Genomic DNA, 576,716 nt, shown 5'->3' on the forward strand with positions numbered 1-576,716 from the left:
GAGTCCGGCAGCGGGGCCTGGGGAGTCTGGGGTAGGGGGACTGGGGAGTCCAGCGGCGGGGCCTGAGGACTCCGGGGGTGGGGGCCTGGGGAGTCCGGGGGAGGGGGCCTGGGGAGTCCTGGGGAAGGGCCTGCGGAGTCCGAGGGAGGGGGCCTGGGGAGTCCGGGGGAGGGGGGCTGGGGAGTCCGGAGGAGGGGGCCTGGGGAGAGGGCCTGCGGAGTCCGAAGGAGGGTGCCTGGGGACTCTGGGGGAGGGGCCTGGGGAGTCCGGGGGAGGGTGCCTGAGGAGTCCGGGGGAGCGGGCCTGGGGAGTCCTGGGGAGGGGCCTGTGGAGTCCGAGGGAGGGACCTGGGGAGTCCAGGGGAGGGGGCTTGGGGAGTCTGGGGGAGGGGACCTGGGGGGTCCAGGGGTGGGGGCCTGGGGAGTCCGAGGGTGGGGGCCTGGGGAGTCCGGGGGAGGGGGCCTGGGGAGTCCTGGGGAGGGGGCCTGGGGAGTCCTGGGGAGGGGGCCTGGGGAGTCTGGGGGAGGGGGCCTGGGGAGTCCGGGGGAGCGGGCCTGGGGAGTCCTGGGGAGGGGCCTGCGGAGTCCGAGGGAGGGGCCTGGGGAGTCCAGGGGAGGGGGCCTGGGGAGTCCGGGGGAGGGGACCTGGGGAGTCCAGGGGTGGGGGCCTGGGGAGTCCGAGGGTGGGGGCCTGGGGAGTCCGGGGGAGGGGGCCTGGGGAGGGGCCTGCGGAGTCCGAGGGAGGGGCCTGGGGAGTCCGGGGGAGGGGGCCTGGGGAGTCCGGGGGAGGGGGCCTGGGGAGGGGCTTAAGTCCGAGGAAGGGGGCCTGCGGAGTCCGGGGGAGGGGGGACTCTGGCGGAGGGGCCTGGGGAGTCCAAGGGAGGGGGCCTGGGGAGTCCGGGGGAGGGGCCTGCGGAGTCCGAGGGAGGGGCCTGTGGAGTCCGGGGGAGGGGGCCTGGGGAGTCCGGGGGAGGGGCCTGCGGAGTCCGGGGGAGGGGCCTGGGGAGTTCTGGGAAGTCCGGGGGAGGGGCCTGCGGAGTCCGGGGGAGGGGGCCTGCGGAGTCCGGGGGAGGAGGCCTGGGGAGTCCAGGGGAGGGGGCCTGGAGGGGCCTGGGAAGTCCGGAGGAGGGGTCTGGGGGAGTCCGGGGGAGAGGGCCTGGGGAATCTGGGGGAGGGGGCCTAGGGGGTCCTGGAGAGTCCGACGGCGGAGCCTGGGGAGGGGCCTGGGGAGTCTGTGGGGAGTCTGGTGGGGAAGGGGCCTGGGGAGTCCAGCTGCGGGGCCTGAGGAGTCCGGCGGCGGAGCGTGAGTGTCGACGGTTCCGGGTTCGGCAGCATCAGTTGAGGGTCAGGGGTCGGCGGTTCTGGGTCAGGGGTCAGCGGCCGGGAAAAACCTGCAAATGAAGACCTGCAAAAAAGGAAAGTTAAAGTTCTTATTTTTTAATTCTTTTTCAGTTCAGCATTTTCGTAGGTAAGGGTTTTATGAATGTTTTGTGAATTTTTATTTTTTATTTTTTGGATTTTTTTGGTGTTTTTCCCCCTCCCTAGGCCTAACTCGGTAATTGGTTTAAAAAAAAACGTCCGGATTTTGGAACATTTTCCGGATTCTGGATGACCCCGCCACAGATCGGCCCGATGTCTGGGTTCCGGAACATTCCGAATTGCGGAACTCCGGATTTCAGACGCTCAATATGTATTTTGCTTTTATTTTAATGAGAATAATAGCGGCACCATATGGCTACCAGTGCTCTCAAATACACAGTCTTCTAATATCAGGTGTCATATAGCAGCAAAGAACCGCCGTGAGAAATTCCAGAAGATGCCACAACTGACACTTTTCTAAGATGTACAGGAGATGCCTCCCCACTAACTCATCAGAAGACCAATCTGGATTATGCTACCAACCATCTCTACGGCGGATTCTGTCTCATTATGGCAAATGGAATGGGAACGAGCTGCTCTCACTGTAAGAATCTGCTTCCTCACTCAGCCTGTTTGGAGACCGCCTGGCTTCGAGTTCCGACGACATCCCTTGTGCAAACCCAACCATTTTAGGGACCCAAGTTTTGGGTGGAGTTGCTCCTAGTTTTTTGGAGCAACTAGTTTAGTTTGGAGTATGTTAGAAATTGCAATTCTCGGATATTTGTTTGCTCCAGTTCTAGTGAGTTAGTTTAGGTTGGCTTTAGGTAAGGTACTTTTTTTTTCAAAAGGGGGTGTGTCCAGCCATTCAGGCCTGTTTTGCAAGTTTTGGCAGTGAAAACTTACAACAAACTAACTTAGGATGGAGTAAGTGTCCACTTTTGTAAGTTCTGAAAAACCTTACCTAGAGTTAAGTTTAGTGCAGGCACAGCCAGAGACGGCGGGTGGGAAGCATTAAACACAAAGGACACATCAACATCACAACAGCGGGGGGCAAGGGAAGTTAGAGGATTTTCCATAAACACCTTCACAACAACATTAAAGAAGCAAAGTACATTTAAAGCACTAAGCACTAAACAAAGCACAAAAAGTAATAAGCAGTTAATTAATAAAAAATAGAAGGAACCCTGCACCTAAAGCACCAAGACCAAAGTAATAAGCAATCAATCAATAAAAAATAGAAGTCCTACCTTTATGTGAAGGGAAGGTGTCTCTGTCAGTGTCTCTCTCTGTCTCTGTATCTGACAGTGAGGGGGGAGGGGTGTGGGGGGATGGGAGGGTGTATGTGTGTGTGGGGGTGTGTGTGTGTGTGGGGGTGTGTGTGCGGAGGGAGAGAGGAGGCTGGAAGGAGGCACCCCTGCTCTCTCCTCCGGCCCTTCGATCATTTCGAGTGCCCCCCAACCCACGCTCCTCCATCCCTTGCCACGCTCCTCCCTTCATCCCTGTTGCCACGCTCCCCCCCTCCCCACACCGGTACCCACGCTCCCCCTCCATCCCTGTTGCCACGCTCCCCCCCCCCCTGTACCCACGCTCCCCTGAGCCATTGCGCGGGTGCGCATGCTCCAATGCGCCTGCGCAACGCTGCCGGCACTAAGAAGAAGGCATGATCCCTAGCCCCGCCCCCCTGCAGGCTGCGATCGGCTTGCTCCTCTCCAGGGAGACTACGCTGCCCCACGCCACAGTCCAGGAGGACCGGAGAATTGCTGCAGAATATTCCGGCGCACCTTCGAGCCCAGGCAGGTCACGTAAGTCTCAGAGGTGCGCCGTTTTCACCAGATGCCGAAACTTGGGCCCTAGATGTGGGATGGTAAGTTGTGCAGCAAATGACCAAACCTGGGGATCCTCTGAATAGCTGCAGTGGAGCTGAAGATGTGTAAATCTACTGAATGCCTACATAAGCCCTTTGACATTTTTTATATTAATTATTTATAGTTTATCTTCCTGATTTATAGCCTGTATTTTTAATTTTTTCTAACCTTTATTGTACTATTTGTGCATTCACAAATAAATAATGCCATACCATATCACAACTACAATGTTTTTACATTATTTGACGAGATCAATTCATAAGATAAATTCACGCTGATGTCCTGTAGTATCGTTTGTGGGTCTCCAGCATGATTGTGATGTTTATCCGCTACAATGAAGCATTGTTTATTCTGGCTTGTCCCTTTAAGGCCACTTGAGGTCAACTACAAATTAATTTTTGAGGCATTTTTACCAATTTGTAGACTGGCAGGTGCTTGTAAATCCCCAGCTTTGGAGAGGCCTGTCCTGGCCAAGGTGGCCATTAACCGGTCCAGGCAGCGGGCGATCGTTCAGCCCGACTGCCTGCCTCTCTTCCACGGTTACGTTCACGCTAGGGTGTCCTTGGAGATGGAGCACGCGGTGTCCACCAGTACGCTTGCGGCCTTCTGCGTGAGGTGCATTATCACCCCTGGCAACCAAATTTTAATTTGACTGTAGTTGTTGAAAAGTTTTATTTGTTAATTTGCCAGTTTTGGTGCCCCTTTAATAAGGGGGCACTTGATTTATAGTTTACTTTAAAATAGTTGTGGCGAGGCCTGTCCCGACCAAGGTTGCCATTAACAGTCCAGGCAGCAGGCGGTCGAGGGGGTCGTTCAGCCCGACTGCCTGCCTCTCTTCCGCGGCTACGTTCGTGCCAGGGTGTCCCTGGAGATGGAGCACGTGGTGTCCACTGGTACGCTTGAGGCCTTCTGCGAGAGGTGGGCACCAGAGGGACTGGAGTGCAACCAAATTTTAATTTGATCATAGTTTTTCAAAATGTTTAATTTGTTAATTTGTCAGTTCTAGTGCCCCTTTAACAAGGAGGCACTTGATTTAAAGTTTACTTTAAAAAAGCTGTGGAGAGGCCTGATTATCAAGATCAGACAAACCAGTAGGAAATTATTGTAAATACATGATTTGATACTTTGGTGTGTGACTTATGGGCGAGAGATGTAAGAATTTTATATAATTAAAGAAAAAAGATAAATTCAAGTAATATGATGCCTAACATATATTTTACTTATAATGACAAAGAAAATGTCAAAAAGGATTGAACACAATAAAATGTTTCTTTACGGAAAACGATTCTGCAGACGGCCTGAATTTTGCAGTCAAATCACTTCGTTATAAATTTCTAGGAATCGCCAAAGTGATTTTCCTGAATAAAAGTATTTTTTCTGGGTGTTTGAACTTTGAGATGATACAGGAAACTAGTTTGAACAACCCATGTTGTTCGTTTGTGATAAGTGTTTAGAATAATAGTTCTTGAAATTATACATTGTTATACAGCACGATATTTAATGGGTTATTGACATGTTCCGCTGCAATTGTTCCCCTCACAAGTGCAGATCCAGAGGCGATTGTATTTGTTATCTGACAGCGCTGAGTTTACTGGAGCTGCATGTTTACACGGGGAGGAATGACGGCCTGCGGCTCGGGGAGGCCGCGTCTGTCACTATGTTGGTCCCGGGGCGGGTGCCGTAACCTTCTCTATATTGCAGCAGCGGCGGCAACAGCAGCTTTTATGAGCCTGGTTACTATGGAGAATGGGCCTTTGCAGATTACCAGTGCAGCCGGCAACTTCACTGCCGTGCCGAATTCCCGCTGCACTATGTTTAATTCCGATTCGGAGGATTATAAATGTGTGAGTATCGCACCGCTGTTCTGGCTCCTCAGTTCGGAAACAAGGCCTGGCCAGCCAATTTCAAAATGAGATGGTTAAATAAACGCATACCTCGGTTTAGATCTTTCCTTGAGTAATGTGAGGTTTATAAAAGTTCCGTATTGCCCCCAGAGTAAATATTGCTGCATTGTGTGCTATTGAATAAGGATTTATTCATTTTATTTAAGTTACACTTTTTAAGTATTCTTAAAAATGTGCAGCCTCTATAAAAACAGCACTAACCCAATTTTCCTCTGATCAACATAATTCTATCACCATTCATTACTTGAGAAATCAATCTGCTCACCTACCCTGTGTTCAAATGTTTGTCCTGGTGTCACAAGTAGGGATATTGTGGTCGTGAGTTTTATTTCTTGATTGACAGTGGAATCACAACATTAATGATTCTGCATTCAACAAGGCCCGTAAGGCAACCTTGTTCCTTTTTGTTAGTGACTCAGGGCATTTTGATGACTTAATATTTTCCTAAACTAACTATTTTTTGAGTCCTGTGAAGGACTCTGGTAGTTTTTTTTAAATAAAAATTGCGGTGCCCCTTTTATCTGTCACATAATCTGTCAACATCTTTAGAATACTGATCTAATGGACATCACAGATGGGTTGATTTTTCTTGTGCTCAGGGGCCAGTTTAGATATAGCATGATAAAATCAGTTTGTAATATTTTCCATTAACCACATACAAGCATTTTTAAAGTGACATGGATGCCTCAGTAGATAAATGCACTGCAGTATTGAGCCATAGAAGTCAAGAAAATCCGAGGTTCAATCAAAATCGGTGCTGTGTTAGCTGGGAGTCTTGGTTATGGAAGGGAGGGGAAGCATGGGTTCTCACGTGATTGCTCTTCAATAATATTGCAGGAAAGTGCATGATAGGTGGAATGTGCTGAGTAAGGTCAGGTTTGGGCCTGGCTACGATGTCCCAGCAGCCCAGTATCCTATTAACACTCAATCTGGTGAGTTATGAAGAAATGGCACTTGGGGAGTCCTGCTGGTTCCCATGGAAACTGTAGACCAGCAAGATTGAGGATGATTCCATTCCTGATCTGTGCTGAATTATTTGCTTTCAGACAGGGTGGTGATGGGGTCATGATGTGCCTTAATATTCTGTTTTACAGCTGGAAATTTGGTCATAGTTCCTGCTGTTGATTGCCATGGTGTGAACCCTTTTGTTAGTGTGTATGTATGGACAGCTGGTGACTTACAGGAAGTCTTGCTGTGATGGTAACTGGTAGAATAGGAGCTCAGCACTCACACAAGATAAATGTTTGGTTGACGTCCTGGAGAATCACCACTGCATGTGGAAACATAAAGCAGCAGGAGTCACTGCCTTCAAGAAAGGAAATTTAAGGGGAGAAAATTGGATGATGAAAATCCCTTTTCTTCAAAATTGATCTTATTGTCAGCAGATTTGTCAACTAAGTAAAGATCTCTTTATTGAAGTAAATCACTTGGATTCATCTGGCAGGCTGATGGAGTAATACAGCCATTTAATATTTTGCATTTGTAAGTGTAGACTTCCAGCAAAGTAATTTAAAATGTATATAGGTTGTTGTGAATGAATAGATCACTCCTAATTGGTTGAGAGAGACAATGATTAATAGATGCAGTGTGAAAGAAGAAACTGAGTGTTTCTAAATTGTGTGTTAAACTGAACATTGGAAAAGTTAAAACCACCGTATAATTAAAACGGGCGAGTTAGTTTGCAACATCTAAAGCTCTGATTGGGTCCCCTTGATCACAAGACCTGATTGCTGATTGGTCCCCTTGGAGGATAAGACACACCCAGCAGTTTCTCTGGAATTCGAGCCATTCTGACTGCCGACTCCAGACAGAACAGGGCTCACTCGGAACAGACAGGGCTCACTCGGAACAGACCGGGCTCACTCACACGGGTTAAGACTCGCCCCAACCCCCAAAACAAGTTCCTGCCTTCACCCCCACCGCCCAAGTGCCTGACCTCCCCCCCCCGCCCCCAATCTAAGTTTCTGACATTCTCTCCCCATCCAAGTACCTGACCTTCCCACCCCCCCAACATGGCCCAAGTTCCTGACCATCTTCCCCCTGCCCAAGTCCCCCTGCCCCTCATGGATTCATGACCTCCCCCAACAAGTTCCTGACACTGGGGAATTAATAATGGGGAATGGGGAACAGGGAAATGGCAGAGATGTTGAACAAATATTTTGTATCTGTCTTCACGGTAGAAGACACTTAAAAACTTCCCTATAGTGGATAATCAAGGGGCTATAGGGAGGGAGGAACATAATACAATCACTATCACTAAAGAAGTAGTACTCGGTAAAATAATGGGACTGAACATAACATAAGAACATAAGAATTAGGAACAGGAGTAGGCCATCTAGCCCCTCGAGCCTGCTCCGCCATTCAACAAGATCATGGCTGATCTGGCCGTGGACTCAGCTGCACTTACCCGCCCACTCCCCATAACCCTTAATTCCCTTGTTGGTTAAAAATCTATCTAACTGTGATTTGAATACATTCAATGAGCTAGCCTCAACTGCTTCCTTGGATTCACAGATTCACAACCCTCTGGGAGAAGAAATTCCTTCTCAACTCCAGTTTTAAATTGGCTCTCCCGTATTTTGAGGCTGTGCCCCTAGTTCAAGTCTCCCCGACCAGTGGAAACAACCTATCTGCCTCTATCTTGTCTATCCCTTTCATTATTTTAAATGTTTCTATAAGACCACCCCTCATCCTTCTGAACTCCAAAGAGTAAAGACTCAGTCTACTCAATATATCATCATAAGGTAACCCTCTCATCTCTGGAATCAGCCTAGTGAATCGTCTCTGTACCCCCTCCAAAGCCAGTATATCCTTCCTTAAGTAAGGTGACCAAAACTGCACGCAGTACTCCAGGTGTGGCCTCACCAATACCCTGTTCAGTTGCAGCAGGACCTCCCTGCTTTTGTACTCCATCCCTCTCGCAATGAAGGCCAACATTCCATTCGCCTTCCTGGTTACCTGCTGCATCTGCAAACTAACTTTTTGGGATTCATGCACAAGGACCTCACAACTTGAGCCGCCTCGGGGAAATCCCCTCCGTGCCCTTCAGTTCCGCGCGGAGGGGTTTCCTGTACGGGCTGCTCCTGCACACTCTCAACTTTGCCATCCTCGTGTGCCGTCCGGACACGCCATGGCGTACCATCCTGCCGTCCGGAGGAGGCGGGGGTCCCCGATGGAGGGCACTCTACGCAGGGGTCCTCCCACTATTTGTCGGGGACTTGGCCTGAAGGGTGGTGCACGGAGCAGTGCCGTGCAATAAATTTTTAAGCCGGTTCACGGACTCCCAGGCCGCCTGCAATTTCTGCGGTCTGGAGGAGTCCGTGTTCCATGTTTTTATTGAGTGCACAAGGTTGCAGCCCCTGTTCCATTATTTGAAGGGGCTGCTCCTGAAATTCTGGCTGCACTTCAGTCCCACTCTCCTGATCTTTGGGCACCCTGTGCGGAGGGGAGCGGGTAGGTCCGAAGACCTCCTCGTAGGACTGCTCCTGGGCACGGCCAAGGGAGCCATCAGCCGGTCCAGGCAGCGGGCGGTCGAGGGGGTCGTTCAACCTGACTGCCTGCCTCTCTTCCGCTCTTACATCCGGTCCAGGGTGTCCTTGGAGATGGAGCACGCGGTGTCCACCGGTACGCTCGCGGCCTTCCACGAGAGGTGGGCACCGGAGGGACTGGAGTGCATCATCACGCCCGGCAACCAAATTTTAATTTGATTTTACGTTTTAAAGTTTAATTTGTTTTAATTGCCGGTGCTTTTAGTGTCCCCCTCCCCTTTTATAGGGGGCACTGGAAAAAGGAAAATTTGATTTTAGTGCCCAAAAAAAAAAACCAAAAAAAGGAAAAAAAGAGAGCCTTGTAAATGTCTGGTGTGTCATCCAGGGCGGGTGGCACCGATTAATGTTTTTGTCTTGCAGGTAAACTCCAAAAAGAGTTTCATGCACAAGGACCCCCAGGTCCCTCTGCACCGCAGCATGTTGTAATTTCTCCCCATTCAAATAATATTCCCTTTCACTTTTTTTTTTCCAAGGTGGATGACCTCACATTTTCTAACATTATGGGCCCAAGTTTCCACACGATAAAAAACGGGCGCCCCTCCGAGCTGGGCGCCCGTTTTTCGCGCCTATGACGGCGCCTAAAAGAAAATCACGATTCTGGAGCATTCTGCAGCTCCTTGTCTGCCTGGCGCGGCGCCCAAGGGGGCGGAGCCTACACTCACGGCGATTTTGTAAGTGGGAGGGGGCGGGTACTATTTAAATTAGTTTTTTTCCTGCCGGCAACGCTGCGCGTGCGCATTAGAGCATTTGCACACGCGCAGTGTGAAAAAAACATTGGCACTCGGCCATTTTTGTAGTTCTTTGTAGCTGTTTAATTTTTGAAATTTTTTTTTAATAAAAGCACATTGCCATCAGCACTTGCAGCCTTCTCACTGTCTCCTCCCCCCCCTCGCAAGAAGAACGGGCGCCTCCTCCCCCCCCCCCCCCCCGCGGGAAAGAACGGGCGCCCCCCCCCCCCCCCCCCACCCCGCGGGAAAGAACGGGTGCCTCCTACCCCCCCCCCCCCCCCCCCCCCGCGGGAAAGAATGGGCGCCTCCTCCCCCCACCCCCGCGGGAAGAACGGGCGCCTCCTCCCCCCCCCCCGCGGGAAGAACGGGCGCCTCCTCTCCCCCGCACCCCCCCCCCCCCCGCGGGAAAGAACGGGCGCCTCCTCCCCCCCCCCCCCCCCCCCGCGGGAAAGAACGGGCGCCTCCTCTCCTCCCCCCCCCCCCCCCCCGCGGGAAGAACGGGCGCCTCCTCCCCCCCCCCCCCCCCCCCCGCGGGAAAGGACGGGCGCCTCCTCTCCTCCCCCCCCCCCCCCCCGCGGGAAAGAACGGGCGCCTCCTCTCCCCCCCCCCCCCCCGTGGGAAGAACGGACGTCTCAGGCTGACTGCAGAATTCTCCCTGGCAGAAGCACTTTCACACAGGTAGGAAGATGGTTTATTTAATCTTTTCTTTGCTTATAAATGTTTATTCAGGTTGGATTTATTTGTATAATATTTGTATAAGTATAAATAAGGATTTATTGTAGAATTTAATGGCTTCCCCTCCCCCCCCACCTCATTCTGGACGCCTAATTTGTAACCTGCGCCTGAGTTTTTAATGTGTAGAACAGGTTTCTTCAGTTCTACAAAAATCTTCACTTGCTCCATTCTAACTTAGTTTGGAGTAAGTTTTCACTGTGGAATCTTTGAAATCAGGCATCAGTGGCTGGACACGCCCCCTTTTGAAGAAAAAATTCTGTTCCAAAGTAGAACTGTTCTACCTGACTAGAACTGCAGAAAAAAAAATGTGGAGAATTGCGATTTCTAAGATAGTCCGTTCTCCACCAGTTGCTCCTAAACATCAGGCGCAAACCATGTGGAAACTTGGGCCCTGTATTTCATCTGCCAAACCTTAGCCCATTCGCTTAACCTATCTAAATCTCTTTGCAGCCTCTCTGTGTTCTCTACACAACCCGCTTTCCCACTAATCTTTGTGTCATCTGCAAATTTTGTTACACTACACTCTGTCCCCTCTTCCAGGTCATCTATATATATATATTGTAAACAGTTGTGGTCCCAGCACCGATCCCTGTGGCACACCACTAACCACCGATTTCCAACCCGAAAAGGACCCATTTATCTCGACTCTCTGCTTTCTGTTAGACAGCCAATTCTCGATCCATGCTAATACATTTCCTCTGACTCCACGTACCTTTATCTTCTGCAGTAACCTTTTGTGTGGCACCTTATCGAATGCCTTTTGAAAATCTAAATAATACAACAACCATCCATCGGTACACCTCTATCCACCATGCTCATTATATCCTCAAAGAATTCCAGTAAATTAGTTAAACATGATTTCCCCTTCATTAATCCATGTTGTGTCTGCTTGATTGCACTATTCCTATCTAGATGTCCCGCTATTTCTTCCTTAATGATAGCTTCAAGCATTTTCCCCACTACAGATGTTAAACTAACCAGCCTATAGTTACCTGCCTTTTGTCTGCCCCCTTTTTTAAACAGAGGCGTTACATTAGCTGCTTTCCAATCCGTTGGTACCTCCCCAGAGTCCAGAGAATTTTGGTAGATTATAACGAATGCATCTTCTATAACTTCCTCCATCTCTTTTAAAACCCTGGGATGCATTTCATCAGGACCAGGGGACTTGTCCACCTTGAGTCCCATTAGCCTGTCCAGCACTACCTCCCTAGTGATAGTGATTGTCTCAAGGTCCTCCCTTCCCACATTCCCGTGACCAGCAATTTTTGGCATGGTTTTTGTGTCTTCCACTGTGAAGACCGAAGCAAAATAATTGTTTAAGGTCTCAGCCATTTCCACATTTCCCATTATTAAATCCCCCTTCTCATCTTCTAAGAGACCAACATTTACTTTAGTGACTCTTTTCCGTTTTATATATCGGTAAAAGCTTTTACTATCTGTTTTTATGTTTTGCGCAAGTTTACTTTCGTAATCTATCTTTCCTTTCTTTATCGCTTTCTTAGTCATTCTTTGTTGTCGTTTAAAATTTTTCCAATCTTCTAGTTTCCCACTAACCTTGGCCACCTTATACGCATTGGTTTTTAATTTGATACTCTCCTTTATTTCCTTGGGTATCCACGGCTGGTTATCCCTTCTCTTACCGCCCTTTTTCACTGGAATATATTTTTGTTGAGCACTATGAAAGAGCTCCTTAAAAGTCCTCCACTGTTCCTCAATTGTGCCACCGTTTAGTCTGTGTTCCCAGTCTACTTTAGCCAACTCTGCCCTCATCCCACTGTAGTCCCCTTTGTTTAAGCATAGTACGCTCGTTTGAGACACTACTTCCTCACCCTCAATCTGTATTACAAATTCAACCATACTGTGATCACTCATTCCGAGAGGATCTTTTACTAGGAGATCGTTATTATTCCTGTCTCATTACACAGGACCAGATCTAAGATAGCTTGCTCCCTTGTAGGTTCTGTAACATACTGTTCTAAGAAACAATCCCGTATGCATTCTATGAGTTCCTCCTCAAGACTATCCCGTGCGATTTGATTTGACCAATCGATATGTAGGTTAAAATCCCCCATGATTACTGCCGTTCCTTTTTCACATGCCTCCATTATTCCCTTGATTATTGTCCACCCCACCGTGAAGTTATTATTTGGGGGCCTATAAACTACGCTCACCAGTGACTTTTTCCGCTTACTATCTCTAATCTCCACCCACAATGATTCAACATTTTGTTCCTCTTTAAAAAAGGAGGCAGAAAGAAAGCAGGAAACTATAGATCAGTTAGCCTACCATTTGTTGCTTGGAAAATGCTGGAGTCCATTATTAAGGAAGCATCTCTCACAACTGCCCTGATATCATCCTTTATTAACAGAGCTACCCCACCTCCTTTCCCTTCTTGTCTATCTTTCCAAATTGTCAGATACCCCTGTGTGTTTAATTCCCAGTCTTGGCCACCCTGCAACCACGTTTCTGTAATGGCCACCAAATCATACCCATTTGTAATGATTTGTGCCGTCAACTCATTTACTTTATTTCGAATGCTGCGTGCGTTTAGGTAGAGTGTTTTAATACTAATTTTTAAACCATGATTTTTAGTTTTGACCCCTCCTGCAGCCCCTTTATATTCATACATATTGTCCCTTCCTATCACCTTGTGGTTTACACTTACCCCAGTGCTACTCTGCTCTGTTGCCTCCTGCCTTTTGCATTCTTTCTTGGGGTCCTGAAGGCAGACAAGTCCCCTGGATCTGATGGCTTACATTCTCAGGTCTTAAACAAAGTGGCTGCAGAGATAGTGGATGTATTGGTTGTAAGCTACCGAAATTCCCTGGATTCTGGGGAGGTCCCAGTGGATTGGAAAACTGCAAATGTAACGCCCCTCTTTAAAAAATGAGGAAGAAAGAAAGCAGGAAACTATAGACCAGTTAGCCTACCATTTGTTGCTTGGAAAATGCTGGAGTCCATTATTAAGGAAGCGGTAGCAGGACATTTGGAAAAGCATAATTCAATCAAGCAGAGTCAGCATGGGTTTATGAAAGGGAAATTATGTTTGACAAATTTGCTGGAGTTCTTTGAGGATGTAACAAGCAGGGTGGATAAGGGGGAACCAGTGGATGTGGTGCATTTGGATTTCCAGAAGGCATTCGATAAGGTGCCACATAAAAGGTTGCTGCACAAGATAAAAGTTCATGGGGTGGGGGTAATATATTAGCATGGATAGAGGATTGGCTAACTAACAGAAATCAGAGAGTCGGGATAAATGGGTCATTTTCCGGTTGGCAAACAGTAACTCGTGGGGTGGCGCAGGGATCGGTGCTGGGGCCTCAACTATTTACAATCTTGGATGAAGGGACCGAGTGTAATGTAGCCAAGTTTGCTGATGATACAAAGATGGGTGGGAAAGCAAATTGTGAGGAGGACACAACAAAACTGCAAAGGAATATAGACAGGCTAAGTGAGTAGGCAAAAATTTGGCAGATGGAGTATAATGTGCGAAAATGTGAGGTTATTCACTTTGGCAGAAAAAATAGAAAAGCAAATTATAATTTAAATGGAGAAAAATTGCAAAGTGCTGCAGTACAGAGGAATCTGGGGGTTCTTGTGCATGAAACACAAAGTTAGTATGCAGGTACAGCAAGTAATCAGGAAGGCAAATGGAATTTTGGCATTTATTGCAAGGGGGATGGAGTATAAAAGCAGAAAAGTCCTGCTACAACTGTACAGGGTATTTGTGAGGCCACACCTAGAGTACTGCGTGCAGTTTTGGTCTCAGTATTTAAGGAAGGATATACTTGCATTGGAGGATGTTCAGAGAAGGTTCACTAAGTTGATTCCGGAGATGAGGAAGTTGACTTATGAAGATAGGTTGAGCAAGTTGGGCCTATACTCATGGGAGTTCAGAAGAATGAGAGGTGATCTTATTGAAACATATAAGGTAATGAGGGGGCTCGACAAGGTGGATGCAGAAAAGATATTTCCACTCAAAGGGGAAACTAAAACTAGGGGACATAGGGGCCGAATTTGGTGAGGGCCAAGGCCTGCCCAAGTGCCGCCCAAAGGACTGCTGATGGCCAGCGAGAGACTGGGCGGTACTTTGCCTGGAAGTTTCTTCTAAAGAGGTGGCAGTACCGCCTGATGGCCAAACAACGGCTTATGTCGTCAATTTGGGCAGCAGCGGGCGGGAGCTCTCAATCTCGGCGGCAAAGGCTCTTGCCACCCAAGTGCCGCTGAGGATAGAGTTGGGCCCAGGGAGGCTGGAAAACCTGCAAATAAAAATCATAGTAAACCAAAAAAAAAATAACGGAACACCTTCAGGAGACCCCATCCAGGTAAGTCGCTGTGTAAAAAAAAAAAAATGCAAAAATATATTTTCACGAACCTTTTTTTCCCTTCTTTGTATCTACTGTCGGGGTTAGAACAGCCTCCATGCAGCGGACCTTCCCCCTGCTGGCGCTGACTCCCGTCCGCACCAATCTGGCAGCTCGGCGGGCGGGAGGCCATATACACCACTTGGCCGCCAGAGGACGTCAGCGGGCGGTTCCCGACGGTACTCCCCTCCCACCCGCTCCAACCCAAGTGGAAAATGATGAACAGAGGAAAATGGCAGCAAAACTCGGCGGCATTGGGCGGTAATGCCACCAATGATTTGTCAATGTGAACTCAATCTAGTCCCTTCATTTTTTTTATAGACCTCAGTCAAATTGCCCCAGAATCTACGCTTCTAAACTATATTGACCCAGCTTCTTGAGCTTACCTGTGTAGCTAAGGTGTTTTAACTGGGATTCAATCTTGTGGCCCTCCTCTGAACCTTTTTCAAAACTTTAATATTATCCACTTGTGAGGGGACCAGAACTGGACATAGTATTCTAAATGAGGTGTAATCAACGTCTTGTACAAGGACAAATTGTTCTGTTTTGTTTTATATTGAATAGTTCTGTGACTGTAGCCCAGTTCCCCATTTACTTTAAATATAGCTTCGTGGCATTGGTCGTGAACCTTTTTGTAGAGTTATGAACTACAATAACGAAATCCTTTTCTTTCATCACAGGCTTCAGTTCTATTCCCTGTAAGATATATAAATATATATCATTGGTCCTGCCCACGTGCGTAACAATGCACTTGTCTAAGTTAAGTAGCATTTGCTAAGCACAGACCCATTTCCCTAACACACTGAGATCTGCTTTCAGTAGTTTAGTTTCCTCTACAGTCCTAACATTTACACAAATCTTCGTATCACTCGCAAACTTTCACATCATTCCCCAACATTTATATCTAAGTCATTAATAAAGATAATAAAAAGCAAAGGCCCTAACACTGATCCCTGTGGGATGCTACTGGTAATTGGTCTCCAAGCAGATCCACAGTCACTGATAATTTTCTGCCTACAGGCAAGCAGCTAATTCATAATTCACTGTAGCAGCTTCCCACTAATTCCCCAAGATTCTATCCTGTGGGGTGCCTTGTCAAAAGCTTTCTGAAAATCCAGGTTGACACCTCCACAATATGGCACACCTCTACCCGTGCCTCAGGCCATCTGCTGCTGAAACTCTCATCCATACCTCTGTTATCTCCATAATGGACTATTCCACTGCTCTGCTGGCCGGCATCCCCCTTCCACCCTCTATAAACCTGTGTTCTGGCCTAGAGCTAAGAGTGACTAACTGAGTCACAGTATCACTAGAAACCTGTTGAGCAAGCCCGAGTATAATTGGGCACCTCCTATCATTTAAAAAATCTTAAGGGCAATGAAGATGTTCATCTCTGTATGTTCCCCCAGTACAGAACAACTACTTTACCTCTTTGCATAACTAAAACCTTATGTAAAAATTACTGTACATCCTGTTTGGTGTCTTCAGAGACTCCCAATTTGCATTGTGTTGAGGCTGCATTGATTGTAGGATTGTGGCTGAATTCCTTGCCTATTCCTGATCTTGGCTGCATAGCTGTGGTGCACCACTGAATGAAGGCTAGTCACTTCTTTATTTGGTGAATTATGCTGGGGATACCCTCTTGAATTTCCTGGCAGCCGGTATGAGAGCAGTCAAAGGGAGGCCGTGGAGCTAGTGAGTTGCTTGCATGTGACAGCTCTCAGACAGGGATGTGCAAGTTGAAACTAAACTGAATTTTTCCATCCCATATCTCTTACGAAAAAAATTGAAACTCGTGAAAAATTAAGCTCCGTGTTAACAGTATGTTTTGTAGTTTTATAAATATTTTGATTTCCATGGTGAATGATGGTCACATTGCCAAGATTACTGACAGGGGTGAAGGGGAGAAACTGGATGGTGTAGTAAGTTAGATGCTAGCTTTTAGCAGGACCTCTGAGACCTGTGTTCAAATGCAGCCCAGATTAAAGTCTTTTGGAGGTGATGGAGAATGAAGCCACCAACTGCTGCAGGCTACATTTGGATTGCGGGGAAAATGTGTCTCCTGGTGTCCCTTCCCATCCCCTCTTAAAATTACTCATGCTTTCCCCACCCCTCACTCCCATTGTGTCCATACTACTTCACCTTCCCATTATCTCCTCCCCTTTTTATGGCTCCCTTACTCTAATCACTACCCCTACATTTCCCACGTTGAACTGGCTCCGCTCTCACTCACTGAATCCTTGCTCCCTTCACTAACTCTCGACAAGGGCAGGTAGCAAGAAACCAGAGGCCTATCACTCTCATCTGCTACTAAAATGCTTGAATCTATTATTAGGGATTCAAGCATTTTAGTAGCAAGGCACTTAGAAAATTTTAATATGATTTGAGCAGAGTCAACAAGGATTTATGAAAAGGAAATTGTGTTTGACAAATCTGTTGGAGTTTTTTGAGGTTGTAATTAGCAGGGTAGATAAGGGGGAACCAGTGGATGTATTGTATTTGGATTTTCAAATAGCATTCAGTAAGGTGCCACACAAGAGATTATTACATAAAATTAAGACTCATGGGATTGGGGGTAATATATTAGCAAGGATTGGGGATTGGTTAACAGACAGAAAACAGAGAGTAGGAATAAGTGGGTCATTTTCGGGTTGGCAGACTAACTAGTGGGGTACCGCAAGGATCGGTGCTTGGGCCCCAGCTATTCACAGTCTATATCGATGATTTAGATGAGAGGACTGAGTGTAATGTGTCCAAGTTTGCTGACAATACAAAGCTAGGTGGGAAAGTAAGTTGTGAGGAGGATGCAAAGAGCCTGCAAAGGGATATTGATCATCATCATCGTAGGCAGTCCCTCGAAGCGAGGATGACTTGCTTCCACGCCAAAAAAGGATAAGTTCACAGGTGTTCCAATGAAGGACCTAAAATTCCAGGTCCTGAACTACATCCTGAAGGGTGGAAGATGCCAGTGCGTGGATTTTTTTAACGTGTGGTGGCCGTTGCACACCAGCCACCACACGGGCTTGGCAGAGCTAGGTCTTGGTCCAGTAGCAAGGATTACCCAAGACGACTGGAGACCTGCTCTGCTGCACGGATCTAGCGCGCACATTATATCGCAGTGTGGGCTGGCCCATGCTGCCCTATGGCCCTTGGCCCCGAACCCACACCTCTCCTGAGCCCCGATCACGTCCCTCCACAGTCTCTCGCCGCTCCTTCGCCCCGACCTCGCCGCTCCTGCTGCATCTTCCCGCGCTCCAATCACTGACCTAGACCTTGATGACGTCACTCTTCGCTGCCATTGCAGCTCGTGCTGCTCCCTGGAGTAATATGCCTCCACACTGCTCCCAGGCCGCTGCTCGTCGCTCCTTTTATGGCTCCGACCTGCCGCTGGTGTTTTTACGCAGGTTGGGGCCTCCACGCTGCTCCCAGGCCGCTGCTCGCCGCTCCTTTTATGGCCTTTCATGCTCTTCGGAGATAGCTTCGGTAGCTCTGCGAATACCACAGTCAAATGGACTCTGAAAGGTAAGTCCAAACTTTTTATCATCTATCACTTGACAGGTTAAGTGATTGGGTAAGAACGTGGCAGATGGAATATAAATGGAGAAATGTGAAGTTATCCACTTTGGTAGGAAAAAAAGCAAAGCAGAATATTTTCTAAATGGAAAGAGACTGTTAGTATTCAGAGGGACCTGGGTGTCCTTGTACAGGAATCACAGAAAGTTAATATGCAGGTAGAGCAAGCAATTAGGAAAGCAAATGGTATGTTTGCCTTTATTACAAAAAGATCGGAGTATAAGAGTAAAGATGTCTTATTGCAATTCTATAGGGCCTTGGTGAGACCGCACCTGGAGTATTGTGTACAGTTTTAGTCTCCTTACCTAAGGAAGGATATACTTGCCTCAGAAGGAATGCAACAAAGGTTTACCAGACTGATTCCTGGAATGGGGGGATTGTCCTATGACGAGAGATTGAGCAGACTAGGCCTATATTCTCTAGAGTTTAGAAGAATGAGAGGTGATCTCATTGAAACATATAAAATTGTTCAGGGGCTTGACAGGGTAGATGCTGTGAGGATGTTTCTCCTGGCTTGGGAGTCTAGAACTTGGGGGTCATAGTTTCAGAATAAGTGGTCAGCCATTTCGGACTGAGATGAGAAGAAACATCTTCACTCAAAGAGTTGTGAATCTTTGAAATTCTTTACTCCAGAGAGCTGTGGATGCTTGTCATTGAGTATATTCAAGACAGAGATCGATAAATTTTTGGACTTGGGAATCAAGGGATATAGGGATAGGGCTGGAAAGTGGAGTTGAGGTAGTAGATCAGCCATTACCTTATTGAATGGCGGAGCAGGCTCGAAGGGCCAAATGGTCTACTCCTGCTCCTATTTCTTGTGTTCTTGTATTCTTGTATTCTTCAGTTCAACTTATTTCCTTCTTCTCCTTCCCTCCTTTTCCTATTTGTTTCCCTCAGAGGCTTTGATTGCTTTCAAAATTCAATTTGTTTGTTTGAGAAAGACACTGGCTATAAATGTGGAAATTGGAGTTTAAAATGGAAAAGTTGATACAAAATTGCAACAACAGAAAGTAATGTTTCACAGAAGTACATGCAGACATAAGGGAGTGAAATTGGTCTTCGCCGGTATTGCGAAACGGCTGATAGCGAATTAGCAGCCCCTTTTACTCCCCGCTAAATATCTTTTCCACGATAGATCTATTTTACCAACCAGATTTTTTTAATTGTTAAAGATTGTACGTGAATTTAATTTTGATACTTACAAAACAGTTTTTTAAAAAAGCTTAAAAATAGCCTTTTACTACTTTTCAGTATGTGATGGGACTGATTGTATACCTCACTGAGATGCTGATAGGAAAACCTAATTTAAAAAATAAAATCCTGTTGCCTACAGGTCACTATAATTGCAGTGAAGCGAGCCTCTGCTGCCTTCTCTCTACTTGGATGGTAAGTTTTTGTTTTACATTTTTACTTGTGATTAAACCAAACTGTCTCAGTACTATATTTTGAATATATATTGTACTATATATGTGTAAACCAAATGTGCATGCAGAAAAACAAAATCTTCCATTAATAGGATGTTATTACCAGGTAAGTAGATCTTCCCGGCTGGATTACCAAGTTTATCTAGTGAGTAGCTTTGCTGTCCAGGCAAGAAAGTTCCCAGGTTTGATCCCTGCTTTCTACTGAGTCAGCTGGGCATCAGCACCATGTTCATTACAATTGGACTTCACACCCCTGTATTAAGGATTAGGAAATCTGCTGGGATGCAGACAATCCTGATTGCTGTCCCTGCTGGAAGCGACATGTGTGAATGTTGTAGAAAGCATTAAGCTTGATGGTGGTGCAATGTGGTCTAATAGAACCATGACATTTACAGCGAAGAAAAGTGATTCATTCAATCTACTGTTGGCTCTTCCCTAGAGCAATCCAATGCTAATCTTAGTGCATGCTCGCTTCCCCATATCACTATATCTTCCTCTGCTCAACCATATCCTGTGGCAAAATATTCCATGCTCCAACAACCCTCTGTATAAAGAGATTTCTCCCAACCCTTCTCCTTACTTTCTTAGTGATGATTTGAAATTGGTGGTCCTTAGTCACTGACTTCCCAATCAAAGGAAATATCTTTTTCCTAAAATCCTTCATCAGTTTAAAAAAAAAATCTATGAAATCTCTCCTTGATTTGATCTTTGCCAGTAGAAATAGTCCTAGTAACTCATCTCATAATTATGTTTTCCCATCCCTGGCATCTTTCTGATGAAATAAGTGTATATATCGCAATAGCTTTATTTGAAAGCATGGGCCTTACGCTTAACATCCATAAGACAAACGTCCTCCACCAGCCTGTCCCTGCCGCACAGCACTGCCCTACAATCATCAAGATTCACGGCGCGGCCCTCAACAACGTGGACCATTTCCCATATCTCGAGAGCTTCTTATCAACAAAGGCAGACATTGATGCGGAGATTCAACATCGCCTCCAGTGCTCCAGTGCAGCCTTCAGCTGTCTGAGAAAAAGAGAGTTTGAAGACCAGGCCCTCAAATCTACCACCAAGCTCCTGGTCTACAGGGCTGTAGTAATACGCGCCCTCCTGTTATGGATCAGAGGCATGGACGAAGTCGCTGGAGATGTATCACCAACGATGTCTCCGCAAGATCCTGCAAATCCCCTGGGAGGACAGGCGCACCAACATCAGTGTCCTCGCCCAGGCTAACATCCCCAGCATTGAAGCACTGACCACACTCGATCAGCTTCGCTGGGCAGGTCACGTAGTTCGCATGCCAGATACGAGACTCCCGAAGCAAATGCTTTATGCGGAGCTCCTTCATGTTAAACGAGCCAAAGGTGGGCAACGGAAACATCACAAGGACACCCTCAAAGCCTCCCTGGTAAAGTGCGATATCACCACTGACACCTGGGAGACCCTGGCCGAAGACCGCCTGAGGCGGAGAAAGTGCATCCGCGAGGGCGTTGAGCTCTTCGTCTCAACGCAAAGAGCGTGAAGAGGTCAAGTGCAGACAGCAGAAGGAGCGCACGGCAAACCAGCCCCACCCACCCCTTCCCTCGATGAATGTCTGTCGCACCTGTAACAGGGTCTATGGCTCTCATACTGGACTGTTCAGCCACCAAAGAACTCACTTCAGGAGTGAAAGCAAGTCTTCCTCGATTCCAAGGGACTGCCTATGATGATGATATTTGATTTTATATAATGATCACCCAAAGCTGCACACAGTGATCTGTTTTCTAAATAATGATTTGTATAAGTTCATCATTACATTGCTTTTAATTCATTCACGGGATGTGGGCGTCGCTGGGAAAGCCAGCATTTATTGCTCATCGACACCTTAAATATACAACTGAGTGGCTTGCTAGACCATTTCAGAGGGCAGTTAAGAGTCAACCACATTGCTGTGGGTCTGGAGTCACATACAGGCCAGACCAGGTAAGGATGGCAGATTTCCTTCCCTAAAAGACATTAGTGTATCAGATGGGTTTTTACTACAATCCAATAGTTTCATGGTCACCATTACTGATCCTAGCTTTTTATTCCAGATTTATTTAATTAACTGAATTTAAATTTACCCAACTGCCATAGTGGGATTTGAACTCATGTTACTGGATCATTAGTCCAGGCCTCTGGATTACTAGTACAGTTACATAATTACTATGCTACTGTTCCCAGTACCTCAATCTTGTACTCTGTGCCCCTATTTGTAAAACCCAAAATGCTGTTGACCTTTTTTGTTTATTGTCTACCTGCACTTGCATCTTCAGCGAATGATATATTTGAACCCTAAGATTTATGTTACCCTTGTGTCTTTCCGTTAAATGTGTACTCTTAGTCTTTGTTCATTCACCCAAAATGTATTCCTTCAAACTTAACTAATTTACTGGAATTCAGAAACTAGGGATCTGAACTTAAGGAAAGGTAACTTCGATGGTTTAAGGCGTGAATTGGCTAGAATGACTGGCAAGTGATACTTAAAGGGTTGACGGTGGATAGGCAATGGCAAGCATTTAAAAATCACATGGATGAACTTCAGCAATTGTACATCCCTGTCTGGAGTAAAAATGAAATGGGGAAGGTGGCTCAACCGTGGCTAACAAGAGAAATTAAGGATAGTGTTAAATCCAAGGAAGAGGCATATAAATTGGCCAGAAAAAGCAACAAACCTGAGGACTAGGAGAAAATTAGAATTCAGCAGAGGAAGACAAAGGGTTTAATTAAGAGGGGGAAAGCTTGCCGGGAACATAAAAACTGACTGCAAAAGTTTCTACAGCAATAAAGAAAGGGAAGATAGATTACGAAGGTAAACTTGCGCAAAACATAAAAACAAGATAGTAAAAGCTTTTACAGATATATAAAACGGAAAAGAGTGACTAAAGTAAATGTTGGTCCCTTAGAAGATGAAAAGGGGGATTTAATAATGGGAAATGTGGAAATGGCTGAGACCTTAAACAATTATTTTGCTTCCGTCTTCACAGTGGAAGACACAAAAACCATGCCAAAAATTGCTGGTCATAGGAATGTGGGAAGGGAGGACCTTGAGATGATCACTATCACTAGGGAGGTAGTGCTGGACAGACTAATGGGACTCAAGGTAGACAAGTCCCCTGGTCTTGATGAAATGCATCCCAGGGTATTAAAAGAGATGGCGGAAGTTATAGCAGATGCATTTGTTATAATCTACCAAAATTCTCTGGACTCTGGGGAGGTACCAGCGGATTGGAGAGCAGCTAATGTAACGCCTCTGCTTAAAAAAGGGGGCAGGCAAAAGGCAGGTAACTATAGGCCGGTTAGTTTAACATCTGTAGTGGGGAAAATGCTTGAAACTATCATTAAGGAAGAAATAGCGGGACATCTAGATAGGAATAGTGCAATCAAGCAGACGCAGCATGGATTCATGAAAGGGAAATCATGTTTAACTAACTTACTGGAATTCTTTGAGGATATAACGAGCAGGGTGGATAGAGGTGTACCGATGGATGTGGTGTATTTAGATTTCCAAAAGGCATTCGATAAGGTGCCACACAAAAGGTTACTGCAGAAGATAAAGGTACGCGGAGTCAGAGGAAATGTATTAGCATGGATAGAGAATTGGCTGGCGAACAGAAAGCAGAGAGTCGGGATAAATGGGTCCTTTTCCGGTTGGAAATCAGTGGTTAGTGGTGTGCCACAGGGATCAGTGCTGGGACCACAACTGTTTACAATATACATAGATGACCTAGAGGAGGGGACAGAGTGTAGTGCAACAAAATTTGCAGATGACACTAAGATTAGTGGGAAAGCGGGTTGTGTAGAGGACTCAGAGAGGCTGCAAGGAGATTTGGATAGGTTAAGCGAATGGGCTAAGGTTTGGCAGATGGAATACAATGTCGGAAAGTGTGAGGTCATCCACCTTGGGGAAAAAAAACAGTAAAAGGGAATATTATTTGAATGGGGAGAAATTACAACATGCTGTGGTGCAGAGGGACCTAGGGATCCTTGTGAATGAATCCCAAAAGGTTAGTTTGCAGGTGCAGCAGGTAATCAGGAAGGCAAATGGAATGTTGGCCTTCATTGCGAAAGGGATGGAGTACAAAAGCAAGGAGGTGTTGCTGCAACTGTACAGGGTATTGGTGGGGCCGCACCTGGAGTACTGCGTGCAGTTTTGGTCACCTTACTTAAGGAAGGATATACTAGCTTTGGAAGGGGTACAGAGACGATTCACTAGGCTGATTCGAGAAATGAGGGGGTTACCTTATGATGATAGATTGAGTAGACTGGGTCTTTACACCTTGGAGTTCAGAAGGATGAGGGGTGATCTTATAGAAACATTTAAAATCATGAAAGGGATAGACAAGATAGAAGCAGAGAGGTTGTTTCCATTGGTGGGGGAGACTAGAACTCGGGGGCACAGCCTCAAAATATGGAGGAGCCAATTTAAAACTGAGTTGAGAAGGAATTTCTTCTCCCAGAGGGTTGTGAATCTGTGGAACTCTCTGCCCAAGGAAGCAGTTGAGGCGAGCTCATTGAATGTTTTCAAGTCAAAGATAGATAGATTTTTAAGCAATAAGGGAATTAAGGGTTACGGGGAGAGGGCGGGTAAGTGGAGCTGAGTCCACGGCCAGATCAGCCATGATCTTATTGAATGGCGGAGCAGGCTCGAGGGGCTAGATGGCCTTCTCCTGTTCCTAATTCTTATGTTCTTACATGTGAAGAGAAAAAGATTAGTGAAGACAAACATAGGTCCCTTGCAGTCAGATTCAGGTGAATTTATAATGGGGGACAAAGAAATGGCAGCCCAATTGAACAAATACTTTGGTTCCATCTTCACAAAGGGAGACGCAAATAACCTTCCGGAAGTACTAGAGGACTGAGGGTCTAGTGAGAAGGAGGAACTGAAGGATATCCTTATTAGGCGGGAAATTGTGTTCGAGAAATTGATGGGATTGAAAGCCGATAAATCCCCGGGGCCTGATAGTCTGCATCCCAGAGTACTTAAGGAAGTGGCCCTAGAAATAGTGGATGCATTGGTGATCATTTTCCAACAGTCTATCGACTCTGGATCAGTTCCTATGGACTGGAGGGTAGCTAATGTAACACCACTTTTTAAAAAGGGAGGGCGAGAGAAAGCGGGTAATTATAGACTGGTTAGCCTGACATCAATAGTGGGGAAAATGTTGGAATCAATTATTAAGGATGAAATAGCAGCGCATTTGGAAAGCAGTGACAGGATCAGTCCAAGTCAGCATGGATTTATGAAGGGGAAATCATGCTTGACAAATCTTCTGGAATTTTTTCAGGATGTAACTAGTAGAGTGGATAAGGGAGAGCCAGTGGATGTGGTGTATTTGGTCTTTCAAAAGGCTTTTGACAAGTTCCCACACAAGAGATTGGTGTGCAAAATCAAAGCACATGGTATTGGGGGTAATATATTGACGTCGATAGAGAACTGGTTGGCAGACAGGAAGCAGAGAGTTGGGATAAACGGGTCCTTTTCAGAATGGCAGGCAGTGACTAGTGGAGTGCCGCAGGTCTCAGTGCTGGGACCCCAGCTCTTTACAATATACATCAATGATTTGGATGAAGGAATTGAGTGTAATATCTCCAAGTTTGCAGATTACACTAAACTGGGTGGCGGTGTGAGTTGTGAGGGGAATGCTAAGAGGCTGCAGGGTGACTTTGAAAGGTTAGGTGAGTGGGCAAATGCATGGCAGATGCAGTGTCATGTGGATAAATGTGAGGTTATCCACTTTGGGAGCAAAAATGCGAAGACAAAATATAATCTGAATGGCGGCAGATTAGGAAAAGATGAGGTATAACGAGACCTGGGTGTCATGGTTCATCAGTCTTTGAAAGTTGGCATACTGGTACAGCAGGCAGTGAAGAAGGCAAATGGTATGTTGGCCTTCATAGCTAGGGGATTTTAGTATAGGACCAGGGAGGTCTTACTGCAGTTGTACAGGGCCTTGGTGAGGCCTCACCTGGAATATTGTGTTCAGTTTTGGTCTCCTAATCTGAGGAAGGACGTTCTTGCTATTGAGGGAGTGCAGCGAAGGTTCACCAGACTGATTCCTGGGATGGCAGGACTGACATATGAGGAGAGATTGGATCAACTGGGCCTTTATACATTGGAGTTTAGAAGGATTAGAGGGAATCTCATAGAAACATATAAGATTCTGACGGGACAGGACAGGTTAGATGCGGGTAGAATGTTCCTGATGTTGGGGAAGTCCAGAACCAGGGGACATAGTCTTAGGTCGGCCATTTAGGACTGAGATGAGGAGAAACTTCTTCACTCACAGAGTTGTTAACCTGTGAAATTCCCTGCCGCAGAGAGTTGTTGATGCCAGTTCAGTGGATATATTCAAAAGGGAATTAGATATGGCCCTTACGGCTAAGGGGATCAAGGGGTATGGAGAGAAAGCAGGAAAGGGGTACTGAGGGAATGATCGGCCATGATCTTATTGAATGGTGGTGCAAGCTCGAAGGGCCGAATGGCCTACTCCTGCACCTATTTTCTATGTTCCTATGTTGTGACCCCCACTGTTGGCCAAGAACGGGGAAACACTCATTAAGGACACCGAGGCAGTCAGGGCCCACTGGAAGGAGCACTTCGAAGATCTCCTCAATCGAGACTCTGCCTTTGATTCAAGTGTTCTCGACTCCATCCTGCAGCATGTGACCCGCCACCATCTCAGTGAAACCCCAGCACTGCACGAGATAGGAAAAGCCATAAGACAGTTCAAGAATAACAAGGCTACGGAAGCAAATGGAAACCCTGCTGAGGCACTCAAGTATGGCGGAGAGGCGCTGTTGGTGCGGATACATGACCTCCTCTCTCTCATCTGGAGGGAGGAGAGACTGCCGGGAGATCTGAGAGATGCAGTGATCGTGACCAAAAGGGGACATGTCCAACTGCGGCAACTACAGAGGAATCTCCCTGCTATCAGCCACTGGGAAAGTTGTTGTTAGAGTCCTCCTCAACCGTCTTCTCCGTGTGGCCGAGGAGTTCCTCCCGGAGTCACAGTGCGGATTTCGTCTCCTACGGGGCACAAAGGACATGATCTTTGCAGCGCGACAGCTGCAGGAAAAATGCAGGGAGCAGCACCAGCCCTTATACATGGCCTTCATCGACCTTACAAAGGCCTTTGACACTGTCAACCGCGAGAGTCTATGGAGCGTCCTCCTCCGTTTCGGATGCCCCCAAAAGTTCGTCAACATCCTCTGCCTGCTCCACGATGACATGCAGGTCATGATCCTTCCCAATGGATCCATTACAAACCCAATCCACGTCCGGACCGGGGTCAAACAGGGCTGCGTCATCACCCCAACCCTCTTAATCTTCCTCGCTGCCATGCTCCAACTCACAGTCAACAAGCTCCCAGCTGGAGTGGAACTTAACTACAGAATCAGTGGGAAGCTGTTCAACCTTCGCCGTCTCCAGGCCAGGTCCAAAGACCACCCCAATCTCTGTCGTCAAGCTACAGTACGCGGACGCCTGCGTCTGCACACATTCAGAGGCTGAACTCCAGGACATAGTCGACGTATTTACTGTGGCATAAGAAAGCATAGGCCTTACGCTAAACATCCATAAGACAAAGGTCCTCCACCAGCCTGTCCTCGGCGCACAGCACTGCCCCCCAGTCATCAAGATCTATGACGCGGCCCTGGACAACGTGAACCATTTCCCATACCTTGGGAGCCTTTTATGAACAAAAGCAGACATTGATTAGGAGATTCAACACCGCCTCCAGTGCGCCAGAGCAGCCTTTGGCCGCCTGAGGAAAAGAGTGTTCGAAGACCAGGCCCTCAAATCTATCACCAAGCTCATGGTCTACAGGGCTGTAGTAATACCCGCTCTCCTGTATGGCTGAGAGACATGGACCATGTACAGTAGACACCTCAAATCGCTGGAGAAATACTACCAGCGATGCCTCCGCAAGATCCTACAAATCCCCTGGGAGGACAGACGCACCAACATTGGTGTCCTCGTCCAGGCCAACATCCCCAGCATTGAAGCACTGACCACACTTGATCAGCTCCGCTGGGCAGGCCACATTGTCTGCATGCCTGACACAAGACTCCGAAAGCAAGCGCTTTACTCGGAACTCCTTCATGGCAAACAAGCTAAAGGTGGACAGAGGAAACATTACAAAGACACCCTCAAAGCCTCCCTGATAAAGTGCAACATCCCCACTGACACCTGGGAGTCCCTGGCCAAACACCGTCCTAAGTGGAGGAAGTGCATCCGGGAGGGCGCTGAGCGCCTCGAGTCTCATCGCTGAGTGCATGCAGAAAACAAGCGCAGGCAGCGGAAAGAACGTGCGGCAACCTGTCCCACCCTCCCTTACCCTCAACGACTGTCTGTCCCACCTGTGGCAGGGACTGTAGCTCTTGTATTGGACTGTTCAGCCACGTAAGGACTCATTCTAAGAGTGGAAGCAAGTCTTCCTTAATTCCGAGGCACTGCCTATGATGATGGTGAATCCATCCCATTTAGCACGGTGGTCGTGCCACACAACACGTTGGAGGGATTCCTCAGTGTGAAGACAGGACTTCGTCTCCACAAAGACAGTGCGGTGGTCACTGCTACCAATGCTGTCATGGACAGAGCATCTGCGACGGATGGATTGGTGAGGACGAGGTCAAATAAGTTTTTCCCTCGTTTTTGTTCTCTCTCCACCTGCTGCAGGCTCAGTCTGGCAGCTGTGTCCTTCACGACTTGGCCAGATTGGTCAGTAGTGGTGTTACGGAGTCATACTCAATGATGCACATTGAAGTACCCCACCAAGAGTACATTCTGTGCCCTTGATACTCTCAGTGTTTCTTCCAAGTGGTGTTCAACATGGAGGAGTACTGATTCATCAGCTGAGGGATGGGGAAGTGGTATTTGCCCATGTTTTACCTGATGCCATGAGCCTTCACAGGGTCCAGAGTCAATCTTGAGGATTCCCAGGGCCACTCCCTCCCCACTATGCCGTCACCTCTGGTGGGTCCATTCTGCCGGTGGGACAGCAACATTGAGTGTGCCGTTGGTGTGTACAAAGCTGGTGCTGAGGTTGATGCTGGGTGGTCCGTCCGGAAATTATGAGGAACCCTGTATAAAACACTGGTTCGGCCCCAACTGGAGTACTGTGTCCAATTCTGGGCATCGTACTTTAAGAAGGATGCGAAGACCTTAGTTGTTATGTATGGAGAAAGAGTCCGACTGAACACTCTGAGCTCAAAGTAAAGTGTGACCTTAGTCTTTTATTGCAGGTCTCCAGAGTGCCTCTCCAACCTGTGAGGCCTCCTTAAATACCTGTGCTCCCAAGGGATTCCTTCGGACTCCAGGCAATGAGCCCTCTGGTGGCTGTACAGAGTAAATACAAGTTCACATATATAACAACACGCCCTACCCAAAGTCATTAGAAACATAAAAAATAGGTGCAGGACTGGCCATTCGGCCCTTCGAGCTGCATCATCATTCAATAAGATCATGGCTGATCATTCCCTCAGTGCCGCTTTCCTGCTTTCTCTCCATACCCCTTGATCCCTTTAGCCTTAAGGGCCATAGCTAACTCTCCCTTGAATATATCCAATGAACTGGCATCAACAACTCTCTGCGGTAGGGAATTCCACAGGTTAACAACTCTGAGTGAAGAAGTTTCTCCTCATCTCCCTCCGAACCAGTGTTTTATACAGGGTTCCTCATAATTTCCGGACGGACCACCCAGCATCAACCTCAGCACCAGCTTTGTACACACTCAATGTTGCTGTCCCACCGGCAGAATGGACCCACCAGAGGTGACGGCATAGTGGGGAGGGAGAAATTTAGAACTCAGCAGAGGAGGACAAAGGGTTTGATTAGGGCAGGGAAAATGGAGTATGAGAAGAAGCTTGCAGGGAACATTAAGACGGATTGCAAAAGTTTCTATAGATATGTAAAGAGAAAAAGGTTAGTAAAGACAAATGTAGGTCCCCTGCAGTCAGAATCAGGGGAAGTCATAACGGGGAACAAAGAAATGGCGGACCAATTGAACAAGTACTTTGGTTCGGTATTCACGAAGGAGGACACGAACAACCTTCCGGTTATAAAAGGGGTCGGGGGGTCTAGTAAGGAGGAGGAACTGAGGGAAATCCTTATTAGCCGGGAAATTGTGTTGGGGAAATTGATGGGATTGAAGGCCGATAAATCCCCAGGGCCTGATGGACTGCATCCCAGAGTACTTAAGGAGGTGGCCTTGGAAATAGTGGATGCGTTGACAGTCATTTTCCAACATTCCATTGACTCTGGATCAGTTCCTATGGAGTGGAGGGTAGCCAATGTAACCCCACTTTTTAAAAAAGGAGGGAGAGAGAAAACAGGGAATTATAGACCGGTCAGCCTGACATCGGTAGTGGGTAAAATGATGGAATCAATTATTAAGGATGTCATAGCAGTGCATTTGGAAAGAGGTGACATGATAGGTCCAAGTCAGCATGGATTTGTGAAAGGGAAATCATGCTTGACAAATCTTCTGGAATTTTTTGAGGATGTTTCCAGTAGAGTGTATAAGGGAGAACCAGTTGATGTGGTATATTTGGACTTTCAGAAGGCGTTCGACAAGGTCCCACACAAGAGATTGATGTGCAAAGTTAGAGCACATGGGATTGGGGGTAGTGTACTGACATGGATTGAGAACTGGTTGTCAGACAGGAAGCAAAGAGTAGGAGTAAATGGGTACTTTTCAGAATGGCAGGCAGTGACTAGTGGGGTACCGCAAGGTTCTGTGCTGGGGCCCCAGCTGTTTACACTGTACATTAATGATTTAGATGAGGGGATTAAATGTAGTATCTTCAAATTTGCGGATGACACTAAGTTGGGTGGCAGTGTGAGCTGCGAGGAGGATGCTGTGAGGCTGCAGAGCGACTTGGTTAGGTTAGGTGAGTGGGCAAATGCATGGCAGATGAAGTATAATGTGGATAAATGTGAGGTTATCCACTTTGGTGGTAAAAACAGAGAGACAGACTATTATCTGAATGGTGACAGATTAGGAAAAGGGGAGGTGCAAAGAGACCTGGGTGTCATGGTACATCAGTCATTGAAGGTTGGCATGCAGGTGCAGCAGGCGGTTAAGAAACCAAATGGCATGTTGGCCTTCATAGCAAGGGGATTTGAGTACAGGGGCAGGGAGGTGTTGCTACAGTTGTACAGGGCATTGGTGAGGCCACACCTGGAGTATTGTGTACAGTTTTGGTCTCCTAACCTGAGGAAGGACATTCTTGCTATTGAGGGAGTGCAGCGAAGGTTCACCAGACTGATTCCCGGGATGGCGGGACTGACCTATCAAGAAAGACTGGATCAACTGGGCTTGTATTCACTGGAGTTCAGAAGAATGAGAGGGGACCTCATAGAAACATATAAAATTCTGACAGGGTTAGACAGGTTAGATGCAGGAAAAATGTTCCCAATGTTGGGGAAGTCCAGAACCAGGGGTCACAGTCTAAGGATAAGGGGTAAGCCATTTAGGACCGAGATGCGGAGGAACTTCTTCACCCAGAGAGTGGTGAACCTGTGGAATTCTCTACCACAGAAAGTTGTTGAGGCCAATTCACTAAATATATTCAAAAAGGAGTTAGATGAGGTCCTTACTGCTAGGGGGATCAAGGGGTATGGCGAGAAAGCAGGAATGGGGTACTGAAGTTGAATGTTCAGCCATGAACTCATTGAATGGCGGTGCAGGCTAGAAGGGCCGAATGGCCTACTCCTGCACCTATTTTCTATGTTTCTATGTTTCTATGTATCTCAGTCCTAAATGGCCTACCCCTTATCCTGTGTCCCCTGGTTCTGGACCCCCATCATTTGGAACATTCTTCCCGCATCTAACCTGTCCAGTCCCGTCAGAATCTTTTAAGTTTCTATGAGAACCCCTCTCATCCTTCCAAATTCCAATGTATAAAGGCCCAGTTGATCCAGTCTCTCCTCATATGTCAGTCTCGCCATCCCGGGAATGAGTCTGGTGAACCTTCGCTGCACTCCCTCAATAGCAAGAACGTCCTTCCTCCGATTAGGAGACCAAAACTGAACACAATAGTTTAACTATTTCCAATGTAAGTCGATCTGGGGACCTTCTTGCCCTAGTTGATCGTCTCGGTGTGAAAGCTGGTGTTGTTGAATCATTTGTTGGGCCATCGCTGGGCAGCTGTGCAGCTGGCCTTGCTGGGATGCCTGGTGTGTTGGGTCCTGCTGGGCTGGTGTGGATGATGGGTTCTGCTTCGTGGTCAGCTGTGGTGCCGGTTGCCAATGGTGTGAATGTTGGGGGATCAAAAAAGGTAGGGTCTAAGGTGGGTTGCTCAGGATAATCCGTAAATCTGAGTTTGATTTGGTCCAAGTATTTCCGGTGAATGAGTCCATTTGAAAGTTTGACCCGAAACACCCTGCTCCCTTCTTTGGCCACGACAGTGCCGGGAAGCCACTTGGGACCTTGTCCATAATTCAATACAAATACAGGATCATTGATTTCAATCTCGCGTGACACATTTGCGCTATCATGGTAGACACTTTGGTTGAAGCTGCCTGTTCATGTAGGTCAGGGTGAACTAACGAGAGCCTTGTCTTAAGTGCTCTTTTCATGAGCAGTTCAGCAGGTGGGATCCCAGTGAGCGAGTGGGGTCTCGTGCGGTAGCTAAGCAGGACTCGAGATAGGCGAGTCTGCAGTGAGCCTTCAGTTACCCTCTTCAAGCCTTGCTTGATGGTTTGCACTGCTCTCTCTCCCTGATCATTGGACGCTGGTTTAAACGGGGCAGATATGACCTGTTTGATCCCGTTACGAGTCATGAATTCTTTGAACTCAGCACTGTTAAAACATGGCCCGTTGTCACTCACCAGGACACTGGGTAAGCCGTGAGTGGCAAACATGGCCCGCAAGCTTTCAGTAGGGTAGCGGACGTGCTAGCCGACATTATCTCGTATTCAATCCATTTGGAATACGCGTCTACAACCACAAGGAACATTTTACTCAAGAATGGGCCTGCATAGTCGACATGTACCCTAGACCACGGTTTGGAGAGCCAAGACCATAAACATAGTGGTGCCTCCCTGCGTACATTGCTTAACTGCGAGCATGTATTACATCTGTGAACGCAGGACTCTAAGTCCGCATCGATACCGGGCCACCACACGTCTGATCTGGTTATGCTTTCATTATTACGATGCCTGGGTGGGTACTGTGGAGGTCATTGATGAAGGTGTCTCTGCCCTTCTTGGGGACCACTACTCGATTGCCCCACAGAAGGTAGTCTGCTTGTATCGACATTTCATCTTTGCGCCGCTGGAACGGCTTAATCTCTTCCTGCATTTCTACTGGGACAATGGACCAGCTCCCGTGAAGCACACAGCTTTTGACTCGAGATAATAAGGGGTCCTGGCTTGTCCAGGTTTTGATCTGCCGGGCAGTGACGGGTGATTGCTCACTTTCAAATGCTTCCATAATCATGGCTAGATCTGCGGGCTGCGCCATTTCCACCCCCGTGGTGGGCAATGGCAGCCTACTGAGAGCATCGCCGCAGTTTTCTGTGCCTGGCCTGTGGCGGATGGCGTAGCTGTATGCGGACAATGTGAGCGCCCATCTCTGGATGCAGGCCGATGCGTTGGTATTTATCCCTTTATTCTCGGAAAACAGGGATATAAGTGGCTTATGGTCAGTTTCCAATTCGAATTTTAGCCCAAACAGGTATTGATGCATTTTCTTTACCCCATAGACACACGCTAAAACTTCTTTCTCAATCATGATGTAGGCTCTCTCAGCCTTAGACCGACTCCTGGATGCAAAAGCAACCGGTTGCAGTTTCCCGAAATCATTAGTTTGTTGCAATACACACCCGACGCCATATGACGACGCATCACATGCTAGTACCAAACGCTTACTTGGATCATACAACATAAGCAATTTATTTGAGCATAACAATTTTCTCGCTTTTATAAAGGCATTTTCTTGGCTTTTGCCCCAAACCCATTCATCCCCGTTTCGTAGTAAAACATGCAATGGTTCTAACAGTGTGCTGAGACCCAGTAAGAAGTTACCAAAGTTCGGTCCCAGAAACGACCGCAGCTCCGTCACGTTCTGTGGCCTTGGTGCGTTCTCGATTGCCTCCGTCTTTGCGTTGGTGGGCCTGATGCCGTCCACCGCAATCCTTCTTCTCAAGAACTCCACTTCAGGCGCCAGGAAAACGCACTGGAAGTGTTTTAACTTGAGCCCCACGCAGTTGAGTCGACTAAGAACCTCCTCCAGGTGCTGCAGATGCTCGACTGTGTTCTGACCTGTGACCAAGATGTCGTCCTGGAAGACCATGGTATGTGCGACCAACTTCAGTAAGCTTTCCATGTTTCTCTGGAATATCACCGCCACTGATCGGATTCCAAACGGGCATCTGTTATAAACAGAAGACCTTTGTGCGTGTCGATGCAGGTGAGGGCCTTCAATGATTCCTCCAGTTCATGCATCATGTAGGCTGAAGTCACCCAGCTTCATGAACGTCTTTCCTCCTGCCAGCGTTGCAAAGAGGCCGTTGGCCTTTGGTAGTGGGTATTGGTCCTGCAGGGAGAAACAATTGATAGTTACTTTGTAATCGCCACAGATTCAGATGGTGCCATTTCCCTTGAGGACAGGGACGATCGGACTGGCACACTCGTTGAACTCGATTGGTGAAATGATGCCCTCTCTTTGCAGCCGGTCTAGCTCAATCTCTACTCTTTCTCTCATCATGTACGGTATTGCTCTCGCCTTGTGATGGATGGGTCGCGTCCCCAGAATTTGGTGGATCTGCACTTTTGCTCCTTGGAATTTCCCGATGCCTGATTCGAACAGTGAAGGAAATTTGTTTAAGACCTGGGCACATGAAGTGTCGTCAGCGGGCGATAGAGCTCGAATGTCGTCCCAGTTCCAGCGTAACTTTCCCAGCCAGCTCCTGCCGAGCAGCGTGGGACCATCGTCCGGTACGACCCAGAGTGGTAACTTGTGCACCCCTCCATCGTAGGAGACCTTTACAGTAGCACTGCCGATTACAGGAATCAGTTCTTTTTTGTAATGTCTTAGTTTTGTGCAAACTAGAGTTAAGACTGACCTTGAGGCCTTGTTGCACCACAGTCTTTCGAAAGTCTTTTTGCCCATGATGGACTGGCTCGCGCCCATGTGCAGCTCCATTGACACCGGGTGTCCATTTAGTTCAACATTCAGCATTATCGGGGGACAATTCATGGTAAATGTGTGCACCCCATGTACCTCTGCCTCCTCGGTCTGAGGCTCTGGTTCGTCGTGATCCACCGTGGATCTGTCCTCCTCTGCAACATGGTGGTTTGCAGGATTTGCAGCTCGCCTGCACACTTGTTGGGGTGTCCCATTGTTCCACAGCCCTTGCAGACGTACCCTTTGAATCAGCATGAATGGAAACGATGATCATCCCCGCAGCGGCAACAAGGTGTTAATCGCCTTGCATTCATCACCCTTGATGGTGGACTCCGACATCTGCGGACATGCAGCTGCAGGTTTGTGTGACATGCCCTGTATGTTACGATTCGAAAACATCACTTTGTTCACCGTTCTTGTAGCAGCACTCGTGTGCTGAGAGATTTGCTTAGTATCGTCACTGGTGGCAATGACCGCCTGGGCTATCGCTATGGCCTTACTCAAGGCTGGGGTCTCTACAGTCAAAAGTTTGCGAAGTATGGTTTTGTGGCCAATGCCAAGTACGAAAAAGTCTCTGAGCATGTGCTCCAAATGTCCTTCAAATTCGCAATGTTCTGCAAGGCGTCATAGTTCGGAGACATAACTTGCCACTTCCTGACCTTCAGACCTTTTGTAGGTGTAGAACTGGTACCTCGCCATCAGAACGCTTTCCTTCGGGTCCAAATGCTCTCGGACCAGTGTGCACAAATCGTCATACGATTTCTCCGTGGGTTTCGCTGGAGTGAGCAGATTCTTCATGAGGCCATACGTTGGTGCCCCACAGACGGTGAGGAGGATTGCCCTTCGTTTGGCAGCGTTCTCTTCCCCATCTAGCTCATTGGCTGCGAAGTATTGGTCGAGTCGCTCCACAAAAGTTTCCCAATCATCTCCCTCCGAGAATTTCTCCAGGATGCCCGCTGTTCTCTGCATCTTTGGGTTCGCTATCTGTATCTCGTCACCAGTTGTAGTTTATGGAGAAAGAGTCAGACTGAACACTGTGAGCTCAAAGTAAAGTGTGACCTTAGTCTTTTATTGCAGATCTCCAGAGTGCCTCTCCAACCTGTGAAGCCTCCTTAAATACCTGTGCTCCCAAGGGATTATGGGATCCCTTGGGACTCCAGGGGATGAGCCCTCTGATGGCCGTACAGAGTAAATACAAGTTTGCAAATATAACACTTAGAAAAGGTGCAGAAAAGATTGATGAGAATGATTCCCGGAATGAGGGAGTTCAGTTACGTTTATAGACTGGGGAAGCTGGGGTTGTTTTCCTTGGAGCAGAGAAGATTGGGAGGAAATTTACAATGATGAGGGGTTTGGACAGCATAGATAGAGAGAAATGTTTTTAAATTGGCAGAAGGGTCGAGAACCAGAGAACACATTTAAGATGATTGGCAAAAGAACCAAAGATAACAGAAGGAAAAACTTTTTTACACGGCGAGTGGTTAAGGTCTGGAATGCACTGCCTGCAAGGGTGGTGGAGGCAGACTCAATTTTATCTTTCAAAAGGGAGTTGGATAAGTATCTGAAGGAAAAAGAATTGCAGGGCTATGGGAAAAAGCGCAGGGGAGTGGGACCGGCTGAGAGTCGGCATGGGCTCGATGGGCCAAATGGCCGCCTTCTGGGCTGTAACCAGTCTATGATTCTATGACATACCCAGGGATGGTGCTGGAGGAGTCTGGGACATTGGCTGAAAGGTATGATTCTGTGAGTATGACTATGTCAGGTTGTTGCTTGACTAGTCTGTGGGACAGCTCTCCCAATTTTGGCACGTCCCCAGATGTTGATAAGGAGGACTTTGCAGGGTCAGTTGGGTGTGTCCGAAACTGGTGCCGAGGTCGATGCTGGGTGGCCCACCCGGTTTTATTCTTATTGTTTCTTGTAGCGGTTTGTTACAACTGAGTGGCTTTCTAGGCCATTTCAGAGGGCAGTTAAGGACCAGACACATTGCTGTGGGTCTAGAGTCACATATAAGCTAGACCAGGTAAAAACGGCAGCTTTCCTTCCCTAACGGACATTAGTGAGCCAGATGGGTTTTACGACAATCCGATAGTTTCATGGTCACAATTAGTGATACTAGGGGGCTGAAATTGCCTCTCCTGAGGAGGCCTCTGGCTGCCTGAAAGCGACGGCCACATGGCGGCGCGGAATGGCCGCCGATTCTCCGTGGATGGGCCGCCATTTTTAAAATTGCCCTTCATCAGGGGCAGAGCAGTGTCGGGGACCGCTCTGTCCATTTTCCCACTGCGGCATGCATGCACAGACCCCTTACTGGCCGGCAGCGACCCCTTCCCGAAATTGCCCCGCGGGAAATATCCTTTTTGCTGAATTGCCCCACGGGAGTGGTGCCGCTGCCGGCCGGTGTCCTCGACAGCTTTTTGTGTCGGTGCACTCCTTGTTGGTCAGTGGCACGACCGCCCTTACAGGGAAGGTGGTACTGCCGGCAACGCCATTTTATTTTTTGTTAGTCGGCCCGACACTGGTTCAGCCGGGCCGCCATCAGGCAGCCTGGCACCCTCTCCTGGGTGCCAGACCGCTGGCCCAGCCAAAACCCTCCCCGGTGGCCCAGTGGACCTAACTTTAAAAACATGCAGAGCTCGCAGCGGCCCTCCCCTTTAACTGAAGCAACGCGCTGACATCGTTAGCACGGCACTGATGAGTGATTGCGGCAGCCGACCAGCTGCAAGGGCATCTCCGCCCCTCAGCCGCAACTACATCCACCCCGAGCAAAAAAAAAAACCCTCAAAGTGCCGAATATCAACGGCACCTCTGCCACAACCCATGCGACGGAGAAAACTTTAAAAAACGGAAGGTGCGCTCCCTTGCAAGCGGAGGTGAATTTCTACCCCTAGCTCTTTATCCAAGATTATATTTAACTGAATTTAAATTCCACAGCTGCCGTAGTGGGATTTGAACTTGCGTCTCCGTATTATTAGTCCTGGCCCCTGGATTACTAGATCAGTAACATAACCACTATGCTACCGTTCTTTTAAAGGTGCTATATAAATGCAAGTTGCACTAATGTTATCTCGAATCATGGATTGTAAGAGTTGCCCATAGCTGCGTTAGACTAACTGGTCTATAATTATCTGATTATCCTTCTCTCTCGAGAAAAGGTATTATGTTGGCTACTCTCATTCCACTGTTTGTAATTTACATATTGAGGGAGGATTGAAAACAAATAGTGACCACAGTCGCTCTTATCGCCTCCGACTTTCTTCAATAGCCAATGGTGCACGCCATAAATTCACTCTCTTCCTTTTCTATAGTTATATCCACCAATTGTTTGATGATGTCGCATCATTTGTAAAAATTGATGCAAGATATTTCATATCTCTGCCATACCGTCATCCTCAACAGCTACACTATCTTCTTCATCCCTGAGTAGTCTTACCTTCCCTTCAACTATTCTTGTGCTTCATTAGATTGTTATAGCCAGAGTCCATCAATGCATTTGTGTCCAAGGTTGAAAGAGTTGAAGTGAGACAAACGTGCCACTTCTAATTTAATAAATTAGGGCCACAATTGCCTTTTCTGATGATTTTCTTGCCTCTGCTGAACGTCTTCAGTCCTCATTGAGGCATCATTCAATGGACATCTGTTGCCATCTGATATCTCACTCAAGTGTCTATATTTCATGCCAGATCCCCAATGTGGGTGACCACAGGCTGTTTGATCCTGCCCCCACCCAACGTTTATATTAATTCTAACTTGATTGTGATCAAGAGCAGCAATTTTTGCCAGGTTTTCCCTGCCTACCCCAGTAGTATTGAGGCCAATTATAGTACTACTTTCATTGCCCTAATTGAGCTCAGCTAACTCGGCACTTTCCAAGAATTAAACCTAGGACATTCCTGGTCTGTATCACTCAGCTACACACTCGATAAATTTAGTGAACCTTTGGGAAGCAAAGAATCAGAGCATATTTTATTAATGCTTGTGGAGAATGTGTACTAATGATTGTGATGTTTTCATGTAGCTCCTTTATGCTTCTTGTGATATGGTTATTCCGAAAGTACAACTCTTTGGCACAGGTAAGAACATTGTATAAAATTTAAAATACCGAGCAATAATTAATGATAAGCGTACTCACATAGCCACAGTTTTTAAACACTGAAATGTCTTTAGGTTTTGCCACAATGACCACTGACCTCTGTATTGGATGCTCTTGCATGGTTGCAGAGGAGGAAAAAATATATCTCTACCTGGAAGTAGTCATATTAATAGAATAGGCATTAATTAATTTACTTATCTATTCCATTTTGCTGGCTGCTAGTATGGGACATTAATTCTGATTGTTCATGTGGTACAAACAGTGGTTCCTTGTTTGAAGTAATGCCGCCTTTTAATTTATTTGCACTTCACATGCAGAATGCCACAGGCATGAAATATAATTGCTTATTAGAAAGAAAGAACATGTGTGTGTCAGGTGTACTCAGATGGAAGCTTGTGTATATCCCATTTGTGTAACATTAGTGTTTACCTCCAGCTGCTTTTAGTAACTGCAGCAGTGAACAATTCTATATCTGTTGTTTAAGATTGCGCGTAACAAGGGATTAAAGCTGACCTGAAAATTTGAGATTCAACAATGGCAAGCCTTTACCAAGCACTTAGATTTACTTCAACATTAACTTCCTATGTTATTTTCTATTTTTTTAATACGTAGTGCTGATGATGGATAAATTGACAAAGGAATTATTGTGTGAGGAGGCAGAATTAATGCATGCATTTGAAGTTATGTGCGTTTTAACTCTGTCACTGTTGGTGTTCAGCAGACTTAGTTGACTGCTTTTAAGCAAATTTCCTCTGATGTCATCAGTGCTCACTATATAATTAAAATATTAAAGTAGGTCATGTTGGTCAAACTCGTGTTAATTTGATAGCAGTTCTCTAGTGACATTGCTCAGTGAGTCAGAGATTGCTCAGTTCTATTACAGGTACAGTGTCAAGAATCCAGAAGCTTTGGGACCGAGGCCGTTCCGGATTTTGTGTTTTTCCGGACTTTGGAACGTCTTTCTGATGTCATGAATCTGGAAACACCCGAGCCCAGGTTCGGGTATTTCAGGATTTTGGAAAGTCAGAAAGGTGGGGTGGGCGGTGGGATGGGTACCTGCCGAGGAGCTGTTTGGGCCGACCAGGGCCCACCGAGGACGTTGTCGTAGGGCCGGCCCTGCCAAGAACGATGTCGGGCGGGCCGCTGGAGCCCGTCGAGGAGGTGTTTGCGTCGGGCAGGACTCCGCTGATGAGGCTATCGGGCGGGGTCCTGCCGAGGAGGTTGTCGGGCAAGCCTTGGCGAGGTGGTTGTTGTCGGGCAGGGCCCCGCCAAGGAGGTTGTCGGGCCAGCGGACGCTGCCAAGGATGTCGTCGGGCGGGGCCCCGCCGAGGAGGAGTTCGCGGAGGCCCCGAGGTAAGGGCGCAAGGCAAGGCCCCGAGGTCGGGCAGGGTCGTCCGGTCCGGATTCCGGAACATTTTATGAATTCTGGACGACCCTGCCATGAATCATTCTGGAACATTCCAGATTCCAGAACTCTGGATTTTGGACGCTGTCCCGACATCCCGAGTCCGGAAACGCCTGAGCCATGGTGGGTAGGTGTGGGGGAGGTGAAGTGGGGTGGGGGTTAGGCGGCCGAGTGGTTGGGGGGGGGTGTCGGCCTGAGGCAGAAGTGAGGTCGGCGGCGGCCCGAGGTGGGGGAGAGGTCGCCGGGGGAGATGTTGGCAGCAGCCCGAGGCGGGGGAAAGGTCGGTGGGGGAGAGGTCGGCGGCGGCCCGAGGCGGGGGAAAGGTCGGTGGGGGAGAGGTCGGCGGCGGCCCGAGGCGGGGGAAAGGTCGGTGGGGGAGAGGTTGGCGGTGGCCCGAGGCAGGGGAGAGGTTGGCGGGGGAGAGGTTGGCAGCAGCCCGAGGCGGGGGAAGAAGTCGGCGGGGGAGAGGTTGGCGGAGGCCCGAGGCGGGGGAAAGGTCGGTGGGGGAGAGGTCGGCGGCGGCCCGAGGGGGGGGGGAAGAGGTTGGCGGAGGCCCGAGGCGGGGGAAAGGTCGGTGGGGGAGAGGTGGGGGGAAGAGGTTGGCGGAGGCCCGAGGGGGGGGGAGAGGTTGGTGGCTGCCCGAGGCGGGGGAAGAAGTCGGCGGGGGAGAGGTTGGTGGCTGCCCGAGGCGGGGGAAGAAGTCGGCGGGGGAGAGGTTGCCGGTGGTCCGAGGCGGGGGAGAGGTTGGCGGCGGCTCGAGGTGAGGGAGAGGTCAGCGGACGACCCTGCCACGAATCATCCTGGTGTCCGGATTCCGGAACAGTACGGATTCCGGAATTCCGGATTCTCAACGCTGTACCTGTACACCAGTGGTGGTACCAACAAAGTGAGGACAGGGAACGTGTTACAGGAAGTAAGTATGACACTTGCAGGAAGTGCTTACTACATGCAAGGTTTTTAATATCTTTGAATGATATGCGATTCGCAATGGAAAAATATTGGTTCCTTATAAAATTATTCTTCACTTTTTGGTGCAGTTAATAGGTTGCCAGAGTTACTGTGATGTTGCTGTAGCAGTGAATATTGTGCTTACTGTGCGAAAATGTAACTACGATATATTAAATTGGATCACAGATTTTATCACTTTTTAAACCTGAAAATCCTTTCTTTTTAATTAAAAATATAGCTCAGTTAGTTATCAATGAGTTAAGCCATAAAGATCAGGAAGGTCCCAAGTCAGTGGTGAGTTGGCTAATCTGTGTTTTAATAGTCTGTCAAGATTTCCTAGCAAGACTCACACATTGAATAATGACCACGTGAATGAGATACGGAAAGGTGCTCGGCACATGTGTTGCTATACCCCGGCAAGCGTTGAATGTTTTCAAGAGAAAATGGAAGGAAACTGTGAAGAAGGAAAGAAGATAAAGATATGTACTGTGGTGCATTGCCTTACAGTACTAAGTTTTGAAATGTTTTTTCTCCCGATGGAGAAGCATTCGGCTGATACCTCTCCTGACGGTCTACCTTATGTTAGGAGATTGCCATGTGAAGAATTGGAGGTATTAAGATAAGTCCTGCCACTTCATGCATTTTGTAGCACATTGGTGAACCCAACCCACCAGACTGTTGCAAATTTAATTTTTAAAACTCCTTTTTGAAATAAAAATAAAGACCAGAGAAGACAAACTGGTCCATCCAGCCTGTCCCATTCAGATATGGTGCAGCCTACCATCAACTTGGTCCCTGCAATCTCCTGGCAGAGGAAGAAACAAAAGATATGTTCGGAAAATCTCAGGGCAATTCCTCTCTAATCCTAAAAAGCTTCCTTTTTGATTATGGTAGACTAAAGTGTTTTGTTTTCTTGTAACAGATTCTGCGAAAATGTAATTCCAAGCACTCTGCTGAATGTGTAACTCTGGAATGCAGAATTTGTTGCCTCAAAAACAAAATCTCGATAACTTAGTCGTGATTTACTCACTCACTTGTGTCCTATTGGGTCTTTCCACCTAGTTGAATAAATTCTCTGGGGCCGGAATTGACCCTTTCTGTAAGAGCCATGACCGTCTCAAAGAGGGCCACGGATCGGTAAGGACTCGCCGCTCAGTCAGCGCAGAGGGGCCGCCATTTTGAAAATTGCCCTCCTTTATTTTTGGAGTGGTGTACGGGACCGCCCCGTCGGGCATGTGCCGACCCCTTACCAACCGGTGGTGACCCCCTTTCCGCTCCACGTGGGAAATTGCCCTGCGGGAGCCGCTCGGTGCCCCCGACAGCTTTCACTGGCAGGAAGCTTCTTGTGGCTGGGCGGTGCGTCCGCCCTTAAAGGGGAGGGTGCTCTGCTGCGGCCGCCATTTTATTTTAATTGTCGGCCGACTTCCAGGTTGGCCCAACAATGGTGGCCACGGGTTCGGCTAGGCCGCCAACAGGCAGAGTGTCATGCCCTCTTGGGTACCGGGTCGCTGGCCCAGCCGAAATCCTCCCTGGTGGCCTAGTCTTTGCCACTAAAGTGGCTGCAGAGTTCGCAGAGGCCCTCCCCTTTACCTGAAGGGGAGGGACGCTGATGTCATCAGCACGGTGCTGATGACTCGGAGCAACGGCTGTTCTGACCCGCCTGCACTTCCATCCCGCTGATGACACCACATTCCCCCCCCCCCCCCCGCCACTGCAAAAAAAAATAAAAAAGTGTTGATTTTCGCCAGATTCTCTGCCCCATGCATTGGGTGGAGAAAACACTTAAAAATATGGGACGTGCGCCCTGTTTGGGGTGGAGAGCAATTTCAGACCCTATATTCCCGATGTGATCAAAGCTTCTTTTGAATCAGGACTTGCAACAGTAGGGATAGTTTTCAAAATGGACACAAATCAAATTGTCATGTATGCTGCATAAGTATATTGCATCAAAATGATTTCCAAATCTGAATAGCTCCTGTTACAATTCAGGTTTACTCTAACATTTGTGTTCGCAAGAGAAATTAGTTTTCATAAGAAGACTGTTGTAACCTGTAAACTGAAACTTGCAATCTTGTGTGTGATGTGAATGGGATAGTGCACTACAGTACAAACCAAGTGTTTTGCACCAGAGACTATATGACCTGTTATTATACTCATTATACTCACCATGTTCTGCCCACTGGGAAAAAAAAAGCAGTGAATATCAGACTGTATCAATCAAGTGAAGAATAATAGTGAATTTATTTACAAATGACATAATAATTAAGCAGCAAGTAACTAGTGATATGTTCCTTGAGTTGCACATAACTTAAACTTTTCCAAAAATAACAAGGTACAACTTGTTTTTATGTACAATAAAAATGTCTCAAGGTGCTTTGCAGAAGAAGAGAGAAAGGTAGAGAAACAGAATTCACAATGATTTTCATTTCCGTCCACTCTGGTTTACCACCCAAGCCGTGAAGTTGAAAATCATCCACTCCATTATGGAATCACTCTCACAACTTCCCCATGAACAAGTTATCAAGGCTCATAAACATCGCTGACCTTGAGCCTTACCAGGCTGCAAACAGGTTTACCCCATGCTACACAATATTAAAAAAAGGCCTGTCCCAATCCCTGGGAATTGTGCCAAATAACCAGACTACAGTTTCTATCAAAAGAACCTGTCCCTGGCAGCCCTGAGACCTGATGTGCTGCTTTGCTATCTAAGCACACATCAGCACTAGGCTCTGGATAGAATGAATCTAGCACAATGGGAGCTGCCAGAGAATCCAATAACAATGAACTACCAGTCAGAGCCCAACCTTTTGTGCTTCCCAATCGGGTTTCCTGCTTGTGTTCTCTGACTGGGCCTATAGCTGCCACGCTGAACACTGCCTCATTTCCATCTACAAACCCATCTAGTGTTTCCAGACCACAGACCACCATCTCCCCCACCACCCATTCCCCACAATTCACCAATACCTTGCTCTCTTCTTGATTGCTAAGAGACCTGAGCCCCTCACACCTCAGTGGGATCTGTTTGCCTGTGGGGGGGAGGGTTGCATGTGTATGTATATGTCCGTGTGTATACTCTGCTTGTTATTATAAAAATAATGGCTTGGGTTATGTAGGATGTTTGTTTTTTGAAAGGAAGGGCTCAGAACTAATAGGTTTTAGTAATTTACATATAAATATTCCCTAAGTGATACAAAGTGCAAAAGACTTGTTTTTACAAATGAATGTACATTGGTTTAAATACTTCTCCACACATTGTATAAGCTCATTACGATGCTTCTGGTTGTCATTGAAATATTTTTTCCATAATCATCTTTCTTAGCATAGAGTAGTGCCCATTAATCAGTTTCCTGTTTACACTGGCTCTTCAGATTCTAGATCTCAAATCTTTAAAAGTGTATAATTTTCTTGTGGGATACCTGGGTTGTAGTGCAAAACTATGACATGAACATTAAGCAAGTTAATATGAACTAAACTCTTCTTAAACTGACGGCAAACATTTTTTTTTAACTGCTATAACTCAGATGTCAAACAACTCCTTAGGAAAGGCTTCTGAGTTTCTAATACCTGTATAACAAACATCTTTTTTGATTATTTGTATTTAAAATAATTATATTTCATCAAAATGGATAAGAAAGCAAAAAGGAAGGAATGTCTCAGTACTATTCAGGCCAACTAAAAGAACCGCTTTTGTGGTAGAAAATAAAAATGAAGTCTGTCTTTTGCACTTCTCCTTTCTGGGCTTATTTTAGGCTTTTATTATACGGCCATTTCAAAACTTGTGTTTTTCGGGGCAAAATTGTTCCTTTTTATGGCCCCATTAGTGCCTCTGGAGAACGCTAATGGGGCGCAACGAGGTTATCGCTCAGGGGAAGGGGTCGATCGAGGCTCTGGGGAAATTGCCCTGGAGGTTTCGGGGATGTTGTGTTGTTCGCGCGTGCCCTGCGATTTGCGCCCCAGGCTGGCGCACGCATGGCGATGACATCATCGTCATGCGCGCCAACTCCTCACTCCCCATGCTGACCTCTTTGCGCCTTGCTGGGCGCAAAGCTGGCAGACATCCGCCACCGGGGCGCCCCTTAAAGGGCAGGATGTTTGTGCTGTGGGGCACCATATTTTTCTGTCGGGCGATTCTTCTGTCGGCTCGACAATGGCGGCCCTTGCTTCGACCGGGCCGCCATCCTGCACTCCGTTATGGGTGCCGGGCTGTTGGCCAGTCGAGGATGACCCTGGTGGCCCAGTGGTGGCTGCCAACGGGACCATAGAACGTGCAACGGCCCTCCCCTTTAATTGAAGGGGAGGAGCGTTCTGCCACCGTGTAGCGCTGACATTGGTGGCGGGACGCTGGACTCAGTGCCCCGCTCCCGCCCCGGGAACACCCCTCCATAGATGCGGAGCACCGCCAATAGCGCTCTGCCTCCGTTGAGGGGCAGAAGGGCTGAATTCCGTGGCGGGGGTGGAACCTCCGGGCCGGGCAATAACTGTCCCGGCCCCGGAAGGTTACCGCCTCCAAACGGGGAGTGGGGCAATTTCGCCCCCTTTGTTTTCAGTTATGACATTTTATACATCAGCTTTTCATGACTGTTTGTTCACTGGAAAAAAGGTTTTGGAATCTGTTCATGGAAGTACATTGGGCTAGCATTTCCTATCGGCCGGCCAGCGCTCGATTGCTGCCCAAAAGACCGCTAAGATTGGGAAGATTATCGCCGGCGAAAACTACAACCCCCCCCCCCACCCAAAAAATAAAAAAATCTGCCAAGCAAAATATGGGCGTTGCACCTGCATTCTGGGCAAAAAAGTGCAATTTAGGATCCATTGGGCAGTTCCTAAACAAACTGAGTGATAAATAAAAAAAATCAATTAAAATTTACCCTGAGGCTGCGGGTTGGGCCTAGCAGCAGAAAAACAATAAAAATAATTTTTCAAAAAACATCACCTAAAAAAAAAAATCAAAAAAATATTCCCAAGATCCTTTTAAACTAAATAGCCACAACAGATTTTTTAAATAATTAGTAAAAAACCAATTACTAACCTTTTTTCTTGAAGAGCTACTCACCTACTGCCCAGCTCCGCTGATCCTTGTGGGCATTTTTTTTTCATACTCACCCACGGGTTACCGCTGACCCAAATATCGCGCCAAGGTGATCTCAGGATGGTGCACGCCAGCGGTCCGCTCCCGAGCGGTACCTCGAAACCGCCGACGTAACTCAGGTCGGGAATTTTCCCGCTTACCTGATTACCGCCCACAATGGCCAATGCCGCCCAGAAACTGGGTGGTAAGCCACAGGAAATTCTAGCCCAAAGTATTTGATGGATGGGCTGCAGGCATTTATAAATCCATTTGAACATTTCATTAATCTATGTTGGCATAAGTTAAGTTGATGAGGGAATTTTCTCTACTGGGCAGTACTTGGTCATTGGTCAGTACTTGGGGTGGTTCTTATGATTAACAAAATAACATTTGATGTTCTTAAAATTATGAACAACACTTTTTATGTTTTTTATATATATATTCCAATATTTTCAGTTTACCCATCACTGGATATTTCTAAGAGTATTTTCTGTATCATTTTGTGAAAAATTTTAAACATTGTGATCTGGATGAGAAATTCTCTTTCCATCATTGCATGAGTGTTCATTAAGCTTCACTTGTTTTACAAAATAGTATAATTTTAAAAACATTTGCCTTTTCTGTATCGACAATATCCTTTCAGCATTAAGGGCGATTAGCTGAACAAATACTTTATCTTACTAGATTTCTGAGTGTAATGGTTTTGAAAAATTATCAGCAATTCCTGAAAATGTTAGGGATGTTTCAGGTAATCTGTCCTGATTGCCTACCATGTAATGGAACATGTCACTTAACACTTCAGTTTGGTCTATCAAACCTTAACTTTCACCTGCAGAAATCTTTTGCATGAATATATTTTCTCCTTCCAGGCATAATTGGTCACAGTATAAATTATGGTTTGTTTACGCCAGGGTGGAAGATATTTATTCCATAATTTGTCAGGTAACATTGTAGGCCCAATTTTAACTCTGAGTGAGAATCAGGCAGACGGAGGGCGAGATGATCACCAAACCATGATCCACCGCCCCCCCGCCCACCTCCCACCCCGACCGCATACCATATTGGCACTGTGAGGCCCAAGTGATTTTAACTCTCATTTGTATGCCCTTATAGAATGGATTGAGAAAAGAACACTTGGTCTAATAGAGACATAGAAAAAAGGAGCAGTAGACTGCACCACCATTCAATATGATCATGGCTGATCCTCTATCTCAACACCATATTTCTGCTTTTTCCCCATACCCCTTGATGCCGTTTGTTTCTAGAAATCTATCTATCTCCCTTATCTATCTTAAATATATTCAGTGATTTGGCCTCCTCGGCATTCTGTGGCAGAGAATTCCACAGTTTCACCACCCTCTGAGTGAAAAAATTTCTCGTCATCTCAGTCCTAAATTTTCTACCACGTATCCTGAGACTGTGACCCCTTGTTCTAGACTTCCCAGCCAGGGGAAACATCCTCCCCGCATCCAGTCTATCCAACCCAGTCAGAATTTTATACGTTTCAATGAGATCCCCTCTCATTCTTCTAAACTCTAGTGAATGCAGGCCTAGTCGACCTAATTTCTCCTCTTACGACAGTCCTGCCATCCCAGGAATCAGTCTGGTGAACCTTTGCTGCACTCCCTCTATGGCAAGTATATCCTTCCTTAGGTAAGGAGACCAAAACTGCACATAATATTCCAGGTGTGGTCTCACCAAGGCCCTGTATAACTGTAGTAAAACATCCTTGCTCCTGTACTCAAATCCTCTTGTAACGAAGGCCAACATACCGTTTGCCTTCCTAACTGCTTGCTGCACCTGCATTTTTGCTTTCAATGACTGGTGTACAAGGACATAAGAACATAAGAATTAGGAACAGGAGTAGGCCATCTAGCCCCTCGAGCCTGTTCCGCCATTCAAAAAGATCATGGCTGATCTGGCCGTGAACTCAACTCCACTTATCCGCCCGCTCCCCATAACCCTTAATTCCCTTATTGGTTAAAAATTTATCTATCTGTGATTTGAATACATTCAATGAGCTAGCCTCAACTGCTTCCCTGGGCAGAGAATTCCACAGATTCACAACCCTCTGGGAGAAGAAATTCCTTCTCAATTCGGTTTTAAATTGGCTCTCCCGTATTTTGAGGCTGTGCCCCCTAGTTCTAGTCTCCCCGACTAGTGGAAACAACCTCTCTGCCTCTATCTTGTCTATTCCTTTCATTATTTTAAATGTTTCTATAACATCAACCCTCATCCTTCTGAACTCCAACGAGTAAAGACCCAGTCTACTCAATCTATCATCATAAGGTAACCCCCTCATCTCCGGTATCAGCCTAGTGAATTGTCTCTGTACCACCTCCAAAGCTAGTATATCCTTCTTTAAGTAAGGTGACCAAAACTGCACGCAGTACTCCAGGTGCGGCCTCATCAATACCCTGTACAGTTGCAGCAGGACCTCCCTGCTTTTGTACTCCATCCCTCTTGCAATGCAGGCCAACATTCCATTCGCCTTCCTGATTACCTGCTGTACATGCAAACTAACTTTTTGGGATTCATGCACAAGGACCCCCAGGTCCCTCTGCACCACAGCATGTTGTAATTTCTCCCCATTCAAATAATATTTCCTTTTACTGTTTTTTTCCCAAGGTGGATGATCTCACATTTTCCGACATTGTATTCCATCTGCCAAACCTTAGCCCATTCGCTTAACCTATCTAAATCTCTTTGCAGCCTCTCTGTGTCCTCTACACAACCCGCTTTCCCACTAATCTTTGTGTCATCTGCAAATTTTGTTACACTACACTCTGTCCCCTCCTCCAGGTCATCTATGTATATTGTAAACAGTTGTGGTCCCAGCACCGATCCCTGTGGCACACCACTAACCACCGATTTCCAACCTGAAAAGGACCCATTTATCCCAACTCTCTGCTTTCTGTCAGCCGGCCAATTCTCTATCCATGCTAATATATTTCCTCTGACTCTGTGTACCTTTATCTTCTGCAGTAACCTTTTGTGTGGCACCTTATCGAATGCCTTTTGGAAATCTAAATACACCACATCCATCGGTACACCTCTATCCACCATGCTCGTTATATCCTCAAAGAATTCCAGTAAGTTAGTTAAACATGATTTCCCCTTCATGAATCCATGTTGCATCTGCTTGATTGCACTATTCCTATCTAGATGTCCCACTAGTTCTTCCTTAATGATAGCTTCAAGCATTTTCCCCACTACAGATGTTAAACTAACCGGCCTATAGTTACCTGCCTTTTGTCTGCCCCCTTTTTTAAACAGAGGCGTTACATTAGCTGCTTTCCAATCCACTGGTACCTCCCAGAGTCCAGAGAATTTTGGTAGATTATAACCAATGCATCTACTATAACTTCTGCCATTTCTTTTAATACCCTGGGATGCATTTCATCAGGACCAGGGGACTTGTCTACCTTGAGTCCCATTAGCCTGCCCAGCACTACCTCCCTAGTGATAGTGATTGTCTCAAGGTCCTCCCTTCCCACATTCCCGTGACCAGCAATTTTTGGCATGGTTTTTGTGTCTTCCACTGTGAAGACCGAAGCAAAATAATTGTTTAAGGTCTCAGCCATTTCCACATTTCCCATTACTAAATCCCCCTTCTCATCTTCTAAAGGACCAACATTTACTTTAGTCACTCTTTTCCTTTTTATATATCGGTAAAAGCTTTTACTATTTGTTTTTATGTTTTGCGCAAGTTTACTTTCGTAATCTATCTTTCCTTTCTTTATTGCTTTCTTAGTCATTCTTTGCTGTCGTTTAAAATTTTCCCAATCTTCTAGTTTCCCACTAACCTTGGCCACCTTATACGCTTTGGTTTTTAATTTGATACTCTACTTTATTTCCTTGGTTATCCACGGCTGGTTATCCCTTCTCTTACCGCCCTTCTTTTTCACTGGAATATATTTTTGTTGAGCACTATGAAAGAGCTCCTTAAAAGTCCTTCACTGTTCCTCAATTGTGCCACCGTTTAGACTATGTTCCCAGTCTACTTTAGTTAACTCTGCCCTCATCCCACTGTAGTCCCCTTTGTTTAAGCATAGTATGCTCGTTTGAGACACTACTTCCTCACCCTCAATCTGTATTACAAATTCAACCATACTGTGATCACTCATTCTGGGAGGATCTTTTACTAGGAGATCGTTTATTATTCCTGTCTCATTACACAGGACCAGATCTAAGATAGCTTGCTCCCTTGTAGGTTCTGTAACATACTGTTCTAAGAAACAATCCCGTATGCATTCTATGAATTCCTCCTCCAGGCTACCCCGTGCGATTTGAGTTGACCAATCGATATGTAGGTTAAAATCCCCCATGATTACTGCCATTCCTTTTTCACATGCCTCTATTATTTCCTTGATTATTGTCCGCCCCACCGTGAAGTTATTATTTGGGGGCCTATAAACTACGCCCACCAGTGACTTTTTCCCCTTACTATCTCTAATCTCCACCCACAATGATTCAACATTTTGTGCTTTAGAGCCAATATCATCTCTCACAACTGCCCTGATAACATCCTTTATTAACAGAGCTACCCCACTTCCTTTCCCTTCTTGTCTATCCTTCCTAATTTTCAGATACCCCTGTATGTTTAATTCCCAGTCTTGACCACCCTGCAACCACGTTTCTGTAATGGCCACCAAATCATACCCATTTGTAATGATTTGTGCCGTCAACTCATTTACTTTATTTCGAATGCTGCGTGCGTTTAGGTAGAGTGTTTTAATACTAGCTTTTAAACCATGATTTTTAGTTTTGACCCCTCCTGCACCCCTTTATCTTCATACATATTGTCCCTTCCTATCACCTTGTGGTTTACACTTACCCCAGTGCTACTCTGCTCTGTTGCCTCCTGCCTTTTGCATTCTTTCTTGGGGTCCTGTTCATCTGCGCTCTCACCACTCTAACTAGCTCAGAGCCCTCTCCTGGGTTCCGAATACTCCTCGCATTGAGGCATTGAGCTTTCAGACTTGCCTTTTTATTACACTTTGACCCTTTAGAATTTTGCTGTACATTGGCCCTTTTTGTTTTTTGCCTTGGGTTTCTCTGCACTCCACTTTTACTCATCTCTTTTCTGTCCTTTGCTTCTGTCTCCATTTTGTTTTGCTCTGTCTCCCTGCATTGGTTCCCACCCCCCTGCCATATTAGTTTAACTCCTCTCCAACAGCACTAGCAACCACTCCCCCTGGGACATTGGTTCCGGTCCGGCCCAGGTGCAGACCGTCCGGTTTGTACTGGTCCCACCTCCCCCAGAACCGGTTCCAATGCCCCAGGAATTTGAATCCCTCCCTGCTGCACCACTGCTCAAGCCACGTATTCATCTGCGCTATCCTGCGATTCCTACTCTGACTAGCACATGGCACTGGTAGCAATCCCGAGATTACTACTTTTGAGGTCCTACTTTTTAATTTAGCTCCTAGCTCCTTAAATTCGTCTCGTAGGACCTCATCCCTTTTTTTTACCTATGTCGTTGGTACCAATGTGCACCACGACAACTGGCTGTTTTCCCTCCCTTTTTAGAATGTCCTGCACCCGCTCCAAGACATCCTTGACCCTTGCACCAGGGAGGCAACATACCATCCTGGAGTCTTGGTTGCGGCCGCAGAAACGCCTATCTATTCCCCGTACAATTGAATCCCCTATCACTATCGCTCTCCCACTCTTTTTCCTGCACTCCTGTGCAACAGAGCCAGCCACGGTGCCATGAACTTGGCTGCTGCAGCCCTTCCCTGGTGAGTCATCCCTCTCATCCCCTGGTGAGTCATCCCCCTCAACAGTACTCAAAGCAGTGTATCTGTTTTGCAGGGGGATGACCGCAGGGGACCCCTGCACTACCTTCCTTGCACTGCTCTTCCTGCTGGTCTTCCATTCCCTAGCTGGCTGTGGACCCTTCACCTGCGGTAAGACCAACTCGCTACACGTGCTACTCACCTGTGGACCCTTCACCTGCGGTAAGACCAACTCGCTACACGTGCTACTCACGTCATTCTCAGCATCGTGGATGCTCCAGAGTGAATCCACCCTCAGCTCCAATTCCGCAACGCGGTCCGTCAGGAGCTGGAGGCGGATACACTTCCCACACACGTAGTCGTCAGGGACACTGGAGGCGTCCCTGAGTTCCCACATGGTACAGGAGGAGCATATCACGTGACCGAGCTCTCCTGCCATGACTTAACCCTTAGATACACTTAAATTGGCGACAACACTGTTAACAGGTTACTTACTGATATAAAAAGAAAAAGAAAAACTATTTACCAATCACCAGCCAATCATTTACCCCTTTGGCTGTGACGTCACCTTTTGATTCCTTTCTACTTCTTTTCTGCTTTTTCTCCCGGCTGGAGCTGCACAAGCTGGGCCTTTTATAGGCCTCACCACGCTGCTCCCGCCTCTCGCCGACTGCCGCTGCCTGTGCAACACCCGCTGGGCCTTTTATAGGCCTCACCACGCTGCTCCCGCCTCTCGCCGACTGCCGCTGCCTGTGCAACACCCGCTGGACCTTTTATAGGCCTCACCACGCTGCTCCCACCTCTCGCCGACTGCCACTGCCTGTGCAACACCCGCTGGACCTTTTATAGGCCTCACCACGCTGCTCCCGCCTCTCGCCGACTGCCACTGCCTGTGCAACACCCGCTGGACCTTTTATAGGCCTCACCACGCTGCTCCCACCTCTCGCCGACTGCCGCTGCCTGTGCAACACCCGCTGGACCTTTTGTATGCCTCACCACGCTGCTCCCACCTCTCGCCGACTGCCGCCCAGGACACCCAGGTCCCTCTGTACATTGACACTTCCTAAGCCATCACCATTTAAATAATACTTTGTCCTCATGTTTTTTCTACCAAAGTGGATAACTTCACATTTATCCATGTTATACTGCATCTGCCATGGTTGCCCACTCACTCAACCTATCTAAATCGCCTTGCAGTGTCTTTGCTGGTCTTTCTGGTCTTTTGTACACAGACAAAACTTAAATCCTAAATTCAGCTTTGGTAATGAAATTGAACCAGTTTTGCCCTTGTGTTTACCATTGGGGCATTCCACAAACCAAAATACTGCTCCAGCAGCTCCATGTTCACTGGATTTAAACAAACTCCTTGATATTTAGAAAAACAGTTCAACGTCCACTGAGATAAAGAACTGTGAATACTGGAATTCTACAATTAAAACTGACAATGTAGGAAATACACAATAGATCTATCAGCATGTGAAGAGAGTTAAGGTTTTGAGTGCAGTCCCTTTATCAGAATGAAGGGTGTTTAACCTTTCTTTTGGATACTGACAAAACTGTTGTGTATTTCCTGCATTTTCTGTTTTTGCTGAATTAACTCAACATGCTGTCGTACAAATTGAACAACATGATAAACGTACACAAAGTTTAACTTTTCTAATATTTTCCTTTATCAAGATTTTAGTCACTTTCCAGGATTGTATAGGATTATGTAATTCTAGCTACTGTTGGCGATGGGGCAGTGCTGCTCTATTTATACTATGTATCACTTGTGCAGCTCATTATAAATAATGGATTGATTTTTCCCTTGTATCTTTAACCCTTTGGGGTCTCACAGTTCTGCAACAAAATTAAATTAATAAAAAATTAAAAGAAGTGTTCTGTGATGGATATGTCCCATATCTTTATATATTCAGGATATAATTGACAATTGCTCCCCTGCTCCCAGTTGATACGCTTTTGTTCCAGAACAATATTGACCGAGGTTAAGAAACTGATGACATTCCATCCTCTCAGTTGGGAAATGTTGCACATGTGTAACAGTAATAAGATAGAAATAAGGCATCATGATTTTCTGTTTTGGGAATTTGAAACTTGCCCAAGGTATCTGCATCTGTTATTTATGACATCATTGTAGATGAATCTGTTGATGCGTTGATGCTGACATAAATCTGGATCATGTGTGACAGAAACCTCTTCGCCTGTCTGCACATTCCATTATTTGCCTTGCCCAAACTGCCATGATGGTGACACAGCTCTTGTTTGCCTCCCCCCAACTTCTCTGCCACCTTCTCCTTTTGAGCAACCCCCCTCTTCCATTCTTACCACATTAGTTAAAATCCTTCCCTCCCAAGGTCCATCAACACTCACCAAGATCTCCTCCTTTAACCTCTGCACTGAGCATTTACTCATCCTCAGTGATTTCGACTGACCCCTAAATTACCAGCTTTGCCCTTGTGTTTACTTTCCCCCCTTTCCTCCGACTTCTCTGCCCTCCTATCCTCACTCAATCCCCCCTTCACATAATAGTCCCACCCACACCCATCATCATCCACTCCAACTCACCACCTTGTATCGCCTCTACATCCAAATCCTTAATCACCGACAAGGCTATTTACCATGCTTCTGGACGGGAGTGTGGGCTGGGGACAGGAACTCTACCTCAGCTGATCACTTACTCTCACTCTCACTCTCAAACTCAATTCCTCTCCTCCCCTCTGCTGCCCCTGCTCCCACCTATCTTGACATTTCTAATGCTGTTGACCTGCTAAGTTGCTTCCTTTGTCTATATTTCTGATTACCATATTCTTACCAAATCACTCACTATCTCCTACCCAATTTTGCTCCATGGTACAGACCCCATTGTTGCTCTCAAGTTTGAGTACACCTGGTACATGACTGAATCCTACCATTATTCCAGGATCATTTTGGAACACAAGGAGGAGTCGAGACTCCTTTTCACCATGAAGAACTGTCTTTCAAAACCCTTTCCTCACGTCCAGTCCCAAGTACAGAGAGCTCAAGGATTTCTTTGTCTCTAAGACTGCTTCACTGACACACTGTCATGGATGAGTCCATATTCTCTCCAAATAAACATCGGAAAGACTGAAGCCATTGTTTTTAGCCCCCATCATAAACTCTTCCTTTGTCACATTTTCTGGCTGAAGCTAGCAGCATGACACTTTAATGCCCTGTTCAACCCAGAGCTGCGTTTCAGACCTTGCCTCTATCACCAAGACGACTTACTTTCACCTCCACAACATTCCCACCTTCAACCCTACCTGACACCCACTGTTGCCATAACCATCGTCCATGCTTTTTGTCACCTTCTAGACTTCACAATATCCTCCATCTGGCCTCCCATCCTCCATAAACTCCAATGTTCAAAACTTGGACGGCCATATCTTGCCCTGTCATCCCTATCTTCTTTGAATCACTTGCTCTCCTCTCCCCTGATGCATTGAATTTAACATTCTCACCATTATCTTCAAATCTATCCATAGTCTTGCCCCACCTTGCCTCTCCAACCTCCTCCAGCCTTACATTCCCTTCTGTACTCTCTAACCCTGGGCTTTTGTGCATCAAGTCCTCCCTTCACCCAACCATTAATGTGATGGCCTTTTGTCATCTGGTCCCAGCTTTCTTGAATTCCATTCCTAAACTCCGCCTCTCCACTTCTCTGAGCACATCATAAAAACCATCTGAAAACACGTGTTTTTGACCAACATTTTGGCAACGCTCCTAACTCTCCCATCTTTGCTCAGTGTGTGTTTGTTTATTTCTATCATCAATTTTTTCTGCCTTCTTTGTAAATGCATGGGACATTTTCTACATTAAAGGCACTGTATAAATGCAAGTTGTTATTATTTCTAGTTGTCAGTGAGTTAAATTGCTCCAAGCTTTATTTGATGAGTGTTGTTGCTTACTGTACACAGCAGCAGGTGGTAAGAAATAAGTGCCACCCTTTGCACATGAGGACAGTGGAAGGGAAGGGAGACTGTAAACATGTTTTTAAAAAAAGCTCCCATGTGACCTGTGATTGACTGCTGCAGATTTGAATGTAGGGTTTTTTGGACATTTGACATAATTACCACAACTACTTTAAATTATGCAATTAAAGTGGGGGTTGCAGCCAAAGATATTTTCAAATTCCAGTTTCAGAATTGGCAAAAGGTGGCAACCCTTATAAATTTGTTTTTCGGGAGATAAAGACAAATGTCTATTTCCTTTTCTCCAGCACTGATGAGTTAAATGAACAGCATGAATTCAAAATTCAACATAGAGGGAATCTGGGCCTGTTGTATAGTGTGCCTGAAAATATGAATCTTACCAAGGCCATTTAAGGAATCATGTGAAGATTGGACTGTGGTATTCTACCACATCAATCATGAACAAAAGTGACTTACCTACATATACTTGTGTTACTAAACTGTTATAACAACCATGTTCATTCATATGAACCATGAGGGTCTCAGGTTCAATTCCTGATCTGTGCTGAGGGAACTGATCTCAGCTGGGGAAGCTAAAAGAACACTACAACTGACTTTATCACCCCTGAGGTTGGGAAGGTAAAATTGACCAAAGTTCCTGCTCCTGATTATTATCCAATGAACCCTACTATTGATGTCTGGCAAGTCAAGGATTGGTCTTGACTGTTCATTCACACATGAATAATGAACTCTTGCATCAGGTATTGGTGGTTGTCCATGCAACCATACCATATCAAGGAGTTGAACATCAGTGAAGGTGCCTATGGGAAGGACCTTCTATCCTCCTAATGAAGGTGGGTAGTGTAGATGGGGACGCGGGAGAAGGAACACCATTTAGTGTGTAATTGATTTTAAATTTAGTGAGAAACTTCTTCCTTTTGAGTACTTTGTAGCATTTCAATTGTCAGTATTGTTAGTTGCAGTTCCAAAAGGGTTAGATAGTGTTTTAATCCTGCGTATTCTTTGATAATCTTGTCCAGTTTTCCCTTATAAACATGCTGTGATTTCAAATCTTTACTTGATAGCTAAATACCAACCTTTTTGCTTTTCGTGAAACATAATTCATGTCTCCATTCATAAACTGTCATCCTATTGATGCAACCTTGAAAATAACCTCAGCTAGTCATAAGCTTTATATTGGGACACCTGTGTGCATAAAAAGAGTCAGAAAAATCACAGATGAAATGAAAATCTTTTGGGTATTACATTTTTCTTTTTGCTGATGACAGATCTGTGGGTGACAAGGGACTGCGACTGTGTGTGTTAAAGTATTTTCTCTAATGATTGAGTAATTTTACTGATCTTCCTTTTGAGGATCAGTTACCCTCAGTTACCCTCTCCCTCTTCTTCCTTCTGTGAGTTTCCTCTGACGAAGAGGATATGGGGTGATGTGCTCCTTTATGGTTCTTTTGAGACAACTGTTAGGAGATGGTTGAGATGTGTGTAGTAATATTTCTCCCTTCCTCCTGGTGGGGAGGTACCTGGCTTTACTTTTGCACATTCCCACAGCACAAGGTGCTTCAACAAACTGTTTCTTCGAAATGCTATTAAAGAAGGAATTGTATTCACCTGTTGTTACAATTTAGCAAGAACTAAGTAGTATTGTCTACACCAAAGACTAATATAGCAGTGTTACATTTTCAACCCACTGAAATACTTTGCAGAGGAGGGATGTTCCACCTGGATGAATAAGAAAAAGAAGACAGGAGATGAGGGAGAACTAAGAGAGCATATTATGTCTGTCATGGTTTGTGATTTTTGAACATTTGGCCCGGGGGTTTGTAATTACTTCATATTAGGATGCCTATTAAGTTGAATTCAGCTCACAAGGTTAGATTCACAACACAGAGCTTCGAGGAGTTAGGTTCAAATGAGGCATTTGTCCAGTATATTACTGTCTGCATACACATCATCTTGATATTGAGATTTATTAAGATATTCTTAATAAATATTCATGAGTAATAAATCAGAGAAAATAACAAAGCACTTCACATTTCTATGTCACGAGGTGCCTTATGCAGTAGATTAAAATTCAACATTTTATTTGTTCTAAATATATGCAAAATAAATCAGCTTATTGGTTAGTGCACAGGATCATGTGTCTCATGGTTATGAACCGCAGGCCATGCTATCATATGACTAGATATTGAGCAGTAAAGATAAACTCCTGTTTGTAGGGGACGTGGGACCCGCTTACCAGAGAGATCAATGACACTGAACATCTAGGATATGTAGTGCAGATCAGAAATTTGTAGCCGACTCCATCTCAATTGTTTATAATTGCCTGTCTCATAGAGGAAGATTTCAAAACTGGCATTTTCAGTTGGAGCTCTCTCTGACCCGAACAATCTGATTTATATTGTTTTTCAATCAATAAAACAATCTAGCCCTGGAAGCAGTCCAGCAGAGAACCATGAGGCTGTTGTTTAGCTTTGAAAGGTGACTGAGAGGGAACCTGGTGGAGATATATAAGGTAGCAAATAATATAGAAAGGACAAATGTGGAGTATGGCTTCAAATTAAACTGCAGAATGATCAACATATGGAATGGATTTCTGGGTGGGGTAGTGGAACCAAAAACTTTGGGGTAATTTAAGAGACAGTTGCATGCTGTTTTAGGGGCCTGTAGATTTTTATAAATATATGGAACAAATGGTCTTCCGCTTTAGTATTTAGATTGTGATTATGCAGGAAAAAAATTCAAGCTATATGGTTTGTGTTTGTGCATACTTGTGTTTATGGATACCAGTGTCTATTACTAATTTAATTGCGTTTTTTGATGAGGTAACAGAGAAGGTTGATGAAGGCAATGCGGTTGATGTGGTGTACATAGACTTCCAAAAGGCATTTGATAAAGTGCCACATAGTAAGCTTGCCAGCAAAGTTGAAGCCCATGGAATAAAGGGGACAGTGGCAGCATGGATACGAAATTGGCTAAATGACAGGAAACAGAGAGTAGTGGTGAACGGTTGTTTTTCGGACTGGAGGGAGTTATACAGTGGAAGTATAGTGAACAGTGAGGAGGATAGTGATAGAATTCAAGAGGACATAGACAGGCTGGTGCAATGGGCGGACATGTGGCAGATGGAATTTAACTCAGAAAAGTGCAATATGATACATTTTGGTAGGAAGAATGAGGAGAGGCAATATAAACTAAAGGGAACAATTCTAAAGGGATGCATGAACAGAGAGACCTGGGGGTATATGTGCACAAATCGATGATGGTGGTAGGGCAGGTTGAGAAAGCGGTTAAAGAAGCATACGGGATCCTGGGCTTTATAAATAGAGGCAAGAAAGTTATGATGAACCTGTATAAAACACTGGTTCGGCCTCAACTGGAGTATTGTCCAATTCTGCGCACCGCACTTTAGCAAGGATATGAAGGCTTTAGAGAGAGTGCAGAAAAGATTTACAAGAATGATTCCAGGGATGAGGGACTTCAGTTATGTGGATAGACTGGAGAAGCTAGGGTTGTTTTCCTTAGAGCAGAGAAGATTGAAAGGAGATTTGACAGAGTAGATAGAGAGAAACTATTCCAATTGGCGGAAGGGTTGAGAACCAGAGGACACAGATTTAAGGTGATTGGCAGAAGATCCAAAGCCGACATGAGGAAAACATTTGTTTATGATCGGGAATGCACTGCCTGAAAGGGTGGTTGAGGCAGATTCAATACTGGATTTCAAAAGGGAATTGGATAAGTACCTGAAGGAAAAGAGTTTGTAGGGCTACGGGGAAAGGGTGGTGGGCTAGCTGAAGTACTCTTGCAGAGAGCTGGCACAGCTCGACAGGCCGAATGGCCCCCTATGCCATAAACATTTTAGGATTCTATCCTATGGCAGTGCTCATGTAGAGTCAGAGAATTCTATGTTTTGTGCTGTGTAATATACAATATATTATAAGGATTTAGAGTGATTGAATAATTGAAATATATGTTTGTTTAGCTATGTAATTGAGTTTATATGGTCCCTATATTTGCCATGATTGTGCGCCGTTTTTTGGCGTCCAAACGTTTTTTTCGTGTGAAATCCTTCATTTTCAACTTTCGCCAACGTTTGTATGCCGGTGCCGACCATGTGCGCCAGTTTAAATTTTTTTGGCACAGACACAAGTGAAAATGGGCTCGGGCACCGTTTTTGTGCAGATAGCTAATTTTGGCTGTCTACGATTATTTTCAATGTGGGGCACACTGCCGGAGAGCCTCGAAAAAAAACCTGCTGTGAACTTGAGGAAATCGGCACGGCGCACAAAAGGACATTGGGGCCAGACAAAATAAAGTACAAATGCATGGATTTTATTTTTAACCGGATAGTCTGAAAATAACTTAGAAAGTCATTGTCTCACTCCAAAAACTCAACAATGTAAAAAAACAAATGTATAATATTTTTGGAGGGAACTGAAATAATTTTGCTGGGTCCTTTTTCACCCAACTCACAACGGTCCACCCCAACGCAATCGTTGCTGACCGAGCTCCAGGCACGGGTTGAAGGAGTCCCAGCCGGGCAGGATCGCAAGTTCGGCCGGACACAAGCACCAGAGCCCTGGGACTCCTTCGACCTGTGCCTTGAGTTCGATCAGCATCTGAAATGCTTCGTTTTGTGCACAGGCACAGCAGCAAGCTAGAAATGACCATTTCTCACAGGTGACCCAAGGAAATCACCGTAGAAACAAATAAACAATCGGGGTGTGGTCCGATCTAGGGCGTCACCCAGCCTTGTGGAGCAAAACGGAGAGGAAAGGTGATAGTGATTCAAGTATTTATCTGCATAATAACAATAATGATGGGTGCAATTTTTAGCATGCCTGATGTGATAAGGGCTTTGGCCATAAATGGCATGCAGAGGCGACAAATAATTTGATGCCGATATCAGGGAGACAGATTGATGGGGAGGATGCCTTACCCTTAGCGAGTCTATAGGGACAGGCGCTCATACCTGCAACTGAGTGAGGCAGACTGCGTTCGCAGGCTGCGATTCAGAAAGGAGGTCATCACTGAGATCTGCCAACTAATCAGGGCAGACATACGGCCAAGAAGTGGAAGGAGGACTGCCCTACCTGTAGAAGTAAAGGTAACAGCAGCACTTGCCTTCTATGCTATGGGATCATTTCAAGCTTCAACTGGGGACATATGCTCGATCTCGCAGCACGCTACCCATTGCTGCATTCGTCAGGTGACTGCTGCACTGTATGCCAAAAAGGACTAGTTAATCACTTTCTCTATGGCCACCTGATCAGTGGGGGGATCTTCATGCTGGCCTTCATCCAGATCGTCTTGCTCAAAATCAGGAAACAATTCTGGACTCTCTTCTGGATGTCCTTTGGGTGCTACTTCTGCTTGACCTTCTGGATCACGTTCTGCGAATTCCTGATGCGCAGCTGCTGTAAAACATATCGAAAACATCCACTAAAGCCTAGCTAGCCCACGCAGTATTTAGCCAACCCACAGTGCAAATTGTAGGGCTTACCCCATCTCTTTGACCTGGGCCCAGCGTCCACATTGATGGGGGATCTTCTCCGGTGAGCTTTAATCAGATCCGAGATCCTCTGTTCCAGCTGGCTCAATTGCAGCTTACTTGGTGGACCTCCACCAGTACAATTCCTGTGGTTCCTGATCTTTGCATTCTTCAACTGCAAAGATGAAAATAGAACTTTTTAAGAGAGGGTCCTTTTATGTGGTGGAGACACACACACACACACACACACACACCCCAACGTTGAGCCATTATAGCAGGTTTTACTTTTTTTTCGCTTTTCCTCTGAGTTGCCAGCAGATCCCATTTCCTCTCAGTGATATCTACCAGGGATACCACTTCGTGTGGGAGAAACCGAATAGGCCTTCCTCCTCCTTGTCCTTCAAATTGCTCTTCCATGTCCCTCTCAGCCATGTTTTACAGGTTTTAATGCTCAAAATTGCAGAAAGATCCAGCCAGCACGATCCAATCAAAAAAGGAAAAATGATCCGATCACAAAGGGGTCTTTAAATATGTCTGATCCAGACCAAGAAGTTTTTTTCGCGCATGCCCAGAGATTTGTTTAACGCAGACTTGAAGCCCCCCGCCCCTCCCCCCCCACCCAAGACAACTTCGGAGAACGTGGCGCCAAATTTAAATATTTGGTTGGCGAAATGCCCGTTTTTTTTTCTTTCTGGCGCAAACGTACACAAAAAAATCGTACGTTAACCTGCGCGAGCGCCAAAAATCCAGCAAGTGGAAAATAGGGGCCTAAATTTATTTCTTTCAAAAGTCCAGGAACGAGATGATCATAGGGAAGATATTCCATGTTTCAAGTAGGTAGGAGACATGTAGAAGGAGGAGAAAGGGTGTGATATGATTTTACTATTGTTGGGAGGGTGGTCTAGGTGTGGGAGTAGTGGAGGGGAGTGACAAGGCATGGCAGGAACTGAACACTATTGGGGTTTGGTGGACATCTTGAGTGTTGGAATACTGGGGATAGCTTGTTGGTAATGGTGGTATGGGTGTTTTACTGTGGGGTATTGGAGAGGGTGGTATTTGGGTATCTACAGACATCTGTAGAAAGGTTAATATGTAGCAGCAGGAGGAATCCAAAGGATTTTTTTTAAAGCTATGTAGGTAGATCTGTTGAAAGGGGGATTACTTTTGTTTGCGGCGATGATTTCGGTTGAAAGAGGCTCTTGCTCGGAACTTGCCGGTTGGGTTTAAATATTTATTTTTTAACTGGTGTAAATCTTTGCCCCTGTGAGTGGGCACGGGGGTTTCCTGCTGTGATTGGCGGGGGGGGTCAATAGGTCAGTATATGAGGTGAAACGAATGTTTGTGGCGGAGGAGCAGCGAGAGATTGTGGCGGTGGTGCAGCCAATGAGGGTACGGAGCCCAGAAGAGCCGAGGGCCAAGAGGCAGCAGGGGCCAGCCCACACACCGATATGTGTGCGCACTAGGTCCGTGCAGCGGAGCAGGTCTCCAGTCGTCCTGATTAATCCTTGCCACTGGATAAAGGCCTAGCTCTGTCAAGCCTGTGTCGTGGCTGATGTGCAACGGTCATCACACGTTAAAAAAAATTCACGCACAGGCATCTTCCACCCCTTCAATTGGAGTTCAGAACTGAAATATCGAGTCCTTCATTGAACCATCTGTGAACCCATGTGGAAGCAAGTCATCCTCGTTCGAGGGACTGCCTATGATAATGATGATGATGATTTGGGTATCAGAATACCATGGGAATTCTGGACTCTAGGAGTATGGGGAGTATGAAAACAGGGCCGGGACCTCTGCACATGCACGCTAGAGTGTGTGCGCATGTGCAGTAGCTCCTCGCCCCGAATCTGTGTAGGCTGTGTGGGAGGGGCCTGAAGCACGCTGTCCCTAGCCCTGGCCGAATGGGCTCCCTGCCACGACTTACGGGAACAGTGCCTGCCACCTTCGGCCGGGAGTACTATAAAGAACATAAAGTCTGGAATGAGAAAGGGCCATTTGAATCATCGAGCCTGCACCATCCCGAATCCATTGTGGAAGAAGTTGCTCGAGGGAGAGAGAGAGCAATGAGTTTAAGGTAAGTTTCTGAAGAGAAAATGATTGAAGGGTATGGGGAAAAGCTGGGTTTCTGGGGTTGAGATTATTTAAAAAGGGATGGGCTTGTTCCTAAACATGTGTCTGTTCTCCACCACCCCATGGAGTTGTGTGTTTTTGCATTAATTTCTGAAGAAACAATTTCTCACAGTAACTCAGCCGTTTGGGGGTTTACAATGACAAAGCTAAAAATGTATTTGTTATGTATGGAGAAAGAGTCAGACTTGACACTGTGAGCTCAAAGTAAAGTATGACCTTAGTCTTTTATTGCAGGCCTCCAGAGTGCCTCTCCAACCTGTGAGGCCTCCTTAAATACCTGTGCTCCCAAGGGATTATGGGATCCCTTGCGACTCCAGGGGATGAGCCCTGTGGTGGCTGTACAAAGTAAATACAAGTTTACATATATAACAACACTCCCCCCGCAAAGTCAATAGTGTAACTATTTACAATGTGAGTCGCTCTGGGGCCCTTCTTGCCCTGGTTGATCATCTCGGTGTGAAAGCTGGTATCGTTGGATCATTTGTTGGGCCCTCGCTGGGCTGCTGTGCAGCTAGCCTTGCTAGGCTGCCTGGTGTGTTCGGTCCTGCAGGGCTGCTGTGGATGATGGGTTCTGTTTTGTGGTCAGCCGTGGTGCCGGTTGCCACTGGTGTGTATGTTGGGGGATCAAAAAAGGTAGGGTCCAAGGTGGGTTGCTTAGGATAGTCCATGAATCTGAGTTTCATTTGGTCCAAATGTTTCCGGTGAATGAGTCCATTTGAACGTTTGACCCGAAACACCCAGCTCCCCTCTTTGGCCATGACAGTGCCGGGAAGCCACTTGGGACCTTGTCCATAATTCAATACAAGTACAGGATCATTGATTTTAATCTAGCGTGACACATTTGCGCTATCATAGTATATACTTTGTTGAAGCCACCTGCTCGCTACCTGTTCATGTAGATCAGGGTGAACTAACGAGAGCCTTGTCTCAAGTGCTCTTTTCATGAGTAGTTCAGCAGGTGGGACCCCGGAGAGCGTGTGGGGTCTCATGCGGTGGCTAAGCAAGACTTGGGATAGACGTGTCTGCAGTGAGCCTTCAGTTACCCTCTTCAAGCCTTGCTTGATGGTTTGCACTGCTCTCTCTGCCTGACCATTGGACGCTGGTTTAAACGGGGCAGATGTGACATGTTTGATCCTGTTACGAGTCATGAATTCTTTGAACTCAGCACTGGTAAAACATGGCTCGTTGTCGCTCACCAGGACATCGGGTAAGCCGTGTGTGGCAAACATGGTCCGCGAGCTTTCAGTAGCGGCAGTGGACGTGCTAGCTGACATTATCTCACATTCAATCCACTTGGAGTACACGTCTATAACCACAAGGAACATTTTACCCAATAACAAGCCTGCATAGTCGATGTGTACCCTAGACCACGGTTTGGAGGGCCAAGACCATAAACTTAGTGGCGCCTCCCTGGGTACATTGCTTAACTGCGAGCATGTATTGCATCTGTGAACGCAGGACTATAAGTCCGCATCGATACCGGGCCATGTGGGATCTGGCTTTCGCTTTCATAATTACGATGCCTGGGTGGGTACTGTGGAGGTCATTGATGAAGGTGTCTCTGCTCTTCTTGGGAACCACTACACGATTGCCCCACAGAAGGCAATCTGTCTGTATAGACATTTCAACTTTACGCCGCTGGAACGGCTTTATCTCTCCCTGCATTTCCACTGGGACACTGGTCCAGCTCCCGTGAAGCACACAGCTTTTGACTAGAGATAATAAGGAGTTCTGACTCGTCCAGGTTTTGATCTGCCGGGCAGTGACGGGTGATTGCTCACTCTCTCATGCTTCCATAGCCATGGTTAAATCTGCGGGCTGTGCCATTTCCACCCCCGTGGTGGGCAATGGCAGCCTACTGAGAGCATCGGCGCAGTTTTCTGTGCCTGGCCTATGGCGGATGGCGTAGTTGTATGCGGACAACGTGAGCGCCCATCTCTGGATGCGGGCCGATGCGTTGGTATTTATCCCTTTACTCTTGGAAAACAGCGATATGAGTGGCTTATGGTCAGTTTCCAATTCGAATTTTAGCCCAAACAGGTATTGATGCATTTTCTTTACCCCATAGATACACGCTAACGCTTCTTTCTCAATCATGCTGTAGGCTCTCTCAGCTTTAGACAAATTCCTGGATGCATAAGAAACCGGTTGTAGTTTCCCGAAATCATTAGCTTGTTGCAATACACACCCGCGCCATATGAGGACGCATCACGTGCTAGTACCAAATGCTTACATGGATCATACAACACAAGCAATTTGTTTGAGCATAACAATTTTCTTGCTTTTACAAAGCCATTTTCTTGGCTTTTGCCCCAAACCCATTCGTCCCCTTTTCGTAGTAAGACATGGTTCTAACAGTGTGCGGAGACCCGGTAAGAAGTTACCAAAGTAGTTCAGGAGTCCCAGAAACGACCGCAGTTACATCACGTTCTGTGGCCTCGGTGCATTCTCGATTGCCTCCGTCTTCGCGTTGGTGGACCTGATGCCGTCCGCCGCAATCCTCCTTCCCAAGAACTCCACTTCAGGCAGCAGGAAAACGCACTTTGAGCGTTTTAACCTGAGCCCCACGCGGTTGAGTCGACTAAGAACCTCCTCCAAGTTCTGCAGATGCTCGACTGTGTTCTGACCTGTGACCAAGATATCGTCCTGGAAGACCACGGTGTGCGCGACCGACTTCAGTAAGCTTTCGATGTTTCTCTGGAATATCGCCACCGCTGATCAAATTCCAAACGAGCATCTGTTATAAATAAAAAGACCTTTGTGCGTCTGGATGCAGGTGAGGGCCTTCGATGATTCCTCCAGTTCCTGCGTCAGGTAGGCTGAAGTCAGATCCAGCTTTGTGAACATCTTTCCTCCCGCCAGCATTACAAAGAGGTCGTCGGCGTTTGGTAGTGGGTATTGGTCCTGCAGGGAGAAACGATTGATAGTTACTTTGTAATTGCCACAGATTCTGATGGTGCCGTCTCCCTTGAGGACTGGGACAATAGGACTGGCCCACTCGTTGAACTCAATCAGTGAAATGATGCCCTCTCTTTGCAGCTGGTCTAGCTCGATCTCTACCCTTTCTCTCATCATATACGGAACTGCTCTCGCCTTGTGATGGATGGGTCGCGCCCCCGGAATTAGGTGGATCTGCACTTTTGCTCCTTGGAATTTCCCGATGCCTGGTTCGAACAGTGACGGAAATTTGTTTAAGACCTGGGCACACGAAGTGTCGTCGGCAGGCGATAGCACTCGGATGTCATCCCAGTTCCAGCGTATCTTTCGCAGCCAGCTCCTGCCGAGCAGCATGGGACCATCGCCCGGTACCACCATCGTAGGAGACTTTTACAGTAGCACTGCCGATTACAGGAATCAGTTCTGTTGTGTAAGTTCTTAATTTCGTGCGAACTGGTGTTAAGACTGGCCTTGAGGCCTTGTTGCACCACAATCTTTCGAAAGTCTTTTTGCCCATGATGGACTGGCTCGCGCCCGTGTCCAGCTCCATTGACACCGCGTGTCCATTTATTTCAACATTCAGCATTATCTGGGGACAATTCGTGGTGAATGTGTGCACCCCATGTACCTCTGCCTCCTCTATCTGAGACTCTGGTTCGTCGTGATCCTCCGTGGATCTGTCGTCCTCTGCAACATGGTGGTTTGCAGGTTTAACAGGATTTGCAGCTCGCCTGCACATATGTTGGAGGTGTCCCATTGTGCCACAGCCCTTGCAAATGTACCTTTGAATCGGCATGAATGGAAACGCTGATCACCCCTGCAGCACCAACAAGGTGTTAATGGCCTTGCATTCAGCACCCTTGATGGTGGACTCTGAGACATCTGCGGACGTGCAGCTGCAGACATGTGGGGCCTGCCCTGTACGTTGCAATTCGAAAACAACATCACTTTGTTCACAGTACTTGTAGCAGCACTTGTGTGCTGAGAGATTTTCTTAGTATTGTCACTGGTGGCAATGAACGTCTGGGCTATCGCTAAGGTCTTACTCAAGGTTGGGGTCTCTACAGGCAAAAGTTTGTGAAGTATGGTTTCGTGGCCAATGCCAAATACGAAAAAGTCTCTGAGCATGTGCTCCAAATGTCCTTCAAATTCGCAATGTCCTGCAAGGCGTCTTAGCTCGATGACATAACTCGCCACTTCCTGGCCTTCAGACCTTTTGTAGGTGTAGAACCGGTACCTCGCCATCAGAACGCTTTCCTTCGGGTTCAAATGCTCTTGGACCAGCGTGCACAAATCATCGTACGATTTCTCTGTGGGTTTCGCTGGAGTGAGCAGATTCTTCATGAGGCCATACGTTGGTGCCCCACAGACGGTGAGCAGGATCGCCCTTCGTTTGGCAGCGTTCTCTTCCCCATCTAGCTCGTTGGCCACGAAGTATTGGTCGAGTCGCTCCAGAAAGGTTTCCCAATCATCTCCCTCTGAGAATTTCTCCAGGATGCCCACTGTTCTCTGCATCTTTGGGTTCGCTACCTGTATCTCATCGCCAGTTGTTATGTATGGAGAAAGAGTCAGATTGAACACTGTGAGCTCAAAGTAAAGTGTGACTTTAGTCTTTTATTGCAGGTCTCCAGAGTACCTATCCAACCTGTGAGGCCTCCTTAAATACCTGTGCTCCCAAGAGATTATGGGATCCCTTGGGACTCCAGGGGATGAGCCCTCTGGTGGCTGTACAGAGTAAATACAAGTTTACATATATAACAGTATTGTTGTGCAGACAGCTTTAAATAATTTGATAAACTATACAAAAATCAGTTGAAGGTGTAAAGATCCTGTGTTACTGGATGTTTTAAAGTACTTTATGCAGCTTTTATCTCCACCTGTGTGTTGCGTGTAGATTTGTGTTAGTTTACCTAGGATTCTGTAAAAGCAATCAACATGGTAAAGGAGGGGCAGTTCTGAAGCACGTCTGATTTAGCAACGAATGAAACAGTAAGCTTGTAAACCAAGATGTATGTTCGGAGGAACTGGCTAAGATAGTTGGTTGTGATTAGGCATGTCAACAGTTAATTAGCAAATTTACAATGTCAATAAATAGTGGGATGGTGTAATCATTTTCACAACATTGTAGTGATTGATTTATTGGTTGATTTATTGATTTATTTATTATTGATGATGGCCCTTTATTTGTAAAAGTGAAGTATTTAATGCTTGTAAACTTCCCTTCCCCCCGCCCCCCGCCCCCTCAATCTCTCGTACCCTGCGCCTAATTTCTAAAGTGTAGGCAAGGTTTTTCTGAGCGTACAAAAATCTACACTTACTCCATTCTAAGTTAGTTTGGAGTAAGCTTTCGTTGCCTAAATTGCAAAACAGGCGTAAGTGGCTGGACACGCCCCCTTTTCAAAAAAAATCTATTCTAAAATGAAACTATTCTAACTCACTAGAACTGGAGCAAACTAAATGCTGAGAATTGCAATTTCTAAGATGCTCTGTTCTAAACTAATTGCTCCAAAAAAATAGGAGCAACTCAGGCCGAAACTTGAACCCTTGAGATATAAAGAAGCTTTTAGTTTGCCAATAAATTTAATAACTTATACTTTATATTTGTATAGTATATTGAGCTTAAGTGATTGCCATTTAAAAATTTAGTGATCGGTTAGCTGCCAAGAAGAAAGATTGCTGGGAGGAAAGCTTCCAGGAAAAAGAATTGGGGTGGGTAAGTAGGGGGATTTGATGGATGGGATTGTTGTGCTCAGGACTCCGATGCAGTTCAGGAATTGTTGTCACTGGTCTCGGATCACTGTGTGGTTAGGGGTCATCATCATCATCATCATAGAGTGTCAAGTGAGTTCTCAGGTGGCTGTACAGTCCAATGCGGGAATTACAGTCTCTAACAGGTGGGACAGACAGTGGTTGAAGGAAAAGGTGGGTGGGGAGCCTGGTTTGCCGCATGCTCCTTCTGCTGTCTGTGCTGGGTTTCTGCATGTTCTCGGCGACGAGACTCGAGGTGCTCAGCGCCCTCCCGGATGCTCTCCCTCCACTTTGGGTGGTCTTGGGACAGGAATTCTACTCCAGCTTCGAACAATCCCTGTCCCAAGTCTCTACGGACGACAAATTGATCCTCCTCGGCAACTTCAACGCCAGAGTCGGTAAGGATACAGACCTTGGGGAGATGTGATCAGCAGAGAGGGGGTAGGAAAAACCAACTCTAGTGGTACCCTGCTCCTAACAAAATGCCTCCAACACAATCTTGGTTAAAGGTCACAGGGTCAGTGGTTGCAAGATTGGGATTGGGGGAGTGCGAGGACTGAGACATCTGATATACTGGAATACTGCGTGCAGTTTTGGTTTCCATATTTCCAAAAGGATATACTTGCTTTGGAGGCAGTTCAGAGAAGGTTCACTAGATTGATTCCGGGGATGAGGGGGTTGACTTATGAGGAAAGATTGAGTAGGTTCCAATCTTTAGAGGTGGGCCTCTACTCATTGGAATTCAGAAGAATGAGAGGTGATCTTATCGAAACGTATAAGGTTATGAGGGGGCTTGACAAGGTGGATGCAGAGAGGATGTTTCCACTAATGGGGGAGACTAGAACTAGAGGGCATGATCTTAGAATAAGGGGCCACCCATTTAAAACTGAGATGAGAAATTTCTTCTCTGAGGGTTGTAAATCTGTGGAATTCGCTGCCTCAGAGAGCTATGGAAGCTGGGACATTGAATAAATTTAAGACAGAAATAGACAATTTCTTAAACGATAAGGGGTTATGGGGAGCGGGTGGGGAAGTGGAGCAGAGTCCATGATCAGATCAGCCATAATCTTATTGAATGGCGGAGCAGGCTCGAGGGGCCGTATGGCCTACTCCTGTTCCTATTTCTTATGTTCTTATATAACCAGGAAAAGTATAAGCCGAGTGGGTGGTAGTTAGAGTGAGGTCCAAAATGAGGTGATCAGCAGTTATACCACCAGGGAAACCGAACAGCAATGGTGGAGTCGGGTAAGCCATGGCTCAAAATCAAGCGGTTGCTTGATTTTGGGTTGGGCAAGTAGAGGGAGGCCCACAAATGGGCAGACAATCAATACCTGAAATAAATGGCAACAGACGTGAGCAACTTGCAGAACGGCACCGCCAGTAGTAGGAGGTATGCATCCACTTAGTGCTCACAGGACTGCAGCTGCAGCATGATATGTTGATTTCGGGATTTTCTATTTGAAAATTGTTGGTGTGGGATTTTTCCATTGTAAATGTTGACATAAAAAGTGACAGAAAATCCTGACTGAAGAAAATAAGGTTTGTGATGATAAGCATATATCATTTGTAAGCCTTTTAGTAATACAATATAGATATTTATGTGCAGTGGTACCATTTTAGGATAAAATCTTGCTTACTGTGACAGAATTTCTGTATGTCAGGATAATTGGACATTACTGACTATAAGTTGAGGGTCAATTAGAGAAAATCTAAATGTAAAACTTGGTGCCATTGATTGAGTCTAATCATTGAGTATATTCAAGTTAGCGATGGATAAATTTTTGGATATTAAGGGAATCAAGGAATATGGGTATCATGCAGGAAAGTGGAGTTGAGGTGGAAGATCGGTCATGATCTTATTGAATGGCAGAGCAGACTCGAGGGGCCGTATGGCCTAATCTTGTTCCTATTTCTTCTTATTATTATGTTATTATATTCCAACAAAACTGCATTCTATGGTCAAATTATGCCGGAGTGTAGAGAGGCGTCTGCATGACACACATGTACATTTTCTATCCCCTTAGAGAAGATAATTGGTTGTTGAAGTAGATACTCATAGTGCCAAAGAACCGTGTCCACCTAAACCCCCATTTTGTGATATGAATTAACAACTGACATACCTTGGGGGTAAAATTGGTCTTGAGTGTTAGTGCAAAACCAGCAATAACTAATCGGCAGCCCATTTTACATCCAGCCCGAGTATCTTTTCCACTGACTTCAATAGGTAAGATGTGCTGCCGATTCGGTATCATCGGTTTGCAACTACCACCGAAGACTAATTTCATGGCCCATGTGTGTTAAAATAAATACTTTCAAGATCACTTTTTAAGCTGTGCAGAACCATAATACAGTACTTTGTGTATCTACCACCATATCTTATTGTGGAACAAATCACAGTAAACATTATTTAAATCTGGAAAATTACTTAATCTCCTCTGGCATTATACCTGGGGAGTCAAAACCAAGTTTAGATTTCAGGTGGGCAATTATTGGACCAGGATGCGTAGATGTAATTGAGTCCCTGTTTTGCAGCCATACATGGACATATTTTATATTGCCACTATAAATTCCTATGTCCACCTGTAAAACTGGCACAGTAAGCACACCCCCTTTCTTCTCCATTGAGCATCTTGCCTTGCTCCACCCTCTCGCCTTTCATTTAAAATCCTCATTCTCTACCATCCCCCCAAGTACCATAAAAATGTTCTCACCTAGATATCTTCACTGCTTTTCTCTCAGCCTCTGCACCGTGACTTCTTATTCTCGGTGATTTCAACCTCCATCTCAATTCATCATACTGAGTTTATTACCATCCTAACCTCTCTTACTCTCTCCCTCCATGTAAACTCCCCAACCCATATTCACGGCCACCCCCTTGACCTTGCCATCTCGTGGCCTCGCTACTCCCTTTGTGTCAATCACAGATAAGGCCATCTCTGACCACTTCCATGTATCGCTCTCCACCCACATCCCCCTTCCCTCCCCGCTGCCCCCAACCCTACTTCCTTCTGTGTCAACCCCTGGAAAAAAACTCACTCCTAACTCTCAAAATCCCAACTGTTTAGCCTTTGGCCCTCCATGCACCACAAAATTTCTGCAGCTCAACCACACCCTCACCACTACTTCTGATCTCCTTTGTCCCTATTAAAACCATTTCTCTCTCTCACTCTGGCTGTTCCCCCTGGTGTGGCCCTCATCTCCACTCCCTTAAGTCGAAGGGATGCAGACTTGATCGGATATGGCGGTAAACTGGTTTAGCCGTCACCGCCAAATCTGGCTGGACCACATAAAGCACTATCGGGCCCTGTTCTCTAGTCTGCCAAAACTGCTCACTATTCCCAGATTATCTGAAATGCAAGGATAAGAACATAAGAAATAGGAGCAGGAGTAGGCCATCTGGCCCCTCAAGCCTGCTCCGCAATTCAAGCAGATCATGGCTGATCTTGGCCTCAACTCCATTTCCCTGCCCACTCCCCATAATCTTTGACTCCCTTATCCTTCAAAAATCTGTCTATCTCCACCTTAAATATATTCAATGACCCAGCCTCCACAGCTCTCTGGGGTAGAGAATTCCAAAGATTCATGACCCTCTGAGAAGAAATTCTTCCTCATTTCCGTTTTAAATGGGCGACCCTTTATTCTGAGATTATGCCCCCTAGTTCTAGATTCTCCCACAAGAGGAAGCATCCTCTCTGCATTTACCTTGTCAAGCCCCCTCAGAATCTTATATGTTTCAATAAGATCACCTTTCAGCCTTCTAAATGCCAATGAGTATAGACCCAACCTGCTCAAACTTTCTTCATATGACAACCCCTTCAGCTCAGGAATCAATCTCGTGAAACTTCTCTGAACGGGCAGGTATATCCTTCCTTAAATAAGGTGACCAAAACTGTATGCAGTACTCCCAGGTGTGGTCTCACCAATGCCCTGTACAGTTGTAGCAGGACTTCCTTACTTTTAAACTCCATCCCCCTTGCATTAAAGGCCAACATTCCATTTTCTTTCTTAATTACTTGCTGTACCTGCTTGCTAACTTTTTGAGTTTCATGTACAAACACCCCCTGATCCCTCTGTACCGCAGCCTTTTGTAATCTTTGCCCATTTAAAAAATAATTTTTTTTTCCCTATCAAAATGAATAACCTTACATTTTCCCGCATTATAGTCCATCTGCCGATTTTTTGCCTACTCATTTAGATATCCCTTTGCAGATTCTTTGCATCCTCCTCACAACTTGCTTTCCCACCGATCTTTGTATCATCAGCAAATTTGGCTACATTACACTCGGTCCCTTCATCCAAGTCGTTAATATAGATTGTAAATAGTTGAGGCCCCAGCACTGATCCCTGTGGCACCCCATTAGTTACTGTTTGGCAACCTGAAAATGACCCATTTATCCCGACTCTCTGTTTTCTGTTAGTTAGCCAATCCTCTTTCCATGCTAATATATTACCCCCAAGCCCGTGAGCTCTTGTCTCATGCAGTAACCTTTTATGTGGCACCTTATTGAATGCCTTCTGGAAATCCAAATACACATCATCTACTGGTTTCCCTTTATCCACCCTGTTCATTACATCTACAAAGAACTCCAGCAAATTTGTCAAACATGATTCCCCTTTCATAAAACCATGTTGACTCTGCTTGACTGCATTATGCTTTTCTAAATGTCCTGCTACTACTTCCTTAATAATGGACTCCAGCATTTTCCCAATGACAGATGTTAGGCTAACTGGTCTATAGTTTTCTGTTTTCTGTCTCCCTCCTTTCTTAAATAGGGGCGTTAGATTTGCGGGTTTCCAATCCGCTGGGACCTCTCCAGAATCCAGGGAATTTTGGTAGATTATAACCAATGCATCCACAATTTCTTCAGCCACTTCTTTTAAGACCCTAATATGCAGCCCATCAGGTCCAGGGGACTTGACCACCTTTCATCCCATTAGTTTTTCTCTAGTGATGGTTTTACATCCTCCCCCCCGCTGCCCCCCCACCCCCCGACAATAGCCCCTTGATGCTTTTAGTGTCTTCTACCATGAAGACTAATACAAAATATTTGTGAAAAGTCTGCGATTTCCCTGTTTCTCATTATTAATTCCCCAGTATCATCCTCGAAGGGTCCAACGTTTACTTTAGTTACTCTCTCCCTTTTTATATACCTGCTCTTACTGTCTGTCTTTATATTTCTTGCTCTTTTACTCTCAAACTATCTTCTCTCTCGCTATCATTTTTTCGAGTCGCCCTTTGCTGGTTTCGAACAAATTCCCCAATCCTCTGGCCTTCCACCATTCTTCGCAATATTGTATGCCTTTGTTTTCAATTTGATACCATCCTTTACTTCGTTAATTAGCCACGGATGGTTCATCCTTTTTTTTTAAAGAGTCTTTCTTTCTCACTGGAATATATCTTTGCTGAGAGTTAAGAAATATCTCCTTAAATGTTTGCCACTGGTTATCTACTGTATTACCCTTTAATTTATTATCCCAGTCCACTTTAGCTAACTCTGTCTTCATACCTTTGTAACTGCCTTTTATTTAAGTTCAGGACACTAGTTTGAGACCTAGCTTTCTCACCCTCAAACTGAATTTGAAATTCTACAATGTTATGATCACTCGTCCCAAGAGGATCCTTTACTGTGAGATCATTAATTAATCCCGTCTCCCGGTTAACCCCTGTATTCTTTTTGTTGTGTATCTGTAAAGCATGCACTCCCGTGTTCCGCCACCAGGGAGCGCATTCCCTGAAGTCCCTAGGGATCCCAGCATCCTTTGGGAGCAATGTATATAAGCCGGCCCCTAAGCCTGTTCCTCACTCTGGAGTGTCTTAATAAAGACTGTGGTCACTGTTACTTTAACCTCCCTGTGTGCAGTCTCATCTGTGTTAGGAATACAACAACTGGCGACGAGTACACAAATCCAACGCAAAGATGCAGCAAACTGTGGGCATCCTGGAGAAGTTCTCGGAGGGTGAGGACTGGGAAACCTATGTCGAACAGCTAGACCAGTACTTTGTAGCCAACGAGCTGGACGGAGAAGGAAGTGCTGCAAAAAGGAGAGCGGTCCTCCTCACGGTCTGCGGGGCACCGACCTACAGCCTCATGAAGAATCTTCTGGCTCCGGTGAAACCCACACAAGTCGTATGAGGAGCTGTGTACACTGGTTCAGGAGCATCTTAACCAGAGGGAGAGTGTGCTGATAGCGAGGTATCAGTTCTATACGTACCAGCGATCTGAAGGTCAGGAAGTGGCGAGGTACGTCGCTGAGTTAAGGCGACTTGCAGGACAATGTGAGTTTGATGGCTACCTGGAGCAAATGCTCAGAGACATTTTTGTACTGGGCATTGGCCACGAGACCATCCTACGAAAACTTTTGACTGTAGAGACACCGGCCCTCAGTAAAGCCATTGCGATAGCACAGGCGTTTATGTCCACCAGTGATCACACCAAACAAATCTCTCAGCACACAAGTGCTAGCAATGTTCATAAATTAACTGGAACTGTGTTTGCGAGCAGAAATGTACAGGGCAGAAACCACGAGTTTACAACTGCCAGCAGGCCTCGGGTGACCCAGATGACTCAGAGTCCGCAACAAAGGATGAATGCAAGGCAGTTCACACCTTGTTGGCATTGTGGAGGCTTCCATTCAGCCTATTCATGCCGCTTCAAAGGGTATGTTTGCAAGAGCTGTGGAACACTGGGGCACCTCCAACGAGCTGCAAGCTCTGCAAAACCTGCTAACCACCACGTTGCAGAGGAAGATCGGTCCATGGTGGACCAAAGCAATTTTGAGCCTCAGAGAGGAGGCAGATGCTGAAGTACACTGGGTGCACACATTTTCGACGAAATATCCAGAATGGCTTACCCGTAGCCATGGAACTGGACACTGGCGCTAGCCAATCCATCATGAGTAAAAAGATGTTTGAGAGACTGTGGTGCAACAAGGCACTCAGACCAGCCCTGAGCCCCATCCACATGAAACTGAAAACGCACACCAAAGAGCTTATCGCTGTCCTGGGCAGTGCCATGGTCAAGGTCACCTACGAGGGCACGTGCGCGAAGCCACTCTGGATTGTCGCGGGCAATGGCCCCACATTGCTTGGAAGGAGCTGGCTGGCCAAAATCCTCTGGAACTGGGATGACATCCGAGCGCTATCACATGTCGATGAGGCCTCATGTACCCAGGTTCTTAACAAATTTTCTTCCTTTTTTGAGCCAGGCATTGGAAACTTTTCCGGGGCGAAGGTGCGGATCCACTTGGTCCCAGAGGCACGACCCATTCACCACTAGGCGCGAGCGGTACCTCACATGATAAGGGAGAGAGTGGAAATCGAGCTGGACAGGCTGCAATGGAAGGGCATCATCTCCCCAGTGGAATTCAGCGAGTGGGCCAGCCCGATTGTTCCAGTACTCAAAAGTGATGGCACTGTCAGGATTTTCGGCGATTATAAAGCAACTATTAATTGTTTCTCGCTACAGGACCAATACCCTCTACCTAAGGCAGACGACCTATTTGCAACGCTGGCAGGAGGTTAGAAACATAGAAAATAGGTGCAGGAGTAGTCCATTCGGCCCTTCGAGCCTGAACCGCCATTCAATAAGATCATGGCTGATCATTCACCAAGTTCGACTTGACTTCGGTCTACATGACGCAGGAGCTGGAGGAGTCTTCGAAGGGCCTTACCTGCATCAACACGCACAAGGGACTGTTCATCTACAACAGATGCCCGTTTGGAATTCGGTCGGCTGCAGCGATCTTCCAGAGAAACATGGAGAGCCTACTCAAGTCGGTACCACACATGGTGGTTTTTCAGGACGACATATTGGTCACGGGTCGGAACACCGTCGAGCACCTACAAAACCTGGAGGAGGTCCTCCAGCGACTGGATTGCGTAGGGCTGCGGCTGAAGAGGTTGAAATGCGTCTTCTTGGCAACAGAAGTGGAGTTTTTGGGGAGAAAGATCGCGGCGGACGGCATTCGCCCACAGACGCCAAGACAGAGGCTATCAGGAACGCGCCCAGGCCACAGAATGTCACGGAGCTGCGGTCGTTCCTGGGACTCCTCAACTATTTTGGTAACTTCCTACCGGGGTTAAGCACACTCTTAGAGCCCCTACATGTGTTATTGCGTAAAGGTGAGAACTGGGTATGGGGAAGAAACCAAGTAATTGCTTTTGAGAAAGCCAGAAACATTTTATGCTCCAACAAGCTGCTTGTATTGTATAACCCGTGTAAAAGACTCGTGCTAGCATGTGATGCATCGTCGTACGGAGTCGGGTGTGTATTACAATAAGCTAACATTGCGGGGAAGTTGCAACCTGTCGCCTGTGCTTCCAGGAGCTTGTCTAAGGCCGAAAGAGCCTACAGTATGATTGAGAAAGAGGCATTAGCGTGTGTGTTCGGGGTAAAGAAAATGCATCAGTACCTGTTTGGCCTCAAATTTGAGCTGGAAACCGATCACAAGCCCCTCATATCCCTGTTTGCTGAAAACAAGGGGTTAAATACTAATGCCTAAGCCCGCATACAAAGGTGGGCACTCGCACAATCAGCGTATAACTATACCATCCACCACAGGCCAGGCAGCGAGAACTGTGCGGATGCTCTCAGTCGGCTACTATTGCCCACCACGGGGGTGGAAATGGCGCAGCCTGCAAACATGTTGATGATGGCGCAGCCCGCAGACTTGTTGATGGTCATGGAAGCGTTTGAAAATGATAAACCAGCCAAGATCCTCTGTTGTCCCTATCCCTAGTAAAAAAACTGTGTACTGCATGGGAGCTGGGCCAGCATCCTTGTTGAAATGCAAGAGCTAATCAAGCCGTTCCAGCAGTCTGTCTGTTGTGGGGTAACCGCGTAGTGCTACCCAAAAAGGGCAGGGAGACGCTCATCTCGGATCTCCACAGCACACACTGGGTATAGTAATGATAAAAGCAATAGCCAGATCCCACGTGTGGTGGCCCAGTATCGACTCTGACTTAGAGTCCTGTGTATGGCAATGCCGCTTCTGTGCTCAGTTGAGCAACACGCCCAGAGAGGCACCACTAAGTTTGTGGTCCTGGCCCTCCAGACCATGGTCGAGGATCCATGTCGACTATGCAGGCCCGTTTCTCGGTAAAATGTTCCTGGTGGTGGTGGATGCTTTTTCAAAATGGATTGAACGTGAAATAATGTTGGGAAGCACCGCCACCGCCACCATTGAAAGCCTGAGGGCCATGTTTGCCACCCACGGCCTGCCTGACATACTGGTCAGTGACAATGGGTCATGTTTCACCAGTGCCGAATTTAAAGAATTCATGACCCGCAATGGGATCAAACATGTCACCTCGGCCCTGTTTAAACCAGCCTCCAATGGGCAGGCAGAGCGGGCAGTACAAACAATCAAAGAGTCTCAAACGAGTCACAGAAGGCTCATTCCAAACCCGCCTGTCCCGAATACTGTTCAGCTACCGCACGAGACCCTACTCACTCACAGGGGTGCCCCCGGCTGAGCTACTCATGAAAAGGACACTTAAAACCAGACTCTCGCTGGTTTACCCCAACCTGCATGATCAGGTAGAGAACAGGCGGCAGCAACAAAATGTAAACGATGGTCGCGCCCCTGTGTCACAGGAAATTGATTTGAATGACCCAGTGTATGTGCTAAACTATGGACATGGTCCCAAGTGGATCGCGGGCTCGGTGATAGCTAAAGAAGGGAATAGGGTGTTTATAGTCAAACTAGACAATGGACAAATTTGCAGAAACACTTGGACCAAACGAGGCTGCGGTTCACAGACTGCCCTCAACAACTCACAGCAGACACCACCTTTTTTCCAGCGCACAACACACACCCAAAGGATCAACGACACCACGCCGGACCAGGAAATCGAACCCATCACGCCCAACAGCCTGGGCAAGGCCAGGCTCACCCAGCAACCCTGCAGGGCCAACAACACGCCAGCCCAGCGAGGGCACAGCCAACACACCAGAACAGACATTTGTACCGAGGCGGACCACCAGGGAAAGAAAGGCTCCCGACCGCCTCACCTTGTAAATAGTTTTCACTTTGACTTTGTGGGGGGAGTGATGATGTGTATCTGTAAAGCATGCACTCCCATGTTCCGCCACCTGGGGGCGCATCCCCTGAAGTCCCAAGGGATCCCAGCATCCCTTGGGAGCACTGTATATAAGCCGACCCCTAAGGCCTGTTACTCACTCTGGAGTGTCTTATTAAAGACTGAGGTCACTGTTACTTTAACCTCCCTGTGTGCAGTCTCATCTGTGTTAGGAACACAACACTTTTCTCTACTGCAAACCGTCTTCTTAAAACCCTCTCTTCTGTCTCCTCCACCCTCACCTCCAACTACAGTTGTGGGTAACTCCTGGATTATTTTGTCTCTAAGATTGAGACCATTGATCACCTGCCTCTGCCGCTTGCCTTCCTTCACCTAGCCCACTGGGCTAAACTTCCTTGAAGGTTTCCCTCTGCCCTAGCCCTGAACTTGCATTTCTCTCCAGTTCCTCTCCGATCTCCCCTCATGCAATCACCGAGCTCACTTTGTCCATGAGACCCACTTCCTGCTCCCTCGACCCTATTCCCACTAAACTGCTGACCACCCAACTTCTTTTTCTGGCTCCCATGATATTGTTAACGTCAGCTACTGTCCCTCTCTCCTCTAAATCTGCCGTCATCACCCCTCTCCTCCCAAATCAACCCTTGACCCCTCCGTCCTTACAGACTGCCACCTCATCTACAACCTCCCTTTCCTGTCCAAAGTCTTTGAAAGTGCTGTCACCTCCCAAATCTGTGCCCATCTTTCCCAGAATGCCATGTTCGAATCCTTCCAATCGGGTTTCCGCCCTTGCTACTGTTCCAAATGAGCACTTAGGATGTCATTTGTGACTTTTTAATATGTGACTGTGACAAAGGTAAATTATCCCTCCCCGTCCTTCTTAACCTGTCTGCAGCCTTTGACACGGTTGACCACTCCATCCTGTAATGTCTCTCCACCGTCATCTAGCTGGGTGGGACTGCACTCGCTTGGTTCTATTCTTATCTAATCGTAGTCAGAGAATCACCTGCAATGGCTTCTCTTTCCGCTCCTGCATTGTTGCCTCTTGTGTCCCCTAAGGATCTATCCTTGGCCCCCTCCTATTTCTCATCTACATGTTGCCCCTCAGCAACATCATCCAAAACCACAGTGTCAGTTTCCATATGTACGCTGACGACACCCAGCTGTACTCACCACCACCTCTCTCAACCCCTCCACTGTCTCTAAATTGTCAGACTGCTTGTCCGACATCCAGTTCTGCATGAGCAGAAATTTCCTCCAACTAAATATTGGGAAGACCATTGTCTTTGGTCCCCGCCTCAAACCTCTGATTTCTCGCCACCAACTCAGTCCCTCTCCCGGGCATCTATCTGAGGGTGAACCAGACTGTTCACAACCTTGTTATCATATTTGACCCTGAAATGAGCTACCTCTTCTGCCCTAATTTTTCTTTGTGTGACTTGGTGTCAAATTTTGTTTTATAAAGCTCCTGTGAAGTGCCTTTACTGTGTTAAAGGCACTATTTAAATATAAGTCATTGTTGTTGTTATGTGAAACTGGACAGAGAGTACCAGCATGCTATTGACCTGGAGAACTCATTAATCCCAGTTGTGTAAGATATTGAGCCTTGATGGGCATTACAGCCAAACTCAATCATGCTTTTACCTTAAGTCACTTCTAACATGGGTTTTTGGATAGAGATAAGGTCCTGGAATCCTAGCCAATTTTCTCTTTTCTAACCCAGGAATATTGAGGCCAATTGCAGTGCACTCAGTAAGATAATTATCTCAGCAGTGGGTACTAGTAATTGAACTAGTATTGAATCTTTGACCTTATTTTGTCAGTGTTTTAAGTCCTTTTTTTCTTACTGTCATGACAATGTGAATCTGAGCTATCAGTTGGAACTGACCTTGTCTAGCAAATAATTAATTATGTAACTTTTCAATAAGCAGCAGAGAAAAGAATATGGGGGTTAACCGGGAGATGGGATTAATTAATGATCTCATAGTAAAGGATCCTCTTGGGAAGAGTGATCATAGCATGGTAGAATTTCAAATTTAGTTTGAGGGTGAGAAAGCTAGGTCTCAAACTAGTATCCTGAACTTAAATAAAGGCAATTACTATGGTATGAAGGCAGAGTTCGCTAACGTGGAATGGGAAAATAAATTAAAGGGTAAGACGGTAGATAACCAGTGGCAAACATTTAAGGAGATATTTCTTAACTCTCAGCAAAGATATATTCCAGTGAGAAAGAAAGACTTTAAAAGAAGGATGAACCATCTTGGGCTAAATAATGAAGTAAACGATGGTATCAAATTGAAACCAAAGGCATACAATGTTGCGAAGAATAGTGGAAGGACAGAGAATTGGGGAATTTGTTAGAACCCAGCAAAGGATGATTAAAAAAAATGATAGAGAGAGAGGATAGTTTATGAGAGTAAACTAGCAAGAAATATAAAGACAGACAGTAAGAGCTTCTACAGGTATATAAAAAGGAAGAGAGTAGCTAAAGTAAATGTTGGACCCTTCGAGGATGAGACTGGGGAATTAATGAGAAACAGGGAAATGGCAGAGACTTTTAACAAATATTTTGTATCGGTCTTCATGGTAGAAGACACTAAAAGCATCCGAAAAATTGAATAATCAAGGAGCTATTGTGGGGGGGGGGGGGGGCGGCGGGGGGAGGATGTAAAACCATCACTAGAGAAAAACTAATGGGACGAAAAGTGGTCAAGTCCCCTGGACCTGATGGGCTGCATATTAGGGTCTTAAAAGAAGTGGCTGAAGAAATAGTGGATGCATTGGTTCTAATCTTCCAAAATTCCCTGGATTCTGGAGAGGTTCCAGCGGATTGGAAACCCACAAATGTAACACCCCTATTTAAGAAAGGAGGGAGACAGAAAGCAGGAAACTATAGTTCAGTTAGCCAACATCTGTCATTGGGAAAATGCTGGAGTCCATTATTGAGGATTTTTTTATTTCAAGGGTGTTAATACTGAGACTTGACAGGCACTAGTGGAATATGTGTTAAACATGATGCATTTGATTTTTTTCATCTATGCTGTCTCCGTATGATAGTGAAATAATGAATGATTATTAGACTAGGTGGCTCACGGAAGAAACACAAGTCAGACTTGATGGGCTCCATGGCCTGTTTCTGTGCTTTAACGTTCTATGATTCTACAAATCTATTATTCAAGTTATCTCTGAATTGAAGCGCTTCATAATACCCAATCTGCATATTCAATTGAAGAAGTATCATCATCATTATCATAGGCAGTCCCTTGAAATCGAGGAAGATTTGCTTCCACTCCAAAAGTGAGGTCTCAGGTGACTGTACAGTCCAATACGGGAAATACCGTCTCTGTCACAGGTGGGACAGATAATCATTTAAGGAAAGGATGAGTGGGGAGTCTGGTTTGCCGTATGCTCCTTCCACTGCCAGTGCTTGTTTTCTGCATGCTCTCAGAGACGAGACTCGAGGTGCTCAGCGCCCTCCCGGATGTTTTTCCGCCACTTAGGACGGTCTTTGGCCAGGGATTCCCAAGTGTTGGTGGGGATGTTGCACTTTATCAAGGAGGCTTTGAGGGTTTCCTTGAATCGTTTCCTCTGCCCATCTGGGGCTCGCCTGCCGTGTAGGAGTTCCGAGTAGAGCGCTTGCTTTGGAAGTCTTGGGCGGGCTACATTGTCCACATGCCCGACACAACGGAGCTAGTCGAGTGAGGTCATTGCTTCGATGCTCGGGATGTTGGCCTGATTGAGAACACTGATGTTGGTGCGTCTGTCCTCCAAGGGGATTTGCAGGATCTTGCAGAGACATCATTGGTGGTATTTCTCCAGCGATTTGAGGTGTCTACTGTATATGGTCCACTATGTAAGAAGTGTAACACTTCCATGGAAACAGTTTGGACTGTAAACTTAGAGAAATTGTACAGTTGCTCATGAAAGGCAACTCCCGTGTCCAACAAGCAACTCATTTCAAACTTAGCAACTGTCATGTATGTATGCTTGGGGTTACTAGCCACCAGGTGGCGCGACTATCTGACGTCATTGGGCTGTACAAGCCATCTTGTAAGGTAATCACTTTGGGCCCTAATAAAGCAGAGCCAGGTGTGTACCTGTGTTAGTTTACAGTATTCAGTCTATCGAGTTATTATATACATAACATTTGGCGACGAGGTAATTTAAGAACCTTCGCATGCAAAAATGAGCACAATTGGAATTCTGGAGAGATTCGTGGAGGGAGAGGACTGGACAGATTTTGTAGCTCGCCTGGACCAGTACTTCGTGGAAAACAAAATGGAGAAACCCACTGATGCAGTTAGGAGCAGGACGATCTTCCTCACGGTTTGCGGTCCGAAAATCTATGGACTCATAAAGAATCTTCTCTTGCCTGCAAGTCCAACGGACAAGAACTATGACGAATTGTGTGCTCTGGTACGTGACCATCTCAAACCAGAAGTAGGCATCATCATCTCACGATATCGATTCTACACGCACGTGCGTTCTGAGGACCAGGATGTGTCGGAATTCGTTGCCGACCTAAGACATCTAGCTGGACCATGTAAGTTTGAAAACGCGTTGGGAGACATGCTGTGGGACTTCTTTGTTATCGGCATCAACCATGAGCTGGTCCTGCGTAAGCTGCTGGCGGCGGAAACGCTGGACTTGAACAAGGCCATCACGATTACCTAGGCATGCATGACGACGGACAAACAATTAAAGCAGATATCATCGGAAAATCGGAACTTGGCAAGTACTGTAAACAAGATTGTATCGTCCTTTGGCAGAGCTGCATATGGCAGGGCCTACTCGACTGCGTATGCAAAACCTGTGGTTGCTCAAAGTCCGCCAACGGGAATGATTCCGATTTCACTGTGTTGGCGTTGTGGGGGCAATCATCGGCCTCATCAGTGTTGGTTTAAACAGTATATTTGTAAAGGCTGTTTGAGACGGGGGCATCTCCAGCACATGTGTCTGCAACTGAGCAAGCGTGCTATGACACACCACGTGGAGGATGATGACCAGTATAGCGGAGATCCGGATATGCAATCTGAGATACCAGAGGAGGGAGTGCATGGACTGTATTCGTTCCTAGCAAAGAGCCAACTGATAAGTTTCACATTAATCATTAATGGTGTGCCAGTACCGATGGAATTGGACATGGACATGAGCCAGAGAACATTCGACAAGCTGTGGGATACTAAGGCTATGAGGTCTAAGCTGAGTCCAGTCAATGCCAAGTTGTGTACGTACACTAAAAAACTCATAACGGTGATTGGCAGTGCAGTAGTCAAGGTGTTGTATGATGGTGCGGTTCATGACTTACCGTTATGGATTGTTCCAGGCAATGGTCCAACGCTGTTCAGCAGGAATTAGCTAGAAAAAATCTAATGGAATTGGAATGATATCAAAGTGTTGTCGTCGGAGGATGATACTCCATGTGCTCAAGTGCTGAGCAAGTTCTACTCGCTGTTTGAACTAGGCATCGGCAAGTTCACGGGAGCCAAGGTGCGGATCCACGTGGACTCGGATGCAAGACTCGTCCATCATAAAGCTCGGGCAGTTTCGTACATGATGAGGGAGAAGGTTGAAATCGAACTGGACAGACTTCAGCGTGAAGGGGGTCACATCACCGGTCGAATTTAATGAATGGGCCAGCCCCATTGTTCCTGTGTGAAGAATGATGGCACTGTCAGGATTTGTGGAGACTACAAGGTTACGATCAACTGAGTTTCGAAACAGGATCAGTATCCGTTACCGAAGGCTGATGACCTGTTTGCAACTCTAGCCGGGGGGAAGTCGTTCACTAAACTGGATCTGAAGTCGGCCTACATGACACAAGAGCTGGTCGAGACGTCGAAGAAACTTACGTGTATCAACACTCATAAAGGACTGTTTATCTACAACAGGTGTCCTTTCGGAATTCACTCGGCTGTTGCCATATTTCTGAGGAACATGGCGAATCTACTGAAGTCCGTCCCTAGAACCGTCGTGTTCCAAGATGACATCCTGGTCACAGGTTGTGACACCGCCGAACATCTAAACAACCTGGAAGAGGTTCTACATCGTCTGGATAAAGTAGGACTCAGACTGGAGCGTTCGAAGTGCGTCTTCATGGCACCGGAAGTCGAATTCCTGGGGAGGAAAATTGCTGCTGACGACATCAGGCCAACAGACTCGAAAACCAAGGCCATCAAAAATGCACCCAAACCTCAATGTGACGGAGCCGCATTCGTTCCTTGATCTACTCAACTACTTCGGTAATTTCCTACCTAGATTGAGCACTTTATTAGAGCCACTGCACATGCTGCTAAGAAAAGGCGACAACTGGGTTTGGGGTGCGTCTCAAGATAGAGCTTTTGAGAAAGCTACTAATCTGCTTTGCTCTAACAAGCTGCTGGTACATTATGATCCGTGTAAGCGTCTAGTATTGGCTTGTGATGCTTCGTCATATGGAGTTGGTTGCGTGCTCCAACAAGCTAATGTCGGGTAAACTACAACCTGTTGCGTATACTTCTAATAGTTTGTCAAAGGCGGAAAGCGCCTACAGCATGGTAGAAAAAGAAGCATTCGCTTGTGTGTATGGGGTTAAAAAGATGCATCAGTACCTGTTTGGTCTTCCGTTTGAACTGAAAACAGATCACAAGCCACTCATTTCATTGTTTTCGGAAAACAAAGCTATCAATACCAATGCATCGTCCCACATCCAGAGGTGGGCGCTGACATTATCTGCCTATGATTATGTCATTCGCCATAGACTTGGCACCGAGAATTGTGCTGATGCACTGAGCCGTATGCCGTTGCCCACACCGGTCACTCTTCCCCAAGGGGTCTCGCACAACAAGATTGCTAATTAGTCCTTTCTCATTATACATCACCCAGTCTAGGATGACCAGCTCCCTGGTTGGTTCCTCGACATATTAGTCCAGAAAACCATCCCTAATACACTCCAGGAAATCCTCCTCCACCGCATTGCTACCAGTTTGGTTAGCCTAATCAATATGTAGATTAAAGTCACCTATGATAATTGCTGTACCTTTATTGCATGCATCCCTAATTTCTTCTTTGATGCTGTCCCCAACCTTACTACTACTGTTTAGTGGTCTGTACACAACTCCCACTAGCGTTTTCTGCCCCTTGGTATTCCGTAGCTCCACCCATACCGATTCCACATCATCCAAGCTAATGTCCTTTCTTACTATTGCATTAATTTCCTCTTGAACCAGCAATGCCACCCTGCCTCCTTTTCTTTTCTGTCTATCCTTCCTAAATGTTGAATACCCTTGGATGTTGAGTTCCCAGCCTTGGTCACCCTGGAGCCATGTCGCCGTGATGCCAATTACATCATACCCGTTAACTGCTATCTGTGCAGTTAATTTGTCCACCTTATTCCGAATACTCCTCGCATTGAGGCACAGAGCCTTCAGGCTTGTCTTTCTAATGCACTTTGCCCCTTTGGAATTTTGGTGTAATGTGGCCCTTTTTGCTTTTTGCCTTAGGTTTCTCTGCCCTCCACTTTTACTTTTCCTCTTTCTATCTTTTGCTCCTGCCCCCATTCTACTTCCCTCTGTCTCCCTGCATAGGTTCCCATCCCCTTGCCATATTAGTTTAATTCCTCCCCAACAGCACTAGCAAACACTCCCCCTAGGACATTGGTTCCGGTCCTGCCCAGGTGCAGACCGTCCGGTTTGTATTGGTCCCACCTCTCCCAGGAATTAGAATCCCTCCCTTGTGCACCACTCCTCAAGCCACGTATTCATCTGAGCTATCCTGCGATTCCTACTCTGACTAGCACATGGCACTGGTAGCAATCCCGAGATTACTACTTTTGAGGTCCTACCTTTTAATTTAGCTTCTAGCTCCCTAAATTCGTCTCGTAGGACTTCATCCCGTTTTTTTACCTATATGTACCACGACAACTGGCTGTTCACCCTCCCTTTTCAGAATGCCCTGCACCCATTCTGAGACATCCTTGACCCTTGCACCAGGGAGGCAACATACCATCCTGGAGTCTCGGTTGTGGCCGCAGAAACGTCTATCTATTCCCCTTACAATTGAATCCCCTATCACTATAGGTCTCCCAATCTTTTTCTTGCCCTCCTGTGCAGCAGAGCCACCCACGGTGCCATGCTGCTGCCCTCCCCTGATGAGTCATCCCCCTCAACAGTACCCAAAGCGGTTTATCTGTTTTGCAGGGGGATGATCGCAGGGGACCCCTGCACCACCTTCCTTGCACTGCTCTTCCTGTTGGTCATCCATTCCCTATCTGACTGTGTGTACCCTTTACCTACGGTAAGACTAGCTCACTAAACGTGCTATTCACGTCATTCTCAGCATCTTTTGACAACTTTTGTATACTAATTACACTTTTATATTCCCATTATCCTCAGTCGGGTTATCCACTGCTATGGGGTTCGGTGACCAGGAACAATTAAATTGGTAGACTGCAGGAATAAACTGAGACTGGGACTTCCTGTGATTTTTTTTCTCCACTCCTGATGCTTCCCTATGATAACAGGCTGGGACTCTGCAGTATGGTGGATCATGGCTGAAAACCACATCCTACCATTTCATGCTATTATGAATTGGTGATGTATTACTTTGAACCATCTGAAACCCATTTCACAGTTAAGTAACAAGAATTGAAAACTGATTGAGATTTGACATTGGTGGTGAAATTTCTCTTTTAATTAAAAATGGGAGAATGCCTGTTTTCCCTAATTAATAATGATCTAATAAAACCGTATTCTCAGAAATTGCAAGTTTCAAATTTGTGCACTCCAGCAATTTTATTATGAATCATTAATTGCAAAGAAAAATAGGTATTCTCCTACTTCCTCAGTGTTCAGTATCTGCAGTACTCTTTATATTTACTGTAACAAATTAGAAAAAACAGCAAATTTCAAAATTTTATTTTATGTAATTTGAAACATTTTTATTCTTGTTTAGGTCTCTTCTGCCACACATCAGAGACCTGATCAGCAGGGCAGCAAGCACACTATCCTTGGGGTAGTGGCAGTGATTGGAATGTGATGGGCAGGAACTCAGTTGCCTTTTTCGCTCCTCCTCTTTCTATAGAAGCACCAACCTCTGCTCAGTACCTCAGAAAGACTACATAGGTTATGAACACAAAATTGTGTGAGAGAACACACGTCCAAGGCTGCTATTTGTGATTAGTTTTGAAAAATCAACATTATTGTGGTATGCAGTTCCAAAATACTAATAAAAATCCCATGGGGGAAAAAATGGAATTTAACTTATTCAACCACCATAAATCACTGGCCTTGCACATGCTCTAATACTTCCTAGTGCGGCACGTTAATGTGGTCCACCAGCAAGCTGATTTATATCAGCAGATCTGTTGGTACTATATTTAATATTGATTTAGAGTTTGCAGGAAACAGCTTGATAAAATACTATCTTTAAATCTATATTCCCAGTGTAATGTCTTCTGCTCCATACATCCTGTGTAGTCATTTCCTTTTACGAAGACTTTGTTCATTTTACATCATCCACACACTTTATGTAGCTGGTAACACTTGACCCTAGTAGCCAGATAATGAACTAAAATACTCAACTGTTGGATTAAAAAAAACTGTTTGCATATTGCTTCAAATATAGCTTTCAAGATGATTTTCCACCATTTGAAACTTCAGGAAGTTAAGTTACACACAAAATAAGGCAGAGACTGAAGTAAAACCTTCAGTTTTTAACAGTCTAGTGAATATAATGGCATGTGGGATATAAACCACTCTGTGATGATATCTCAGAACCTGTTGTCTGAGCATGATGACACTTGTCTTAAATTTATTTTTATAACTTAAGAACATAAGAAATAGGAGCAGGAGTAGGCCATTTGGCCCCTCGGGCCTGCTCCGCCATTCAATAAGATCATGGCTGATCTGATCATGGACTCGGCTCCACTTCCCCGCCCGCTCCCCACAACTCTACTCCCTTATCGCTCAAAATTCTGTCTATCTCTGCCTTAAATATATTCAATGACCCAACCTCCACAGCTCTCTGGGGCAGAGAATTCCATATATTTATCGAAAAAGAGCTTAGAAGTTGGTAGTTACAGTAATGCCAACCTCGCAATCATAAATTAAGAGACATAGGGCTAGAATTTTGATGACTTTGCAACCGGGTTTTCTCCGCGACTTGATCCTCTGCGGCGAAAACCCAGTCGGTGGGATCTTCGGGGTACCTTTTTGCGGCAGCGCTTCCATATACCGACCGCTGGGGAGAAGAGCTCCAACATGCAGCACCGCAAATAGCGTTTACGATTGATTTTTGGCTCTCTCGGGACCCGTATTCTGTGCCCAGAATACCGACCGAGTCAAACCTGCGATGCAACCCTGCCAGCAGCAGTAAGTATGAAGAGCTGCAAAAAAGGGAAGCTAAAGTTTTTATTTTTAAATTCTTTTTCAGTGATTTAGTAAGTAAGGGTTTTGTAAATGTTTCTTTGGCAATTTTTTGTTGTTTTTCCATCCTCCCAAGGCCTCTCTCGCAGCGCTTTCGGCCGCAGACTAAAGTTGCCGAAATTCGCAGTTTGCGCCGCAAATCCTCGTGCAAGGCAATTTTTAATTAAAGTCTGAAAAGCAGGCCTAAAAAAGATAGCGAAGCGAAAGCAGTAATTTTGGCATAAAACTACCGTTTTTGCTGCAAACTGAAATTCTAGCCCATAATTCTAGCCCATGAGATTTGGTATAGAAATCATGAGTTTCGAAATTTTTCCTGACCCGACTCCTCGAAGACCCTTGCTCCTGAAAAGGAAATGCGTTCCATGACCTTTGCTCCTGGACAGGAAGTGCATTCGGCTGTCACTAACTGATTACTGACATAACAATATAAGAAATCGGAGCGGGAGTACATGGATTGATGGCCCTGCTGACGTGTCACTCATAGGCCGGCTTTGCTCTGTTTTTGACTGTTACTCTTTCCAGAACACAACCTCCTCCAACCCTACACCCCTCCGAGATCTCTGCGCTCCTCCAATTAGGGACTCTTGCGCATTCCCGATTTTAATCGCTGCACCATTGACGGCTATGCCTTCAGCTGGCCAAACTCGCTCTACTATCCAATACAAGAGGTAATCTTTGCTGCCCCAGGCAGTTTTGAATTCTTCAGGCAGACAGATGTGCTAATTTGGTTGGTATGTCAAAAATGAGGTGCCTCAACATTTCTAAAAATATAAACCTGACGCCAAAATTCTGATTTTCAAAAGTAAGCTCCAATTTTCTCCACCTTTTATGTATTAAGATTTTTGTTAACTTCCTTTAGCAACAAGACTATGGCCCCTATTTTCCCCAAAGAAGATTTATGGCGTCCACTTACCTGTACGCACTTTTTTCTAACCACCATCAGCGCCAAAAAAAAACAAACGCTAGTTTACATGAAACGAACGCTAATTGTAGCGCCCTGCTACCCGAGTCTATCTCGCAGGGTGGGGGACGGAGCTAGTAGTGTGCGCCTAAAATTCACTGCGCATGCGTTTGTAAAAAAAAAACTCTTAGTACACGCATGTGCAGAAAAAAAACAACCCTGCGCATGCGCTGTAAAAAAAAAAATCAGGAGGACCTTCGGTCTGGGATAGCAGCGGGCCGCTGCGTGGAGGACCATTGGCCAGGGATTGCAGCGGGTCGAGTCGACTGCGTTGAAGAGTAGGAAAAGGCCGCCCTGGGTGTTTGCTGGAGTTCAGCCTCATCTCGCTGTGGTGATTTTGGAGTTTCTTGGGGCTAGACTTTCCATTGTTATCGCTATTGCCCAAAAATGGGCAATGTTTCCAGTATTAATGGTTGTCTCACTTTTCAGAACCGCCCGAATATTGGCCATTTAAAAAAACGCTAGTTTCGCCTTTTTAATTTGGGCAATAGCATTAGCGATGTGAAATGGGCGATAGCAATGTTTTCAGTCGTGCCAGGCCAGCATCCATAGCAACGGCCGTTCTGCGCATGCGCATTTTTTTTTCAGGCAATTAACTTTTCTCGCGATTCGGGAGGTCAGGAGTCATCTGCATATTCTCAGAAGACAAAGGGAGGGAGAGAAAGATTGCATTTCTCTTTGGAGCTGAGCAGGAAGGTTTGATCGAGGCTACTGCTAAATATCTCATTTATTTTTTTAAAATGGAGATGGAGTACAAGGAGTCGGGAGTCAGTGATGATGAGGTGGCCGATGTGGTTGAGGAAGAGAGTGAATTTGCGGAGGTTGGAGGGAGAACGAGGGCGAAACCCTTCTCTGCTGAGGCTAATGCAGCTCTGGTCCACGAGGTGGAGACTCGGTGGGGCCTCCCCCGGCGTATACCAGCGAATATGGGCGGAGATCGCTGAAGTGGTTTCATCGGCGGCCCACGACGTGAGAGAGCCAAACCATTGCCACAAGCGCTGAAACGGCCTGGTTGCATTTGCAAGAGTAAGTATTAAATTATTACATTTTATAATTGCACTGACTTGTTAATTAAAATGTAAATCTGCCAGATTATAATTAAGCTGGGTAATCTTGGTGTCATGCATTAGTTCCTAACCACGATCTTATTAAATTTCTTCTCTGAACGTAGATGTTATAACCATGCATCAATTGCATACAAACCGTATTAGCATATAATGTTAACAGTGAATAGCATGAGCAATGACTAATTGTGGATTGTAATATCTGTGTGTTTCCGTAACAGTACATAGGCAATTAGCTTATGCCATGCTCTTGTCATGTTTGCAGAAGAAGATATCTAAGAATCGGGCCCAGTCCAAGCGAACTGGAGGAAGGTCTGCTGATCTGTATCTGTCAACCGACCTGGAGGAGCGTGCCTCAGCCCTTGTCGGGGTGCATAATTGTTCAGCCACCCGTGGTAGTGCAGATCCCGTAAGTAATGTATAAACCAGTAGTAATTTAATGGCATTTGAGTATAATATATGAATGATGTAATGTTATATAATTAATGCTGGGATCATGAAATCTTATTGGTAATGCCATGCAGCTTCTGTATTCTCATGTTAATTATATGGAACGCCTGTCGTTGATATTTATTGCAGTAGTGTTGCTCCTCGTACATAAGCCTGTGCAGCGTAAGCATTCTTATGTCACCCTGGCCTCCCCTTTTCTACTAACCTCAATTATGTTTTCTAGCTCCCCAAGCGCAACGCAGGAACGTGGAGTTCCCTGGAGCATCACCTCTTCTGGTACAGGTTGTGCTGACCACAGAAGAGACAACCGAGGAGAATGATGAGCTTCAACCGTGCTGCTCAGCGTAGGTTGAGGCGTCAACTCAAGGGTCTGGTGTACCTGCGGCAACGTCATCATCAATGGATGAAGTAGCGGGGCCAAGCGGTTTGCAGCAGGGCACTCCGAGTGGTCCAGCGCCTATGTCGACCTCGAGGTTGGCTTGGCAAGGTAGGCATACGCAGCGACAGGCGGATGTAAATCTGGACATGGTGTCACTGTCGAGGGAAAGCATCGACATTGGTCGAGAGCTCCTCCAAGCGATTGGTGGGTTGACCGGCAACATTGCCGCACTATCTGCGCGCATCTTGGAGGACGTGTGGGGCAGATGGTTGCAGCAACACGGTGAATAGCCGACTCCGTCGATGCTATGCGGCAGGCAATGGTTTCAGGATACGACACTGCCGTACCACCAACATCGACAGATGCGAGTCAGGAGGAAGCAGTTGCTTTTGTCTCGGTAGACGGTTCTTCGGAAACGTCTTCTCCAGGGTCCAGGGTCCCAATTGACTCTGCCAACGCCCCCCCGCACCCCCCACCCCACACACACACACACACACACACACACACACACACACACAGCAGCAGCACTGGAGGTGCCCTGATGCAAGACGACTTGGCATTAATGCAGGCAGAACGGGGCACTTAAGTGGGAATGGGGGGGTTCAGGGATTCAGACGCGAGGGGGTAGAGGTAGAGGGAAGCGTGGCCGCAGGTAGGATATTCGGATGGTTGGGGGGGTGGTTTGAGGGGGGCGGTACTTTTTATTATTAAAATCTTTGACTGTTGGGGATGGTTATTGTTATTATTACTGTTATTGAAAATGTGTTGACTGTTGGGGTTGGGGTGGGGAGATGGGTGTTGCTGTTCAATTATTTATTTAATGTATGTTTGTTATTTCACATAGTTTCTTTAAAAATGTACTTCTAGTGTTCATTAAAATTTTTTATTTAACTTTACAATTGTTGTACAGTGTCTTTTAATAACAGAAGGTTAAACATGGACCACTTCCCTTATCTCAGGAGCCTCCTATCAACAAGAGCAGGCATTGACGACGAGATCCAACACCGCCTCCAGTGCGCCAGTGCAGCCTTCGGCCGCCTGAGGAAAAGAATGTTTGAAGACCAGGCCCTCAAAACTGTCATCAAGCTCATGGTCTACAGGGCTGTAGTAATACCCACCCTACTGTATGGCTCAGAAACATGGACCATGTACAGTAGACACCACAAGTTGCTGGAAAAATACCATCAACGATGTCTGCGCAAGATCCTATAAATCCCTTGGGAGGACAGATGCACCAACATTAGCATCCTCGACCAGGCCAACATTCCCAACATTGAAGCACTGACCACACTTGATCAGCTCCGCTGAGCAGGCCACAAAGTTCGCATGCCAGACACGAGATTCCCAAAGCAAGCGCTCTACTCGGAACTCCTTCATGGCAAACGAGCCAAAGGTGGGCAGAGGAAACGTTACAAGGACACCCTCAAAGCCTCCCTGATAAAGTGCAACATCCCCACTGACACCTGGGAGTCCCTGGCCAAAGACCGCCCTTAGTGGAGGAAGTGCATCCGGGAGGGCCCTGAGCAACTCGAGTCTCCCAGTGTCAATGGAGCTGGACACGGACGCGAACCAGTCCATCATGGACAAAAAGACTTTCGAAAGGTTGTGGTGCAACAAGGCCTCAAGGCCAGTCTTAACTCCAATTCGCATGAAACTAAGAACTTACACATAAGAACTGATTCCTGTAATCGACAGTGCTACCATAAAGGTCTCCTATGATGGAGCGGTGCACAAGCTACCACTCTGGGTGGTACCGGGCGATGGTCCCACGCTGCTCGGCAGGAACTGGCTGGGAAAGATACGCTGGAACTGGGACAATATCCGAGCGCTATCGCCCGCTGACGACACTTTGTGTGCACAGGTCTTAAACAAATTTCCTTCGCTGTTCGAACCAGGCTTCGGGAAATTCCAAGGAGCAAAAGTGCAGATCCACCTAATTCCGGGGGCGCGACCCATCCATCACAAGGCGAGAGCAGTACCATACATGATGAGAGGGTAGAAATCGAGCTCGACCGGCTGCAAAGAGAGGGCATCATCTCACCGAGTTCAGCGAGTGGGCCAATCCTATTGTCCCAGTCCTCAAGGGAGACGGCACCGTCAGAATCTGTGGTGATTACAAAGTAACTATCAATCGTTTCTCTCTGCAGGACCAATACCCACTTCCAAAAGCTGACGACCTCTTTGCAACATTGGCGGGAGGAAAGACGTTCACGAAGCTGGATCTGATTTCAGCCTACATGACGCAGGAACTGAAGGAATCTTCAAAGGCCCTCACCTGCATCAATACGCACAAAGGTCTTTTTGTTTATAACAGATGCTTGTTTGGAATCCGATCAGCGGTGGCGATATTCCAGAGAAACATGGAAAATTTACTGAAGTCGGTCCCGCACACCGTGGTCTTCCAGGACGACATCTTGGTCACAGGTCGGAACACAGTCGAGCATCTGCAGAATCTGGAGGAGGTTCTTAGTCGGCTCAACCGCATGGGGCTCAGGTTAAAACGCTTGAAGTGCGTTTTTCCTGGCACCTGAAGTGGAGTTCTTGGGAAGGAGGATTGCGGCGGACGGCATCAGGCCCACCAATGCGAAGACGGAGGCAATGGAGAACGCACCGAGGCCACAGAATGTGACGGAGCTACAGTCGTTCCTGGGACTCTTGAACTACTTTGGTAACTTCTTACCGGGTCTCAGCACCCTGCTAGAACCACTACATGTCTTACTACGAAAAGGGGGCGAATGGGTTTGGGGCAAAATCCAAGAAAATGCCTTTGTAAAAGCGAGAAAATTGTTATGCTCAAACAAATTGCTTGTGTTTAATGATCCATGTAAGCGTTTGGTACTAGCATGTAATGCGTCGTCATATGGCGTCGGGTGTGTATTGCAACAAGCCATTAATTTTGGGAAACTGCAACCGGTTGCTTATGCATCCAGGAGTCTGTCTAAGGCTGAGAGAGCCTACAGCATGATTGAAAAAGAAGCTTTAGCGTGTGTCTATCGGGTAATGAAAATGCATCAATACCTGTTTGAGCTAAAATTCGAATTGGAAACTGACCATAAGCCACTTATATTCCTGTTTTCCGAGAGCAAAGGGATAAATACCAACGCATCGGCCCGCATCCAGAGATGGGCGCACACGTTGTCCGTCTACAACTATGCCATCCGTCACAGGAAACTGCGCCGATGCTCTCAGTAGGCTGCCATTGTCTCCCACGGAGGTGGAAATGGCGCAGCCCGCAGATCTAGCCATAGTTATGGAAGCATTTGAGAGTGAGCAATCACCCGTCACTGCCCGGCAGCTCAAAACCTGGACAAGCCAGGACCCCTTATTATCTCTAGTCAAAAGCTGTGTGCTTCATGGGAGTTGGTCCAGTGTCCCAGTCTAAATGCAGGAAGAGATAAAGTCGTTCCAGCGGTGCAAAGATGAAATGCGTATACAAGCAGACTGCCTTCTGTGGGGCAATCGAGTAGAGGTCCCCAAGAAGGGCAGAGACACCTTCATCAATGACCTCCAAAGTACCCACCCGGGCATCGTAATGATGAAAGCGATAGCCAGATCCCATGTGTGGTGGCCCGGCATCGATGCGGACTTAGAGTCCTGCATTCACAGATGTAATATATGCTCGCAGTTAAGCAATGTACCCAGGGAGGCGCCGCTAAGTTTATGGTCTTGGTCCTCCAAACTGTGGTCTAGGGTACATGTTGACTATGCAGGCCCTTTCTTGGGTAAAATGTTCCTTGTGATTGTAGACGCGCACTCCAAGTGGATTGAATGTGAGAATTTGTCGGCTAGCACGTCTGCTGCCACTACTGAAAGCCTGCGGGCCATGTTTGCCACACATGGCTTACCTGATGTCTTGGAGAGCGACAACGGGCCTTGTTTCACCAGTGCTGAGTTCAAAGAATTTATGACCCGTAACGGGATCAACCATGTCACATCTGCCCCGTTTAAACCAGAGTCCAATGGTCAGGCAGAGAGAGCATGCAAACCATCAAGCAAAGCTTGAAGAGGGTAACTGAAGGCTCACTGCAAACTCGCCTGTCGCGAGTCCTGCTTAGCTGCCGCACGAGACCGCGCTCACTCACTGGGATCCTACCTGCTGGACTGCTCATGAAAAGAGCACTTAAGACAAGGCTCTTGTTAGTTCACCCTGATCTACATGAACAGGTAGAGAGATTCAACAAAGTGCATACCATGATAGTGCAAATGTGTCACGTGAGATTGAAGTCAATGATCCTGTATTTGTATTAAATTATGGGCAAGGTTACAAGTGGCTTCCCGGCACTGTCGTGGCCAAAGAGGGGAGCAGGGTGTTTCGGGTCAAACTTTCAAATGGACTCATTCACCGGAAACACTTGGACCAAATCAAACTCAGATTCACGGACTACCCTGAGCAACCCACCTTCGACCCTACCTTTTTTGATCCCCCAACATACACACCAGTGGCAATCGGCACCACGGTTGACCATGAAGCAGAACCCATCATCCACAGCAGCCCAGCAGGGCCCAACACACCAGGCAGCCCAGCAAGGCCAGCTGCACAGCAGCCCAGCAAGGGCCCAACAAATGATTCAACAACACCAGCTTTCACACCGAGACGATCAACCAGGGCAAGAAGGGCCCCAGATAGACTCACATTTTAAATAGTTACACTATTGACTTTAGCAGGGAATGTTGTTAGGTATCTGGACTTGTGTATACTCTGTACACCCACCGGAGGGCTCATTCCCCGGAGCCCCAAGGGATCTCATAATCCCTTGGGAGCACAGATATTTAATAGTGTTTCACAGGTTGGAGGCGCACTCTGGAGACCTGCGATAAAAGACTAAGGTCACACATTACTTTGCACTCACAGTGTTCAGTCTGACTCTTTCTCCATGCACCACATTTTCCATACCTCGGGAGCCAACAATCAGCAAGGGCAGACACTCCACTGTAGGGTGCAAAGGAAATTTACTAGAATGGTACCAGGGATGAGGGACTTCAATTACGTGGAGAGACTAGAACTGGTATTGTTCTCCTTAGAGCTGAGAGGTTATGGGGATTTTTAATAGCGGTAATCAGAATTATAAAGGGTTTTGATAGAGTAAATAAGGAGATACTGTTTGCACTGGGAGGAGGGTTGGTAACTAGCGGTCACAGATTTAAGGTTACTGGCAAAAGAACCAGAGCGGAGATTACATTTTTTTTTTAAAGTGGTAAGTTCTTATGCTCTGGAATGCACTGCCTGAAAGGGTAGTGCAGCAGATTCAATAGTACCTTTCAAAAGGTAATGGGATATATACTTGAAAAGGTAAAAATTGCAGGCCTATGGGAAGGAGCAGTGGAGTTCAGCTAATTGGATTGCTCTTTCAAAGAACCGACACAGGCACGATGAGCCAAATGACCTCCTATGCTGTATGATTCTATGACCATATCCATATCATCTCTACAAAGGGTGATATTAAAGAGAATTCCACTGTACTTTAAATGATTGGTGATTTATTAGAAGGAAATTAAGTTGGTGGCACCAATGTTGCAGTCAGTGCACTGTACACAAAGTGCTAAGATGCAGGTTCTGTGCAATTTCCATGCATGAGGAATTACTATTTATGAGACTTGGCGAAATTCAATGCGCAAAGATTGTAGAAGTGGGAAGAAAAAAAAATATTTTTTTAAAGCATCAATAAGTCCATTAATGTTTTAAGAATTTTAAGTGGAGTTCAATGACACCTTATTCTATCAACGTATGTTGTAATATATTTTTTAATATGATCGATATTAATATTTTAATACAGTAGGATGATTAATCAACCTCTGCAGCCATGTCTGTTGATTAAAATTCTGTTTCTATTAAAGCATTTTTGTGGATATTCCTATAAATGTTGTCCACAGCCAGATTGACCCAGGATTTCCCCTTTAGCTAGAAGGTGAATCAGTCTGAGGTCTAGATTATTTCAGAACTAAACCATAATCTTCAATTCTGTTTTTCTTTTGATTAACCGGAACTGCGCTTTCAGTGGAGTTGGTTAAGTATGCTATATGTTTGACGTTGATATGAATAAGAAATGGCTGCGTCATCACGCCAACCCTCTTCTCAGTCTTCCTCGCTGCAATGCTCCACCTCACAATCAACAAGCTCCCCACTGGAGTAGAACTAAACTACAAAACCAGTGGGAACCTGTTCAACCTCCTTCGTCTCCAGGCCAGATCCAAGACCGTCCCAATCTCTCTTCGAACTACAGTACGCGGACGACGCTTGCGTCTGCGCACATTCAGAGCCTGAACTCCAAGTCATAGTCAACATCTTCACTGAGGCATACGAAAGCATGGGCCTTACATTAAACATCTGTAAGACAAAGGTCCTCCACCAGCTTGACCCCGCTACACAGCACTATCCCCCAGTCATCAAGGTCCACAGCACGGCCCTGGACAACATAGACCACTTTCCATACCTCGGGAGCTTCTTATCAACATCATCCATCATAGGCAGTCCCTTGGAATCGAGGAGGACTTGCTTCCACTCCTAAAGTGAGTTCTCTGGTGGCTGAACAGACCAATACGAGAACCACAGACCCTGTCACAGGTGGGACAAACAGTTGTTGAGGGAAGGGGTGGGTGTGACTGGTTTGCCGCGCGCTCCTTCCGCTGTCTGCGCTTGACCTCTGCACGCTCTCAGCGACGAGACTCGAAGTGCTCAATGTCCTCCCAGATGCACTTTCTCCATTTAGGGCGGTCTTTGGCCAGGGACTCTCCAGGTGTCAGTGGTTATGTCGCACTTTATCAGGGAGGCTTTGAGGATGTCCTTGTGATGCTTCCGCTGCCCACCTTTGGCTCGTTTGCCGTGAAGGAGCTCCACGTAGAGCACTTGCTTTGGGAGTCTTGTGTCTGGCATGCGAACTATGTGGCCTGGCCAGCGAAGCTGATCGAGTGTGGTCAGTGCTTCAATGCTAGGGATGTTAACCTGGACGAGGACACTGATGTTGGTGCGCCTGTCCTCCCAGGGGATTTGCAGGATCTTGCAGAGACATATCTCCAGCGACTTCAGGTGTCTTCTGTACATCGTCTATGCCTCTGAGCCATACAGGAGGGCGGGTATTACTACAGCCCTGTTGACCATGAGCTGCTTGGTAGATTTGAGGGCCTGGTCTTCGAAGACACTTTTTCTCAGGCAGCCAAAGGCTGCACTGGCGCACTGGAGGCGGTGTTGAATCTCCGCGTCAATGTGTGCTTTTGTTGACAAGAGGCTCCCGAGGTATGAGAAATGGTCCACGTTGTCGAGGGACCCGCCTTGAATCTTGATGACTGGGGGGCAGTGCTGGGCGGCGAGGACAGGCTTGTGGAGGACCTTTGTCTTACGGATGTTTAGCGTAAGGCCCATGCTTTCATATGCCTCAGTGAATACATCGACTATATCCTGGAGTTCAACCTCAATGTGCGCAGACGCAGGCGTCGTCCGCGTACTGCAGCTCAACGACAGAGGTTGGGTGATCTTGGACCTGGCCTGGAGGCGGCATAGGTTAAACAGCTTCCCACTGGTTCTGTAGTTTAGTTCCACTCCAGCGGGGAGCTTGTTGACTGTGAGGTGGAGCGTGGCAGCGAGGAAGATTGAGAAGAGGGTTGGAGCGATGATACAGCCCTGTTTGACCTAGGTCCGGACGTGAATTGGGTCTGTAATGGATCTATTGGTAAGGATCACGGTCTGCATGTCATCGTGGAGCAGGCGAAGGATGTTGACAAACTTTTGGGGGCATCCGAAACGAAGGAGGACGCTCCATAGACCCTCACGGTTGACAGTGTCAAAGGCCTTTGTAAGGTCGAAGAAGGCCATGTATAAGGGCTGGTGCTGCTCCCTGCATTTTTCCTGTAGCTGTCGCGCTGCAAAGATCATGTCCGTTGTGCCCCGTAGGGGACGATATGCGCACTGCGACTCTGGGAGGAGCTCCTCGGCCACAGGGAGAAGACGGTTGAGGAGAACTCTAGCGATTAACTTTCCCAGTAGCTGATAGCAGGGAAATTCCCCTGTAGTTGCCGCAGTTGGACTTGTCCCCTTTTTTAAAGATGGTCACGATCACTGTATCTCTGAGATCTCCCGGCATGCTCTCCTCCCTCCAGATGAGAGAGATGAGGTCATGTATCCGCGCCAACAGCGCCTCTCCGCCAAACTTTAGCGCCTCAGCAGGGATTCCATCCGCTCCCGTAGCCTTGTTGTTCTTGAGCTGTTTTATGGCTTTTCCTACCTCGTGCAACGTTGGGGTCTCATTGAGGTTGTGGCGGGTCGCATGTTACGAGATGGGGTCGAGAATACTCGAGTCAAAGGCAGAGTCTCGATTGGGGAGATCTTCGAAGTGCTCCTTCCAGTGGGCCCTGACAGCCTTAGTGACCTTGATGAGTGTTTTCCCGTTCTTGGCCAGGGGTGGGGTGGAGCTTTGGGAATTTGGACCGTAGATGGCCTTGACTGCGATGAAGAATCCTTGCATATCATGGCTGTCGACTAGTCGTTGTATCTCCTGTGCTTTCTCCATCCACCACCTGTTCTTTAGGTCCCGGGTTTTTTGGTGGAGCTCAGCCTTGAGCCCGTCTGTAATGTTGCTTTGCTGCTCCCGAATTGGGTTGTTGCTTGAAACATAGAAACATAGAAAATAGGTGCAGGAGTAGGCCATTCGGCCCTTCGTGCCTACACCACCATTCAATATGATCATGTTTGAACATACAACTTCAGTACACCATTCCTGCTTTCTCTCCATATCCCTTGATCCCTTTAGCTGTAAGGGCCACATCTAACTCCCTTTTGAATATATCCAACGAACTGGTCTCAACAACTTTCTGTGGTAGAGAATTGCACAGGTTCACAATTCTCTGAGTGAAGAAGTTTCTCCTCAATCTCGGTCCTAAATGACTTATCCCTTATCCTTAGACTGTGACCCCTGGTTCTGTACTTCCCCAACATCAGGAACATTCTTCCTGCATCTAACCTGTCCAATCCCGTCAGAATTTTATGTTTCTATGAGATCCCCTCTCATTCTTCTAAATTCCAGTGAATATAAGCCTAGTCGATCCAGTCTTTCTTCATATGTCAGTCCTGCCATCCCGGGAATCAGTCTGGTGTACCTTTGCTGCACTCCGTCAATAGCAAGAATGTCCTTCCTCAGATTAGGAGACCAAAACTGTACACAGCATTCAAGGTGTTGTCTCACCACGCCCTGTACAACTACAGTAAGACCTCCCTGCTCATATACTCAAATCCTCTCGCTATGAAGGCCAACATGCCATTTGCCTTCTTTACCGCCTGCTGTACCTGCATGCCAACTTTCAATGACTGATGTACCATGACACCCAGGTCTCGTTGCACCTCCCCGTTTCCTAATCTGTCACCATTCAGATAATATTCTGCCTTCCTGTTTTTTCCACCAAAGTGAATAACCTCACATTTATCCACATTATACTGCATCTGCCATGCATTTGCCCACTCACCTAACCTGTCCAAGTCACCCTGCAGCCTCTTAGCATCCTCCTCACAGCTCACATCACCACCCAGTTTAATGTCATCTGCAAACTTGGAGATATTACATTCAATTCCTTCGTCTAAATCATTAATCTATATTGTAAATAGCTGAGGTCCCAGCACTGAACCTTGCGGCACCCCACTAGTCACTGCCTGCCATTCTGAAAAGGATCCGTTTATTCCCACTCTGCTTCCTGTCTGCCAACCAGTTCTTTATCCACGTCAATACATTACCCCCAATACCATATGCCTTAATTTTGCACACTAATCTCTTGTGTGGGACCTTGTCAAAAGCTTTTTGAAAGTCCAAATACACCACGTCCACTCTACTAGTTACATCCTCAAAAAATTCCAGAAGATTTGTCCAGCATGATTTCCCTTTCATAAATCCATGCTGACTTGGACCAATCCTGTCAATCCTGTCAAATGCGCTGCTATTACACCTTTAATAATTGATTCCAACATTTTCCCCACTACCGATGTCAGGCTAACTGGTCTATAATTCCCTGTTTTCTCTCTCCCTTTTTTAAAAAGTGGGGTTACATTAGCTACCCTCCAATTCATAGGAACTGATCCAGAGTCTATAGAATGTTGGAAATTGACCACCAATGCATCCACTATTTCTAGGGGCCACTTCCTTAAGTACTCTGGGATGCAGACTATCAGCCCCTGGGGATTTATCGGCCTTCTATCCCATCAATTTCCCTATCACAATTTCCTGACTAATAAGGATTTCCTTCAGGTCCTCCTTCTCGCTAGACCCTCGGTCCCCTAGTAATTCCAGAAGGTTATTTGTTTCTTCCTTAGTGAATACAGAACCAAAGTATTTGTTCAATTGGTCTGCCATTTCTTTGTTCCCCATTATAAACTCACCTGAATCCGACTGCAAGGGACCTATGTTTGTCTTCACTAATCTTTTTCTCTTCACATATTTATAAAAGCTTTTGCAGGAAGATTTTATGTTCCCTGCAAGCTTCCTCTCATACTCTATTTTCCGCCTCCTAATTAAACCCTTTGTCTTCCTCTGCTGAATTCTAAATTTCTCCCAGTCCTCAGGTTTGCTGCTTTTTCTGGCCAATTTATATATGAGGCTTGGAAATGCTCTGCGCTTGTGATCTATTAGTTCTTGGATCTCCTGATCATTTTCATCAAACCAGTCCTGGTGTTTTCTGGTTGGGTTACCAAGTGTCTGTTCACAGGCACTGGTTATGGAGGCCTGGAGGGCAGACCAAGCGCTGTGGGCGTTCAGCATCTCAGGGTCATCAAGGCATGCCAGGTTAGCTGTGAGGCGCTGGCTGTATAGGGTTCTCTTAGCTGGGTCTTTAAGTGCCTCGCAATTTACTTTTTTTGCGGCACTGTTTCTGCTGTCCCCTCTGCTTTGGGGCTATGTTAGTGTCGATGATGGATCGGATTAGGCGGTCGTCCGTCCAGCCCTCATCAGCTCCTGTCATGGCGCGGGTGATGCGCACATCCTTGCGATCCCTGGCTCGGACGATGACATAGTCGAGCAGGTGCCAGTGTTTGGAGCGAGGGTGTTGCCACGAAGCCTTGTATTTGTCCCTTTGGTGGAACGGTATTGGTGATGAGGAGTTCATGTTGTAGACCTTTTGTCAGGTACCGCTGGAGTTGGCTTTCCCTACATCCTCTCTGCCAATCACGCCTCCCCAGAGGGCTGTGTCTTTGCCGACCCTGGCGTTGAAGTCACCTCTGAGGATCAATTTGTCGCCCGCGGGGACGTAGGATAGGGATGTTTCGAGGTTGGAATACAAACCCTCTTTGGTCTCATCCGTTGCATCGAGTATTGGGGCGTATGCACTGATGACTGTGGCGCATTGGTTCCGGGATAGGGTGAATCGAAGAGCCATAAGGCGTTTGTTAACCCCGCAGCGGGAGTCTTTGAGGCGGTCGACCAGCTCATTTTTGATGGCGAAGCCGACTCCGTGATGGTGGCGCTCTTCCTCTGGTTTTCCTTTCCAGAAAAAGGTGTAACCTCCACTTTGTTCCTTGAGCTGGCCTTCCCTTGCCCGGTGGTTCTCACTTAGGGCGGCGATGTCGATGTCAAAGCGTCTAAGTTTGCGGGCGACTATGGCGTTGCAGCGTTCCGGCATGTCGCTGTTGGAGTTGTCCATGAGGGTCCTGACGTTCCAGGTCCCGAACTTCGTGTTAATGAAGTGGAAGATGCCTGTGTGAGAGTTCATTTAACGTGGGGTGGCCGCTGCACACCGGCAACCACACGGGCTTGACAGAGCACGGTCTTAGTCCAGTGACAAGGGGGTCCAAGACGACTGGAGACCTGGCACTGCTGTATGAGCTTAATTGCCTACAGCGAGATGTTGGCCGCAAGCTCGGCTCCGAGTAGCGCCCTTGATGGTAGGTGGCCCGATGCTTGATTGGGGACAGGCATTCGGAAGGTCAGTTGTCCGATGGAGTTCTGAGGAATGTTTTAAAAGTTTCTTCCAATGTTTTCCAAAGTTATTTAAAAGTTTCTCCAGAGGTTTCAAAAGAAAAATTCTCCAAGTTGTTTAAAAGTTTAAAATTTTTCCCAAATTGTTTAAAAAGTTTCTCAAGTTGATTAAAAGTTTAAATGTAGATTAAAAGTTAACTAAAAGTTGAATAACAGTCTAAAGTGTAAGTCAGTAGTCTACAGCCCAGTCAGTGTTCACTGCTAATGACCTAGGGCAGGTACAGCCTGTCATTGGACTGGGCCAGCTGGCTGGCTGAAGAGACCGAGTGTGCGAGGCTGAGCCGGGCCCTCTGGCCGAATGGACCTGGAGTATGAGGCTGGGTCAGGCCCTCTGGCCGAAGCGACCTGGAGTGCGAGGCTGGGTCAGACCGGCTTGCTGAAGGGACCTGGAGTGCGTCGTTGGGTCAGGCCCTCTTGCCGAAGGGACCTGGAGTGCGTCGTTTGGCCAGGCCGGCTGGCCGAAGGGACCTGAATTACGTCGTTGGGTCAGGCCCTCCGGTCGAAGGTAGCTGGAGTCCATCGTTGGGCCGGGCCGGCTGGCCGAAGTGTGCTGACCCACACCCCAGATATCACAATCTGCAAACGCAGTGCACTTCGAGCCTGCAACTTGCAACGTGATACTCAAACTGACCCGACCCTCTGTCTACTCACCAACCATTGGACTTTGTGCCAAGGGCAGACATCGACGATGAGATTCAACACCGCCTGCAGTGCGCCAGTGCAGCCTTTGGCCGCTTGAGAAGAGTGTTCGAAGATCAGGCCCTCAAATCATGGTCTACAGGGCTGTAGTGATACCCTCCTGTATGGTTCAGAAATGTGGGTCATATACAGTAGACACCTCAAATCGTTGGAGAAATACGGAAGATCCTGCAAATCCCCTGGGAGGACAGACGCACCAGTGTTAGCCAATGTGGCCAACATCCCCAGCATCGAAGCACTGACCACACTCGACCAGCTCCGTTGGACAGGCCACATTGTTCGCATGCCTGACACAAGACTCCCAAAGCAAGCGCTCTACTCGGAACTCCTACATGGTAAGCGAGCCCAAAGTGGGCAGAAGAAACTTTTCAAGGACACCCTCAAAGCCTCCTTGATAAAATGCAATGTCCCCACCGACACCTGGGAGTCCCTGGCCCTAAGTGGAGGAAGTGCATCCGGGAGGGTGTTGAACACCTTGAGTCTCATCGTCAAGAGCATGCAGAAACCAAGCACAGGCAGCGGAAGGAGCATGTGGCAAAACCAGTCCCACCCACCCTTTCCTTCAACGACTGTCTGTCCCACCTGTGACAGAGACTGTAATTCCCGTATTAGCCTGTTCAGTCACCCAAGAACTCATTTTTAGAGTGGAAACAAGTCTTCCTCAATTTCGAGGGACTGCCTAGGATGATGATGATGTTGAATAAGAAATATTTCATTCCATTTACCTCTGACTTTGACGAGGATAAACATTCTCAAATATCATTAGAAAGGAATTGAGCAAAGCAGCCACATGACTTTTAATGCAATTTTTACTGCTCACTCACCCATTTTTTAGCAGACAGTTGTGCAGAGTAATGAATCGCTGGAAGTGATTGCAAGGCAGTAATCCAATCAGAGTCACTTAGATGATGTCATAAACCAAGAAACAAAGTGTGAGTAGCTTATAACCATTATCTGAACTCTCAAAATTAGATTATTGCATTGAATCGCTCCAAGGTTTCTTTCATAATCTGTTAATTTTGTGTAGTTATGGGGCCTGTTATTCATGTGAGCTGAAGTATCCCAAGCATAAGTTGGGCGGTGTGCAGTGTGCTCATACCCAGTTTGAATTTTGAAAAACTAGACTGTATTTATGGGTTGATTTCATCAGAATGAATTGGACAGTAGCGAGATGCAGTTACCATTTCCTATTCTGCCTTGATCTTGGGGTGGTGGGCAGTTGGAAGGAAGAGTAATATGTGAGTCACTGCAGCTCTTAAAGGCCTTCAAAAGCTTAAAGGTTCAATCGTTTTTTTCATATTGGCTGAGGATCTTGTTGAAGAAGCTTGTGTAAATGCCTGGGAATAGTCGGGACAGAGCAGGGTACCATGCTGTGAGGCAATAGAAATCTTGCTTCAGCAAGTGCAGCCCAGAAGGGAATTCTGTGAACAATTGACTTTAGAAACAATGGGTCCAAGTTTACCCAGGAGTTGCTCCATTTTCTTTGGAGCAACTTGATTTTTTTGGAGTGTGTTAAAAAATCGCAATTCTGTCCACTTAATTTGTTCCAGTCTAAGTGAGTTAGTTAGGTTTTGTTTTATTTTAGTTTTTTTTTTCAAAAGGGGGCATTACCAGCCACAAACGCATGTTTTGGCAATTTAAGCAAGTTTAGACAGCTAAAAGTTACTCCAAACTAACTTAGACCAGCGTGGCCACTTGTGTCCGCACAGAAAAACCTTGGGATGAGCTAAGAAATCAACGCAGGTAACCAGAGATAGAGTGGGGAGGGGGAGGGGGGGAAGGGAAGTGAGAGGACCTTGCAAAGCACTAAACACCTTCACAATAACTAATACAGATCTTGTACTGTAATTTTTGCATAATTTACACATTCCACTATATAAAGCTTCATAAAATATGCACTTTTTAATATCATTTATACCAGAAGTTGAATTTTGATGGTGCTGACTGCCTTTCTTACTGCTCTTATCAGCAGACAGTCGAGGAACAACTTTTTTAATTCGAGCAGCTTGTTCTTTTTCTAAATCGTTTAAAGAAACTCTCCTCCTTCCGCCCCGACCCCCCGATCAAAACTTCCCCCCAGTCCACGATCAAAAGTCTCTCTGTACCAACCTGTTTCTTGTAGCCCTCAGAGCGATTTGAGTCTTGAACTCTCCAAATCATCAGGTCTGAATTTAGGTAGTTGGGTTTCGGGGGTTATTTTACTGAGGAAGGTTTCACAGCCAATTTTTTCCTCGTCCAACATCCCCAAATGTGAACACTTTTCCAGCAGGGGCAGAGGTCGGGACTTAGGAACTGGAGAAGCGTCGGGGGCTGAAGGAGCATCGGGGGAGGGGTGGTTGGGACTTGAGACTTGGGAACCAGAGAAGCATTGGGGGGAGGGGCAGGGGTTGGGACTCAGGAACCAGAGGAGCATTGGGACTGGAGTGGGGGGTGGGGCTGGGAAGGCGATTGTCGGCCGGAGGGGAGGATCAGACGCTTCGAGGAGGGGGGAACAGAGGTCTCGTGGAATCGGAGGTCTTGGGGTTAGAGGTCGGGGGAGATTGGATGCCTCAGGGTGTCCGATCGTGGAGCGTGATTGAGGCAGGGAAGGCAGTGGCTGGCCTATGCAGCAGGCCACTCGGCCAGGGATAGGGGCAGCGAACATCGGGTCGTCCCTTTGGCCAGGGATAGGGGCAGCGAGCATCGGGATGTGCTGGGATGGCGAGGAGCTACTGCGCATGCGCGCAGACTCCACTGCACATGCGCACAGCTGCCGACACGGTTTTTGGCACAGGGCTGTAGCTCCACCCCCCCACTGTGATTGCCATGCCACGCCAAGCCCTAGAACGGTCCACGGAGCGGGGAGAATAAGGAGGTACATTTTTGGTGCCGTTTTAGGAGCAGAAAGTCGGCGCACCTCGGGTAAGTGTGCCGGAAAAGGGGTTGGGGAAATTTGGGCCCATTGAAAGCGATAGTATAATGGTTTCCCTAATGTTTATTCTGGTCTCTCCCAATAGAAAATGATCCTGAGCCTGACTGTGGCTGCATTGTTTGACAGTATCGCCTATCTGATGGTAAGTAGGTAATACTTTTAATGGACAATACACATTTGATAGATTTTTTTTCAGTCTGAACACTTCAGAACTTACATTTAATCACAGTACTATATTAGTTATTCTAATGCTTTGTGTTAAACAGTCAGTTGTATAATTATTACTCAATTTCTTTTTCACTGTAGATTTTACAGAGAAACAAAAGTAATGTTTTAATACTGTATCCTTTACTAGAGTAGGTTAATTAAACAGAAATGACTTGTGATAGAAACAAGCTATGCTGGCACACTTCTAGTTAATAATACCAGAAAGATATTTAACCATCCAATCCTAAATATATCAGACTATTATGTGAATTTGCTTTTTTTTTTTAAATGGTATATTTTTTTTGTAAGCACTATTTGGAGGTACTTTATGTTACAACAAAATCTTTTAAAATTCTTATTACCCCAAAATATTTTGTTGTGATTTTTATAATTTTAAATGGGTTATTTATCAAATTATTTCAGAAAAATACAAATTTGTGCCAAACAGCAAAGATGTCCTTTTTGAAGTAGTTTGATACAGTAATGGTTTGTAATATAGTACAGCAATAGTTTTGAAGATTATCGAAACTTTAAAATACAGTAGGATTGTCTCTTTTTAAACGAAGTAAATATGCGTGTGATGAAAAATATACATTTCTCTATTTAAAATAAAACCAGTGATTTGCATATTTTGGAAATTGATTTGGTTTCTACTCAGCTGTATGAAACTTTCCTTTTGTAACAGGGGGAGGTTATCCCAGATGGTGTCCTGTGCAACTTTCAGGCCTGGTGGCTTACATACTTTGGTGAGTGCTATGCTTCTTTTCATATACAGCAAACCCAAAGCTTGTTCTGCTGATTTCTAGTATGATAACACACTTAACATCAAACAATATTTGTGTATTTCCTCTTTCTGCTGCTGTTTATTTGAAATGGTCTCCTTTAATAGTGAATTAACAGGTAACTATTAAAAAAAAATAGTGAAATTAATACTAGAATGTTTATGATATGTCCTTACTATACAGTACAAATGCACACAAGGCCCATACTAGAGAGATCACTCTGTGACCAGTCCTTTATTAGCCAGCACTGAAGTGGGGAAGATTAGTGGAGCTTCCCCTTTTATACCTGAAAGTCCAGGTTAGGAGTGTCTTCCACAAGTTCACCACTTAGTGGTCAGTGTTCTCACGGTGTACAACTTAGGTCAGTTTATACATGGATTACAATGACAGTGGAATACATGACATCACCTTCCCCCCCCCCCCAAAGTCTTATAGGGATCACAGGTTAAGTCTCTCTGATGGTTTACGCTCCCTTGTAGAGCACCTGAGTTGGGGCTCCGGTTGTTGGGGCGCTGGCCTGAGTGTCTGCTGTTTGCGGTGCCTCAGGCCTGTCCAGACTGCCCACAGTGACTGGCTCTCCTCCACTTGGTTCCGGTGTTTGGTCACCTGTGGTGGAGTGAACTCTACATCGTGTTCTTCCTCTGCTTTTTGTTTGAATCACGTGCTTGCGGCAGATTTGTCCATTGGTAAGTTTAACTACCAGAATCCTATTCCCCTCTTTGGCAATCACAGTGCCTGCGAGCTATTTGGGCCCTGCAGCGTAGTTGAGAACAAAGACAGGGTCATTGACATCAATAAATCGCGCCCTCGCATTCCCGTCATGGTAGTCACATTGTGACCGGCGCCTGCTCTCAACAATTTCTTTCATGGTGGGGTGTATAAGGGATAACCTGGTTTTGAGCGTCCTTTTCATTAGTAGCTCTGCGGGTGGAACCTCTGTGAGCGAATGTGGTCGGGATCTATTGGCCAACAGGAGGCGTGATAAGCGGTTTTGTAGGGAACCCTCTTGGATTCTGAGCATCCCCTGTTTGATTATCTGCACTGCTCGTTCCGCCTGGCCGTTTGAAGCCAGCTTGAACGGTGCCATTCTGACATGGTTGATTCCATTTCCTGCCATGAAGTCCTGGAATTCAATGCTTGTAAAGCACGGGCCATTATTGCTGACCAAGACATCCGGTAGACCGTGGGCGGCGAACATTGCCCGTAGACTTTCTACCGTGGCAGAGGATGTGTTTGAATTGAGAATGTTACACTCGATCCATTTGGAGTAGGCGTCTACTACAACCAAAAACATTTTTCCCATGAAAGGACCTGCGTAGTCCACATGGATGCATGACCATGGCTTGGCGTGCCAGGACCAGGGGCTAAGGGGGGCTTCCCTGGCCGCATTGCCCAGCTGGGCACACGTGTTGCACCTGCGAACACAAAGTTCCAGGTCTGCATCTATCCCTGACCACCAAAAGTGTGACCTGGCAATTGCCTTCATCATGACAATGCCCGGGTGCTCATTGTGGCGTTCTCGGATGAACGCCTCTCTGCCCATCTGGGGGATGACTACTCGGTTTCCCCATAGTAGGCAATCGGCCCGAATCGAGAGTTCATCCTTGCGCCTGTGAAATGGTTTAAATTCCTCAGGGCATGCCCCATACGTGGCTGCCCAGTCCCCATTCAGGACACATTTCTTGACTGAAATCAGTAACGAGTCTCTCTTTGTCCAGACTTTGATCTATTGGGCTGTCACGGGTGAGTCTTCGCTTTCGAAAGCTTCAACAGCCATGACCGTCTCAGCAGCATGCTCGGTTGCCCCCTCGGTGGTGGCTAGAGGGAGCCTGCTGAGTGCATCGGCGCAGTTTTCAGTGCCCGGTCTGTGCCGAATTGTATAGTCATAGGCGGCTAACGTGAGTGCCCACCTCTGTATGCAGGCCGACGCATTTGCATTTATGGCCTTGTTGTCGGCCAAAAGGGACGTTAGGGGTTTGTGATCTGTCTCCAGCTCAAATTTCCTGCCAAATAGGTACTGGTGCATTTTCTTTTTATTGCATATACACATGCAAGCACTTCCTTTTCTATCATCCCATAGCCCCTTTCTGCCTGAGACAGACTTCTGGAGGCATAAACTACCGACTGTAACTGACCCTTGACATTAACATGCTGCAACACACACCCGACCCCATAGGATGATGCATCGCACGTTAAAACAAGTTTCTTACATGGGTCCTATAGCGTTAACAGATTGTTGGAGCATAACAAGTTGCGTGCTCTATCAAAAGCCCTTTCCTGGCTGTCCCCCCAGACCCATTCGTGACCTTTGCAGAGGAGCACGTGTAGCGGCTCTAACAGCGTGCTCAATTTGGGAAGAAAGTTACCAAAATAGTTCAGGAGCCCCAGGAATGAAAGCAGCTCCATCGTGTTCCGGGGTCTGGGGGCTCTCTGGATCGCTTCTGTTTTGGACGCAGTAGGTCTGATCCCGTCTGCTGCTACCCTCATCCCCAGGAATTCTACTTCTGGAGCTAGGAAGACGCACTTCGCCTTTTTCACTCGCAGCCCTACTTGGTCCAGTCTGCGTAGCACCTCCTCCAGGTTGTGGAGGTGTTCTTCAGTATCACAATCCGTGATGAGGATATCGTCTTGAAAAACCACCGTCCTTGGAATCGACTTGAGGAGACTTTCTATGCTTCGTTGAAAGATCGCGGCGGCCGAGCGAATCCCGAACGGACATCTGTTGTACTCAAACAACCCCTTGTGTGTCGTGATGGTGGTCAGCTTCTTCGACTCACTCGCCAGCTCCTGGGTTGTGTAAGCTGAGGTCAGGTCCAATTTTGAAAAAAGTTTGTCACCGGATAGCGTTGCAAAGAGGTCCTCCGCTCTTGGTAGCGGGTACTGGTCTTCGAGTGACACCTGATTGATGGTGGACTTGTAATCACCACATATCCTGACCGACCCATCCGCCTTGAGCACCGGCACAATCGAGCTCGCCCAGTCACTGAATTCGACTGGCGAGATGATGCCTTCCCTCAGCAGGCGGTCCAATTCGCCTTCTATCTTTACCCGCATCACGTACGGCACCGCTCTGGCCTTGTGGTGTACTGGCCTGGCGTCCGTGTTTATGTGAATCACTACCTTGATCCCCATGAAAGTGCCAATGCCGGGTTGAAATAGTGAGTCAAATTTGTCCAGGATCTGTGAGAATGATACTCGCTCCACAGAAGAAATTGCATTGACATCGCCCCATTTCCAGTTCATGACAGCAAGTCAACTCCTCCCCAGCAGTGTGGGACCGTCCCCCGGGAGAATCCAGAGTGGCAGTCTGTTCTCCGAATCTTTGTGGATGACGACTACCGTGGCGCTGCCTAGCACCGGAATGATCTCCTTTGTATATGTCCATAGCTGTGCGTCAATCGGCAATAATTTTGGCCTCCTGGCCTTGGACGCCCACAACTTGTCGAACTGTTTGATACTCATCATAGAAACATAGAAAATAGGTGCAGGAGCAGGCCATTCAGCCCTTCTAGCCTGCACCGCCATTCAATGAGTTCATGGCTGAACATGAAACTTCAGTACCCCCTTCCTGCTTTCACGCCATACCCCTTGATCCCCCGAGTAGTAAGGACTTCATCTAACTCCCTTTTGAATATATTTAGTGAATTGGCCTCAACTACTTTCTGTGGTAGAGAATTCCACAGGTTCACCACTCTCTGGGTGAAGAAGTTTCTCCTCATCTCGGTCCTAAATGGCTTACCCCTTATCCTTAGACTGTGTCCCCTGGTTCTGGACTTCCCCAACATTGGGAACATTCTTCCTGCATCCAACCTGTCCAAACCCGTCAGAATTTTAAACGTTTCTATGAGGTCCCCTCTCACTCTTCTGAACTCCAGTGAATACAAGCCCAGTTGATCCAGTCTTTCTTGATAGGTCAGTCCCACCATCCCAGGAATCAGTCTGGTGAATCTTCACTGCACTCCCTCAATAGCAAGAATGTCCTTCCTCAAGTTAGGAGACCAAAACTGTACACAATACTCCAGGTGTGGCCTCACCAAGGCCCTGTACAACTGTAGCAACACCTCCCTGCCCCTGTACTCAAATCCCCTCGCTATGAAGCCCAACATGCCATTTGCTTTCTTAACCGCCTGCTGTACCTGCATGCCAACCTTCAATGACTGATGTACCATGACACCCAGGTCTCGTTGCACCTTCCCTTTTCCTAATCTGTCACCATTCAGATAATAGTCTGTCTCTCTGTTTTTACCACCAAAGTGGATAACCTCACATTTATCCACATTATACTTCATCTGCCATGCATTTGCCCACTCACCTAACCTATCCAAGTCACTCTGCAGCCTCATAGCATCCTCCTCGCAGCTCACACTGCCACCCAACTTAGTGTCATCCGCAAATTTGGAGATACTACATTTAATCCCCTCGTCTAAATCATTAATGTACAATGTAAACAGCTGGGGCCCCAGCACAGAACCTTGCGGTACCCCACTAGTCACTGGCTGCCATTCTGAAAAGTACCCATTTACTCCTACTCTTTGCTTCCTGTCTGACAACCAGTTCTCAATCCACGTCAGCACACTACCCCCAATCCCATGTGCTTTAACTTTGCACATTAATCTCTTGTGTGGGACCTTGTCGAAAGCCTTCTGAAAGTCCAAATATACCACATCAACTGGTTCTCCTTTGTCCACTTTACTGGAAACATCCTCAAAAAATTCCAGAAGATTTGTCAAGCATGATCTCCCTTTCACAAATCCATGCTGACTTGGACCTATCATGTCACCATTTTCCAAATGTGCTGCTATGACATCCTTAATAATTGATTCCATCATTTTACCCACTACTGAGGTCAGGCTGACCGGTCTATAATTCCCTGCTTTCTCTCTCCCTCCTTTTTTAAAAAGTGGGGTTACATTGGCTACCCTCCACTCGATAGGAACTGATCCAGAGTCAATGGAATGTTGGAAAATGACTGTCAATGCATCCGCTATTTCCAAGGTTACCTCCTTAAGTACTCTGGGATGCAGTCCATCAGGCCCTGGGGATTTATCGGCCTTCAATCCCATCAATTTCCCCAACACAATTTCCCGACTAATAAAGATTTCCCTCAGTTCCTCCTCCTTACTAGACCCTCTGACCCCTTTTATATCTGGAAGGTTGTTTGTGTCCTCCTTAGTGAATACTGAACCAAAGTACTTGTTCAATTGGTCTGCCATTTCTTTGTTCCCCGTTATGACTTCCCCTGATTCTGACTGCAGGGGACCTACGTTTATCTTTACTAACCTTTTTCTCTTTGCATACCTATAGAAACTTTTGCAATCCGCCTTAATGTTCCCTGCAAGCTTCTTCTCGTACTCCATTTTCCCTGCCCTAATCAAACCCTTTGTCCTCCTCTGCTGAGTTCTAAATTTCTCCCAGTCCCCAGGTTCGCTGCTATTTCTGGCCAATTTGTATGCCACTTCCTTGGCTTTAATACTATCCCTGATTTCCCTAGATAGCCACGGTTGAGCCACCTTCCCTTTTTTATTTTTACGCCAGACAGGAATGTGCAATTGTTGTAATTCATCCATGCGGTCTCTAAATGTCTGCCATTGCCCATCCACAGTCAACCCCTTAAGTATCATTCGCCAATCTATCTTAGCCAATTCACGCCTCATACCTTCAAAGTTACCCTTCTTTAAGTTCTGGACCATGGTCTCTGAATTAACTGTTTCATTCTCCATCCTAATGTAGAATTCCACCATATTATGGTCACTCTTCCCCAAGGGGCCTCGCACAATGAGATAATTAATTAATCCTCTCTCATTACACAACACCCAGTCTAAGATGGCCTCTCCCCTAGTTGGTTCCTCGACATATTGGTCTAGAAAACCATCCCTTATGCACTCCAGGAAATCCTCCTCCACTGTATTGCTTCCAATTTGGCTAGCCCAATCTATATGCATATTAAAGTCACCCATTATAACTGCTGCACCTTTATTGTATGCACTCCTAATTTCCTGTTTGATGCCCTCCCCAACATCACTACTACTGTTTGGAGGTCTGTGCACAACTCCCACTAACGTTTTTTGCCCTTTAGTGTTCTGCAGCTCTACCCATATAGATTCCACATCATCCAGGCTAATGTCTTTCCTAACTATTGCATTAATCTCCTCTTTAACCAGCAATGTTACCCCACCTCCTTTTCCTTTTATTCTATCCTTCCTGAATGCTGAATACCCCTGGATGTTGAGTTCCCAGCTCTGATCATCCTGGAGCCACGTCTCCGTAATCCCAATCACATCATATTTGTTAACATCTATTTGCACAGTTAATTCATCCACCTTATTGCGGCTACTCCTTGCATTAAGACACAAAGCCTTCAGGCTTGCTTTTTTAACACCCTGGCTAGCCCCCGTGTCTAGCTCTATTGATACTGGGATGACATTGAGGAGCACTTTCATCATTATCAGTAGGGTCGTGGTGTATGATCTGTATATGTGCTCCACATGAACTCGCTGAACTTCAGCTTCCAGCGATTTCCCCCAGTGTCCATTTGGCCTCGTAGGGCTTACATCGGGCCCGTCCTCCTCGTATATCAACCTGGCTGCTGGCTTCCTGCACACACGCGCCAAGTGATCGCTGACGTTGCAGTTTCTGCAGGTATATTGCTGATACCTTCAAGCTCTGGCTGTGCGTTTGCCTCCACACCTCCAACATGAGCCGTTGTTGGAAACAAAAGGTCCATTACCAGTCGATCGTCTCTGACTGTCTCTGTAACTGTCCTTAAACGCACCATTGACAGGTGCGGGCGGGGACGGGGAGCGGGCGGGTAAGTGAAGCTGAGTCCACGGCCAGATCAGCCATGATCTTGTTGAATGGCGGAGCAGGCTCGAGGGGCTAGATGGCCTACTCCTGTTCCTAATTCTTAGGTTCTTATGTAGGTGTTGATGGCCTCATTACTGGCTGCATTGTCCCTTGCTATGGCTCGCCATTGTCTCTGTTGAATTCCCCCTTTGGGTTCGACTACATGCTCGGCCATGTCCGATTACCCCTGTCTGCCTGGAGAACTGTGTGCTGTGTTAACAATGTTGATTCCCTGTCCATTTTCTGCATTTAAACCAAGATTTTTGTCAAACATCATTCTGGTCTCTTCCTCCCCTGAGATAAATGTCTGGGCCATCAAAGCCGCCGTTTCCAGGGTCAAGTCTTTGGTCTCAATCAGTTTCCTGAAAACTCCAGCGTGCCCGATGCCCTCAATTTAAAAAAAAAGTCTCGCAGCATCTCCGCTCTGCATGCATCTGGGAACTTACATAGTTGCCTGAGATCTGCCACGAAGTCTTGAACGCTTTGCCCTTCTTGCCGCCAGTGCGTGTAAAACCGATGTCTCGCCATGTGCATGCTGCTCGCCGGTTTAAAGTGTTCCCCGATCAACATACTGAGCTCTTCAAATGTCTTGTCCGCCGGCTTCTCTGGCGCTCGAAAGTCCTTCATCAGGGAGTGCGTCCTGGATCCACAAACCGTCAGGAGATGAGCCCTGCGTTTGTCGGCCGAATCCTGTCCCAACCATTCCTTAGTGACGAAACTTTGCTGTCGTCTCTCAATAAAATCGTCCCAATCATCACCAACACAGTACCTCTCGTCTGTGCTGCTCGTGGCCATGCTCGCGTGGTTTAAATCCCAGTTTCTCGTCGCCAATGATATGTCCTTACTATACAGTACAAATGCACACGAGGCCCATACTCGAGAGATGGTCACTCTGTGACCAGTCCTATATTGGCCAGCACTGGAGTGGAGAAGATGGGTGGAGCTTCCCCTTTTATACCTGAAAGTCCAGGTTAGGAGTGTCTCCCATAAGTTCACCACCTAGTGGTCAGTGTTCTCACGGTGTACAACTTAGGTCAGTTCATACATGGATTACAATATTAGTAGAATACATGACCGTTTACATTCAACTCATTTGGGAAATTGTAATATGCTACTGAGGATTGATGATTTTAATTTAATGCCTTATTGCTCTTTTCATTTATTACAGTAAGAGGTGCCCATGCATCTTTGTGTAGCTTCATTACTTATTAACATTTCTGTATCACTGTAAGCTTTCTGGGCCAAAAATAATTCAAAACACTTTTGCAAATTCTTAATTTTTATGAATAAATTTGGCAGATCATTTGGAAAGTTTAATATGACTTTGATTTCATGTGTTTGTAGTACTTGGTTTCATGCTGTGCCAGGGACTCCATTCTAAAAAGGACCACCTCTGTTTGTCATCTCGAGTGCCAACTGTGGCTCAGTGGGTAGCGTTCTCGCCTCTGAGTCAGAAGGTTGTGGGTTCAAATCCCACTTCAGGGACTTGAGCACAAAAATCCAGGCTGACGCTCCAGTGCAGTGCTGAGGGAGTGCTGCAATATCAGGGGTGCCGTCTTTCGGATGAGACATTAAACTGAGGCCCTGTCTGCACTCTCGGGTGGACGCAAAAGATCCCATAGCACTATTTCGAAGAAGAGCAGGGGAGTTAAACCCAGTGAACTAGCCAATATTTATCCCTTGATCAACACCACTAAAACAGATTATCTGGTCATTATCACATTGCTGTTTTTGGGAGCTTGCTATGCACAAATTGGTTGCCGCATTTTTTTTTATTTGTTCCTTGAATGTGGGCGTCGCCAGCAAGGCCAGCATTTATTGACCATGCCGCATTGCCCTTGAGAAGATGGTGCCCTTGAGCTGGCTTCTTGAACCACTGCAGTCCGTGTGGTGAATGTACTCCCACAGAGATGATGGTGTTCCCATGTGCCTGCTGCCCTTGTCTTTCTAGGTGGTAAAGGTTGCGGGTTTGGGAGGCGCTGCCAAAGAAGCCGTGGTGAGTTGCTGCAATACATCTTGTAGATGATACACACTGCAGCCACGGTGCGCTGGTGGTGGAGGGAATGAACATTTAAGGTGATAGATGGGGTGTCATTTAAATGGGCCGCTTTGTCCTGGATGGTGTTGAGCTTGTTAAGTGTTGGAGGTGCACTCATCTAGGCAAGTGGAGAGTATTCCATCACACTCCTGACTTGTGCCTTGGAGATGGTGGAAAGGCTTTAGGGAGTCAGGAGGTGAGGCAGCAACTGCAGAACACCCAGCCTCTAACCTGCTCTTGTTGCCACAGTATTTATGTGGCTAGTCCAGTTAAGTTTCTGGTCAATGGTGACCCCTAGGATATGATGGTGAGGGATTCGGCGATGGTAATGCTGTTGAATGTGAAGGGACAGTGGTTAGACTCTCGCTTGTTGGAGATAGTCATTGCTTGGCAGTTTTGTGGTGCGAATGTTACTTGCCACTTATGAGCCCAAGCCTCAATGTTGTCCAGGTCTTGCTGCATATTGACATGAACTGCTTCATTATCTGAGGAGTTGCGAATGGCACTGAACACTGCAGTCATCAGTGAACATCCCCACTTCTGACCTCATGGTGGAGGGAAGGTCATTGATGAAGCAGCAGAAGATAGTTGGGCCTTGGACACTGCCCTGAGGAACTCCTGCAGCGATTTCCCAGATTACAACAGTGGCCACACTTCAAAAGTGCTTCATTGACAGTAAAGCACTTTGGGATGTCCGGTGGTTTTCTTTTTCTTTCCTTCCTTCCTTCCTTCCTTTCCTTTTCCTTTTCCTTTTCCTTTTCCTTCCTTCCACCACAAAATAGTATATACCTCAATGCAATGGGTAAGTCAGATGAGCGGAGAGCACACATAGACACTTGGGAGTACGGTACTTTAGCTATTACTGAGACATGGCTGAAAGAAGGATTGGTATGGCAACTCAACATTCCTGGTTGCAGGTTTTTCAGATGGGATAGGGGGGGTGGGGGAAAAAAGGATGAATTGAAGAACACAAAAGACGCGATCACACTACTGGGAGTGTACTATAGATCCCCAAACAGTCAGAGAGAGATAGAAGAACAAATATGTGGGCAAATTGCTGCGAAGTGCAAAAACTATAGAGCTGTAATAGTGGGGGATTTCAGCTACCTTAATAATAACTGGGGGAAAAAGTAGTGTGAATGGTACAGAGGTTGCGGAATTCCTAAAATGCATTCAGGAGAACTTCTTTAACCAGCATGTAACAAGCCCAACAAGGGGGTGGTTCTGGACTTAGTTTTGGGGAATGAAGAGGGGAGGTGGAAGGGGCATCAGTGGGAGAGCATTCTGATGCTAGTGATCATAATTCAGTAAGATTTAGGGTAGTTATGGAAAAGAACAAAGGTGGACCAGGAAAAAAAATTCTCAATTGGGGTAAAGCCAATTTTGCTGAGCTGAAATGGGATTTGGCCAAAGTGGATTGGAAACGGCTAGTTGAATCAGTGTCAGAGCAGTGGGACGCATCCAAGGAGAAGATCCTGAGGGTACAGAGCAAGTATGTTCCCTTAAAGAAAAAGGGTGCTGCTAACAAATCTAGAGCCCCCTGGATGTCAAAGGATAAGATAAAGAAAAAAAGAGTAAGATAAAGGAAAAAAAAAGGATACCGAGAACTCAATACCGCAGAAACTCTAGAGGAGTATAAAAAGTGCAGGGGTGCAATTAAAAAAGATATCCGGAAAGCAAAGAAAGAGCATGAAAGAATGTTGGTAAGTAAAATCAGGGAAAAGCCAAAGATGTTTTATAAATACATTAAGAGCAAGAGGATAGCTAGAGAAAGAGTGTGGTATAAAGGAAGTCTGTGTGTGGAGGCAGTTGACGTGGGTATGATTCTTAATGAATACTTTGCATCTGTTTTCACAAAAGAGAGGGGTGATGCAGACTTTGCAATGAGGGTGGAGGGGTGTGAAATATTAGATGAGATAAACATAGTGAGAGAGGATGTATTAAGGGTCTTAGCAGCTTTGAAAGTGGATAAATCCCCAGGCCCCGGATGGAATTTATCCCAAGCTGTTAAGAGAAGCAAAAGAGGAAATAGCAGAGGCTCTGACCATCATTTTCCAGTCTTCTCTGGCTACAGGTGTGATACCAGAGGACTGGAGGACAGCTAATGTTTTACCTTTGTTTAAAAAGGGAGAAAGGGATTGACTGAGTAAATAATTATAGGTCAGTTCTTGAGCTTGAGCCTTTTCTACCTCATGCAGGGCTGTGGTTTTGTTGAGATGATGGTGGGTAGCATGCTGCGGGATGAAGTCGAGGATACTCGAGTCAAAGGCAGAGTCTCGGTTAAGGAGATCTTCGAAGTGCTCCTTCCAGCGGGTCCTAACTGCCTCGGTGTCCTTGATGAGTGTCTCCCCATTCTTGGCCAGCAGTCGGGTGGGGCCTTGGGTTCTTGGGCCGTAGGTGGACTTAACTGCGGTGAAGAATCCTCACACATCATGGCTGTCGACTAACTGCTGAATCTCCTGTGTTTTCTCCACCCATCATCTATTCTTTAGGTCGCGGGTTTTTTGTTGAACCTCTGCCTTTAGCCATCTGTAAAGTTGCTTTGCTGCTCCCGAGTTGGGTTGTTGGTTAAGGTTCAGAAATGACCTGCGCTTGCGATTTATTAACCGTCGGCTGCCTGAGGAAGAGTTTTCAAAGATCAGGCCCTCAAATCTGGCACCAAACTCATGATCTACAGGACGGTAGTGATACCCGCCCTCCTGTATGGCTCAAAGAGACGTGGACCATATACAGTAGACACCTCAAATCGCTGGAGATATCCCACCAACGATGTCTCCAAAGATCCTGCAAATCCCCTGGGAGGACATACACACTAACGTCAGTGTTCTCGATCAGGCCAACATCCCCAGCATCGAAGCACTGACCACACTCGACCAGTTCCATTGAGCGGGCCACATTGTTCGCATGCCTGACACAAAACTCCCAAAGCAAGTGCTCTACTCGGAATTCCTACATGGCAAGCGTTCCCCAGGTGGGCAGAGGAAACGTTTCAAGGACACCCTCAAAGCCTCCTTGATAAAATGCAACATCCTCACCGACACCTGGGAGTCCCTGGCCAAAGACCGCCCTGAGTTGAGGAAGAGCATCCGGTAGGGCGCTGAGCACCTCGAGTCTCATCGCCAAGAGCATGCAAAAAGCAAGCGCAGGCAGTGGAAGGAGCGTGTGGCAAACCAGACTCCCCATCCACCCTTTCCTTCAATGACTGTCTGTCCCACCTGTGACAATTGGACTGTTCAGTCACCTAAGAACTCATTTTTAGAGTGGAAACAAGTCTTCCTCGATTTCGAGGGACTGCCTATGATGAAGATGATGACAGGCCAGTCAGCCTAAGCTCAGTGGTGGAAAAATTATTGGAAAAAATCCTGAGGGACAGGATAAATATTAATTTGGAAAGACGTGGATTAATCAAGGACAGTCAGCATGGATTTGTTAAGGGAAGGTCGTGTCTGACTAACTTGATTGAATTTTTCCAAGGAGATAACCAGGAGGGTCGATGAGGACAGTGCGTATGATGTAGCATACATGGATTTTGGCAAAGCTTTTGATAAGGTCTCACATGGCAGACTGGTCACTAAAGTAAAAGCCCATGAGATCCAGGGCAAAGTGGCAAGTTGGATCCAAAATTAGCTCAGAGGCAGGAAGCAAAAGATAATGGTTGATGGGTGTTTTTGTGACTAGAAGGCTGTATTTGGACTTCCAGAAGGCATTTGACAAGGTGCCACATAAAAGGTTACTGCACAAGATAAAAGTTCACGGGGTTGGGGGTAATATATTAGCATGGATAGAGGATTGGCTAACTAACAGAGAACAGCGCGTCGGGATAAATGGTTCATTCTCTGGTTAGCAACCAGTAACTAGTGGGGTGCTGCAGAGATCAGTGCTGGGACCCCAACTATATTAACGATTTGGAAGAAGGGACTGAGTGTAACGTAGCCAAGTTTGCTGATGATACAAAGATGGGAGGAAAAGCAATGTGTGAGGAGGACACAAAAAATCTGCAAAAGGACATAGACAGGCTAAGTGAGTGGGCAAAAATTTGGCAGATGGAGTATAATGTCGGAAAGTGTGAGGTCATGCACTTTGGCAGAAAAAAATCAAAGAGCAAGTAATTATTTAAATGGAGAAAGATTTCAAAGTGCTGCAGTACAGTGGGACCTGGGGGTACTTGTGCATGAAACACAAAAGGATAGTATGCAGGTACAGCAAGTGATGAGGTAAGCCAATGGAATCTTGGCCTTTATTGCAAAGGGGATGGAGTATAAAAGCAGGGAAGTCTTGTTACAGCTATATAAGGTATTGGTGAGGCCACAGCTGGAATACTGTGTGCAATTATGGTTTCCATATTTACGAAAGGATATATTTGCTTTGGAGGCAGTTCAGAGAAGGTTCACTAGGTTGATTCCAGGGATGAGGGGGTTAGAAACATAGAAACATAGAAAATAGGTGCAGGAGCAGGCCATTCAGCCCTTCTAGCCTGCACCGCCATTCAATGAGTTCATGGCTGAACATGAAACTTCAGTACCCCCTTCCTGCTTTCTCGCCATAACCCTTGATCCCCCGAGTAGTAAGGACTTCATCTAACTCCCTTTTGAATATATTTAGTGAATTGGCCTCAACTACTTTCTGTGGTAGAGAATTCCACAGGTTCACCACTCTCTGGGTGAAGAAGTTTCTCCTCATCTCGGTCCTAAATGGCTTACCCCTTATCCTCAGACTGTGACCCCTGGTTCTGGACTTCCCCAACATTGGGAACATTCTTTCTGCATCTAACCTGTCTAAACCCGTCAGAATTTTAAACGTTTCTATGAGGTCCCCTCTCATTCTTCTGAACTCCAGTGAATACAATCCCAATTGATCCAATCTTTCTTGATAGGTCAGTCCCGCCATCCCGGGAATCAGTCTGGTGAACCTTCACTGCACTCCCTCAATAGCAAGAATGTCCTTCCTCAAGTTAGGAGACCAAAACTGTACACAATACTCCAGGTGTGGCCTCACCAAGGCCCTGTACAACTGTAGCAACACCTCCCTGCCCCTGTATTCAAATCCCCTCGCTATGAAGGCCAACATGCCATTTGCTTTCTTAACCGCCTGCTGTACCTGCATGCCAACCTTCAATGACTGATGTACCATGAAGAAAGTTTGAGTAGGTTGGGCCTCTACTCATTGGAATTCAAAAGAATGAGAGGTGATCTTATCAAAACGTATAAGATTATGAGGGGTCTTGACAGGGTGGAAGCTGAGAAGATGGTTCCACTGATGGGGGAGACTAGAACTAGAGGGTGTGATCTTAGAATAAGGGGCTGCCCATTTAAAACAGAGATGAGGAGAAATTTCTTCTGAGGGTTGTAAAATCTGTGGAATTTGCTGCCTCAGAGAGCTGTGGAAGCTGGGACATTGAATAAATTTAAGACAGAGATAGACAGTTTCTTAAACGATAAGGGAATAGGGGTTATGGGGAGCAGGCGGGGAAGTGGAGCTGAGTCCATGTTCAGATCAGCCATGATGGCCTACTCCTGTCCCTATTTCTTATGTTCTTATGTTCTTATTATCCAGTGGGGTTCCGCAGGGCTCAGTGCTGGGTCCCTTGCTTTTTTGTGGTCTATATCAATGACTTGGACTTGAATGTTGGGGTTGTGATTAAGAAATTTGCAGATGATGCTAAAATAAGCTGTGTGGTTGAAAATGGAGAAGAAAGCTGCAGACTGCAGGAAGATATCAATGTACTGGTCAGGTGGGTAGAACAGTAGCAAATGGAATTCAATCCTGATAAGTATGAGGTACTGCATTTGGGGAGGTCTAACAAGGCAAGGGAATACACATTAAATGGTACAACACTGAAAAGTGTAGAGGAACAAAGGGATCTTGGAATGCAGGTTTACAGATCCCTGAAGGTAACAGGCCAGGTAGATAAGGTGGTTATGAAGGCATATGGAATACTTGCCTTTATAAGTCGAGGCATGGAATACAAGAGCAAGGACGTTATGCTTGAACTGTATAAAGCACTGGTTAGGCCGCAGCTGGAGTACTGTGTGCAGTTCTGGTCACCACATTACAGGAAATATGTGATTGCACTGGAAAGTGTAGTGTATGACATGATGCAATGAACTCCGTACTGTGAGCCAGTGACTAGGTGTAACCTGGTCAGTCTTTAATGGCTTCCAGAAGTGAAGATACAGAGGTAAAGTTCAGGCTATATACCGGGCCCAGCATGAGTGTACTTATGACCCTAGGACCTCCGATGGTAGTGCCCCCCTGTTGGTGGGCAGACCTTATGTACATACATTACATCATTCCCTCCCCCAGTTCTTGGCACAGGTCCATATTACAAGTTCAGATGATCTGGAGCCCTTTGCTCCCTCGTTGACCATCTCAGTACAATCCCAGTTCTTCGTGAATCTCTCATGACTTGGGGCTGGGCGTGATTCTTCCAATGGCTGGACGTGAGTTGGTTGGTCCTCTAAGCTCGCTGAGTCTTCTTCCAACTGTTCCGGTTCATCAGTGTGTCTTAGTTTGATTTGATCAATGTGTATCCTACACATCTGCCCATTCTTCAGCTTAACCATATACATCTGGTTACCCTCCTTATCCGTAACGTTGCCCGGGAGCCACTTGTGCCCTTGACCATGGTTAAGTACATACACTGAGTCATTTACAGATATGTCGCGTGACACTGCTGGTGTTGACGTCTGGTTTCAACATAATCGTTAAGGTCAGGATGGACTAGAAAGAGCCTGGTTTTGAGGCCTCTCCATCGACAGTTCCGCAGGCGTGTGTGTGTGGCCTTGTCCTGTAACTGAGCAGTATGCGTGACTGCAAGGAACCGTGAGTTATGCATTTCAGGCTCTGCTTGATGGTTTGAACTGTCCGCTCCGCTTGACCATTGGATGCGGATTTGAACAGAGCTGATCTCACGTGTTTTACGCTGTTGCACTTCATGAACTCTTGAAACTCCAGGCTCGTGAAACACGGTCCGTTGTCACTGACAACAATGTCTGGCAGACCATGTGTGGCAAACATGCCTCTCAGGTTCTCGATGGTGGCAGTGGAAGTGCTGGATGACATGATCTCACATTCTATCCATTTGGAGTATGCATCTACCACCACAAAAAACATTTTTACAGAGAAAGGGGCCAGCAAAGTTGATGTGGATTCTAGACCACGGTTTGAATGGCCGTGACCACAGACTGAGCAGAACTTCCTTTGGGGCATTGCTTAACTACATGCAAGTGCTGCACTGATGCACGCATGACTCTAAGTCTGAGTCAATGCCAGGCCACCAAACATGGGACCTGGTGATGACCTTCATCATGACAATACCGGGATGCGTACTATGTAACTCCCGTACAAATCTCGTCCTGCCTTTCTTGGGCATTACAAAACGATTACCCCACAGTAAACAGTCGGACTGGATGGAAAGCTCATCTTTGTGACGGCAGTACGGTTTGGTTTCATCATCCATTTCCTTGGGGATGGTCGACCAGTCCCCGTTAAGAACAGAACGTTTTACAACCGATAGGGTCGGATCCTGGCTGGTCCAGTTCTTAACTTGTTGAGCAGTGACAGGCGACCCTTCACTCTCAAAGGCATCCATGACCATGAGTAGCTCTGCGGGCATTGGCATTTCCACCTCCAGTGTGGGCAACGGTAACCGGCTCAATGCATCAGCGCAGTTGTTGGCGCCTCGTCTATGGCGAATGACATAATCATAAGCCGATAATGTCAGCGCCTACCTCTGGATGCGGGACGACGCGTTGGTATTGATACCTTTATGTTCTGTGAACAACGATATAAGCGGCTTGTGATCGGTTTCTAGCTCGAAGCGAAGCCCAAACAGGTACTGGTGCATTTTCTTTTACCCCATAAACATATGCTAAAGCCTCTTTCGCTACCATGCCGAAGGCTCTTTCCACCTTGGACAGGCTTCGAGATGCATATGCAACTGGTTGTAGTTTGCTTGACTCATTGGCTTGCTGGAGTATGCTGCCGACCCCATAGGATGACGCATCACAGGTCAAAACTAGACGCTTGCATGGGTCATACAGTACCAGTAGCTTGTGGGAACACAACAGATTTCTAGCCTTCTCAAAGGCTCTGCCTTGAAGTTCACCCCACACCCAGTCATCTCCTTTCCTGAGCAGCTTGTGCAAAGGCTCTAATACTGTGCTCAATTTGGGTAAGAAGTTACTGAAGTAGTTGAGAAGACCCAGGAACGAACGCAGCTCCGTCACATTCTGGGGCCTGGGCGCATTATTGATGGCCTCTGTTTTCGTGTCTGTAGGCCTGATTCCGTCTGCAGCAATCATTCGTCCAAGGAATTTGACCTCTGGTGCCATGAAAACGCACTTCGAACATTTCAGTCTGAGTCCCACTTTGTCCAAACGACGCAGAATCTCTTCCAGATTGTCCAGGTGCTCGGCGGTGTCACGACCTGTGACTAGGATGTCGTCTTGGGATACCACGGTCCTGGGGACGGATTTCAATAAGCTCTCCGTGTTTCTGAAATATGACTGGCGCCGAATGAATGCCAAAAGGACACCTGTTGTAAATAAACAGTCCTTTGTGCGTGTTGATGCACGTAAGTTTCATTGATGATTCAACCAGTTCCTGTGTCATGAAGGCCGACGTTGGATCCAATTTGGTGAACGATTTTCCCCCGGCTAGCGTTGCAAACAGGTCATCAGCTTTCGGGGTAGTGGGTACTGATCCTGTTTCGAAACTCGGTTGATCGTGACCTTGTAGTCTCCACAAATCCTGACCGTGCCGTCGCTCTTTAACACTGGAACAATGGGGCTGGCCCATTCATTAAATTCAACCGGTGAAACGACCGTCTCGCGTTGTAGCCTGTCCAATTCGAGCTCGACCTTTTCTCTCATGTGCGGGACCGCCCTGGCTATGTGATGGATGGGCCTTGCGTCTGGGCCAAGGTGAATCTGCACCGTGGCTCCCTGAAGCTGCCAATTCCCGGTTCAATCAGTGAGGGAAATTTACTCAGCACTTGAGCACACAAATCATCATCCGCTGATGACAAAGTTTTGATATCGTACCATTTCCATTTTATTTTCTCGAGCCAACTCCTGCCGAATAATGATGGGCCGTTGCCCGGGATAATCCATAACAGTAGATCATGAACCATTCCCTCACACGACACTCTTACTGCTGCACTACCAATCACTGGTATGAGCTCTTTGGTGTAGGTACTCAACTTCGCATTTATCAGACTCAGCTTGTGTCACTCTGCCTTTGTCTCCCACAGCTTTTCGAAAGTCCTCTGGCTCATTATTGATTGGCTCGCACCTGTGTCTAATTCCATGGACACCGGCACACCGTTTAATTTTACCTCCATCATTATCGGTTGGCTCTTTGTTAGGAACGCACGTACGCTATACACTTCCTCCTCGGAGCTCTCAGATGCCTTGGGCTGCATCGGCAGAATTGATCAAACTCCATGTGATGTGTCGCAGCTCGCTTGCTCTGCTGTGGACACGTCCGCTGAAGATGCCCAGCCTTTGCACACCCTCTGCATACATACTGCCTGAAGCGGCACTGATGGGGTTGGTGATTGCCCCCGCAACGCCAACACGTTGAGCTCGGATTTATGTCCGATGGCAGGCTTTGAGCGGCTCCCATTCTTGCAGACGCAGTTGAGTAGGCCCTGCCATGTGCAGCTTTGCCGGCCGTCGATACAATTTTGTACACAGTACTTGCCGTGGAGTTCCTGTTTTGGCGCGATATCTGCTTCGTGCTTTTCTGCGTGGACATGCAAGCCTGGGCTATGGTGATGACCTTGCTGAGGTCCGGTATCTCCGCAGCCAGCAGCTTACTTAAGATCGCCTTGTGGTTGACCCCGATCACGAAAAGTCACGCAGCATGTCTTCCAACGCATGCCCAAATTTGCAAGGCCCTGCAAGACATCTCAGGTCGGCAATAAATGCCGCTATGTCCTGGCCTTCTGGACGAACGTGCGTATAGAAGCGATATCTGGATATGAGGATTCCTTCCGTGGGTTTAAGATGTTCCCGAACTAGAGCACACAGTTCTTTGTAATCCTTTTCTGTAGGAAGAGTGGGTGAGAGCAGATTCTTGATGAGTGCATAGATCGTGGAGCCACAGACGGTGAGAAGAACTGCCCTGCGCTTCTCTGCATCCTTGTCTTTGTTTAGGTTGTTTGCCACGAAATACTGGTCATGACGATCCGTGAAATCTCTCCAATCCTCTTCCTCATTGAATCTCTCGAATTCCAACAGTACTCGATCGTGCTGTGCTCGCCGTACTTTTGAATGGGTTCGTATTTGCTTCGTCGCCAGTTGTAGTGTATGAAATGATACAATGAACTCCGTACTGTGAGCCAGTTACTAGGTGTAACCTGATCAGCCTTCAATGGCTTCCAGAAGTGAAGATACAAAAGTGAAGTTCAGGTTATATCTGGCCCAGCACGAGTGTACCTATGACCCTAGGACCTCCGACGGTAGTGCCCCCTATTGGTGGCAGACCTTATGTACACATTTCAGAAAGGATACAGAGGAGATTTACAAAAATGTTGCCTGGAGTGGGGAATTTTGGCTATGAGGAAGAATTGGAGATGATCGGTCTGCTTTCTTTGGAACAGATACATGATTGAAATGTATAAAATTATGAGGGGCCTGGATAGAGTGAATAGGAGGTACCTGTTTAACTTGGCAGAGGGGTCAACAGCCAGTGGGCATAGATTTAAAGTAATTGGGGGAAGCTTTCGAGGAGGTATGAGGGGAAATGTCTTTACCTGGGGGATGGTGGGAGTCTGGGACTCACTGCCTGAAAGGGTGATAAGGGCAGAAACCCTCACCACATTTACAAAATACTTGGATGTACACTTAAAGTGCCGTAACCTACAGGGCTACATACCAAGGGCTCAATTTTCCCCAGTTATCTGCGCTGTCTTTTTGGCATAAATTAAAATATCCAAGTTTCTCGAAAGTTTCTGCACCAGCGGAATTAAGTTAGTTACGATTTTTTTAGGTTAGTATTTTTTTTGCGTAGCCTGATGTCTGCACCAGTTTTTCAGATTTAAGCATGTTTGGCCAACTTACATTTTTCCTAGGTCGGCGTATGTGACCACTTCCAAAAATCCTTCTAGGCACTTAAGAAAAATCAGTGCACATTAAAAAATTGACGCAGAAAGATGCCATTGTTTTTAGGCGCAGTTTTGCAGGGAGTCAAGAAGACAAAGACTATGTATCATGAAGCTTAATTTTTTCAAAACCAAAAGGGAGAAAATGAAAGTCTAATGTAATTCTTTCATTTTTGATTTTTTCGAAGTACCACCCCACCACCGAACGTCTCCTCACCGGGCTCGAGGGTTGGAGCGTTGGCCGGCAGAATCGGTCTCTCGCTCGGACACAGGGGCTCGGCTTCAAAAGAAGTCCGAGGTTGGGGGGGGGTGGAAGCCGAACTGAAGGGATGAGAACTCATTGACAAACAGCAGCTTCAAAAGAAGCCCGGGGGAGGAGGGTGGTGGAGTGCCAAACTGAAGATATGTAAACCCATTGACATACAGCAGCTTCATGAGGCAGCAGCAGTTGGTAGTAGAAGACCCACCTGAGGTGAGAGTGACTGATGATGACTAGGAACATGCAGATGACGAGGAGGAGGAGCAGGAAACCATACCCGGAACCTGAACCCGGAGCACGACGGTGGAGGAGGGCGGCCCATTTAACGATTGCTCAAGCCTCGAGCCAGCAGCTCATCCGTGAACGCTTTGCTGCCTGAAGGATCAGTGGCAACTATTCCAAATAGATCATGTTTACTGTTTGGACCTGTTCCGTAATGCTGTGTTGTGTTAATGGAACAAATAATGGAAATGATTCTTTTTTAGTTCAAAAGGTTGTGTTAATAATGGAACAAATAATGGAAATTGATTCAGTTATGATTTAAAATGTATTTTATTCAAAAGTTTATCACTTCTTTGTACTTAACTTTGTAAAAATGTTCTTGTATCAAACTTTAAAGTTTTCAGTTACGATCACTTACAAACTTTAAGATCACTTAGAAACTTTTAAACTTGTAAATTTACATCACTTACAAAAAACTTTTAATTTGAGAACAGTTACAACAGTAACATCAATAATAACAACAACAACAACAACAGCAGCAAAGAAAGGCTGCACCCATCTCTCCACCTTATTCTAAGCCCGCCCACTACGCTTGGTCTTGGTGACTCCACCCATGCCCACAGGTGGTGGTGCAGCATTTCTTGGGTTGGTACCAAGTTAATTTTTTTTGAGCATCTCGGGTAATGTGCACTTCTTGATGGTGGGGCGGCGTGGGCAGGCGGTAATGTGGAAGGTCCAGCTTGGCCGCCTTCAGGGGCTGTTACGGGGATTGCAGTGGGAGTGGCAGTTGATTCTGTCAATGGCCGCGGGGTCTGAGCATGTTCCCTTATTGCAGCAGCTAACTCCGACATTCATAAGAACATAAGAAATAGGAGCAGGAGTAGGCCATTTGGCCCCTTGAGCCTGCTCCGCCATTCAATAAGATCATGGTTGATCTGATGATGGACTCAGCTCCACTTCCCTGCCCGCTCCCCATAACCTTTTACTCCCTTATCGCTCAAAAATCTGTCTCCGCCTTAAATATATTCAATGACCCAGCCTCCACAGCTCTCTGGGGCAAAGAATTCCATAGATTTACAACCCTCTGAGAAGAAATTTCTCCTCATCTCAGTTTTAAATGGGCGGCCCCTTATTCTAAAACTATGCCCCCTACGAGTGGAAATATCCTCTCAGCAACCACCTTGTCGAGCCCCCTCATTATCTTATGTTTCAATAAGATCACCTCTCATTCTTCTGAACTCCAATGTGTATATGCCCAACCTACTCAACCTATCCTCATAAGTCAATCCCCTCATCTCCGGAATCAACCTAGTGAACCTTCTCTGAACAGCCTCCAATGCAAGCATATCCTTCCTTAAGTACAGCACGCAGTACTCCAGGTGTGGCCTCACCAATACCTTGTACAGTTGCAGCAGGACTTCTCTGTTTTTATACTCTATCCCCCTTGCAATAAAGGCCATTTGCCTTCCTGATTACTTGCTGTACCTGCATACCAACTTTTTGTGTTTTATGCACAAGGACCCCCAGGTCTCTCTGTCCTGCAGCACTTTGCAATTTTTCTCCATTTAAATTATAATTTGCTTTTCTATTATTTCTGCCAAAGTGGATAACCTCACATTTTCCCACATTATACTCCATCTGCCAAATTTTTGCCCACTCACTTAGCCTGTCTATATATCCTTTTGCAAATTTTGTCATCCTCATAATTTGCTTTCCCACCCATCTTTGTATCATCAGCAAATTTGACTACATTACACTCGGTCCCTTCATTAAAATCATTAATATAGATTGCAAATAGTTGAGGACCCAGCATCGATCCCTGCGGCAACCCACTAGTTACTGTTTGCCAACCGGAAAATGACCCATTTATCCCGACTCTCTGTTTTCTGTTAGTTAGCCAATCGTCTATCCTCCCTCATGTTCACCAACATTGTATCAGCTGCCTGCGACATTCCCTCCCTCGTGTGCCTGGACAGTGTTCCCATTTCTTGCGTTGTTACTTCTCCCGACAGTCCCGATACCTCATCACCCACCCCACTGACGGTGTCCAGGAGTGATCATGTAAGGTCAATGCTCTCCGCACTCATTGCCATCATCAGAACCACATCTGTTACATCCTGCACCTCAGGAGAGCTCTGTCGAGCTCTCCTTCCCCTTCTCACCCTGGGTGTGGCTTGCTGCTCCCACTGGAACCCGCAGCCTTGGACAGTGGGGTCTTGGGTGTGCCTTGCTGCAACCACTGGAATCCCCAGCCTCCGACTGTGAGAAATCATGGAATGTCCCAACACTTGTACCACTCAGGAAAAGGGCTGGCACCTCAATTGGCGGCATCTACACCTCCAGAGTGAGTACAAGAGTGGGGGCTTCACCCTCCGCCTGCCCCTCCCCCTCACCCCTGTGCTCGTGGTCTGGAAGGTGGGATTGGAAGAAACATAGAAATTTACAGCGTAGAAGGAGGTCATTTCGGCCCATGTGCCCGAGCTGGCCTACAAAGAGCCATGTGGCCCTCGCTCAGCAGCCCTGCAGGTTACATGTAAACCTATGAACAATGGTGGACAGGTAAAGAGCATCCAGCCCAACCAGTCCACCCCACACAACTCGTAACGCAACACTTTACACTCCACCGCACACGGAGCCATGCGATCTTCTGGGAGAGGTAAAAACCCAGGCCAGTAGGGGGAAAAAAATCTGGGAAAATTCCTTTCTGACCCATCCAGGTGATCGAAACTAGTCCAGGGCATCACTCTGGCCGTATTAGATTCCCTAACGTACTTACCATCGTATCTGCGCCAGCCAACAAGAGGTTATCCAGTCTAATCCCACTTACCAGCTCTAGGTCACAGCACTTCAAGTGCACATCCAAGCACTTTTTAAATGTGGTGAGTGTTTTTGCCTCTACCACCTTTCCAGGCAGTGGGTTCCAGACCCCCACAACCCTCTGCTTGAAGAAGCTTCCCCTCATCCCCTCTAAACCTTCCACCAACCATCTTAAACCTATCTCCCCTCGTAATTGACCCCTCCACCAAGGGAAATAGGTCCTTGCTATCCACTATATCCAAACCCCTCAAAATTTTATACACCTCAATGAGGTCTCACCGCAGCTTCCTCTGTTCCAAGGAGAACAAACCTAGCCTATCCAATCTGTCCTCATAGCTAAGATTCTCCATTTCAGGTAGTATCCTCGTAAATCTCATCTGCACCCTCTCCAGTGCAATCACGTCCTTCCTATAATACGGCGACCAGAACTGCACACAGTATTCCAGCTGTGACGTAACCCGTGTATTATACAATTTAAGCATTACCTCCCTGCTTTTGTATTCTTTGCCTCGGCCAATAAGGGCAAGCATTCTGTATCCCTTCTTAACCACCTATCCACTTGGCCTGCTACTTTCAGGGATCTGTGTACAAGCACTCCAACATCCCTTTGTTCATCTACACTTCTAAGTGGCCTACCGTTTAATGTGTATACCCTTTCCTTCTTAGCCCTCCCCAAGTGCATTAACTCACACTTCTCCAAATTAAATTCCATTTGCCACTGCTCTGCCCACTTGACCAAAAGATTGATATCCTCCTGCAGTCCATGACTATCCTCTTCATTATCAACCACACAGCCAATTTTAGTGTCATCTGCAAACTTCTTAATCATACCCTCTATATTCAAATCTAAATCATTGATGTATACCACAAAAAGCAAGGAACCCATTACTGAGCCCTGCGGAACCCCACTGGAAACATCCTTCCAGTCACAAAAACATCCATCAACCATAACTCTTTGCTTCCTATCTCTCAGCCAATTTTGGATCCAACTTGCCACTTTGCCCTGGATCCTATGGGCTTTCACCTTCGTGACCAATCTACCATGTGGGACCTTATCAAAAGCTTTGCTAAAGTCCATATATACTACATCGTACGCACTACCCTCATCGACCCTCCTGGTTACCTCCTTGAAAAGTTCAATCAGGTTAGTCAAACACGATCTTCCCTTAACAAATCCGTGCTGACTGTCCCTGATTAATCCTTGCCTTTCTAAATGTAGGTTGATCCTGTCCTTCAGGAACTTTTCCAATAATTTTTCCACCACTGAGGTTAGGCTGACAGGCCTGTAATTACTCGGCCTACCCCTTTCTCCCTTCTTAAACAAGGGTACCACATTAGCAGTACTCCAGTACCATGCCTGAATCCAAAGAGGACTGGAAAATGGTCAAGGCCTCTGCTATTTCCTCTTTTGCTTCACTCAACAGCCTGGGATGCATTTTATCCAGGCCTGGGGACTTATCCACTTTCAAAACTGCTAAACCCCTTAATACCTCCTCTCTCACTATGATTATTTCATCCAGAATTTCACACTCCTCCTTGATAGCAGTGTCTACATTGCCCCTTTCCTTTGTCAAAACAGATGCAAAGTATTCATTAAGAACCATACCCACATCTTCTGCCTCCATACACACATTACCCTAATGGTCTCTAATAGGCCCTACCCTTTCTTTAGTTATCCTCTTGTTAATATATTTATAGAACATCTTTAGGTTGTCCTTGATTTTACTTAATTTTTCAGGCTCTCTCTTAGCATTCCTAATATCCTTTTTAATTTCATCTCTGAACTTTCTATATTCCTCCAGAGATTCTACAGTATTTAGCCATTGGTACAAGACATAAGCTTCCCTTTTTTTCTTTATCCTCCACAGTAAGTCCCTAGACATCCAAGGGGCTCTAGAATTGTTATTACCACCCTTTTTCTTTAAGGGCAAATGTTTGTCCTGAGCCCTCCGGATCTCCTCCCTGAATGCCTCCCACTGTTCTGTCACGGATTTACCCACAAGTAGCTGTTTCTAGTCCACTGTGGCCAAATCACTTCTCAACTTAACAAAGTTAGCTTTTCCCCAATTTGGGACTTTTATTCCTGGTCTATCCTTGTCCTTATCCATAACTACCTTGAATCTGACTGAATTATGGTCACTGGCACTCAAGTGCTCTCCCACTCATGCCCCTTCCACCTGCCCAGCTTCATTCCCTAAAACTAAATCCAAAACCGCCCCCTCCCATGTTGGGCTTGTTAAATACTGACTACGAACATTCTCCTGAATGCTGCAGCCTCTATACCCTTCACACTATATTTTTCCCAATTAATATTAGGATAATTGAAATCCCCTACTATTACTAACCTATGGTTTTTGGACTTCACAGAAATTTGCATACATACTTGCTGTTCTTTCTGATTCCCACTGTTTGGGAGTCTATAATACACGCCCAGCAGCGTGATTGCCCCTTTTTTATTTTTCAGTTCGGCCCATATGATGATCCCTCGAACATATCATCCCTCCTCACAGCTTTAATATTTTCTTTAATACCCTTTTTTACCCCCTCTCTGTTCTGTCTAAAAATCCTGTAACCAGCAATATTGAGCTGCCAAACCTGCCCTTCTTTCAGCCATGTCTCTGTAATGGCTAGAATGTCATTGGATATATTCAAGAGGGAGTTAGATATGGCCCTTACGGCTAAAGGGATCAAGGGGTATGGAGAGAAAGCAGGAAAGGAGTACTGAGGGAATGATCAGCCATGATCTTATTGAATGGTGGTGCAGGTTCGAAGGGCCGAATGGCCTACTACTGCACTTATTTTCTATGTTTCTATACTCTCAAGTGTCTACCTATGCTCTCAGCTCATCCGCCTTATTTGCTATACTCCTTGCATTAAAGTATATACCATTTAGCACAGGAAGATCTGCTTGTTTCCTGTGTCTGACAGATTTCCTTTCTACATTCTTGCTTTCCAGTTTCAGCTTTACTTCTTTCACTATTGAATTTGTTCTCCGGTTCCCATCCCCCTACCAAGCTAATTTAAATTTTCTCCTCTTCAGGCTCGTCCAGGTCTGAATCTTCTTCTGCATCGGCTTCAGCCTCGTCAGGGTTGGCCTCAAATTTTGCAAAATGTAACAGAACAAACAAATGGTTAGCAGCAGAGGAGGGGCAGGATGGCATGAGTAGGCTCACGCAGCGCAGGCAGCAGGCTCATTTGAAGGACCACGATGAATGATAGCCCATTGTATCAACCGAAGCATAGCTGATGGAGACATCCCCATGAACCGAAGCATGGCTAGCCTGCGCAGTACTTAACATTTAGCAAAGTCAGACTGTTCCTCGAGTGTGGGCCCAGCTTGTGCAGTAGTGGTTGCTTTTCTCCAGGCAGCACCCATCAAAGCAGCGACCCTCTCTTCCAAGGGTGTCAGTGGGTGCAGATTTGCCGGGTCTCCTCCTGTTCGAGTTCTTTCCCTTTTATTATGTGCCACCTTCGTCTGCAAAGATGAAAATGCAACTTTTTCGAGAGGGTGTCTTTCTGCTGGGTGGGACATATACAGCTGTTCACATGATTGCAATTCCAGTGAATAAATTAAAATATTACTTACACTAACTACTTGACCAAGGCCCTGCCACTTCCTTTTGCACTGGCCTCCGGACCGTGGGGTGGACACCATTGCATAGTAATCTTCTGCAAGTTGGTTCCATTTCTTCATTTCTTTTGGTGAAACTTTTATGTGACCTCTGCTGGTGTCCAGCTCATGCCATCTGGCCTCAATTACAGTAACTAGTGCCTCCACTTCGTCCTGTGAGAAATTCTTGGTTCTTGAACCGTGTTGCATATTGCAGCTCCGATTTTTCCACTGAGAATTAAAGTCCTCACACAGTTCTCACATACAACTGGCTCTTTAAAAATGGCCGAATGGAGACTGGGAGGTGTACTAGGCATGCGCGCCCATAGCACTCACATTTAAAAAAAAGTCATTTTTTCCCCCGCGCATGCGCAGAAGGGGAGAGCATCAATTTTTTTGGCGCAGACATTAGGCTGCACCTCCCCCCCCTGCCCTCTGAAACTAAAGAACAGGCTACGCGGTGCCAATTCCCAAAATTAGAACAGGGAAATTTGCAAGTTATTTTTTTGGAGTAGTCATAAGAACATAAGAACATAAGAATTAGGAACAGGAGTAGGCCATCGAGCCCCTCGAGCCTGCTCCGCCATTCAAAAAGATCATGGCTGATCTGGCCGTGGACTCAGCTCCACTTACCCGCCCGCTCACCATAACCCTTAATTCCCTTATTGGTTAAAAATCTACCTATCTGTGACTTGAATACATCCAATGAGTGGCCTCAACTGCTTCCTTGGGCAGAGAATTCCACAGATTCACAACCCTCCTGGGAGAAGAAATTCCTTCTCAATTCGGTTTTAAATTGGCTCCCCCGTATTTTGAGGCTTTGCCCCCTAGTTCTAGTCTCCACGACCAGTGGAAACAACCTCTCTGCCTCTATCTTGTCTATCCCTTTCATTATTTTAAATGTTTCTATAAGATCACCCCTCATCCTTCTGAATTCCAACAAGTAAAGACCCAGTCTACTCAATCTATCATAAGGTAACCCCCTCATCTCTGGAATCAGCCTAGTGAATCGTCTCTGTACCCCCTCCAAGGCTAGTATATTCTTCCTTAAGTAAGGTGACCAAAACTGCACGCAGTACTCCAGGTGCGGCCTCACCAATACCCTGTTCAGTTGCAGCAGGACCTCCCTGCTTTTGTACTCCATCCCTCTCACAATGAAGGCCAACATTCCATTCGCCTTCCTGATTACCTGCTGCACCTACAAACTAACTTTTTGGGATTCATGCACACGGACCCCCAGGTCCCTCTGCACCGCAGCATGTTGTAATTTCTCCCCATTCAAATAATATTCCCTTTTACTTTTTTTTTCCCAAGGTGGATGTCCTCACATTTTCTGACATTGTATTCCATCTGCCAAACCTTAGCCCATTCGCTTAACCTATCTAAATCTTTTTGCAGCCTCTCTGTGTCCTCTACAAAACCTGCTTTCCCACTAATCTTTGTGTCATCTGCAAATTTTGTCACACTACACTCTGTCCCCTCTTCCAGGTCATCTATGTATATTGTAAACAGTTGTGGTCCCAGCACCGATCCGTGGCACACCACTAACCACCGATTTCCAACCCGAAAAGGACGTATTTATCCCGACTCTCTGCTTTCTGTTAGCCAGCCAATTCTCTATCCATGCTAATACATTTCCTCTGACTCCGCGTACCTTTATCTTCTGCAGTAACCTTTTGTGTGGCACCTTATCGAATGCCTTTTGGAAATCTAAATACACCACATCCATTGGTACACCTCTATCCACCATGCTTGTCATATCCTCAAAGAATTCCAGTAAATTAGCTAAACATGATTTCCCCCTTCATTAATCCATGTTGCGTCTGCTTGTTTGCACTATTCCTATCTAGATGTCCCGCTATTTCTTCCTTAATGATAGCTTCAAGCATTTTCCCCACTACAGATGTTGAACTTTTGTCTGACCCCTTTTTTAAACAGAGGCATTAGCTGTTTTCCAATCCACTGGTACCTCCCAGAGTCCAGAGAATTTTGGTAGATTATAACGAATGCATCTGCTGTAACTTCCGCCATCTCTTTTAATACCCTGGGATGCAATTCATCAGGACCAGGGGACTTGTCTACCTTGAGTCCCATTAGCCTGTCCAGCACTACCTCCCTAGTGAGAGTGATTGTCTCAAGGTCCTCCCTTCCCACATTCTCGTGACCAGCAATTTTTGGCATGGTTTTTGTGTCTTCCACTGTGAAGACCGAAGCAAAATAATTGTTTAAGGTCTCAGCCATTTCCACATTTCCCATTACTAAATCCCCCTTCTCATCTTCTAAGGGACCAACATTTACTTTAGTCACTCTCTTCCGTTTTATATATCGGTAAAAGCTTTTACTATCTGTTTTTATGTTTTGCGCAAGTTTACTTTTGTAATCTATCTTTCCTTTCTTTATTGCTTTCTTAGTCATTCTTTGCTGTCGTTTAAAATTTTCCCAATCTTCTAGTTTCCCACTAACCTTGGCCACCTTATACGCATTGGTTTTTAATTTGATACTCTCCTTTATTTCCTTGGTTATCCACGGCTGGTTATCCCTTCTCTTACTGCCCTTCTTTTTCACTGGAATATATTTTTGTTGAGCACTATGAAAGAGCTCCCTAAAAGTCGTCCACTGTTCCTCAATTGTGCCACCATTTAGTCTCTGTTCCCAGTCTACTTTAGCCAACTCTGCCCTCATCCCACTGTAGTCCCCTTTGTTTAAGCATAGTATGCTCATTTGAGACACTACTTCCTCACCCTCAATCTGTATTACAAATTCAACCATACTGTGATCACTCATTCCGAGAGGATCTTTTACTAGGAGATCGTTTATTATTCCTGTCTCATTACACAGGACCAGATCTAAGATAGCTTGCTCCCTTGTAGGTTCTGTAACATACTGTTCTAAGAAACAATCCCGTATCCATTCTATGAATTCCTCCTCCAGGCTACCCCGTGCGATTTGTTTTGACCAATCGATATGTAGGTTAAAATCCCCCATGATTACTGCCATTCCTTTTTCACATGCCTCTATTATTCCCTTGATTATTGTCCGCCCCATTGTGAAGTTATTATTTGGGGGCCTATAAACTACGCCCACCAGTGACTTTTTCCCCTTACTATCTCTAATCTCCACCCACAATGATTCAACATTTTGTTCATTAGAGCCAATATCATCTCTCACAACTGCCCTGATATCATCCTTTATTAACAGAGCTACCCCACCTCCTTTCCCTTCTTGTCTATCCTTCCTAATTGTCAGATACCCCTGTATGTTTAATTCCCAGTCTTGGCCACCCTGCAACCACGTTTCTGTAATGGCCACCAAATCATACCCATTGGTAATGATTTGTGCCGTCAACTCATTTACTTTATTTCGAATGCTGATTGCGTTTAGGTAAAGTGTTTTAATAATAGCTTTTAAACCATGATTTTTAGTTTTGACCCCTCCTGCAGCCCCTTTATATTCATACATATTGTCCCCTCCTATCACCTTGTGGTTTACACTTACCCCAGTGCTACTCTGCTGTGTTGCCTCCTGCCTTTTGCATTCTTTCTTGGGGTCCTGTTCATCTGCGCTCTCACCCACTCTAACTAGCTCTGAGCCCTCTCCTGGGTTCCGAATACTCCTCGCATTGAGGCACTGAGCTTTCAGGTTTGCCTTTTTATTACACTTTGACCCTTTACAATTTTGCTGTATATTGGCCCTTTTTGTTTTGTGCCTTGGGTTTCTCTGCCCTCCACCTTTACTCATCTCCTTTCTGTCTTTTGCTTCTGTCTCCATTTTGTTTCCCTCTGTCTCCCTGCATTGGTTCCCATCCCCCTGCCATATTAGTTTAACTCCTCCCCAACAGCACTAGCAAGCACTCCCCCTCGGACATTGGTTCCGGTCCTGCCCAGGTGCAGACCGTCCGGTTTGTACTGGTCCCACCAGAACCGGTTCCAGTGGCCCAGAAATTTGAATCCCTCCCTGCTGCACCACTGCTCAAGCCACGTATTCATCTGCGCTATCCTGTGATTCCTACTCTGACTAGCACATGGCACTGGTAGCAATCCCGAGATTACTACTTTTGAGATTGTACTTTTTAATTTAGCTCCTAGCTCCTTAAATTCGTCTCGTAGGACCTCATCCCTTTTTTTTTTACCTATGTCGTTGGTACCAATGTGCACCATGACAACTGGCTGTTCGCCCTCCCTTTTCAGAATGTCCTGCACCCGCTCTGAGACATCCTTGACCCTTGCACCAGGGAGGCAACATACCATCCTGGAGTCTCGGTTGCGGCCGCAGAAACGCCTATCTATTCCCCTTACAATTGAATCCCCTATCACTATCGCTCTCCCACTCTTTTTCCTGCCCTCCTGTGCAACAGAGCCAGCCACGTTGCCATGAACTTGGCTGCTGCTGCCCTCCCCTGACAAGTCATCCCCCTCAACAGTACTCAAAGCAGTGTATCTGTTTTGCAGGGGGATGACTGCAGGGGACCCCTGCACTACCTTCCTTGCACTGCTCTTCCTGCTGGTCTTCCAATTCCCCAGCTGGCTGTGGACCCTTCACCTGCGGTAAGACCAACTCGCTACACCTGCTACTCACGTCATTCTCAGCATCGTGGATGCTCCAGAGTAAATCCACCCTCAGCTCCAATTCCGCAACGCGGACCGTCAGGAGCTGGAGGCGGATACACTTCCCGCACACGTAGTCGTCAGGGACACCGGAAGTGTCGCCGAGTACAGGAGGAGCATATCACGTGTCCGAGCTCTCCTGCCATGATTTCACCCTTAGATACATTTAATTTGGCGACAACAATGTTAACAGGTTACTGACTGATATAAAAAAGAAAAAGAAAAGCTACTCACCAATCACTTACCCCTTTGGCTGTGACGTCACCTTTTGATTCCTTTCTACTTTTTTGCTTTTTCTCCCAGCTGGAGCTGCACAAGCACACCTTTTGTAGACCTCTCCACGCACCTCGAGTTCCCGCCTCTGATCGGGGCCAAACACGCCAAAAAATGGCATTGTGGAAAATTGAGCCCCAAGATTTGGAAAGTGGGATTAGGCTGGGTAGCTCCTGGTCGGCCGGCACAGACACGATGGACCGAAATGGCCTCCTTCCGTGCTGTAAATTTCTATGATTCTGTCTGTCTGCCCCTGTCCCTGTCTTTCTGATGAGAACAGTGAAAGGGTGCATTCTGGTAGAATATCCATCCCATGGAAGGTTATGAAGGAGGGAAAATGAATAAAGTATATAATAAATCATGAACATTCCACATCTGCTAAATGTGTTGCCCCTCAACAATATAAATACTGCGCAGCAAGTTTGGAAATACCATTAGCTTGCAAGATATTCCCATGTTGCAACTCCCCTGCATTGATTATTTGCATGCAACATAGATGAATGCCTATTTCAGTTATTGTTGCATGTCCATAATTGTATGTATCCATTTTAAGCACCTTCTTTTAACACTTCTTTCGTCAGCAGTCAAAAAACGATCCACTTCCCATATTCTGTCCAATTACGAATATCTGTTAACACCTGAAGACTCATGAGCACTAATGTAAGGATAGTAGGAATGCCAAGTTTAAGGCCTCTGCTTTGAATTACTCGACTTCTCACTCGGTAGCATTCCTTTTGGGTCACACCAGAAAATATAAATGTTAAGGCGGTAGGAGATGGGAGGTTGCAAGAACAGTATTTTTTTTATTTGTTCAGGGGATGCAAGGCCAGCATTTATTGCTCATCCCTAATGACCGTTGAGAAGGTGATGGTGAGCCACCTTCTTGAACTGCTGCAGTCCATGGGGCGAAAGTACTCCCACAGTGCTGTTAGGAAGGGAGTTCCAGGCTTGTGACCCAGCAACAATGAAGGAACAGCGATATATTTCCAAGTCAGGATGGTATGTGACTTGATGGGGAACTTGGAGATGATTGTGTTCCCATGCGCCTGCTGCCCTTGTCCTTCTAGGTGTTAGAGGTCACCGGTTTGGGAGGCGCTGTTGAAGAAGCCGTGGTGAGTTGCTGCAGTGTATCTTGCAGATGGAATACACTGCAGCCACAGTGTGCCGATGGTGGAGGTGGCGGATGGGGTGCCAATCAAGCGGGATGCTTTGCCTAGCTGGTGGTGGTGGTCTTGAGTGCTGTTGGAGCTGCACTCATCCAGGCAAGTGGAGAGCATTCCTTCACATTCATGACTTGTGCCTTGCAGATGGTGGAAAGGCTTTGGGGAGTCATGAGGGGAGACATCCGCTGCAGAATATCCAACCTCTGATCTGCTATTGTAGCCACAGTATTTATGTGGTTGGTCCAGTTAAGTTTGTGGTCAATGGTGACCCCCAAGATGTCGATGGTGAGGGATTCAGGAATTTTTTGAGGAAAGGGAGTGATGATAGCGATTTTCAAAGGCAGGGTGACAGGATCTGAGGCGAGACAACAATTTAACATTTCAGTTAGTATTGGGGCCAGGAAGGAAAGTTGGGTGGTCAGTAGCATAATGGAATGAGGTCAAGGGGCAGGAGTTGGGTCCCCAGGAGCAGACAAGATACTCGAAATGATCCAACAGCGAATATAATAGAAAGTGTTGTCGAAGGTGGAGATCAGAGTAAAGCCGAGAAGCCAACAACAACAACTTGTATTTATATTGTACCTTTAATGTCGTGGAACGTCCCAAGGCGCTTCACAGGCACTGAGCCACATAAGGAGAAATTAGGGCAGGTGACCAAAAGCTTGGTCAAAGAGGTAGGTTTTAAGGAGTGTCTTGAAGAAGGAAAAAGAGGTAGAGAGGCGGAGAGCTTTAGGCAGGGAATTCCAGAGCTTGGGGCCTAGGCAACAGAAGGCATGGCCACCGATGGCTGAGTGATTATAATCAGGGATGCTCAGGACGGCAGAATTAGAGGAGGGCAGAATTAGAGGAGCACAGATTTCTCGGGGGCTTGTGGGGCCGGAGGAGATTACAGAGATTGGGAAGGGCGAGGCCATGGAGGGATTTGAAAACAAGGATGAGAATTTTGAAATCTAGGCGTTGCTTAACTGGGAGCCAATGTCGGTCAGCGAGCACAGGGGTGATGGGTGAGCGGGACTTGGTGTGAGTTAGAATACGGGCAGCCGAGTATTAGATCACCTCTAGTTTACGTAGAGTAGAATGTGGGAGGCCAGCCAGGAGGGTGTTGGAATAGTCAAGTCTAGCAGTAACAAAGGCATGGATGAGGGCTTCAGCAGCGGATCAGCTAAGGCAAGGACAGAGACGGACGATTTTACGGAAGCGGAAATAGACGGTCTGTTGTGTACGCGTAAATAACTGACGAACACGACAAACTGAGCCAGGAGAAATGTAACTTAAACCGTGTGCTTTATACAACAACCCACAATGGAGTCTCAAACCGGCATGAACCAGCATGAGTACAGCAACTGTGAATTGCTCTCGCAAGGTCTTAATGCCTGTCCAGTGAGCTGGAACAAATAAATAGAGTATGAACACAACATATTTCCCCCCTTTTTAAAACCACAGTCTATGTACAGACAAAGTCCTTGAGATAGTCAGGTCGTGTTCTGATATGCTGAGACTGACGTGGAGCTTGCGGTGTTTGCTTTAGGTTTTGGTTGGGAAACAGAACGGTGCCACTATTCCATCTTGCTGGTTCTTCATGCTAGGTTTGGCTGGGGATTTGAGAATGTACAGTAGCCAGTGAAGATTCCGCCCAATCATGCGCTCAGCAGGTGTCTTTCCCGTTAGCGGGTGCTTTGACGAACGGTATGTGTGGAGAATGTTTGGCCTGCTGTGAGGTTGGCTTTCAAACCATCTTTGATGACGCGGTTAAAACACTTAACACCTCCGTTGCTTTGAGGATTATACCAAGCAGTAAGGCGATGCTCGATAGCATGACGAACGAGGAAATCCGCAAACTGGTCGGACACAAACTGTGGTCCACCATCATAGGCAATCCCTTGAAATCGAGGAAGACTTGCTTCCACTCCTAAAGTGAGTTCTTTGGTGGCTGAACAGTTCAACACGAGAGCCACAGACCCTGTCACGGGAGGGACAGATATTCGTGGGGGAAGGGGGAAGGGGGGGGGGGGGGGGGCGGTGGCACTGATTTACCACACGCTCCTTCCGCTGCCTGTGCCTGATCTCTTCATGCTCGCAGTGTTGAGATTCGAAGAGCTCAACGCCCTCCCGGTTGCACTTTCTCCACCTCGGACGGTCTTCTGCCAGGGTCTCCCAGGTGTCAGTGGTGATGTCACACTTCACCAGGAAGGCTTTGAGGGTGTCCTTGTACCGTTTCCGCTGCCTACCTTTGGCTCGTTTGCCATGAAGGAGCTCCGCATAGAGCAGTTGTTTCGGGAATCTCGTGTCTGTCATGCGAACTAAGTGGCCTGCCCAACGAAGCTGATCGAGTGTGGTCAGTGCTTCAATGCTGGGGATGTTAGCCTGGGCGAGGACACTGATGTTGGTACGTCTGTCCTCCCAGGGTATTTGCAGGATCTTGCGGAGACATCATTGGTGATATATCTCCAGTGACTTGATGTGTCTTCTGTAAGTCGTCCATGTCTCTGACCCATATAAGAGGGCGGGAATTACTACAGCCCTGTAGACCATGAGCTTGATGGTAGGGTTGTGGGCTTGGTCTTCGAACACTCTTTTCGCCAGGCGGCCGAAGGCTGCACTTGGGCACTGGAGGCGATGTTGAATCCCCGCATCAATGTCTGCCTTTGTTGACAAGAGGCTCCCGAGGTATGGGAAGTTGTCGAGGGCTGTGCCGTGAATCTTGATGACAGGGGCAGTGCTGTGTGGCGAGGAGAGGTTGGTGTAGGACCTTTGTCTTACGGATGTTAAGCGTAAGGCCCATGCTTTCATATCCCTCGATGAATACATTGACTATATCCTGGAGTTCAGTCTCCGAATGTGCGCAGACGTAGGCGTCATCCGCGTACTGCGGTTCAACGACAGAGGTTTGGGTGGCCTTGGACCTGGCCTGGAGACGGCGTAGGTTAACCAGCTTTCCACTGGTTCTGTAGTTTAGTTCCACTCCGGCGGGGAGCTTGTTAATTGTGAGGTGGAGCATGGCAGCGAGGAAGATTGAAAAGAGGGTTGGAACGATGACGCAGCCCTGTTTGACCCCGGTTCAAACATGGAATGGGTCTGTAATGGATCCGCTGGTAAGGATCACAGCCTGCATGTCGTTGTGGATCAGGCGAAGGATGTTGACAAACCTTTGGGGGCACCCAAAACGGAGGAGGACGCTCCATAAGCCCTCACGGTCGACAGAGTCAAAGGCCTTTGTAAGGTCGAAAAAGACCATGTGTAAGGGCTTGCGCTGCTCCCTGCATTTTTCCTGCAGTTGTCGTGCTGCAAAAATCATGGTCCACTGTCAATGATTATGACCTCTGAGTGGCCCCACTTCATGAACATATGCTGCAGAATAGTGACGATTGTTGTTGAGGTCACGGAACTTGTAGCAATTTCTGGCTGTTTGGAATGCAGGTCAGGTACGACAAAAGGAAACGCTGGTGCTTTGGAGCTGCTTCAACTGGACTGAAGATATCCAACTGAAGTTGTTGCCATGGTCTTTATGGCCATGGAATAGGCTTCATTGGCACTGGTCGGATGTTTGTGGCCTTTTCGCTCTGACTGCATGCTTCGTAGTGTGAGACAAACTCCTCGATGCGAGCGTTAATCCCAGGCCACTATACTGAATCGCAACAACTCTGCTTCATGCAGACAATACCAGGGTGTCCATCGGGGTCCTTCATTGAAACACCTGTGAACTCATCCCTTTTTGGCATGGAAGCAAGTCATCCTCATTTCGAGGGACTGCCTATGATGATGATGATGTCCATTGTGTGCCAATGAGAGAACGCGCTGTTGAAATGACTTGGGAATTACAGTGCTATCATCACGAGCTAGACAGCCATCGTTCCAAATGGAAAATTCATCGTGATGTCTGTGGAATGTTTTCAGCTCTTCCAGAATTTGCTTAGGCCACTCCTGGAGGAAATGGCACACATGCTGGAGTGTAGCATCACTCTGTGATTCAGTTTTGAGTTTGTCGCAGGAGACAAGGTTTCTGATGGACTGAGTGATGATCAACGTGACATATGTGTCATCATCTGTGAACAAGTCAGCACCAGAGTCCGAAGCAGGTGTCAAGCGGCTGAGCATGTCAGCTACATGGTTGCGACTGCCAGCGATGTACTGTAAATCAAAGTGATACTAATGAAGGCAATCTGACCATCGGCTGATTCGTAGTGGTCTGTTCCAGATCCAGTTGTAGCGAGTAGCGTAGTTAGCGTTTGGTGATCCGTACGGAGGTTAAATTTCATGCCAGAGGCAGGTGTGCCAGCGTTCACATGCGTAGATGCAAGCTGACAAACTGAGCCAGGAGAAATTTAACTTAAACTGTGTGCTTTATACAACAACCCAAAATCGAGTCATGAACCAGCATGAGTACAGCAACTGTGAATAGCTCCCGCAGGATCCTAATGACCGTCCAGTGTGCTGTAACAAATAAATAGAGTATGAATACAACACAGTCTTCGTTATGCTGCAGATATGTGGTCGAAAGCTAATTTCAGGGTCAAATATGACACCAAGTTTGCGAACAGTCTGGTTCAGCCTCGGACAGAAGTTGGGGAGAGGGATGGAGTCAGTGGCTAGGGAACGGAGTTTGTGGCAGGGACCGAAAACAATGGCTTCGGTCTTCCCAATATTCAATAGTAGAAATTTTTTGCTCATCCAGAACTGGATGTCAGACAAGCAGTCTAACAATTTAGAGACTGAGGAGGGATCGAAAGAAGAAGTAGTGAGGTAGAGCTGGGTGTCATCAGCGTACATGTGGAAACTGATGCTGTGTTTTTGGATGATGTCGCCAAGAGGCACCATGTAGATGAGAAATAGGAGGGGCCAAGGATAGATCCTTGGGGGACACCAGAGGTAACGATGCGGGGGCAGAAAGAGAAGCCGTTGTAGATGATTCTCTGGCAACGATTAGATAGATAAGACTGGAACCAGGCGAATGCAGTCCCACCCAGCTGGACGATGATGGATAGGTGTTGGAGGAGGATGATGTGGTCTACCGTGTCAAAGGCTGCAGACAGGTCGAGAAGAACGAGGAGGGATAGTTTGCCATTGTCACAGTCACAAAGGATGTCCTTTGTGACTTTGAGAGGAGCTGTTTTGGTACTGTGGCAGGCACGGAAACTGGACTGGAGGGATTCAAACATGGAATTGCGGGAAAGATTTGCACGGATTTGGGAGGCGACAACACGTTCAAGGACTTTAGAAAACATAAACATAGAAACATAGAAAATAGGTGCAGGAGCAGGCCATTCGGCCCTTCGAGCCTGCACCACCATTCAATATGATCACGGCTGATCATGCAACTTCAGTACCCCATTCCTGCTTTCTCTCCATATCCCTTGATTCCTTTAGCCGTAAGGGACACATCTAACTCCCTTTTGAATATATCTAACTGACGTCAACAACTTTCTGTGGTAGAGAATTCCACAGGTTCACAAGTCTTTGGAGAGGAAAGATAGGTTGGAGATGTGGCAGTAGTTTGCAAGGACAGAGGAGTTGAGGGTTGTTTTTTGAGGAGAGGGGTGATAATGGCAGATTTGAGGGAGAGGGGAATAGTACCTGAGGAGAGAGAACCGTTCGCAATGTCAGCTGACCAATAAATGGACTTTGGCCCAAGAAAAGGAAGATTTCTGACCAAGATCGCACACAGCAGAGGAGCAAGCAGTGCCTTCCTGGCCCTCATGCTAATATAGTTACGGTACCCTCTCCCCAGGTACTAGCCCCCTCTCAAATCTGCCGTCATTATCCTCTCCTCAAAAAACCCTCCGTCCTTATAAACTACTGCCCCATCTCCAGCCTCCTGTTTGTATCTTCAAGTCCTTGAATGTGTTGTCGCCTCACAAATCCGTACCCATGTTCCACCCTCCATAAATTTGAACTACTCAAAACTCTGCTGTGTGTATCCTAACTCGTATCAAGTCCTGTTCACCCATCACCCCCTGTGCTCACTGACCTACATAGGCTCCTGGACTGGCAATGTCTCAATTTTAAAATTCCCATCTTTGTTTTCAAATCCCTCCATGGCCTCATCCCTCCCTATCTCGGTAACCTCCTCCAGCCCTACAACCCTACCAGATCTCTGCGCTCCTCCAATTCTGGCCTCTTGCATATCTCCGACTTTAATCGCTCCTCGGCCCAGCTCTGGAATTCACTTTCTAAGCCTTTTTGCATCTCTAGCTCTCTCTCCATAGAATCATAGAAATCTACAGCACGGAAGGAGGCTATTTCGGCCCATCATGTCCGTGCTGGCCGACAAAGAGCTATCCAGCCTAATCACACTTGGTCCGTAGCCCTGTAGGTTACGGCACTTTAAGTGCACAGCCAAGTACTTTTTAAATGTGGTGATGGTTTCTGCCTCAACCATCCTTTCAGGCAATGAGTTCCAGACCCCCACCACCCTCTGTGTGAAGACATTTCCCCTCAAATCTCCTCTAAAGCTCCTACAAATTACTTTAAATCTATGCCCCCTGGTTATTGACCCCTCTGCTAAGGGAAATAGGTCCTTCCTATTCACTCTATCTAGATCCCTCATAATTTTATACACCTCAATAAGATCTCCCCTCGGCCTCCTCTGTTCCAAAGAAAACAAACCCAGCCTATCCAATCTATCCTCATAGCTAAAATTCTCCAGTTAAGGCAACATCCTCGTAAATCTCCTCTGTACCCTCTCTAGTGCAATCACATCTTTCCTGTAATGTGGTGACCAGAACTGAACGCAGTACTCTAGCGGTGACCTAACTAGTGTTTTATACAATTCAAGCATAACCTCCCTGCTCTTGTATTCTATGCCTCAGCTAATAAAGGCAAGTATTCCGTATGCCTTCTTAACTACCTTATCTAACTGGTCTGCTACTTTCAGGGATCTGTGGACCTGCACTCCAAGATCCCTTTGTTCCTCCACACTTCTCTGTGTCCTACCATTTAATGTGTATTCCCTTACTTTGTTTGCCCTCCCCAAATGCATTACCTCACACTTCTCTGGACTGAATTCCATTTGCCACTGACCAGTTCATTGATAACTTCCTGCAGTCTACAGCTTTCTTCTTCATTATCAACCACACTGCCAATTTTAGTATCATCTGCAAACTTCTTAATCATACCACCTACATATCTGCAAACTTCTTAATCATACCACCTACATTCAAGTCTAAATCATTGATATATGACACATGTCCTCCTTTAAGGCGTTCCTTAAAACCTACCTTTCCTGTCCTAATATCTCCTTACAAAAGCACGATACTGTGGATGCTGGAATCTGAAATAAAGAGAGAATGCTGGAAATCTCAGTGGTTCGGGCAGCATCTGTGGAGATGCCATTCACACCCTATCCAGATTAACCTTTTTCGAATCTCTACATTACCATTTCAATTCAGCCCATCATCCCTTTTGTCTCTCTAATCTCTCCTGCCTTCCACCATATCACCTTCCCTTTTGTTCTTTCTTCCCCCCTGCCCCCCCCCCCCCTTTCAGCGATTAAGAATGTGCTCTTTTCGAACTTTCGGCAGTTCTGACAAAGGCTCGGCGATCCAAAACGTTAACTCTGTTTTTCTCTCCACAGATGCTGCCTCACCTGCTGAGATTTCCAGCATTCTCTGCTAATATCTCCTTATGTGGCTTGGTGTCAAATTTTGATTGCTATTGCTCCTGTGAAGCACCTCAGGGCATTTTATTACGTTAACATAAGAAATAGGAGCAGGATTGAGCCATTTGGCCCCTCGAGCCTGCTCCGCCATTCAGTAAGATCATGGCTAATCTGATCTTGGCCTGAACTCGACTTCCCTGCCCGCTCCCCATAATCCTTGACTCCCTTTTCATTCAAAAATCTGTCTATCTCCATCTTACATATATTCAATAACCCAGCCTCCACAGCTCTCTGGAGTAGAGAATTCCAAAGATTCTCGACCCACTGAGAGAAGAAATTCCTCCTAAAGGCACTATATAAATGCAAGTTGTTGTAATCCTGGCAATCAACTGTAAACTGCAGTTGTGAACCATTTAAACAGCTGGAATAGAGCTTGGAGGGCAGGGCAGTTTATTGAGCAATATTGCTGAAGACGGGACATTGCAGAGAAGAAATAGGAGCAGGAATAGACCATATGGCCCTTCGAGCCTGCTCCGCCATTTAATACGATCATGACCGATCCGATCATGGACTCGGGTCCACTTCCCTGCCCGCTTTCCATAACCCCATATTCCCTTATCATTTAAGAAACTTGTCTATATCTTTCTTAAAGTTATTCAATGTCCCAGCTTCCACAGCTCTCTGAGGCAGCAAATTCCACAGATCCACATCCTTCTGAGAGAAGAAATTTCTCCTCATCTCAGTTTTAAATGGGTGGCCCCTTATTATAAGATTATGTCCACTAGTTCTCGTCTCCCCATTATCAGTGGAAACATCCTCTCTGCATCCACCTTGTCAAGCCCCCTCATAATCTTATACGTTTCGATAAGATCACCTCTCATTCTTCTGAATACCAATGAGTAGAAACAGAAACATAGAAAATAGGTGCAGGAGTAGGCCATTCGGCCCTTCGAACCTGCACCACCAATCAATAAGATCATGGCTGATCATTCCCTCAGTACCCCTTTCCTGCTTTCTCTCTATAGCTCTAGATCCCCTTAACTGTAAGGGCCATATCTGACTCCCTCTTGAATATATCCAATGAACTGGCATCAACAACTCTCTGCAGCAGGGAATTCCACAGGTTAACATCTCTCTGAGTGAAGAAGTTTCTCCTCATCTCAGTCCTAAATGGCCTACCCCTTATCCTAAGACTGTGTCCCCTGGTTCTGGACTTCCCCTACATCGGGAACAATCTACCCGCATCTAACCTGCCCCGTCCCGTCAGAATCTTGTATGTCTCTATGAGAACCCCTCTCATCCTTCTAAACTCCAGTGTATAAAGGCCCAGTTGATCCAGTCTCTCCTCACATGTCAGTCCGGGAATCAGTCTGCTGAACCTTTGCTGCACTCCGTCAAAAGCAAGAATGTCCTTCTTCAGATTAGGAGACCAAAACTGAACACAATATTCCAGGTGAGGCCTCACCAAGGCCCTGTACAACTGCAGTAAGACCTCCCTGCTCCTATACTCAAATCCCCTAGCTATGAAGGCCAACATATCATCTGCCTTCTGCACCGCCTGCTGTACCTGTATGCCAACTTTCTGATGAACCATGACACCCAGGTCTCATTGCACCTCCCCTTTTCCCAATCTGCCACCATTCAGATAATATTCTGTCTTCGTGTTTTTGCCCCCAAAGTTGATAACCTCACATTTATCCACATTATACTGCATCTGCCATGCATTTTCCCACTCACCTAACCTGTCCAAGTCACCCTGCAGCCTCTTAGCATCCCCCTCACAGCTCACACCACCACCCAATTTAGTGTCATCTGCAAACTAAGAGATATTACACTCAATTCCTTCATCCAAATCATTGATGTATATTTAAAGAGCTGGGGTCCCAGCACTGAGTCCTGCGGCACTCCACTAGTCACTGCCTGCCATTCTGAAAAGGACCTGTTTGTCCCGACTCTCTGCTTCCTGTCTGCCAACCAGTTTTCTATCCACGTCAGTATATTACCCCCAATACCATGTGCTTTGATTTTGCACACCAATCTCTTGTGTGGGACCTTGTCAAAAGCCTTTTGAAAGTCCAAATACATCACATCCACTGGTTCTCCCTTGTCCACTCTACTAGATCCTGAAAAAATTCCAGAAGATTTGTCAAGCATGATTTCTCCTTCATAAATCCATGCTGACTTGGACCGATCCTGCCACTGCTTTCCAAATGCGCTGCTATTTCATCCTTAATAATTGATTCCAACATTTTCCCCACCACTGATGTCAGGCTAACCGGTCTATAATTACCCGCTTTCTCTCTCCCTCCCTTTTTAAAAAGTGGTGTTACACTAGCTACCCTCCAGTCCTTGGAACTGATCGAGAGTCGATAAGACTGTTGGAAAACGATCACCAATGCATCCACTATTTCTAGGGCCACTTCCTTAAGTACTCTGGGATGCAGACTATCGGGCCCCGGGGATTTATCGGCCTTCAATCCCATCAATTTCCCTAACACAATTTCCCGCCTAATAAGGATATCCTTCAGTTCCTCCTTCTCATTAGACCCTCGGTCTCCTAGTACTTCCGGAAGGTTATTTGTGTCTTCCTTTGTGAAGACAGAACGAAAGTATTTCTTCAATTGGTCTGCCATTTCTTTGTTCCCCATTATAAACTCACCTGAATCCGACTGCAAGGGACCTATGTTTGTCTTCACTAATCTTTTTCTCTTCACATATCTATAGAAGCTTTTGCAGTCAGTTTTTATGTTCCCGGCAAGCTTCTTCTTGTACTCTATTTACCCCCTCTTAATTAAACCCTTTGTCCTCCTCTGCTGAATTCTAAATTTCTCCCAGTCCTCAGGTTTGCTGCCTTTTCTGGCCAATTTAGACGTCTCTTCCTTGGATTTAACGCTATCCTTAATTTCCCTTGTTAGCCACAGTTTAGCCACCTTCCCCATTTTATTTTTCCTCCAGACAGGGATGTACAATTGCTGAAGTTCATCCATGTGATCTTAAAATGTTTGCCATTGCCTATCCACCGTCAACCCTTAAAGAATCATGTGCCAGTCTATTCTAGCCAATTCACGCATTAAACCATCGAAGTTACCTTTCCTTAAGTTCAGGACCCTAGTTTCTGAATTAACTGTGTCACTCTCCATCCTAATAAAGAATTCTACCATGTTATGGTCACTCTTCCCCAAGGGGTGTCGCACAACAAGATTGCTAATTAGTCCTTTCTCATTACACATCACCCAATCTAGGATGGCCAGCTCCCTGGTTGGTTCCTCGACATATTGGTCTAGAAAACCATCCGTAATACACTCCAAGAAATCCTCCTCCACCGCATTGCTACCAGTTTGGTTAGCCTAATCAATATGTAGATTAAAGTCACCTATGATAATTGCTGTACCTTTATTGCATGCATCCCTAATTTCTTCTTTGATGCTGTCCCCAACCTTACTACTACTGTTTGGTGGTCTGTACACAACTCCCACTAGTGTTTTCTGCCCCTTGGTATTCCGTAGCTCCAGCCATACCGATTCCACATCATCCAAGCTAATGTCCTTTCTTACTATTGCATTAATTTCCTCTTTAAACAGCAATACCACCCTGCCTCCTTTTCCTTTCTGTCTATCCTTCCTAAATGTTGAGTTCCCAGTCTTGGTCACCCTGGTGCCATGTCTCCGTGATGGCAATTACATCATACCCGTTAACTGCTATCTGCGCAGTTAATTCATCCACCTTACTCCTCGTATTGAGGCACAGAGCCTTCAGGCTTGTCTTTCTAACACACTTTGCCCCTTGAGAATTTTGCTGTAATGTGGCCCTTTTTGCTTTTTGCCTTAGGTTTCTCTGCCCTCCACTTTTACTTTTCTTCTTTCTATCTTTTGCTTCTGCCCCCATTCTACTTCCCTCTGTCTCTCTGCATTGGTTCCCATCCCCCTGCCATATTAGTTTAACTCCTCCCCAACAGCACTAGCAAACACTCCCCCTAGGACATTGGTTCCGGTCCTGCCCAGGTGCAGACCGTCCGGTTTGTACTGGTCCCACCTCCCCCAGAACCGGTTCAAATGCCCCAGGAATTTGAATCCCTCCCTGCTGCACCACTGCTCAAGCCACGTATTCATCTGCGCTTTCCTGTGATTCCTACTCTGACTAGCACGTGGCACTTGTAGCAATCCCGAGATTACTACTTTTGAGGTCCTACTTTTTAATTTAGCTCCTAGCTCCTTAAATTCGTTTCGTAGGACCTCATCCCTTTTTTTACCTATGTCGTTGGTACCAATGTGCACCACGACAACTGGCTGTTCTCCCTCCCTTTTTAGAATGTCCTGCACCCGCTCCGAGACATCCTTGACCCTTGCACCAGGGAGGCAACATACCATCCTGGAGTCTCGGTTGCTGCCGCAGAAACATTTATCTATTCCCCTTACAATTGAATCCCCTATCACTATAGCTCTCCCACTCTTTTTCCTGCCCCCCTGTGCAGCAGAGCCACCCATGGTGCCATGAACCTGGCTGCTGCCGCCCTCCCCTGATGAGTCATCCCCCTCAACAGTACCCAAAGCGGTGTATCTGTTTTGCAGGGGGATGACCGCAGAGGACCCCTGCACTACCTTCCTTGCACTGCTCTTCCTGTTGGTCACCCATTCCCTTTCTGGCTGTGTACCCTTTACCTGCGGTAAGACCAACTCACTAAACGTGCTATTCACTTCATTCTCCGCATCGTGCATGCTCCAGAGTGAATCCACCCACAGCTCCAGTGCCGCAATGCGGTCCGTTAGGAGCTGCAGGTGGATGAACTTCCTGCACATGTAGTTGTCAGGGACACCGGAAGCGTCCCTGACTTCCCACATAGTACAGAAGGAGCATAACACGTGTCCGAACTCTCCTGCCGTGACTTAACCCCTAGATAAACTTAATTTGGCAACAACAATGCTAAAAGTTACTTACTGATAACAAAAAGAAAAAGAAAAACTACTTACCAATCACTTACCCCCTTGGCTGTGACATCACCTTTCAATTTCTTTCTACTTTTTGCCTTTTCTCCCTGCTGTGGCTGCACCAGCTGGCCTTTTATAGGCCTCTCGACGTCCCGCTCCGCCTCCTCGACTCCCCACTGGCCTCTCCGGCCCAACTCACTCAACTTTTCCTCAAAGGTCAGCCTCCTCATCTCTGGAATCAACCTTGTGAACCTTCTCTGAACTGCCTCCAAAGCAAATATATCCTTTCGTAAATATGGAAACCAAAACTGCACGCAGTATTCCAGCTGTGGCCTCACAAATACCCTGCACAACTGCAGCAAGAGTTCTCTGCTTTTATACTCCATCCCCTTTGCAAAAAAGGCCAAGATTCCACTGGCGCCTCCGATCACTTGCTCTACCTGTATACCAACCTTTTGTGTCTCATGCACAAGTACCCCCAGGTCCCGCTGCACTACAACACTCTGCAATCTTTCAACATTTAAATAATAGCTTGCTGTTTGATTTTTTTCTGCCAAAGTGCATGATCTCACACTTTCCAACATTATACTCCATCTGCCAAACCCTTGCCCACTCACTTAGCCTGTCCACGCCTCCCTGCAGATTCTGTGTGTCCTCCTCACACATTGCTCCTCCTCCCATCATTGTATCTTCAGCAAACTCGGCTATGCCACACTCTGTCCCCTCCTCCAAGTCGTCAATATAGATTGCAAATACTTGGGGTCCCAGCCCTGATCCCTGCGGCATCCCACCGGTCACTGATTGCCAACCTAAGAATGAACCATTCATCCCGACTCTCTGCTCTCTGTCAGCTAGCCAATCCTCCATCCATGCTAACACATTACCCCCAACCCCGTGAACTCTTATCCCCTCCCTTTCTTCCCTGTCGGTACTGACTCTGGCTGGGTTCAGTTCCACACTCACTTGTTCCCCTCCCTCTCTTCCCCTGTCAGTACTGACTCTGGCTGGGTTCAGTTCCGCACTCACTGGTTCCCCTCCCCTGAAGGTGCTGACTCTTGCTGGGTAATTGAGGATTGCTGAAAGCATATGGGAACCTGGGCTTCATAAATAGAGGCATAGAATACAAAATCAAGGAAGCTATGATGAACCTTTATAAAACACAGATTCGGCCTCAACTGGAGTATTGTGTCCAATTCTGGGCACCGTACGTTTGGAAGGATGTGAAGGCCTTGGAGAGGGTACAGAAAAGATTTACTGAGATTGATTCCCGGGGTGAGTGACCTCAGTTACGTGGATAGACTGGAGAAGTTGGGGTTGTTCTCCTTCGAGCAGAGAAAGTTGAGAGGAGATTTGATAGAGGTGTCAAAGTCATGAGGGGGCTAGACAGAGTAGATAGAGAGAAACTGTTCCCTTTGGCAGAAGGGTGAAGAACCAGAGGACACAGATTTAAGGTGATTAGCAGAAGAACCAAAGGTGACATGAGGAAAACCTTTTTTACGCAGCAAGTGGTTAGGATCTGGAATGCACTTCCTGAAATGCTGGTAGAGGCAGATTAAATTGTGGCTTTCAAAAGGGAATTGGCTAAGTACCTGAAGGAAAAGATTTTCCAGGGCTACAGGGAAAGGACGGGGGTTGGAAATAGCTGAGGTGCGCTTGCAGAGAGCCAGCACGGGCTTGATGGGCCGAATGGCCTCCTTCTGTGCTGTAACCATTCTGTGATTCCACACTTGATGGAAATGATCGCTAACTCTCCTTCCACTACCCAAAGCATCTGATGCTACGGGAATGGGAAGAGTTTGCAGAAAGGACGAATGTGTTGCTCAGGACCTGCAGTAACAGGAAAGACATAAGACTTGCATTTTTATATAGCGCCTTTCACAACCACTGGACGTCTCAAAGTGCTTTACAGCCAATTTAGTACTTTTGGAAGTGTAATCAATGTGGGAAATGCGGCAGCCAATTTGTGCACAGCAAGCTCCCACAAACAGCACTGGGATAATGACCAAGTAAGATGTTTTAGTGATGTTGATTGAGGGATAAATATTGGCCCGGACACTGGGGATAACTTCCCTGCTCTTCTTCGAAATAATGCCATGGGATCTTTTACATTCACCTGAGGGAGCAGACAGGGCCTTGGTTTAACATCTCATCTGAAAGATGGCACCTCCGACCGTGCAGCACTCACTCAGCACTACACTGGAGTGTAAGCTTAGATTTATGTGCTCAAGTCCCTGGAGTGGGACTTGAACCCACAACCTTCTAACATAAGAACATAAGAATTAGGAACAGGAGTAGGCCATCTAGCCCCTCGAGCCTGCTCCACCATTCAACAAGACCATGACTGATCTGGCCGTGGACTCAGCTCCACTTACCCGCCCGCTCCCCGTAACCCTTAATTCCCTTATTGGTTAAAAATCTATCTATCTGCGACTTGAATACACTCAATGAGCTAGCCTCAACTGCTTCCTTGGGCAGAGAATTCCACAGATTCACAACCCACTGGGAGAAGAAATTCCTTCTCAACTCGGTTTTAAATTGGCTCCTCCATATTTTGAGGCTGTTCCCCCTAGTTCTAGTCTTCCCAACCAGTGGAAACAACCTCTCTGCCTCTATCTTGTCTATCCCTTTCATTATTTTAAATGTTTCTATAAGATCACCCCTCATCCTTCTGAACTCCCAACGAGTAAAGACCCAGTCTACTCAATCTATCATCATAAGGTAACCCCCTCATCTCCGGAATCAGCCTAGTGAATCGTCTCTGTACCCCCTCCAAAGCTAGTATATCCTTCCTTAAGTAAGGTGACCAAAACTGCACGCAGTACTCCAGATGTGGCCTCACCAATACCCTATACAGTTGCAGAAGGATCTCCCTGCTTTTGTACTCCATCCCTTTCGCAATGAAGGCCAACATTCCATTTGCCTTCCTGATTACCTGCTGCACCTGCAAACTACCTTTTTGGGATTCATGCACAAGGACCCCCAGGTCCCTCTGCACCGCAGTATGTTGTAATTTCTCCCCATTCAAATAATATTCCCTTTTACTGTTTTTTTTCCCCCAAGGTGGATGACCTCACACTTTCCGACATTGTATTCCATCTGCCAAACCTTAGCCCATTCGCTTAACCTATCTAAATCTCTTTGCGGCCTCTCTATGAGCTCGACACAACCCGCTTTCCCACTAATCTTTGTGTCATCTGCAAATTTTGTTACACTACACTCTGTCCCCTCTTCCAGGTCATCTATGTATATTGTAAACAGTTGTGGTCCCAGCACCGATCCCTGTAGCCACCACTAACCACTGATTTCCAACCCGAAAAGGACCTATTTATCCCGACTCTCTGCTTTCTATTAGCCAGCCAATTCTCTATCCATGCTAATACATTTCCACTGACTCCGCGTACCTTTATCTTCTGCAGTAACCTTTTGTGTGGCACCTTATCAAATGCCTTTTGAAAATCTAAATACACCACATCCATCGGTACACCTCTATCCACCATGCTCGTTATATCCTCAAAGAATTCCAGTAAATTAGTTAAACATGATTTTACCTTCATGAATCCATGCTGCGTCTGCTTGATTGCACTATTCCTATCTAGATGTCCCGCTATTTCTTCCTTAATGATAGTTTCAAGCATTTTCCCCACTACAGATGTTAAACTAACTGGCCTATAGTTACCTGCCTTTTGTCTGCCTCCTTTTTTAAACAGAGGCGTTACATTAGCTGCTTTCCAATCCGCTGGTACCTCCCCAGAGTCCAGAGAATTTTGGTAGATTATAACGAATGCATCTGCTATAACTTCCGCCATCTCTTTTAACACCCTGGGATGCATTTCATCAGGACCAGGGGACTTGTCTACCTTGAGTCCCATTAGCCTGTCCAGCACTACCTCCCTAGTGATAGTGATTGTCTCAAGGTCCTCCCTTCCCACATTCCTGTGACCAGCAATTTCTGGCATGGTTTCTGTGTATTCCACTGTGAAGACCGAAGCAAAATAATTGTTTAAGGTCTCAGCCATTTCCACATTTCCCATTATTAAATCCCCCTTCTCATCTTCTAAGGGACCAACATTTACTTTAGTCTCTCTCTTCCGTTTTATATATCTGTAAAAGCTTTTACTATCCGTTTTTATGTTTTGCGCAAGTTTACCTTCGTAATCTATCTTTCCTTTCTTTATTGCTTTCTTAGTCATTCTTTGCTGTCGTTTAAAATTTTCCCAATTTTCTATTTTCCCACTAACCTTGGCCACCTTATAAGCATTGGTTTTTAATTTGATACTCTCCTTTATTTCCTTGGTTATCCACGGCTGGTTATCCCTTCTCTTACCGCCCTTTTTCACTGGAATATATTTTTGTTGAGCACTATGAAAGTGCTCCTTAAAAGTCCTCCACTGTTCCTCAATTGTGCCACCGTTTAGTCTGTGTTTCCAGTCTACTTTAGCCAACTCTGCCCTCATCCCACTGTAGTCCCCTTTGTTTAAGCATAGTACGCTCGTTAGAGACACTACTTCCTCAATCTGTATTACAAATTCAACCATACTGTGATCACTCATTCCGAGAGGATCTTTTACTAGGAGATCGTTTATTATTCCTGTCTCATTACACAGGACCAGATCTAAGATAGCTTGCTCCCTTGTAGGTTCTGTAACATACTGTTCTAAGAAACAATCCCGTATGCATTCTATGAATTCCTCCTCCAGGCTACCCCGTGCGACTTGATTTGACCAATCGATATGTAGGTTAAAATCCCCCATGATTACTGCCGTTCCTTTTTCACATGCCTTCATTATTCTCTTGATTATTGCCCGCCCCAGCGTGAAGTTATTATTTGGGGGCCTATAAACTATGCCCACCAGTGACTTTTTCCACCGACAATGATTCAACATTTTGTTCATTAGAGCCAATATCGTCTCTCACAACTGCCCTGATATCATCCTTTATTAACAGATAAACCCAGAGGCGAGTGTGCTACCCACTGAGCCACAGCTAACACACAGAGAAATTGTGCCCCAACTCATGAATTCCAGTAAAATTAGCCCAAAATATTCTGTATGATGAGCACCATGCCATAACGTCTCTCTGCTAGCAGCTTAATCCTTCAATGCTGGAAGATGCAAAGCAGTAATAGTAGGTTACCTAGAAACAGTGTTACCATAATGGAACCTGGATATTTGTTTGAATGGGGGAAATTTGGAAGTTGCTATAACTACCATTAGGAAGTGCTTAGGGTAACCTGTACACAAAATAAGAATTCTTAAAAGGGCTTTATACAGGGACTGTGCATCTTCACTTTGTAGGATGAAACCATGCAGCAATATGACATTATTGCTACTGTTGTTATTACAGTATATGTACTAATCTGCTCACAGGATAATTACGCAGGAGATAATCAAAAGTATTTATGCCATTGACTCCTTTTGAATAAGATGACACAGCTGTGTCACAGCATCCCTACTAAACCTTGGCCTCCTTAGCTATATCTTGTTCATCATTCCCAGGTAGCTGTACTAGAAATGAGGGAGTGAGAACAACAGGGATGGAAGAGAGAGAGAATGTGAATTAGAAGCGGGGGTGGGGAAGGGGAAGCATGTGAACAGGTATTCGGAGTGGGGGAGGGAAGGGAATGCAAATCAGAAGGGAAGGAGAAAATGTGAATCAGAAGAAAGGATAGGGGATGAGGAGAAACAGCCCAAAGGGGAGTGCAAGAAAGCAAATCCAAGAGTAATCCAGAAAAGGTGTGTGTGAATCAGAAACGGGGAGAGAGTACAAACCATAAAAAGAAAAAATGAGAGCACTGTTATGTATGTAATAACTCGATAGACTGAATACTGTAAACTAAAACCTGGCTCTGCTTTATTAGGGCCCAAAGTAATTACATTACAAAGTAATTACATTGCACACACCTGCGTACAGCCCAATGACCTCCGACAGTCGCGCCACCTAGTGGCTAGTAACCTCAAGCATACATACATACATGACAATATCCCCCTTTAAGATATTAGTAACAGTCTTTTTACAAATTGAGACGGTCCGGGGCTTTCCACTCCCGAGTTGATCATCTCAGTTCAGCCCTGGGCGAGCGTTCTGAGTCTGTTATGACTGGGGGCTGGGTAGCCGATCTGATGGGAGTGTCAATGACCATGTCAAGGATTGAAAGTCCAGATTCATTGATGACAGCAGAGTCCTCTGTTGACTGAGGGTAGGTTGGTTGGTCACTGATTGTGTCTTCCTCAGACTGTTCCGGTTCATCCGTGTGCCACAGCTTTATCTGATCAACATGTTTCCCGCATGTTTGCCCATTCTTGAGCTTGGCGCTAAACACTCTGTTACCCTCCTTGGCCGTAACAGTACCGGCGATCCACTTAGGACCTTGACCATAATTTAGTACATACATAGGATCGTTGGCAAACATGACACAGCAGCGTGATCATGATACCACTGCTGACTTTGACGTCTGTACTCAACATGATCGTTCAAATCAGGATGGACAAGAGAGAGCTTGATCTTGAGACCTCTTTTCATCAATAGTTCAGCAGGAGAGACCCCGGTAAGCGTGTAGGATCTTGTCCTGTAACTAAGCAATATGCATGACAAGCAAGTCTGCAGTGAATCTTAAGTTATACGTTTCATACTCTGCTTGATGGTTTGGACAGCACACTCTGCTTGACCATTAGATGTGGGTTTGAATGATGCTGACTTCACATGTTTGATACCATTGAGTTTCATGAACTTTTGAAACTCCAGACTAGTGAAGCAAGATCCGCTGTCGCTTACAATGATGTCGGGCAGACCATGAGTGGCAAACATGACACGAAGGTTCTCAATGGTAGCTGTGGATGTACTGGATGATATGATTATACATTCTATCGACTTGAAATATGCATCCACCACAGCTAAAAACATCTTTCCCAGGAAGGGACCTGCAAAGTCGATGTGGATCCTGGACCATGGTTTAGATGGCCACGACCACAGACTCAGCGACGATTCCGCTGGTGCTGTACTTAGCTGCATGCAATTGTTGCACTGATGCACACATGATTCCAGATCAGAGTCAATTCCAGGCCACCATACATGAGACCTGGCAATGGCTTTTATCATGACAATACCGGGATGAGTGCTATGTAGGTCATGTTCAAATTTCTCTCTGCCCTTCTTAGGCATAACAACACGATTACCCCACAGTAAACAATCTGACTGAATGGATAGTTCGTCTTTGCGACGGTTGTAAGGTTTGGTCTTATCACCCATTTGCTTGGGTATGGCAGACCAATTACCACTAAGGACACAACGTTTCACAACCGATAATATCGGGTCCTGGCTGGTCCAGGTCTTAACTTATTGAGCCGTGACAGGGGTTCCTTCACTTTCAAAAGCATCCATAACTAACAGCAGATCTGCAGCTTGTGGCGTCTCCAGCTCTGGTGTGGGCAACAGCAGACGGCTCAGTGCATCGGCATAATTCTTGGTGCCAGGTCTATGGCGAATGACATAATCATAGGCAGATAATGTCAGCGCCCATCTCTGGATGCGGGATGATGCATTGGTATTGATAGCTTTGTTTGCCGAAAATGAAATGAATGGCTTGTGATCTGTCTCCAGTTCAAACCAAAGACCAAGCAGGTATTGATGCATCTTTTTAACCCCATGCACACAGGCTAATGCTTCTTTTTCTACTATGCTGTAGGTTCTTTCCGCCTTTGACGAACTTTTAGAAGCATACGCAACAGATTGTAGTTTATCCGACTCATTAGCTTATTGGAGCACGCAACCAACTCCATATGACGAAGCATCACAGGCCAATACTAAACACTTGCACGGATTATAATGTACGAGCAGCTTGTTAGAGCAAAGTAGATTAGTAGCTTTCTCAAAAGCTCTATTTTGAGATGTACTCCAAACTCAGTTGTCGCCTTTTCTTAGCAGCATGTGCAGTGGCTCTAATAAAGTGCTCAATCTGGGTCGGAAATTACCGAAGTAGTTGAGTAGACCAAGGAATGAACGCAGCTCCGTCACATTCTGAGGCTTGGATGCATTTTTGATGGCCTTGGTTTTCGTATCCGCAGGCCTGATGCCGTCAGCAGCAATTTTCCTCTCCAGGAATTCGACTTTCGGTGCCATGAAGATGCACTTCGAGCATTTCAGTCTGAGTCCCACGTTGTCCAGACGATGTAGAACCTCTTCCAGGTTTTTCAGATGTTCAGCGGAGTCACGACCTGTGACCAGGATGTCATCTTGGAACACGACGGTTCTAGGGACGGACTTCAGTACTCTCCATGTTCCTCTGAAATATGGCTGCAGCTGAGCGAATTCCGAAAGGACACCTGTTGTAGATAAACAGTCCTTTATGAGTGTTGATGCACGTAAGTTTCGTCGACGTCTTGACCAGCTCCTGTGACATGTAGGCCGACATCAGATCCAGTTTAGTGAACGACTTCCCCCTGGCTAGAGTTGCAAACAGATCATCAGCCTTTGGTAACGAGTATTGATCCTGTTTCACAACTCGGTTGATCGTAACCTTGCTGTCTCCACAAATCCTGACAGTGCCATCACTTTTCAACACAGGAACAATGGGGCTGGTCCATTTGTTAAATTTGACCGGTGATATGACCCCTTCACGCTGGAGTCTGTCCAGTTCGATTTCGACCTTCTCCCTCATCATGTACGGAACCACTCGAGCTTTATGATGGATGGGTCTTGCTTTCGAGACCATATGGATCTGCACCTTGGCTCCCGTGAAATTGCCGATTCCTGGTTCAAACAACGAGGGGAACTTGCTCAGCACTTGAGCACATGGAGTATCATCCTCCGACGACAACGCTTTGATATTGTTCCAATTCCATTTGATTTTTTCTAGCCAGTTCCTGCCGAACAGCATTGGACCATTGCCTGGAACAATCCATAACGGTGAATCATGAACACCTTGACTACTGCACTGCCAATCACCGTTATGAGTTCGTTCGTGTATGTATGCAACTTGGTATTGACTGGATTCAGCTTAGGCCTCACAGCCTTAGTGTCCCACAGCTTGTCAAATATTCTCGGGCTCATTATTGATTGACTCGCACCCGTGTCCAATTCCATCGGTACCGGCACACCATTAAGTTTCACATTAATCATTATGTTTGGCTCTTTGTTAGGAACGAATATAGTCCATACACTTCCTCCTCTAGTATCTCGGATTACATATCCGGATCCACGCTATACTGGTCATCATCCTCCACGTGGTGTTTCGCAGCACGCTTGCTCAGTTGCTGACACATGCGCTGGAGATGCCCCCATCTCAAACAGCCTTTACAAATATACTGTTTAAACCGACACTGATGAGGCCGATGATTGCCCCCACAACGTCAACGCGGTGAAATCGGATTCATTCCCGTCGGCGGACTTTGAGCAGCCACAGGTTTCGCATACGCAGTCGAGTAGGCCCTGCCATATGCAGCTGTGCCAAAGGACGATACAATCTTGTTTACAGTACTTGCCGAGTTCTGATTTTCCGATGATATCTGCTTTAAGTGTTTGTCCGTCGTCATGCATGCTTGGGCAATCGTGATGGCCTTGCTCAAGTCCAACGTTTCCGCCGCCAGTAGCTTACACAGGATCACCTCGTGATTGATGCCGATTACAAAGAAGTCCCACAGCATGTCTCCCAATGCGTTTTCGAACTTAGATGGTCCAGCTAGACGTCTTAGGTCGGCAACGAATTCGGACATATCCTGGCCCTCCGATCGAACGTGTGTGTAGAATCGATATCATGAGATGATGATTCCGCCTTCTGATTTGAGATGGTCACATAGTCCTTGTCCGTTGGACTTGCAGGCAAGAGAAGATTCTTTGAGTCCATAGATTTTCGGACCGCAAACCGCGAGGAAGACCGTCCTGCGCCTAACTGCATCAGTGGGTTCCTCCATTTTGTTTGCCACGAAGTACAGGCGAGCTACAAAATCTGTCCAGTCCTCTCCCTCCACGAATCTCTCCAGAATTCCAATTGTGCTCATTTTTGCATGTGAAGATTCTTAATTTACCTCATCGCCAAATGTTATGTATGTAATAACTCGATAGACGGAATACTGTAAACTAACACAGGTACAAACCTGGCTCTGCTTTATTCTGGCCCAAAGTGATTACATTACAAGATGGCTTGCCTTTTATATCTGGGCTGCACACACCTGTCTACAGCCCAATGACCTCTGACAGTCGCGCCACCTGGTGGCTAGTAACCTCAAGCATACATACATGACAGGCACAAACCAAAATGAGTGCAATGCAAACATAAAGAGCGCAAACTAGAAAGCAAGCAGCAGAAAGGGTGTGAATGTAAGTGAAAGCAAACTAGAAAAGGGAGACAAAACCAGAGAGGAGGGCAAGGAGAAAGAAACTGAGGAGCCAAGAAGGAAAGAGGGCATAAAAATGAAGGAGCAGAGAGAGGGCCATGCATGCAAGAAATGAAGAGGCAATGCACAGAAGGGACAGAGGAGAGACAGACTGAGAAAGGAAGGAGACTGAATAGAGAGAGACAGAAAAGGAAAAGAGATGAGAAGCCAAAGGAAAGGAGGGGAAAGAGATGGAGTAAAGAGAAGCAAAAGATAACGAAATGAGAGATGGAACTTGTTGTGTATGTATAATGTATGTACTGCAACATTAGACCATTGAATGTATCTTCACACTGTATACACCATACCTGTACCACCAGAGGGTGCTACTGATGGAGACCTAAGGGTCACCTGTACACTACAGGTAACCAAGTATAAAAGGGAACTCACCTCACTGTATCCTCACTCAGGAGCTACAATAAATGGACTAAGGTCACAACAGTTCAAGTACAATACCTTACCTCATGGAGTCATTACTAGAGTGCTTACACACATAACAACTAACGACGAGATTACGAATTTCCATGTGCAAAATGGCTAACCTTAGCAACTTTCAACAATTCGCTGATGGGGAAGATTGGGATGCCTTTGTGGAAAGGCTCGAACACTTTTTCATTGCAAATGACTTTGCAGGAGACAACCTGACCTCGTTGGCTGATAAGCACAGAGCTATCCTGCTCAGCAGTTGTGGGCCCACTGTCTATGGCCTCGTCAGGGACCAGCTGGCCCCAGCGAAGACGACAACCAAAACGTACGCGGAGCTCGTAACAATAATATAGGAACAGCTCAAACCTAAAGAGAGAATCCTCACAGCCAGACACCGGTTCTACACCCGCCGGCGGCCCAAAGGCCAAGAAATCGCAAAATATGCTGCAGACCTGAGACGATTGGCTGCACCGTGTGATTTTGGCGACCACCTCACCGAAGCACTGAGGGACATCTTCGTTATTGGAATCGGCCACAAGGGCCTCCTCCACAAGCTGCTCTCTGCAGCCACTACGGTCACCCTGCAGAATGCAATTAAAGTGAGCCAGGCGTTCATGATCTCGGCCTGCGATTCCAAGAGGGTGATGACTCACCCCCAGGTCTCTAACCCGGCAAGTACAGTGAACCGAATAGCGCCTTTCAGAGGCAAGGCTGCTATCCCGATTCCCACAACCCTGAGTCCGCCACATCGGGCCAACTGGCCAGCCCCATGCAGGCGCTGTGGAGTAAACCACAGGGCCCACCAGTGCCGATACAGAGACTACACTTGCAAAGGCTGTAACACTAAAGGTCATCTCCAATGAATGTGTAGAAGAAGCATTACTCAACGAGTCACTGAAGAGTTGGCCAATCACCCAGGCTCCAGCACTGATGAAGATGAAGAGAGAGTCTATGAGGCAGCTCAGCTCCAGGAAACATAGAAACATAGAAAATAGGTGCAGGTGTAGGCCATTCGGCCCTTCGAGCCTGCACCACCATTCAATAGGATCATGGCTGATCATTCCCTCAGTACCCCTTTCCTGCTTTCTCTCTATCCCTTGATCCCCTTAGCCATAAGGGTCGTATCTAACTCCCTCTTGAATATATCCAATGAACTGGCATCAACAACTCTCTGCGGCAGGGAATTCCACAGGTTAACAACTCTGAGTGAAGAAGTTTCTCCTCATCTCAGTCCTAAATGGCCTACCCCTTATCCTAAGACTGTGTCCCCTGGTTCTGGACTTCCCCTACATCAGGGACAATTTACCCGCATCTAATCTGCCCCGTCCCGTCAGAATCTTGTATGTTTCTATGAGATCCCCTCTCATCCTTCTAAACTCCAATGTATAAAAGTCCAGTTGATCCAGTCTCTCCTCATATGTCAGTCCAGCCATCCTGGGAATCAGTCTGCTGAACCTTTGCTGCACTCCCTCAATAGCAAGAATGTCCTTCTTCAGATTAGGAGACCAAAACTGAACACAATATTCCAAGTGAGGCCTCACCAAGGCCCTGTACAACTGCAGTAAGACCTCCCTGCTCCTATACTCAAATCCCCCATCTATCAAGGCCAACATACCCGTTGCCTTCTTCACCGCCTGCTGTATTTGTATGCCAACTTTCAATGACTGATGAACCATGACACCCAGGTCTCATTGCACCTCCCCTTTTCCTAATCTGCCGCCATTCAGATAATATTCTGTCTTCGCGTTTTTGCTCCCAAAGTGGATAACCTCACATTTATCCACATTATACTGCCATGCATTTGCCCACTCACCTAACCTGTCCAAGTCACCCTGCAGCCTCTTCGCGTCCTCCTCACATCTCACACCGCCATCCAGTTTAATGTCATCTGCAAACTTGGAGATATTACACTCGATTGCTTCATCTAAATCATTGATGTACATTGGAAAGAGCTGAGTTCCCAGCACTGAGACCTGCGGCACTCCACTAGTCACTGCCTGCCATTATGAAAAGGACCCGTTTATCCCGACTCTCTGCTTCCTGTCTGCCAACCAGTTCTCTATTCACGTCAGTATATTACCCCCAATACCATGTGCTTTGATTTTGCACACCAATCTCTTATGTGGAACCTTGTCCAAAACACGACATCCACTGATTCTCCCTTGTCCACTCTACTAGTTACGTCCTGAAAAAATTCCTTAAGATTTGTCAAGCATGATTTCCCCTTGATAAATCCAGGCTGACTTGGACTGATTCTGTCACTGCTTTCCAAATGCGCTGTTATTTCATCCTTAATAATTGATTCCAACATTTTCCCCACTACTGATGTCAGGCTAACCGGTCTATAATTACCCGCTTTCTCCCTCCCTTTTTAAAAAGTGGTGTTACATTAGCTACCCTCCAAGTTTGCAGATGACACTAAGCTGGGTGGCAGTGTGAGCTGTGAGGAGGACGCTAAGAGGCTGCAGGGTGACTTGGACAGGTTAGGTGAGTGGGGAAAATGCATGGCAGATGCAGTATAATGTGAGGTTATCCACTTTGGTGGCAAAAACAGGAAGGCAAAATATTATCTGAATGGCGACAGTTTAGCAAAAGGGGAGGTGGAACGAGACCTGGGTGTCATAGTACATCAGTCATTGAAAGTTGGCATGCAGGTACAGCAGGCGATGAAGAAGGCAAATGGCATGTTGGCCTTCATAGCTAGGGTATTTGAGTATAGGAGCAGGCAAGTCTTACTGCAGTTGTACAGGGCCTTGGTGAGGCCTTACTTGGAATATTGTGTTCAGTTTTGGTCTCCTAATCTGAGGAAGTGCAGCAAAGGTTCAGCAGACTGATTCCTGGGATGGCTGGACTGACATATGAGGAGAGACTGGATTGACTGGGCCTGTATTCACTGCCGGTGACACGACTGAAAAAGATGTACGTAACAAATGCTAGAATCTAAATGTAATCTTGTACAGCGATGCCGATAGTACACAGGAAAAAGATGTAATTGACATGCGAATTTGTAAAGACAGCTAACAATGTCGAGTCGGCTGATTGCGGTCGGAACCAATGTATCATGAATGCAAATGGTGAAATTATGTGTGATGCCAGGTTCTACATGTACGCCGACAAAACTAAGGGCAACTTCCCATGGGAAGCACCCAGGTCCAGCGGGCTGCCCGATCATGTAGCCTGCCCCTCCGGGACCAATGTGATGCTCCAGGGAATGTGGCCACACACACACAGAGGAAGCATACCCACTGCAGGGCCAGCGATTAATGGATGGCACAGGCACCACCACTGGCACCCTGCCCCAGATCGATCCGACCCCTCTGGCCAACAGGGCCAGCACCAGGAGCAAGAGGCCAGCACCCTCCAGCCCTCCCGACGGGATCTGGGATGACCAGACTCCCACCACCACTGAAGGGCAGCGGGGAGACCCTGCAGCCCTCAAAGGAGGACAGGGAGGTCACACCCATCACTAGACAATGGCAGAGGCCCTGAGACACAGCTGGCAGGTGGCACAGTTCGATTGCTCCGGAACAAGCGTCCTCACCCACCTGCACCCACACCCCAAGGGCAAGACTGTAATACCACATATGTACCTTACCTGTAATATGTCCTTGTTCCGCTACTGCTGAACCCCAAAACAGTGATATAACTAATCCTATTCTTTATTCTCTGTACATGTACACCAAAGCAGATGTTGAGCCACACACATGGTCTATGCATGGGGTGGGGGGGGAAATGGATGTATGTAGCCATGGACACACGTGGAGCACACCTAGAACCCACACAATCCTCACTACAACCTCCAACCGTCCACTGCTGACCATTTCCCAATGTCGTGGCAATAAGGACTTAGTCTACAGGGAGAGAGCCATTCCCAAGCACAGACAAAGTGCAAGGATTTTGGGCACTCAAGTCGAGGGCCAGAGCGTACAGTGCAAAAGCCAGTGCACAAGACTTGGGGAGGGGGGGGAAGTGATGTTGTGTATGTATAATGTATGTACTGTAACATTAGACCACTGAATGTATCTTCACACTGTATACACTATTCCTGTACCACCAGAGAGTGCTACTGGTGGAGACCTAAGGGTCAACTGCACACTTCAGGTAACCAAGTATAAAAGGGAGTTCACCTCACTGTATCCTTATTCAGGGAGCTACAATAAATGGACTAAGGTCACAACAGTTCAAGTACAATACCTTACCTCATGGAGTCATTACTAGAGTGCTTACACACATAACAGAAGGTAACATGTAGACAGGGAAACATAAGAGACCAAGTAGAGAAAAAAGGGGAACAGAGAGACAGACACAGAACGAAAGAAGGTGACACATGCAGAGAGGGAAGGAAGAGAGAAACTGAGAAGAGGGAGATGCATAGAAGGGAATGTAAGGGAGAGAAGTTCACAAAAGGGGAGAGAGTTTTTTTTTTTGCAGACTTACCAGAATTTGTATCTTTTATACAAGTGTGAGATGCTGAGCTTTTTGGTGGAGCTGGGTGTAAAAAATGTTTCAGAACTGTTCTTGCTTATCACATTGCTGTTTGTGGGAGCTTGCTTGTGCGCAAATTGGTTGCTGCGTTTCCTACATTACAACAGTGACTACACTCCAAAAGCACTTCATTGGTTATAACGTCCAGTGGTCGTGAAACGCGCAATATAAATCCAAGTCTGTCTTTCTTTCTTATATTTACTGTTAAAGATGATGGGCCAGAATTAGCTGCAGCAGCGATATTGGTGACCAATGCCGTAAATTAGACTGTTATGTTCCCCAGTGGCAAATTTATCCTGCAATTTGCTGGGGAACTGATTAGAATATACCGCAATGTGTAAAGCAGCGAATCTGAAGTGGTATGGCCAATGTATTAATCCCCTCGCCAAAGTGATTCGCACCAAAGGATGGAACATCAGAAGGAAGAACATAGAAACATAGACATAGAAAATAGGTGCAGGAGTAGGCCATTCGGCCCTTCTAGCCTGCACCGCCATTCAATGACTTCATGGCTGAACATGCAACTTCAGTACCCCATTCCTGCTTTCTCGCCATACCCCTTGATCCCCCTAGTAGTAAGGACTACATCTAACTCCTTTTTGAATATATTTAGTGAATTGGCCTCAACAACTTTCTGTGGCAGAGAATTCCACAGGTTCACCACTCTCTGGGTGAAGAAGTTTCTCCTCATCTCGGTCCTAAATGGCTTACCCCTTATCCTTAGACTGTGACCCCTGGTTCTGGACTTCTCCAACATTGGGAACATTCCTCCTGCATCTAACCTGTCTAAACCCATCAGAATTTTAAACGTTTCTATGAGATCCCCTCTCATTCTTCTGAACTCCAGTGAATACAAGCCCAGTTGATCCATTCTTTCTTGATAGGTCAGTCCCGCCATCCCGGGAATCAGTCTGGTGAACCTTCGCTGCACTCCCTCAATAGCAAGAATGTCCTTCCTCAGGTTAGGAGACCAAAACTGTACACAATACTCCAGGTGTGGCCTCACCAAGGCCCTGTACAACTGTAGCAACACCTCCCTGCCCCTGTACTCAAATCCCCTCGCTATGAAGGCCAACATGCCATTTGCTTTCTTAACCGCCTGCTGTACCTGCATGCCAACCTTCAATGACTGATGTACCATGACACCCAGGTCTCGTTGCACCTCCCCTTTTCCTAATCTGTCACCTTTATTGCTTTATTTAGTGCTAGCTGTGGCTCAGTGGGTAGCGCACTCGCCTCTGAGTCAGAAGGTTGTGTGTTCAAGTCCCGCTCCAGGGACTTAAGCACATAAATCTAGATTGACACTCCAGTGCAGTGCTGAGGGAGTGCTGCACTGTCGGAGGTGCTGTCTTTTGGATGAGATGTTAAACTGAGGCCCTGTCTTTACTCTCAGATGAACGTAAAAGATCCCATGGCACTATTTTGAAGAAGAACAGTGGAGTTATCCCCAGTACCCTGGACGATATTTATTATCCTTCAATCAATATAACAAAAACCGCTTATCTGGTCATTATCACATTGCTGTTTGTGGGAGTTTGCTGTGTGTAAATTGGCTACCGCGTTTCCCACATTACAACAGTGACTACACTACTTAATTGGCTGTAAAGTGCTTTGAGATGTCTGGTGGTCATGAAAGGTGTTATATAAATGTAAGTCGTTCTTTTTCTTTCTTTATTTAACAACAACCATCAGAATTATACAAGACAATTGAAATTCTTGATATGCTGTCATGTTGGACTATGAAGATTTTACTGTACTCACCGTTTCATTTTTTGTTTCATTTTAATAATTGCAAAGTACTCAATTTTAATGGCTGGTCAGCCTGAGAGAGCCACTTTTTGATTATGTCAGGCATGGAGAGATTTTGATTTTCTGTATAAGCAGATGCAAGATACATGCAGCTCACGGTCTTGCTGCTTTCTTCACATCCTATCTCATCATCATCATAGGCGGTCCCTCGAACGAGGATGACTTGCTTCCACGTGAGTTCACAGATGTTTCAATGAAGGACCCGATGTACCAGTCCTGAACTCCAATTGAGGGGGTGGAAGATGCCTGTGCGTGGATTTTCTTAACTTGTGGTGACCGTTGCACATCAGCCACCACACGGGCTCGACAGAGCTCGGCCTTTATCCAGTGGCAAGGGTTAACCAGGATGACTGGAGACCTACACTGCTGCACGGACCTAGTGCGCACACATATCGCAGTGTGGGCAGGCCCGTGCTGCCCCAGGGCCCTCAGCTCTTCTGGGCCCCGTATCCTCATTCGCCGCACCTCTGCCACGATCTCCCACCGCACCTCCGCACCAAACATTCGCCGCACCTCTGCCACGATCTCCCACCGCACCTCCGCACCAAACATTCGCCGCACCTCTGCCACGATCTCCCACCGCACCTCCGCACCAAACATTCGCTGAACCTCCGTCACGATCATCCACCAAATTTCAGCCACGATCCCTCATCACTCCTCCGTCCCGATCACTCGTTGCAAGTCTGCCACGACCTTCTCACTCTGCTTTACCAGGGCCCAGCCGATGTTCCTGCCCACGCTGCAAACGAAGACGTGGGTCCTGATGACGTCACCTCGAAGCCGTCGCACACTTGGAACGACTCGAGCTGGAAGCTGCAGTGGTATGTTCAAACCCTTCTTATAGCCCCGACCTGCAGAGATGTTCTCTCGCAGGCCGGGATGGCCCACAATGTTAGACATCCTATCGAAATAGATGCTGTTATCCATGTACAGTGTGTGTATTTGTAATCAAGACAACTAGCAAAAATACAATTACAATTGTGATTGGGACTTGCGCTTGCAAATGACAATAACTTTGTCCCGTTGGAATTTGCCTCCTCTTGCATTAAATTCCTTGAATTCACAATCTCAACATTTTCACATTGTTAAAATTCAAACAGTTTTGTAACCAATAAGTCAATTTACTTCTATGTTTTTTTTTCTCTCTTGGTATGACACTAAAACAACTCGCTTCCTCAAATATGCTTCCTCAGACACAAGTCCCTAAATCGTGCTGCAGCCAGGTCTCCAATGCTATTATTTTTCAGTCTAGACGGCAGCCATGTGAAGACAGGCTTAAATGCAACAAATTCACAGTCACCATTGCTTTTAATGTGGGCAGAACTATTATAATTAACTTCTAGTTGTTTTCAGCGAGGGTAATGACTGAGCAACGCAAATGTTCTAGCAAATTATGGGGTGGCGTACATAATGGCATGTCACTCACGGCAAATTTGTGGAATTTCTGCAGTCGCATAGATATACCATTACTATGGCACAAGTTTTCAGTATGAGTAATATGAGTTAAACATTTTTTTGAAAAATAGATCTTTGCTCCAGAGTATTAGAATTTTGCTGTAACAAAATTGGGTGTGTCCTTACGACCAATCCGCATTGTATCCAAAAAAGGGAAGATTTCAGCTCACCAATTGGTATACCATCTCATAAAGAAGCTGCAGCCTCTGTAGCAACTGGTTGAATATAATATATTGCAATATGGCATCCATTTCATTTAAGTATCATGTCGGCAATAAAAAGATGAATTACTCCTGTAAAGTACCTTGGGAGGTTTTATTATGTTAAAGGTGTTATATAAATGCATGTAGCTGTTCCAGTACAGCTACAAAACTGGTATCTACCCGACAAAATGCAAAATTGCATATGTATGTCCTGTCCACAAAAAGCAGGACAAATGCAATCCGGCCAATTACCGTCCCATCAGCCTACTCTCAATTCTCAGCAAAATTATATATGGTGTTGATGACAGTGCTATGAAGTGGCACATACTCACCAATAACCTGCTCAGCGATGCTCAATTTGAGTTCCACCAGGACCATTCGACTCCAGACCTCGTTACAGCCTTGGTCCAAAGATAGAGCTGAATTCCAGAGGTGAGGTGAGAGTGAATGCCCTTTACATCAAAGCAGCATTTGATCTAGTGTGGCACTAATGGGCCCTAGTAAAATTGAAGTCAGTGGGGATCAGGGTGAAACTCTCCACTGGCTGGAGTCATACCTAGCACAAAAGAAGATGATTGTAGTTGTTAGAGGCCAATCATCTCATTCCCAGGATATCGCTGTACGAGTTCCTCAGGGCACTATCCTAGGCTTAACCATCTTCAGCTGCTTCATCAATGACCTTCCCTCCATCATAAGGTCAGAAATGGGGATGTCCACTGGTGATTGCACAATGTTCAGTTCCATTTGCAATTCCTCAGATAATGAAGCAGTCTGTGCCCACATGCAGCAAGACCTAGACAACATCCAACCTTGGCTGATAAGTCGCAAGTAACTTTGGCACCACACAAGTGCCAGGCAATGACCATCTCCAACAAGAGAGAGTCTAACCACCTCCCCATGACGGTCAATGGCATAACCAGCATCAAATTGCCTACCATTAACATTCTGGAGGGTCACCATTGACCAGAAACTTAACTGGCCCACATAAATACTGTGGCTACAAGAGCAGGTCAGATGCTGGGTATTCTGGGGCGAGTGACTCACCTCCTGACTTCCCAAAGATTTTCCATCATCCACAAGGCACAAGTCAGGAGTGTGATGGAATACTCTCCACTTGCCTGGATGAAAGCAGCTCTAGCAACACTGAAAAAGTGCAACCCAATCCAAGACTACATAGGATATACCACGCAGGAACAGGCCATTCGGCCCAACTAGTCCATGCCGGCATTTATGCTCCACTCGAGCCTCCTCCCATCTTTCCTCATCTAAATCTATCAGCATAACCCTCTATTCCCTTCTCCCTCATATGCTTGTCTAGCCTCCCTTTAAATGCATCTATACTATTCGCTTCAATTACTCCCTGTTCCACATTCTCACCACTCTTTGGGTGAAGAAATTTCTTCTGAATTCCCTGTTGGATTTCTTGGTGACTATAAAATTATGAAAGGTTTTGATAGAGCCGATACAAAGAGAATGTCCACTTGTGAGGAAGAGCATAACTAGAGGCCATCAATATAAGAAAGACCTCTATTAGGTCAACCCTCAGCCTTCTTGATTGGCACCCCATCCACCACCTTGAACATTCACTCCCTCCACCACCAGCACACCGTGGCTGCAACGTGCACCCTCTACAAGATGTTCTGCAGCAACACGCCAAGGCTTCTTCGGCAGCACCTTCCAAACCCATGATCTCTGTCACCTCGAAGGACAAGTGCAGCAGGCGTATTGGAGCACCACCACCTCCAAATATCCCTCCAAGTCACACACCATCCTAACTTGGAAATGTACCACCATTCCTTCATGGTCATTGGATCAAAATCTTGGAACTCCCTCCCTCACAGCCCTGTGGGAGTACCTTCACCACCTATGTATACGGGAACAGGCCACAGGGCCAAAGTACTGCATGTTCGAAATGTAATGTTTAGATTGTAATCACCAGTTTAAAAATGGGTTTAAAGATTGCATCCATTAACGTGCGTAGCATTAAGTCGACTACACGATGTGTTTCCACCTTGGGGTATCTCACCAAGGTCAAGGCAGACCTGCTATTCTTGCAGGAGTGCGGCACTTCAGCAGTTACCGGCAGTGGTCGCAATGGTGGTCCCACGGACCATCTGTCTAGTCAGGAGGCAACGATGGCCATTCCTCTGGCCTGGGAATTCTGCTGCGGGGAGGCCACTTCACCATCACCAAAGTTAAGGAGGTGGTGGGCGGCCGCCTCCTCGTAGCAGATGTATTGCATAAAAATGTTCCTCTAAGGATAATTAACGTGTATGCCTCGCCTCTCAGAAGCGAGCGGCTGGCCCTCCTCCAGAGCTCCCATTGCTGCTGGCGACATCCAGACCGGTCGTTCTGGGCGGTGATTTCAACTGCATCATCGATGCGGCTGGACGATCCAGCAGAGCCGACAGCAAACTGGACACCACATCCAAATTCCTGATGGACGTGGTAAAAGATGCCAAGCTGTGCGACGTCTTCAGCAATCCTACAGATGGAGCACCGCTCAGATACACCTGGTCGAGACCAGACGGGTCCATCCGTTCCAGAATAGGCTTCCTGTTTGTGTCCCACATGCTCAAGGTCAGATCCACCGACGTCATGCCGGTGTTCTTCTCTGACCACTGCCTCCTACTGGCTGACTGCCTCCCACAGGAAGACCAGAAAGTTGGCAGAGGGATATGGAAACTCAACGTGAAACTGTTGACCTCGGAAAACGTTGAGGAACCCAAGAGGGATTACAAAGGTTGGAGAACCGTAAAACCCCTCTGTGATTCCCCCGATGCACTGGTGGGAAACAATCAAGACAAACATCAAGAGGTTCTTCATCCTCAAAGGTGTTCAGGAAGCGAGAAGGAGATAGAGGGAATTGTCCCAACTCCAGAAGAGTATGCAAAACCTGCTCGTGCTGCAGTCGATGGGGGTCAATATCATGGAGGAACTCCAAGAGGTGAAGGGCCAGCAAGCCTTTCTCTTTGCCTCAGAGTCCTCAAATCATCTTCCGCTCCAGAGTCCGCTCCGTCGAGCAGGATGAGACGTGTTCGCGTTTCTTCTTCCAAAAGGTACACGGGGAGCTCTGTGATCACTAGCCTAAAGGAAGAAGATAGTTCTGTGACGTCTGCGCAGCCTGACATGCTTAGGATCAGCAAATCTTTCTATGCCGGGCTGTACGACGTCAAACCCACACACCGCGCGGCCTCGCAGTCTTTCCTGTCGTCTATCTCAAAGGTCTTAGACGACAGTGAGCGGAAGAGTCTGGATCACCCGCTAACTCTGGACGAGCTGACAAAGGCCGCCTGGTTCCTAGTGACGAGTAAAACTCCCGGAAGCGACGGCTTACCGGTCTAGTTGTATTCGGCTCTGGATGGGCCCAGACCTGCTGGAAGTGTACGGGGATATGCTTCTGGCTGGCAGCATGTCAGAATCGATGAGGAAAGGAATCATCACCCTCATCTACAAGCAGAAGGGGGAGAGGGAGGAAATCAAAAACTGGAGGCCCATTTCGCTGCTCATTGTGGACTACAAGATCCTGTCAAAGGTCATCGTAAACATGGTCAAGTCTGCTCTGGAGCTGGTGATCCACCCGGACCAGACCTGCGCTGTCCCCGGCAGGAAGATCTCTGATAGCCTTGCGCTACTCAGGGATACGATCGCCTACTTGCGGGACAGGAGGTGGACACCTGTTTAATCAGCTTGGACCAGGAGAAGGCCTTTGACAGGATATCGCAAACGTACCTGATGGACGTGCTCTCCAAGATGGGGTTTGGGGAGGGTATCCGCAATTGGATCCAACTGCTCTACACAGACATCAGTAGCACAGTTCTAATCAACGGGTGGGAAACTGAAAGCTTTCCGATCAGGTCTGGAGTCAGGCAAGGCTGTCCACTCTCCTCTGTCTTGTTTGTGTGCTGTATCGAGCCCTTTGCTGAGTTCATCAGGAAGGATGCAGGCATTAGGGGGTTGACAATCCCAGGCAGCGCAGGCGCTCAGGTCAAGACCTCCCTGTACATGGACGACGTCACCGTCTTTTGCTCGGATCCGCAGTCGGTCCGCGGATTGCTCACAATCTGTGACCAGTTTGAACTGGCCTCGTGAGTGAAGGTAAATCACAGCAAAAACGAAGCCATGTTCTTTGGAAGCTGATCCGACCGATCCTCTATTCCCTTCACCGTGAGGTCAGATTACCTGAAGGTATTGGGAATATGGTTCGGAGCAGACGGGGCGTGCATCAAAAACTGGAAGGAGCGTATTGCTAAAGCGAAACATAAACTGGGATGGTGGAAGCTGCGCTCACTGTCCATTGCAGGAAAGAACCTGGTCATCAGGAGTGAAGTGCTCTCGGTGGTGTTGTATGGGGCGCAGGTCTGGCCTATACCCCTCTCCTCTGCCGTGGTAGTCACCCGAGCCGTCTTCCATTTCGTCTGGAGATCGAAAATGGACCGTGTCCGAAGAGACACGATGTACAAATCTCTGGACAAGGGGGGAAAGGACGTTCCGAACGTGGCCCTCATCCTGATGGCCACCTTTGTGTGCGGCTGCATCAAGCTGTGCAAAGACCCTTCGTAAGCAAACACAAAGTGTCAGTACGTGCTGCGACTCTATCTGTCCCCCGTGTTGCGAAGGATGGGTCTGGCCAGGCTGCCACGGAACGCTCCATACCTCAGCACCTGTCCTTCGTGGAAAAGTTCTTAAAAAAAAACACCTTTGACCACAAGGTTATAAAGCAAGGTCCTGGACGCCCTACAAAAGAAGATGATGGATCCTGTCGGACGGTTCCCTGAGCAGACTGTCGAACTCATTTGGCAGAATGTCTCATCACCAGAGCTTTCACACAAGCACCAAGACGTAGCTTGGTTGGCGGTGAGAAGGGCCCTACCCGTCAGATCTTTCATGCACAGCCGGGGTTTCAGAGACACGGCACTCTGCCCCCGAGTTGGCTGTGGTGCAGACGAGACTGTCATCCATCTCTTTTGGGATTGCCCCTTTGCAAGGCAGGTCTGGATGGAGATGCAGTGGTTGCTGTCAAGGTTCATCCCAAGCAGCTCCGTAACACAGGATTCTGTGCTCTACGGGCTGTTCCCAGGGACACACACCGAGACAGACATCATCTGCTGCTGGAGAGCCATCAACTCGGTGAAAGACGCACTTTGATCTTCCCGAAACTTGCTGATCTTCCAGAGCAAGGAGATGTCCACGGCCGATTGTTGCAGATTGGCGCAATCCAAGGTCCAGGAGTACGTGCTGAGGGACGCACTAAAGATTGGTGCAGTCGCCGCAAAGGCACGGTGGGGAAGAGCCACAGTTTAAGGCCCTTCTGCCAAGGTAAACCCAGGGGATGGAATCAGACCCCCCTCGGGCTGTACTTGTTAATCTGCTTGTATACATGGTGCACCACCATGTACTGAAAAACACCTGTGTTGTGCCATTTATAATGAAAGTCTCTGCACTGTTTAGTAACTTGTAAAGAAATGTAAATGTATCCCCATCCGGTCTGTGTACTGCATTCATCTGCATAGTGCTACATGTAACGTGATTCGTGATCGGTATTGAAATATATCCTGGAATGTAATGTAAACCTGTTCTCATCTGCTCCATGTAATACCCTTATTTGCACAGTACTACATGTGACGTGATTTACGGATTGTACTAAACTGTACCTTGAAATGAAATGCACGCTAGTGCATTGTATGGAACTGCTGTCAGCATCCAAACGAATTGTATGGAATTGCTGACTGCAAGGTACTGAGCTATTTTCCAATGTATTGTGAACATTTTATATGAATAAAGTATATTTTTGGAGAAAAAAAACATGGACTACAGTGGTTCAAGAAAGCGGCTCACCACCTGTAGGGCAATTAGGGATGAGCAATAAATGCTGGTCTTTCCCTGAACATCATTTGGCAGCATACACTGCTCAGCATTTCCGAAATGATTGCTCATTATCCTAGAAACATAGAAACATAGAAAATAGGTGCAGGAGTAGGCCATTTGGCCCTTCTAGCCTGCACCGCCATTCAATGAGTTCATGGCTGAACATGCAACTTCAGTACCCCCTTCCTGCTTTCTCGCCATACCCCTTGATCCCCCTAGTAGTAAGGACTTCATCTAACTCCCTTTTGAATATATTTAGTGAATTGGTCTCAACAACTTTCTGTGGTAGAGAATTCCACAGGTTCACCACTCTCTGGGTGAAGACGTTTCTCCTCATCTCGGTCCTAAATGGCTTACCCCTCATCCTTAGACTGTGACCCCTGGTTCTGGACTTCCCCAACATTGGGAACATTCTTCCTGCATCTAACCTGTCTAAACCCGTCAGAATTTTAAATGTTTCTATGAGGTCCCCTCTCATTCTTCTGAACTCCAGTGAATACAAGCCCAGTTGATCCAGTCTTTCTTGATAGGTCAGTCCCACCATCCCGGGAATCAGTCTGGTGAATCTTCGCTGCACTCCCTCAATAGCAAGAATGTCCTTCCTCAAGTTAGGAGACCAAAACTGTACACAATACTCCAGGTGTGGCCTCACCAAGGCCCTGTACAACTGTAGCAACACCTCCCTGCCCCTGTACTCAAATCCCCTCGCTATGAAGGCCAACATGCCATTTGCTTTCTTAACCGCCTGCTGTACCTGCATGCCAACTTTCAATGACTGATGTACCATGACACCCAGGTCTCGTTGCACCTCCCCTTTTCCTAATCTGTCACCATTCAGATAATAGTCTGTCTCTCTGTTTTTACCACCAAAGTGGATAACCTCACATTTATCCACATTATACTTCATCTGCCATGCATTTGCCCACTCACCTAACCTATCCAAGTCACTCTGCAGCCTCATAGCATCCTCTAATAGGATCAATGCCCAACAGTAATTTCAGACTTCAGTGTCTATCAGGAGCAGGAACTCTGGCTATTTTTTTGTTTTTTCCTAACCTGGGCGCAAGAATGGGAATTAACCCTGTGACCTGGAGAACTGTAAGGCTCCGAGCTCCAACGGGAACTGTAGTTATCTAATAGGCCATCATGAAAGCCTGTTAGTTTAAGGAGCTTTACAAACCCAGGTCTGGGTTAGAACATGCTGGGTTATTCACCAAATGCTTATTAATTTCAAGAATGCTGAGCTGTGTGTATTTCCAAATTAATTCGTAAGGTAGAACCTGGCAAATACAGATACTTTGTTTTCAAAGCTTGCATTAACATAGTTATCGTGCATGACACACAGGGAAGCAGTGCATATTGTACTTACGATTGGTCACTGCATATGAATAGTAGAGAATAAGTAAAAAAAGCAATAAAAAAACAACAAATGCACATAGGTGATTTATCTGAGCCCCAGCATGACACTTCACCAAGGATGACAGTTTGAATATTGGATATGTGTAAAAAGAATAAAATATGTGCCAATTTTAGAAGACTCTTTCAGACAATTTTACATGAAAACAAATTTAGAACAGACACCAGAAGGAATGTTTTTCTGCATAATGTGCAGGCGAGGTAATAGAAACACTGACGTTAGGGATATTCAAAGCACAATTGGACGCACAGCTATGAAAAGAAAGGAAAAACTTGCATTTATATAGTGCCTTTTGCATCCTCGGGACGTTCTAATTAAATATTTTATAGTCACAGTTATAATCTAGGAAAACACATCAGCCAATTTGGCACAGTAGGGTCCTACAAAGAGCAATAAATATTTGCTTTTGGTGGTGTTGGTTGAGGGATAAAGTTGGCTAGCTCACCTAGAAAACTTCCCAGCTCTTTTTCACATAGCGCCACGAGATTTTTTTACATCCACTTGAAAAGGCAGGCAGCAATTTAACATTTAACTGTTGTGTAGAGGACACAGAAAGGCTGCAAAGAGATTTAGATAGGTTAAGCGAATGGGCTAAGGTTTGGCAGATGGAATACAATGTCGGAAAGTGTGAGGTCATCCACCTTGGGGAAAAAAACAGTAAAAGGGAATATTATTTGAATGGGGAGAAATTACAACATGCTGCGGTGCAGAGGGACCTGGGGGTCCTTGTGCATGAATCCCAAAAAGTTAGTTTGCAGGTGCAGCAAGTAATCAGGAAGGCGAATGGAATGTTGGCCTTCATTGCGAGAGGGATGGAGTACAAAAGCAGGGAGGTCCTGCTGCAACTGTATAGGGTATTGGTGAGGCCACACCTGGAGTACTGCGTGCAGTTTTGGTCACCTTACTTAAGGAAGGATATACTAGCTTTGGAGGGGATACAGAGACGATTCACTAGGCTGATTCCGGAGATGAGGGGGTTACCTTATGATGATAGATTGAGTAGACTGGGTCTTTACTCGTTGGAGTTCAGAAGGTTGAGGGGGGATCTTATAGAAACATTTAAAATAATGAAAGGGATAGACAAGATAGAGGCAGAGAGCTTGTTTCCACTGGTCGGGGAGACTAGAACTAGGGGGCACAACCTCAAAATACGGGGGAGCCAATTTAAAATCGAGTTGAGAAGGAATTTCTTCTCCCAGAGGGTTGTGAATCTGTGGAATTCTCTGCCCAAAGAAGCAGTTGAGGCTAGCTCATTGAATGTATTCAAGTCACAGATAGATTTTTAACCAATAAGGGAATTAAGGGTTACGGGGAGCGGGCGGGTAAGTGGAGCTGAGTCCACGGCCAGATCAGCCATGATCTTGTTGAATGGCGGAGCAGGCTCGAGGGGCTAGATGGCCTACTCCTGTTCCTAATTCTTATGTTCTTATGTTCACCTTAAAGACTCTGATAATGCAGAACTCCCACAGTACTGCACTGAAATGTCCGCCAAGATTATATGCTTAAGTATCTAGAGTGGGGCTTCAAGTCACGACCTTCTAACTCCGCGGCAAGAGATCTGCCACTGAGCCAACACTGACCCTTGAGAGAGCTTGAATGCTAGAGAACTGAGATTTGATGGGCCAAATGGCCTCCAATCCTTGACTTTTCCTATTTTCTTGTGTAAACTGTCCTGTACCAAGCGAAAACGACTCTGCATTTGGAATATAAGAATGGTAGAATTTCTAATATTAACGCATACTTTCGAGCATCTGATACTGATGAATATAACAATTATGTAATTTCAAATTTTTAATCTGTTGATGAAATAAAATTGGCCTTCGAGCAGGGCTCCACATTGTAAGTAGGGGATTGCTGAATTTGCTCTCAAAAGTTTGTGATTATTTTCTATCAGTGGATTGTATTTTACCAAACCTTGCAGTAGGATGTTGAGTTTTTGTACCAGTTGAGGATTTGCTTGTGTCAAACGATTGTGCAACTGCATTAGCAAAAGCTGAATCTGGTTTAATGCCTGATTACTCAGCAGAAAAATCCAAATCACTTTAAACTCCCCACCACAGCTCCGTTCCCTAGCCACCAACTAACTGCTTGGCAACTATGAGGCTGAACCAGACTGGTCGCAACCTAGGTGTCGTTTACGACCCAGAGATGAGCTTCCTACCACATATCTGTGCCATCACCAAGGCCGCCTATTTCTACCGGTGTTCCCCCCCCCCCCCCCCCACCTCAGCTGATCTGCTGAAACCCTCATCCCTGCCTTTGTTACCTCAAGACTTAGCTATTCCAATGCTCTTCAGGCCGGCCGCCCATCTTCCACTTGCCACAATCTTAAGATCATCCAAAACTTGGCTCCCTCCATAGCCTCGCCATTCCCTATCTCTGTAACCTCTTGCAGCCCTACAATCCTCCGGGATCTCTGTGCTCCTCTAATTCTGGCCTCTTGAGCATCCCCTATTTTAATCGCTCCACCATTGGTGGTCATGCCTTCAGTTGCCTGGGCCCTAAGCTCTAGAATTCCCTCCCTAAATGTAGGCAATGGCAGACATTTAAGGATCATGTGGATGAATTACAACTATTGTACATTCCTGTCTGGCGTAAAAATAAAACAGGAAAGGTGGCTCAACCGTGACGAACAAGAGAAATTAGGGATAGTGTTAAATCCAAGGAAAAGGCATATACATTGGCCAGAACAAGCAGTAAACCTGAGGACTGGGAGAAATTTAGAATTCAGCAGAGGAGGACTAAGGGCTTAATTAGGAGGGGGAAAATAGAGTATGAGAGGAAGCTTGCAGGGAACATAAAAAACTGACTGCAAAAGCTTCTATAGATATGTGAAGAGAAAAAGATTAATGAAGACTAATGTAGGTCCCTTGTAGTCAGAATCAGGTGAATTTATAATGGGGAACAAGGACATGGCAGACCAATTGAACAAAAACTTTGGTTCTGTCTTCACTAAGGAAGACACAAACCTTCCGAAAATACTAGGAGATCGAGGGTCTAGTGGGAAGGAGGAACTGAGGGAAATCCTTATTAGTCAGGAAATGGTGTTAGGGAAACTGATGGGACTGAAGGCCGATAAATCCCCAGGGCCTGATAGTCTGCATCCCAGAGTACTTAAGGAAGTGGCCCTAGAAATAGTAGATGCATTGGTGGTCATTTTCCAACATTCCATGGCCTCTGAATCAGTACCTATGGATTGGAGGGTAGCTAATGTAACCCCACTTTTTCAAAAAGGAGGGAGAGAGAAAACAGGGAATTGTCGACTGGTTAGCCTGACATTGGTGGTGGGGAAAATGCTGGAATCAATTATTAAAGATGTAATAGCAGCGCATTTGGAAAGCAGTGACAGGATCGGTCCAAATCAGCATGGATTTATGAAAGGAAAATCATGCTTGACAAATCTTCTAGAGTTTTTTGAGGATGTAACTAGTAGAGTGGACAAGGGAGAACCAGTGGATGTGGTGTATTTGGACTTTCAAAAGGCTTTTGACAAGGTCCCACACAAAAAATTAAAGCACATGGTATTGGGGGTAATGAAAAATTTATGTGCAAAATTAAAGCACATGGTATTGGGGGTAATGTATTGACACGGATAGAGAATTGGTTGGCAGACAGGAAGCAAAGTGTGGGAATAAACGGGTCCTTTTCAGAATGGCAGGCAGTGACTAGTGGGGTGCCGCAAGGTTCAGAGCTGGGACCCCAGCTATTTACAATATACATTAATGATTTAGACAAAGGAATTGAATGTAATATCTCCAAGTTTGCAGATGACACTAAGCTGGGTGGCAGTGTGAGCTGTGAGGAGGATTCTAAGAGGCTGCAGGGTGACTTGGACAGGTTAGGTGAATGGGCAAATGCATGGCAGATGCAATATAATATGGATAAATATAGGGTTATCCACTTTGGTGGCAAAAACAGGAAGGCAGATTATTATCTGAATGGTGACCGATTAGTAAAAGGGGAGGTGCAACGAGTCCTGGGTGTCATGGTACATCAGTTACATCAGGTACAGCAGGCAGTAAAGAAAGCAAATGGCATGCTGGCCTTCATTGCGAGAGGATTTGAGTATAGGAGCAGTAGTACAGGGCCTTGGTGAGACCACACCTTGAATATTGTGTGCAATTTTGGTCTCCTAATCTGAGGAAGGACGTGCTTGCTATTGAGGGAGTGCAGCGAAAGGTTCACCAGACTAACTCCCAGGATAGCGGGACTGATATATGAAGAAAGACTGGATCGGCTAGGCTTATACTCACTGGAATTTAGAAGAATGAGAGGGGATGTCATAGAAACATATAAAATTCTGACGGGACTGGACAGGTTAGATGCAGGAAGAATGTTCCCGGTGTTGGGGAAGTCCAGAACCAGGGGTCACAGTCTAAGGATAAGGGGTAAGCCATATAGGACCGTTATGAGGAGAAATCTTTTCACCCAGAGACTGGTGAACCTGTGGAATTCTCTACCGCAGAAAGTTGTTGAGTCCAGTTCGTTGAATTTATTCAAGAGGGAGTTAGATGTGGCCCTTACGGCGAAGGGGATCAGGGGGTATGGAGAGAAGGCGGGAGTGGGGTACTGAAGTTGCAATGATCAGCCGTGATCATATTGAATGGCAGTGCAGGCTTGAAGGGCCGAATGGCCTGCTCCTGCACCTATTTTCTATGTTTCTGTGTAAACCTCTGAACCTCTCCTCCTTTTAGATGCTCCTTAAAACTTACCTCTTTGACCAAGCTTCTGGTCATCTGTCGTAATATCTCCTTCTGTCGCTCTGTATCAAATTTTGTTTGATAACGCTCCTGTGAAACACCTTGGAATGTTTTACTATATAAAGGTGCTATATAAATGCAAGTTGCTGAGACCTTATACATAATCTGCATTATTCAGTAGTAAAAAAAAATTAAACAATACATTACATTTCATTGTGTACAAAGAGAAATAGTTCTTTGAGCTTCAAAAGGTTTTTCTTTGTATCTATTTTTATTTTAACTACAAATTGAAATATTAAAACAGAGATCACAATTGGGCATTATTTGCTAAACAGCTGCTTCAGTTTGGTTTTATTGACAACTGTGTTTTACATGCTGTGTTTAGTTTGAGATCCTCTGATATTCTCATGCAAAAAAGCAAGAAGATAAAACATTGCTTTACAAACTGCCAGTAACCAAAAATAATTTGACTGCAAGAATATAGGAAGTGTATGTTCTTGTCTTGCCTAGTTCCTCTATCTGCGTAATATCTTTGTAAATGCATAGAATTTATAAATGGAGCTCATCAACTGTAACTCAATAAGGTATTAATGGGTGTAGACTCTCAGAAAAGTCAGTGAACAATGTAATAGTTATTCTATTAAAATGGATTAAAGTTGTGGTTCATTTATATTGTTACACAATAATCTGAATACATTTTTAAAATGAATAGAGTACAAGGCCAGTTGGTGTCATTTGCATTAAAGGAGTGAAACAGCCTTTGGGATAAAAAGATCATGATCGAAACAGATGGATAAATCTGCTTTAGCTCTCTGAGAACAAATCAAGTAAATCAAATTAATCATCATCAATTTCCTTTCCAGTATACTGAAGATGAAATTTGAAGTGAACATTCTTCAGTTCTGTTCTCGGAATTCTTTCTGGAGATAATTTTCAACTTGGCGGTGACCTGAAGGAGTGGATCGCCAGCCCTTTGTAGAACCCACCTTGTTTTTATCCTATTTGAGAATGGGATGAACTAGAATATTACCCGCTCCGACTCGAGTGCACTTGGGTGTTGCTTAATGAATACAGCACATTACCCTCTCCAACCACAATTTTTTTTCCCATTTCTCTCTCCTCTTCTGAAGGTGGCAATTTAGACTCGACTTAATTCCATGGGCTACAAAGCCCTCTGGTACTTCATCCAAGCTTCCATTTTCCACATGCAAGTCAAGACACCGTTCGATTAAGCTAGTCAGGCATCTAGAGCAGCATAGATAGGCCAGTCCAGTCCTCATCTGAAGTCCACACACACTCACTTTCCATCATGAGTAAAAATCATTGATTTTTTTTTGCTTCCTGCTCTGTGGTGCTAAGGACAACTGTAGCATCTCCATTGCTGCCAAGCTGAGATCAGGTAGCTGAGCAGCTACTCATCATCATCATACAACATAATTCTAAAAGGACAAAGAGTATTAAAAAAACAAGCCTGAAGGCTCTGTGTCTCAATGCGAGGAGCATTCGTAACAAGGGGGATGAATTAATTGCGCAGATAGCTGTTAACGGATATGATGTAATTGGGATTATGGAGACATGGCTCCAGGGTGACCAAGGCTGAGAACTCAACATCCAGGGGTATTCAATATTCAGGAAAGAGAGACAGAAAGGAAACGGAGGTGGGGTAGCATTGCTGGTTATAGAGAAGATTAGCGCAATGGTAAGGAAAGACATTAGCTTGGATAATGTGGAATCTGTATAGGTAGAGCTGCGGAACACCAAAGGGCAGAAAACGCTCGTGGGAGTTGTGTACAGACTACCAAACAGTAGTAGTGAGCTTGGGGATGGCATCAAACAGGAAATTAGGGATGCGTGCAATAAAGGTACAGCAGTTATCATGGGTGACTTTAATCTACATAGAGATTGGGCTAACCAAACTGGTAGCAATACAGTGGAGGAGGATTTCCTGGAATGTATAAGGGATGGTTTTCTGGAACAATATGTCGAGGAACCAACTAGAGAGCTGGCCATCCTAGACTGGGTGTTGTGTAATGAGAGGATTAATTAGCAATCTTGTGCGAGGCTCCTTGGGGAAGAGTGACCATAATATGGTAGAATTCTTCATTTAAGATGGAGAGTGACACAGTTAATTCAGAGACTAGGGTCCTGAACTTGGGGAAAGGTAACTTCGATGGTATGAGACATGAATTGGCTAGGATAGACTGGTGAATATTACTTAAAGGGTTGACGGTGGATAGGCAATGGCAGACATTTAAAGATCACATGGATGAACTTCAACAATTTTACATCCCTGTCTGGCGTAAAAATAAAACGGTGAATGTGGCTCAACCGTGGCTAACACAGAAAATTAGGAATAATGTTAAATCCAAGGAAGAGGCATATAAATTGGTCAGTAAAAGCAGCAAACCTGAGGACTGGGAGAAATTTAGAATTCAGCAAAGGAGGACAAAGGGTTTAATTAGTAGGGGGAAAATAGAGTATGAGAGGAAGCTTGCAGGGAATATAAAAACTGACTGCAAAAGCTTCTATAGATATGTGAAGAGAAAAAGATTAGTGAAGACAAACGTAGGTCCCTTGCAGTCAGAATCAGGTGAATTTATAATGGGAAACAAAGAAATGGCAGACCAATTGAACAAATACTTTGGTTCTGTCTTCACTAAGGAAGACACAAATAACCTCCTGGAAATATTAGGGGACCGAGGGTCTAGCGGGAAGGAGGAACTGGAGGAAATCCTTATTAGTCAGGAAATTGTGTTAGGGAAATTGATGGGATTGAAGGCCGATAAATCCCCAGGGCCTGATTGTCTGCATCCCAGAGTACTTAAGGAAGTGGCCCTAGAAATAGTGGATACATTGGTGATCATTTTCCAACATTCTATAGACTCTGGATCAGTTCGTATGGATTGGAGGGTAGCGAATGTAACCCAACTTCTTAAAAAAGAAGGGAGAGAGAAAACAGGGAATTGTAGACCGGTTAGTTTGACATTGGTCATGAGGAAAATGCTGGAATCAATTATTAAAGATGAAAGAGCAGTGCATTTGGAAAGCAGTGACAGGATTGGTCCAAATCAGCATGGATTTATGAAAGGGAAATCATGCTTGACAAATCTTCTAGAATTTTTTGAGTATGTAACTGGTAGAGTGGACAAGGGAGCACCAGTGGATGTGGTATATTTGGACTTTCAAAAGGCTTTTGACAAGGTTCCACACAAGAGATATGTGTGCAAAATTGAAGCACATGATATTGACGTGGATAGAGAACTGGTTGGCAGACAGGAAACAAAGAATAGGAATAAATGGGTCCTTTTCAGAATGGCAGGCAGTGTCTAGTGGAGTACCACAAGGTTCAGTGCTGGGACCTCAGCTATTTATAATATACATGAATGATTTAGATGAAGGAATTGAATGTAATATTTCCAAGTTTGCAGATGACACTAAGCTGGGTGGCAGTGGGAGCTATGAGGAGGATGCTAAGAGGCTACCCCAGGTGACTTCGACAAGTTAGGTGAGTGGACAAATGCATGGCAGATGCAGTATAATGTAGATAAATGTGAGATTATTCACTTTGGTGGAAAAAACAGGAAGGCAGAATATTATCTGGATGGTGACAGATTAGGAAAAGGGGAGGTGCAACAAGACCTGGGTATCATGGTACATCAGTCATTGAAAGTTGGCATGCGGGTACAGCAGGTGGTGAAGAAGGCAAATGGCATGTTGGCCTGCATAGCGAGAGGAATTGAGTATATGAGCAGGGAGGTCTTACTGCAGTTATACAGGGTCTTAGTGAGGCCACACCTGGAATATTGTGTGCAGTTTTGGTCTCCTAATCTGAGGAAGGACATTCTTGCTATTGAGGAAGTGCAATGAAGCTTCACCAGACTGATTCCCGGGATGGCAGGACTGACATATGAAGAAAGACTGGATCGACTAGGCTTATATTCACTGGAATTTAGAAGAATGAGAGGGGATCTCATAGAAACATATAAAATTCTGATGGGATTGGACAGGTTAGATGCAGGAAGAATGTTCCTGATGTTGGGGAAGTCCAGAAGCAGGGGTTACAGTCTAAGGATAAGGGGGAAGCCATTTAGGACCGAGATGAGGAAAAACGTCTTCACTCAGAGAATTGTGAACCTGTGGAATTTTCTATCACAGAAAGTTGTTGAGGCCAGTTCGTTGGATATATTCGAAAGGGACTTAGATATGCCCTTAAGGGTAAAGGGATCAAGGGGTATGGAGAGAAAGCAGGAATGGGGTACTGAAGTTGCATGATCAGCCATGATCATATTGAATGATGGTGCAGGCTCGAAGGGCCGAATAGTCTACTCCTGCACCAATTTCTATGTTTCTGTGTTGCTATATCATCATAGGCACTCCCTTGAAATCGAGGAAAACTTGCTTGCACTCAAAGTGAGTTCTCAGGTGTCCAATACGGAAATTACAGTCTCTGTTGCAAGTGGGACAGACAGTTGTTGGAGGAAAGGGTGGGTGGGGAGACTGGTTTGCCGCACGCTCCATCCACTGCCTGCGCTTGTTTTCTGCATTCTCTCAGCGACGAGACTCGAAGCGCTCAGCGCCCTCCCCAGATGCTCTTCCTCGACTTAGCGCGGTCTTTGGCCAGGGACTCCCAGGTGTCGGTGGGGATAGTGCCCTTCATTGGTGGTGGAAGTCTGGTCATCCCGGGTCCCGCCGGGAGAACTGGAGGGTACTGGCCTCTTGTTCCTGGTGCTGGCCGTGGTGGCCAGGGGGGTAGGGCCGACCTGGGGCAGGTTGCTGTGGTGACTGTGCCGTCCATTGATCGCTGGCCCTGCAGTGGGTATGCTCCCACTGTGTGTGTGTGTACACCCTCCCTGGGGCATCACATTGGTCCCGGAGGCGCAGGCTACATGATCAGGTAGCCCGCTGGACCTGGGTGTTTCCCACAGGAGGTTGCTTTTGGCATTGTCGGCATACATGTAGAACCCGGCATAATTTCTCATTTTATCATTAGCATTCATGATATATTGGCTCCGACCACAACCAGCTGACTCGACATTGTTATTTGTCTTTACACTTTCACATTTCTCCATTACAACACTTTCCTGTTATATATGTAAACTTGTAAATACCATGTTTAACCACCAGAGGGCTCATCCTCTGGAGTTCCAAGGGATCCCACAATCCCTTGAGAGCTCCTGTACATAAGGAGGCCTCACAGGCTGGAGAGGCACTCTGAGACCTGTAATAAAGGACTAAGGTCACACCTTACTTTGAGCTTGCAGTATCATGTCTTGAATAAAGAATTAGACAAAACAACTGGCGACGAGATACAGATGATGAACCCCACCGCAACAATGCAGAGAACTGTGGGCATCCTGGAGAAATTTTCGGAGGGAAATGATTGGGAAACCTTCGTGGAGCGACTCAACCAATACTTCGTAACCAACGAGCTGGAAGGAGAAGCAAACACTGCCAAACGAAGGGCAATCCTCCTCAACGTTTGCGGGGCACCAACATATGGCCCCATGAAAAATCTGCTCACTCCAGCGAATCCCACAGAGAAGTCGTACGATGATTTGTGCACACTGGTCCGGGAGCATCTAAACCCGAAGGAAAGCGTTCTGGTGGCGAGGTATCGGTTCGACACGTACAAGAGGTCTGAAGGCCAGGAAGTGGCTAGCTACGTCGCCGAGCTAAGGCGCCTTGCTGGACATGGCGAATTTGAAGGACACTTGAAGCACATGCTCAGGGACTTCTTTGTTCTTGGCATTGGCCATGAAGTAATACTTCGCAAACTTTTGACTGTAGAGACCCCAACCTTGAATAAAGCCATAGCGATAGTCCAGGCGTTTATCGTCACCAGTGACAATACCAAACAAATCTTTCAGCACACGAGTGCTGCTGCAAGTACTGTGAACAAAGTAATGTTGTTTTCGAATCGTAATGTACAGGGCAGGACTTACATGCTTGCAGCTGCACGTCCGCAGGTGACTCAGCCCACCATCAAGGGTGCTGAATGCAAGGTCATTAACACCTTGTTAGCGCTGCGGGGGTGATCATCATTTCCATTCATGCCGCTTCAAAGGATACGTTTGCAAGGGCTGTGGAACAATGGGACACATCCAACATATGTGCAGGCAAGCTGCAAAGCCTGCTAATCCTGCAAACCACCATGTTGCAGAGGAGGACAGATCCACGGTGGATCACGATGAACCAGACTGAGGAGACAGAGGTATATGGGCTGTGCACATTTACCACAAAGTGTCCCCCGATAATGCTGAAGGTTGAATTAAATGAACTCCCAGTGTCAATGGAGCAGGACACGGGCGCGAGCCAGTCCATAATGAGCAAAAAGACTTTTCGATAAATTGTGGTGCAGCAAGGCCTCAAGGCCATTTCTGACTCCCATTCGTACTAAACTGAGAACTTACACAAAGGAACTGATTCCCATAATCGGTAGTGCTGTTGGGGAGGGGTTAAACTAATATGGCAGGGGGATGGGAACCTATGCAGGGAGACAGAGGGAAGTAGAATGGAGACAGAAGCAAAAGATAGAAAGAAGAAAAGTAAAAGTGGAGGGCAGAAAAAAGCAAAAAGGGCCACATTACAGCAAAATCCTAAAGGGGCAAAGGGTGTTAAAAAGACAAGCCTGAAGGCTCTGTGCCTCAATGCGATGACTATTCAGAATAAGTGGACGAATTAACTGCGAAGATTGCAGTTAACGGATATGATGTAATTGGCATCACGGAGACATGACTCCAGGGTGACCAAGGCTGGGAACTCAACATCCAGGAGTGTTCAACATTTTGGAAGGATAGACAGAAAGGAAAAGGAGGTGGGGTGGCGTTGCTGGTTAAAGAGGAAATTAATGCAATAGTAAGGAAGGACATTAGCTTGGATGATGTGGAATCTGTATGGGTGGAGCTATGGAATACCAAAGGGCAGAAAATGCTAGTGGGAGTTGGGTACAGACCACCAAACAGTAGTAATGAGGATAGGGACAGCATCAAACAAGAAATTAAGGAAGCGTGCAATAAAGGTACAGCAGTTATCATGGGCGACTTCAATCTACATATTGACTGGGCTAACCAAACTAGTAGCAATGCGTTGGAGGAGGATTTCCTGGAGTGTATTAGAGATGGTTTTCTCGATCAATATGTCGAGGAACCAACTAGAAGGCTGGCCATCCTAGACTGGGTGATGTGTAATGAGAAAGGACTAATTAGCAATCTTGTGGTGCGAGGCCCCTTGGGGAAGAGTGACCATAACATGGTAGAATTCTTTATTAAGATGGAGAGTGACACAGTTAATTCAGAGATTAGGGTCCTGAACTTGGGGAAAGGTAACTTCGATGGAATGAGATGTGAATTGGCTAGAATAGACTGGCGACTGATACTTAAAGGATTGACGGTGGATTGGCAATGGCAAACATTTAAAGATCACATAGATGAACTTCAACAATTGTACATCCCTGTCTGGAATAAAAATAAAACGGGGAAGGTGGTTCAACCATGTCTAACAAAGGAAATTAAGGATAGTGTTAAATCCAAGGAAGAGGCATATAAATTGGCCAGAAAAAGCAACAAACCTGAGGACTGGGAGAATTTTGTAACACAGCAGAGTAGGATAAAGGGTTTAATTAGGAGGGGGGAAATAGAGTATGAGAGGAAGCTTGCAGGAACATAAAAACTGACTACAAAAGCTTTTATAGATATGGGAAGAGAAAAAGATTAGTGAAAACAAACGTAGGTCCCTTGCAGTCAGATTCAGGTGACTTTATAATGGGGAACAAAGAAATGGCAGACCAGTTAAACAAATACTTTGGTTCTGTTTTCAGGAAGGAAGACACAAATAACCTTCCGGAAATACTAGGGGACCGAGTGTCTAGTGAGAAGGAGTAACTGAAGGATATCCTTTTATAAAGCAGGAAATTATGTTGGGGAAATTGATGGGATTGAAGGCCGATAAATCCTCGTGGCCTGTTAGTCTGCATCCCAGAGTACTTAAGGAAGTGGCCATAGAAATAGTGGATGTATTGGTGATTATTTTCCAACAGTCTATCAACTCTGCATCAGTTCCTATGGACTGGAGGGTAGCTAATGTAACACCACTGTTTAAAAAAAGAGGGAGGGACAAAACAGGTAATTATAGACTGGTTAGCCTGACATCAGTAGTGGGGAAAATGTTGGAATCAATTATTAAAGATGAAATAGCAGCGCATTTGGAAAGCAGTGACAGGATCACTCCAAGTCAGCATGGATTTATGAAAGGGAAATCATGCTTGACAAATTTTCTGGAATTTTTTGAGGATGTAATTAGTAGAGTGGACAAGGGAGAACCAGTGGATGTGGTGTATTTGGACTTTCAAAAGGCTTTTGACAAGGTCCCACACAAGAGATTGGTGTGCAAAATCAAAGCACATGGATTTGGGGGTTATGTACTGACGTGGATAGAGAACTGGTTGGCAGACAGGAAGCAGAGAGTTGGGATAAACGGGTCCTTTTCAGAATGGCAGACAGTGACTAGTGGGATGCCGCAGGGCTCAGTGCTGGGATGCCAGCTCTTTACAATATACATTAATGATTTAGATGACGGAATTCAGTGTAATATCTCCAAGTTTGCAGATGACACTATACTGGGTGGCGGTGTGAGCTGCGAGGAGGACGCTAAAAGGCTGAAGGGTGACTTGGACAGGTTAGGTGAGTGGACAAATGCATGGCAGATGCAGTATAATGTGGATAAATGTGAGGTTATCCAATTGGGGGCAAAAACACGAAGGCAGAATATTATCTGAATGGAAGCAGATTAGGAAAGGGGGAGATGCAACAAGACCTGGGTGTCATGGTTCTTCAGTCATTGAAAGTTGGCATGCAGGTACAGCAGATGGTGAAGAAGGCAAATGGTATGTTGGCCTTCATAGCTAGGGGATTTCAGTATAGGAGCAGGAGTTGTACAGGGCCTTAGTGAGGCCTCACCTGGAATATTGTGTTCAGCTTTGGTCTCCTAATCTGAGGAAGGATGTTCTTGCTATTGATGGCTTGCAGCGAAGGTTCACGAGACTGATTCCCGGGATGGCGGGACTGACACATGAGGAGAGATTGGATCAACTGGGCCTTTATACACTGGAGTTTAGAAGGATGAGAGGGGATTTCATAGAAACATATAAAATTCTGACGGGACTGGACAGGGTAGATGTGGGAAGAGTGTTCCCGATGATGGGGAAGTCCAGAACCAGGGACACAGTCTTAGGATAAGGATAAGGGGTAGGCCATTTAGGACTGAGATGAGGACAAACTTCTTCACTCAGAGAGTTGTTAACCTGTAGAATTCCCTACCGCAGAGAGTTGTTGATGCCAGTTCATTGGATATATTCAAGAGGGAGTTAGATATGGCCCTTATGGCTAAAGGGATCAAAGGTTATGGAGAGAAAGCAGGAAAGGGGTACTGAGGGAATGACCAGCCATGATCTAATTGAATGGTGGTGCAGGCTCGAGGGGTCGAATGGTCTACTCTTGCACCTATTTTCTATGTTTCTATGTTTAGTGCTACCGTAAAGGTCTCCTACGATGGAGCGGTGCACAATTTACCACTCTGGGTGGTACCGGGCGATGGCCCCACGCTGTTTGGTAGGAGCTGGCTGGGAAAGATACGCTGGAACTGGAATGACGTCCGAGCGCTTTCGTCCATCGACAACACCTCGTGCCCAGGTCCTAAAGAAGTTCCCCTCGCTGTTTGAACCGGGTATCGGAAAGTTCCAAGGAGCAGAAGTGCAGACCCAGTTGATTCCGAGGGCACGACCCATCCATCACAAGGCGAGAGTAGTACCGTACATGATGAGGGAGAGGGTGGAGATCGAGCTGGACAGGCTGCAATGAGAGGGCATCATTTCACCGATCGAATTCAGCGAGTGGGCCAGTCGAATTGTTCCAGTCCTCAAGGAAGATGGCACCGTCAGAATCTGTGGTAATTACAAAGTAACTATCAATCGTTTCTCCCTGCAGGATCAATATCCACTACCAAAGGCAGACGACCTATTTGCGATGCTGGTGGGAGTAAAAACGTTCACGAAGCTGGACTTGACCTTGGCCTATATGACGCAGGAGATCGAGGAATCATCGAAAGGCTTCACCTGCATCAATACGCACAAAGGTCTCTTCATTTACAACAGATGCCCATTTGGGATTTGATCGGCCGCGGTGATATTCCAGAGGAACATGGAAAGCTTGCTGAAGTCGGTCCCGTGCACCGTGGTCTTCCAAGACGACATCTTGGTTACAGGTCGGGACACCGTCGAGCATCTGCAGAACCTGGAGGAGGTTCTTAGTCGGCTTAATCGTGTGGGGCTCAGGTTAAAACGCTTGAAGTGCATTTTCTTGGCGCCTGAAGTGGAGTTCTTGGGGAGAAGAATCGCGGCGGACAGCATCAGGCCCACCAATTCGAAGACAGAGGCAATCAAGAACGCACGGAGACCACAGAACGTGCCGGAGCTGCGGTCGTTTCTAGGACTTCTGAACTACTTTGCTAACTTCTTACTGGGTCTTAGAACATTGTTAGAACTACTATACTCTTTACTGCGTAAAGGAGATGAATGGGTATGGGGTAAAAGCCAAGAAAATGCCTTTGAGAAAGCTCGGAAACTGTTATGCTCAATCAAATTGCCTGTGTTGTACGATCCATGTAAGCGTTTGGTACTAGCATGTGATACGTCGTCATATGGTGTCGGGTGTGTACTGCAACAAGCTAATGAATTTGGGAAATTGCAACCGGTTGCTAATGCATTCAGAAGTCTGTCTAAGGCTGAGAGGGCCTACAGCATGATCGAAAAAGAAGCGTTAGTGTGTGTTTAAGGGGTAAAGAAAATGCATCACTATCTGTTTGTGCTCAAATTTGAATTGGAAACCGACCGTAAGCCACTTATATCCCTCTTTTCTGAAAGTAAGGGGATAAATACGAATGCATCGGCTCGCATCCAGAGATGGGCGCTCACGTTGTCCGCTTACAACTACGCCATCCGCCACAGGCCAGGCACAGAAAACTGCCGATGCTCTCAATAGGCTGCCATTGCCCACCACGGGGGTGGAGATGGCACAGCCCGCAGATTTAGTTATGGTAATGGAAGCATTCGAGAGAGAGCAATCACCCGTTACCGCCCACCAGATTAGAACCTGGATGAGCCAGGACTCCTTACTGTCTTTAGTAAAAAACTGTGTGCTCCATGGGAGTTGGTCCAGTGTCCCGTTAGAGATGCAGGAACAAATAAAGCCATACCAGCAGCGCAGAAATGAAATGTCTATACAGGCAGACTGCCTCCTATGGGTTAATCGGGTAGTGGTGCCAAAAAAGGGCAGGGACACCTTCATTAGTGATCTCCACAGCACTCACTCAGGCATCGTAATGATGAAAGCGATAGCCAGATCCCACGTGTGGTGGCCCAATATCGATGCAGACTTAGAGTCCTGCGTGCACAAATGTAATACATGTTCGCAGTTAAGCAATGCACCCAGGGAGGCACCACTAAGCTTATGGTCCTGGCCCTCTAAACCGTGGTCAAGGGTCCATGTCGACCATGCAGGCCCATTCTTGGGAAAAATGTTCGTAGTGGTTGTAGATGCGTACTCCAAATAGATCGAATGTGTGATAATTGTCGGCAAGCACGTCCGCTGCCACCATTGAAAGCCTGCGGGGCCATGTTTGCCATGCACGGCCTGCCTGACATCCTTGTGAGTGACAATGGGCCGTGCTTCACCAGTGCCGAGTTCAAAGAGTTCATGACCCGCAATGGGATCAAACATGTCACATCTGCCCCGTTTAAACCAGTGTCCAACGGTCAGGCAGAGCGAGCAGTGCAAACAATCAAGCAGAGCTTGTAGAGAGTAACTGAAGGCTCATTGCAGATTCAACTATCCCGAGTACTGCTTAGTACCGCACCAGACCCCACTCGCTCACTGGGGTTCCCCCCGCTGAACTGCTCATGAAAAGAGCACTTAAGACAAGGCTCTCGTTAGTCCACCCTGATCTACACGAACAGGTAGAGAACAGGCGGCTTCAACAGAATACATATCATGATCGTACAAATGTGGCACGCGAAATCGAGATTAATGATCCTGTATTTGTGTTGAACTATGGACAAGGTCCCAAGTGACTTCCCGGCACTGTCGTGGCCAAAGAGGGGAGTAGGGTGTTCCAGGTCAAACTTTCAAATGGACTCACCTGCAGGAAACACTAGGACTAAACCAAACTCAGATTCACGGACTATCCAGAACAACCCACAATAGACTCTACCTTTTTCGACCCTCCAATACATACACAAGTGGCAACCGACCCAGCGGTTGACCACGAAGCAGAACTCATCACCCGCAGCAGCCCAGCAGGACTCACCACGCCCAGCAACACCAGCTGCTCAACAGCCCAGTGAGGGCCCAACAAACGACTCACCGAAACCAGCATTTGCACCGAGACGATCAACCAGGGAAAGGAAGGCCCCAGATCGACTCACATTGTAAATAGTTACACTGTTGACTTTGGAGGGGTGGGGGGGGGGGGTGGGGGGGAGGGCGGGAGTGTTGTTATATATGTAAACCTGTAAATACCATGTTTAACCACCAGAGGGCTCATCCCCTGGAGTCCCAAGGGATCCCACAATCCCTTGGGAGCACCTGAACATAAGGACGCCTCACAGGCTGGTGAGGCACTGTGACACCTGTAATATAGGACTACGGTCATACCTTACTTTGAGCTTGCAGTATCCGGTCTAACTCTTTATTCAAGATATAACAATCTCTGTGCAAGGTTACAATTGGATACCTGCCTTTGTTAGTTACATTTGTCTCATTAGCATTACCAGCATCACTGTTTAACACTACGAATTTGTCACTTACATCACTTTTTTGAGTACTATCAGCATTTCTGTGCAAGGTTACATTTGGATACCTGCCTTTGTTGGTATCGTCTTTGTATTGGCACTGGTGGGCCCTGTGGTTTCCTCCACAGCGTCAGCACAGGGCTAGCCAGCTGGCCCCATGTGGCGGAATCAGCTAGCAGCCTTGCCTCTGAAAGGCGCCATTCAGTTCACTGTACTCGTCGGGTTAGAGCCCTGGGTGTGAGTCATCATCATCTTGGAGTCGCAGACTGAAATCCTGAATGCCTGATCATTTTGATTGCCTACTGCAGGGTGACCGTAGTGTCCGCATAGAGCAGCTTATGGAGGAGGCCCTTGTGGCCGATTCCAATAACGGAGATGTCTCTTAGTGGTGAGGTGGTCGCCAAAATCACACGGTGCAGTCAATCTTCTCCGGTCTGCAGCATATTTAGCAATTTGTTGGCCTTCGGGCCGTCGGTGGGTGTAGAACCGGTGTTTGGCTGTGAGGATGCTCTCTTTAAGTTTGAGTTGTTCTTGTATTATAGTTACGAGCGCCGCATAAGTCTTGGTTGTCGTCTTCGCTGGAGCTAGCAGGTCCCTGACAAGGCTGTGGACAGTGGGCCCACAGCTGCTGAGCAGGATGGCTCTGTGCTTGTTAGACAGCGAGGTCGGTGTGTCTCCAGCCAGGTCGTTCGCGATGAAAAGTGTTCGAGTCTTTCCACAAAGGCATCCCAATCTTCCCCATCGGTGAATTGTTGGAAGTTGCTTAGATTAGACATGTTGTGCGTGGAAATTCGTAACCTCGTTGCCAGTTGTAGTATATGCAAGCACTCTAATAACGACTGCACGAGGTAAGGATTTTGGACTTGAACTGTTGTGACCTTAGTCCATTTATTGCAGCTCCTTGAGTGAGGACACAATGAGGTGAGCTCCCTTTTATACTTGGTTACCTGCAGTGTGCAGGTGACCCTTAGTCTCCACCAGTAGCACCCTCTGGTGGTACAGGTATGGTGTATACAGTGTGAAGGTACATTCAGTGGTCCAGTGTTACAGAACATACATTAACATACATAACAGAGGCAGTGTTGAACCTCGTCGTCAATGTCTGCTCTTACTGATAATAGTAAGAGATATGGAAAGTGGTCCACGTTGTTCAGGGCTGCGCCGTAGATCTTGATGACTGGGGGGCAGTGCTGTGTGGTATGGTCAGGTTGGTGGAGGACCTTTGTCTTTCAAATGTTTAGTGTAAGGCCCATGCTTTCGTATGCCTCGGTGAAGATGTTGACGATGACTTGGAGTTCAGCCTCTGAATGTGCACAGATGTAAGCGTCATCTGTGTACTGTAGTTCGACGGCAGAGCAGCTAGTGGTGGTCAGCTGTAGGACCCGCCTCGTTTACATGCTTCAATACCACAATATGCAAACAGCTCTTTTGCAAATGTAGAATCATATCCAGATATTTTTCACTTCTTTGAATGAATCTCATTGAAAATGTAGGTAAAATAGTGTGTTTTATTTTTCACCAAGTCCAATTTATAATAAAACTGCATGTATGGAATTACAGTAAAGAACTTAGTAATTCTACCTTTTAATTCTTTTTGTTTTACGTTTTCTGTATATAGCTTTCTCCCTCTCTTCTCCACCCCATCTCTTGTTTTTACAGTATTCTTAAAATTGTGTATAAATGTATTGCATTACATGTTTTAACAAATATTCACACAAAAACCCTTTTTTTAAAAAATCAATTTGGTTCATTCCATGTTGTTTGTGCAATCACAATATTGTTTTATCTTTCTACTTCTACAATTTTTCTCATTACAATTGTTAACCCCCTTTTCCCCTCTTGAAGGTGTTCATTCCTTGCTGGGGTACAGATAAAAAAGAACGTTTTGCATTTATATCATGCTTTTCACGACCTCAGGACATCCCAAAGTGCATTTTAGCCAATGGAGTACTTTTGAAACATGGTCACTGTTGTAATGTGGAAAATGCAGCAGCCAATTTGCAAGCTCCCACAAACAGCAAAGTGATAGAAACATAGACATTTACAGCGCAGAAGGAGGCCATTTCGGCCCATCGTCTCCGCGCCGGCCGACAAATAGCCACACGGCCCTTGGTCAGCAGCCCTAAAGGTTACATATAAACCTATGAACAATGACGGAAAGGTAAAGAGCACCCAGCCCAACCAGTCCGCCTCACACAACTGCGACACCCCTTATACTGAAAACATCTATACTCCACCCCAACCGGAGCCATGTGATCTGGGAGAAGCAAAAACCAAATAAAAGACCCAGGCCAATTTAGGGTGAAAAAATCTGGGAAAATTCCTCTCTGACCCATCCAGGCGATCGAAACTAGTTCAGGAGATCACCCTGGCCGTATTCTATTTCCTGCAGTACTTACAATTATATCTGCGCCGTCCAACAAAAGGTCATCCAGTCTAATCCCAATTACTAGCTCTAGGTCCGTAACCCTGCAGGTTACTGCACTTTAAATGCCCATCCAACCATCTCTTAACAGTGGTGAGGGTTTCTGCATCCACCACTCTTCCAGGCAGCGAGTTCCAGATCCCCACAACTCTCTGCGTAAAGAAGCCTCCCCCTCAAATCCCCTCGAAACCTTCCACCAACCACCTTAAAACTATGCCCTCTCCGCCAATGGAAATAGACCCTTACTATCCATTTTGTCCAGGCCCCTCAATATTTTGTACACCTTGATGAGGTCTCCTCTCAACCTCCTCTGTTCCAATGAGAACAAACCCAGCCTATCCAATCTATCCTCATAACTAAGATTCTCGATTCCAGGCAGCATCCGAGTAAATCTCCTCTGCACCCTCTCCATTGCAATCACGTCTTTCCTATAATACGGCGACCAGAACTGCACGCAGTACTCCAGCTGTGTCCTAACCAAAGTATTATGCGATTTAAGCATAACCTCCCTGCTCTTATATTCTATGCCTTGGCCAATCAAGGCAAGCTTTCCGTATACCTTCTTTACCATCTTATCCACCTGCCCTGCTACTTTCAGGGATCTGTGGACAAGCACTTCAATATCCTTTTGTTCATCTACACTATTAAGTGGCCTACTGCTTAATGTGTATATCCTTTCCTTATTAGCCCTCCCAAAGTGCATCACATAGAAACGTAGAAAATAGGTGCAAGAGTAGGCCATTCGGCCCTTCGAGCCTGCACCACCATTCATTAAGATCATGGCTGATCATCACCTCAGTACCCCTTTCCTGCTTTCTCTCCATACCCATTGATCCCTTTAGCCGTAAGGGCCATATCTAACTCTCTCTTGAATATATCCAACAAACTGGCATCAGCAACTCTCTGTGGTAGAGAATTCCACAGGTTAACAACTCTCTGAGTGAAGAAGTTTCTCCTCATCTCGGTCTTAAATGGCTTACATCTTATCCTTAGACTGTGTCCCTAGGTTCTGGACTTCCCAACATCGGGAACATTCTTCCTGCATCTAACCTGTCCAGTCCCGTCAATATTTTATATGTTTCTATGAGATCCCCTTTCATTCTTCTAAACTCCAGTGAATACAGGCCCAGTCAATCCAGTCTCTCCTCATATGTCAGTCCTACCATCCCGGGAATCAGTCTGGTGAGCCTTCGCTGCACTCCCTCAATAGCAAGAACGTCCTTCCTCAGATTAGGAGACCAAAACTGAACACAATATTCCAGATGAGGCCTCACCAAGGCCCTGTACAACTGCAGTAAGACCTCCCTGCTCCTATACTCAAATCCCCGAGCTATGAAGGCCAACATGCCCTTTGCCTTCTTCACCGCCTGCTGTACCTGCATGCCAACTTTCAATGACTGATGTACAATGACACCCAGGTCTCGTTGCGCCTTCTCTTTTCCTAAACTGCCTCCATTCAGATAATATTCTGCCCTCGTGTTTTTTCCCCCAAAGTGGATAACCTCACATTTATCCACATTATACTGCCTCTGCCATGCATTTGCCCACTCACCTAACCTGTCCAAATCACCCTGCAGCCTCTTAGCATCCTCCTCGCAGCTCACACCACCACCCAGCTTAGTGTCATCTGCAAACTTGGAGATATTACACTCAATTCCTTCATCTAAATCATTGATGTATATTGTAAATAGCTGGGGTCCCAGCACTGAGCCCTGCGGCATCCCATTAATCACTGCCAGCCATTCTGAAAAGGACCCGTTTATCCCGACTCGCTGCTTCCTGTCTGCCAACCAGTTCTCTATCCACGTCAGTATATTACCCCCAATACCATGTGCTTTGATTTTGCACCTAATCTCTTGAGTGGGACCTTGTCAAAAGCCTTTTCAAAGTCCAAATACACCGCATTGTTTATCTTGTATACCAGTAACACCCAATGGCGTTCAATTTTTTTTTAACTACTAGTAGATCTGCCATGCCAATGTTCACAACGAGACAGAGGATATGTGTTTTAAAACACGGTCTCATGAAGCCCTAATAGCAGCAGGGCAAAAGAGACATGCACACATTGGAGAGGGTGTAGAGAAGAGCAACTATAATGATCCTGTGTAAAGGGCTGAGCTATGAGGAAAGATTAGGAAAACTTAACCTCTACAGCCTAGAGACGAGAAGGTTGAGGGGTAGATAAAGAATTGAACGGTATTGGTGGATCCAGAATGGAAGACGAGACAAATGTACAGATCTTAAAAATACACTTATCAATCTCGCGTAGTACTGCACACAGGTTCTGGAAATATCGTTGGGATTTCTCATGATCAGCTGCCGTAACTTCAGACACGCATAAAAGTTGTTTCCATTGACCTTCCACCTAAGTTACAGTAGCCAATCGGGAGAAACCCCAAAGAAATGCTCAGCAAGGGAGTAAAGACCAAGTTCAGTCTTCAGGTCAAACCGGGTTAGAGGGCTGAGGAGGGGCTAGGGAAGAGGAGGAGAGAGGAAGAAGAGCAGAGAGGAGAAAAAGAGCAGAGATGTGGAAAAGGAGATAGCTTGGCGAGGAGATAGCACAGTGAGGCCATAAAACAACCTCATCGAGAAGTAGGGAAGGAATAGGATAAAAATGATGAGTAAGTTGAGGAATGAGAGCTTGCAAAAGATCTCAATGGGGTGGGGTAGACATATGGGGGGTGGGTTGGTTTCAGTTAGTGGTAAGATTTGGTGACTTCCACCGTTCCACTGTTTAAAATTAAATCATTAATTCAGTAAAGGTATCAGAGCCTGGTAGCTGCTGCGATCAGATTTGCTGAGGGAGCTCCAACATCTCCAATGCATAAACAATGCATTCAGTCACGTGTAAAAAATGAAGAAACAGGGTGGCATGTTGTGCATCCATGAGGTCATGAACACAGCTCAGCTGGAAAATTGGCAACATTAGCTGAACACGCTACACTTTTGGCCGGGTATGCCCGAGGGAATTGAACATTTAATTCGTTGGTCATTTGTTGGGCCGCAATTAAACAAAATTAAACATCTTGAGTTGTAAAATATTTAACATAAAAAGGTAAAAAATCTTACCTGTTAGCTGCCTTCAATAAGATGTCTGACAAAGAGTTTGAGTACTCAAATTGGTGCAGAGTCACCTTGTGGCTATTATTCAGAACTGCAGACAGATGCCATACAAGTTTTTTAAATAGAGAATTGCACAGAATCACAGGATTTAGTGACTGAAAAACATGACAAAAGGGCTGAGTGCTTTAAATGGGAATGTCCTATTAGAGCATCACATGCAGGTATCACAGGCAATTACAAACATAATGGGGAGTGGACACAATTAATATGGAAAACTAATGATTTAAAGCAATGATTTTAATATATCTATGTAGTTTATACTTTTGGTTAAAAGTTTCTGTTGTTACTACAGTAAATTAAACCATATTAAACCAAATATTTTTTTGTTATTGTTACGTGTTGAATTTTTGTTATTTAGTTATAGTAATACCAGAATTTTAGTTTGTTAACCAAAAGTATATTTTCTTAATGGCAATTTTAGTTATCATTATAGTTAACAAGTCCAATGCTTTACTGCCCATTTGTTTCCTTTACTGTAAATGGAGACCTGGTATCCACCCACGGTTTGCTTCTGTGTTAGGGCTGAAATTACTTAGTGAGTGCGGACTTGAGGTATGAAATTATATTTGACCACTCTGCCACTGTCCTTTGGATCAGTTGACTACATAAATTTAATAATGTTCCTAAAATGATTAGGAGATGAGTAGTCCTTGGCATGTTTATTATTAATAAGTACAAAGTTATTTTGGACCCAGTGGGCAGTCAGATAGACCCAGACGTTCCGTGATAGCTGCAATTAAAATTTCAGAATGGTGAGAATTTCTTTTTAACCTGGATTAATATATTGCACAGTGCTCAATGTAAGTTTTAGCTGCTGTACATAATTATTTGATAGTGTAATGTATAGAATTTTCAGTGTATTCAGCACATTACTTTTTGTCTTCATAGGACTTTACTTTTTTAATAAACTGAAGTTGCCGCATCAGGTTGGTGTAGCAGAGAAGAAAGTCAGTGTGTGGCGTTCACGTATCTGTTAATGAATGGAGCCAAGCGGTTAACATTTTTGCCAATTAAAGTCACAGCCCATGTCATTTAAAGTTTGACCATTAAATGGGAAAAATGCCATACGTTCTATGGGCTCTTGTCTCATTGGGGATATGATTCTTTTTTTTTAAACAAAGGATTTGTTCCCCAATTTGGAAAATGTAATTTTCAGATTTCCTAACCAGACCACATCTTTCTCCCTTCTTGTTGAAAGTAAAATTTGTGCACTTGGATACTTAAAATATATATATATATATACATCACTGTGCAGAACTGACTTAAATATTGAAGAACACTTTGGAAGGGCTGAGTCTGAGGCTTGCCCAATAAAATGACATCATTTAGTACTGTCATTAAAAGCAGGACCAAAAATAACATTCCCAGACTGATTCCCGGGATGGCAGGACTGTCATATGAGAAAAGACTGGATCGGCTAGTCTTATACTCACTGGAATTTAGAAGAATGAGAGGGGATCTCATAGAAACTTATAAAATTCTGACTGGACTGGACAGATTTGATGCAGGAAGAATGTTCCCAATGTTGGGGAAGTCCAGAACCAGGGGTCACAGTCTAAGGATAAGGGGTAAGCCATATAGGACCGAGATGAGGAGAAACTTTTTCACCCAGAGAGTTGTGAACCTATGGAATTCTCTGCCACAGAAAGTTGTTGAGTCCAGTTCGTTGGACATATTCAAAAGGGACATATTCAAAATGTGGCCCTTACGGCTAAAAGGATCAGGTGGTATGGAGAGAAGGCAGGAGTGGGGTACTGAGGTTGCATGATCAGCCATGATCATATTGAATGGGGGTGCAGGCTCGAAGGGCTGAATGGCCTGCTCCTGCACCTATTTTCTATGTTTCATAGCATGGTTGTGCAAGGCTTTAGGAGAGCAAACTTTAGACTATGCAAAGAGCTTTAGAGAAGGTTAATTAGGAAGTGGGACAAGAATATGAAACAGGAGAAAATGGAAAATTTTAATATTGTGGAAAGATAGTGCATCCATATGAGCAGAAGAGAAATCTAGGAAGATCGAGATGATAGTAGCTGAATAAGCAGTTCAGAAATAACCTGAACACCAAGCAGAAATACTTCAAAAATAATAAGGAAATGAATTGTGAGGACTTGGAGTCAGATAAAAGTCAGTTGAGGAAGAAATAAGAGGGCAATATAAAGATAGATTATATATAACAGCAGCAGTGTTTAAATAAAATTTCACAGATGGTGTATTGTTTTATTAGCAAAGAGAATCTGTGTTTTGTTCAGCTAACCAATTTTATATCATGTTGCAGATAGTCAGTGAAGTTAGGACTTTGTGTAGCTTCTGAATGTTGCATTAAGTAAATAATTGGGTTACATGCAACATTATGCAAAATATGAATTACAGAAAGCAGACTTAGTAACTTATAAGCCTTCCAGGTTTCCATATAATACAAACGAGAGTTGCTGGTGAAGAATCTTTGTAATTGGAATGCAAGTCTTTAGCTTGACTGATTAGATAAAAAGCAAAAGTTAACATGTCTGCTGAATGGCAATATCAATCAAAAAAGTACAGTTTATTTCCGTAATGTGAGTTGACAATAATTTCATAATATTGTGAGTAATTAATTTCTAGTTTACATGCAGCTAAAAAAAATCCTGTGACAATTGTTCTCATGCAAGTGCTGCTATATTAAGGAAGAATTCAGTTTGTAATTTTTTTCAAAGCTTCCCAGAGACTTCAAAAAAGTATGATGGGCCCGAATTATCTGGAAAGTGTTCTAGCACAGATAGAGAACACAAGCTAGGTACCGATCTGAAGCTTTATCTATTTCAGTAATTTGGCAACAAAGGTAAAAGCAACTCAGGAATAATGACAGTAGACTGCACAACATCTGCTCAAAGCATTATCTGTTGCTTTTAAACCATCTTATAAGATTAACCATGGATCTTAAAGTAGGATTTCAGTACCATGTTATACTTTACAAGGCAAGGTCAATTATTAACTCCTCCCCCTCTCCGTTTAAAGCAAATGTTCCTGCCTTCCTCTGCCCCAGGTCATTTTGTGCCAAGACATTCCGTGCTTGAGAGGCCCTGCCTCTTATTGGCTGGTAATAAGTATTTTCCCCTCCGTTCCCCTTTGAGAATGTACCAAGCTTCTGCTTCACCAAGCCAGCACATACTGTGGATTGTAACTTCTACATTAGGCACAGCAGCCTACAGTGATTACTTAAAGCTGCATAATGTGTCAGCCTTTTGGTTAACTGAAATTGTCAATGTAAATATCCAACAAGATCTGCAGTTTAAATCCATTTAAAAATAGTAAGCTTTATAAATTGAGCTCAGTGGAATTTTTTTATTACATAAGAACATAAGAAATAGAAACGTAGAAAATAGGTGCAGGAGTAGGCCATTTGGCCCTTCGAGCCTACACCACCATTCAATAAGATCATGGCTGATCATTCACCTCAGTACCTCTTTCCTGCTTTCTCTCCATACCCCTTGATCCCTTTAGCTGTAAGGGCCATATCTAATTCCCTCCACCATTCAATAAGATCATGGCTGATCTGATCTTGGACTCCGCTCCACTTTCCTGCCTGTTCCCCATAACCCTTGTCTCCCCTGTAGTTAAAAAATCCATCCATCTCCGCCTTGAATATATTCATTGACTCAGCCTCCACAGCTATCTGGGGTAGAGAATTCCAAAGATTCACCACCCTCTGAGAGAAGAAATTCTTCCTTATCTCCGTCTTAAATGGGCGACCCCTTATTCTGAAACTATGCCCCCTGGTTCTAGATTCCTCCACGAGGGGAAACATCCTCTCAGCATAAACCTGTCAAGCCCCCTCAGAATCTTATATGTTTCAATAAGATCACCTCTCATTCTTCTAAACTCAAATCTGCTCAACCTTTCCTCATAAGGCAACCCCTTCATCTCACAAATCAACCTAGTGAACCTTCTCAGAACTGCCTTCAATGCAATGTTTATCCCTCCTTTAAATAAGGAGACCAAAACTATACACAGTACTCTCGGTGTGATCTCACCAACGCCCTGTACAGTTATTGCAAGACTTCCCTACTTTTATACGGCATCACCCTTGGCCTTCCTAATTACTTGCTGTACCTGCATGCTAACTTTTTGTGTTTCATGTACGAGGACACCCAGGACCCTCTGTACCACAGCATTCTGTAGTCTTTATCCACTTAAATAATATTTTGCTTTTCTATTCTTCCTACCAAAGTGGATAACCCCATATTTTCTCACATTATACTCTATCTGCCAAATTTTTGACCACTCACTTAACCTAGCTATATCCGTTTGCAGACTTTTGTGTTCTCCTCACAACTTGCTTTCCCATCTTTCTTTGTATCATCAGCAAATTTGGCTACAGTACACTCAGTCCCTTCATCCAAGTCATTAATATAGATTGTAAATATTTTACAGAGGCCTTTGCCACTGTCAACCACGAGGGACTATGGAGCATCCTCCTCCGTTTCGGCTGCCCCCAAAAGTTTGTCACCATCCTCCGCCTGCTCCACGACGACATGCAAGCCGTGATCCTGACCAACGGATCCACCACAGACCCAATCCATGTCTGGACCGGGGTCAAGCAGGGCTGCGTCATCGCGCCAATCCTCTTCTCGATCTTCCTCGGTAAAATGTTCCACCTCACGCTCAACAAGCTCCCCACTGGAGTGGAACTAAACTACGGAACCAGTGGGAATCTGTTCAACCTTTGTCGTCTCCAGGCCAGATCCAAGACCGTCCCAACCTCTGTCGTTGAGCTACAGTACACGGACGACGCTTGCGTCTGCGCACATTCAAAGACTGAACTCCAAGTCATAGTCAACGTCTTCACTGAGGCATACGAAAGCATGGGCCTTACACTAAACATCTGTAAGACAGAGGTCCTCCACCAACCTGACCCTGCCAAATGGCACTGCCCCCCCCCAGTCATCAAGATCCACGGCGCAGCCCTGGACAGCATGGACCACTTTCCATACCTTGGGAGCCTATTATCAGCAAGGGCAGACATCGACGATGAGATTCAACATCGCCTCCAGTGCGCCAGCACAACCTTCGACTTCCTGAGGAAAAGGGTGTTCAAAGATCAGGCTCTCAAATCTGCCACCAAGCTCATGGTCTACAGGGCTGTAGTGATACCCGCCCTCCTGTATGGCTCAGAGACGTGGACCATATACAGTAGACATCTCAAATCGCTGGAGAAATACCACCAACGATGTCTCCGCAAGATCCTGTAAATCCTCTGGAAGAACAGACATGCCAACGTTAGCGTCCTCGATCGGGCCAACATCCCCAGCAATGAAGCACTTTGACCGCACTCGACCAGCTCCGTTAGGCGGGCCACATTGTTCGCATGCCTGACACAAGACTCCCAAAGCAAGCGCTCCACTCGGAATTCCTATACGGCAAGCGAGCCCAAGGTGGACAGAAGAAACGTTTCAAGGACACCCTCAAAGCCTCCTTGATAAAATGCAACATCCCCACCGACACCTGGGAGTCCCTGGCCAAAGACCGCCCTAAGTGGAGGAAGTGCATCCGGGAGGGCGCTGAGCACCTCGAGTCTCGTCGCCGAGAGCATACAGAAAACAAGCGCAGGCAGTGGAAGGAGCGTGCGGAAAACCAGTCCCACCCACCCTTTCCTTCAGTGACTGTCTGTCCCACCTGTGACAGAGACTATAATTCCCATATTGGACTGTTCAGTCACCTAAGAACTCACTTTTAGAGTCTTCCTCGATTTCGAGGGAGTGCCTATAATGATGAAATAGTTGAGGCCCCAGCCCCTGTGGCACCCCACTAGTTACAGTTCTTACTGGATTGTTCACATTATTGCCCATTAGTTATAGCTGGCATTGTGTACTAGTGAAATCGGAACCAACCTGCCTTTACCTCGAGTGCAAGTCACAAGTTCTGAATTTCTTTGATTTCTCGATAGAATTAAGTGGCTTTAATTTCAGCAAAAAAAGCAATTGCTTTAACCAACTGTACAGGTTTTCCAAACCTGTTACATTTACCAGCTTCAGTTATTAAGATTTTCAGTGCTGTAGTTCTGATTTTAGCATATTATTTACATTCTTATGGAACTTTGTTATTCCTTTTGGTGCAAAAATTTCTTTTCACTTTTTACAGTATACATTAAATGATCCCAGCAATATTTACAATACATTTTTAATTCCAAGCAAAAGTAGAGAAGACTTTGAAAACTTTAAAAATCTGTAGAATTTTCAGAAAAAACTGAAATAAATGTGTCCAATTTTCACTGCATATTTTAAATTGTTGTACATAAATGCTTCTGAAGACCTCAAAAGGGCTAATTATTTTATGAGACTTTGTGTACAGTATTCTTAGTGCTCTGAGGAAGCCCAAAATCGAGAAGTCAAGGGGGTTAGATTTAGAAGTGTTATGTTAAACTAGTGACATTCCAAGAGCTTTGGATGGAAAGAGCAAGTGCGCCGACAAATGTGAGAAAGCACTTAATGGGGCGGAGTTTCTGCTTTGGCACAGTTGGCACTTCTGGCAAAGTGCGACCAAAATTGCGCCATTTTGAAGAGTGTTTTTTTCCCTCGAGTTTCTGCTCTTGTCATTGGTAGCACGCCTGTTGCTGCTCGCCACATTTACTGAACCACAGGGCAAACAAATTGCTGTGACCGTAATGTACAGTGCCACATTAAAACATGAGCATACCAATGCATTTGGATACAATTGCCACAGCGCTATATACAGAGGAGGTTTACCAGATTAATACCAGAGCTGAGGGATGTGGAGAGATTGGAGAAGGGATTGTTCTCCTTTGAACAGAGAAGTTTAAGGGGAGACCAACTAGAGGTATTCAAAATTATGAAGGGTTTTCATAGAGCAGGTAGCAAGAAACTGTTTCCTCTGGCAAGTGGGTCAGTAACTAGAATTCACAGATTTAAAATAATCGGCAAAAGAACTAGAGGGAAATTAGGAGAATTTTTTTTCACACAGGGTTGTTATGATCTTTAACGCACTACCTGAAAGAGTGGTGGAAACAGATTCCATAGCAACTTTCAAAAGGCAATTGGACATGTACTTGAAGAGGACTAATTTGCAGGGTCATGGGGGGAAAAGCTGGAGTGTGGGACCAAATTGGACAGCTCTTTCAAAGAGCCAACACAGGCATGACAGGCCGAATGGCTGTAAGATTATATGATTCTATTCTCCCTCTGTAATCTTACCCCACATTTAAACTGCAGTGTTGTTAAAATGCCTTGTTGGGCCATGTTATAAAATTATGTTAATTCAGAGCAGGAGTTGTCGTCTTTCCTGAGACCAGTATATTTCTTCTAGCTTCTGAACACAGGTCATCATCATCATAGGCAGTCCCGCGAATCGAGGATGACTTGCTTCCACGTCAAGAAGTTCACAGGTGTTTCCATGAAGGACCTAAAATTCCAGATCCGAACTAAATCTTGAAGGGTGGAAGATGCCTGTGTGTGGATTTTTTTTAATGTGTGGTGGCCGTTGCACACCAGCCACCACACCGGCTTGACAGAGCTAGGTATTGGTTTGGTCCAGTAGCAAGGATTAACCAAGACGACTGGAGACCAGCTCTGCTGCATGGACCTAGTGCGCACACATATCGCAGTGTGGGCTGGCCCATGCTGCCCCTGGGCCCGCGCCTCTTCTGAGCCCCGAACTCGCTCCTCTCCTGGGCCCCGATCATGTCCCTCTGCAGTCTCTCGCCGCTCCTTCACCCCGACCTCGCCGCTCCTGCTGTATCTGCCCACGCTCCAATCACCGACCTGGACCTTGGTGACGTCCCTTTTCACTGCCGTTGCTCTCCTGCTCCAGCACCTGCTGCTCCCTGGAGTGGTATGCCGCCACGCTGTTCCTTCCGCTCCCCGGCCTGCTCCGATGGTGCTCACAGGTCGGGGAGCACAGGTGAGACACCACTGACTCTCTTTCTGCCATCTCTGTGCAGGCTGTTTTTCACTGGATGGTGACCCTTATCTTAAAAAAGGAACGTCCTTACAGCAATATCTACGAATCTACTTTATTGGATGATGTAGTACTTCACTTGTTGCAACCATTTCTTTCCTTATAAGAACATAATATAAGAAATAGGAGCAGGAGTAGGCCATTTGACCATTCGAGCCTGCTCCGCCATTTAATAAGATCATGGCTGATCTGATCATGGACTCAGCTCCGCCTCCCTGCCCGCTCCCCTTAACCCTTTATTCCCTTATCGCTCAAAAATCTGTCTATCTCTGCCTTAAATATATGACCCAGCCTCCACAGCTCTCTGGGACAGTGAATTCCACAGATTTACAACCCTCTGAGAGAAGAAATTCCTCCTCATCTCAGTTTTAAATGGGTGGCCCCTTATTCTAAGACTATGCCCCCTAATTTTAGTTTCCCCTATGAGTGGAAATATCCTCTCTGCATCCAACTTGTCAAGCCCTCTCTTTACCTTTATATGTTTCGATAAGTTCACCTCTCATTTTTCTGAACTCCAATGAGTATAGTCCCAACCTATCTTCATAAGTCAACCACCTCATCTCCGGAATCAACCTCTGGAGTTAACCTTCTCTGAACAACCTCCAAAGCAAGTATATCCTTCCTTAAATACGGAGACCAAAACTGCAATCAGTACTCCAGGTGTGGCTTCTCCAATACCCTGTACAGTTGTAGCAGGACTTCTCTGCTTTTATACTCTTTCCCCCTTGCAATAAAGGCCAACATTCCAGTTGCCTTCCTGATTACTTGCTGTACCTGCATACTAACTTTTTAGTATGCAGGAGAGGCAGCGGGAGATCGAGCAGCATCGGTGAGGCAGCGTGGGGAGGCCTATAAAAAGGCCCAGCGTGGTAAGTCAGCGAGAGGCAGCGTGCGGAGGCCTATAAAAAGGCCCAGCGTTGGTGAGTCGGCGACAGGCAGCAGGAGATCGTGAGTCGGCGAGAGGCAGCATGGGGAGGCCTATAAAAAGGCCCAGCGTGGTAAGTCAGCGAGAGGCAGCGTGCGGAGGCCTATAAAAAGGCCCAGCGTGGTGAGTCGGCGACAGGCTTGTGCAGCTGCAGCAGGGAGAGAAGGCAAAAAAGAAGTAGAAAGAAATTGAAAGGTGACGTCACAGCCAAGGGGGTAAGTGATTGGCTGGTGATTGGTAAGTAGCTTTTCTTTTTTCTTTTCTCTATCAGTAAGTAACATTTAGCATTGTTGTTGCCAAATTAAGTTTATCTGTTAAGTCATGGCAGCAGAGCTCGGACACTTGTTATGATCCTCCTGTACTATTTGGGAAGTCAGGGACGCCTCCAGTGTCCGTGATGACTATGTGTGCGGGAACTGCATCCACCTCCAGCTCCTGACGGACCGCATTGCGGCACTGGAGTTGCGGGTGGATGAACTCTGGAGCATCCACGATGCTGAGAATGACGTGAATTGGTCTTACCGCAGGTAAAGTTTACACAGCCAGATGGGGAATGGAAGACCAACAGGAAGAGCAGTGCAAGGAAGGTAGTGCAGGGGTCCCCTGCGGTCATCCCCCTGCAAAACAGATACACCGCTTTGGGTACTGTTGAGGGGGATGACTCATCAGGGGAGAGCAGGAGCAGCTAAGTTCATTGCACCGTGGGTGGCTCTGCTGCGCAGGAGGGCAGGAAATAGAGTGGGAGAGCTATAATGATAGGGGATTCGATTGTAAGGGGAATAGATAGGCGTTTCTGCGGCCGCAACCGAGACTCCAGGATGGTATGTTGCCTCCCTGGTGCAAGCGTCAAGGATGTCTCGGAGCGGGTGCAGGACATTCTGAAAAGGGAGGGTGAACAGCCAGTTGTCGTGGTGCATATAGGTACCAACGACATAGGTAAAAAACGTGATGAGGTCCTACGAAATGAATTTAGGGAGCTAGGAGCTAAATTAAAAAGTAGGACCTCAAAGGTAGTAATCTCAGGATTGCTACCAGTGCCACATGCTAGTCAGAGTAGGAATTGCAGGTTAGCTCAGATGAATATGTGGCTTGAGGAGTGGTGCAAAAGGGAGGGGTTCAAATTCCTGGGACACTGGAACCGGTTCTGAGGGAGGTGGGACCAGTACAAACCGGATGGTCTGCACCTGGGCAGGACTGGAACCAATGTCCTAGGGGGAGTGTTTGCTAGTGCTGTTGAGGAGGAGTTAAACTAACTTGACAGGGGGATGGGAACCTATGCAGGGAGACAGAGGGAAATAAAATGGAGGCAGAAGCAAAAGATAGAAAGGAGAATAGTAAAATTGGAGGGCAGAGAAACCCAAGGCAAAAAACAAAAAGGCCCACATTACAGAAAAATTCCAAAGGGCAAAGTGTGTTAAAAAGACAAGCCTGAAGGTTCTGTGCCTCAATGCGAGGAGCATTCGGAATAAGGTGGATGAATTAACTGCACAGACAGCAGTTAACGGATATGATGTAATTGGCATCACGGAGACATGGCTCCAGGGTGACCAAGGCTGGGAACTCAACATCCAGGGGTATTCAATATTTAGGAAGGATAGGCAGAGAGGAAAAGAAGGCAGGGTGACGTTGCTGATTAAAGAGGAAATTAATGCAATAGTAAGGAGGGACATTAGCCTGGATGATGTGGAATTGGTATGGGCGGAGCTGCGGAATACCATAGGGCAGAAAACGTTAGTGGAAGTTGGGTACAGACCACCAGACAGAAGTAGTGAGGTTGGGGACAGCATCAAACAAGAAATAAGGGATGTGTGCAATAAAGGTACAGCCGCTATCATGGGCGACTTTAATCTACATATTGATTGGGCTAACCGAACTGGTAGCAATGCTGTGAAGGAGGATTTCCTAGAGTGTATTAGGGATGGTTTTCTAGACGAATATGTCGAGGAACCAACTAGAGAGCTGGCCATCCTAGACTGGGTGATGTGTACTGAGAAGGGACTAATTAGCAATCTTGTTGTCTGTGGCCCCTTGGGGAAGAGTGACCATAATATGGGAGAATTCTTTATTAAGATGAAGAGTGACACAGGTAATTCGGAAACTAGGGTCCAGAACTTAAGGAAAGGGAACTTCGACGGTATGAGGCGTGAATTGGCTAGAATAGACTGGCAAAGGATATTTAAAGGGTTGACGGTGGATAAGCAATGGCAAACTTTTAAAGATCACCTGGATGAACTTCAGCAATTGTACATCCCTGTCTGGATTAAAAATAAAACGGGGAAGGTGGCTCAACCATGGCTAACAAGGGAAATTAAGGATAGTGTTAAAGTCAAGGAAGAGGCATATAAATTGGCTAGAAAAAGCAACAAACCTGAGGACTGGGAGAAATTTAGAATTCAACAGAGGAGGTCTAAGGGTTTAATTAAGAGGGAGAAAATAGAGTACGAGGGGAAGCTTGCAGGAACATAAAAACTGACTGCAAAAGCTTCTATAAATATGTGAAGAGAAAAAGATTAGTGAAGAGAAAAAGATTGGTGAAGACAAATGTTGGTCCCTTGCAGTCGGATTCAGGTAAATTTATAATGGGGAACAAAGAAATGGCAGACCAATTGAACAAATACTTTGGTTCTGTCTTCACAAAGGAAGACACAAATAACCTTCCGAATGTACTAGGGGACAGTGGGGCTAGTGAGAAGGAGGAACTGAAGGATATCCTTATTAGTTGGGAAATTGTGTTAGGGAAATTGATGGGATTGAAGGCCGATAAATCCCTGGGGCCTGATCGTCTGCATCCCAGAGTACTTAAGGAAGTGACCCTAGAAATAGTGGATGCATTGGTGATCATTTTCCAACAGTCTATCGACTCTGGATCAGTTCCTATGGACTGGAAGGTAGCTAATGTAACACCACTTTTTAAAAAAAGGAAGGGAGAGAGAAAACGGGTAATTATAGACCGGTTAGCCTGACATCAGTAGTGGGGAAAATATTGGAATCAATCATTAAGGATGAAATAGCAGCGCATTTGGAAAGCAGTGACAGGATCGGACCAAGTCAGCATGGATTTATGAAAGGGAAATCATGCTTGACGAATCTTCTGGAATTTTTTGAGGATGTAACTAGCAGAGTGGATAAGGGAGAACCAGTGGATGTGGTGTATTTGGACTTTCAAAAGGCTTTTGACAAGGTCCCGCACAAGAGATTGGTGTGTAAAATCAAAGCGCATGGTATTGGGGATAATGTACTGACGCGGATACAGAACTGGTTGGCAGACAGGAAGCAGAGAGTTGGGATAAACGGGTCCTTTTCAGAATGGCAGGCAGTGACTAGTGGAGTGCCACAGGGCTCAGTGCTGGAACCCCAGCTCTTTACAATATACATTAACAATTTAGATGAAGGAATTGAGTGTAATATCTCCAAGTTTGCGGATGACACTAAACTGGGTGATGGTGTGAGCTATGAGGAGGATGCCAATAGGCTGCAGGGTGACTTGGACAGGTTAGGTGAGTGGGCAAATGCATGGCAGATGCAGTATAATGTGGATAAATGTGAGGTTATCCATTTTGGGGACAAAAACACGATGGCAGAATATCTGAATGGCGGCTGATTAGGAAAAGGGGAGGTGCAACGAGACCTGGGTGTCATGGTTCATCAGTCACTGAAAGTGGGCATGCAGGTACAGCAGGCGGTGAAGAAGGCAAATGGTATGTTGGCCTTGATAGCTAGGGGATTTGAGTATAGGAGCAGGGAGGTCTTACTGCAGTTGTACAGGGCTTTGGTGAGGCCTCACCTGGAATATTGTGTTCAGTTTTGGTCTCCTAATCTGAGGAAGGATGTTCTTGCTATTGAGGGAGTGCAGCGAAGGTTCACCAGACTGATTCCAGGGACGGCTGGACTGTCATATGAGGAGAGACTGGATCAACTGGGCCTTTATTCACTGGAGTTTAGAAGGATGAGAGGGGATCTCATAGAAACATATAAGATTCTGACGGGACTGGACAGGTTGGATGCGGGAAGAATGTTCCCGATGTTGGGGAAGTCCAGAACTAGGGGACATAGTCTGAGGATAAGGGGTAGACCATTTAGGACGGAGATGAGGGGAAACTTCTTCCCACAGAGTGTTGTTAACTTATGGAATTCCCTGCCGCAGAGAGTTGTTGAAGCCAGTTCATTGGATATATTCAAGAGGGATTAGATATGGCTAAGGGGATCAAGGGGTATGGAGAGAAAGCAGGAAAGGGGTACTGAGGAAATGATCAGCCATGATCTTATTGAATGGCGGTGCAGGCTCGAAGGGCCGAATGGCCTACTCCTGCACCTATTTTCTATGTTTCTATGCCCATGACACCCAGATTCCTCTGTACTGAAGCACTTTGCAATTTTTCTCCATTTAAATTATAATTTGCTTTTCTCTTTTTTTCTGCCAAAGTGGATAACCTCACATTTTCTCAAAATTATACTCCATCTGCCAAATCTTTGCCCAACTCACATAGCCTATCTATATCCCTTTGCAGATTTTTTGTGTCCTGCTCACAATTTGCTTTCCCACCTGTTGCCCAAAACTCACTGTAGGTTTGTAGACAATTTACGTTGTAGGTATTTAGTCACTACAGTCGCAACAATTTGGTGGGACTTCGAGTATTGAAAGAAAGTCATCGACAAAGATTACGTTTAAGCCAAATAAACTTTATTTCCCAAAGTAGAATTAAAGTACAAACAATGTATAAAATAGCACATAAGCTGTTAAGTATGGAAGAACTCCACAAGACTGAGTACTGTGAGCTAAAACTGATGTAACCTTCGTCTTTCATACAACTCCAGAATGCCTAAGCAGCATGGCAGACAACCTTTTATACTCCCTCACACGAGGTGCGCAGGTGGCCCTTGAACCTCCAACAGTTGTGCCCTCTGGTGGCAAGTCTTACACAGTTACAATGTTTACCTACATAACATCACTCCCCCCCCCCCAACGTCTTTGATACAAATTATTTACAAGTTGAGATGATCCGGGGCCCTACGCTTCCTAGTTGATCGTCTGAGTTCAAACTCTGGCATGGGTGAGTTGGTCGGACCATTGCTGCACTGCGACCCATTTAGGACCATGGCCGTAATTAAGGACAAACACAGGGTCGTTAACATCAATGTCGTGTGATACAGCCATGCGATCGTGGTACATGTTTTGTCAGTGACGCCGGGTTTCCACATGATCATTTAGATCTGGGTGGACTAAGGAGAGCCTGGTTTTGAGTGCTCTTTTCATTAACAATTGCAGGGGGAACCCCAGTAAGCGAGTGGGGTCGCGTACGGTAGCTGAGCAGATAACCTAGATAAGCAGGTCTGCAAGGAGCCTTCTGTCACGCGTTTCAAGCTCTGCTTGATAGTTTGGACTGCCTGTTCCGCTTGACCATTGGATGCGGGCTTAAATGGGGCAGACCTGACATGCTTGATGCCATTGCGGGTCATAAACTCGTTGAATTCCGAGCTGGTGAAACATGGTCCATTGTCACTGACAAGGATGTCGGGCAAGCCATGGGTGGCGAACATAGCCCAGAGGCTTTTAATGGTGGCAGTGAATGTGCTGGATGACATGATTACACATTCAATCCATTTAGAGTAAGCGTCCACTACAACTAAAAACATCTTTCCGAGAAAGGGGCCAGCAAAGTCTACGTGGATCCTGGATCACAGTTTGGAGGGCCATGACCACAAACTCAATGGAGCCTCCCTTGGTGCATTGCTCAGTTGTGAGCACATGTTGCACTGGTGTACGCATGACTCTAAGTCCGAGTCAAAAGTCAGTAGGAAACCCTTGGCATTGTTGCCAAATTAAGTTAATTTAAGGGTTAAGTCATGGCAGGAGAGCCCAGACCCATGTCATGCTCCTCCTGTGCTATGTGGGACGCTTTCCGTGTCCCTGACGACTATGTGTACAGGAAGTGTATCCAGCTGCAGCTCCTGACAGACCGCATTGCAGCACTGGAGCTGCGCATGAACTCACTCTAGAGCATCCGCGATGCTGAGGATGTCGTGAATAGCACATTTAGTGAGTTGGTCACACCACAGGTAAAGATTACACAGGCAGATAGGGAATGGGTGACCATCAGGCAGAGCAGTGGAAGGAAGGTAGTGCAGGGGTCCCCCGCGGTCATCTTCCTCCAAAACAGATACACCAGCAGCAGCCAAGTCCATGGCACTAGGGGTGGCTCTGCTGCACAGCAGGGCAGGACAAAGAGTGGGAGAGCTATAATGATAGGGGATTCTATTGTAAGGGGAATAGATAGGCGTTTCTGCGGCCGCAAACGAGACTCCAGGATGGTATGTTGCCTCCCTGGTGCAAGGGTCAAGGATGTCTCGGAGCGGCTGCAGTGCATTCTGGAGGGGGAGGGTGAACAGCCAGCTGTCGTGGTACATATAGGTACCAACAATATAGGTAAAAAACGGGATGAGGTCCTACAAGCTGAATTTAGGGAGCTAGGAGTTAAATTAAAAAGTAAGACCTTAAAGGTAGTAATCTCAGGATTGCTACCAGTGCCACATGTTAGTCAGAGTAGGAATTGCAAGATAGCTCAGATGAATACGTCGCTTGAGGAATGGTGCAAGGGGGAGGGATTCAAATTACTGGGACATTGGAACCGGTTCTGGGAGAGGTGGGACCAGTACAAACCGGACGGTCTGCACCTGGGCAGGACCGGAACTGATGTCCTAGGGGGAGTGTTTGCTGGTGCTGTTGGGGAGGGTTTAAACGAAAATGGCAGGGGGATAGGAATCTATGCAGGGAGACAGAGGGAAGTTAAAAGGGAACAGAAGCAAAAGGTAGGAAGGAGAAAAGCAAGAGTGGAAGGCCGAGAAATCAAGGGCAAAAATCAAAAAGGGCCACATTACAACATAATTCTAAAAGGACAAAGAGTGTTTTAAAAAAAACAAGCCTGAAGGCTCTGAGTCTCAATGCGAGGAGCATTCGTAATAAGGTGGATGAATTGACTGCGCAGATAGCTGTTAACGGATATGATGTAATTGGGATTACGGAGACATGGCTCCAAGGTAACCAAGGCTGTGAACGCAACATCCAGGGGTATTCAATATTCAGGAAGGACAGACAGTAAGGTACAGGAGGTGGGGTAGCGTTACTGGTTAAAGAGAAGATTAATGCAATAGTAAGGAAGGACATTAGCATGGATGATGAGGAATCTATATGGGTAGAGCTGCGAAACACCAAAGGACAGAAAACATTAGTGGGAGTTGTGTACACACCACCAAACAGTAGGAGGGAGGTTGGGGTTGGCATCAAACAGGAAATTAGGGACACTTGCAATAAGGGTATAGCAGTTATCATGGGTGACTTTAATCTACAAATTGATTGGGCTAAGCAAACTGGTAGCAATACTGTGGAGGAAGATTTCCTGGAGTGTATAAGGGACGGTTTTCTCGACCAATATGTCGAGGAACCAACTAGAGAGCAGGCCATCCTAGACTGGGTCTTGTGTAACGAGAGAGGATTAATTAGCAACCTGGTCGTGCGAGGCCCCTTGGGGAAGAGTGACCATAATATGGTAGAATTCTTCATTAAGCTGGAGAGTGACACAGTTAATTCAGAGTCCTGAACTTAAAGAAAGGAAACTTCGACGGTATGAGATGTGAATTAGCTAGGATAGACTGGAGAATGATACTTAAAGGGGTGAACGACAACAATTGTACGTCCCTGTGTGGCGTAAGAATAAAAAAAGGGAAGGTGGCTCAACCATGGCTAACAAGGGAAATTAGGGAAAGTGTTAAATCCAAGGACCCCAGCTATTTACAATATACATTAATGATTTAGATGAAGCAATTGAATGTAATATCTCCAAGTTTGCAGGTGACACTAAGCTGGGTGGAAGTGCGAGCTGCAAGGAGGCTGCAGGGGGATTTGGACTGGTTAGGTGAGTGGGCAAATGCATGGCAGATGCAGTAGGGCAAAAACAGGAAGGCAGATTATTATCTGAATGGTGACAGATTAGTAAAAGGGTAGTTGCAATGAGACCTGGATGTCATGGTACATCAGTCATTGAAGGTAGGCATGCAGGTACAGCAGGCAGTAAAGAAAGCAAATGGCATGCTGGCCTTCATAGCGAGGGGATTTGCGTATAGCAGGGAGGTCTTACTGCAGTTGTACAGGGCCTTGGTGAGATCACACCTTGAGTATTGTGTGCAGTTTTGGTCTCCTAATCTGAGGAAGGACATTCTTGCTATTGAGGGTGTAAAGTCCTGTCCACTCAGTACAGATTCACACGAGGCATATAGTGAAGTCAAGGTCACTCTGGACCTGCACCTTTATTTCACAGCTCTGGAATGCTGCACTTGCCTGAGACCTGTCCTTATATACCTGTCTCTTGCAAGTGCACCCCTGGTGGTAAGGTATGCTGGTGGTTACAGGTCATATCTTATTACAGTCATGTATAGCATGTTAGGATACAGTTATATATAATAATGTAAGATACATGACATCACCCTCCCCCAAGGTCTTATTGTCTTTATGAGTACAGTCTCTCAGGTGGTCTACGCTCTCGTGTGGAGCGTCTGAGTTGTGCTTCAGTTGTTTGCCTTGATGTCTGTTTTTCTTTGGGTGTGGTTGCTGGTATCTCGCCTGGGCTGTCAGTTTTGATTGGTGTGATTGTTGTTGACTCGCCTGGGCTGTCTGTTGGGATTGCCCTTTCCTCAGGTTGTTCCCTCTGTCTGTCCACCAGGTGTGGTGTGAATTCCACATTGTAGTCTGCCTCTGGTTCCGCAGTGTTATTGGTAAATCTGCTTTTGACTTGGTCGACATGCCTCCGGCAGGTTTTTCCATTGTCCATTTGTACTACCAGTAGCCTGTTTCCTTCCTTGCCCGTTACTGTCCCTGCAAACCATTTGGGACCCCTGCCATAGTTTAGTACAAACACTTTGTCCCCTATCTCATTCCACCTCCCCCTCGAATTTCTGTCATGGTACTCAGTCAGCTTACGGCGCTTTGCCTCAACAATTTCGTGCATGTCTGGGAGGATTAATGAGAGCCTTGTTTTTAAAGTCCTTTTCTTCAACAGTTGCGCGGGGGGGATCCCAGTCAGTGAGTGCGGACGTGATCTGTATGCCAGCAGCAGTCGCGATAGGCGACCCTGCAGCGTGGGACCTTGGATTTTAAGCATGCCTTGTTTAATGATTTGCACTGTTCTCTCCGCCTGGTCGTTGGAGGCCGGCTTGAACGGTGCCATCTTGACGTGATTTATGCCGTGGTCAATTATAAAGTCTTGGAATTCTGCGCTGCTGAAGCACGGACCATTGTCACTGACCAATATGTCAGGGATTCCGTGCGTTGCAAACATGGTTGCGAAGCTCTCCACAGTGGTGGAGGTTGTGCTCGAGTTTAAAATGGTGCATTCGATCCACTTTGAAAATGCATCTACAACTACGAGGAACATTTTGCACGCATAGTCTACGTGCACCCGCGACCACGGTTTGGTAGGCCAGGGGCTCAGTGGAGCCTCCCTTGGGGCATTGCTGAGTTGGGCACAAATGGTGCACCTTTGGACGCAGAGCTCCAAGTCCGCTTCAATACCAGGCCACCAGACGTGGGATCTGGCTATGGCCTTCATGAGAACGATCCCCGGGTGCCCGTGGTGGAGCTCTGCCTCGCAGAGGCATGACTACTCGGCTGCCCCACATCAGGCGGTCTGCTTGTAGTGATAGCTCATGCATGCGCCTGTGAAAGGGTTTTAATTCCTCGGGGCAGGCATCGCGAGCCTCTGCCCAGTCACCGGTTAGGACACATCTTTTTACTAAGGATAACGTGGGGTCGCTGGCCGTCCAGGCTCTGATTTGGCGAGCCGTCATGGGCGAACCTGTGGACTCAAAGGCATTGATTGCCATGATTATCTCACAGTCCTGTTTGTCAGACCCTTCCGTGGTCGCCAGGGGTAGCCTGCTGAGCACGTCGGCACAGTTGTCTGTGCCTGGTCTGTGCCTTATGGTATAGTCGTAGGATGCCAGCATGAGTGCCCACCGTTGAATTCGCGCCGAGGCGTTGGCGTTTATTGCCTTGCTCTCGGATAGGAGGGACGTGAGGGGCTTGTGGTCGGTTTCTAAAGCGAACTTGGCCCCAAAAAGGTATTGGTGCATCTTTTTGACACCGTACACGCACGCGAGCGCCTCCTTCTCTACCATTCCGTACCCGCGCTCCGCCCACGAAAGTGACCTGGAGGCATAAGCTATGGGTTGTAATTTGCCCGCACTATTGACATGTTGCAAAACGCACCCGACCCCATACGCTGACGCATCGCATGTGAGAACTAACTTTTTACCTGGATCAAAGAAAGTCAAAACACTGTTGGAACACAGAAGGTTGCGTGCCTTATTGAAGGCGCGTTCTTGGGCGTCCCCCCAAAACCAATCGCACCCCTTTCTGAGTAGCACGTGGAGAGGCTCCAGCAGCGTGCTTAAGTTCTGCATAAAGTTCACAAAATAATTGAGTAGCCCGTGAAAGGCACGCAGTTCTGAGACATTCCGGGGCCTGGGTGCCAGGCGTATTGTTTCTGTTTTGGACTCTGTTAGGCAGATTCCATCAGCAGCAATCCTTCTGCCCAAAAATTCAACCTTCGGTGCGAGAAACAGGCACTTGGATTTCTTGACTCATAGGCCTACCCGATCCAACCGCTTTAGTACTTCCTCCAAATTACGGAGATGGGAGTCGGTGTCCCTGCCCGTGATAAGTATGTTGTCTTGAAATACAACTGTCCCCGGGATGGACTTGAGCAGACTCTCCATGTTGCGCTGGAATATGGCAGCTGCTGACCTGATGCCGAATGGGCATCGATTGTACATGAAAAGGCCTCGATGTGTGTTGATGATGGTGAATAGCTTGGATTCCTCGGTCAATTCTTGCGTCATATATGCAGATGTGAGGTCTAATTTTGAGAAAAGTTTACCTCCAGCCAATGTGGCAAATAAGTCCTCCGCTCTGGGCAGCGGGTACTGGTCCTGTAGGGAGACTCTGTTTATGGTAGATTTGTAGTCCCCACAGATTCGTACGGATCCATCAGGCTTCATGACTGGGATGATGGGACTTGCCCAGTCGCTAAATTCCACAGGTGATATAATGCCTTCCCGCAGAAGCCTGTCTAGTTCGTGTTCAATCTTTTCCCTCATCACATAGGGTACAGCTCTGGCCTTGTGATGGACCGGTCTAGCATCCTGTGTGATGTAGATTTTGACTGGCCCCTTTGAAAGTGCCCACACCTGGTTGAAAGAGATGTTCAAATTGCTTTATAACTGTTGAGCAGGAGGTCCGTTCCTCTAATGACATGGCATGGACATCATCCCATTTCCAGTTTAATTTTGCCAGCCAGCTTCTCCCCAGCAGTGCTGGGGGATCTCCGGGGACAATCCACAGGGGAAGTCGGTTCACTGTCCCTTTGTGTGTGACAGAGAGCATGGCGCTGCCGAGGACTGGTACGATTTCTTTGGTATAGGTCCTTAATTTGGTGTCGACCCTTGTGCGTTTTGGTCTGTCTCTTTTATGTGGCCACAGTTGTTCAAATTGTTGAGCGCCCATGAGAGATTGACTCGCTCCCGTATCCAGCTCCATGTTGACAGGTATCCCGTTGAGTAGGACCCTCATCATTATAGGAGGCGTTCTGTTGTAGGAGCAGCGGCCATTGATCGTGTTGACCCGCTGTACATCGGTGTCCCAGGTCCTGTCCCCACCATCTTCTGGTCCGCATTCCGACCCATCCGATTCGTATACCAACCGAGCTGCCGTTTTTTTGCACATGCGGGCCAAATGCCTTGTATATTCACAGTTCCTACAAACAGCCTGCTGAAATCGACATCCCCTTGACGAGTGCTCACCCCCATACCTCCAGCACAGGCTGGTTCCATTGTTCAAAGTGTTCCCAAAGAATGAGCTGCGTCTGGCTGATCTCTCTTGAGCTTCTCTCAGTTTGTAGTTGATTGCTCGCATTGTGAGTTGATGAGGTGTGAACGGCCGTTCCTGTGGCCCTTGATGGCTTCTGGCGCCACTGCCTGCTGTCGAGAGCCTGTTCTCCCGGTTTTGTCTGTGTGTGGGGGTAGCAGCTTGTTTAGTGCCGTGAACTTCTTGTTCCGATATTTCGTTAGTTGTCGTACCTGCATTGTAAATCAACCTCGTTTCTTCTTCCCCTACCAAGAATGTCTGTGCAACCAGTGCTGCTGCCTCTAAGGTCAGGTTCTTGGTCTCTATGAGCTTTCGGAATATGCCTGCGTGGCCTATTCCTTCAATGAAAAAGTCTCTCAGCATTTCTCTCCTCAGTTCATCGGAGAACTCACGGAAACTAGCCAACCTCCGAAGTTCCGCCATGAAGTCGGATATGCTCTGGCCCACACAGCGTCTATAGTTGTAGAACCTGTGTCTGGCCATGTGTAGGCTGCTCGCTGGCTTCAGGTGGTCTCTTACCAGTGTGCTCAATTCTTCAAACGACTTGCTTGCTGGTTTCTCGGGTGCCAGCAGATCCTTCATTAAAGCGTATGTTTTCGAGTCACAGCTGGTCAAGAGATGGGCTCTTCTCTTGTCTGCCTTATCGTCGCCTAACCAGTCTTTGGTTACAAAGCTTTGCTGGAGCCTTTCTATAAAGTCCTCCCAATTGTCTCCCGCATTGTACTTTTCATCTGATCCGTTGTTCGCCATTCTGTGGATTCTGTAATCCCGTAACTCGTTGCCACTATAAAGTCCTGTCCCCTCAGTACAGATTCACACGAGGCATGTAGTAAAGTCAAGGTCACTCTGGACCTGCACCTTAATTTCACAACTCTAGAATGCTGCACTTGCCTGAGACCTGTCCTTATATACCTGTCTCTTGCAAGTGCACCCCTGGTAGTAAGGTATGCTGGTGGTTACAGGTCATATCTTATTACAGTCATGTATAGCATGTTAGGATACAGTTATATATAATAATATACGATACATGACAGAGGGAGTGCAGCGAAGGTTCACCAAACTGATTCCCGGGATGGCAGGACTGACACATGATGAAAGACTGGATCGACTAGGCTTATATTCACTGGAATTTAGAAGAATAAGAGGGGATCTCATAGAAACATATAAAATTCTGACGGGATTGGACAGGTTAGATGCAGGCAGAATGTTACCGATGTTGGGGAAGTCCAGAACCAGGGGTCACAGTCCAAGGAAAAGGGGTAAGCCATATAGGACCAAGATGAGGAGAAACTTATTCACTCAGAGAATTGTGAACCTGTGGAATTCTCTACCACAGAAAGTTGTTGAGGCCAGTTCGTTAGATATATTCAAAAGGGAGTTAGATATGGCCCTTATGGCTAAAGGGATCAAGGGGTATGGAGAGAAAGCAGAAATGGGGTATTGAAGTTGCATGATCAGCCATGATATTGAATGGTGGTGCAGGCTCGAAGGGCCGAATGGCCTGCTCCTGCACCTATTTTCTATGTTTCTATGTTTCAATGCCGGGCCACCAAACATGCAACCTGGCTATAGCCTTCATTATGAAAATGCTTGGGTGGGTATTATGTAGGTCGCGTATAAACGTTTCCCTGCCTTTTTTTGGCAAAACCACGTGATTACCCCATAAGAGACGATCCGACTGGATGGACATTTCATCTTTGCATCAGTGAAACAGCTCAATTTCATCTTGCATTTCCTCGGGAATAGCCGATCAGCTCCCATTGAGGACGCAACTTTTTACAAGTGATCGCACAGGATCCTGGCTGGTCCAGGTCCTGATCTGGGTGACCCTCGCTCTCAAAAGCATCCATGACCAGAAGCAAGTCTGCGGGCTGCGCCATGTCCACCCCGGTAGTGGGCAATGGTAGCCGACTGAGGGCATCAGCACAGTTCTCCGTGCCTGGTCTGTGGCGGATAACATAGTCATAGGCGGACAATGTTAGTGCCCATCTTTAGATGCGGGACGAAGCATTGGTGTTTATACCTTTGCTTTCTGAAAACAGCGAAATGAGCGGTTTGTGGTCGGTTTCAAGCTCAAACCGAAGTCCAACTAGCTTTGGTGCATTTTCTTAACCCCCATATACACATGCTAACGCTTCTTTCTCGACCATACTGTTGGCTCTATCAGCCTTAGACAGACTTCTAGACACGTATTCAACCGCTTGAAGTTTGCCCGATACATTGGTTTGCTGTAACACACAGCCGACCCCGTACGAAGATGCATCACAAGCCAGCACTAATCGTTTACATTGGTCATCCAGTACAAGTAACTTATTAGAACAAAGTAGGTTTCTGGCCTTCTCAAAGGCTGTCTTTTGAGATTTACCCCAAACCCAGTCATCACCCTTACGTAGCAACATGTGCAACGGTTCCAGCAAAGTGCTTAACCCGGGTAGAAAGTTACCAAAATAGTTGAAGAGTCCCAGGAACGAACGCAGCTCCATCACATTCTGTGGTCTGGGTGCATTCTTGATGGCCTCTGTCTTTGAGTCCGTGGGCCTGATGCCGTCTGCCGCAATCTTTCTCCCCAAAATTCAACCACTGGCGCCAGGAAAACACACTTGGAGCGTTTCAGCCTGAGTCCTACTCTGTCTAGTCGACTTAGAACCTCTTCCAGGTTGTGCAGGTGTTCGGTGGTGTCACGACCGGAGATCAGGATGTTGTCTTGAAACACAACGGTGCACGGAACCGATTTCAGCAGATTCTCCATGTTCCTCTGGAAGATGGCAGTAGACGAGCGAATCCCAGAAGGGCATCTGTGGTATATAAACGTCAATCTTTTCAAAGATTCAGCCTGTTCCTGTGTAATGTAGGTGGAGGTTAGGTCCAACTTGGTGAATGATTCCTCCCCCCACCCCCGGTACTTGCCGGTGAGCTTCAATGCTGGGAAGATAGCTGTCTGGTATTATCACTCCTGGATATGAATGCCTGGGTTATCGTGATGGCCTTGCTCAGGTCTAGGGATTTGGCGGACAGTAGCTTGCGAAGAATGACCTTGTGGCCGATGCCAAGCACAAAAAAGTCCCGCAGCATTTCTCCCAAAAATCCAGCAAATTTGCAAGTTCCTGCAAAGCGTCTCAGGTCGGCGACATAACTCGCCACGTCCTGGCCCTTGGAGCATTGGTGCGTGTAGAAGCGATACCTGGCCATGAAGACGCTCTCCTTTGGCTTGAGGTGGTTCGGAACCAGCGTACACAACTCTGTATATGTCTTCTCCGCTGGTTTCTCCGGTGCTAGCAGATTCTTGATGAGGCCGTGTATTGTGGACCCACACATGGTGAGGAGAATCGCCCTGAGCTTGATCGCTTTATCGTCCCCATCCAGCTCGTTGGCCACGAAGTACTGGTCGAGACACTCAACGAAGGCGTCCCAATCATCACTACAAATCTCTCTAAAATACCAACGGCAGCCATGACCGCGTGAAAGTTCGTAATATGTTACTCGTCGCCAATTGTTAAGTATGGAAGAACGCCACAAGACTGAGTACTGTGAGCTAAAACTGATGTAACCTTAGTCTCTTTAATACAACTCCAGAGTGCCTATGCAGCTTGGCAGACAGCCTTTTATACTCCCTTGCACGAGGTGTGCAGGTGATCCTTGGGTCTCCAACAGTTGCGCCTTCTGATGGCAAGTCTTACACAGTTACAATGTTTACATACATAACAAGCCTCACTACTTGTGCTCGTATTACCCGTTAACAGAGGTGATCAATCTACGCCACTGGTGTCCTGCTTTAAGCTCCCAGCTTAAGGTCTGGCCTCTCTCCTGTCCTGCTCTAAGTGCCTAGCTTAAGGTCCAGCTTCTCTCGAGAGTGGTTCCTAGGTTCTCGCTGCCTACGTTCTCGCTGCTTCTGTGGGATTTCCCTTCCTGGTTTATACTCTGCTATAATCTGTTCTATCTCTTTGACCGCACATTTGTCTGTGCCCTGGTGAATGGGTTATTCTAGTTACAATCTGTTCCAGTTCCTTGATTACATTTTGTCTGTACCCTGCTGATTAGTATATTCTAGTTACTGGCGATGCTAAGGAAGCATGACTAATCAAATTTCAATTGGTAATTCATTTTATGTTCAAGGCACTTTAACCTTACCCTCGTGGGTCTTTCCATTTTATGTTGCCATAGCCTGTATATTTCTACATTCCTCCCTTTGATCATGTTAAATCGAAGAGTATCATGATCACCAGTTCATGTTGTCATAGGGCTTCTCTTGTCTTGATTTGTGCAAAGCTTGATAAACCTCGACACTTTCAAGTCTCAGCTTCAGCCCCTTTTCTAGTTTCAACATATTTCTCCATGTGAGGCATAAGCATATGAACACAACCATGATTAGGATCAGTTATGTGTGAGAATATTCTGATCCAGGGATGAACGTTGATGCTGTTTCCCCAATTCCATATGTCGTCCCACCAGGTGTCTACTGGAATATTTTTAATGTCCTTTCCTATTCCTTTGGTATTTTGTTCTACCTTTAAATAGCCAATTCCAGCTGGCTGTGGATCCGAAACAAATGTTCCTTTTCCAGTGCGATATCATTATCATATTTGGCAAAGTAGTCTCTCAGATATCCCTTTAGTTCATCGGTCACATTGATTTCCACGGCTAGCCTTCTTTCTATGTTGATGATTTCTTCATTCCCCAGTCTCATCGGTATTTGGGGATGTAGACAAAAGGTGGAATCCTTTATGGGGCATACTCTATTACCGTAATGGTAAGTTTTTTCATTCGTGGTGATGCAGTAAGCCCCGTTTCTTTGGTAACTGGTTCTTACAATTGATTTCGTAGTTGTTTCAATCTTTCTGGTGCAATTTACGGGTAGATTTCCTTTGAACACTGATGTAAGCTGAGTGGACCTAGTGAAATACAAGGTCGATGCTTAGCCTTGATAACCCTCTGAACGGACTAAGTGAAATACAAAGTCGATGCCCCAACTAGTAGAAATGACAGACTTTGATTGGAGGTTCAAAATGGTCTTTATTCACAGGCCTGGGGAGAACTTTCTGAGACCGCTCTCAGATCCGACTCCACCGAGATGTTAGCGAATTTCATATTTATACATTTAACAGTCCATCACTTCCGTAGCCTATCCCGCATGACATCTTACACTATTCCCTATAGTCGCGGTTAATCTTGTTTCTTCTTGTAAGCTTATTTTCAGCTCCTTCTGTCATTGGGTCCTTCCTCTTATCTATTCTTGCAACTTCGTTGCTGTAACAATCGCCCTTTGTTTTTGCCAGATGGCCTTGTCCGATAGCATATTTTCTTAGGGTAACATGCTCATGTTAATTCTGTAAGGCAAGCATATCGTGGCTAGTTTTATCAGACTTCAGCTGTAAGCCATGTTGCTATCCACACAGTGCATCCTTTACCATTTAATTGTGCAGACCGGTGCCTTGCCCGAGCAAGTCCTCAAGTCCTCTTAATCATGGATTGATTCGCTACCTCTTGTCCCGTTTCACCAAGCACACTGGTGATATACTATTGCTCAACATATTTATACATAAATTCAAGCGCTATATAAATTTGGTTATTTCAAACCCACACCCGGCGGTGCTGGTGGAATAGATTTTGTATGGACATATCACCACTCGCTCTGTTTGTTCGCATTGATCAAGTCTGGTGCCGACCAAAGTATCATTCTATTCTACGGCATATAGCAACTGATGGTCATACCGTACCCAGACTCCTCCCTGTATTCTCCCTATATTCTAGACTCCATCAAATTCATCTTTCTTTGCTCTATCATAATTGGGATACCTATAACTAGACCCAAGGCGCTATTACTGCTACTGCCCTTGCAGTCCTTGTTGAATCAAACTTTACTAAATTTCCTCAGTTCATAGTTGTTAATGTGACCATCATAATAATCCTTGCTTCTGACTAGTCTAAACAGTTGGGTATTGTTTATCCAGGTTAGTACTTTCCCCTGGTTCGCTAGTATAAAATTTTCTCTTAGTTGATTCATAACCCAGTCCCTGTAAATATTACATAACGTTCGGCCTTGGGTTATATTGTCCTGTCTCTGAGTTACCTGGAATAATTTAATGATGGTTTGAGCATCTCCTTCTAAAACTCTCACTATCCCTTCCTGTGTCTGAGCATCCTCCTTGCCTGCCTGTGATGAGGTTCGCTGATTGTTGTTGAAATACTTTAGGACTCCCTTGCTCTGATTAGTCAAAGTTTTAATCTTATTGTTCAAATTTGTTATATCCAGGGTATTTACAGTAACCATACCGGCGCCATATACAGTGCCTACATCGTTTACTAATCCTCTCAGATCCTTCTCATTTTTGCCTCGGTGGTAATATCTCCTACTTCTTGCTTGAGCAACACCTTAACTAAACTCGCATAGATCTGTTTCTGCTCCTTTGGACACCAGTCAGGCAATTTCATATTTAACATATTTAGCACAACGGGTACTAGTTCGTACTGTACATTGTCATGCACAATCTTTCTTGCCGGTCGTATAACAACGCCTCCCCTTGGACCTGGCTTGTGTTTGGGGCAGTCCCAAACCAGAAGCGGGGTCGTAGCGATCGGGGTGGTGGTCTGAACAATGAGTGGGATAGTTGCCTCGGGGGTAGTAGGTGTCTGTAATACCTGAACCACTATCTTCCCTTGGTGTTTACATGAGCACGTTGGTTTTAAGCTCTTCCGTGGATTACTGATTATGTTTCTTACAGTTGGACTGCTGATAAGCTCTCAATGAACCTTCTTAAAATATTGTCATTCCAGAGAGCAGTCCAGTCTGCAAGAACACAACAGACTCACCCCCTCCCCCTCCCCCCGCAAAAAAAACCCATCATTTTAAACACAGTTTAAATGGAACCACATAGACTACACCATTTTTGCAGCCATATTGAGAAAGTAAATGGTAAATGTCAAGATGGGGCTCCAGGAAACCCTGCCAATTGCTTTTTGCCCACTGCTTCTTCTCAAAGAGAGGGATCATTATCATAGTGTGCTGAGGAAATATATGGACAACCTGGCTATAACTTGTACCTGTCACACCGAAACATGGGATAGGAATGCATACACAATTTATGCAATTGCTATACAAATTTATTTCAACCTTATCTTGGCAGGCGCGGAGAAATCAGTTGGAGTGATTTGGAGCTTTACTCATTCAGCGCCTGTTTGGCTTTTCAAACATAGATACATAGAAAATAGGTACAGGAGTAGGCCATTCGACCCTTCAAGCCTGCACCACCATTCAATAAGATCATGGCTATTCATTCACCTCAGTACCCCTTTCCTGCTTTCACTCCATACCCCTTGATCCCTTTAGCCGTAAGGGCCTTATCTAACTCCCCCTTGAATATATCCAATGAACTGGCATCAACAACTCACTGCAGTAGGGAATTCCACAGGTTAACAATGCTCTGAGTGAAGCAGTTTCTCCTCATCTCAGTCCTAAATGGCTTACCCCTTATCCTTAGACTATGTCCCCTGGTTCTGGACTTCCCCAACATCGGGAACATTCTTCCTGCATCTAACCTGTCCAGTCCCGTCAGAATTTTATATGTTTCGATGAGATCCCCTCTCATCCTTCTAAACTCCAGTGAATACAGGCCCAGTCGATCCAGTCTCTCCTCATATGTCAGTCCTGCCATCCCGGGAATCAGTCTGGTGAACCTTCGCTGCACTCCCTCAATAGCAAGAACGTCCTTCCTCAGATTAGACCAAAACGGAACACAATATTCCAGGTGAAGCCTCACCAAGGCCCTGTACAACTGCATTAAGACCCCCCTGCTCCTATACTCAAATCCCCTAGCTATGAAGGCCAACATACCATTTGCCTTCTTCACCGCCTGCTGAACCTGCATGCCAACTTTCAATGACTGGTGTACCATGACACCCAGGCCTCTTGCACCTCCCCTTTTCCTAATCTGCCGCCATTCAGATAATATTCTGCCTTCGTTTTTGCCACCAAAGTGGATAACCTCACATTTATCCACATTATACTGCATCTGCCATGCATTTGCCCACTCATCTATCTTGTCCAAGTCACCCTGCAGCCTCTTAGAGTCCTCCTCACAGCCCATATCGCCACCCAGCTTAGTGTCATCTGCAAACTTGGAGATATTACACTCAATTCCTTCATCTAAATCATTAATGTATATTGTAAATAGCTGGCGTCCCAGCACTGAGCCCAGCGGCACCCCACTAGTCACTGCCTGCCATTCTGAAAAGGACCTGTTTATCCCGACTCTCTGCTTCCAGTCTGCCAACCAGTTCTCTACCCACGTCAGTACATTACCCCCAATATCATGTGCTTTAATTTTGCACACCAATCTCTTGTGTGGGACCTTGTCAAAAGCCTTTTGAAAGTCCAAATACACCACATCCACTGGTTCTCCCTTGTCCACTCTACTAGTTACATCCTCAAAAAATTCCAGAAGATTTGTCAAGCATGATTTCCCTTTCATAAATCCATGCTGACTTGGACTGATCCTGTCACTGCTTTCCAAATGTGCTGTTATTTCATCTTTAATAATTGATTCTAACATTTTCCCCACTACTGATGTCAGGCTAACCGGTCTATAACTACCCGTTTTCTCTCTCCCTCCTTTTTTAAAAAGTGGTGTTACATTAGCTGCTCTCCCGTCCATAGGAACTGATCGAGAGTCGATAGACTGTTGGAAAATGATCACCGATGCAACCACTATTTCTAGGGCCACTTCCTTAAGTACTCTGGGATGCAGACTATCAGGCCCTGAGGATTTATTGGCCTTCAGTCCCTTCAGTTTCCCTAACACCATTTCCTGACTAATAGGATTTCCCTCAGTTCCCCCTTCTCACTAGACCCTCTGTCCCCTAGTATAGAAAGTGGCACATAAGGCAATGTCTACAAGTATATGCTTGACTCTGAGAGACTGGCAAAGGAAGTCAGTGGATTGACTGGTATGTGTACAACTTTTCAGAATGTCAGGCAGTGACTAGTGGGGTACCGCAGGGCTCAGTGCTGGGACCTCAGCTATTTTCAATATACATTAATGATTTGGATGAGGGAATTGAGTGTAATATCTCCAAGTTTGCAGATGACACTAAGCTGGGTGGCAGTGTGAACTGTGAGGACGCTAAAAGGCTGCAGGGTGACTTGGACAGTTTAGGTGAGTGGGCATACGCGTGGCAGATGCAGTATAATGTGGATAAATGTGAGGTTATCCACTTTGGTGGCAAAAAAACGAAGGCAGAATATTATCTGAATGGCGGCAGATTAGGAAAAGGGGAGGTGCAGCGAGGCCTGGGTGTCATGGTACATCAGTCATTGAAAGTTGGCATGCAGGTTCAGCAGGCGGTGAAGAAGGCAAATGGTATGTTGGCCTTCATAGCTAGGGGATTTGAGTATAGGAGCAGGGAGGTCTTACTGCAGTTGTACAGGGCCTTAGTGAGGCCTCACCTGGAATATTGTGTTCAGTTTTGGTCTCCTAATCTGAGGAAGGACGTTCTTGCTATTGAGGGAGTGCAGCGAAGGTTCACCAGACTGATTCCCGGGATGGCAGGACTGACATATGAGGAGAGACTGGATCGACTGGGCCTGTATTCACTGGAGTTTAGAAGGATGAGAGGGGATCTCATCGAAACATATAAAATTCTGACGGGACTGGACAGGTTAGATGCAGGAAGAATGTTCCCGATGTTGGGGAAGTCCAGAACCAGGGGACATAGTCTAAGGATAAGGGGTAAGCCATTTAGGACTGAGATGAGGAGAAACTGCTTCACTCAGAGCATTGTTAACCTGTGGAATTCCCTACTGCAGTGAGTTGTTGATGCCAGTTCATTGGATATATTCAAGGGGGAGTTAGATAAGGCCCTTACGGCTAAAAGGATCAAGGGGTATGGAGAGAAAGCAGGAAAGGGGTATTGAGGTGAATGATCAGCCATGATCTTATTGAATGGAGGTGCAGGCTCGAAGGGCCGAATGGCCTATTCCTGCACCTATTTTCTATGTTTCAGCACGGTAGTTATACCCCTGCACAATATAGTCACTCTGAAGCGGAAGACTTCCAAGTAGACTTGAGAAGGAAGTGGCTAGTCCCACAATGTTAGTGGTTTCAGACAGGGGCAGAAAAAGTAATTGTGTGCTTCTGCTTCAGATAAACCCAGTATTTTTCCAAAATGACTTTAAAGTAATTGAAATAAAACTGAACTTTTAGCTAATCTGGCAGGAACTTTGTTTACCTTAGAGAGGTATTGGTTTGAGATAAGGAGAGAAAGTAAGTGCACTGCTGATATTCAGTTGATAGCAGTGAAGTTATGGAAATAATTGTCTCCTTCAGAACAATCTACATGGATAATTTTCCAACCTTTGTGCTCCTGATGAGGAGACTAACCTGCAGAGTGTATATATATTGGAAATTCAAATATGTGCTGTGCATGATTCTCAAACCATTAATTTAAATGTGCACTTGAATTTCGGATATGTGCTCGGTGTGAGAGAGGTTCCCTCTATCAAGCCTGAAGTAGGAAAATTATCCTTTTATGTGCATGCGCATTTTGTCTTTAATGTTTAACTACTTTCTTGTTCACATACAGACTGGTGTTCCCTGGCATGGGTTTGTTGTATCACGGTCAACTTGTATTTCAACTTGGTGAAAGAGAGCAGAACAGATCGCTTTGCAGTGTGAGTATTGAACTAGGTGTTATTCTTTCTTTGAACTTCCTTTGTAGATTGTTGATTAAAGTTCTTCTTTAAAAAAAAGTAGACGAAACTGCACTTTTTCCCTACACATATTAGGGTTTCACAAATAACTCTGAAGAGTTATGTGTTGTATTTGGAAAATTGCTGGGGTTTTTTTTGCATCTTCACATCTGGAAACCTATAACTATGCTGTTCAGCTAGATTTTACTATGAATGTTTGTAATATCTAGTCCTCTATGCTTTGAGTTTATCAGTAATTCTTGTTTCTTTCCTTTTAAAGACAAGTCTGAATGTCTGAGTGGACTGTATCCACAGACATACTGCTGAAGTTTGCTTATACTGTTAAATTATCTGGATCTCATTGATTGCCAGAAGTCTGGGTTTATTTCTCTCCTTACCCTCTCTCTCCAAAATATCTTCACAAAGTATTCATACAGTCAGTGCAGTACATAGGGGATTAGCTTCTCTGTAGCCAATTGAGTGAGTGCAGAAATATAAGTTGAGTTGAAAGCCCTGACTATTTTTTCATGTTTTGTTGGTCTCTGCTAGGTGCTGTGCCTAACTTTCTGATTGAGATTAGCAACTAATAGCCCGTACTGAAATTCAACCTCAGGTTTTCCAGTTTTTAGACCAGCACACTTAACGATTTGCTCTACTGGACCACCTCAGTAAATGTAAAGCTTTTAAAGCTTAGAATTGAGTTGCATTACTTACTGGAACCAAAAGGCAGAGATGCAGAATAGAGATGATCACTATGTGTAAACTAGAAGTTCAGAATTCTATTCTCCATCGCAAAAAACAATGTGAACAAAATCTCCTAAGTGGATTACATTTCAGTGAAGAGGTGAGTTATCTGCTTTGATAAACTTTAAAAGACTAAACTATATTTGTGAGACATTGGAGTTTTAACAAATGGAATTGCTGTCACAGTATACAAATCAGTTTTCCACTGTTTAATCGAAAGGACTTATGAATGACTGCAGTAGAAGCAGCCATGGAACATATGTGAACCAGCTCTTAGTTGTGACCTCAGCTTGATGCACTTCATTGTTTGAAGTGTGCTCCTCCTATAATGGAGCTTTAAATGATCCCAATATATTTAGTACTTGCTGGAAGAAGATTTTAATATAAATAGCCATCTCAGTTGAAACTTACCTCATATGTGGCAACACCATGCTCCTTACCGAAGCCTCCCCTTCCTGACAATTTCCACCACCTGCCTTGCCCAAATTGCTGCGTTGGTGGTGTGGACCTTATCTCCAAGTCACATCTTGGTCTCTCCCTTTCCTTCTTTGGTACCTTCTTTTCCTTCAAGTAACTCGCCCCTCTCGTCTCGCCTTTTAAAATTCTGGTTGTCCACTGCGCCACTCCCACCCTGAGTTTCTCCCTGAGAAAACCTCTCCTTTTCTCCCTCAGTCTCTGCACTAACTAACTCCACATCCTCAGTGATTTTAATTTCCATCTTGGGTCCTCCTGCTGCCTCTCTTCTAAATCCACTGCCTTCCTGTCCTCCTTCCATGTAATGTCTCCTACCCATATTCACAGGAATCTCCTCAATCTTGCCTGATCACGGTCAATGTCATCTCTGACCGCTTCCTTGTATCCTTCACCACCTACATTCCCTTAACCCTCTTCCAACCTCACTTGCTTCTGCATATGCCCGTGTAAAAATATCTTCCCCAAGACATTTTCAAACTTGCAACTGCCTAGGCTTCGGCCCTCCATTCAGCACAATTCTACTGTAGCTGTTGATTTTTTTTCAACTACTCCCTTACCTCCACAATGTTGATGTTCATGTCTGCTCCTAACTTCATTTGCTTGCAGACTTGGAATGTATCTCGTGCACAACGATTTAGCCATCCATCGCCAGATCTAGCTGCACCATGCTAAGTGCAATTAGGCCTCACTCTCCTGCCAAAACTGTTCACTACTCCAAGATCACCCTGGCGAGCAAAGATAATCCCGAGCTTCTTTTCTCCACTACCAATCATGTCTTTAAACTCCTCTTACCTCCCATCCTCACCTCCAATAATAGCTATGAGGAATTTATAGACTTCTTTGTCACCAAGGTTGAAACTATTCATTCAGCTGCCTCTATTGCTTCCCTCCTCTTCCCCTTTCCCACCAAACCAAACTAATCCTTTGCCCTATCCCCACCCCCCCCCCCCCTACTTTTCAGCCTATTCCTGAATCCACGTCTCTGCAAGTTGTTCTTGTATAACCTTACAATTGGATGGTGCAACTGAAAGTTGATATATAACTCTTCACATACAGTGCTGAATGCCCCTTGTAGCTGTCAAAATCTGTGCTTTTAAAATGTAATAATGGTAAAATAAATGTAGTTTGTAATTGTACATTTAGAGAATTGTGCAAGAACACAGTAAGAGAATCTCTAACTTGCAGAATTGTTAAACTAAGTGGGTAACTGATACATGATTAAATATTCTGGGCAGTCAATAATGTCATAAAATATAAAAGCAAAAGGGTTGATTTATAGCTGTTATTTGAATTCAGAGGACTATCTCACCGAGAAATCACTCCCAGGTATCCATTATTTTTACAATGTACACTGAAGTTCATTGTCTGATTTAATTTCTTTGAGTCTAGTTTTTCTGTTGTTGCAGCTCATAATGTAGATGCAAATATTGAGTGGGTTTCATGTCCTTGATGCATGTTGATCTCGGCACTGAAAGACCAATGATGGTGACGTAATCCTTTGTTAGATCAGCTTGTATTAAAACACCACATATTTTTAGATCAATTTTTCAGGCCCCTCAATAGTCTTGTATGTAATACTAACAATGAGTGGGATATCAAGCCATACAGACAAGGTCAGAGATGCAATTTCTGCTCTGTACTGAATTTGCTGATTTCAGCTGGAGCAGCAACTGAGTGCTATAATTCTCAGTGTTCCTGGGCTGGGGACGGGGAGGATCGGCCAGAGTTTCCTCTCATCACTATAAAGTAATTCCTGTTGCAAAGTGCGCATATGTAAACTGGGCGAGAACAGAATTAAGCTTGCCTGTGATGGCTTCCACAGTTTATTAGCCTACCAAAAGTCACTCTTTAGTCTTGCACATGAAGAATGGTCACAGATGAGGTACTGGAGGCCTGCCAGCACCAGTGGAGCCACACCCCAACAAGAGTCAGCGTCTTTGGGAGAGGAAAAATTGGCCAGGAATATTTTTAATGCAAACATGCAAGTACAGTTCACGTAGGGTTTATTTTTTAAGGTGAAAATATACAAGAATATTGCTTACAGTCAGATATATAGGGCCCAAGTTTCCACATGATTTGCGCCTGATTTTTAGGAGCAACTGGTGGAGAACGGACTATCTTAGAAATCGCAATTCTCCACATTTTTTTTTTCTGCAGTTCTAGTCAGGTAGAACAGTTCTACTTTGGAACAGAATTTTTTCTTCAAAAGGGGGCGTGTCCGGCCACTGACGCCTGATTTGAAAGTTTCCACAGTGAAAACGTACTCCAAACTAAAGTAGAATGGAGCAAGTGAAGATTTTTGTCGAACTGAAAAAACCTGTTCTACACATTAAAAAATCAGGCGCAGGTTACAAATTAGGCGTCCAGAACGAGGTGGGGGAGGGTGGGGGGAAGGGAAGTCATTAAATTCTATAATAAATCCTTATTTATATTTATACAAATATTATACAAATAAATCCAACCTGAATAAACATTTATAAGCAAAGAAAAGATTAAATAAACCATCTTCCTACCTGTGTGAAAGTGCTTCAGGCAGGCCTTTCGGGACCAAAGGCTGTACGGGCCGGCCCGAGACCTCGGGCAGGGCCCGTCCCCAGCACCAGATTTACAGGTAGGTGGCGTTGGGTCGGGTCGGTTCGGTTCGGGTCGGGGGGGGGGGCGGAGGAAGGGAGAGAGAGAGGGAGGGGGGGGGAGGAGAGGGAGAGAGAGAGAGAGGGGGGAGGGAGGGGGAGAGAGAGAGGGGGGGAGGGAGGGGGAGAGAGAGAGAGGGGGAGAGAGAGAGAGGGGGAGAGAGAGAGGGGGGGAGGGAGAGAGAGGGGGAGAGAGAGAGGGGGGGAGGGAGGGGGAGAGAGAGAGAGGGGGAGAGAGAGAGAGGGGGAGAGAGAGAGAGGGGGGGAGGGAGGGGGAGAGAGGGAGGGGGCGGGGGGGGGGGAAGAGGTCAGGTCGGATCCAGTCCGGGAGCGGGAGTCGGGTCGGGTCGGGTCAGGGGGCAGGAGTGCGGGTCGGGTCAGTCGGGGAGCGGGAACAGGAGCGCGGGTCGGGTCAGTCGGGGGGGGGGTGGAGCGGGTGTCGGGTCTGGTCCGGGGGAGGGCAGGTGTCGGGTCTGGTCCGGAGGCGGGGGGGAGCGGGTGTCGGGTCTGGTCCGGGGGAGCGGGTGTCGGGTCTGGTCCGGAGGCGGGGGGGACGGGTGTCGGGTCTGGTCCGGGGGGGGGCAGGTGTCGGGTCTGGTCCGGAGGCGGGGGGGGCGGGTGTCGGGTCTGGTCCGGAGGCGGGGGGGGCGGGTGTCGGGTCTGGTCCGGAGGCGGGGGGGGCGGGTGTCGGGTCTGGTCCGGAGGCGGGGGGGGCGGGTGTCGGGTCTGGTCCGGAGGCGGGGGGGGCGGGTGTCGGGTCTGGTCCGGAGGCGGGGGGGGCGGGTGTCGGGTCTGGTCCGGAGGCGGGGGGGCGGGTGTCGGGTCTGGTCCGGAGGCGGGGGGGGGCGGGTGTCGGGTCTGGTCCGGGGGGGGGCAGGTGTCGGGTCTGGTCCGGAGGCGGGGGGGGCGGGTGTCGGGTCTGGTCCGGAGGCGGAGGGGGCGGGTGTCGGGTCTGGTCCGGAGGCGGGGGGGGCGGGTGTCGGGTCTGGTCCGGAGGCGGGGGGGGCGGGTGTCGGGTCTGGTCCGGAGGCGGAGGGGGCGGGTGTCGGGTCTGGTCCGGAGGCGGAGGGGGCGGGTGTCGGGTCTGGTCCGGAGGCGGGGGGGGCGGGTGTCGGGTCTGGTCCGGAGGCGGGGGGGGCGGGTGTCGGGTCTGGTCCGGAGGCGGAGGGGGCGGGTGTCGGGTCTGGTCCGGAGGCGGAGGGGGCGGGTGTCGGGTCTGGTCCGGAGGCGGAGGGGGCGGGTGTCAGGTCTGGTCCGGAGGCGGAGGGGGCGGGTGTCGGGTCTGGTCCGGAGGCAGGGGGGGGGCAGGTGTCGGGTCTGGTCCGGAGGCGGGGGGGGGCGGGTGTCGGGTCTGGTCCGGAGGCGGGGGGGGGCGGGTGTCGGGTCTGGTCCGGAGGCGGGGGGGGGGCGGGTGTCGGGTCTGGTCCGGAGGCGGGGGGGGGGGCGGGTGTCGGGTCTGGTCCGGAGGCGGGGGGGGGCGGGTGTCGGGTCTGGTCCGGAGGCGGGGGGGGGCGGGTGTCGGGTCTGGTCCGGAGGCAGGGGGGGGGGCAGGTGTCGGGTCTGATCGGGGAGGGGGGGGGGGGGCGCAGCAGGAGCTGGCCATGGGAGAGGCCAGAAGCACGCAGCCCCAGTGAGGCCATTCAGCCAGGGCTAGGGGCTGCGTGCTTCGGGCCCCTCCCGCACAGTTCGGCGCCTGGAGCTACTGCACTTACGTGCCCACTGTAGCACGCATGTGCAGAGGTCCCGGCACTGTTTTCAGCGCAGGGACCTGGTTCCGCCCCCCCCCACAGCTCGTGCTGGCTGTGCCGAGGGCCAGAAGACCAGCAGGTAGGTGGAGAATACCGAGGATTTTTTTAGGCGCACTTTGTGGCGCGAAAAACGGGCGCCCAGGTCGGGACTGCGCCGTTCTAGGCGCGTGTGGAAACTTGGGCCCATAGCATTGGAATATTGGTCTGGAATTTGCAGTGGGTAATAACAGCGAATGAACAGCATGTCTCCCCTCGCCGGCTCCCCACCCTCCAACCTCCGTCCCATAGCCGGCAATTAGTGTAATCGGAGAAATCAGTGAAACGGACAATAACTTGGGCTTTCTCACGGTAATATCGCTGTTAAATGCCCTATTAAAAGTTAAGCCTTATTGGATTAGGTGTATCTGGAGTTCTAACAGCGTATTGACTGCTAAACAAATGTTATGGCCTTGAAAAACTAATTTTAATTTTGTGGAATGTCAAATTTCTCTATAATAATGAAAATTACAATTTTTAAGAAACTTAAAAAAAAATTATATTTTTTAAAAGTTGGATCATATTTATTTCAAGTTTACCTTTCCCCATGTGAGAGCCTCAATCTTTGTTTTGCTGTCTAACATTTTTAAAAAGTCAGAATAAAAGCAACTGCTTCACTTCCTGGTTCCCTGGCTCTGAGAATTCTGCATTTTGATTGGCTGCTTCGACAGCTTGTTGACGTCACGGCAGCTCGCACGATGCAATTCCCACTATTCTACACCTGCATGTCGAGAAAGGCAAACTTGTCGCCACAGAGATTGCCAGATCTTTGTGGTCAGCGTTCTTCGGGGCCAGCAGCAAATGCCTTTGTATCGCTGCTGGCCACATATTCTGGGCCAGTATTTATGTATGACTATTTTTGTAGTCAGTCATTGAATAATTTAGTGATGTAAATCTTTCATAGCTATCTGCAGCATATAACCCCTGATGTGTCATATTGTTTTATTTGTTTTTGTTTGTGACTGTAGGATGCAGCAAAAGGGAAATGGGCTCATGGCTTGGATAGTGATGTTTTTTTAACCCCTTATGGGTTGCAGTAGCATTTGTATAAGCGAATAAAGGACATTTCTATTAAGATTACTGTTTGTAATCAATATCGTAGGAGTTGTGAAAGGAGCTGAACACTGTGGAATCATTGGTGAACAGTTCTACTCCAGACTTTATAATGGAGGGGAACTCTTATTGAAGCGGATGAAGATGGCTGGGCTGAGAATGTTGCGTGACTCCAGTCACTGGATAGTTTTTCCCATGATCCTCATTGACTTCAATTTTGCTCGGGTTCCTTGATTCAATGCTATTTTAATTTTAAATCTGGGTCAAGGCTGTGATGTGAGGTCTGGAGTTGAGTGGTTCTGGTGGAACCCAAACTGCCCATCAATGAGCAGGTTGTTAGTGAGTTGTTGCTGCTTACACGTTGCCCTCATCTCACTTCCTGGGAACTGACTGGCTTGTTGCTGATTTGTTATACAAGTATCTGTATATTTCTTTCGGTTACAGTACAGGTTGAGCGTCCGAAATCTGGAAACCTTGAGACTGAGGCCGTTCCAGATTCTGGGTATTTCCGGATTTTGAAATGTCTTTGCCTGGGCCGAGGTAGGTGGGGTCGGACAGCCGAGGTAAGGGGTGGGGGGGGACTGGGGCGAGGCAGGGCCGCCGAGGGCCGGGGCGAGGTCGGGCCGCGGCCGCCGAGGGCTGGGGCGAGGTCGGGCTGCTGAGGGCTGGGGCGAGGTCGGGCCGCTGAGGGCCGAGGTCCGGGGCGAGGTTGGGCCGCCGAGGGCCGGGGCGAGGTCGGACCGCCGAGGGCCGGGGCGAGGTCGGGCCGGGGTGAGGTTGGGCCGCCGAGGGCCGGGGCGAGGTCGGGCCGCCCAGGGCTGGGGCGAAGTCGGGCCACCGGGGCGGGGGGAGTCCGGATCGGCCCGGTGTCCGGATTCCAGAACTCCGGATTTTGGACGCTGCACCTGGTATAGTGCAATAATGTTACAATTATTTTTCCAGTTCATTGCAGATAATACTTTAAGGCATTGCCTAAGCAATCCGAACATTGGAATTGTAGCACGCTCGCCTCTGAGTCAGAAGGTTGTGGGTTCAAATCCCACTCCAGGGACTTGGGTACACAAATCTAGGCTGACACTCCAGTGCAGTACTGAGGGAGTGCTGCACTGTCAGAGGTGCCGGCTTTCGGATGAGAGTTAAACCGAGGCCCCGTCTGCTCTCGGGTGGATGTAAAAGATCCCATGGCACTATTTCGAAGACAAACAGGGGAGTTATCCCCGGTATCCTGACCAATATTAATCCCTCAATCATCATAACAAAAACAGATTATCTGGTCATTATCACATTGCTGTTTGAGTGCAAATTGTGTGCAGATTGGATGCTGTGTTTCCCACATTACAACAGTGACTGCACTCCAAAAGTACTTCATTGGCGCTTCGAGACATCTGGTGATCGCTATATCAATGCAAGTCTTTTTCTTTCTTTTAAAAGTCTGCTCTATTAGCTTTCTGCATTTGTGATTGTGCAATGTTATGAAATCTTTCTTGAAAGATATTGTTGTAGAACCTTTCTTGAGGGGTATTTGCCACTTTTAGAGAATGTAACCCATTTCTGCCAGGATTCATACTTCCCAGTGGCCTGTGCAGAAATAGCACTGAGTACATAGTGGAGATGCCCGCTGGCAAAACGATTTCTCTCTCACAATGAGGGTTAATGTGTATTTGGGGTGTATGCACTCAATGGAGAGGTGCAAAATAAGGTGGAAACTGCAAAAGTAAACAAAGGAGAAAATTATTTGCTTTCCAAAATAATCTTGGCAATTAATCCATATAATGATTAGTCCAGCATGTGACACTCTGAATGAAAATGACAGCAGGGTGTTCAAAGTTTTTTTTTTAGTTATTATGATTTTTCTTTGCCGATTGTATCCATTACTTGAAAACAGAAAGCCCTCCACATACCACCAGGACTCCCAGATGAATCATAACACAGGTCAGGTGGAAAGCACCAGCATGAGTTTTCTCTGCTTCTCATCCTTGTAGCCTGTCTAATTGAAATGATAGCATTATGAGCATTTTTGTGCTAAAGGCTTGTGTCCAAGAGGGACTGGGTTGAAACTGACTAGCTCACTTAACATAGGACCCTTATAGCCAGCAGGTATGGAGACTTTCATCTCATTATTCTTGGCTGGATTCAAACACAGGTCTCTGAGATGAAAAGACAATCTGCTCGCAAGTCTGTCATGCATTCCCTACCAGAGACATTTCTACAATATTTACATGGAAGTTGATACTGTAAATTAGACTTGAGAACAAATGAAACTATTGTCAGTTTTTATCTAAAATAAAATAAAGTATCAAAAATTAATTTAGTGTAGTGGGTTTTCACTCAAATGCGTGACTGGTGATTGTATAATTTTTATTTTGGTAAGTTGCTGATCTCAATTGTGCTATTGTGAAGTAAATGGCTGCAGAAATGAACTGTGTCAAATTGCACAAGGCAGGAGGGAAAATGGAGAAGAAGTACTCTTGATTACTGTTGCGTGCTTCCAGTGGCCAGTTGCACAACAGCATTGGTAGAGGCTAGGGAGCAGATCACCCACTAGTCTTCTTAGACCAGGGACTGGTGCTCAGGTAAAGAGGAGAATGGATTTTTTTTTTAAATCAACATATTAAAAAGTTACTTTTAGATTTATTTTTGTAGCCAAATCTCTAGGGTTTCTTGGGGTATGTTTCTTCACATTTATTTTGCTTTAGTTGATCAAAAACCAAATGATTTCTGCACTCAAAATGAAATGGCAGACAGGGAAATCTTAAAAGGTGTAAAAATACAAATCTGAGCCATAATCATCTGGTTTTAATCACCTCCCCTGCAGTTTACTTTTCTCTTAGAAAAAAAGCTATAAATATTCTTGTAACTCCCAGCAATTTTTGCTTTTATCCACAAAATCATCAGAAGTTGAAGTTACTTCAAAATATATGTTGAGTCATTTTCTTGGCAAGTAAATTGGATCTAATAATAGCAACTTGCATTTATATAGCCATTAAATTGGAAAAATGTCCCAAGGTGCTTTACAGAATTGTAGTCAGACAAAAATTGCCACCGATCCAAAGTAAATATTTGAAGGGACCATTTACAATGTCAGGCAAAATGAGGGGTGGGGTGGTTGGCGGAGAGGCACAAAGGAAATTTACTGAGAATAGGGTTTAGATAACAGGAAATAGTGTAAAAAAAGAGTTCCTTTCATATATTAACTTTTGTTTGTTAAGTGAGTTTCTGTTAGAAGAATGAAAGTGTAAGACAGGTTTGCATCATCGCCCCAACCCTCTTCTCAATCTTTCTATCTGCCATGCCCCACCTCACAGACAACAAGCTCCCCGCTGGAGTGGAACTAAACTACAGAACCAGTGGGAACCTGTTCAACCTTCGTCATCTCCAGGCCAGATCCAAGATTACCCCAACCTCTGTCGTCGAGCTACAATACGCGGATGATGCCTGCGTCTGCACACATACGGAGGCTGAACTCCAGGATATAGTCGACGTATTTAGTGAGGCGTACGAAAGCATGGGCCTTACACTAAACATCCGTAAGACGAAGGTCCTCCACCAGCCTGTCCTCACCGCACAGCACTGCGCCCCAGTCATCAAGATCCACGGCGCAGCCCTGGACACCGTGGACCACTTCCCATACCTCAGGAGCCTCCTATCAACAAGAGCAGGCATTGACGACGAGATCCAACACCGCCTCCAGTGCGCCAGTGCAGCCTTCGGCCGCCTGAGGAAAAGAGTGTTTGAAGACCAGGCCCTCAAAACTGCCACCAAGCTCATGGTCTACAGGGCTGTAGTAATATCTGCCCTCCTGTATCGCTCAGAGACATGGACCATGTACAGTAGACACCTCAAATTGCTGGAGAAATATCACCAACGATGTCTCCACAAGATCCTACAAATCTCCTGGGAGGACAGGCGCACCAACATCAGCGTCCTCATTCAGGCTAACATCCCCAGCATTGAAGCACTGACCACACTCGATCAGATCTGCTGGGCTGGCCACGAGACTCCCAAAGCAAGTGCTCTACTTGGAGCTCCTTCACGGCAAACGAGCCAAAGGTGGCCAGCGGAAACGCTACAAGGACACCCTCAAAGCCTCCCTGATAAAGTGCGACATCCCCACTGCCATCTGGGAGTCCCTGGCCCAAGACCGCCCTAAGTGGAGGAAGTGCATCCAAGAGGGCTCTGAGCACCTTGAGTCTCAACGCCGAGAGCATCCAGAAATCAAGTGCAGGCAGCGGGAAGAGCGTGCGGCAAACCAGTCCCACCCACCCCTCCCCTCAACGACTATCTGTCCCACCTGTGACAGAGTCTGTGGCTCTCGTATTGGACTGTACAGCCATCAAAGAACTCACTTCAGGAGTGGAAGCAAGTCTTCTTCGATCCCGAGGGACTGCCTATGATGATGATTAAAATAAAATGCATTGAAAATAATGGGGTTGGACAGTAATTTTAATTAAAAGACCTTTCAATAATTAGTGGGCAACAAATTCTGCAGGAGAATGGATCTGCGAATATATCATCCTTTTCAGATGGGAAAGAAGTCATTTAAACTAAAGACTGCAAAGACAACAATGGGAGATAGCTTTTAGCTGATAAGAAATTCAGCAGTGGACAAACAAGTTTCCTTTGTTATAGGAATTTATAGCTAGGGATTAACTCCTCCAAGGACATATCTGCATAAAGCAAGTGATAATGTTGCCTGTCGGGGGCCTTTGTCATTAATCTCTTTGTTACTGTCTCCAGTTGAATGATTTGATTGACAGTTTAAGTCAAGGTGAAGTGAGCTGAGGAGTTATTCTTATTAAAATTGCAGTTATCAATGAGGGATAACAGCTACTTGAATGAGGTAATGCTATGAAACATATGGATTCTCATATAGCCGTGTTGGAAAAAAGATATAAAAAGCAGGTGTTTATCTTGGAATTCGATGAGGGCCTGATTAGCTGTGAACAAGAGCTCAAGAACTGTAAGGTCTGAATTCTCCGGTGAACTCACAAAGTATTGTCGTAAGTGTTCTCTTAAGTATATGTGTAATAATTGTCACAAATAATTATCATTGCATGCTTAATAGTCTGTGACCTTCAACAATAAATATTTTTAACTATTATTTTGAGGAGTAACATAAACTTATAAGCAAGAACACCCATCCTCTACCAGAGGGTAACATGAGCAAAATGAGCTCAAGAGAGGGCATGAGGGGAGATAGGACAGAAACTATATAAAGATGTAGTTTCAGGGCTAGAGCAGAGGGAACTTTGGAGGAAATTTGCCATGGTAGGAAAGGGCAAGTGTGTGAATGCGACAGAGGCAGCTGAATGGATGGGCTCAAAGAAGATCGCGACAAAGAAGTGCATATGTTCCTCGCATTTGTTGGAGGAGATGGTGGAGGAAGCAGGGGAGAGGCATTTAAGGAGACAGTTATTTTTTTTTAAATTTTTTTTTAAGGAGACAGTTATTAGTAGAGAACAACCGGGAGATATCTTTGCATTCCAGGAAAATTCTGGAACAGGTGAGCAGTTTTGGTAGAAGAGAACCGGGCCTTTTAATGCTTGATGTGGCCCAACCAAAATTGGACATGGATGGCTAGATCATGTGTGCCATAGAGCACAGCCGAATACTCTAGTAACAGAGTGAGCTGGAAACACAGTGAGGACTTTAAAATAGGAATTTGGTGAGAGTGGGAATTAGGTGCAGAGAGGGAAGGAGATCCGAAGTAGAGTAAATGAGGGGCAAGAGAAAGAGGAAGAGGGAATTCAAGGAATTTAATTGAAGGAAGTGTATACTTATCTTGTTTTATGCTTATGATAATCTTTGTAACTCAAACAACCTTAAAACGTTAAAGTCGCGCAAGGGTGGAATACCCTATGGGCTAGAAATTGGCCTTTTTGCGATAGCGGTATTTTTTTTGGCATTGTTCACCAAAAATACCATTAAAATACCACTAATTTTTAAAGGCCTAAAATTGGCCAAAAAATGGGCCCGTCGGTAAAAATCAACATTACACAAGGATTCACGGTGGAAACTGCGGTCCTCACCAACTTTAGTCTGAGGCCAATTACCGCTAAAAAGACAGGCCCTGGGATGGGGGAAAACACGAAAAAAAAAATTTTTTAAATCACAAAACATTCACAAGACATTTATCTAGCGAATCGCTGAAAAAGAATTAAAAAATAAAAACTTTAACTTACTTTTTTGCAGGTCTTCGTACTTACCGCTGTTTCTGGAGCTGCAACGCAGGCTTTACTCGGGTATTTTTTTCCGCCCACAATACGGGTGCGCCGAATGGCCAATTTAAAGTGTTAGCGCTTTTTTTCATCTTGCACGACGGCGGTCTGCTTTTTAGCGGTATTTCAGCACCGCCAGCGCACAACTTTGGCCAATTTAGGTGAACACCTTTTTCCGTCAAAAAAAGCAAAATATCGCCGAAAAAACAGGCGCAAGGCTGGCCAATTTCTAGCCCACAGTGTGTTTTAAATGTTGTAAAATATTTGCTTTCTGGTGAGTTTCATCTGTAACTGCAAGTTGGTCGATGTAACAGATCATTCCACTCTCCTTTTTTTATTAAAATACTTTCATTTATCAGTTCCAAAGAAAGGCCCTACCTGAAATGCTGTCTTGTTTGTGTTCTCAACAAATATTGACTGATAGTGAGTGTTTCCAGTATTTTCTTGTTTTTGTTTCAGACTTGCATCATTTGTACTTCCTTGGTTTGTATTTGCATTTCAGGATGCTCCAGATCGATAGTGAAAGAGGAGGTATTGGAGAAAGTGGATGGGATAAAAATTGATAAAGAGGAGGTACTAGAAAGACTGACTGTACTTAAAGTAGATAAGTCACCAGGACCAGATGGGATGCATCCTAGGATGCTGAGAGAGGTAAGAATGGAAATTTACGGAGGTACTGGCCATAATCTTCCAATCCTTATATACGGGAGTGGTGCCAGAGGACTGGAGAATTGCAAATGTTACACCCTTGTTCAAAAAAGGGTTTAAAGGTAAACCCAGCAACTACGGACCAGTCAGTTTAACCTTAGTAGTGGGGAAGCTTTTACAAACGGTAATCCGGGACAAAATTAATAGTCACTTGGACAAGTATGGATTAATTAAGGAAAGCCAGTACGGATTTGTTAAAGGCAAATTGTGTTTAACTAACTTGATTGAGTTTTTTGATGAGGTAACAGAGAGTGTTGATGAGGACAATGCAGTTGATGTGGTGTACATGGACTTCCACAAGGCGTTTGATAAAGTGCCACATAATAGGCTTGCCAGCAAAGTTGAAGCCCATGGAATAAAAGGGACAGTGGCAGCACGGATATGAAATTAGCTGAGTGACAGGAAACAGAGAGTAGTGGTAAACTGTTGCTGGAGGAAGGTTTACAGTGGTGTTCTCCAGGGTACTAGGACCACTGCTTTTCTAGATATTTTTAATGACTTGGATTTGGACTTGGGTGTACAGGGCACAATCTCAAAATTTGCAGGCAACACAGAACTTGGAAGTATAGTGAACAGTGTGGAGGATAGGGATAGACTTCAAGAGGACATAGACAGGCTGGTAGAAAGGGCAGTCACTTGGAAGATGAAATTTAAAACAGAAAAGTGCAAAGTGATACATTTTGGTAGGAAGAGCAAAGAAGGGCAATATAAACTAAAGGGTACAATTCTAAAGGGGTGCATGAACGGAGAGACCTGGAGGTATATGTGCACAAATTGTTGAAGGTGGCAAGGCAGGTTGAGAAAGCAGTTAAAAAAAGCATACAAGAGCCTGGGCTTCATAAATAGAGGCATAGAGTACAAAAGCAGGGACGTTATGATGAACCTTTATAAAACACTAGTTTGGCCTCAACTGGAGTATTGTGTCCACTGCTAGGCACTGCACTTTAGGAAGGATGTTAAAGCCTTAGAGAGGGTGCAAAAAAGATTTACAAGAATGGTTCCAGGGATGAGAAACATCAGTTACATGGATAGACTGGAGAAGTTGTGATACAGCAGAGAAGATTTGATAGAGGTGTTCAAAATCATGAGGGGTCGAGACATAGAGAGAAACTGTTCCCATTGGTGGAAGGGTCGAAAACTAGAGGACACATATTTAAGGTGATTGGCAGAAGAACAGTGCAGAGGAAAACCTTTTTTATGTAGCGAGTGGTTATGATCTGGAATGCACTGCCTGGAAGGGTGCTGGAGGCAGATTCAATCGTGGCTTTCATAAGGGAATTGGATAAGTACTTGAAGGAAATGTTTTTCAGGGCTACAGGGAAAGGGCCGGGGAGTGGGACTCGCTGAAGTGCTCTTGCAGTGGCTGGTACAGGCTCGACGGGCTGAATGACCTCCTTCTGTGCTGTAACCATTCTATGATACAAACACTTAAAGCAGCCTTAAACATGCCAATAATGTGCTTTGTTAATATTCTGGTTCTTGAATGGACCTCATTATAGTGGTGCTTCATTCCAGATAGGTGCAATAAGCCATTCCTGCAGAGGATAGCCTTAATCTCCCAAGAGCCAACCTTACTTACATTACTGGCTCAAGGAGTGCTGGCACAATGGACTGCTTTGAAATGAAGGTATTATGACTGTTCCAAGGGAAGTGAGCAGTCACTCACATAATGCGGTGTTACTGGTTACAAATAAGGTGCACATTGAGAGTGTGAAATCCTTTTCTGTTGGTGTAAGGGATCACATAGGACCGCGTGGGCATAACCCATAGCTCCTTGGGTCTTCAGGAATACTATCATGTTGCCACTAATTGACCATGGCGAAGCTTTTGCAGCATGTGGCATTAGTCAGTGATGGCTTTCTTGGCAAATTGAAGACACCACATACATGTACTACTACTCTGATCTGCATGAATATCTGTCTGTGGGAATACCAGAGGATGGGTGATGTCACCTCCTGAGTAGCATGGCATCCCTCTATGGCTCTTTTGTCGAGAAAAATAAAAATACAGTGGAATTCCCAATGGAAAACCCATTGTGCCCTACGTGAAATGGTGATGGGAAAGTAGCAACCCCACTACAAATCGCTTAAAGACAGATGTGAAAGTAGTTGACAATGACAATGAGCAAAGAACAAAAACAAGTCAGAAATAAGCTTTAAATTTATACTTTCCATGTTGATGCTAGGCTCTTGAAATGCTCTACCACCTTCTAGCGAAAAGAAAGAAAGGAAAAACTTGCAATTATATAGTACCTTTCATGACCTCAGGATGTCCCAACGTGGTGGGTTCCTGTTTACTGGGTGTAACTGACTGGAAAATCTTATCCAAGTGATGCTATCTCAAATATAATCCTACACTCGACCACTGCTTTGAAAATCTTTTCAGAATTTCAGTAGCATTTTGACCATAGAAATAAAATGTAACCAGTTTTTGATTTAATTCAAAGAATATTGTCCGTGTACAAATGGTCTGTTCTATATATTAATTCTGATTTACATGATTTGACCACACCAATTCATGGAATATGTTTTGTAGATGCAGTTCCAAACAAATAACATAAATTTTGAAAGTTACCAAGGATTTGGAGAGTTATAGCTGCAAAAGGAAATTTGCTTTTGAAAGGATTACAGTTATAATATTGTAAGATACAGCGAAGGTTAAGGCAAAAACTTATTTAACAATCAATTCCAATTCTTGATTCTGTAGTTAAAAAACTTAACTCAATTTTAAGCTACTGGCTTAATACTCATTTTCCAGTAAGTTTTGTGGCATCCCATAGTATATGCACTGTGCACCCCTCCTCTCCAAACTGAGAGACTTTGCTGTTCTTATGCATGCTTTATCTCCTGTCTTTTTGTACCATCCTTCCCTATGTACATGTCATTAATATGAATTAGAAATCTTCCCAGTATCTGGAAGACTATAGTTATCCCATTGGAGCCTGTGAGCCAGCATGTGTGATTCATTTTATTTAAGAACCACTATATATGCCAGCAATCCATTATTTTTATTGCTTTTACATCCATGGTGTAGTAAAATTATTTTTCTCTTATCCTTCTTTGTCAAGATTAAGTTGATGTAATCAGGATTTGACATTATTACCCTCATAGATTGTGGTTACTTTTAAAAAGTAGGGTTTGAGTAGGGTGTTGATTTATTCACACTGCTGCAAGTACCCCTTTGAATGTTAATGTGACCAATGTTTTTAATTTTTTTCTTTTTCAAACTGATATTCTAAAGGGCTCCTCCACAAAGCCCTAAAATGTGTACAGTTAAGTGGATAGCTGGTCCAGGTGCAGCATCGAGAATCCCCGCCGGAGACAGGGTCAGGGCCCCGCCGGGGACAGGGTCAGGGCCCCGCCAGAGAGAGGGGGTCAGGGCCCCGCCAGAGAGAGGGGGTCAGGGCCCCGCCAGAGAGAGGGGGTCAGGGCCCCGCCAGAGAGAGGGGGTCAGGGCCCCGCCAGAGAGAGGGGGTCAGGGCCCCGCCAGAGAGAGGGGGTCAGGGCCCCGCCAGAGAGAGGGGGTCAGGGCCCCGCCAGAGAGAGGGGGTCAGGGCCCCGCCAGAGAGAGGGGGTCAGGGCCCCGCCAGAGAGAGGGGGTCAGGGCCCCGCCAGAGAGAGGGGGTCAGGGCCCCGCCAGAGAGAGGGGGTCAGGGCCCCGCCAGAGAGAGGGGGTCAGGGCCCCGCCAGAGAGAGGGGGTCAGGGCCCCGCCAGAGAGAGGGGGTCAGGGCCCCGCCAGAGAGAGGGGGTCAGGGCCCCGCCAGAGAGAGGGGGTCAGGGCCCCGCCAGAGAGAGGGGGTCAGGGCCCCGCCAGAGAGAGGGGGTCAGGGCCCCGCCAGAGAGAGGGGGTCAGGGCCCCGCCAGAGAGAGGGGGTCAGGGCCCCGCCAGAGAGAGGGGGTCAGGGCCCCGCCAGAGAGAGGGGGTCAGGGCCCCGCCAGAGAGAGGGGGTCAGGGCCCCGCCAGAGAGAGGGGGTCAGGGCCCCGCCAGAGAGAGGGGGTCAGGGCCCCGCCAGAGAGAGGGGGTCAGGGCCCCGCCAGAGAGAGGGGGTCAGGGCCCCGCCAGAGAGAGGGGGTCAGGGCCCCGCCAGAGAGAGGGGGTCAGGGCCCCGCCAGAGAGAGGGGGTCAGGGCCCCGCCAGAGAGAGGGGGTCAGGGCCCCGCCAGAGAGAGGGGGTCAGGGCCCCGCCAGAGAGAGGGGGTCAGGGCCCCGCCAGAGAGAGAGGGTCAGGGCCCCGCCAGAGAGAGAGGGTCGGGGCCCCGCCGAGGAGAGAGAGGGCCGGGGCCCCGCCGGGGAGAGAGAGGGCCGGCGCCCACCGGGAGAGAGAGGGTCGGGCCCCGCCGGAGAGAGAGGGTCAGGGCCCCTCCGGAGCGAGAGGGCCCCGCCGGAGAGAGAGGGTCAAGGCCCCGCCGGAGAGAGAGGGTCAGGGCCCCGCCGGAGAGAGAGGGTCAGGGCCCCGCCGGAGAGAGAGGGTCAGGGCCCCACCGGAGAGAGAGGGTCGGGCCCCGCCGGAGAGAGAGGGTGGTGGCCCCGGCGGAGAGGGTCAGAGCCCCGTTGGAGAGAGAGGGTCAGGGCCCCACCGGAGAGAGAGGGTCAGGGCCCCGTTGGAGAGAGAGGGTCAGGGCCCCGTTGGAGAGAGAGGGCCAGGGCCCCGGCGGAGAGAGAGGGTCAGGGCCCCGTTGGAGAGAGAGGGTCAGGGCCCCGTTGGAGAGAGAGGGTCAGGGCCCCGTTGGAGAGAGAGGGTCAGGGCCCCGTTGGAGAGAGAGGGTTGTGGCCCCGGCGGAGAGAGAGGGAGTATCGGGGCCCCGCCGGAGAGAGAGGGTCAGGGCCCCGTTGGAGAGAGAGGGTCGGACCCCGCCGAAGAGAGAGGGTGGTGGCCCCGCCGGAGAGAGAGGGTCAGGGCCCCGCCAGAGAGAGAGGGTCAGGGCCCCGCCAGAGAGAGAGGGTCAGGGCTCCTCCGGGGAGAGGGTCAGAGCCCCGCCGGAGAGTGAGGGTCAGGGCCCCGCCGGAGAGAGAGGGTCAGGGCCCCTCCGGAGAGAGAGGATCAGGGCCCCTCCGGAGAGAGAGAGGGTCAGGGCCCCGCCGGAGAGAGAGAGGGTCAGGGCCCCGCCGGAGAGAGAGGTTCGGGGCCGCTCCGGAGAGAGAGGGTCCGTGCCCCTCCGGAGAGAGGGTCAGGGCCCCGCCGGAGAGAGAGGGTCGGGGCCCCGCCCTGGAGCAGGTGTTCAGGCAGGCCCTGCCGCCGAGGAGGTGTTCGGGCCAGTTGGCCCGCCGTGGAGGAGGTGTTCGGGCAGGCTGGCAGCAAGGCCCCGAGGCAAGGGCAGCGGCCGCGGCGATGTAAGGCAGCAGCAACGAGGCGAGTGGAGGCGATGCCCGAGGACAGGCAGCGGCGGGACCCTGAGGTCGGTGGATCCGGATTCTGGAACATTTTACGGATTCCGGACAACCTTGCCACCGATCGGTCCGGATTCCGGAACTTTGGATTTTCGACGCTGCATCAGTACCAATGAACTGTGCTATGATGTATAAAGGTGTGGGTCATCACATTAATTCTCTATTAACTAAGATTCCTAACCTGGTCATTCATCGGGTGAGGTGTGTCATTGCAGATAAGGAGAGATAATAGAAGGGCAAATTATTCCTGGCTGCTCTGATATATTTCTTAGTGTTTGGTTGAATGCATCATCAGCAAAGGTCACCTGTCTGTCCACTTGCTTGGTGAACAGTACATGACGCAGACGGCAATAATAACTGCCTGATGGTTGAGTGACGTCACATTTTCAACTATGCAAATTAGGATGTCCCAGCTTTGATTCTTGGTCTATGCTGAGCGTTCTTGTCTCACTCAAGTACTCGTCCCCAGGCTCAGAAGGAGAAAAATGGGTCAGAGTTTCTGCTACTGATCGCTCTTTGGTGACTCTTCCCTCCCCTTCCTGGAAGTGTACATATGCTGTTGCTGGGTCAGCACAGGATTGGTGATATCCTTGTGGTTGCATAGCCTGCAAACCCTCATTGTCCAGGCTTCCACATAAACAATGGCTACTGAAGTAAGATGTGGGAGGGCTACCAGTACTCATGTAAACATGCCTCATCAGGGAGAAGCCCCTAAAAATATGAATTTTTTATTCATTAAGTATACATTGAATCTTGTTTTTCTTTTGCAGGTTGCAGGTTCACACAGATTTTATGATGTACAAACATGTTGATGTGACTGAAATATTACCAACTGAGTGGTTGTTGAAAAAAATTAGTTGTGACTTTTGTACAGTATCATAGATGGACACATATAGTTGTAAACTCTTAGCATTCAAACCTTCTTTAATAAGAGGCAAAGGTAGATTTGTTTGGTATTTTGGCCATTTTCACCATTCAATAATTTCAATTAAATAAAACCAGTGGCAAAATATTGTATAGGTGTGTGCTCAGAGGCTGCAACGACATAAATTAATATATTAGGGGTAATATATTAGCATGGATAGAGGATTGGCTAACTAACAGAAAACAGAGAGTCAGAATAAATGGTTCATTCTCTGGTTGGCAATCCGTAACCAGTGGGGTGCCGCAGGGATCAGTGCTGGGACCCCAACTATTTACAATCTATATTAACGACTTGGAAGAAGGGACTGAGTGTAACGTAGCCAAATTTGCTGACGATACAAAGATGGGAGGAAAAGCAGTGTGTGAGGACACAAAAAATCTGCAAAAGGACATAAAAAGGCTAAGTGAGTGGGCAAAAATTTGGCAGATGGAGTATAATGTTGGAAAGTGTGAGGTCTTGCACTTTGGCAGAAAAAAAATCAAAGAGCAAGTTATTTTTTAAATGGAGAAAGATTGCAAAGTGCTCCAGTACAGCGGGACCTGGGGGTACTTTTGCATGAAACACAAAAGGTTAGTATGCAGGTACAACAAGTGATCAGGAAGGCCAATGGAATCTTGGCCTTTATTGCAAAGGGGATGGAGTATAAAAGCAGGGAAGTCTTGCTACAGCTATACAGGGTATTGATGAGGCCACACCTGGAATACTGCGTGCAATTTTGGTTTCCATATTTACGAAAGGATATACTTGCTTTGGAGGCAGTTCAGAGAAGGTTCACTCGGTTGATTCCGGGGATGAGGGGATTGACTTATGAGGAAAGGTTGAGTAGGTTGGGCATGTACTCATTGGAATTCAGAAGAATGAGAGGTGATCTTATCGAAATGTATAAGATTATGAGGGAGCTTGACAAGGTGGATGCAGAGAGGATGTTTCCACTGATGGGGGAAACTAGAATTAGAGGTCATGATCTTAGAATAAGGGGCCGCCCATTTAAAACTGAGATGAGGAGAAATTTCTTCTCTGAGAGGGTTGTAAATCTGTGGAATTCGCTGCCTCAGAGAGCTGTGGAAGCTGGGACATTGAATAAATTTAAGACAGAAATAGATAGTTTCTTAAACGATAAGGGGATAAGGGGTTATGGGGAACGGCAGGGAAGTAGAGCTGAGTCCATGATCAGATCAGCCATGATCTTTTTAAATGACGTAGCAGGCTCGGGGTGCCGTAGGGCCTACTCCTGCTCCTATTTCTTATCTTCTTATGTTATGTAAATAACTGAAGTCCAAAAGGGCATTTCTTCAAGTGTCGATAATGGCCCTGAAATTGCGCTCGGAGGCTTCCCGCGGGCGGATGCCTCCGACCGCAAAATGTTTACGAAAGTACCTGGTGGTCCCAGAGGTTCGAAAACTTCTGGTCCTAGGCCTAGATGCGCAACCAGGCACAGAGGCCCACATATCCCATCAGCGTATGCATTTTGTAAGCATCAGTGGAATCATGTTGGCCGGGCCAACCTGTCAAAATAGAGTATTCCCATTGATAGTTATGGTGAGTTCCATTTGTATGGAGCTGCCATAACTATGAATGGGGATACCCCCAAAACAGAAACACATTAAATAAATTTTTAAAAAACACATCACATATTTAAAATTAATTGAAATTAAATGTTTTGGATAAAACATTTTTTTTTTGAAATTGTTTTTAATATGTTTTAACGGGTAAAAATAAACTTTCCTTAATGGACAGGGTTTTTAATATAAAAATTAGTGAGAACATTTTATTTTTCTATTTTTTAAAACTCTTATGCTAGTAAAAGCAGGCCTTACCACTGCTTTTACCAGGCGTGAGAATTTGAAGGACATTCGCTGAGCAGGAGTTGGGCAAATAGCCCAACTCTCCGTCCGCGGAGGCCCTTCTCCCGGGGATGCGTGCGATCTATCAAAAGAATTCTTGACAGATCATAATTTCCGGATATAGGCGCATGCGCAGTGCATGCTTAAACCCGGAACTTGCGCAGCCCTTACGGGCACGTACGCGTCCATAGGGGCCGCAATTTCAGGCCCAATTTTACAAAAGTTGCACTGAAATGTAGCTATAAGCAGACTGTTTACTTAGCTCAGAGCACTGCTGCTATAAAAATTATAACCCTCATCACCGACCTCAGTGTGTATACACAGTTAGTGTTACTTGCACTGCTTGCTGGTTTTAAATATAAGCATTGAAGTATATTGGCCCGGATTTTGCGGTGCCGATGACGGCGTACGCACAACTTTGTAAGCTTTTAAAAGTCCCCGCAAATTTCCACACACGCTGCGCATGCGCGAAATCTCAGAACTCGCGAACCTTGACAGATCTACCGCACCGACCCAAAAATCACTTTGCTGGCGCAGAGAATGGCTATTTGACTTTTAATTACATTTGAAAATGGGAACATTTATTTTTATTTCAGTTGTATAAATTATTTAATTATTTGAGGATTCCTCATATGCTTATGGGGATTCCATTCGTAAATGGTATCCCCAAAAGCATATTGGAAATCCTCCTTTTCTGATTGGAGGACCTGGCCCATGTGATCCCCGGGACGCTTCCGAACTACCTTCATCACCGGGATCTTTGGGCCTTTACGCTTGAAGTCTCCGAAGCTCGAGAGCGTGAAGGTAGGTGTGGATTTTTTTATTGGGTCGAAGGCGTACTCTGTAGGTACACCTCTGACCACAAGTTCTGGCCCATTGTATCTATGATGTTTATTGAAGTATATTGGGCTGGAAATTCGGTACCGCCCATTTTACGCCGCTATTCCTGGCAGGGCTGTCAGTAAAGCGCCCTCGAAAAGTTTGCATCTCCGACTGAGAAATTTGGTTGAATACACCGAAGGAAAGGGGGGTGCTAAATCAGGCGTTCCACAACTCTCCAACTGAAAATCTCCATTAAAATGGAAGATGAAATGCGCATGCTCCGAAGGCCCCTCTAGATCCCGGGGCCAGCTGATTCTTGAAGGCGTGGTATGAAAAGTATGCGTATGTGCATTTCCAATGTTGCACTCTGAGCAGAGCGGGAAAATGGAGGAGCAGGAGGGTCACCAGCGTGCACACGGCCTCTCAGCCACGGCCGTTGATTGAGGCAATTGAAAGGAGGTGTCATGTTCTCCAGCCTCCAGGAGGCCTGTCCCACCAGTTTTCCGCAGGCTTTGGAGGGAGGTGGCCCAGCACGTTTCCGCAAGAAACAGGATGGCGCGAACTGTGACACAATCACGCAAGAAGTTAAAGGACTTCACTAGGGTTGTCAGGGTGAGTACCCTTTCTATTAATGCACCAATGCCATAATGTGAACCTCACTGTCTCACACAATGTAAAGTTTGTGCAGTCACTGCCCCTTCTCTATGTGTTGCAGGCCACGATCTTGGTTAGTGAAGCCACCTGAAAAGTTGAGGCACAGTTCAGCGCCATGCCCTGCGCATGCAAGTGTCGCGCACCTTCTTGTTCCTTACTCAGTCTCACCCCTCCTCGCATTACCCTTTCACTCTTGATATGCGTTGAAAAAATTTCAGCCTTATCCTTAATCCTAGGTGACGCTCACCTAATCCCACCATTCCCACATGCACTATGCACATGCACACAGATTCAAATGGACAGCTGCACACTTCCAGACAGTAGGAGCTATTCTACTAGGGAAGGCACATGTGGCACACGATGAGCTGCACACTCATCACACCTTCTTGTGTTTCTTATTGCAGATGAAACTGCGGAGAGAACAGCGCCACACCGGAGGAGGGGAGCCCGATATACAGGACCTCACTGAGGTGAATCACACCTCACCTCAGCACACCAGTTGGCACGGTAGCGGGCGGCAAAGCAGAGCCCCCTGTGGATAGTGACAGTATGTGAATAGCATTAGCGACTTATGTGAGGTCTATGACCCTTTGATAGCAAATGACCTACGCCCTTTACATATAAATGTCCAATGCCACCTTCTTCCCTCTCTGCCTCCTCCCCTGCTGCTAACCACACTTCTGTTGCTTTGTGCTTACAGATGGAGCCAGCAACGCAGCAGCCTGCCCGTGAGCCGCCGACAGGGGAGATGATGAGGAAGCTGTCGACAGTTTGATGACTGAGCGGGCCACTCCATCAGTTTCACCGAGTGGAGACACCACATTGGTGGAAAAAACAGAATCCCTAGGCTTCGAAGAGTCTGTGGCTCCTGGCCCCAGTGGCCTGCAGCAGCGCCCAGCGCGAGGGGAAGCTCGGGAGTCAGCTCCCTGGAGGGCAAGTCGGCCCAAGAGTCCTGCTCAGAGACAGTCAGACGTGGACCTGGACTTGGAGGCTATGTCCAGAAAGTCCATGCAAATGCACTGCAAGCTTATGGGCGCATTGGAAAGGGTCCCACAGAACATGGATACACTTGCTCTGAGGTTGGGGTAGGCCACCTCAAGCATTGCCCGTGCCTCTTAGCACTCCAATGAGCCGATCCTTGCCTGCATACAGAGGGAAATGGACTCAACGAGCGACAGTGGAGTCCCAGAGGGGATGGCGCATGCCATGGTTGAAGTGGCAGCAGCTATCACATCACAGGCCCAAGCCACACAAGGACTTCGTGATGTGATGCTGTCAATGATTGCTGGCATGAACTCTCTAAGACTGCTGCGTTTCAGGTTCAGTCTGCTCAAACACTGACTGCTGCCATCCTCTCTCTGTTCCTCACAGTCCAGCTGGGAAGTGACAGTGCCGAAGCAGGCCAGCAATCTGTGCTCACTTATATTGCTCCAGATGCCGAGGCTTCGCCCCAGGGGAATGGCAGTATGCCGCTGGAAATGGAAGGTGTCATCCTTGCTCAAGGTGACAGCATTCCAACTCCCACTACTGCCACTCCGCCTTTGCACCTGCCGTGGTCTATACCCAGCCATCCCAGACTGCTGCCGCCCATGTGAGGTGGTGGAATCCGCAGCCGGGCCTTCCAGGTCCAGGGCATCCTGCTAGGCTGTCTACTGTCTCCCTTACAGACACAGCAGCCCTCAAGCAGTCTTGCTGCAGGCACTGAGGCAACATTAAGGAGGAGCAGTAGGCGTGGGAGAGGGGTTAAGCTAAGGTGTGGCAAATGCTAGAGGAAGTCTGACTAACGACTTTGGCCACCCTGGACAAATGTCCTCATCGTGTAAATAATGGTTGTAACTATGTCGTCGTATTTGTTGACGCATGCTATTGTTGTAAGTGTGTGTGCCTAATATGCCACATGGATGCTGCTGTGGGATGACTAATGGAAGAGGCCTTTGTCCAGACATTGTTTAAGTTGATTGTGCGTGATGGTGTTTCAACAGAACGTTGTGAAATTTTTTATTCGTTGCTGGTGAGGGGTTTTGTTGTGTTGTTTGAGGCCACTCTTTTGATGTTGTTACTTTGTTAATTTGACCGTTTTGCATTGGCATCTTGTGTATGAATATGGACTTTCATGGAGATGTGCCATTATCGTAGCACATAGCGTGGTCAGTATTATAGCTGCATCTCTCAACTTCCTCCATTCAAGTGAACCGATGTTTTCTGAGCTGCTGACGTGTGGCTCTTGCACTGGCACCATTGCCACACTGCCTCCACCATGATTACTGTTTCCCCTCTTGGTGTGTCTGGCCACTCGGGGCCGTGCCAGGCTCCTGTTCATCTTCCTCCTACTCATGCAATCCCCACTTGCAATGCCTGGCCCCTCATTCTGGCCAAGTTGTGCAGCATGCAGCACACCACTATGAATTGCGAGACCATTGAGGGGAGTATTGAAGGCTGCCTCCAGAGCGGACCAGGCAAAAGGAAACGCTGCTTGAGCACCCCAATTGTCTGCTCGATGATGTTGCGGGTGGCCGCATGACTGTCGTTGTAGCGATGCTCTGTGTGGTGGGGCTGCGGAGGGGGGTCATTAGCCAGATGGCCAGGCTATATCCTTTGCCCTGAGTAACCAACCGCACCCTTCCTGTGGTGGCTGAAAAATTCGTGGCACAGTGCTCTCACGCAGGATAGTGGGCATTCACTACGAGGATGCGCTGCGTGTGGTCGCACACTAGCTGCACATTCAGGTAGTGGTATCCCTTTCGGTTTCTGAATACATCGGCGTTCTTAATTGGTGCTCGCAAGGTTTGTGCAATCAATGGCTCCTTGAACCCTTGGGAAGCCCGCAATCTTGGCAAACCCACATGCCTGCTCATTCTGGTTCTCCCTGCTCATTGGGAATGTTATGAAGTCCATTCTGCGGGCGTAGAGAGCCTTTGTGATGTTGCGAATACAGCGATGTGCAGCATCTTGAAAGACGCTGCATATGTCCCCTGATGCAGCCTGGAAGGAGCCGGAGACATAGAAGGCCAGCATCACAGTGACCTTCACTGCAACGGGCAGCACAGTCCTGGTGCCGATGTGAGGCTGCAGTTCCACCGGAGAAACAGTAATCACGGTGGAGGCAGCGTGGCAATGGTGCCAGTGCAAGAGCCACACGTCAGCAGATCAGAATACATCGGTTCACTTGAATGGAGGAAGTTGAGAGATGCAGCTAATACTGACCACGCTATGTGCTACGATAATGGCACATCTCCATGAAAGTCCACATTCATACACAAGATGCCAATGCAAAACGGAGATGTAGGAGCTATAGGAGATGTCATATCTCTGTCAGCACTTCCTTTCAGAATCGCAGCCTTCTCACGCACTGCTCCTCAGAGAGGTGGAGGTATGAGCGTTGGTGCCGGCAAACCCGTGGGGGGGTAAGGCCTCCTGTCCAGACGTCGACGGCCTCTCCTCATTTGTGGCCCGACATGGGCAAGAGCCCTTCTATCTTGACGCCGCCTAACAAGAGCATGGAGTAAGCGATGCTGGCGAGCTAGTAGTGCACCCATTAAATTCTTTAACTCAAGTTGCAACAACTCTGTAATGTCGGATAAATCTGCCGCTTTAAAGCCAGAGATTCACGCACTGCGCTGTGTGGAAACGTTGCACTCAATGTGACCTCCGATTAATACTCCTCCTCCCTCCCTTTAAATAGGCTGCAGATAGCACCAACAGAAGGTGAGACCACCTGGTTTCTCCGGTGTGATTAGGGCAGACATTAAATGAGGCGGCCGCACCTAATTTTGCGAGCGGGGCGCTAGCGGGTCATTGCACGACGACTGACGTCATGATCTGGATGAAACTACACAGCAAGGCGGTAGCATTTTGTGCCGCTGGTAAATCACTACCAAATTTCCCGGCGGGGTGCTACAACCTGCACAGCTGGGTGGTAAGCCATTCGAGGTGCATTAACGCCCCTTCGGGGGAACACCAACTGAGGTGCTACACAATCGAATTTCTAGCCCACAGTATCTATCGCATTAAATTCACTTTGACCCTATTATTCCTGTTAACTATACCGGACTGCCCTTAATTCATTGGAAAAGAATCATACTAGACAAAATAAAGCTTTTAGAATTTCACTGTGTCATGCCAGCTTGAAATATTCTGCTGGTTTTAAGTTTCAAAACTTCAAAGAAATGTAAGGAAATATTGGCTCCAACAAAGTACCAGGACAAACAAATTCTTGAAAAAGTAAATGTTTTCATGCTTTTTTATATATTCTTGCTTGTCTGCACATATAGAGGAAAGTATTAATTTCAAAATTAAAAACATAGCGATAACTACCTGGATCTCATCTCTTCATCATATTGCTGTTCCTATTTATCATATCTGCTCTTTTTCTTTAGTTTCTCTCTCGCTCTCTGCCCTGTTTTTGCCGCTTTTTGTTCTTTCCCTTGAGTCACCTATGTTTCTCATTCTCTCTGCCATTTCTCTCCTGTAACGCACTGCTATCATAACTGTTACATATTAAAAATGATGAGTGGTCTAAGGATTGCAAAAGTACTGTGCCAGTAGGGGGTACAGTATATGCAGCATGACAAATTGAAAACAGTGGAGCGGGATCTCAATTTACATGACAGTCCCAAAATTCCCTTCTGCAAGAAATTATGATAGTGGCCTTGCAAGAGCCGTTAAATCGAGCAGAGAATAATGAAAATCAGCATGGGCATTCTGAATTCAGTATTAGTTTATATAAAACAAATTATGAAAGTAGAAAAAGTAAATATATATCTTGCAAAGTACATGCGAAAAATGTTTTAAAGGTCCTGAAATTCTGGTCGGAGGCTTCTTTCGGACGAACGGCTCCAGCCAGAGAATTTTTACGAATTTACCTGATGGTCCCAGAGGTGATTGCGGTGGGGAGGCCTTCTCGTCCCGCGCTGTGAAGCGCGCTCCCGTTCTCGAGGTTCTCACGCAGAAGGTGCAGTCACGTGTAACTGCTCAACCAATCAGGTACAGTATTCCACAGCTTTCTCAATAATAGCAATGAGAACTCCATACCTACGAGTTCTCATTGCTATTAATGAGGGGGAAAAAACACACTAAACACATGTAATAAAAAACATATCTCACATAATTAAAATTAATTGAAATTAAAGTTAATAAATGTCTTAGAGAAAAAAAATTCTGATTTTTAAAAAAGTTTTAAAAATTATGGTTTAAAATAAACTTACCGTAGTGGGCAGGGTTTTTAACAAAATGTGTTTTTAATTTTATTTTTAATGTTTTAGTGTATTTTAAAACTGTTACGCCTGTAAAAGTAGGCTATGTGCTTGCTTTTATCAGGCACAAGAGTTTTCAGGACATTTGCTGGGCAAGATATGGGTAAATACCGCAATCTTGCCCTTGCACATGTCCTTGTTCCCGAGATGCGGAGGATCTGTCAAGCTCCATCCGTACACACTCCGTACGGACCCGGCGTGGCTGTGATTTCTGGACCGAAATAAAAACCTGAGGCTGTACACTGAGCAGGAAAATGCAAGTGGGACTCACAATAAAGTAGAAATGGAATTAGAAGAACTTTAAAAGTCTAAGAAAACTGAGGAATGGAAAGTCATGAGCCGGGTATTTTAGGGGCAGAAGACTGCGAGCAATATAAAAGTAACTGCACACGAGCATTATAGTAGATCAACCAAGGAACCAACCCCCTCCTCACACTGAGAAGGAAGCACATTCAGCTCCCCTGTCGACAGCTGAGCAAGAATTGCCAACAGATTATCCCCGCCCCTGCATTTGCACTGAACAAAACCAGACAAGCAGTTGATGAGCACATTTGTGCTGGAGCACAAGAACAGCTTTGAACTGTCAAGCAGAACTGGCAATGGAGTAGCCCAAGCCAATAATCATTCCAATAAGTATCTTATCCATCTCTTCCTCCCCCTCCATCAGCCATAGCCCAGTGGCAACACTCGTATTTGAGTCAGAAGACTGTGGCTTCCAGATACTTTGGCCAGAACCTTTAAGTTGGAGGCAGATAGGGCGTGGGGAAGAGGAGGAGGGGGGTGGTCGGGGCCAGAGGATCAGGGCCAGAGGAGGATCGGGGGTGTGGTCAGGGGACAGAAGTGGATCGTGGCCGGAGGAGCATCGGTGCCAGAGGGGGATTGGGAGGAGGGTGGGGGGGGGCGGCGGAGGATCGGGGTTGGAGGAGGATTGGGGGCGGGGTGGTCAGGAGCAAGATGATGGTGGGGGACGGAGGATTGGGGCCAAAGGGGGGAAGGCGGAGGAGGATTGGGGCTGGAGGGGGAAGACTGGAAAGGCGATCGGGGGTGGGGGGGGGGAGGAGGAGAAGAAGGGGCGGGGCAGCAATGTTCCCGATAATTTTCTTTTGATGCGTGGCCCAATCAATTTCTCATGCATGCGCGATTATTTTAATTGGAAAACCGTTGAGCGGCCTGCGCGAGACCTCCAGACCACAGCGTGGCCGCGCAGCTTAACAGGAACATTGGTCCTGGGGTGTCCATTTGCAGGGTATGAGTGAAGCAGGTGCACTGAATCCAACAGGTAAATGGAAAGCCACTTATCTGCTGGATCCAGCAGTCCTTGCCTCCCTTTAGTTGGTGAGTTCCCCAAGGTCAGGGAAACCACCCACCCACTGTTAAATTTGAAATGGTGGATCACCATGAGGCACGGCAGTCTCATTATAATATTTAACTGGACAACCCACCTCCTGGGAGCAGATTGGCTGCCCGCCCCCATCCTGCCTCCGTTAAAACCGGAAGTGGGCGAGATGGGGTTGGGATTAGTTTTTTTAACTCTTTAATGGCCCGCCCACTACCCATCCATCTTTTGTGGTTAAAATTCTCCTCCTTGATGCAGTACTGAGAGAATGCTGTGCAGTTGGAGGTGCCATCATTTGGATGAAATATTAAACCAATGTTCCTCTCGGGTGTACGTAAAAGATCCCATGGCAGTATTTGAAGATGTGCATGGGAGTTTTCCTGGTGTCCTGGCTGTTATATATGCAATCACTCTAGTAATGACTCCACGAGGTAGGGTATTGTTCTTGAACTGTTGTGACCTTAGTCCATTTATTGTAGCTCCCTGAGTGAGGACACAATGAAGTGAGCTCCCTTTTATACTTGGTTACCCGCAGTGTGCAAGTGACCCTTAGGTCTCCACCAGTAGCACCCTCTGGTGTACACAGTGTGAGGTTACATTCAATGGTCTAGTGTTACAGTACATACATTGTACATAACACTCCCCCCTAAGTATTGAGCCACTGGCTTTTGCAATGTGTGCTCTGGCCCTCGACTTGAGTGCCTGAAGTCCTTGCACTTTGTCTGTGCTTGGGAATGGTTCTCTCCCTGTGAACCCCCAAGTCCTTATTGCCACGACATTGGGAAGTGGTCAGCAGTGGACAGTTGGAGATTGTAGTGAGGGTTGCGTGGGTTCTAGGTGTGATCCATGTGTACCCATAGCTACATACATCCATTTCCACGCCCCCCCCCCTCCCCCATGCAAAGACCATGTGTGTGACTTGGCATCTGCATTGGTGTACATGTACAGAGAATAAAGAATCGGATTGGTTATAGCACTGTTTTTGGGTTCAGCAGTAGTTGAACAAGTACATTTTACAGGTAAGGTACATACGTGGTATTACAGTCTTGCCCCTGTGGTTTGGGTGCAGGTGGGTGAGGACGCTTGTTCCGGAGCAACTGGACTGTACCCCCTTCCAGCTGGGTGGGCACGGATTGTTCACCTGGCTGTGTCTAGGGGCCTTAGCCGTAGCTTAGTGGTGGGCAGAGCCACAGGAATGTGTGGCCGCCCTGTCCTCCTTTGAGGGCTGCAGGGTCTCAAAGGAGGACAGGGCGGCCACATATTCCTGTCGGGAGGGCTGGAGGGTGCTGGCCTCTTGCTCCCGGTGCTGACCCTGGTGGCTAGGGGGGTAGGGCCGATCTGGGGCAGGGTGCCGACGGTGGTGCCTGTGCCGTCCATTGTGCAGTATGCTCCCACTGTGTGGTTGGCCACCCTCCCTGGGGCATCACATTGGTCCCGGAGGCACAGGCTACATGATCGGGTAGCCCGCTGGACCTGGATGCTTCCCACAGGAGGTTGCTCTTGGCTTTGTCGGTGTGCATGTAGAACCCAGCATAACATCTCATTTCATCATTCGCATTCATGATACATTGGCTCCAACCGCAGTCAGCCGACTCGACGTTGTTATTTGTCTTTACACTTTCGCATTTGTCAATTACATCACTTTCCTGTGTACCATCAGCATCTCGGTGCGAGGTTACATTTAGATACCTGCATTTGTTAGTTACATCTTTCTCATTAGTATCACCAGCATCACTGTTCAACAATACATTTATATACTTGCATTTGTTAGTTACATCTTTTCCATTAGTATCACCGGCATCGCTGTACAAAGACTGGAACTGTCCCTTTAATTGTTCTGGGTTGCCGGTCTCCTTTAAGAGGGCCTTGCAATCTTTACCCCAATCCGGTTCGCTGCTCGACATCACCAGTTGCTCCCTCAACGCTACCCCTCGTGGTCTGGTCGCGGCCATCATGATTTCAGGTGCTTCACCTCGTGGTGCGGGCGCCATCTTCTTCCTCTCCACGAGGTAGGCTGCCGTGATCCTTTTCTCCCCAGGTTCTGCCACGGAAGCCGGGAATCTACCTTCTGCACCAATCTTCTTCCCTTGGAGTCCTGCCACTGAAGCCCAGAAGGTGAGGTCTGGTCGTTTGGGTTGGATCATTCTCGCCGTTGAGTTGTGCGGTCTATGTCATTGTCACACAGTCGAGTTGGACGGTAGGATTTTCAGGTGCTGTGATGGATCCAAATTTGGGGCCATGTAGGACATCGATCGCCGGGGCCTGGAGGCTTTCCCAACTCCAACAGATTTGGATTTGCTTCATCCATCTTCTTCCCAGCAGCGTTGGACCATCATCAGCAACGATCCACAAAGGTAGCTTGTGCATCGCGCCGCCATGGGACACCTGGACCGCCACATTGCCAACGACTGGGATGGTGTCTTTAGTGTAAGTGAGCAGCTTCGCCTGGATTGGGAGCATTTTGGGTCGTTCGGCAGGATTGTCCCAGAGTTTCTCGAAGGCCGTCTGGTTCATCAGCGATTGACTCGCCCCTGTGTGTCGACCTCCATCGAGATTGGAACACCGTTGATTTCTACTTCCGTTTCCACGGGGAACTCTCGGTGGAGCAGGTATACACTCTGTACACCTCTTCCAGGGGCTGAGCCGCTTCATAGACTCTCTCTTCGTCTTCATCAGCGCTGGAGTCCGGGTGATCAGCCAACTCTTCAGCAACTCGGTGAGTAAAATTTCTTCTACACATCCGCTGATGATGACCTTTAGTGTTACAGCCTTTGCAAGTATAGTCTCTGAATTGGCACTGGTGGGCCCTGTGATTTCCTCCACAGCACCAGCACGAAGCTAGCCAGTTGGCCCCATGTGGCGGACTCAGGGTTGCGGGACTTGGGGTATTAGCCTTGCCTCTGAAAGGCACCATTTGATTCACTGTACTTGTCGGGTTAGAGTCCTGGGGGTGAGTCATCATCCTCTTGGAATAGCAGGCCGAAGTCATGAATGCCTGGCTTACTTTAATTGCCTTCTGCAGGGTGACCATAGTGTCCGCAGAGAGCAACTTGTGGAGCAGGCCCTCGTGGCCGATTCCAATAACAAAGATGTCCCTCAGTGCTTCGGTGAGGTGCTCGCCAAAATCACACGGTGCAGCCAATCGTCTCAGGTCTGCAGCATATTTAGCAATTTCTTGGCCTTCGGGCCGCCAGTGGGTGTAGAACCGGTGTCTGGCTGTGAGGATGCTCTCTTTAGGTTTGAGCTATTCCTGTATTATTGTTACGAGCTCCGCGTATGTTTTGGTTGTCATCTTCACTGGGGCTAGCAGGTCCCTAACGAGGCCATGGACAGTGGGCCCACAACTGCTGAGCAGGATGGCTCTGCGCTTGTCAGCCAGCGAGGTTGGTGTGTTTCCAGCCAGGTCGTTCGCGATGAAGAAGTGTTCAAGCCTTTCCACAAAGGCAAGACAATCTTTTCCATCAGCGAATTGTTGAAAGTTGCTTAGGTTAGCCATGTTGTGTGTGGAAATTCGTAATCTCGTCACCGGTTGTTATATATGCAAGCACTCTAGTAATGACTCCACGAGATAGGGTATTCTACTTAAACTGTTGTGACCTTAGTTCATCCCTGAGTGAGGACACAATGAGGTGAGCGCCCTTTTATACTTGGTTACCTGCAGTGTGCAGGTGACCCTTAGGTCTCCACAAGTAGCACCCTCTGGTGGTACAGGTATGGGTATACAGTGTGAAGATATATTCAGTGGTCTAGTGCTATAGTACATACATTATACATACACAACACTGGCCAACATTTATCCCTCAGCCAACACTACCAAAAATTGATTAGCTGGTCATTTATCTCATTGCTGTTTGTGGAACTTTGATGTGTGCAAATTGGCTGCCACCTATGGCTACATTACAGTGGTGACGTCACTTCAAAAGTACTTTCTTGGCTGTGAAGTGCATTGGGCCATCCTGAGGAAGTAAAAGGCACTATAAAAATGCAAGTTTGCTTTTTTCTTTTTTTATTTCTTTTTGTCCCTCCTCTTGTTTTCGTTCTTTCATTCTATTCTCTCCTACTCAACTCTCTCCCTCTCTTTGTCCCTCTCCCACCGTCTCTACTTTCCCATCCCCTCTCTTTCTCTCTTCTTCCCTCCTTTCCTCTCTTGTCCCCTCCCTCTCCCTCTCTTTCCCCTGTCCCTTTCTCTCTATTTCCCCACTCTGTCTCTTCCCTCATATTCCTCTCTGTCTTCCCTCTTCCTGTACCTCTGTCACCCTATCAGCTTCCTACCCCACCCCCCCTCGCCCTTTTGGTCCCATTCCATTTTTTCTTCTGCTCTTTAACCCTGCTTTACTTCAATCCTGCACTTGGTCTAGACTACTTGTTTGCAACACCATGGGAGATTGACTAGTATCAATTAAAATGGATAAACTACTTCCTGACATGCTGTGTCATGTGCGCCATGGTCCACATATTGCTGCTTTATCTTGAATTCTCATCAGGAATGTGCGACCATGTTTAACCAAGTGGTAAACCTGCACTTTCCTAGACCTTCTACATGGTTTAAGTTACCAAACGTGCTGTACTATTTTGAAACTCGCAGTTGCAACGACAATTTGTGAAATGTTAGTTAAAGCAAAACATCATTGTGAAATTCTTCCTGTTTCTATGTGTAATGTAGAAATCCTGTTCGAGAAATGTGAAGCTGCATCGAGATCGGATCTCGTAAATTTAATTTGTGTTTTTCCCTTTTCCATCACTTCTACACCACATTCACCACTCCCCAGGTAATGGCACAGCTAGAAAGTTTAACCCACGCATCTGCTTTACAGAATGTTTAGGTGATTCACCCTCTGATTTAACCTTGCAGCTCTTTGCAGTTTGATGACGAATGACAAGTATAAACCTGCATCCTACTACTGAGCTTAGCACTTTACACCACCAGTTTCCATTTGCTAGTTCCCTCTCTGCCCATTATAAAATAATCTTGATTTGAAAACATTTCTGTAACTACTATTTAAATCGGTTGGTGTTTTCCCACCAGAATTTTTTCAGCTTGCAAGTTAATTAATTTAATAACACTGTGGTTGGATAGTCCACAAATATATTTGTATCTGTTAAAAGTTTTATTTTAGTCATTGAACCAGGAATCTGAAGACTTATATTTGTATAGCCAGGCTTTATTAATTTACTAAAATTTACTAAACAAATCAGCCATTCGACACTTGAACAGTATTAAATATTCAGACTGATAAGTAGATAGTAGTCAGGTAATTGATCTATAGCCCTTAAAAACTTGACTAATGTTAACTGAGTTATAACTAGGGAAATAATTTATATTTTTGAATAAGGTGTTTCTCCTCGTAACTATCGCTGCTTAACAGCTTACTTGGATGATATTGCTTATAAACCATCTTGGCAAGAAGTGTGCAGATTTCTATGCGAGAAGTTTACAATAAGTATGTTTGCGTATTTGTATAAAAGCTGCAGTTGGCAGGGAATAATCTGCCCAACCTTTTAAATGGGAACTTTGAAGTACATACTTTTCTGCTGGGTTTTTCTACTTCTGCACATGGCAGCTTGGAATTTTCTGCCCATTCACTTTAAAATTTGTGAGCTGGTGAACATAACCTTCAAGCTGTTTTTTTCCCCCTCCAGTAGCCAGCATCATGAGTGAAGTAAGTTCCCAAAGTTCTGCAAGAAAAAAAAAACTATTGTACGTCCTGTGTGTAAGTGTCTTGGTATTCTTTCACTGGTTGTTTTCACTCCATATTTTTAGTGCTGCTTGGGCTTGGTGCATTTTCGATGGTGTGATTTTTAAGATGTTAAATTTTGCCATTCAACCCTGTTCAATATATACTTAGCATAGATGCAAAAGCATCAAGGCAAAGCATTACAGTGACTCAACTTTTTTTTTTGGGGTGGATGAGGGCTATTACTAATACAGTGTGCATGTCAGGGCTTGGCCCTATCATTTGAGCTACAGTTGATTATACAAAACTGCCGAGCACACCCCTGTGTTACTGGCAGCTGATTGGTTCCTCTGCATTCAATTCATGCTAAAGTGCTGGGCAGGACCCTTAATAGTCTCTCAAAAAATACAGTTAGCACAGAGCTGATGTCTGGTGATTTTTCCTTCCTGGGCAGCGTGCCAGAGAAGGCTTCTGTGGTGCTGAGTGTGGAAGTTACTGGTGCAAACGCCTAATAAAATTACAGATGTATTCTCTTTTGCAAACACATGTTGGGCAGGATGGAATGCACATGAATAATTGCCGGTAGCACTTTCTTAAAGCTTCATTATTTGGCAATTATTGATACGATTAAAATGGTAATTGTCCAGAACAATCGACAGTAAAAGTTAGTATAAGGACTCTAAATGTTCATTAATATTGAAGCTCTACTGTTGGATGCATTCACTCTATCCTGTTTTGGATATTTAGCAACTTACTCATTGGATCATGCCTATTTAATGGTTGAATTCTATTTGTGTATTTTCTTAAAGGGAAAAAATTATCTTAACAAAAAGTATATTTTATATTTGCTTCCTTTGACTGAGAAGATTTACATGTAAGCATGTCTTAAGCCTTCACCATGACTGCAGTATAACTGATTCCAAAAATATGTGCAGTTAGCAGGCTGCGTGACAGTGTCTCCGACCACTTTATTTATTTAATTCTCTCTCTCTTTCTCGCTCTCTACTTCAATAAAAAAAATCCTTCATTAATTTGCTCCCCTTAAGATGATTACTGCTTGCCAGGATACAGTTTCACAGGCATCAGTTACCTTCAAATACCTTTCTGAGTACCCATTATATATGTGTGAGCCTTGATAGTGGCTGATGGCAGGCTATTTAACTGCAGGGGCATCACAGCTGAATTTGATTCTGTTTTCAGTACCACTGCCACCCTAGCTGATTTCAGTAACTTTGCACAGACCAGGGATCTTACCTGGGACCTACCAGAACTTTACAGGTCAGCTACTCACTGGATAAACTAGCTGAGTCATTGGAGAAGCCTTCCTTTCCTTTGTGACAAAATACCTGGTCTCTTCTTGGCCCACACCCAAATTAAAATCAATCCCTGAACTACCACAGTGTGACTACAGCACGACAGTTCTTTATTAAAATGATCATAATCTTTAAAAAAGAAAAGTAGATAAACTTACCACATGCTTTGATACTAAGCTATAGAGACCAGAAGATCCATGCTTCAGTCCAGTGATGAGTCAGCTGATCATAGCCAGAATACTGCATTTAGTCTCAGTGCCCCTGGGCTAGAGAGCAGGAACATCAGTTGGGATTCCCACTTCTGCCCCTTGGCGACATCATCCGCATTTATTTATCATTTATCAAGTAACCCCTGCTGGAAAGTGCAGATGTTTGAACATTAGATGATGCCTTCCACAACTAAATACCCTTTAGACAATTATGGCCTAGGCTTACACATGAAGAACAATTACTTGGTTGAGACATCAGCGGGCTGTCGGAGCCTATGGAACTGAATCTCAGCAAGAATTAGTGCCTTTAGAAGTGGAGGGGAGAAAACTAGAAAGCAAAACAAAGTGGCTGTGATTGGATACTTGAGTGGAACCAAACAAAGGCAGTGCCACCAAGCTGGACAATGGAGGACTATGTCAAAGGTTGCAGAAAGGTTGGGGAAGTTGAGATGGGACAATGCACTGTAGTCACAGAAATTGTTTTTGAGTTTGGTTTGGGCCTTTTCGGTGCTGTGGGATAGGCAGAAAACTAATTGGAGAATCAACCAGAATCGAACCGTGGGAGAAATGAGCAAGAATCTGGGTGGCAACAATGTGTTCAAGGACTTTGGAGAGGAAAGGGAAGTTGAAGGTGGAATAGTAGTTTACAAGGACAGAGGGGTTGAGGATGGGTGATTTGAAGAGGGGATGATGATGGTTGTTTTGAAAAAGAATGGGACAGTCTTTTATTGAAGAGAGGGAACCATTACAATATTACTTGGCATGGGGGCCACAGGAGGCAGTTAGTTGATATGGGGGCTTGAAACGGGATGGTTGCACCACCGTTGGCCGTCCATTACCACTGATATGATTGTGGTGGTAATAAGATCGAAATTGCCCTTTTTTTGTCATAAACGGAGCAGAGTCTTAATTCCCGGTGGTTTCAGTGGTGTGGCTGCGGAGTGGAGTTTGCATTTCATTCATTTCATGCAAGCCATCATGCTCACGATACAGCTGCTTCCTGGCCTTGTTAAAGGGCAGGTTTTGCAGCTGTGTCTTGAGTTCGTTTTGACCTTTCTTTGCACAGGATGGCCACTGCCCTGGAAGCTCAGAATGCTTTCATGCACTCTGGGCAACAGGGCACGGAGTATTTGACTGCTTTCGTCTCTGATGGCTTCCAGAGTGTGGCTGCTGTCATGCAGTCTCAGCTGGAGGCTACGCGACATCTGACTGCTGTCATTGCGACTGGGTCCCCCGGGGGCCTAACGGTGGCACCACACCCCGCCAACCTGTGCTCCAGCAGTTTGGTGGGGTTGGTGGTGTGCTGCCCTGGGGGAGTGGCAATGGCTCCTCGGACCAGGATACTGATGTTGCCTCTCCGATTCACATCAGCCCTGAGCCGAGAGCTGCCAGTGTGCAATTGCTGCCAATCATGGCTTCGCCCCAGCCACTTCCGACTGAAGGCGCACAGGGCCACAGCTGGTCGAGGGCATCCGAGAAGGACATCTGCAGCTTCTACACACACACAACCGCCTTCCCAAAGCCATGAGGCAGCCACAGGGGAGACACTGTGGCGTACTGTAATGATAGGTCTGCCTAACAGGGGTAATAAGGAGTTGGACAAGGGTGATAATGGATGATGTGAGTGTTTTGGAAACCCATTGTTTGGGTTGTAATAAATCTTTATTTAGTGTTTGGAATTTGTGATCAGGTCTGTCATTTCAGTGTGTGGGAATGGTTTGTGAGAGGGCTCACAGGTTGGCCCATGGAAATGGCCAGATGCAGGCTTGAGTGGGCATTGACTTATGTGAAGCGGGCACCTATGAGAGGGCGTTGTGCTTCCTTTGCGGGATTAGGATGGGGACGCCACCTCCTGCGTGGCTACCAAACTGCTTCCTGCTCCTCCTCCTGAGCCTCCTGCTCCTCCTCCTCATGGGCCTCCTCCTCTGCCTCCTCCTCCTGCACAGGTGCCACTGCTGTGTCGTCCTCTAATGGCTGCGCCCTCATGATGGCGAGGTTGTGGAGCATGCAGCAGACCACCACAAACCTGGAGACACGTTCAGGCGAGTACTGCAGCACACCCCCTGAGTGGTCGAGGCAACAGAACCTTTGCTTCAGAATGACTAAAGTGTGTTCGATTATGACCCTGGTGGCCATCAGACTCTCATTGTAGACGACCTGCCCATCAGTTCTCGGGTTGCGTAGAGTAGTCATGAACCAAGTGCTCAGCACGTAGCCCTTGTCACACGGCAGCCAGCCGCTATGTTCATTGGGACCAGTGAAGACGCGTGGCACACCGCTCTGGCGCAGTATGAATGAGTCGTGGGTGCTGCCAGGGTACCGGGCATCCACATGCATTATCTTGCGGTTGTGGTCACAAACTAGTTGCACATTGAGGGACAGGAAGCCCTTATGGTTTCTGAATTGCTCAACAGCCTGGTGGGACGCCCGGAGAGCTATATGGATGCAGTCAATCACCCTCTGGACCCTGGGGAAGTGCGCAGTGTGCCTGAATGAAGCCTGGCGCTCCAACTGCTTCTCCCTGGTCATAAAGGAGGATATGTAGTCGGCCCTCCTCCCATAAAGAACATCTGTGACCTCACGTATCACTGTGTGAGCTGCAAACTGGGAAATGTTGCAGATGTCCGCAGTGGCAGCTTGGAACGAGTCTGTGGCATAGAAATTGAGAGCTATAGTAACCTTTGATGTCACGCTCAGGGCTGACCTCACCCGTGTCTGCAGGCTGCTCCTGGGCTGTTCACCCATTATCTGGTGGGGTGAATCGGCATACCGGACTCTCCTCCTTGGGGAGGCCCTTGCTGAGGGCCTTTGTGTGGCACCTCTCTTGCTTGCCCTCTGTGGCCATCTCCCTGGCCCTCTCCACGCTAGTCCGCTATGATGTCTGCGTCCCTTGTCCACTGCCTCTGCAGCCGTTGCTCCCGGCGCTGCCACCTCCTCTGTGCCTCAGCAGCAGCACAATGCGCAGGAGGCGTTGGCCTGCAAGCACTGCCCCCATTTTCAAGACCTCCACAAGCTTAGTCTCCTCGAAGTGGCCTTGCATTGCTATTTAAAGAACGCAACAAAGTCGCTGAAAATAAATCTTAACTAAAGCACCAACCCTTTAATCCATTTCGGCGGTCTCAATCACCAACGATGCACCACTTCAACAATCCAACTCTTTGCACAGTTGAGTGTCTGGACTACCTTTTAAGAGGAATAGTGCTTCCAGTCCAGGACCTCAGCGGTGCGCGCAGTGATGACGCATTTAGGAGTGCTATCTGTCACCGCTGCGGAAGAGGGGGGCGGTGTGGGGGAGGGGGGGCGGTGGAGAGGTGCAGTGCTGAACACCATGGCTAAGCCGCATTAGGGCAATACCTATGGCGGCGGCCATTTCATGGAGCATCGACGGCCACGGGACTCTGCAGCGTGGCTGCCAGTTTGAGGTGCAAATGGGCCTTTCTCAGAGGGGCAATTTCGGCCCCATGCAGTTTAATGGGCCAAAGAAGCTGTAAGTGGATCTCATGGATGAGATGAGTTCAGAGAGGGCATGAGGGTTTGATAAAGAAACCAGAGAGATGAATTCAGGACTAGATAGGGAAGCTGGGGAAATTTGTCTTGGTGTACAAGAGAAAGGAGGGAAACAGCAGAGGCAGCTTTTCTGATGCTCAGTGTCATGATGACAAAGAATTCCAGGAGTTCCTTGCACTTGTTAGAGGTGAGGCTGTAGTTGTCAGAGGAGAGAGATTTAAGGAGGTGGTTGTTAGTGGAAGAGGTGAGTAACGCCTGATGGAATTTGATGTGGTCGAGACAGATCTGGTAATGCTTGACTAAACAAATTGTGCACCAGATAAACTCCAGTCCGCCCCTCTTGGACTTAAGTGAGAAAAGATGGGGGCCATGCTGGGAAACAATCAAGATGGGAGAGAGTAATGGTTTTGCCAGAGACGAGGGCATCAAAGGTGGAGGTGAGGGAGTGGTTGAACAAATAGATAGTTGCAGAGGTATTTTAATGAACGGAAAACTAAAGGCAAGGCAGTTGGGAGTTTGAAAGTACAGTTGTAAATGATTTGGGGAGTTTTTCCCAGGGTCAAATGGCAAAGGAAGTGGAACAAAAAAAATAAAATGCTGGAGACACTTAGCAGATCAGGCAGCATCCATTGAGAAAACTTGAGTTTGTTGACATTTCAGGTCGTGAAAGGATGCAGGAGAATGGGCGGTGAAGGATATCCAGAAATGATTGTACATGGCCTTGCCAGTGATTGAGACCCTGGAAGATGGTGAGGCTGAGGGAGTGGTCATGAATGTGGGTGCGAGAGTTTATATGGACGGATAGGTTTAGAGAGTACAGGAGGACGGTGAATTTAGAGCAGAGAAGGGGCTGGAATGGAGAAATTACCGAGGATGAGGAGATGCTCAGTGCAAAGGCTGGAGGATATCTCGAGGAGAAACTCGGTGGGGTATTGGGGGGTGGCAATAGACAACGAGGATTTTAAAGAGGCAAAAAGTGTGGAACAGGAGAAGTTGCCAAAGGAGTAAGAGTAGAGTCCAACTCGTGACTTAATGATAAAGGTCAGGCTGCCAGTGCAGCGGTTTGGATAGGAAAGGTGGTAGAAATATAGTCAGACTTCAGGAAGGGTCAAGGCACTGCCACTTGTGAGCCAAGTTTCACAGCCAGTATATTAATATAATCATACATAATAATTATTAATCTTTGATTGGATTACAGTACAGTGTAAGAAGATTGAGTGATTCTGTTTGCACAAACCCACACCAAACACTACATACAGCATAATCTGTCAAGAGTCTACTAATTGAGGTGTCTCTGGTCTAATCATCCTGGAAACTAATCTAGGGGCTTCTCTGATGATTCATTTGTTAAATCTATTACTCATTGTGGTACTGAACAAAACAGGAAGGTTACAATTTTGATCCCGTGGTCCGTGTTTGCGTTCCCTGCTCTTAACAGCAGTAGAGGCATTGGGGTAAAAATTTGTCTCAAGTGGTGGTGCAAAATGGGCGGTATTGGATCGGTCACCTGTTATACGCAGCACCTGATACTTCGTTCCATTGCAGTCTTCCTTTTTGTAGACAGGACATACCTAGGCAGTTTTCCACATTGTTGGGTAGATGCCAGTGTTGTTGCTGTACTGGAACAGCTTGGCTAGAGGCGTGGCTAGTTCTGAAGCACAAGTCTTCAGCACGACAGCCGGGATGTTGTTGGGGCCCATAGCCTATGCTGCATCCAGTGCACTCAGCCACTTCTTGATAGCACGTAGAGTAAATCCAATTGACTGAAGATTGGCTTCTGTGATGGTGGGGACTTCAAGAGGGGGCCAAGATGGATTATCCATATAAGGAGTTAACCTGGTGTCAGAAGAGCAGAAGGTGCATTTAGAGACATTGCTAGAGGCAAAACATTTTGCTTGCAGGAAATCTGAAACAAAAATAGAACATTCTGGACATGCCTAGCTGGTCAGGCAGCATTCTAACATGCTGATATCACTTCTACCATTTAACCATATATTAAAAGCTTTTAAAACGTGCGTATTAGTACCCTTGCACCTAAAAATAAGCTTAATTTTAAGAGCCTCCTCGAAAGCCTGCAAACGGAAGCAATTAGCAGAAACTTACGATGGTGATTAATTTTTGTGGGCGGGGCCAGCTTCTAGCACAATGTTTTATAAACTAGCGCAAAAGATCACGAAAACTAAATTTGCACTGCACATAATTTGCGCTTGAAATCCTGCGATCTTTTGTGCTGGTTTGGCTGATTTCGGGCAAATTGTGCCAAAAAAAAGCGCAACTTAGCGGAAACTCCAGGTCCTTTATATATCAACTACTTTCGTGTTAGATATAGCATTGATCAGATGCAGAATTAAACTCTTTGAACTCTACGCTGACAATGTTGATCAACCCAACCTCAGAAGAGCAATATTGTGATGTTTCTTTGTCTCTCCTCCCTCCCTTATTATTCCAGTGTTTTCTTCTAAGTAACGTTGCCTATAGTTCAGCTGTAACCATGTTGTCAGTTTGTGTTATGGATTTGTGTACAATAGGTTGAGATTGTTGAACTCATTTAACCTTGACTTCTTACACCTGCCAGAGAGAGGAAATTTGAAACATAGAAACATAGAAAATAGGTGCAGGAGTAGGCCATTCGGCCCTTCTAGCCTGCACCGCCATTCAATGAGTTCATGGCTGAACATGCAACTTCAGTACCCCATTCCTGCTTTCTCGCCATACCCCTTGATTCCCCTAGTAATAGAATCCAGGTTCTAGTAAAAGACCAGTATTATAAGCCATTGAACCACCCAATTAGGTGGGCTGCTTTTTCTGCTCCCTGATACCAAGAATTTTTAAAGCCACCTCTCAGTTTTTCTTTGAGTATTTTTTATTTATTAAGGTTATTATTTTCAAGGGTACATAAAAGATGGGAAGCTAATAACACAATCTTACTACTCCCTTGTCTATCCGAAGAAGGTTATTTAATCATTTTAGAAACCATAGGGAAGACATTCACATCGTTTCCGCCTCCCATTAGGGCGCAGACGACTTCTCGCCTTGGGCGTGGGGCCGCTACCGACTCCTGCGAAATTCCGCGGCGTTAACGGAGGTGCTAATCGGGGCTCCCCACTCCTACTGGTAGTGCCCCAGGCGCGCGACATTGCATTCCACTTCCTCTTGGGAGCGGTAAGCCCAATTTAGCTGCCGGACGGGACTTCCGTGCCTAGCGCAAGATGTCCCGCCTCGTCGGGCCGGTTCCAAATTTCACCCCCAATGGGTTAAGAAAGTTAAATTCAGTTTTTGCCCAAATGAATAATCTTATTTGTGACTAAATCTTGTTTGTGTTAATTAGAATAAAATAGTTAAATCTCTAGAAGACTGCAGCAAGGAGATGAATACTAGGATTGGTTTGTAGAAATTACCACCTCCAGTGGCAAGATGATGGCAAAGAAGATTCCTGCTACCTGAAATCACTGGATGAAGTTTGCTAGGATTTAGGGAGGAGTAATTCAATTGATGAGTCTTCTGCAGCTGTTGAAACCTGTTATTGATTATCCAAGTTTTTGTTGATTGCCCAACCACAACAGAATTGTCATATAAAAGAACTAATGTGAAAGGGCGAATATAATAGCTGAGGTGTTCCTACCGCTGCATCAGTCCTGTGTCACTTATTTTTTTAAATTCTTTTTATTAGCTTTTATTATCCTAGTTATAAGCATGCTGGTGAGGCTCTGCATCCATCCATTTTAGTCAGGTAGGATAATGTACGGCAAGCAAATTCTCTTTCAGATGGTCTGTTTACAGACTTATGGGCTCTTTTTATTTCCTGTTCTTGCTGAATGTTATATTTTACCAAACATCTTTGGGAGAGGGGGAGAACAGGATGGAAGAGAAAAAGAAAAAACCTTGATTTTGGACTAAACAAACTGCAAACGAAATAACACCACAAATTAATTGCTGTGGAATGTCATCCCAATGTGTCCACTCCACTAAAAGGTTGGATACAGAATTCTCCCATGTAGTCCTTCAATGTGACAACATTGAAAACTAAATCAAATTGATTAAAAAAATTAATTGGCACAAGGCTGATGTAGGTTAAGGGCACATTTATTAGGTACAATTACCTATCCATGCCCAGTAGTTCCCTTGTAAATATATATACTGACCTGCTATAGAAAAAACTGTTACAAGTTATTCATCTGTCACAACGATAAGTAATCCATGACTCTATCAAGCAAGAAACAACTGCAAAAAAGATAAATCTTTTTATAGGACTACATTAAGAAGGAGAAATACAATTAACAAAAAGTGTTACTTCCATAATGAACTCCATATTTTTAAACACTTTCTGACAATAAAAGGTACTACCAGATGGTTGTAACAGGAGAACCTGCTGCTTCCCACTCAGGCTTACCAGTGCAAATCCCAACCGTAGCTTTGATTCCCAGGCTAGTTTTGAAAGCTCTGCCTGAGCCACTTAATGAAGCTCTTTGCAGCAAAGACCTCCACTTCCAGGTGTTGAGTTGCTGTATGATCACAAGATGTGTATGAATGATAAAGACCATTTGACCCATCCTGCTCCGTTCATTCAGGGAAAAAAACCTACAGTTGACAACCCGCCCCCCCCCCCCCCCACCACCATGACCATATTCTAATGAGAGAAATACTGTACTCAATCTTCTCCCTGTGGCTGAGGAGTCACAGTGCGGATTTCATCCACTACGGGGTACAATGGACATAATCTTTACGGCACGACAGCTGCAAGAAGAATGCAGGGAACAGTGCCAGCCCTTGTAAATGGCCTTCTTTGACCTTACAAAGGCCTTTGATACTGTCAACCACGAGGGACTATGGAGTGTCCTCCTCTGTTTCGGCTGTCCACAAAAGTTTGTCACCATCCTCCGCCTGCTCCATGACGACATGCAGGCCTTGATCCTGACCAACAGATCCATCACAGACCCAATCCACGTCCGGACCGGGGTCAAGCAGGGCTGTGTCATAGCGCCAACCCTCTTCTCGATCTTCCTTGCTGCAATGCTCCACCTCACGTTCAACAAGCTCCCCGCTGGAGTGGAACTAAACTACAGGGCCAATGGCAATCTGTTCAACCTTCGTCGTTTCCAGGCCAGATCCATGACTGCCCCAACCTCTGTCGTTGAACTGCAGTACACGGACGACGCTTGTGTCTGTGCACATTCAGAGACTGAACTCCAAGTTATAGTCAGCATCTTCACTGAGACGTATGAAAGCATGGGCCTTACACTAAACATCCGTAAGGCAAAGGTTCTCTGCCAACCTGACCCCGCCGCGCAGCACTGCCCTCCAGTCATCAAGATCCATGGCGCAGCCCTGGACAACGTGGACCACTTTCCATACCTTGGGAGCCTACTATCAGCAAGAGCAGACATCGAAGACAAGGTTCAACACCGCTTCCAGAGCACCAGCGCAGCCTTCGGCCGCCTGAGGAAGAGAGTGTTCAAAGGTCAGGCCCTCAAATCTGCACCAAGCTCATGGTCTACAGGGCTGTAGTGATACCCGCCCTCCTGTATGGCTCAGAGACGTGGACCATATACAGTAGACACCTCAAATCGCTGGAGAAATACAAATCCCCTGGGAGGACAGATGCACCAATGTTAGTGTTCTCGATCAAGCCAACATCCCCAGCATCAAAGCACTGACCACACTCGACCAGCTTCGTTGGGCAGGCCACACTGTTTGCATGCATGACACAAGACTCCCAAAGCAAGTGCTCTACTCAGAACTCCTATACGGCAAGCGAGCCCCAGGTGGGCAGAGGAAACATTTCAAGGACACCCTCAAAGCCTCCTTGATAAAATGCAACATCCCTACCGACACCTGGGAATCCCTGGCCAAAGACCGCCCTAAGTGGAGGAAGAGCATCCGGGAGGGCGCTGAGCACCTCGTCGCCGAGAGCATGCAGAAAACAAGCGCAGGCAGCGGAAGGAGCGTGCGGCAAACCAGTCCCACCCACCCTTTCCTTCAACCACTGTCTGTCCCACCTGTGACAAGGACTGTAATTCCTATATTGGATTGTTCAATCACCTAAGAACTCATTTTTAGAGTGGAAGCAAGTCTTCCTCGATTTCGAGGGACTGCCCATGATGATGATAGCACTTTTTACAAAATGTAGTAGAATTGTGATGACTTCTGTTTGTTTTTGTGAGTGGCATGCACTTGGTTCAAGCAGATCCTATAGTTTGCTGAATCACTGAGAACACTATGCTCAAGGGCATTGTACACTGGAGCAATAATTGCCTTCATAACAGTGACTACACATCAAAAGTATTTTATTGGTTGTGAGACACTTTTGGATATTCTGAGGAGAAACTGTGTCAAAATTTAAGATCAAATAGGTGGATGAAGGAAAAAGGGTTGAAGGGATGTGGGAACAGGGTTGGTAAGTGTGATTAAGTCTATTTGCTCACATGGAGGGTAAATGCCGATGCATACTGTTTGTTTGCGGCAAATGGACTGTTTCCACGTTGTAACTTCTTTGCATTTCTGTGTATCATAATGTGAAAAACAGTATATAACTTCATTCCTTCCCTCTCTCCTTCCTCTCTTCCTCCCTCCTCCCTTTCTTTCACCATAGTACATCAATATTTATTTACTAGTCATCTTAGTTTTGGTGTGTATTATTTAGCCATGTTCAAATCTCACTCCAGGAACTTGAGCACATAAATCTAGACTGACACTCCAGTGCAGTGCTGAGGGAGCGCTGCACTGTCGAAGGTGCCATCTTTTGGATGAGACGTTAAACCGAGGCCCTTTCTGCTCTCTCAGGTGGACATAAAAGATCTCTTGGCACTATTTCAAAGAAGAGCAGGGGAGTTATTCTTGGTGTCCTGGCCAATATTTATCCCATAATTACCATAACAAAAACAGGTTATCTCCCACATTGCTGTTTGTGGGAGTTTGTTGTGCGCATGCTGGCTGCCGCGTTTCCCACATTACAACAGTGACTACACTCCAAAAGTACTTTATTAGTTGTAAAGCGCTTTGAGACATCCGGTAGTTATGAAAGGTGCTATATAAATGCAAGTCTTTCTTTCTTTGTTTCATGTTACACATGCATTCATTATTCATTCAACGTGGCTCCAGACCATTGCTAGCTGGCTAGAGGAGCGGGGTTGGGGGGTATGTCCAGACCCCATATAAATGATTCAGGAAGTAGATGTCTTTTGTACCCTTGATCTCTGTCTGTCTTTTCTCTCATAGTCCAAGGAAGCAGAGTCTGGGAACTTGAAGGCCATCATAATACAAGAAGCTTTAAACTAATTAGTGGGGGGGAGGGTTCAGGTGAGCAGAAATGTAAAAAAGTCAAAACAATTCTGTATTTAATTCATCAATCTCTTTCAACCTGGCCTCAAGCACTTCATCTTGCTCAGCTTGGGTTTGATCCTGTTCAGTAAATGCAATTTTCATATCTTGAATTATTCTCTCTTTTTCCTGAAGAGGCGGCAATAGAACAGGGTAGGACTGGGGGAAATGAAAACCAGAACGTGACAGGAAGGGACAGAATGTATAAATATAAAAGTGTATCAGAAAGTGGGGTCAAAGCAGGAAAAAATGGTAGAAAACACATTTAAAAGCTCTTTATCTGAATGCACGTAGCATTCGTAACAAAATAGATGAGTTTATGGCACAAATAGATCCAAATGGGTATGATCTGATAGCCATCACAGAGATGTGGTTGCAAGGTGACCAAGGCTGGGAACTAAATATTCAGGGGTATTTGACAATTCGGAAGGACAGACAGAAAGGAAAAAGAGGTGGGGTAGCTCTGTTAATAAAGGATGAGATCAGTGTGTTCGTGAGAAATGATATTGGCACAGAAGATCAAAATGTAGAATCAGTTTGGATGGAGATAAGTAATAATAAGGGGAAAAAGTCGCTGGTGGGCGTAGTCTATAACAGTTGGACGGAGTATAAATCAACAAATCATAAATCGCATTATTTTACCGAGTACTACCTCTTTAGTGATAGTGATTGTATTAAGTTCCTCCCTCCCAATAGCCCCTTGATTATCCACTATTGGGATGTTTTTAGTGTCTTCTACCATGACAACCGATACAAAATATTTGTTCAAAGTTTCTGCCATTTCCCTGTTCCCCATTATTCATTCCCCAGTCTCATCCTCTAAAGGACCAACATTTACTTTAGCCACTCTTTTCCTTTTTATGTACTGTAGAAACTCTTACTATCTGTTTTTATATTTCATGCTAGTTTGCTTTCATAATCTATCTTCTGTCTCTTATTCATTTTTTTAGTCATTCTTTGCTGGCTTTTAATAGTTTCCCAAACCTCTGGCCTCCTACTAGTCTTGGCCACATTGTATGACCTTGTTTTCAATTTGATACCATCCCTTATTTCCTTAGTTAGCCATGGATGGTTATCCCTTCTCTTAGTCTTTCCTTCTCATTAGAATATATTTTTGTTGAGAGTTATGAAATATCTCCTTAAATGTCTGTCACTGCTCAACAACCATCCCACACTTTAATCTTATTTTCCCAGTGCACTTTAACCAACTCTGCCCTCATACCTTTGTAGTCTCCTTTGTTTAAGCTTAGGACGCTGGTTTGAGATCCAACTTTCTCACCCTCCAACTGAATTTGAAATTCAACCCTGCTGTGGTCACTCAATAGAGGATTGTAATAAGGGAATGGCAATAATCCTGGATGATTTTTGTTATGTAATGATGTATGTATCGTCCCAGTACCTTAAATGTAATGTAAGCACTATGCCACACCACAGAGGGCGCTGTGGTGGGAAACCCTGGTAGTACCTGCAACAGGTGCTATATAAGGCTGACCACCACACCTGAGAGGCACTCTGGAGCTGAACAATAAAGGACGAAGGTCACAGCAGTTAGATTTACACCAGACCGTGTGGAGTCAGTGATTTGTGTGCTACATACACCACATTGGCAATGAGGAAGCGGACGAACTCCACGCAACCATGGCTACTCTGGGCTCGCTAAAGGATTTTACCGTGGGCAATGATTGGGAGGCCTTTACGGAAAGGCTCGAGTACTACTTCACAGCAAACGACCTGACGGAGAACACATACGCAATGAGAGAGAAGCGTAAGGCGATATTGCTCTCCAGTTGTGGCGATGAGGTTTACTGTCTCGTCAGGGAATTGCTGGCACCTGGGAGCGCCAGGGACAAGTCTAAGATAGCCTGCTCCCTGGTTGATTTCGCAACGTACCATTCAAGGAAACTATGCCGGATACACAATGAACTCTTCCTCAAGGCTCCCCTGGCTACTTTGCTTTGTCCAATCAATATGAAGGTTAAAATTGTGGTATATGTAGCACACAAATCACTGACTCCACACGGTCTGGTGTAAATCTAACTGCTGTGACCTTCGTCCTTTATTGTTCAGCTCCAGAGTGCCTCTCAGGTGTGGTGGTCAGCCTTATATAGCACCTGTTGCAGGTACTACCAGGGTTTCCCACCACAGCGCCCTCTGTGGTGTGGCATAGTGCTTACATTACATTTAAGGTACTGGGACGATACACAGATCATTACATAACATCACCTTCCCCCCCCTCCACCAGGACGCAGGACGATACACACATCATTACATAACATCACACTTGTCCAACGGAAGGCAGGTGGGCATAGACAGTATGGTACATATTATCTGGTACATGAACTGGTTATTGACTGGTAACGGATCCTTGATTTCCTTGTTAGCCGTTATCATTAATTGTACTTCATCCATTATTTTACACAAATACAGTGGCCATTCAGCATTATAAAAGTAATTCTTATTATAAATTCATTATCTCACATTAACATAGCTCATTTTAGACTCGCTCTGCCTTACAGAAGTCCTTTGTGGGGACCACCTCTTGGTAAGGCCCTTTTAAGACTCTCGGGTGCATTTTCTTTTTAAGGCGCCATCTTTGATGCAGGATTCCACGAGGCTTCTCCTTTTTTGCCGCCATCTTTGATGCTCTGCTGCTCCGACACGATGCCGCCGCCATCTTCTTCTCCGCCGCTCCGGATGCCCTCCGCCATCGCAGCCTCCGCTTCCCTCCGCTGCCACCTGACTTGCCGCCTCTCCTGCGGCCATCGTGGTCTCTCCAGCGGCCGCACTTGCCGCGTCCCCCACGGTCTCCGTAGCGGCCTCCCATGCGGCCGCCGACCTCCAGCTGCTGCCAACGCTAACAGCTCCTCGGCGGGGCTCTTCCGAACCACCGGCCATCCTGGATCCCTTGCACCCCGCTGGCTCACTCCCCCCCCACTAGGCCCCTCTCTGCAGGGCTGCTTGCCTGTGGGGGCTGAGGCTGCAGGATCTCTGTGGCTTGAGGTCCGGGCCTGGGGCTTGCCTGTGGGGGCTGAGGCTGCGGGATCTTTGGGGCCTGAGGTCCGGGCCTGGGGCTTGCCTGTGGGTGCATTGAGGCTGCAGCTCCAGCTCGGTTGGCGCTGCTCTCTGGGGACCCGGGGCACGGCTGCACCCCGGGGAGCAGCAGCCTGTGGAGGAATGAAGTCTTCCCAACTCCCACGGACTGTCCCCATCCACCTCCGGCCGAGGAGTGTCAGCCCATCGCCTGCAACGACCCACAGAGGTAAACCGTGCGTCTCGTCCCCGTGGGATACCTGCACCATCGCTCTGCCAAGAACAGATATTAGTTCCCTGGTGTAGGTACGCAGCTTCGCCGTGACCGGGACCAGCTTGGGTCGTGCAGCTGGGTTAATCCACAGTTTATCAAAAGTTCTCCGACTCATCAACGACGGACCCGAGCCCGTGTCCACTTCCATACTCACAGGGACTCCGTTGATTTTTACTTCCCTTATCACTGGGGGCGAATCGTCAGTACACGTGTGCAGTCCAAACACCTCATCATCTTCTACCTGCTCCTCGCTGAACAGTAGATCATCCCCCATCTCCTCAGCCACATGATGAGTCTGATTTCTTTTACACATACGCTGAAGGTGGCCTTTAACATGGCAGGTATTGCACGTGTACTCTGCAAACCTGCACCGGTGAGCCCCATGGCTTCCTCCACAACGCCAGCATGGTGCTGCTTGATTGGCCCCCCTCAGCGGACTGTGAGCTCCAGGATCCCGAGGTCCGTGCTCTCTGCCCCGGGCAGAGCCACGTTCTGCAGTTTTCTCCATGGTGGGCGCTATCCTGTGGACCGTGCCTGCCAGGTTCAAGACTGTGTGGATCATTTGCTTGGTGCTGCAAGTCGAGGTCATATATGCCCGGCTGATGGTGATGGCCTTTGTCAGAGTGACTGTGGGTTCCGTGGCCAGCAGCTTGTGAAGGAGGCCCTCGTGGCCAATCCCCATAACGAAAACGTCCCGCAAAGCCTCGTCAAGGTGTGCCCCAAAATCACACGGCGCCGCGAGTCTCCTGAGGTCCGCAGCATATTTGGTGACATCCTGGCCCTCAGGTCTGCAGTGATGGTAAAATTTGTATCTGGCCGTGAGGATGCTGTCCTTCGGTTTCAACTGGTCACGAATGAGTTCAGTCAGCTCCTCGTATGACTTGTCCCTGGCGCTCCCAGGTGCCAGCAAATCCCTGACGAGACAGTAAACCTCATCGCCACAACTGGAGAGCAATATCGCCTTACGCTTCTCTCTCATTGCGTATGTGTTCTCCGTCAGGTCGTTTGCTGTGAAGTAGTACTCGAGCCTTTCCGTAAAGGCCTCCCAATCATTGCCCACGGTAAAATCCTTTAGCGAGCCCAGAGTAGCCATGGTTGCGTGGAGTTCGTCCGCTTCCTCATTGCCAATGTGGTGTATCTAGCACACAAATCACTGACTCCACACGGTCTGGTGTAAATCTAACTGCTGCTGACCTTCGTCCTTTATTGTTCGGCTCCAGAGTGCCTCTCAGGTGTGGTGGTCACCCTTATATAGCACCTGTTACAGGTACTACCAGAGTTTTCCACCACAGCGCCCTCTGTGGTGTGGCATAGTGCTTACATTACATTTAAGGTACTGGGACGATACACACATCATTACATAACAAAAATCATCCAGGATTATTGCCATTCCTTTATTACAAGCCTCTATTGAGTGACCACAGCAGGGTTGAATTTCAAATTCAGTTGGAGGGTGAGAAAGTTGGATCTCAAACCAGTGTCCTAAGCTTAAACAAAGGAGACTACAAAGGTATGAGGGCAGAGTTGGTTAAAGTGCACTGGGAAAATAGATTAAAGTGTGGGATGGTTGTTGAGCAGTGACAGACATTTAAGGAGATATTTCATAACTCTCAACAAAAATATATTCTAATGAGAAGGAAAGACTAAGAGAAGGGATAACCATCCATGGCTAACTAAGGAAATAAGGGATGGTATCAAATTGAAAACAAGGTCATACAATGTGGCCAAGACTAGTGGGAGGCCAGAGGTTTGGGAAACTATTAAAAGCAAGCAAAGAATGACTAAAAAAATGAATAAGAGACAGAAGATAGATTATGAAAGCAAACTAGCATGAAATATAAAAACAGATAGTAAGAGTTTCTACAGTACATAAAAAGGAAAAGAGTGGCTAAAGTAAATGTTGGTCCTTTAGAGGATGAGACTGGGGAATGAATAATGGGGAACAGGGAAATGGCAGAAACTTTGAACAAATATTTTGTATCGGTTGTCATGGTAGAAGACACTAAAAACATCCCAATAGTGGATAATCAAGGGGCTATTGGGAGGGAGGAACTTAATACAATCACTATCACTAAAGAGGTAGAACTCGGTAAAATAATGCGACTAAAGGTGGACAAGTCCCCTGGACCTGATTGCTTGCATCCTAGGGTCTTAAAAGAAGTGGCTGCAGAGATAGTGGATGCATTGGTTGTAATCTACCAAAATTCCCTGGATTCTGGGGAGGTCCCAGCGGATTGGAAAACCGCAAATGTATCACCCCGATTTAAAAAAGGAGGGAGACAGAAAGCAGAAAACTATAGACCAGTTAGCCTAACATCTGTCGTTGGGAAAATGTTGGAGTCCACTATTAAAGAAGCAGTAGCAGGATGTTTTGAAAAGCATAATTCAATATGGTTTTATGAAAGGGAAATCATGTTCGACAAATTTGCTGGAGTTCTTTGAGGATGTAACGAGCAAGGTGGATAAGGGGGAACCAGTGGATGTGGTGTATTTGGATTTCCAGAAGGCATTCGATAAGGTGCCACATAAAAGGTGCTGTGCGGCAGGGACAGCTTGATGTAGGACCTTTGCCTTAAGGATGTTTAGCGTAAGGCCCATGCTTTCGTACGCCTCAGTAAAAACGTTGCCTATGACTTGGAGTTCAGCCTCTATATGTGAGCAGACGCAGGTGTTGTCCGCGTACTGTAGCTCGACGACAGAGCTACACTTGATCAGCTCTGCTGGGCAGGCCACATTGTTCGCATGCCAGACATGAGACTCCCAAAGCAAGCGCTCTACTCGGAACTCCTTTACAGCAAACGAGCCAAAGGTGGGCAGAGGAAACGTTACAAGGACACCCTCAAAGCCTCCCTTATAAAGTGCAACATCCCCACTAACACCTGGGAGTCCCTGGCCAAAGACCGCCCTATGTGGAGGAAGTGCATCCAGGAGGACGCTGAGCACCTCGGGTCTCATCGCCGAGATCATGCAGAAATCAAGTGCAGGCAACGGAAAGAGCGTGCGGCAAACCAGTCCCACCCACCACTTCCCACAACGACTATCTGTGACAGGGACTGTGGCTCTCGTATTGGACTGTTCAGCCACCGAAGGACTCATTTTTAGAGTGGAAGCAAGCGGATAAGTGGAGCTGAGTCCACGGCCAGATCAGCCATGATCTTGTTGAATGGCGGAGCAGGCTCGAGGGGCTAAATGGCCTACTCCTGTTCCTAATTTTTATGTTCTTATGTTATGATTCCGAGGGACTGCCTATGATGATGGATGACATAAAAGATTACTGCACAAGATAAAAGTTCACGGGGTTTGGGGTAATGTATTAGCATGGATAAAGGATTGGCTAACTAAAAGAAAACAGAGAGTCGGGATAAATGGGTCATTTTCCGGTTGGCAAATAGTAACTAGTGGAGTGCCGCAGGGATCGGTGCTGGGGCCTCAACTATTTACAATCTATATTAATGACTTGAATGAAGGGACCAAGTGTAATGTAACCAAGTTTGCTGATGATACAAAGATGGGTGGAAGGAGGAGAGCATGCCGGGAGATCTCAGACATGCCGTAATCGTGACCATCTTCAAACAAGAGGACATGTCCGGCTGCGGCAACGAGAGAGGAATCTCCCTGCTGTCGGCCACTGGGAAAGTTAGCTCAAGAATCCTCCCTGTGGCTGAAGAGCTCCTTCCAGAATCACAATGCGTATCCTGTCCACCAAGGGGTACAGCGGACATGATTTTCACTGCGCGACAGCTGCAAGAGAAATACAGGGAACAGCACCAACCCTTTACATGGCCTTCTTTGACCTCACAAAGACCTTTGACACTGTCAACCGTGACGGACTATGGAGCGTCCTCCTCCGTTTTGGCTGCCCCCAGAAGTTTGTCACCATCCTCCGCCTGCTCCTGAGCAATGGATCCATCACAGACCCAACGCTCTTCTCGACCTTCTTGCTGCAATGCTCCATCCCACTCTTAACAAGCTCCCCGCTGGAGTGCCTCTAAACTATAAAACCATTGAGAACCTGTTCAACCTTCGTCGCCTCCAGGCTAGATCCAAGGTCGTCCCATCCTCTATCATCAAACTACAATATGCGGACGACGCTTGCATCTGCGCACATTCAGAGCCGAACTCCACACCATCATCAACATCTTCACTGAGGCACACGAAAGCATAGGCCTTACACTAAACATCCGTAAGTCAAAGGTCCTCCACAAACCTAACCCCGCCACACAGCACTACCCCGCCCCCCCCCCTTCCCCCGGTCATCAAAATGCATGGCGCGGCCTTCGACAATGTGGGCCATTTTCTGTAGCTCGGAAGCCTACTATCAGCAAGGGCAGACATCGATGACGGGGTCCAACACCGCCTCCAGTATGCCAGCGCAGCCTTCGGTCGCCTGAGGAAGAGACTGTTTGAAGACCAGAACCTCCAAACTGGCACCAAGCTTATGGTCTACCAAGCAATAGTGATACCCGCCCTCCTTTATGGCTCAGAGACGTGGACCATATACAGTAGACACCTCAAAGCGCTGGAGAAGTACCATCAGCGCTACCTCCGCAAGATCCTGCAAATCCACTGGGAGACGCACCAACATCCGTGTTCGCACTTAGGCCAGCATCGAAGCACTGACCACAATTGACCAGCTCCATTGGGCGGGCCACATCATCCACATGCCCAACACGAGACTCCCAAAGCAAGCGTTCTACTCGGACCTCCTACACGGCAAGCGTGCCCCAGGTGGGCAGAGGAAACGTTTCAAGGACACCCTCGAAGCCTCCTTGATAAAGTGCAACATCCCCACCGACTCCTGGGAATCCCTGGCCAAAGACCGCCCTAAGTGGAAGAGCAGCATCGAGGGCGTTGAGCACCTTGAGTCTCGTCGCTGAGAGCATGCAGAAAGCAAGCGCAGACAACGGAAGGAGCATGCGGCAAATGAGACTCCCCACCCACCCTTTCCTCCAACGATTGTCTGTCCCACCTGTGACAGAGACTGTAATTCCCGTATTGGACTGTTCAGTCACCTGAGAACTCACTTTTAGAGTGGAAGCAAGTCTTCCTCGATTTCGAGGGACTGCCTATGGCGATGATGATGGATGGGAGCGTAAATTGTGAGGAGGACACAAGAAATTTGCAAAGGGATATAGACAGGCTAAGTGAGTGGGCAACAATTTGGCAGATGGAGTATAATGTGGGAAAATGTGAGATTATTCACTTTGGCAGAAAAAATAGAAAAGCAAATTATAATTTAAATGGAGAAAAATGTGCAAAGTGCTGCAGTACAGAGGGACTTGGGGGTCCTTGTGCATGAAACACAAAAAGGTAGTAAGCAGGTACAGCAAGTAATCAGGAAGGCAAATGGAATGTTGACCTTTATTGCAAGGGAGATGGAGTATAAAAGCAGGGAAGTCCTGCTACAGCTACAGGGTATTGGTGAAGCCACATATGTACAGTTTTGGTCTCCGTATTTAAGGAAGGATATACTTGCATTGGAGGCTGTTCAGCGAAGGAAACACTAGGTTGATTTTGGAGATGAGGAGGTTGACTTATGAAGATAGGTTGAGTAGGTTGGGCCTATACTCATTGGAGTTCAGAAGAATGGGAGGTGATCTTATTGAAACGTATAAGATAATGAGGGGGCTCAACCAGTTGGTTGTAGAGAGGATATTTCCACTCATGGGGAAAGTAAAACTAGGGGGCATAGTCTCAGAATAAGGGGCCTCCCATTTAAAACTGAGATGAGGAGGAATTTCTTCTCTTGGGGTTGTAAATCTGTGGAATTCTCTACCCCAGAGAGCTGTGGAGGCTGGGTCATTGAATATATTTAAGGTGGAGATAGACAGATTTTTGAGCGATAAGAGAATAAAGGTTATGGGGAGCGGGCAGGGAAGTGGAGTTGAGTCCATGATCAGATCAGCCATGATCTTATTAAATGGCGGATCAGGCTCGAGGGTCCAAATGGCCTACTCCTGCTCCTCCTACTTATGTTGTTATGTAAGCCATTTAATAACGCGCAGCATTCTTAGCTCTTAGCTGTTCAAGGAAAACAGATAACTTTATTTTGAGAATTTTGTTAGGGTAAAAATGATTCTGACAGGAGTTGGTGTAATGCTCAGTGTGGGAGCGCTCTTCTGTTCAGCAGAACCATTTCGAAATCTGCTTGTTTTTTGAATTTGTCTCTGAAAAGAGAAGCAAGGTCACGGTATAACAGAGCTATTGCAAATTGGCCTGTTTAATATTCATCCGTTGGTGTCAATTAAAAGGGTTGTGTAGCAATACTAATGCCAACCTTGGGGACATTGCAGCTCTAAAATGGGCACTGACCATGAGCTACCTTCTTCAACAGTGGTATTGGTGATGACGCAAATCCTTGATTGGTAGCAGTGGAAAGCCTCTTTAAAGGCGACACTGGCAGTAAGCTGCAGTCTTTAAATAATATAATGGTTGCATGCGCCCCCCCCCCCCCCCCCTCTTTAAAAGGTATACCAATGACACAAATTCCAGTTGAAAGGATTCCAGTTCCCTTAATTTATTTAATGCAAACGTTTTTTTTCAAATGTCCAATCTGGATTTTTTTCCAACCAGCTCAGAACCACACTATGTTTTTTTTTCCACTTCACCAACATCATCATCATCATAGGCAGCCCCTCGAACCGAGGATGACTTGCTCCCACGTCAAAAAGTTCACCGGTGTTTCAATGAAGGACCTAAAATTCCAGGTCCGAACTAAATCTTGAAGGGTGGAAGATGCCTGTGCATGGATTTTTTAATGTGTGGTGGCTGTTGCACACCATCCACCACACCGGCTTGACAGAGCTAGGTCTTGGCCCAGTAGCAAGGATTAACCAAGACGACTGGAGACCTGCTCTGCTGCATGGACCTAGTGCGCACACATATCGCAGTGTGGACTGGCCTGTGCTGCCCCTGGGCCCTCGCCTCTTCTGGGCCCCGAACTCGCTCCTCTCCTGGGCCCCGATCATGTCCCTCTACAGTCTCTCGCATCTCCTTCGCTCCGATCTCGCCGCTCCTGATGTACCTGCCCACGCTTTAATCATCCACTTAGACCTGGGTGACGTCCCTTTTCACTGCACGTGCTGCTCCCTGGAGTGGTATGCTGCCACGCTGCTCCTACCACTCCCCAGCCTGCTCCGATGGTGCTTGCAGGCCGGGGGCCACACAGACTGCTGGGCTAGGCTGCCACGCTGCTCCTTCCGCTCCCCGGCCTGCTCCGATGGTGCTCGCAGGCCGGGGGCCGCACAGACAACAACAATCATGGCTTTAAATATAAAATGGAAGAATGTAAATGTAACAGAATTTCCTGAAATAATCTTATGATTCCCACAATAATTGAATTATTAACCATTTTGTCCACAATTTATGGCTAACTGATGTCTGTATAACTAATGTTTAAGTATCTTGAGTAATACTCTTCCTACTGGGAGTGGAATTTCATTAGTCAAAAGACATCTGTTTCCTGTGAATTGGTGAATATGGTCTGTAGAAATAGGGAGAATCAGGTTATGGCCAAGCCATGACCAGTGTGAACATCTGCTACACATTCAACGGATCATCCTCCGCCATTTCCGCCACCTCCAGCATGATCCCACCACCAATCACATCTTCCCCTCCCCTCCCCTCTCAGCATTCCGAAGGGACCGCTCCCTCCGCGACACCCTGGTCCATTCCGCAGTCACCCCCAGCACCACCTCCCCCTCCCACGGCACCTTTCTCTGCAAGCACATGAGATGCAACACCTGCCCTTTTACCTCCTCCCTTCCCACTATCCAGGGCCCCAAATACTCCTTCCAGGTGAAACAGCCATTTACTTGTATTGCTTTCAATTTAGTATACTGTATTCGTTGCTTACGATGTGGTCCCTCTACATTGGGGAGACTAAGCGTAGATTGGGTGAGTGCTTTACGGAGCACCTCCGTTCAATCCGCAAGTGTGACCCTGAGCTTTCAGTCGCCTGTCACTTTAATTCTCCACTCCACTCCCACTCTGACCTCTCTGTGCTCGGTCTCCTACACTGTTCCAACGAAGCTCAAGGCAAGCTCGAGGAACAGCACCTCATCTTTTGTTTAGGCACTTTACAGCCTTCTGGAGTTCAACAATTTCAGAGCGTAACCGCTGCCAATCTTCGGCTCCCTTTCCCTCTCTGCCCCCCCGGAGCCTGTTTCTTTTTTTCTCCTTGCTCTAATGACAGCTGGTCATTATCCTGCCATTCACACCCTATCTTGACTAATGTTTTTCTAACTCCTAGCATTATCATTTCAATTTGGCCCATCAGCCCTTTTGTCTCTAATCTCTCCTGTCTTCCACCCCATCACAGACCATCGCTTCCTGTCTGCCAACCAGTTCTCTATCCACGTCAGTACATTACCCCCAATACCATGTGCTTTAATTTTGCACACCAATCTCTTGTGTGCGACCTTGTCAAAAGCCTTTTGAAAGTCCAAATACACCACATCCACTGGTTCTCCCTTGTCCACTCTACCAATTACATCCTCAAAATATTCTAGAAGATTTGTCAAGCATGATTTCCCCTTCATAAATCCATGCTGACTTGGACTGATCCTGTCACTGCTTTACAAATGCGCTGCTATTTCATCTTTAATAATTGATTCCAACATTTTCCCCACTAAGGATGTCAGGCTAACCAGTCTATAATTCCCCATTTTCTCACTCCCTCCTTTTTTAAATAGTGGTGTTACATTCGCTACCCTCCAGTCCATAGGCACTGATCCAGAGTCGATAGACTGTTGGAAAATAATCATCAATGCATCCACTATTTCTATGGCCACTTCCTTAAGTACTCTGGGATGCAGACTATCAGGCCCCAGGGATTTATCGGCCTTCAATCCCATCAATTTCCCTAACACAATTTCCCACCTAATAAGGATTTCCTTCAGTTCCTCCTTCTCTCGAGACCGTAGTATTTCCGGAAGGTTATTTGTGTCTTCCTTCGTGAAGACAGAACCAAAGTATTTGTTCAACTGGTCTGCCATTTCTTTGTTCCCCATTATAAATTCACCTGAATCTGACTGCAAGGGACCTACGTTTGTCTTCACTAATCTTTTTCTCTTCACATTCCCCCTTTATGTCCAAAAAAAAATTATTACTCTTATACACAATTTTTTTGCTGCGCAAAAGTACTTTTTGCTACCTGAACATTATAGAACATTAACCATGTTCTCCTCTACCAAATCTTCCCTTCAGCTGATCATGCATGCAGAGTTGTGCACATTCTGAAACAAAAATATAGGGTTCATATAAAAATGGAAGGAATAGCAACCATTAAGTGAGCCTATCGTCAAAACTGCTGTTTGGCGCAGATCGACTTGAACAGGCCATTGTTCAACCTGGTAACACTTATCCAACTATACTAAGCCAAGGTAGTTTGTAGCACATCATGGTAATTGTGCAGTTTTCAAGGCCAAGTCCTTTGAATAATTAGCATAAGCTCCAGAAGCACCTCTTTCTTGGCGGCTAACCTAATGGAGCAAGCAAAAAAATCTGGTTGGCAGCTCAAGTTTAAACAGATGTGACCACTTTAAGTTAATTCATTACATATGGGACAAATGTTGTTTCAGTGATATAAAGGTTCAAAATGGAATTTAAATCTTGTCAGTCTTTGCCGAGGCTAATGGTCGGGAGGGGACCGGGTAAGAAGTATCAGGTAAAAAGATAATGAAAGGATGGATGAACCAAATAGGCTATATTTTACTGAATGCATTAGTTGCCTTTGCTGGGAAATCCTCAATTTTTGTATTTTTGTTTCTTTTTTCTTGCTACTACTATTTGCTAGAATTCTTTGAGAATGTAACAAACAGGGTGGATAAAGGGGAACCAGTAGATGTGGTGTATTTGGACTTCCAGAAGGCATTTGACAAGGTGCCTCATATAAGGTTACTGCACAAGATAAAAGTTCACGGGGTTGGGGGTAATATATTAGCATGGATAGAGGATTGACTAACGAACAGAAAACAGAGAGTCGGAATAAAATGGTTCATTCTCGGGCTGGCAATCAGTAGTAACCAGTGGTGCCGCAGGGATCAGTGCTGGGACCCCAACTATTTATAATCTATATTAACGACTTGGAAGAAGGGACTGAGTGTAACGTAGCCAAATTTGCTGACGATACAAAGATGGGAGGGAAAGCAATGTGTGAAGAGGACACAAAAAATCTGTAAAAGGACATAGACAGGCTAAGTGAGTGGGCAAAAATTTGGCAGATGGAGTATAATGTTGAAAAGTGTGACATCATGCACTTTGGCAGAAAAAAATCAAAGAGCAAGTTATTATTTAAATGGAGAAAGATTGCAAAGTGCTGCAGTACAGCGGGACCTGAGGGTACTTGTGCATGAAACACAAAAGGTTAGTATGCAGGTACAGCAAGTGATCAGGAAGGCCAATGGAATCTTGGCCTTTATTGCAAAGGGGATGGAGTATAAAAGCAAGGAAGTCTTGGTACAGTTGTACAGGGTATTGGTGTGGCCACACCTGGAATACTGCGTATAGTTTTGGTTTCCATATTTACGAAAGGATATACTTGCTTTGGAGGCAGTTCAGAGAAGGTTCACAAGATTGATTCCGGAGATGAGGGGTTGACTTATAAGGAAAGGTTGAGTAGGTTGGGCCTCTACTCATTGGAATTCAGAAGAATGAGAGGTGATCTTATCGAAACATATAAGATTATGAGGGGGCTTGACAAGGTGGATGCAGGGAGGATGTTTCCACTAATAGGGGAGACTAGAACTAGAGGGCATAATCTTAGAATAAGGGGCCACCCATTTAAAACTGAGATAAGGAGAAATTTCTTCTCTCAGAGGGTTGTGGATCTGTGGAATTCGCTGCCTCAGAGAGCTGTGGAAACTAGGACATTGAATGAATTTAAGACCGAAATAGACAGTTTCTTAAACGATAAGGGAATAAGGGGTTATGGAGAGCGGACAGTCCATGATCGGATCAGCCATTATCGTATTAAATGGAGGAGCAGGCTCGAAGGACCGTATGGCCTACTCCTGCTCCTATTTCTTATGTTCTTATGTAACTTCATTATTCTTTGTTGCTGCCATCTTTGAACTCACACTATACAAAGACATGAGGATGGTTATTCCTTTGCTGGTTCCAAATACACTGCAGAAATGAGTGGGGACGTGTGACCATGAGGGGCCAGCAAATGCAGGGCCAGTGACTCCTAAGGCATTTAGTTCATGCCTGTAACTGCCCTGTACCTGTCAGAGTACCTGGCTCTGCCATCTGTGCTTCACAAGACAAGCTGCTACAGCATTGTGCCATCTGCTGCACATGGTAAGATATGCAAAATCATAAATAAGAACATAAGAACATAAGAAATAGGAACAGGAATAGGCCATATGGCCCCTCGAGCCTGCTCCGCCATTCAATAAGATCAAGGCTGATCTGATCATGGACTCAGCTCCACTTCCCCGCCTGCTCCCCATAACCCCTTATCCCCTTATCGTTTAAGAAACTGTCTATTTCTGTCTTAAATTTATTCAGTGTCCCAGCTTCCACAGCTCTCTGAGGCAGCGAATTCCACAGATTTACAACCCTCAGAGAAGAAATTTCTCCTCATCTCAGTTTTAAATGGGCGGCCCCTTATTCTAAGGTCATGCCCTCTAGTTCTAATCTCCCCCATCTCTGCATCCACCTTGTCAAGCCCCCTCATAATCTTACACGTTTTGATAAGATCAAGCTGAATTTAGGGAGCTAGGAGTTAAATTAAAAAGTAGGACCTCAAAGGTAGTAATCTCTGGATTGCTACCAGTGCCACGTGCTAATCAGAGTAGAGGGAGCAGGATAGTTAGAATAAATACGTGGCTTGAGCAGTGGTGCAAGAGGGAGGGATTCAAATTCCTGGGACATTGGAACCAGTTCTGGGGGAAGTGGGACCTGTACAAAAGGGACGGTCTGCACTTGGGCAGGACTGGAACTGATGTCCTGGGGGTAACATTTGCTAATGCAGTTCGGGAGTGTTTAAACTAATATGGCAGGGGGATGGGAACCTATGCAGCGAGATAGGGCGAAGTAATATGGAGTCAGAAACAGATGGTAGAAAGGTAAAAAGTAATAGTGGAAGGCCGAGTAAACAAAGGCAAGAAACAAAAAGGGCCACACTACATCATAATTCTAAAAGGACAAAGGGTGTTGAAAAAACAAGCCTGAAGGCTTTGTGTCTTAATGCAAGGAGTATCCGTAATAAGGTGGATGAATTAACTGTGCAAATAGATGTTAACGGATATGATGTGATTGGGATTACGGAGACGTGGCTCCAGGATGATCAGGGCTGGGAACTCAACGTCCATGGGTATTCAACATTCAGGAAGGATAGAATAAAAGGAAAAGGAGGTGGGGTAGCATTGCTGGTTAAAGAGGAGATTAATGCAATAGTTAGGAAGGACATTAGCTTGGATGATGTGGAATCTATATGGGCAGAGCTGCAGAACACCAAAGGGCAAAAAACGTTAGTGGGAGTTGTGTACAGACCGCCAAACAGTAGTAGTGATGTTGGGGAGGGCATCAAACAGGAAATTAGGGGTGCATGCAATAAAGGTGCAGCAGTTATCATGAGTGACTTTAATATGCATATAGATTGGGCTAACCAAACTGGAAGCAATACGGTGGAGGAGGATTTCCTGGAGTGCATAAGGGATGGTTTTCTAGACCAATATGTCGAGGAACCAACTAGGGGGGAGGCCATCTTAGACTGGGTGCTGTGTAATGAGAGAGGATTAATTAGTAATCTCGTTGTGCGAGGCCCCTTAGGGCAGAGTGACCATAATATGGTGGAATTCTACATTAGGATGAAGAATGAAACAATTAATTCAGAGACCATGGTCCAGAACTTAAAGAAGGGTAACTTTGAAGTTATGAGGCGTGAATTGACTAGGATAGATTGGCGAATGATACTTAAGGGGTTGACAGTGGATGGGCAATGGCAGACATATAGAGACCGCATGGATGAACTACAACAATTATACATCCCTGTCTAGCGTAAAAATAAAAAAGGGAAGATGGCTCAACCGTGGCTATCAAGGGAAATCAGGGATAGTATTAAAGCCAAGGAAGTGGCATACAAATTGGCCAGAAATAGCAGTGAATCTGGGGACTGGGAGAAATTTAGAACTCAGCAGAGGAGGACAAAGGGTTTGATTAGGGCAGGGAAAATAGAGTACGAGAGGAAGCTTGCAGGGAACATTAAGATGGACTACAAAAGTTTCTATAGATATGTAAAGAGAAAAAGTTAAGTAAAGACAAACGTAGGTCCCCTGCGGTCAGAATCAGGGGAAGTCATAATGGGGAACAAAGAAATGGCAGACCAATTGAACAAGTACTTTGGTTCGGTATTCACTAAGAAGGACACAAACAACCTTCCGGATATAAAAGGGGTCAGAGGGTCTAGTAAGGAGGAGGAACTGAGGGAAATCCTTATTAGTCGGGAAATTGTGTTGGGGAAATTGATGGGATTGAAGGCGGATAAATCCCCAGGGCCTGATGAACTGCATCCCAGAGTACTTAAGGAGATGGCCTTAGAAATAGCGGATGCATTGACAGTCATTTTCCAACATTCCATAGACTCTGGATCAGTTCCTATCAAGTGGAGGGTAGCCAGTGTAACCCCACTTTTTAAAAAAGGAGGGAGAGAGAAAACAGGGAACAGCCTGACATCGGTAGTGGGTAAAATGATGGAATCAATTATTAAGGATGTCATAGCAGCGCATTTGGAAAGAGGTGACATGATAGGTCCAAGTCAGCATGGATTTGTGAAAGGGAAATCATGCTTGACAAATCTTCTGGAATTTTTTGAGGATGTTTCCAGTAGAGTGGACAAGGGAGAACCAGTTGATGTGGTATATTTGGACTTTCAGAAGGCTTTCGACAAGGTCCCACACAAGAATTAATGTGCAAAGTTAAAGCACATGGGATTGGGGGTAGTGTGCTGACATGGATTGAGAAGTGGTTGTCAGACAGGAAGCAAAGAGTAGAAGTAAATGGGTACTTTTCAGAATGGCAGGCAGTGACTAGTGGGGTACCGCAAGGTTCTGTGCTGGGGCCCCAGCTGTTTACATTGTACATTAATGATTTGGACGAGGGGATTAAATGTAGTATCTCCAAATTTGCGGATGACACTAAGTTGGGTGGCAGTGTGAGCTGCAAGGAGGATGCTATGAGGCTGCAGTGTGACTTGGATAGGTTAGGTGAGTGGGCAAATGCATGGCAGATGAAGTATAATGTGGATAAATGTGAGGTTATCCACTTTGGTGGTAAAAACAGAGAGACAGACTATTATCTGAATAGTGACAGATTAGGAAAAGGGGAGGTGCAACGAGACCTGGGTGCCATGGTACATCAGTCATTGAAGGTTGGCATGCAGGTACAGCAGGCGGTTAAGAAAGCAAATGGCATGTTGGCCTTCATAGCGAGGGGATTTGAGTACAGGGGCAGGGGAGGTATTGCTACAGTTGTACAGGGCCTTGGTGAGGCCACATCTGGAGTATTGTGTACAGTTTTGGTCTCCTAACTTGAGGAAGGACATTCTTGCTATTGAGGGAGTGCAGCGAAGGTTCACCAGACTGATTCCCGGGATGGCAGGACTGACCTATCAAGAAAGACTGGATCAACTGGGCTTGTATTCACTGGAGTTCAGAAGAATGAGAGGGGACCTCATAGAAACGTTTAAAATTCTGACGGGTTTAGACAGGTTAGATGCAGGAAGAATGTTCCCAATGTTGGGGAAGTCCAGAACCAGGGGTCACAGTCTAATGATAAGGGGTAAGCCATTTAGGACTGAGATGAGGAGAAACTTCTTCACCCAGAGAGTGGTGAACCTGTGGAATTCTCTACCACAGAAAGTTGTTGAAGCCAATTCACTAAATATATTCAAAAAGGAGTTAGATATAGTCCTTACTACTAGGGGGATCAAGGGGTATGGCGAGAAAGCAGGAATGGGGTACTGAGGTTGCATGTTCAGCCATGAACTCATTGAATGGCGGTACAGGCTCGAAGGGCCGAATGGCCTATTCCTGCACCTTTTTTCTATGTTTCTATCACCTCTCATTCTTCTGAATTCCAATGAGTAGAGGCCCAACCTACTCAACCTTTCCTTATAAGTCAACCCCCTCAATCCCCGGAATCAACCTTGTGCACCTTCTCTGAACTGTCTCCAAAGCAAGTATATCCTTTCGTAAATATGGAAACCAAAACTGCATGCAGTATTCCAGGTGTGGCCTCACCAATACCTTATATTGCTGTAGCAAAGCTTCCCTGCTTTTATACTCCATCCCCTTTGCAATAAAGGTCAATATACCATTGGCCTTTTGATCACTTGTTGTACCTGCATACAATCCTTTTGCGTTTCATGCACAAGTACCCCCAGGTCCCGCTGTACTGAAGCACTTTGTAATCTTTCTCCATTTTAATAACAACTTGCTCTTTGATTTTTTTTCTGCCAAAGTGCATGACCTCACATTTTGCAACATTATACTCCATCTGCCATATTTTTGCCCACTCACTTAACCTGTCTATGTCCTTTTGCAGATTTTTTGTGTCCTCACACATTGCTTTTCCTCCCATCTTTGTATCGTCAGCAAACTTGGCGACATTACACTCAGTCCCTTTTCCAAGTCGTTAATATAGATTATAAATAGTTGGGGTCCCAGCACTGATCCCTGCGGCACCCCACTAGTTACTGGTTGCCAACCAGAGAATGAACCATTTATCCTGCCTCTCTGTTCTCTGTTAGTTAGCCAATCCTGTATCCATGCTAATATGAACATTTATCTTGTGCAGTAACCTTTTATGTGGCACCTTGTCAAATGCCTTCTGGAAGTCCAAATACACCACATCCACTGGTTCCCCTTTATCCACCCTGTTTGTTACATCCTCGAAGAACTCCAGCAAATTTGTCAAACATGACTTCCTCTTCATAAATCCATGCTGACTCTGCCTGACCGAATTTTGCTTTTCCAAATGTCCTGCTACTGCTTCTTTAATAATGGACTCCAACATTTTCCCAACCACAGATGTTAGGCTAACTGGTTTATAGTTTCCTGCTTTTTGTCTGCCTCCTTTTTTAAATAGTGGTGTTACATTTGCAGTTTTCCAATCTGCTGGGACTTCCCCAGAATCCAGGGAATTTTGGTAAATTATAACTAATGCCTCCACAATCCCTGCCGCTACTTCTCTTAAGACCCTAGGATGCAAGCCATCAGGTCCATAAATGCAGTCCTTTTATCGCTTTTATGATTTTACTATACATTCATCGTAAACTGATAACTACCAGGGAAAAAGTTTAATTGTTATTATATTGTGTCACTGAAATAATAAATATAAATTTTTGAGGTAAAAGTTCAGGATCTTTGAAGTCGGTGGTACATACCTCTAACAGTGGAGTCTTGTATTGCCAGCATGGAATCTACCTAAATCCTAACTTTGACATCTGGGTTTTTTTATGACTTCAGAGTGAGTGTTACAAGTTCTCTGATAGGGTCGAATGGTAAAAACAATGTTAATTTGGCATGATTTACCCTCGCTCCACCCAGTAATTGTTAATACTATTATCTACATTTCTAAATACGTGTTTTATACAATTAGAGTGTGGTAATTACTTGGAATGGACTTCGCAGGAAAATGATCAAAGCTGGTAGCATCAGTCATTTTAAGAGGATCTTGCACAGGCATTTAATGAAGAAAATGAATAGAGGAATATAGGTAGTGTGCTGTGTATTCTACATTTGAACCATGGGGCTCAGGTGACAGGTGGTTAACACAGGCTTTTCTGGTATTGTACATTGTTATGTTACCACTTCTAGGCCCCAAGTTTTGTGCCGTGGCGAAAACGCCGCACCTCTGAGCTGAGCGCCTGTTTTTTGCGCCGAAAACTGTGCCTAAAAAAAAGTCCGATATGGAGCTCGATGTCTGCTTGGCGCGGCGCGCTCTTCGCAGCAGGGGGCGGAGCCTAACACTCGCGCCGATTTTCTAAGTAGCAGGGGGCGGGTACAATTTAAATTAGCCTTCGTGGTGCCGGCAACCCTGCGCCTACGCGTTGCAGCGTTCACGCAGTCTCACACAAACATTGGCACTCGGCCATTTTTTAAAATACTGCAGAAAAAGTGAAGATTTGTTTCTTGGACCCCTGCAAAGGCTTGTAATTTAATTTTTTTTTATATTTCTGTGTGTGAGGGAGTGCTTTTAGCAGCACTGCTGAATAAATCACCTGCTGAAATCAGTGAGTTCAGCTTTTCGCTGCTAAACTTGCAGAACCGGTGCTGCATTGGTGCATGCAAATTAAGGCCTGTGTTTGGAGAAATAAAAGTGCCAATTCAACTTTGCAATAATACGTGGTGTTGACAATGCAGCACCCATTCTGCAAATTTAAATATAAAACTGTTGATGTGGCTGCCTCTCCCTGTCCAAATGGCCTCAGTCCCCCTCACAGCTCGAAGGCTGCTGCTGTATCTTCGGCTGCCGGCCAGCCACTGACGCCGCTGATATCCTGTGGCCAAATGGCCTCACTTCTGTCCGCTGCTGATTCTTTGGCTGCCGGCCAGCCACTGACGCCGCCACTAAAGCGTGGCCGAATGGCCTCAAGAACCTTAATGAACTGCGTGTGTCCTGCGTTGATTCTTCGGCTGCCGGCCAGCCACTGACGCTGCTGCTATCTCATGGCCGAATGGCCTCACATCGGTCCGCTGCTTCTTCGGCTGCCGGCCAGCCACTGACGCCGCTGATATCTCATGGCCGAATGGCCTCGGGTCCGTCTGGTGCTGCTTCTTCGCGGCCAGCCACGAAGAGTATGAAGGCCTGCCTCAAGCACTGCAGCTCAGCTCGAAGCTTGCTACCGCTGCCGTCGAGACACTGACGCCACACCGCTGCCTGTCTCCAACATGAAAGGCCTGCCTGAAGCACTTTCACACAGGTAGGAACATGGTTTATTTAATTTTTTCTTTGCTTATAAATTTTTATTCAGGTTGGATTTATTTGTATAATATTTGTATAAGTATAACTAAGGATTGATTGTAGAATTTAATGACTTCCCATCCCCCCCTCCTCGTTCCCTACGCCTAATTTGTAACCTACGCCTGATTTTCTAAAGTGTAGACAAGGTTTTTTCGAGCGTACAAAAATCTTCACTTACTCCATTCTAAGTTAGTTTGGAGTAAGTTTTCAGTCACGAAACTTTGAAATCAGGCGTAAGTGGCCGGACACGCCCCCTTTTGAAAAAAAATTCTGTTCCAAAGTGAAACTGTTCTAACTGACTAGAACTAGAGCAAACTAAATGTCGAGAATTCCGATTTCTAAGATACTCCGTTCTACACCAGTTGCTCCTAAAAATCAGGAGCAAATCATGTGGAAACTTGGGGCCCTACTTTCTAGATAAATATTGCAGCTACAAGATTTGCTCATTATATATAGAAGTTATGTAGACAATAGTTTGGACATATGTGTATGCTGCTTTATTCTGTCTGAAATATAGAGTTGCTCCTCTATGAAACAAGATACATTAACATTGCATGCATTGTATCTGAAACGCTGTTTGACAGTGGAAGAAAAACTGGCAGAACCAGTTACACCAAATAGAATTGCATCTGTTAATGGTGAATTTCAGCTTCACATTGACAATAAGCTGGCCTAATATCATAGTGAAGTGGAGTGAGATCAACTGTACAGGGCGTTGGTGAGACCACACCTGGAGTACTGCATACAGTTTTGGTCTCCTTATTTAAGGAAAGACTTACTTGCATTGGAGGTTCACTAGGTTGATTCCTCAGATGAAGGGGTTGTCTTATGAAGAAAGGTTGAGCAGGTTGGGCCTATACTCATTGGAGTTTAGAAGAATGAGAGTTGATCTTATTGAAATGTATAAGATTCTGAGAGGCTTGACAAGGTAGATGCAGAGAGGAATCGCCCATTTAAAATGGAAATGCGAAAGAATTTCTTCTCTCAGAGGGTGGTGAATCTTTGGAATTCTCTACCCCATAGAGCTGTGGAGGCTGGATCACTGAATATATTTAAGGTGGAGATAGACAGATTTTTGAATGATAAGGGAGTCCAGGGTTAAGAAGAGTGGGCAGTGAAGTGGAGTTGAGGCCAAGATCAGATCAGCCATTACCTTATTGAATGGCACAGCGGGCTCGAGGGGCCAAATGACCTACTCGTGCTCCTATTTCTTATGTTCTTATGAGACTCCCTGGAAGGGCTAGCCTCCCACGATTTTGGTTTTACACTGTTTGACATGTAGATTCAGTGTGGTGTCAAACCGGGTTTGCAAAGCATTCAGGAGACTAATGGATCCAGAACATTTTGTAAAGCTCTCTGACTTTAATTTATGTTTAGAAGAGGTAGTTCTCCATTTTTCTGTTCGCTAAACATTTAGAGGCCAAAATTGCCCCCTTTTAAAGGCATTTTCGCCCGGGGGTAGGCATCGGGTATGACCCGTCCACAACTGCCACCGGACCAGGTTTCTGCCGCACCCTGTCTTTCCTGCCCCACCTGGCACGCCGACCCATTACTGCCCTGCGCCGACCCCTTTTGCACCCGTGGTTGCCGCTGGTCAGTGCCCCCGAAGCTGCCGGCGGCTGGGTGCTGTGGCCGCCCTTAAAAGGGAGGGCGTAACGCCACGGCCATCATTTTGATTTAATTGTCAGCCGACAGGAAGCCCGGCCCGCCCGCCACAAAGGCCTCGCTAGGCCTCGCAGCACCCCGCCCCTTTCAGTGAAGAGGAGGGACATTGCGATGCATCAGCAGAAAAGCAGCAGAGAAGTCATATTAGGTTGTCTTGTGCATTTCTTAACAGCCAGCGTTGTTCTTGGCAGGTCTTGAGATCCCAAAAAAGGCTTTTTAAAATACCTCTCTTTCTTCTCATTCTTATCCTCCCCCCCCGCCCCCACCACCCCACCCCGCCCCCCAGTAGTCCCCATTAACTAAATATGATGATGGAAAAGTTCAGAACTCCTGTTGTCCTGTCTACAGGAGGAAGTTTGGAGGCCGAAAATCTAGTGATGTACCTAAGGAGAAAAGAATGGGGGAGTATTGACATTTTATACATGGCTTCCATTATAACTGACTGACCTTGCTCATAAATATTATTTAAAGTGCGAAAAATCTAACATAATGGACTTAAAAAATTCATGCACATAAACTTATGAAAATAGAGTTTATTCCAGTGGAAAAAATGTGCTAATGTTGTAGAATACAATGTTAAAAATGAATTCAATTGTCACCTGAGCTATAACATCAGAAAATGCATTAGATAGCACAAGAGCAATATGTTTATCAGCATACCAGGTCAACACAGTTTACAGTTTACCTGTGTGATGGCTCTTGGTTAATCAGTGATTTTTTTTTTCTTGATTTAATTTACTCCTTCTAACCTTGACTGCTCCTGTGTCTGTTTTGGTGCCCAGTAGGTCAGAAAAGTTCATGGAAGACCACATTCTTTTGAAATGATGGCGAGCTGTTTTGTTGTACTCTTCGGGAAATAATACATTTAAATATTCATTTTACTTTCACTGGTTAAAAGAAGATTTGTTTATCCCCTTCATTGGTCATATTTAAGGATGTGAAAGAACACAGGACAGGAGGAAAGACTGACTTATGCCGGAACTTAAATAAGATTAAAAGATTGTTGTTTAACATCTACTTTTTCCAATACCGTGCATACTAAATTACTGTATTAACAAATTTAATCAAAGATAATAGTGCTGAAGAAATCAGTTGCCATATTTATAACATTGAATAAAAGTGTAAGCAGACCAAGAAGCAGGAATTATAAAAAATCCTTTTTCAATATCAGCAAGCTCGTGTTCAAACAGTTTAAGTGAAACGTTGCTTAATTCTCATGTTCCTGCCAGCAAAGACCTGTTAAATAATCATTTCCTTTTAAAACTAAATAAAAAATACAGTTATTAGAATGTTTATGTTTGTAACATTTGAGTATAATTTCCTTACGGCTTTACATCTGTGAGATATAAGCTCCGATTTTATGCAGCTCCGCCGGCAGTGCTTGTGGAGGGCAAAGGTCATGACTTTGGGCCCCTGATCTCATGCGCCTGATTTGTAGTGTGATAAGTTTTGCAAGGTGTGATCTTTGTAAGCCAAAGAAGGCAGCGCTGCAGCATGCAGAACCCTACTTTGAATTGACTTATTATTAAAATAAGGTCACGTGCTGAATTTTGCAATCTACCTCACCCATATAAAATGGGCACATTGCAGCTCAACATACCTGGCCTGCCTTAGCTTAATCTTTAAAACAAGGTTTCTTTTTTATTTAGTTTTTGACGGTGAGCAGTTACCTACCACTGAATTTAACATCTCTCAGAATTTTTAGCATATGCATTTCTGCCTTTTTGCAAAAGTCTTCAGTTTGCTAATCAACACTTTTGTGTAATCTTTGCCATTGCTGCTCCATTACGAGTTGTAACTAACAAATTTGAAGTATTCCTATGTGCTGCATGAGTTTGATGAGGACAAATTCATGCCATTTAAGTAATAAGTAAAATACTGCAGATGCCGGATATCAGAATCAAAAGCACAGAAGACTATCGGACTATCGGTTCTCTCCACAGATACTGATTGACCTCCTGTGTGGTTCCAGTTTTTACCTTAAACTATATGTTCACTCCTGTCAATACCCAAGGATCTGTCTTTATGAACCACAGCACTCCGACCTGGGTATATGGGTAGATACCTGTCACTGCCAAAGCTGTGACCAAACTTCCTTCCTCTGCAGCCTGACTCATAGAGTTTCAAGGACTAGGGTAGTTCTTCCTGTAGCTGTGATGGTCACAGTGGCATCATTTGCCAGATAAGCCAGTCTGCAGTGCATACCTGTATAACATGTGATGGATGCTATGTTTGCCAGAGGAAACACCTTTATCATTTTTCCAATGCAAAGGAGACTCCAACACTGCAGAGGCCACAAAACTTTTGCTGGCTAACAACCTTCCCAATAATCCCAAGCGTTATTGACGGAATCTATATGGTCATCGGGGCTTCAAGTGTCAGTCCTAATGTATGCATGAATAGCAAGGGATATCGCTCCATAAATGTTCAGGTGGTTTTTGACCATAGAAATTAAATGCTGCACATTAATGCCTATTATCCAAGGAGCAATCATGATGCTTTTATCCTGCTGCAGTCCACCATGCCTCCATTATTTGGGAGACCAGGACTACTGTTTGCAGCTATAGCAGATGACCCCGATTAGAAGCCCCCACACAGCAGCAGAGTGCTGGTACAGTGAGACCCATGCCAGCACCTGAGCTGCTGTGGAGTGCGTAATAAGGTGGACGAATTAACTGCGCAGTCAGCTATTAACGAATGTGATATAATTGAGATTACGGAGACATGGCTCCAGTGTGACCAAGGCTGGGAACTCAACATCTAGGGGTATTCAACATTCAGGAAGGATAGACAGAAAGGAAAAGGAGGTGGGGTGGCGTTGCAGGTTAGAGAAGAAATGAACGCAATAGTCAGGAAGGACATTAGCTTGGATGATGTGGAATCTGTATGGGTAGAGCTGCGGAATACCAAAGGGCAGAAAACGCTAGTGGGAGTTGTGTACAGACCAGCAAAACAAACCACCAAACAGTAGTAGTGAGGTTGGGAACAGCATCAAAGAAGAAATTAGGGATGCGTGCAATAAAAGTACAGCAGTTATCATGGGCGACTTTAATCTACATATAGATTGGGCTAACCAAACTGGTAGCAGTATGGTGGAGGAGGATTTCCTGGAGTGCATTAGGGATGGTTTTCTAGACCAATATGTTGTGGAACCAACTAGAGGGCTGGCCGTCCTAGACTGGGTGATGCGTAACGAGAAAGGACTAATTAGCAATCTTGTGCGAGGCCCCTTGGGGAAGAGTGATCATAATATGGTAGAATTCTTTATTAAGATGGGGAGTGACATAGTTAATTCAGAGGCTAGGATCCTGAACTTAAGGAATGGTAACGTCAATGATATGAATTGGCTAGAATAGACTGGCGAATGATACTTAAAGGGTGAACAGTGGATAGGCAATGGCAAACATTTAAAGAGCACATGGATGAACTTCAACAATTGTACATCCCTGTCTGGAGTAAAAATAAAACGGGGAAGGTGGCTCAACCGTGGCTAACAAGGGAAATTAGGGATAGTGTTAAATCCAAGGAAGAGGCATATAAATTGGCCAGAAAAAGCAGCAAACCTGAGGACTGGGAGAAATTTAGAATTCAGCAGAGGAGGACAAAGGGTTTAATTAAGATGGGGAAAATTGAGTATGAGAGTAAGCTTGCAGGGAACATAAAAACTGACTGCAAAAGCTTTTATAGATATGTGAAGAGAAAAAGATTAGTGAAGACAAACGTAGGTCCCTTGCAGTCAGAATCAGGTGAATTTATAACGGGGAACAAAGAAATGGCAGAACAAATACTTTGGTTCTGTCTTCACGAAGGAAGACACAAATAAACTTCCAGAAATACTAGGGGAATGAGGGTCTAGCGAGATGGAGGAACTGAAGGAAATCTTTATTAGTCAGGAAATTGTGTTAGGGAAATCGATGGGATTGAAGGTCGATAAATCCCCAGGGCTTGATAGTCTGCATCCCAGAGCACTTAAGGAAGTGGCCCTAGAAATAGTGGATGCATTGGTGGTCATTTTCCAACAGTCTATCGACTCTGGATCAGTTCCTATGAACTGGAGGGTAGCTAATGTAACCCCACTTTTTAAAAAAGGAGGGAGAGAGAAAACGATCAATTGTAGACCGGTTAGCCTGACATCAGTAGTGGGGAAAATGTTGGAATCAATTATTAAAAATGAAATAGCAGCGCATTTGGAAAGCAGTGACAGGATCAGTTCAAGTCAGCATGGATTTATGAAAGGGAAATAATGCATGACAAATCTTCTAGAATTTTTTGAGGATGTAACTAGTAGAGTGGACAAGGGAGAACCAGTGGATGTGGTGTATTTGGACTTTCAAAAGGCTTTTGACAAGGTCCCACACAAGAGATTGGTGTGCAAAATTAAAGCACATTGGGGGTAATGTATTGACGTGGATAGAGAACTAGTTGGCAGACAGGAAGCAGAGAGTCAGGATAAACGGGTCCTTTTCAGAATGGCAGGCAGTGACTAGTGGGGTGCTGCAGGGCTCAGTGCTGGGACTCCAGCTATTTACAATATACATCATTGATTTAGATGAAGGAATTGAGTGTAATATCTCCAAGTTTGCAGATGACACTAAGCTGGGTGGCGGTGTGAGCTGTGAAGAAAATGCTAAGAGGCTGCAGGGTGACTTGGACAGGTTAGGTGAGTGGGAAAATGCATGGCAGATGCAGTATAATGTGGATAAATGTGAGGTTATCCACTTTGGTGGCAAAAACACGAAGGCAGAATATTATCTGAATGGCGGCAATTAGGAAAAGGGGAGGTGCAACGAGACCTGGGTGTCATGGTACATCAGTCATTGAAGGTTAGCATGCAGGTGCAGCAGGCGGTGAAGAAGGCAAATGGCATGTTGGCCTTCATAGCTAGGGGATTTGAGTATAGGAGCAGGGAGGTCTTGCTGCAGCTGTGCAATGCTTTGGTGAGGCCTCACCTGGAATATTGTGTTCAGTTTTGGTCTCCTAATCTGAGGAAGGACGTTTTTGCTATTGAGGGAGTGCAGCGAAGGTTCACCAGACTGATTCCCAAAATGGCAGGACTGACATATGAAGAGAGACTGGATCGACTGGGCCTGTATTCACTGGAGTTTAGAAAAATGAGAGGGGATCTCCTAGAAACATATAAAATTCTGACGGGACTGGACAGGTTAGATGCAGGAAGAATGTTCCCGATGTTGGGGGAGTCCAGAAACAGGTGTCACAGTCGAAGGATAAGGGATAAGCCATTTAGGACCGAGATGAGGAGAAACTTCTTCACTCAGAGAGTTGTTAACCTGTGGAATTCTCTTCCGCAACGAGTTGTTGATGCCAGTTCGTTAGATATATTCAAGAGGGAGTTGGATATGGCCCTTATGGCTAAAGGGATCAAGGGGTATGGAGAGAAAGCGGGAAAGGGGTACTGAGGTGAATGACCAGCCATGATCTTACAAGCTCGAAGGGCTGAATGGCCTACTCCTGCACCTGTTTTCTATGTTTCTATGTGATTGGGTTGCTGAAGTAACAATTATACTGTTTGGATCATTCAGGCAGGCTGTTGCTGTATAGTCCTGTTATGTATGTAAACATTACCAATGTGTAAGACTTGCCACCAGGGGGTGCACCTGTGGGAGATCCAAGGGTCACCTGCACACCCTGGACAAGCAAGTATAAAAGGCAGTGCAGCATGCTGCTTCCTCAGTTTGGAGTTACATTAAATAGACCAAGGTCACAACAGTTTGAGCTTACAATATACAGTCTTGTGGAGTTATTCGGAACATAACAAGTCCAACCAAAGTTTAAAAAAAAGATAAGAGCAACCTGGAGGGAACCAATATGAAAGCAGGGTGATTGATGCAAATCTCTGTGATTGAGAGCTTCTTTTATAATGGTCACATCCTGCCACTGAGCAACTTTGTTTTTTCAACGAAATCCACACATTATAGCACATATGATCTTTTTATGGTTCCCCTTTGACTGCACTTTTGCCATGGCTACTTGGTGCCATATTTGGTTAAATGCTTCTTTGATGTCTTGGACAGCTACTCTCCTCTCTCCTTTGATATTCAACTCTTGTGTCCTTATCTGATGAAGGCACTGACGAGGTCGGAAACTAAATGATTTTGGCAGAACCCAAAGTGCATGTCGGTGAGAAGATTATTGATGAGTTGGTGTTACTTGATGGCATTATTGATGACTCATTTTACTGATGATTGGGAGGAGGCTAATAGGGCAGTAATTGCCCTGGTTCGAGGGGTCATATTTTTTATGGATAGGCCATAACTGGGCAATCTGCCACATTGTTGAGTAAATGCCAGTGTCATAGCTGGAATAGCTTGGCTATGAGAGTGGCTAGTTCTGATATACAAGTTCTCAACACTACAGCGGGATGTTATCGGGACTCATGGCCTTCACTGTGTCTACTGAATGCTCTTCAGCTGATTGCATAGTTTGTTAAATCCATCAGAGATAGATTCTTGTAAGTGGGTAGCCATGGTCTGAATGGCATCAGTCACAGCACTTGAAAATTCTGTGCTTTGGGACTCCTCTGCAGATGGCCGTGAAGATGCCACTTATTCCATGCCACTGTTCATTTGTGTAAGTCCCCTGTGTGACTGCATGATTTGAAGGAGCACTGTTGCATATCCTCCGCCAGCTGCTGTAAGCTGTTTATGACAGAGTCAAGGATGTGGAAAATGCCTTCTGCTCCTGCATTAATTTATGTCCGAAAGCAGATCGGGTAAGATACTAGTCCTTTGCCCATGCAATAGATATATGTTGAGCCACTCAGCCTGGCTGGATCTTTCTAATTCCTCTCCTGTCTCTTCCACTTCTCACTTCTGAGTTTTAAATCACCAATTGCATCTTCCTCAAACTTGCCAAATACTTTCTCTGGGCTGCTGATATCTGTTCTCATGCTTGGGCAGCTGAAATACTTGATGCAACTTGCTGTGAACTGCCAGACTTTGTGGTTCTGCTTACATTGGAATTTGGGTTCGGGATGACAGCGAACTGGCAATGCTCACTGTGGCCCAAGTTTCGTCCCGCGGCGAAAACGGCGCACCTCCGAGCTGGGTGCCTGTTTTTCGCGCCGAAAACTGCGCCTAAAAAAAAGTCCGATATTCTCAAGCTCCTTGGAGCTCGACGTCTGCTTGGCGCGGCGCGCTCTTCGCAGCAGGGGGCGGAGCCTAACGCTCGCGCCGATTTTCTAAGTAGCAGGGGGCGGGTACAATTTAAATTAGCCTTCGTGGTGCCGGCAACCCTGCGCCTACGCGTTGCAGCGTTCGCGCAGTCTCACACAAACATTGGCACTCGGCCATTTTTAAAAATACTGCAGAAAAAGTGAAGATTTTTTTCTTGGACCCCTGCAAAGGCTTGTAATTTAATTTTTTTTGATATTTCTGTGTGTGAGGGAGTGCTTTTAGCAGCACTGCTGAATAAATCACCTGCTGAAATCAGTGAGTTCAGCTTTTCGCTGCTAAACTTGCAGAACCGGTGCTGCATTGGTGCATGCAAATTAAGGACTGTGTGTTTGGAGAAATAAAAGTGCCAATTCAACTTTGCAATAATACGTGGTGTTGACAATGCAGCACCCATTCTGCAAATTTAAATATAATACTGTCGATGTGGCTGCCTCTCCCTGTCCAAATGGCCTCAGTCCCCCTCACAGCTCGAAGGCTGCTGCTGTATCTTCGGCTGCCGGCCAGCCACTGAGGCCGCTGATATCCTATGGCCGAATGGCCTCACTTCCGTCCGCTGCTGATTCTTTGGCTGCCGGCCAGCCACTGACGCCGCCCCTAAAGCGTGGCCGAATGGCCTCAAGAACCTTAATGAGCTGCGTGTGTCCTGCGTTGATTCTTTGGCTGCCGGCCAGCCACTGACGCCGCTGATATCTCATGGCCGAATGGCCTCGGGTTCGTCCGATGCTGCTTCTTCGCGGCCAGCCACGAAGAGAATGAAGGCCTGCCTCAAGCACTGCAGCTCAGCTTGAAGCTTGCTGCTGTCGAGACACTGACGCCACACCGCTGCCTGTCTCCAACATGAAAGGCCTGCCTGAAGCACTTTCACACAGGTAGGAACATGGTTTATTTAATCTTTTCTTTGCTTATAAATTTTTATTCAGGTTGGATTTATTTGTATAATATTTGTATAAGTATAACTAAGGATTTATTGTATAATTTAATGACTTCCCTTCCCCCCCTCCCCTCCACCTCGTTCCCTATGCCTAATTTGTAACCTACGCCTGATTTTCTAAAGTGTAGACAAGGTTTTTTCGAGCGTACAAAAATCTTCTCTTACTCCATTCTAAGTTAGTTTGGAGTAAGTTTTCACTCACGAAACTTTGAAATCAGGCGTAAGTGGCCGGACACGCCCCCTTTTGAAAAAAAAATTCTGTTCCAAAGTGAAACTGACTGACTAGAACTGGAGCAAACTAAATGTCGAGAATTCCGATTTCTAAGATACTCCATTCTACACCAGTTGCTCCTAAAAATCAGGAGCAAATCATGTGGAAACTTGGGGCCTGTCATTCTATCTTTGAAACTGACCACCACTTAGGGATTTGGCGCAGGCTCATGTGGAAATCCTGAAGTTGTGGTCTATCATTGACAGCTCTGACACTGGTTGTGCTGTGCAACATGGTGGGCAATCAGTGTAATCACCCAAATCAGGGAAACTGACAAACATCGGCTCTTCTGCAGCAAGTACGCTGTTAAATGCCCCTCTAAATGTTAGATCCAAATGGATTAGGTGTAACTGAGATTTTAACAGCGTATTGACTGCTAAACATATGTTAAGGGCATAAAAAACTCATTTTAATTTTGTGTAGTGTGAAATTTGTCCATTTTAATCAAAATGTAAAAATTTTAAGAAACTTAAAAAAAAAATGTTTTTAAAGTTTGTCCATCTTTATTTCAGGTTTGCCTCTTCCCCAATCTTTTTTGCTCTCTCTAACAAATTTTAAAAGTTAGAATTTTAAGAAGTTACTCATTTCCTTGTTTGCTGTCTGTGAGAATTCTGCATTTTGCTTGGCTGCTCTGACAGCTAGTTGACGCAACAGCAGTTTGCATAGGGATTCTCAACTATACCCCTTAACTATATAGGCTTGCATCCTAGGGTGTTAAGAGAAGTAGCAGCAGGGATTGTGGATGCATTGGTTGTAATTTACCAAATTTCCCTGGATTTTGGGGAGGTCCCAGCATATTGGAAAACTGCAAATGTAACGCCCCTATTTAAAAAAGGAGGCAGACAAAAAGCAGGAAACTATAGACCAGTTAGCCTAACATCTGTGATTGGGAAAATGTTGGAGTCCATTATTAAAGAAGCAGTAGCAGGACATTTGGATAAGCAAAATTCAGTCAGGCAGAGTCAGCCTGGAATTATGAAGGGGAAGTCATGTTTGACAAATTGCTGGAGTTCTCTGAGGATGTAACGAACAGGGTGGATAAAGGGGAACCAGTGGATGTGGTGTATTTGGACTTCCAGAAGGCATTTGACAAGGTGCCACATAAAAGGTTACTGCACAAGATAAAAGTTCATGGGGTTTGGGGTAATATATTAGCATGGATAGAGGAGAGACAGAGAGTTGGGATAAATAGTTCATTCTCTGGTTGGCAACCAGTAACTAGTGGGGTGCCGCAGGGATCAGTACTGGGACCCCAACTATTTACAATCTATATTAACGACTTGGAAGAAGGGACTGAGTGTAACGTAGCCAAGTTTGCTGACGATAGAAAGATGGGAGGAAAAGCAATGTGTGAGAAGGACACAAAAAATCTGCAAAAAGACATAGACAGGCTAAGTGAATGGACAAAAATTTGGCAGATGGAGTATAATTTCGGAAAGTATGAGGTCATGCACTTTGGCAGAAAAAAAATCAAAGAGCAAGTTATTATTTAAATGGAGAAAGATTGCAAAGTGCTGCAGTACAGCAGGACCTGGGGGTACTTGTGCATGAAACACAAAAGGATAGTATGCAGGTACAGCAGGTGATCAGGAAGGCCAATGGTATCTTGGCCTTTATTGCAAAGGGGATGGGGTATAAAAGTAGGGAAGTCTTGCTACAGCTTTACAAGGTATTGGTGAGGCCACACCTGGAATACTGCGTGCAATTTTGGTTTCCATATTTACAAAAGGATATACTTGCTTTGGAGGCAGTTCAGAGAAGGTTCACTAGATTGATTCCGGGGATGAGGGGGTTGACTTATGAGGAAAGGTTGAGTAGGTTGGGCCACTACTCATTGGAATTCAGAAGGATGAGAGCTGATCTTATCGAAACGTATAAGATTATGAGGGGGCTTGACAAGGTTGATGCAGAGAGGATGTTTCCACTCATGGTGGAGACTAGAACTAGAGGACATGATCTTAGAATAAGGGGCCGTCCATTTAAAACAGAGATGAGGAGGAATTTCTTCTCTCAGACGGTTGTAAATCTGTGGAATTAGCTGCGTTGGAGAGCTGTGAAAGCTGGGACATTGAATAAATTTAAGAGAAAAATAAACAGTTTCTTGAGTGATAAGGGCTTATGGGGAGTGGGTGGGGAAGTGGAGCTGAGTCCATGATCAGATCAGCCATGATCTTAGTGAATGGCGGAGCAGGCTCAAGGGGCCGTATGGCCTATTCCTGTTCCTATTTCTTATGTTCTTATACTTCGTTGATTTGAATTGAATGTTGGAAAACCCAAAGTTCTCAACACGGGGATTGGAAGATCTTTGTGCGAAGCGTACTTTGAGGACAGAGCCCTAATTTTGCCATTCTCGCAGAGTTGGGGTGCATGTGGTCAACTGGCAGTAGAAATAAAAATATATTGCAAAGACCTCCATAAACTTTCACTAGATATGAAGAATCAATACTTCCGCCGCACCCCCCCCTTCCCCCCCCCCGCCCCCCACCCGGTTTAAGTTATATATGGAACAACAAAACAGATTCCTTAGGAGGGAGAAAACAATCCCCAGTACACTTCTGTATTCCTTTTGAGGTTCTCCTACTGATGTCCTCCTCCTCCAGGGAGGGTGGGATGGCTTACATTGCAGATCTCTTCTCTGACCAGCTGTGCCTTTCTAATCAGCCTATAGATATAAAATCTTTTTGGACTAACCCGTGCAGTTTTTCCTTCTCCTGGGCTGAAACATATTTTTCCACAGTTGCATTCGAACTTGGGCAAAATTTAACAAAAGAGGGTGAGTGAGTGTTTGACACTTGATGGGGCATCCTTACTTGTTTTAACAATATTGTAGCTGGTGTCATTTGTAATTGTATTTTGTTATCTGTGAAACTGGATTAAATCTGTACACCTTGTATGTTTGGTAACTTATTACACAGGCTGCTTGCTTCCTGCTAGTACCTTTGAATTGTGACCCGGAAATTTGGGGGTGGAATATTCTGATTGTGAAAAAAACATCCATTTAATGCTTAGTACATGTTATGCACACTACAAGATTTTGATACTCATTGTGTGGAGACCAACTAATGTGATTTTGCTTTCAGTGATGTGAAATATTCCTGTAACTAATGTCCTGCCATGTTATGATTATTAATAATAATAACTTTTATTTACATAGCGCCTTTAACGTAATACAACATCCCAAGGCGCTTCACAACAGTGCTACAAGACAAACAGATAAATTTGACAACGAGCCACAAAAGAAGAAATTAAGTCAGATGACTAAAAGTTTGTTTAAAGAGGTAGGTTTTAAGGAGCGTCTTAAAGGAGGAAAGAGAGGTAGTGAGGTGGAGAGGTTTAAGGAGTGAGTTCCAGAGCTTAGGGCCCAAGCAGCTGAAGGCACGTCCACCGCTGGTTAAGCAGTTATCATGAGGGATGTTCAAGAGGCCAGAATTTGAGGAGTGTAGACACCTTGTGGGGTTTTGAGGCTGAAAAAGATTACAGCGACAGGGAGGGGCAAGGCCATGGAGTGATTTGTAAACAAGGATGAGAATTTTGAAATCAAGGCGTTGTTTAACTGGGAGCCAATGTAGGTCAGAAAGCACAGGGGTGATGGGTGATCTTGACTTGGTGCGGGTTAGTACACAGGCTGCTGAGTTTTGGATGACTTCAAGTTTACATACTGTGGATTGTGGGAGGCCAGCCAGGTGTGAGTTAGAGGAGTCAAGTCTAGAGGTAACAAAGGCATGGAAACTTATTTCAGGGTCAAATATGACACCTAGGTTGCGAACAGTTTTGTTCACCCTCAGATTGATGCTAGGGAAACGAATGGAATCAGTGGTTAGGGAACACAGTTTGTGGCAGGGACCAAAGATAATGGCTTCGGTCGTCCAATATTTAATTAGAGAAAATGTCTGCTCATCCAGTACTGACAATTTAGATACCAAGCAGGGGTCGAGAGAAGTGGTGGAGAGGTAGAGCTGGGTGTTGTCAGTGTACATGACTGACTCCGTGTTTTCGGATGATATCGCCAAGGGGCAGCATATAGATGAGAAATAAGAGGGGACCAAGGACAGATCCTTGGGGGACACCAGAGGTAATGATGTGGGAGTGGGAAGAGAAGCCATTGCTGGAGATTTTCTGGCTACGATTAGATAGATAAGAATGGAACCAAGCGAGTGCAGTCCCCCCGAGCTGGACATTGGTGGAGAGGCATTGGAGGAGGATGGAGTGGTCAACTGTGTCAAAGGCTGCAGACAGGTCCAGAAGGACGAGGAGAGATAGTGTACCTTTGTCACAGTCACAAAGGATATCATTTGTGACTTTGATGAGAGCAGTTTCAGTACTGTGGCAGGGGCGAAAACCAGATTGAAGGGATTCAAACATTGAATTCATGGAAAGATGGTAACGGATTTGGGAGGCTACAACACGTTCAAATACTTTGGACAGGAAAGGGAGGTTGGAGATGGAGTGATAGCTAGCCAGCAAAGTGGGATGTCAAGGGTTGGTTTTTTGAGGAGAAGGGTGATGACAGCAGATTTTAAGGAGAGGGGAACAGTACCTGAGGAGAGAGAACCGTTAACAATGTCAGCTAACATGGGAGCCAAAAGTTGGGTGGTCAGCAGTTTAGTGGGAATAGAGTGAAGAGAGCAGGAAGTGGGTCTCATGGACAAGACGAGTTTAGAGAGATTAAGAGGGGAGGTCAAAGATAAACTAGAAAAAGATATGAGTTTAGGGCTAAGTCTGATGAAGTTTGGCCCTGTGGGCTAGGTGAAGGAAGGGAACTCTCAGAGGCAGCTGATCACGGTCTCAATCTTTGAGACAAAGAAGTCCATGAGCTCCTCACACTTGTTGTCGGAGATGAGTGTGCTGGAGACAGGTGAGAGGGGTTTAAGGAGACAGTTAGCGGTAGAGAATAGTAGTCTGGGGTTATTTTTGTAATTGAATGATCCTGGAATAGTGAGCAGTTTTTGTAGACAAGGTAGGAACCGATAGTGTTTTATGTGTTCCAGCCAGATCTGGCGGTGAATGGCGAAACCAGTTGTCCGTCACATCCGTTCAAGTCTGCGCCCTTTAGACTTGAGGGAGCGAAGATGAGGGCTGTACCGGGGGAACGGCCAGGGTGGGAGAGAGTAATTATTTTATTAGGTACTCAGGCATCACAGGTGGTAGTGAGGTTGTGGTTGAGCAGATCGGTGGCTGCAGAAATGTCATTGTTACAAGAGGGCCAAAGGTTGGACAGATTGGAATTGATAAGTGTAGTTGTAATAGAATTTGAAGAGAGTTTTTTCCAGGGGCGGATGCAGAAGGAAGTAGGTTTGGATTGGGGAAGGGGAATGTGGGCCGAGAGTGATACAAGGAAATGGTCAGAGATGGCTTTATCTCTGATTACCATTCATGTGTGGAATAAAGCATTAGGCTTTTTGGCCCCAAGTTTCCACACGCGGCGAAAAAGGCGCCCCTCAGAGCTGGGCGCCTGTTTTTCACGCCGAAAACGGCGCCTGAAAAAAAACGCGGTATTCTCGAGCTCCTTGGAGCTCAGTGTCTGCTTGGCGCGGTGCACAGGGGGCGGAGCCTACCACTCGCGCCGATTTTGTAAGTAGGAGGGGGCGGGTACAATTTAAATGAGTTTTTTTGGTGCCGGCAACCCTGCGCGTGCGCGTTGAAGCGTTCGCGCACGCGCAGTCTGAAGTAAACATTGGCACTCGGCCATTTTAAAAAGTGCTGCAGAAAAAGTGAAAATTTGTTTATTGAACCCTTGCAAAGGCTTGCATTTAAATTTTCTTGATATTTCTGTGTGTGAGGGAGTGCTTTTAGCAGCACTGCTGAATAAATCACCTGCTGAATTAATGTTGGCTCTTTAACCAGTGTTACTGCAGCAACTGTGCATTTTAATTCAGCCTTTACAACTCGTTACCGTTTCAATCTCCACCACTCATTCTGTAATTAAAGATAGACCGTCATAAACGGGACACATGCACTTGTTTGAGACTATGCAAATTATTTGTAGCTGTTCAATTTTTAACATTTTTTAATAAAACCACATTGCCCTTCCATGATCAGCACTGAGGCTTCTTGCAGCTTTCTCCCCCTGCCGTCAGTTGGTCCCGACGGCAAACGGCTGCCTCAAGCACTGAGGCTTCTTGCAGCTTTCTCCCTCCCTCCCCCTGCCGTCGGTCGGTCCCGACGGCAAACCGCTGCCTGAAAGGCCTGCCTGAAGCACTTTCACACAGGTAGGAACATGGTTTATTTAATCTTTTCTTTGCTTGTAAATTTTTATTCAGGTTGGATTTATTTGTATAATATTTGTATAAGTATAACTAAGGATTTATTGTAGAATTTAATGACTTCCCTTCCCCCCCCCCTCCCCCCCCCCCACCTCGTTCCCGGACGCCTAATTTGTAACCTGCGCCTGATTTTTTAATGTGTAGACAAGGTTTTTTCAAGCGTACAAAAATCTTCACTTGCTCCATTCTAAGTTAGTTTGGAGTACGTTTTCACTGTGGAAACTTTCAAATCAGGCGTCAGTGGCCGGACACGCCCCCTTTTGAAAAAAAAATTCTGTTCAAAAGTGAAACTGTTCTACCTGACTAGAACTGCAGAAAACTTAAATGTGGAGTATTGCGATTTCTAAGATATTCCGTTCTCCACCAGTTGCTCCTAAAAATCAGGAGCAAATCATGTGGAAACTTTGGGCCATTATATGTAAACATCCTATTGTTTTAGATTTTTTATTGTTGGCCTTTTATGGAATTTTCTTCCAAGTCAGTTATTTTAAAAGGTTTACCTCCCGGCACTGGTTTAAAAGAATGAAATGATGAATACCAGAATATTCTTGCATCTCTGATCTGTGGTCACAATTTCCACATCCCATGAAATTTAATGCTAGAATCCCTAGATTCTAGAATGGTACCAGCAGATTGGAAGGTAGCAAATGTAATACTGCTATTCAAGAAAGGAGGGAGAGAGAAAACAGCGAACTACAGGCCAGTTAGCTTGACATAAATCATCGGGAAAATGCTGGAATCCATTATTAAGGAAGTGGTATCAGGTCATTTAGAAAATCATAACATGATCAGGCAGAATCAACATGGTTTTATGAAAGGGAAATCGCATTTGACAAATTTCTTAGAGTTTTTTGAGGATGTAATTAACAGGGTAGGTAAAGGGGAACCAGTGGATGTGGTATATTTGGATTACCAAAAGGTCATTCGATAAGGTGCCACATAAAAGGTTATTACACAAAATATCGGCTCATGGGATTTGGAGATGATGTATTAGCATAGATGGGGGATTGGTTAATGGACAGAAAACAGAAAGTAGGGATAAACAGGTCTTTTTCAGGTTGGCCGGCTATAACTAGTGGGGTGCTGCAAGGACCTAGATGAAAGGACCAAGTGTCATGTATCGAAGTATGCTGACGATACAAAGCTAGGTGGGACAGTAAGCTGTGAGAAGAACACAAAGCGTCTGCAAAGGGATATAGATAGACTAATGGAGTGGGCAGTAAGGTGGCAGATGGAGTATAATGTAGGGAAATGTGAGGTTATTCACTTTGGTAGGAAGAATACAAAAACAGAATATTTTTTAAATGGTGAGAAACTTTTAAATGTTGGTGTTCAGAGAGAATTGGGTGTCCTCGTGTAAAAAATACAAAGCTAGCATGCAGGTACAGCAAGCAATAAGGAAGGCAAATGCCGTGTTGGCCTTTATTGCAAAGGGGTTGGAGTATAAGGGTAAGGAAGTCTTGCTACAATATCATATATACAAAAAAAACAGACCTTCTGCACATACGCAAATTTTTTTTTCAATCTTTTCTCCCATTTTTATCTTCTTCCCGCGCTTCTGGTCAGCTGTCGGGGAGCGCCCACGCATGCGCTGTACACCCAGGGCAGGATTTTAGATTGCAGTCACAATGGAAGGAGATGGGAGCAGGCAGAAAGCAAGGAAGTTTCTGAATGAGGCCAACGAGGCCCTTGTCACTGCTGTGAAGAGGAGATGGGGCTATTTAAATAGAAGGGGTGCAAGTAAACCCCTCCCAGCAGTTTTTCGGCATATTTGGACCAGCATCGCTGAGGAGGTGTCTTGTATTGACGACGTCAGAAGGACCCACACCCAGTGCCACAAGAGGTTGAATGACCATAGCAGGATTGTCAGAGTAAGTAATATTTTTATTGATGCACTCCTTCATTACTTAAATTATAAATTGACACCTGTTGGTATAGGTAGGCTTAGTGTTGCACCTTATTTGCCATAAATGATCATTACACATTGTTAAGACTGCTTTCTGGGATCTTAAAAGATGTTTCTGCACTTCGATGTCTTCCTCATGAGCAACGTGCAATTTCCAGGGCCATTAAACAGAGGACTGTATTAAATACACACAGTATGGTATAAGTGCTTTGATAGCTATCTGTATGTGTCATAAGAGCAGATGGGCCCTCTGGTAACCATTCCCATTGTCATCTTTGCAGGGAAAGATGTCCCACAACCGCCAGGAGCAGCGACGGACAGGCGTCGGTCCACCGAGAATCATGCCTCTGACAGACCTGGAGGAGCGAATGACCGGTCTGATCGGTGCCTCAGGGAGGGCAGCTGCCCATGGAGGTGCCGACCCCCCATTCGATAGTGAGGGTAAGTCCTGCAAAATCCCCGGGCTGGGTTGGGACAATGTGATGTACTGTCTCTGGACTAGGGTTCAGGCAATGTGATGTAATGTCTGGTGGACTTGGGTTGGGCAATGTGATGCAGTGTGTCTGGACTACACATCATGGAGTAGCAGCAGTTCTTCAAATGAGCCTGTGCTATGTGACCTTACTCACATCATCCTGCCCCCCTCCCCTGCTGCTAACCACTTGTCTGTTGTTTTCTATCTCCAGATGAGGAGTCGCATGCGGCACATCCTCCAATGGAAGCCTCCACCTCAGCTCGTCATATGGGGCTGGAGGAGGGAGACGAGGGCGAGGCCGAGGACGAGGAACTTCCACGAGAGGAGCATACCAATCAACCAATTATGGGGGGTGGTGGAGGCCAGTGCACTCGCCACCTCTTTTTGCGCCGGCCAGCAACTCGTCCGAGGAACAAACATTCTCGGGCTTTGAGTCATCTGAGTACAAGTGGTATGCAGCAACGCACTACTGGGGTTGCATCCCGTATGCCGTCTCTCCGGAGGGTGAATTGGCAAAGCCGGTCTGCTGACAGACAGGCAGTTGCACACCTGGACATGGTGGGACTGTCCAGGGAGAGCATCCAGCTCACCCGACAGCTCCTAGAGGTATTGGGTAGGATTCCCGCAAGTATTGCGGCACTATCCGCGAACATGATGGAGCTCGGGTCGCAGATTGTTGGTGCGAGCCATGAAACCTCCGAGGGTATCAATGCCCACGTGCAATTGATGGTCTCCATCTTTGAGACTACTGTCCCTAGTTCACACCCAGACCCACAGCACCTGTGAGTGGTAAGGCCGAGCAAGAAGCTCACCACTCAGAAGCCGGCCTTCCATACCCCAAGCTTCTCCAGGGGATCCACACATGGCGTCTCCCACTAATACAGCAGGACTCTGGCGCATTGCTGCACAAACTCTTGGTGCCAACTTGGGTAGGGTCATGATGCGAGGGAGGGGGTTGGGGGGGGGGGGCGGTTGGAGGAGGGGCCGGAGGTAAAAGACATTCAGTGCAGAGGTTGTTTTGTTGCTGTTTTGTTGTTGCTATTTTGTAAAAGTTTTAAAAGTTTCCCAATTCACAATAATGTTTAATAAATTTGATTCCAGTTTTGAAATGTTTAATAAATCTTATTCAAGTTACTGTATGCTTAATAAATTATTTGGTTCACCTTAACCATTCCTGTGTAGTGTCTCATTTGCAGAATATGAGGGGGAATAGTCAACTTGGTGGAATAGAGTGGCCAGACAACGGTCAGTTATGAGCATTGAATTATGAGCTGCTGACGTAAGGCTTTTGCAGTGGCGAAAGCTCCACGAGGCCTCCCCTGTGGTGGGGGTGGTGATGGTGGCATGGGCTCCTCGCCAGGCTCCTCTTCCTCCTCCTCCTCCTCCTCCCCTCTCCTGAGGTGGTCCTGCAGTCCTCAGTGGCAAATCCTGTTCCCTCTTGATGCCTAAGTTGAGTAGCATGAGTCTTCCTCGATTCCGAGGGACTGCCTATGATGATGATTTAGCATGCAGCACACCACAATGAAGTCAGAGACCTGCTGAGGGGAGTATTGCAGGCAGCCTCCAGAGTGGTCCAGGCATCTGAAACCCTGTTTGAGCACTCCTATTGTCTTTTCGATTATGTTGCGTGTGGCTATATGGCTATCATTATAGCGATGCTCGGCTTGTGTCTGAGGGTTCCGGAGGGGAGGTCATGAGCCAGTTGGCGAGGCCATAACCTTTTTCCCCCAGCATCCAGCTCTGCCCTTGTGGCTGACGCTCGAACAGACATGAGACTCTGCTCTCACGCAAAATGAAAGCTCCCTAGATATTGGGCATTGACTGCCATGATGCGCTGAGTATGGTCGCAGACAATCTGTACGTTTATGGAGTGGAATCCCTTTCGGTTTCGGTAAACCTCTGGATTGAGTAAAGGTGCTCGCAGGGCGATGTGCGTACAGTCAATGGCACCCTGAATCTTGGGGAAGCCAGCAATTTGTCCGAAACTTACAGCCCTCTCATTCTGTGCCTCCTTGGTCATTGGGAACTTAATGAAGTTCATCCTGTGTGCATACAGTGCAATAGTCACCTAGTGAATGCAGCGATGTGTAGCGTACTGCAAGATGGAGCCAATGTCCCCCACTGATGCCTGAAAGGAGCCGGAGGCATAGAAGGCAAATGCTGCAGTCACCTTCACCTGCAGTGCAGTCCTGTTGCCGATGGTAGGCTGTAGGTTTGCCTTTATGAGGTGTCATATCTCTGTGACCACCTCTTTTCGGAAGCACAGCCTTCTAACGCACTGTGCCTCAGAGAGCTGCAGGTATGAGTGCTGTTGCCTGTAAATTCGTGGGGAATAAGGCCTCCTCCCCATACCAGTGCGAGCTCTTCAATTACGCTCAAAATGCTCATCAATGAGCCTTCTTCCAGCTCGACGCTGCATAGCAAAGCAGACAGGAATAATGGCTGATATAGTATAGCCCCCATTTTTTAAATGTCCTTAAATATCCTTTAAAACAAACTATAAACTCACATAAAACTTCATTGTGTAAAACGCAGCCTTCCTTCTCCAAATCTTTTATGCACTGCACTTCTGCCCCGAGCGCCAGGTCTGACCTGGGTCTGACTGTTTTTCCGGGCGGGTTTCCGGCTGGACGATAAAACGGGCGATATCGCCAAATTTTCCGCCCGGGGCGATAGCACAATGTTCCATGCCAATTGACGTCATCAAAATGCTTAAAATATCGGGCGGCCAATAAGTTTTAGCACAAGTGCAAAACCAATGCCAAAATTTCTGCCCCGGTGCAAAATGTTGTGCGACTTGTTTCGCGCCCAAAAACAATTCCGCTTCGCCCAGGTGGAAAAACAGTTGCAAACCTGTCGAAATTAATAATGCCTACATATAAAATTGGGAGCACTGTTAATCAGATGCACTGATGTCCGTACCCATCATCCCATCAAACAAGGCTTTGCACCAGCATCGAGTCTCACAATTTTGGGGCTTAAGTGCCTTGGGAGGTTTTACTACATTAAAGGTGCTAGATAAATAAAAGTTGTTGTTGTTAAGTGTATAGCAGTTTATTTTATCTGTTCAGAATTAAGTATGACTTTTTTTTCTTGCAGTGCATATTATGTTGCCGCCTGGGGTGTGCCATTCTTTGTGTCCTGTCTTCCGCTCTTTGGAGATTATTATGGCCCTGCTGGAGTATGGTGGTAAGAACCTGACTCTGCCAATAGATAATGCAAATTGTGTGTAGAGGAGATCAACTGTCTTTTGCTGTTTGTTGCAAACGGAAATTTCATTCATTCAACAAGAAAATAGTTTCAGGGATTGGGATATAATTGTAAATTTATATCTAATCATTATTTGTGGTACCTTTAGAAAGGAAACATACGAGTTAGAGAATTTGCAGCAAATTTTTAAAAATAAAAAGCAAAGCCAGCATTTATTGCCAACCCTAATGGCCTTTGAGAAGGTGATGATGAGTACCCTCCTTGAACCACTGCAGTCCGTGAGGTGAAGATACTCTCGCAGTGCTGTTCGTGAGGGAGTTAATGGGACTTTTGACCCAGCGATGATGAAGGAACTGCGATATATTTCCAAGTCAGGATGGTGTGTGACTTAGAAGGGAACTTGGAGGAGGTGGTGTTCCCATGCACCTGCTGCTCTTGTGGTAGAGGTTGTGGGTTTGGGAGGTGCTGTCGAAAAAGCCGTGGCGAGTTGCTGCAATGCATCTTGTAGATGGTACACACTGCAGCCACCATATGGCGGTGGTGGAGGGAGTAAATGTTGACGGTGGTGGAGGGGTTGCCAATTAAGTGGGCTGCTTTGTCTTGGATGATGTCGAGCTTCTTGAGTGTTGTTGAAGCTGCACTCATCCAGGCATACAATTCTGTTACAAAAAATGGAATGACAAAGGAGACTTTTTGTCAGTTCAGAGAAGACAAGTAAAAGAAGAACTTTGTTTTTTGGGGCTTTCTCCCACTTTTCCTCCCTTCCTCTACTGAAGGCAATGAATCAGCTTGAGTTCATGATTTCATAAATCCCTCAAGGTTTTTTCTGTGGTAGAAGTTACTATATACTACAGTATTGAATCACACATTCCAATAATATTCCAACAATATTCAGGAAGGATAGACAGAAGGAAAAGGAGGTGGGGTAGCATTGCTGGTTAAAGAGGAGATTAACGCAATAGTAAGGAAGTACATTAGCTTGGATGATGTCGAATCTGTATGGGTAGAACTGCGGAACACCAAAGGGCAGATAACGCGAGTGGGAGTTGTGTACAGACCACCAAACAGTGATAGTGAGGTTGGGGATGGCATCAAACAGGAAATTAGGGATGCGTGCAATAAAGGTACAGCAGTTATCATGGGTGACTTTAATCTACATATAGATTGGGCTAACCAAACTGGTAGCAACACGGTGGAGGAGGAATTCCTGGAGTGTATAAGGGGTGGTTTTCTAGACCAATATGTCGAGGAACCAACTAGAGAGCTGGCCATCCTAGACTGGGTGATGTGTAATAAGAGAGGATTAATTAGCAATCTTAATATAGTAGAATTCTTCATTAAGATGGGGAGTGACACAGTTAATTCAGAGACTCGGGTCCTGAACTTAAAGAAAGGTAACTTCGATGGTATGAGACGTCAATTGGCTAGGATAGACTGCCGAATGATACTTAAAGAGTTGATGGTGGAAAGGCAATGGCAAACATTTAAAGATCACATGGATGAACTTCAACAAATCTACATCCCTGTCTGGCGTAAAAATAAAACGGGGAAGGTGGCTCAACCGTGGCTTACACGGGAAATTGGGGATAGTGTTAAATCCAAGGAAGAGGCATATAAATTGGCCAGAAAAAGCAGCAAACCTGAGGACTGGGAGAAATTTAGAATTCAGCAGAGGAGGACAAAGGGTTTAATTAGGATGGGGAAAATAGAGTATGAGAGTAAGCTTGCAGGGAACATAAAAACTGACTGCAAAAGCTTCTATAGATATGTGAAGAGAAAACCATTAGTGAAGACAAATGTAGGTCCCTTGCAGTCAGAATCAGATGAATTTATAATGGGGAACAAAGAAATGGCAGATCAATTGAACAAATACTTTGGTTCTGTCTTCACTGAGGAAGACACAAATAACCTTCCGGAAATAATGGGGGACCGAGGGTCTAACGTGAAGGAGAAACCGAAGGAAATCCTTATTAGTCAGGAAATTGTGTTAGGGAAATTGATGAGATTGAAGGACGATAAATCCCCAGGGCCTGATAGTCTGCATCCCAAAGCACTTAAGGAAATGGCCCTAGAAATAGTGGTCGCATTGGTGATCATTTTCCAACATTACAAAGACTCTGGATCAGTTCCTATGGATTGGAGGGTAACTAATGTAACCCCCCTTTTTAAAAAAGGAGGGAGAGAGAAAACAGGGAATTATAGACCGGTTAGCCTGTCATCGGTAGTAGGGAAAATGTTGGAATCAATTATTAAAGATGTAATAGCAGCGCATTTGGAAAGCAGTGACAGGATCGGTCCAAGTTAGCATGGATTTATGAAAGGGAAATCATGCTTGACAAATCTTCTAGAATTTTTTGAGGATGTAACTAGTAGAGTGGACAAGGGAGAACCAGTGGATATGGTGTATTTGGACTTTCAAAAGGCTTTTGACAAGGTCCCACACAAGAGATTAGTGTGCAAAATTAAAGCACATGGTATTAGGGGTAATGTATTGACGTGGCTAGAGAACTGGTTGGCAGACAGGAAGCAAAGAGTAGGAATAAACGGGTTCTTTTCAGAATGGCAAGGTTCAGTGCTGGGACCCCAGCTATTTACAATATACATTAATGATTTAGACGAAGGAATTGAATGTAATATCTCCACGTTTGCAGATGACACTAAGCTGGGTGGCTGTGTGAGCTGTGAATAGGATGCTAAGAGACTGCAGGGTGACTTGGATAGGTTAGATGAGTGGGCAAATGCATGGCAAATGCAGTATAATGTGGATAAATGTGAAGTTATCCACTTTGGTGGCAAAAACACAAAGGCAGAATATTATCTGAATGGCGGCAGATTCGGAAAAGGGGAGGTGCAACGAGACCTGGGTGTCATGGTACATCAGTCATTGAAAGTTGGCATGCAGGTACAGCAGGCGATGAAAAAGGCAAATGGTATGTTGGCCTTCATAGTGAGAGGATTTGAATATAGGAGCAGGGAGGTCTTAATGCAGTTGTACAGGGCCTTGGTGAAGCCACACCTTGAATATTGTGTACAGTTTTGGTCTCCTAATCTGACGAAGGACATTCTTGCTATTGATGGAGTGCAGCGAAGGATCACCAGACTGATTCCCGGGATGGCAGGACTGACATATGAAGAAAGACTGGATCGACTAGGCTTATATTCACTAGAATTTAGAAGAATGAGAGGGGATCTCATAGAAACATATAAAATACTGACGGGATTGGAAAGGTTAGATACAGGAAGAATGTTCCCGATGTTGAGGAAGTCAGTCCAGAACCAGGGATCACAGTCCAAGGATAAGGGGTAAGCCATTTAAGACCGAGATGAGGAGAAACTTCTTCACTCAGAGAGTTGTGAACCTCTGGAATTCTCTACTTGTTGAGGCCAGTTCGTTAGATATATTCAAAAGAGTTAGATGTAGCCCTTACGGCTAAAGGGATCAAGGAGTATGAAGAGAAAGCAGGAATGGGGTACTGAAGTTGCATGATCAGCCATGATCATATTGAACGGTGGTGCAGGCTCGAAGGGCCGAATGGCCTACTCCTGCATCTATTTTCTATGTTCCTATGTTTCTATGTGCTGAGCAGTTCAAATTAGTTTGAGGAGTAGCAAATAAATTATAGCCACAATAAGGTATCTCCAGGATATCGATTAGAAAAATCAAGCAGGGTTTCAGCAATTGATAGGTACAGTGCAGTGCACATACATATGAACCACATGATAACTGCTTCTTTTCACAAGAGTCAACACTTCCATCACTTTGCCTTTAAAAATAAGGAATCAGCTGGACAGCTCATGCAGCTTTCATTAAAGCATTGCACATGGTACCCTGATACTAGAAAACATCTTCATTTGTCAGGTACGAGGAACCTAATTGATTGCATTTATTTGATTGGCGACCACTTTCAATGCAGCTGGCATCTCTCAGAACCACTCTCCTTTGGACTGCCCCCAGCAGCAGGACCTTCCATTCGTCAATGCTGTGCCATTGTGAGCAATTAGTCCTCTTTTCTGTCACTGTCACTACTACCCCTTTTATTGTAAGCAGAAATCATGGGACCTCTGGAAAAACGGCACATCTCTATAAGGTGTGTCGACTTTCTGGAAGAAAAAGGGCGCCAAAAACTTACCTTGTGATTCTCCGGTCTACTCAGGATGTCTTCGTGCTCAGCACAAAGGGGTCGGGGGCGGAGCCAGGTCCCGGCGCTAAAAACAGTGCCGGGACCTCTGCACATGCACACTAGAGTGTGCGCGCATGTGCAGTAGCTCCAGGCCCCGAGGCTGCTTGGGAGGGGCCCGACCCTAGCCCTGACCAAATGGGCTCCACGGGCAAAGATCAGACCTCCCTCCCGTTCAGCTCCCTCCCCCACTCCCTCCATCCAGTTCAGCCTTCCTCCCCCTCCCTTCCCGCTCTTCTCCCCCCCCGCCCTCTTCTCTTCCCCCCACCTTCTTCTTCCCCCCCTCCCCTCCCTCCCCGTCGGCGGCGGGACCCACCCGCCGGCATCGCGCTGGGGGCGGGCCCCGCCCGAAGTGTCAGCGGCGGCCCGGCCCGGTCCGTTCAGCCTCTCCCTGCCCCCCACCACCTCCCCTCCCCCCTCTCTTCCCCCCCCCCCTCCTCTCTCCCCACTCCTCTTTCCCTCCCCTCTTTCCTCCTCTCCCCTCCCTCCTCCTCTCGCTCTCTTCCTCCTCCCCCCTCCTCTCCCCCCTCTCCTCTTTCCCCGTCTCCTCTCCCCCCTCTCCTCTCCCCCGTCTCCTCTCCCCCCTCTCCTCCTCCCCCTCTCCTCCTCCCCCTCTCCTCCTCCCCCTCTCCTCTCCCCCTCCTCTACCCCCTCTCCGCTCCCTCCTCTTCCTCTCCTCCCCCTTCTCTCGTTCCCCCCTCCTTTCCCCTCCCTCCCTCCCCCTCTCCTCCTCCTCCCCATCTCCTCCCCACCTCCCCCTCTTCCCCCCACTCTCCCCCCACCCCTCACTGTTAAAACACAGAGACAGAGAGAGAGACACTGGGAGGGGGGGCCGTCCCAGCACGCAGATGGAGGGCTCCCGGTGCTGCAGTAGGTGAGTAGAAATAATTTTTTATTTATTGATTTTTAACATTTTTTTTAGATTTTATTTTAAAAAAATTTTTGATTGATTTTATTGGTTGATTTATTGATCATTTATTATTGATGATGGCTCTTTATTTGTAAAAGTGAAGTGTTTAATGTTTGTAAACTTCCCTCCCCGCCCCCCCCCCCCCATCTCTCGTTCCCTACGCCTGATTTATAAGTGTAGGCAAGGTTTTTCTGAGTGTACAAAAATCTACATTTACTCCATTCTAAGTTAGTTTGGAGTAAGTTTTCAGATTGATGTCGGGAAAAAATTCTTCACACACAGAATTATCACCATATGTTCTAGACTTCTGGGCAAGGTAGGAGCAAAACTATTAAGAATCATACCAAAACCAGTCAGATACTGTTAATGGGAATCTGTAGGTTTTTCTTTTTGAATGGATGAACTAAACTAAACTAAACTGGAAGGCCTTCCTCGACTGGATATATCTTGTGATTATGGGTGGGGTTGTGAAACATATAGCATAGTTATATAGTAATTGTTTCAGAAATTTAGTGGATCAAAATCACATGAGACATTTAGAATAAGGTGTTCCTTTCCAATACTATTTGTCTGGCTCCAGAAGGTAGGTGTTGAGCAGTCAAGTGATGGGATGGGCACATCTCAAGCAATTAGTGTAGTATCATCTGTTCTCCAGAATGTTGCAATAGAATGTGGTAACACTGGCTGAGCACCCTCCTTCAGCCAGTTGTGCAATGCACAGGGTGTTGTGCAGTAACTCTATGTTTTCAATTGCTTAAAAAAAAATTGGTAATTCTTTGGCAAACAGAGACTTAATGCATTCCCCATCATTACCCCTCTGGAACCGACCGCAACTTCAGGATTTAGCGCACGCATATTTAAGCATGGAACTCCTTAAGTTGCGGTCAGTTATTCACTGCTCTGATACTGGCTGCGTTGTTGACCATCCAGCCTTCATAACCAGCAATCTGTGTAATCAGTGAATCTGACAACTTGGGGCTTTTCCGCAGTCATATCGCTTTTACATACCCCATTAACTGCTAAGCTCTATTGGAATAGGTGTATCTGGGGTTTTAACAGCATATTGACCGCTAAACAAACATTATGGCCCTGCAAAAACTAATGTTTATATTTGTGAAGTGTCAAATTTCTACATTATGATAAAAAATTACAATTAAAAAAAAAACTTCATACCTTTTTTAAAGTTTTCTCATGATATTTCATGATATTTCAGGTTCTACCTCATCCCCATGTTAGAATCCATGGGCTGGATTTTAAGCTTTTCTGCTTTTGGGGCGAAAACGGAGGTGGGACGGGAAAGATAGCAGCCGGGAATAGTTTGGTGCATAAGTTTGGGCATCTGGGCCCTGCATCAGGTGCTGTACACTTCTCGGCGCAAGAATGGGAAACTCGTGAACTAAAGTACCAGGCCTTGAACGCTCCGAGAGAGGCGTGTGCGGGGGGGCGGGGGGTAGCGTAAAAAACCTTTAAAAACCCCCACAAAAACATTGCCCACGCCACCACAACACAAATCGCAAAAAAAATTTAAAGAACAAACACTCGCATTGACCTTTGGAGTACTTTAGCTTCCTCACCACTGCCGGGATCGCTGGACTGCTCTGATTTCCCAGGCGGTCATTGCAGCTGCACTTCCAGGCGGACAGATCGGGCAGGAGCTCAAACTCGCACCAGTGTCACAACCAGGGGGTGTTACACACCCAGCGCAACTCTTCCCTTGAGGTGCTGCTCAGCACTGCCACAAAACCCGACCGGAGGATCGCGACAGGGTGTTGGAGACCTCACTGCCACCTTTCAAGCCGCTCCGGGGCGAAACTCGGAGCGCAAAGGACTGGAAAATCCAGCCCATAATCTTTGTTTCGCTCTCTGTAGCATTTTTTAAAAGTCCGGATAAAAGCAATTTCTCATTTCCTGTCTGTGAGAATTCTGCAATATGATTAGAGAGTTTGTCGACATCGTTGGCAGCGATGTGTCAAAACTCTTCCAGGTGTTTGTGTTTTTGATTTCAGCTGGAGTTCTGCATTGTGTCCTGGAAGATGGGAAAGATTACCCAAACACACCCCTCCCTTTAGTCAGAACTTTGTTTGTTTTTGTAAAAGGAAGTGGAGAAATTAAAATACTTGATAAAAGTGAATAAGTTTGCCTGAAAATATCAAAGGTTTTATAAGCCATTAAGAATAGGTGTAGCTGTAATCTAATAACATATGCCGGATCCATACCTCTCAAACTGCAGTGTTAAATGGATGAAAGGCAGGTTGGTAGGGTCACGCTTTTTGCAAAACTTGCTGATTAACCAACTTGCGCACCATTTTTGTTTTTCTCTGCAGTATTTAATGTCAGGACGTCCTGATTAAATGAGACAGTTGAGAGGTATGTTCTGATCTATTACATATAGCAGAGCAACAACATACCATTTCATATACTTACCATATTTTAGCATATGATGTCCATAGTGTAACTATCTACAATGTGAGCCGAACTGGGGCCTTCCTTTCCCTGGTTGATCGTCTCGGTGCAAATGTTGGTTTTGGTGAGTCGTTTGTTGGGCCCTCGCTGGGTTGCTGCACAGCTGGCCTTGCCGGGCTGCTGGGGGTGGTGAGTCCTGCTGGGCTGCTGTGGATGATGGGTTCTGCTTCGTGGTCAGCCGCTGGGTCGGTTGCCACTTGTGTGTGTGTTGGAGGGTCAAAAAAGGTAGAATCTATTGTGGGTTGTTCTGGGTAGTCTGTAAATCTGAGTTTGGTTTGGTCCAAGTGTTTCCTGCCGGTGAGTCCATTTGAGAGTTTGACCACAAACACCGTACTCCCCTCTTTGGCCAAAACAGTGCCAGGAAACCACTTGGCACCTTGTCCATAATTCGACACAAATACAGGATCATTCATCTCAATTTCGCGTGACACATTTGCGCGATCATGATATGTATTCTGTTGAAGCCTCCTGCTCTCTACCTGTTCATGTAGATCAGGGTGGACTAACGAGAACCTTGTCTTAAGTGCCCTTCTCATGAGCAGTTCAGCGGGAGGGATCCCAGTGAGCGAGTGGGGTCTTGTGCGGTAACTAAGCAGGACTCGGGATAGGCAAGTCTGCAGTGAGCCTTCAGTTACCCTTTTCAAGCTCTGCTTGATTGTTTGAACTGCCCATTCTGCCTGACCGTTGGACGCAGGTTTAAACGGGGCAGACGTGACATGTTTGACCCCATTGCGGGTCATGAATTCCTTGAACTCAGCACTGGTAAAGCACGGCCCATTGTCACTTACAAGGACATCAGGCAGGCCGTGCGTGGCAAACATGATTTGTAGGCTTTCAATGGTGGCAGCGGACGTGCTTGCCGACATTATCACACATTCAATCCATTTGGAGTATGCATCTACAACCACTAAGAATATTTTTCCCAAGAATGGGCCTGCATAGTCGACATGGACCCGAGACCATGGTTTGGAGGGCCAGGACCATAAGCTTAGTGTCGCCTCCCTGGGTGCATTGCTTAACTGGGAACATGTATTACATTTGTGGATGCAGGATTCTTCAGTCTGCATCGATACCGGGCCACCACACGTGGGATCTGGCTATCGCTTTCATCATTACAATGCCGGGTAGGTGCTGTGGAGATCACTAATGAAGGTGTCCCTGCACTTTTTTGGCACCACTACCTGATTACCCCATAGGAGGCAGTCTGCCTGTATAGATATTTCATCTTTGCGCCGCTGGTACGGCTTTATTTCTTCCTGCATCTCTAACGGGACACGAGACCAACTCCCATGGAGCACACAATTTTTTACTAAGGACAGTAAGGGGTCCTGGCTCGTCCAGGTTCTAATCTGTCGGGCGGTAACAGATGATTACTCACTCTCGAATGCTTCCATTACCATAACTAAATCTGCAGGCTGTGCCATCTCCACCCCTATGGTGGGCAATGGTAGCCTGAGAGCATCGGCACAGTTTTCTGTGCCTGGCCTGTGGCGGATGGCATAGTTGTATGCGGACAACATGAGCACCTATCTCTGGGTGCGGGCCGATGCATTCGTATTTATCCCCTTTCAGAAAAGAGGGATATAAGCGGCTTATGATCGGTTTCCAATTCAGATTTGAGCCCGAACAGATAGTGATGCATTTTCTTTACCCCATAAACACACACTAATGCTTCTTTTTCGATCATACTGTAGGCCCTGAAGCCTTAGACAGACTTCTGGATGCATAAGCAACCGGTTGCAATTTCCCAACTTCATTAGCTTATTGCAATACACACCCGACCCCGTATGACGACGCATCACTTGCTAGTACCAAATGCTTACCTGGATCGTACAACACAAACAATTTGTTTGAACGTAACAGCTTCCTAGCTTTCTCAAAGGCATTTTCTTGGCTTTTACCCCATACCCATTCATCTCCTTTACGCAGTAAAGAGTGCAGGGGTTCTAACAGTGTGCTAAGACCCGGTAAGAAGTTACCAAAATAGTTCAGGAGTCCTAGAAACGACCGCAGCTCCGTCACGTTCTGTGGTCTCAGTGTGTTCTTGATTGCTTCCGTCTTCGAATCGGTGGGCCTGATGCCGTCCACCGTGATTCTTCTCCCCAGGAACTCCACTTCAGGCGCCAGGAAAACGCACTTCGAGCGTTTTAGCCTGAGCCTCACACTATTACGCTGACTAAGAACCTCCTCCAGGTTCTGCAGGTGCTCAACGGTGTCCTGACCTGTGACCAAGATGTCATCCTGGAAGTCCACCGTGCACGGGACCGACTTCAGCAAGCTTTCCCTGTTCCTCTGGAATATCGCCGTGGCCGATCGAATCCCAAACGGGCATCTGTTGTAAATGAAGAGACCTTTGTGCGTGCTGATGCAGGTGAGGCCTTTCGATGATTCCTCCAGCTCCTGCATCATGTAGGCCGAGGTCAAGTCCAGCTTCGTGAACGTTTTCCCTCCCGCCAGCGTCGTCTGCCTTTGGTAGTGGGTATTGATCCTGCAGTGAGAAACGATTGATAGTTACTTTGTAATCAACACAGATTCTGACGGTGCCATCTTCCCTTGAGGATTGGAACAATCGGATTGGCCCACTCATTGAATTCGATCGGCGAAATGATGCCCTCTCATTGCAGCCTGTCCAGCTCAATCTCCACCCTCTCATCATGTAAGGTACAGCTTTCGCCTTGTGATGGATGGATCACATCCCCGGAATTAAATGGATCTGCACTTTTACTCCTTGGAACTTACCGATGCCTGGTTCGAACAACGAGGGGAACTTGCTTAGGACCTGGGCACATGAGGTGTCGTCGACGGACGAAAGCGCTCGGACGTCATCCCAGTTTCAGCGTAGCTTTCCCAGCCAGCTCCTGCCGAACAGCGTGGGGCCATCGCCCGGTACCATCCAGAGTGGTAATTCGTGCACCGCTCCATCGTAGGAGACCTCTACAGGAATCAGTTCCTTTGTGTACATTCTCAGTTTAGTATGAATGGGAATCAGGACTGGCCTTGAAGCCTTGCTGCACCACAATTGATCGAAAGTCTTTTTGCTCATTATGCACTGGCATGCACCCGTGTCCAGTTCCATGGACACCGGGAGTCCATTTAATTCAACCTTCAGCATTATCGGGGGACACTTTGTGGTAAATGTGTGCACCCCATACACCTCTGCCTCCTCTGGTTCGTCGTGATCCACCGTGGATCTGTCCTCCTCTGCAACATGGTGGTTTGCAGGATTAGCAGGGTTTGTAGCTCACCTGCACATACGTTGGAGATGTCCCATTGTTCCACAGCCCTTACAAACGTATCCTTTCAATCGGCATGAATGGAAACTGTTGTGTTCCTAACACAGATGAGACTACACACAGGGAGGTTCAAGTAACAGTGACCTCAATCTTTATTAAGACACTCCAGAGTGAGTAACAGGCCTTAGGGGCTGGCTTATATACAGTGCTCCCTGGTGGTGGAACATGGGAGTGCATGCTTTACAGATACACAACATCACTCCCCCCCCCCCCACAAAGTCAAAGTGAAAACTATTTACAAGGTGAGGCGGTCGGGAGCCTTTCTTTCCCTGGTGGACCGCCTCGGTACAAATGTCTGTTCTGGTGTGTTGGCTGTACCCTCGTGGGCCTGGCGTGTTGTTGGCCCTGCAGGGCTGCTAGGTGAGCCTGGCCTTGCTGAGCTGTTGAGCGTGATGGGCTCGATTTCCTGGTCCAGTGTGGTGTCGTTGATCCTTTGGGTGTGTGTTGTGGGCTCGAAAAAGGTGGTGTCTGCTGTGGGTTGTTCAGGGCAGTCTGTGAACCGCAGCCTCGTTTGATCCAGGTGCTTTCTGCAAATTTGTCCATTGTTTAGTTTGACTACAAACACCCTACTCCTTTAGCTATCACCGTGCCCGCGATCCACTTGGGACCATGTCCATAGTTTAGCACATGCACAGGGTCATTCAGATCAATTTCCCGTGACACATTGGCGCGACTATCGTTTACATTTTGTTGCTGCCGCCTGCTCTCTACCTGATCATGCAGGTTGGGGTGAACCAGCGAGAGTCTGGTTTTAAGTGTCCTTTTCATGAGTAGCTCAGCCAGGGGCACCCCTGTAAGCGAATGGGGTCTCGTGCAGTAGCTGAGCAGTACTCGGGACAGGCAGGTTTGGAGTGAGCCTTCTGTGACTCGTTTGAGGCTCTGTTTGATTGTTTGTACTGCCCGCTCTGCCTGCCCGTTGGAGGCTGGCTTAAACGGGGCTGAGGTGACATGTTTGATCCCATTGCGGGTCATGAATTCTTTAAATTCGGCACTGGTGAAACATGGCTCGTTGTCACTGACCAGTCTGTCAGGCAGGCCGTGGGTGACAAACATGGCCCTCAGGCTTTCAATGGTGGCGGTGGCGGTGCTTCCCGACATTATTTCACATTCAATCCATTTTGAAAAAGCATCCACCACCACCAGGAACATTTTACCGAGAAACGGGCCTGCATAGTCGACCTGGATCCTCGACCATGGTCTGGAGGGCCAGGACCACAAACTTAGTGGTGCCTCTCTGGGCGCGTTGCTCAACTGAGCACAGAAGCGGCATTGCCGTACACAGGACTCTAAGTCAGAGTCGATACCGGGCCACCAGACATGGGATCTGGCTATCGCTTTCATCATTACTATACCCGGGTGTGTGCTGTGGAGATCCGAGATGAACGTTTCCCTGCCCTTTTTGGGTAGCACTACGCGGTTACCCCACAACAGGCAGTCTGCCTGAATGGACAGCTCGTCCTTTCGCCGCTGGAACGGCTTGATTTGCTCTTGCATTTCAACAGGGATGCTGGCCCAGCTCCCATGCAGTACACAGTTTTTTCACTAGGGACAGCAGAGTATCTTGGCTGGTGATTTATCATTTTCAAACGCTTCCATGACCATCAACAAATCTGCAGGCTGCGCCACCATCAACATGTTTGCAGGCTGCGCCATTTCCACCCCCATGGTGGACAATGGTAGCCGACTGAGAGCATCCGCACAGTTCTCGGTGCCTGGCCTGTGGTGGATGGTATAGTTATACGCTGATAGCGCGAGTGCCCACCATTGTATGCAGGCTGAGGCATTAGTATTTATCACCTTGTTTTTAGCGAACAGGGATATGAAGGGCTTGAGATCGGTTTCCAGCTCAAATTTGAGGCCAAACAGGTACTGATGCATTTTCTTTACCCCGAACACACACGCTAATGCCTCTTTCTCAATCATGCTGTTGGCCCTCTCGGCCTTAGTCAAGCTCCTGGAAGCATAGGCGACAGGTTGCAACTTCCCCACAACGTTAGCTTGTTGTAATACACACCCGACTCCGTACGACGATGCATCACATGCTAGCACAAGTCTTTTACATGGGTTATACAATACAAGCAGCTTGTTGGAGCATAAAATGTTTCTGGCTTTCTCAAAAGTAATTACTTGTTTTTTTTCCCCATACCCAGTTCTCACCTTTGCGCAATAACACATGTAGGGGCTCTAAGAGGGTGCTTAACCCCGGTAGGAAGTTACCAAAATAGTTGAGGAGTCCCAGGAACGACCGCAGCTTTATGACGTTCTGTGGCCTGGGCGCGTTCCTGATATTCTCTCTGTCTTGGCGTATGTGGGCCGAATGCCGTCCGCCGCGATCTTTCTCCTCAAAAATTCCACTTCTGTTGCCATGGACGCATTTTGATCTCTTCAGCCGCAGCCCTACGCGATCCAGTCGCTGGAGGACCTCCTCCAGGTTTTGTAGGTGCTCGACGGTGTCCCAACCCGTGACCAATATGTCGTCCTGAAAAACCACCGTGCGTGGTACCGACTTGAATAGGCTCTCCATGTTTCTCTGGAAGATCGCTGCAGCCGACCGAATTCCAAACGGGCATCTGTTGTAGATGAACAGTCCCTTGTTTGTGTTGATGCAGGTGAGGCCCTTCGAAGACTCCTCCAGCTCCTGCGTCATGTCGGCCGAAGTCAGTTCGAGTTTGGTGAACGTCTTGCCTCCTGCCAGCATCGCAAATAGGTCGTCCGCTTTAGGTAGCGGGTATTTGTCCTGTAACGAGAAACGATTAATAGTTACTTTATAATTGCCGCAAATCCTGACCGTCCCATCACTTTTGAGTACTGGAACAATCGGGCTGGTCCACTCGTTGAATTCCACTGGGGAGATGACGCCCTCTCGTTGCAGCCTGTCCAGCTCGATTTCCACTCTCTCCCTCATCATGTGAGGTACCGTTCACGCCTTGTGGTGAATGAGTCGTGCCTCTCGGACCAAGTGGATCTGCACCTTCGCCCCGGCAAAGTTTCCAATGCCTGGCTCAAAAAGGGAAGGAAATTTGTTCAGAACCTGGGTACATGAGGCCTCATCGACATGTGATAGCGCTCGGATGTCATCCCAGTTCCAGTGGATTTTGCCCAGCCAGCTCCTTCCAAGCAGTGTGGGGCCATCGCCCGGGACAATCCACAGTGGCAGTTCGTGCATCGTGTCCTCGTAGGTGACCTCGACCATGGCGTTGCCCAGGACAGTGATAAGTTCTTTGGTGTACGTTCTCAGTTTCGTGTGGATGGGGCTCAGGGCTGGTCTGAGTGCCTTGTTGCACCACAGTCTCTCAAACATCTTTTTACTCATGATGGATTGGCTAGCGTCAATGTCCAATTCCATGGCTATGGGTAAGCCATTCAATTTTATGTTTAGCATTATAGGTGGACACGTCATCGAAAATGTGTGCACCCCGTGTACTTCACCATCTGCCTCCTCTCTCTGAGGCTCGAAATTGTTTTAATCCACCATGGACCGATCTTCCTCTGCCACGTGGTGGTTAGCAGGTTTTGCAGAGCTTGCAGCTCGTCTGCAAGCTCTTTGGAGGTTCCCCATTGTTCCATAGCTCTTGCAAACATACCCTTTGAAGCGTCATGAATAGGCTGAATGGAAGCCTCCACGACGCCAACAAGGTGTGAATTGCCTTGCATTCATCCTTTGTTGGAGACTCTGAGTCATCTGGGTCACCTGAGGCCTGCTGGCAGTTGCAGACTCATGGTTTCTGCCCTGTACATTTCTGCTCACAAGCACAGTTCCAGTTAATTTATGAACATTGCTAGCACTTGTGTGCTGAGAGATTTGTTTGGTGTTATCACTGGTGGACATAAACGCCTGTGCTATCGCAATGGCTTTACTGAGGGTCGGTGTCTCTACAGTCAAAAGTTTTCGTAGGATGGTCTCGTGGCCAATGCCCAGTACAAAAAAAGTCTCTGAGCATTTGCTCCAGGTAGCCATCAAACTCACATTGTCCTGCAAGTCACCTTAGCTCGGCGATGTAGCTCGCCACTTCCTGACCTTCAGATTGCTGGCACGTAAAGAACCGATACCTCGCCATCAGCACGCTCACCCTCGGGTTAAGATGCTCCCGAACCAGTGTACACAGCTCCTCATACGACTTATCTGTGGGTTTCACCAGAGCCAGAAGATTCTTCATGAGGCTGTAGGTCGGTGCCCCGCAGACCGTGAGGAGGACCGCTCTTCTTTTTGCAGCGCTTCCTTCTCCGTCCAGCTCGTTGGCTACAAAGTACTGGTCTAGCTGTTCAACATAGGCTTCCCAGTCCTCACCCTCCAAGAACTTCTCCAGGATGCCCACAGTTTGCTGCATCTTTGCGTTGGATTTGTGTACTCGTCGCCAGTTGTTGTGTTCCTAACACAGATGAGACTGCACACAGGGAGGTTAAAGTAACAGTGACCTCAGTCTTTGTTAAGACACTCCAGAGTGAGGAACAGGCCTTTGGGGCCAGCTTATATACAGTGCTCCCAAGGGATGCTGGGATCCCTTGGGACTTCAGGGGATGTGCTCCCTGGTGGCGGAACATGGGAGTGCAGGCTTTACAGATACACAACAGAAACGATGATCATCCCCACAGCGCCAACAAGGTGTTAATGGCCTTGTATTCACCACCCTTGATGGTGGACTCTGAGTCATCTGCGGACGTGCAGCTGCAGGCATGTAATCCTGCCCTGTACATTTTGATTCGAAAACAACGTTACTTTGTTTACAGTACTTGCAGCAGTGTGCTGAGAAAGTTGTTTGGTATTGTCACTGGTGGCAATAAACGCCTGGGTTATCGCTGTGACTTTACTCAAGGTTGGGGTCTCTACAGTCAAAAGTTTGTGAAGTATCACTTCATGGCCAATGCCAAGTACGAAGAAGTCCCTGAGCATGTGTTCCAAGTGTCCTTCAAATTCGCAATGTCCTGCAAGGCCCCTTAGCTCAGCGACGTAGCTCGCCACTTCCTGGCCTTCAGACCTCTTGTACGTGTAGAACTGATACCTCGCCATCAGAACGCTTTCCTTCGGGTTTAGATGCTCCCGGATCAGTGTGCACAACTCATCGTACGACTTGTCTGTGGGTTTCGCTGGAGCGAGCAGGTTTTTCATGAGGCCATACGTTGGTACCCCGCAAACGGTGAGGAGGATCGCCCTTCGTTTGGCAGCGTTCGCTTCTCCTTCCTGCTTGTTGGCCACGAAGTATTGGTCGAGTCACTCCACGAAGATTTTCCAATCATCTCCTTCCGAAAATTTCTCCAGGATGCCCACGGTTCTCTGAACTATTGCGGTGGGGTTCATCTTCTGTATCTCGTTGCCAGTTATTATGTCTTGAATAAAGAGTCAGACTAGATACTGCAAGCTCAAAGTAAGGTGTGACCGTCGTCCTTTATTACAGATCTCAGAGTGCCTCTCCAGCCTGTGAGGCCTCCTTATATACAGGTGCTCCCAATTGATTGTGGGATCCTTTGGGACTCCAGGGGATAAGCCCTCAGGTGGTTAGACATGTTATTTACAGGTTTACATACACAATAGTTGTCTTATTATTAAGATCATCTCTGCTGCTACCTCTGCTTCTAACTCCCTTTCTCTCTCTCATTTCCTACCCAGTCTAGCATCGATATCCGCCACCACGCCCCCCCCCCCCCCCGGCCCCGTTACTCTGCAATTTATTTCCCATCTTTTCCCCAGTCCCAACGTCATCTCTTCATCACCAAAAGTACTTCATTGGCTGTAAATCTCTTTGAGACATCCGGTGGTCATGAAAGGCGCTATATAAATCCAAGTCTTTTTCATTTTTCCTAATCTCATCTTGTCATTAAGACCCACTTCCTACTGACTGAATTTTTTTCCACTGTCACTACCCGTCCTGGCTCCTATGCAATTGATGTTGTTAATGGCTCTCTTTACTTAGTCCTTCCCTCTCTTTCAAAACTGCTATCGTCACCCACTCCTCAAAATACCCGCCTTGGGCCAGTCTGCCATCTTTAACTACTGCCCCATCTCTAACTTCCCTTTCCTCTTCAAGATCCTTGAATGTATTGTTTCCTCCCAGCTCTGTGCTGATATCTCCCAGAACTTGTTTTGAATCCCATCAGTTTAGCGTCTGCCCTGCTCACAGCACCAAGTCCACCCTGGCCAGAGTCATGAAAGTCGTGATGTGTTAACTTGACTGTAATGAGTTATTTGTCCATATCTTCCTCAACCTTTCCTCGGTGTTTGATGTGATCAACCATGCCATCCTCTTACGCCATTCCTCTACTATCCAGTTCCATGAGACTGCCATTGCACGATTCCACTCCTACCTGTCCAAATGCAGCCAGCATATCTCCAGCAGTGGCTTCTCTTCCCGCTCCCACACAGTCGCCAAATAATCTAGCCCTAACTTTCTCATCTCTATGGTGCCTCTTGATAACATCATGCCCAATTATTAAGGATGTCATCGCAGTGCATTTGGAAAGAGGTAATATGATAGGTCCAAGTCAGCATGGATTTGTGAAAGGGAAATCATGCTTGACAAATCTTCTGGAATTTTTTGAGGATGTTTCCAGTAGAGTGGACAAGGGAGAACCAGTCGATGTGGTATATTTGGACTTTCAGAAGGCTTTCGACAAGGTCCCACACAAGAGATTAATGTGCAAAGTTAAAGCACATGGGATTGGGGGTAGTGTGCTGACATGGATTGAGAACTGGTTGTCAGACAGGAAGCAAAGAGTCGGAGTAAATGGGGACTTTTCAGAATGGCAGGCAGTGACTAGTGGGGTACCGCAAGGTTCTGTGCTGGGGCCCCAGCTGTTTACACTGTACATTAATGATTTAGACGAGGGGATTAAATGTAGTATCTCCAAATTTGCGGATGACACTAAGTTGGGTGGCAGTGTGAGCTGCAAGGAGGATTCTATGAGGCTGCAGAGCGACTTGGATAGGTTAGGTGAGTGGGCAAATGCATGGCAGATGAAGTATAATGTGGATAAATGTGAGGTTATCCACTTTGGTGGTAAAAACAGAGAGACAGACTATTATCTGAATGGTGACAGATTAGGAAAAGGAGAGGTGCAACGAGACCTGGGTGTCATGGTACATCAGTCATTGAAGGTTGGCATGCAGGTACAGCAGGCGGTTAAGAAAGCAAATGACATGTTGGCCTTCATAGCGAGGGGATTTGAGTACAAGGGCAGGGAGGTGTTGCTACAATTGTACAGGGCCTTGGTGAGGCCACACCTGGAGTATTGTGTACAGTTTTGGTCTCCTAACCTGAGGAAGGACATTCTTGCTATTGAGGGAGTGCAGCGAAGGTTCACCAGACTGATTCCCGGGATGGCGGGACTGACCTATCAAGAAAGACTGGATCAACTGGGCTTGTATTCACCGGAGTTCAGAAGAATGAGAGGGGACCTCATAGAAACGTTTAAAATTCTGACGGGGTTAGACAGGTTAGATGCAGGAAGAATGTTCCCAATGTTGGGGAAGTCCAGAACCAGGGGACACAGTCTAAGGATAAGGGGGAAGCCATTTAGGACTGAGATGAGGAGGAATTTCTTCACCCAGAGAGTGGTGAACCTGTGGAATTCTCTACCACAGAAAGTTGTTGAGGCCAATTCACTAAATATATTCAAAAAGGAGTTAGATGAAGTCCTTACTACTAGGGGAATCAAGGGGTATGGTGAGAAAGCAGGAATGGGGTACTGAAGTTGCATGTTCAGCCATGAACTCATTGAATGGCGGTGCAGGCTAGAAGGGCCGAATGGCCTACTCCTGCACCTATTTTCTATGTTTCTATGTTTCTATGTTTCTATGGGGTCAGCTTCCACATGTATGCCAATGACACCCAACTTAACCGCTCCAGCAAAGCCAGCATTTTTAGGCCCCGTCATAAACTCTGCTCGCTTGGTATTGTCTCCACCTTTCTGTCAAGCATTTTGTCAGGCTGACCAGATTGCACAAAACTTTCTGTGCTTCAAACTGAGCTTCAAACTCCACATCTATCACTATGTCTACCTCCGCAACACTGCTCTTACCTTAGCCCTGCTGTTGCTAAAATCCTTGCGCACGCTTTTGTTACCTCGCAACTCGATTTCTTCAATGTCCTCCTTGCTGGCCTCCCATCTTCTATAAATCCAGCTCATCACAAGAACAAGGCTCACATAGGGTTAAAATGGCAGCATTTGTCTTTTGAAACTACTTTCAAATCCAGTATGAAAAGAAATCAGATTTTTTAAATACAGCATCGACACTGGGGATCAGCCTTGCTTCGATTTATTGATCTGAGCTAAACTTGAGCTCCCTCGCCTTTTGCCTAACATCTTCCTGAAACAATATACTGGTTGTGTCAGATGGTATCAAATTGCAGTCTGACACAGGCACTGTGTGCTGTACTGGAAGACAGAAACGCATTTGGGATTTCAATCGGGTCACTGGCATGAGCTTGATTTAAATCACTTCGCTTTGCAACTGGTTTGACATCTCCATCAGGAGCTCGACAATTTGTACTGAGCCGGAACTATTGCAGCAAATTAATTGGCATAATTTACATGCTACATCATGATTCAGACAATAGCAAAAATATTACAAACCCCTGGTCACATTTGAATGTTTAACACAGTAAAAATGGCCCATTTTTTCCTTTTGTTTCTTCACTCAGGACACTACAAAAACCGCGTATGTTAAACATAAATCTATTTGTAAACATCTGGAGGCCGAAATCGCCCCTTTCACTAAGAAAACAGCGGCCACAGGTCAGTGAGGACTGGCCACTGAGTTGCGATGGATTAACCAACGCGTGCAGCATTGCCCATGTGGATATTTCTGGCAGTGTAGGTATCAACCCCGCACCCCCACTTCCACCCCACTCCTGCGTATGCATCGGTAATGATGTCATCAAAACGTGCACTGCCTCGGACCCGCCCCGGAAATTAAATTGCCCTTAAATCATCTTCCGGTCGGGTCAGTACACACTGCGTGCTGAAGACCACCAGTGGCTCCCACCATTTTTGTTGGCCAGATTATTTTGGATGGTTGAAACCATTGAGAGTTGCATTCTTGACACCGGATTTGAGGAATAGGTGGCCAGCTTCTTCATACTCAGCAACAGAGAGCGCTGATCGAGGAGGCTGGGCTTGAAGAGGTTTACTAAATGGGCTCAGTGCTGGCAGCGGAACTCCTCCTGCACATTGTGCGCGGCAGGGAGGCACGCAGGAGAAGGCAGCGCCAGCTACAACGTTTGGAGAGGCAGCGGACAAGGGACGCAGCTCACATGGCTGAGGAAAATGCAGAAAGCCTTGGAGATGCCGACAGAGCAGAACCCAGGGAGGTGCACCAGGAAGGACCTCAGGAAGGGCCTACCGTCGGGAGGAGGGTCAGGTATGCAGACCCCCAGCACCACATGGTGGCCCAGATGGAGAGGAGGCAGCATGCACAAGAGGTGGATGCTTGCCAGCACCAGGCTGCAGGGGGTGAGGACCAACAAGCGCAGGAGGGAGAAGGCAGTGACGCAGCTGTCAGAGAGGAACATGCCTACATCGACGTGGTGATAGAAGGCCCTATCTTGAAAGGGTCTACAGACAGCAGTTCCCCTACATGGACCTCACTGATGAACAGTGTCTCCGGAGACTGCGATTCCACAAGTACGTCATCACGGAGCTGTGCAATCTGCTGCAGCCAGACCTGCAGCCTCAAACAAGGTTGAGGACAGCTCTGACAGTCGCATCAAAGGTTACCATCACCCTCAATTTCTATGCGACTGGATCTTTTCAAGCTGCAACAACAGACATTTCAAACATTTCACAGTTTGCCGTGCATAGCTCCATTCGTCAGGTGACAGATGCTCTGTATAAGAGGAGGAAGGACTACATATCCTTTCCTATGAGCAGGAAGAAGCAGTTGGAGCGGCAGACCAGATTAGTCAGGATTGCCGGCTTCCCCAGAGTTCAGGGCGCCATAGACTGCACCCACGTCGCATTGAGGGCGCCACAGAACAATCCCGAGATCTTCCGTAACTGCAAGGGATTCCACTCCCTCAATGTCCAGCTGGTGTGCAACCACCACCGCAAAATCATGGCAGTTGATGCCCGGTATCCTGGCAGCAGCAACGATGCTTTCATCCTGCAGCAGACCAGTGTGCCAAGATTGCGGCTGGTTCCTTGGAGACAAGGGCTACCCACACTGCACTTGGCTGCTGACTCCCCTTTGCCACCCCAGGACTGCTGTACAGCATGCGTACAATGACTCTCATTCAGCCACCAGGTGCATCATTGAATAGACCATCGGAATCCTTAAACAGAGGTTCCGATGCCTGGATTGCTCTGGATGAATGCTGCAGTACTTGCCTGAGCGGGTGTCCCTATTTGTCGTCGTCTGCTGCATGCTTCATAACCTGCCAATCATGAGGGCACAACAGTTGGAGGACGAGGCAGCAGTACCACCTGAGGAGGAGGACCAGGAGAAGTAGGCGCAGGAGCACGATGTGCAGGAGGAGGAGGATGCGGTCGTTGGCCATCCGGACCCTGCAAGGGAAGTCCTAAATCGTCTCATTGCTGCTTGTTTCCACTGAGTTCATACGCACTTTAGCCTTCATCTGTGCATCTCCATGGGCAAACCAATGAGCCCTTTCATACATCATTCCCCACAGTGAAATGAGAGACCTGCACAGATATTCAAACCCAAAATAAAGATTCATTACGCAAGAAATAATGGTGCAAAAAAAAATCCACATTATCAATTCTCACCCTTGTGCATTTCCTTATAAACCCTACCTATTCTGAAGCTACGCCACAATGTCTCCCCTGTGGCTGCATCATGGCTCTGGGAAGGCTGCTATGTTTCAGGTGTAGAAGCCACATCTGCCGCCTTAGGATTTAAAAGATCCTATGGCACTATTTGAAAAAGAGCGGGGGAGTGCTCTCGGTGTCGTAACCAACTTTTACCCTTCAGCTAACACCACTAAAACAGATTATGTAATCATTTATCTCATTGATGTTTCTGGGATATTGCTGTATGCAATATGGCTGCTGTGTTTGCTACAAAACAACTGTGACCACATTTCAGAAGTAATTCATTGGAACTTTGGAACATCCTGAGGATGTGAAAAGCACTGTATAAATGCAAGTTTGTGTGTTTATTTATTCATAGAAACTTTGGGCTCAAGTTTCGGCCTGAGTTGCTCCTATTTTTTTGGAGCAACTAGTTTAGAATGGAGCATCTTAGAAATTGCAATTCTCGGCATTTAATTTGCTCCAGTTCTAGTCAGTTAGAATAGTTTCATTTTAGAACAGATTTTTTTCCAAAAGGGGGCGTGTCCAGCCACTTACACCTGTTTTGCAAATTTAGGCAGCGAAAACTTATTCCAAACTGGGGGGGAAAATGGAGTAAGTGTAGATTTTTGTACGCTCAGAAAAACCTTGCCTACACTTAGAAATCAGGCGTAGGGAACGAAAGATGGGGGGGGGGAGGGAAGTTTACAAACATTAAACACTTCACTTTTACAAATAAAGAGCCATCATCAATAATAAATGATAAATAAATCAATAAATCAACCAATAAATCAATCAAAAAATAAATAAAAAATAAAATATAAAGAAAATAATAAAAAATCAATCAATAAATAAATTATTTCTATTCACCTACTGCAGTACCGGGAACCCTCCAACAGCGTGCTGGGATGGCCCTTCCCCCCCCAGTTTCTGTCTCTCTGTCTCTGTTAGTGTCTCTCTCTCTGTCTCTGTCAGTGTCTGTGTTTCTGACAGCGAGGAGTGGGGGGTGGGGGGGAGAGGGAGGGAGGGGGGGAAAGGGGGAGGGAGGGGAGGGGAGGGGGAGAGGAAGGGGGAGGGGAGGGTGATAGAGAGGGGGGGAGGGGAGGGGAATAGGGGGGGAAAGGAGGGGAAAGAGGAGAGGAGGGGGAGAGGAGAGGGGAGGGAGAGGGGAGGAAATAGGAGGGGGAGAGGAGAGGAGAGGAGAGGGGGGAGAGGAGAGGGGAGGGGGGAGAGGATAGGGAGAAGAGGAGGGAGGGAGGGAGATGAAGGGGGGAGGGAGGGGAGAGAGAGGAGAGGGAAAGAGAGAGGAGGGAGGGAGAGAGGCTGAACGGGCCAGGCCGGGCCACCGAGGCTGAATGGGCCAGGTCGGGCCGCCGCTGCCCCCGACTCTTCGGGCGGGGCCCGCCCTCAGTGAGATGCTGAGCGGGCGGGCCCTGCCAACGACATGGAGGGGGGGGGGTGAGGAGAAGATGGGGGGGAGAAAAGAGGGAGGGAGGGGGGGAGGCTGAACAGGAGGGAGGGAGTGGGGGAGAAGAGGGGGATGGTGGGGGGGAAGGCTGAACCGGAGGGAGGTGGGGAGGGAGCTGAACGGGAGGGAGGTCTGAGTCCTGATCTTCGCCCGGTGAGCCCATTTGGCCAGGGCTAGGGTCGGGCCCTTCCCACGCAGCCTCGGGTGCCTGGAGCTACTGCACATGCGCGCACTATTTTCAGCTCCGGGATCTGGCTCCACCCCTGACCCCTTGTGCTGTGCCACGCCGAGCACGAAGACGTCCTGAGGAGACTGGAGAATCACAAGGTAAATTTTCGGTGCCATTTTGTTCCAGAAAGTCGGTGCACCTTATGGAGATGCGCCGTTTTTCCAGAGGGCAGAAACTTGGGCCCATAGAAACATAGAAAATAAGTGCAGGAGTAGGCCATTCGGCCCTTCAAGCCTGCACCACCATTCAATATGATCATGGCTGATCATGCAACCTCAGTACCCCATTCTGCTTTCTCTCCATACCCCTTGATCACTTTAGCCGTAAGGGCCACATCTAACTCCCTTTTGAATATATCTAACGAACTGGCCTCAACAACTTTCTGTGGTAGAGAATTCCTCTCTTTCTTTGATTCTCCCACTCTAAAACCCTTTTTAAAATTTATGTCACCCCTAATCTTTCGGTTCTTGGCTCGGCATCCATTTTCCTATCTGTGGGGTGCCTTGACACATTCTTTACATCAAAGCTATAAAATTGTTTTTGTTTTTTATTTTAAAAAACAGTGAGCAGCTAGAGTACATGCCTTTGTATCCGATATTGCTGGAGCAAATATACTAAACACAAAGCTTCAGCATTGCTTGAACTAATTATTTAGCAGTCCTTTTAGACAGTCTTTCAAAGTCACTATTTTGAACGAGAGCTTTTAGCAAAAGTTATTAACTTCAAAAACAGTATACCAGGTCGAGATATGAACTCACCTGCAATCCACATGGATAATGTAAACAGTTTGTATCATTTGTTTATCATTCTAAATCCACCAGGGATTGAAGACAAATATTTTATTTCAGCCTTGGGCTAGATTCTGAAGCATGATTGGTTAAGAAAATGCCACATGAGGTCAAATGGTTTCCTACTGATTCACTCCAAAGAGGAGACATCAATCAGGAATGGAACAACATAATATTGGGCTCAATTTTGCCCAAGCCTGTTTTCTGGAGTATTGCCAGAGTTACGCCCGTTTTTCTAGGCCAGAAATGTGCTAGAAATATTTTGCCAAAGTTTCCCCAATGTATAATTCAAATTTGGTGCAGTGCAGCGTGTCCAGTCGCCTCGGGGGGGTGGAGCCTGCTGCCTGCACCAAAAATACGATGCTGCACCTTCTGCGCTTGCGCGACAAAAAAAATGAAGTTTTTGACGTTATATCAGTGGACGCACATGCACATTACAGCTCCGGGTTGGCAATCGTCAAAAGAAAAAGAGCCAGTTGTGTGAGAAGAAGTGCTGTGTGAGAGCATTGGAAAAATTGGATCCGCTGCAATACAAGATGCAACGAGGTGCAAGGACCAAGAATTTCTCACAGGAAGAAGTGGCGGCACTAGTTACTGTGATTGAGGTCAGATGGCAGGAGCTGGACACCAGCAGAGGTCACATAAAAGTTCCACCCAAAGAAATGAAGAAACGCTGGAACCAAGTTGCAGAAGATTACTGCACATTGGTGACCACCACGAGGTCTGGAGGCCAGTGTAAAAAGAAGTAGCAGGACCTTGGTCAAGTAGTTAGTGTAAGTAATATTTTCATTTATTCAATGGAATTGCAATTGTAAATGTGACCATCTGTATATGTCCCACCCAGCAGAAAGGCACCCTCTCTAAAAAGTTGCATTTTCATCTTTGCAGAGGAAGATGGCACATAATAAAAGGGAAATAATTCGATCAGAAGGAGGCCCGGCAAATCTGCAGCCACTGACACCCTTGGAAAAGAGGGTCGCTGCTTTGATGGGTTCTGCCTGGAGAAAAGCAGGACTGCAAATTTGGGTAATTTGGCACCGCTGTTCTCAGCCCACCGACTTTTGGGCCCACCGGAGCCAGTCGACTCTTCGGGGCCCGCTGGCTATTCTGGGCCCACCGGCTCTTCCGAGCCCCGCAGACTCTCCTGGGGCCCACCGGCTCTTGCGAGGCCCGCCGGCGCCCGCCGACTCTTCTGGGGTCCGCCAACACTTCGGGGCCCGCCGACTCTTCTGGGGTCCGCCAACACTTCGGGGCCCGCTGGCTCTTCGGGGACCGCCGGGACCTGCCAACTCTTCCGGGGCCCGTCGGCTCTTCTGGGCCCGCTGGCCCACTGGTCACAAGGAAGACACTGGGGTGGAGTGTTCCGGCAGTATAGTGAAACATTCTGCCCGGGGCCGGCGCTCAACCAGCCGAAGGGACTCTGGGGCCGGCATTGAACCGGCCGAAGGGACTCCGGGGCCGGCGACTAACCGGCCGAAGGGACTCCGGGGCCAGCGACTAATCAGCCGAAGGGACTCCGGGGCCAGCGACTAATCGGCCGAAGGGACTCCGGGGCCGGTGACTAACCAGCCGAAGGGACTCCGGGGCCGGCGACTAACCAGCCGAAGGGACTCCGGGGCCGGCGACTAATCGGCCGAAGGGACTCCGGGGCCGGCGACTAATCAGCCGAAGGGACTCCGGGGCCAGCGACTAACCGGCCGAAGGGACTCCGGGGCCAGCGACTAATCAGCCGAAGGGACTCCGGGGCCAGCGACTAATCGGCCGAAGGGACTCCGGGGCCGGCGACTAATCGGCCGAAGGGACTCCGGGGCCAGCGACTAATCAGCCGAAGGGACTCCGGGGCCAGCGACTAACCGGCCGAAGGGACTCCGGGGCCGGTGACTAATCGGCCGAAGGGACTCCGGGGCCGGCGACTAATCGGCCGAAGGGACTCCGGGGCCAGCGACTAACCGGCTGAAGGGACTCCGGGGCCGGTGACTAACCGGCCGAAGGGACTCCGGGGCCGGCGACTAACCGGCCGAAGGGACTCCGGGGCCGGCGACTAACCGGCCGAAGGGACTCCGGGGCCGGCGACTAATCGGCCGAAGGGACTCCGGGGCCAGCGACTAATCGGCCGAAGGGACTCCGGGGCCGGTGACTAGCCGGCCGAAGGGACTCCGGGGCCAGCGACTAATCGGCCGAAGGGACTCCGGGGCCGGTGACTAACCGGCCGAAGGGACTCCGGGGCCGGTGACTAACCGGCCGAAGGGACTCCGGGGCCAGCGACTAATCGGCCGAAGGGACTCCGGGGCCGGCGACTAATCGGCCGAAGGGACTCCGGGGCCGGTGACTAACCGGCCGAAGGGACTCCGGGGCCGGTGACTAACCGGCCGAAGGGACTCCGGGGCCGGCGACTAATCGGCCGAAGGGACTCAATTTTTAAACTTTAATCAACTTTTAAACTTCTTAAACAATTCGGGAAAACTTTTACATTTTTAATCAACTTGGAGAACTTTTTTTCTTTTTTTTTTGAACTTTTAATCAACCTGAGCAACTTTTTAAAATAAATTGGAAAAACCCTTAAACTTTTAAACAACCTCAGTAACTTTTTAAACAATTTGGGAATACTTTTAAACACTTAAATTTTTAAGAAACTTTTAAATAACCTTGAAAACTCTGGAAGAAACTTCTTAAAACTTTCCTCGGAACCCCAGCGGACAGCTGACCTTCCTAATGCCTGCCCCTCAACCAAGCCTCAGGCCACCTACCATCGATGGCGCTATTCGGCGCCAAGCTTGCGGCCAATACCTCTCCGTAGGCAACTAGGCTTATACAGCTATGCCTGGTCTCCAGTTGTCTTGGACCCCCTTGCCACTGGACCAAGACCTTGCTCAGCTAAGCCCGTGTGGTTGCCGGTGTGCAGCGGCCACCCCACGTTAAAGGAACTCACACACAGGCATCTTCCACTTTGTCAATATGAAGTTTGGGACCTGGACCAGGACCCTCATGGACAATTCCAGCAGCAACAGGCTGGAACGCCGCACCACCATAGTTGCCCGGGAACTCAGATGTTTTGACGTCGACATCGCCGCCCTAAGCGAGACCCGGCAGCCAGGAGAAGGCCAGCTCAAGGAACAAGGTGGAGGATACACCTTTTTCTGGAAAGGAAAACCAGTCGAAGAATGCCACCTCCATGGAGTCGGCTTCGCCGTCGAAAGTGAGCTGGTCGACCGCCTCAAAGACTCCTCCTGCGGGGTTAACGAACGCCTCATGACTCTTCGTCTTACCCTATCCTGGAACCAATGCGCCACAGTCATCAGTACGTACGCCCCAACACTCGATGCAACGGATGAGGCTAAAGAGAGTTTTTATTCCAACCTTGAGACATCCCTGTCCCGCGTTCCCACGGGCGACAAACTGATCCTCCTCGGTGATTTTATTGCCAGGGTCGGCAAAGACACAGCCCTCTGGGGAGGCGTGATTGGCAGAGAGGGGGTAGGGAAAGCCAACTCCAGTGGTATCCTACTCCTGACAAAATGTCTAGAGCATGAACTCCTCATCACCAACACCCTGTTCCGCCAGAGGGACAAATTCAAGGCATCGTGGCAACATTCTCGCTCCAAACACTGACACCGAGGCTGTCAGGGCCCACTGGAAGGAGAACTTTGAAGATCTCCTCAATCGAGATTCTGCCTTTTACTCGAGTATTCTCGAGTCCATCCCATGGCATGCGACCCGCCACCACCTCAGTGAAACCCCAACGTTGCACGAGGTAGGCAAAGCCATAGGACAGCTTAAAAATAACAAAGCTCCGGGTGCGGATGGAATCCCTGCTGAGGCATTGAAGTATGGTGGAGAGGCGCTGTTGGCGCAGATACATGATCTCATCTCTCTCATCTGGAGGGAGGAGAGCATGCCAGGAGATCTCAGAGATGCAGTGATCGTGACTATCTTTAAAAAAGGGGACAGGTCCGACTGCGGCAACTATAGGGAAATCTCCCTGCTATCAGCCACTGGGAAAGTTGTCACGAGAGTTCTCCTCAACCGTCTTCTCCCTGTGGCCGAGGAGCTCCTCCCGGAATCACGGTGTGGATTTCGTCCCCTACGGGGCACAACGGACATGATCTTTGCAGCGCGACAGCTGCAGGAAAAATGCAGGAAGCAGCACCAGCCCTTATATATGGCCTTTTTCAATTTTACAAAGGCCTTTGACACTGTCAACTGCAAGGGTCTATGGAACATCTTCCTCCATTTCGGATGCCCCCAAAAGTTTGTCAACATCCTTCGCCTGCTCCACGACGACATGCAGGTTGTGATCCTTACAAGGTTGATTCCAGAGATGAGTGGATTGACTTATGAGGAAAGGTTGAATAGGTTGGGCCTCTACACATTGGAATTCAGAAGAATGAGAGGTGATCTTATCGAAACGTATAAGATTATGAGGGGGCTTGACAAGGTGGATGCAGAGAGGATGTTTCCACTGATGGGGGAGACTGGAACTCGAGGGCATAATCTTAGAATAAGGGGCCGCCCATTTAAAATTGAGATGAGGAGAAATTTCTTCTCTCAGAAGCTTGTGGATCTGTGGAATTCGTTACCTCAGAGAGCTGTGGAAACTGGGACATTGAATAAATTTAAGACAGAAATAGAACGTTTCTTAAACGATAAGGAGTTATGGAGAGCGGGCAGGGAAATGGACCTGAGTCCATGATTGGATCAGCCATGATCGTATTAAATGGCGGAGCAGGCTCGAGGGGACGTATGGCCTTCTCCTATTTCTTATGTTCTTATGGGTGCAGCCGTTCTTTGCTGCTGCTGCTATTGTTGTTGCTATTATTATTGTTACTATTGTTCTCAAATTAAAAGATTTTTGTAAATCGTAACTAATTGTTACACTGGCACAGATTCCAGGGGGAAACTTAAATAATTATGCCAGAAAAAAGGCGCGCGCAAAAAAAACGGCGCAAATGACCCGGGAAAATTGAACCCTAAGTCTTATGATCTCACCGAATGATAAGGCAGTCACATAGAGGAGTGGTATTCCTTAATTCGGATTTTATGTGGCAAAATCACTAATTTTGTAATTCTATCACTCGCAATCTGACAATTGAAAATAGATTTCTGTGATGCAACTCAATGATACGTATATCGGCATTTGTTACTTTTATTAACAATGCTTATTACTGCTTTTTGCAAAGTATCATCATCATCATCATAGGCAGTCCCTCGAAATCGAGGAAGACTTGCTTCCAATCCAAAAGTGAGTTCTCAGGTGACTGAACAGTTCAATACGGGAATTATAGTCTCTATTGCAGGTGGGACAGACAGTCGTTGGAGGAAAGGGTGGGTAAGGAATCTGGTTTGCCGCACGCTCCTTCCGCTGCCTGCGCTTGTTTTCCGCATGTTCTCGGCGACGAGACTCCTGGTGCTCAGCGCCCTCCCGGATGTTCTTCCTCCACTTAGGGCGGTCTTTGGCCAGGGATTCCCAGGTGTCGGTGGGGATGTTGCACTTTGACAAGGAGGCTTTGAGGGTGTCCTTGAAACGTTTCTCTGCCCACCTGGCGCTCACTTGCCGTGTAGGAGTTCCGAGTAGAGCGCTTGCTTTGGGAGTCTTGTGTCCGGCACGCGGACAATGTGGCCCGCCCAACGGAGCTGGTCGAGTGTGGTCAGTGCTTCGATGCTGGGGATGTTAGCCTGATCGAGAACACTGACGTTGGTGCGTCTGACCTCCCAGGGAATTTGCAGGATCTTGCAGAGGCACAATTGATGGTATTTCTCCAGCGATTTGAGGTGTCTACTGTATATGGTCCACATCTCTGAACCATACAGGAGGGCGGGTATCACTACAGCCCTGTAGACCATGAGCTTGGTGCCAGATTTGAGGGCCTGATCTTCAAACACTCTCTTCCTCAGGCGGTTGAAGGCTGCGCTGGCGCACTGGAGGCGGTGTTGAACCTTTTCGTCTATGATCAGCTGAATTCATCAATTAATTGCCACCAAACAAGATCTCAGAATCCTTTTTTTTTTACATTTGTTACCACGTCTACTACTGATGGTAATTTAGCAGATTTCTGTTATCTGCAAATTGAACTTAAAAGAGCATTTATTGTGTTATGTACTTCACAGTGATTTTAATGGTCTCAGCTGCTATTTTTTTCCCTTTCTTTCCAGCTGGATTACAGATGATCATGTTGCCTGGAGATTTGGCATGTAAGTATGGCTGATTTAACTTTGCGCTCACAGTACACCTCAGGTCATTAACATTCTCTTTTGTCCTAAAATGTAGATGAAGAAAGAAATCTAATAAAATGAGTTCACCTTAACTCTTTACATTTCGAGAACCACCTTAATGTATTCAAACTCCTGTTGATAATCAATTATAGCACCTTTAAGTGATGTTTCCATTCTTAAAGTTACACAGTCATACTTCATTGTTTATTTTATGTGGCAGTTGTCATACTTTGACATTTGGGTTTAGTGAAATAATTACTTTTAAGTGACCACAGGGTAGAAATTGTCCTCCGCCAGAAACGGTGCGCACCTACCCTTTTTGAAGTGACCTGGCCGCCACAATGGATGCGACGGCCTATCCGACGAAATTCAGTTCCTCTGTGGTTTTTTTTTCCATTGGGGCGGAAGTGGATCATCATGGGGCCGGAGTTGGGAGTGGACGCAGTGTCCGTCACTGGAGGGGCGGAAGTGGGGGCGGGCGGAGTGTCCGCAGCTGTCAGTCATCAGCGCCACACGAATGACGTCATCGCGCTGGCGCATCACAACGTCTCTCCCTTTCGGTTAAAGGGAAAAGCTGCTGCGAACTCTGCAGATATTTTAGTTGGGTCCACTGGGCCACCAGGGCCTGTTTCAGCCGGGCCAGCGGCCTGGCACCCAAGAGGGTGTGTCAGGCTGCCTGTTGGCAGCCCGGCCGAACCTGGGGACGTAATAAAAAAATAATATGACTGATACGTCCTTACTATACAGTATAAATGCACACGAGGCCCATGCTTGAGAGAAGGTCAGTCTGTAACCTGTCCTTTATTTCATAGCACTCAAGTGATGGAAGTGGGTGGAGCTTCCCCTTTTATATCTGAAGGTCTAGGTTAGGAGTGTCTCCCACAAGTTCACCACCTAGTGGTCAGTGTTCTCACAGTGTACAACTTAGGTCAGATTATACATGGGTTACAATGCTGGTTGAATACATGACATCACCTCCCCCTCCCCCAAAGTCTTATTGGGATCACAGGTTGAGTCTCTCTGGTAGTTTACGCTCCCTTGTAGAGCGCCTGAGTTGGGGCTCCGGTTGTTGGGCGCTGACCTGAGTGTCTGTTGTTTGCGGTGCCTCAGGCCTGTCCGGACTGCCCACAGTGACTGGGCTCTCCTCCCTTTGGTTCCGGTGTTCGGTCACCTGTGATGGAGTGAACTCTATATCGTGTTCTTCCGCTGATTCTTCTATGGGGTTGCTGAACCTCCTTTTTGTTTGATCCACATGTTTGCAGCAGATTTGTCCATTGGTAAGTTTAACTACCAGAATCCTATTTCCCTCTTTGGCAACCACAGTGCCTGCGAACCATTTGTGCCCTGCAGCGTAGTTGAGGACAAAATCAGGGTCATTTACATCAATACATCGCGCCCTCGCATTCCTGTCATGGTAGTCATATTGTGACTGGCGCCTGCTCTCGACAATTTCTTTCACGGTGGGGTGTATAAGGGATAACCGGGTTTTGAGCGTCCTTTTCATTAGCAGCTCTGCGGGTGGAACCCCTGTGAGCGAGTGTGGTCGGGATCTGTAGGCCAACAGGAGGCGTGATAAGCGGCATTGTAGGGAACCCCCTTGGATTCTGAGCATCCCCTGTTTGATTATCTGCACTGCTAATTTTGCCTGGCCGTTTGAGGCCGGCTTGAACGGTGCCGTTCTGACATGATTAATTCCATTGCCTGCCATGAAGTTCTGGAATTCAGTGCTTGTGAAGCACAGGCCATTGTCGCTGACCAAGATGTCCGGTAGACCGTGGGCGGCGAACATTGCCCGTAGACTTTCTATCGTGGCAGAGGATGTGCTTGAATTTAAAATGTCACACTCGATCCATTTGGAGTAGGCGTCTACTACAACCAAAAACATTTTTCCCATGAAAGGACCTGCGTAGTCCACATGGATGCGTGACCAAGGCTTGGCGGGCCATGGCCAGGGGCTAAGGGGGGCTTCCCTGGGTGCATTGCCCAGCTGGGCACACGTGTTGCACCTGCGAACACAAAGTTCCAGATCTGCGTCTATCCCTGGCCACCAAACGTGTGACCTGGCAATTGCCTTCATCGTGACAATGCCCGGGTGCTCATTGTGGAGTTCTCTGATGAACACCTCTCTGCCCATCTGGGGCATGACTACGCGGTTTCCCCACAGTAGGCAATCAGCCTGAATCGAGAGTTCATCCTTGCGCCTGTGAAATGGTTTAAATTTCTCAAGGCATGCCCTGTACGTGGCTGCCCAGTCCTCATTCAGGACACATTTCTTGACTAGAGACAATAGCGGGTCTCTATTTGTCCAAACTTTAATCTGACGGGCTGTCACGGGTGAGCCTTCGCTTCCGAAAGCTTCAACAGCCATGACCATCTCAGCAGCATGCTCGGTAGCCCCCTCAGGGGTGGCTCATGGGAGCCTGCTGAGTGCATTGGCGCAGTTTTCGGTGCCCGGTCTGTGCCGAATTGTGTAGTCATAGGCGGCTAACATGAGTACCCACCTCTGTATGCGGGCCGATGCGTTTGCATTTATGGCCTTGTTGTCGGCCAAAAGGGACGTTAGGGGTTTGTGATCTGTCTCCAGCTCAAATTTCCTGCCAAACAGGTACTGGTGCATTTTCTTTACCGCATATACACATGCGAGCGCCTCCTTTTCTACCATCCCGTAGCCCCTTTCTGCCTGGGACAGACCTCTGGAGGCATAAGCTACCGGCTGTAACTGACCCTTGGCATTGACACACCCGACACCATAGGACGACGCATCGCACGTTAACACAAGTTTCTTACATGGGTCATATAGCGTTAACAGATTGTTGGAACATAACAAATTGCGTGCTCTATTAAAAGCCCTTTCCTGGCTGCCCCGCCAGACCCAATCGCAACATTTGCGCAGGAGCACGTGTAGCGGCTCTAACGTGTGCTCAATTTGGGAAGAAAGTTACCAAAATAGTTCAGGAGCCCCAGGAATGAACGCAGCTCCGTCGTGTTACGGGGTCTGGGTGCTCTCTGGATCGCTTCCGTCTTGGACGCAGTAGGGCTGATCCCGTCTGCTGCTACCCTTATCCCCAGGAATTCTACCTCTGGAGCTAGGAAGACGCACTTCGCCTTTTTCAGTCGCAGCCCTACCCGGTCCAGTCTGCGTAGCACCTCCTCCAGGTTGTGGAGGTGTTCTTCAGTATCGTAACCCATAATGAGGATGTCGTCCTGAAAAACCACCGTCCCTGGAATCGACTTGAGGAGGCTTTCCATATTTCGTTGGCAGATCGCGGCGGCCGAGCGAATCCCGAACGGACATCTGTTGTACTCAAACAACCCCTTGTGTGTCATGATGGTGGTCAGCTTCTTCGACTCACTCGCCAGCTCTTGGGTCATGTAAGCTGAGGTCAGGTCCAATTTTGAAAAAAGTTTGCCACCGGATAGCGTCGCAAAGAGGTCCTCCGCTCTCGGTAGCGGGTACTGATCTTGGAGTGACACCCGATTGATGGTGGCCTTGTAATCGCCACATATCCTGACCGACCCATCCGCCTTGAGCACCGACACAATCGGGCTCGCCCAGCCACTGAATTCGACTGGCGAGATGATGCCTTCCCTCAGCAGGCGGTCCAATTCGCCTTCTATCTTTTCCCGCATCACGTACGGCACCGCTCTGGCCTTGTGGTGTACTGGCCTGGCGTCCGGGTTTATGTGAATCACTACCTTGGCCCCCATGAAAGTGCCAATGCCGGGTTGAAATAGTGAGTCAAATTTGTCCAGGATCTGTGAGCATGATACTCGCTCCACAGAGGAAATTGCATTGACATCGCCCCATTTCCAGTTCATGACAGCAAGCCAACTCCTCCCCAGTAGTGCGGGACCGTCCCCTGGGACAATCCAGAGTGGCAGTCTGTTCTCAGAATCTTTGTGGGTCACGACTACCGTGGCACTGCCTAGCACCGGAATGATCTGCTTTGTGTAAGTCCGTAGCTGTGCGTCAATCGGCGATAATTTTGGCCTCCTGGCCTTGGACGCCCACAACTTTTCGAACTGTTTGATACCCATCAGGGACTGGCTGGCCCCCGTGTCTAGCTCCATTGATACTGGGATGCCATTGAGGAGCACTTTCATCATTATCGGTGGCGTCCTGGTGTATGAACTGTATACGTGCTCCACATGAACTCGCTGAACTTCAGCTTCCAGCGATTTCCCCCAGCGTTCATTTCTGCAATTTCTGCAGGTATTTTGCTCACCTCTGCAAACTCCGGCTGAGTGTGTGCCTCCACGCCTCCAACATGAGCTGCTGTTTGAAACAAAAGGTCCCTTGCCAGTCGATCGTCCCGGACTGCCCCTGTTATTGCCCTTGAGTGCGCCATTAACAGGTGTTGATGGCCCCATTACTGGCCGCATTGTCCCTTGCAATGGCGTGAATCGCCGTTCAGCTTGCCATTGTCTCTGTCGAACTCCCCCTTTGGGTTCGACTACATGTTGGGGCATGCCCGACTGCCCTTGTCTGCCTGGAGAACTGTGTGCTGCTTTAACAATGTTGAATCTCTGTCCCAACCATTCCTTAACACAGTACCTCTCGTCTGTTCTGCTAGTGGCCATGCTCGCGTGGTTTAAATCCCAGCTTCTTGTCGCCATTAATACGTCCTTACTATACAGTATAAATGCACACGAGGCCCATGCTTGAGAGAAGGTCAGTCTGTGACCTGTCCTTTATTTCATAGCACTCAAGTGATGGCAGTGGGTGGAGCTTCCCCTTTTATATCTGAAGGTCTAGGTTAGGAGTGTCTCCCACAAGTTCGCCACCTAGTGGTCGGTGTTCTCAAAGTGTACAACTTAGGTCAAATTATACAAGGGTTACAATGCTGGTTGAATACATGACGATGACGGCCGCGGCAGTGTGTCCTCTCCTTTAAAGGCAGTCGTGCCGCCATTTCACACAGGGTGCACTGACAGCAAATGGTGTCGGGGGCATCGACCAGCGGCAGGGCAGGGCCTCTCCCGCGGGGCATTTTTGGGTAAGGGCCAATTTCACGAGGGAGTCGCTGCCAGACGATAAGGGTGTGCACACCGAGGCTGGAAAACGGGCGGAGCCGTCCCGGACACAGCTCCGCTGCTGAGGTAGGGCAATTTCTAAAATGGCGGCCCCTCCACGGCGAGTCGCCAGCCATTTCCCGGCAGCCAGAGGCCCTATCGGGAGGGGCAATTTCGGGCCCCACATCTCTTAAATTCTGACATGTAAATGATATATACTCTCTATTCTGTAGGTCTCCCTTCAGAATGTTTTTGACCAAGGTTTAAGCTATGCAGGGATCATATTAATGTATTAAATGGGGCAGAAACTCTGGCCTTCCGGGTCCATACTGAGTGTCTACAGACCTGTGAAGGCATCGCAAAAGCCGGTTTTCAGCTGGAGCTTGACAGATCTTCCGTATATCGGGAGCGAGGACATTTGCAAGGGCAAGATTGCGGGATATCTTGCCCAGCAAATGTCCTCAAAACTCTTGCGCCTGATAAAAGCAGGTGCATAGCCTACTTTCACAGGCATAAAAGTTTTAAAATACACAAAAACATTTTAAAATAAAAGTATAAAAACACGTTTTATTGTTTAAAAACCCTCCCCGCGATGGTAAGTTTATTTTAAACCATAATTTTAAAAAACTTTAATAAAAATTGGAAAAATATATATTTTTTAACTGCATAAATAACTTTAATTTAAATTAATAAAAATATGTGCTGTATTTTTTCTATTTTATTATTGGTCTTGTGTGTTTTGGGGGCTGTTTCTCATTCATAATAATGGAAACTCCAACTTACAGAGTTCCCATTATTACGAATGAGAACATACTTTACCTGATTGGCTGCCTAGAGCCATGTGACTCCAGCTCCATGCCTGCGCACATCCCGACGTGCACGCGCTCCGACGCACAGTCAGAGGAGGCCTCAGGACTGGGAACTCGCGTGGGTGCAGCAGGATAAGATAAGTGCGCATTTTTTTAAAGTTTTTTACCCGATCGCCCACGGGAAGCAGCCGACCGGGATTTCTTGGCCTATATTAAAAACAGTGAGTATTCGCAAGGTTCCAAAGATATTGCACTAGTAAGTGGTGCTATAAACACAAAGGCCTGGAATTTACCAAAAACTTGCTCCATGACAATGGTTATATCTATATCGTAAAGCTGTTTTCCAGTTTTCCAGTCCAAGGAAAGTGACTTAATCAAGTTTTTACGTGACCCTGTAAATTCCTGGGACTTTTGCGCAACTTTGCAAGACCTTTGCTGAAACCCTCCAAAGCTTATTAGCATAACTCCACCCCCATTCAAAACAGCTGTGAGCACAAACTTTCCAAGATTCACGCTGGTTTCCTTGTGTTGTCCTGTAATGCCGAGTAATTTAGATGCAGGTAAGTCCAAGGTCACCTGCTAGCAGTGGGTTTTTGGGTTCTCACACAATTCTCAACCAGGGAGGACTTTTGCAGCTTCATCTTTGCAATTTGGCATGGATTTTCCTGTTTATTTCATGTGTCTCTTAGTTTTCCTGACCAGAATGCTATGAGTGTCTGAAGCTGATATTTTTAGGACCCCCTATTTGCCACCACTCCATTTGTAGTCATCAGACAAAGTGCCTACTTGTTTAAGAACAGGCATTCATCATTTTCTGGATGCAGTGAATGATGGATGTATATATTAAGACCAGCAAAGATGATGTTGTTGCTACCTAGCCTTAATTTCACAATTCTTGAGACCACCTCTATTACCTGCAGGATTTATTATTACAATAACAACAGTTAAAGATTGGTGATCAATTCTCCTGATTTCTCCCCCCAACTGCTTTCTTCCCCCTTCCCCAATAACAAAACTGCCTGTGAACCAGGCAGCTATGATATTCCCTGAGAAGCCCATTATTCCGGGCTGCCGTGGACAACAAAGAGGAACAGAATCGCCGGAAGCGGGAATGGGTGCGATTGCACAGGAGGCATTTTCACCCCATATGCCTGTACTTAAAGCCTGCTGGATAGGCAAGGCTGGAATTGGCTGAGGCTGCTGAAGGAACTTATTAGAGATAGGTAGAATGCTTGGTGTACATTTCAGACCTGTCTCAAGGAAGTCTAATATGCCAGTCAAATATCAGGTTTCTGCCTGTATAACTAGCTGGTTGTTGGGGGCGAGAGATACCTTAGCTGATGAGCCCTGGGCATGTTCTGAGGGCCAGTCCTGAGGAGGGGTGCAATGATTCTCAAATCATGCTTCAGCTGCCTTCAAGATCGGTTGTTATAGTACTCCCCTTCAGGAGGCTCAAGAATAATTGTGGTGCACTGTTTATTCCATAACGTGGCTCTGGCAAGAAGATTGTACAGTCAGGCACCCCAAGAAGCAATGCCAGATGAGAGAGCCTGGGCTGTGTATGAACTTTTCATATCATGAGTACCCTCTCTAGCTGCCAGGATCAGGGACAACATTTCATCTAGGCATCAAGCATTACATGGCTGCAGAAAAGATCCTCCATTAAAAATGAAATTGACTACATCCCTGAGCCTGCAAGATGCTCAGATGCATGATCCACTACTATAACATTCCACATAGGAATTGCTGTCCAAACAGCCATTATTTGTAATGACTTTAATGTCCAAAAATACTGCATTATTTATTACTGCAGAGAAGTCAGTCATTACACTATCACCGTTGTACTACTAATTATCAGCACAGTGCTTCTTGCACGTGCCTATTTTGAGTCCTAATTTCACGTGTCTTCCTAATGTTAGGAGTGACAGAACTGGCTGGCTGCTGCTGTCGAAGTGGATTCTCAGAGTGCTTGTGGCAAGCTTTTCACTGAAAGTTTGTCGCTGTCAACCAGCTTTTTCCGGCTCGTCCAGAGTTGTTGCTTGGCCCTCTGAGAGGGTCACTTTAAAATAAAAACTCTGTGGATATGTAGGTATTTAGAAGTGTCCCACTGACCGAAGACATCATCTAGGGCCAGCTGGCTACTTGCTCTGCATGCATTGAACTACTAGATTACTATTGGCACTCACAACAGTCCTACAGATGTCAGTCAAGCTATGGCTTAATACACTCTCGAATCAATGAATAGCCCTTAAAGATTGCACTTTCCACCAAGTTGCCCAAGGTTGCAGAGTGGAGGCATCGGATGTCAGACAGCAACCCACTCTCTATCAGCAGCATTGGCATAGGCCTGCTTTAGCTGCCACTAATCACAAGTTGCCAGCAGTGATTGGGAGTCCTCACTAGTAACAGCAAACATAAGCAGTGGACATCTCCATCTGCCCTGACATTTCGCGTACGTTATGGGAAGCTGCCCACAGAACCTCCACGTGTTCTTCATGATCAGCTATCGTCTCCCTTTCAAAGCAGTGCGGTGAAATCAATATCCACTGAATTCTCAGTCATTGGTGGATATCACTGGACCCTCCAATCCTCAGTCACTACCTCTTGCCAGCTAAATGTCCTCAGCAGTGCTCTGTTCACTTAGTGAAATTCCTTGCCTTAAGCTATCGACAGGCCCACATGTGCTTTGATCTGTTCTAGTGTGCACATTAGATGTGTCTGAGCAGGGTGCTCAAGGCTTGATAGATGTTTGTGAGTTTGCAGGACTGGCTTCCTCTTCAACCTTATCCTCATATTCTACGTCATCACCTCCTTCTTCTTGGGATTAGAGAGACCTGTTGGCATCTTCTCAGTACCCCTTTCCTGCTTTCTCTCCATACCCGTTGATCCCTTTAGCCGTAAGGGCCATATCTAACTCCCTCTTGAATATATCCAACGAACTGGCATCAACAACTCTCTGCAGTAGGAAATTCCACAGGTTAACAACTCTCTGAATGAAGAAGTTTCTCCTCATCTCAGTCCTAAATGGCTTACCCCTTATCCTTAGACTGTGTCCCCTGGTTCTGGACCTCCCGAACATCGGGAACATTCTTCCTGCATCTAACCTGTCCAGTCCCGTCAGAATTTTATATGTTTCTGTGAGATCCCCTCTCATTCTTCTAAACTCCAGTGAATACAGACCCAGTCGATCCAGTCTCTCCTCATATGTCAGTCCTGCCATCCCGGGAACCAGTCTGGTGAACCTTCACTGCATTCTCTCAATAGCAAGAACGTCCTTCCTCAGATTAGGAGACCAAAACTGAACACAATATTCCAAGTGAGGCCTCACCAAGGCCCTGTACAACTGCAGTAAGTCCTCCCTGCTCCTATGCTCAAATCTCCTAGCTATGAAGGCCAACATGCCATTTGCCTTCTTCACCGCCTGCTGTACCTGCATGCCAACTTTCAATGACTGATGTACCATGACATCCAGGTCTCGTTGCACCTCCCCTTTTCCTAAACTGTCGCCATTCAGATAATATTCTGCCTTCCTGTTTTTGCCACTAAAGTGGATAACCTCACATCTATCAACATAATACTGCATCTGCTATGCATTTGCCCACTCACCTAACCTGTCGAAGTCACCCTGCAGCCTCTTAGCATCCTCCTCACAGTTCACACCACCACCCAGCTTAGTGTCATCTGTAAACTTGGAGATATTACACTCAATTCCTTCACTAAATCATTGATGTATATTGAATATTGTAAATAGCTGGGGTCCCAGCACTGAACCCTGCAGCATCCCACTAGTCACTGCCTGCCATTCTGAAAAGGACCCATTTATCCCGACTCTCTGCTTCCTGTCTGCCAACCAGTTCTCTATCCACGTCAATACATTACCCCCAATACCATGTGATTTAATTTTGCACACTAATCTCTTGTGTGGGACCTTGTCAAAAGCCTTTTGAAAGTCCAAATACACCACAGCCACTGGTGGTTCTTGTCCACTCTACTAGTTACATCCTCAAAAAATTCTAGAAGATTTGTCAAGCATGTGTTCCCTTCCATTAATCCATGCTGACTTGGACCGATCCTGTCACTGCTTTCCAAATGCGCTGTTATTTCATCTTTAATAATTGATTCCAGCATTTTCCCCACTACCGATGTCAGACTAACCGGTCTATAATTCCCCATTTTCTCTCTCCCTCCCTTTTAAAAAAAGTGGTGTTACATTAGCTACCCTCCAGTCCATAGGAACTGATCGATAGACAGTTGGAAAATGATCACCAATCATCCACTATTTCTGGGGCCATTTCCTTAAGTACTCTGGGATGCAGACTATCAGGCCCTGGGGATTTATTGGCCTTCAATCCCATCAATTTCCCTAACACAATTTCCTAACTAATAAGGATTTCATTCAGTTCCTCCTTCTCGCTAGACCCTCGGTCCCCTAGTATTTCCGGAAAGTTATTTGTGTCTTCCTTCGTGAAGACAGAACCCAAGTATTTGTTCTATTGGTCTGCCATTTATTTGTTCCGCATTATAAATTCACATGATTCTGACTGCAAGGGACCTACGTTTGTCTTAACTAATCTTTTTCTCTTCACATATCTATAGAAACTTTTGAGTCAGTTTTTATGTTCCCAGCAAACTTCCTCTCATATTCTTATTTTCCTCCTCCTAATTAAACCCTTTGTCCTCCTCTGCTGAAGTCTAAATTTCTCCCAGTACTCAGGTTTGCTGCTTTTTCTGGCCAATTTATATGCCTCTTCCTTGGATTTAACACTATCCCTAATTTCCCTTGTTAACCACGGTTGAGCCACCTTCCCCGTTTTATTTTTACTCCAGACAGGGATGTACAATTGTTGAAGTTCATCCATGTGATCTTTAAATGTCTGCCATTGCCTATCCACCATCAATCCTTTAAGTATCATTCGCCAGTCTATTCTAGCCAATTCACGTCTCATATCATTGAAGTTACCTTTCCTTAAGTTCAGGACCCTAGTCTCTGAATTAACTGTGTCACTCTCCATCTTAATAAAGAATTCTACCATGTTATGGTCACTCTTCCTCCAAGGGGCTTCGCACAACAAGATTGCTAATTAGTCCTTTCTCATTACACAACAACCAGTCTAGGATGGCCAGCCCTCTCGTTGGTTCCTCGACATATTGGTCTAGAAAACCATCTCTAATACACTCCAGGAAATCCTCCTCCACCGTATTACTACCAGTTTGGTTAGCCCAATCTATATGTAGATTAAAGTCGCCCATGATAACTGCTGTACCTTTATTGCATACATCCCTAAATTTCTTCTTTGATGCTGTCCCCAACCTCACGACTACTGTTTGGTGGTCTGTACACAACTTCCACTAGCGTTTTCTGCCTTTTGGTATTCCGCAGCTCTACCCATACAGATTCCACATCATCCAAGTTAATGTCCTTCCTTACTATTGTGTTAATTTCCTCTTTAACCAGGTACCCCACCTCCTTTTCCTTTCTGTCTATACTTCCTGAATGTTGAATACACTGGATGTTGAGTTCCCAACCTTGGTCACCCTGGAGCCATGTCTCCGTAATCCCAAATATATCATATTCGTTAATAGCTGCCTGCGCAGTTAATTCGTCCACCTTATTACGAATACTCCTCGCACTTTGTCCCTTTAGAATTTTGCTGTAATGTGGCCCTTTTTGATTTTTGCCTTGGGTTTCTCTGCCCTCCACTTTTACTTTTCTTCTTTCTATTTTGTGCTTCTGCTCCTATTTTACTTTTCTCTGTCTCCCTGCATAGGTTCCTATCCCCCTTCCCAACAGCACTAGCAAACACTCCCCCTAGGACATTGGTTCTGGTCCTGCCGAGGTGGAGACTGTCCGGTTTGTACTGATCCCACCTCCCCCAGAACCGGTTCCAATGTCCCAGGAATTTGAATCCCTCCCTCCTGCACCACTCCTCAAGCCATGTATTCATCTTAGCTATCCTGCAATTCCTATTCTGACTAGCACGTGGCACTGGCAGCAATCCTGAGATTACTACCTTTGAGTTCCTACTTTTTAATTTAACTTCTAGCTCCCTAAATTCAGCTTGTAGGACCTCATCCCATTTTTTTTACCTCTTTCGTTGGTACCTATATGCACTACAACAACTGGCTGTTCACCTTCCCCCTCCAGAATGCCCTGTAGCCGCTCCGAGACATCCTTGACCCTTGCACCAGGGAGGCAACATAACATCCTGGAGTCTCGATTGCGACTGCAGAAACGCCTATCTATTCCCCTTACAATAGAATCCCCTATCACTATAGCTCTCCCATTCTTTTTTCTGCCCTCCTGTGCAGCAGATCCACCACGGTGCCATGCACTTGGCTGCTGCTGCCTTCCCCTGATGAGCCATCTCCCCCAACAATATCCAAAACGGTATATCTGTTTTGGAGGGAGATGACGGCAGGGGACTCCTGCACTGCATTCCTATTCCTGTTCTGCTTGATGGTTACCCATTCCCTATCTGCCTTTGTAACCTTTACCTGCGGTGTGACCAACTCATTAAATGTGCTATTCACGACATCCTCAGCATCGCGGATGCTCCAGAGTGAATCCATGCGCAACTCTAGCGCCGTCCTGTGGCCTGACAGGAGCTGCAGCTGGATACACTTCCTGCATACATCGTCGTCAGGGACACTGTCTCTTATTTCCCACATAGCACAGGAGGAGCATGACATGGGACTGGGCTCTCCTGCCAGGACTTAACCCTTAAATTAATTTAATTTGGCAACTATGCCAAAGGTTACTTACTGATAAGAAAAAGAAAAAGATAAGGAAAAACTACTGACCAATCACCAGCCAATCACTTACCCGCTTGGCTGTGACGTCACCTTTCGATTTCTTTTTACTTTTTTTTTGCCCTTTCTCCCTGCAGTAGCTAGCTGCTGGGCCTTTAGTAAGCCTCTCACCTCTCGCCACTCACTGCTCCGCCTCCCGACTGCTGCTCCCGACGCTGCTGGGCCTTTAGTAGGTCTCTCACCTCTCGCTGCTCGCTGGAGCATTGCAACGAGGTATTGAGCAGTGAAATGTATGCATCTGTGAGGATGCTCACAGGTTTGTAGCGCTGTTGTATTGTGAGTGGCTGAGCCAGTCACGTGATGTTCACAAGACTCAATAAAACCCCAGTTAGTTAGGCCTAGGTCATCCTTGATTCTCTACTGCTAATCGTCTTCTTAAACCTCTCTCCCCTGTCTTCACCACACTCGCCTCCAACAACAAGTGTGAGGAGCTCATGGCCTTCTTTGTCTCAAAGATTGAGACCATCCGATCAGCTGTCTCTGCCACTTCCCTTCCTTCCCCTAGCCAACCGGCCAAACTTCCTCTGAGGTTCCCCCCTGCCCTAGCCCTGAAATCACATCTTTCTCCAGTTTCTCTCTGATCTCCCCTCTTGACTCTCCATGTTCATCTTGTCCATGAGATCCACTTCCTGCTCCCTCGACCCTATTCCCATTAAACTGCTGACCACCCAACTTCCTTTTCTGTCTTCCATGTTAGCTGACATTGTTAACAGTTCTCTCTCCTCGGGTACTGTCCCCCTCTCCTTCAAATCTGCCGACATCACCCCTCTCCTCAAAATAAAACGTTGACCCCACTGTGCTTGCAAGCTACCATCCCATCTCTGACCTCCCCTTCCTCTCCAAAGTCCTTGAATGTGTTGTCGCCTCCCAAATCCATGCCCATCTTTCCCGGAACTCCTTGGGCCGGATTTTCGAGAGGTTTGCGACCGGGTTTTCGGCGCATTTGACTCTCCGTGGGGAAAACCCGATCGCAGAGCCCGGGCGGGATCCTCGGGAAGCTGGTTGTGGGGGCGCATCCAAACTCGAGCGGGGAGAGGTGTGTCGGCATGCAGCGACTCCAATTGCATTTGCGATTGAGTTTCAGCAGTCTCCCTTACCCGTTCGCTGCGTCCAGAATAGCAACAGGTCAAATCTGTTGGTGCAGCCCTGCTGACAGCGGTAAGTCAGAAAGCCTGCAGAAAAGGTAAGTTAAAGGGCCCGAGTTTGGTCGACTTACCGCCGGCTGGCGCCGAGAAAACTCAGCGGTCTCCATGTTTTCTGGGCGCTCTCCCCTCCAAGCGAGTTTGGTCAGGTGCTCACGCCGGCGGGGAGAGAAGACCGCTGGGGACCGTCTGCTGGCGTGCATCACCGACAAGAGTCCTCCCGCCCGTTCACTCCCCAGTTTGTTCCGGGCGATCCTCCGCTCCAGCAGCAGAAGATACCACCGCGTGGAGGCAGGTCTTATCTGAACGGTAAGTATGAAGACCTGCAAGAAAAGGTTAGTGCACTTGTTTTCCTCATTGCTTTTGCAGCGATTTTGGTGGATTGGGTCCTCTGAAGGATTTGTAGTATTTTTTTTCATGTGTTGAAAATGTTTTATTTTTCCCGTTCCCCCCCACCCCCCTTCCCTGGGCCCGACTCTATCCTCGGCGTTACTTTGCCGAGGATTGCATTTGCCGCCCAGAATGCGACCTACCGCCCGCTGCCATACAGAATCGGCGTGTAAGGCCCATTTTTTCCAGCGGGCGTTTTTTTCAACATTCCTCCACCAAACCTCCGCCCAAACTACCATCAGGATCTTGGTGGTCCTTTCGACAGTACATGGGTGGAACTTAGGCTTGACCAAACTCGGGCCCAAAGTTTTTATTTTTTAATTTTTTTGCAGCGATTACTTAATTAAGGGTCTTTTAATGATTTTGGAATGTTTTAGGGAATTTTGTTTTTTGTCCCTCCCAAGGCCTCTCTCACAGCACACCCGGCCCTGCACTAAAATTGGCGAGGATCACGTTTTTGCACCTTGAACACATGTGCAACGCCTACCTTTGCGATGCACCCTGGCGCAGACTCAAAGGCCGAAAGTTAGGCCTTAAAATGTTAGCGCAGCAAAACGGCTAATTTTCACTACCACTGTACCAAAACGGCACTCATCAAAGTCACAAATGGCATCCTATGTGACCTTGACAAAGGTAAACTATCTCTCATCATCATTTCGACCTGTCTGCAGCCTTTGACACAGTTGACCACTCCATTCTCGTCCAACGCTTCTCCTCCATCGTCCAGCTGGGTGGGACTGCACTCGCCTGGTTCCATTCTTATCTATCTAATCGTAACCACAAAATCACCTGCAATGGCTTTTCTTTTCACTACCTCACCACCACTGCTCTCGACCCCACCACGGTCTCTAAATTGTCAGTCTGCTTGTCCAACATCCAGTACGAGATGGGCAGAAATGTTCTCCAGTTAAATATTGGGAAGACCAAAGCCATTTTCTTTGGTCCCCACCACAAACTGCGTTCCCTAGCAACTGACTCCATCCCATTCCCTAGCATCTGCCTGAGGCTGAACCAGACTGTCCGCAACCTAGGTGTCATATTTGACCCTGAAATGAGCTTGCGGCCACATATCCACGGCATAACTAAAACCGCCTATTTCCACCTCCGTAACATTGCCAGTTTCCACCCCTGCTTCAGCTCATCTGCTGCTGAAACCCTCATCCATGCCTTTGTTACCTCTAGACTTGACAACTCCAAACACTCCTGGCTGGCCTGCCACATTCTATCCTACGTAAGCTTGAGGTCATCCAAAACTCGTCAGCCTATGTCCTAGCTCGCACCAAGTCCTGTTCACCCATCACCCCTGTGCTTGCTGACCTACATTTGCTCTCAGTTAAGCAACGCCTTGATTTCAAAATTCTCATCCTTGTTTACAAATCCCTCCATGGCCTCGCCCCTCCCTATCTCTGTAATCTCCTTCAGCCTCACAACCCTAGTGCATGAACTGGTAATGTGTTTTGTGATTGTTAAACCTTTGTTAATAAAGCAATGAGTTCTTAATAGTAAAGTGTTGCTATGAATTCTTAAGCAAAGAATCCAGGAAGTTAATACATCACAATCGTGCTAAGCATATTGATAGTGAGGTGACATAAATCAAATGGGTGTTTCAGTCAGTGAATAGTAGCATCCTCTATGCACCTGCAGCTTGTGGACATTACAATGAGACCAATTGAGCACATATTCCTAGGTGGAGGAACAGTGCAAGTGTTTGTGTGGGAACTGTGAAGTCTCACTTACAGCTTTCAGTTGCTCTGTGCTAATGTGCCAGCTATTAAACATATAATGATGCCTAGATGAGTCCTGGCAGAAGCATATGTCATCACTTACATTGCCCATTCTTTTCACATCATTAAATTTATTACAGCACTAAAGTGCCATGTGGGATTGTGCCATTAGTGTCACCTTTCCATTTCACTGCTGCCTCGAACTGAATTGCCCACTTCCCCCTTCCTCCAAACAAAACTGCCTCCGAACACCCATTTGCCTTGGTCCCTCTGTCCTCACCTCCAATACCAAGTCTGAAGAGTTCATGGATTTCTTTGTCTCTTAAAATTTGAATTGTCCATGCAGCTGCCTTCTCCTACTCTCCCCACTGCTCCTGATTTCTCCAGCCTGCCACCCAGGCTGACTATGATCCTCAATCATTCTACAGTTACTTTACCAACTGCTACCCTTTCCCTCTCCATGTTAATCTTTTCCATGGGATCTTCCACCTGCTGTCTTGATTCCCTCCCACTCAACTAACCACTCAGCTAACCCTCATCACTCTCAGGCTTGCCGACAACTCTTTACCTAAGGCAGAGATGTAGTGATATTATTCTTAGAGGCATAGTGGTGGCCCATTAAACAACTAACAAGAGGAGGAGGCTCCATAAGTATCTCCATCCTCAATGATGGCAGAGCCCAGCATGTGAGTGCAAAAGACAAGCCTGAAGCATTTTCAACCATCTTCAGCCAGACATGCCGAGTGGATATTGGCTTCTTCCTGAGGTCCCCACCGTCACAGAAGACAGTCTTCAGCCAATTCAATTCACTCCACGTGATATCAAGAAATGACTTGAGCTCACTGGATACAGCAAAGGCTATGGGCCCCGACAATATCCCGGCTGTCGTGCTAAAGCCTTTTGCTCCAGAACTAACCACGCCTCTAGCCAAGCTGTTCAACAGCTACAATACTGGCATCTATCCGACCATGTGGAAAACTGCCTAGGTATATCCTGTACTCAAAAAGCAGGACAAATCCAAACCGTCCAATTAGCACCCCATCAGTCTACTCTCAATCATCAGCAAAGTGATGGAAGGTGTTGTTGACAGTGCTATCAAGTGGTACTTACTCATCAATAACCTGTTCACCGATGCCCAGTTTGGGATTCACCAGGACCACTCGCCTCTAGACCTCATTACAGCCTTAGTCCAAACATGGACAAAAGAGCTGAATTCCAGAGGTGAGGTGAGAGTGACTGCCCTCGATATCAAGGCAGCATTTGACCGAGTGTGGCATCAAAGAGCCCTAGCAATACTGAAGTCAATGAGAATCAGGGAGAAAACTCTCCACTGGCTGGTGTCATATCTAGCACAAAGGAAGATGTTTGTGATGGTTGCGGGTCAATCATCTCAGTCCCAGGATATCACAGCAGGAGTTCCTCAGGGCAGTGTCCTAGGCCCAACCATCTTCAGCTGCTTCATCAATGGCCTTCCCTTCATCAGAAGTTCAGAAGTGGGGATGTTCACTGATGACCGACCGCACAGTGTTCAGTGCCATTCGCAACTCCTCAGATAATGAAGCAGTCCATGCCTGCAGCAAGACCTGAACGACATTCAGGCTTGGACTAAAAAGGGGCAAGTAACATTTGCGCCACACAAGTGCCAGGCAATGACTATCTCCAATAAACAAGATTCTGTCCACCAACCCTTGACATTCAACGGCATTACCATCGCCAAATCTCCCACCATCAACATCCTGGAGGTCACCATTGACCAGAAACTTAACTGGACCAGCCATATAAATACTGTGGCAACAAGAGCAGTTAGAGGATGGGTATTCTGCGGCGAGTGTCTCACCTCCTGACTCCCCAAAGTCTTTACATTATCTACAAAGCACAAGTGAGGAGTGTGATGGAATACTCTCCACTTGCCTGGATGAGTGCAGATCCAACAACACTCAAGAAGCTCGACACCATTCAGGACAAAGCAGTCCGCTTGATTGGCACCCCATCCACCACTTTAAACATTCACTCCCTCCACCACCGACGCACTATGGCTGAAGTGTGTACCATCCACATGATACACTGTGGCAACTCGCCACGGCTTCTTTGGCAGCCCCTCCCAAACCCACGACCTCAACCACCTAGAAAGACAAGGGCAGCAGGCGCATGAGAACACCATCAGCTGCAAGTCCCCTCCAAGTTACACACCATTGTGACTTCGAAGTATATCACTGTTCCTTCATCGTCGCTGGGTCAAATTCCTGGAACTCCCTCCGTAATAGAACTGTGGGAGTACCTTCACCACTCATACTGCAGCGGTTAAAGAAGACGGCTCACTACCACTTTCTCAAGGGCAATTATGGATGGGCAATAAATGCTGGCCTTCCAGCCACACCTCCATCCCATGAACGAATAAAAAAACTCTTTGCTCACCTAGAGTCCCTTTCCTTTCAAAACTGCTTATCGCACCCTCCTCAAAGAGCCCCACCCTCGATCCATTGGTCCTCTCTCTGTAACCTTTTAAGGCACTCAAATGTGTCGTCACCTCCCAGCACCATGCACATCTCTCTCAAAACTGCTTGTTCAAATCCTTTCAATCCAGCTTCTATCCTGCTCACAGTAATAAGACCTCCATGGACAAATTAATGGATTACACCTCTGTGACTATGACTACACTGCATTATGCCTTTCAATGCATTATCCTTCTCAACCTGTCTGCAGCATTTGATACAGACAACCTTGCCATTCTCCTGCATTACCTCATGTCATTGTGTAGTTCCGTGGGACAACCACTCCTACCTGTCCAAACACAGCCAGTGCATCTTCAGCAATGGCTTCTGTTCCTGCCCCCACACCATCCCCAAGGATCTTTCCTTGGCCTCCTTTTCCTCCTCATCTCCGGATTACTCCTGGTGCCACAAGCTAGTGAGGACAGAAATAGCAGGAGAGAGCAGATGAATGCATGGCTCGAGATATAGTACAGGAAGGAGGGCTTTAGATTCCTGAGGCATTGGGACCGCTTCTGGGGGAGTTGGAACCCGTACAAGCTGGATGGGTTGCATCTCAACAGAGCTAGGACCAATATCCTCATTGGGGAGAGGGGGGAGGGGCGTTGCTAGTGCTGTTGGGGAGGGTTTAAACTAGCTTGGCAGGGGGATGGGAACCTGAGAATATATTCAGTATGGAGGAAAGTAAAACTAGAATTGGAAAGCAAACACGTAGAAAGTGAATTTGGAGGATAGAGAAAACGAGGGCTAGGAAGTAGTCAACAAGGAGGTCTGGCGGTACTATATGGTATATACTTCAATGAAAGGAGTATAGGGAATAAGGCAGATGAGCTGAGAGCACAAGTAGACACTTGGCAGTATGATATTATAGGTATTACAGAGATATGGCTAAAACAGGGGCAGGGGTATGGCAGTTCAACATTCCTGGTTACAGGATTATCAGACGATATAGAGAGAGGGGTAAAAAGGGAGGGAGGGGTTGCAATATTGATTAAAGAAACTATTACAGCTGTGATGAGGGATGATATGTTCGAAGGATCATCAAATGAGGCCATATGGGTCGAACTGAAAAACAGAAAAGAGGCAATCACATTGCTGGGAGTGTGCTATAGACTCCCAAACAGTGAGAGGGAGATAGAAGAGCAAATATATAGGCAAATTTCTGAGAAGTGCAAAAACTATAGGGCAGTACTAGTAGGGGATTTCAACTACCCTAATATTAGTGTGAAGGGTATCGAGGGTGCGGAATTTCTAAAATGCATTCAGGAGAACATTTTTAGCCAGTAGGTAGCAAGTCCAACATAGGAGGGGGTGGTTCTGGACTTAGTTTTAGGGAATGAAGCTGGGTAGGTGGAAGGGGGTATCAGTGGGAGAGCATTTAGGTGCTAGTGACCATAATTCAGTTAGATTTAAGGTAGTTATGGAAAAGGACAAGGATAGGCCAGGAATAAATGTTTTAAATTGTGGAAAAGCCAACTTTGCTAAGAAACATAGAAACATAGAAAATAGATGCAGGAGTAGGCCATTCGGCCCTTCGAGCCTGCACCACCATTCAATGAGATCATGGCTGATCATTCACCTCAGTACCCCTTTCCCGCTTTCTCTCCATATCCCTTGATCCCTTTAGCCGTAAGGGCCATATCTAACTCCCTCTTGAATATACCCAATGAACTGGCATCAACAACTCTCTGCGGTAGGGAATTCCACAGGTTAACAACTCTCTGAGTGAAGAAGTCTCTCCTCATCTCAGTCCCTAAATGGTTTACCCCTTATCCTTAGATTATGTCCCCTGGTTCTGGACTTCCCCCAACATCGGGAACATTCCTCCTGCATCTAACCTGTCCAGTCCCATCAGAATTTTATATGTTTCTATGAGATCCCCTCTCATCCTTCTAAACTCCAGTGAATACAGGCCCAGTCGATCCAGTCTCTCCTCATATGTCATTTCTGCCATCCCAGGAATCAGTCTGGTGAACCTTCACTGCATTCCCTCAATAGCAAGAACGTCCTAAGCTGAGAGGTGATTTAGCCATAGTGGATTGGAAGCAGCCACTTGAAGGTAAATCAGTGTCAGAGCAGTGGGAGGCATTCAAGGAGGAGATCCGGAGGGTTCAGACTAAATATGTGCCCTTAAAGAAATAGGGTGGGACTAACAAATCTAGAGCCCCCTGGATGTCTACAGACATACAAGGTAGGATAAAGAAACTGATGTGTCCTTAGATGCTCTAGTAATGATTTTACGAGGCAATGTGTTGTACTTGAACTGTAGTAACCTTAGTCCTTTATTTGTTAACTCCAGAGTGAGGATCACACCTGGCGGCCTGCCTTTTATACCAGGCCAGGCACACTTGTATAGGTAACCTACAAGTCTCCACACTGCTGTGCCCTCTGGTGGCACACCTTGTGATAGTACCAACAGTAGCCATGTAGGATACATGACATCACTCTCCCCTGAGCCTTCAGTTCAAATCGCCTCTGCATTGACTGTGCTCTGGGCTTAGCTCTATGTGGGCTCTATCTGGTTGACCCTTGGCAGGTCATTTCAATCTTGGGTGAGTGGTTGGTGCAGTAGAGTGCTGGTGGTTGCTGTTTGTGTGTGTCCCTGACCACTCCATTCTCCCCCCCACCCCCACATATGGATTATGCCGGAGGCTCATTGCATTCATATACATTCAAGTTCAGGAAAACAGGTTTGCATTACATTTGTGGTTCCGTTGTGAGACAAGTACGTTAGACTGGTGAGATACCTTATCGAAGCAGTGACCGGTGTGTAAGGACAAACTAGTTCCAGGGCTGCTGGATTGCGTCCCTGCAGTCTTGTGGGGGCTCAGTGCCCAGTGCTGGCAGTGGGAACCTGGTTGGCTCGAGTTGCCTGCTCTTGGGGCTGTTGTCGTGGTCCCTAACGTCAGGCCGGTTCACAGATGCTTGTGACCTCCCTGTCCTTTCTTTGCGCCCTGGGTCGCTGCTACTTCCTGAGGAGCTGTCGCCTTGCAGTGCACAGGGGTCTGCTGACTCGCTGGCCTGGGCGTTGTTTGGTTTGGGATCCTGGCTGGTCCCGCCGGTCCCCTTTGGGGAAAATATGGCGGGTGAGCCCTGTGATTCCCTCCACAACGCCAGCATGGAGCTACTCGAGTAGCCCCCCTCGGCGGACTCTGAGTTAAGGGACTCGCGGGCCTGTTTTCTCTTCCCTGAGAGGGTTCGCGCTTTACAGTCCAGCCTTTAAACGGCGCCACTCTGTGCACAGTACCTGTCGGGTTTGAGTCCTGAGGGTGAGTCATCTGCCTAGAGCTGCAGGGCGAGGTCATGAATGCCTGGCTCACAGAGATGGCCGTCTACAGTGTGACTGTGGTATCCGCCGACAGTAGCTTATGAAGAAGGCCCTCATGGCCAATTCCAATGACAAAAATGTCCTGCAGCGCTTGTTGAGGTGGTTGCCGAACTTGCACAGTGCCGCCAGCCTCCTGAAGTCTGCGGCGTATTTCACGATTTCCTGGCCTTCGGGCCGTCGGTGGGTATAGAACCGGTGTCTGGCTGTGAGGATGCTCTCCTTGGGCTTGAGTTGCTCATGGATCAGGGTTACGAGCTCCTTGTACGTCTTAGTCGTTGTCTTCGCTGGTGCCAGCAAGTCCCTGATGAGGCCATAGACGGTGGGCCCATAACTGGTTAGCAAGATAGCTCTGCACTTATCGGCCAGTGTCGCCGGGTCATCTCCTACCAGGTTGTTCATTGTGAAGAAATGTTCGAGCCTCTCTACAAAGGCATCCCAATCATCACCATCGGCGAACTGTTGCAACATACCAAGGGTAGCCATTTTCGCATGAAAGTTCGTAATCTCGTCGCCAATTGTTGTGTCCTTAGATGCTCTAGTACTGACTCCACGTGGCAATGTGTTGTACTTGAACTGTAGTGACCTTAGTCCTTTATTTGTTAACTCCAGAGTGAGGATCACACCTGGTGGCCTGCCTTCTATACTGAGCCTGGCATACCTGTACATAGAAACATAGAAACATAGAAAATAGGTGCAGGAGTAGGCCATTCGGCCCTTCTAGCCTGCACCGCCATTCAATGAGTACAGGTAACCCACAAGTCTCCCACTGCTATGCCCTCTGGTGGCACACCTTATGATAGTACCAACAGTAGCCATGTAGGATACATGACATTTGGGAGTGTACTGTAGACCCCCAAACAATGGGAGGGAAATAGAAGAGCAAATATGTAGGCAAATTTCTGAGAAGTGCAAAAACTATAGGGCAGTAATAGTAGGGGATTTCAACTACCCTAATATTAACTGGGATAAAATTAGTGTGAAGGGTATCGAGGGTGCGGTATTCCTAAAATGCATTCAGGAGAACATTTTTAGCCAGTATGTAGCACGTCCAACACAGGACTGAGTGGTTCTGGACTTAGTTTTAGGGAATGAAGCTGGGTAGGTGGAAGGGGGTATCAATGGGAGAGTATTTAGGTGCTAGTGACCATAATTCAGTTAGATTTAAGGTAATTATGGAAAAAGACAAGGATAGACCAGAAATGAATGTTTTAAACTGTGGAAAAGCCAACTTTGCTGAGCTGAGAGGTGATTTAGCCATAGTGAACTGGAACAAGTTACTTGAAGGTAAATCAGTGTCAAAGCAGTGGGAGGCATTCAAGGAGTAGATCCGGAGGGTTCAGACCAAATATGTGCCCTTAAAGAAATAGGGTGGGACTAACAAATCTAGAGCCCCTTGGATGTCTACAGACATACAAGGCAGGATAAAGAAACAAAGGGAGGCGTATGACAGATAACAAGGGCTAAATACTGCAGAATCTCTGAAGGAGTATAGAAAGTGCAGGAGTGAAATTATAAAGAATATTAGGAATGCTAAGAGAGAGCATGAACAATTCTTGGCCAGTAAAATCAACAAAAACCCAAAGATGTTTTATAAATATATTAAGAACAAGAGGATAACTAAAGAAAAGGTAGGACCTATTATAGATCATGAGGGTAATCTACGTGTCGAGGCGGGAGACATGGGTATGGTTCTTAATGAATACTTTGCTTCTGTTTTCACAAAAGAGAGGGGCGATGCAGACAATGCTTTCGGGGAGGAGGAGTGTGAAATATTCGATGAAATATACATAGTGAGATAGGAGGTATTAGGAGTTTAGCAGCTTTGAAAGTGGATATGTCCCAGGCCCGGATGGAATATATCCCAGGCTGTTAATAGAAGCAAAAGCGGAAATAGCAAAGGCTCTGACTGTCATTTTCCAATCCTCTCTGGCTTCAGGGGTGGTGCCGGAGGACTGGAGGACTGCTAATGTGGTCCCCTTGTTTAAGAAGGGAAAAACAGATAGACCGAGTAATTACAGGCCAGTCAGCCTAACCTCGGTGGTGGGAAAATTATTGGAAAGAATTCTGAAGTGAGAGTGACCCAGTTAATTCGGAAACTAGGATCCTGAACTTAAGGAAAGGTAACTTCGACGGTATGAGGCATGAATTGGCTAGAATAGACTGGCAAAGGATACTTAAAGGGTTGACGGTGGATAAGCAATGGCAAACATTTAAAGATCACATGGATGAACTTCAGCAATTGTACATCCCTGTCTGGAGTAAAAATAAAACGGGGAAGGTGGCTCAACCATGGCTAACAAGGGAAATTAAGGATAGTGTTAAAGCCAAGGAAGAGGCATATAAATTGGCTAGAAAAAGCAACAAACCTGAGAACTGGGAGAAATTTAGAATTCAACAGAGGAGGACCAAGGGTTTCATTAAGAGGGGGAAAATAGAGTACGAGAGGAAGCAGGGAACATAAAAACTGACTGCAAAAGCTTCTATAAATATGTGAAGAGAAAAAGATTAGTGAAGACAAATGTAGGTCCCTTGCAGTCGGATTCAGGTGAATTTATAATGGGGAACAAAGAAATGGCAGACCAATTGAACCAATACTTCGGTTCTGTCTTCACGAAGGAAGACACAAATAACCTTCCGAATGTACTGGGGACAGTGGGTCCAATGAGAAGGAGGAACTGAAGGATATCCTTATTAGGCGGGAAATTGTGTTAGGGAAATTGATGGGATTGAAGGCCGATAAACCCCGGGGCCTAATAGTCTGCATCCCAGAGTACTTAAGGAAGTGGCCCTAGAAATAGTGGATGCATTAGTGATCATTTTCCAACAGTCTATCGACTCTGGATCAGTTCCTATGGTCTGGAGGGTAGCTAATGTAACACCACTTTTTAAAAAAGGAGGGAGAGAGAAAATGGGTAATTATAGACCGGTTAGCCTGACATCAGTAGTGGGGAAAATGTTGAAATCAATCATTAAGGATGAAATAGCAGCGCATTTGGAAAGCAGTGACAGGATCGGACCAAGTCAGCATGGATTTATGAAAGGGAAATCATGCTTGACGAATCTTCTGGAATTTTTTGAGGATGTAACTAGGAGAGTGGACAAGGGAGAACCAGTGGATGTGGTGTACTTGGACTTTCAAAAGGTTTTTGACAAGGTCCCACACAAGAGATTGGTGTGCAAAATCAAAGCACAGGGTATTGGGGGTAATATACTGACATGGATAAAGAACTGGTTGGCAGACAGGAAGCAGAGAGTCGGGATAAACGGGTCCTTTTCAGAATGGCAGGCAGTGACTAGTGGAGTGCCGCAGGGCTCAGTGCTGGGACCCCAGCTCTTTACAATATGAACGATTTAGATGAAGGAATTGAGTGTAATATCTCCTAGTTTACGGATGACACTAAACTGGGTGGCGATTTGAGCTATGAGGAGGACGCTAAGAGGCTGCAGGGTGACGTGGACAGGTTAGGTGAGTGGGCAAATGCATGGCAGATGCAGTATAATGTGGATAAATGTGAGGTTATCTATTTTGGGGGCAAAAACACAAAGGCAGAATATTATCTGAATGGCGGCAGATTGGGAAAAGGGGAGGTGCAACAAGACCTGGGTTCATCAGTCACTGGAAGTGGGCATGCAGGTACAGCAGGCGGTAAAGAAGGCAAATGGTATGTTGGCCTTCATAGCTGGGGGATTTGAGTATAGGAGCAGGGAGGTAGATGTAGTTGTACAGAGCCTTAGGGCCCAAGATTCCACACGATAAAAACGGGCGCCCCTCCGAGCTGGGCACCCGTTTTTCACGCCTAAAACGGCGGCGGGAAAAAAACGCGCGATTCTGGAGAGCCCTGCAGCTCCTTGGCTGTTTGGCGTGGTGCCCAGGGGGGCGGAGCCTACACTCGCGCCGATTTTGTAATTGGGAGGGGGCGGGTACCATTTAAATTAGTTTTTTTCCTGCCGGCAACGCTGCGCGTGCGCGTTGGAGCGTTCGCGCACGCGCAGTGTGAAGGAAACATTGGCGCTCGGCCATTTTTGTAGTTCTTTGTAGCTGTTTAATTTTTGAACATTTTTTAATAAAAGCACATTGCCCTTTCCATGATCAGCGCTGAGGCTTCTTGCAGCAGTGAGAAGGCTGCAGGAAGCCTCAGAAAGTTGACGCAGCCGTTTCCCTCCTCCCCCCCCCCCCCCGCGGGAACGAACGGCTTTCTCCCCCCCCCCCCCGCGGGAACGAACGGCTTTCTCCTCCCCCCCCCCGCGGGAACGAACGGCTTTCTCCTCCCCCCCCCCCCGCGGGAACGAACGGCTTTCTCCTCCCCCCCCCCCCCGCGGGAACGAACGGCTTTCTCCTCCCTCCCCCCCGCGGGAACGAACGGCTTTCTCCCCCCCCCTCCCCCCCGCGGGAACGAACGGCTTTCTCCTCCCCCCCCCCCGCGGGAACGAACGGCTTTCTCCTCCCCCCCCCCGCGGGAACGAACGGCTTTCTCCTCCCCCCCCCCCCCGCGGGAACGAACGGCTTTCTCCTCCCCCCCCCCGCGGGAACGAACGGCTTTCTCCTCCCCCCCCCCGCGGGAACGAACGGCTTTCTCCTCCCCCCCCCCCGCGGGAACGAACGGCTTTCTCCCCCCTCCCCCCCCCCCGCGGGAACGAACGGCTGCAGAATTCTCCCTGGCTGAAGCACTTTCACACAGGTAGGAAGATGGTTTATTTAATCTTTTCTTTGCTTATAAATGTTTATTCAGGTTGGATTTATTTGTATAATATTTGTAGAAGTATAAATAAGGATTTATTATAGAATTTAATGACTTCCCTTCCCCCCCTCCTCCCCTCCCCACCTCGTTCTGGACGCCTAATTTGTAACCTGCGCCTGATTTTTTAATGTGTAGACAAGGTTTTTTCAGTTCTACAAAAATCTTCACTTGCTCCATTCTAAGTTAGTTTGGAGTACGTTTTCACTGTGGAAACTTTGAAATCAGACTTCAGTGGCCGGACACGCCCCCTTTTGAAGAAAAAATTATGTTCCAAAGTGGAACTGTTCTAACTGACTAGAACTGCAGAAAAAGAAATGTGGAGAATTGCGATTTCTAAGATAGTCCATTCTCCACCAGTTGCTCCGAAAAATCAGACGCAAATCATGTGGAAACCTGGGCCCTTAGAGAGGCCTCACCTGGAATTCAGTTTTGGTTCCCTAATCTGAGGAAGGACGTTCTTGCTATTGAGGGAGTGCAGCGAAGGTTCACGAGACTGATTCCAGGGATGGCTGGACTGACATATGAGGAGAGACTGGATCAACTGGGCCTTTATTCACTGGAGTTTAGAAGGATGAGAGGTGATCTCATAGAAACATATAAGATTCTGATGGGACTGGACAGGTTAGATGCGGGAGGAATGTTCCCGATGTTGGGGGAAGTCCAGAATCAGGGGACATAGTCTTAGGATAAGGGGTAGGCCGTTTAGGACTGAGATGAGGAGAAACTTCTTCACACAGAGAGTTGTTAACCTATGGAATTCCCTGCCGCAGAGAGTTGTTGATGCCAGTTCATTGGATATATTCAAGAGGGAGTTAGATATGGCCCTTATGGCTAAGGGGATCAAGGGGTATGGAGAGAAAGCGGGAAAGGGGTACTGAGGTGAATGATCAGCCATGATCTTATTGAATGGCGGTGCAGGCTCGAGGGGCCGAATGGCCTACTCCTGCACCTATTTTCTATGTTTCTATGAAAGACAGGATAATTCTTCATTTAGATACAGGTATGGATTAATCAAGGACAGTCAGCATGGATTTGTTAAAGGAAGGTCATGTCTGACTAACTTGTTTGAATTTTTTAAGGAGGTAACAAGGAGGGTCAAGGAGTAGTGCATTTGATGTAGTGTATATGGATTTCAGCAAGGCTTTTGATAAGGTCTGACATGGCAGACTGGTCACGAAAGTAAAAGCCCATGGGATCCAAGGCAAAGTGGCAAGTTGGATCCAAAATTGGCTCAAAGGCAGGAAGCAGAGGGTAATGGTTGATGGGTGTTTTTATAACTGGAAGGCTGTTTCCAGTGGGGTTCCACAGGGCTCAGTACTAGGTCCCTTGCTTTTTGTGGTATGCATCAATGATCTAGACTTGAATATAGGGGGTATTATTAAGAAGTTTGCAGATGATACTAAAATCGGTTGATAATGAAGAAAAAAGCTGTAGACTGCATGAAGATATCAATCAACGAGTCAGGTGGACAGAACAGTGGCAAATGGAATTCAATCCGGAGAAGTGTGAGGTAATGCATTTGGGGAGGGCTAACAAGGAAAGGAAATACACATTAAATGGTCGGACACTGAGAAGTATAGAGGAACAAAGAGACCTTGGCGTGCATGTCCACAGATCCCTGAAGGTGGCAGGCCAGGTAGATAAGGTGGTTAAGAAGGCATACGGAATGCTTGCCTTTATTAGCTGAGGCATAGAATACAAGAGCAGGGGGGGTTATGCTTGAATTGTACAAAACACTAGTTAGGCCACAGTTAGAATACTGCGTGCAGTTCTGGTCACCACATTACAGGAAGGACGTGATTGCACTGGAGCGGGTACAGAGGAGATTTACGAGGAAGATGCCGGGAATGGAGAATCTTAGCTATGAGGATAGATTGGATAGGCTGGGTTGGTTTTCTTTGGAACAGAGGAGGCTGAGGGGAGACCTCATTGAGGTGTATAAAATTATGAGGGACCTGGATATAGTGGATAGAAAGGGCCTATTTTCCTTAGCAGAGGGGTCAACAACCAGGGGGCATAAATTTAAAGTAATTGGTAGAAGGTTTAGAGGGGATTTGAGAGGATTGTGGGGGTCTGGAACTCACTGCCTGAAAGGGTGGTAGAGGCAGAAACCCTCACCACATTTACAAAGTACTTGGATGTGCACTTGAAGTGCTGTAACCTGCAGGACTACGGACCTAGAGTTGAAAAGTGGGATTAGGCTGGATAGTCTCTTGTTGGCCAGCACGGCCTCGATGGGCCGAAATGGCCTCCTTCTGTGTTGTAAATTTCTCTGATTCTATGATCTACATCATGTTGCTCCTCAATTACATCATAACTCTCTATACTTCCTTAACCCCACAACGACCTATGTGCTGTCAGACTGCCCGGCAGGTATTACTTTGTGAATGACTCAAAATTTCTACAGCAGAACATTGGGTAGACCGAAGCCAACATTTACGGGAATTAATGTTGCTGCATTCCCACTGACTGCACCCCTTCCCTAGCTCTGATTGAACCAATCCATGCAAAATCTTGGCATTCCATTCTCTTCATCATCACGACTGCTTATTTCACCTCTGCAAAATTGTTTACCACCATCTCTACGTCACCTCTACTGAAATCCTTATCCATTTTTACGTCATGTCTAGACTTAATGGGGCCAAAATTGCCCCTTTCTATAAGAGTTGTGACTGCCTCAAAGAGGCGGCCATGGGTCGGTAAGAACTCACTGCTTGGTCGACGCAGAGGGGCTGCCATTTTGAAAATTGCCCTCCTTTATTTTTGGAGTGGTGTTCAGGACCGCCCTGGATGTCTTCCAGGTCTTTTAACCTGTAGGCGATTCAGCTCAGTTGTCTGATGACTGGAAATGGCACGAAATTCTCAGGAGTATTGGTCGGCCATATCCATCGACATAGCTGTCTGACAAGCTCAATCAAAAGTCAAGTTAGGGGTTATCAACAACTTTCTTCTGATTGCTTCATTTTTCATCCCACAATCAAAGTGGTCACGCAGTGCTCGGTGCTGAAAGTTTCCAAAATGACAGTGAAAGGATAGCTTTTTTAAAGCTACAATGTACTCGCTGATACTCTCGTCAATGAATTGATCTTTTGTTTCAAAACGATAACTTTCAGCAACTTCCAGGGGCTCAGGATTGTAGTGCTGTAATTAGAATCTCCGTCAGTAGCGTGTTCTTTGGTTTGATGGGAACAAGCAAAGTTTTCAGGGTTTCATACACCTTGGGGGTTTGCTTTAGTCAAATAAATAGCTCGTTTTCTTTCTAACGCCACGCGGGTACGGTTTTTATCATCCGCATATGCTCTGAAAGTCTCTCTGTCGTGATGGAACTCACTCAAGAGCCCTGTTATTCCCATAAACACGGCCATGTGGACTCTGACAGTTCAGTCAAGTGTGCTTGTAATTTACCTTGGATTTTTAGTTGTTCTATAAAACAAAGAACTTCTCAAAGTCTCTCTGTAGATTGGCAGAAACATCCACCAACAAAAATTTCAGCTAGGGAATCTGATTATCCCATCCTCGTCGCCAAATGTGATATATTCTTTACGACATCACAAACACACACACAAGATGGTTCTACAGGAACTTGTCATGTGATCTTGTCGCATGATCCTTTTATTAAATACATGAATAGTTGCATTACCACAATAGTCCACCAGGCGGAGTAGCAGTCCACTAGGGGGAGCTCTATATTACAACCTCTTCCACCCTTTCATTCCTTCCATACCCTTCAATCCTCCAACTCTGGCCTTTTATGCATCCCTCTAACTCTACCATTGGTGGCAGAGCCTTCATTTTTCTTGGCCCTATCAGTTTTCCTTTCTTAAATCTTACTCCACCCCAGCTTCTCCACTTCTCTCTCTCCCTTTAAATGTGCTCTCAAAAAACATCTTTTCAATGTAGGTTTTGGTCACCACTTCTAACTCTCTAACCATGGTTTGGTGTATGTTCCTTCATTCCTTCTTATCTATTTTATTGTTTGTCACCTTTCTAAAGCACATTTTCTACATTAATTAGCTATATAAATGTAAGTTGTTATTATAAGAATGCAAGTCTTTTTTAAACATCACTGGAATTGATTCACCAGTAGATCACATTTCCTCTGAATTTCAATGCGTTCCATTGATGGTTGACCAATTTGGCAGTGATGTGGAATTCTCAAGGGATTTACATGCAGGTTTGAATTGAGCTGGCCCCAGAAGCGCCTCTCAAAGGAAACAGAGTGCCAGAAACAGCGTCCATTTCCTTTGAGGGCGGGACTTCCAGCCCCGGAAGGATACCAACCCAGTCCGGGCGAAGGTCAATTTCTAGCCCAAAATATCTTAAAACATTGGTTGAAAAATCTCAGTATTTTAGTATACTTACTGCTCTCCATTTCTCAGCCTCCTAAATGTTTTATTCTCATGTTCCGATAATGATAATACACAAATGGATCATACCTAGCAATGTACTGATAAGTTGCTGTTGCAGAGATCTGGTTCAAGAACAATTACTTTAAAAAAAATGGTGCTGTATACCTTGAAAGAGATGTTAAAACTGTCACATTTTATTTTATTTTTTCAGATGGTACATCCCATTGTTTGTCCTCATCTTTCTGATGATGTCATGCTACCTTCACATTTTTTATGTGGCTAAACAGAGGGTAAGAATCCAGATTTGAAACTCCTGAAATAAAATAAAGTCTTGCAAACATCAGTGTTCAACTTATATGGTTGTTTCTGTTTGTATCTATTTTCTTCTGTTTAGGAAGCAAATACAGTAATCATTCTTCATGTTGGTGCTTTTTTAAATGATTGATATCTTGACCATCTATCACGTTAATTAACTCTTCAGCTGTCCATTATGTTAATAATATGTTATCATCCGAACTTATTTGCTTGTTTTATTTATTGCTTTCTGGAATAATTTGTGGAGTGCATCAGTTTCATTTGCATTTTATTTGCAATATGTAAAATTATATTAATACTGCAACCATTGGATAGCTCAGGAATCTAACAATGGGAGATATTTTCTTAAAACCTGATGAAACAAAGAAAGAATTCATTTGCATTTACATAGCGCCTTATCACATCTCCCACTAATGCCCCAGAGAGCTTGATATACAAAATATTGCTTTGAACATAAGAACATAAGAATTAGGAACAGGAGTAGGCCATCTAGCCCCTCGAGCCTGCTCCGCCATTCAACAAGATCATGGCTGATCTGGCCGTGGACTCGGCTCCACTTACCCGCCCGCTCCCCGTAACCCTTAATTCCCTTATTGGTTAAAAATCTATCTATCTGTGATTTGAATACATTCAATGAGCTAGCCTCAACAGATTCACAACCCTCTGGGAGAAGAAATTCCTTCTCAACTCGGTGTTAAATTGGCTCCCCCATATTTTGAGGCTGTGCCCCCTAGTTCTAGTCTCCCCGACCAGTGGAAACAACCTCTCTGCCTCTATCTTGTCTATCCCTTTCATTATTTTAAATGTTTCTATAAGATCACCCCTCATCCTTCTGAACTCCAACGAGTAAAGACCCAGTCTACTCAATCTATCATCATAAGGTAACCCCCTCATCTCCGAAATCAGCCTAGTGAATCATCTCTGTACCCCCTCCAAAGCTAGTATATCCTTCCTTAAGTAAGGTGACCAAAACTGCATGCAGTACTCCAGGTGCGGCCTCACCAATACCCTATACAGTTGCAGCAGGACCTCCCTGCTTTTGTACTCCATCCCTCTCGCAATGAAGGCCAACATTCCATTTGCCTTCCTGATTACCTGCTGCACCTGCAAACTAACTTTTTGGGATTCATGCACAAGGACCCCCAGGTCCCTCTGCACCGCAGCATGTTGTAATTTCTCCCCATTCAAATAATATTCTCTTTTACTGTTTTTTTTTCCAAGGTGGATGACCTCACACTTTCCGACATTGTATTCCATCTGCCAAACCTTAATCCATTCGCTTAACCTATCTAAATCTCTTTGCAGCCTCTCTGTGTCCTCTACACCACCCGCTTTCCCACTAATCTTTGTGTCATCTGCAAATTTTGTTACACTTCACTCTGTCCCCTCTTCCAGGTCATCTATGTATATTGTAAACAGTTGTGATCCCAGCACCGATCCCTGTGGCACACCACTAACCACCGATTTCCAACCCGAAAAGGACCCATTTATCCCGACTCTCTGCTTTCTGTTAGCCAGCCAATTCTCTATCCATGCTAATACATTTCCTCTGACTCTGCGTACCTTTATCTTCTGCAGTAACCTTTTGTGTGGCACCTTATCGAATGCCTTTTGGAAATCTAAATACACCACATCCATCGGTACACCTATATCCACCATGCTCGTTATATCCTCAAAAAATTCCAGTAAATTAGTTAAACCCGATTTGCCCTTCATGAATCCATGTTGCGTCTGCTTGATTGCACTATTCCTATCTAGATGTCCCGCTATTTCTTCCTTAATGATAGTTTCAAGCATTTTCCCCACTACAGATGTTGAACTAACCGGCCTATAGTTACCTGCCTTTTGTCTGCCCCCTTTTTTTTGAAGTTCAGTCTCTGTGTAGATGAACTTTTATTCCATATGCTGCATGTAGCTTTTTCATTGGTCAATTTTGAGCTCTCCCAAAGCTGTTAGTCTGAGCATGAACCTGTGAATCACTGTCCATTATTTTATTCTTAAATCATGGAATGCCCCTGCAGTGCACTATTTTCTTGAGTGAAGAAAAATACTGTAGTGGTGTCAAGTAAAAAGTAACACGAAATTGTGTCTTTTTCAGACCTTAATCTGAGTTTGTGCATGTGAAGATGTTTGGGGCATTTATTTTTTTTTCAATCCTCTGCAAAAGATTTAGTAACAGCACATGGACTTTTAAATTGTGGTAGTCAGTCTGACCCTTATGGTGTACATCTTTTGATGCCATATTTGTAAGCAAGTCACGTATTGCTATTTTTTCAAGATTCACTCTATCTTCCCACCCTTCCACCTCTGTGTTTTACTGTATTATCATAAGCATGACTTTTGGACTGCAACTGTAACACCATATCATTTAATCCAGTGCTGCGTTGAAAATAATTGATGGCCCTTGAGTAATGATTTTTTTTCTAATTGCTGGATAGCCATGGTCCTAATGGAAGGGGCCACTATGTGAGTTTCTTCCATCTACAGGATCAATAAAACTAACAGTGCCTGGCCTGGGGAGCTTGTGCATTTTTCTGAAAGCCTCTTTGTAATAATAGATTGCCTGGGGTTGCTTAAGCTGGTCCCTCCTGCTGAGTCAACACTCAGACATCCCACCCACCAGTGTAGTCTGCTTAATTTCTACAAAAAGCCTGGCAAGATCAGTGTTTTGTTTGTGCCTACTTCATTGTTGCCCTCTTGCTGTGTAATACTGTAATATCCATTTTTTAAACAGTTAAGTATTTTAAGAATAAAGAATAGTTTTATTGTATATTTTAATTGCAGACTGCTCTAGTATAATGTCTAACATAATTGCCACACAAGGTTGATTGAAATGTGTGCAAAATATTGTTTTTCCTGACGATGGTTAGCTATTAATTATAAATATTTGTTTATTATGGTGCATTTTACTCTTTCATAATACTGAAGTCTAAATCTACAAATCTATATTTAGCCAGACATATGTGAAAACATAGTCAAGTTCATCAGAGTGCAAAGTCAAATTCTTTTGATGCAGTCAGAGTGGGTCGTCATTATAAACCAATTTTAAATAAGTGCAGTCTCTTGACTTATGTTGAATGAATTTCTATCTCTGCCATTTAGGTACACGATTTAAATCTAAATAGTTTAAAGTCTTACATAAAATGTATTAATAAGATAAGAATGAATATTTAAATATTAGAAGATATTTTCTTCAATCATGACTGTGTTGCGCAAGTGCAATATTTTAACTACATCTTCATATATCAAATATAAAATTATTCTTTGAATAGTTTTAGTGGTCTATTAATTCATTTATTGTAAGTCAGTGTCCTTAATTTTTCTTCTTACATACACATAATGGGCTCAATTTTCCTCAGTTGCCTGCGCCATATTTTTGGCGCGCGCTGCTTTTTTTGTCGTAAATTAAAATATCCCAAGTTTCCCCAAAGTTTCTGCGCCAGTGTAACTCGGTTAGTTACGATTCTTTTAGGTTAGGACGCCAAACCCCTGTGCCCAGGCGAGGGAGCAATTCCTCCAGCCAACTCTCGAGCCCAGTGAGAAGATGTTCGGTGATGGGGTGGTACTTTGAAAAAAATCAAAAGTTAAAGAATTGCATTAGACATTGTTTATTGTATGCCTAGCTTCCCGTTCTAAGCAAGCCCATTGCGCATGCGCAGATCAGGGTGTGGTCCATACTAGGGCGTCGACCGTGAGGAGAGAAAGAGGAAAGAAGGTGTGAGTGCTGTTTTGAGCTTCTTGCAAAGCTACAATTAAATTATGGGGGCAATATTGACACTGCCATATTTTGTGCAAGGCTTCTGCATGATTGCGCTGTGGAGGAGAAGATTGATTAGATATCATCGCATGAGGAATCTCAGAGCACAGAGGATGGTGGGCAGGAGGCCTTACCCACACCGGGTATATCGAGACAGATGCTCATACTTGACCTGAGTGATGCAGACTGTGTGAGAAGGCTGCATTTCTGCAAAGAAGTTGTAACTGAGATCTGTGAGTTAATAAAAGCAAACCTGCACCCTAGAAGCATCAGCAGTACTGCTTTGTCAGTTGAAGTAAAGGTTACAGCTGCACTTTCATTTTATACATCCGGATCATTCCAGGCCACAATTGGGGATGTGTGCACCATTTCTCAACATGCAACACATATCTGCATTCTGCAGCGGACTGCTGCACTATATGCCCGGAGGATTACATAAAGTTCCCCATGACCGACCAGGCAATGTGTGACAGGGCTGTGGGCTTCTCCAGGATTGTTGGCTTCCCAAAGGTACAGGGCTGCATTGATTGTACGCACATCGCCTTGCGAGCACCTTTGGAGGATTCCGAGATGTACAGGAACAGAACAGGCTTCTCTCCGTGAATGTGCAGCTCGTCTGTGACGACATGCATCGCATCATGGCAGTTGATACAAGATACCCTGTGAGCACCCAGATGCGTTCATCCTATACGAGTGTGCTATCTCAGCAGCAGCCAGAAGGGCAGAGCTGGCTGCTGGGAGACAAAGGGTACGGCCTCGCCACCTGGCTCATGACGCCCCTACGTGTAACCTGGACGGAAGCTGACCGGGAATACAACATGTCGCACTTTGCGACGTGCAGCATAATAGAGAGGACCATTGGCATCTTGAAACAGCGTTTGCGATGCCTGGACTATTCCGGAGGCTACTTGCAATACTCCGCTGAGATTGTCGGTCAGTTCACTGTTTTCTGCTGCATGCTGCACAACTTAGCCATCATGAGGCAGCAGGAGCTGGTAGTCGAGACCCACCTGAGGTGAGAGTGGCTGATGATGAGGAGGAGGAAGATGCAGATGACGAGGAGGAGGTGGAGCAGGGCGAGGAAGCCATGCAACTACCTGAACCCGGAGCACGACAGTGGAGGAGGGCGGGCCGTCATGCCCCTTTAACGATTGCTCGAGCCTTGCGCCAGCCGTGAACACTTTGCTGCCTGAAGGCTCAGCGGCAACTATTCCACATGGACCATGTTTACTATTTGGACCGGTTCCGTAATGTGTTGTGTTAATGAAACAAATAATGGAAATGATTTTTCTTTAGCTCAAAAAGTTGTGTTAATAATGGAACAAATAATGGAAATGATTCAGTTATAATTTAAAATATATTTTATTCAAAAGTTTAACACTTGTTTAAACTTAACTTTAATAAAAATATTCTTGTATCAAACTTTAAAGTTTTCAGTTAAGATCACCTACAAACTTTAAGATCACTTACAAACTTTTAAACTTGTAAAGTTACATCACTTACAAAAAACTTTTAATTTGAGAACAGTTACAACAGTAACAACAATAATAATAACAACACCAGCAGCAAAGAAAGGCTGCATCCATCTCTTCTCCACCTTATCCTAAGACCGCCCGCTGCACTTGGTCTTGGTGACTTCACCCCCACCCGCAGGCGGTGGCGCAGCGTTTCTCGGGTTGGTACCAAGGTTATTCTTTCAAGCATCTCGGGTAATGCGCACTTTTTGATGGGGGGCAAGGGCAGGTGGTAATGTGGAAGGCCCGGATTGGGCCTCTTCAGAGGCTGGCCTGGGGATTGTTGTAGGGGTGGCAGTTGATTCCGTCAATGGCCGCGGGCTCTGGCCGTGTTCCCTTATTGCAGAAGCTACCTCCGACAATCCCTCCCTCATGTGCCCCGACAGCGTGTCAACTACCTGCAACATTCCCTCCCTCATGTTCGCCGACAGTGTATCAGCTGCCTGCAACATTCCCTCCCTGATGTGTCTGGACAGTGTTCCCATTTTTCGTGAGAGTGTTGTTACTTCTCCCGACAGTCCAGATACCTCACCACCCACCCCACTGATGGTGTCCAGGAGTGATCGTGTAAGGTCAAAGCTCTCCGCACTCATTGCCATCATCTGAACCACATCTGTTACATCCTGCATCTCAGGAGAGTGCTGCCGAGCTCTCCTTCCTCTCCTCACCCTGGGTGTGGCTCGCTACATCCCTCTGGGACCCGCAGCCTCGGACGGTGGGGCCCTGGGTGTGCCTCGCTGCACCCCACTGGGACCCGCAGCCTCGGACGGTGGGGCCCTGGGTGTGCCTCGCTGCACCCCACTGGAACCCGCAGCCTCGGACTATGAGAAACCATGAAATGTCCCAACACTCGTACCACTCAGGAAAGGGGCTGGCACCTCAATGGGCGGCACAAGCACCACCTCCAGAGTGAGTACAACAGTGGGGGCTTCACCCTCTCCCTGCCCCTCCCCCTCCCCCTCACCCCCATGCTCTTGATCTGAAAGGTGGGATTGGAAGATGTTCTCCTCTTCAGGCTCGTCCACGTCTGAATATTCTTCTGCATCGGCTTTAGCTTCGTCAAGTTCTGCAAAATATAACAGAACAGATAAATGGTTAGCAGCAGAGGAGGGGGCAGGGTGGCATGAGTAGGCTCACACAGCACAGGAGCAGAGTTATTTGAAGGACCACGATGAATGATAGCACACTGCATCGACTGATGCGTAGCTGACGGAGACATCCCCATGAACCGAAGCATGACTAGCCCATGTGGTACTTAATTTTTAGCAAAGTCAGAATGTGGAATTTCCAGGACTTACCCTCTCCCTCGAGTGTGGGCCCAGCTTGTGCAGTGGTGGTTGCTTTTCTCCAGGTAGGACCCATCAAAGCAGCGACCCTCTCTTCCAAGGGTTTCAGTGGATGCAGATTTGCCGGGCCTTGTCCTGTTCGAGTTCTTTCTCTTTTGTTGTGTGCCACTTTCCTCTGCAAAGATGAAAATATAACTTTTTAGAGAAGGTGTCGTTCTGCTGGATGGGACATGCAAATGGTCACATTTACAATTGCAATTCCTTTGAAAAATGAAAATATTACTTACACTAACTACTTGACCAAGGTCCTGCCACTTCTTTTTGCACTGGCCTCCAGACCTCGGGGTGGTCACCATTGCACAGTAATCTTCTGCAAGTTGATTCCAGCATTTCTTCTTTTTATTTGGTGAAATCTTTATGTGACTTCTGCTGGTGTCCAGCTCGTGCCATCTGACCTCAGTTGGTGCCACCACTTCCTCTTGTGAGTAATTCTTGGTCCTTGAGCCACATTGCATATTGCAGTTCCGATCTTTTTCCACTGAGAACTAAAGTTGCCACACAGTTCTCACACACAACTAGCTCTTTAAAAATGGCTGAATGCAGACCGGGGAGGTGTACTGGGCATGTGCGCCCATAGCAGTCACGTAAAAAACGTCTTTTTTTTTCACGCATGCGCAGAAGTGGGGGCATCCTTTTTTTGGTGCAGACATTAGGCTCTACCCCCAAAGCTAAAGGACAGGCTGCGCGGTGCCAATTAAAAAAATTAGAAGGGAGAAACTTTCAAGTTATTTTTTTGAAGTAGTCGGGGCCAAGAAAAAGGGTGTAACTCTTGAAATACGCCATGAAACTGCATTAGGGAAAATTGAGCCCGCTAAGTGTTAGATATGTCTGAAAATTGATCACTACTGAAGTGGTTTTTTTGTGTTCATTTATTGCCCTTTTTAAACAAATATGAGTTTCCATTAGAAATGCATTAACGCTGTGTTAATGCACATTTTTAGCACCTTGTACAAGAAGATAAATTTGGTGCGCTGTACTTAAATTCTCCGACTAGATTTATCTGATGGTTTGATTCTCTGAGACAATGGCCCAGAAATTCCTCTCGAGGACTTCCCGCGGGCAAAGCACTGTAGAATAAAAATAAAATGCGCTCTTACCTTAAGCTGCTCCGCCCGCTCGAGACCCCGATCCAGAGGCCTCTCGTGACTGCGCGTCGCAGTGCATTCACATTGGGACATCCGCAGGAGTCATGTGGGCCTGGACACCCAATCACAGGTAAGTATTTTCTCATTCATAGTAATAGGAGATTCATAAATTACAAATCTCCTATTACTATGAATGAGAAAACCTCCAAAACGCACAAATACTACATAAAGCATTTAAAAAACACCTCACATAATACACTAATAGAAATTAAAGTTGTTATAAATGTTTTTGAAAGAAAAAAAATTTGCCGATTTAAAAAAAGAAGTTAGGGTTAGGGTTTACAATAACATTACCTGAGTGGGCAGGATTTTAACATAAATATGTTGTTTTTAATTTAATTTTAATCATATTTTTGATATGTTTTTAAACTCTTACGCCTGTAAAAGTAGGCTGTGCGCCTGCTTCTATCAGGCACAAGAGTTTTGAGGACATTTGACGGGCAAGATATGCGTAAATCCCGCAATTTTGCCTGTACAAATGTCCTCGCTCCTGATCTGCGGATCATCTGTCAAGCTCCAGCTTGATAAATCGGAAAAGCCGGTTATCAGCGCATGCGCATTATGCACTGAAAACCGGCTTTTCCGATGCCTTCCCGGGTCCGTTGAAACTTCGTACGGGCCCGGGATATCAGAATTTCCACGCCATTATTTTCAAAGTCTATTTCAGTGTTTTCTCATTTTTTTTCATACAGGTTTTAACTTGGTCTGGTCCATATGATCCTGAAAGAGAAAGAAGCAAGGTACAGTTCAGATGAGGCTACAACTTACACTCAAATAAATGACTATCTATTACTGGTTAAAAAAGCTCTCCATTTCTTCCAATATTGTGGGGACAGTTTAATAGAAACATTTAAAGCAAGTCCATGGCCAAGTAGGTTAAACATTGGCTTTTCACCTCTGAGGCTAGGTTCAAAGCCAATCCAAGGTCTCTTCAATCTGCCAGCAAATAAGGATCATATGAGAAATTTGTTTTTTTTAATTCATTCTTGGGATATGGGTTTTGCAAGCGACACTATTTGTCCTAAGCTGTGTGTGTTAGGTCTGTGGTATGGAATATTGTTATGTAGTTTCAGACTATTTATGTAGAACACAAATGGGAAGTTGCTATGTTGGTTGAGTAAGTTATGTTCAGTTATATCAAATAAGCACTATATAGTTCTGACAGTACATCTGTAACTTATTACACTGTTCAGGTACAGATGGACTCGTACCAGTGTCATAATATGATATTTTCTGTGCTTTAGATAGTAAAGTTGCAATCTCAAGTTATTTTTAATTGAAAAATAACATCTACACCACATTCTTGTGTGTTTTTTCCACTAAAGAGTCAGAATGCAACCTCCTGATTAAATTTTATTATTTTTTAATTTTATATGGATCTAAACCTTATTCCAAGGATAAATAAACTAATTTATTATGATTAAGCTGACACAGTTCCATTGCAGGTTTCTGGGTAGCATTAAAGGTTAAGGGGCTTAAATGTGCATCTGTATGGGCTGATAGTAAGGACTAAGCATGTGAGCATTCAGTATTTCTACAGCACTAATAGGTGAATGCTGCCCCTCTCTGGCTGCCGGTGATGCTACAAAGTATTTTGTCAACAAATGTCTGCATCTCACTTTCATGTATAATTCCCAGAAGAATGTTTGGCTGAATGCAAGATAATCCTGTTCATTGTAGATTTTCACTTTTAGCCTATGTCCAATACAATATTTCTTTTGAAGGGGGGTTCCATTATTTAACTTTTGATCGACATGGACACAGGGTGATTTTTTTGATTGGGTAGTAGATGCTAGAATAATTTGTGTTTTGAGCAAATCTATTTAATGGCCAGAAGTGTTCTTGACACGCATTATGGCCCAAATATTATACTGTTTGTATAGATTGTGTAAAGAATAAGGTGTGATTTTAATGTGTATCAGAGATGAGCAATATTTTTTTTAAATAAGACCAGTCGACTCTGTTATACTGCTGCCAGACATCACCTATTTTGTATTCTAACAAGGCGTCTCTAATAAGTCATGGGCTTTTTTGCAGGATTGTTTTCAGATTTTCAAACACTATAATCTAATCATTATAAAATAATTGACAGCTTTATATGCAGCAAATATTTGAATCTTAGCAGACTAAGAACATAAGAACATAAGAAATAGAAGCAGGAGTAGGCCATTCGGCTCCTCAAGCCATTCAGTAAGATCATGGCTGATCTTCTACCTCAACTCCACTTTTCTACACTGTTCCCATATCGCTTGATTCCCTTAATATGCAAGACTGATACACTTCTGCTATGATTTGTAGAATCAAGTGACTCAAAAGAGGGCCTCTGTTTTTGATGTTCTTCATAACCATTGCATAGTCATAGCAGGGTTCCTCCAAATTATTGCAGTTGCCCACGTTAATAATTAATCTAATAATAAAAGGATTCATTTACTAGAAGCCAGATGCTTAGTGAACTGTGGATGTAATTAGTTTAAAACACAACTACAGGTTTGCTTTCTTATTATGTTTAATAATGAAATTTCTGTTGATCTTCTTCAGCCGATAAAATTACCATTATGAGAAATGATTTAAAACTGACAACTGAAAGTGTTTACATTTTTTTTATATATATATAGATCTTATTAACTCTGGAAATCAAGCCACTTAAGTGGTACCCATCTGTATACCTGGCTGTGTCCCTCTTTCCTCTCATCAACAGGTGAGTAAAAATAAGTGTTGTTTTTGCTGCTGCTTCTGGTGCTTAATAAGGCTACAGTAATTGGAGATTACTGTGGCCAAGAGGCATGACTACTAGATGATTACTGTCAGAGTAAAGATGGGTCATTCTTTATCTTCTGGGGAGGGGTCAAAAATAGGGTTCTAATTTTCTTATTTGAGAATTCTATCGAATGCAGTGATACCTTGCTCAAAAACGCCAATCTTGCATAATTTATGCTTAATTGTATCAATGTAAATTTTAATGCTCTGTCCCGCCGTTTTCTAGTCGGTAACTAACACGTTGAGATTTCTAAGCCAGTGCTGTGTAATTTTAAACACAACAGTTTTCTTAAGTGGTTGTATGTACTTTAAGAAATAATTCAGTTTGATAGACTTTCCAAACTCAGCATTTTCACCTCTTTCACTTCTGAATTTAATGACAGTCCTGATGGATAGGATAAAGTTCCCTTCACTTTGATGATTGTAAAAGCCTCTAGTTTATTAGGAATTTCTGTTTTCAAAAAAATCTCTTGGTATAAACAAAATAGCTGATCAGCTATTAGAAATCTAGGAAAAATCAGTTGAGAGTTTTAGAAAAAATCAACGAGTTAATGCCCCATGAGCTTACCTGCTCCTCCCCCAAAAAAAATCCCATTTCCCAGCAATAAAAAAATAGGGATTAGCATTGAAGATACCTTATTTAGTATTCAGACTTGAAGGGTCTAAACTTTGAATCCTTAGAGTCTGAAGTCAGGCTTGAGTTAAGAGGAATACAAGCCCAGATAGAAACTAAGCCACACCATCGTTTAATCTCACACCCAGCCAAGACCCCTAGGGAAATTGAATTTTAAAAACTCACAAATGCACCATGAAAAAACACAAGCAAAGGAATAAATGACTGACAAAGGATTTCATAAATTAAGAAAAACAGCTGACACTAATCAGCCTATTCATCAATCATTTCGCTCTCCCTTGTCTCTCTTCCTTTCTTTTACTTTCTCCCAATTCATATTCTTTTCTTCACCCACTCTTTTCTTCTTTGCCTATTTTTTCTCTCTCTCCGTGTCTTTCACTGTGTCTTCCACAGTCCCACCTCTTGCTTTTCCTGTTGCTCCACTGTCTCTTTTTCTCTCTCTTTGTCCATATGTTACTCCAGTGTAAATTTTCAGCTTGCCATCGCTGACAGCGCTACAGCAGAAATGGGCACTGGCAAATTGAAAGATCAGGTGGTGTTCAATCTCACTGGACCTGTGGCGTGCATGATCTTCCAGTGAGGCCATAAAGAGGGCCAAAGAGCTCTTGTTAAAAACAGATGAGAGTTTAGCTTTGATAGCCTGAAGAAACTGCGGCTTCTGGTGTTCTTCTGTTGTAACATTGGCCATATTCTGCCAGAAGGGCTGGGAGCAGCGGTAGAGATTCCCATTGGGTGTATCTCGACAGTTATTCTGGCATACACTACAATGCAGGTTTTCATGTTGAAGTATTATAATAAGATGCATATTAGCACATGTGCAGCTTTCCGATATTCTTGCTGGGACAGCACTGCACTCCGAGTTTGCCTATATAAAATGGTGATGAGGACATTTTAAGCGGAACTTGCTGCGTTTTGAGAAGACTATTAGAAACTGGCATTTTTCTTTAGCTTAATGCTAGGTGTTATTTTCAAAATTAATTTTTATCACATTTTTTGAGTAAAAGTTTTAGGTGCAGATTTTTAGTTGCTGTAGTTATCATTTTGAAACAGCATTCCAGTGGAGATTTCTCTTATTTTGTTTCCTTTGGAAGAGGAGGCAGAGAATGAAATGAGGGATGTAAAGCAGGTCGGACTACATCAGAGGTGGTCAGCCTTACACAGGATTCTGTATCTACAGGCAGTGACACACCTATCTTAGAAAGTCAAAGCAAAACTGCCTTTGCAGCCTGTTCTCCTCTAGTGAGGCAGTGACAAACTTGTGACATATTCTAGACTCTGAGCTCAAACCAACCCCCACCACAGGCATTACATGGGCAAATGCTGTTGAGGTCACCGCAGCCCTGAACTTTTCTGCATTTGACTCATTATAAATTGCCACAGGGAACATGTGCAGCATTACTCAATCTGCAGTTCTCAGATGTATCAAGCAGATGACTAGTGCATTTTTTGCAAGAACAAACTATTTAATCTTTTTCCCCAGACTCTGCTGGCAGCAGAACAAGAGGGTTGTGCACTTTCTTTAAAAGATGGGGTTTACAAAGTTTGTGGCATCATTCAACATATGAACATAAGCAAAAAGACAGGAAAAGACCAAACTGGTCATGACATAATTTCCACACTCGCATTCCCTACCACGCTCTCAACCAGATGTAGTTACGCAATCTCCTGGAAACCTCTTGGAATTGAGATAGCTCCTTGCTCTGGGTCATGAGTGACCCTGTAACTGACTGCCACATCCATTACCGCCGTGGCTTTAGTCCTGCTCACTTACTGGCACATCTAATGTTTTGGAAGCAGAGGTTGGAAGGGTCAAAAGAGAAGCAACAACCTCATCCATGCTTACTTAGCCATGCTCCTGCTGCTGGGTGCTCCCTCAGTATATTCACTAATCTGCATGGAATAGGCATCTAGTTAGAAATGAGGGCAGTGCATAAGGACTCCATCCAATTCACCAGCATGTTGAAACAAATAGGATAGACTCGAAGATTGGACCTTACATCCTTACAACAGTACACATTAGAGATATTCTGGCTTGGCTTAGGTCAGCTGACACTCAGGGCTCTGCTATAGATGATGCTGGAGTAATCCATATTAGACTATAAAGTTCCGTTGAATCACTATGTATTACTATACAGATGTGGGTGGTGAGCTCCTTCTCTTGCAGAGAACTCCCAGCACATATGAAATAGGAGCAGGAGTAGGGCATTTGGCTCCTCGAGCCTGCTCCACCATTCAATAAGATCATGGCTGATTTGATCTTGGCCTCAACTCCACTTCTCTCCCCATAACCCTTGACTAATTAACCCTTGACACACAGATGGGAATCCGCCACAAAAACTTAAATTATGCTGACGCCGATGACTTATTCACCCGAGAGGAAAGTTCCTCACGGTTATCTACGCTCCAGATGATTAGCTACTAGAGTGAGATATTGGGCTTTTATACTCAAAGAACTGTATCTCAGCATGAAATATCTGCCATGCAGGAAAAGAAGGATGAATATTGCTGGATATAAAAGAATGTGAAGGAAAAACTCTCCTGCAGTGGTTACTTGACCTGGTATAGTTTCAACTTTTTGGGCTGGAAATTCGGTCGCGCCTCTGTTAGGGCGTTAATCCAGGCGGAACGGTAAATTTTGCAGCGGCAAATGAATTACATCTGCTGCTACAAAATTCATTAACTGGGCCCACAGTTTGGAGCGGAGTGCTAAGGCAGCTCTTTTAGGGCGATAGGCTGGCTGAGCAAGTGAAAATCCCAAGCTAAACAGCCGGCATCGGAGCTCCCTAAGAGAGGCCTTGTGGGGTGGGGAGAGGGCGGGGGTGGGGAAGGAACTTGAAAAATAAACACCAAAAACATTCCCAATACATAACTCACCCCAACACAATATCAATCTCAACAAAAGCTGGAAGCTGGCCCCCTGCCCAGAAGTGCTTACCGCCGCCATTGCCGTCTCTCCGGGGCGCTAAGAGGGGTGAAAAAGATCGATAATCCGGCCCAATGCGTCTGGTTGGAGTGGACACAGTATGGTTATGTAGTTTCAAAAAGCATGTTTGTTTTATTGTCAGATTTCCTGATTAATTAGCCTCCTGGTAATAAATCTTAATACGTTCATAGTAGATACAAATAAAATATATTAATTTGTGTCAATGGAAAAATATATTTTCTAAATGAACTGTGAAGCTATCTGTTTCCTAATGTTTAAAATAATTGCTGGTATAGTACTAGATTTTACAGGTTTCTATAACTAATAGAAAATATGTTAAGAGTAATTTACCAGCACAATAAATACTGCTAAATTTTGGGTTCATTATGAACGGTGAACTTTGAATAAGAACTTAGCTTGGGAAATTCTACTTCTTGTTCAGAGTACATATCCTTTGCAATGGAAATTGGGCAGAATTATTTATGGCATAGACTTTAAAGTCCTAAATATTCTGTATACAGTGTGCAAGATATGCAATTTAATGAAGGATTCAAATCACTGAAAACTAAGTGCAGAAACTCAGGGGAATTTTAACCCCAAAAAACAGGTGGGTTTGGGACGGTTGGGACGTCAAAGTGTTAAAAATCTGAATCTCGACCCCAACCCTTCTCCAACCCACCCACCTCCAGTTTTAATGGAGACAGGGACGGGGCAGCCAACCACTTTAAATATTGTAATGAGGCTGCGTACCTCATTTGGAAACACCATTTTAAATTTAACGCTGGCTGGCTGGGCTTCCCGGACCTCGGAAAACCTGCCAGCTAAAGTAAGGTGAGGACTGCTGGATCCAGGAGTTAAGAGCCTTTCCACTGTCCTCGCAAACCCCCCATGATCAGACCTGACACACCGCCGCCCCCCCCAACGAGGCCTCTAACCACCCTCCCCACGAGGCCTCCGATCTCTGATACCCCTTCCGGCCCCCTCTCCCGCTCCCAGCCTTCTAACCCGCCCTGATTCCTCCCTCCTTCCTCTTTGTGGCCTGGTGCCGCAGGCCTTCCCACCCGACACTCAGCCAGCCCCTCCATCTGGCTGGCTGTGGGCGGGAAACAAAGAAGCAAAATGTTACCCAGGCCTGCGTTAAATTCAGCCCCTTCTCCCGTGTTTCCCGACTGCATTCCAGCGCCGCTCCATACCCGCCTCCAAGTTGAAATTCTGGCCTCAATATCCTTTGTTGACTATTTTATTCATGTATAATTTTCTTGCTTTATCTGCAAGCAAAACAGTGTTACACAGAGATTCAGAATGATCATAATAAATGCATAACATACACAAATGCCGATGTAATGGGGTAGAAACTGTTTAGGGCAAGCTGACATTGCACACGCCAACCAAGAGGCCCACAATTGGTTAACATTATTTGCATGAGCTCTGAGGCCTGTCAAGCCTCCTCAGACAGCTTGTGCATTTGAATGCAATGAATGTTGGGCCGCTTCCCTCGCCAGCAGAAGCCCAAAGGTAAGCCCCGGGAGAGGGTGGAGTAGAGTAGTAACGGGGTCCAATTGCAAGGTCAGTGGAGTCGGAGCAACACAATGCAACGTTTAAAACATTTTTTTTAACCTTACCTTTTGGTAGCGGCTGTAGCGGCATCTGCTCCGCTCATCGCAAACCAATTTCCAGAGGGGTCCTAAAATTGTCATTAACATATGTAAGGGGGCAAAGGCCTGTTTTGGGCAACCGCCTGGGACGCCTAAAATAAGGGCACAATAAATTTAGCAGTGCCCCAAACACACGCACAGATCAGACGTTATTACTGCATCCACTTTACACCTGAAAAATCAGTGCAATGCGTAATAACTTCTACCGCAATATTTTTTGAAGTTCCTTAAATGAGGGCTTGAAATTGGATATCATCTTCAAGGCACCAAGAACAAAAGGTTCCTGCATCTGTTCTAGTCTAAGAGTAAGTTCATCAATTTAAAATATTTCTGACCTCATCTGAAGTTTCCAGCTTGAAGCTATCTGTTCATCACCATGTGCTAATTCCAATGTAACTATTTGATCTGACAATAGCTTATATTCTGCATTATAAGTGAAATGTGGCAGAGGTTTATTGGAGAGAGGCGGGTGATACAATTAGGGTATCACCATTGTGTTTAAACAGTCCCATAATTATCACTCGTAAGGATATATCTTTTGGAACAAAATAAAGGAAATGAGTGTCAACTGTTTTTTAAATTCATTCATGGGATGTGGGCGTTGCTGGCAGAGGCAGCATTTATTGCCCATCCCTAACTGCCATTGAGAAAGTGGTGGTGAGCCACCTTCTTGAACCGCTGCAGTCCGTGTGATGAAGGTACTCCCACAGTGCTGTTACAGAGGGAGTTCCAGGATTTTGACCCAGCGACGATGAAGGAACGGCATTATATTTCCAAGTCAGGATGGTGTGTAACTTGCGGGTGGGTAGGTGGGTGGGAAGGGGGGTAACTTGCAGGTGATGGTGTTTCCATGCGCCTGCTGCCCTTGTCCTTCTAGGTGGCAGAGTTTGTGGGTTTGGGAGGTGCTGCCAAAGAAGCTTTAGTGAGTTGCTGCAGTGCATCTTGTAGATGATACATACTGCAGCCACGGCGCGCCAGTGGTGGAGGGAGTGAATGTTTATGGTGATGGATCGGGTGGCAATTAAGTGGGCTGCTTTGTTGAGTGTTGTTGGAGCTGCACTCATCCAGGAAAATGAAGAGTATTCCATCACCCTCCGGACTTGTGCATCATAGATGGTAGAAAGGTTTTGGGGAGTCAGGAGGTGAGACACTCACCGCAGAATACCGAACCTCTGGTAGCCACAGTATTTATGTGGCTGGTCCCCCAGGATGTTGATGGTGGGAGATTCGGTGATGGTAATGCCATTGAATATCAAGGGGAGGTGGTTAGATGCTTTCTTAGCGGAGATAGTCATTGCCTGGCATTTGTGTGGCACAAATGTTGCTTGCCACTTATCAGCCCAAGTCTGAATGTCGTTCAGGTCTTACTGCATGCTGGCATAGACTGCTTCATTATCTGAGGAGTTGCGAATGGATCTGAACACCGTGCAGTCATCAGCGAAGATCACCACTTCTGACCTTATGATGGAGGGAAGGTCATTGATGAAGCAGCTGAAGATGGTTGGGCCTAGGACACTGCCCTGATAAACTCCTGTAGCGATGTCCTGGGGCTGTGATGATTGACCTCCAACAACCACAACCATCCTCCTTTGAGTTAGGTATGACTCCAGCCAGTGGAGAGTTTTCCTATTGATTTCAGTTTTATTAGGGCTCCTTGATGATACACTCGGTAAAATGCTGCCTTGATGTCAAGGGTGGTCAGTCTCACCTCACCTCTGGAATTCAGCTCTTTTGTCCATGTTTGGACCAAGGCTGTGATGAGGTCTGGAGCCGAGTGGTCCTGGTGGAACCCAAACTGAGCATCGGTGAGCAAGTTGTTGGCGAGCAAATGCCGCTTGCGAGCACAGTCGACGACACCTTCCATCACTTTGCTGATGATTGAGAGTAAACTGATGGGGCGGTAATTGAACTAATTGGATTTGTCCTGCTTTTTGTGGACAGGACATACCTGGGCAGTTTTCCACATTGTCGGATAGATGTCAGTGTTGTAGCTGTACTGGAACAGCTTGGCTAGAGGCGCGGCTAGTTCTGGAGCACGTCTTCAGCACGAAAGCCGGAAGGTTGTCACTCAGCCGTTTCTTGCTATCATGTGGAGTGAATCGAATTGGCTGAAGACTTTGACTTCTGTGATGGTGGGGAGCTCAGGAGAAGGCCGATATGGATCATCCACTCAACACTTCTGGTTACAAATGCTTTAGCCTTGTCTTTTTCACTCATGTGCTGGGCTTTGCCATCATTGAGGATGGTGATGTTCATGGAGTCTCCTCCTCCTGTTTAGTTGTTTAATGGTCCACCACCATTCACGACTGGATGTGGCAGGGCTGCAGAACTTTGATCTGACCCGTTGATTGTGGGATCGCTTGGCCCTTTCTATGGCTTGCTGCTTCCGTTGCTTAGCATGCTTGTGGTCTCCCCAGTTTGGCACCTCATTTTTAGGTACGCCTCGTGCTGCTCCTGGCATGCTGTTCTGCACTCCTCATTGAACCAGGGTTGGTCCCTTGGTTTGATGGTAATGTTAGAGTGGTGGCAATACAAGGCCATGAGGTTACAGATTGTGTTTGAATACAATTATGCTGTTGCTGATGGCCCACAGCACCTCATGGATGCCCAGTTTTGAGCTGCGAGATCTGTTCTGAATCTATCCCATTTAGCACGGTGTTGGTAATGTCACACAACACGATGGAGGGTGTCCTCAGTGTAAAAACGGGACTGTCTCCATGATGTCTGTGCGGTGGTCACAGCTACCAATGCTGTCATGTAAAGACAAGAGATTTACTTCCCTAAAGGATATGAGTGAACTAAATGGGTTTTTACAACAATCTTTTTTTAATTCTAGATTTATTTAATTAACTGAATTTAAATTCCCCAGCGGTGGGATTTGAACTCACATCTCCAGATCATTACTGGTCAAGTAACATAACCACTATGCCACCGTTCCCAATTGAACTGAGAAGCACCAGTATTCAGTGTCCACATTGCTGTTTTTTGTTTCATCCACAGGATTGTTTTCCATATTTGAACCACTGACTGTTCCTTAAAGGATATTAGATGAATATTGTTGTCTTTCAATGCAAACAATACTTGTACAAGTCTACTGGCTTCCAGAATTATATTTTTTTAGACCATCCAGTCTGAAATTAAAAGGATTAGCAAAGAACATCTACCCATTTACATACCTAAGAGATCAAGATAGTTTTGTTAATCGTACATTGTTCTTAAAAAATATACCCTCCAGTTATACTCGATTCAATAAAAAAATGTAGACAAAATAATTCAAGTATTTGCAGGTATGTTTGCAATGAAGCAAGCTCAAAACAGTGTGAGACACCAGTGTACTGGTAAAATGATTAAGATATTATTCAATCAGGTTTATAAATATGCAATAGAAAATAACCCAATTGCTGGGAATAAAATAATTTTGTCTTCAATCCTGCTCCAAAAAAATGATCCCTGTGGAAAATGATATGTAGTGGTTTGTACTACAATTGTTACAACATGATTGCAAATAATTAAGATAAACATTCATTCTTTTTTTCTGTTTGTTTCTGGTGTTTTTATATAATCTAACAATTTTCTATTTAAGCAGTTTGCAGGTCAATTCATCCATGGACCTTAGCCCTTCATTTTGGCTCTGTTAAAAACAAAGGAGGAGTGTTTAACACACCACCATTACATTTTACTGAAGTTCTTGTGACAGTGACAGACTATGTGAATTATGTTACATACCTGTACTACATGTGGTAGTTTATGATAGGTGATGTTAATGGAGGTTTCTCTATCCCAAAACTGAATAAAATTATTGTGATAAGATTCTAATTCAAGTCTGTTTCCTGACTGAATTACAGAGCACAGTTGGCTTCGAGAGCACAACTCTGCTACTGTTTCCAAGTTCTCAAAACATTTGTGTGCGTGGTATCACTCCTGCTTTTAGTCATTGTCATTATTTCCTTCTGATTTCAGACATCTCATAGTTGTTAAGCCCTTTAAGTACCGTAGTAGTATATCTGCACCACAATGAAAACATAATTTTAGAATATTAGGATGCCTAGCAATGATTACAAGGTTGTAATCTAATGGAAGCTTTCAGATGGCATCCTCAATCACAGTCGTGAAGCTTGAGCAATTTTATTGCATCACCTGAACCTCAAAACTTGGTTACAACTTTGTAATCACACATTGGTCCTGTTTCTAAAATAATGTTGTTTCAACCATATTTTCAGTCAATTACTGCACTTTGTAACCTTCAGTTTTAACATTTTACAAAATCATTTCCACAAACCTTTTATGTTGATAGAGTCACATAATGCAAGGCTGAGATACTGGATTCTGAGCTGTGCAATTTTGCTCATTCAGATGTGTTAATCCAGGTCATGGTCTGCACTATTTCTGATCAGTTTATCAAAGGGGTGAGAGGATGGAATTCGGCATCAGTGGGGGTGCAAAACGAGTGGTAGTGGATTAGCCACCCCATTATCAAAACCTTTCCTGATTTTCCTTTCATTTTGACTTCAACTGTCAGCCAATTCACTAACGCTCATTTTGCGCTCCTGTCAAAATTGAATTTAATCCTCGGTATCTCTTATAACTTTTGGGATGTGTGAGTATAAGCTTTGTAACTTTGTTTGTTTAAAGCCACAAAGTGATCTTTGTCTTCAAAGGGTAAAACTTTACGGAATTAAATAAATTTTACTAAAAGCAGGGCAATAAATGTTTTTTCACAGTAATTAATGGCCTGCAAATAAAGTTGCATTCTCTGGGACCAAGTTTCGGGCCATGCCTAGAACGGCGCAGCCCTGACCTGGACGCCCGTTTTTCGCGCCACAAAGTGCGCCTAAAAAAAACTTACAGATTCTCCGGCTCCCTGCTGGTCCTCTTGAGTCAGGCACGGCGCAGCACGAGCAGTTGGGGGTGGAGCTAGGTCCCTGCGCTGAAAACAGTGCCGGGACCTCTGCACATGCGCTACAATGGGCGCGCATGTGCAGTAGCTGCAGGCGCCCAAAACTGTGTGGGAGGGGCCCGAAGCACGCAATCTCTAGCCCTGCCCGAATGGCCTCACTGGGGCTGCGTGCATAAGGCTGCCTCCCACGCCCAGCTCCTGCTTCCTCCCAACCCGACTCCCGCTTCCCCGCCCCCCCCTGGACCCGACCCCGACACGGACCCGACTCCCGCTTCCCCCCCCCAGCCCCCGGACCGGACCCGACACCGACCCGACCCGCGCTCCCCCCCCCCCCTCCCACACCCGACCTGACCTCCCTCTCCCTCCCTCCCTCCCCCCCTAACCGAACCGACCTCCCTCCCACCACCCCCCCCCCCCCGACCCGACCCGCGCTCCTGACCCCCCCCCCCCACCCGGACCGGACCCGACCCAACCTGACCCGCACTCCCCCCCCCGCCCACCCGACCTGACCTCCCTCTCCCTCACCATCTTCGACCCGAACCGAACCGACCTCCCTCCACCCCCCCGACCCGCGCTCCCGCCGACCCAACCCGCGCTCCCGACCCCGGACCCCGGACCCGACCCGATCCAACGCCACCTACCTGTAAATCTGGTGCTGGGGACGGGCCCTGCCCGAAGTCTTGGGCCCGGCCGGGCCCGGCCCGTTCAGCCTCCCCCCCACCTCTTCTCCTTCCCCCCCCCTTCTCCTTTCCCCCCCTTCTCCTTTCCCCCCTTCTCCGTCTGCCCCCATTCTCCTTTCTCCCCCCTTCTCCTTTCTCCCCCCTTCTCCTTTCTCCTTCCCTTCTCCTCCTTTCCCCTCCCCTCCTCCTGTCTCTCCCTCTACCCCCCTCCTCCCCCTCCCCTTGCTGTCAGAAACACAGACACTGACAGAGAGCGAGAGACACACACAGACAGACAGACAGAGAGATAGAGACACTGACAGACGCACTGGGGGGGGGGGGGGCATCCCAGCACGCTGTTGGAGGGCTCCCGGTGCTGCAGTCGGTAAGTAGAAAATGTTTTATTTATTGATTTTTTTTTTAAATTCTTATTATTTTTTTTTGATTGATTTATTGGTTGATTTATTGATGTTTTTATCATTTATTATTGATAATGGCTCTTTATTTGTAAAACTGATGTGTTTAATGTTTGTAAACTTCCCTTTAAACCCCCCCCCCCCCCCATTCCCTACGCCTAATTTGTAAACCTGATTTTCTAAAGTGTAGACAAGGTTTTTTCGAGCGTACAAAAATCTTCACTTACTCCATTCTAAGTTAGTTTGGAGTAAGTTTTCACTGCCGAAACTTTGAAAACAGGTGTAAGTGGCCGGACACGCCCCCTTTTGGAAAAAAAAATTTTGTTCCAAAATGAAACTGTTCTAACTGACTAGAACTGGAGCAAACTAAATGCCAAGAATTTGAATTTCTAAGATACTCCATTCTACACCAGTTGCTGCAAAAAATCAGGAGCAACTGAGGCCAAAACTTGGGCCCTCTAAAACTACATGGCGGTAATTTTCACTCTGGGCACCTATGTTTCAAAGCTTGTGTGCTCCTGCAATTTAGTTAGTGGACCATTAATTAAAAGGCGATATTTGCTATTTTTTATTAAAAGAGAAATTTAGTTAAGAGTTGAATTACACAGCACATTTTCACCCCAAAGGAACTCAAAGTGTACAGAAAAACATAAGATCGTTGAGTATGCTGAGATACATGGCAGCACAGTAATTGCATGCAAGTTCTAGACGAATGGCATTTACGTGCAACTTTTGCATTTCAGGAACTTTGATAATGGTTGGATTCACTATTCCCTAGTCTCCTGAAAATGGTTTCTGTTTTGGTATCCATGAATAATACACATCCTTCAGTGGACAATGTTGGTGTGTGCAAAGGTTTAAAAAAATATATAAACTGCTGGTTGCTGATCCTATAGTTTAATTATCCACTCACTCCATTTGCTTCTTGTTTTCCCTAAGAATAATATTATTGACAATTTAATCTCCTAAATATTATAACAAGTTGGGGGTGCAGCCAAATGCTGATAATACATAATTAATTTTGCAATGAATATTATTCCTGAATTAAGAGTAAGTCTGGATCCATATTTCTAGACATGCAAACAAAAATAGACAATTTACAAATTTTGGTTTCATAGATCATTCAGAAATTCTGTCTCACCAGAAACTACATGAATCATTTAACAAAAACATACACTATACTTTATACAAAAGTGATAAAAATTTTCATTTAGAAATGTTTGGCAGTAGATTAACTGTATATAGTGCCCAGAGCATAAAAACATGATAATCAGGAAACTTTTTTTGCCTGGAACAGGATTTTGTATTTAATTGATATTGTTGGATCAAGAATTCCAGAAACATAGAAACATAGAAAATAGATGCAGTAGTAGGCCATTCGGCCCTTCGAGCCTGCACCACCATTCAATATGATCATAGCTGATCATGCACTTCAGTACCCTATTCCTGCTTTCTCTCCAAACCCCTGGATCCCTTTAGTCGTAAGGGCCACATCTAACTCCCTTTTGAATAAATCGAACAAACTGGCCTCAACAACTTTCTGTGGTAGAGAATTCCACATGCTCACAGCTCTCTGAGTGAAGAAGTTTCTCCTCATCTCAGTCCTAAATGCCTTACTCCTTATCCTTAGACTCTGACCCTTGGTTCTGCACTTCCCCAACATCAGGAACATTCTTCCTGCACCTAACCTTTCCAATCCTGTCAGAATTTTATATGTTTCTATGAGCTCCCCTCTCATTCTTCTAAATTCCAGTGAATATAAGCCTAGTCGATCCAGTTTTTCTTCATATGTCAGTCCTGTCATCCCGGGCATCAGTCTGGTGAACCTTCGCTGCACTCCCTGAATAGCAAGAATGTCTTTCCTCAGATTAGGAGATCAAAACTGTACACAATATTCAAGGTGTAGCCTCACCAAGGCCCTGTACAACTGTAGTAAGACCTCCCTGCTCCTATATTCAAATCCTCTCGCTATGAAGGCCAACGTGCCATTTGCCTTCGTCACCGCCTGCTGTACCTGTATGCCAACTTTCAATGACTGATGTACCATGACACCCAGGTCTCGTTGCACTTCCCCTTTTACTAATCTGTCACCATTCAGATAATAATCTGCCTTCCTGTTTTTACCACCAAAGTGGATAACCTCACATTTATCTACATTATACCGCATCTGTCATGTATTTGCCCATGCACCTAACCTGTCCAAGTCATCCTGCAGCCTCTTAGCATCCTCCTCACAGCTCACTGTGTCATCTGCAAACTTGAAGATATTACATTCAATTCCTTTGTCTAAATCATTAATGTATATTGTAAATAGCTGGGGTCCCAGCACTGAACCTTGCGGTACCCCACTAGTCACTGCCTGCCATTATGAAAAGGACCCGTTTATTCCTACTCTTTGCTTCCTGTCTGCCAACCAGTTCTCTATCCACATCAATACATTACCCCCAATACCATGTGCTTTAATTTTGCACACTAATCTCTTGTGTGCAACCTTGTCAAAAGCCTTTTGGAAGTCTAAATACACCACATCCACTGGCTCCCTCTTGTCCACTCTACTAGTTACATCCTCAAAAAATTCTAGATTTGTCAAGCATTAGGAAGTTGTATGGTGCATGTTGGAATTTTGTATTTGCATCAGATTTGTGTTTATTTGCAGTTAATTAAATTTACTGACAGACTTGCAGTGCGTATTACTGATTGAGTTAGGCACTGTGTAATATTCCAGTACCCAGAGACAAAAGAGTTGTTTGCAGCTTTAGGGTTGCCTTTGAGTTTCCAGAAATCGAAGACATGTTTTCCCCTTTGCGTAGATACGCTTTATGGTACTATGGTTAAGCAGTGCAACTGCTTGACCAACTGGGAGAGAATTATTGGTATAGTACATGTATGGATTTAGTGCTATCTATAATATCCCTACCAATATGGTTTCAATATTAGTTCACCACTAATGAAATATAATAGGACTATTGTATCTGATTATTTAATCTGGTATCCTTGTGATAAACATCTAACCCTCTACTCCCTCTGGTGGCTAGAAAGATGATCAGCAACCAATAAATTGTCAGATCATTGGCAGGTTTAGGAACAAGATAGTTATGTAAGTTATCATATGTAGTTTTTCTACCAATAATTCAGAGTGAGTTCTATTTAGTTTAAAATGTTTTTATTTAAACTATACTAAACCCCTCTACTGTCCGGTTTCACACATTGAGATATTTGTTGGACTTTTCATGTCTATAGAATGGGTTTCAAACCAATGAGAGCAAGAGCGTCATAATCATCCTCCTCCATTATAGTGACAGACGTAACCCTCCGTCCATCTGTCTGTTTGTCAGTGCCAAAAACGGTGAAACTGAAAAGAATGGTTTCACAGAACTTCAGATTTTACACTGCACCTCTTTAGATGATAAGTGTCCTTTATTTTGAAGCTGTGTTTATGTGGATAAAATTGAAAAGGCAATTTAAAATTTCACCAATATACTTGTTCTTTCACTGAACAAAATAGAAATACAATGGAAGACAGACATTTACTACCGACATACGTTTATACATAAAAAGTAGTTGAGAGATCTGTGGTAAATAGGGCTCAGTAAATACAGGAGAGGAAAGGGATTTATTGAGGTCATGACAAACTTATGATTAAAGCTTCTGTAATAGATTCTTTTGATGCATGATCTTCTACTTTTCCTTACCAACCTATGCCAGCATATCTCAGAAGGGAAAAAGTATACTCTTAAAATGATTAAAATTCCACATTCATGGCTAAGGGGCTCACTTTGGGAGGTGCCCCTAGAAATGATACATAAAATATGGGTTGCCACAGATTGGTTCCTGAGCTGAAATGCCAAACTTTTTCCCTATCTATTGTTTTCATTTACAGCATTCATTCGTCAAATAGTATTCAGCAGTGTCTATTTGTAGGGCATCCACATCTTTCTGGCAAGTGAGATTTTGCAGAAGGAATCCTGCTGAATTACCTTATGAAGATCTTCAGGTTTCTTAACTTTACTTTTCACATCCAACTAACTTTGACACAGTTTATGTTATTAGAAGAGTTGCGAACAGTAATGTTGCCTCTGAATTATGCTTTTGACATTAGGGGCTGGATTTTCGGATTTGCTGTTTTCAGGGCAAAAACGGAGGTGGGGGCAGGAAAGTTACCGACCTGCTAACGTTTCTACTGTGTGGAGAAATTTTTGGCATCTGGGCCCAGGGGCACAGCGCACAAAGGGAAACGTTGTACAACTTTTATGGCGCAAAAATGGGAACCTCGCCAACTAAAGTGCGGGGCCAGGAGCGCACCGAGACAGGCCTTGGGAAGGGGAACACCCCCCCCACCCCCTCCCAAAAAAAAATCACAAAACCATTCCAAAAACATTGCCCACACCACCACAACACAAATCGCTACAAAAAAATAAAAGAATAAATACTGGAACTTACCTTTTTTGCAGTTTATCTACCTCACCGTTGCCGGCAGGGCTGGACCGAGCTGTTTTCTCTGACGGTCATCGTGGGGTGCGCTTCTGTCATGTATGTACATGCTGTTTGTAGCCACCAGATGGTGTCATTGTTGGAGGCCACTGAGCGGCACGCACATGGTGCTGCTCGGGTATAAAAGGCCTGCCATTTTGTGAGTCAGGCTCTTTGGGCCGTAATAAAGCAGGAGCAAGGTTGTATCTTGTTCAGTTAAACAGTACTCAGTTTATACCTTTATTGCATACGTAACATTTGCGACGAGAATACAAGAACCTTTGTTTGCAAAATGAGCACGATTGAATTTTTAATGATTCGTGGAGGGAGAAGATTGAGCAGACTTTGTGAGCCATTTGAAGCAGTACTTCGTGGCCAACAAAATGAAGGGGGTCGACGATGCAGATCAGCGCCGGGCCGTGATCCTCACTGTGTGCGGTTCAAAGATCTACGGTCTGATAAAGAATCTACTCATGCCTAGTGATCCAACAGAGAAAACGTACGAGGAGTTGTGTACATTGGTACGAGAGCACCTCAAGCCAGATGACAGTATCATCATCTCAAGATACAGGTTTTATACACACGTTCGATCGGAGGGCCAGAACGCAGTGGAATTCGTTGCCGACCTGAGACATCTAGCGGGACTGTGCAGGTTCGGGACGGGGTTAGCAGACATGCTGCAGGACTTCTTTGTTATCGGTATCAACCACAAGGTGATCCTGTGCAAACTTCTGGCGGCGGAGGAGTTGGATTTAAAAAGGGCCATCCACTTCGCTCAATCATGTATGACGACGGACAGGAGTTTAAATCAAATATCGGTGAAGAAGCGAACCTCAGCAAGTACTGTAAATGTGATTGATTTGACGTTCGGCAGAGCGGCACGTGGCAGGGCCTATCCGGCTGCGTTCGCAAAACCTGTGGCTGCCCAAAGTCCACCAGTGAGAATGTATCTGACTTCTCCGTGTTGACATTGTTGGGGAAATCATCAGCACCAGCAGTGCCGATTTAAGCAATATAGTTGCAAAGGCTGTCTGAGAGTGGGACATCTCCAGTGCAAGTGTCCGCAGATGAGCAAACGTGGAGGTTGAGAGTCAGACTAGCGCAGATTTGGGTACGCAATCTGAGATGCCAGAGGAGGAAGTGTATGGACTGTACACTTTCATAACCAAGAGTAAACCAATTTTGATTAATGTGAAGTTTAACGGGACACCGGTATCGATGGAACTGGACACAGGGGCGAGTCAATCGATCATGAACGAGAGGGCATTTAATAAGCTGTGGGATACTAAGAGGCCCAGGCTGAGCTCTGTTAATGCCAAGCTGCGTACATACACCAAAGAACTGATAAAGGTGATTGGCAGTGCACAAATTAATGTGTCGTATAATGGTGCGGTTCACGAGTTACCGCTGTGGATTGTTTCAGGCAATGGCCCAACGCTGCTCGGCAGGAGCTGATTGGAAAAAATCAGATGCGACTGGAACAACATAAAGGCGTTGTCGTCGGAGGAAGATACATGTCCCCAAGTATTGAGCAAGTTCTCCTCGCTGTTCGAACCGGGTATTGGCAATTTCACGGGAGCCAAGGTGCAGATCCACGTGGACTCAGATGCAAGACCCATCCATCGGAAAGCTCGTGCAGTGCTGTATATGATGAGGGAGCAGGTCAAAATTGAACTCCAGCGTGAAAGGATCATATCACCGGCCGAATTTAATGAATGGGCTAGCCCCATTGTTCCTGTGCTGAAAAGTGATGGTACAGTCAGAATCTGTGGAGACTACAAGGCTACGATCAACAGGGTTTCGAAACAAGATCAGTACCCGTTACCGAAGGCTGATGACTTGTTTGCGACGCCAGCCGGAGGGAAATTGTTCACTAAACTGGACTTGACGTCGGTCAATATGACGCAGGAGTTGGTCGAAACTTCGAAGAGACTTCCGTGCATGAACACGCACAAAGGACTGTTTATTTACCACAGGTGCCCATTTGGAATTTGCTCAGCTGCAACAATATTCCAAAGGAATATGGAAAGTCTACAGAAGTCCGTTCCCAGAACCGTCGTGTTCCAAGATGACATCCTGATCACCGGTCGTGACTCCAAGGAACATCTGAACAACCTGGAAGAGGTTCCACTGCGTTTGGATAGAGTGGGACTCAGACTTAAGTGCTCGAAGTGCGTCTTCATGGCACCGGAGGTCGAATTCCTTGGGAGGAAAATTGCCGCTGATGGCATCAAACCTACTGACGTGAAAACCAAAGCTATCAAGATTGCACCCAAGCCGCAGAACATGACGGAGCTGCGTTCGTTCCTGAGTCTACTCAATTGCTTTGGTAACTTCCTACCTAAATTGAGCACCTTACTTGAACCACTGCACATGCTATTGAGAAAAGGCAACAACTGGGTGTTGGGCGCATTGCAAGTCAGAGCTTTCGAGAAAGCCACCAATCTGCTTTGCTCGACCAAACTGCTGGTACATTATGACCCATGTAAACATTTAGTTTTGGCCTGTGAAGCATCGTCATATGGAATTGGTTGCGTGTTACAACAAGCCAGTGAGTCGGGAAAACTTCAGCCTGTCGCGTATGCATCCAAAAGTTTGTCTAAAGCGGAAAGAGCCTACAGTATGGTCGAAAAAGAAGCTTTAGCGTGTGTGTACGGTGTTAAAAAGATGCATCAGTACCTGTTCGGTCTGGGGTTTGAATTAGAAACCGATCACAAGCCGCTCATTTCGTTGTTTTCCGAGAGCAAAGGTATCAATACCAATGCTTCATCCCATATGCAAAGGTGGGCGCTGACATTATCTGCCTATGATTGTCATTCATCACAGACCTGGCACAGAGAATTGTGCCGATGCTATGAGCCGGTTGCCGTTGCCCACACCGGAGGTGGAAACGCCACAACCGGCAGATTTAATGTTAATCATGGATGCTTTGGAGAGTGAAGGTACCCCTGTCACGGCTCAACAAGTTAAGACCTGGACCAGCCAGGACCCGATATTATCGATGGTAAAGGGTTGCATCCTCAAAGGGGATTGGTCTGCCATACCTAAGCAAATGTACGAAGAGGCCAAACCGTACATTCGTCGTAAGGACGAACTGTCTATTCAAACAGATTTTATATTATGGGGCAATCGAGTTGTAACGCCTAAGAAAGGGAGAGAGAAGTTTGTGCGTGAGTTATACAGCACACATCCTGTTATAGTGATGATGAAGGCCATCGCCAGGTCCCACGTATGGTGGCCAGGAATTGATTCTGAGTTGGAAGCATGCGTGCATCAGTGCAACACTTGCATGCAGCTCAGCAAAGCACCAGTGGAATCGCCACTGAGTCTGTGGTCATGGCCATCCAAACCTTGGTCCAGGATCCATGTAGATTTTGCAGGTCCCTTCCTGGGTGAGATGTTTTTAGTGGTGGTGGATGCTTATTCGAAGTGGATAGAATACATAATCATGTCATCCAGTACGTCCACGGCAACCATAGAGAATCTCAATGTCATTTTCGCGACACATGGTCTGCCTGATATAGTGGTGAGCGACAATGGGTCATGCTTCACCAGTCAGGAGTTTGTAAAACTTAACGGCATAAAACATGTAAGGTCAGCACCGTTCAAGCCTGCGTCCAATGAGCAAGCAGAAAGTGCAGTACAAGTTATAAAGCAAAGCATGAGGAGAGTAATCCAAGGGTCACTGCAGACCTGCTTGTCTTGCATACTGCTGAGTTATAGGACAAGACCCCACACACTCACAAGGGTCTCGCCATGATGAAAAGAGGTCCTAAGACCAAGTTATATCTTGTACACCCGGATTTAAGTAATCATGTTGAATACAGAAGACAAAGTCAACAAGGGTACGATGATTGTGCAACTGTGTAACGCGAGATTTGTGTTAATGATCTTGTATATGTGTTGAATTATGGTCAGGGTCCCAAATGGAGTGCAGGTACGATCAAGGCCAAGGAGGGCAACAGAGTATTTGTTATTCTCAAGAATGGGCAAACTTGTAGGAAACACATGGATCAAACAAAGCTGAGGCACACAGTTGAGCCAGAGCAGTCGGACGAAGAAATCGGTGACGACCAACCAACCTACCAGCAGTCTTCAGTGGACTCAAGGGTCATCAGTGAACGCTGAATTTCCATCACGGACCTGTTCAATAAAATGGACTTGAAATTCCTGAAATGGCCATTGCCACCCCCAACAAGTCAGCCATCTAGCCACCAGCCACAACAGACTCCGCACATTCACCCAAGGCCGGAATCGAACTGAGACGGTCAACCCAGGAGCGTAAAGCATCAGACCGTCTCAACCTGTGAAAGACTGTGATAAGATCTCAGAGGAGGGTATTGTCATGTATGTACACGTTCCTTGTAGCCACCAGATGGTGTCATTGTTGGAGGCCACTGAGCAGCACACACATGGTATAAAAGGCCAGCCATTTTGTGAGTTAGGCACTTTGGGCCGTAATAAAGCAGAAACAAGGTTGTACCTTGTTCAGTTAAACAGTACTCAGTTTGTACCTTTATTGCATACATAACAGTTTCGGAGTGTATGGGTCGGGTGCGAGTCAAAACTACTGCCACTGTCACAACAAGAGGCGATGCACACCCGGCGCAGCACTTCCCGGCAGTGCTTCTAAGCGCCACCACAAAACCCGACCAGAGGATCGCGACCGGACGCAAAAGACCTCATTGCCCCATTTCGCGCCCCGGCGAAACCCAGAGCGCAAAGGACCCAAAAATCCAGCCCTTTGTATATAGAGTTCCTGGCCCCTTACTTCCCTGCAAAATGTTTTTAATCTGAGATCTACTTGCCTGAAGAAAGGCAGGGTATCAGAGTATTCAGTATTCAGCCTGAAGTTAAAGTATTAGCAAGAATGTTGTATGATCCAATATGATTAATGTCTTAATATGGGTTGCACTATATTGGTTAAGTTAATTCTTGAGCATAAAGAAACAGTCTGAGCATAAAGCTTGTAGAGGTTAGTAAGAAACAAAAGTTCCACTGCATCCTCACGTGATACAACAGTACAGAAAACAAGGCCTTAATATCAAATAGTAGAACCTTTTTTCTTTGAACCTGTTTAAAGAACCCAAACACAGAGGTTTATAACATTGGAGGAAAATGTATCGACTGATCCCATAACAGTGCTGTTTCACTGTGCCCCTCCCCCCAAACGCTTGATCTTATCTGTTTGTAAAGCTATAATCTGAGCTGCGGGCAGGAATCCAGAGGAACACAGCCAACAAAGAAACAAAACAAAAATAAGAAATGGGGCAAGGGAAGGGAAGTCCCTTTGTTTTTTCTGCTAACCCATGTTTTGTTGTTTGCTTTCTGCAAAATTCCACATAAATACATGACTTCAGAGTCCTTAAACTGTCTAGTATTTTCAGGCAAGGAAATTTCCTCCTTGATACAGTGCTGCAACATTTAGTTTTCTGTTTGAAATGCTTTTTGTCCCCTTAATACAAAAGCTTTTATAACTTTCATTAGTCCAAAGCATTTGATCTCAAAATGATTCACGCAAGTCATTTATTCACTGTTTTTCTCAATGAACAGTTATATTTTCTTGACTACTGTACCACAGAACCTTATTTATAAGCTGTTTGAAGGGCAATTAAAGGGTCAATGATCTGATCAGCACTAGCCACGTTGCACAGATTTTTAAATGTTAAAAGCTGATTTCCACAAAATCACAACCTTGTGGAATGCCATACACATCTTTTAGGTGAATATAGATTCAGGAATATAGATATCCTCTTCCCTGGTTGAATTGACTCCACTGCTGTAATGATTTCTAAGCAAAAGCATCCATGAATCTCTGTTACTATGGAGACAATCCGAGCCAGCAGTATTGGAGTTGCACAGGATCAGGAAGGTTCTGGTCCTCTAAGTACAAGCCAAATTCAGGCACTTGAATCTGAAGGATCAGTTTCTGATTTGTCTCGAATTGGGCAGACAACTTGAGTCAGCATCACTGAGCAGTAGTCTCTTGGCAGTATTTAATGGGAGGAATAATGTTGATCAGGCTTTTTATCCAGTATTACTTGTCCAACTTTTGCACTAACTGTTCTGTTAATCTAAATGCTTAGCTTGTGAGTTTTATCTGCAATTGGACCAATCGCTTGAATCTACTTAATTTTGTCTTCACTTTCCCAATCCCCCACCCCAATTATTTAATATGTGGCTGGTCCAGTTAAGTTTCTGGTCAATGGTGACCCCCCAGGATATTGGTGGAGGATTCAGCGATGGTAATGTCATTGAATATCAAGGGTTGGTGGTTAGACTCTTGCTTGTTGGAGATGGTCCTTGCCTGGCACTTGTGTGGCACGAATGTTACTTGCCACTTATTAGCCCAAGCCTGAATGTCGTCCAGTTCTTGCTATAGGCGGGCATGGACTGCTTCATTTTCTGAGTAATTGTGAATGGTACTGAACACTGTGCAGTCATTAGCGAACATCACCACTCCTGACCTTCTGATAGAAACATAGGAACATAGAAAATAGGTGCAGGAGTAGGCCATTCGGCCCTTCGAGCTTGCACCACCATTCAATAAGATCATGGCTGATCATTCCCTCAGTACCCCTTTCCTGCTTTCTCTCCATACCCCTTGATCCCTTTAGCCATAAGGGCCATATCTAACTCCCTCTTGAATATATCCAATGAACTGGCATCAACAATTCTCTGCGGTAGGGAATTCCACAGGTTAACAACTCTCCGAGTGAAGAAGTTTCTCCTCATCTCAATCCTAAATGGCCTACCCCTTATCCTAAGACTGTGTCCCCTAGTTTTGGATTTCCCCATCATCGGGAACATTCTTCCCGCATCTAACCTGTCCAGTCCCGTCAGAATTTTATAAGTTTCTATGAGATCCCCTCTCATCCTTCTAAACTCCAGTGAATACAGGCCCAGTTGATCCAGTCTCTCCTCATATGTCAGTCCCGCCATCCCGGGAATCAATCTGGTGAACCTTCGCTGCACTCCCTCAATAGCAAGAACGTCCTTCCTCAGATTAGGAGACCAAGACTGAACACAATATTCCAGTTGAGGCCTCACCAAGGCCCTGTACAACTCCAGTAAGACCTTCCTGCTCCTAAACTCAAATCCCCTAGCTATGAAGGCCAACATACCATTTGCCTTCTTCACTTCCTGCTGTACCTGCATGCCAACCTTCAATGACTGATGAACCATGACACCCAGGTCTCATTGCACCTCCCCCTTTCCTAATCTGTCACCATTCAGATAATCTGCCTTCGTGTTTTTGCCCCCAAAATGGATAACCTCACATTTATCCATATTATACTCCATTTGCCATGCATTTGCCCACTCACCTAACCTGTCCAAGTCACCCTGCAGCCTTTTAGCGTCCTCCTCACATCTCACACCACCACCCAGCTTAGTGTCATCTGCAAACTTGGAGATATTACACTCAATTCCTTCATCTAAATCATTAATGTATATTTTAAAGAGCTGGGGTCCCAGCACTGAGTCCTGCAATTCTGAAAAGGACCCCTTTATCCCGACTCTCTGCTTCCTGTCTGCCAACTAGTTCTCTATCCACGTCAGTACATTACCCCCAATACCCTGTGTTTTGATTTTGCACACCAATCTCTTGTGTGGGACCTTGTCAAAGGCCTTTTGAAAGTCCAAATACACCACATCCACTGGTTCTCCCTTGTCCACTCTACTAATTACATCCTCAAAAAATTCCAGAAGATTTGTCAAGCATGATTTCCCTTTCATAAATCCATGCTGACTTGGACTGATCCTGACACTGCTTTCCAATTGCGCTGCTATTTCATCTTTAATAATTGATTCTAACATTTTCCCCACTACTGATGTCAAGCTAACCGGTCTATAATTACCCGTTTTCTCTCTCCCTCCTTTTTTAAACAGTGGTGTTACATTAGCTACCCTCCAGTCCATAGGAACTGATCCAGGGTCGCTAGGCTGTTGGAAAATGATCACCAATGCATCCACTATTTCTATGGCCACTTCCTTAAGTACTCTGGGATGCAGACTATCAGGCCCCGGGGATTTATTGGCCTTCAATCCCATCAATTTCCCTAACATAATTTCCCGCTTTATAAGGATATCCTTCAGTTCCTCCTTCTCACTAGACCCTCGGTCCCCTAATATTTCCGGAAGGTTACTTGTGTCTTCCTTCGTGAAAACAGAACCAAAGTATATGTTTAACTGGTCCGCCATTTCTTGGTTCCCCATTATAAATTCACCTGAATCTGACTGCAAGGGACCTACGTTTGTTTTCACTAACCTTTTTCTCTTCATATATCTATAGAAGCTTTTGCAGTCAGTTTTTATGTTCCCAGCAAGATTCCTCTCATACTCTATTTTCCCCCTCTTAATTAAACCCTTTTTCCTCCTCTGCTGTATTACAAAATTCTCCCAGTCCTCAGATTTGCTGCTTTTTCTGACCAATTTATATGCCTCTTCCTTGGATTTAACACTATCCTTAATTTCCCTTGTTAGCCACGGTTGAACCACCTTCCACTTTTTATTTTTACTCCAGACAGGGATGTACAATTGTTGACGTTCATGTGATCTTTAAATGTTTGCCATTGCCTATCCACCGTCAACTCTTTAAGTATCACTCGCCAGTCTATTCTAGCCAATTCACGTCTTATACCATTGAAGTTACCTTTCCCCAAGTTCAGGACCCTAGTCTCTGAATTAACTGTGTCACTCTCCATCTTAATAAAGAATTCTACCATATTATGGTCACTCTTCCCCAAGGGGCCTTGCACAACAAGATTGCTAATTAGTCCTTTCTCATTACACATCACCCAGTCTAGGATGGCCAGCCCTTTAGTTGGTTCCTCGACATATTGGTCCAGAAAACCATCCCTAATACACTCCAGGAAATCCTCCTCCACCGCATTGCTACCAGTTTGGTTAGCCCAGTCAATATGTAGATTAACGCCACCCATAACTGCTGTACCTTTATTGCATGCATCCCTAATTTCTTGTTTGATGCTCTCCCCATCCTCATTACTACTGTTTGGTGGTCTGTACACAACTCTCACTAGCGTTTTCTGCCCTTTGGTAGTCCAAAGCTCCACCCACACAGATTCCACATCATCCAAGCTAATGTCCTTCCTTACTATTGCATTAATTTCCTCTTTAACCAGCAACGCCACCCCACCTCCTTTTCATTTCTGTCAATCCTGCCTAAATGTTGAATACCCCTGGATGTTGAGTTCCCAGCCTTGGTCACCCAGGAGCCATGTCTCCGTGATGCCAATTACATCATATCCGTTAACTGCTATCTGCGCAGTTAATTCGTCATCTTATTCTGAATACTCCTCGCATTGAGGCACAGAGCCTTCAGGCTTGTCTTTTTATCACCCTTTGCCCCTTTAGGATTTTGCTGTAATGTGGCCCTTTTTGGAGGGAAGGTCATTGATGAAGCTGCTGAAGATGGTTGGGCCTAGGACACTGCCTTGAGGAACTCCTGCAGCGATATCCTAGGGCTGAGATAATTCACCTCCAACCACCACAACAATCTTCCTTTATGCTAGGTGTGACTCCAGCCAGTGGAGATTTTTCCCCCTGATTCCCATTAACTTCAATTTTACTAGGGCTGCTTGATGCCACACTCGGTCAAATGCTGCCTTGATGTCAAGGGCAGTCATACTCACCTCTGGAATTCAGTTCTTTTAAGAACATAAGAAATAGGAGCAGGAGCAGGCCATCGAGCCTGCTCCGCCATTTAATGCGATCATGGCTGATCCGATCATTGACTCAGGTCCACTTCCCTGCCCGCTCTCCATACCCCTTATTCCCTTATCGTTTAAGAAACTGTCTATTTCTGTCTTAAATTTATTCAATGTCTCAGCTTCCACAGCTCTCTGAGGCAGCGAATTCCACAGATCCACAACCCTCTGAAAGAAGAAATTTCTCCTCATCTCAATTTTAAATTGGCGGCCCCTTATTCTAAGATTATGCCCTCTAGTTCTAGTCTCCCCTATAAGTGGAAATATCCTCTCTGCATCCACCTTGTCAAGCCCCCTCATAATCTTATACGTTTCGATAAGATCACCTTTCATTCTTCTGAATTCCCAATAAGTAGAGGCCCAACCTACTCAACCTTTCCTCATAAGTCAACCCCCTCACCTCTGGAATCAACCTTGTGAACCTTTTCTGAACTGCCTCCAAAGCAAGCATATCCTTTTGTAAATATGCAAACCAAAACTGCACGCAGTATTCCAGGTGTGGCCTCACCAATACCCTGTACAACTGTAGCAAGACTTCCTTGCTTTTATACGCCATCTCCTTTGTAATAAAGGCCAAGATTTCATTGGCCTTCCTGATCACTTGCTGAACCTGCATACTAACCTTTTGTGTTTCATGCACAAGTACCCCCAGGTCCCGCTGTACTGCAGCACTTTGCAATCTTTCTCCATTTAAATAATAACTTGCTGTTTGATTTTTCCTGCCAAAGTGCATGACCTCACACTTTCCAACATTATACTTCATCTGCCAAATTTTTGCCCACTCACTTAGCCTGTCTATGTCCTTTTGCAGATTTTTTGTGTTCTCCTCACACATTGCTTTTCCTCCCATCTTTGTATCATCGGCAAACTTAGCTCCGTTACACTCAGTCCCTTCCTCCAAGTCATTGATATGGATTGTAACTAGTTGGGGTCCCAACACTGATTTCTGCGGCACCCCACTGGTTACTGATTTCCAACCCGAGAATGAACAATTTATCCCTACTCTCTGTTTTCCATGCTAATATATCCCTTGAACTTTTATTTTGTGCAGTAACCTTTTATGTGGCACCTTGCCAAATGCCTTCAGGCAGTCCAAATACACCACATCCACTGGTTCCCCTTTATCCACCCTGTTCATTACATCCTCAAAGAATTCTAGCAAATTTGTCAAACATGACTTCCCGTTCATAAATCCATGCTGACTCTGTTTGACCGAGTTTTCCAATCTGCTGGGACCTCCCCAGAATCCAGGGAATTTTGGTCCACGTTTGGATGAGGTCTGGAGCTGTGTGGTCCTGGCGGAACTGAGTGTCAGTGAGTAGATTATTTGAGAGTATTAGTATTATAGTATTAGGCAGTCCCTCGTGTCGAGGATGACCCGCTTCCACACCAAAAAGGGATGAGTTCACAGGTAATTCCCGAACAACATCCTGAAGGGTGGAAAATGCTTGTGCGTGAATTCTTTTAACGTGGAGTGGCATACCAGCCATCAGACGGGCTTGACAGAGCAACGTCTTGGTCCAGTGGTAAGGGTTGACCAAGACGACCGAAGACCAAGCTCTGCTGCACGGACCTAGTGCACACACATTCTCCTACTGTCCATAGATCGCAGTGTGGGCTGACCCGTGCTGCACCTTCCCTTGGCCCTGACCCCGCTGTTGTTATACGCTGTGCCGCTTCTGGGCCTGTGCCTCGCTGTGCCATTCCTCGACTCCGACCTTGCCGCTCCTGGACTCCAACCTTGCCACTCCTGGGCCACGACCCTGCCGCTCCTGGGCCACGACCCCGCCACTCCTCGTTCCTGGGCCACAGCCCCACTGCTCCTGGGCCACGTTCCCACCACTCCTCACTCCTGGGCCACGACCCCGCCACTCCTCGCTCCTGGGCCACGACTCCGCCACTCCTCACTCCTGGGCCACGGCTCCGCTACTCCTCACTCCTGGGCCACGACCCCGCCACTCCTCGCTCCTGGGCCACGACCCCGACACTCCTCACTCCTGGGCCACGAGCCCGCCACTCCTCGCTCCTGGGCCACGACCCCGCCACTCCTCACTCGTGGGCCACGACCCCGCCACTCCTCGCTCCTGGGCAACGACCCCACTGCTTCTGGGCCACGACTCCGCCACTCCTCACTCGTGGGCCACGACCCCGCCACTCCTCGCTCCTGAGCCACGGCTCCGCCACTCCTCACTCCTGGGCCATGACCCCGCCACTCCTCACTCCTGGGCCACGACCCCGCCACTCCTCACTCGTGGGCCACGACCCCGCCACTCCTCGCTCCTGGGCAACGACCCCACTGCTTCTGGGCCACGACTCCGCCACTCCTCACTCGTGGGCCACGACCCCGCCACTCCTCGCTCCTGAGCCACGGCTCCGCCACTCCTCACTCCTGGGCCACGACCCCGCCACTCCTCACTCCTGGGCCACGACCCCGCCACTCCTCACTCCTGGGCAACGACCCCACTGCTTCTGGGCCACGACTCCGCCACTCCTCACTCGTGGGCCACGACCCCGCCACTCCTCGCTCCTGAGCCACGGCTCCGCCACTCCTCACTCCTGGGCCACGACCCCGCCACTCCTCACTCCTGGGCCACGACCCCGCCACTCCTCACTCCTGGGCCACGACCCCGCCACTCCTCGCTCCTGAGCCACGGCTCCGCCACTCCTCACTCCTGGGCCACGACCCCGCCACTCCTCACTCCTGGGCCACGACTCCGCCACTCCTCACTCCTGGGCCACGGCTCCGCCACTCCTCACTCCTGGGCCACGACCCCGCCACTCCTCACTCCTGGGCCACGACCCCACCACTCCTCACTCCTGGGCCACGACCCCGCCACTCCTCGCTCCTGTGCCCCAACCCCGCCGCTCCTGGGTCACGACCCTGCCACTCCTCGACTCCGCCATTCCTGGGCCATGACCCTACCGTCCCTTGACTCGGACCTCATCGCTCCTGGGCCACGACCCCGCCACTCCTCGACTTCGCCATTCCTGGGCCATGACCCTACCGTCCCTTGACTCGGACCTCATCGCTCCTGGGCCACGACCCCGCCACTCCTCGACTCCGCCATTCCTGGGCCATGACCCTACCGTCCCTTGACTCCGACCTCATCGCTCCTGGGCCACGACCCCGCCATTCCTCGTCTCCGCCGCTCCTGCGCCATGACCCCATCGCCCCGAACGCTCGCCTTTCCTGGGCCCTGAATTTTCACCTCTCACGCCACTCCTCTGCTGCTCGCTGCCTCTCCTCCTGCACCTGGGTCTCGATGGTCCCGCCCATGCTCCAATCGGCACCCTGGATTCTGGTGACGTTAATCCAGTCGCCCTACTCGAAGCCGTCGCACTCCTGGAACGGCTCGCGCTGCTCCATGTAAGGGCTGGCTCCAGCTTTTATAGCCGCGACCTGAGGCTGCGATGTTTCTGGGCCGCTCCAGCTCATAGCCCCGACCTGCCGATGGTGTTCTCTCCCAGGTCGGGGGTGCCTCCGAGTGATTGGTGAGTAACTGCCGCTTGATAGCACTTTCAACTACACATTCATGTAGACTGATGGGGCGGTAATTGGCTGGATTAGGTTTGTCCAGCTTTTTGTGGACAGGACGTACCTGAGCAGTTTTCCACATTGTCGGGTAGATGCCAGTATTGTAGCTGTACTGGAATAGTTTGGCTAGAAGCGCGGCTAGTTCTGGAACACAAATCTTCAGCACGGCAGCTGGGATGTTGTCGAGCCCCATAGCCTTTCCAAAACCAATGTGCTCAGCCATTTCTTGATGTCATGTGCAGTGAATCAAATTGGCTGAAGGCTGGCTTCTGTGATGGTAGGGACCTCAGGAGGAGGCCAATATGGATCATCCCCTCGCACTTCTAGCTGAAGATGGTTGCAAACTTGAGGATGGAGATATTCATGGATCCTCCTCCTCCCGTTTAGTTGTTTAATTGTCCGCCACCATTCAAAACTGGATGTGGCAGGACTGCAGAGCTTTGATCTGATCCATTGATTGTGGGATCGCTTAGCTCTGTTTATAGCATGCTGCTTCCGCTGTTTAGCACGTAGGTGGTCCTGCGTTGCAGCTTCCCCAGGTTGGCATCTCATTTTTAGGTACGCCTGGTGCCGATGTTAAACTGTAATTTCTATTTACAATGGGTTTCTATCTGACCTCTATTTTAAGTCCAAATCGTGCCTAATCTATTACTCCCATCAAGTCATGCTGGCATTAGTATGGCAAGTCGAAAACACATTTAATTTCTTTTCACACTTCTCTCTTGTCAAAACCATAATCACGGGAAAAGAAAGTATCATGAACAAGATATCGTTTGCATTTTATTGGTCACTTATTAAAACAAATACATTGTTGCTCTGAACAGTCAAATGACAATATATAATCAAAAATTTGGAACAATGAAGATGACTCCTTTAAGTTGTAATAGAGAGTTTAGAAATGTCTAATTTTTAATGTGTACATTGATAGTCATCAATTGTCAATCAAAGTTTATATTATTACGTAGCTCATTCATGTTTACAGAAAAGCAAAGGCAAAATGACTGAGATCTCCCAATGCCTAATGTTGTCATTAAATCTCATACAATATTTCCCTACAGTATCTCCCATCTATAGTAAAGAACATCACATAATAAAGAATATTTATTGCATGTCAAAACATTTTACAGTATTCTGCGCCAACAAAGTGTCAGACGTGGCTCAGTGGGTGGCACTCTCACTTCTGAGTCAGAAGGTTGTCGGTTCAAGTCCCACTCCAGAGACTTGAGCGCAACAATCTAGGCTGACACTCCAGTACAGTACTGAGGGAGAGCTGCATTGTCAGAGGTGTTGTCTTTTAGATGAGAAGCTAAATCGAGGCCCCATCTCCTCTCTCGGGTGGACGTAAAAGATCCCATGGCATATTTCGCAGAAGAGCAAAAGAGTTCTCTCCGGTGTCCTGGTCAATATTTATTCCTCAATCAACACCTCAAACAGATTATCTGGCTATGATCACATTGCTGTTTGTGGGAACTTGCAGTGTGCAAATTGGCTGCCACGTTTCCTACATTACACCAGTGACTACACTTCCAACAGTACTTTATTGACTGTAAGGTACCACATAAAAGGTTATTGCACATGATAAAAGTTCACGGGGTTGGGGGTAATATATTAGCATGGATAGACGATTGGCTAACTAACAGAGAACAGAGAGTCGAGATAAATGGTTCATTCTCTGGTTGGCAACCAGTAACTAGTGGGGTGTCGCAGGGATCAGTGCTGGGACCCCAACTATTTACAATCTATATTAACGACTTGGAAGAAGGGACTGAGTGTAACGTAGCCAAGTTTGCCGACGATACAAAGATGGGAGGAAAAGCAATGTGCGAGGAGGACACAAACAATCTGCAAAAGGACATAGACAGGCTTAGTGGCCCCAAGTTTCCACACGCGGCAAAACAGGCGCCCCTCCGAGCTGGGCGCCCGTTTTTCGCGCCGAAAACGGCGCCTGAAAAAAACCACACTATTCTCGAGCGCTTTGCAGCTCGATGGCTGCTTGGCGCGGCGCACAGGAGGCGGAGCCTACCACTTGCGCCGATTTTGTAAGTAGGAGGGGGCGGGTACAATTTAAATGAGGTTTTTTTGTGCCAGCAACCCTGCGCGTGCGCGTTGGAGCGTTCGCGCAGTCTGAAGGAAACATTGGCACTCGGCCATTTTAAAAAGTGCTGCAAATAAAGTGAAAATTTGTTTATTGAACCCTTGCAAAGGCTTGCATTTTAATTTTCTTGATATTTCTGTGTGTGAGGGTGAGGGAGTGCATTCTGTAATTAAAGATAGACTGTGATAAACGGGACACATGCACTTGTTTGAGACTATTCAAATTCTTTGTAGCTGTTCAATTTTTAACATTTTTTAATAAAACCACATTGCCCTTCCATGACCAGCACTGAGGCTTCTTGCAGCTTTCTCCCCCCGTCGTCCGTCGGGCCCGACGGCAAACGGCTGCCTCAAGTAATGAGGCTTCTTGCAGCCTTCTCCCTCCCTCCCCGCCCCTCTTTATCTTTAAAATTAAAATGTTCTTGTATATTGGCCAGAATATCAACATAATGGCAATCTGTTTAGAATAATTTATTAGCAATTTCTGTACATCAAAATATGACGCATGAAAGGAAATTGTATCAAACAAGAGTTTGGAATTGAATGTTTTATTGAATGTCTTTTAAACAATTCCATTCAACAATCCCTGTTCCATACACAAACCCATTTCTTGTTTTGCACATTACTTTTAAAAGAACCCAGTAGGGTGACACTGTGGTGCTGAGCACTGACATTCAATGCCTTGGAGTGGGATGATTTGACTCCCCACTCAGTCTCGCTTTGATCTGCGGTATGCTGAGCAGAAGCTGCAGTGTGTCCCTTCAGGGCGAAGAAAAATCAGAAGGGTGGGTCATGCCTGGGTTCCACCGAGCATCTTGTGTCACTGCTAGTTAGCTGAGCGAAGAGGGGCAAAGACTAAGCAGATCTGATTATGGGAAAAGTTACAATCAAATGTTACAAAAAAATAACATTTTTAAAACTGCAATTCAAATAAATATTTATTCTTTTACTGTAGAAATTGGAGATTTAAAAAATATATAATGCAGATGATTTTGGGCAAGTTTTTTCCCCTGTATTTGATCCCCTTCATCTGTCTAGCCTGGCTACACTGAAGCCAAGGTGATGGCCGTATTCTGTGTTTCCAGGCTGCTACCTGTGCCCCCTTAGCTGTCAGCCAGCAGATAGCAAAGACTGCCCAGGGTCAACATTTTTCCCTTCCCTCTAGTGAGAGATGTTGCAGCTTCCATTTGGTGCCTCCGCACACCAAGATCGGGAACTGAGTGGGCTGGGAAGCTGCCATTTGCAATCCATAGCAGCACCACTGCACCATCACTGAAAAAAATCGACATCATTACACCAACAATATATTGAAATGGCAAACACTATAATTTGCTATTTAAACTTTAGTTAGAAAATCAGAATACAATTTGAATAAAGTACAAGCCATTGTGAACCCCAGCTTACAGTTCTCAGTAACATACTGTACTTGAATATATTGTAAACAGAAGTCAACCATTAGTTGTAGTCCTGTAGGCCAAAAATTCAAGGACTGCAGGTCGATGATTGGTTGGTGAGTATTAAGGTTTTTTTTCCTCTCCTTTCTCATTAACCTAGGACTATTGTGTGGGAAACTATAAAGTACTGTAATAAACTTATAGCTTAACTAGTTAAACTAATTAATATAACTATAAAAACTAATAATAAATAATAATTAAATAAATAAAATAAGGCTGGACTAAGATATGACAGAGCAGGTTGTGTGTCTGGACTGCAGTATGTGGGAGTTTGTGGACAGCGAGACTGTCCCAAACAAACACGTCTGCGGGAGATGTCTCCATCTTGAATCTCTCCAGCTCAGAGTCATTGAGCTGGAGGGGGAGGAATTTCTGGACACTTTTATCCAGAATACAGTCACACCCCAGAGGAAAACTCAGGTTCAGGAAAGGGAGGGTGTGACTGTTAGGGAGCCGGGTAGTGGGGATTTAGGACAGGTTGAGGAGGAGGTCCTGCAGTCACTGGTCCTGTCCAACAGGTAAGATGTACTTGCTACCTGTGAGGACAAGGAGAAAGACTGCAAGGAGTACAGCCACAATGCAGACCAAGGCACCGTGGTTCAGAAGGCTGTCCAAGGGGGGCGAAGAGCACAATAGAAATGCAGTAGTGGTAGGGGACTCTATAATTAGGAGGATAGATAGTGTCCTCTGCAGCCAAGAACGAGAATCCCGAATGGTGTGGTGCCAGTGTAAGGGATATGTCACGGCGGTTGGAGAAGAACTTAGAAAGGGAGGGGGTAAATCCAGTTGTCCTGTCCATGCTGGAACAAATGACATGGGTAGGAACAGGGAGGAGGTCCTGCTGAAAGAGTATCAGGAGTTGGGCTCTAAATTAAAAAGCAGGACTTCGAGCGTAATAATCTCTGGATTATTGCCTGAGCTACGTGCAAATTGGCATAGGAGCAGACAGATCAGGAGAATTAACACCTGGCTAAAGGGTGGTGTGGTTCCTTTTCATGGGACACTGGCACCAGTTCTAGGACAAGAAGGAGCTGTACCGATGGGGCGGGCTCCACCTGAACCGGGATGGGACCGGTACCCTTGCAGAAAGGGTAAATAGGGAAGTGGCAAAGGCTTTACACTAATAAGATTCGGGAGGGATTTACAAGAAACATAACCAGCCAATTATAAACAAAACAGGAAAAGAGAGCATTGGAAAGAATAAAGTAAGGGATGACATTGATGGCAAGGAAATAAATAGTTATAGAACAGGAGGCCGAAATTCAGCGTCCCGAAAATGTCTCTTACCGCTGGAAAGTGGCGGCCACGCGGCGGAGTCGAATGGCCGCCGATTTGGAGTCGCATAGCCGCCGCTAGCGAAATTCTCTTAGGTGCTTTTTCCGGCGGTCCCCGCTGCTGCCAACCCCTCATAAGTGCATTGTCAAAGCGCGCACTGTCGATCTCCCGCCCCTCAATCGAAATTCACAGTAAAAAATCTTCGGGCCGCCGAGCGGTTTTTCTGTCGGTGCACTGTGTTCGCTGTGTGTGCGACATGGCTGTGCGACGGCCAGTCAAGGGGCGGGCGCACTACCGCGGCCGCCATTTTAATTTTTTTCCGTCGCCCGACAATTATGCCCCTGGGTTCGGCCGGTCCGCCAACTAGCTGGCTCGGCTGAAATCCTCCCTGGTGGCCCAGTGGACCTAACAAAGAATCGCAGCAGCTCTCCCCTTTTAAGTGAAGGGGAGAGACGTGGTGAGGCACAAGCGTCATGATGTCATCAGCGCTACGCTGATGACTGATAGCGGCGGAGACTCCGTCCCGCCTCCACTTCCACCCCTCAACTGTGCTCAGCACCGCACTACCGCCCCCATTATGACCAACTTCCGGTACGCTCGTAAAATATGACATAGCGTTGAATTTCGCGCAAGACGCCACCTCATCCACAGCGGCGGTGAAAACACACCAACAGCAGTAGGTACGACCCATTTCGGGCAGTGCTGAATTTCTATCCCCAGGAGTCTAAAAAGATGGTTAAACATAAAGTGAGAGGAAATCCTATTAAAAATGAGTTAAACTGTCTGTACGGCAATGCACACAGTGCCCGTAATAAAACAGGGGAGCTGGAGGCAATCATGCGTTGCGAGGAACCAGACATAGTTAACTGAGACATGGCTACAAAAAAATCAGGACTGGGTAATTAGACATTGCAGGGTATAACATATTTAGAAAAGATAGAAAGGAAAAAACGGGAAGTGGAGTAGCTGTACTTATTAGGGATAACATAATGGCAGTAGAAAAAAGTGACGCAGCTATCAGCAAGACAAAAATAGAATCCATAAGGATAGAGTTAAAGGATCAATCTCACTAATAAGTGTATTCTACAGACCACCTAATAGTGGAAGGGAGGTGGAGAAGTAGGTAAAGGGGATAAGGTAATGGAGTTCCTACAATGTGTGCTGGATTCCTTTCTAACCCATTATGTAAAAAGCCCAACAAGGGAGGATTCGCTATTGGATCTAGTAATGGGGAATGAGCCAGAACAGATAAGAGAAGTAAAAGTAGGGGAACATCTAGGCAGTAGTGACCATAATATAATATGCTTTAAGATGATAATTGAGCAGAACATAAGTATGACAAAAACCAGGGTAATAGATTGGAGAAAAGCTGATTTTGAGGGGCTGAGAATAGAACTTGGGAAAATAATATAGGCAACAATACTGGCAAACAACGAAGTAGAACAGCAATGGGAAACATTTAAAACAGTGTTCAACAGAGTACAGGAACAATATATTCTGCTAAAAGGAAAGAACACTAATGAGATTCCATGGATGAATAAAGCCATAAGGGAACAATTAAGGGTAAGGAAAGAGGCATACATTAAGTACATAGACAGCAGGGGATTGCATGTTAAGGGAGAATACAAAAAACATAGGAGAGAAGTCAAAAAAACAATTAGAAAGGCAAAGAGGAACTATGAAATTAAATTAGGAAGGAACATAAAACAAAATAGTAGAATATTTTACAGGCACATCATTAAAAAAAGGACGGTTGAGATGGGAATAGGGCCATTAAGGGATAGACCGGATAATACCACAGGTAACGATAGAGAGATGGCAGAAATATTAAATAATGAATTTGCTTCAGTATTTACCAGGGAGATAGAACAGGTGGACATGACATTGGATGATGAGATTAGTAATGGGATAAGTACATTTAAAATACAAAGCGGGGATATATTAAATAAACTAATCAAACTCAAAGAGGATAAAACGCCAGGTCCAGATGGATTGCATCCATGCATTTTAAAAGCATTTAGGAAAGAGATAGCAGAGGCATTACTACACATCTATAATAATAATAGTCAGTTTTTGTCTGTTGTGGGGCAACACTGGGACCAGTTGGCGATCAGGACCCGCCCGGCCTCGCAACCAATCAGAGCGTGGAACAGTGGCACAAATTTTTAAAGTTTGATTGACGCTGCGTCTGCTCCAATGAGGAGGCGGCGGTGGATGCGGCAGGGTCAATGGACGTGGGCATGGGGGGGGGGGGGCGGAGCCTCCCCAGGCATTGCTGTGGAGCCAAGAGGAGCGTGTAGCAGGAGCGATGGGTGAGAGGGAGAGTGAGGGAGGTTGGGAGAGGGAGGGAGGGTGAGAGCGAGGCCATCAGCGTTGATTCTATAGACGAAGAAGATGATAATAGTCCAAACAAATACTGTTGCAATAAAGATACTAATTTGACCACAAATGTTTTGCGGGTCTCTGCTAGTATTTAATAATTCGCTAGAAAAAGGTGTAGTGCCAGAAGACTAGCAAATAGCTAGCGTAATATCTATATTTAAGAAGGGGGATAGAACATGTCCAGGGAATTATAGATCAATCAGCTTAACATTGGTAGTAGGAAAAATAATGGAATCCCTACTAAGGGAGAAAATAGAAGAACATCTAGAAACAAAAAATATAATAATGAATAATCAGCATGGATTTCAAAAGGGAAAGTCTTACTTGACCAACCTCTTTAAATTTTATGAAGAGGTATCAGAGAGAGAAGACAATGGTAATGCAGTAGATGTAATTTATCTAGATTTTCAAAAGGCCTTCATTCATAATAGACTGATGAACAAGGTCAGAGAATTCAGAGTCAGGGGACAAGTAGCAGAATGGATAGCGAGCTGGCTTCAAGACAGAAAACAGAGAGTAGGGGTAAAAGGTAGTAATTCACAGTGGCAGAAGGTGGATAGTGAGGTTCCACAAGGATCAGTGCTGGGATCCTTGTTCACAATTTATATTAACAATTTAGACTTCGGAATCAAAAACACAATTTCTAAATTTGCGGATGACACCAAATATTCAATACTGAGGAGGACGGCAACAAATTACAGGAGGACATCAATAAACTTGCAGAATGGGAATATAATTGGCAAATGAAGTTCAACACAAATAAATGTGAGGTATTACATTTTGATAGGAAGAATAGGGAGGTCACTTATTACTTGGAGGGTGAGAGTCTAGGTGGGGTAGAGAAACAAAGGGATCTCGGAGTACAAATACACAAATCACTAAAAGTTGCGACACTGGTTAGCAAGGCAATAAAAAAAGCAAACCAAGCACTGGGGTTTATTTCTAGAGGGATAGAATTGAAAAGTAGGGAAGTTATGCTAAACCTGTATTGAACATTGGTTAGACCACACTTAGAGTACTACGTACAGTTCTGGTCGCCATATTATAAAAACGATATAGAGGCACCGAAAAAGGTGCAGAGAAGATTTACAAGGATGATACCAGAAATGCAAGGTTATACATATCAGGAAAAGATGAATAGTCTCTTTTCTCTTGAAAAAAGAAAGCTGAGGGATGACCTAATAGAGGTCTTTAAAATTATGAAAGGATTTGATATAGTGGATACAGAGAGAATGTTTCCATTTGTGGAGAAGAGCATAACTAGAGACCATCAATATAAGATAGTCACCAAGAAATCCAACTTATGCTGATAGACGTAGATGAGGAAAGATGGGACGAGGATCGACTGGTACATAGATGCTGGCATGGACTGGTTGGGCCGAATGGCCTGAGTCTGTCGTATATCCTATGGCTTTGATTAGTTTTCCTTTTTAACTACTGCATAAACAGTACATTCCTGTTATTGTCTTTTTGTTGGTTGTCCATAAAATCTAGCAGTCAGCATAGAACACTAGTCATAAGATTTCACTTCATCATGATGTAGCAGAACATTCAACACAAAAGTTAGTAATTTAAAAATATATATTTTCCATTCTACTTGTAACTTTTAACCTCTTTAGTTTCTTCATCTCACATGCCATTCTTCAATATGACCTGTGCTGCCTGTATATTCTGTGGGCACGGGGTATTATCTGGTGGGGTCCATCCACCTTAAGTGCTACCTGACTCTTTGCTTCATCATTCACTGCTCATCCTCTTCCATGATAATGATATACAAAGGTGAGCCCATTGTGAGTCGCATACCTGATCTTGAGAAGCCCTCACTGGTGGTAGGGGATGAAGGAAGTGTTGAAAATCTCTCTGTCATAAGCAGCATGAAGCACATCCAGGTCTGTGTTACCAGAATGGCCAAAAGATCACTGCCAAAAGTGTTTTCCAGCTCCAGAAAAGGCCATTGAAACATTTCACACTCTTCAGGCTCAAAACCTCCTCACTTCCACCTGCCTCAACTGATCCTGGCAGCTGTTGCTTTTCGGTCCAGGTTACCCTGAGTCTATTGCAAGTGTGAAAGCAGGAAACTTGGAGGTGCAGTGTCACTGGCTCTCATTCTAATAGATTAAAATGTGGGCACTCGAGACTTGGCAGATTGTGGGCAGGGTCAAAAGGTGCAAGGGAATTCAATGGGGGTGATTTAATGGGAGAAAACCAGCGGAATTGGGTTTCTTCCCTAGTTTCTGGCCACAAAAAGTTATTTTCCCCAATTACTCACTGGAAATACGCTGAAAATGGCAAGGAATTTCGCCCCCTTTTATTCTATGACTTTCAGAAAGCATATTTCATTGAAAGAGAGACTGAAACCTCTGCTTCAAACTCCATAACCTCGTCACCCATTCCATGCCTCTCCCCGGCCATTGTGTCAAGTTGAACTCGACTGTTTGCAACCTCGTTTGACCCTGAGCTGAGCTTCCAGTCCTATATTCCCTCCAGCACAAAGACTGCCTACCTCCACTTCCATAGAAAGGTTGGTCTCCGCCCTTGCCTCATCCCATCTGCTGTCAAAATCCTCATCCATGCTTTTGTCACCTCCAGACTCGACTATTCAATGCTTACCTGGCCAGCCTCCCATTCTCCACTCTCCAAAACTCTGTTGCCTATATCCTATCCTGCACCAAGTCCCACTCACCCATTATCCTTGTGTTCACCGGGCTACATTGACTTCTGGTAACTCTGCGTTTCTCCAACTCTGGCCTCTTGTGCATCCCTCCACTAATGTGGCCATGGCTTTAGCCGTCTAAGTCCTACATCTGGAATTCCCTTTAAGCCTCTCCATCTTTACATCTCCCTCTTCCCCTTTAAAACTCTCCATAAAACACATCTCTTTTGACCATGATTTTTGTGACTCTTCCGAATATATCCTTTTTTAGTTGGCATTACACTTCTGTGCCTTAGGACATTTTTATGTGTTAAATGCGCTTTATAAATGCAAGTGATTGTTTTAGATCTAGTTATGAGTAATTAAATAGATCAGGTTAAATCTGGTGAGCACCTTGGGAGTAGTGACCATAATGGAGTCCATTATTAAGGAAGCAGTTGTGGGACATTTGGAAAAGCATAATTCAATCAAGCAGAGTCAGTATGGTTTTATGTAAGGGAAATCATGTTTGACAAATTTGCTGGAGTTCTTTGAGGATGTAACGAACAGGGTGGATCAGAGGGAACCAGTGGATGTGATGTATTTGGATTTCTAGAAGGCATTCGATAAGGTGCCACATAAAAGGTTACTGAATAAGATAAAAGTTCATGGGGTTGGGGGTAATATATTAGCATGGATAGAGGATTGGCTAACAGAAAACAGAGAGTTGGGATAAATGGGTCATTTTCCGGTTGGCAGTGACTTGTGGAGTGCCGCAGAGATTGGTGCTGGGGCCTCAGCTATTTACAATCTATATTAATGACTTGGATGAAGGGGCCGAGTGTAATGTAGCCAGGTTTGCTGATGATACAAAGATGGGTCGGAAAGCAAATCGTGAGGAGGACACAAAAAAATCTGCAAAGGGATATAGAAAGCCTAAGTGAGTGGGCAAAAATTTGGCAGATGGAGTATAATGTGGGAAACTGAGGTTATCCATTTTGGTAGGAAAAATAAAAAAGCAAATTATTATTTAAATGGGGAGAGATTAGAGGGATCTGGGGGTCCTTGTACATGAAACACAAAAAGTTAGCATGAGGGTACAGCAAGTAATTAAGAAGGCAAATGGAATGTTGGCCTTTATTACAAGGGCGATAGAATATAAAAGCAGCAAAGTCCTGCTACAACTGTACAGAGTATTGATGAGGCCACACCTGGAGTTTTGGTCTCCATATTTAAGGAAGGATATACTTGCATTGGAGGCTGTTCAGAAAAGGTTCACTAGGTTGATTCCGGAGATGAGGGGGTTGACTTATGACGATAGGTTGAGTAGGTTGGGCCTATATGCGTTGGAGTTCAGAAGAATGAGAGATGATTTTATCGAAACATATAAGATAAGGAGGGTGGATGCAGAGAAGATATTTCCACTCATAGGGGCAACTAAAACTAGGGGACATAGTGGAATAAGGGGCTGCCCATTTAAAACTGAGATGAGGAGGAATTTCTTCTCTGAGGGTTATAAATCTATGGAATTCTCAGCCCCAGAGAGCTGTGGAGGCTGGGTCATTGAATATATTTAAGGCGGAGATTGACAGATATTTGAGCGATAAGGGAATAAAGAGTTATGGGGAGCGGGCAGGGAAGTGGAGCTGAGTCCATGATCAGATCAGCCATGATCTTATTAAATGGCGGAGCAGGCTCAAGGGTCCAGGTGGCCTACTCCTGCTCCTATTTCTTGTGTTCTTATGCTCTTAAAGGAGGACCAAGAAAGAATGCCTGCAAGGATATTAAGGGAAAGAGGGAAAGAAATAGCAGAGATCCTAGAAATTATACTTCATGGTTCATATTGAGAATGGATATGTGCCAGATGCTGGGGAGTGGCCAATGTAATACCCATTTTCAAAAAGCGAGGCACAGCTAACCAAGGCAATTGCAGGCCAGTTATAAGACCTGTGATAGGGACATTTTGAAGCAAGCAACACTTTTTCAGAAAGGAACAACATACTTAGAAAACCTGAGAAGATGATTTGGTAGATGGGAGAAATGCAGTGAATGCAGACTTTTAGAGAGCCTTAGAAGACTATTAGAGAAGATTAAGGGACATGGAATTAAGGGGAGATAGCAAATTGGATGAAAAATTAGTTAGAAGGGTGAAAACAGAGAGTAGGCATTACAGGGTGTTTCAGAGTGGCTGGAAGTGTGTAGCAGTGTCCCACAGGCATCTGTTCTGGCACCACTTCTCTTCAATGTAGATATCAGTGATTTGGATATCAGGCTAGAGAAGGTGGTGTCCAGATTTACAGATGTCACTAAAATAGGAGGCATAGTAAATAATTTCAAATGTGCAAAAAGTGGCTGATGGAATTCAATGTCAGTAAATGTGAGGTGACATAGTTTGTTTAAAAAGTATATATACTTTGGGGGAAGGTTGGGTGATGTAGAAGATTAGAGGGATTTAGGAGTTCAGGTTTGCAAAAAGCAGCACCTCAAGTGAATAAGCCATGATAAAGTCGATGAAATACTAGGTTTTATGGCAAGTGGTATAGAATATCAAAGTCAAAATGGATTAATGAATCTCTATAAAACCTTAGTAATACTACAGTTGGAGTACTGTGTGCAGTTTTCCACAATATAGGAAGAATGGTGAAGCAACTAGGAAGGTACAGCGCAGATTCGCTGGTATGGCAAAATTGAAATGCAAAAAAAGACTTGGAAAAATTGAAGTTGTTTTCTTTAGAACAGAAGAGATAAAAGTGTTTAAATTATGAATGGACAAATAGAGTATATTTTCACTGATTGAGGGATCTAGAACAAGGGACATAGATCTAACATTAATGTAAAAGATTTATGGCATAGAGAAAGATAAATATTTTTACACAGAGGCTGTGGAATGCACTACCAGAGTTAGTGATTGAAACAGAGACCATGCCAACATTTAAGAATTAGTTAGATTGTGTTTGAAGGAACGGGTGATAAATGGATAAAAGAACAGGGCAGGCATATGGGATTAGAACTGCTGTTCATGTGAAGGATAAACACCAACACAAACTGGTTGGACCTGCTTCAGTATTGTAATTTATGTAATTCAGAGGTATTACTAGCCAGTGTGAGAACAGACTGAATTATCCCAATTGAAAACCTTTGAAAGTGTTGTGTTAAAGTTGTCCCTCAAGGCATCTATTGAAGCAGGGGTAACTGTTACTTCAGAAGCCACCTCTTCTGACAAATTGTTTTTGCACTTCTCTCCTGGACTACCACACACTCCAGGGTTGAGGATGGTGTAGTGGACTTCTCCCACTTGTCCATGGTCACGTGTTATGCTCCTCCTGTACCATGTGGGAACTCAGGGACGCCTCCAGTGTCCCTGATGACTACGTGTGCGGGAAGTGTATCCGCCTCCAGCTCCTGACAGACCGCGTTGCAGAATTGGAGCTGAGGGTAGATTCACTTTGGAGCATCCACGATGCTGAGAATGACGTGAATAGCACGTTTAGTGAGTTGGTCTTACCGCAGGTGAAGGGTCCACAGCCAGCTAGGGAATGGAAGTCCAGCAGGAAGAGCAGTGCAAGGAAGGTAGTGCAGGGGTCCCCTGCTGTCATCCCCCTGCAAAACAGATATACCGTTTTAAGTACTGTTGAGGGGGATGACTCATCAGGGGAGGGCAGCAGCAGCCAAGTTCATGGCACCGTGGCTGGCTCTGCTGCACAGGAGGACAGGAAAAAGAGTGGGAGAGCGATAGTGATAGGGGATTCGATTGTAAGGGGAATAGATAGGCGTTTCTGCGGCCGCAAATGAGACTCCAGGATGGTATGTTGCCTCCCTGGTGCAAGGGTCAAGGATGTCTCGGAGCGGGTGCAGGACATTCTGAAAAGGGAGGGTGAACAGCCAGTTGTCGTGGTGCACATTGGTACCAACGATATAGGTAAAAAAAGGGATGAGGTCCTACGAGATGAATTTAAGGAGCTAGGAGCTAAATTAAAACGTAGGACCTCAAAAGTAGTAATCTCAGGATTGCTACCAGTGCCACGTGCTAGTCAGAGTAGGAATCGCAGGATAGCTCAGATGAATACGTGGCTTGAGCAGTGGTGCAGCAGGGAGGGATTCAAATTCCTGGGGCATTGGAACCGGTTCTGGGGGAGGTGGGACCAGTACAAACCGGATGGTCTGCACCTAGGCAGTACCGGAACCAATGTCCGAGGGGGAGTGTTTGCTAGTGCTGTTGGGGAGGAGTTAAACAAATGTGGCAGGGGGATGGGAACCAATGCAGGGAGACAGAGGGAAACAAAAAGGAGACAAAAACAAAAGACAGAAAGGAGATGAATAAAAGTGGAGGGCAGAGAAACCCAAGGCAAAAAACAAAAAGGGCCACTGAATGTAAAGGGGCTGCAGGAGGGGTCAAAACTAAAAATCATGGATTAAAAACTAGTATTAAAACACTCTACCAAAACGCACGCAGCATTCGAAATAAAGTAAATGAGTTGACGGCACAAATCATTACAAATGGGTATGATTTGATGGCCATTACAGAAACGTGGTTGCAGGGTGGCCAAGACTGGGAATTAAACATACAGGGGTATCTGACGATTCGGAAAGATAGACAAGAAGGGAAAGGAGATGGGGTAGCTCTGTTAATAAAGGATTATATCAGGGCAGTTGTGAGAGACGATATTGGCTCTAATGAACAAAATGTTGAATCATTGTGGGTGGAGATTAGAGATAGTAAGGGGAAAAAGTCACTGGTGGGCGTAGTTTATAGGCCCCCAAATAATAACTTCACGGTGGGGCGGACAATAATCAAGAGAATAATGAACCCATGTGAAAAAGGAACAGCAGTAATCATGGGGGATTTTAACCTACATATCGATTGGTCAAATCAAATCGCATGGGGTAGCCTGGAGGAGGAATTTATAGAATGCATACGGAATTGTTTCTTAGAACAGTATGTTACAGAACCTACAAGGGAGCAAGCTATCTTAGATCTTGTCCTGTGTAATAAGACAGGAATAATAAACGATCTCCTAGTAAAAGATCCTCTCGGAATGAGTGATCACAGTATGGTTGAATTTGTAATACAGATTGAGGGTGAGGAAGTAGTGTCTCAAACGAGCATACTATGCTTAAACAAAGGGAACTACAGTGGGATGAGGGCAGAGTTGGCTAAAGTAGACTGGAAACACAGACTAAACGGTGGCACAATTGAGGAACAGTGGAGGACTTTTAAGGAGCTCTTTCATAGTGCTCAACAAAAATATATTCCAACGAAAAAGAAGGGCGATAAGAGAAGGGATAACCAGCCGTGGATAACCAGAGAAATTAAGGAGAGTATCAAATTAAAAACCAATGCGTATAAGATGGCCAAGGTTAGTGGGAAAATAGAAGATTGGGAACATTTTAAACGACAGCAAAGAATGACTAAGAAAGCAATAAAGAAAGGAAAGATAGATTACGAAGGTAAACTTGCGCAAAACATAAAAACGGATAGTAAAAGCTTTTACAGATATATAAAACGGAAAAGAGTGACTAAAGTAAATGTTGGTCCCTTAGAAGATGAGAAGGGGGATTTAATAATGGGAAATGTGGAAATGGCTGAGACCTTAAACAATTATTTTGCTTCGGTCTTCACAGTGGAAGATACAGAAACCATACTAGAAATTGCTGGTCACAGGAATATGGGAAGGGAGGACCTGGAGACAATCACTATCACTAGGGAGGTAGTGCTGGACAGGCTAATGGGACTCAAGGTAGACAAGTCCCCTGGTCCTGATGAAATACATCACAGGGTATTAAAAGAGATGGCGGAAGTTATAGCAGATGCATTCGTTATAATCGACCAAAATTCTCTGGACTCTGGGGAGGTACCAGCGGATTGGAAAGGAGCTAATGTAACGCCTCTGTTTAAAAAAGGGGGCAGACAAAAGGCAGGTAACTATAGGCCGGTTAGTTTAACATCTGTAGTGGGGAAAATGCTTGAAACTATCATTAAGGAAGAAATAGCGGAACATCTAGATAGGAATAGTGCAATCAAGCAGACGCAGCATGGATTCATGAAGGGGAAATCATGTTTAACTAATTTACTGGAATTCTTTGAGGATATAACGAGCATGGTGGATAGAGGTGTACCGATGGATGTGGTGTATTTAGATTTTCAAAAGGCATTCGATAAGGTGCCACACAAAAGGTTACTGCAGAAGATAAAGGTACACGGGGTCAGTAGAAATGTATTAGCATGGATAGAAAATTGGTTGGCTAACAGAAAGCAGAGAGTCGGGATAAATGGGTCCTTTTCGGGTTGGAAATCGGTGGTTAGTGGTGTGCCACAGGGATCGGTGCTGGGACCACAACTGTTTACAATATACATAGATGACCTGGAAGAGGGGACAGAGTGTAGTGTAACAAAATTTGCAGATGACACAAAGATTAGTGGGAAAGCGGGTTGTGTAGAGGACACAGAGAGGCTGCAAAGAGATTTAGATAGGTTAAGCGAATGGGCTAAGGTTTGGCAGATGGAATACAATGTCGGAAAATGTGAGGTCATCCACCTTGGGGGAAAAAAAACAAAAAAAGGAACACTATTTGAATGGGGAGAAATTACAACATGCTGCGGTGCAGAGGGACCTGGGGGTCCTTGTGCATGAATCCCAAAAAGTTAGTTTGCAGGTGCAGCAGGTAATCAGGAAGGCAAATGGAATGTTGGCCTTCATTGCGAGAGGGATGGAGTACAAAAGCAGGGAGGTCCTTCTGCAACTGTATAGGGTATTGGTGAGGCCGCACCTGGAGTACTGCGTGCAGTTTTGGTCGCTTTACTTAAGGAAGGATATACTGGCTTTGGAGGGGGTACAGAGACGATTCACTAGGCTGATTCCGGAGATGAGGGGGTTACCTTATGATGATAGATTGAGTAGACTGGGTCTTTACACGTTGGAGTTCAGAAGGATGAGGGGTGATCTTATCGAAACATTTAAAATAATGAAAGGGATAGACAAGATAGAGGCAGAGAGGTTGTTTCCACTGGTCGGGGAGACTAGAACTAGGGGGCACAGCCTCAAAATACGGGGGAGCCAAATTAAAACCGAGTTGAGAAGGAATTTCTTCTCCCAGAGGGTTGTGAATCTGTGGAATTCTCTGCCCAAGGAAGCAGTTGAAGCTAGCTCATTGAATGTATTCAAATCACAGATAGATAGATTTTTAACCAATAAGGGAATTAAGGGTTATGGGGAGCGGGCGGGTAAGTGGAGCTGAGTCCACGGCCAGATCAGCCATGATCTTGTTGAATGGCGGAGCAGGCTCGAGGGGCTAGATGGCCTACTCCTGTTCCTAATTCTTATGTTCTTATGTTCTTATGTTCAAACATATTTGTGGAAACCATCTCCATTGCCTGCACTTGAGATTGATGCTCCAATCTCCAGGACCCCTGGCTCATTAATTTTTTTTAAATAATTGTTTTAAAACTTGCACAGCAGGCTGCTTCTTTCAGATCAATCCATTGTAGAGTCTTACCTTTGAGATATCCGTTAATATTTATTTGAAGATATTTGACAAGGGTACCCCAGATTAAACATCGTGTTTACATTGGGGCCTGGCGAAGTAGAGAACTAATAGTTTTCTTGGAGGACTATTGTACACGACACTAATGCCACAGAAGCTTTGTTGTTCAGCAGGGGAAACTTTGGTTTTATATTTCATTTGAAGGACAGTGGGGGTTGTGGTCATGATGTTAGATGTAGAAATAATTATCTTATTTAACAGAACAGTCATAATGAACATACAAAGTGCCCCGAGATCCAGCAAGGAGATTAACCTACCCGTGCAAACATGTCACTTATTTGTAATATAAGTCATTTTCACAGAAAAACTGGTTATGTTGAAATAATCACAGAAGTTTACATAGGAGGAACTAATAAAACATTTAATATGCTTATTAAATAGATTTATAAATGCCCCAGAGGCGGCAGCATATGACTTTAATGCCTTCAGTACATTTTAAGGTATGGTGTAAAGTTTTTTTAAATCACAGCATATTGGAAAGATTAAGCTTAATGAGCTCAAAATAAGTTTTCTGTTGTTATTATCTACTGATAGAGTAGCTGTTATATTATTTGATGACATGGTGTAATTTTTATGTCTGGATTGGGTTAACAATTTGCTCCATTCAGTTTCATCCATATTTCCTTACTCTGGTAATATTGGAGAGTTAGTTTGTTATAGGGCAACAATGAGAACATTACAGTATTGCAAAAAATCATATCAACTTATATAGTTAGGATGTTTTCTTACAGCTCTATCACTTGCCTCAGAGTTATTAAATCTCAGTTGGTAACTTTGTTGAACATTTTCCAAACAACTTTAATGTTGTAAAAAAAAAACTGTCTGCAGAATGTAAATCGTGTTACCCATAGGAAAATGTGTTGCACGTTTCAATTCTTGAAACAGAGAAAGGCATTCCCACTAACCTAGCCAGCTATCTTGTTGAAGAGCAGTGCTATATGACTCCACTCTTTTTGTTCTGACTAACAAAATAGCTTGAGTAGCGAAGATTTGAAAGTAAAGCCCAAGCAAACATTTTGAAAATGGAAAGCTTATCTGTGACAAAAGACCAGGCACTTAACTTCAAAAAAACTAATTTAAACGTGTAGGTGGTCTGTCAGAAATAGATGTGTACTTCTCTCTCTGAACTGACACTACAGTCACCCAGCACTGTTGAGCAAACAGCTCTTGTATTATAGGCAAGTACAGGAGTTTGCCGTTGTTAGTGCCATCTCATTCCATTTATTAGTTCATACCAACTGTATGTTAACTCTCCTCTTTGTAACTAGAAACGTGTTTACACTACAGTTTTATCCCAAATTTTACAGCTGTTGTGAATTAAAATGCAGAGCATTCGAATAGTCTGAATTTATTTAATCCAATTTTACATTAAAGTAAAAACTTCCACCTCTTCATGCCAGTTTAAATTTGCTTCTAAAGATTGAAATTGAATAGGTCGCAAGTGCTTGTTTTTAATAGAATACAGATTCAAAGGCATTTGTCCGTCTTGCCAGTGAATTTGCATTAAGTTTAAATGCCTTTATCTAGTTTGAACTTCTACTAAGTTTCTGAATCAAATTATACAAAGGCAGGTTGGTTGTGCTATACCCAATTTACCCAATGTGATTCTACCAATTTTTGCTTCAGCACAATAAAAATAAGCAAAAAAAAATGTGGTGAAAATATAATATATCCATAAGAATAGATAGTCTTTTGGCTGGTGGGTAGTCTGTCTCATAAGTACGTTCCCTACCTCAAGCCTGTTTCCCAAAGACAATCAGATATCTTAAACCCTGTATTAGGGGCTTTGAAAATATCTAAGTAACGGGTCCTGTTCTATCTAGCAGTATTCATATGGCATGTGTATTTTCCGTTTTCTGTGTGACGGAACAAGCAGAACAGACCTGCAAACAAGGTATCAAATATACCAGATTGCTGCTGATTACCTTTTATTGGTAAATTACTCATGGAAGTCATGTTAAAGGTGGGTTTTTTTTTCAAAATGGGTGCACTTTATAGGTAAGACCGTCTGTCTTGAGCACAAAATAAAACCAGCTTTCAAGTTAGCTCAATTACGGGTTACAAAAGCAAAATATTACAGATGCTGGAAATCTGGAATAAAACAGAAAATGCTGGAAATACTCAGCAGGTCGGGCAGCATCTGCGTAGAGAGTAACAGAGTTAACATTTCAGGTCAATGACCTTTCATTAGAGTTCTGACAAAAGGTCATCAATCTGAAACGTTAACTCTGTTGCTCTCTCTCCATAGATGCTGCCTGACCTGCTGAGTATTTCTAGCATTTTCTGTTTTTATTCAATTAAGTGTTCATTCATAATTTTCACCAGAATATAAGTTCACTGGACGGTGGTGAAAATGAATCAGTTTGTTTTATATATGCTTTTTATTCAAAACACATGTAAAGTATCCTGTCAAGGTTTTAATTTCTTTTTTAATTGTTATCCTTTTGGGAGGTACATTGAAAGTACTCTTTGTACCCTAATGGAAATGATAAGCGAACTGAGGCTGCCTCAGTTCAAATTAGTGTGTTGCCTCCTCATCCTTTTATTCAGAATAAGTCCAGATAATACTGTGTTCTTCCTCGAATAAAGAAATGAATACGGGTTCATAAAGATGGAATTTTTACAATGTGCCTGGAATATGCTTTTCAAATATCCAGAAACCTTACTTCCTGTGTCACAATTTTGAGTCACACTTTTTATGTCAACATTTGTACTTGAAACTGCCTATGTAATTTTTTATAATGGGAATCCATGTGTAATTTTTTTTAATGGCAATCTGTATGGTAACTGTAGACTGTAATGATCTAGTATCGGCCATCCTGCCACGACATGGCACTGTAATGTGCCTCCTATTATATAGAAATTACAAAGAAATTAATAGAAGTTACAACAGGAAAACAAGCCATTTGACCCAACCTATCCATATCAGCGTTTATCCTCTACATCAGCAAATAATCCTAATTACATTTAAGCACCCTGTTCCAATACCCCTTTCATTCCCTTTTTCTTCATCCATCCATCCCATCTAACACATAAATCCATCGAAGTTACAACGCAGAAGCAGTTCAATCAGCCCATGTTGAGTCTATCTATCCAATCTAATCTTGAATATTGGCATTGGCATATAATGGCGGTGTGGGAACTGGGCGCATGAGCCCTGAAGCGGGCGATGCACCCAGATGTAACTGAGAGGTCGAGGCTGGACATCATAGCCATATATTTTCTTGGACTCCCACCCGAACCCGGCCAGATCTACCACCTGGCTGGTAGGAGTGAGTATTCAGTGGCAGAACGCCGCACCAGGGGATCCACAGATACGGTTCCTGGCAGTCAGGTAAGTAGTGAGGAGTGGGGGCTTCTGGACGTGATCAGGGAGAAGCCCGGAGCCTGGATCAAGAGAGGTCCAAGGCTTCTTTGTGACGCCCAGAGGAAATCTAAAATAGAATTTAAAAACATACCTGCCCGGGCCTCTTTTGACCCACAATCCAGCTGGTCTGGCCTGATGGAGAAACCGTCACTGTCGTCACCCAGCCAATTAATGCCCTATCGGCCTCCTTTGAATTCTCAATAAAGGTGGAAGGAGTCATCAGTAGTGTCATCAAGCAACACCTACACACCAATAAACTGCTCACCAACACTCAGTTTGGTTTCCACCAGTACCATGTGGCTCCCGACCTCAGCACAGGATTGATCCAGACATTGACACAAGGGAAGAATGCCAGAGAAGAGGGGAGAATATCTGCCCTAGATATCAAGACAGAATTTGACTGAGTATAACACCAAGGAGCCCTAGCAAATTCAAGCCAAGGGGGGCGCCAAATGGGAAACCCTTCTGTGGCTGGAGTCATACCTGCCGCATAGAAAATCGGTTGTGGTTGCCAGAGGCCAGACATCACAGCTCACGGTGCAATTATCTTTCAGCTGCTTCATCAGTGGCCTTCCCTCTCAGGAGCGGGGCTCTTCACTGACAATTCCAATGTTCACCTCCATTCACAACTCCTCCAAAGGTGAAGCAGCCCATACCATCCAGAATTGAGCAGACAAGTGGCAGGTAACATTTGTGCCACATAAGTGCCAGGTAATAACCATCTTGATCAAGAGAAAGTCCAGTCAGCTCCCCCTGACCTTCAACAGCACCATCACTGAGTCCCCTACCATCAACATCTTGTAGGTTACCATGGACCAGAAACTTAATTGGACTAGCCATATTAACAAAATGGTTAAAAAGTACGGCAGAGGGACAGATACTCTATGATGATTGTCTCACGTCTTGACGCGTCAAATCTTATCCATCATCTACAAGGCAGATGTCAGGAGTGTGATGGAATACTCATTACTTGCCTGCATGGGTGCAGCTGCAACAACATTCAAAGCTCATCACCATCCAGGATACAACAGTTTGCTTGATTCGTGGCCCTGCCTTTAGACTCAGTATTTACCTGTCCACCACCAATGCTTTGTGGCTACAGTATGTACAATCTGCAGAATGCACTGCTGCAACTTACCAAGGTTACTTCGACAGCACCTTCCTTCCCAGAGACCTCTACCACCTGAGCAGGAAAGAAGCAGCAATCTTGTGGGAGCACCATCGTCTCCATGTTCCTCTCCAAGTCACACACCGTCCTGATTGGGACATATATCACTTCATCATTGCTGGGTCAGAATCCTGGAACTCTCTACCTAACACCATTGTGGGAGCACCATCAACACCATGACTGCAGCAGTTAATGGTAAAGGCCCATCATCACCTAAAAGCGGATAAATCCCCTGGACCTGATGGCTTGCATCCTAGGGCCTTAAGAGAAGTAGCGGCAGGGATTGTGGATGCATTGGTTGTAATTTACCAAAATTCCCTGGATTCTGGGGATGTCCCAGCAGATTGGAAAACTGCAAATGTAACGTCCCTATTTAAAAAAGGAGGCAGACAAAAAACAGGAAACTATAAACCAGTTAGCTTAACATCTGTGGTTGGGAAAATGTTGGAGTCCATTATTAAAGAAGTAGTAGCAGGACATTTGGAAAAGCAAAATTCGGTCAGGCAGAGTCAGCATGGATTTATGAAGGGGAAGTCATGTTTGACAAATTTTCGGAAATTCTTTGAGGATGTAACGAACAAGGTGGATAAAGGGGAACCACTGGATGTAGTGTATTTGGATTTCCAGAAGGCATTTGACAAGGTGCCACATAAAAGGTTACTGCACAAGATAAAAGTTCACGGGGTTGGGGGTAATATATTAGCATAGATGGAGGATTGGTTAACAAACAGAAAACAGAGAGTCGGGATAAATGGTTCATTCTCTGGTTGGCAATCAGTAACTAGTGGGGTGCCGCAGGGATCAGTGCTGGGACCCCAATTATTTACAATCTACATTAACGACTTGGAAGAAGGGACTGAGTGTAACATAGTCAAGTTTGCTGACGATACAAAGATGGGAGGATAAGGGGATAAAGGGTTATGGGGAGCGGGCAGGGAGGTGGAGTTAAGTCCATGATCAGATCAGCCATAATCATATTGAATGGCGGAGCAGGCTCGAGGGGCCGTGTGGCCTATTCCTGTTCCTTTTTCTTATGTTCTCAAGACACCTAGGAGTGAGCGATAAATGCGGCCTTGCCAGAATCCCAAGAAAAGAAATAGAAAAACATGCACACTAATTTTTCACAACTGTTTACATAAATTTGATATTTTGATTTGAATTGTATGAGAATTCTGTAACATCAGATATTTGTGTGATTCAGGAGTGGAGCCCACTCACAGTTTACTATTCAGAAGTTCAAAATGATTCAGGTCTTAGATCAAGGAGTCGATTTGGATTTCTAAACTTTGCAGGTGTTAGGCTCCAAAATGATTTTTGCAGAATGAATATGCAAATCCAAGCTCTGGAACACCAAAGGTGGCGAAAGTGTTTCGTTCTAAGCACTAACCTATCACAGCTTGATGAACACAAATTTTACCAAAACTATGGCCCCAAGTTTCGACATGATTTGCTCCTGATTTTTAGGAGCAACTGGTGTAGAACGGAGTATCTTAGAAATCAGAATTCTCGCCATTTAGTTTGCTCCAGTTCTTGTCAGTTAGAACAGTTTCACTTTGGAACAGAATTTCTTTTTCAAAAGAGGTGTGTCCGGCCACTTATGCCTGTTTTCAAGGTTTCGTCAGTGAAAACTTACTCCAAACTAACTTAGAATGGAGTAAGTGAAGATTTTTGTACGCTCGAAAAAACCTTGTCTACACTTTAGAAAATCAGGCGTAGGTTACAAATCAGGAGTAGAGAATGGTGGGGGGGGGGGTTTAAAGGGAAGTTTACAAACATTAAACACTTCAGTTTTACAAATAAAGAGCCATCATCAATAACAAATGATAAAAACATCAATAAATCAACCAATAAATCAATCAAAAAAAATTAATAAGAAATATATTTTTTTTTAAATCAATAAATAAAACATTTTCTACTTACCGACTGCAGCACCGGGAGCCTTCCAACAGCGTGCTGGGATGCCCCCCAGTGTGTCTCTGTCAGCGTCTCTATCTCTCTGTCTGTCTGTCTGTGTGTGTCTCTCATTCTCTGTCTGTCAGTGTCTGTGTTTCTGACAGCGAGGGGAGGGGGGTAGAGGGAGAGAGGGGGGGAGCAGAGGGAGGGAAGGGGGAGAAGGGGATGGGGGAGAGGGGGAGAAGGGGGAGGGGGAGGGGGGAAAGGAGATGGGGGAGAAGGGGGGAGGGGGAGGGGGGAAAGGGGGGGGAGGGGGGGAAGGAAATGGGAGGGGGCGGGGGAGGAAAGGAGATGCGGGGGGGAAGGAGAAGGGGGGAGGCTGGGGAAAGGAGCAGGGGGAGGGAGGCTGAACGGGCCGGGCCCAGCCCGGCCAGGCCCGAGACTTCGGGCAGGGCCCGTCCCCAGTACCAGATTTACAGGTAGGTGGCATTGGGTTGGGTCGGGTCGGGGGGAGCGCGGGTCGGTGGGGTGGTGGGAGGGAGGTCGGTTCGGTTCGGGTCGGGGGGAGGGAGGTCAGGTCGGGTCCAGTCGGGGGGAAGCGGGAGTCGGGTCGGGTCCAGTCCGAGGGGATTGGGTCGGGTCGGCGGGGGGGTGGGAAGCGGGAGTCGGGTCGGGGTCGGGTCCGGTCCGGGGGGCTGGTGAGCGGGAGTCGGGTCCAGTCCGGAGGCGGGGGGGGGGGGGGAAGCGGGAGTCGGGCCGGGTCCAGTCCGGGGGGTCGGGTCCGGTCCAGGGGCGGGGGGGAAGCGGGAGTCGGGTCGGTGTCGGGTCCGGTCCGGAGGCGGGGGGGAGGGGGGGGAAGCGGGAGTCGAGTCGGGTCGGGAGGAAGCAGGAGCTGGCCGTGGGAGGAGCCTTATTCACGCAGCCCCAGTGAGGCCATTCGGCCAGGGGCTGCATGCTTCGGCCCCTCCCACACAGTTTTGGGCGCCTGGAGCTACTGCACATGCGCGCCCACTGTAGCGCGCATGTGCAGAGGTCCCGGCACTGTTTTCAGCGCAGGGACCTGGCTCCACCCCCTACAGCTCCTGCTGCGCTGCGCCGAGCTGCAAACGACCTGCAGGGAGCTGGAGAATCTGGAAGTTTTTTTTAGGCGCACTTTGTGGCGCAAAAAACGGGCGTCCAGGTCGAGACTGCGCCATTCTAGGCGCAGCTCGAAACTTGGGCCCTATAAATTAAAGAAATTGTTAAACATGTTAAATTATGATTTGGCAGATTGTGTGTCCTAATGTTCCATGAAACACAACACTGGAGTCCCCGTACCACCCGTTATACTGTCTGCCAATCATTTTCTCTTTTTGGAAACTGAAACTATCTTCTCCTCTTTGGCTTGGTGGTGTAATATGTGGGCACACAAACCGCAGTATTGCAAATTGATGGGGTATAAGTTCGATTTCTCTGCTGAATTCCAGCAATTTGGGAAGCTACCAAGCAGAAGCCAAACATCTCCTTCAATTTGAACAGAGGATAATTCAGAGGGAGCACTATCATTGGGATACTCTTGCTTGTCTTCTATTGGCCAACTCAAGATTGACATAGATAGATACCAGGAAGCAGGCCACTTCCCTGTATGAGGTGTAAGGCCTACAGGGTTTGAAATGGGAGGAAAAAAATTATAGTATGACATATTCTCAAAAAAAAATGTTTCCTCCCCCGGCCCCACAAATTGAATTTATCTGCAAAATGCACAATCCCCAGCCAAAATAGTGAGTTAGCAGCTTCTACCTGTGTCTCATCCAGCACAAATACTATATCTGTTGGGAGATGCAGGAGAGTGGCCCAAGGTGACAGACCTCCAATTTACCTTATCTCCCGATCAGAAATTTTTTGAGGATGTAACTAGTAGAGTGGACAAGAGAGAACTAGTGGATGTGGTGTATTTGGACTTTCAAAAGGCTTTTGACAAGGTCTCACACAAGAGATTGGTGTGCAAAATCAAAGCACATGGTATTGGGGGTAATGTACTGACGTGGATAGAGAACTGGCTGGCAGACAGGAAGCAGAGAGTCTGGATAAACGGGTCCTTTTCAGAATGGTAGGCAGTGACTAGTGGGGTGCCGCAGGGCTCAGTGCTGGGAGCCCAGCTATTTACAATATACATTAATGACTTGGACAGGTTAGGTGAGTGGGCAAATGCATGGCAAATGCAGTATAATGTGGATAAATGTGAGGTTATCCACTTTGGTGGCAAAAACACGAAGGCAGAATATTATCTGAATGGCGGCAGATTAGGAAAAGGGGAGATGCAACGAGACCTGGATGTCATGGTACGTCAGTCATTGAAAGTTGGCATGTAGGTACAGCAGGCAATGAAGAAGGCAAATGGTATGTTGGCCATCATAGCTAGGGGTTTTGAGTATAGGAGCAGGGGGGGTCTTAATGCAGTTGTACAGAGCCTTGGTGAGGCCTCACCTGGAATATTGTGTTCAGTTTTGGTCTCCTAATCTGAGGAAGGACGTTCTTGCTATTGAGGGAGTGCAGCGAAGGTTCACCAGACTTATTCCCGGGATGGCTGGACTGACATATGAGGAGAGACTGGATCAACTGGGCCTTTATACATTGGAGTTTAGAAGGATGAGAGGGGATCTCATAGAAACATATAAGATTCTGACGGGACTGGACAGGTTAGATGCAGGAAGAATGTTCCCGATGTTCGGGAGGTCCAGAACCAGGGGACACAGTCTAAGGATAAGGGGTAAGCCATTTAGGACTGAGATGAGGAGAAACTTCTTCACTCAGGGAGTTGTTAACCTGTGGAATTTCCTACCGCAGAGAGTTGTTGATGCCAGTTCGTTGGATATATTCAAGAGGGAGTTAGATATGGCCCTTACGGCTAAAGGGATCAAGGGGTATGGAGAGAAAGCAGGAAAGGGGTACTGAGGTGAATGATCAGCCATGATCTTATTGAATGGTGGGGCAGGCTTGAAGGGCTGAATGGCCTACTCCTGCACCTATTTTCTATGTTAGCTCCTAGCTACCTAAATTCAGCTTGTAGGACCACATCCCATTTTTTACCTATATCGTTGGTACCTATATGCACCACGACAACTGGCTGTTCACCCTCCCCCTCCAAAATGCCCTGCAGACGCACCGAGACATCCTTGACCCTTGCACCAGGGAGGCAACATATCATCCTAGAATCTCGATTGCGGCTGCAGAAACGTCTATCTATTTCCCTTACAATAGAATCCCCTACCACTATAGCTCTCCCACTCTTTTTCCTGCCCTTCTCTGCAGCAGAGCCACCCACAGTGCCATGAACTTGGCTGCTGCTGCCCTCCCCTGATGCGTCATCCCCGCCAACAGTACCCAAAACTGTGTATCTGTTTTGGAGGGGGATGACTGCAGGGGACCTCTGCACTACCTTCCTTCCAGTGCTCTTCCTGTTGGTCACCCATTCCCTAGCTGCCTGTGTAATCTTTACCTGCGGAGTGGCCAACTCACTAAACGTGCTATTCACGATATCCTCAGCATCGTGGATGCTCCAGAGTGAATCCACCCGCAGCTCCAGTGCCACAATGCGGTCTGTCAGGTGCTGCAGTAAGATACACTTGCTGCACATGTAGTCGTCCAGTGTCCCTGGCTTCCCACATAGCACAGGAGGAGCATGTCACGTGCCTGATCTCTCCTGCCATAACTTAACACTTAGATTATAGCAAAATCAGATCAGTGTAATACTTGTGGACTACAACTTTTTAACTGAACTATTTTTCTTTCATACACTTGTTGTCCTGCTCATGTCCTTATTTATTTATTTGATCACCTGAGTGTTGTGATGTGCGCAGAAATGCATTACCAAGTTTAAGGGTCTCCAATTCAAGATACTGTGAAATTTACATCTACCTATAGTTTCTGTCTTCCCACTTATGTAAGTCCGATAGCTTAGGTGCACATTGGCAGAGCCTAGGCTAAGGATCCCAAATGTGCATATGTGCAATGCTAGAATTTAACCAGCTAAATCCATATAGCTAATCAGAACAGATTACTGGGCAGCTTTGTGCTGCTTATTCAGCTCGGAGCATCCTACCCATTAGCACTATGGCCTGCAGGGTGATCTAAAGCAGAGTGAAAAGAATTACGGACCCCAGTGGCAAATCAACCCCTCCAGCTTTCATTAGTGAATTTAAGGTGGCTGGAATACTGCAGACATTCCTATGTTGGTTATCCACACTTGGTTCCAAATTTCCATCACCAGGTGTGTCATCTTGGAATCATTATTATCCATTATGTTATTCGCTAATCCATGTGCACAAAACTCCATCTCACAACAATTCTTAAATGAGCCTACTTTAGGAGACTACCTGTTAATAAGAACCATCAGAATTCAGGGGCCAATTTTCCACATGGTTGATTTTTGGCGCAGTTGTAGAGGTACGTCTGATTAGTGGCCGACTGCACCTAAAAAAACAAGTTCCAAGTATTGCCGGAATAAACGTTGAATTTGGAGCGGCGTAGGTTGTCCTTAAGCTCTGTGGGTGGAGCTTAAGGTCTGCGCCAAAAACTGAGGTTGCTAGGGACGCGAGGGACACACTGAAGGGCTGAGGCTGGAAAGTGAAACAAAGGCCACTCCTATCCCCCCGGTGCCGCTGCTACTTCGGACCAAATGCCCCCCAGTGCCACTGCTATCCCGGGCCGAATGCCCCACCCCCAGTGCCACTGCTATCCCGGGCCAAAAGGCCCCTCGCCCCTGGTGCCGCTAAAATAATGGCATCTTCTCTGCGCCGATTTTCTTAACTTCAGGTACTTGGCCAAACTTGCTTAAATGGCCAGAAATGGCGCACCGGCAGGTTCCGTCCCTAGTGACTTCAAAAAATTGGGAGCTAAAAAAATCGGACGTAAGTAGTTTAGAATGGCGCAGAAACTGTAGCAAAGCTTGCAGATTTTAGTCTGCTCCAAAAAAAACAGCGTAGGCAAAAGAAACGGCACAGAATGGTGGCGAAAATTCAACCCCAGTTCTTGAAGTTGTCTTTATAGAGGGACATTCTCGGCTACACATTTTTGTCCGTTCAAGGAAAGTGAATGAAAAGATAATGGGGAGATTTTCCTGCGTCTGCACTCAGACGAACTAGATCCCCTGGCCACAGTGAACATCAGAAATTTGGGTGGATTGAAATGCACGCTTGTAAAGAAACCGGTCCAGACATTGTGCCAGGGCACAGATCCAGGAACATCTCCCCTAATTTTGTGTGTTGACTTCTGTAATTCTCTGCCGCAATATACTGTGGTAGGTTAGAAACTTTCTGATAGAAAATACAGATGTAATTTGACAAGCAAATTTAGTACTTGAGTGTTTTGGGTTAAATTTTGTTGAAAGGAAACTGCAAATGTTCATTTCTTTCTGTTCTGTCTTCCTGTATTAGGCTGCATAATGCATTTGATCCCAGCCATCCTGTTTTTGTCCTGACACTCCTGCATGTTATTACTGCTCCGCTGCATGGACTGGCCAATGCCATTGTGTTTGGATTTGACAGGGAGACATGGAGTCAGCTGAACTTAACATCTCTACAGGTAACATTGGCTGATCAGTAACAACTCCTATAGGTGTTTTAAAAATATGGTTCCCTCCCCTGCCTTACTTTCCCCTGGAGAATCTCCTGTAATTCTTCCAGGCATTGCATTTTTTGCCAAAAGTTCCAAACTTGAAAAATCAGCAGACCTGTCCCTTTAAGTAGCTGTAGGACTTTAAAACCTGAGGCAGCATGTTGTTTCCTACCCACCAGTTGGTGAGTCACAGGAGCTCAGCCGCAGTATTAAAATTAGGCTGACTGCAAAAATGCTCGAGGGTGGGTGCGATTCTACTAGTTGGGTGGGTGTGATTCTCACACTGCTGCACTTCTGATTGGCTGCTATCCCACCACCTCATCCCCAGCTGCAACACCAAAAGCAATGAAGCATTTGAGCTTTTAATGGAACAGAGGTTTTAGCACCCAATCTTCAAAATAGCATAAAGATGACAGCCCTGGTTAGGCAGCCAGCCATTACGAGCTAGGGGCTTTCATTTCTAAATTGCTAAATATCTTTTATAAAAACACAGGTGTCTATTTTTGAATGAATATTCATACATAAGTTATTTTCCTGAAGTATTGCTCTACAACTATAACATGTTAACTGAATTTGTTTAAAATATTAAAATTGTAAAAGTTACAAACTGTAGAAAAAAATCAAGGGGTAGAATTTGTTCGGGGCTCTCCCACTGTAACATCAACTGAAACCCCAGAGAAATAGCTTAAATGTCCATTTTCCCAGGGTTTCCACGGAAGTGATAGAACTGCCAAAATGCACAGAGGTCCCTTAATTTAACTGCCATTGGTAGGCGAGGACCATCACATCTAGCCACCAAAGAGGATACAAATTGTGGAACAACGTTGGCCCATGATGGGGGGGCAGCAGGCTGTCTGGCCTGGAAAGAATGATTGATTTCCCCCAGTGACACGCTTTGTAAGAGGAAAGCATTTTCATAATAGATCTTGGCCTGCTCCTCAGGTTTTGACCATATGTGCACTTTGACAGCCTTTTACTCCTGGTCTCACCGCCATCAAAGAAACACCTGGTTCCTCAGATTCAGGAACACGGGAACATCCACTGTTGAGTCAAAAGCCCCGCCCTCTACTATGCCTGTGGTCTTAGAAAGGTTAGGCAGAGGTTCGGCCCCTCACAAGGCCTCACGGAAATCCTGACTTAAGGCTGTGATCCAGCATTCCCGGGTCTCGGCCCAGTTTCTGGCGTTTCAGCACAGTCCTTCATATTTTTGATTCCAACATTTTTAGAAATTTTTACTGAAACTTGCTTCGTGTCACCATTTTTATCATGATATATTTCTTATCCTGAAGGATCAGACAACTTCCTGTTGGTTTTTGCAAAGTGTATATATGTTTAATACTTTTTTTCCAATTGTTACTTATATATAGTGATTTGAATACTGTTTAGTCTGTCCAACAATGGAATATTGTAGCCCTGTTTAGCAATCCCCAGAGAAAGCCCACCTCTTGTTCCTGGACATAATCCACTCCAAAGCCATGCAGAACAGCAGACTTGATGAGGAAAACTCATTCCACATCAAAGTTTGCCCTTTCCAGCTTTGGAGGGTTGTGGCCAGGCTGTTGGTCCTGTACAAAGTTAAGGCTGGAACAGCACCACAATAGTTGCTATTACTTACCCAAGACTCAATGCTTATACCTAAAACAGAACTGCTACTCTGCAAAAGTGAAAAAAATCTCCAAATAAAATATTAGAAACATAGAAACATAGAAAATAGGTGCAGGAGTAGGCCATTCGGCCCTTCGAGCCTGCACCGCCATTCAATGAGTTCATGGCTGAACATGCAACTTCAGTACCCCATTCCTGATTTCTCGCCATACCTCTTGATCCCCCTAATAGTAAGGACTTCATCTAACTCCTTTTTGAATATATTTAGTGAATTGGCCTCAACAACTTTCTGTGGTAGAGAATTCCACAGGTTCACCACTCTCTGGGTGAAGAAGTTTCTCCTCATCTCGGTCCTAAATGGCTTACCCCTTATCCTTAGACTGTGTCCCCTGGTTCTGGACTTCCCCAACATTGGGAACATTCTTCCTGCATCTAACCTGTCTAAACCCATCAGAATTTTAAACGTTTCTATGAGGTTCCCTCTCATTCTTCTGAACTCCAGTGAATACAAGCCCAGTTGATCCAGTCTTTCTTGATAGGTCAGTCCCGCCATCCCAGGAATCAGTCTGGTGAACCTTCGCTGCACTCCCTCAATAGCAAGAATGTCCTTCCTCAGGTTAGGAGACCAAAACTGTACACAATACTCCAGGTGTGGCCTCACCAAGGCCCTGTACAACTGTAGCAACACCTCCCTGCCCCTGTACTCAAATCCCCTCGCTATGAAGGCCAACATGCCATTTACTTTCTTAACCGCCTGCTGTACCTGCATGCCAACAATGACTGATGTACCATGACACCCAGGTCTCGTTGCACCTCCCCTTTTCCTAATCTGTCACCATTCAGATAATAGTCTGTCTCTCTGTTTTTACCACCAAAGTGGATACCTCACATTTATCCACATTATACTTCTTCTGCCCACTCACCTAACCTATCCAAGTCGCTCTGCAGCCTCATCGCATCCTCCTCGCAGCTCACACTGCCACCCAACTTAGTGTCATCCACAAATTTGGAGATACTACATTTAATCCCCTCGTCTAAATCATTAATGTACAGTGTAAACAGCTGGGGCCCCAGTACAGAACCTTGCGGTACCCCACTAGTCACTGCCTGCCATTCTGAAAAGTACCCATTTACTCCTACTCTTTGCTTCCTGTCTGACAACCAGTTCTCAATCCATGTCAGCACACTACCCCCAATCCCATGTGCTTTAACTTTGCACATTAATCTCTTGTGTGGGACCTTGTCGAAAGCCTTCTGAAAGTCCAAATATACCACATCAACTGGTTCTCCCTTATCCACTCTACTGGAAACATCCTCAAAAAATTCCAGAAGATTTGTCAAGCATGATTTCCCTTTCACAAATCCATGCTGACTTGGACCTATCATGTCACCTCTTTCCAAATGCACTGCTATGACATCCTTAATAATTGATTCCATCATTTTACCCACTACTGATGTCAGGCTGACCGGCCTATAATTCCCTGTTTTCTCTCTCCCTCCTTTTTTAAAAAGTGGGGTTACATTGGCTACCCTCCACTCGATAGGAACTGATCCAGAGTCAATGGAATGTTGGAAAATGACTGTCAATGCATCTTCCAAGGCCACCTCCTTAAGTACTCTGGGATGCAGTCCATCAGGCCCTGGGGATTTATCGGCCTTCAATCCCATCAATTTCCCCAACACAATTTCCCGACGAATAAAGATTTCCCTCAGTTCCTCCTCCTTACTAGACCCTCTGACCCCTTTTATATCCGGAAGGTTGTTTGTGTCCTCCTTAGTGAATACCGAACCAAAGCACTTGTTCAATTGGTCCACCATTTCTTTGTTCCCCGTTATGACTTCCCCTGATTCCTTCTACAGGGAACCTACGTTTGTCTTTACTAACCTTTTTCTCTTTACATATCTATAGAAACTTTTGCAATCCGTCTTAATGTTCCCTGCAAGCTTCTTCTCGTACTCCATTTTCCCTGCCCTAATCAAACCCTTTGTCCTCCTCTGCTGAGTTATACATTTCTCCCAGTCCCCGGGTTCGCTGCTATTTCTGGCCAATTTGTATGCCACTTCCTTGGCTTTAATACTATCCCTGATTTCCCTTGATAGCCACAGTTGAGCCACCTTCCCTTTTTTATTTTTACGCCAGACAGGGATGTACAATTGTTGTAGTTCATCCATGCGGACTCTAAATGCCTGCCATTGCCCATCCACAGTCAACCCCTTAAGTATCATTCGCCAATCTATCCTAGCCAATTCACGCCTCATACCTTCAAAGTTAGCCTTCTTTAAGTTCTGGACCATGGTCTCTGAATTAACTGTTTCATTCTCCATCCTAATGCAGAATTCCACCATATTATGGTCACTCTTCCCCAAGGGGCCTCGCACAACGAGATTGCTAATTAATCCTCTCTCATTACACAACACCCAGTCTAAGATGGCCTCCCCCCTAGTTGGTTCCTCGACATATTGGTGTAGAAAACCATCCCTTATGCACTCCAGGAAATCCTCCTCCACTGTATTGCTTCCAGTTTGGTTAGCCCAATCTATGTGCATATTAAAGTCACCCATTATAACTGCTGCACCTTTATTGCATGCACCCCTAATTTCCTGTTTGATGCCCTCCCCAACATCACTACTACTGTTTGGAGGTCTGTACACAACTCCCACTAACATTTTTTGCCCTTTGGTGTTCTGCAGCTCTACCCATATAGATTCCACATCATCCAAGCTAATGTCCTTCCTAACTAATGCATTAATCTCCTCCTTAACCAGCAATGCTACCCCACCTCCTTTTCCTTTTATTCTATCCTTCCTGAATGTTGAATACCCCTGAATGTTGAGTTCCCAGCCCTGATCATCCTGGAGCCACGTCTCTGTAATCCCAATCACATCATATTTGTTAACATCTATTTGCACAGTTAATTCATCCACCTTATTACGGATACTCCTTGCATTAAGACACAAAGCCTTCAGGCTTGTTTTTTTAACACCTTTTGTCCTTTTAGAATTTTGCTGTACAGTGGCCCATTTTGTTCTTTGCCTTGGGTTTCTCTGCCCTCCACTTTTCCTCATCTCCTTTCTGTCTTTTGCTTTTGTCTCCTTTTTGTTTCCCTCTGTCTCCCTGCATTGGTTCCCATCCCCCTGCCATATTAGTTTAACTCCTCCCCAACAGCACTAGCAAACACTCCCCCTAGGACATTGGTTCCGGTCCTGCCCAGGTGCAGACCGTCCGGTTTGTACTGGTCCCACCTCCCCCAGAACCGGTTCAAATGCCCCAGGAATTTGAATCCCTCCCTGCTGCACCACTGCTCAAGCCACGTATTCATCTGCGCTTTCCTCTGATTCCTACTCTGACTAGCACGTGGCACTTGTAGCAATCCCGAGATTACTACTTTTGAGGTCCTACTTTTTAATTTAGCTCCTAGCTCCTTAAATTCGTTTCGTAGGACCTCATCCCTTTTTTTACCTATGTCGTTGGTACCAATGTGCACCACGACAACTGGCTGTTCTCCCTCCCTTTTTAGAATGTCCTGCACCCGCTCCGAGACATCCTTTACCCTTGCACCAGGGAGGCAACATACCATCCTGGAGTCTCGGTTGCGGCCGCAGAAACGCCTATCTATTCCCCTTACAATTGAATCCCCTATCACTATCACTCTCCCACTCTTTTTCCTGCCCTCCTGCGCAACAGAACCAGCCACGGTGCCATGAACTTGGCTGCTGCTGCCCTCCACTGATGAGTCATCCCCCCCAACAGTACCCAAAGCAGTGTATCTGTTTTGCAGCACATTTGCACAGACTGTGTTTCCTGTCCCTGTAACTATTCTCCAAATAGTATCATCAGCTAAAGCTCTATTCTTTGTATACAGAAATTGAAAAGCAAAGTTTATCATCGCTCACTGAGCCTGGATTGTTGAAGCATGCTTTAAGCCACAGGAAATCTGTGACTTGTCATTTGGTAGATCAGTATGATTTCTGTGCTTCTAGCATGCACAGGGTCAAAGCCTTGAGATATCTGTACTTATTACAGTTGTCTCCAACTGCACCCTGTTCTTGTGCCAGTTAATAATAATGTAACAAAAAAACACACGCCAACACAGTACTTAACAGTATTTCATCAGGCTGATGATCAGATTAAAGTTTTTCAACTAAAATTAAGTTGAATTTCAACATGGAAATACATCTAAAGCTTTTCATGAATAGTGTAGCTTTGATAGCTTGTCATTGGCTCCATCAATTAATTAGTCTGTTATTAACCCTAACCTTGAAAATAATCCTTTAGTTTCTTTGTTTCAACATTTCGACAACCTTTTTTTCATATTAGTGCATTTTTGTAGTAAATCTGCTTTTATTAAATATTTTCTCATTATTTTCCTTTAGTTGTGTTTCTATCTTTCATCATTTTATTTTGGTACAGTCTTTCAGCAGCAATAATGTGGCTTGTATATTGGGAATGATAATATGACTCCACTGCATGGATGCTTAACCCTTTCCCTATTTGCCAGGTCAAAAGTGCCCTGCCAATTTTTCTTCAAAATAATAAAAATCCCTAATATTTTTAGAACAGTTAAAAAGGTTAAGAGACCATTGTTGCATGAACTGTCATTCTGTGTATTGTTTGCTATAATAATGTATTTTTATTATAAAGGATTTTGTTAAATTTTCACACATTACCTTTTAGTGTAGAAAAGACATAAAGCTCTATCAAACATGTCCCTGAAATCATTCCTTTAATGCAGTGCATGACATATTCATTTTTTCAGCTTGCGTTCCAGTCCAGATTTTCTGATACGACATTGATTAAGGAGTACCAGCCAGGGCCAGTGCGCTACATGGCCCATTTGGAAAGCGATTCCTCAGACTCGTGTGACGATGGCACAGGAGCAATTTATTCATCCACCATGACATCTAGGGACAGGAAGCCCTGACAACAGAAACACCCTGCAACTGAGCATGTGCACTGTTGGACTCCTAGACAAAGGAAGAACCCCTCCGTGACACTAGAGATGAGCTGTCAACCCTCATTATTAATTCTAGGCTCTTAATATTTAATGTCATAAAACTGGAACAGAAGCTTCAGATTTGCAGAGGAGGCATCATGCTAAACATAAACACATCAGTTAAAGAGACTATTCCTTTCAGCTGTCTCTAGTAGTTGTATTCCAAATTAAACAAAATGATAGTCTGAAGCGCTACAGAAAATGAAGAAGAAAATAATTTTGAGTAAGGAAACATTGTTTGAGTAAATTGGCAGTGTTTTATTTCAAAATGAAATAATTTACATCCTTTATTGAGGACATTGTGTTTAATATTGTTTTTTTCTTTTAATTAAATTTGAATGTTTTTAAGTACAGTACATCTTCGATTTGGCTGGCTTGCCTGCCTAGTTCAGATTGTGGAGCAAAATTGTAATAAGTGAAACTATTATGTTTGTACCTATACAACATGCTGTGGGGAAAACCAGCTGTTCAGGGGGCTGGGAGTTTGAAAAGAAAAGGAAATGCACAGCTGCAGAATCCTTAATAAAAACTGAGACAAAATGGTGGAGGGCCAGAACTACTTGTCCACTTTTTGAAAAATGTTTACAATTTTATTTTAATATCAGTAACTTAAGGTGCCCAGTTTATTGAAGATAACTCTTTTCCAAGATCAAGCAAACATTACAGCCATCTGTAAATGTCCCAATCCATAATATTGTCAGCTTATTAGCTAATTTTAATGGTAGTGTGTTGGCATCAGTTTCTACTCTTTACTTGGTTTTTTATACTTGCGAATAAAATTATTGTACATAACTTTATCAAACTGAAGCTTTCTTATAAAATGGGACAAAAGTGCTGTTAATTGAAAAGGACAAGCCTGCCTTAGAAACATTTTTCATTTGATTTTGATAGTTTGGTAGAAGTTTTATAGAAAGTATACCATAGATACTGGGCAACAAGGTGTTGTAGTACCGTGGCAGTAGTAGGATGCAAGGTGGATTAGCCCACACCATAAACTGCTATCCTGCATGTCCTGGCAGTCATCTCAGAGCAGTGTTGTGGAAGCCTGGTGCAGATAGCCTCCTTGCTTTCTTGGTTGGAGTTGATACATGGCCTACAGAGAAAGCTAGAGACAATTTATCCTCAAGTTTTTTTTTTAAATCAAGCCTTTTCCAGCAGAGACAATTTGGACACGGTCAACCTTGTTTTGTGATCAACTAATACCACTGAATTAGCACTAAGTGGACACCCATCTCAATTTATTCTTGCTCCATTTCCCCTCCCCCCCCAATGTAATACCACATATTCCAATCAACTGTTTAATGAAATTTGATTAAACTCGTATGTGAGAATGAGAGAAGTCCATTATAGTAACATAATTCAACTGTCGAGCAAACTGGGAGTCTAATGCTCTATACTCAAACAGTTGGGCCATCCTGTTCCATATTATTTGACAGTCCTTGCTTTAAAGCATTGGGGGGTGAAATTGAACTTCGGTGGGTGTGCAAAATGGGCAGTATCTAATCAGCCGCCTGTTATAAACCCTGCTTTTCATTGACTTCAATGGAAGCCAAGATCAGGAGAGTTATGTAAAGAGCAGCCATTTCACTACTGTCCATTTTGTGCCTCCACTGAAGTTGAATTTCACCCCATAGTCTTTCAGCAGAACAGACCAAACCCCATAACTGAACTTTAAGATATGTATTAGGCATTCAAATTATATAGTTTAAAGTACAAAGCATAATAACAGCTTGAGAATTATAATGGTAGAATTTTGTATTTCCAACACAAAATTCTTGGCATTAAAAGAGCTTGTATTTATACAGCACCTTTCACAACCTCATGATGTACCAAAGTACAGTATTGGGAGATCTCTGCTGCTCTTCTTCAAATAGTTTCATGGAATCTTTTATGTCCACCTGAAAGAGCAGTTTAACACCTCATCCGAAAGACAACGTCTGAGCTAGTACAGCCCTTCCTCAGTAGTGAATTGAAGTGTCTGCCTAGATTATTTGCTCAACACTCTGGAGTGGGGCTTGAACTTACAGCCATCTAACTGATAGGTGAGACTGCTAACATTGAGCAACAGGTGAGTACCAGCTGACATTGAAATGGCATTTCTTAATTCTCTGCCACAATGCTGGATAGAGGGCACATTGTTCAAGAAGGCCCTGCCCATCAAAAACAGACATCCTGTTTGGCAGTCACTGAGTTATATTGCTGAGAACTCTGGAGAGATCCTCAATTCAGTATCACACCCTAATGGCCGAAGGAAAAAGATACTGGCAAGAGGTGACCATTGGAGATCTAAAAAGATTAATTCAGTTGAAAAAAATATATACATTTTAAAAAGCATAAAATATAATTATCCTTAAACGGTTAGCAAACTTCCACCTTGTGAGAGCTAATTCAAAAAAAGAAATTATTGTTGAAAAATATTGCATATATTGGACATTGCCTTACTGGTTTGAAAAATGCTGCTGTTTTGTCTTGTTTTAACTCCACAGCGTGCAACTTGTTTTTAAACAGGATCCTCGCCCGGAAGTCAGATTGATTGACAGGCTTGGCTTTCAGTCAAGCGGAGAGCAGTGTGGAGCAGGCTGCCGCAGGTAAGGAGCCTGCAGCTGCTAGTGGGAGAGTGAGGCAGGGGGAGCACTCTAGCTCCACCTGGTCCACAAACAGTGCTGCAAAGGCACTTACCTTCACCACAAAGCTGTCCTTGCCTCACTTGAGTTTCCGGGTTTCCTGAGACCTCGGAAACCCATCCAGCCAAGATTAAATCTGTAAAAATAGGTTAAATCTGAAGCTACCAGCCTTATTAAAATATTTAAATTGCTAACCCACCTCCTGGGAGCAGGTTGGCTGCCCACTCCATGTCCCGCCTCCGTTAAATCCAAAATTGGGCAGGTTGGGGTCGGGTTTTAAATTTTTAAGGGGTTAAAATTCATCCCTTGAAGTCTATTGTTATGAAGGTGGTCTTAGTTACTATTATCAAGTATAACTGCACCAAGCACAATCCAGTTTATACATTTTCTATTTCTCTTGCACCCAACCTACCCCCTCACTTTCAGGCTTCTCATCACCATACATCATCTTCCACCTAGTAAAGAGGAACAGTCTGGGTGCCAGTCCGAACACAATCACTCTCAATCCCTTTGCAAGTAGCCAGAAGCTGCGATCGCCTTGCTTTTTGTACAAGGGTGTCCTTCAATTTATAGAGAAAAAAGGTCAGCTCACATGAATCTTAATTACAGTATGGTGGTTTGATGTGGTTTCCTGGGTTGTGCAGCTTGGATCTGCTCTCAGGCCAGACCGGACGCAAGGCACCCCCATTGTTTCCCGGCATCCACTTTGGATGCACAAGAATGATTCTTGTAAATTATGTCACAGAGAGGCATGCTAGGGAAGGAGAGTAAATGTTGCATACCTCACTGAAGCTTGGAAGATTGATGATATTTTTTAAATCCATAAAGAGTTTCGTAAATAGATACTTTTCTGCATAAAATGGTTGTGTTTTAAAGAAAAAATACTCTCCCTAGACTTGGGTGATGAAGTGCTGCCCTTTCACTTTCAGGACCAGGGTTTGAATCTTACCCAGGCTGACGAGATGAATGTCTCCTTTGTCTGACATCTGTAAGAGTCGTAAATGAATCGAGTTTATAAATTATCAGTGCTTACGGTATAGTTACATAGGAATACATAGGTAGGCAAAACAAGAAAGTTTGTTGTGCCCTGAAATAGTTCCAAGACATGTATAGCAAGACTGCTTCCACCGTTGAAAAGTGCACAATCCTGTAACACATTGCAGATTTTACAGTAAAATCCAATGCCTGACAGGTTCTTGAGCATTATCCTGGACCCCAACTATTTACAATATACATTAATGATTTAGACGAAGGAATTGAATGTAATATCTCCAAGTTTGCAGATGACACGAAGCTGGGTGGCAGTGTGAACTGCGAGGAGGATGCTAAGAGGCTGCAGGGTGACTTGGACAGGTTACGTGAATGGGCAAATAAATGCATGGCAGATGCAGTATAATGTGGATAAATGTGAGGTTATCCACTTTGGTGGTAAAAACAGGAAGGCAGATTATTATCTGAATGGTGACAGATTAGTAAAAGAGAAGGTGCAACGAGATCTGGGTGTCATGGTACATCAGTCATTGAAGGTTGGCATGCAGGTACAGCAGGCAGTAAAGAAAGCAAATGACATGCTGGCCTTCATAGCGAGAGGATTTGAGTATAGGAACAGGGAGGTCTTACTGCAGTTGTACAGGTCCTTGGTGAGAACACACCTTGAGTATTGTGTGCAGTTTTGGTCTTCTAATATGAGGAAGGATGTGCTTGCTATTGAGGGAGTGCAGCGAAGGTTCACCAGACTGATTCCTGGGATGGCAGGACTGACATATGAAGAAAGACTGGATTGGCTAGGCTTATACTCACTGGAATTTAGAAGAATGAGAGGGGATCTCATAGAAACGTATAAAATTCTGACGGGACTGGACAGGTTAGATGCAGGAAGAATGTTCCCGATGTTGGGGAGGTCCAGAACCAGGGGACACAGTCTAAGGATAAGGGGTAAGCCATATAGGACCGAGATGAGGAGAAACTTTTTCACCCAGAGAATTGTGAACCTGTGGAATGCTCCAGTTCGTTGGACATATTCAAAAGGGAGTTAGTGTGGCCCTTACGGCTAAAGGGATCAGGGGATATGGCGAGAAGGCTGGGGTGGGGTACTGAGGTTGAATGGTCGCCATGATCATATTGAATGGCGGTGCAGGTTCGAAGGGCCGAATGGCCTGCTCCTGCACCTATTTTCTATGTTTCTATCTAGCATTTCATAAACTTAAAAATAAAGTTCTGAATTTATTGGATGTGCTTCCACTGAAACTTTCATCCATGACTTTCTATCTTCCAGGCACAACTATTCCAAAGCTCCCCTAGCTGGCCTTGCATCCTCCATCCTACATAAACTTCAGTTTATCGAAAACTCCGCTGCCTGTATCCTATCCAGCACCAAGTCCCGGTCGCCCATTACCTCTGTCCTCGCTGAACTACTTTGGCTCCCAATGCCTCAAATTTAAAAGTCTTGTCTTTGTGCTGGCCCTGCCCCATCTTACCTCTGCAACCTCGTACAGCACGACGACCTCACCCCCTCCATCCCAACTCTCCATCCCCCTCCTCCGGCCTTATGCTTTTCCCCCTCCTTTTGCCCCACTAATGGCAGCTATGCCTTCAGCCACCCAGAATCCATGCTCTGAAATTTCTTCCCTAAATCCTTCTGCCTCAGCACCTGCTTTTTTAAAACTCTCCACAAAGTCCACCTCTTTGACCAAGCTTTAGATCATCTCTACTAATACCTCTTCTGGCTTGGCATCTATTTCTTTGATTGCACCTCTGTGAAGCACTTTGGAACATTTTGCTATGTTACAGGTGCTACATAAATGCAACTTTTTGTTGTACTTAAGTTTTAAACGATTACTTTCAAATCCAGAAACTGCCATCCTACAAATCAGATTGTGAGGCTATCGCATCACCATACAATGCAGTATGACATGAAATATTATCGATTGATATACCATCCTCATCTGAACAGCACTGGCAAAGCATGCTGGAGCAGGAGGAAATTAATTTTTGAGCAGTACTCTGTGTCTCCTAGATGTTAATGAAAGGGGCTAGCTGCAGAGATCTGGCAACAGAGATGTGAGCCAGCGAGACTGAAGAAATACATGATGACATAAAATTTTGAACGCACATTTCAACTTTAACATTGCACAATCTTTATGATTGTATGTTGTGTAAAAAATGAATTATTGCAAGATCAATTGAATGGAAAATTTCCAAAATACCGTGTAAATCCAGACATAGACTTTTGTGCAGTTTTTATTCCACTAAGCCAATGTGAAATTGACAATTTAACGCGACTGTTCTCGATATGTGTAGCTGATTAACTTGCTGTTACTATTTTCATATTGGAGAGCAAGGTTGAAGAGAGAGAGAGGGAAGTAGTAATTGGGTGATGCCAGGCTTGAGTTTTAAAAGCCAGTTGATGATAATAGAAAGGAAGGGTGAAGCAGTTCCACTGCTATGAGGCCCTTGGAAAGAATGACTTACTGTGGAAGACAGCTTAATGAGTCTTGACTACAGCAAAGTGAAGATGCGGGGAGGAGAAAAGGCGCGTAGGATGCCGTAACTGGCTACTGAGCTGTTTAATTATTAATCTTAAAAGCCCCAACTCAGTAAAAACCAAAGGAGGAAAATATTCTTTGTTATTACAGTTGCTTATCCAATCTTCTGGTTTAAATGAGATTGCCACTGGCCATTTTGTTCTAAATATGTAAATATAAATAGATTCATTTCTTGAAATCTTTGCTTTAGCTTTTAATGCAAATGAAAATTGAAAATTGTAAAACTGAGGGAAATGAATGAGAATATGTCTAAGCACAGTAAGCTACAAATTCCAAAGGCACAAAATAGGTAACATGGGCACAGCAGGAAGTTTGTAAACTGAGAGCCACACATGTAAGTGCAGAAAGAGGAAAGAACATTACATTTGATGTTATTGGGTCAGTAAAGATTACAAATGCCTTCTGGCCTTGTTTCACTTGTAAATCAAGATGACATTTTATAGTGTTGTTGTAATAAGGTAAACTGAAATCATAACCCCAAATATTTTAAAGCAAAAGCTAATTAAAATTACTTGAAACTTGAAACTAAACAGATCCAGTTGCTAAAATAATTGTTTTAACTATAAATCTGCCCACACTCCTCATAATAGATGAATTGGCCTAGTAAGCTTTATAGAGCCAATTCTGCGGTCAGTGCTTGCATGCAAACCAGCGCTATTTGAGTGGCAGCCCAAACTTGCTGGATTCCATGGTGTCAGGTTATTTGCATAATTATAATATGTTCCTTTGTGTTGCCTTGACATCTGCTTAGCCATGCGAGAGGGCATCAGGAACCTGCAGAGCATCATAGAATGAATGGCAACTCCACAGTGTCGTGTGAGGGTGTCCTCAAGTGTAGAAGATCCTAGTGATGATGCAGTTCCTTTTTTCCTTCACGGGTTGTGGGTATCATTGGCAAGGCCGGCATTTATTGCCCATCCCGAATTGCCCTTAAGATGATGGTGACTTCTTGAACCGCTGCAGTGTGTGTGGTGAAGGTACTTCCACAGTGTTCACTTTGTTTTAGTACAACTGAGTGAGTGGCATGTTAGGCCATTTCAGAGGGCAGTGAAGAGTCAACCACATTGACCAGTTAAGGACAGCAGATTTCTTTCCCTAAAGAACATTAGTGAACCAGTTGGGTTTTCCTGACAATCCGGTAGTTTCATGGTCATCATTACTGATACTAGCTTTTTAATTCCAGATTTATTTAATTAACTGAATTTAAAGTCCCCCAGCTGCAATGGTGGGATTTGAACTCACGCCTCTGAATTTAGTCCAAGCCTCTGGATTACTAGTCCAATAACATAACCACTATGCTACTGTACTGCTGATTCTTCAAAGAATTGTGGCACCATCAGCTGTCACAAAATGAAAGATTCTTGGAGCTGCCAGAGTATCTTGCAATCACCTGCATTATTTATTTGTGGTGGTCCAAGACCACCTGATCATTGATGGAATGAAATACCTTTCGATTCATATATGCCAGGGGTTATGCGGTGTCCTTAGCAACATAGGAGTTGTCAATGACATCTGCACTCATGGGAATCCAGCCACCTGGCAGAAATGATACAACCTCTCCCATTGTTCCCTCCTTTCTTTGGGAAAGTAGCAAATATGCTGTCCCAGCATAGAAGACTACAGTGATCTATCTGTTTGATGCAGCAATGGACGGGCAATTTACATATCTGACAAACATCACTTTGATGGCTTAAAATGATTGCACTGAATAAAAGTTCAGTGTTAATCACAATAGGCAGTGCTGTCTCTGTACTGAATGTTGTCTGCTTACCGGGCTTCAGTATGTGACACAACTCAGTGACTGCATCCCTGCTGAAGCAGAGGCAGGACCTCCATGACATGTCCAAGTAGTTGTACGATATAATTCCTGTGGTGCCTGTGGATGGGTGCCAGGTGCCTGCCATGCCAGTGCACTCCCTCTCTTCACTCTGCATTCCTCTTCCATCTCCAAATCCAAAACAGCCATTGCCAGGCCCATTGGGAATCCAATGGTCAACTCTGCTTGTAACGGCATGGGTGAACTACTGGCAGCAGAAAGGTAGATGTGGAAGGTGGACACCAAAGGAATGTATCAATTGAAGGAAAGCAGTGATAAGTAGCACAGAAAATAAAAACTCTAATGCTCAAAGTTCACTTACTCAACTCGAAATACAAGTCTCACCACTATAAGAACATAAGAAATAGGAACAGGAGTAGGCCATACGGCCCCTTGAGCCTGCTCCGCCATTCAATAAGATCATGGCTGATCTGATCATGGACTCAGCTCCACTTCCCCGCCAGCTCTCCATAACCCCTTATCCCCTTATCGTTTAAGAGACTGTCTATTTCTGTCTTAAATTTATTCAATGTCCCAGCTTCCACAGTTCTGAGGCAGCGAATTCCACAGATTTACAACCCTCTGAGAGAAGAAATTTCTCCTCATCTCTGTTTTAAATGGGCGGCCCCTTATTCTAAGATCGTGCCCTCTAGTTCTAGTCTCCCCCATCAGTGGAAACATCCTCTCTGCATCCACCTTGTCAAGCCCCCTCATAATCTTATATGTTTTGATAAGATCACCTCTCATTCTTCTGAATTCCAATGAGTAGAGGCCCAACCTACTCAACCTTTCCTCATAAGTCAACCCCCTCATCCGGAATCAACTTAATGAACTTTCTCTCAACCGCCTCCAAAACAAGTATATCCTTTCGTAAATATGGAAACCAAAACTGCACACAGTATTCCAGGTGTGGCCTCACCAATACCTTATATAGCTGTAGTAAGACTTCCCTGCTTTAATACTCCATCCCCTTTGCAATAAAGGCCAAGATATCATTGGCCTTCCTGATCACTTGCTGTACCTGCATACTATCCTTTTGTGTTTCATGCACAAGTACCCCCAGGTCCCGCTGTACTGCGGCACTTTGCAATCTTTCTCCATTTAAATAATAACGTGCTCTTTGATTTTTTTCTGCCAAAGTGCATGACCTCACACTTTCCAACATTATACTCCATCTGCCAAATTTTTGCCCACTCACTTAGCCTGTCTATGTCCTTTTGCAGATTTTTTGTGTCCTCCTCACACATTGCTTTTCCTCCCATCTATGTCTAACAGTCTAATTTTAAATGGTAGAATTCTTCAAAGAACAGCTTGCAGAGCTCCAACTCTCTTTTTAAATCGACATTCAGCCAATGTGGAAAAGTCATTGTGGGACCAATTTAAATTCATTTACATTCATTTGTAATGTGCAATGAGGCCAGCACACACACATCATGCTGCTTCAAAACTTTTTCTCCCATGGAATTGGGAGTTGAGAGCCAAGTGTGCTGAGGCCTACATTCCCACTTCCATGGGTTATGTATGCTGCTGGAGAGGGGATTCACCCTGAGTCTACACTGGAATCACCACTAATATTTCCTGGCTAGCTACTTAGATGATTATAAAGAAATAATATACTGCTGTCTGTTGTATTTTTAGGGGGCAAAATTCCCCTGTTGTGCGCCTCCCGATAGTGTGTCCGGGGGGAAAGTGTTTTCACCGGGGCGGGGAGGGGGGGGGACAATACTGGCTCCTGCGAAATTGCGCGGGAGTTAGCAGAGGTGTGAATCCAGTAGCGCCATGCCCCCGTCTCAGGCCGCTGTGCCTCCGGCGATGACGTCATCACTGACGCAACGACCACTTTTCACCCCGCGGCGGAAATTGAGCAGCGCCCTGTGAGGCTGCCATGGGCCGAAGTCAGTGCCAGCCTCGAGGGTCACGAGCCGGGCCGCACTCGTGGGGTGAAAGTTAAAGTGGAGGTGCGCTGCGCGCCACCATTTTTCTTTCTCCAACTCACCGGTCGGGACGTTGTCCATCGATGTCGTGGAGTCCGGGCCGTTATCGTGCAGCCCAGCACTCCGTTTCGGTGCCGTGCTGCAGCCATGACATCTCGCGTCCCCGGTGGCCCAGTGGAGGCCATCAAAAGGCCTGCAGAGTTCACAGCGCCCACCCCTTTAATGGAAGGGGAGGGGCGTTGAAAGGTGTCAACGCTATGTGGAGAGGCCACGTAGCGTTTTGCGATACCCACGCGTAGCGTCCCCGATCCCGAGAGGAAGTGAAGTGCGCGACATTGCATTCCACTTCCTGTGAAGGGCAGTAACCCCAATTTCGCTTCCAGGGCAGGATTTCTACGCCAGATGCAGAATGTCCGGCCTCGGAAAGATTATCGCCCCCAACTGGGGTGATACGCAATTTCGGCCCCTTAGTTCCAATTAAGTATTTAAACACTAGGGGGCTGAAATTGCTCCCCTCCATAAGCTCCATTACCGCCTCTAAGAGTGGGAATGGAGTGGAAAGGTTTTATCGGCTGGGGGAGACAGATGGGCCAACCCGTCTGAACTAGCCCCTGGGCCAGAAGCGACAGGAACATGTTTCTGTTCCTCCTGTTTTCCCCTTACCGACCGGTGGCAACCCCCCTTCCGCCCTCGCGCAGTATGGCCCTGCGGGCAAGCCACCTGCGGTACCAGTGACCACAACCCCTATTCCCCTTTCCACATTTGTCTCACACCTCACCTTCCCTCTGTTACTGATTATCACAACATCCTCTTGGCCACAATGCTGAAATAAACGCCACCACGAAGCAAACCTTCCAATCCAACTTTACACATATATCCATCCAATGTGACATCAAGAAATCGACTTATTATTCTTCGTGACTGCCTTGTGTGTGCCTTTGTCTATCTTGCTAATGTCATGCAGTGCTACCTCAGTGTCTGCAGCATGGTTGGTGGAAGTCTGCTGACCTTCAGTGGGGCACACTGCAAATGGCCTTGCTGGTCGACCTTGAGGAGCTTGTGGCTGACAGTGTTTCTTCATCTTCTTCACTCTCCTCTCCCTCTTCTTGGTCAACCACTGGCTGGGCAGGCTGAATTTCTTGTGTGAGAAATGAGGAAGGTTCAAGGGTGGAGTTCTGGTGAGAGGGCAGGAAAGCAAGGGGTGCATGCGAGAAGGAGGAAAACATATGAGGATACCAGTATTTTGTATCCTTTCAGCCCCTCCGCTGGCCAAGGGCTCAGCCATGCCCCTGCCAAGAATGGCCAGCACCGTCTCTTCCAAGGGGATGAGGTGAAGCTAGGAATGGGAGGTGTGCCTCGTGTTTGGTACAGATTGTTGGTAGGTGAGCGATTGTGGGGAGGGGAGTCGTGCATTGAGAAGTGTGTGAGGCTAGTGGCGCAGTTGGTAGGAGACAGCTTTTAAAAATGTATTGACTGACCTTGGTCACGGGTCTGAGGCCACGAAGCTTCTTTGGGCACTGGAGCCAGGTCATGGGGGCAACACTGCTGGCAGTGATGGCCTTGGTGATGTGCTCTCTGGAGAGCATCCTGGCCCCTGTGGGTAGAGCCCCTGCACAAAGCTCTGTGCAAGTCCTTGGGTGCCCCTTCCCAGGCTTCCTGAGCCATTTGTGTTAGTGCTGAAGCACTTTTCCCATTTTTTTAGGTGTGGAAGGGAATTCAGCTTTAGGATCTGAAAACTCCCATTTGGGACTAATTTTTAATGTTAATATTTGTCAGATGGCAGTTGAGCTTTAAAGGCTAAAAGGAACCTATTTTTACATGTTTTTTATTTTTCATTTCTCCCTGAGAGAGCAGACTCTTTCTCACTCTCACTCTCCCTGTTAACGGTGAGACTAACAGCGCTCACAGTTATTTATACACAAATCAGACGGAAACTTCTGGTGAGCGCAGATGCACAGTTGAATCTGAGACAGTTCCTCTTTAAGGGCCCAACATTGGCCATGACTTGCATCAATTTTTTTGGAGTAAGTTGTTTTTTCTGGCATAAGTTTAAAAAAATGCCATTTTCCCCCCAAAATTTGCACCAGAATAAGTCAGTTTGGTACGATTTTTTTTAGGTTGTTTTTTTTTCAAAAGGGGGCGTTCCCAGATACTTACGACAGTTTTGGCCATTTATGCCACGTTGGCCAGCAAAAATTTACTCCAAATCCACTTAGGTCAGCGTATGTGGCCAGCTCTGAAAAACCTTGCGGGCAATGAAGAAAAAGCAGCGCACATTCGATAGACATTAGGGCAGGGATAGGGGAGGGAAGGGATCTGGAGGGGACCTCAACAACCAAGCAGCAAACATTGCAAGGAAAAGCTCAAACAATTAAAATACTAATAAAAATGAAGTAAATCCTACCGGAGAAATGCGAGCTGCTGGCCGCGATGTCACCGGGGGAGGTGGGGGAGGGGGGGGGCGGGGGCGGGGTGATAGCCAGAGAGAGAGAGAGATATGCTGATATACAAAACACGGCCGGTGCGGGAGGCCACTCCGCCAGGGATAGGGTGCGGCGAGATCGGGCGTCCCTCCGGCATCGGGTCCTGCTCACAGCCCACAGGACCAGCTGGGAGGGCTGGAGCATGCGCACAGCCCTCACTGAGCATGCGTGCAGGTGCTGACAGTGCTTTCTGCGCTGGCCTGTTGCTCCGTCCCCTCCCCCCCTTCAGTCTCCACACCATGCCACGACTCCGGGGACTCCGAAGAGCGGCCAGGATGTGGCCCCTTTTTTCTGGCGCCCTTTCCAGCGCGCAAAGTCGGCACGCTTCAGGTCAGTACGCCGTAAAAACGGCTTGGGCAATGTTGGGCCCATAGAAACCGACACTGCTTTCTGAAATGGCAGCCTCGCTTTCAGAGTAGGTTGTTCTAGCTGCATTGACGCTACGGCCATGCTACATTGGGGCCTCCTGCCGTGTTAAATGCCACCTAGACGCATTGCGCAGTGAGTTTAGCACTGGGCTAATGTTAATTAGTCCCCAGCGCCAATTTTTCAGTCCTGCCAGTGCCACTATTTTTGGCGGCCGTTAACCCGCGGCCATGGAGGCACCGGCAGCTTTTGTGACTTTCACGAATTTCTCGGCCTAAGAGTTTTATTATTTCAGATAAGCTTCCTTTCACTGTTCTTTTCCCAAATGTACTGCAACATTTTTCTCCATTGAACTGTATCTGCATTTTCTATTTGTCCACCCACTCTGTAACCACCTTTTTTCTCGTACAATTTCCAACAGTCTTCCTCACAGTTTGCCACACCCCTAAATAAGTTTACCTCTTAACTGTGTATTTACCGTTTCTCATCTAAGTTCAACTCCATGTCCCTTGTCCTAGAGCTTGTGTTAAAATTGAATATCATTCTGAGATCTAGTTTATCAATTCCCTTGATGATCATAAATACTTCAATGTCATGATCTCTACACCACCTTATTCACCACACAAAGTTCCTTCGTTCAATTTAGTCTGTCCTCACCACTTAGGCACCCAATCCCATTTAGTTGCCTTTCTGAGAGCCTGCCTTTCAAAGAAATGTTTTTATTAGTTTTAAAAAGTGCTAATAAGTCAACCAATACAGAAAAAGAAAGAAATCTGATACCCTCACAGATCCCCTGAGTTTCCCTTACACAACCAGAGGGTCCAGGGTCTTCAAATTGAAAATCTATTGCTTAGAAGTACCTCACTTCTACTCAGCATCTTCCATAGATTAACTGACTGAGATGGGAAACTTAAACAGTTGACAGTATCATAGTGGATAATCCATGTCCTATTATTGGGAATACATAGGGTCTGATTTTCCTCCCCCCTTGCTCCACCATAAATTGGTTGGTGCATTTTACGACTTGGCCTCTGCTGAACACAACTTATTTTGCAGATTAGATCATTTAAATTGCCTGCCTCAGATTCAACACCCCTCCCAGTTAGGGAGCAGGAAGTTGTGTGCTGCCATGCTAGTGGGTCGAATTTTGCTGTGAAATTAATGGTGAGGCTAACAGCACTCACAGTTATTTATACACAAATTGGACGGAAACTTCTGGCAAGCACAGATGCACAGTTCAGTGCGAAAATCCGGATGTTGCTGTCCGAGGTGCGCTGCTCCCTGGTAAGCTGCATGAAAACAGCATCTCACCTTCTGGCTCCCCTTTCAAATGTATTGAACGGTGTAAGGTTCCTGTACCGATGTCATAGATATGGATTAAACTCACCACAGAAAGTTCGGGCTTGTCCATTTCAGTCTAAGTACCCTTTTAACAGCATGCTAAGTCTTAATTACTGCCAAACAACCTCTCTGGCATTGAAAATTAGCTTTTTTTCAAGTGTGGAGTCTCATTCCTTCAGCTTTTAATCATTGTTGGAGATTTTTATTAAAAAATGTTTACTTTTTCTTTCTGTCTCTTTTATCTCTGTCTCTTAATCCAATTTTTCCCTGTCTTTATTTTGCTTTCTGTACATGATCTGACACTGAATTCACGATTCTAACTTACAGTTCTTGGTTCAGACTCTGCGCAATTCATTAACGATTCTTCAATCTGATTGGTTAAGGAGATACACAGTTGCTTTCCCTGTTCACACAGATCCCATATGCCCTGTAGAGGGCGTTGCACCGTTTGGATGTCCCGCTGACAGCAACTTGCCATGCAAAACCCCATAGAAAGTCTATGGGCAAGTGCAAGTCCACAGAGAGCTGTGGAGGCTGGGTCACTGAATATATTTAAGGCAGAGATAGACAGATTTTTGAGCGATAAGGGAATAAAGGGTTATGGGGAGTGGGCAGGGAAGTGGAGCTGAGTCCATGATCAGATCAGCCATGATCTTATTAATTGGCGGAGCAAGCTCGAGGGGCCAGGTGGTCTACCCCTGCTCCTATTTCTTATGTTCTTATAAATAACTAGCACTGTTCGTTTGCTGCTTGCCACAAAATCAAACCAATGTTTTCATAGTGCATCAGTACAGTTTCACCTTTATATTTTATTATTCGACTAGACTTTTTTAGTTTTATTTTTGTTCATTTTTGCTGTCCTTTTGCACTATTGTCTGCCAAAACTGTTCACTATTCCAAGATCATTCTGGATTGCAAAGAGAGCCCCCAGCTACTATTCTCTACTGTTAACTGTCTCATTAAACCCCTCTCCCCTGTCTCCACCACACTCACCTCCAACAACAAGTGCGAGGAGCTGCCGATCAGCTGCCTCTGCCACTTCCCTTCTTTCCCCTAGTCCACCGGGCCAAACTTCCTCTGATGTCCCCCCCTGCCCTAGCCCTGAACTCGCATCTTTCTCCAGTTTCTCTCTGATCTCCCCTCTTGACCTCTCCATGCACATCTTGTCCATGAGACCCACTTCCTACTCCCTTGACCCTATTCCCACTAAACTGCTGACCACCCAACTTCCTTTTCTGACTCCCATGTTAGCTGACATTGTTAACGGTTCTCCCTCCTCAGGTACAGTCCCCCGATCCTTCAAATCTGCCGTCATCACCTCTCTCAAAAAACAACCCTTGACCCCACTGTGCTTGCAAGCTTACTGCCCCATCTCCAACCTCCCTTTCCTCTCCAAAGTCCTTGAACGTGTTGCCGCCGTCCAAATCCGTGCAAATCTTTTCCGGAACTCCACGTTTGAATCCCTTCAATCTGGTTTCCGCCCCTGCCACAGTACCAAAGCGGCTCTCCTCAAAGTCACTGTGACAAAGGTAAACCATCCCTCCTTGTCCTTCTCGACCTGTCTGCAGCCTTTGACACGGTTGACCACACCATCCTCCTCCAATGCCTCTCCACCATCGTCCAACTGGGTGAGACTACACTCGTTTGCTTCCATTCTTATCTATCTAATCATTGCCAGAAAATCACTTGCAATGGCTTCTCTTCCCACTCCTGCATCGTTACCTCTGGTGTCCCCCAAGGATCTATCCTGAATCCCTCCTATTTCTCATCTATATACTGCCCCTTGGCATCATTCGAAAACACGGGGTCAGTTTCCACATGTACGCTGACGATACCTAGCTCTACCTCACCACCACTTCTCTCGACCCCTCCACAGTCTCTAAACTGTCAGATTGCTTATCCGACATCCAGTACTGGATGAGCAGAAATTTTCTCCAATTCAATATTGGGAAGACCGAAGCCATTGTCTTTGGTCCCGGCCACAAACTGCGTTCCCTAGCCACCGACTCCATCCCTCTCCCTAGCATCTGTCTGAGGCTGAACCAGACTGTTCGCAACCTAGGTGTCATATTTGACCCTGAAATGAGCTTCAGGCCACATATCCATGGCATAACTAAAACCGCCTATTTCCACCTCTGTACCATTGCCTGTCTCCACCCCTGCCTCAGCTCATCTGCTGCTGAAACCCTCATCATGCTTTTGTTACACAAGATAAGACATAAGAACATAGGAAATAAGAGCAGGAGTAGGCCATTTGGCCCCTCTAGCCTGCTTCACCATTTAATAAGATCATGGCTGATCTGATCTTGGGCTCAGCTGTACTTCCCTGTCTGCTCCCCATAACCTTGTCTATCTCCACTTTAAATATATTCAATGACCCAGCCACCACAGCTCTCTGGGGCAGAGAATTCCACAGATTTACGACCCTCTGAGAGAAGACTTGACTAGACTTGACTGCTCCAATGCACCTCTGGCTGGCCTCCCACATTCTACCCTACATAAACTTGAGGTCATCTAAAACTCGGCAACCCGTGTCTTAACTCGCAACAAGTCCCGTTCACCATCACTCCTGTGCTCGCTGATCTACATTGGCTCCCAGTTAAGCAGCGCCTCGATTTCAAAATTCTCATCCTTGTTTACAAATCCCTCCATGGCCTCTCCCTATCCCTATAATCTCCTCCAGCCTCACAACCCCCCAAAGATATCTGCACTCCTCAAATTCTGCCCTCTTGAGCATCCCTGATTATAACTGCTCAACCATCGGTAGCCATGCCTTCAGCTGCCTAGGCCCTAAGCTCTGGAACTCCCTCCCCAAACCTCTCCGCCTCACTGCCTCTCTCTCCTCCTTTAAGACGTTCCTTAAAACCTACCTCTTTGACCAAGCTTTTGATCATCTGCCGTTATTTCTTATCTGGCTCGGTGTCAAAAAAATGTTTTGTCTTATAACACTCCTGTGAAGAGCCTTGGGACGTTTTACTATGTTAAAGGCGCTATATAAATACAAGTTGTTGTTGTTGAGAGTATCTGCTACCAGGCTTTCACTAGTGTATTTCTTTAACTAGCTACCAGGATGTCCACTGATGTAGCCCAGTTTAAGTCATCTTCTGAAATGTTCTCCCCTTGTTGGAAAGTATCTGGTATTTTCTCTGACTGCTGCCATGAACAAGAACACCATGGTCCAGCAATTGGAACAGCAATTTGCTGTGTCACTATCCCATTCTTCTCCACAGCAAGATCACACTCTTGCAAAAACAAACTAACATACCCACAGTACAAGGTATGTCAATGATTTCAGGAATAGGGCTGAATAGGCATGAGATTTAAGTTAGGGTATGGGGGATGGGAAGAAAGCAGCTTGTAGAAGGAGCCAATTTTAGTGAACAAATTCAAAACAGTGCTTTGTTCCAGCCCTAAATATAATGATGCAATTGAAGATTACGCACAATAATCAAGTGTTCTGTGATATGAATGTACCCACATTGCAACTTTCTCTATTTGCAAGGAGTGGAATTACAGAACTGTACAATGCTTGGAAAATGCTACCTATTATATTCTTTATAAATGTGCTACCCACTGCGACAAACACCAGTTGATGAATGTTGAGGGACTGTGGCGGTTACAGCTCAGCAGGCTTCTCCACTACCTCTAGTGTTTAATACTCTTGGGTAGAATGAACCATTAGCCCCCAAATCAATGGGTGAAAGTTGGGAGTGCTGCAGATTGGGTGTGCCAGCCTTTATTCACAACTCTCCTATCTGCACTCCTGATCACTACATGCTCGGAACAGATTCTCACAATGTAAGGGCTGTTGTCTTCGAGCATTTCATTTTTCCCATGTGATTTATTGTAATTACAGTCATTCGCTCTCGATTTAACCTGTGCAAAATGCTACTTATAAGGAGAGTGACAGATCCCTAAATAATCACTATTGATACTTTGCGGGGCTTAATAAGCTGTTTAGAGTTTTGTTTCTCCGGGGAATATTCTCTTGCCATATTAAATAATTACCAAAACATATTTAAAGTAACATACTTTTTGGGTGAGTTGAGCATGAAGTTAATACAAGCATTTTTAATTTTATTTCTGGCTGAAGCATTTAAAAATATTCTCAGATGAATTGACAAACAACTTTCCAGATTTCTCAGTACGCTTTCAGTGCAGTGCCTTCCACATGACTGTCCAGCTACACCAGTATCATCTGTGTCCATTGAATATTCCTACTTTTAAAAAATTATATTGTACACCTCTGCCAAACATGAGTGAGCTAGAGAAATACAGCACTATTGGCACCACTGCACCTGTTAGTTGGTCTATTGGAAGCAGAGTCTCAGGTTTTTCATTTACCAACAAAGATCAGCTGACATATAGCGACTGTGGTAAGGATTGTGGGTTGTGTTTCTTTAGCTTTGAGCTGAATCGCAGTCTAATATTTTTAACACAATTTCACCTGATTTTTTTGTTCCTTGCCTATTTTCTCCCTTTCCCACCTCTGCAGAACACCTTGTTGGTGTACACTTCCATAGATACCGGGTACCCTCTGGCACCCCACCTAAGTAGCCGTTGGTCACGTGCGGGTTTTGACAGCTAGTTATTAGCATGCAGCCAAGCCCGATACTGGCCACACCCAATGTCCACACATGCATTTCCAGCAGGTGTTGCTGCATAGTTTTCAGCAGCAGATTCTCTGGCTGATTTTTTTTCCTCCCTAATCCAGAGTAGGTGAAGACAATTGAGCTGAGCTAACTCAGCACAAACCAGGGAACGAATCTCAAATCTTCATGGGCTCAGCTACTCACTGGTTAAACCCTCTGAGCCACTGGGGACTTTCACCTCGATTGTTTATCAGTTAAGCTGCTTGAAGTGTAACATTTCTTAAATGGCTGCACAGTACACTAAATGAACTAATTAAAGTGTCAGGGCTTGACTTTTTAAAATGTATTTCCCCCCCACTCTGGATCCATGGCACTATGCATCACCACTTCAGGAAGAAAGAAGGCAAGTTACCTGCTCCCAAGCCTCTGTAAATCCCAGTATGTAATAGACCATGAGAGTTACCAGGGTAGATTGGCACTCCAGTTTTCATTTTATTTGTTTACTTCACTCCCACTTGTTAAATCTCTTGCATCTCCCTGACAGGCCCACTGAGATTGAGTAGTATATCTTGCAGTGTTTAACTCTTCTGATGCTTTTTATATGCAGTTACCGTATGTCATTGTCTTAGTTCTAATATTGTGGCTACTGTAATGTGTTTTTTTAGAAAACTATTAATATTATTATATAAAAGTAATTGTGACAATTACCAACATTGTTTGCACTTCCTATCTTTTTGTAAAATTTGTTGCAGCCAGCTAGACTTTCACTTCTGGACCGGGGGTTAAAATAGATCCCAGACCTATTTGATAAAAGTTCCCGCTGTCTGTTGGCTATAAAATCCAAGGTGGAGAGTTTGGAAAGTCTCAACTCAGTTCTTACTGGGCAATGTGGCCAAAGCCCCGAACACACCACTGGTTCTAAATTGACAAACTCACTAGAAAGGCCATGATTGCCTGGTGTGAGAATACCAGGGGTGAGTTTCGGAGGTTGCTGCATTGTTGAGGCAAAGTAGAGGAATCTTTACTTTTCATTTAACCAAATTATAACTGACTTATGAGTGCTTGATACTGAACACCAAAATGGAAATTGTTCTAATCCCTAGCACTAACATCCCTCACCTTGTTGAGCAATAAAATTCATTTTTGATAAAGTATATTATAATGTGTTCAAATATATTCAAAACATTCAATGAAGTATTTGAATTATTCTTCATGTAGACGTCTATGGCTCAGTGCTAGATACTTACCGTGGTGTGGTAATTACCTATATCGACCGGGGGGATCCCAATTCGATTCTGGTTTGTGCTGAGTTAGCTGATCTCAGTAAGGGTGGCAGGTGAGACGGTACAATTGGAGTCAGTGCCTCTGGGCTAAAGAAGGGAAAAATCTCCCATTGTTCTCACTCCCAGTTGCTCTCCAATGACCACTGCTTGGTATTTGAACGGTTTGCTGATACGTGGAACAGTGCCTCCGCCTTTGAGAGTACAGGGCTGAAAATTGTGAAGAAAAGATTGAACTTAAAATATTGACTGTACACTATTTAAATTAGTAACCAACTGAAATATGTCTAATATTCGTGTATTAAGGTAGAGTTTCTGCTATGGGCACAATTTGCAATCGGCGATCCGGACACAAATCGCCCAAAATTGAGCCGGTTTTGAGAATTTTTTTCCCAAGTTTCTGCTCAAACTTATTTGCATGTTGCTGAATGCAAAATCTGCAATGAACCAGCGCAATCGGGCAGCATTTTAAAATGTAATTTAAAAAAATATATTTTGCTTTAAAAATATTCCGTGATATAGTTAAGAGAAGTAACTTAATGCAGTTTTATTAATACAGCTGAAAATGGGTTTATCAGAAAAAATAAGCATTTTTAATCACATTATCAATCCACTACTTGAGTAACCCGATTTTAAATCACTGAAAATGACTTTAAAAATATAGAATAATTTGCCAATTATATTGGGGTACAGTAGTCAGTTCCTCAGTAAAAATTTTTAAATGATGTTCAAAAGCTTTTAAGACATGCCTATCAGTGTCCTTGCACCCAAAAGAACCAGCTTAAATTTTAGAGCCTCTTTGAAGGCCTGCAAATGAGCACAATTAGCTGAAATTTCCAATGGTGATTATTTTGATCGGGGTTCTGGCCATTTTGTGGGCCGGGCCATCTTCTAGCACGATGTTTTCTAATCTAATGCAAAAGATCGCATTAACACGATGTGCACTGAACGTAATTTGCGCTTAAAATTCTGCGATCTTTTGCACGTGTTGCGCCAATTTCGGGCACATTGAACCGAATAAACCACCGCAACTGAGCGGAAACTCTACCCCGTAATGTCAGTGCAGATTATTAGCGGACTTTTATCTATAGGATAAGGAGTAAAATCCAGTCGAGACTATTCGAATTAAAGTTTCCTCTGTCTGCTAGCTGTAAGGATGTCGAAAATTATTTTGGCAGTTACTACTGAGTTTCTATTGTACAAAATAATTCCTTACTACCAACAATTACATTCATACTGAGTGTTTTTATTGACATGTTTAATATTTGCAATGTTGCTTTTTTGTTTAAGTTTGAGTCAAAGAAATAAGGAAGAAGTGTATATTTAAAGTTAAGAAATTTGGCAGCTCTGATACAGATGGGCTTTTGTGTGCCTATGAAAGACTATGATTTGTATTGTAATTATGCAAAATAAACGTATTTATGATGAGTGTAATAAATTGTATTGCTATCATATCAAACAGATTTGTCCTTTGCTGTTTATTTTCACAATCATTAGCACTGTGTACAGGAAACAAACGAAACAGTAAATAAGGTAAATTAATATTTAAAATAAAAGGCCTTGAGTCTCTAAAACTGGCTGTAAAATGAGTTCAAAGAACATGTTTTTTAAAAAAAAAGAGAGGCAGAGAATATATGCAATAATGTGTCACATTTTTTTTTCACTAAGCCGCATGCTTCTGAGTATGCAGACAAAGGAGATCTGAGAGTTATCACTTATTCTGGGTAGTGTTCTCATGCATTCATGCTTCCCTATCGCCGCTCTGGTCCTGATGCCACCTGTTATGTGCTTTCTTGTCCTGGAAATGAAAGGGTGGTGATTGTGAATGAGTATATTACAGGTGCGTTTGTGTGTGTGTGATGCCGCACGTGGTTGAAGAGGTGAGATATATCTTAGGTGTTAGTAGTGCCTATGAAGAATGCAATAGTGTGAGGTGTGCCAATGTCAGTGTATAGTTAGATGGTGGATGAAGTGTTTTCATAGAATCATAGACATTTACAGCAAGGAAGGAGGCCATTTCAACCTATTATGTCCATGCCGGCCAACAGCGGCGGGCCTTCACTCCTCCAGCGGTGATCGAGCCTCTCCTCGATGACGGCTGGACCTCCTCCTTCAGCGACGACAGGAGCTCTCCTTCGCCTCCTCCAGTATGTGGTGAACATCATGGCTGTGACTCCCTGACCTCCCACTCTGAACTCCAGTGGGCCACTGACCCTCCCAATGCCTACCCCCAGCCAAGCCTCAGACCACCTACCATCAAGGGCGCTACTCAGCACCGAGCCTGCGGCCAACATCTCGCCGTAAGCAATTAGGCCCATATAGCAGTGCCTGGTCTCCAGTCGTCTTGGATGCCCTTGCCACTGGATCAAGACCTTGCTCAGCTAAGCCCGTGTGGTAGCTGGTGTGCAACAGCCACCCCACGTTAAAAGAACTCACGCACAGGCATCTTCCACTCCTCCAACATGAAATTCGGGACCTGGAACGTAAGAACCCTCATGGACAACCCCAACAGCAACAGGCCGGAACGACGCACCACCATAGTTGCCCGGGAACTTAGACGCTTTGATATCGACATCGCTGCCTTAAGCGAGGAAAGGACAGAGACAGTGGTTCTCGTATTGGACTGTACAGCCACCTAAGAATTCATGTTAAGAGTGGAAACAAGTCTTCCTCGATTCCGAGCGACTGCCTATGATGCTGATTCTGATTCAAATATAATTTTCAGCACTGAACAATTTTATTTATTTTACTCTTACCTGTCTTCTGGCCTTCCCCATGAAGCATCAGCTAGGAGGCTAGGCAGGTAACGGGTTCCCTGAGGCTTCTGTCAAAGGCACTTTATAACAAACCACTAGGAGGTGCCTAAGTACAGCCTGGGATAACTATTGATTCCACCGATCAATTCTTGTGGAAAAGTACCTAGATTCTTTTCTGCGCTTCTCCAAGAGGGGATCATACTGGAATTCCAGTACACTGCATCACTGTGGCACTGATCCTTCTGAACATTTTTAGAGACATGCTACAATTTGGTACTAAAAACAAGGGTGGGGAATCTCTGGGTTGAGTTGGGCACATCTTGGGTAGGCCTGGAATTTGGAACAGAACCCAGATTCACTGGAATTTAGTCCGATTTCCACTCCATCCTAAATTCCATTGGGGGTGAGCAGATGAGTCTTCCATCCTGCCCCCCACACCCCCACCCCCCTTACATTTGGCAGAGACTTTGGGGACATGTCTGGGGTGTTCATGGGCTACCCCAGCAATTCTACCCAGTGCATCATCCAATAGTTCCAGTGGGACCTGTGCCTTCTGGGAGCTGGTGTTGGTCCTATACTGGGTTATAGGAAGGTCCCATAACTAGCAACAAGGAAAATAGCTGATCCCAGAGAGAATTGATTACTTTTCAAATCCTTAGGAACATTGAAAAAAAATTATGAGTCTTTTTTCAGTCCTTCCTTGCCCTATTGAAGTAGCAAGTTGCCTGCTCAAAGGAGTATGCAGACCTTTTATGCCTCTACAGGCATGGGCTGCCCACTCTAACTGAAAATGTCCCCATCCGCACGAAAATGTCCCCATCCCTGAAAAGTCAGTGGCCAGAGGTTTCACACGGCCTCACTTTTACTGATAATCTGATGGGTTAATGCACTATTTGGTATGGTATTAAGCCATACAGACTAGGAGGTTTTCAGATTTGATTCCTCAGCAGTTCAGTCCTGGAAGCAGTTCAGACATTACAATTGGTAGCAGTGTGACAGCTGTGGAAAGGGGAAAATCATCCAGGATTCCTGTTCCTGCATGCTATCCTTGCAATGCAGGAAAATTTGCATTTGTGGATGTTAGGTAAAGGCAAGTTCAAGCTCAACAATGAAGCCCTCCATAATCCAATAGCCTGCCGTCATTCACTCTCCAGGATCACAAATGAAGAATTGTCACTTGAATGAGGTACTCAAGGGTTGCAGTTGCTGGTATCCATGGAACTATGGCCCCAAGTTTCCACACGCGGCGAAAAAGGCGTCCCTCAGAGCTGGGCGCCTGTTTTTCGCGCCGAGAACGGCGCCGGAAAAAAACTGCGGTATTCTCGAGCTCCTTGGAGCTCGATGTCTGCTTGGCGCGGCACACAGGGGGCGGAGCCTACCACTCGCGCCGATTTTGTAAGTAGGAGGGGGCGGGTACAATTGAAATGAGGCTTCTTGGTGCCGGCAACCCTGCGCGTGCGCGTTGGAGCGTTCGCGTACGCGCAGTCTGAAGTAAACATTGGCACTCGGCCATTTTTAAAAGTGCTGCAGAAAAAGTGAAGATTTGTTTCTTGGACCCCTGCAAAGGCTTGTATTTTAATTTTCTTGATATTTCTGTGTGTGAGGGAGTGCTTTTAGCAGCACTGCTGAATAAATCACCTGCTGAAATCAGTGAGTTCAGCTTTTCACTGCTAAACTTGCAGAACCGGTGCCTGCAAATTAAGGACTGTGTGTTTGGAGAAATAAAAGTGCCAAATCAACTTTGCAATGGATCAACTTCCACCAAGAACAAAGAATTTCTTGCATGAGGAAGCAAACCATTGCATAATATGTGGTGCACCCATTCTGCAAATTTAAATATAAAGATGTCGATGTGGCTGCCTCTCCCTGTCCAAATGGCCTCAGTCAGTCTCCCTCACAGCTCCAAGACTGCTGCTGTTCTTTCTTCGGCTCCCGACCAGCCACTGACGCCGCTGCAATCCCATGGCCGAATGGCCTCACGTCCGCTCCTGATTCTTCGGCTGCCTTCGAGCCACTGACGCCGTCCCATAAGCGTGGCCGAACGGCCTAAAGAATTTTAAATCTGCAGCTGCATGTGTCCTGTGTTCATTCTTCGGCTCCCGACCAGCCACTGACGCTGCTGCAATCCCATGGCCGAATGGCCTCAAGTCCGTCCGGGTGCTGCATCTTCGCGGGGAATTAAGGCCTGCCTCAAGCACAGCAGCTCAGCTCGAAGGCTGCTTGCTGCCTGCCGTGCCGTCGAGACACTGACGCCACACCGCTGCGTGAAAGGCCTGCCTGAAGCACTTTCACACAGGTAGGAACATGGTTTATTTAATCTTTTCTTTGCTTATAAATTTTTATTCAGGTTGGATTTATTTGTATAATATTTGTATAAGTATAACTAAGGATTGATTGTAGAATTTAATGACTTCCCTTCCCCCCCCCCGCCTCGTTCCCTACGCCTAATTTGTAACCTGCGCCTGATTTTTGAAAGTGTAGACAAGGTTTTTTCAAGCGTACAAAAATCTTCACTTACTCCATTCTAAGTTAGTTTGGAGTACGTTTTCACTGTGGAAACTTTCAAATCAGGCGTCAGTGGCCGAACACGCCCCCTTTTGAAAAAAAAATTCTGTTCCAAGGTGAAACTGTTCTACCTGACTAGAACTGCAGAAAACTAAATGTGGAGAATTCCGATTTCTAAGATACTCCGTTCTCCACCAGTTGCTCCTAAAAATCAGGAGCAAATCATGTGGAAACTTGGGGCCTATATCTGTTATTAGAGTTAATCTCAGTAAAATAGTAAAGCGTTGATCGCATTTCTTGAGTCAGACTATATGCATAATTATTCACTGCTCCGAGTGGAGATTTCAACAGGTTTAGAAAGCACACTCGTGGTGGAAGCAGAAAATTGTATAGTAGTGAAATTTAACAGAATGGGGACGATTAATGGGAAGTGTCACAATAGGTTGACAACAATTCTGAAAGCCTTTAGAAAGGTTTTAAATGCATCACAACCCATTAACAACCTTTGTCGAGGCTGAAGGGGCAGTGGACTGACAAAAATGAAGGGAAAGGGAGCCTTGGATACAAGCACGAGCTGTAGACAATGACAGAGCTTTCCACCACCCAAAGCATGTTAGATTGCTGCTGAAATGGTGATGCTGCATGAGGTGGTTGCAAAGAGAATTGCTGTCTTTTCCATTCCCTTAGCTCAGAATTACAACACGGCAGCAAACCAGTGGAGGCAGCTGACGAGTACTGTCACTGGCTGTGCCAGGGCTATGGTCCATGTTAGCAGGTTCCCGACAGCAGATGGTATAGCTCTGATACAGTGATCGTGACCATCTTTAAAAAAGGGGACAAGTCCGACTGCGACAACTATAGAGAAATCTCCCTGTTATCAGCCACTGGGAATGTTGTCGCTAGATTCCTCCTCAACCGTCTTCTCCCTGTGGCCGAGGAGCTCCTCCCGGAGTCACAGTGCGGATTTCGTCCCCTTCGGGGCACAACGGACATGATTTTTGCAGCGTGACAGCTGCAGGAAAAATGCAGGGAACAGCGCCAGCCCTTATACATGGCCTTCTTCGACCTTACAAAGGTCTTTGACACTGTCAACCGCGAGGGTCTATTGAGCATCCTCCTCCATTTTGGATGCCCCCAAAAGTTCGTCAATATCCTCCGCCTGCTCCACGATGACATGCAGGCCGTGATCCTTACCAACGGATCCATTACAGACCCAATCCATGTCCGGACCGGGGTCAAACAGGGCTGCACCATCACCCCAACACTCTTCTCAATCTTCCTTGCTGCCATGCTCCACCTCACAGTCAACAAGCTCCCCCCTGGAGTGGAACTAAACTACAGAACCAGTGGAAACCTGTTCAACCTTCGCTGTCTCCAGGCCAGGTCGAAGACTACCCCAACCTCTGTTGTCGAGCTACAGTACATACAGAGGCTGAACTCCAGGACGTAGTTGACGTGTTTACTGAGGTGTACGAAAGCATAGGCCTTATGCTAAACACCCGTAAGATAAAGGTTCTCCACCAGCCTGTCCTCGCCGCACAGCACTGCCCCCCAGTCATCAAGATCCACGGCATGGCTACCTGGACAATTTGGACCATTTCACATACCTCGGGAGTCTCTTATCAACAAGAGCAGGCATCGACGACGAGCTCCAGTGCAGCCTTCGGCCACCTAAGGAAGAGTGTTCGAAGAACAGACCCACAAAACTACCACCAAGCTCATGGTCTACAGGGCTGTAGTAATACCCGTCCCCTGTATGGCTCAGAGACATGGACCATGTACAGTGAACACCTCAAGTCGCTGGAGAAATACCACCAACGATGTCTCCGCAAGATCCTACAAATCCCCTGAGAGGACAGATGCATGAACATTAGCATCCTCGACTAGGCCAACATCCCCAGCATTGAAGCACTGACCACACTCGATCAGCTCCGCTGGGCAGGCCACATTGTCTGCATGCCAGACACGAGACTCCCAAAGCAAGCACCCTACTCGGAACTCCTTCACGGCAAACGAGCCAAAGATGGGCAGAGGAAACGTTACAAAGACACTCTCAAAGTCTCCTTGATAAAGTGCAACATCCCCACTGACACCTGGGAGTCTCTGGCCAAAGACCGCCCTAAGTGGAGGAAGTGCATCCGGGAGGGCACTGAGCACCTCGAGTCTCATCGCCGAGAGCACAGAAATCAAGCGCAGGCAGCGGAAAGAGCGTGCGGCAAATCTGTCCCACCCTCCCTTACCCTCAACAACTATCTGTCCTACCTGTGACAGGGACTGTGGCTCTCATATTGGATTGTTCAGCCACCTAAGGACTCATTTTAAGAGTGGAAGCAAGTCTTCCTCGATTCCGAGGGACTGCCTATGAATGATAGCTCTGTATCTGTTGACCCAGACCCTATGAAAGCTGTTCCCCATAATTGTTGTCCGGTAGCTGCAACAATGCCTGCAGCTATGGTTAGTGACAATTTGAGAGGGGGAAGGGATTGGAGGGAAGAGTTCCTTTGTGAAGTGAGAGGGAGGATGGGTGCATGCCCCTGTAACTTAGGATAGAGCTAGAGGAAGAGGATGATTCTATGAACGGAGCAGCAAAACCCTTCGGACAAATCCCTCAAATCAGCTGTTGCTGCAAGAATTCATGGTTCAACAACTGATCTGCTGCCTTGGGATAAGAAATCTATGTATTTGCATCTACTTGGCTATATTTCTCCTTGCAGGGCTCTGCCTCTGCTTTTTAATGAACAGAGCGAAATCAGCCTCTTTTTGTTACTCTGACCCTGCAAGAAAGTCTTCATCCTGCGACTCCCCACAATGGCACAAACCAAGATCAGGAATGTTCTGTATACCATATCTGGTGTTATATCCCACCATTCCTTGGCACAGCATTAAAATCTGTATTTTAATTACTTACCCATATTAACTAATAAGAAAGCAAAATACTGCAGATAAAAACAGAAAATGCTGGAAATCTCAGCAGGTCAGGCAGCATCTGTGGAGAGAAAGCAGAGTTAACGTTTCGGGTCGATGACCCTTCGTCAGAACTGGAGAGTGTTCGGACAGCGTCGAGGAGATGCATGGAGAGGCAGTCAGGACTTTGTTGAAAGGCCTATAAAAGGCACAGCAGGGAGTCCAGGGCCTAGCATCGAGGAGGTGCGTGGAGAGGCAGTCGGTACTTGGGTGAGAGGCCTATAAAAGGCACAGCAGGTAGTCCGGGGCCCAGCGTCAAGAAGGTGCGTGGAGAGGCAGTCGGGACTTCGGTGAGAGGCCTATAAAAGGCACAGCAGGGAACCCGGGGCCCAACATTGAGGAGGTTCGTGGAGAGGCAGTCGGGACTTCGGTGAGAGGCCCATAAAAGGCACAGCAGGGAGTTCGGGGCCCAGCGTTGAGGAGGTGCGTGGAGAGGCGTGGCTTGTACAGCTACAGGGAGAAGGCAAAAAAGAAGTAGAAAGAAATAGAAAGGTGGCATCACAGCCAAGGGGATAAGTGATTGGCTGGTGATTGGTGAGTAGTTTTTCTTTTTTCTCTTCGATAACAGTGAGTAACTTTTAGCATTGTTGTTGCCAATTTAAGTGTATCTAAGGGTTAAGTCATGGCAGGAGAGCTCGGTCACGTGTTATGCTCCTCCTGTACCATGTGGGAACTCAGGGACACTTCCGGTGTCCCTGACAACTACGTGTGCGGGAAGTGTATCTGCCTTCAGCTCCTGACGGTCCGCGTTGCGGAATTGGAGCTGAGGGTGGATTCACTCTGGAGCATCCACGATGCTGAGAATGACGTGAATAGCATGTTTAGCGAATTGGTCTTACCGCAGGTGAAGGGTCCACAGCCAGATAGGGAATGGAAGACCAGCAGGAAAAGCAGTGCAAGGAAGGTAGTGCAGGGGTCCCCTGCAGCCAACCCCTGCAAAACAGATACACTGCTTTGAGTACTGTTGAGGGGGATGACTCATCAGGGGAGGGCAGCAGCAGCCAAGTTCATGGCACCGTGGCTGGCTCTGCTGCACAGGAGGGCAGGAAAAAGAGTGGGAGAGCGATAGTGATAGGGGATTCAATAGTAAGGGGAATAGATAGGCATTTCTGCGGCCGCAACCGAGACTCCAGGATGGTATGTTGCCTCCCTGGTGCAAGGGTCAAGGATGTCTCGGAGCGGGTGCAGGACATTCTGAAAAGGGAGGGTGAACAGCCAGTTGTCATGGTGCACATTGGTACCAACGATACAGGTAAAAAAAGGGATGAGGTCCTACGAGAAGAATTTAAGGAGCTAGGAGCTAAATTAAAACGTAGGACCTCAAAAGTAGTAATCTCGGGATTGCTACCAGTGCCACGTGCTAGTCAGAGTAGGAATCGCAGGATAGCTCAGATGAATACGTGGCTTGAGCAGTGGTGCAGCAGGGAGGGATTCAAATTCCTGGGGCATTGGAACCGGTTCTGGGGGAGGTGGGACCAGTACAAACCGGACGGTCTGCACCTGGGCAGGACCGGAACCAATGTCCTAGCGGGAGTGTTTGCTAGTGCTGTTGGGGAGGAGTTAAACTAATATGGCAGGGGGATGGGAACCAATGCAGGGAGACACAGGGATACAAAAAGGAGACAAAAGCAAAAGACAGAAAGGAGATGAGTAAAAGTGGAGGGCAAAGAAACCCAAGGCAATAAACAAAAAGGGCCACTGTACAGCAAAATTTTAAAGGGTCAAATTGTAATAAAAAGGCAAGCATGAAAGCTCGGTGCCTAAATGCGAGGAGGATTCGGAACCCAGGACAGGGCTCTGAACTAGTTAGAGTGGGTGAGAGCTCAGATGAACAGGACCCCAAGAAAGAATGCAAAAGGCAGGAGGCAACAGAGCAGAGTAGCATTGGGGTAAGTGTAAACCACAAGATGATAGGAAGGGACAATATGTGTGAATATAAAGGGGCTGCAGAAGGGGTCAAAACTAAAAATCATGGTTTAAAAACTAGTATTAAAACACTCTACCTAAACGCACGCAGCATTCGAAATAAAGTAAATGAGTTGACGGCACAAATCATTACAAATGGGTATGATTTGGTGGCCATTACAGAAACGTGGTTGCAGGGTGGCCAAGACTGGGAATTAAACATACAGGGGTATCTGACAATTCGGAAGGATAGACAAGAAGGGAAAGGAGGTGGGGTAGCTCTGTTAATAAAGGATGATATCAGGGCAGTTGTGAGAGATGATATTGGCTCTAATGAACAAAATGTTGAATCATTGTGGGTGGAGATTAGAGATAGTAAGGGGAAAAAGTCACCGGTGGGCGTAGTTTATAGGCCCCCAAATAATAACATCACGGTGGGGCGGACAATAATCAAGGGAATAATGGAGGCATGTGAAAAAGGAACGGCAGTAATCATGGGGGATTTTAACCTACATATCGATTGGTCAAATCAAATCGCACGGGGTAGCCTTGAGGAGGAATTCATAGAATGCATACAGGATTGTTTCTTAGAACAGTATGTTACAGAACCAACAAGGGAGCAAGCTATCTTAGATCTGGTCCTGTGTAATGAGACAGGAATAATAAACGATCTCCTAGTAAAAGATCCTCTCGGAATGAGTGATCACAGTATGGTTGAGTTTGTAATACAGATTGAGGGTGAGGAAGTAGTATCTCAAATGAGGGTACTATGCTTAAACAAAGGGGACTACAGTGGGATGAGGGCAGAGTTGGCTAAAGTAGACTGGGAACACAGACTAAACGGTGGCACAATTGAGGAACAGTGGAGGACTTTTAAGGAGCTCTTTCATAGTGCTCAACAAAAATATATTCCAGTGAAAAAGAAGGGCGGTAAGAGAAGGGATAACCAACCGTGGACAACCAAGGAAATAAAGGAGAGTATCAAATTAAAAACCAATGCGTATAAGGTGGCCAAGGTTAGTGGGAAAATAGAAGATTGGGAAAATTTTAAACGACAGCAAAGAATGACGAAAAAAGCAATAAAGAAAGGAAAGATAGATTACGAAAGTAAACTTGCGCAAAACATAAAAACAGATAGTAAAAGCTTTTACCGATATATAAAACGGAAAAGAGTGACTAAAGTAAATGTTGGTCCCGTAGAAGATGAGAAGGGGGATTTAATAATGGGAAATGGCTGAGACCTTCAACAATTATTTTGTTTCGGTCTTCACAGTGGAAGACACAAAAACCATGCCAAAAATTGCTGGTCAAGGAATGTGGGAAGGGAGGACCTTGAGATAATCACTATCACTAGGGAGGTAGTGCTGGACAGGCTAATGGGACTCAAGGTAGACAAGTCCCTTGGTCCTGATCAAATGCATCCCAGGGTATTATAAGAGATGGCGGAAGTTATAGCAGATGCATTCGTTATAATCTACCAAAATTCTTTGGACTCTGGGGAGGTACCAGCGGATTGGAAAGCAGCTAATGTAACGCCTCTGTTTAAAAAAGGGGGCAGACAAAAGGCAGGTAACTATAGGCCGGATAGTCTAACATCTGTAGTGGGGAAAATGCTTGAAGCTATCATTAAGGAAGATATTGCGGGACATCTAGATAGGAATAGTGCAATCAAGCAGATGCAACATGGATTCATGAAGGGGAAATCATGTTTAATTAATTTACTGGAATTCTTTGAGGATATAACGAGCATGATGGATAGAGGTGTACCGATGGATGTGGTGTATTTAGATTTCCAAAAGGCATTCGATAAGGTGCCACACAAAAGGTTACTGCAGAAGATAAAGGTACGCGGAGTCAGAGGAAATATATTAGCATGGATCGAGAATTGGCTGGCTAACAGAAAGCAGAGAGTTGGGATAAATGGGTCCTTTTCGGGTTGGAAATCGGTGGTTAGTGGTGTGCCACAGGGATCAGTGCTGGGACCACAACTGTTTACAATATACATAGATGACCTGGAAGAGGGGACAGAGTGAAGTGTAACAAAATTTGCAGATGACACAAAGATTAGTGGGAAAGCAGGTTGTGTAGAGGACACAGAGAGGCTGCAAAGAGATTTAGATAGGTTAAGCGAATGGGCTAAGGTTTGGCAGAAGGAATACAATGTCGGAAAATGTGAGATCATCCACCTTGGGAAAAAAAAACAGTAAAAGGGAATATTATTTGAATGGGGAGCAATTACAACATGCTGCGGTGCAGAGGGGCCTGGGGGTCCTTGTGCATGAATCCCAAAAAGTTAGTTTGCAGGTGCAGCAGGTAATCAGGAAGGCGAATGGAATGTTGGCCTTCATTGCGAGAGGGATGGAGTACAAAAGCAGGGAGGTTCTGCTGCAACTGTACAGGGTATTGGTGAGGCCGCACCTGGAGTATTGCGTGCAGTTTTGGTCACCTTACTTAAGGAAGGATATACTAGCTTTGGAGGGGGTACAGAGATGATTCACTAGACTGATTCCAGAGATGAGGGTGTTACCTTATGATGATAGATTGAGTAGACTGGGTCTTTACTCGTTGGAGTTCAGAAGGATGAGGGGTGATCTTATAGAAACATTTAAAATAATGAAAGGGATAGACAAGATAGAGTCAGTTGTTTCCACTGGTCGGGGAGACTAGAACTAGGGGGCACAGCCTCAAAATACGGGGGAGCCAATTTAAAACCGAGTTGAGAAGGAATTTCTTCTCCCAGAGGGTTGTGAATCTGTGGAATTCTCTGCCCAAGGAAGCAGTTGAGGCTAGCTCATTGAATGTATTCAAATCACAGATAGATAGATTTTTAACCAATAAGGGAATTAAGGGTTACGGGGAGCGGGCGGGTAAGTGGAGCTGAGTCCACGGCCAGATCAGCCGTGATCTTGTTGATTGGCAGAGCAGGCTCGAGGGGCTAGATGGCCTACTCCTGTTCCTAATTCTTATGTTCTTATGTTCTTATGTAAAGAACAGATTCTTAATAAGCACTGAAAGGGGGAGGGGAAGAAAAAACAAAAGGGAAGGCCTGTGATAGGGTGGAAGACAGGAGAGATTAGAGAGACAAAAGGGATGATGGGCCAAATGAAATGGTCATGCCAGGAGTTAGAAAAACATTAGTCAAGATAGGGTGTGAATGGCGGGATAATTACCAGCTGCCATTCGAGACAAGGAGAAAAAAAGAAACAGGCTCGGTGGAGGGTGGGGGGAGGGAAAAGAGCCAAAGATCGGCAGTGGTTACGCTCTGAAATTGTTGAACTCGATGTTGAGTCCAGAAGGCTGTAAAGTGCCTAAGCAAAAGATGAGGTGCTATTCCTCGAGCTTGCGTTGAAACAGTGTAGGAGACCGAGGACAGAGAGGTCAGAGTGGGACTGGAGTGGAGAATTACAATGACAGGCAACCAGAAGCTCAGGGTCACACTTGTGGACTGAATGGAGGTGCTCCGCAAAGCGGTCACCCAATCTACACTTGGTTTCCCCAATGTAGAGGGGACCACGTCGTCAGCAGCGAATACAGTATACTAAATTGAAAGAAATACAAATAAATTGCTATTTCATCTGGAAGGAGTATTTGGGGCCCTGGGTAGTGGGAAGGGAGGAGGTAAAAGGGCAGGTGCTGCATCTCCTGCGCTTGCACGGAAATATGCCGTGAGAAGAGTAAGGGGTGTTAGAGGTGACTGCAGAATGGACCAGGGTGTCGCAGAGGGAGTGGTCCCTTCGGAATGCTGAGAGGGGAGGGGAGGGGAAGATGTGATTGGTGGTGGGATCACGCTGGAGGTGGCAGAAATAGCGGAGGATGATCTGTTGAACGTGGAGGCTGGTGTGGTAAAAGGTGAGGACAAGGGGAACTCTGTCATGGTTCTAAGAGGGAGGGGAAGGGGGTGAGGACAGAGGTGCGGGAAATAGAATGGACATGGTCAAGGGCCATGTTAACCACGATGGAGGGGAATCCTCTGTTGAGGAAAAAGGAAGACATGTCAGAGGCACGAGTGTGAAAGGTGGCGTCGCCTGGGATGCTGAAATGTGAAATAAAAACAGAAAATGCTGGACATCTCCGTGGGTCAGGCAGCATCTGTGGAGATAAAAACAGAGTTAACGTTTTAGGTCGATGACCCTTCGTCAGAACTGGCGAATGTTCGAAAAGAACACATTCTTCACAAGCACTGAAAGGGGGAGGGGAAGAAAGAACAAAAGTGAAGGTCTGTGATATGCTGAAAAGGAGACAGTTGGGGCCAGGAGACTGTTAAAGTGACGGAGGGCGTCGGTGGAGTCGCGGATATAGGTGGGAAGAGAGTGGCCAAGGGGAGCAAAAATAGAGTCGAGATAGGAAGAAATAAGTTCTGTGGGGCAAGAACAGGCTGAACCGAGGCATTCCTGTTTGTGGACCTTCGGAAGGAGGTAGAAGCGGGCTCTGCGGGGTTGGGAACTATGAGGTTAGTGGGTGTGGGGGGAAGATCTCCAGAGGAGGTGAGGTCTGGGATATGATGGCTTGATGTTCAGTAGTGGGGTCATGTTCCAGAGTGAGGTAGGAGGAAGTGTCAGAGAGTTGGCGATCAGCCTCTACAAGGTAGAGGTTAGTTTGCCAAATAACAACAGTGCCACCCTTGTCAGCAGGTTTGATGACAAGGTTGGGGTTGGATCTGATCGAGTGGAGTGCTGCAAGTTCAGAAGGAGGTAGGTTGGAGTGAGTGAGGGGAGCAGATAAATTGAAACGGCCGATGTCCCGTCAGCAGTTTGCAATGAAAAGGTCTAGAGAGGGTAAGAGGCCAGAGGGAGAGGTCCAGGTAGAGCGAGAATTCTGAAAATGGGAGAAAGGGTCAGCTGTACGGGGGGAAGACCCCTGGCTAAAGGAGTGGGCACAGAGGCGAAGGCGGCAGAAAAAGAGCTCAACATTGTGCTGAGCTCAAAATTCATTGAGGTGAGGTTTTGAAGCTCGGGCCTTTGCTGAGGACTGATCATTCGGGGTCAGAGAGGGGAAGGTCAGAGGTGATAGTGAAAACACGGCGGGGATGAGATTGGAAGAAGGGACGGGATCAGAGAGAAGTGAAGGGGAAGAAGGTTCTGGAGGGGCGCTGGTGTCCAAGAGTTGTTGCAGTTTACGATCCTTGACACCTGAAAGGAAGGAAAAAAGTTTTTGGTTAATGCGCCGGATGAGGCGAAGGATGAAATGGAACTGTGGATCAGGACAGCTGAGAGATAGAGTGAGTCGATGCTGCTGAAGAGAGAGGTCGAGAGCATGCATGTGCCGGCACATAGCGTTGAGTGTGGATCCCAGGATGCGGCGAGAGCAGTGGTTTGAGGAACGTTGAATAGCTCAGAGATATCTGTATTACTGGGTGGATCCAAAACATGAATGGTGAAATTCCAGTTGGAATCCACGTGGATTAAGTCTGAGGCGGAGACAGTTCCTGAGGAAATGGATGTGGCTGTGAAAGCCAGTCTTGGCAGATACTTGATCTAATAGGACCTTTGTGAGGAGAAAAAGCAAACAGTCAAAAGGAAAGATTTAATACAAAGCTAAGAAGGACCATACGTTGAACTATATTTCATTGTAGAAAAACATGACTGCCAGTGCATGATGCTCAGTAAAGAATACTTCAGTTTCTTCCATTGGGCTCTAATTTTTTTCTGCTTGTAGGTTTCATCTCATGGGACTGTAACACGGCAGTGGGATATGTGTAACAGATCTGGTAGCATTTCTCTCCCTGACGTAATTGGGAAAAGATAGCTTAGGTCTTATTATGGAAATGAAAAGAAATACAAGAGCAGCGAAGGAAAATCTACTTTTCACCAAGGAACAAATCAAATAGCTTAATGTTTGTCTGTCTAGGATGCACATTAATACACCAAAATGCTTTTAAACAGATTTTTAATAAAATAGGTTATAGCATACTCTCTTCACACGTTACTACAAATTTCTGCAGCATCCTTAAAGATTTTTGAATCTAATCCTGTAAATGTTGCATATTTTGGGCTCATAAAATCCATGAGGATCATATAATATTGTAAAATCCTATTGCTTTATTTGTGGGAAGAGTATATGCTGGGGTTTCGATGTGGATATTTGTTTAAAATAGAGGTACGATGATGTAAGCAGCTGTAGTAAAGTAACTGAATATCTACTCCAGTTTTTACAAGTACCCTGTGTCATGCCACACAGTCTGCAATGGTTAAAGCGGGCTGGAAGTTGGAACATGTCCAGTGTGCTATTTCAGTTCTTAATTAACTCTTCGGGTACTTTATAGTACTGCTTGTTGTTCTTTACCAGTCTCACTGCCTGGCGCAGATTGCCACTCTGAGTAATGGCAGCTTTACTTTAATTCACACCTTTTCAGCTCTCCTGGCTGAGTCTCACAGTTGACTGTTCACATCCCTCCCTCGGGCATTTCCCCAACCTATTGCCATTTCACGCTACTGGCAGACTCACCAGATTTTCCATCCATTCATCTTAAGGGACGGAAAGTTGTGGGGAACATGTGCTGAAATTCCTGATGTACACTCCCAGCCCAGAGCTTCACCTGCCTGAAGAGCAAATATGTAAAATTAGTCCTAGTGAGTTTTTCAGCGGACTGAAAGGCTGGTTGAGTAAAATCCTGGGAAAATCACTGAGTTGGGAGGTGTGCTGAAGTACTTTTTTGAAGTGTAGTCACTGTTGTAATGTAGGAAATGATAAGCTAATGGTCAGATTCAAAATTATTGAAACACAGGCTTCAAGTTAGTGGATGAAAATATTCTTAAGGACTTAGAAAAATATCAAATAGGTCAAATCTTAAATTTAAATCTAAAAATGTTATTGGTCTTAAATAGGCTGTGGAGGTATTGAGGGCTGATTCTGACAGTCTAGTGTGGGGGACAAATATGCATATGATCCCTGCTATCCTAATGGAAAGTCTGGCTCTCAATTTCATAAATTCTTTAGTGATGGAGTGGAATTTGTACTCACTGAGGCCTGCAAATTGGGACAGATCCTGTTCATGGTGGGTCTCTGTCCCTTAATGACTACACTGTTATTTGTGGTCAGGTCTCAGGCTTTCTGACTTGTGCCAGTGTTACTGGGAACTCATAGTCATATGTTAAAATGACTTAGAACAGTATAGGAGTGCCCAGATTCCATGATCAGCATCCCCATTACATCAAGAGTAATTCACAACCAGGTAAAAGGGATGTTGATGTTGCTGGCATCAGCTGAACCTGGCACAATTGGTGAAGCTTTAAACTGTAATTGCTGGACTTAGAAGAGAGCCTCTGGAGAGATTTTTTTTTGCTTTACACTTAGACAGAGTTGACCCTGTCTCTAACAGCCTGAGGGCTTGGGAGAGATCACAGAGACATTTTTCCACACATACAATATAAGAGGTGCTGGGCTACAATTATGGTATTCCCAAGGGGTTTGCTTTATTTGTTGAGGAAGAAGAACAGTACACAATGGATGAAATTAGGGTTAAGCAATGTTTGAAGAGGACACATCCCACAAGATATTATCCCCCAAACCCCCCGGCCCCCAAAGAATTTACAGGCCAGGCAGATATTATGAAGACCTGAGGGAGAAGCTGTGGCCTAGAGATTCAATTGCACCTGAAACTGGCTACGGAGGGGGTGGGGTGCGTGCTGCATGTTGCTGTTAACATGGTTGTAGGGACTATGTTAAATTAGTGCTGTGAGCTCATTATAATGTTTCATTGGCTGCACAGCTGCTGTGGGGTGGGGGGCTTCACTGTGAATCGGGCTTCACTGACGCCATTTAATGGCAGCCAATATCTCTTAAAGGGGGGCCTTCTGGACTCAACATCGAGTTCAACAATTTCAGATCATAACCACTGCCCCTATTTTTTCACATGACAGCTGTTAGTGATTCTGCCATTCCCATTTACACCTCTTCTAGAGTTTTCTTGTCCCATTATCATCAATTTTTGTTTTGTACTATCATTCCATTTGTCATTTAATCTTTCCTGCCTTCCACCCTATCACAAACTGTCATGTACCGGAGGGCACAGCAGTGGGAGACTTGTAGGTTACCTGTACAGGTGTGTCTGGCCTAGTATAAAAGGCAGGCCACCAGATGCGATCCTCACTCAGGAGTTATCAATAAAGGACGAAGGTCACTACAGTTCAAGTACAACACATTGCCTCGTGGAGTCATTATCAGAGCATCCAAGGACATAACAATTGGCGACGAGATTACGGACTTTCACGCGAAAATGGCTACCCTTGGTACGTTGCAGCAGTTCGCCAATGGTGATGATTGGGACACCTTTGTGGAGAGGCTCGACCATTTCTTCACAGCAAATGACCTGGCAGGAGACAACATAGAAACATAGAAAATAGGCGCAGGATTAGGCCATTTGGCCATTCAATAAGATCATGGCTGATCATTCACCTCAGTAAACTCTTTCCTGCTTTCTCTCCATACCCCTTGATCCCTTTAGCCGTAAGGGCCATATCCAACTCCCTCTTGAATATATTCAACAAACTGGCATCAACAACTCTCTGCGGCAGGGAATTCCACAGGTTAACAACTCTCTGAGTGAAGAAGTTTCTCCTCATCTCGGTCCTAAATGGCTTACCCCTTATCCTTAGACAGTGTCCCCTGGTTCCGGACTTCCCCAACATCGGGAACATTCTTCCTGCATCTAACCTGTCCAGTCCCGTCAGAATTTTATATGTTTCTATGAGATCCCCTCTCATCCTTCTAAACTCCAGTGTATAAAGGCCCAGTCGATCCAGTCTTTCCTCATATGTCAGTCTAGCCATCCTGGGAATCAATCTGGTGAACCTTCGCTGCACTCCCTCAATAGCAAGAACGTCCTTCCTCAGATTAGGAGACCAAAACTGAACACAATATTCCAGGTGAGGCCTCACCAAGGCCCTGTACAACTGCAGTAAGACCTCCCTCCTCCCGGCCACACTGGCTGGCAAGCGCAGAGCTATCCTGCTAACCAGTTATGGGCCCACCGTCTATGGCCTCGTCAGGGACTTGCTGGCATCAGCGAAGACAACAACCAAGATGTACGAGGAGTTCGTAACACTGATCCATGAGCAACTCAAGCCCAAGGAGAGCATCCTCACAGCCAGACATCGATTCTACACCCACCGAAGGCCCGAAGGCCAGGAAATCGTGAAATACGCCGCAGACCTCAGGAGGCTGGCGACATCATGTGATTTCGGCAACCACCTCAACGAAGCGCTGCGGGACATTTTTGTCATTGGAATTGGCCATGAGGGCCTTCTTCACAAGCTGTCGGCAGATACCACAGTCACAATGCAGAAGGCCATCTCTGTGAGCCAGTCATTCATGACCTCGACCTGCAGTTCTAGGCAGATGACTCACCCTCAGGACTCAAACCCAGCAGGTACTGTGCACCGAGTGGTGCCTTTTGGAGGCTGGACTGTAGAACGCTAACCCTCTCAGGAAAGAGAGAACAGGTCCCCGAGTCCCTTAACTCAGAGTCACCAAGGGGGGCTAATCGAGTAGCTCCATGCTGGTGTTGTGGAGGGAATCACAAGGCTCACCAGTGCCGTTTTAAAGACTATGTATGCAAGGGCTGCAGCACAAAGGGCCACCTCCAGCAAATGTGTAAGAGAAATATGACTCACTGTGTCGATGAAGAGTCTGCAGATGGCCATGAATCCAGCGCGGATTATGAAATGATAGGCAGAGCGGCAGCTCAGCCCCACAACAAGGTATGTAGCATGTTTACCTGCACCACCGTGTGTTTCCCGTTGAGGATGGAAGTCGAGACAGATGGCGTTCCAGTCTTCATGGAAGTAATGAATCAAGAAGCCTTTGAGAGGCTATGGGACAATCAAGCTGAACAACCCAAGTTGGTCCCGGTTCAGGCAAAGCTGCGCACCTACACCGATGAACTTATCCCAGTTGTTGGTAGTGCGGATGTTAAGGTACTCCATGATGGCGCGGTGCACAAGTTACCTCTGTGGATTGTTGCAGGTGATGGACCAACGCTACTGGGAAGAAGATGGATGGAGAAGATCCATTGGAAGTGGGAAGACTTCACCCCTCCAGCGATCGACATCCTCTGCACTCAGAGGCAAAGCAAGCCCTCATCTGAGGTTGGATCCGGCACCAGAGAGCAGACCAACACAGCACCCGAGGCACAGACCGCCCAGCACGACAGCGTGGAGAAGATCCAGCTGAGACAACCCGAACGCACCTTCCAGGCTCCAGTGGCAGGACTCCGGAGAAAGAAAATCAGATCCAGAGGCGACTTCCCAGCTTCGGAGGCAGAACTCGGGGAGAAGAGGATCACCGCAGTCGACATCGTGGATGGAAGAAAGATGGCGCCCAAACCACGAGGTGATGTGATGAAGAAAAAGATAGCGGCGGCCAGACCACGAGGTGCAGCGCTGATGGAGCAACACGTGGCACCAAACGGAGAAGAGGATTGGGGTAAAGAAAGCAAGGCTCTCTTAAAGGAGGCCTGCAACCTACCACACTTAAAGGGACAGTCCCACACACTCAAGCAATGTAATAGCAACTGTGAGCTGGAGATAAAATATGTAACTGATGATCAGAGTTGTGTACATGCAATAAGCAAGGAAAAGTCATGCGATTGCGATCATGTAAAATGTGTAAGTGATGATCAGAATTGTGTACCTACAACAAGCAAGGAAAAGTTGACGATCGCGATCGGAGCTACAGAGTATTCACAATAAGTAATGAAACATGCAATGTAGGATTTCAATTGCACATAGCCAATGCAGCGGGCAAACACCCATCGGGAGCACACAGGTCCAGCGAGCTATCCAACGCTGTAGCATGTGTCCCTGGGCCCAGAGTTATGCACCATGGAGTGTGGCCACAAGCAGCCAATGCACACAGGCTGCAGAGCAAGCGATCTTAGGAGGGCAACAGCACCGGTATTGATACCCTGTCCTGATCAGCTCCAACTCTCAGGCACCCGATGGCACCAACCGCCACGAGCCTGAAAGAGCAAACTATGCTAAGACGCAGCCCCAAGACTCCCATCGCCACCAAGGCCCTACCCGGAAATGAAGCATCACCCAAAACAGTCCTCTCAAAGGGGACCGTGACCATCCAGATCCCAAACCAAACAACGCCCAGGCTAGCGAGTCAGCAGTTCCCTGTGCACTGCTAGACGACAGCTCCTCAGGGAGCAGCAATGACCCAGGGTGCAAAGAAAGGGCAGGGAGGTCACAGGCATCTGTGAACCAGCCCGATGCTAGGAACAACGGCAACAGCCCCAAGAGCAGGCAACTTGACCCAACCGGGTTCCCACTGCCAGCACTGAGCACCGCGCCGCCATCCAGCAGTTCTGGAACTAGTTTGTCGTTATGCACCGGTCACCGATCCCCAGCACGCATTGATAATGTATCTCACCAGTCTAATGTACCGGTCTCACAACTGAACCACAAATATAATGCAAACTTATTTTTCTGGACTTGAATGTATATGAATGCAATGAGCCTCCGGCATAATCTATATGTGGGAGTGGGGGGGAGAATGGAGTGGTCAGGGACACACACAAACAGCAACCCCCAGCACTCTACTGCACCAACCACTCACCCAAGATTGAAACGACCCACCAAGGATCAACCAGATAGAGCTAAGCCCAGAACACAGTCAATGCAGAGGCGATTTGCACTAAAGGCTTGGGGGAGAGTGATGTCATGTATCCTACATGGCTACTGTTTGTACTATTACAAGGTGTGCCACCAGAGGGCACAGCAGTGGGAGACATGTAGGTTACCTGTACAGGTGTGTCTGGTCTAGTATAAAAGGCAGGCCACCAGGTGTGATCCTCACACTCGAGTTATCAATAAAGGACTAAGGTCACTACAGTTCAAGTACAACACATTGCCTCGTGGAGTCATTATCAGAGCATCTAAAGACATAACACAAACCTTCCCTTTTGTTCTTTTCTCCCGTCCCCCCTTTCCCTGCCTCTGCACCTGCTTAAAATCCATTACATCCAAATCTGTTACATCACTAACAGTTTCCAGTTCTAACGAAAGGTCATCGATCTGAAACGGTAACTCTGATTCTCTTTCCACAGATGCTGTCTGACCTGCTGAAAATTTCCAGCATTTTTTTCTTTCTATTTATCTCTTAAAGGGGAAGTTAACATGGATCACTTGTTAGGAGAGAAATGACTGCAAGACCTGGTCTTCAGTGCAAGCTCTGGGTCCAGGCAGTGGCCAGGAGGAGGGTGATCCTGTTCCCCAGGGGTGGTGGTGGCAGTGGGTGAGAAAGAGCAACAAATGAGGTGCTACAGCCAACAAAGGGACGTCAACAAGGTTCAGGTCAGTGATTGGAGCATGGGCAGATACACCAGGAGTGGCGAGGTCGGAGCAAAGGAGCGGCGAGAGATTGTAGAGGGACGTGATCGGGGCCCAGGAGAGGTAAGATCGGGGCTCAGGAAAGGCGAGGGCCCAGGGACAGCACAGGCCAGCCCACACTGCGATATGTGTGAGCATTAGGTCCGTGCAGCAGAGCTGGTCTCCAGTCATCTTGGGTAATCCTTGCTACCGGACCAAGACCTAGCTCTGTCAAGCCTGTGTGATGGCTGGTGTGCAACGGCCACCACACGTTAAAAAATCCATGCACAGGCATCTTCCACCCTTCAATATTTAGTTCAGACCTGTGATTTTATTCATTAAAATACCTGTGAACTTCTTGACATGGAAGCAAGTCATCCTCGATTCGAGGCACTGCCTATGATGATGACAGCCAGCAATAAGAAACAAAATCAGGAAAAAGAGCAAGGAGAGGAGACAGACACTGAGGAATGTGGCAGAAGGGCCACATAGGTACAATCCAGAAGTGCTGGAAGTGTCCTATGGCCTATATTGAGAGCGGAGCCTCTGCTCCCCCCAAACAAGGGCATTAATGCAAAACGGTGGTTATTGGATACAGGATGTAGTGATGGAGGAACCTCAGCCCTTGCTCTTCTCCAACAGGTTCTTACTTCCTGTGTGGACGAGAGCAGGAACTGCAGGAAGAATGAGCAAACTGACCACAGCACTGTGGTACAGGGGGCTATTCAAGTGGGGGGAGTAAAAAGAAATGTTGCAATGGTAGGGGACAGTATAGTTAGGGAGATAGATACTGTTTTCTGTAGCCGAGAGCGTGAGTCCCGAAAGCTGTGTTGCCTACCCGGTGCCAGAGTTAAAGTCAGCTACTCTGGGCTGGAGAGGATCTTGGAGTGGGAAATCCAGTTGTCGTGGTCCACGTAGGTACCAATGACATAGATAGGACAAAGAAAGAGGTTATGCTGAGGGAGTTTGAGCAGCTAGGGGCTAAATTAAAAAGCAGAAACACAAAGGCAATAATCTCTGGATTACTACCTGAGTCACGAGCAAATTTCCATAGGATCAATAAGACCAGAGAGATGAACGCATGGCTCAAAGATTGGTGTGGTAGAAATGGGTTTTGATTCATGGTGCAATGGCACCAGTATTGGGATAAGAGGGAGCTGTTCCGTCGGGACGGGCTTCACTTGAACCAGGCTGGGAAAAGTGTCCTGGCAAATCGAATAACTAGGGCTGTAGAGAGGATATTAAACTAAATAGTGGGGGGAAGGGATCAGGTGAGCGGAAATGTAAAAAGTCAAAAAGAAAGGAGAAAGTAATAGTGCAGGGTAGCGATAGAGGTAATGATAACCATGGGGGTAATAATAACCAGAGTGTAACAGGCAGGAAGGGACAGAGCGTATAAACATAATGGTGCATCAGAAAGTGGGGTCAGAGTAGGAAAAAATGGTAAAAAGACAAAATTAAAAGCTCTTTATCTGGATGCACGCAGCTTTCGTAGCAAAAGAGATATATATAGGTTAAGTGAGTGGGCAAGAATTTGGCAGATGGAGTATAATGTGAGAAAATGTGAGGTTATCCACTTTGGTAGGAAAAATAAAAAAGCAAATTATTATTTAAATGGGGCAAAATTACAAAATACTGAGGTACAGAGGGATTTGGGGGTCCTTGTACATGAATCACAAAAGTTAGCATGCAGGTACAGCAAGTAATTAAGAAGGCAAATGGAATGTTGGCCTTTATTGCAAGGGGGATGGAGTATAAAAGTAGGGAAGTTCGGCTACAAGCGTTGGTGAGACCACACCTGGGGTACTGCGTACAGTTTTGGTCTCCGTATTTAAGGAGGGATATACTTGCATTGCAGCCAGTTCAGAGAAGGTTCACAAGGCTGGTTCCTGAGATGAACTGGTTGTCTTATGAAGAAAGGTTGAGAAGGTTGGGCCTATACTCATTAGGGTTTAGAAGCATGAGAGGTGATCTTATTGAAGCATATAAGGTTCTGAGGCGGCTTGACAGGGTAGATGCAGAGAGGATGTTTCCCTTCGTGGGGAATCTAGAACTGGGGGGCATAGTTTCAGAATAAGGGAGCGCACATTTAAAACAGAAATGAGGAGGAATTTCTTCTCTCAGAGGGTCGTGAATCTTTGGAATTCTCTACCCCAGAAAGCTGCGGAAGCTGGGACATTGAATATATTTAAGGTGGAGATAGACAGATTTTGGAATGATAAGGGAGTCGAGGGTTATGGGGAGCGGGCAGGGAAGCGCAGTTGAGGCCAAGATCAGAACAGCCATGATCTTATTGAATGGCTGAGCAGGCTCGAGGGGCCAAATGACCTCCTCCTGCTCCTAATTCTTATGTTCTTAGAGATCGAGGCTAGAATTGTGGTCTGGATTGCTGAAAAAGAGAATTATTTTTAATTAATTTGTTTGTGTCTCCTTACAGAGGGAGGTGGCTGGGTGCCATGTCTACTTCTTTCTAGGGGGAGGGGACACCTGAGACACTTGAGCCCATGGCTAGACACTGCTTCGCCACAATGTTTCCACTATGGCGGGCACCTGAGGTGCTCCTCATGGCATGAATGCCCACCAGTGGCATGCAAATGACAGGACTTCCCCCTTATCCTACGAATTTTGGCATTGTCAGCAGCAGAGGTTCCCAGTGTGCAGAAACCCGGTGTAATTGCCAGGATTGCAGCCCATGCATCTTCAGGGCCAAAGTACATTCTGTCTGCTAATTTTCTCCTCTTGCCAGCCAGGCACCTGCTCCAGCTACGAATTTGAAATAGAATGTCAATGCTACTCTGATGATTAGACAATTAGAGGTACAACTCAAACTGGATGACATTGTTTTTGTGAGCTTATATGAAATGGGCCCAGCTACAAGTCAACTACTCAGGGCTGAATTTTAGCTACTAAGTTGTGTTATCCAAAGTCTCCTCACCATACCCAACAATAGTGCAGAATGTGAAAGGTCTGCTCCACTGGAAAGGAATTCTACACAGAGTTCAAAGCTGACCTTGGCAAAGTCACAGCCTGTGTTACCAGCATGCAAGATAAACTTTTATGGCAGCTACTGTTCCTTCAAGCTCTCAATGAAAATCTTAAATTTGCAACATGAGCTGCATGGGACTATGTAAAGCAACATCAATAATGTAACACTTACACTACTGTTTCAATTGCAGTTCAATATCTGGTATTGCAAGAGGCTTTTAAGAAGAGTTTACTCTCAGTTACCGTTAGCAAAATAAAAATAAAACTGCCCTTGTAAAATACATATGAAAATGTAAAATTTGCCAGGCAAATTATAACTTATTAAATTACCATCACATAGCTCACCTTGCCAATGGGAGGTTTTCTATTGGTTGACTGATCACAGATCCTATATGATGGATCACATACTTAAGTCATATACATTTGTCTGGAAAGGGAATAAACCTCATGAGAATCTTCAGATTTGCCATCTGCTAACTTTAAAAACTGCATTCCTGAGTCCCTCTCTAGGCTGATGAGTGGCTGAGTGAACCGTAAACTGTTTCATGCTAGTTCTTTTGTTTTGGTTATTTTTTAGGGCTTAATTTTCCTCATCAAGGAATTGATAATAATTCTAAATGTTAGAATATTTTTTGTATTTTTCCAACCTGTGTTGGCATCAATTATTCCACGCTCTAGCTGTAGCTTGGATTATTTACACCATTCTGCATTTCCTTTAAACTTCTCTCAAATGTACCTCAACCCCTACCTCAGAGGATGTTTTCATTTTCACTTTCCTCAATCACCTTCCTTGATATCTGTTTAAGTAAAATCAACAAATTATAAATTAAAGACATCTTTGTGCTGTGAGCCAATGCCTGTTGAGGACTGAATTGACACTGTCCAGATTTACTTCACTTGGATTTCTAACTTTCCTCCCATTTATCTGAATTCACATCTTGTTCTCACATTTCATTTTCTTAAGACCAGCTGGGTATTTGTTTTCCTGGGGCAGAATGCCCTTGCTGGTGGCACAAGGAAGAGCAGGGCCTCCATCTCTGATGAAATCTTAGTTCAGGACCAGAGGTGCTTGGTTGATTTTCAGAATATGTGACTGCAAACACACACTATAACTGCAGCATCAGTAAAGTGATTTTACTTTGTAGCAACACTGCAGTTATAGAGTAACTGCAACCTTAGTCTAGAGTAAGGGCCTAACCTGATACCAGAGTGAAGAAGAGTAGGACTCCAGGGAGAAGATAGAATCACTTCACTTCGTCCCACTTCTGAGTCAGTGTGGCCCTTGACACCTGATTTACATTCCGTGGCACCTTAACTCCTGGGTTGAGGGAGGACATAAGTTGGTATTTGTGCCTATGTGGGGGCATGAATTTGGATTAGATCTTAGATCCACCGGGTTTCCATCCCAAAAGCTTAAATTCCTGCAGGTTTCAGGGCACGCCAAAGAAGCACTAGCCCGCTTCGTGGCTCTGTATGTGACTTTCGCATTTCCATCTGCCTTTCTGATTGTCGGTCACTATATAGCAGGCAGAGCTGCCAGAATCTGCTCCACAACAACAACAATAACTACTTGCATTTATATAGTGCCTTTAACATAGTGAAACATCCCAAGGCACTTCACAGGAGTATTATGAGATTAAAAAATTGACACCGAGCCGCATAAGTAGAAATTAGCGCAGGTGACCAGAAAACTTGGTCAAAGAGGTATGTTTTAGGAGTGACTTGAAGGAGAAAAGAGATTTAGAGAGGCGGAGAGGCTTAGGCAGGGAATTCCAGAGCTTGGGGCCTAGGCAACAGAAGACACGGCAACCAATGGTTGAGCGGTAATAATCAGGGATGCTCAGGAGGCAGATTTAGAGGAGGGAAGACATCTCGGGGTGTTGTGGGGCTGGAGGAGATTACAGAGATGGGGAGGGGCGAGGCCATGGAGGGATTTGAAAATAAGGATGAGAATTTTGAAATCGAGGCGTTGCTTAACCGGAAGCCAATGTAGATCAGCGAGCACAGGGGTAATGGGTGAGCGGGACTTGGTGCAAGTTAGGACACAGACAGCTGAGGCGGAAGTAGTTGTTTAAAGAGAAGCTGTTGAAGGTGAAATTGTTTTTGCAGACTTTGGGCCATTTCTTGGGATTGACTGCAGATATCTGAAAAATGTTTGCACCGTCATACTCAGGAAGTCCAACCTACTCAACCTTTCCTCATAAGTCAACCCCCTCATCCCTGGAATCAACCTTGTGAACCTTCTCTGAACTGCCTCCAAAGCAAGTATATCCTTTCATAAATATGGAAACCAAAGTTGCACGCAGTATTCCAGGTGTGGCCTCACCAATACCTCGTACAACTGTAGCAAGACTTCCCTGCTTTCATACTCCATCCCCTTTGCAATAAAGGCCAAGATACCATTGGCCTTCCTGATCACTTGCTGTACCTGCATACTGCAGAAGGAAGGGGAGCAATAGGAGCCTGTAAATGAAGCCAGATGAATCAAGTAGCACTAGAGGAGAGCCAGACCTTCCCTGTGGTACACATCCAGCAGGATATTTTGCTCCAATTTGCACTGTGACATGAGTTGTGTTTCAGGAGGCTGCACTTTAGTCATGAAATTTTGTTCATTGCTCTAGCCAGATTTCCAGCCAAGATCCACAGCACCGACTGCGACAGACAAAGTGACCATATTCCTGAACTTTTTGCTTACTGGATCATTCCAGGGAGCTACAGCGGGCTTTTGCCAGATCAACCAATTTATTAAATGTTCAGTTCTGGACGAAATGACATCGACCTGAAAGGTTAACTCTGTTTCTCTCTCCACAGATGCTGCCTGACAGCTGGGTTTTTCCAGCATTTTCTGTTTTTATTTCAGATTTCCAGCAAGCTCAGTATTTTGCTTTTGTTTTATACATTCATCTTTTGGGCAAGTTATCAATGCCCTATTTGCCAGGGCATCTCAATTTATATACATTGACACTATGCCTAGACAGGTGACTGAAGGTGAAATAATATTATTCAGAATGTCCAGATTCCCCAGGGGTGTGGGACTATTGATTGCATCCATGCCCCAAATGTAAACCCCTTGCTTACATCAGTCAGAACAGCCTTCATTCCCTAAATGTGCAGGTCATTTGTGAGGATAGGCACAGCTTTCTGCATGGGAACTCATGCTATGTTGGAAGTTGTCATGATGCTTTTTTACTTCACCAGTCCAGTGCCCCAAATTTTCAACAGCAAGTCCTAACAGGATTACAACAGGTAGGTGGTTACAGAACAAAACCAGTGAAATGAATAAATAATTACTAATTTATGGAGAACAGACTTTGGGCTAGATTTTTGTTTTTTGGCACAAACAGTAGCTTTATGCCAAAATTACCATTTTCGCTGCGCTACTGTTTTGAGGCCTAACTTTCGGCCTTTGCGTCGGTAAAGTCGGTGATGCAAACCGCGAGTTTCAGCAATTTTAGTCCGGGGCCAGTAGCGCTGCGAGAGAGGCCTTGGGATGGGGGGAGAACAAAAAAAAATTGCAAAAAAAACATTCACAAAACATTCAAAAACCTCTTACCTAATAAATCGCTGTAAAGCAATTAAAATATAAAAACTTTTACTTACCCTTTTGCAGATCTTCATACTTACTGCTGCTGGCAGGGCTGCACTAACAGGTTTGGCCAGTCGGTAATCTGGGCGTGGCTTAAGGGTCGGGAGAGAGCTGAAAGTATGATGCAAACGCAATCTGCATCGTTGCATGTCGGTGCACCTCTCCCCAGCGGTGTATGGAAGTGCCATCGCAAAGAGATGCCCGAGGATCCCGCCAACTGGGTCTTCACCGCAGAGGGTCAATTCGCGGCGAAAACCTGGTCACAAAGTCGGCGAAAATCCAGTCTGTAAGATGGGTTCATTTTTCTTATCCAATTGTTTCAAAGGAACAAAATTGAATAATAATTAAAAATAGTTGGATCTCATTGATTTTAGAATTTTGCTCCTAATTTACTGGATCTATTTTAGTAAATATAAAGATTTATAAGTAGTCTTGTTCCTATTTTTAAACAGGCACTGAACTCGAGAAAAATGTTTGGCAGATCTTTTTAATTTGGTGAGAATAAATATCCAGAGGAGCTGCCCATCACTTTCCCCATAACTCTCAAGTCAGCTAATAATAAGAAATTTTGATTGCATTGCATGCTTGTAAATCAAGAAAGAAGGTTTGGCAAATACAATTTTTTATTAAGTTGGTGCCCCTTTAAATTTATTTTTTCTGCCAGTATGTTTTCACACTGTCCTTCAAGTAGGAGGACAAAATGGATTGTGCCACAGACTTCCCTGTGACAGTCATCAATAGTGCTTTGCATTACAAGCAAGAGGACTCTGGCAAAATAATTAACGCCAATACGATGGTGCTGAAATTCCACATGGTGTGCTGCACCATTTATAGACCAATGGGAAATGAGTTGCACCTGCTGGTGGTCTGAAGAGGTATTTACACCAGAATGTTATAAGTCAGCTCATTAGCATGTCCATTGCAGTAGTGATTGGCATAAAACTTATGTAAAAGAGCATTACTGTGCCGGGTCTCATGGAAATTACATTGCAGCATTTAAAAAGACAGTTTTGGCTGAAGATTGCAGCAGAAGGCTATGGCAGCAGCAGGTAAATAAGCAATAGTGCTTGTCTCAGTGAGTTGACTGTCAGCCAGCTTGACTGGATATCTCGTGGCTATTTTTATGCTACTTTACAAGAATGATCAACACAAGAGAACCTGGCAGAGACAGTCAAACAAGAGACAAGGGCATGGCACGGTGGCAGAGAAGAAGGTGCCACAATTACACTGAGTCTGATCTGCAAACCCAACTAGATACAATAGAATACAAGTTTGTGGTGGAAAACCTGCTAAAAAATCACTCATTCCATATGCAGGAAGGTGGAACTGGCATTGTGACAATACTCTCACAACAGTAGACCGGTGCCAGAGCAAGTTCAATGACCTCACCAGGAGGGCAAGATAGGGGGCATAGTGCCTTGGCTGTTAGTGACTGAATACCTACATTATTACCGTGGCATCCCTGTAAAGAATCACAAAGCCGACTCTCTATCTCCTTAAGTCCAAGTGGGTAATGCTCACTCATTCTTAATTTGTACCTTCCATTTCTCCAGATCCACAACAAGGGAGACAAACGAGAAGCAAGACCATATGCACCAGCTCAGATACTTACGCCAGAGAAGAATTAGATAATGTTAGTTAGGAAGTGTCACCAGGTGATTCACAGAGCACGAGGGAGGAGTGAGGATATGCTACCTTACCAGCGCAGGCTGAAAGGAAGGCACCCCACAGCTTCAGTGATGGGACTCAGAACTCACGTGAGCTCACCTGAAAAGAAGGACATTTGGAACATCATACTTACATGTAACTAATTTTCCAAGCATGTGTAGCAATTGACAGGTCTAATTTACGGCAACCTCGGGGAAATGTTTTCTTCATTGTAAACATCAATATTACATGTGGCAGCTTTATTGGAATCTGCAGTAGACCCCCCCACCTGATAAGCAGCCAGGGACCAGTCAGTGCCTCTACCTCAATGGAATCAGAGTGCAGCTCTGGAGGCAGTCGGGGAGAGAATAAGCAGCTCCCTGCATACCCGCTTCGAAACCATGGCCCACAATGCACACTGCTGTCTCTTGGGGCTTTCAGGATCTGATAGCTGCCATTAGACCAGTCATCTCACAGAAAGGTGTAAACACAGATCCAGGGTCCAGTGAAATACTGCCATCTCTCAGGTCAGCAGTCCTTCCCCTCAGAGCACCAGGCCAAAGGAATATAGGAGGTGGCACTGGGCTGCCCAGATAAAGCTCCAGAGTATACAGCCAGCAGTGGCTCCCTGCCAGGAGCAAATTGCAATGAAAAGAGGGTCACCTGAGTTCTATGACCCTTTTGTAGAACATAGCACCCAACTATCTCACATGATACAGGCCCTAAGGTTGCACCTAGAAGACGCACTAGATCAGGGGAAAGAAAAGCACGTATAGCCACCCAGGGGAAGCATTAGTGTTAGGAAAGCATAGGTTGACTTGAACTCACTTTGGAATTTGTTGTTTTCAAACAGAATGTGCACTTATATCATGCTTAGTTATTCATGGAGGTTCAAGTTATATAGGAAAGGATGGATTGATTTAATCAAGTGATTATTAATAGCACGTAGGCTGAGGTGTTGTCATGTTCGAGGACGGATAGTAGTTGAGAGAATGTTCTTTTTTTTTAAGCTGATAATTTAAGGAAGTAAGATTATGTTAATTAGAAAAGCAGACTTCAGTGATGAGATATACTCTGATGTCTTTGCAGCAGTCACTGAGGAGTCATCTGACTAAAGTGAATCCCCATCCATGCACTTCTCATAGATTTACAGCACGGAAGGAGGCCATTTCGGTCCATCGTGTCCATGCCAGCCAACAAGTGGCTATCCAGTCTAATCCCACTTTCCAGCTCTTGGTCCGTAGCCCTGTAGGTTACGGCACTTCAGGTGCACATCCAAGAAATTTTAAAATGTGATGAGGGTTTCTGCCTCTACCACCCTTTCGGGCAGTGAGTTCCAGGCCCCACAACCCTCTACGTGAAGCAATTTCCCCTCAAATCCCCTCTAAACCTTCTACCAATTACTTTAAATTTATGCTCCCTGGTTGTTGCCCCCTCTGCTGAGGGAAATAGGCCTTTTCTATCCACTATATCCAGACCCTTCATAATTTTATACACCTCAATGAGGTCTCCCCTCAGCCTCCTCTCTTCCAATGAAAACAAATCCAGCCTATCTAATCTGCCCTCATAGCTAAGATTCTCCACTCCTGGCAACATCCTTGTAAATCTCCTCTGTACCCTCTCCAGTCTGTACCCTTCTGCCTCCAAAGCAATGTCCAAGTCCAGTAAATGGTATATTTAAAGTATAAATGCACTGTGACAACTTTCAGCTTACCTCACATTAACATTCAGGATACTTCGTCCTTCACAATTTGTACATATCATATAGCCAGTCCCTCGAAATCGAGGATGACTTGCTTCCACTCTTAAAATGAATTCTAGGTGACTGCACAGTCCAATATGGGAATTACAGTCTCTGTCACAGGTGGGACAGACAGTCATTGAAGGAAAGAGTGGGTGGGGTTGGTTTGCCGCACGCTCCTTCCGCTGCCTGCGCTTGTTCTCTGCATGCTCTCGGCGACGAGACTTGAGGTGCTCAGCACCCTCCCGGATGCTCTCCCTCCACTTAGGGCGGTCTTTGACCAGTGATTCCCAGGTGTCGATGGGGATGTTGCTCTTTATCAAGGAGGCTTTGAAGGTGTCCTTGTAACGTTTCCTCTGCCCACCTGGGGCTCACTTGCTGTGTAGGAGTTCCGAGTAGAGCGCTTGCTTTGGGAGTCTTGTGTCATGTGGACAATGTGGCCCGCCCAATGGAGGTGGTCGAGTGTGGTCATTACTTCGATACTGGGGATGTTAGTGCATCTATCCTCCCATGGGATTTGCAGGATCTTGCGGAGACATAGTTGGTGGTATTTCTCCAGCGATTTGAGGTGTCTACTGTATATGGTCCACGTCTCTGAGCCATAAAGGAGGGTGGGTATCACTACAGCCTTGTAGACCACAAGCTTGGTGACAGATTTGAGGGCCTGGTCTTCGAACACAATCTTTCTCAGGTGACCAAAGGCTGCGCTGGTGCAATGGAGGCGGTGTTGTACCTTGTCGTTGAAGTCTGCCCTTGCTGATAGTAGGCTCCTGGGGTATGGATAGTGGTCCACGTTGTCTAAGGTTGCGCCGTGGATTTTGATGACTGGGGGGCAGTGCTGTGTGGTGAGGTCAGGTTGGTGGAGGACCTTTGTCCTATGGATATTTAGTGTAAGGCCCATGCTTTTGTATGCCTCGGTGAAGATGTTGATGATGGCTTGGAGTTCAGCCTTTGAGTGTGCGCAGACGCAAGCATCGTCCGCATACTGTAGCTCAATGACAGAGGATGGGGCGGTCTTGGATCTAGCCTGGAGGTGACAAAGGTTGAACAGGTTCCCACTGGTTTTATAGTTTATTTCCATTCCAGCAGGGAGCTTGTTGAGCATGAGATGGAGCATTGCAGCGAGAAAGATCGAGAAGAGAGTTGGCGCGATGATGCAGCCCTGCTTGACCCTGGTCCGGATGTGGATTGGGTCTGTGGTGGATCCGTTGGTCAGCATCATGACTTGCATGTCGTCGTGGAGCAGGCGGAGGATGGCGACAAACTTTTGGGGCCAACCGAAACGGAGGAGGACCCTCCATAGTCCCTCGCGGTTAACAGTGTCAAAGGCCTTTGTGAGGTCAAAGACCATGTACAAGGATTGGTGCTGTTCCCTGAATTTTTCTTGCAGTTGTCGCGCCATAAAGATCATGTCCATTGTGCCCTGTAATGGATGGAATCTGCATTGTGACTCTGGGAGGAGCTCTTCAGCCACAGGGAGAAGATGGTTGAGGAGGATTCTAGCGATGACTTTCTCAGTGGCTGACAACAGGGAGATTCCTCTGTAGTTGTCACAGTCGGACTTGTTCCCTTTTTTTAAAGATTAAGGGAGTGAAAGCCCTCTGCTTAGGATGTTTTGTGGGGGTTTCTGTAGGAGTTTGCAAAACTACCAAAAAATGTTACCTGCTTTGATTATACATTGAAATTACACTGAAAACAGAATAGAATTTCTACGCTTCTATGTGTAATCTGAAGCATTTTAAAGCAAGATTCGCATTTCGCTAAGAACAAAATTCAACAGTCAAGAGGTATTCCAGTAAATAAAATCCTGAAATGCCCTTATCTGTGTTGTGTGCTCTCTGAAAATATGACATTTGCCGACGAGAATGGGATGTAATCGGATAATACAAAGCTGAAATTTTTGTTGGTGCAGGTTTCAGCCAGCCGACAGAGAGATTTTGAGAGCTTCTCTGTTTTTGGAAACAGCTATAAATCCGAGGTAAATTACGAGCACACTTGGTTAAACTGCCAGAGTCAAAGTTACTGCCCCTATGGGTGTTATAGGGTGTTGGGGGCATTTCAACGCGACCGTGAAAGTTTCAGAGCGTATGTGGATTGGCTAAAAATGTTTTTCACTGCAAATAATATCATCAAAATCCCCAGTAATGAAGACAATAACTGGGCGGTGTTGAAACGAAAAAGAGCTATATTCTTAACTGAGGCCGGGCCTGAGTTGTATGAAACGCTGATAAATTTGCTTGTGTCTGACAAGCCAAAGGATACAATGCTGAAACAGATTCTAAGTTAGAACAACATTACAGCCCTGTTTCGTTAGAAATTGCTGAAAGTTAGCGTTTCAGAATACGAAATCAGAAGGCCAAAGAAAATATCAGTGAATACATTGTTGCATTAAAAAAGCTATCTATTCATTGTAATTTCCAAGACTTTCAGAACTGAGCATTGCGTGACCGCTTTGTTTGTGGGATGAAAAATGATGCGATCAGAAGAAAGTTATCGACGACGCCTAACTTGACTTTTGATTTAGTTTGTCAGACAGCTAGGCCGATGAGCATGGCCGACTAATATTCCCAAGAATTTCATGCTAATTTCAGTCATCAGACAACCGAGATGAATTGCCTGTAGGTTCAAAGTAAAAGGCAATGGGGCCCCAAAGTCTCAGAAACTGGAAATGGGAACAGAGTATTGACGTCCTGCTATCGGTGCCTGGGACAACACATTGCTCAAAGTTGTCCATATGTGAAGGCAGAGTGTTTCTTCTGCAGGAAAACTGGGCATCTTGCGAAGGCATGCCGACTGAAGGGTAAACCAGCTTTCAAAGCTATGAGTAGAAATCCCCAGAGACTACATAGCTTGGAAGAACAACAACAGGACGAGGAGACGTTAGAGTTGAACGTCATCAGGAGCATGAGTTTAACGGACGGCGATTTGAAAAGTATCATAATCCACAGAGATGTTGTAGGATTCAAGATATTCATGGAAATCGACACTGGTGAATCCGTGAGTGTAGTATCGGAGTCGCTATATCTCAACAAATTGCGGGATTTCCCATTGGAGAAAGACAAGATAGAGCGTGAGGCTACTCGGGAGAGAACATTCCGGTGGTAGGTTGTATCACTGTACCGGTGAAATACAAGGATCAAGTTCAGAGCTTGCCTCTAATAGTAGTGGCAAGTGACAAGCCGGCCTTACTAGGAAGAAATTGGTTGGGATCACTGAAGCTGGAGTGGAGTGAGATTTTTCATGTTGAAATGAGATTTGTGTCAAAGGCTGATGTCATCAAGAATTTTCCGAAGGTGCTCTACAAAACGGGCAGTCCGATCCAGGGCTTCAAGGCGAGTGTCAGGGTACAGAAGGACACTAGATCGGTTTACTGCAAGCCACGTTCCGTATCATATGTACTCGAGGAGAAAGTTGAGCAAGAACTCAAAAGACTAGAGACTGAGAACATTATTTCTAAGATAGATTGATGTAATTGGGCTACACCCATTGGTGTTGTACCTAAGTCCGATGGTAAGGTAAGATTGTGTGGTGATTATAAAGTAACCGTAAACCAGGTTCTAGAGGTAAATGTCCCCAATACATTGCCAAATATAGAAGTTTTGTTCACAACACTGACAGGTGGTCAGATCTTCTCAAAACTGGATCTTACGAATGCCTACTTACAGCTTGAACGAGATGAGGAGTCCAAGTCATGCTTGACTATAAATACTCATCTAGGCCTATATCAATTTAATAGTCTACCATTTGGAGTGTCTTCCGCCCCTGCCATATTCCAAGGGGTGATGAACCAGATTTTGCAAGGTATTGAAGGTATAGTATGTTATTTAGCTGACATACTAATTTTAGCACCAAATAGACAAATTCATAATAACATATTGAATGAAGTTCTCAAACGGCTAGAGAAGCACAGAGTACGAGTGGAGTACTTAGGGTACAGAGTAGACAAAGATGATTTACATCCAAGGAAAAACTGGATGCAATCAGAAATGCACCCACTCCCAAGAATGTCACTGAACTTCGATCATTTTTGGGTCTTTTGAACTATTATGGGAAGTTCCAACCAAATTTGGCTACAGTATTACATCCACTGAATGACCTATTGAAAAAATAGGTCCATTGGAAGCGGTCAAAAGAATGTGATACAGCATTCAAGGAGTGTAAAAGTAACTTGGTAGAGAGCACCATGCTAGTTCACTATGACGTATCTCAGGAGATCAAGCTAGCATGTGATGCCTCTCCGTATAGAGTTGAAGCAGTAATCTCTCATGTATTACGTAGTGGGGAGGAGAGACCAATTGCTTTTGCTTCACGCACTCTCAGTGCCAGTGAGCGTAATTATGCTCAAATCGAAAGGGAAGCTTTGGCATTAATTTTTGGGGTCAAGAAGTTCCATAAATACTTGTATGGTCGTAAGTTTACTCTCATTATGGACCATAAGCCCCTGACACCAATCCTCCATCCAAAGTCCCCAGTTCCAACATTAGCTGCAGCCCAAATGCAGAGATGAGCTTTGATTTTGTCAGCATAAACATATGATATTGAATACAGATGATTAGCTGATCACAGTAATGCTATGTCTAGATTGCCTTCCCCATCACAAGTTACACCCGATAGGGAAGAGGTGTTCTATTTTTCATACATTGATGAACTGCCAGTCACAGCTGAAGAGATTGGTAGAGCAACCAAACATGACCCAGTTATGTCAAAGGTATATGATTATATTGCAAACGGATGGCCAAACCAGGTAACAAACAAATATATTCATCCATTCTTCATTCGTAGGAATGAATTATCAGTCGATAAAGATTGTATCATGTGGGGTGCAAGAGTGGTTATACCAAATAAATTCAGGTCCAAATTATTAGGAGACCTCCATGACCAGCACCTGGGAATGTGCTTGGCCAAGAGTTTTGCATGCAGTTACATATGGTGATCAAGTCTTGATAAAGATATAGAGTACATCGTAAGTCAGTGTACGACATGTCAATCAGTAAGCAAGCAACCACCATCAGTACCATTACAGTCATGGAAATGGCCTCGCAGGGTGTGGCAAAGTCTACATATTGATTTTGCTGAGTTAGAAGGACAACAATTGTTCATTGTGATTGATAACCATTCGAAGTGGGTCGAGGTGTTTCCAATGTGGAAAATAACAAGTAAAACATTAGACATTTTGCGAAGATTATTTCCTTCATTTGGCCTCCCAGAAGAAATTGTTTTGGATAATGGACTACAATTTCGTTCAGAAGAATTTGCACAGTTCACGAGCAAAAATGTTGTGAAACATACCACAGTTCCACCGTACCATGTTGCTTCGAATGGTGCAGCTGAGCGCACTGTACAAATTGTAAAACGTGCCCTCATCAAACAAATGTTGGATCCAAATCCAAAGAAACGACAGTTGTCATTGGACCACAAATTGGCTAATTTTCTAATCATGTATTGTAATACTCCTCACACAACTACTGGTAGAACATCAGCAGAGTTGTTTTTCAAACGACAGCCACGAACCAGATTCTCGTTGTTAAAACCAAACTTGGCACAATCCGTAGAAGAGACACAATTAAGACAGAAATAGAATCATGATAGAGGTAGAGTAAAAGAGAGAAGTGTGAAATTAAATCAGAAGGTGAGAGTGAAGAACCATCACCATAAATGGGTAAAGTGGTTACCAGGAAGAATGGTGAAGATATGTGATCCTCGCACATATTTGGTCAAGATGCTTGATAATGGACAGGTTAGATTTGTTCACATTGATCATAAGTCCAGAACCAGGGGTCACAGTCTAAGGATAAGGGATAAGCCATTTAGGACCGAGATGAGGAGAAACTTCTTCACCCAGAGAGTGGTGAACCTGTGGAATTCTCTACCACAGAAAGTTGTTGAGGCCAATTCACTAAATATATTCAAAAAGGAGTTAGATGTAGTCCTTACTACTAGGGGGATCAAGGGGTATGGCGAGAAAGCAGGAATGGGGTACTGAAGTTGCATGTTCAGCCATGAACTCATTGAATGGCGGTGCAGGCTCGAATGGCCTACTCCTGCACCTATTTTCTATGTTTCTATGTTTACCCACAGATGTGGAAGTAGCTGAGAGTGGGAATGATTCAATTATTTCTGACTCATCAGATAGTTTTGATGCACCAGTAGCACATCCTACATCCAATGTACTGGAAACAAATCCAAGAGAAAGTCAGAATTTAAGTCTGAGTCCGAGTCAGGAAAACAAACAGTCTGAAGTTAGAGAGAGTTCAAATAGAAATTAAGGGCATCCCTTGGAGGAAAACTTCCCTCAGGATCAGCCTCGAATGAGTTTAAATTCAACACCATGTTTGGAAGGTTCTGTTTGAGAGCGAAGGTATCCTCTTCAAAACAGAAAACAAGTGGTTAAGCTTGATTTGTAAATTTGGCAAAATAAATCTTTATCCTTTGTTATGTATAACCATGCAAGTTATGTATGATGATTGTTTGTTATAATAACTTCTTCATTAAGGAGGGAGAAGTGTAATGTCTGTAGCTCCACACTGTGGATGCCTGTGTTACTGCAGCTAGTGCTGTTTAATAAAGAGCAGGTCACCTGACCAGCAGGGCGTAAGTTTCCAGAACCTGCAGCCATCTTACAGTTTGTGTGTTGTGTGCTCTCTGAAGATATGACAATCTGTATCCACGTGAAACATATAACACAGCATATATGTTTCCCAATGACTTATGTTGCTGTTTAGTTCTACTGTGCCAATTGTTCTTTGGTACCTTAACTGTGGTCACCAGCAGACTATTTTACAGGGGGGAGGAGAAGGCATCAAAGCATGTGTCTGCATCCTTTAGCAAGTGGTAACTGGTTACAAAAAGGAACAGGAAGGGTCCTGGTTGGACACGGAGGCCAACTCTCCACTGGCTGGGCCAAGATCAGCCAATTTAGTACAGGTCAAGGATCAATCCCAGGCTATCCCTGTTCTGTATAACTCAGTGCTACACCCCACAGTGCCTTTAGGTTGATTTCTTTTAACTAGCCCTGCGCATTGCAGGATGATTTTTCTCTGATATGTGCCTGCTTTCGAGACATTAGGGAAAGTGGGTGGAGATCTGCAATCCCGGTCTCTGCGCCTTTGTCAATGACATGTGTTTCTGGGAACATTTAAATGTTATGCAAATGATGTGGGAGTGCTGTTATGGCACCTCCCGTGTCACTTTCCTGGAACTCCGCCGGGAAAACGCCTGCCCCGAAGGAGCGGCCAGACAAAAGGTAAAGTGCAACATCCCCACATGCACCTGTGAGTCCCTGGCCAAAGACCACCCTAAGTGGAGGAAGAGCATCCGGGAGGGCGCTGAGCACCTCGAGTCTTGTCGCCGAGAGCGTGCAGAAATCAAGCGCAGGCAGTGGAAAGAACATGCGGCAAACCAGACTCCCTACCCACCCTTTCCTTCAACCACTGTCTGTCCCATCTGTGACAGAGACTGTAATTCCTGTATTGGACTGTTCAGTCACCTGAGAACTCACTTTTAGAGTGGAAGCAATTCTTCCTCGATTTCGAGGGACTGCCTATGATAATGATGGTATTGGAGGTCTTGTAAAGGGGAGGCCAGCAACTGCTACTTACCTCGGGTAAGTACAGTTTATTTTCATTTTTCAGTGCAGCACTGCGGAGGTGGAAGCCATCTGGCTGAAGCTTCTGTCAGCACAATGCTGAGGATCTGCGCTGTGACAGGCACAACTTCCTTCCCCCGATTTGGAGCGAGTGCCGATTCCCAGGCTGTGGTCTTGCCCAGGCCATTTCAATGAGCTGAACTCAGAAATCCGCTGAGTTAAAGTCGCATTTACACTTGGAGGAAGGGAAGGAGGAAAATCAGGGCCTATATATTTGTTAAATTAAGTTTGGTCAGTGTGGTAAGTAAAGACCAATCTTCAGTCCCTGCTCACCGTTTTGAAAACACTACCCCCAGTAATTCTGAGTAGATGGACCGCACTGGGATCCTATCTCCTCGCCTCACTCCACTGCATTTGCTCCACACTCGACCGCATGAACCAGTTGCCCACAAGACTCCATTTGGACTACTTCTTTAAAGCGAAACATTTTTATTGAAAAACTTAACCCAGAGTGTGCATGGGTCAGTATCTGAAGACAAAACATTTGAACACCTTGGTATAAGTTATTGATAAATGAATATTAATAACAAAAATGTCTGGTGGACACATATCTGGAATCACTTGGGGCGGTGCTCCAATCAGGAAGCAGAAGATCTCCCATTGAGCACGGATCTTTGAAGCATTTATATTTGGAGAATAAACATTTACTTTCAATTAAAACATGGCTATTCCAATTTTTAAGCCTTCGTCTGAAGTGCGTTTTGCCTCTTGTCTGATGAATTGATGGCGCGAGAATGATACCGGGATAAGATCAAACATTTGTTTATCAAAATTTGACGGTGCAGTTTTAATTATTAATGTGTAGTTGAATACTTGATTCTGTGTATATGCCTGTCAATTTGTCCTATTCCGCATTTTCTCCTGGTACCGTCCCAAATGAGATATTCAGGTTCTACATTTCTGGATGTCATCTAATTGGAAAAAACACATCCAATACAGTAATAAAGCATGAGAAGATGTTTTACACTCCGTGCGTAATTGCTGAGCAGTTGGTGGGTAATTAGCCCGACTCTATACCAGCAATTAGGGTTTTAATGTCGGTGCGGGTGATCGGCCAAGCCGGAACTTGACAGATTGCAAGTTCGGGATTTAGCGTATGTGCAAGCGCATATAGAAGTCCTGAACTTGCTGTCCATTTCAAAGACAGTAAGACGGCGTACTCTCGGAGTATACTGTCACAATGTGGACCACTTCCCTTATCTCGAAAGCCTCCTATCAACAAGAACAGGCATTGACGACGAGATCCAACACCGCCTCCAGTGCACCAGTGCAGCCTTCGGCCGCCTGAGGAAAAGAGTGTTTGAAGACCAGGCCCTCAAAACTGTCACCAAGCTCATGGTCTACAGGGCCGTAGTAATACTCACCCTCCTGTATGGCTCAGAGACGTGGACTGTGTCCAGTAGACACCTTAAGTCGCTGGAGAAATACCACCAACGATGTCTCCGCAAGATCCTACAAATCCCCCGGGAGGACAGACGCACCAACATTAGCGTCCTCGCCTCGGCCAACATCCCCAGCATTGAAGCACTGACCACACTTGATCAGCTCCGCTGGGCAGCCCACATAGTTCACATGCCAGACACGAGACTCCCAAAGCAAGCGCTCTACTCGGAACTCGTCCACGGCAAATGAGCCAAAGGTGGGCAGTGGAAACATTACAAGGACACCCTCAAAGCCTCCCTGATAAAGTGCGACAGCCCCACTGACACCTGGGAGTCCCTAGCCAAAGACCACCCTAAGTGGAGGAAGTGCATCCTTGTCGCCGTGAGCATGCAGAAATCAAGCGAAGGCAGCGGAAGGAGTGTGCGGCAAACCAGACTCCCCGCCCACCCTTTCCCTCAACCACTGTCTGTCCCACCTGTGACAGAGACTGTGGTTCTCATATTGGACTGTACAGTCACCTGAGAACTCATGCTAAGAGTGGAAGCAAGTCTTCCTCGATTCCAAGGGACTGCCTATGATGATGACTGTCATACCCACCGCAAATTCTGTCCCATTGTAGGTTAGTATGTAGTTTGGGACCTAGGTTGGCAGGTTCTTCATTGAAATACCTGTGAACTCATCCCTTTTTGGTGTGGAAGCAAGTCATCCTCAATACGAGGGACTGCCTAATACTATACTAATACCATTGTATGATGATGACATTTTATCAGCCCACCTGTGTATCACAGTAATTGTTACATATTTTCAGTTAGCTTTCCCCTAACTGAAATATCAGAGTTGCAGTGTAGTTTTTTTTGTCAGTTCTGTCCATTGTAGTTTGTTCCAGGAATTGAGCCTACTTGAAAAGAAACAAGCAAAATATGTTTCCCTTTTGTTCTAATATCAAGCCTGAAAGCAAGAAAAACTCCTCAAACAGGAAATCGGGGTTGTGGACCACTTTAGTGTTTGCACAGCTGTTGTCATCTAGCAAGGCAGAAAGTGGACTGAGGATGTTCTAAACAGCTTATTCTACTCTGTGAACATGCCTGTTTCATCTGGGTAATGCATTTCAAATACAACTCTCAACCTTGACTGCCTAAGTCATTATGATAAACGGCTTTCATCTCTACAGTGCATCTGTCAAATATATGATAATGCTGAGTTACTGGAAAGCACCCATAATCCTGAAGAATAAGGAAAATTATATGGTCATTAACATGATCATAACTAAAGTAATTATTTCATTTTACCCTCCCACCCTTCCACTGTGATTGCTAAATGAGAATTCGGATACATTAGTTCAACAAAATTATTTGGTTTTGTGATTTCAAACTATTTAAATCGGGATGACCAGGTAGAACATTTTTTAAAGTTAGCAAATGCCTGTATTTTATTTGTGTTGAAATAAGCCCATTTGAAAATTAACTTTTTAAAAAATAAAACCCATATTTGTCTTTTTGTGTAATTCTTTCTGTTTTTATTTTCTCGTCTTTTCTTCCTTCTCTCTTTATGGCTGTCACTTAAATTTCCCTTTCTTTCATTATTGCTGTCTCACTTACCTTTCTATAAGTATCTTCTCCACTCTCCCCCTACCTCTTCTGTATGTCTCCAGTGTCTCTCACACATGTTCTTGTATGCAAAAGGATCATTTTTAAGAGCAGGGAAGTTACCCTGGTGTCCGGGCCAATATTTATCCCTCAATCAACATAACAAAAACAGACTATCTGGTCATTATCACATGCTGATGTGGGAGCTTGCTTGTGCGCAAATTGTCTGCCGCGGTTCCTACATTACAACAGTGACTACACTCCAAAAGTACTTCATTGGCTGTAAAGCGCTTTGAGATGTCCAATGGTCGTGAAAGGCGCTATATAAATGTAAGTCTCTCTTTTTCTTTTTTTTGTCTTCATGCCACTGATGAGGAGTCTCGTCCACCAGCAGCACATATTGAAAGTTCGGGTGAGTGATTTTCCAAACATTGATGCATACCCGAATTTCCATTATTCTTTCGGAAGCACAACTTCAGAAAATTACCCCTAATATTTATCTTTTAACTTTTTTAAGACCTATGATATGCAGGAAGATTAAAGTCAACTGATACTGAGTTAGAGGTGGAGTTGGGAGAGACTCAGAGACGTGACAAAACATAGGTGCATTGGAGAAATGCTGGGGCAAAGAGTGAGGCCAGAAGGAACTGTGGATAGGGCTATGGTTGGAAGGAAGGAAGAGCTTGGAGTTAAAATATGGGAGTACATAGCCAGAATGAATTGCTGCTTGTGAGAGAGTGCTGGGATCTGGCAATACTTGGTGGGATTGTATTTTGGAGTCTAGATGGCCTTTGTAAGTAGTTGGGCTCAGGCAGCATTCATATGGGAAGACTGGGTAATGGAATTACTCATGGGATAGACTGTGAAACATGGGAGCACTGGAGGGAGAAGGCTGGTGCCTGAGAGTACTCTTGCGAGGGGAAAGCAATCCAGGGGGGACTGGAAGGTCCCTGCAAGCTGGGGCTTTTGATAAACATAAGGCACAGGTTTCTGTGGGCACTCTGGGAAGGAATTAGTGGTACTGAGGGGGTGCGAACTTGGATTAGTGGAGTGTAGGAGAACTGAGGAGCTGTGAAATGGGACCAATGGGGGAGGCTGGGACATTGGAAAAGTGAGTGAATACAGGATTTAAAGTACATGGGGAGTTACACTGGAGGGGGACTGATTTGTGGGGGCATTGAATGAAAAGATGGGGACTAGAAGCACTAAGGGGGGGAACATAGAAACAGGAGTAGCCAATGAGCCTCTCGAGTCTGTTCCTCCATTCAATGAGATTATGGCTGATCTGCGACCTAACTCCATATACCCACCTTTGGCCCATATCGCTTAATACCTTTGGTTAACAAAAATCTATCAATCTCCTATTTAGAATTAATAATTGATCTAGCATCAATTGCCGTTTGTGGAAGAGAGTTCCAAACTTCTACTACCCTTTGTGTGTAGAAGTGTTTCCTAATTTCACTCTGATTGTTAGACTATGCCCTAGATTCCTAGACTCCCCAACCAGTGGAAATAGTTTATCTCAATCTACCCTATCTGTTCCCCTTAATATGTTGAAAATTTCAATCCGTTCACCCTTAAACCTTCTAAATTCTAGGGAACACAACCCTAATAAAAGTAATCTCTCCTTGTAATTTAACCCTTGGAGTCTGGCTACCTTTCTGGTAAACCTACACTTCACTTCCTCCAAGGTCAGCATATCCTTCCTAAAGTATGGTGCCCAGAACTGCTCACAGTACTCCAGGTGTAGTCTAACTAGGGCTTTGTATAGCTGCAGGATAACTTCTACCTCCCTTGTATTCTAGTCCTCTAGATATGAAGTCCAGCATTCCGTTAGGCTTTTTGATTATTTTCTGTACCTGTTCGACATTTTAATGATCTATGTACCTGGCTCGCCAAGTCTCTTTGGATCTCCACTGCTTTTAGCTTTTCATCATTTTAGAAAGTAACCTGTTCTATTCTTTTTAGGTCCAAAGTGGATGACCTCACATTTGCCTACATTGGAGAAAATCCATTTGCCAGTTTTCCCCATTCACTTAATCTGTCGATATCCCGTTGTAATTTTATGCTTTCATCTACACTGCCTATAGTGGCGCCTAACATTCTGTCATGGGCAAATTTGGATATATGACTTTCTATGCCATCATCTAAGTCATTAATAAATACTTTGAATAGTTGAGGCCTCAACACAGATCCCTGCAAGACACCAGTAGTCACATCCTGCCAATTCGAGTACCTACCCATTATCCCTACTCTCTATCTCCTGCCACTCAGCCAATTTCCTAACTAGGTCAATAACTTACCTTCAATTCCATGGGCTTCTACCTTAGTTAACAACCTCTTTTGTGGAACTTTATCAGATGCCTTCTGGAAGTCCAAATAAATAACATTCATAGACATTCTCCTGTCCACTACTTTAGTCACCTCAAATAATTCAATCAGGCTTATCAGGCATGAACTACCTTTCACAAAACCATTCTGGCTCTCTCTGATCAACTGATAATTTTGGAGGTGTTCAGTCACCCCATCCTGAATTATAGGGCCCAAACTTGGTGGCCTTACTTACCGCCCACTGCCGCTGGCTGCTGCAGAGTTTTTTGGGCGGTCTCCCCTCGGTGCCATTTTTCACTGGGCCTCCCGCCGGTGGAAGGGGAGGACCGCTGATAGCCGCTAGCGCGCAAGGCAGGTAAGTGACCTCCTGCCCACCAAGCTGCCATTTGGTGTGGGCGGGAATCAGCGGCAGCATGTGGAAGGACTGCTGCAGGAAGGCAGGTCAAACCCAACAGTAAGTAAGAAGACCTGCAAAAAAAGGTTAGTGAACTTCTTTTATTTTTTTTCAGCGATTTATGTGGATGGGGTCCCCTGAAAGTGTTCCAGTGGGGTTTTTTTGTGTGTAAATTTTTATTTTAGTTGTTCCCCCTTCCCTGGGCCCGACTCAATCCTTGGCGGCACTTTGGCGAGGATTGCATTTGCCGCCGAGATTGGGAGCTCTTGCGCGCTGCCACCCAGATTCATGGCATGAGTCGTTTTTTTGCCGCCGGGCGGTACTGGCATATCATTCAAAGGAATCTTCCTGGCAAAGTACCACCAGGTCTCTCAGCGGTCCTTTGCGCGGCACTTGGGCAGGCCTTAGCTTTCACCAAGTTTGGGCCCATAGACTCTCATCATCATCATCATCATAGACGGTCCCTCGAACGAGGATGACTTGCTTCCATATGAGTTCACAGATGTTTCCCGATATTCCAGTCCTGAACTCCAGGGGTGGAAGATGCCTGTGCGTGAATTTTTTTTTAACGTGTGGTGACTGTTGCACATCAGCCACCACATGGGCTTGACGGAGCTAGGCCTTTATCCAGTGGCAAGGGTTAACCAGGACGACTGGAGACCAGCTCTGCTGCATGGACCTAGTGCACACACATATCGCAGTGTGGGCTAACCTGTGCTGCCCCTGGGCCCTTGGCTCTTCTGGGCCCCATACCCTCATTTGCCTCACCACCGCCACAAACATTTACCGCACCTCCACCACGTAGGCTGTAGTAACGTCCCAACAACAGATGTCAGGTAACTGGTCTATAATTTCCTAGTTTCCCTCTCTCGCCATTCTTAAGTAACAGAGCGACATGCGCAATTTTCCAATCTAAATGAATGGTTCCTGAATCAAGAGAACTTTGGAAGATTATAGTTTGGGCATCTGCAATATGCTCACCTACTGCCTTTAAAAGTAGATAGGAGTTGACCGGTTCAGTTGCTGGTTTTTGACAGTAGTCCTATTCTTTGTTTCTGTATAATCTTCAATTTACCTAACAGTCCTATGCAGCTAGTGTTTATGCATCATAAGCTCTTTAATTATTTGGAGTATTTATAAATTATCTTTGCCAGTTCAATTGATGCATTTTTATGCTTTTATAGATAAATTCAACCAGCTATTTTATTGAGGGTACAATCAATCAAAACAAAATATTAGAACTAATTATTGCCGATATACTGGATAAACACAATGTGTTAATGTGACATTCCTCAATCCGTTATTTTTAACAAAATGCACAGAGCCATTTCTTATGACAAAGTAATTTCTACCTTCCGAACTCTTTCATTTTGTGATTTAAAGATAAATGTGAAACTATTCAGTTTTTTATTTCCAAAGTTTTTTTCTTTCCTGTTCCTCTGAATGGGAAACTGAGTACCAAATAAATGCTGCCACTCAGGCGGTTTTCAGCAATTGTATATATTTTTCATAATTCGTGATGTGGAGGAAGAATTCAGGTCAAATATTTCAATGAAAATGCATAATCTTGAATTATATCATTTGAAAACCTTACATCAATATGCATTCCCTTTCTTTCAAAAGTGCGTCAGTACTAAAGCATTTCAGGTTCCTAATACTTACACTAATTTAGATGTCATATACAGAGACATTGTGGGAAATTCTAAAATATATTCAGGATAAAAGTTCTGAAAATATCACTGGATCTGGTTTATATTTATAAACTTTTTAAAAATGAACATTTTTAATACTGCTTATTGTTGATATTTGTTTTACAGGGCAATACGGTCATTTGTATAACTACTTAAAGACTATAGATGTTTATTTGTCACTGAGAGAATTAATTTTATTATTAACGTACTGGGTAGTCTGTAGAATATGCATCTCAGCAAAATCTATTTTCTAAGATGATAGCTGATTATTATTAGAAACATTGGAGTGAAATAAGATTAATGGACCCTGATGACAGTCTGAAAAATCTCCTCAATGCTCTATGTCCATGCTCCAGCTCTGGCTTACTGTTTGTTCCCTGCTCTTTCCACTCTATCATTGCTTCTGTGACGTGAGGGGCCTGATACAAGTTGTTGCAACAATGCTCCCAAAGTTCCAGGTTTTGAAAGATTGTTCCTCATTCGTGGAATTTTAATTTCTATAATTGAATACTGCATTGAAGTAACAATTTACAGCAAAAACATTATTTTTCCATACTTTGGCATACTTAAATTAAGTTTCTTGCCCTCCCCTTAGTGATGTGCTCCATAGAATGACCCATTGAGAACCAGCAAACCTTATGAACAGTAGTAGTTTAGTTTGAATATTAGTGGTATTCCAAACTGCATTCAAACACAGGCCTCTGAATTTGAGTGCAGTGCTCAAGCTGTTGGGTTAACTTGACCTTCTGACAGCTAATCTTTAAGAGAACAAAACAGCACTATTATGCTTTCTTTAAAATCCCATTCATAAGACTATAAGAACAAAATAAATAGGAGCAGGAGTAGGCCAATCAGACCTTCGAGCCTGTTCCACCATTCAATAACATCATGGCTGATCTTCTACCTCAACTTCACCTTCCTGCACTATGCCCATAACCCTTGATTCCCTGAGTATCCAAAAGTCTATCGATCTCTGTCTTGAATATACTCACTGACTGAGCATCCACGACCCTCTGGGGTAGAGAATTCCAAATATACTCAACCCTCTGAGTGAAAAAATTTCTCCTCATCTCAGTCCTTATTCTGAGACTGCGAACCCTAGTTAAGGGAAACATCCTCCCAGCATCTATCCTGTCAAGCCTCTTAAGAACTTGATATGCTTCAATGAGATCACCTCTCACTCTTCTAATCTCTAGGGAATATAGACCTAGTCTACTCAGTCTCTCCTCATAGGACAATCCCATTAATCAGTTTACTGAACCTTCGTTGCACTCCTTCTAAGGCAAGCATATCCTTCCTTCAGTAAGGAGACCAAAATTGTATTTTTAAGGTAAATCATTTTAGGCATTCAGTCTGTTCCAATTTTGACTTTTTCTCCCTGAAGGCAGTGTTCACAGACACCTTACTTTGAATGAGATGGAAGTCCGAGACAGGATAATTGGATCAAAAAAAATGTGATCCTCAAAAATAGATGGTATTTATCCCAGACTGCTGAAAGAGACTAGGGAAGAAATGTATGAACCATTGACAAACATTATGAGCGAGTCATTGGACACTGGGGAGATGCCAGAAGATTTGAAATAAGCCAATTTAGAGCCCGTATTCAGGAGTAAACTTGAGGATCTCGGTCAGCACGGATTCAGAAGAGGAAGATCCTGTCTGATCAATCTCCTCAACTTCTTTGAACTGGTAACAATCCAAGTGGACTGTAGTAAGCTCTACAATGTGGTGTATCTTGACTTACGCCTTTTGACAAGACTCCGCAAGAAAGTCTATTAACTAAACTCAAAACTGTGGTGATTCAGGGAATGGATGAAGCGTCGAAACAACGAATAATTGTTAAATGAGCTATGTTAGTAAGGGGGAAATGCTGACTCCTTTACCAAAGGGTCATTAGACAAAAATTACGTGCCTTAATGAAAGTTTGCTTTAATGGCCTACATCGGGAGAGTGGATTGTGGGAAGCACGTCTCAAGATTGGTCACTGGACTGAAATGTCGCGATGTCAAAGGAGGGCTGGTTCTGCACAAAATGCCTGCTCCCAAGTTGCCTCTGAGGAACAGTTCCAAAACACAAAACAGGGTAGCAAGAAATGACTTAGAGACACTAGTTAGGCTGAAGCTCACTGTATAATGTTTATGAAAAATGGTCAAGTCAATGGACTATTCTCCTCTTTTAATATAAATTAAGAATTTCTTGAACTGTATTTTGCCTTGCTCCTCAGGTTAACTTTTTTTGTTAACTTTAGCTATCTAAACTCTTATTTATCTCAACTTATTTATAGTCACTAGAGTGATTAGCATAATTGAGAGCTATTTATAAATGTTTGATGGAAAATACATGGATGTAATGTTCCAGTAAGTCGCTTCCAGAAACAAATCATTAACTATTTGAAGAAAGGACCCCGAAAATCCACAGGGTGCAATCCCTGGAGGTTATGCCAGAATAATGCCACCGATGCCTCCAGCACTAACCCTACCAGAATTTGAGGGTCAGCAGCAAAGCATCTCAGTTGGATGGGTCGTGTACATGGCAGGCATATCTCCAGTACCCATCTGCCTCATGCAGCTGGGAAGTCCAGTGCCTGGCTGCCTTTCGGGGGTTGCTCAGTCCTCCCACCAGCTTCCTGCATTCTTTAATTAACACCCTTTGTAAGGGGGCTATTTATATTTTTCCCAAAAATTCTGGGCATTGAATGGCCAGGACCTGGAGGGGCCCACTTCTGCCCACCTCATCTCACTGGGCACATCAAATGCACTGGGAACTCTCCAATTATGGCTCCTCCTCTTTATGACATTTGCTACTTACAAGGCAGGCCAGAAAATCCCCAAAACAGCGGAGACCCAGTGCAACCGGGTCCCTGCCATTTTCAGTGGATTCTGCTGGTCACCTGCTGAAGTTCCAGCAGGGGTCACTACAACAACCCCTGAGGAATATTGTGACCAAGATGTTTAAACAATCACATGTTGCAAGTGGTGGCTTTTACATTTAAGATGTTTCTAGCAGATAAAGTGTTGCCAGTATTTAGGTTAGAACAAGCTGAGCTCATTTAGAGCTTGGTACAGTGACATTGGTTTCAAATGCAAGATTTTAACCTTCAAAGCCATGTGATGACCTTATCAGAAACTGATGCCTACATCCTTCCACCTATATATTCTGTTATTTTAGTTCTTCTCAATCCTGATCCCTTATTCTGTAAATTTAGCCGTGTTGATTCTGTTCTATGAAGAACTTTGCACATACAAAGTGTCAAAAAAGAAAGCAAGAAACAATTTATTATTTGCCAGAGAAGGCTGCATGGTGGGAAAATGCTCTGTATCTCTGTCCTACAACAACAACAACAACTTGTATTTATATAGCACCTTTTATGTAGTAAAACATCCTACGGTGCTTCACAGGAGTGTTATAAGACAAAAACATAAATTTGAGCCAGATAAGAAGAAATTACGGCAGATGAAAAAAGCTTGGTCAAAGACATTGGTTTTAAGGAGCGTCTTGAAGGAGAAAAGAGAGGGAGAGAGGCGGAAAGGTTTAGGGAAGGATTTCCAGAGCTAAGGGCATAGGTAGCTGAAGGCACGGCCACCAATGGTTGAGCAGTTATAATCAGGGATGCTCAAGAGGGCAGAATTTGAGAAGTGCAGATATCTTGGGGGGGTGGGGGGGGCGGGGGCGCGGGTTCTGAGGCTGAAGGAAATGATAGAGATAGGGAGAGGTGAGCCCATGGAGGAATTTGTAAACAAGGATGAGAATTTTGAAATCAAGGCTTGCTTAACCGTAAGCCAATGTAGGTCAGCGAGCACAGGGGTGATGGGTGAGTGGGACTTGGTCCGAGTTAGGACATGGGCTGCCAAGTTTTGATTACCTCCAGTTTACGTAAGGTAGAATGTGGGAGGCCAGCCTGGAGTGCTTTGGAGTAGTCAAGACTAGAGGTAACAAAGGCATGGATGGGGGTTTCAGCAGCAGATGAGCTGAGGCAGGGGTCGAGACGAGCAATGTTATGGGGGTGGAAATAGGCGGTTTTAGTTATGCCGTGGATATGTGGCCAGTAGCTCATTCCAGGGTCAAACATGACACCAAGGTTACGAACAGTCTGGTTCAGCCTCAGACAGTTGCTAGTTGGTGGCTAGGGAACACAGTTTGTGACAGGGACCAAAGACAATAGCTTCGGTCTTCCCAATATTTAATTGGAGAAAATTTCTGCTCATCCAGTACTGGATGTCGGACAAGCTGCCTGACAATAATGAGACCGTGGAGGGGTCGAGGAGTGGTGGTGAGGTAGAGCTGGGTGTTGTCAACGATTGTGTGGAATTTTTGGATGATGTCGCCAAGGGGTAGCATATAGATGAGAAATAGGAGGGGGTCAAGGACAGATCCTTGGGGGGCACCAGAGGTAACTATGCAGGAGTGGGAAGAGAAGCCATTGCTGGTGATTTTCTGGCTATGATTAAATAGATAAGAATGAAAGCAGGCGAATGCAGTCCCACCAAGCTGGACAATGGTGGAAAGGCGTTGGTGGAGTGGTCAACTGAGTAAAAGGCTGCAGCCGGTTCAAGAAGGATGAAGAGGGATAGTTTTGTTTTGTCACATCACAAAGGATGTCACTTTGATGAGCGCCATTTCAGTACTGTGGCAGGGGCAGAAACCAGATTGAAAGGATTCAAACATGGAGTTTCAGGAAAGATGGACATGGCTTTGAGAGGCAACAACACGTTCAAAGACTTTAGAGAGGAAAGGAAGTTTGGAGATGGGGCGATAGCTTGCATGCACAGTGGGGTCAAGGGTTGTTTTTTTGAGGAGAGAGGTGATTAAGGCAGATTTGAAGGAAAGGGGGACCGTACCTGAGGAGGGAGAACCGTTAACAATGTCAACTAACATGGGAGTCAGAAAAGGAAGTTGGTTGGTCAGCAGTTTAGTGGGAATAGGGACAAGGGAGCAGAAAGTGGGTCTCATGGACAAGATGATCATGGAGGGGTCAAGACGGGAGATCAGAGAGAAACTGGAGAAAGATGTGAGTTTAGCGCTAGGGCAGGGGGGAACCTCTGAGGTAGTTTGGCCGGTGGGCTAAGGGAAGGAAGCAGCTGATCGGATGATCTCAATCTTTGATACAAAGAAGTCCATGAGCTTCTCGCACTTCTTGCTGGAGGTGAGTGTGGTGGAGACAGGGGAGAGGGGTTTAAGAAGATGGTTAGCAGTAGAGAATAGTAGCAGGGGGTTCTCTAGGCATTCCAGAATGATCCTGGAATAGTGAGCAGTTTTGGCAGACAAGAGTCGGACCCAATAATGCTTTATGTGGTCCAGTCAGACCTGGCGGCGACTGGTTAAACCAACTGTCCGCCACATCCATTCAAGTCTGCGCCCCTTAGATTTGAGAGAGTGAAGATAAGGGCTGTACCGGGGGAATGACCAGGATGAGAGAGAGTAATGGTTTTAATAGGGACTAGGGCCTCAAAGATGGTGGTGAGGGTGTGGTTGAGCAGATCAGTGGCTGCAGAAATGTCATGTTGAATGGAAAGCCAAAGGCTGGAGAGTTTGGAGTTGTTAAGTGCAGTTGTAAGAGAGTCGGGAGAGAGTTTTTTCCAGGGGTGGACTCAGAAGGAAGTAGGTTTGGGTGGGGAAAGGGGGATGTGGGTGGAGAGCAATACAAGGAAATGGTCAGAGGTGGCCTTGCCTGCGGGGGGCTAACCTTGCCAATCTTCTCCCTGTCCAACTCACCCATCCAAGCGCTGACCCTGTGGATGCTGGCAGTGGATTAGCTAGCACCGATCCACTCTGCATCTCCTTGCGTAATGTCCGTTCACTAGCGAACAAGGCCCTTGCAATCCATGAGCTTATCGTGGATAATTGCATCGACATCTTGGCCCTGGCGGAAACTTGGCTGATGGCTGATACGGTAAGAATAATGAGGCCACGAAAGATGGCAAGGTCAAGGGGGTGGCCATGAATATGGGTTGGTGAGTTCACGTTGGGGGAGAAATTAAGGGAGGATAGGTGGGTAGTGAACTCAGAGGAGAGAGAGCATGATGAATTGAGATGGAGGTTCAAATCACCGAGGATGAGAAGTCGCTTGGTGCAGAGGCAGAGGGAGGAAAGCAGTGGGGATATCTTGGTGATAACGTTTTTATCGTACTTGGGTGGGCAGTAATGATCATTTTAATGAGAGGTGAGAGGCATGGAATAAGGTGAGATGTTCAAAGGAGGAGAAAGTGCCAAACGAGTAAGGGGATAGAGGAGTAGGGAGACAGATTTGGTGATGAGAGCCATACCACCACCACGGTGGTTTGGCCTGGGCAAATGGTGGAAGGTATAGCCAAGTGGGGAGACTTCATTGAAAGGTAAGGTATCATCGGCCATCAGCCAAGTTTCCATCAGGGCCATAATGTCGATGCAATTATCCATGATAAGCTCAAGGATTGCAAGGGCCTTGTTCAGAAGTGAATGGACATTGTGCAAGGAGATGCAGAGTGGATGGCTGATCCACTGCCAGCATCCACAGGGTCAGTGCTTGGAGGGGTGAGTTGGACGGGGAGGAAATTGGCAAGGTTAGCCCTCCGCGGGTAAGCTGGGCGGCAAGGTCGGTGAGAAAGTACGATGGGACAGTTTGGATTGCTATTTGTGAGGTGACGATTGCTACGTGGGCCCTTCGGAGGATGCCAAGAGAGGAACAGAGGGAAGCTGTAGGCTTTTCTAAGAGGGAAGTCAAGCCTAGGATGGTAGCAGGAGAGTAGGAAGGTCAAATGGGGTGCTGAAGTTGCATGTTCAGCCATGAACTCATTGAATGGCGGTGCAGGCTAGAAGGGCCGAATGGCCTACTCCTGCACCTATTTTCTATGTTTCTAAGAGTAATAAAGGGTTGGGGTAGGGATTTGGGAGGACAGAATATCCGAGAGAGGAGAGATGAAAGGCAGCATGACGATAAGAGAGAACAGTCAGGGAGAAATAGAGAGAAAAGAAAAAGTGGGAGAAAAAAGTGGAAATAGAAGTGGTGGAGTCAGGTCCGGAGCAGCAGCCAAAATGCACATGCGAATGGACACAGGGAAGAACACAAGTTATATAGGCCTGGTTATGTAGCAATGATAGGGATGCATATTTCCTGGTAGTAACAGGGAATAGGTTGGTGACAATAGTAAGGAGTCCAGAGTTAAAGTGGAGGGCAAAAGTTGACATGGGTAGGATAGAATCGGTTTGGAGCATCGACGAACTGTTGTCCAAGTTCAGAAACAGATGTAGCAGGCAAGAGAAGTCCAGAAGCTATTTGAATGATAGAGAATTGAAGGATGGCGGTTATTGCGTGGTAATGAGAGTCGGTTTCGGTACAGGAAGGTGATGGCGAAGTTCATGCGAAGTTGGAGATCACCATAGATCAGAAGCAGTGGAGAAAATGTATAACCACACAAGCCAGCAACCAACAAAGCAGAAAAGCCAGTAGAACGAGTCATCCAACTCAGCCGAAAGACATCATCAAGGAGCAGTGACCAACAGGGCTGACAAACTGGTTGAAAGAGTCCTATTCTCCTGTTTGATGATTTCTCCAACTGACATTTAAGCATTTTTCCGTTTGCAGCATTCTAATCTGTCAACATCTTGTATAGTTGCCAGATTTTTTTCTTGATAGACTGTATATCTGTACTCTGGTACTATCTATAAAAATTAAAGACATATTAAACTATTAATATTGTTTTCTTAGGCTTTTGAATCCATAAAATGCAAATCAAATTAATTCCTCCTATGCAGAGAGAGAGCCTCTCTGTTAGTGCACTGTCTGTATTGTAATGCAAAGCATCCTGTTGCTGCTTTTACATCGCAGAATATAGTCTTAATCTGTGCCCTGATTGTACTGAGTAAACCTTGAATTAAACCAACCACAATGAAAAAAAGCTTGGGTTCCGATGTGGAAGGCACATATTATCCACTTTCTAAAAGTCAAATATATTTTCCCTGTGGGAGATCATACACCCATTGTAATGTTAGTTTAAGGTTTTCCTATCCATAGTCACAGCAAATGTACTAGAAGCAATTTTAAATTTACAAAATTCAAATTGAAGTTTTTTTTCCCAAAATTTTTTTTTAATTAAAAAACCCTGCTTATTTGGAACATTCATCAAAATGAAAGAATGACCACACTGTTACGGAACATTTGTTTTTCAGTAAAGTGTCAATATCAAAGCATGCACTTTAAGGTTAGATATGAGATAGGATACATGCAGCGCAGAACTCTGTTCACTATCCCAGCAATGTGCTTTCATCCCACACTTCAGAGGAGCCCCCATTTAATGCATCAGTGGCATTTTTATTTCCACACTTCCTCCGGACTCTGAGGGAGAATGCTGAACTGCTGCCAATTAACAAAACAACACTATACTGTGAACTTGCATTAATCAAAAACTTGATTGAAACTATTCCGACTCATCTCTGTTATGACTCTTAAGACATTAGAACGTTCTGACTCTCCAGACTTCTATATGATCTGACTATGTTAGAATCCAGAGGTCGTTGCAGTGAAAGGTCGATATTCCAGTACACTGTCCAGCCTAGTCCCCTGGAATTGCATTTGTTAACTGCTTAAACAGCACAGACTGTATGCGGTCAATAAAGAAAGTTAGCATAAGGGTGATCATTAAAGACAAAAGTAGAAGGGGGAAGATCACATATTTCCTACATTACAACTGACTACACTTCAAAAGTACAGTGCTTTGGGACATCCTGAGGTTGTGTAAGGTTCTATATAAATGCATGTCTTTCTTTATTTAAAGTAACTACCTGAGGTGTGTTCTACCATCATCGTTATTTGAAACTAATAAATATCCTACTGCAGATTTTAGATTGAATTTTAATACAATCTAAATAGAAATCTCTTAAAGGATGGAACAGTTGAATATAATATGTACAAATCTGTTTCGTGACCATCTGGATTTCAATCCCACAGTTAGTTATTTGAAGACTTGGCTCTCACACATACACTTAATTTTTTTTTTAAGGAAATTTACATCTCATCCTTCACTGCTTAACAAGAATTTCACCCCAGAAGGCAAAATCATTTACTCGATGATTCTGTCCAGTCCCTCAGCCTCAGACCTGCCTGGACCCCTCTATCATTGTGGAATTAGGCAGTTTAGCAAAGTTCTCATTTGTCTAGGTAACCTTCCCCATTCTTTTATTTTTTAAACTCGCGTTTTCTGATCCTATATGATTCGAGGACTCTATTTTTTGTTCCTTATTTTCTACCCTTACTCCTTCTCTCCTGAAGCTGTTGACTCGTTGTGGGGTACACTTTCATGGGCATCAGCAGGACTCCAGTGCCTCCAAGTGGCCAGTCTTCATGTGTGAACCTGAAGTTTCAGCCTGAATAGTGTCAGCCTTCTGTTTGAGCCTGGGGTCATCAAACCCAAGCCCATCCAATTCTCACCCAGTAGTGCTTAGTGGCTAGCAAACAGGTGCAGGAGTCCTTGCTGATTCCCCTTCCCCTTCCCCAGCCCAGGGGTGCTGCAGCATTTATAGTGCCCCCACTGCTGAAGACCAACTATCTCAGAACAGACCAGAGTTTGAACCTAGAACAGAAAGCAAAATACTGCAGGGGCTGGAAAACTGAAATACAAACAGAAATTACTCGGTGCAGATCAGGCAACATCTGTGGAGAAAGGAAGATAGGATTAATGTTGCAAGTCGATGACCTTTCATTGTTCTGAAAAATTCCAGCAATTTCTGTTTCTGATTGAATCTAGAACCTTGCTAGTCTGTATGGCTCAGTCTCATACCAGATGGTGCACTTGTCTTTCCTTCCAACCTTTCCCTTCCTCGACATCTATCTCCATTTCTAAAGGGATAGGCTGTCCACCAACGTCTACTGCAAGTCCAGCGACACCCATGGCCTCCTTGACTATACTTCCTCTCACCTGGCTTCCTGTAAGAACTCGATTCCATTCTCTATTCTGGGAGTGTAGGAGGCGTGGACTGTCCTAGTCCACAGTTCCATTTCATCCTTTGCCTCATCTGGCACTTTAAGAAAAAACTTTTTTCCTTCCTGTCAAGTGTCAAGGACCACAAGCTTCAACACCTCTTAGATACCAACGCCCCACCTAATTCTTCTTCCCCTTCACATTCCTCTGACCCCATCCCTCCTAATCTTACCCTTTGCCATGTTTTCATCATCCCTTCTCTGACCCCAAACAATAAGGCCTCAGCTTCATCACCTGTTGCCCCCACCGCAATGAATTTCAAGCTCAATACGATGCCTAGGGCTTTTTTTTGTCACCTTCGCCTCCATGCCCACTTCTTTGGCCAGGTGTCTCCCCCCCCCCCCCTCCCCAACTACACAGAAAATCTTTTCCCCCGTATTCAGAATTCTCGTTCCACTGGGACCCTCCTTTTGGCCTCTTAGCCTCTCTTGGTCATTTCATTAGAATCGACCGTCTCAATTTCTTTGTTCCCCTCATTCACTCTAATCTACCTCTCTTTGAACTTGCAGCACTCCGTTCTCTCAGGTCCAAAACTGACATTGTCATTAAACCTGCTGACAAGGGCAGCGCTGTTTTTGTTTGGTGAACAGATCTCTACTTTGTGGATGCAGAACACTAACTCTCTGACATCTCCTCCTGCCCCTGGACCACGACCCCACCAAAAAATATCAAGCCATTATTTTCCAGACCATCACTGACCTTGTCTCCTCTGAAGATTCCCCCTCCTCACCCTCACCCCCCATGGTATCCAACCACATTGCTCCCCAACCCTGCACAGCCTGCTTCTGTCTCCTTCCCAAGATCCATAAACAGGGCTGTTCTAGTAGACCCATCATTTCAGCTGTTCTTGCCCCACTGAATGTATTTCTTACTTTTTCAATTCCAATTTTATTCTATCTTAGTTTCTTCCGACCTACATCCGCAACACTTCCGCCACACTCGCCACTTTAACCATTTCCAGCATCTTGGCCCTAAGTTTCTCCTTTTCACCATCGACGTCCAATCCCTCTACACCCCCCATCCCCCACCAGGATGGCCTTAGGCCTTAGGGCCCTCCACTTCGTCCTTGAATGGAGGCCCAACCAATCCTCATCCACAACCACCCTCCTCCGCCTGGCTGAACTTGCATTGAACAACTTCTCCTTTAACTCCACTCACTTCCTCCAAATAAAAGGTGTCACTATGGGAACCCATATGGGTCCTAGGATTCATTAGGTGCAGCTCTCTGGGTAGCGACATTCAGTCACACTGCACTTGCGCACTATGGTAAGGAAGCAGGAAGAAGAGAGCATCACACAGGGCAGGATTGGCACCAAGTTGGGGAGCTACAGCTCAGGAGCAGGTCTTCAGAATAGAATTGATATTTGCTGAAGAGGAGCAGTGAAGAACAACATCAAAAGAGGAGCAAAAAAAGTGGTAGGTGAAAGTTATGGATCAAAGATCATTATATGTTGAAAATAGTCAGCTTGTTGCTGAAAATGGATTGTGGGGTTTCTGGTTTAATAGTCCAAAGTATGTTTTAAATGTTCCTGCTGACCTGAAGTCCCCCGTTTAAGAAGTTCAAGTTCCACGGCTTGTTGCAAGTTTTAGAAAAGCTAAGATCTCTCCTTTGCACAGTCAGAGGTTCAGGATGTGCTACACAATTAGAAATAGGTTTTGGATTTCGTTATCTTCTTGGAAGTTATTAATTTATTTTCATATCATTATGCGGGGCTAAACATGAGCAAAATGGTTACCATGTATACTTTAATTTGTGCAGGCAAGTTTTGATTTGAGGGATAATAACTATCTTGCCAGTTGGAGAGACAAGTGCAGTTGGTGACTTTTATACACAATTTGTACAACCTTATAACTGAGCATACACGAACTGATTCCAAGTGGGAGTTCACCATTTTGAGAGTATAATGGAAAACTAATGTGCCTTCCTTGTCATTACAATCTATTACATTTCAATTCCTCAAATCTTCAGCAGAAGTTCCATGCTAACCATGAACATATGGATGACGGTTTTCAAAAATTCTCAAATTCGAACATTAAAAGGAAAGACATTGAAAAGTCAACTTGAATAACAAAGACTTTTACAGTAAATGTACTAAACCAGTCAAGACAGTGGGGTCAAATGTAGAGTCTGGTATGGCCCACCTGTGTCTGATTTCTGACAGATTTTGTCCTGCACAGACTTCCAGCTGGGCCAGTATTACCTGATTAGCTGAAGTTATCAAGACACCAACTATCTCTGCACCCCCTGGCGTATCTACCTGCCACGATCATAGGGACCTGTCACTTTATAATCTGAGTAAGTAGAAGGGCTTATGCAGAGCTGTGCTATCTCCTCTAATGGTCAACTATGACCTGAAATTTGGCTGATCATCCTTGCAGGCATGCTGCAGTGACGACCTCCTCACAAGCACCTCGACTCCAGCAGTCATTAAAGAGGTGGTTGGGTGTTGGGCTACTGCACCTGATGTTCATTTTCCCTTCATCTTGGCCATCACATATTAATGCTCCCCTTTAATTGTCTTCTTCCCTTTAAATTACATCTACATATGCAATTTTCCTCTCTTACCACTTGTGTGACCCGCCTGAGTCTGCACCGAGTGTTGTGAATAATTATGTAGATGAGCCTAGACTGGAGAATTGAGTATTATACTGAACCTTCAGGCGCAATTTGCACCAATTCTAAGATATTTATAGCTCATTTAGAAAAATCAGCTTGTAACTCTAGTTTCATATCACATTGCATGGAACATTGCCCTTGCAAGGGTAATTTTGTGATGTAGATTCCTAAACTCAGCCACCAATCGACTGCAAAAGAAAGTTTCAGATCAGCAAGTGTCTTGTCACACAGTAGAACATCAGGGGGAAGAATTTCCGCAGAATTCTTCCAATCTCCTGCCATAATTCGATGAAGATCGGCGGAAACCCTGAAGAAATGACATAAACAACTCATAACGCCGTTTCCCCTGGGTTTCCATCAATCTTTTGTCAAAGTTACCGCAGGAGATTGGGAGAACCCACATGGACATTATACTCCCAGATCTTGGATCTAACTAGTGAAGTTGAATCAGAATTGGATCCAGATGTGTTCATATTTCAATCTCCTATTAGATGAGTTTTGTGATGTTGAGAGAGGCCTCAGCTAAATTATTTGTGTACAGTGTCTGATGTCTACTGTGAAGGAAGAACTGCTTGACATTGTGGGCTACATTTTCCTCCATTATACCACTTGAAAACAGGTGTTATGGCAGCAAAGGAATAAGGAAAATGGGGTTGGGAGGGAGGTGTACCACCAAATCTCGCCTCTAACTGTTTTTCTTCACCTCCAGCAGGGATCCTTCCTGTCAGACCCTTTCCCGCCCCATTGCACCTAAATGATGGCAAGGCCTGGGAAAGAAGCCAATTTCACTGCCTTCCCCCACTGTACCATTGCCCCCGAGGTATTAGTAGATGATGGGTGATGGTACCTGTTGGGGGAGCGGCCATAATCCAGCTGTTAGCCACGTTGGACGGAGAGGGTGTGATACTGGCCATCTATTGCTCTTTGCTCCATCCATACTCACTCGTGAAGACCCAGAATTTGAAAAAAAAATCTTTGGTGCTTTTGTCCCTTTTAAAGATAGCTTCCCTTTCTGGTATTGCAGCACCAATACATTTAGGCCGGCTCTCTTAGTGTGGTGGAGAAACTGCCAGAAGCCTGGCCTGCATCTTTAATGACCACAACCCAGGAAAATGGGACGGGTTCATGATGAGGTCGGGGAAATGGGTGGAAGCCCCACCCTGACCCAGCCCTGGCCCCAGCAACAAAACAACTCTGAAGGAATATCCAACCATTAAAACAAAATTAACCCAGGCCGTGGATATCAAAGATATCTTCAAGATCAAGGCGAAGGATTGTGTAATGTTTGTAATTCTGTAAGTCTTCTGTCTTATTACTTTTTTCAAAAGCCTTAATGATGGATGAGAAGTGTGTCAGTTCACCTCTCTGCAACTGAGTTTGAAGCAGCTTATGTTTATTTATAAAGCACAACATAGTTTGTATTAGTTCCGATAACAATTTCATCTTGTCAATTCTGGGTTTCCATTGACCTTTTTTTGCATGAATACTTCTGCAGGATTCAGCAATTCAAAAAAAAATAGTCATCACTTTTGTGCTTGAAAGCCAATGGACTGCATAGTGAAGCATGAGGTCTGAAGGAAATTCTTCAATCTGCGTTTAAAATTGTCTGTGGGTTTCAATGTAATTCACAATTTCCAAAACAACTTTTATGACATGCTTCAAATTCAGATGTTTTGACACCAACTACTCCTGCTGAATGATGCAATTAACTGTCCAGATTCAGGAAAGCTATCATTAGCTTTACAAAGTTCCAATCATTTGCTTACTGATCCTAACATCGCTGTCGACCTTTCTGTAGAATTGGCAGTAAGTTTCAGTAATGGTACAGTGGCTTTCTGAATAACAGACTATGCGGTGCACTGGCTTACAAGAGGAATGTAAAACTTTGCAGTTGGAAGGAGTGCTAACGGAAGTGCTATCTTTCAGATTGGTTAAACCGAGGCCCTTTTTCCCTGCTCAGGTGGCGCACTCCGGAATTCTCTCCCTAAACAGCTCTGCCTTGCCACCGCTCTCTCCTTTAAGATCCACCTTGAAACCCATCTCTTTGACTAAGTTTTTAGTCACCTCGTCATAATATCTGCTTCTTTGGCTAAGTGGCAATTTTTGTCTAATTACGTATCTGTAAAGCACCTTGGACATTCTACGTTACAGGTGCTATTGTTGACATAAAAGATCCTTGCCGCTATTTGAAGACCAGGGCTCCTGGTGTCCTGCTCAATATTCATCAATCAACTAACATCACTAAAACAGATTATTTGCTCATTTATCTCATTGCTGTTTGTGGAACCTTGCTCTGCGCAGATTGGCTGCCACGTTTCCTTAAATTACAACAGTGACTATACTTCAAATTACTTCATTGGCTGTGAAATGCTTTGCGATGCCCTGAGGTCATGAATGCTATATAAATGCAAGTTCTTTTTAGTTCCTGTACTGCTACAGCAACGTTAACCTTCGACAATGTGGACCATTTTCCATTTTCCATACCTCGGGAGCCTACTGTCAGCAAGAGCAGACATTGATGACGAGGTCCAACACCTCCTTCAGTGTGCCAGCGCAGCCTTCGATTGCCTGAGGAAGAGAGTGTTTGAAGACCAGGACCTCAAATCCAGCACCAAGCTCATGGTCTACAGGGCAGTAGTGATACCCGCCCTCCTATATGACTCAGAAATGTGGACTATATACAGCAGACACCTCAAAGCGCTGGAGAAGTACCATCAGCGCTGCGTCTGCAAGATCCTGCAAATCCGTTGGCAGGACAGATGTACCAACATCAGTGATCTCGCTTAGGCCAACGTCCCCAGCATCGAAGCATTGACCATACACAATCAGCTCCGTTGGGTAGGCCACATCATCCGCATGCCCGACACGAGACTCCCAAAGCAAGCGCTGTTCGCGGAGCTTCGACATGGCAAGCGAGCCCCAGGTGGGCAGAGGAAACATTTCAAGGACATCCTCAAAGCCTCCTTGACTAAGTGCAACATCCCCAATGACTCCTGGGAGTCCCTCGCCAAAGACTGCCCTAAGTGGAGGAAGAGCATAAGAACACAAGAAGATAAGAAATAGGAACAGGAGTAGGCCATAAGGCCACACGAGCCTGCTCAGCCATTCAATCAGATCATGGCTGATCTGATCAAGGACACAGCCATGGACTCAGCTCCACTTCCCTGTCCGCTCCCCATAACCCCTTATCCCCTTATCATTTAAGAAACTGTCTATTTCTGTCCTAAATTTATTCAATGGCCCAGCTTCCACAATTCTCTGAGGCAGCGAATTCCACAGATTTACAACCCTCCGAGAGAAGAAATTTCTCCTCAACTCAGTTTTAAATGGGCGGCCCCTTATTCTAAGAAAATGCCCTCTAGTTCTAGTCTCCCCCACCAGTGGAAACATCCTCTCTGCATCCACCTTGTTAAGCCCCTCATAATCTTATACGTTTCGATAAGATCACCTCTCATTCTTCTGAATTCCAATGAGTAGAGGCCCAACCTACTCAACCTTGCCTCATAAGTTAAACCCCTCATCTCCGGATTCAACCTAGTGAACCTTCTCTGAACTGCCTCCAATGCAAGTATATCCTTTCGTAAATATGGAAATCAAAACTTCACGCAGTATTCCAGGTGTGGCCTCATCAATACCCTGTATAGCTGTAGCAAGACTTCTCTGCTTTTATACTCCATCCCCTTTGCAATAAAGGCCAAGATTCCATTGGCCTTCCTGATCACCTGCTGTACCTGCATACTATCCTTTTGTGTTTCATGCACAAGTACCTCCAGGTCCCGCTGTACTGCAGCACTTTGCAATCTTTCTCCATTTAAATAATAATTTGCTCTTTAATTTTTTTCTGCCAAAGTGCATGACCTCAGACTTTCCAACATTATACTCCATCTGCCAAATTTTTGCCCACTCACTTAGCCTGTCTATGTCCTTTTGCAGATTTTTTGTGTCTTCCTCACACATTGCTTTTCCTCCCATCTTTGTATCGTTAGCAAACTTGGCTACATTACACTCGGTCCCTTCTTCCAAGTCGTTAATATAGATTGTAAATAGTTGATTTACAGTGATCCCAGCACTGATCCCTGCAGCAACCCACTAGTTACTGATTGCCAACCAGACAATGAACCATTTATGCCGACTCTCTGTTCTCTGTTAGTTAGCCAATCCTCTAACCTTGCTAATATATTACCCCCAACCCCGTGAACTTTTATCTTGTGCAGTAACCTTTTATGTAGCACCTTGTCAAATGCCTTCTGGAAGTCTAAATACAGCACATCCACTGGTTCCCCTTTATCCACCCTGTTCGTTACATCCTCAAAGAATTCCAGCAAATTTATCAAACATGACTTCTGTTATATATGTAAACTTGTATTTACTCTGTACAGCCACCAGAGGGTTCTTTCCCTAGAGTCCCAAGGGATCCCATAATCCCTTGGGAGCACAGGTATTTAAGGAGGCTTCACAGGTTGGAGAGGCACTCTGGAGACCTGCAATAAAAGACTACGGTCACACTTTACTTTGAGCTCACAGTGTTCAGTCTGACTCTTTCTCCATACATAACAACTGGCGATGAGATACAGATAGCGAACCCAAAAGAGGCAGAGAACAGTGGGCATCCTAGAGAAATTATCGGAGGGAGATGATTGGGAAACTTTTGTGGAGTGACTCGACCAATACTTCTTGGCAACGAGCTACATGGGGAAGAGAACACTGGAAAACGAAGGGCGATGCTCCTCACCGTCTGTGGGGCACCAACGTATGGCCTCATGAAGAATCTGCTCACTCCAGCTGTCATATATGTAACCTCTATGTAACACCACTGCAATACTGTATATACTTAAGCAATGCACACCTTGACCACAGGAGGTGAACTTGTGGGAGACACTCCTTACCTGGTCATCCAGGTATATAAAGGGAGGTCCCACGCAGGGTCATCACTTCTTGGTCCTGTGAATGAAGGTTCAGGTCATAGAGTGACCTTGTCCATAGAATGTGCCTCGCGTGGGTTTTGTGCCATTCAGTAAGGACTTTACACCAGCGAAACCCACGGAGAAATCGTACGACGATTTGTGCACACTGGTCCGAGAACATTTGAACCCGAAGGAAAGCGTTCTGATGGCGAGGTACCGGTTCTACACCTACAAAAGGTCTGAAGGCCAGGAAGTAGCGAGTTATGTCGTTGAGCTAAGACGCCTTGCAGGACATTGCGAATTTGAAGGATATTTGGACCGTATACTCAGAGGCTTTTTCGTACTTGGCATTGGCCAAGAAACCATACTTCGTAAACCTTTGATTGTAGCGACCCCAACCCTTGAGTAAGGCCATACCGATAGCCCAGGCGTTCATTGCCACCAGTGACAGTACGAAGCAAATCTCTCAGCTGCTACAAGTACTGTGAACAAAGTGATGTTGTTTTCGAATCATAATGTACAGGGCAGGTCACACATACCTGCAGCTGCACATCCACAGATGTCTGAGTCCACCATCAAGGGTGATGAATGCAAGGCCATTAACACCTTGTTGGCACTGCGGGGGTGATCATCATTTCCATTCATGCCGATTCAAAGGGTACATTTGCAAGGGCTGTGGAACAATGGGACATCTTCAACGAGTGTGCAGGCAAACTGCTAATCCTGTTAAACCTGCAAACCATCATGTTGCAGAGGAGGTCAGATCCACGGAGGATCACGACGAACCAGAGCCTCAGACCGAGGAGGCAGAGGTACATGGGGTGCACACATTCCCCATGAATTGTCCCTTGATAATGCTGAATGTTGAATTAAATGGACTCCCGGTGTCAATGGAGCTGGACACGGGCACGAGCCAGTCCATCATGGACAAAAAGACTTTCGAAAGGTTGTGGTGCAACAAGGTCTCAAGGCCAGTCTTAACTCCAATTCGCACGAAACTAAGAACTTACACAAAAGAACTGATTCCTATAATCAGCAGTGCTACCGTAAAGGTCTCCTACGATGGAGCGGTGCACAAGCTACCACTCTGGGTGGTATCAGGCGATGGTCCCATGCTGCTCGGCAGGAACTGGCTGGGAAAGATACGCTGGAACTGGGACGACGTTTGAGCGCTATCGCCCGCTGACGACACTTCGTGTGCCTAGGTCTTAAACAAATTTCCTTCGCTGTTGGAACCAGGCATCGGGAAATTCCAAGGAGCAAAAGTGCAGATCCACCTAAATCCGGGGGCACGATCCATCCACCACAAGTCGAGAGCAGTATCGTACATGATGAGAGAAAGGGTAGAGATCGAGCTAGACCGGCTGCAAAGAGAGGGCATCATCTCACTGATCGAGTTCAATGAGTGGACCAGTCCTATCGTCCCAGTCCTCAAGGGAGATGGCACCGCCAGAATCTGTGGCGACTACAAAGTAACTATCAATCATTTCTCCCTGCAGGACCAATACCCACTACCAAAGGCCGACGACATCTTTGCAATGCTGGCGGGAGAAAAGACGTTCACGAAGCTGGATCTGACCTCGGCCTACATGACGCAGGAACTGGAGGAATCATCGAAGGCCCTCACCTGCATCAACACGCACAAAGGTCTTTATGTTTATAACAGATGCCTGTTTGGAATCCGATCAGCAGCGGCGATATTCCAGAGAAATATGGAAAGTTTACTGAAGTCGGTCCCGCACACTGTGGTCTTCCAGGACGACGTCTTGATCACAGGTCGGAACACAGTCGAGCACCTGCAGCGCCTGGTGGAGGTTCTTAGTCGACTCAACCGTGCGGGGCTCAAGTTAAAACGTTCGGTGCGTTTTCCTGGCGCCTGAAGTGGAGTTCTTGGGAAGGAGGATTGCGCCGGACGGCATCAGGCCCACCAACGCGAAGACGGAGGCAAACGAGAACGCACCGAGGCCACAGAACGTAACGGAGCTGCGGTCGTTTCTGGGACTCCTGAACTACTTTGGTAACTTCTTACCGGGTCTTCTTAGCACACTGTTAGAACCACTACATGTCTTACTACGAAAAGGGGATGAATGGGTTTTGGGGCAAAAGCCAAGAAAATGCCTTTGTAAAAGCGAGAAAATTGTTATGCTCAAACAAATTGCTTGTGTTGTATGATCCATGTAAGCATTTGGTACTAGCATGTGATGCGTCGTCATATGGCGTCAGGTGTGTATTGCAACAAGCTAATGATTTCGGGAAACTGCAACCGGTTGCTTATGCATCCAGGAGTCTGTCTAAGGCTGAGAGAACTTACAGCATGATTGAGAAAGAAGCGTTAGCGTGTGTCTATGGGGTAAAGAAAATGCATCAATACCTGTTTGGGCTAAAATCCGAATTGGAAACTGACCATAAGCCACTTATATCCCTGTTTGCCGAGAGTAAAGGGATAAATACCAACGCATCGGCCCGCATCCAGAGATGGGCGCTCACGTTGTCCGCATACAACTATGCCATCCGCCACAGGCCAGGCACAGAAAACTGCGCCGATGCTCTCAGCAAGCTGCCATTGCCCACCACAGGGGTGGAAATGGCGCAGCCCGCAGATCTAGCCATGGTTATGGAAGCATTTGAGAGTGAGCAATCACCTGTCACTGCCCGGCAGATCAAAACCTGGACAAACCAGGACCCCTTATTATCTCTAGTCAAAAGCTGTGTGCTTCATGGGAGCTGGTCCAGTGTCCAGTATAAATGCAGGAAGAGATAAAGCCGTTCCAGCGCAAAGATGAAATATCCATACAAGCAGACTGCCTTCTGTGGGGCAATCGAGTAGTGGTCCCCAAGAAGGTCAGAGACATCTTCATCAATGACCTCCACAGTATCTACCCAGGCTTCGTAATGATGAAAGCGATAGGCAGATCCCATGTGTGGTGGCCCGGTATCGATGCGGACTTAGAGTCCTGCGTTCACAGATGTAATACATGCTCGCAGTTAAACAATGTACCCAGGGAGATGCCGCTAAGCTTATGGTCTTGGCCCTCCAAACTGTGGTCTACGGTACACGTCGACTATGCAGGCCCGTTCTTGGGTAAAATCTTCCTTGTGGTTGTAGACGAGTATTCCAAGTGGATTGAATATGAGATAATGTCGGCTAGCAAGTCCGCTGCCACTACTGAAAGCCTGCGGGTCATGTTTGCCACTCACTGCCTACCCGATGTCCTGGTGAGCGACAACGGGCCATGTTTTACCAGTGCTGAGTTCAAAGAATTCATGACCCATAACGGGATCAAATATGTCACATGTTGATGCCAGTTCATTGGATGTATTCAAGAGGGAGTTAGATATGGCCCTTATGGCTAAGGGGATCAAGGGGTATGGAGAGAAAGCAGGAAAGGGATACTGAGAGAATGATCAGCCATGATCTTATTGAATGGCGGTGCAGGCTCGAAGGGCCGAATGGCCTACTCCTGCACCTATTTTCTATGTTTCTATGTTTCTATCTGCCCCGTTTAAACCAGCGTCCAATCGTCAGGCAGAGAGAGCAGTGCAAACCATCAAGCAAGACTTGAAGAGGGTAACTGAAGGCTCACTGCAGACTCGCCTATCCCAAGTCCTGCTTAGCTACCGCACGAGACCCCACTCGCTCACTGGGATCCCGCTTCTGAACTGCTCATGAAAAGAGCACTTAAGACAAGGCTCTCATTAGTTCACCCTGACCTACATGAACAGGTAGAGAGCAGGCGGCTTCAACAAAGTGCGTATCATGATAGCGCAAATGTGTCACGCGACATTGAAATCAATGATCCTGTATTTGTATTGAATTATGGACAAGGTCCCAAGTGGCTTCCCGGCACTGCCGTGGCCAAAGAGGGGAGCAGGGTGTTTCGGGTCAAACTTTCAAATGGACTCATTCACCGGAAACACTTGGACCAAATCAAACTCAGATTCACGGACTATCCTGAGCAACCCACCTTGGACTCTACCTTTTTTGATCCCCCAACGTACACACCAGTGACAACCGGTACCACGCTCGACCACGAAGCAGAACCCATCATCCACAGCAGCCCAGCAGGGCCCAACACACCAGGCAGCCCAGAAAGGCCAACTGCACAACAGCTCAACGAGGGCCCAACAAATGATTCTACAATACCAGCTTCCACACTGGGACGATCAACCAGGGCCAGTAGGGCCCCAGATCGACTCATATTGTACATAGTTACACTATTGACTTTGGGGGGGGCGGGGAGTATTGTTATACAGGTACACGTATTTACTCTGTACAGCCACCAGAGGGCTCATTCCCTGGAGTCCCAAGGGATCCCATAATCCTTTGGGAGCACAGGTATTTAAGGAGATCTCACAGGTCGGAGAGACACTCTGGAGACCTGCAATAAAAGACTAAGATCACACTTTACTTTGAGCTCACAGTGTTCAGTCTGACTCTTTCTCCATACATAACAACTTCCCCTTCATAAATCCATGCTGACTCTGCCTAACCGAATTTTGCTTTTCCAAATGTCCTGCTACTGCTTCTTTAATAATGGACTCCAACATTTTCCCAACCACAGATGTTAGTCTAACTGGTCTATAGTTTCCTGCTTTTTGCCTGCCTCCTTTTTTTAATAGGGGTGTTACATTTGCAGTTTTCCAATCTGCTGGGACCTCCCCAGAATCCAGGGAATTTTGGTAAATTACAACCAATGCATCCACAATTCCGGCCACTACTTCTCTTAAGACCCGAGAATGCAAGCCATCAGGTCCAGCGGATTTATCTGCCTTTAGTCCCATTATCTTACCGATTACCACTTCCTTAGTGATTGTGATTGTGTTAAGTTCCTCTATAGCCCCTTGACTATCCACTGTTGGGATATTGTTAGTGTCCCCCTACCGTAAAGACTAATACAAAATATTTGTTCAGAATTTCTGCCATCACCATGTTCCCCATCACTAATTCCCCGGTCTCATCCTCTAAGGGACCAACATTTACTTTAGCCACTCTTTTCCTTTTTATAGACCTATAGAGACTCTTGCTATCTGTTTTTATATTTTGTGCTAGTTTACTTTCATAGTCTACCTTCCCTTTCTTAATCATTTTTTTAGTCATTCTTTGCTGGCTTTTAAAAGCTTCCCAGTCTTCTGTCCTCCCACCAGTTTTGGCCACTTTGTATGCCCTTGTTTTTAATTGGATACCGTCCTTTATTTCTTTAGTTAGCCACAGATGACTCTCTTTTCTCTTACACCCTTTCTTCCTCACTGGAATTTTTCTTGAAAGTTGCGAAATATCTCCTTAAATGTTCACCACTGTTCATCAACCGTCCTACACTTTAATCTATTTTCCCAGTCCACTTTAGCCAACACTGCCCTCATACCTTCAGTCTCCTTTATTGAAGCTTAGTACGCTGGTTAGAGATCCAACTTTCTCACCCTCCATCTGAATTTGAAATTCAATCATGCTATGATCACTCGTTCCAAGGGGATCCTTTATTTGAAGATTGTTTATTAATCCTGTCTCATTACACAGAACCAGATCTAAGATAGCCTGCCCCCTGGTTGGTTCCGTTACATACTGCTCAAGGAACCCATCCCTTATAAGAACATCAGAACTTAAGAAATAGGAGCAGGAGTAGGCCATAAGGCCACACGAGCCTGCTCCACCATTCAATGTTCATGGTTGATCTGATCATGGACTCAGCTCCACGTCCCTGCCCGCTCCCCATAACCCCTTATCCCGTTATCGGTTAGGAAACTGTCTATTTCTGTCTTAAGTTTATTTAATGTTCCAGCTTCCACAGCTCTCTGAGGCAGTGAATTCCACAGATTCACAACCCTTTGAGAGAAGAAATTTCTCCTCACCTCAGTTCTAAATGGGTGGCCCCTTATTCTAAGATCATGCCCTCTAGTTCTAGTCTCTACCACCAGTGGAAACATCCTCTCTGCATCCACCTTGTCAAGCCCCCTCATAATCTTATACGTTTCGATAAGATCACCTATCATTCTTCTGAATTCCAATGAGTAGAGGCCCAACTTACTCAACCTTTCCTCAAAAGTCAACCCCCTCAACCCCGGAATCAACCTTGTGAACCTTCTCTGAACTGCCTCCAAAGCAAGCATATCCTTTTGTAAATATGGAAACCAAAACTGCACGCAGTATTCCAGGTGTGGCCTCACCAATACCCTGTACAGAGGTAACAAGACTTTCTTGCTTTTATACTCCATCCCCTTTGCAATAAAGGCCAAGGTACCATTGGCCTTCCTGATCACTTGCTGTACCTGCATACTATCCTTTTGTGTTTCATGCACAATACCCACAAGTCCCGCTGTACTGTAGCACTTTGCAATCTTTCTACATTTAAATAATAACTTGCTCTTTGATTTTTTCTGCCAAAGTGCATGACCTCAGACTTTCCAACATTATACTCCATCTGCCAAATCTTTGCCCTCTCACTTAGCCTGTCTATGTCCTTTTGCATCTTTTTTATGTCCTCCTCACACATTGCTTTTCCCCGCCATCTTTGTATCGTCAGCAAACTTGGCTACGTTACACTCAGTCCCTTCTTCCAAGTCATTAATATAGATTGTAAATAGTTGGGGTCCCAGCACTGATCCCTGCGGCACCCCACTTGTTACTGATTACCAACCAGAGAATGAACCATTTGTCCCGACTCTCTGATTTCTGTTTGTTAGCCAATCCTCTATCCATGTTAATATATTACCCCCAACCCCATGAACTTTTATCTTGTGCAGTAACCTTTTGTGTGGCACCTTGTCAAATGTCTTCTGGAAGTCCAAGTACACCACATCCACTGGTTCCCCTTTATCCACCCTGTTCGTTACATCCTCAAAGAATTCCAGCAAATTTGTCAAACATGACTTCCCCTTCATAAATCCATGCTGACTCTGCCTAACCAAATTTTGCTTTCCCAAATGTCCTGTTACTGCTTCTTTAATCATGGACTCCAACATTTTGCCAACCACAGATATTAGGCTAACTGGTCTATAGTTTCCTGCTTTTTGACTGCCTCCTTCTTTGAATAGGGGCGTTACATTTGCAGTTTTCCAATCTGCTGGCAGCTCCCCAGAATCCAGGGAATTTTGGTAAATTACAACCAATGTATCCACAATCTCATCTGCTACTTCTCTTAAGATCCTAGGATGCAAGCTATCAGGTCCAGGGGATTTATCTGCCTTTAGTCCCATTATCTTACTGAATACCACGACCTTAGTGATTGTGATTGTGTTAAGTTCCTCCCCCCCCTATAGCCCTTGAATATCCACTCTATGGACTCCTCCTCAAGGCTACCCAGACCAATTTGATTTGTCCAATCAATATGGAGGTAAAAATCACCCAGGATTATTGCTGTTCCCTTTTTACAAGACCCTACTATCTCCTGGTTTAGCGCCGACCAACAGAGTTGCTACTGTTAGGGGGCCTATAGACTACGCCCACCTGTGACTTTTTCCCCTTATTATTCCTTATCTCCACCCAAACTGTTTCAACATCCTGATCATTTGAACCAATATCGTTTCTCACTATTGCAGTGATTCCATCCTTTATCAATAGAGCTACCCCACCTCCTTTTCCTTTCTGTCTGACCTTCCGGATTGTCAAATACCCCTGAATATTTAATTCCCAGTTCTGATCACCTTGCAACCACGTCTCTGTAATGGTTATCAGATCATACCCATTTGTCTCAATTTGTGCCGTCAATTCATCTATTTTGTTACAAATGCTACGTGCATTTAGATATAGTACCTTTAAATGTATTTTTTTACCTTTTTTTCCTGCTTGTTTCCTCTCTCCTTCAAACGCACTTTCTTTATTTTTGCTTTCTAATTCCAGCTTTACTCCCCTCCCTACTAAATCTATTTTCAGTTTCCCATTCCCCTGCCAAGCTAGTTTAAACCCTCCCCAACAGCACTAGCAAACCCCCCAGCGAGGATATTGGTCCCGGCTCTGTTGAGGTGCAACCGGTCCGGCTTGTGCAAGTCCCACCTCCCCCAGCAGTGGTCCCAATGCCTCAGGAAGCTAAAGCCCTCCCACCTGCACCATCTCTCCAGCCACGTATTCATTTGCTCTATCCTCCTATTTCTGTACTCACTAGCTCGTGGTACTGGTAGTAATCCCAAGATTACTACCTTTGAGGTTCTGCTTTTTAATCTCTCTCCTAGCTCCCTAAACTCTGCCTGCAGGACCTCAGCCCTCTTCCAACCTATTGGTACCAGGAGGGCGCTGAGCACCTCGAGTCTCGTCACCGAGAGCATGCAGAAAACAAGCGCAGGCAGCGGAAGGAGTGTGCGGCAAAACAGACTCCCTACCCACCCTTTCCTCCAATGACTGTCTGTCCCACCTGTGACAGAGACTGTAATTCCCATATTGGACTGTTCAGTTACCTAAGAACACACTTTTGGAGTGGAAGCAAGTCTTCCTCGATTCCGAGGGACTGCCTTTGATGATGATGAATAAAAATTCCACCTCTGACTCTGGCAGTGCTCTACATGGTAGCACCTCATTGAGAAGGATGACTATTGTGTTCCTAACACAGATGAGACTGCACACAGGGAGGTTAAAGTAATAGTGATCTCAGTCTTTAATAAGACACTCCAGAGTGAGGAACAGGCCTTAGGGGCCGGCTTATATACAGTGCTCCCAAGGGATGCTGGGATCCCTTGGGACTTCAGGGGATGCACTCCCTGGTACCGGAACATGGAAGTGCATGCTTTACAGATACAAAACATCACTCCCCGCCGCCCCCCCCCAAAGTCAAAGTGAAAACCATTTACAAGGTGAGGCGGCCGGGAGCCTTTCTTTCCCTGGTGGACCGCCTCGGTACAAATGTCTGTTCTGATGTGTTGGCTGTGCCCTTGCTGGGCTGGCGTGTTGTTGGCCCTGCAGGGCTGCTAGGTGAGCCTGGCCTTGCTGGGCTGTTGGGCATGATGGGTTCGATTTCCTGGTCCGGCGTGGTGTCGTTGATCCTTTGGGTGTGTGTTGTGGGCTCGATAAAGATGGTGTCTGCTGTGGGTTGTTCAGGGAAGTCTGTGAACTGCAGCCTCGTTTGGTCCAGGTGCTTTCTGCAAATTTGTCCATTGTCTAGTTTGACTACAAACACCCTATTCTCTTCTTTAGCTATCACCGTGCCCGCGATCCACTTGGGACCATGTCCATTGTTTAGCACATACACAGGGTCATTCAGATCAATTTCCCGTGACACAGTGGCGCGACCATCGTTTACATTTTGTTGCTGCCGTCTGCTCTCTACCTGATCATGCAGGTTGGGGTGAACCAGCGAGAGTCTGGTTTTAAGTGTCCTTTTCATGAGTAGCTCAGCCGGGGGCACCCCTGTGAGCAAGTGGGATCTCGTGCGGTAGCTGAGCAGTACTCGGGACAGGCGGGTTTGGAGTGAGCCTTTTGTGACTTGTTTAAGGCTCTGATGGTTTGTACTGCCTGCTCTGCCTGCCCATTGGAGGCTGGTTTAAACGGGGCCGAGGTGACTTGTTTGATCCCATTGCGGGTCATGAATTCTTTAAATTCGGCACTGGTGAAACATGGCCCTTTGTCACTGGCCAGTATGTCAGGCAGGCCGTGGGTGGCAAACATGGCCCTCAGGCTTTCAATGGTGGTGGTGGCGGTGCTTCCCGACATTATTTCACATTCAATCCATTTTGAAAAAGCATCCACCACCACCGGGAACATTTTACCGAGAAACGGGCCCGTATAGTCGACATGGATCCTCGACCATGGTCTGGAGGGCCAGGACCAGAAACTTAGTGGTGCCTCTCTGGGTGCGTTACTCAACTGAGCACATACGCTGCATTGCTGTACACAGGACTCTAAGTCAGAGTCGATAGCGGGCCACCACACGTGGGATCTGGCTATCACTTTTATCATTACTATACCTGGGTGTGTGCTGTGGAGATCCGAAGTGAACGTCTCCCTGCCCTTTTTTGGTAGCACTACGCGGTTACCCCACAACAGGCAGTCTGCCTGAATGGACAGCTCGTCCTTTCGCTGCTGGAACGGCTTGATTGGCTCTTGCATTTCAACAGGGATGCTGGCCCAGCTCCCATGCAGCACACAGTTTTTTTACTAGGGACAACAGAGGATCTTGGCTGGTCCAAGTCCTAATCTGTCGGGCCGTGACAGGTGATTTATCATTTTCAAACGCTTCCATGACCATCCACAAATCTGCGGGCTGCGCCACCATCAACAAGTTTGCAGGCTGCGCCATTTCTATCCCCGTGGTGGGCAATGGTAGCCGACTGAGAGCATCCGCACACTTCTCGGTTCCTGGCCTGTGGCGGATGGTATAGTTATACGCTGATAGCGCGAGTGTCCACCTTTGTATGCGGGCTGAAGCATTAATATTTATCCCCTTGTTTTCAGCGAACAGGGATGTGAGGGGCTTGTGTTCGGTTTCCAGCTCAAATTTGAGGCCAAACAGGTACTGATGCATTTTCTTTACCTCAAACGCACACGCTAATGCCTCTTTCTCAATCATGCTGTACACCCTCTCGGCCTTAGACAAGCTCCTGGAAGCATAGGCAACAGGTTGCAACTTCCCCGCAACGTTAGCTTGTTGTAATACACACCTGTACGACGACACATCACATGCTAGCACAAGTCTTTTACATGGGTTATACAATGCAAGCAGCTTGTTGGAGCATAAAATGTTTCTGGCTTTCTCAAAAGCAATTACTTGGTTTTTTCCTCATACCCAGTTCTCACCTTTGCGCAATAACACATGTAGGGGCTCTAAAAAGGTGCTTAACCCGGATAGGAAGTTACCAAAATAGTTGAGGAGTCCCAGGAACGACCGCAGCTCCGTGACGTTCTGTGGCCTGGGCGCGTTCCTGATAGCCTTTGTCTTGGCATCTGTGGGCCGAATGCCATCTGCCGCGAACTTTCTTGCCAAAACTCCACTTCTGTTGCCATGAAGATGCATTTCGACCTATTCAGCCATAGCCCTACGCGATCCAGTCGCTGGAGGACCTCCTCCAGGTTTTGTAGGTGCTCGGCGGTGTCCCGACCCATGACCAATATGTCGTCCTGAAAGACCACCATATGTGGTACCGACTTGAGTAGGCTCTCCATGTTTCTCTGAAAGATCGCTGCAGCCGACCGAATTCCAAACGGGCATCTGTTGTAGATGAACAGTCCCATGTGCGTGTTGATGCAGGTGGGGCCCTTCGAAGACTCCTCCAGCTCCTGCTTCATGTAGGCCGAAGGCAGGTCGAGCTTGGTGAATATCTTGCCTCCTGCCAGCGTCGCAAATAGGTCGTCTGCCTTAGGTAGCGGGTATTGGTCCTGTAGCGAGAAACGACTAATAGTTACTTGATAATCGCCGCAAATCCTGACCGTGCCATCACTTTTGAGTACTGGAACAATCGAACTGGCCCACTCGCTGAATTCCACTGGGGAGATGATGCCCTCGCATTGCAGCCTGTCCAGCTCGATTTCCACTCTCTCCCTCATCATGCCCTCGCGCCTTGTGGTGAATGGGTCGTGCCTCTGGGACCAAGTGGATCCGCACCTTCACCCCGGAAAAGTTTCCAATGCCTGGCTCAAAAAGGGAAGGAAATTTGTTGAGAACCTGGGTACATGAGGCCTCATCGACATGTAATAGCGCTTGGCTGTCATCCCAGTTCCAGCGGATTTTGTCCAGCCAGCTTCTTCCAAGCAGTGTGGGGTCATTGCCCGGGACAATCCAGAGTGGCAGTTCGTGCACCGTGCCCTCGTAGGTGACCTTGACCATGGCGCTGCCCAGGACAGTGATAAGCTCTTTGGTGTACGTTCTCAGTTTCATGTGGATGGGACTCAGGGCTGGTCTGAATGCCTTGTTGCACCACATTCTCTCAAACATCTTTTTACTCATGATGGATTGGCTAGCGCCAGTGTCCAGTTCCATGGCTATGGGTAAGCCATTCAATTTTACGCTTAGCATTATAGGTGGACATTTCGTCAAAAATGTGTGCACCCCATGTACTTCAGCATCTGCCTCCTCTCTCTGAGGCTCAAAATTGCTTTGATCCACCATGGATCGACCTTCCTCTGCCACGTGGTGGTTAGCAGGTTTTGCAGAGCTTGCAGCTCATTTGCAAGCTCGTTGGAGGTGCCCCATTGTTCCACAGCTCTTGCAAACATACCCTTTGAAGCAGCATGAATAGGCTGAATGGAAGCCTCCATAACGCCAACAAGGTGTGAATTGCCTTGCATTCATCCTTTGTTGGGGACCCTGAGTCATCTGGGCCACCTGAGGCCTGCTGGCAGTTGCAGAATCGTGGGTTCTGCCCTGTATATTTCTGCTCGCAAACACAGTTCCAGTTAATTTATGAACATTGCTAGCACTTGTGTGCTGAGAGATTTGTTTGGTGTTATCACTGGTGGACATAAACGCCTGAGCTATCGCAATGGCCTTACTGAGGGTAAGTGTCTCTACAGTCAAAAGTTTTCATAGGATAGTCTCCTGGCCAATGTCCAGTACAAAAAAGTCTCTGAGCATTTGCTCTAGGTAGCCATCAAACTCACATTGTCCTGCAAGTCGCCATAGCTCGCCACTTCCTGACCTTCAGATCGCTAACACGTGTAGAACCGATACCTTGCCATCAGCACGCTCTCCCTCGGGTTAAGATGCTTCCGAACCAGTGTACACAACTCCTCATATGACTTATCTGTGGGTTTCACCGGAGCCAAAAGATTCTTCATGAGGCTGTAGGTCGGTGCCCCGCAGACTGTGAGGAGGACCGCTCTCCTTTTTATAGTGCTCCCTTCTCTATCCAGCTCGTTGGCTACAAAGTACTGGTCTAGTCGTTCGACATAGGCTTCCCAGTCCTCACGCTCCGAGAACTTCTCCAGAATGCCCACAGTTTGCTGCATCTTTGCGTTGGATTCATTTTCTCATTGCCAGTTATTGTGTTCCTAACACAGATGAGGCTGCACACAGGGAGGTTAAAGTAACAGTGACCTCAGTCTTTAATAAGACACTCGAGAGTGAGGAACAGGCCTTAGGGGCCGGCTTATTTCCAGTGCTCCCAAGGGATGCTGGGATCCCTTGGGACTTCAGGGGATGAGCTCCCTGGTGGCGGAACATGGGAGTGCATGCTTTACAGATACACAACAATGACCACATGCAGGCTTCTCTGATATACCAGTTGATAAAACCCTATTCAGCATCTACATGTTTGTTACCACAGATGTCTACAAGCTTTCAGTTTCATGAATAATCTTGCTAAGAATTGCACAGATTACAAATTATTGCGACATACTGAATGAAAATGTAGTTTAAAATCAATGACGAGTGCCATGCATAGGTGTTTGCATTGCATTAGCTTTAATGCTATGTCTTAACTTTTGCATAATCACAGAACAAAACCCAGTTTTTGTATTTGCATTATTCAATTATCTTTTTAAAATTACCATGAAGAAAAGTTTGAGAGAAAATTTAACAGAGTGATTTGTGCGTAGTTCTCACATTTTGTTATTTCACCTTTTTGGGTGGAGTGATCTAATTCACTTCTGCTGCTCAAGGCAGGCAGCAGATTAAATGGGATGCATCTATTCACAGCTGCAGTACTCCCACAGTTAGTAATTCTGGTGCTGATATTATAAAAACCTGGAGCCTTGTTTGTCTTTTTCAAAGTTTTTTGACTGATCAGGCTACCGCTTCATAATTGATCATTGAATTCCAACATGGGAACAGGCCATTTGGCCGAACCAGTCTGTTGGTGTTTAACCTAATCCCATGTGACCACCCTGCTTCTATATCCTTTTATTGCTTTTTTTCCAACTACCTATGTAACCTATTTCTAAAATTTGATATGATTATCATTTTGTGCAGAGCAAGGTATCCCAAAACAGCAATGAGCTAAAGGACCAAACAATCTGTTTTAGTGATGAAGATTGCAGATAACACTAAATTGGGTGGTGGTGTGCTAGGAGGGTGCTAGGAGGCTACAGGATGACTTGGACAGGTTAGGTGAGTGGGCAAATGCATGGCAGATGCAGTATAATGTGGATAAATGTGAGGTTATCCACTTTGGGGGCAGAAACACGAGGGCAGAATATTATCTGAATGGTGGCAGACTAGGAAAAGGGGAGGTGCAATGAAACCTGGGTGTCATGGTTCATCAGTCATTGAAAGTTGGCATGCAGGTACAGCAGGTGGTGAAGAAGGCAAATAGTATGTTGGCCTTCATAGCTAGGGGATTTGAGTATAGGAGCAGGGAGGTCTTATTGCAGTTGTACAGGGCCTTGGTGAGGCCTCACCTGGAGTATTGTGTTCAGTTTTGGTCTCCTAATCTGAGGAAGGACGTTCTTGCTATTGAGGGAGTGCAGCGAAGGTTCACCAGACTGATTCCCGGGATGGCTGGGCTGACATATAAGGAGAGACTGGATCAACTGGGCCTTTATACACTAGTGTTGAGAAGGATGAGAGGGGATCTCATAGAAACATATAAGATTCTGACAGGACTAGATAGGTTAGATGCGGGAAGATTGTTCCCGATGTTGAGGAAGTCCAGAACCAGGGGACACAGTATTAGGATAAGGGGTAGGCCATTTAGGACTGAGATGAGGAGAAACTTCTTCACTCAGAGAGTTGTTAACCTGTGGAATTCCCTGCCGCAGAGAGTTGTTGATGCCAGTTCATTAGATATTTTCAAGAGGGAGTTAGATATGGCCCTTACGGCTAAAAGAATCAAGGGGTATGGAGAGAAAGCAGGAAAGGGGTACTGAGGGATTGATCAGCCATGATCTTATCGAATGGTGGTGCAGGCTCGAAGGGCCGAACGGCCTACTCCTGCACCTATTTTCTATGTTTCTATGTTTCTAAGGGATAAGTATTGGCCAGGACATTGATCATCTTCAAATAGTGCCAGAGGATCTTTTACATTCTCCTGAGACACAACTGGTTTAACATTGCATCAGAAAGATGGCACTTCCAGCAGTGCTGCTCTCTCACAGTACTGCACTGAAATGTCAGCCTAGACTATGTGGTCAAGTCCCTGGACACGGGTCTTCACCCATCACCTTCTGACTCCAAGGCGAGAGTGCTTTCACTGAGCCAAGTAAGTGATCAAAATAGAGATGGGGTCATTGCTGAATATATAGGGTTACATACTTACTATCCAGGCAAAAATTATATGCAGAGCATTATGTGTTAGCCAGAGTGGAATTCTCGAAGTCCCAACTGCCGAATTTGCTGCAAACTGTTGCACAAGCTTTCCTGCATTTTTGCTTTCTAGCATTAACATGGAAAGTAGTATTTGCTGAAAGCCCATTTAGTTTTCTTAACATACAGCTATACATTTTCTACTACTAAAATTAAATGGTAGATTGCTTTGTCAAAAGCCGTTGAATATATTATATTGACTTTTTGGACGGGTTTCAGCACATTCCTGTGGTAGCAGATTACAGATCTCCTCTTCAAGGTACAACTGGAATGAATACACCAGATCACCGGATGAGGTGTTCAATAAACATTGTACACAAGCAATATTTTGCACTTCCTGTGCTTCAAAGTAAGAACTGGTTAAAAAAGGTATGGTTGATGATTTGGACTAAATCGAAGTTTACAATAGCTTGATTCTGGTGTTTGAACGATAGTGTGTATATGTGTGTATCAAGCCATGTCTTGTGTTTATAGGTGTGAAGCATGCTGTGTGCTGCACTTTGCCCTGGATTAACTTTTCCTTCTGTTTAGTTGATTGGAGTTTCAGATTCAAAAATTTACATTCATTAAATCTTGCACCACACAACAGAAACTAATAAATAAATTGTACGCCTTTGGCTTTTACTAATGTTACATAGGACTATATAGGATATACGACACAGAAACGGGCCATTCAGCCCAACCAGTCCATGCCGGCATTTATGCTCCACTCGAGCCTCTTCCCAACTTTGTCTATCAGCATAACCCTCTAATCCCTTCTCCCTCATATGCTTGTCCGGCCTCCCCTTAAATGCATCTATACTATTTGCTTCAACCACTTCCTGTGGTAGTGAGTTCCACATTCTCACCACTCTTTGGGTAAAGAAGTTTCTTCTGCATTCTCTACTGGATTTCTTGGTGACTATCTTATATTGATGGCCTCTAGTTAAGCTCTGCCCACAAGTGGAAACATTCTCTCTGTATCCACTCTATCAAAACCTTTCATAATTTTAAAGACCTCTATTAGGTCACCCCTCAGCCTTCTTTTTCAAGAAAAAAAATATTGGCTCAGAATTTGGGTAATAACAGCCAATGAACAGCATTCACTGTGATTACCTCTGAAACTGACCGCAATTTCAGGATTTCCACGTTAGGATACACATCCATGTTAGCAGTCATTCACTGCTCTGACACTGACCAACTCCCACAGATGGCAATCAGTGAAACTGTCGAAAACTTTGTCTTTTCCGCTGCAATATCGCTGTTAAATACCCCATTAAAGGTTAGACCCTTTAGGATTAGGTATAACTGGGGTTTTAAAAGTGTATTGACTGTTAAACAAATGTTATGGCCCTGAAAGACTAATTTTAATTTGTTGAAATGTCAAATTTCTCCATTTTAATAAAAATAAAAATTTTAAGAAACTTAAAAAAAAATGTTTTTTTGAAAGTTTGTTCAACTTTATTTCCGGTTAACTTTTTCCCCATGTGAGAGCCCCAATCTTTGTTTTGCTCTCTATAACATTTTTTAAAAGTTAGAATAAAAGGAGCTTAGTCACTTCCTGGTTCCCATTCTGTGAGAATTCTGCATTGTGATTGGCTGCTTAGGCAGCTTGTTGCTGTCACAACAACTCACGTTAGGGATTCCCCATTAACTTACACTGATCTCAACCGAATGTCGGAAGACCTGAACTTCTCATCACAGAGATCATGAGCTCTTTGTGTGAAGCTTACTTTGGGGCCAGCGGCGAACACCTTTGCTTCGCCATTGACCACAAATTACAGGCCAATAACATCTCTGGCTGGCAAAGGGGAGAGGAGGGGTTAGGGTGGTTCCTGACTGTAGTAGCCAGATGGGAAGCATAAATAGCTCTGGAAAATACCAAAAATTAGTATCTTTCTTTTGAGTAGAAGATATTTTTTGGTAAATATGAAAAACGATGGAATTAAAAGGTCTATTTGACTCATTGAGCCTGCTCCTTCTAATATCAACTCTCTATCAATGTTATTTTACCTCCTGAAAGAAGTGAATAGATTCCGTCTCTGTAACTTTTCCGGAAGTGTGGCAGAAACCCCGTTTAAGCATGCAAACAGGGTGTCCATCACAATTCCTGCAAAGTTGCAGTGGCAAAGTGGGAATAACATCAAGGAAATTCCAGGTCTTAGTATATTATATATTACCATAATGTCCCCACTCATTCACCTCCTATCAAGGCTGAAAATTCAATTTTTCTAATCTTTCCTTATAGCTCAGTCAGGCAGGAAGAGAAACTGAGCATTGCTGTCGCAATCAATTAGAATCAGCTGTTCTTTTTGAAATGTAAGTTTCTGGAGTGGTGCTGAGTTGTACAAAAGTTTGATGCAAAAAAATGTGAATGCAGCTTGCAAATCTCTGTGCTGATTATCTTAGGAAGAACACAGTGACGTAATACCTGTAACGTGCAAAGGCGAATAAAGAAGTAATTCTCTTCCCACGTCATTATTCATGTGTGAGCCTTGACAAGAGTGCCAGCAGGCTATTCATCTACATGGGGCATCACAGTCAACCTTGGTCCTGTCCTCACCCAATCTCAAAATCTCTGAACAACAGTAATCAGGAGGGGGAATCCTAGCTGATGTTCCTCTCCCTAATCTATGGGCACTGAGGTTAATTGTAGTAGCTTTACTGTCATCCTGGCTGAGTTCAGCTAATTCAGCGGATTAGCACCTAAACCTTTCTGGATTATACTGTTCAGCTACTCACCAGCTAAACTTTGTGAAACATCAGGGTAGTATGCTATGGCTTTACCACGAAAGCCTGATCTTATTTTAGTCAATGCACAAACTACAGTGAGGCAACAAATTTCAGAACAAAATTACAGCCATGGTGCTTGTCAGCACCTCCCTTTTAATGTGCTGTGTTGATAGTCATTATACTTACAAGCAATAATTTTTTCTGCTTTGTTCTGTTTGAAATGCAGTTTGCACCCACACAGACTGCAATACGACTGATTCTAGGTCATGCTTTATCTTTGAATCTAAATACATTCTTTTTTAAAAGATCTTTAAGTACAGGCCTTGATGGTTCTCCTGAGGCCATTATCAGTAAGTGCACACTGCCTGGTGTGGTTTTAAGTCATGCACATCAAGAACGGCTCAAGCCCAGTCCCTGGTCTGTGTTGTTAACTGAGCTCACTTCATATTTCATGCCCATTTCAGTTGGCATTGTGGAGAAAACATCATTGGAGCTTATGTGAAATTCGTGTTAATTTTATTGCCATTTATTACTAAAAATTGATATCCAACATTTATTATTTCAATTTTACTTATAAGTGAATAAAAACACAATCCATGAGCTCCCCTGATGATATTGTAAGTAAGGGCATTTTCCACAGTAGCACAAAGCTCTCCAGACCAGAAACACCAAGGTCAATTCTGGGTTTTGGGGCAACAGTTGGAACGCTCAGGGGTTCTCGCGATCAGCCACTGTAACTTCAACGGAAGATCAGCAGAAACCCCAGATAAATGCACAAATGGGGTTTCCAATGATCTTCTGGTGAACTTATGGTGGTCAATAGAGGAACCACCCCTGGGGAAATTCCCGATGAAGGTTTGGCCTGAGTATTCTAGGCTAGAGAAGGTAAATTTAGCCAGGGTACTGTTTCTGATTACTATCTAGCAACCCTTGCTGCAAAATACATGATGTAGACGTAAGGAGAGAACAGGTACAGGCTTGGTTGTAATGTCCTCCATGATCAACTTTCACTGTCTTGGCTCACACAGGAAGAATGGTCACTTCATTGAGAAACCGGAAGGCTTCTGGCACTCATTGAATTATACCCCAGCAACAATTAGCACCTTCAGGGCAGGAAGGGAGAAAATTAAAGCAAAATAACCCAGAATTTCCAAGAAATTACTGTGATTGATGTGATTGGACAAATGTTTAACATGCTTACATCAAATTCATCTCTTCTATTTTAACAGAGGTATTAACCCATTTCAAATAAATAGGGTAATTAATACCTTCATTAAAGTAACAAAAGAAATTTGATAAGATGAGGAATGGTGCTATATGATTAATTATCCAGAGACACAGTGCGCACTATAAATTATGAGATTTCATTGCTTGTGAGTTATCAAATCAGCCTCTTCATAAAATATAAACTGCATTCCATGGCTTGACATCACATATCCTCTGTTTACACAATTGCAATTTCTGAATGCCTCCATTAAGGAAACACTGGGGTGTATTTTCTGACCAGCACTGTTATACAAATACTTAATATATTCATTCCAAATCGCTTTATGCACTTTTTTAGCATAGCCATTAACTTGTTTATCCAGCTCTCATTTGATATCTGGACGCACATACTTTCCAGCTGGGGTCAGTCAATAGTGACTTTACCTCTACTCAGCCCAGGAGAACCAACGTCAATTATAACTCGTACTTCCAACCTGGCTGATATTAGCCCAGTCAGCACGATCCAGTCATCCTGGTCTATATGGTCCAATACAAGGTGCATCACCAACTGAGCTGTTGGGGGAGTTTTGCAATTTTCCAGTTACTATTGCTGGTGGTGTGAAGTGGGTTGGGCACTGGTGTTGGGAAAACAGGCAGAGATTGATCTTGTAGATCTCTGTTCATTCTGTACTGTCAGCAAACTTTCAGTTGGGCCTTATTGTGCCTGAAAGCAGGGGAGCTTAATTTTAATACATTTTTATATTACAATAGGATGTATATTAATTCACATATAGTTTCCCATGATTCTCTGGTGCGTGCTATAACTGAATTCACACAGACAATGGTGATGAAGTCAGGCATATTCTGAACTAATGGAGAGTCATGATTTCAATGGGCAATTGCTGTGTTTTAAGAATATCAGAATATCAAAGTGTTTCGCTTTGCAATGAATGTTTTTTTCAATGCTAAATTTGTCAGGTTATTTTTAGAAGTCTCTGCCAGAGAGTTTTGGTTGCCAGATTTTTTTCGTCCTGCAATTGTTATTTTGAAGAGGATTCCTCTCTTGGGTGTTATTTGGATGACAAATAAGAAGATGAAAGGAGGGATGATAGGCAGGTCAGATTATATCAGTGATGAACAGGCCTTATCCACGCTCACCCGCAAAGCCATATCTATAGGCAGAGGCATACCTACCCATGATTGCTGAAAGGCTCCACTTCACTGACAGAGAGTTGTGCTGTCTCCGAGAATCTGAACTCCAGCCAACCTCCAGCGACATATTAAACAAGTGACTGATGCATTATTTGCCAGGGTAAACAATTTCATCATTGTCCCCATGCAGCTGTCAGCAGAATGAGAGAGCTGTACAGTTTATTTGGGGATAGCAGGATCTCCAAAGTCCAGGGCATTGTTGGCACCCATTTGGCACTATGTGTTCCCGCACACAATACAATGCCCTCATGACTCACAAGGACTTCCACTCTATCAACATGCATGCTGTCTATGATCATCTGAACAGAAACATGAAAGTGATTTGTTGCTTGCCAGGCAGCAGTCATCACGCCTTCATTTTAAAACAACACAGTTGAAATAAAATACAACCAAATTTACTTTCCTATAAGAGATTTGTACACATATCCTGATGCAGGTTTGTTATGTGGTAAGGTTGCTTTGTGGGATCACCATCCAAATGGTCAATGTTGAAGAGGCTGGTATAAAGTGTCATCATCATCATAGACAGTCCCTTGGAATCAGGAAGACTTGCTTCCACTCTTAAAATGAGTCCTTAGTTGGCTGAACAGCCCAATACAAGAGCCACAGTCCCTGTCACAGGTGGGACAGATCGTCGTTGAGGGAAAGATGGGTGGGACAGATTTGCCGCACGCTCTTTCCGCTGCCTGCGCTTGGTTTCTGTATGCTCTAGGCGATGAGATTCGAGGTGCTCAGCGCCCTCCCGGATGCACTTCCTCCACTTAGGACGGTCTTTGGCCAGGGACTCCCAGGTGGCTGTGGGGATGTTGCACTTTATCAGGGAGGCTTTGAGGGTGTCCTTGAAACCTTTCCTCTGCCCACTTTTGGCTCGTTTGCCGTGAAAGAGTTCCGAGGAGAGCGCTTGCTTTGGGAGTCTCGTGTCTGGCATGCAAACAATGTGGCCTGCCCAGCGGAGCTGATCAAGTGTGGTCAGTGCTTCAATGCTGGGGATGTTGGCCTGGTCGAGGCCAACATCCCCAGCATTGGTGCGTCTGTCCTCCCAGGGGATTTGTAGGATCTTGCGGAAACATCGTTGGTGGTATTTCTCCAGCGACTTGAGGTGTCTACTGTACATGGTCCATGTCTCTGAGCCATACAGGAGAGCGGGTATTACTACAGCCCTGTAGACCATGAGCTTTGTGGCAGATTTGAGAGCCTGGTCTTCAAACTGGTATAAAATGTACTCAGTTTCAGTATGGGCATGTATGTGAAACCTGTAAAGAGATGTTTTCTGATGGCTTAGCATATAGGCTTAATAAGGTGTGACAATGCGAAAGGAAACCGTGACCTGCATTCCTTGGTCTATCCATTTATTATAGTGAAATGCTGGCTAGCCTTACTTCATCAGACTTCCTTAGGCTATTAAGCTTTTTTCCTCATCTGCTTCCACATCTTCTGGATGTTTTTCTCTGCAGTCATCCTGGTAGCTCTCTCCTGCTAAGCAACCTCTCAATCATCTAAGACTGGCTACATCCTCCTCCGTATAATTGCCTGGCTCCGCCCCTGTTTCAGCTCATTTGTGAGTGAAACCCTCATCCTTGCCTTTGTTACCGCTAGACTACCGCTAGACTCTATTCTAATGCTCTCCTGACCAGCCTCACTCTTTACACCCTCCACAAACTTGAGCTCATCCAAAATTCCTGTTCACCCATTACCCCTGTACTCACTGCCCTACATTGGCTCCCGGTCTGGCAACTCTTCAATTTAAAAATTCTTATTCTTGTTTTTAAACCCTTCCATGGCCTCACCTCATCATAGCTCTGTAACCTCCTCCAACCTTCCAAAATTTCTGCGCTCCTCCAATTCTGGCCTCTTGTGCATCCACGATTTCATGACCATTGGCGGTCATGACTTCAGCTGCCTCTGGAATTCCCTCCCTAAACCTCTCCACCAACTACCTCTCTCACCTCACACTCCTTAAAACCTACTTCTTTGACCAAGCTTTTGGTCATCCGTCGTATTGTCTCCTTATGTAGCTCAATGCCAAATTTTATCTGATAATGCTTCTGTAAAGCACTGTATAAATGCAAGATGCCGTTGTTGTTTTCTGTGAGGATGCTGCCCTGGAATGTTAAAGGGGGTAACCCTTTTCTCCTTTTGCAAAACACTCTCAAATATGCCTCAGAAAATGGAAATGATCTGTGCCTTTTTCTAGCCATTTCTCCTTGTATGAGCGCAAAAGTAAAGCAACCCCTTTCAATCGCAGTTGCAGGCTATCACCTGCCAATATCTCCCCCCAATACACAGCATGCTTTCGCAAACAGGTCCAATCTGGGCTGGGAGCTTTTTACAAATAAGATTAGCCCAGCATGATTTCAATGAGTGTACCACTCGCTACTCTGAGATACACCATTTAGCACCAGGAGGGGAACATTTCTCCTCAGATGTTTTGATATGAATTGTGATGCAATATGTAGTCATAAAAAAATTAAACACTTTAAAAAGAACATGCTGCTTTAAAATGTGTATGTTTAGGTGAATTATGCAATGACAAGATGAAGGATACCACCTGTGGGGGGTGGGGGTTGCTGATACAGTTTACACACTGCATCAGCATCAAACACTCTCTCAGATCAGGTATAGCATGGGCTATATTCTGAGTAAAACTCCTATTACGCTGTCCCAACAACATGCCTTAACTCTAACATTTTTGTTTTAAATAGTTACTGAAGTTCAATAGAATCACATTTCATTACTGGCCCTGTAAATTTAAGGTTAATTTTCAGTCTGTTAGATTGATCCGGTATCTTCATTGTCTCCCCATTAAATATAAACATGTTTCAATTGCAAAGGCAGAACATACAGTGCTATGTACTATATACTGAGCTATTTATTACATGGTTAGCTCAATCCTTGTGCTCACTTATCCGGCAAAGCTGGTAGTGCTGGCCTGAATATTATTTTTATGTGTATATTCACACTGCTCTACTGTTTCCTAAAGTGACAAAATATGACTCTCACTTTGCAAGCTCTTTTTTTTAAACTTGCTGTATTGTAACAGTATATGGCTTAAGTTTTTGTTTCCCTTAATATTACTCAAATATGCTTCTGGTATATGATCTTTGACCCATGGGATTTCCTTTACCACACCGGTGCAAATTTTACTATTCAAATCTTCAGAGTGAACAATAAGCAGCAGCTTCATGTAATCTGATGAAAGCACTAAAGAACATTTTGAAAAGTTGTCCATGTTCATGTACACATTTTGAGAGATTTTACTCTGCAAGTGACACAAAAGTAGAACACCATTTAACACCAGCCATTAACCACCAGCGAACATCATTATTGTTCCATATTTATAGCAGCTGTTTTAATTGCTACACAAGTATTTACTTAAACATGTCTGATTGAAAGGACCCCAGATGGCTTTACCTGGTTATTCATTTACTTGTTTGTGTTCCCTCTTTTTATTTTACGTTGCTTTACTCTTCAGTTTCTTAGAATTCCTGTGTACTAGAGCAACTAATCTAGGGTCATTCATCGTGTTTCCCTAACTGCCTGTGGGGAAACTTGGCAACTCTTCCCAATGACCTAAGTGAAATCAGGAACTTGCCACATGGCGATTAGCAAGCAGAGGCAAGTACTTTCTCAGTGTCCACAGGGAGCTGGGGAAACTTAAAGGCCAACTCACTCCCAGCTGCTCTCGTGCACCCATCAGAAGCTCACTTAGGTCCACAGCCAGACAGACAGCTGGATAGGGATGGTGTAGGGATCATAGTTAGTCTTCTGAGTTTTGTTTTGTTTTTGATGAGACTTCATTGAAAACTTTAATAGTTAATTCCTCCATATCATGAGACAGAAGCAAGTGCAAAAAGGGCTTTTATTACAAAACAAATTTGTTTTTGTCAAGTTTCCACTTTAGAATTCATTTTTTCCTACCACTCGCCTACTTCCTGTATTGCCTTCAATGGGAAAAATAAAAATGTCCATGCATGTGTATGAACATTTCATAGATGTTTTATTATGAATAGGTAGTTGGAGCTACCTATCACTGTAAACAGGCTAGCTCTACTGATCTGGCAACATGGATTCAATAGCTGAGCCTGACAGTGCTAGGGACTTAAATTAACAAGTTTATGAATGAGCATACATTAATTCAACTCTCTCACAATGTCAGACTTGTAATCTCTATAAGACAGCTTTTATGATGATGCAATTAGTACTCGCCATCTAAACAAAATAAAAAAGGGAGGAAAAGATGTTAAAATCATAATTCTTTGTAGAAAATTCTTAAAGACATATATTGATGCTAGGACTTGCTTTAATCCAAGTTTGCATGGCTATTGCTGAAAGAAAGACTTGGATTTATATAGCGCCTTTCATGACCATCTCAAAGCGCTTTACAGCCACTTTTGGAGTGTAGTCACTGTTGTAATGTAGGAAACGCGGCAGCCAATTTGCATACAAGCAAACTCCCACAAAGAGCAATGTGATAATGACCAGATAATCCCGTTTTTTTGTTATGTTGATTGAGGGATAAATATTAGCAAGGGCACCGAGGATAACTTCCCTGCTCATCTTTGAAATAGTGCCAGGGGATCTTTTACGTACACTTGAGAGAGCAGACGGGGCCTCGGTTTAATGTCTCATCTGATAAGACGACTCTTCTGACAGTGCAGTGCTCCCTCAGCACTGCACTGGAGTGTCAGCCTAGATTTTTTTTGTGCTGGAGTGAGACTTGAACCCAGTCTTCTGACTCAAACACAAGTGCTACCCACTGAGCCATGGCTGACACTCTGCAGCACACTTGCAGCTGTTTTTGTATTAGCTGCAAATGCTCTTCATTTGATGGGTGCCCTGAAATGGTAGGTTGCATTTGATGTCATGCATCCAAGTTTACATATAATGTGTGCATTGGGGTTAAAATTATAATTCTTTGATGAGAAGCACAGTTGTCAGCTTCAAATGTATTGTGATTCATGAGAAGGGGTCAATTGACATCAATAGCATGCAAACTGAATGTATGCTCGCCATGTAAATACTATATTAGCATCTCTGTAGAAATTAGGTAAATTAGCTTTGTAGCTGGTTATGAACAACCTTTAGCCAAAATAAGAATGCAACCAACCAGAATGCTCACTTACCATTTGCAGCAGCTGAGAGTCCATTTTTGAATCTTTTAAATGCTCCTGAAATCAGGAAAGACATACAACCCTGTTCAAAGATTCATTCATTACCAGGGTGTAGATTTTCCAGCTGGATATCCAATTGTGAGTATCTCGGGCAGTGGATCAAAACTCTGCTGCCCGTATCCTATTCCCCACCAAGTCTCATTCACTCCTGTCCTCACTGACCTGTTTGCTCCTGATCTCAGAATGCCTCTCGTTTAAAATTCTCATTCTCGTGTTTAAACTCCCTTCACGGCCTTGCCCCTCCATATTTTTTGCAACCTCCTCCAGCCCTACAAACCCTCCATTATTCTAACAGTGGTCTCTTGTGCATCACTTTCACATTGCTCTATCATTTGTGGCTACGACTTCTGCCAGCTAAGCCCTATGCTCCAGAAATCCCTTCCTAGACACCCATTCACTTTTATCTCCTTTTATGAGGCAATAAACGCTAGCCTTGCCAACGACCCTCACATCCCAGGAATGAATTTTAAAAACCTTCTTAAAACCGATCTATTTGACCAAGCTTTTGGTATTCCCTCCCAATATCTCCTTCTTTGGCTTGGTGTCCATTTTTTGCTTGTGCCTCTGTGAATTGTCTTAGGATGCTTTTTCTATGTTAAAGGCAGTATATAAATTGAAGTTGTTTGATGGTTGGCAGTTGTTGCAGAATGAGGTGATAGCTTATGCTTGACTTGTCTTTGAAACAATATTGCAATATGTGAGAGTGAACTTTGGGTGAGGATAGAATCAGACCTAATTGTCTCAGTTCACACATGAAAATTGGCCATTTAGACAAAAGGTACTAAAGACATATTTCTGCCCATGGAATCATATTTCAATATGAATGACCACCTTTAGAAGATGAGAAGAGAAAGTTGGAGGAAAAAACATAGCAAAGTTGTTTGGTATTTAGCATTCTTATAAGAAAATGTAGGAGTACTTTTAGCACAATGCCATTATTGGACATGACTAAAAATAGAAGTGTTCATCTCATTAATTGTTAACATGTTTTGCACATAACACTCCAAAAGCAGATATGAAACAGAGAATAGTTTCCACATGTTTCACAGGGTAAATTCACCAATTGCACAGCCCCTAGCAGAGAGCTGCACTTAGTGAACATAGGTTGGATATTGGGTTACAACCGTCTCATGTGAAGTCGCCTTGTGCTTGCCAGGTTATAACTAGTTGTTATAGTTTGTACTGTTGCCATTTTTCTTCTAAATCCTGAATACAACATTGCTTAAATATGTTCATCCAAATTGAATGACTGTGTGTCACATCATATGGTCAGTTGCCAGGTTCTATCATTCATTATATCACACGCAAAAGATGGAGTCAAAAGCAACCATTAGAGAAGAATCTCAGGAAAAGAAGATGGTGCAACAATTGTCATAATAGCACCACTATGTCAGAAGTCAGAAGACTGTTAAAGATCACATAGGGCCACGGTACGATAGTTTATCACAAATTCAAATAGATTTACAGGTTGTAGCATAGGTGTTAAATGATTAATTAACATTTGTCTGTACTCCTGTGGATGATGTCCATGTTCCAGCTGTGAGATACCCTTTATTGAATATTATAAATATTAAAATAGAGATAACATCTTGGATATATATTAAAATAGATAGGGCTCCAGGTCCAGATGATATCCACCCAAAAGGTGCTAAAAAGATGGGGCAGGTGCTCTGTGAGCCCCTTGCACATGTGTTCAATAGCTCAATAGTCAGGGATCATTCCCTTTGAATAGAAAGTTGTTCATGTAGTTCCAAATTTCAAAAAAAGAGACAAATCGGAGTCAGGGAACTACAGGCCCATCACCCATCATAGGGAATATGCTCGAAAGCATCTTAAGAGATGCTCTCGATGACCACTGGGAAAGAGAAGGGAATATTCAGCATGGCTTTTTGGAAAAGAAGGCCATGTCTTACAAACTTGATTGAACTTTTTGAAGATATTATTAGATTAGTGGATGAAGGTAATCAGGTTGACATTGTCTACCTGGGTTTTCAGAAAGCCTTTGATAAGGTACCTCACAAGATAGATACGCTGAATTAGAAAGTGATTCCAATTCAAAAGAGACAGCCTCCGAGGGTCAAGCATCTTAATACACTGTACCATGAAGTGTTAGAGAGTGGTTTCTGGTCAAATAATTCCCCATACAATGAGTTTGCATCAAAGTCTTAGGGTATCCAGTGGAGCCGAGGTATCTTCCTCACATCGGAGAAAGAAAAAAATTAGGAGAGGGCAATAAAGAGATGATATCGTTTGTTTGATAATGTGCCTTTGATACTTTTGGCCTTTGTTGTACTTGTAATACCTAAATTAAAAAGGACAGTTACCTTCCAATACCTTCCTTGCGATTGTGAGATCATATGCACTCGTGAGTAATATGGCACGTTCATATCCCTTTATCAAACCATGTCTTTATTACCAGACATTTCCTTTTTGGCTTTTGGTTTAAGGAAAAAATGTTTTAGTCACTGTGTAAAATATAAACCTAAATATACAGCAGTTTTACTTACAAAGTTAACAGATGTTCTAAAATATTATACAACTATCAGAAACATTTAGTTCCCCAACATCCACAGTGTATAACTCCACTCTTGACAAAACAGATTTTATTGTACAATCCTCTAAAATTTTAAATTTCATAATTTTTTTGTACAAAGTACAGAAAAAATATTTTAAATTCATTTTTAAATAAAAACAAAAAAGTAAAACACGTTTACATATATGTATAAAGGATTAGGTGATGTCTGAATGTGGTTATCTAAAAGTGAATCCGAGTCAGAATTCTTCTGATGCAAGGATACAGTTTCCATTATCTTACAAGCTACTGGATTTTACCCAATAAGTGTACCTGACCACGGCAGGTAACTTTGTAAACAATAAAGTGAAGTGCCTCACCACAACCAAGCCTCCTAAACAGATCATGTGATAGGGACCACAGGATCTGGAACTGGACACCATCTTAAAATCAGTGCTTCTTTTTCAAAAAAAATAAAATAACAAAATAAAATAACATAATCAAATGAATGTGTTTACATATGCAGTGTGCCAGGAAAAAAGTTCCTAATTTAGGCTACCTGCCAAAAAGCAGAAAAATACATTTACAGAAAGATAAGAAACAGACAGCATACAAAAAAAATTTATAAACAGGGAGATTTTTTTTGTTGAAAAATTCACAAGTCCATCCAAAATGGAATTCTGGCTTTCAAATGTACAAGAACATAGACAACATTATGTCATTTAGTATTCAGAATAGCGTTTTTTCCCCCCAAACACAGCGATCCATGAAATAACACATCATTTACATAATTTACAGTCTTGTAGGCCTTAAATGTAGGAACAGCAGCTAATATGAGACCTGTTCCTTCAGCAGTTAATTGTATGTTTCAACCTCATTGTCAGCATACAGGTATGTGACAGATGATCCCAACAGTTCCTGAAGTTCGCTTGTGAATTCCACCAGCTCCAGTGT

At 45.8% G+C, this 576,716-nt stretch overlaps 2 protein-coding genes across 12 annotated transcripts in view; one reads left to right on the plus strand and one right to left on the minus strand.

Moving 5' to 3' along the window:
* Window positions 1-4,815: 4,815 nt before the first annotated feature.
* Window positions 4,816-463,698, plus strand: LOC139276035 (cyclic AMP receptor-like protein A). 2 transcript variants are annotated; one of them, XM_070893418.1, is made up of 13 exons: window positions 4,816-5,067; window positions 19,409-19,461; window positions 38,667-38,721; window positions 108,093-108,149; window positions 108,900-108,960; window positions 234,932-235,019; window positions 325,969-326,058; window positions 356,302-356,340; window positions 387,366-387,444; window positions 395,924-395,971; window positions 397,847-397,929; window positions 456,127-456,274; window positions 462,670-463,698. In XM_070893418.1, the coding sequence occupies exons 1-13, from the start codon at window positions 4,825-4,827 to the stop codon at window positions 462,832-462,834; spliced, it is 1,209 nt and encodes a 402-aa protein (XP_070749519.1). In that variant the 5' UTR covers window positions 4,816-4,824; the 3' UTR covers window positions 462,835-463,698. The 2 variants fall into 2 exon arrangements, with proteins under 2 accessions (XP_070749519.1, XP_070749520.1); XM_070893419.1 differs by lacking the exon at window positions 395,924-395,971.
* A 111,944-nt stretch (window positions 463,699-575,642) lies between these two features.
* Window positions 575,643-576,716, minus strand: part of bcor (BCL6 corepressor) — a 344,096-nt gene continuing 343,022 nt past the window's right edge. For all 10 annotated transcript variants that reach the window (XM_070893427.1, XM_070893425.1, XM_070893426.1 and 7 more), the window contains one exon: window positions 575,643-576,716. This exon is cut by the window's right edge and continues 190 nt beyond it. In XM_070893427.1, coding sequence (XP_070749528.1) covers window positions 576,618-576,716 — 99 coding nt within the window. In that variant the 3' untranslated portion in view covers window positions 575,643-576,617.

The sequence above is a fragment of the Pristiophorus japonicus genome, chromosome 11, assembly GCF_044704955.1.
Source record: "Pristiophorus japonicus isolate sPriJap1 chromosome 11, sPriJap1.hap1, whole genome shotgun sequence".
Classification (NCBI taxonomy): domain Eukaryota; kingdom Metazoa; phylum Chordata; class Chondrichthyes; family Pristiophoridae; genus Pristiophorus; species Pristiophorus japonicus.

Coding starts and splice junctions, on each gene's coding strand:
- LOC139276035 (XM_070893418.1), top strand. CDS start 4,825: ATGTTTACACGGGGAGGAATGACGGCCTGCGGCTCGGGGAGGCCGCGT. Junction 108,961..234,931: donor CTGGTGGCTTACATACTTTG/GTGAGTGCTATG, acceptor GTTCACATACAG/ACTGGTGTTCCCTGGCATGG. Junction 326,059..356,301: donor GGCCCTGCTGGAGTATGGTG/GTAAGAACCTGA, acceptor CTTTCTTTCCAG/CTGGATTACAGATGATCATG.